General features: G+C 45.6%; 3 protein-coding genes across 7 annotated transcripts; all 3 read right to left on the bottom strand.

The window, feature by feature from the left end:
- Positions 1–39377: 39377 nt before the first annotated feature.
- Positions 39378–80299, bottom strand: LOC147108709 (YTH domain-containing family protein 1-like). Of its 3 annotated transcripts, XR_015080633.1 has the most exons (7): positions 79856–80299; positions 79601–79625; positions 78881–78960; positions 53258–54787; positions 46613–46652; positions 44423–44530; positions 39378–40374 (listed from the first exon to the last, which is right to left on the bottom strand). XR_015080633.1 is itself a non-coding variant. In XM_086005453.1 (6 exons), exons 1-6 carry the CDS (start codon positions 79880–79882, stop codon positions 40331–40333), a joined length of 1746 nt encoding a protein of 581 aa, XP_085861579.1. In that variant the 5' UTR covers positions 79883–80297; the 3' UTR covers positions 39378–40330. The 3 variants fall into 3 exon arrangements, 2 of the variants coding, with proteins under 2 accessions (XP_085861579.1, XP_085861580.1); XM_086005453.1 differs by lacking the exon at positions 44423–44530 and having other exon boundaries at positions 79856–80297; XM_086005454.1 differs by lacking the exons at positions 44423–44530; positions 46613–46652 and having other exon boundaries at positions 79856–80298.
- A 112608-nt stretch (positions 80300–192907) lies between these two features.
- LOC147108710 (sodium/potassium-transporting ATPase subunit beta-1-interacting protein 3-like) lies at positions 192908–486238 on the bottom strand. Of its 3 annotated transcripts, XM_086005456.1 has the most exons (7): positions 485702–486235; positions 359067–359204; positions 345491–345571; positions 267625–267822; positions 232095–232155; positions 199922–200006; positions 192908–197863 (listed from the first exon to the last, which is right to left on the bottom strand). In XM_086005456.1, the coding sequence occupies exons 1-7, from the start codon at positions 485753–485755 to the stop codon at positions 197854–197856; spliced, it is 627 nt and encodes a 208-aa protein (XP_085861582.1). In that variant the 5' UTR covers positions 485756–486235; the 3' UTR covers positions 192908–197853. The 3 variants fall into 3 exon arrangements, with proteins under 3 accessions (XP_085861582.1, XP_085861584.1, XP_085861583.1); XM_086005458.1 differs by lacking the exon at positions 199922–200006 and having other exon boundaries at positions 485702–486238; XM_086005457.1 differs by lacking the exon at positions 192908–197863 and having other exon boundaries at positions 199918–200006; positions 485702–486238.
- LOC147108711 (uncharacterized) lies at positions 250972–267618 on the bottom strand. The gene has a single exon (XM_086005455.1). The coding sequence runs from the start codon at positions 264847–264849 to the stop codon at positions 264118–264120; it is 732 nt and encodes a 243-aa protein (XP_085861581.1). The 5' UTR covers positions 264850–267618; the 3' UTR covers positions 250972–264117.
- Positions 486239–505908: the final 19670 nt, after the last annotated feature.

A 505908-nucleotide genomic window follows, 5' to 3' on the forward strand; every position in this document is an offset into this window, starting at 1 on the left:
GGCGGGTGGACTCCCTGCCGGAGGAGTTCAGGCCTTTCGCCTGGAGCACCATGCACCTCCTCTATTTGGGAGACTACCTTAGCCCTGCCGAGGACGCCTGGCCGGCAAACTGGCAAGAGCTGGAGGCCAAAGTCACCGCTCGCCTAGGACGCTGGACAGGACTGCTCCGAGTGTTGTCCTACAGGGGTCGAGCGCTGGTCATAAACCAGCTGGTGGCTGCCATGTTGTGGTACCGGTTGGTCACTTTGATCCCTCCCCCTGCGTTTGTCGCCAAGATACAGAAGAAGCTCATCGACTTTTTCTGGGACAAAAGGAAGCACTTGGTCTCTGCTGCGGTTCTGTGTCTCCCGCTTAGGGAGGGCGGTCAGGCGCTGGTGTGCCTTCGCACCCAGGCTGCGACTTTCCGTCTTCAGATGCTGCAGAGATACCTGTACGTAGAGAATCCTCCGAGATGGTGTGCGCTGGCGACGTTTTTATTCCGTCAGCTGCACGGCCTCAATTACGACACGCAGCTCCTGTTTGTGAAAGTGGGCTGCAGGCGTGCCGGCCTGCAGGAGCTGCCTGTCTTCTACCAGGAACTACTATGGGTTTGTAACTATGTCGCTTCCAGGCGGAGCTCTCCCCCGTCAGGAGCGGCGGCTCTCCTTCGGGAGCCGCTGCTCAGGAATCCGCACCTCCGTGAATGTGGGTTTGGGCGGCTGGCGGAGGGCGGGGCTGTGGCTGGCGGTGTGACCAGAGTCGGGGACCTGCTCGATGTCGGAGGAGCGGGCTGGATGGCGCCGGAGGAACTGGCGTGGCGCCTGTCCTGGGCCAACGTCCGGCTCGCGGCCGAAGCCATCGAGTCGGTGAAAGCGGCACTGGGCCCCGATTCCACTAGGTGTATCGAGGCGGCTCAAGCACGTGGGGCGATCCCGTCCGAGCTTACCCCTGTCTGGACGGAATTCCTTATTGGCGCCCGGCCCCGAAACTCCCCTCGGGAGCCGGCGCCTCACAACTTCAGCCGTCTCGAGGAAATACCCTCCGTGCCTTTTCATTCCGCGCGGAGGGGCTTCCTGTGCGGGCAGCTCCTGCACACTCTCCACTTTGCCATCTTCGTCTGCCGTCCAGACACGCCTTGGCGTGGCGTCTTGCCGACTGGCGGTGGCGGAGGTCCCCAATGGAGGGCTCTCTACGCAGGAGTCCTCCCTTGTTCCATCGGGGACTTGGCCTGGAGGGTGTTGCACGGAGCGGTCCCGTGCAATAAGGTTTTAAGTCGGTTCACGGACTCCCAGGCCGCCTGTGTTTTTTGCGGCCTGGAGGAGTCCGTGTTCCACGTTTATATGGAGTGTGAGAGGTTGCAGCCCCTCTTTCACTACTTGAAGGGGCTGCTCCTCGATTTTTTTTGTTGCACTTCAGTCCCACGCTCTTGATCTACGGTAACCCGGTGCGGAGGGGAGCGGATAGGCTGGAGGACCTCCTTGTGGGCCTGCTCCTGGGCCTGGCTAAAAGAGCAATCAATTGGTCCAGGCAGCGGGCGATCAAGGGGGTCGTCCAGCCGGATTGCCTGCCTCTCTTCCGCGGCCATGTTCGCGCCCGGGTGGCCCTGGAGATGGAGCACGCGGTGTCCACCGGTACGCTTGAGTATTTCTGCAACCGTTGGGCGCCGCGGGGACTGGAGTGCATCATCAATTTGGAACACCAAATTTTAATTTGATTTATTAAGGATTAGTTGAACTTTTGTTTATTTACAGTTGATTTGGTTCAAATTTTGGTTCAAATAAAAAGAGGAATGAGAGAGGGATCAAAGACCCTTCTCATTTCCTCAGAGAAAAGTTGGTAGTTTGAACATGCCGGAGTTTGCTGTTCCCAGACGGCCGTTGCCCAGGTAAGTGCTTTGCCGGCGAGTAGCGAAATGATGTAGGCTACTCGGGAACGGTCACTGGGAAATAATGAACCTTGCAGTTGGAAAGCCAGGGAACACTGGGTTAGAAAGCCTCGACATCCTCCTGGGTTACCATCGTAGCGCTCGGGTGCAGGTAATCGGGGTTCTTTCAGAGGGGGAGGCGAAACCGGAGGAGCGGGTAATGGTGCTGGAGTAGCTTGGGTCACCTGACTCCAGCTCTGATGGAAAGCAATGACGAGGGCCTCCAGCTGTTTCTGGCTTCGGGAGAATGACGTGGCGAGGCACCGCAGTTCGGCCAAGATCAGTTGTAACTGTTCAAAGACTTGTCGTGGCCATTGGTCCTTCTCTGCTGGGTCCATGTTTGGCTCAGTCTTGCTGTGAGGAATGGAACTTGGTGAACCCAACTGCAGGAAGGCAAACTGAGGCAGAGGTTAGGTTGCAAAAACAAAGATAGACTTTACTTGAAATAAACAAAATAACAACAGCACAGATACAGGCTAGCAGGCCGGCAAGCGGAATCACAAGGCAGTGAAACTCAAGACTGAGCAATGAACATAAACTAAGCACCACTTAAATAGTAGGCATATAACCATGCACAGGTGAGTACAATTAAGAATAAAGAAGGAAACAATTAAGAGTTCATGGTGCCCTCTGGTGGCAAGGCGAGGCAGAACCTGGGCCATTCCTGACACCCCACTATTCAAAAAAAGTGGTAGAGAGAAAACGGGGAATTACAGACCGGTAAGCCTGACATCGATAGTGGGAAAAATGCTAGAGTCCATTAAAAAGATGTAATAGCAGAGCACTTGGAAAACAGTGACAGGATCGGACAAAGTCAACATGGATTTACAAAGGGTAAATCGTGCTTGACTAATCTACTGGAATTTTTTGAGGATGTAACTGGTAAAATAGATAAGGGAGAACCAGTGGATGTGGTGTATTTGGACTTTCAGAAGGCTTTCGATAAGGTCCCACAAAAGAGATTAGCGTGTAAAGTTAAGGCACATGGGATTGGGGACAAGGTACTGACTTGGATAGAGAACTGGTTGGCAGACAGAAAGCAAAGAGTTGGAATAAACGGGTCGTTTTCCGAGTGGCAGGCAGTGACTAGTGGGGTAACGCAGGGATTGGTCCTTGGACCCCAGCTATTCACAATATATATTAATGATCTAGACAAGGGAAGTAGATGCAATATCTCCAAATTTGCAGACGACACAAAGCTGGGTGGGTGTGTGTGCTGTGTGAAAGGATTCGCAAATTTCATGTCTCCCCTAAAGATTTACTTCTGGCTTATTGGAGAAACCCTGGCTGGACTGAGTTAAAAATCCAGGGCTCCAGGGCCCAACAAGATGGCTACGGTCAACCTCATGGCCAAGGCCTGCAAAGTTCAGGTTTAGACTGACAAAGAAGGAATGTTCCAGAAATTAGAAGGCAGACAGGCCTTCTGCATTTATGTATGAGAAGCAAACAGTGGCATTCGGGCCTCTGATTAAAACCCATCAAGGCCGTTTGCACAGTCAATCAATGTGTAATAGCTGTGTTCAGGCCTTCGTTAGAGGACATCAACACTGTCTGCAAGCGATGAACGGGGCATTCAAACTGGAATGGCCCCATCACGAAACTAGTGGGACAAAGGGAAACACTTATGAGACATTCAAAAACCGATTAACCGGCCATCCAGGTCGATGGGCCCAGATCGGTTTCCTTTTTATCATCTTCAACACGTCCAGGTCAGACAAAGAAACAGCTGATCTGGTGAGTGATAAGGGCTCCCAGAAAGGGGTATAAGTAGTCCCTCGGGAAGCCATATCTCTCTCTCTCTCTCTCGCCTGGACTCCAGTGCCCTGCCTTGCCATCAAGAAGATCGACGACAAAGAGCCCGTCCAGGGAAGCAGGATACCGACAGTTACCTTTGAATCACTGGGGTATCTCTGCTCTGGGTGGTGAAAACCCTAAAGACATCGGCAGGCAACGGGGCACGGAGCAGGCGTTCTAACATCTGAGACTGGTGAGCATAAACTTTCTGGCCCATCGCAAGACAACCTAGATAGGTGTAAAAGGGTGGGAGTTAAGGGGATTGCTAAAATTGTCATTTTAGTCATTTTCCCTTGATGTGTCCGTTTCTCCTCCCCCGCTAAGTGTAATTGTGTTACATACATAGTGATTTTCTCTGTATAGTGTTTAATTTTCTCTAATTTTAATAAACATTGGTTTTCTTTGCACCAAACCACTGGTCTCGTTTTGTTTATATCGCTGCTCGTAATAAGTCCGGTGGTCAGAACCAGAGGGGAAGCGATTCGAAACGCACGGGGCTGGAGCAGCTCAGATACGACTGACTGGCCAGACACAAACCGCAAACCAAAACCCCCAACAGAAATGGCGACCGTGGCAAGGACATCGGTGACAGTATACGATATAACAGACAGTGGTGCGGAGGGAGAAACCACAATGGAAGAGAGGTTGTCCACTTATGTGTGTAGAAAGGTTAATATCGCCAAGAAATGGGTGGGCAGTATGTTAAAGGCCGAGTGTCCCATAGACGCCGCCGCCCAGTGGACGGCGAGTAAACAGCATAAGAGTGCAATTGAAAAGGCAGTCTGGTTAATATGTTATAAGAAACAAGTCCTAGTGCTGGACAGTGTTGTAGCAGCGCAGGCTGCCAAGCTCAAGAAATTGGCCCTAAAATTGCAGGATAAGGTTGCAGCGGAAGAGAAGGTGCTAGTGGCGCTTCAGGCTTTAAGCCAAGAAAGAGCGCAGACGGCCAAGGAACACCAGGCAAAGGTAGAGTGTCTGGAGGCCCGGGCCGTCGAGGTGCAACGGGAACATCAGGCAAGGGTAGAGCGCCTGGAGTACCAGACAGCTGAAAGTAAAGCCAGAGCTAGGCGCAAGATGGAGCACTTAGAATACCAGGTTAGAGAGGCGAGGGGCAGCGAGATAAGGCTGCAGGACATGATTTGCGACCTCACCCAAAAATTAAAAGAGCAGGAGGAGAAAGTAAGGAGGTAAAGGCAGCATATAAGCTAGCCTGCGACCGGGGGTTCAAGGAGGCAAATCACGGGCCCTGTAGGGAGGAGATAGAAAGCTTGGGCATGGCCTTGTCGAGGGCGAAGGGGATGATATGCCTCATCAGCCCGAAGGCGGGCCAGTCGGACTTTACCGGCAACCCAAACCGAACCGTCCCACAGGCAGCACCCAGGACAAAGTTGGCTAGGGAATCAGAGGTCCCACGGCCGCCACCCATAGCTCTGAGTTTTCAGGAGGTCTGGCAGCAAAGGGGGGTGGAGGATGAAGTGGTAGGGGAAGCACAGCAGGCCCCGCGAGATAGGCCGGGACCAGGACCGGTGTACCCACTCCGAGAACGGAGGTACGGGCCGCCCGTTGATGATGAGGATCCAGGGGCCATCCAAAATCAGTTTGTGGTGCCGCATGGCACCCAACAGCTCAGGGCCATGGTTAGCCACATCCCCAAACTCACCGAAAAGGGAGACCCCTCTCTGTACTTCAGGGAGATAGAACAGGCAGCGTGCGTCAATGACTGCGATGACACCGAGCAAGCTAAGATGCTGCTGTTTTCTCTGGGGAGTAATCTCCTCCAGACTCTATCTGATGAATGTAAAAAGGGGCAGAAGGATTATGAGAATTTGAGGAATGAGATATTGGAGGCCATGGGACTCAATGACGGTAGTCCGTTTGCCCGGGTGGAAAAAATGGTACAGCTCCCAGGGGAGTCCCCGCAGGCGTTCACAGACAGGCTGTGGCCAGTCTACCGGAGCGCATGCCCGGGAATGCCAGCGCGGGCATTACTGAACCAAGTTCAATTGACCCACTGGCTCCGTTGTCTAATGACAAACTGCCTGCCCCAAATCCGAGCCCAGGCTGCAGCCTGGTTTGACCCTAGTAGCCCCCAGGCCACCGAGGAAACGGTGATCCGCCAGCTCACTATAGCATTTAAAAATATGAGGGGTATCGAGACGCCCCAACCCAAGGGAAAAGTCCATGAGGTTAAACCTGGGAGCCAGAGTAACACCAGGAGGGGAACCATCCCTCCCAGACTAAGTTAAACTGTTACGGGTGCGGGAAGGACAGCCACTGGCGCAAGGATTGTAAGAATCCCTGGAAGGAGAATAAGGGAAAAAATTCATCAGCCCCAGCCCAAAAGGCAGAGCCAGGTATCCCTCCCGCTGCGATCGAGCCACTCTTGGAGTTGATACGATTTTTCTTCCTGACCAACTAGGGGAAAATAGCAGCCACCACCAGTGCTTTGACCCCGTCTGCCCCATCCCACTCCCAGCAATTACTAGAGCCAGCGCAGCCTGTCGACCTGTGTCGCCCAGAAAGACAAGCACAGGAAGGGACCTCCTGTAAAATGGAGGAATACCTGCGGTGCCAGGTTGCAGAGGCTAAGTTAGTTGAGCAGGCTTTAAGGGAGGAGAATGCTAGGTTAACAGCGAGGGCTGGCAGTTTAGAGGGTCAGCTAAGGGTTTTTAAAATGGTTCATGACCAGTGTAAGTTGTTTAAGCCGGAGGCAGGGAAACAGGCAGCTGGGATTCAACCCGAGATTAGAAATCCTCAGCCCGCAGCGGGTACGCGCATGCAGGCTGCACACGCAGGCGCAGTCGCGTGCGTCAAGGGAAAAGTTCCCCAGGACCTTGTCCAGACCACTCCCCCTCTCTTATGGGACTCTGAGGGGAAGGAGCCCGAATTCGATGGCCCCGAGCCCGAACCAGGTGTTGAGCCTGGAGGGGAAGACCTTCAGCCATCGGCAGCCGGTGGCGAGGGATTGCCCTTCCCCAGTTCAGGTTTGGGAAGGGAGGGACCCGAGGGAGAAGGCCCCCAGCCAGCGAGGACTGTGACCCGAGCCAAGGGTCCGCTCGCCAAGGTAGCCCCACCAGTAGCACTCCCCAGGAGGTCTCCTCGGCCACCCCAGCCCAGAAAAGTATGGTCACCGGCTCTTCAGTTAAAAAGGACGGTCTCCCGTGTCAGAGAGAAGCCGAGAGACAGAGGTCCCCAGCCAGCAGCGATAAGCTGCGAGGGACCAGGAGTAGAGATCAGTGCAGCCATGCCGCAGGGAGCAGCCTGTAGCAGCCCAAACAGGGATTAGGCTGGCCGCCCGGAGACGGGCGGCGGATGTATATAGTTTAGGTAGTATAATTTTAAATAATGTGTATAGAGGATTAAGTTAGGGTGTTTTTAATTTAATTCTATGCAAGAAACCGGATGTATATAAGTTTTAAGTATGGAACCGTTCCAGAGTGCTGTCTACGTGAGCCGAGGTCGCGGGACCCGATCACACTTCCCCCGAGCCAGGGAGCCTCCAGGGAACCTGGCTAGATGCTTTTTGTCTTTTTCAGAATTTTCAAAATGTACAGAGGAATAATCCTGCTCGCCCTGTTCGGGCTGAGCCTCACGAGAAGGGGCAATGTCGAGGCCCATCATATCTTCGGATGCTCGGGGAAGAGAGCGCCCCTTGCACACGATGGAAGTGGTCTACGGGAGGCGGATGAAATCACCTCGTATGTCCACGAGGGGGGCTGGCCGGGATGGCTGGGATCCAATTCAACCCAGTATTCTAGCGAGACCGGCTTCACGTATGGGGAGGCCTCCCTCCAGTGCCTGAGGATACGAATCGTCACCCCAAGGATTAGCGTCACCGTGGGCAAAAGAATATGTTTGACCTGTAAAGGGCACGTTCCCGTGGATAGGTGGTGGTGGCTCAGAAAGTTAAGCAAAGACATGGGAAACCCCAGGGTAGAGTGGGAAAGGTTAGGGAATGACATTCACAGGACCATTACAGGGACCCAGGGAGGGTTAAGTGTGTGCTGGGATAAATGGTGGGAACCGGATCAGTGGATTTACGTCTGTATGTGGGGATCAGAGAAAGTCTGCCCCACAGGCGTTTCCATCATTTTCCGCAGCCAGTGGCAAAATAACAGGAGGGGGATGGACTGGGAGTCCCGCCTGGACGCATGCGCGATCCCGTAATCCCCAATCTCGGTTAATGCCACTGAATTAGTGACCCACCCCCGACGGCCCCTGCCCACGACCCCGACATCACGGACAGTAACAGAGGGATGCCCCGCCACCACCAAGGGACCAGGGAACGGCCTGGTGCTAGTACCCACAGACCAGGTGCTGTACCAAGGGGTGCATTACGCGGTGGCCTCGGTGATTTTAAACCTCACTGAGGTACACTTACCCGCGTGGTGTCCCGCAGAAACTGCTGAATTGTATTAAGCCCTGTTAACAGACATGTTTCAGAAATTCCGTGAATTTGACTTTTTGGAGGTCAATAAGACCGCATTGTATACTCACCACGAGATTTGGGACGGGGTTGGGAGGCAAAGAAGGGGTGTTTTTAATGATGTTTTAACTGGTTTTAACACGGGGTCCTCGGTCATCAACAGTTTAGATGACATCGAGCTGCAGACCCAGATTAATGGTCTAAAAACGCAATTAAAGGGTATTTTAACTGATGAGAAAAAGGTGGTAGGTTCTGAGTTGCATGAAGACCAGGCCATGACTCTCCATTTGAAGGAGATCATCGCGGAGCTGGAAAAACATGCAAAGATGGTAAATGCTCTCATTGGGGAGGACAGAAACGCTTCTGACCAGGCTGCGCAAAACGAGGTGTGCGTGTTATATGGGGCATGGTTGCTGGGCGAGGGCCGCAGCAATCTGGAGGATTTAAAGCAAGGTTTAGTCCCCTCCTGGATCAGCAACAAACACCTCGCAGCCCTCCACCCTTTTGAGAACGCACTAAGCCCGTGTCAGCTTCTGAGGCCTACCCAGTCCCAGTGGACTGTGGGCGGTCCAACCACACCGTCATGGGGATAGTTGTAAGAATGCCGGTCATGGACGGGAAGGCCCGACCCGCACCGGTATACAGGGTGGAGAACATTGGAATCATTCAAGGGGGTGCACACATTCGTTTTGCAGCGGTCCCGCCCTATGTCATAAAGTGGGAGCATGCTATGACGGGTACTGACCTCTTGGGGTGCCGTAGCCAGGGAGCACACATCATCCTGTGTCCCCAGCACTTGAATGCCTATTCGAAACCACAATGTGGGTTCAGAGCTGCTGACGCGAAACCTATAAATTGTACCATGGAAGCCATGGCACAAGGCCATGTTCCCCCATAGGTAGCATATATATGAGGTGGGACATATTGCATCACCACAGGAGCGTCTCACTACCAGCACGGACAGCACAGCTGGTGCGCGGTGAGTGACAGCAGTTTCTGCTTCAAACCTGAGGCAGAAGTTCAAGTGGCACAGGTACGAATTGTCCCCTTTCCTGAACCATCCACTGTTCACCTCACTGTGGAGGAGAATTTTACCCACCTCCAGAAATATGTTACCCACTTCGGTTACCTGATTCCCCCTCTCCCAGAGCACCTTACCAAATTATTAAAAGCCGTTCTAATATCGCAAAAGCACTTCTACACTTTGGAACAGAAGACTGTACAGATAGGGACCGACATTTTAGATATTACGACCCCGCCCTGGTGGGACGTTTTTGAGAGTATAGAGGTCCCCTCCTGGATTCGGATGGCGTCCCACATCTTAGTAGTCTGTCAGCTAGGGATCGTCCTCTACCTGGTCTGTGTCCAGTGTAGGAGAAAGGGTCCCAGGGTAGAATTTAAAGTAAAAGGGTTGTGGAAGGACCAGTATGCCCGGGTGGAAGAAGAAACACCCGTGTGAGCTTTGTGTAATATCACTGCCGAATGATGGCAGATCAGTTTGTTATTTTAATAAAGCTCATTTTGCTTTTGCTCGTTATTTTTAATAAATATGTTTTTTTTGACCTGATGTTTATTTTTATTAAAGGTTGTATGTTGGAATGAAGTTCTATGATGTCCCAAGTAGTGCAGGGGTGTTGGACCCCCTCCGTGCTTGGATTATTGTAACAGATAGTAATTTGTTTCTATCGATAGATGCCTGTCGTGCACTGTAGTTTTCTCTAAGTAAGGGGAATGTATGTGTCGAGGGATCGTGGATAGATAAATATAGGGGAAGGTTGTTTGTGGAGGGTCAGAAATTTGCTCACCATGATTGAATACGTCAAGCAAGTTTCAGTATCCTAGGGGGGACTGAAAGGATTCGCAAATTTCATGTCTCCCCTGAAGATTTACTGCTGGCTTATTGGAGAAACCCTGGCTGGACTGAGTTTAAAATCCAGGGCTCCAAGGCCCAACAAGATGGCTACGGTCAACCTCATGGCCAAGGCCTGCAAAGTTCAGGTTTGGACTGACAAAGAAGGAATGTTCCAGAAATTAGAAGGCAGATAGGCCTTCTGCATTTATGTATGAGAAGCAAACAGTGGCATTCGGGCCTCTGATTAAAACCCATCAAGGCCGTTTGCACAGTCAATCAATGTGTAATAGCTGCATTCAGGCCTTCATTAGAGGACATCAGCACTGTTTGTAAATGATCAACGGGGCATTCAAGCTGGAATGGCCCCATCACGAAACCAGTTGGACAAAGGGAAACACTTAGGAGACGTTCAAAACCGATTAACCGGCCATCCAGGTCGATGGGCCCAGATCGTTTTCCTTTGTATCATCTTCAGCACGTCCAGGTCAGACAAAGAAACAGGCTGATCTGGCGAGTGATAAGGGCTCCCAGAAAGGGGTATAAGTAGTCCCTCGGGAAGCCATATCTCTCTCTCTCTCTCGCCTGGACTCCAGTGCCCTGCCTTACCATCAAGAAGATCGATGACAAAGAGCCCGTCCAGGGAAGCAGGATACCGACAGTTACCTTTGAATCACTGGGGTATCTCTGCTCTGGGCGGTGAAAACCCTAAAGACATCGGCAGGCAACGGGGCACGGAGCAGGCGTTCTAACATCCGAGACTGGTGAGCATAAACTTTCTGGCCCATCGCAAGACAACTTAGATAGGTGTAAAAGGGTGGGAGTTAAGGGGATTGCTAAAATTGTCATTTTAGTCATTTTCCCTTGATGTGTCTGTTTCTCCTCCCCCACTAAGTGTAATTGTGTTACATACATAGTGATTTTCTCTGTATAGTGTTTAATTTTCTCTAATTTTAATAAACATTGGTTTTCTTTGCACCGAACCACTGGTCTCGTTTGTCTATATTGCTACTCATAAATAAGTCCGGTGCTCAGAACTGAAAGGGGGAAGCGGTTCGAACCGCACGGGGCTGGGGCAGCTCAGACACGACTGACTGGCCAGACACAAACCCCAAACCAAAACCCCCTACAGAGAGGAGGATGCCGAGAAACTCCAGGATGATTTGGACAGGTTGGGTGATTGGGCAGAAACATGGCAGATGCAATATAACGTGGATAAATGTGAGGTTATCCACTTTGGTAGCAAAAACAGGAAGGCAGATTATTATCTGAATAGCAATAGATTGGGAGAAGGGGAAGTGCAACCAGACCTGGGTGTTCTTGTGCACCAGTCGCTGAAGGTAAGCATGCAGGTGCAGCAGGCGGTTAAGAAGGCAAATGGTATGTTGGCCTTCGTAGCGAGAGGGTTTGAGTACAGGAACAAAGATGTCTTGCTGCAGTTGTACAGGGCCTTGGTGAGACCACATCTTTAGTATTGTGTGCAGTTTTGGTCGCCTTATCTGAGGAAGGATGTTCTTGCCATGGAAGGAGTTCAGCGAAGATTCACCAGGCTGATACCTGGGATGGCAGGAATGACGTATGAGGAGAGATTGGATCGATTGGGCTTGTACTCACTGGAGTTTAGAAGAATGAGAGGGGATCTCATCGAAACTTATAAAATTCTAACAGGACTAGACAGACTAGATGCTGGAAGGATGTTCCCGATGGTCGGGCAGTCCAGAACCAGGGGTCACAGTCTAAGGATAAGGGGTAGGCCATTTAGGACTGAGATGAGGAGGAATTTCTTCACCCAGAGAGTGGTGAACCTGTGGAATTCTCTACCACAGAAGGCAGTAGAGGCCAATTCATTAAATATATTCAAGAAGGAGTTGGATATATTTCTCAAGGCTAAAGGGATCAAGGGATATGGGGAGAAAGCAGGGACCGGGTACTGAATTTGGATGATCAGCCATGATCGCATTGAATGGCGGAGCAGGCTTGACGGGCCGAATGGCCTACTCCTGCTCCTATCTTCTATGTTTCTATGGATCGGTGCTAGGACCCCAGCTATTCACAATATATATAAATGATCTAGGCAAGGGAACTAGATGTAATATCTCCAAGTTTGCAGACAACACAAAGCTGGGTGGGCGTCTGTGCTGTGAGGAGGATGCAGATAAACTCCAGTATGATTTGGACAGGTTGGGTGATTATACTGCATTTGCCATGCATCTGCCCAATGTGGAGAAATGCGAGGTTATCCACTTTGGTGGCAAAAACAGGAAGACAGATTATTATCTGAACGGCAATAGATTGGGAAAAGGGGAAGTGCAACGAGACCTGGGTGTCCTTGTGCACCAGTCGCTGAAGGGAAGCATGCAGGTGCAGCAGGTGGTTAAGAAGGCAAATGGTATGTTGGCCTTCATAGCGAGAGGATTCGAGTACAGGAGCAAGGATGTCTTGCTGCAGTTGTACAGGGCCTTGGTGAGACCACACCTTGAGTATTGTGTGCAGTTTTGGTCGCCTTATCTGAGGAAGGATGTTCTTGCCATGGAGAGAGTGCAGCGAAGATTCACCAGACTGATACCTGGGATGGCAGGAATGACATATGAGGAGAGATTGGGTCGATTAGGCTTATATTCGCTAGAGCTTAGAAGAATGAGAGGGGATCTCATTGAAACTTATAAAATTCTAACAGGACTAGACAGACTAGATGCTGGAAGGATGTTCCCGATGGCAGGGGAGTCCAGAACCAGGGGGGCACAGTCTAAGGATAAGGGGTAACCCATTTAGGACTGAGATGAGGAGGAATTTCTTCACCCAGAGAGTGGTGAACCTGTGGAATTCTCTACCACAACAGGCAGTTGCGGCCAATTCATTAAATATATTTAAGAAGAAGTTAGATATATTTCTTAAGGCTAAAGGGATCAAGGGATATGGGGAGAAAGCAGGGACAGGGTTTTGAATTTGGATGATCAGCCATGATCTCATTAAATGGCAGAACAGGCTCGAGGGGCTGAATGGCCTACTCCTGCTCCTATCTTCTATGTTTCTATGTTCCTATGATGGTTTACACTGATTTCAGTTTGTTTTACACCGGCCTTTACATTCAGGGAAATGCCGATTCACAGGAACTTTTGGCATAAATTGTCGTTGGCAAGATTGGTGTAGAAACCAGCCTAAATTTCACCGTAATCTTGTTGTGAGCCAGATCGAGGAAACTCCAGCCTATGCTGTGTTAATTAAAAGAAAACAAAGAATGGGCATTGCAACTGGACACCAACCTCCAGAACAAATGTTACCCACAGGCATCATGTTCAGTCTACACCATTCTGATTGTAAACATGAGTAGAAGCACCTAAATATCTGCCACTTAAATGCCAAATATATTCCTTTGAAATACAAGCCTTTAGAAATACATTCCATTTACCTGAACCAAGGATAAGTTGGTTTTGAAACTGGGGTCCCCTAGACCTAAGGGCCTGTGAGGGGATTCCAGGAGCTCCGTGAGGTCATCAGAATTCTATTCATCTGTCATCAGATTTTTGTATTTTATTTGTATTTCTTGCTGTAACTAGTATACTATTTCTGATGTATATTAAAAAATAAATTGCTGCAATAATAGCACTATTTTCCTCTGAGTAGCTGACAATGGCCCAAAAATTTGTGGCCGCCACAAAGATTGCCAAAAATGGTGGCGCTGGCAGGTCCGAAAAATTGGTGCTGGGGTCTAATTATCACAAGCCATGGAACACCGTCCTAGTGGCTTTGGTCCCGGCAGGAGGCTCCATTGTGGCATGGCACAAGTGTTGTTGGTGCTACAAAAGTCTCTCTGAAAGCGAGGCTGATTTTTCAGAAAGCATTGTGGGATTCTTAGAGGCAATGCCATGTGAAATTAAAAAAATAAAAATGATGTAAAAATATTCAGTTTTTAACCCTTACAGCTCAACTGCCTTCTGAAAAAAAATCAAAATAATTCCTAAATGGGACTCTTCAGCTCAAAGCTGAATTCGCTTCTCCACCTAAAAAAATGGGATAAGTTCTTCATCACTAACACAAATGGCTCAGCAAGCCAGGGAAGCGACACCCAGGGTCTTGCACGCAGCACTCCAGCTTTGTGCGGGGGTCAACACTGCAAGAGAGGTCCTCTACCCACAGAGGTTAGGACGCCCTCCAGAAAGAACAATGTGGGACCACATCACAGAGGCCTTCACTGCCAGCAGTGTCACCCCCACAACCTGGCTCCAGTGCCCAAAGAAGCTTCATGACCTCAGACCACTGGTCAAGGTCAGTGAATGCATCTTCAAAAGCAGTCTCCTACCAACTGTACCACTACTCAATGCACGTGTTTCTCTCTCGACAGATGCTGCCTGACCTGCTAAGTTTTTCTAGCATTTTCTGTCTTCTCAGAGGCCTTCCTTTACCATCTGAGGCCTTGCAAGTGTCCAGCAGCACTGCCTGCACACTTAAAATACTTTTAACATGTATCGCACCAAGCCACTACTTCAATAAAATAAATGCAAACTTACCTGAAAGATGTGCATGTCCCTTTAAGAGGTGCTGACAGCGTCTCAGTCAGTCTGCTGAATGCTGGATTTTCATGGAGAGCTTGGGACCCAGCGCTATGGCCGAAGTTCGCAGAGGTGACATTGTTGGCGTTGAATGCCAACTGATGTCACCCTCTTTTAATTTACATTTCCAGGGTCAGCACTGCTATCGGCAGCGCTAAGGCCCTTACCAAAATGGCGGCCGCTGCGTCCCACATCAGAGAAGGCTGCTGGAGTGGTGGTCACCATTTTTCGACCGGATCGTGGGGGTGACTCGTGGCGGTAAGTGGCCCAATTCTTTCAGAAGTTCAGACAGGGATCTTTAGGAGTATGTTAGTATTTGAGGGGAGACCCCCACCCTGTTGTGTATGTAATATGTATGTTACTTTAAACCTATGGCCAGGGCAGCACTACTTTGTAGGGCGTAGTGATACCATAGTACCACTCCTGGCCATAGGGGTATAAATAGTACTGTGGGTACTGATCTCCCCTCAGTTCCCGCCTGTTGGTATGAAGTAAAGACCGAAGTTGAACCTTCCAAGCTGTCTCCTCATTATTGTATTAAGTATAGTCACATACTTTACACACACCCCCACAGAAAAATTTGAAAAGCTCTGGTATAAAGCATGCTGAAGAATATGGGTACTATTTGTTACATGTAACTGTAATTGTTAATGGATTCACTTTCATCACATTATCCGATACTGAGATTTTGAAAATACCTGCTACAAATGGTTATTAAATCGTGCACTCCTGCAATAATTTTTTTGCCCAAATGTATCATTTTTTCAAAACTCATCAAGAATGTTTTTAACTCCCCAGATGTCTCAGCTGGTAGAGATAGCTGTGAACTGAGCCATGTATACCACCAAGGTTCAATTCTTGATCTGTGCCGAGTTAGTGGATCTCAGACAGGGCAGGAGTTGGAGCACTACAACTGGCCTCAGTGCCTGGGATAGGGAGGGGAAAAAATTCTATCACGTTCAAACTCCAAATTGCTATCCAATAATTCATACCGGAAATTGGGACATCGGATGAGGACAAGCCTCCATGGCTGAATATCCAACTAACATTAACTGTCTGGGCTCACCCTGAAGAATGCCCAGTTGGGTTGGGTGAGGTGCCAGTGGGTTGCCAGCATTGTGGATATTACTCAATTAAGAGTTAGTGCTTTTAGAAAAAGAGGTTGATTTTTCTTTTAAAATGGTTACATTATTACTTGTGTGGTGTTTGATCATCTGGCAGTGTCCTATTCACTCTCAAATCTAATAGATTTTTTTTGCAACAGGCACATAAATCAAAGCCTGTTCAGAGGAGATTCACTAAAACCATGGCATTTTGTGTAACAAGGATCGCAGTTGGGTTCCACATGTTTGATAAACTAAATACACTTTTTATATTTTAATATAAGCTAAGATTCATGAAGCACTAAAATCCTGTTTTATATATCTAGATAGTCACTGTTAAGGCTTACACAGGAATACTAGTCACTTGGGCAAAGGACATGAGGATGCTCAGAACCCTATGTAACTGGACCGCAGAAAGAAGTCAATATAGCCCAGAATTTGCTCAGAGATGCTCCTACTTTGCTGTTGTAACTTTGCCAGAAGTGCACGGTGTTATGTCCGTGTATCTTAATGTTGTGTCCTTCAATAATCAGACAACAGACTGCAGGGAACGATTCAACAGGTGTTTACTGAATGAGGGTTACTCTAGAACTAACTCTACAGATCACTACTCAGGTTTATATACAGGTGTGGTCACTGCCGGTACTACAGTATACAGGAGCTGTAAAAAGTAGTTCTCTCCCTTAAGGTATATATACACATTACATACATTACAATTCCTCCCCTTTTAGATTAACAGTACCATAATACTCATTTAACAATTAACATTTTTAATATACAATGTTATATGAAAATAGTCCATTCATATATTCAGTCTCTGGGGAGGCTTCCTGATTCTTTCTGGATAACGCCTTTCCCGAGTGTCTCGCTCTTGGTGCGGAGGTGATTCTAGCACCCTGTCGTCAGTTGATTCATCAGCTTCCAATGCTATTGTTTCTGAGGTAGATGCGACCTGTACGTTGGGTTCCTCACCAGGTACGTATGGCCGAGACATGGGGTTGACTCGTTCCTGTGACTCTAGGACCTGTTCAGCATGGCGTCTCACAATGTTCTCCCCAACATCCACTGTGTACATTAGTGGCCCCTGCCATGTGCATATCGTTCCTGGTTGCCATTTCTCTGTTCGGTAGTCGCGGGCCAAGACTGGTTGCCCTACATTAAAGCTCCTTGTCGGCTTCTCATTGATGTGCTGGAATTGCTTACTCTCAACATCTCTTCGTACATTTGGTCTGAGCAAATCCAGATGAGATCTCAACCTTCGGTTAAAGAACATCATGGCCGGGGCCTGGTTGGTGACTGCATGTGTCGCATTTCTGTAGGCTAACAGGAAATTGTCCACCTTATGCTGCAGTGGAATGTCGTCATCGCACATGGCCTTTACTGCTTTTTTAAAGGTTTGTACGAACCTCTCAGCCAATCCATTTGTGGCTGGATGATACAGGGCGGATGTGTAATGCCTTACCCCATTCCTTTTCATAAATCTTCGAAACTCTTCAGACACAAACTGTGGTCCGTTATCAGAGCAAATCTGCTCTGGCAAGCCGTTCCTGGCAAATATGGTCCGTAGGACTGCAGTAGTTTTCTCCGTGGTGGTGGAGGACATTTTGATCACCTCAGGCCATTTCGAGTGCGCATCCACGGCTATTAAGGACATTGAGTCCATGAATGGACCAGCAAAATCAATATGCACCCGTTGCCATGGAGATGAGGGCCACTCCCATGGGTGTAGAGGGGCATGTGGTGGTGCATTTTGGACCTTCTGGCATCCTGAGCAGCTCTTTGTCAGGTCCTCGATTTGCTGATCGATCCCCGGCCACCACACAAGCCCTAGCAAGGCTTTTCATTTTCACCCCTCCCAGATGACCTTCGTGAAGCTCATTGAGCACTCTCTCCCTTAGCTTGGGTGGAATTACCACTCGGGATCCACACATCAAGGTCCCCTGGCATACTGACAGCTGTTCTCGTCTGGATGAGAATGCTGGCAACAATGAGTCGCCATGTGCTGGCCATCCCTTCACTGTCAAATCATATACCCGAGACAGTGTCGGGTCATTTCGGGTCTCCTTCTCTATACCAGCGTTAGTTACTGGCAAGCATTCAATTATAGTCGAATGAAATATTTCGACAGGATCCACTGCTGGTGCTTCCTCCGCAGTAGGCAGTGGCAGGCGTGATAGCCCATCAGCGTTTCCATGCTGTTTCGTGTCCTTATACTCAATTTCATATTGGTGCGCCCCTAGAAAAAGGGACCATCTTTGTAGCCGCTGCGCAGTCATCACCGGAACGCCCTTCTTTGGATTAAAGATGAAGACAAGTGGTTGGTGGTCAGTTAGCAAGGTGAACTTCTGCCCGTGCAGATAGTGGTTGAACTTTTTCACTCCCCACACTAGGCTGAGGGCCTCCCTGTCAATCTGGGCGTAGTTACGCTCGGCTGAGGTTAGTGACCGAGACGCAATGGCTACTGGCCTCTCCGAGCCGTCCGGGAATTTGTGTGACAGCACCACTCCAATGCCATAGGGTGATGCATCACACGCCAACCAAACTGGTAGTGCTGGGTTGAAATGAGCCAACACCTCTTTTGATGTGATCAATGCTTTGCTCTTCTGGAAAGCTCGTTTACATTCGTCACTCCACTTCCATGGTACCCCCGTTTGCAGTAGGGTGTTCAGTGGGTGTAGTACGGTAGACAAATTCGGCAAGAACTTATGGTAGTAGTTCACCAGCCCGAGGAACGACCTCAGTTGTGACACATTTTCCGGTGCTGGAGCCTTGACTACTGCCTCAATCTTTTCAGGGGACTTATGTAACCCCTCTTTATCAATAACGTGGCCACAATACGAGATCTGCTTCTGGAAAAACTCGCATTTGTGGCGATTAGCTCGGAGCCCATGTTCCTTCAATCTAGTGAGCACCTGCTCCAGGTTGGCGAGGTGATCACTGTCATTTTCGCCCGTGACCAGGATGTCGTCCAAATAACACTGGGTCCCTGGAATCCCTTGCAGGACTTGTTCCATTGCCCTTTGCCAAATAGCCGGAGCTAATGCTACCCCAAACACCAGCCAGTTGTATTGGTAGAGACCTTTATGAGTGTTGATCATGAGGTACTGTTTCGAGGCTTCTTCTACCTCCATTTGCAGGTACGCCTGGGCCAGATCAATCTTAGTGAAGCGTTTCCCTCCAGATAGCGAGGCGAAAATATCTTCAATCCGCGGAAGCGGATATTGTACAGTGTGAAGGACTGGGTTCACTGTCACCTTAAAGTCCCCACGGATGCGAACCTTCTTTGGTTCCCCAAGTGTATTACTCAACGACCTCTTCATTACAGGAACAATGGGTGTAGCCCACTCGCTCCAGTCCACTTTGGTCAGTACTCCTGAACATTCCAAACCTTCCAGCTCTGCTTCAACGGCTGGGCGGATCGCATAAGGTACCGGTCTGGCCTTAAAAAACTTTGGGCTTGCATTTTCCTCTATTTGGATCATCACTGTTATGCCTTTTAGTGTTCCGAGTCCCTGCTGGAACACTTCTTCTGCGTCAGCTAGCATTTTTGACAGTTGTCCAGGTGTGACGTCGTCATCCTTTTTGGCATCTACAGTCAGTGCTTGTATGGAATGCCAATCTAGCTGTATCTTCCGGATCCATTCACGTCCTAGTAGTGGTGGTCCTCCATCTGGCAATACATATAGGTCCATTTTTGGTGTTTCCTTGCCGTTATATATAACATTCACCCTTATTTTTCCTTTGGGGTAGACTTTTTGCCCAGTGTACGTCTTCAAGACAATCTTTGTATCTCTCAAGGGTATATGTGAGAATAGCCGCTTGTAGTCCCTTCGGTTTATGACTGTTAGGGCTGATCCTGTGTCCAATTCCATTTTCACTTGGACTCCGTCTATCTTGAGCGTGACCCAGATAGTTTGGTGATCCTCCATTTTGATCACATTATGTAGTTTCAGACAACCCAGCTCCTTGCTTCCGGAGTCTGTATCACTCTTCTGTTCGTCTGAACTACTCCCCATCACCTTATGTACCTTCTTGTACTTCTCCTGTGGAGATTTCTTGCTGCTGGTTTTCTTTCCCGACCTGCAGACTCTTGCTATGTGTCATACTTTTCCACACTGTCTGCACACTTTGTCCTTGAACCAGCAATCATTATGGTCATGTGTTGTTCTGCCGCAGCGATAGCACTTCACTGTTCCGTATGACATTTCATTTGTGCCATATTCTTGCGGTCTCCGTTGTATCTCTGCAGCGCCTCGTGCTGCTGCTTCATGTGATACTGCAATGCTGAAAGCCTTGTCCAGCGTAAGATCCTTTTCTGATAGAAGCCGTTTCTGGGTTCCTTCACTTTGAAGCCCACACACGAACTTGTCCCTTAAAGTATCTGCTAGTCCCGTTCCAAAGTGGCAGTGTTTCGATAGCTTGTGCAGTTCCGTTAAATACTCAGCATTACTTTCATCTTTATGCTGTTTCTTTTTGTGAAACTTAAATCTTTCTGCTATCAGCAGCGGTGTGGGGTTTAAGTGGTCCTGTAGGATTGACACTATGTTTTCAAAATCCTTTTCTACTGGCTTCTCTGGGGTTACTAGGTTTCGTAGTAAGCCATACGTTTTTGCACCCATTGAATTCAACAATACCAGTGCTTTCTTGTCATCTGGCACTTCATTCGCCTTGCAGTATACTTCTATGCGTTCGACATATGTCGTCCAATCTTCAACTTCATTGTCGAACGCTGTGATACTGCCACTCTTCGGCATTTTTGGGTGTGGTTAGACTGGCTTAAAATGGCATCTCCCGCGCTTTCCTTTCTTCCCGGCTGCGGCTTAAAATGGCGTCTCCCGCGCTGCTGCCAACGCCGCTCTCGGCGGTCCTCGTGGCAAATGGCGACGCCCTGTGGGTTTCGCGCGCTGCTCCTGCACTGCTGCCAATGCCGCTCTCTGCGGTCCTCGTGGTAATGGCAGCTCCTCACATTTTCCTGCGTGCCTCTCTCCCCCGTTGACACTGCTCGGCCCTTGAACACCGGCTGCGCTCTGCTCTCTCTCGTCTCTCTCCCCCGTTGACGCCGCTCAGTCCTGAACACCAGCTGCGCCCTGTGCGCTCTGCCCTCTCTCTCTCCCCCGTCAACGCTGCTCGGCCTTTTTCTGTGCCGCTCGGTCAGGCTCTAGCCCGCGGTTGTCTGGGAAGGGTCTACGCAGTACCTGTTGCCAGCCCGTTTCGCTGGGCCACCGTGACTGGAAAGCCAAGCCTGGCTCTCGACAGCCTCCCCTGCGATGCTTAAATCTCCGCTGGATGACTGGGTGGTTGCCCATGGTCGACGTCCGTGCTTCTGGACTCGACCTTCTTCCACTGTTCTCCAGGAGCGAATCCCTGGGAGGTGATGCAAAGTTGCAGGTAGGTTCGAATCTGCCTCGTCGCCAATGTTATATCCGTGTATCTTAATGTTGTGTCCTTCAATAATCAGACAACAGACTGCAGGGAACGATTCAACAGGTGTTTACTGAATGAGGGTTACTCTAGAACTAACTGTACAGATCACTACTCAGGGTTTATATACAGGTGTGGTCACTGCCGGTACTACAGTATACAGGAGCTGTAAAAAGTAGTTCTCTCCCTTAAGGTATATATACATTACATACGGGAACCCATCTTTCCCGCAATTCCAATTTGAAGCTCTCCAATCTGGTTTCCACCTCTGCCACAGCAATAAAACAGCCCGAATCGAAGTCACAAATGACATCCAATGTGATTCCAAACATGATGCACTATCCCTCCTTGTGCTTCTCGACCTCTCTGCAGCCTTTGACACAGTTGACCGCATCATGCTCCTCCAATTCCTCTCTTCCATTGTCCAGCTCAGTGGGACTGGTCTCACTTGGTTGCACTCTTACCTATCCAATCATAGCCAGATCATCGCCAGCAATGGCTTCTCTTCCCGCCCCCCACACCAGGCCCTCTGGAATCCCTCAAGGTTCTGTCCTTGGCCTCCTCCTCATCTACATGCTGCCTCTTGGAAAAATCATTCATCAACATGCGGTCAAGGTATGCTGATAACACCCAGCTCTATCTCTCCACCAACTTTTGCAACCATTCCATTGCTTCTCTATTGTCAAACGGCTGTCCGACATCCAGCCTGGATGAGCTGAATTTTCCTCCATTTAAACATTGGGAAGACCGAAGCCATCATCTCGGGTCCCCTCCACAAACTCTGCACCCTTGCCACGGATTCCACCGCACTCCCCAGAGACCGTCACAGGTTGAACCATACTGTTCGCAACCTCGCTGTCCTATTTGACTTGGAGCGGAGATTCAGATCCCATATGCTCTGCAACACAAAGACTGCCTACTGCCATCCCTATAACATTGCCTGTCTCCGCCCCTGCCTCAGTATATCAGCTGCCAAAACCGTCATCCATGCATTTGTCATCTCCAAAAGCAACTATTACACCGCTCTCCTTACCCGTCCTCCACCCTCCATAATCTTCTGCTCAACCAAAACACTGCAGCCGCATCCGATCCCACACCAAGTCCCACTTACCCCTCACCCCTGTGCTTGATGTCCTACATTGGCTCCCAGTCCCCACAACACCTCAAATTAAAAAATTTTAATCCTCGGGTTTAAAACCCTTCACGGCCTTGCCCTTTCTTATCTCTGCAACCTTCTCCAGTTGTCCAAAGATGTGCGGGTTAGGTTGATTGGCTATGATAAAAATTGACCCTTAGTGCTAGGGGGATTAAATACGTGGGGTTACGGGGATAGGGTGGGGTATGTGTTGGTGTAGGGATTACGGGGATCGGGTGGGATATGTGTCGGTGCAGGCTCGATGGGCCGAAATGGCCTCTATCTGCACGGTGGGGTTTCTGTGAATTCTGTGAAAAGAACTCGGCGTTCCTCTAACTCTGGCCTCTTATGCGTTCCCCACTCACACATTCCCCCCAAGCGAAACACTGTAGCTGCTGGAAATCTGAAATAAAAAACAGAAAATGCTGGAAATGCTCAGCAGGTCAGGCAGCATCTGTGGAGAGAGAAACAGAGTTAACGTTTCAGGTTGATGACCTTTCATCAGAACTGGAAACAGTTACAGGTTTAACAATTTTTAAGCAAGTACAGAGGCAGGGAAAGGGCGGGGGGGGGGGGAAGGGAAAAACAAAAGGGAAGGTCTGTGATAGGATGGAAGGCAGAAGTGATTAAATGACAAAGGGGATGATGGTGCAAGGCAAAAGTGGGTGATAATGGGACAAGTAAGGAAACAAAAGATGGGTCTAGAGGAGCTGTAAATGGCAACAGCAGAACCATTAGCAGCACCTGCTGTGTGGAAAAATGTGGTCATGATCTGAAATTGTTGAAGTCAATGTTGAGTTCTAGAAGGTTGTAAATTGTCTAATCGAAAGGTCAGGTGCTGTTCCTCGAGCTTCCTTGGAACATTGTAGGAGGCCAAGGACAGAGAGGTCAGAGTCAGAGTGGGATGGAGAATTAAAATGGCAAGCGACTGGAAGCTCAGGGTCACGCTTGCGGACTGAACGGAGGTGTTCAGCAAAGTGATCACCCAATCTGCGTTTGGTTTTCCCAATGTAGAGGAGACCGCATCGTGAATAGTGAATACAGTATACTAAATTGAAAGAAATACAAGTAAATCGCTGTTTCACCTGGAAGGACTGTTTGGGCCCTGGACGGTGGGAAGGGAAGAAGTGAAAGGGCAGGTGTTGCATCTGCTGCGCTTGCACGGGAAGGTGCTGTAGGAAAGGGAGCAGGTGTTGGGGGTGACTGAAGAGAGGATCAGGATGTCGCGGAGGGAATGGTCCCTTCGGAATGCTGAAAGGAGAGGGGAGGGGAAGATGTCTTTGGTGGTGGCATCACGCTGGAGGTGGTGGAAATGGCGAGGATGATTCCTTGAATGTGGAGGCTGGTGGGGTGAAAGGTGAGGACAAGGGGAACTCTATCATGGTCCTGGGAAGGAGGAGAAGGGGTGTGGGCAGAAGTGTGGGAAATGGGACGGACACAGTCGAGGGCCCTATCCATCATGGTGGAGGAGAATCCTCGGTTGAGGAAAAATGAAGACATATCAAAAGCACTGGTATGGAAGGTGGCATTGTCAGAACAGATGCGACAGGAAGCAGGTTGGGAGGGAGTGTTATCATGGTAGCTGTGGGAGTCAGTGGGCTTATAGTAGAATATTGTTTGACAGCCTATCCCCAGAAATTGAGATAGAGAAGTCGGGGAAGGAAAGAGTCGGAGATGGACCATGTGAAAGCAAGGGAGGGATGGAAATTGGAAGCAAAGTTTTTGAAATTTTTCAGTTCGGGGGGTGAGCAGGAAGCGGCACCGATAGTCATCAATATACTGGAAAAAGAGGTGAGGGAAGGGACCCGAGTAGGACTGGAACAAAGAATGCTCCACGTATCCCACGAAAAGGCAGACATAGCTAGGACCCATACGTGTTCCATTAGCAACACCTTTTATTTGGAGGAAATGAGTGGAGTCAAAGGAGGCGTTGTTCAATGTAAGAACAAGTTCAGGCACACGGAGGAGGGTGGTGGTAGTTGGGGACTGGTTGGACCTCTGCTCAAGGAAGAAGCAGAGAGCCCGCAGGTCATCCTGGTGGAGGATGGAGATACAGTGGAACTGGACGTCCAGTGAAAAGGAGACAGAGACTGTTAGGGCTAGGAAACTGCAAACTGTTAAAGGGGTTGATGGAAGTGTCATGGATGTAGGTTGGAAGAGAAAGGTCAAGGGGAGAAAGAGAGAATTGGGATAGGTAGGAATATATCCGTAAGAGGCAGATGTGTTAATATCACAACTCATGTGACAACCACTCTTAGCCAGGTTTATGTTTTGGCATAAATATATGTCACACAATGGGAAATTTCAGATCTAGCACTTGTTCAATGTTGGTATCTCTATGTAAATACAAGATGTTAAATACTACATTCCATTTATGGTGGTGTGGAGGTAATTGAAGGACAAAGGGAGAAGTCAATGATGACATCAAGATGTCTGTCAGCCGTAGACCATTTATTCCCAAGCCTCCCCCTCTCCCATTGCCATAGCAATGGATTTTAGACGACTACTTGCATTAATGTAGTAGCATCTCAAAGCACTTCACATAACAATCACTACGCTCCAAAAGTGATGCATTATGTAGGTAAACTACTGAGAGAAATAGCTTCTTTACAGGGGGTATCCTGACAGTTTGATTAGCAAATTGCAGGTCAGCCTAATGAGCAGATTTAGACAGAAGCCAGAAATGTACTCTTCTTTTTGTACCTAGACTAAGTTGTCTTCTCTGGTTGTAGCTGCTCCCTGGTTTACAGACATTTCAAATGTTCTGACCCTGATGTTGTTTTAGACTTGGAGTATATGTATTGATCTTGCATTAGGTTCACTAATGTTCAGCATCTGTTACAAACCGTCAGTCACTTAAAATATCGCTGAAGAAAACAGAAATATTTATTTGATTCAAGTCCTTTTGCTCAGTTTTTGCAGAATGGAACAAACTGAAACAGGACTAATTTTATGCACCAAGTTTAATTCCAGCATAACATGCGGCCTGGCGACATTGATTGTAACCTGCTGTTTGATACATACCCCTTCACTTACTTAAAACAGCATTCCCAAATTTAACTACTTTCCACAGCAGACCATCCTTGTAGCTTCCCTCAGATTAAATTAGTATCAAATCATGGGCAGTCTTCAGCTATGGCCCTTTGCCCACTTGGAACTAGATTGATTCTGCCCAAACGTATTTTGCTTGTACTCATAACCAAGGGAGAATTTTACCCGTGAGTCTGGCCTGAGGTGAAAGGACAATGTGCTAACCTGCTGTAACTACCTTGAAAAGCAGTTGAATTTATTTTATAAATTGGCACCCAGCACTATCACAATCATCCAAATTCTGATAAACTCTACAACAGATTTCACTTCCAATGTTTAGTCAGGAGCAGTGTAACTATTGGACTTCCCCACCCTCACCTAAAAAAAAGTAATTTGGTCTTCATTTGACTGCCCTACGGTGGGATGATGCAGCTAGCTTTTGTTTTAGAGCAACAGCTACCTAAATGGGATCAATGTTGCACTAGAGGCTAGAGTACTTTAATAAAATATGTACCACATTTTAAGATTAGGGTGAGGGTTAAAGAGACCAGGAAACTACAGAGACTATCTAACACGGTCTTTGGAAACTCCTGGTAATAGAAATGGATCTCAGAACTGCATCATACTGCCATCTCAACAGGCCAGGCAGCATCCGTGGAGAGAGAAACAGAGTTAACGTTTCAGGTCGAAGACCCTTCGTCAGAACTGGAAAAAAGCAGGAAATGGAATAGATTTTAAAGCAAGCTCAGGGTTCTGACGAAGGGTCTTCGACCCGAAACGTTAACTCTGTTTCTCTCTCCACGGATGCTGCCTGGCCTGCTGAGTTTTTCCAGCGTTTTCTGTTGTTATTTTGGATTTCCAGCATCCGCAGTATTTTGCTATTGTCATACTGCCATCTAGTGGCTGTCTTGTGGATGAGCCAGTTCTTTTCACAAATACAATCCCATATCAGCTGGATATTGCCCACAAGTTTCATGCACATACCCTGTGGTCTCACTGATCTTGCAGGAGTTACAGTTTTGATCATTGTTACAGGTTGCAATTTTTTTCCAACACCATTTCCTCATACATGTGGCTTGCCAATAGTCTTCACACATGGACCGTGTCGCTTTCAGTCACTGATATAGCCCGGATCTAAATACGAATGTTGATCATGGTAAATTACTTACTAGAATTGACATAGGATTCCTACGATCAATTTGGGAGGTTTAAAAAAATCTAAGCACTTTGCGCGGCTACAACTATTTTCAATTACTGTAGATGATTTAAGAAGCAAAGATACAGACAACACAATCAGTACAAGTAGTCATTTACAAAATATAAAACGATGACGACTCTTTAAAAGAGTCTGTGGCTGTTTCTTCCAAACTGTTAAAATGAGTCTCCTGTTCGTGTGTGAGGCACCCAAACATAGTCAGGGGCCCTTAATCTATATGCTCTCCTTTGACATGTCTTCAGCAGCTAACTTTGATGGCTAACAAAATGCACACACTTGACAAGATACCTGATTACAGGTTGATGGGAGGCCATCACGATCTCAGGAAGTCACACAAAGGACTATCTTTTTGGGTAGCCAGTCTCAAGTTGCAAACATTCCCACCGGACATCAAATCTTAAACTTCCAGTAAAGAAATTGTTCGCTGCGACAGGATACAAAATTTCACACTGCTACAATGTGTTACCTTTCAAAAAGTTAACTCATTCTTTAATTGAAGTATTAGACTGCTTCAACTTTTGTGAGGTGCTATTGCCAGTTGATGCAGACAAGCAGCTGATGAAGGATGTTGATGGCAACATGATGATGGGCTGGATTTTCAAAGCCCCGAGGAGACATGTATGGAGGCGGGGCTGCTGGTAAAGTAGCAAAAAATGGGGGCGGTAGTTAACAGGAAGAAAAAAGGATTAGTGCCATTTTACCTTCACAGGTGAAGGCTTCCCGACCTCGGAGAACCCCGTCGGGTTGGAGGAGACGTGAAGGAGGTCTGCAGGGGTCGAAGGCACCTGGAAGTAAGATGTAGAGGTGAGTGATGGATGCAAGTGTGGAGTGGTAAGTATGTAAAGTGAGTGATAAGTGTTAAAAAATGTTCACTTACCTTGTTTTCTTCCTACAGCCTTCATCCACACTGGATCGGGAGACCCGACATCCTCCTTGGTCGATTTCATAGACTGACTGTTGGATCCTCCAAACCAACAGCGATCTGACATCGACAAAGTTGAAAGGTTTGATGAGTCCTGAACACAAAGGCTCACCAAACTACAGAGAATGTCAGTGTTTGACAGCTTCACAGAGTTGTCAAATGCTGACATTTCTTCTTTCAAGAAGCCTCGACAGATAGCTCCATCAGTGACTTCTTCCCTAATTGGCCTGCTGAACCCGCAGGGCGGGCTCAACAAGGTCAATCAGGGGAAAATCCCTCTGGTTGGTCAGACGATGATGGAGGCGGGACATTGACACAACAAGCAGCAGTCCTGCCCTCCAACTCGTCTTCATTGAGAAAATCCAGCCCAATGCTTTAATCTTGATAAATTGGTTCTTATTCCAAACTTTGCAGTTTCCTTGGATAGTGTGGAATCTATGGCAAATGTTAATTTTCAGCCAAAATGACCATCCCAGCAGTGCAGCAATAATTGTTGGAAACGTTATGGGGGTAAACATAACAGCCAATTTGCACACAGTGAATTCTGCCAGTGACTAGCCATCGTCATATTTTTGCCCATAACTGCAGTGAGAAGTTTTGGAGCTATATGGTATCTTGACAAACAACCGACTTGGTCAATTAATTTCCCACCAAATACAGTTAGTGCTGTCACTATTATAGCAATAAAGTCTTCAATCCTTTGTTCAATTGGTGTGCGAAAGTGTTGAAAATTCTGTCAGTGTGGCAACCAGCACTGTTTAGCACTACTCCCAGTCCCAAGGGTGGCAGAAACAATTCGATTTCATATTGGTCTGCTCCACCATTAACAAACAATGTTTATTTCATACAGGTAGTTACATATGGCAAATAAAATTAAAATTGAAATTGAATTGAAGTATTTCCAATTTTATATCGGAAAAGATAAATGCATCAAAAATTGGTTTGACTTCCTTGAAAACCCATACTATTGACTGGGGTCTAGAACTATAGTTGCTGAATTGTGCAGCTCTCACCCTCCAACAATTAAGTATTATAATTTTATTTTAAATATTAAGGCATTGTATAGTCTAAGCTGTTATACTTTGGTCTCCTTTTAAGTCCAATTTCAGGAGTCCTGATTCAGGCTTAAAGGACCAACATACAAAGGCCTTAAAAGGCCCGGTTTTCCAGTGCAAAATGGGTTAAGTATTTTGAATAAAATGAACTCCCCATGAACCCACCTTTCCCCTTAATGAACGCAAAGTACAATACAGTGTGTGTGTGTATATTTATTATTAAAGATTTGTGTCTTTAATTTTGTGCAGTTTGTGCATTTACACCAACAATGCCTGGTGCACTAACACTGATATAATTGATAGATCCTGCTCGGCTGATTTGGAATTCCTCATGGTAAGGTGCAGACCCTTCTACCTGCCTCGGGAATTCACGAATGTTATCATCACTGCGGTCTACATCCCACCACACGCTAATGCCAAACTAGCACTGAAGGACCTCTACAGGGCCATCAGCGAACAACAAACTGCGCACCCAGACGGAGCTTTTATCGTCGCGGGGGACTTCAATCACACAAACCTAAAAACTGTACTACCGAAATTCCACCAGAATGTCTCCTGCCCCACAAGAGGGGAGAACACACTGGATCAAGTCTACACGAGCATTGTAGACGCTTACAAGGCCATTCCCTGCCCCCACCTTGGGAAGTCTGACCACCTCTCCCTGTTTCTAGCCCCGGCATACAAACCGCTCATCAAAAGAGAGAGAACATCAATGAGAGCAGTGAAAGTATGGCCAGAGGGGGCAGTATCGGAGCTTCAGGATTGCTTCGAACGCACTGATTGGGGCATGTTTGCCCATAATGACATCGAGGAATACGCATCCACAGTGCTATTCTACAACAACAGCTGCGTCGAGGTCGTCACGACCCACAAAAATATCAGGTCATACCCCAACCAGAAACCCTGGATGAACGGAGAGGTCCGCTCACTGTTGAATGCACGCGACGCAGCATTTAAATCTGGCGACGCGGTAGCTTACAGTGCAGCTAGGACCAACCTAAAAAAGGGTATCAGGACTGCCAAAAGGAAACAGACACTGCGGATAGAGGATCACTTCCGCAACAACTCGGACCCCCGGCGCATGTGGCAAGGCATCCAGTCCATCACTGACTACAAGGGCAAAAACACCAGTCCCCCGGTCAGCGACGCCTCCCTTCCGGAGGAGCTTAACAACTTCTACGCTCGCTTCGACAGGGACAAGGAGCCGGCTACCAAAGCCTTGCCACCCCCGGAAGACCAGGTGCTCACTCTGTCGACCTCCGACGTAAGGGGCGCTTTACGCAGAGTGAACACACGAAAGGCTGCTGGACCGGATAGCATCCCTGGACGGGTACTCAAGGAATGTGCTGATCAGCTGGCTGATGTCTTCACCGCCATCTTCAATCTGTCATGGGCCCAGGCAGTAGTCCCTACATGCTTCAAGACCACCACCATCATTCCTGTGCCTAAACAAGCGGCTGTGACGTGTCTGAACGACTATCGACCTGTCGCACTCACACCCATCATAATGAAGTGTTTCGAGAGACTGGTCTTAGCCCACATCAAAGCCAGTGTTCCTGCCTCCCTTGACCAACACTAGTTTGCCTATCGTGCAAACAGATCAATGGAGGATGCAATCACAACTGCTCTACACTCAGCACTGAATCACCTAGATGGTAAGGAGACCTACATCAAAATGTTGTTTATAGACTACAGCTCAGCATTCAACACTATCGTCCCCAACAAGCTGGCCACCAAACTCCAAACTCTTGGCCTGAACACTTCCCTCTGCAACTGGACCCCAGTCTGTCGAATTAGGTAACCACACCTCTCCCCCCCCCCCCCCGACCCTGAACACAGGGGCCCCACAAGGATGTGTGCTGAGCCCCCTCCTCTACTCCCTCTTCACCCACGACTGTGTGTCTGTTAATGGTTCCAACACCATCATTAAGTTTGCAGATGACACCACGGTAGTAGGCCAGATCACCAACAACGATGAGTCAGCCTACAGGGAGGAGGTCCAGCATCTCGTGAAGTGGTGCGCCGACAACAACCTGGCCCTTAACACCAAGAAAACAAAGGAAATAATCGTGGACTTCAGGAAGTCCAAAGGCGGAAGTCACACCCCCATCCACATCAATGGGGCGGTGGTGGAAAGGGTGGCCAGCTTTAAGTTCCTCGGAGTCCACATCACGGAAGACCTCTCCTGGTCCCTCAACACCTCCTCTCTGGTGAAGAAGGCCCAGCAGCGCCTATATTTCTTGAGGAGGCTGAAGGGATGTAATCTGTCACCCCTGATCCTCTCTAACTTCTACCGCTGCACTATAGAGAGCATCCTGACAAGCTGTATCACGGTATGGTATGGCAGCTGTAGCTCCCATGACCGGAAAGCCCTGCAGCGGGTAGTCAAAACTACCCAACGCATTACCGGCACCCGGCTACCGACCATAGAGCATATATATCAGAAACGCTGCCTATGGAGGGCACTGTCCATCATCAAAGACCCTACCCACCCCAGCCACAGTCTGTTCGCCCTCCTACCATCTGGAAGACGCTACAGATGCATTCGCACCCGTACGACCAGATTTAGGAACAGCTTCTTTCCCAGGGCTGTCATCCTACTGAACTCCACAAATAAACACTAAAGCCTGCACATCTGCCAATGCACTTTATTATGGTCATATTTATGCTAATATACTGCAAGCCAAATGTATAAATGTTTAAGTGTCCTAATCCAAATTGTACTCTCGGGAGCCGCAAGCCTACATTTCGTTGTACTGCACTTGTGCACTAACAATGACAATAAAAGTTGATTTGATTTGATTTGATTTGCATGCACTCTGTTGCCGTCACTTACTTCCTGTGTCACAATTTTGTCACTTTTTGTAATCATGACTAAGTGTACCACCTCAGACTATTTTAAAATTAAATGCTAAAAGTTTGTATAGGTTTCTATAATTACCATTCTTACCCTTCTAGCATCCCACCACGAGGTTGTATTGCTGCTCTCCCAAAGTCTGTCTCATGTTCATTCATCTAGGTAATACTGCAGGCAAGTTTTAATTCTAGGATTTTAATTTCACATTCCCATACATTTTACTCCTTACTCCTGCTGCCACTACACCCATCTCCTGGGCCCAAAGCCTCCTGCCCCATTTCATCTCTTTTGCTAGGCTACTACCCCATATTCCACTTCATGCTTGTCCCAGGCCTGCAGCTTCCTACCCCTTTTCATCCTTGTCTAGTCACTGCATCTGACACTCGCTACCTATTTATCCCAGAGCTCATGCCTCCTGCCCCCACATCCTCATCTGTGCCAGGCAGCTGCTGCTTCCCAGCCCCACAGCAGATGCCTAATCCTTGTGGTTTTCTGTGGCATTTTATTTTTCTGAAACACTGAGCAGTATATATATATATCTGCCGTTATGTCTGCACGGAAGCAAAGCGATTATTACTTGAAAAACTTTGGGGATGATGGTGGGGTGAATAGGGATGGAGGAAGCTAAGTGATCAGTGGGCAATTAAGTGGGAATGGACATAGGTGGTGCGCTTGGGGGGCATGCGATGGTTATTGGTGGATTACAGGAAAAAGCAGGTGAGAGATGAACAGCAGCAGCAAAGAGAAGCAAGAAAGCAGGAGACACAGAAAGTGGGAGGAAAATTGCAAACAGTATGGGAATGAGGTGGGGGGGGGGGGGGGCAGTAGTAGATGCAGACTTCAGCAGCACCCCTCCCTGCCATGCCATACCACCCAAAAGGAAAGGAGGAAAAAAGTGTCAAGCAGAAGAGCAATAAAGGGAAAAAGGGGAAAAAAACTTGCATTTAAATGGCACCTTTCACACCTCAGGACTTCCCAAAGCGCTTTAGTCAATGAAGTATTTCTGAAGTGTAATCACTGTTGTAATGTCGGAAATGTGGCAGCCAATTGCACACAGCAAGGTCCCACAAACAGCAATGTGATAAATGACCAGATAATGTTTTTTTGTTATGTTGAGGGATAAATATTGGCCAGGACACCAGGGATAACTCCCCTGCTCTTCTTTGAAATAGTGCCATGGGATCTTTTACGTCCACCTGAAAGAGCAGACAGGGCCTTGGTTTAACGGCTCATCTGAAAGACAGCACCTCAGACAGTGCAGCACTCCCTCAGCACTGCACTTGAGTGTCAGCCTAGATTTTTGTGCTCAAGTCTCTGGAGTGAGACTTTAATCCACAACCTTAACTCAGAGGCAAGAGTGCTACCCACTGAGTCACAGCTGACACAGAACAGAAGCAAAACAGAGAAACAACAATGACAGGTAAGAGATCGTGTATCCAGTGACTTACTGTTCACAAGATATTATACACACACATTTTTATATATCTCAAACATACTGGTCGATCTCCCATGGCATTAGAGTCAAGACCAAATGCAGTTTTCAGGTGATGCAAAGTTAGACACTGGAGGAAATAATTGAACAATGGCACAAGCCCCATTTTAAAGTCATATATTCCATCCTTATTTTCATATATTTTAATTATATATTTCTATGTCCACATTTATAACGTATGTAAACTTGTAATGGTGTAGTTATACTCTCCCACCAGTAATGCTGCTGCAGTGTCTCCACTGGCAGGAGGGTGTAATTACAGCATGACAAGTTCATATACCAGTTGCATTCAAAATCTCAGGCCTTTGCCATAGTTAGTCCCCAGCACACTTGCATCTATGTTCCACTGATATACAATTAATTCTCCCAAACTGGTCAGGGATAGTAATATACATAACTAATGGATCCAATTTATTGTTTTTTTTTCCATAAATGAAGGTTACATTATTTGTTAATGACTTGTCAAAACTGCCTATTTAATAGTGCTTTTGGGGAGGCTGGTAATCAGCCCCCACCTATGGAATCCCCCCAAAAAACCATAACGTTATGAAAAACTGAAACTTACAAAGCTGGATTTATTTAAAAAAATCAAATTAGATGACTAATGTAAACCAACCCCTTTCACGGTTGAAACTCCAGATTAATCAGAAAAGTACTTCACGTATTTCATGGTATATAACAAGAACCTCTTTGTAGGCCACACTCCAATTTTCTCATTTCCCTGCCACTGCCTTCCATTCCCTCCGAGGCAGAACTAAATGCTGCAGCCAATGTTTGTTTTGGCATAAGATGATGGTCATGCTGTTCTCAAGCTGACCACGCTATCACACCATATTTGATTAACATCTGTTCCACAGTGACAAGAAATTAGAGAAAGCAGATATTTCTATTGGCGTGTAACTGTGACATATAGGGTTTCTTTTACCTTATTTTGCTTACTATTACCTTATTTTGCTTACTATTAAGTAGTTTAAACCTATAAATGTTGCATAATTGATCCACTTTTGCAATCTGCATTTTTAAATATCATCTCTAGGGGACAAAATATGGAAGGTAGTGAATTCCTGGGGAAGCCAGCAACAGAAATAGCTATTTCTGTAGGCCTACTTAAAAAACACCTTCCCTGACCCAGCAAACAGATAATTGTCTGCAAGTTAAAATAGCTGTATTGTAAATGTAGCAAGACAGCCAACCTCGACAGGAACCAGCTATAACACAAGAAAAAAAAAATTGGAGCAATTTCAGAAGGATGGGAAAACACATCAACTCCAACCAAGTATGACTAATAGCAAGAACAGCTCAAAAAAAATCCTCAAATTATTCATAATTGTGAAGACACAGAAATTGATGTTAAGCTGAATTCACTATTAAAATGGAAGGCAGAGGCGAGACCTTGGATGTGCCATTATGTGAAAGACAAAAAGCACCAATCTCATGATTGTGCTTATGTTATCAATGGTTCTGCAGAAGTGAAGGTGGTAAATCTTGATATCACATTCAATTTGTGGCAAGGAATCAATATTACTATTTTAAATTTTCAAATGGATTCTATAATGCTATCCCAGTGATAGATTACTTGCATGCTCCAGGGGTGGTGCTTCACCTGCATATCGCGATGATGTACACGTGTAGCCCATGATTAATTAAAATTAACGGACAAAAAATTCTGGCTGCATGCATGCATCCAATTTCCTCACATGCGCCATGGTCAGGTAAGGCTGTGTTGGGAATGCACATGCAGATTTATCCCTGTATTCCTTAATAAAAGTACTATTGCTACTTGACAGAATATAGTTTAATATAAAGACATAAAACTGTTGTTATCTCAATCACTCCTAAAAGTGTTAATTTCTTGCTGGTACAGAATATGGTTCTATAGGTTTCAGTTGTCCCCTGGTCTAAGTAGCCATTCTTCATGAGCCTTGATGGTGTTTGCCCCTGGGGATGGGGATGGAGGGCGCGCAGGGATTAATTGCAACCAAGCCACATCCCATCATTATCGTATACCCACACTTGCCAGCACTGATCTCTGGACAGTAATCAGTAGTGGGAATCTTGGTTAATTTTCCCCATCTTAACCCAGGGCTCTGAGGCCAGTTCTAATACTGCAACAGGCCATCGCATCAAGATACCTAATTCAGCAATGACCAGCGATCAGATGCAAGACTTTTCCCGGTCTGTATGGCTCAGCTACTCAATACACCCGGTAAATAATCAGAGAAAGCAACAAAATAATTTTTTTTTCTTCTCAAGTATCAATAGCTATTTTAAAAGTTTTGAACAGCACAGTATTTTGCAGACCTATCAATCTATGCTGGCAGGTTTAGTTGGTGTGCTCAAGGAGGATATCACTCAGCCACACTGATTTTCTTACTTCCTTTGCAGCATTTTTTTTTTTATAAAAGCCTTTATAGTATAAAGAATGCTGCTTACATGCAGGTAGGGAATAAGTGACATAAAATCTTCAAACAACAGCCAAGTCAATATTTTAGATTTATAGACATTAAAGTTTTTCTTGCAGTATGAGTGATTTTGGGTATACTTAAAATTGATATTATTGCATTGAGCAGTACATTACCACTATTACGATCCATGATTTAGGAAACCTACTGCAATTTCTCACCAAAAGTAGCAATTTCATTTAGACAGGTTGATTGATGAAAGGAGAACACCAGTACTTTAAAACATGATGAAAATGGAACTACAAAAAAGTAACTTCTGAATCTGCCACGATGAAGCCATTTCGTCCACAACCGCTAGAATTTTCAGCAGTTTTTCTTACATTGTGCCACAAATTCAAACGTTGAACTTCAGCTTGAAATAAAGGTACCATCATGATGTTGTTGTAGACACCTATGAAAGTTTAAAACCTATGCTAATTTGAGAAATTGGAAGTATAAGAAACATTGAAGGTATCTGCCACAAATAAAGAAAAACAATCAGAATAGACAACATTGTAAACAAACTTCATAAATTTGTATTTTAGGTTAAATCATTTTGGCAAAAGGGCAAGTTGAGTTTTTTCTCTATGTTGTACAGTTTATTTTTTTTTAAACTATTATAAATCTTGTACGTTTTGGGGTTTGCTTCAAACATGAGTTGGACAAGAAGTCTAAACTTTATTATAACTATAATTTATGGAATTCTGACATTTTGAATCAGAAATATCACTTCCATTTTACTCTATAATACCGATCACATTTCACACATACTCTTATATCTTCTAGGACTGGAGGATAACTTCCTGCACTAGGATGGAAAAACATGAAAAAATGGCAGGACTGGGTTTGCTGGCAAGACTAATTATTTTCATTTCTGTACCTATCTTTAGCACTGTTGCTGTAATACAATTATATTTAACTTCAGATTTCAGACCAGTTCAGTTCTGGTCAATATATTAGGTGGCATAAGAGACAGCCAAATACAATGGGGACAGATGTCTCTCAAAAATGATTCCTTTTACTAATTGAACAGAACTTGTGGAATTTATTCTGGGATGCTGATGTGCAAGCCTTCCCCCACCACTTCCCGCATGCTGTAACATGATTCAGCAAGGAAACAAAAGACCCAATATTTAGAAGAGGTGCTCTCGGGGGGGGGAATACACATCAGAAAATCACATTTGGATGGGAAAAAAGTGGTCTGGGAAACCACAATTTCCACATGCCAGCGCATGAGCACACATCAGGAAATCAGGGTGAGGCTCCGTGCTCACAACACATACGGACCACATTTCATATTATATCTCGGTAATGCAATAGGGCTTCATCACCCAATTCAAAGGTCTTAAAGGTTTGAACTGTACAGATTTAAGAATCAAGAGATGGATTTTGTCTGTAGCCTGCCAAATATGGCTACAATATTCCATCACTGGTCAGATAATAGGTTTTGCATACAATAAACTACTTGCTGTGACAAGTAGCATCAAACTTTGAGAATTCACTCTCCAACCATCTTTCATTACTCATTTTCCCTAAAGACCTTCACAGCAAAAGTGTATGGGTATCACATTCAAATTTCTCAGATTTTCTGGGACTTTCCCCCCACCACCTCAACAATAAAGGTCCCAGCATTTGTGCATCTAGTACTCGATTCTCTGTGCATCAGGCTGCAGGGAAAGAAGTTTCTGTAGGAGACATAATTGTTTCTCTAAGCAGCATATCACTATGTAAAGAGTATCAACCATAAAGATATTTTTAGTTGCAATCACAAACAAGGAAGTTTACCCATGGAATCAACCTTGGTGTATCCTGCGTAGATGTTACCAATAGTAATTCATTATGAGATGTTTTAGTCTACAAGAAGTCCCAAGTCTTAATATTTAAATAGGTTCATTTTATAAGACTGCTGGATCCCACAGATGATTTTTCTTAATATACTAACAGAGATTCAGTCACCACCTACTGTTGTACACATGTGCATATACTACATATTCTGGTAAAAAGTTGCCACGATGACTATAACCAGTGATTTCTTGTGAAATACAAATACAAAGTTCTTAATTTTTAATAAGCATCCATTTGGAAATTTAAAATGTGTACAGAAACATCTAAATGCTCTTAAATAATACATTTCTTCCTAATGTGAGGTACAAATTTTGTAATTTGTTTTGTATTTAACTTCATAATTTCACCAATGAAGATCATTGGCCTCTTGAGGTCACTAATATCTATTAAAGTATTGCTACTTCCATTGAGAAAATCAAGGCTTTATTCCCAGACCGAACCAACAATTGAACTTAGTTAATAACAGAAAATGCTGGAAACACTCAGCAGGCCAGTCAGCTCCACGGATGCTGCCTGGCCTGCTGAGTGCTTCCAGTGTTTTTTATTGTTATTCAGATTTCCAGCATCCGCAGTATTTTGCTATTGAATTGAACTTAGTTATCCACTATGAACATTTTCACCAGTTCGAGGGTAGGCAGTGAGACATGGGTAAACAGAAAACCTTGCTAGATGATTCATCCTACCCAGTGTGCCAGAAGCAGTACAAGAGAAAGTCTTCAAGTGTGTCCAAAGTACAGACCATGGAACATATTTAGCCCTCAAGCCCTGGTAATCTAGATCATGAAGCCCAGGCAACTCAATACCATTTGCACTTGTATTTCAAACTGGCTGACCTTTGTTAAAGTTTTGTGGGCCTGGAGGTCTGGAAAGGGCTGTTCTTTGTGTTGCACCCTCATTGGTGAATAAATCTAGGTCACCAAGTTCTGTTGGTATCCACAACTTGAGATAAACAAACAACAACTTGCATTTATATAGTGCTTTTAATGTAGTAAAACATCCCAAGGCGCTTCACAGGAGCATAATCAGACAAAAACTGGCAATGAGCCACAGGAGGCATTAGGACAGGTGACGAAAAGCTTGGTCAAAGAGGTAGGTTTTAAGGAGCGTCTTAGAGGAAGAGTGGGGCGGAGAGGTTTATGGAGGAAATTCCAGAGCTTAGGGCGAAGTGGGGGGTTGTACAAGAGGCCAGAATTGGAGGGACGCAGAGTTCTCGGAGGGTTGTAGGGCTGGAGGAGGTTACAGATAGGGAAAGGGGAGACTATTAAAGGATTTTAACACCAGGATGAGAATTTTAAAATCAAGTTGTTGGTGGACTGAGCCAATGTAGGTGAGCACCGAGGTGATGGGTGAACTGAATTTGGTGCAAGTTAGGATATGGACAGCAGAGTTTTGGATGAACATTAAGTTTATGGAGGGGGAAGATGGAAGGCTGACCAGAAGAGCATTGGAATAGTTTAATTTGGAGGCAACAAAGGTGGATGAGGTTTTCAGCAGCAGATAGGCTGAGTCAGGGGTAGAGACGGGTGATATTAGAGATATATACAAATTAATTGAAACATTCATTGAAACTCTACATGTGACCCGCAGGCTCCATAGTATGCACCTAAGAAACCCACTAAGAAAAACATTTTGGACACACTTGTCAAGTGGCAAACAGTTAACAGCATGGAAGCAGTAAAACAGAAAAATAGAAAATTACACAGTCAAAAAAATGGAGAAACCAAACTAAAGATTAAGCATCGCGATTACATTCCCCTTTTTCCTCCTTCCCTCCCCACCCCCAAAATATTTTGATATTACTCAAATCAACTTGATTAAACACATGCTGAAAATTAAAGTAACACAGAAGTCACCCACCACCTTTGTGTCTCTTCATAGGCACAGTACAATATCCAGTTTAATTTCAATTTTACCAGAGGGCTGCAGTAACTAAGGAATGATACATTAATAGGTTTATTGACAATTTTGAACTGAAGGATGAGAAAATGAACAGCAACTCAATGCAATGATCTTTTCTAAAGCATACACCCAGATCTACTCCTCAAGGTTGTTCCACTTGTAGGTTATCACTGAACATAGCAGTCTAATAATACTGTGCAGATATAATGCACCCACGGTACTCACTTTTTTCCAATTGCAGTGTTAGTTAAAACTATTCCAAAATTCAACTATTTCACACATTTGGCATTTCTTTTTTAAAAATGACAATTTACAAAACCTGAATTCAATGCAATTCATGCACTTTTGTCCACAGTACATTTTTAGCAATACAGTATTTCCATAGTCACATGAATGGAAAGAAAGCTGAACACAAATGAATAGAGGCATTAAGAACAGATCACTTGTGCTTGCTAAATAGATATTGTTTATTAAGGCTTGTATTCTCCTAGAGGAAAGAAAATCAACCCAATGATGTTCATTTACCTTACAGGCAATATTCCATAGACATAACTAAAATTGTCTAAATATAAGTCTAAATGATAGTTTATTTTTATTTATTTTTTTTAAATTGAGGTCCATTTTTGTAACTAGGTTCAGAAGAGTTAATTGTTTTCTTTCTAACGATAGTAAAGTTCCTCTACAATAAACACGTGCAAGTTTCTGTGAACTAAAGCAACAGGCATGAGCACCGTTTCATGCTTTATCCAGTCGGCAGCAATTTCAATGGTTCCCTCATTCCACAGACATACAGTACAGCAAAGTACAGCTTTCAGACAGAAAAACAATCAAAATATTTCATCCCAGAAGAATCAAGAGACGTTTGCATCAATTTATATTTTTTGAGACATCAACCATCGTTTCCACTATTTGCTCCTACATTAAAGCTCAGCTTTACAGAAGGAAAAAAAATGGCCTTGGGATTTTCATGAAAGAATGCAAATTAACAGCGACTTGAAAAGAACACCAGAAAGCTCAAAGTTAACACACATCACCAAAAACTAGTAACGTTGAAAGCATCACATCATCCAAACTACATAAGGCTGATGCAGTAATATTTCCTATAAAAGGAGCATGAAGGGCTCATCTTCACAGGATTGCTAAACAAATGCAGGCTAAAGCTTCAGTGTAACAGAAGTTACCAGTGACTGCTACAGCATTTAGGTGCAAAATTACAAACAAAATGCAGACCAGTCTGGGCAAAAAAAACAAAAAAAACAGAAAAGTACTAAAAACGTGATGTAGCTTAATTCCCCTGCACATAAAGATATCACTGGAGCAGAAAGCTTTGATTTTTTTCATTCTGACACTGGATCACAGCACCAGGTTTTCAGTTTTTTTTTTTTAAATTCATCAAGTCAAATGTTTTCTTATCATTTGTTTCGATTCAGGCGCTCCTGCAGAGAAAGAGAAAAGTTACTTTTTTGAAAAAGTTAAAAAAAACTATTTTCCATAAACATGTATTCTGTACTGTACAATGTACTAACCAATTCCACTGTAATTAGATTTTCAAACTACTTTAAATAATCTATCAATAACAAATTGTCCCTTTTGGTCAATGTCTTCCTCTTGCTTTATATTTGACAAATATTGACTTTGGTAGAAGTTTATACAGTTCAAAGTTAATCATTAACATGCACTAATTCACGGTATTGTGAAGGCTTCAGAAAACATAAGTTTTTTAAAAATAAGTACACAGATGCATTTCTTAATTTGCTTGTGTATTGTAGATGACTGGAGCGCTAGTTGGAAACAGGTAAGTTGCATTCACTGGAGAGATGGTGAACCAAGATCTCCAGACTCAAAAGACAATGACCATTTTCAGCTACCTCCATATTTTAGGTAATGATCCAAAGCCAGCAAAGCTTACCAAAGTGGTTCTCAGGATGCCAGTCCCATTAAGGAATTGTCAAGTTATCAAGTTCTTTTTTCTGCTCCGCATGCATAGTGGCACCCTCACACCACATCTCTCATCAGTTCTTCTCAACCAAGTCCAATTTATAACACTTGCAAATGACCATTTAATGGTTTATGTTTTTTTTTTTGAATACCAGACAGATTAGCCCTGAAATTGCGAGGTTCTCATGTCATCACAGTCCTCACAGCAGGCAAGCGTGGGTTATAATTTCAGGGATGTGCCACAGTCGCCACAGCATAATTTGTGTCAGTTAAGAGGGGGCCAAAATGAGGCTGAGCTGCTGACAAGTTTTAGCTTCTTTGGCGAGGAGGAGTTGTAAGAATCAGGTCCCACGGCGAAATTCATAATGTTTGGGACAGCTCCACTCCCAGTGTCATCTTGCCCATATAAATGAGCACCTCAGAAATGTACTGGCCTGGCCAGTAGGCTTTGTAAAGCTAGCTCGTCATTCACAAAGCTGACACAAAGGTTTTGGAAGAAGTGTTGATATTTATTTGCATTTAGTTCCTTCTATAAGTTTCTTCTGCTGTGGAAGATGTTATTTCTACATAAACATTATTTGGCAGACTTTTGTAACATAATAGAAAAGGAGCAACCCTTTAGGATTTGTTGCATCACCAAAAATCCCCCCCGGCAACCCCCCAATTGCACTTCTAGCCTAGTTCCCAGGTCCTGCTTTATAGGCACTGCGGGCCTATTGCAACCAGAGGGAGGGGCTAGCCCCGCCACTTCCACAAAGTCAGCCCTTTCCACAGCTGGGGCTGGTGCACCTACATCATAGGGAGTGCAATTCCAGAATTGCATATATTGCAATTTTGGGACTAGAAGGGTAAATTTATGAATGTGTGCTCCCACACAAAGTGGGAAATTAGAGCATTGATTTCACTGTCCTTTCCAGCTAAAGCAAAAGCTTCAAATTTGGAGCTCAATGTCACAGGGGGCTTTGCATTTTACTCCAAGGCAGGATCAATAGTTTTCTAAAAAGAACTCTTCCTGCCCCCACCCCAGACTCCTTTTCCTGAACTATCGCCCCAGGAGTATGAAAGATAGGTTGGGGTATTTTTATCATAGTGGAACCAAGTTGAAGACCCAATGTTAGCAACTGTTTTGTTAAGGGGAGGAATATAGCAGCATACACCAACGGGGTCCTTTTACTAAGTAAACATATTTAATTGATTACAGGTAGACTGGCAGATAGGTTTTTCAAAACAATAGTCTCTCATTACCTGTACTACCAACCATTACCTCTCGAGTTCTCCCACAAACTCTCAACTTGAATGACTTATGTGAAATGGAAGATTTTGCCATTAGAATATCTTCCCTTTGCAGAACAGGAAAAGAGTCTACGACACTGGAAATAAACAGGATACCAAGACGTGCAAAATGTGTTTTACAATGATTCTGGCCTTTGGCTTCTCAGAATTTTGGGGGATATTTCAGGATGTGGGGGGGGGGGGGGGGGGGGGAAAGAGAGGAAACAGGTAGTAGAAAATACAGCAGTTTTTCTGCCCAGAGAATAACAAAACTAGTTAAGAGCCAAGCTCTTCTGCTCTTTAAACAGTCATTGGAGCATGGTTTGGGGTGGTCCAATGATAAAGGCCAGAAGAGGCCACAGGGAATAGGTAAAGTGAAGCTACAGGTTATGGTGGAGAGTTAGAGGCAATTTGGGAAGGTAAAGTAAGATTCAGGCTGGGAACAGAATGGTAAAGGATCAAAAGCCACTGGAGGATGCCAGAATGGGACTGAAGCCCAGATGAAGTCGCACTGCTGCAACCCGTGATGCCAGTACAGTAAGCATGGCCCAAGGAGTGACTGTAGGCAGGAGGACAGTCACGAGCAGGTGTCACTGAGCACATTAAAATCGCTCCTATCCAGAAGTGAGGCCAGCAACATTAAAAATAAACTTGAAGGCCTGTGGACAAGGATCATTCTCAGTAGGCCTCAATGGCAGCTCTAGGCAGGGTAGCAAGGAACATAGGAACAGGAGTACACCATTCAGTCCCTCAAGCCTGTACCGCCATTCATTTAGATCATGGTTGATCTGTAACTCAACTCCATTGATCTGCCTTTGTTCAGAACTTTGAGGCCCTGGCTGACACATTCTGCCATAAATGTCTATAGAGAACAGTCTCACTGACAGAATTGAGTCACCATCATATACCTTACAGCTGTAATCTAGCTGTAATTAACAAAGTTGTATCCCTATTGATGCCTGCAACACCATGGCTCAATTGTTTGGAATTCCAATCCAGCTGTGTGCCAAGGTGCAGCTCAAATTCTATAATCCAAATTCCCGAACTCCTTATCTTTGGGAACTGGGTTAAATCACGCTTACTCTGAGCTGCACCTCAACTCCACTGATCTGCCGTTGTTCAGAACTTTTGGAGGCCCTGGCTGACACATTCTGCCATAAATGTCTTTAGAGAACAGTCTTATTGACAGAATTGAGTCACCATCACAAATACCTTACAGTTGCAATCTACTTTTTGTTTAACAAAATATGTATTCTATGCTGGGGTGAACAAATACTACTGCCAAACTGTCTTTTGGACAACCTATAGAATTAGCTCACTGTGGACAAATGCATTGGTTTTCAAACTGTGGCCCCTTACATCCTACAGAAGTCCAGAAGGTAATCAGAATGTTTTTATTTGTTGACGTACTAGTGTATATTATTTATATATGTTGCAATATACTAATGAACACATTTTCTGCAATGACACCAGTTTTCCTTTGGGTAGCTAACTCTGCCTAAGGGTTCCAGGAATTATGTTACAATAAGCAACAGTCCCATATTCTAAATCATCATTCCAAGTTATTGATGCTAGTTTCAAAAAAAGACTTGCATTTATATAGTGCCTTTCACGACCATCTTTTCCTCCCCTCCCCCCGCCATTTTAAAAGAAATACCAGCATTGAAGTTCAGACAATATAATGCAGCTCAGATGCTGCAGAAACCCATTTTGCTTTGGAGTAGTATTTTCTTTCTCTCTTCCTGAAGATTGGTATAGGGATCTCCTCTACCCCAGGCTACTATTCAATGTCAACAGTATTGACCTGAAAACCACATTTTCCCTTTCCCCACTAATGCAGCCAGTGATGAGTCAAAATATTACATATCTTTCCTCCAAAAGATGGAAGTGGCCTTTAAGTGGTTTACTGGCCCAGCTGTGCTAGTAGTGCATGTGACCTGCACTAGTCCTGAAACAGTCTGCCACCATCGACATCGGTTTCTCTTCTCTACCTTTCTAGGGAGTTGGCTGGTGTGAATGTGCAAAGTAATGTAATCCATCTAAACAAGCCTATTGTTAGTACTACCAACACATGCCTAATGTATATAGAATTACATTGTGCAATTTTGCTGTGAGGAAACCAGGAGTAGGCCGTCCAATTTTCCACAAGTGACCAGGGTAAAACTCAGGGAATAACTGCTTTCCCATTCTCCACCTTGGCACCTAGCTGGAATGGAAAACTATTGAATGACGATTCCTTTGTTGCTCTAGATTAAGTTTTCTATTGACGCTTACCCGAAGTCTTTGAAGCAAAACTCGAAGAGGATGAGGACTGATGCAGCGGTTCAGATGCAGCTCATTCTCCCTGATGCTTGGATAACTGTGCCTTCATAGGAACGGTGGCTGGAAGGGGAAGAGGAGTGGGATGACTTTGAGCACTTGCCAGCCAGAGGCAAGTCAGACACTGATGCTTCAGCCATCTTGGATTTTCTGATCTAATGCAATAATTTGAACCAAGGTTTCATGTTTTTACTTTCCTCTGAACCCTGGACAGAATTCACACAATGCACCATTGTGGTCAAGATGCAGGCAGTAATCATGATCACCATGACAGGAAAGGCCAGCACTTAGCAGTGAAACTAGAAACTAGGACCAAACCTCATGCCAAAAATCAAAAATGGACATGGTACTGTAGAACCTTTCACACTCATGAGGGCAGCATGATTATGCCCAATGCCAATAGGAGAAAGAACTGAGTAGCAATGGCATGGGGGCACTGTATAGGGCATGAAAAAAAGTGGGTCACAAAAGGGACAAGCATCCTAAAATCTCCCTCCATGTGAACACTGGCTTCGGATCATTGCCAAAGTTTGTGGAGGAAACAAATAGAAAATTAATCTTAATTTTATTTTTGTACTTATCAGTGGTTCTATACGCCTTTTTATTACAATCAATAGGTACCATAGCTAGAGCATAGGGTAAACCCAGAACTACTAACAATGTTGAGAACACTAAAAATGTCACACCAGTACAATTCTGAATGACTAACCATCAGACCACAGAGCAAATTCACAAGACTATGCTGTAAATAAGCTTTGAATGACAAAATTCACATTCAGCAATTCACAGGCAAATCAAGTTGGTGGTTTCTTCTAAAAATACAATTTTGCTGTATTTTTAGCATATAAATACATACATATATACACACGTGGTTCCACATTAAGTTATTTACTTTGTTGGTAATTGAATCTCCTTGTATTTAAATTTTATTAGGATTGAGAAGAAAGCGCATTGAGACAGAAAACTTATTGTAACTTAGTTTTATTTTAAGCTCCATGGATTAGGACAGAGTAGGGTTAAGAGAGAAGCCAGGAAATTGCAAAGAAAATTTTCATTCAGCGTGTTGACTGAAGCACAGCATGGTTAGACTACCATTCTTGCATGCAACTATTTCCCAACATGGTTATCAATCAAGTCACATGTTCAAAGGCCTCATGTGAATACTGGCCCTCAATTTTTATTTCCCAAGAGGGATCACAGTATTCTTGCCCTTCCCCAATGATTCATCTGAAATCAGGAACTTGCCATGTAGAAAATTCTAAGCAGAAACCTACATCCTACTATGCAATAGCAGAGGCTGGAGGCATATTGCATTGATGTATTGTATGGGAAGTTTTTAAAATCATCTGACATTATTATAGCACACAAAGCACATGAGAGTTTAGCAGCCATCCATTTTCTAAGACAAAGATAAAATATTAAAAACGGATACAAGAAAGTGAAAATTTGTGGCCAGATCAATGAACTGGAGGCACCACCAACTCTCAAAGATTTACTTTTAAAGTATAAACAATTTTCCTTCTTCACATTTTGTAATACTGGTTGAATGTGCAGGCTATCAAATTTTATAATTTCTTCCTTTGTATGCTAGCTTTATCGATTTATAGTTTATAATGATTATACTCCTTCTTGCATGCCAGTTCTTTTTCAGACTCTGGCTTCTGTGGCCTGAGCACTAGGCAGCCTCGAAGCCCATGGCTTCAGTCTGGTCATTGTTCTCGTGTGCATTTGTCAGCTTATTATTTGGTCTCTGTATCCAAGCACAGGTTGAGAATTGGCTCCAAATGGTCCCTAGGTATTTGTGGACCTTTTCCTTTGTTTATTCTCCTCTACCCCAGACCAGAAACTGCAATTGCATCTAAGTTTTAGTGGAATTGGAAACAAAGGAAAAAGCTGAGAACTATGTGGCGGTAGATAGAGGCTTAAAAGATTTTTTTAAAACAGCTAACAGCACCAACACCTTTACAGGTAGGGAAGATTAGCAAAGCCAAGATTAACAGACACAGTCAGAAGAATCTACAGTCTGGTCTGAGTGTGATCAGCTTTTTGTTTTCCATCTCTGGTTTACAAGTGCTGAATAAATGTTAACCAAAGGCACCCAGAATATCGTAAACTTTAAAAAAATAATTGTTTTACAATATTTACCTTGTAAATAATGAGAAGCCACTGGCAGAGTAACTTTGTCCTAGAAAGTTAAAACAAAAAGGCATGTCTATTTGATTTTGACATACTGTGTATGACAACAGTAACATGTTAACTCCCCCAACAGGATACCCCTTAATAAGAATTCAAAAATGACTCAACTATACTTTCACAAGAAACTCACTTCAACAATAGATTTCCTGTCTAAATGTCACAGTACTCAGAATTTTTTTTTTTTTTTTTAATTTAGTCAGCTGTATTTGTTGGTTCAGATTAGCAAAAAATAAACAGTAAAAAGGTATATTTAGAATCAACTGTACCACGGTCTGCCATTTTAGTCGAATACTATAAACTGGTGTCATCAAATTAGCTTGTTGTTGGTCTCAATTTCCTCTCCCCCCTCCAAATCTGCAACCCTACAGGAGATTTTTCTCCTTAAATCAGGATCGTCCGTATCACCGATATATTCAGAGACAATGTCCATGCCCTCAATTTGTTCGTCCAGCAGAAAGGGCTTCCTCCCCCAGATGACCCAGCTAGGACTTGCACATTTGCCAGCAAACAGGACAAACAAGTGGAACATCAGTTGAGAACCCAATGATCCAGAATGGCAATTACAAGGATTGCCAATCTCAATCTTAAATTATTTTAAATTGTTAAACAAGGGAACCTATTATAAATGTGGCCAAAAACACTTGTTAATTTTATTATTTATATATCATTGCTATTGGCCACCAGGACATTTCCATGTACTACTAGGAACTTAATCATTTTGGGACAAAGACATTCTGAACATAAAAATTTATTGGAGTGTCAATAAATGAGTCCAGAGATCTTTAAAACAAAACTTACAATTTAAAAATGAGCCCTTAAAATTTAGCAATTTATAAAAATGATGAAGACCAAATTTTATGTATAAATTTTGTATACTGCCAAACTTAAAACAAAGTTAAACTTTTGAAGTATAGAATTATATTAACATTTTAAAAATTACATCAAAAGGCTCTTGCCATCCACGACCTTATGCGATTGTATTGCTATCATAGCTTTGACGGAAAGTTGGCTCATGGCTGGCAACACTTTGCCCTTACTGAAGTCTCCCCACTTGGTTATACTTTCCACCACCTGCCCTACCCAAATAGTCATGGTGGTGGTGTGGTCTTCATCATCAAATCACACCTTGATCTCTCCCTTACTCCACTGGCACCTTTTCCTCCTTCAAGCATCTCATCTTGTTCCATCTCTTTTACCTCTCCTTTAAAATTCTTACTCTCTACCGCCCCCCTCAAGCCCCACACCGAGTTCCTCATTGACCTGTTCTCCCTCAGACTCTGCAATGAGCACCGACTCATCCTTAGTGATTTCAATCTCCTTTCAACTCACCTTGCCCTCCTATCGCCTTTTAACTTTGCTCTCCATACAAGCTCTCCTACCTATATTCATGGCACTCCCTCGATCTTGTCATCTCACAGGGCCTCTCTATTCGCATTGTCTCAATCATAGACAAGGCCAACTCCCATCACTTCTTTGTATCCCTCACCACCAACATCCCTGTAACCCAAATCTACTTCCTCTGCATCTACCTCATGAAAAAACTTCATCTTTGATGCTATTGTTCCCAACAGGATATCCCTTAATAAGAATTCAAAAATGACTCAACTATACTTGATCTCTCCTACCTTGTCATTCCCTCTGGTATGGCCCTCATCTTCACTCCTTCCAAGTCCAAGGGGTGCAGACCTAAGCATATCTGTCAATCTGGTGCACAACTAGTTTAGCCATCCCATTGCCAGATCTGGCTGGAGATTATCAAGCACGATCAAGCTTGCTGTCCTATGCCAAAACCACCTACTACTCCAGGATCATCTTGGAAAGCAAAGATAACACCAGTTTCTTTTCTCCACTAAACATTTACTAGGAGCTCATGGATTCCTTTGTCAGTAAGACTGTGACCACCCATTCAGCTGTTTCTCACCCTTCCCCACCAAGCCAAAGCTTCCTGCCCTAGCATCTTTCTCATGGCCTCTCAGAGCTCATCTTGTCAATGTGCCACACCTCCTGCTCTTTGGACCCCATTTCCACTAAACTGCTGCCTACACAATTTCCCTTCCTGGCTCCTATGCTAGCTTACATTATAAATAGTTCAGTCTTCAGGAACCGTCCCCCATCCCTTTCATCATCGCCCCATATCAAATAACCCACCCTCCATCCCACTGTCCTTGCAAACTACTGCCCCATTTCCAACCTCCCTTAACTCTCCAAAGATGTTGAACGTGTTGTCACCTCACGTACCCATCTTTCCCGAACTCCATGTTTAAATCTCTCCAATCAGATTTCCACCCCTTCCACAGCACTGAAATTGCCATGATCAAAGTCACAAATCACATCCTTAGTGACTGACAGTCGTACATTATTCCCCCTCGTCCTTCTTAACCACTCTGTAGCTTTTGACAGGGATGACCACATCGTCCTCCTCCAACACCTCTTCTCCATTGTCCAGCTCAGTGAGACTGCCCTCACTTGGTTCCACTCTTGCCCATCATTGTACAGCGTCTTCAGCAATGGCTTCTCTTCCCACCACCACACCGTTTCCACTGGAGTCCCCCAACTAGCTATCCTTGGCACCCACTTCTGCATCATCTACATGCTTCCCCTTGGCAACATCATCCAAAGACATGGCATTAGGTTCATACGTTGACGATACCCAGCTTTCCACACCACCTCCCTCAACTCCTCCATTACATCTGCGTTGCTAGACTAGTTATCCAACATCCAGACCCAGATGAGCCGCAATTTCCTCCAGTTAAACATTGGGAAGACCAAAGCCATCATCTTTGGCCCCCCGCCACAAACTCCTTGCACTCGCCACGGACTCTGGCAACTATCGCTGGTGAAGCAGACTGTTGACAACCTATTTGACCCCGAGATGAGTTTCCAACCCCCATATTCTCTCCACACAAAGACTTCTACATCCATAATATTGCCCGTCTCCTCCCAGCCTCAGCATGTTGGTTGCGGAAACCTTCATCTACACCTCCACCCTCCACAAACATCAGCTCCTCCAAAATTCCACAGTCGATATCCTATCCCGCATCATGACCCGCTCACTCATCACCCGTGCTTGCTGACCTATATTGGCTACCCGTCATATCTTTAAATTAAAAAGCTCTATTCTTTGTGTGCAAATCTCTTCGTGGCTTAGCTCCTTCCTATCTGTGTAACTATCTCCAGCCCTACAACCCTCCAAGAACTGAGTGTTCCACCAACTCAGGCCTTCTGTACATCCCCCACTTCCTTCACTCCATTATTGGTGGCCATGCCTTTTGTCTAGGCGAGAAAACTCTGGAATTCCCACCCTAAACCTCTCAGACTCCCTCTCCTCCTTTAAGAGCCATCATAAAACCCATCTCACTAACCAAGCTTTTAGTCACCCGTCCGAATATCTCCTTCTTTGACTCAGTCAATTTTTGTCTGATTATGCATTGATGAAGCACCTTGGAAGCTTTTTATTTTACAAGGTGCTATAAAAATGTAAACTGCTGCTGTAAATAAAACAAAATTTGACTGAGTCATAAATCAGTACAGAATAAAAATTTAAAGAGAATGAGGGAGTTTCATTTTTATTAATATTTACTAACAATAATGCAAGGTTCAACTTGTATTTGTCAAAACAAATTCCAATAAAATTGATTCAGTTATACATGGATTAATTTAATCAAAACAACCATATGAACCAAAAATTGAAAAAGGGCTTGAGAATTTGGATTCACCAAAGAGTTGACAGAATTTGCTCTGCACTGTTGCCTGCTGAACTAAAATGAATAGCTTATCCTAGTCAGGCCAGACTGCACCTTCAGATATATACAGAACCATCTACATTTGTGTCAGACTGTGTATATACTTTTAGCTAGCTGCACATTGTTCTTGCCTCTGTATTTTAGTAAAACTTCAAAAAGGACATTGTTATTTTCAATATGTAATGATCAACAACCTTTCACAAGTAATCAGACTAAGGTTTCTAAAAAAGAAACATAGCCACGACAGAAGCATTAACCTTCCTCATTGCTTCTGTGCTACTCTGCTGCAAGATGGGTGACTTAAGGCGTAAAGCGATTGTTTTGTTTAATGGGAGGCAAAACTATGTACAATTTGCTTAAATAAAAAAGGAACAAAAAAATTAATTAAAATTGATTTAAATACTGGTATATCAAAATACAACTATTACTGCTCATTAAAACAGATTCCCCAATTGGCCAAACATATGTTTGGATCACTGAAAACAAGAAGTTTTAAATGTGCTATGTTAAATTTAAAACTCTATATGCAGGCATAGCTTGGGCTATGCAAGCATGGGCCAAACAAGAAACAGCGTAACAGTGTCTGCACAAGAATCTGGACTCTTAAATTTAAATGCACTGTACGAGACACTGGGGTAGATTTTAGTCTTCACCACCTGCATGATAATCCAATGGGGCAGATCTGGATTGCACACCTTTTATGGAACCCACCTGAAATCAATGGAAGGAAAACAGGCAGTTTCTATAAAAGGTGGTCAAACCACCCCGCCAGATTACTGCCTAGGCTGTGAAGGCAAAAATCTACTCCATTGTTTCAAAACCACTTCCACAATACAAAACATGCATCTGACTGCAAGAACTTTAGTATTAAAACAGCCATGTTCTCACTCAAAAATTGAGACAAATATGCTAAATATTAAATTATGTAACATCGATTTTTTTTTTTTTTTTTTTTTTTAAAAACTTGAATAAACATCACCCACTGGATGTAAAAAAAAAAGTAAATCCTATTTAGCATTTTATATGCAAGAATCCCACCTTTTCAGGAATGGATAATAGTAGTTAGAGGTCCCATACAGAGCCAAGCAGACCTTCACTACAGAAGCAGACACCTTTTACTGGTAACAGGGAGTAAGATTGCTGCCAGAGTATGTCCACGAGCAATTGAATGCTTCACAGCTAAAAGAGTACTCCGACAAATGGACACTTAACGCAAGGACACTCGCAAATGCCCACTATCCACCTCCATGAACATAGGACCATAGGAAAACAAGTGGGCCATTCAGCCCCTTGAATCTGTACTGCCATGGTTGATCTGTATCTCAACTCCATTTACTCATCTTTGATCCATATCCCTCAATACCCTTACTGTACAAAAATCTACTGCCCTCTGTCGTGAAAATTTCAGTTAACTTAGCATCCATAGCTCTTTGGGGGAAAGAATTCCAGATTTCCTCTACCCTTTGCATGGAAAAATGCTTCCTCATTTCACTCCTGAATGGCCCAGCTCTAATTTTAAGATTATGGCCTCTTGTTTTGGATTCCCCACCAGAGGAAATAGTTTCTCTGTATCTATCCTACCAAACCCCTTTATCATTTTAAATGACTTGATTACATTACCTTGTACCTTCTAAACTTAAAGCCAATTGAACCTTTTAAGCCCCGGTATGATTTAGTGAAATATCAGTGTGTTGGGCACTATGGCTCCTTTAACTAATGATTTTTTTGAAACTGTGTAGGGGTGGGGCTTGGTCCAACAAAAAAAATCCTGTGGGACACAAAGGAGTGCATACAGTAACAGAACTTCCCCTGTAGTAGCATCCGGCTATCGTGATTACTGCACAATTAGGATTTTACATACATCACTTTGTGCACTCCTCTTAATGTCACATTTGACAACAGTTCATCTCTAATAAAGGGTAGAGGATTGCATTTTTGAGCATATTCTTGAAAAAAAAACTAAAAATCTGATCAGTAAATGAGCTGAAATCTGAAATAATTTGATTAAATGCATTTGCTCACATCTGCTTTCAGTTGTATAAAATCGCCTGTAGTTCATCTTATTGAAATGAATGAGAGCAAGAAACAGTTAAAAAGATGGTAGATTTTCTGGACTATATTACCCCTAAAATTTTATGATTGAATTTTTTCATGCATTCTCTAAGGATCCCAACAAGCAATCATAAGACGATTTCAGCAGAACTATTTGAACACATTAAGAGAGTTAATTTTACTTTCACTAAACTTTTGAAGCTGTTTCAAATAGCGTGCAATAAATTCCACACAAACTTCAATTAACATTAGTACATTATTCTTTGCACTGGATGCAGAAGTTATGGGAAGGATCCTGTGAAACAGGATATGCAAATTGCCACATTCAAATAGCTGTTTGGAATGCCAACTACTGTTTTGAATGGAATGGCAACTACTCAGTTGAAAGAATTAGCGCCGTATTGTCTACCTAGACATCAAAACAATTTAGCAACATATTTTTTCTGACCACGTTCCCTGGAATCCAATACACAAAAAATTAGAATGGGGAGGGTGGGGAACACTCATGTCAATTGCTGTAGGACACTCAAAGTTTCAAACTGCATCTTTAAAAGATCAAGCCAAATTTTTGTTTTGCAAAAATACTAAATAATGATGCTGTCCATGGTGTCTCAGTTATAATTACATTTCAGTCTCATTGAAAGCCATCTGTAAATAATTAAGTATTTTTCTTCTGCAGCTACAGTGATTGAATTTGTCAGTGAAATCTATGTAATAAAAATAAAAATTTTACAACAAAATGCCATCTAGTTGGCCGGTAACTGGATCATAAATGTATAAATGATCTAACAGGACTTACCTTACGTACAACTTCCTCTTCTTCCTGACGCTTTTCGTAATGTGAAAAGTCATCAAAAATTGAGGTGGTATGCTTGTAAGTAGCAATAATTTTGAGCACTTGCTTGGCTTTCTCTAAAGGAACCTCCTGTGTGTCTCGAGAGTTAGTGACTGGTTTATTATCATTGTTTTCCAAACGGATATGCCTCAGCTGGTTATTAGGCACATCCTTTACAAAGATCCACTTTACATCAAATTTGCCTTTCCACTTGTCCTGTGACCAAACCCCGGCACATGTACCATAGTCCACTGCCGATTTCATTTCCGCCACTCCACAAAAATGTCCACTGCCATTTACACTGAATAGTAAGTAAACAGGACCTTTGCCAGCCATTGAGCGATAAGCACTGTCCAAGCGTTTGTTGCCATGTTCAGTACTGCACCAAATGGAGTACTTGATTGAGCGATGGATATCATCCTCAGAGTAGCTCTTGATGATAAACACTCGGCCATTTTTAAGATTCCAGTCAAAGTCTTTTGGGTTGTAGCTGTAAGCAGCCTTCAATTTTTCAAGGACGGGATGAGTCTCATTGCTTGGTGGAGAGCTAACTGGTACATTACCCACCGAGTTATTTTCATTACCAGTTCCACTATTTTGACCAAATGCTGAACCTCTGTTGCGAGGGGCTATCCAACGGTTCTGTGGGGGTTGCTGAGGATTCTGATAAGGTTGCTGTGGAAGTTGCAACTGCTGAGCTGGAGGGGGCTGAGTCAACTGCTGCTGAGGAACTGCCTGAGTATTAGGGGCCTGATGGGGTGGAGGAGCTTTTGGTACAGGTCCTTTATTGTCCCATGTACCAATGTCCATATTGTGTTTTATAGGAGGTGGGGGCAATGTAGAACCTCCCACTGCTGCTCCAGTCTTTGGTTTTAGTTTTGGTTGAGGCTTGGCTGGTTTACTTGCAATGGCAGCCCATGATGTTGGCTTTGGAGCAGATACACCAGTTGTTGAGCCATTTCCAGGTGCTGTATTGGTCATACCCGGACTGCTTACCACAGACCCTACAGTCTTCACACCTGATGATGTCACAGCTCCACCAATCTTTAGTCCAACCATCCCCTGTTCAATGCTATTCATGCCTGGTGCCTTATTCAAGGTATCATTGGGAAACCCTGCCTGTCCATCTACTATTGTTCCGCCCAAAGAACTAGGTGGGTAACTATAGCTACTGCCATATGCCGAGCTCGGTGTTTGTTGTCCCTGAGATCCACCAGTTCCCCATGCAGAAAACCCTGGATTTTCAGGAAAAAAGTTGAATCTATGTTGGTTTAAATACGGGGTACTCCCTAGTCCCCCAGGCTGACCAAACACAGCATCATGCATGAAATGATGGTCTCCATTACTCAGCTGTCCATAGGTTGTTAAATATGGAATAGGAGGATCACCGCCAGTGGACCATGGTGCTGCTTCACTAAGAGAATAGGAAAATCCAATGGAAGGGGCATAATAGCTTGACAAATATGGATCAGTCATTGAAGGATAGCTGTTGCTCTGTTGATTTAAAAAGAAAGATAGATTAACAAAACATGATAGTTATTCTCATTTATGTATTCCTCCCTTCCTTTCCAACACAATTAGAAACTGCTTCAGAGGTTGATTAATTTTAAGAGGATTTGTCTTGTCAAGATTGTGATTGGTTGCAGTATAGTGATTCTATTAGAGTTCACAAAGGATTTTAAAAATTTACAATTTAAAGTACATTTAAAACTGAAGTCACTCCTGAATCTCTGCCAGACTCACCATTTTTGAATTGTGGAAACAGATTGCACTTAGTATTGAAGGTACACAAGACCAGCCAATATAAGGTGTGTTCAATTAGAAAATCAATAACTGCATTTCACAAGTTTCATCACAAAGAAACTATGGTAATAGATTTTTTTGTATAAAAATACACAGTATATCTGCTTTAAAATAATTTAATTTTGGGCAAGGAGGGAATTAATTTCAGAAATATTAATATTTTTGCTCGTCATATCCTAACATCAAAATCCTTAAATCTGAAAATTACTATAGAAAATTAACACAAGTGTTGTAAGAAGAGGGATATATATACATATTTATCCAAGACTGACATCAGTGTTAGTGATGGAGTAGGAGAAGGCAAGGCCATTCACCCACCGTTTCAAATGTAGGTACATGAAGCCCAGGGGCCACTATTGGAAGCAACATTCCAAACGAATAGCCCATTTAAAAAAAAATTCCATAACAACTTAAGCAAGCAGCTGGGCTGACATAGGAATGGCTGGAAACAATTCAGAATTGTGTGTTAATCTTACCACAATGATTTCTGTAGAGATTTTAGGTGGTCACAGAATGATTGAAATTTTCCCTGCAGAGGTGAATGTGTTAACATAGCCAAAACACAAGATAAGACGACATAATTCATTAGCTTTAAAAAAAATTAAGATACGCAAATATAAAATACACACACCTGGGAAATGTCAACACACACACACACTTTCTCTAGCACAGTAGACTAGATGATGGGAAGCGAGAAGCCTAGCTGATTTTCTACCACCCAACCAGGAGCATTAAAATTGGCCCCTGACAGAGATCAGCACAGACAAGGGGTCAAATCTGGGACCTTTCTGATCAGGATGGTTCAGCATCAGATAAAGCCATGTAATAAACTTTAATGTTAATTTCTAAATTTAGTTAGGTAAGGGTCCACTAAAGTACTCAAAGTTAACTCCCATTCATTTAGAACACTACCTCGAAATCCAGCTTTCTGCATACTCAAATTCAATTATCCACCTACAAACCTCAATTTTCTCTTACCAACAAAGTAAAATAGCAACATATTGTTAATTAGAGAATTTTAAACGTAACAAGCACATTAGAATCGGAGCAAAAAAGTTTAATAATTAACAGTTTAACTATTTTTCTTTCACAAGCAGGAGTGAAATTATTTAAATTATATACAGGATGGTGCAGGGGCAAAGCAACACCGTAATCTAGTTTCCACCACTGAAGTAATCACAAACTTCAACTATATTAATTTACAGAATAATGTTTATATGTTAAAAATATAAAAATCCACCTAATGTCTGACTACTAGGGGTTTTAAGAGAATTTGGATTCAGGTCATGTTCAGTTTACAAATTGGGCAAAATATTAAGTTCAAACACAATTATGATTTCACAAGGAATTGAAGAATTATCTGATCTAAACTATTCAAAAAGTATTGAAATACGCAGAGCGTCAGCGGGCATCGCGGCGCGGCAGCAGTACAAAAGGCTGCAAGAGACCAGGTAGGCCTCAGAGCGTCAGTGGGCGAAATCTCGGCGGGAATCACGGAGCGGCGGCAGTACAAAAGGCTCCAAGAGGCCAGGTAGTTTACCAATCTCCAATCTCAGATGGAAAGAAATAAAAAGTAATCGAAGTGTGACGTCACCAGATAAGTGATTGGTTGGTGAGTATTTCTCTCTTTATAAACTTTAACCCTGTGGTTTATAGTTTCTAATAAAGTCTGTTGTGTAGCAGGGACTGCTTATAAACCAGGGCCCATAAATATACTATTTAACAGTAGTGTAATTGGTGGGATTGATTTGATTTAATTTAATTGCAATTAATTAAAAGGTAAGTCATGGCAGGAGAGCCCGGCCCTGTTGTATGCTACTCCTGCGCTATGTGGGAACTCAGGGACACTTCCTGTGTCCCTGACAACTATGTGTGCAGGAAGTGTGTCCAGCTGCAGCTACTGGCAGACCGCATTGCGGCGCTGGAGCTGCGATTGGATTCATACTGGACCATTCGCGAGGCTGAGGAGGTCGTGAATAGCACGTTTGATCAGTTGGTCACATCGCAGGCAAAGGTTGGACAGGCAGAAAGGGAATGGGTGACCAACAGACAGAGTACTAGGCACAGGCAGGTAGTGCCGGGGTCCCCAGTGGACATCCCCCTCTCAAACAGATATACCACTTTGAGTACTGTTGGGGGGGGGATGGCTTACCAGAGGAAGGCAGCAGCAGCCAACTTCCTGGCACCAGGGGTGGCTCTGCTGCACAGGACGGGAGGAAAAAGAGGGGGAGAGCTATAGTAATAGGGGATTCTATTGTAAGGGGAATAGATAGGCGTTTCTGCAGCCGCAAACGAGACTCCAGGATGGTGTGTTGCCTGCCTGGTGCAAGAGTCATAGAGTTATACAGCACAGAAAGAGGCCCTTCGGCCCACCGTGTCTGCGCCATCCATCAAGCCCTGTCCAAACTAATCCCATTTTCCAGCATTTGGTCCATAGCCTTGTATGCAATGGCATTTCAAGTGCTCGTCCAAATGCTTCTTGAATGTTGTGAGGGTTCCTGCCTCTACCACCCTTTCAGGCAGTGAGTTCCAGACTCCAACCACCCTCTGGGTGAAAAAGTTCCTCCTCAAATCCCCTCTAAACCTCCTGCCCCTTACCTTGAATCTATGCCCCCTTGTTATTGACCCCCCTACTAAGGGGAAAAGTTCCTCTTTATCTACCCTATCTATGCTCCTCATCATTTTGTACACCTCAATCAGGTCCCCCCTCAGCCTTCTTTGATCCAAGGAAAACAACCCCAGCCTGTTTAGTCTTTCTTCATAGCTGAGGCGCTCCATCCCAGGTAACATCCTGGTGAATCTTCTCTGCACCCTCTCCAAAGCAATCACATCCTTCCTATAGTGAGGCACCCAGAACTGCACACAGTACTCCAGCTGTGGCCTTACCAGCGTTTTGTACGGCTCCATCATAACCTCCCTGCTCTTATATTCTATGCCTCGGCTAATGAAGGCAAGTATCCCGTATGCCTTTTTAACCACCTTATCTACCTGTTCCTATCTACCGGGTCAAGGATGTCTCAGAGAAGCTGCAGAACATCTTGGGAGGGTGAACAGCCAGTTGTCGTGGTACATATATAGGTACCAACGATATAGGTAAAAAGCGGGATGAGGTCCTAAAAGCAGAATATAGGGAGTTAGGAGGTAAATTAAAAAATAGGACCTCAAAAGGTAGTAATCTCAGGATTGCTACCAGTGCCACGTGCTAGTCAGAGTAGAAATAGAAGGATATTTCAGATGAATACGTGGTTAGAGGAATGGTGCAAGGGGAGGGATTCAAATTCCTGGGACATTGGAACTGGTTCTGGGGGAGGTGGGACCAGTTCAAACCAGACGGTTTGCACCTGGGCAGGGCCGGGACTGATGTCCTAGGGGGAGTGTTTGCTAGTGCTCTGGGGCAGGGTTTAAACTAAAATGGCAGGGGGTTGAGAACCTGAGCAAGGGGACAGAGGAAAGGGAAACAAGTATAAATGCAAAAGATAGGAAGGAGAAAAACAAAACTGGCTGTCAGAGAAATCAACGGTTTAAATCAAACATGGCCACAGTAAATAATAATTCTAATAGGCGTAAGAGCGTTAAAAAAAACAAGCCTGAAGGCTTTGTGTCTTAATGCGAGGAGCATTCGTAATAAGGTGGATGAATTAGCTGTGCAAATAGAGGTAAACGAATATGATTTGATTGGGATTACGGAAACATGGCTCCAGGGTGGCCAAGGCTGGGAACTCAACATCCAGGGGTATTCAATATTCAGGAAAGATAGGGAAAAACAAAAGGGAGGTGGGGTAGCATCGCTGGTTAAAGAAGAGATTAACACAATTGTAAGGGAGGATATTAGCTCTGATGATGTGGAATCTGTATGGGTAGAACTGAGAAATACCAAGGGGCAGAAAACGTTAGTGGGTGTGGTATATAGACCTCCAAACAGTAATGTGGAGATTGGGGATGGCATTAAAAGGGAAATTAGAGAAGCGTGCAATAAGGGCACAGCAGTCATCATGGGTGACTTTAATCTACATATAGATTGGGCTAACCAAATTAGTAACAATACTGTGGAGGAGGAATTCCTGGAGTGTTTAAGGGATGGTTTCCTGGACCAATATGTCGAGGAACCAACCAGAGATCAGGCCATCTTAGACTGGGTATTATGTAACGAGAAAGGATTAATTAACAATCTTGTTGTACGAAGCCCCTCGAGTCGGAGCGATCATAATATGATCGAATTCTTCATTAAGATGGAGAATGAAGTAGTTGACTCAGAGACTAGGGTCCTAAATTTAAATAAAGGAAACTATGATGGTCTGAGGCACGCGTTGGGTAGGATTGATTGGGGAATGTCACTCAAAGGGTTGACAGTGGTTAGGCAATGGCAAACATTCAAAGACCGCATGGATGAACTACAGAATTTGTTCATCCCAGTTTGGCATAAAAATAAAACAAAAAATGTGACTCAACCGTGGCTAACAAGGGAAATTAGGGATAGCATAAGATCCAAGGAGAGGACATATAAATTTGCCAGAAAAAGCAGTAAACCTGTGGATTGGGAGCAGTTTAGGATTCAACAAGGGGAAAATATAATATGAGAGTAAGCTTGCAGGGAACATAAAACTGACTAAAAGCTTTTATAGATATGTGAAGAGAAAAAGATTGGTGAAGTCAAACATAGGTCCCTTGCAGTCAGAATCAGGGGAATTTATAATGGGGAACAAAGAAATGGCAGACCAATTAAATACATATTTTGGTTCTGTCTTCACAAAGGAGGGCACAAATAACCTCCCAGAGATGTCGGGGAACATAGGGTCTGATGAAAGGGAGGAACTGAAAGAAATCAGTATTTGTAGGGAAATGGTGTTAGGGAAACTGATGGGATTGAAGGCCGATAAATCCCCAGGGCCTGATAATCTACATCCTAGGGTACTTAAGGAAGTGGCCCTAGAAATAGTTGATGCTTTGCTGATCATCTTCCAGCATTCGATGGAATCTGGAACAGTACCCATGGATTGGAGGGTAGCTAATGTTACCCCACTATTCAAAAAAGGTGGTAGAGAGAAAACAGGGAATTACAGACCGGTAAGCCTGACATCGGTAGTGGGGAAAATGCTAGAGTCCATTATAAAAGATGTAATAGCAGAGCACTTGGAAAACAGTGACAGGATCGGACAAAGTCAACATGGATTTACAAAAGGTAAATCGTGCTTGACTAATCTATTGGAATTTTTTGAGGATGTAACTGGTAAAATAGATAAGGGAGAACCAGTGGATGTGGTGTATTTAGACTTTCAGAAGGCTTTTGATAAGGTCCCGCATGAGAGATTAGCATGTAAAGTTAAGGCACATGAGATTGGGGGCAAAGTATTGACTTGGATAGAGAACTGGTTGGCAGACAGAAAGCAAAGAGTTGGAATAAACGGGTCTTTTTCCGAGTGGCAAGCAGTGACTAGTGGGGTACCGCAGGGATCGGTCCTTGGGCCCCAGCTATTCACAATATATATTAATGATCTAGACAAGGGAACTAGATGTAATATCTCCAAATTTGCAGACGACACAAAGCTCGGTGGGCGTGTGTGCTGTGAGGAGGATGCCGAGAAACTCCAGGATGATTTGGACAGGTTGGGTGATTGGGAAAAAGCATGGCAGATGCAATATAACGTGGACAAATGCGAGGTTATCCACTTTGGTGGCAAAAACAGGAAGGCAGATTATCTGAATGGCAATAGATTGGGAGAAGGGGAAGTGCAACGAGACCTGGGAGTCCTTGTGCACCAGTCGCTGAAGGTAAGCATGCAGGTGCAGCAGGCGGTTAAGAAGGCAAATGGCATGTTGGCCTTCGTAGCGAGAGGGTTTGAGTACAGGAACAAGGATGTCTTGCTGCAGTTGTACAGGGCCTTGGTGAGACCACATCCTGAGTATTGTGTGCAGTTTTGGTCGCCTTATCTGAGGAAGGATGTTCTTGCCATAGAAGGAGTTCAGCGAAGATTCACCAGGCTGATACCTGGGATGGCAGGAATGACGTATGAGGAGAGATTGGGTCGATTGGACTTGTACTCGCTGGAGTTTAGAAGAATGAATGAGAGGGGATCTTATTGAAACTCATAAAATTCTGACAGGACTGGACAGACTAGATGCAGGAAGGATGTTCCCGATGATCAGGGAGACCAGAACCAGGGGTCACAGTCTAAGGATAAGGGGTAGGCCATTTAGCACAGAAATGAGGAGGAATTTCTTCACCCAGAGAGTGATGAACCTGTGGAATTCTCTACCACAGAAGGCAGTAGAGGCCAATACATTAAATATATTCAAGAAGGAGTTGAATATATTTCTTAAGGCTAAAGGGATCAAGGGGTATGGGGAGAAAGCAGGGACAGGGTACTGAATTTGGAGGATCAGCCATGATCGCATTGAATGGCGGAGCAGGCTCGAGGGGCCGAATGGCCTACTCCTGCTCCTATCTTCTATGTTTCTATGTTAAAATGTGAAACTACAACTTCCCATTATTTAAAAAAAAAGTATTTTAGGCCAATAGAAATTAAAAGATTAAATTCCATACTATTCAACACTTTCAACTAAATCTTGAACAAGAATCAAACATAGGCCAAAGCTTCCACTGGTCTCAAGTCTGGGATCCAATATTTGCAATGTCCTTATTATATTGCAGGTGCTGTTTTGAAACCAGAATCTACTTTGGAGTGGTGTAAACAGGCAGCATGGGAACGGAAGCATAGTGGTTATGTTACTGGACTAGTAATCAGGAGGCCTGGAATAATGATCCGAGACATGAAATCCCATCACAATAACTGTGGAATTTAAATTCAGTGAATTAAAGAAATCTGGAATAAAAAGCTAGCATCAGTAATGGTGACCATGAAACTACTAATAACCCAACTGGTTCACGAACATCCTTTAGGGGAGGAAATCTGCCGTCCTTACCGGGTCTGGCCTATATGTGACTCCAGACCCACAGCAACATGGTTGACTTTTAACTGCCCTCTGAAATGGCCGAGCAAGCCACCCGGCATTGACCTAGGCACCGGACTCAGATACGGCAAAGGCACACCCAGCCCAGTCAATACTGCAAAGTCCTCCTCACTAACATCTGGGGAACAGTGCCAGAATTGGGAGAGCTGTCCCATAGACTAGTCAAGCAACAGCCTGACAGTCATACTCTCAGAATGATACCTTTCAGCCAATGTCCCACACACCTCCATCACCATCCCTGGGTATGTCCTGTCCCACCGGCAGAACAGACCCACCAGAGATGGCGACACAGTGGTATAGTTGGGAAGGATTGGCCCTGGGAGTCCTCAACATTGACTCCAGACACCATGAAGTCGCATGGCATCAAGTTAAAAATGGGCAAGTAAACCTCCTACTGATTACCACCTACCACCCTCTCTCAGATGATGAATCAGTACTCCTCCGTGTTGAACACAACTTGGAAGAAGCACTGAGGGTAGCAAGGGCACAAAATGTACTCTGGGTCGGGGACTTCAATGTCCATCACCAAGAGTGGCTAGGTAGCACCACTACTGACCGAGCTGGCAGAGTCCTGAAGGACATAACTGCCAGCCTGGGCCTGCGACAGGTGGTGAGAGAACCAACACAAGGGAAAAACCTACTTGACCTCGTCCTCACCAACCTACTTGTTGCAGATGCATCTGTCCATGACTGTATTGGTAGGAATTGTAGTGTATGTACCTTTAAGAGGAACTATGTTTTTGAAGCCCCTGTGTACTGTAGTACCAGTAGTGATCACTCGGGTATATAAGCCTGTATAGCGTCTTGTGTAGTTTAGTTCACCTCCAGACTTTGTTCAGTAAACACTTGTTAAATCAACTCCTGCATTCCATGTCTCCATTAACACACAGATCTAACAGGAATGATCACTGCACAGTCCTTGTGGAGACAAAGTCCCATCTTCACACTGAGGACAGCCTCCAGCGTGCTGTGTGGCACTACCAGCGTACTAAATGGGATAGATTCAGAACAGATCTAGCAGCTCAAAACTGGGCATCCATAAGACGCTGTGGGCCATCAGCAGCAGGATTGTATACCACCGCAATCTGTAACCTTGTGGCCTGGCATATCCCTCACTATACCATTACAATCAAGCCAAGGGATCAACCCTGGTTCCATGGGGAGTGTAGAAGAGCATACCAGGATTGCACCAGGCATAACTAAAAATGAGGCATCAACCCGGTGAAGCTGCAACGCGGGACTACATGCATGCTAAACTGCGGAAGCAGCATGCTATAAACAGAGCTAAGTGATCCCACAACCAACGGATCAGATCAAAGTTCTGCAGTCCTGCCGCATCAAATCATGAATGGTGGTGAACAATTAAACAGGGAAGGAGGCTCCATGAACATCCCCATCCTCAGTGATAGAGTCCAGCACTTGAGTGCAAAAGACAAGGCTGGAGCATTTGCAACCATCTTCAGCCAGAAGTGCCGAGTGGATGATCCTTCTCGGCCTTCTCCTGAGGTCCCCACCATAACAGAAGCCAGTCTTCAGCCAATACTATTCACTCCATGTGTCATCAAGAAATGGCTGAGCGCACAGGATACAGCAAAGGCAACAGCACTACCTCATTACAGCCTTGGTCCAAACATGGACAAAAGAGCTGAATTCTAGAGGTGAGAGTGACTGCCATTGACATCAAGGCAGCATTTGACAGAGTGTGGCATCAAGGAGCCCAAGTAAAATTACAGTCAATGGGAATCAGGGGAAAAACTCTCCACTGGCTGGAGTCATACCTAGCATAAAGGAAGATGCTTGTGGGTGTGATGCTTGTGGTTGCTGGAGGCCAATCATCTCAGCCCCAGGACATCTCTACAGAGGTTCCTCAGGACAGCGTCCTGGGCCCAACCATCTTCAGCTGCTTCATCAATGACCTTCCCTTCATCATAAGGTCAGAAGTGGAGATGTTAGCAAATGATTGCACAATGTTCCATTCCATTAGAAGCTCCTCAGATAATGAAGCAGTCCATGCCCACATGCAGCAAGACCTTGACAACATTCAGGCTTGGGCTGATAAGTAGCAAGTAACATTCACACCACACAAGTAGCAGGCAATGACCATCTCCAACAAGAGAGAGTCCAGCTACCTCCCCATGACAATCAAAGGCATTACTGGACCAGCCACATAAATACTGCAGAAACAAGAGCAAGTCAGAGGCTGGGTATTCTGCGGCAAGCGACTCACCTCCTGACTCCCCAAAGCCTTTCCATCATCTACAAGGCACAAGTCAGGAGTGTGATGGAATACTCTCCACTTGCCTGGATGAGTGCAGCTCCAACAACATGCAAGAAGTTCAACACAATCCAGGACAAAGCAGCCCGCTTGATTGGCACCCCATCCACCACCTTAAACATTCACTTCCTCCACCACCGGCGTACCGTGGCTGCAGTGTGTACCATCTACAAGATGCACTGCAGCAACTTGCCAAGGCTTCTTCGACAGTGTCTCCCAAACCCCCGACCTCTACCACCTAGGAGGACAAGGGCAGCAGGCGCATGAGAAAACCACCACCTGCAAGTTCCCCTCCAGGTCACACACCATCCTGACTTGGAAATATATCGCCACTGGTTCAAAATCCTGGAACTCCCTCCCCAACAGCATTGTGGGAGTAGCTTCACCTCAGAGACTGCAGTGGTTTACAGTGGCGGCTCACCACCACCTTCTCAAGGGCAATTAGGGATGGGCAATAAATGCTGGCCTTGCCAGCGACGCCCAGATCCCATGAATGAATAAAAAAAATATATATACAAGTTCCACAATGCTCGTTGGTCAAATGAAGTATACTCAAGAGCTCTGCTCACTGGCATCCAAATGCAGTTACATTTTTAGTACCAGTGAAGTGGCAACAATTCAGTTGCTACATTAAAATAGTTTAAAATTAAGTTAAAAGTTCTCAGGCAGTTCAATTTCTTCAAAGTTTCTTTTTCACAGGTTGTATCTATGCTCTGAAGTTGGTGCAAGACTATCTCCGGGATGGTTTCGTATGACTTGCTAGAATTCAGTGACCAACAGATTGCCAACTTCACTCCCCAGTTACACTGCAGTTTTTGCATTGATGTGATGCAAAAACCATATTGTGTCAATGCAAAATTTGCAGCATAACTGAGTGATCAGTCTGCATTGGCATGAAGTGTTCTGTCTAGACTGACACCAATGAAATCAGTATTTCTGCATTATGCATTGTGTTGATGGAGTACTTGGTTTAGGTGGTCTGAGGTAATACAATTGAATTCATCAACATTCTATTTTTGAACTAAATAAATGACCAGACAGGAAGTAATTGCCAGCAAATTATAGTTTAAATACTGATTTTCAACAACAGAAATGCTTTCAGACATTATGACATTTCATATTATTTTTTAGACAGGCACACATTATTTGGAAAAACAAGCAACAGAATTGTTTCTATTATAGAATCATAGAAATCACAACACAGGAGGGAAACCATTCGGCCCAATACGCCTGTGCTGGGGCTAGCACTTTAACTGAAGCTAGCTATTGTATTCTCATTTCCCAGCCCATCCCAGCATCTTTAAAAAAAAAAATTCAAAATAACTATCCAATTCCAACAACAACTTGTAATTAATTAGTGCCTTTAACATAGTAAAACGTCCCAAGGCGCTTCACAGGAGCGTTATCAAACAAAATTGAGCCACATAAGATATATGGGCAGATGACCAAAAGCTTGGTCAAAGAGGTAGATTTTAAGGAGCGTCTTAAAGGAGGAAAGAGAGGTAGAGCAGTGGAGAGGTTTAGGGAGGGAATTCCGAGCTTAGGGCCTTGGCAGCTGAAGGCACGGCCACCAATGGTGGAGCGATTAAAATCGGGGATGCGCAAGAGGCCAGCATTGTAGGAGCACAGATATCTTTGGAGAGTTGTAGGTTACAGAGATAGGGAGGGGTGAGGCCATGGAGCGATTTGAAAACAGGGAGGAAAATTTTAAAAATCAAGGCATTGCTTAACCGATGTAGGGTAGCGAACACAGGAGTGATGGGCGAACGGGACTTGGTGACATGGGCAGCAGAGTTGAATTCCCTTTAAAATGAAGTTACAGAGCTACTTGTGCCATGTCCCAATAATGCTGTGGGAAACTTTATTATAATGATTGTACCGAGTTTATGACCACTACTGATTCACCAATCAATGGAAACAATCCTTCATTATTTGTCCTCTCAAAACACCATGAATCTTGAAAACCTGCATGAGATCCCTCCTAACCTTCCCTGTTCCAGTGAAAAAAAGCCAACATTTTAAGTTTTCTTCATATCCTTTTAGCCAAATATCATTCTATATACAAATTTTAAATGCCACCCTAACTAAATAATTAGATTTTCTGCACAGAAGTATACACAAGTCTCCTTATGTACACTGAAGTTTAATCAGCTCTTCCACTTACATAATTGGGATGGGGTTTATTTAGGGTTTTTTTTTTTGGGGGGGGGGGGGGGAGGTAAACCCCCCACCCCCCAAGAAAAAGTACATAATCAGTGAAAGTTTCACAAGATTTTAATTAAAATAAATAGTGCTGTCTTAATCTCAATTAAAAAGCAAAACACCAGTCAAGATTTGCCATCTATACATCTGTGCAACTGCAAGCTGTAACAAACCAAGCCAGCATAACACCACTTCTGATAAACAGGAATGAATCAGTAGTGATTGATCTGTAGACTGGTTCAGGGCTTCCATTTCCAGAAAAAAACTCAAAATATTTTTCTAAATTTCCTCAGACAGACATGGAGAAAATACTAAGTACTCTTCCTCCCCAACCTCAAAAGATTTTTATTTTCCTTTAACATGCAGTATTTAATGGTGCCTTAACAGTGCTACACTGTGACAGTCCTAATATTAGCAACACGCTGCAAGCTAAATGATTCAGTGCCACTGCTCGGAGATGCCATGGCTCGCGTGTAAATGTGGTTTCCCCCGAACTCTTTAGGAGATAGCAACAGCAGACACTACTTTTCTAGCAGAGTACTCAGACCACCCTACAGGTCTGCAACACAGATTCCCAAATGCTGACCAGTACTGACCTTCTCCTGCCATCAAGCAATGTCCAACAAACAAAGATGAAGCTGTGAATAAATTATTTTCAAACAACTACACGCATGCAGTTGTTTATCTGTTGCTGTCAGCAATGTAGAATCTACCCCCCTCCAGTAAAACAGGATGAATTTAATTGCACGAGGAGCTAAAATACATTGCACTGTAGCAGAAAAGCAGCATTATTTAAGCTACTACAAAGAAACAAAGCATTTTCTACCAATGCAAAACTCTGACTAACATAAAAGCACTAACCTGGGTTTAATTAATTATCAGCTTCAGCACCTAAACAAGAATGTGGGGTTTGAATGTTTCAACGTATCCATACTAGTTGAAATATAAACTACATTGAATAACTTCTTTGCCAGTGTAATACTCTTAAGCATTTCAAACTGCAAAATTGCTACTGATGCTGTTTGCATTTTTCTTAATGGAAGGGAATGCACCAAAGTCTTTGTTCATATATATCATTTCAGGGCAAGCTATCTAGAATGTCTTATGGCATTGAGCTTGGCCACAAAATGCAATCGCAGCTACAAATGAAAGGGAATTAACTTGTCCAGTTGGGCAAGCCTCACTACTATACCACTCATCTGGTGCCCTGGCCAAGTGGGCAACCAGTTTTTCCAAACCCCATTTGTAACTATCAGAATTATAGAAGTGAACTAATATTACCAACAAGCTGTAGGATTTCTAAAGAAGGGTTACACCCAAAAATTTATCCCATCTCTTTCAGACGCTAATCTACATGTTGTGTACTTCTTAGATTTCTATTTTTATTCCAGATTACAGGCACATTAAGTTGTACACATACTACTTTCTTACTGGGACAGACAACAAAAAAGGAATGGGGGGGGTGGAAGAGGAGGAGAAAAATAAATTCAATACATTCACAAGTGTTAAATCAACTTAACCAGTCTACACCTATTCTAGGACTCCACCTCAGTGTTCTCAGTTAAGCATCGATAGCGCAAAGTTTCAAATTTCTATTTGGAGACTTTTACAGAATCTCGTAACAGCTGTCATAAACAGCACAATTGCCACTCAGTAAACATACAAGAGAAACTACTATGTAGTAATGCAATCAAGGCATCTAATAACCCAACATTAATCTCAAGATAGCTAGGTGTGTTTCTCAAATATCAATATCAATATTATGATATTCACTTTTTTTTTTAAATCAATGCACTTAGAATTAAGTTCTTCATAGTTAAACTCAAAGTAATGGTGACTGACAGACCTAATCCTTGTGCAGATGAAAAGATGATTAATAAAAATAGATTACAATTATTACACCAAATGCAGTACAACTTTGTTAATCACTGATTATTGTGGCATATTACAGTGGAATACTGGGTTGTTCACTACTTCGTACATGCAATGAATTCTGCTTCTCGTCACCAACTCTGAAATGTCACAGTTTTCTTGGATTACAATCAAGAAATCTGCTTTTGGGATGTTTTACTATGTTAAAGACGCTATACAAATGCAAGTTGTTGTTGTTTAAAGTACACCTCTGCTTCATAAATATGGAAGTGGAATTTTACTCCAGTGCAATTTATAAATCTACATTCTTCAGTAATTTCCAATTTATACTCATTATAAAACCATTATCCAGATACTGTTACTTTCTTGTTGCAGCAGTTAGCAACAATTGCTCTGCCTACTATCACTTAATGGTGCACAAACTGAAAAGTTACCAATGGGAAACAATTTTATTTTAACCAGGTTCTATAGAGAATTTAAATGATTTATTAAACTCAATGTAGTCACTCACTCCATAGCAATGCTATGAAGGTAGGATAAAAGATGTCTGGTAGAATGTTAAAAGGCTGTACTACAACTACAGGCTTTTAACACAGTCATATATCATGCAAATGAAACTAGAGCAGTTTATTAAAGTCAAAGATAGATACTACCATTAAATGTGCAGTTTGAACATAATAGACAACTAGCCCCTTCCCTTGCAAGTAGAACCATGCATGGCGATCCGTAGAGCATGCAACAAGATGAAAAATGCTAAACAAATTCTGTACTCAGTAGTTTGGTGTTACTATATTGCAAGGCAAGAAAGCGCAGCCTCATCAGAATATTCATAATATACATCAACTAACCTGTAAATTTTCTTGCAAAATGTGCCTTCCAACCTTGTGATTCAAAATCACAACCTATGTTGAGGGAGATTTCCTGCTGGAATGTATTTGCTCATGTCCTTCACACAGCATAGAACTGCAATACTACTCTCAAACTGCATCCAGTTAAGAACTCTTAGCAAAATAAATCTTTTACAAGTCACCATAGTTAGACTTTATAAACCCTCCCCACAACTCAATAATCAGCCACACCAGTCCAGATTAAGACTTCCAAACACACATACGAACAGCTACTTGGAACCCATAGATCTCGAGGCAATGGGCTGGAATTTACTTGATCCAACTTCAAGAAATTTACAACGGTTTCTATACTTAGCTTGCAGACGGCAACTTGGCTCAAAATTTCCCGAGAATCTCCTTAGCTTATGCCGGAAACAGCATAAATCAGGGCCCGAGGTAAGCACAGAACATATATTATTTTCCTCTTCTATCTCTCTTTACCATATTGATGTTATGAAAATTAAAGTTTTAAATCATCACTTATGCACATTAAGCACAGCACGTTTAAGAAAAGGCAATCGCGGAAGCTTTTCTCTTCTTAGTGAGACAGATTCTGATACCATTAAAGAAGCAGTCAAAGATTTGGAACATACACTGTAGGTCTCAGCAAGGAGAGAAAAAAAACCACGATAAAACACCAGGTGATTTTGGATCCTCCTGCACCTAAAATTTTGGGCGTAAATTTATGCCTGTTCAGAATATGTGAAAATGCAGGATACTCGAATACTTTGGTTTTTTGCATGAAGATGGGGCCATGTTAATGAGCTAAGTGGAATTTTGGCTGATGTAACTTGGGAGCAGCACAAATGATTAAGGAAATTCGCACGTAGTGAGGTTTTGGCTTAAAACTAGCACAGTTACACACAAATTTCCTTTGGAAAAACCCAGTACTACGCGACTGTTACACCATTGTTGAGCCAAAAATTATGAGGAAATTCCTGGCCAATGTTTGTGGGTTGCTAAGAAACAGAACATCCTGATACTGAGGTTGTCTATTCTGTCTCTCCACTTGGGTGAGGGACTCAATGATTTCAGATCTATATCTCATACCTGAAAATTTATCAGTGTACCAAATTTCTACCTCACAATGTAAATACTAGAATGGAAAATTACACACAGAAAATCAGGTCAGCAAATTTTTTTTTAATTTTTTTTTTTTATAAATATAAAGTTAAATGGAAACTTAGGGAGAATAGGCAGATACATGATCTGGGGTTCAGTTTATATCAATACATCACTCCTGGCTATGCCTCGTGGTTTAGGCAGCAATCTATTTATACCCCAAGATATATTACGACCTTATAACGTACTCTGCACCATGTGTTAAATCTGTATATTATAACATGTTAACCTAGTTTGCAATAGTAGTTATAGTTCTGTTCTTGCCAGCTTCCAATTAAAATGAAAGTAACCATTAAATCTTAAAGACAAGACCTAAAATCTATGGTAATTAGTAAATTGACAGTAAGAATGCACAAAGATTTCAGTGGAAGGTTCGATTGGCCAACACCATTATTTATCACATTTTACATTACAAGTTTTGCCTTTAGATATCAGGTTAAGCACTATGAGGACTATGTCATGCAGCAATGGCTTCACAGTGGGCACAGCTGCAAAATGCAAACTGCTTGCGTTAGTCACAGATATTTTAAGTTGCATCAATGGTGCGGTGACCAATTTCAGTGGTACACTTTCTTAAATTATCATGGCATGCGACATGGATACCAATTGAATGCTACTTTCATACCTCCCCCATTTGGGTAAAATGGATGACATGCTCATTAGAAATCCCAGATACAAATACTGAAGTTGTCCAGGCCACTGCAGTGTTGATATCTCTCAAACCAGCTAAAAGCCAACTGATCTGAGCAAACAATTCTACTAAAAATAATTAATTTTTTAAAAAGTGTTTTTAAAGTTTGGTTTGAGAGAGGAAAGGTTGACTATTTGAACTTGAGGGAGGGAGGGAGGAAGGAATTAATTCTTGGGACGTGGGTGTCTCTGCCATAGTCGGCATTTATTGCCCATCCCTTGCTCGAGAAGGTGGCGGTGAGCCGCCTTTTTGAACTGCTGCCATCCATGTAGTGATGGTGCTCACACAATACGGAAGTTCCAGGATTTTGTCCCAGTGACTATGAAGGACCAGCAATATATATCTAACTCATGATGGTATGTGACTTAGAGGGGAACTTGGAGGTGACGGTGTTCCCATACATCTGCTGCCTTGTCCTTCTAGGTGGCAGAGGTCGCAGATTATGAGTTGCTGCATGCATTCTGTACGTAGTACACACTGCAACCACGGTATGCCAGTGGTGGTGTGGGTGAATATTTAGACAAGTGGCTGAAATGCTGATCATGCTGGCTACTTTGTCCTACATAGAAACATAGAAGATAGGAGCAGGAGTAGGCCATTCGGCATTTTGAGCCTGCTCCGCCATTCAATGAGATCATGGCTGATCATTCAAATTCAGTACCCTGTCCCTGCCTTCTCCCCATATCCCTTGATCCCTTTAGCCTTAAGAAATATATCCAACTCTTTCTTGAATATATTTAATGAACTGGCCTCCACCGCCCTCTGTGGCAGAGAATTCCACAGGTTCACCACTCTCTGGGTGAAGAAATTCCTCTTCATTTCAGTCCTAAATGTCCTACCCCTTATCCTTAGACTATGACCCCTGGTTCTGGACTCCCCGACCATCGGGAACATCCTTCCAGCATCTAATCTGTCCAGGCCTGACCGAAACCTATGAAATTCTATGAGATCCCCTCTCAATCTTCTTAACTCCAGTGAGTATAAGCCCAATCGACACAATCTCTCCTCATACGTCATTCCTGCCATCCCAGGTATCAGCCTGGTGAATCTTCGCTGCACTCCTTCCATGGCAAGAACGTCCTTCCTCAGGTAAGGCGACCAAAACTGCACACAATACTCAAGGTGCGGTCTCACCAAGGCCCGGTACAACTGTAGCAAGACATCCTTGTTCCTGTACTCGAACCCTCTTGCTACGAAGGCCAACATACCATTTGCCTTCTTAACCGCCTGCTGCACCTGCATGCTTACCTTCAGCGACTGGTGCACAAGAACACCCAGGTCTCTTTGCACTTCCCCTTCTCCCAATCTATTGCCATTCAAATAATAATCTGCCTTCCTGTTTTTGCCACCAAAGCGGATAACCTCACATTTATCCACATTATAGTGCATTTGCCATGTTTCTGCCCAATCACCTAACCTGTCTAAATCGTACTGGAGTTTCATGACATCCTCCTCACAGCATACCCTCCCACCCAGCTTTGTGTCGTCTGCAAATCTGGAGATATTACATCCAATTCCCTCGTCCAGATCATTAATATATATTGTGAACAGCTGGGGTCCTAGGACCGATCCTTGTGGTACCCCACTAGTCACTGCCTGCCACTCGGAAAACGGCCCGTTTATTCCAACTCTTTGCTTTCTGTCCGCCAACCAGTTCTCTATCCAAGTCAATACCTTGCCCCCAATCCCATGTGCCTTAATTTTGCACGCTAATCTCTTATGCGGGACCTTATCGAAAGCCTTCTGAAAGTCCAAATATACCACATCCACTGGTTCTCCCTTATCTATTTTACCAGTTACATCCTCAAAAAAATTCCAGTAGATTAGTCAAGCATGATTTACCTTTTATAAATCCATGTTGACTTTGTCCGATCCTGTCACTGCTTTCCAAGTGCTCTGCTATTACATCTTTTATAATGGACTCTAGCATTTTCCCCACTACCGATGTCAGGCTTACCGGTCTATAATTCCCTGCTTTTTCTCTGCCACCTTTTTTGAATAGTGGGGTAACATTAGCTACCCTCCAATCCATGGGTACTGTTCCAGAGTCTATCAAGTTCTGGAAGATGACCAGCAATGCATCTACTATTTCTAGGCCACTTCCTTAAGTACCCTGGATGGTGTTGAGCATCTCAAGTGTGATTGTAGCTGCACCCATTAAGGCAAGTGGAGAGTATTCAATCACAATTCTGACTTGCACTGTGCAGGTGGTATAAAGGCTTTGGGGAGTCAGGTGAACCACTCATCACAGAATACCCATACTTTGATCTGCTCTAGTAGCCACAGCATTTGTGGCTGGTACAGCTGAGTTTCTGGTCAATGGTAACCCCCAGGATGTTGATGGTGATGCTAATGCCAATGCCATTGAATTCAAGAAGTGGTTAGGCTCTCTCTTGTTAGAGATAGTCATAGTCTGCCACTTGTGTGGCACAAATGCTACTTGCCACTTATCAGCCCAAGGCTGGATGTTGCCCAGGTCTTGCTGCATGCAGGGATGGACTGCTTCATTATCTGAGGAATTGCAAATGGAACTCAACACTGTACAACCATTAGCAAACATCCCCACTTCTGTCGTTAAGACAGAAGAGGTCATTGATAAAGTAGCTGAAGATAGTTAGGGTCAACAGGATCTTCAGCACTTACAAACATTAAACATCCAGTTTCTGGTTTATGATTACAATTCTTTTACAAACACATTTTGCTACAAATTTAATTTCTTGAATTAAATATTAATCCCATTGATAGACTGCATATGCCCAAAATGTGCAATTAAACTATTTTTGAAATATTTAATTTACTACTTCAAACAAACTTCAGAGTTCCACATATACCGGACACAAGGAGATTCCCTGAAAGAGATTTTCAGGTTTAATATATCAGTCCTCTCGACAAGCGATGATGGTCGAATAATATTCCAAGGCTGCTGCCACAATTTACAGCATAATTTTCCAAAGGCTACAACTCAATTATTCAAACTAATAAAAGGTGTTGACTTACCCCACTATTTTAGGAAAATGTTCTAAAAATGTTTATTACTGTAAAAAGTTTGTTTTGCTACCATCATGGGTTGAATTTTAGTAAATTTTTAAACACTATTCGTACCTCACAGTAAACAGGAAATAGACACTCAACAATCAAAATGTAATGGCCGTCTGTTCACTGTTCTATTAACAGAATTAGAATACTTGGCTGAAAAGGGAGATTCAGGCTCAGTATACATGATGCAATTCAGTTTTTTTAAATTAAAACATTTATATTAAAATGTGAATACTTAATAACCTATTTTAATTGTGACTAACTAGAACATCTTTTCAACAAGAAAGTATGATAGATTAACACTTTCCTATTTTGTGTCAGATTATTCTAATGTTGCTGACATAGTTGATCAGATTACTACAGTGATACAGAGAAAAACACCACTTCTGTAAAAGATTAAGTGAGGCAAGCTAAAGGAAATGCTCAGACACCACAATTTTTGGTGTCTTTTGAGTTGAGTCTTCACGGAATGAACATAAATCTCCTATATGTTGAAAGCTGTAAACTATGAACTAGCTTAAAATATTTACCAATTGTTTTCAACTTTGACTTTTTTTGGGTGCACTTTACGTTATACCAGACAATAGGATTTTCATTGATGTTACACCCCTTATTTAATTTTTTTTTTTTTTTTTTATAAATGGAGGGTGGCAGTATATTTTTCATTCCAAAACATGAGAAAAATGGAAGTTGTGGAAAGTTCTAATGATGCGCAGTCAGTGCAAATGGTAATAACGAGGTAGAATACACCTCCTATTTAGAGATCTAAGATTTTTCCTAGTTGCATAAAAGTAAACACAGGAATTAATGTTGCTTATTTCAAGTAGTTACCAGCAGCGTTCAAGCAAAGAAAGGAAATAGAATTACATAGAATGTACAGCACAGAAACAGGCCATTCGGCCCAACTCGTCCATGCTCCACATGAACCTCCTCCCACCCTTCTTCATTTAACCCCATCAGCATAACCTTTTATTCCTTCCTCCCTCATGTGTTTATCTAGCTTCCCCTGAAATGCATCTTTGCTATTCACCTCAACTACTCCATGTTCCACATTCTAAGCACTCTCTGGGTAAAGAAGTTTCTCCTGAATTGCCTATTGGATTTATTAGTGACTTTCTTACATTTATGCCCCTAGTTTTGGTCTCCTCCACAAGTAGAAACATTTTCTCTACGTCTACCCTGTCAAATCCTTTCATAATCTTAAAGGCCTAGATCAGGTCACCCTTCAGCCTTCTCTTTTCTAGAGTAAAGCACCCCAGCCTGTTCAATCTTTCCTGATAGGTATAACCTCTCAGTTCTGGTATCATCCTTGTAAATCTTTTTTGCACTTTCTCCAGTGTCTCTATATCCTTTTTATAATATGGAGACCAGAACTGTGCACAGTACTCCAACTGTGGTCTCACCAAGGTTCGATACAAGTTTAACACAACTTCTCTGCTTTTCAATTATATCTGTCTAGAAATGAACCCATGCTTGGTTTGCTTTTTTAATGGCCTTATTAACCTGCACCGGTACATGTAATGATTTGTGTATCTATACCCCTAGATCCCCTACCTCATTTAGACTCTCATTTCCCAAGGAGTATATGGCCTCTTTATTCTTCCTACCAAAATGCACCAGACAGAGACATTAAAGATGAAATCTTTTACTCGTTTGAGGGCTATGTTTAACAGTAAGATTTTCATTCAGAATTATTAAACTGTCCTAGAATAGTAAGTTTGTTATTTTGCTCTAATATTCAGCAGTTGAATGTTTAAAATTATTTATGCATGTACACTAAACAATCAAAAATGTATTTTGAATATTAAGGAAATTCAATGCTTGGTTAACTGCGTACAACTTTCAGTTAACTTGGGCAACATTTAGGATAAGTTAACATGAAAAACTTTTTTAAAAATTTAAGCCATGTATTGCATCCAATAATGGGAGTGACTTGAGCTAAGCAACAATAAGTACTTTAGACATCAAGTCAAACGGCACATTTATTAAATTCCTTTGAGTAGACTGAATTTAACTGCAACCTATTTCTTAAAACATTTCATTATAATTAAATACAAATTTGAACAATTTAATCCAAACACACTCATCAAATTAAAAATAGTACAAAAGAGGCTTACTGCAGACAGCAGCTCCCCCAATGGCACAGCAAATCATCAGTTGAGTCATATGAACCAGGAAGGTCCCCGTTTGATATTTAATCTATGTTGAGTTAGCTGATCATAGCCAATGTGGTGGCAGGTGCACTGTAATTGGTCTCAGTGTCCTGAGATAGGGAGGGGGAAAAAAATCAAAGAAGGCTCCCAATTTTGATCGCTATCAAATGACACCTGCTGGAAGTGCATGCGTGAGGATGCTGGACAAGGACAGAATTGAGGCAGGCTGCGATTCCCCTGGGGCCAAGTAGCCTGCCAAACGTCAAGGCTCAAACATGAATGCTGGCTACTTGGTGAAGTACTTGAGGAACTGTACCTTGGCAAGAGCAGGGAAGGGGCGAAAATAAAAGCAGAGAGTGAACTCAAGATCTTTTTGTGGACAGGTGTATTACAACTTATTGACGAGTCAGAAACAGGGTGGTTATTACTGAGATTTCTGATTAGGTGCCCTCTAAACAGTAACTGAAATTTAATAGTGGGTGAACTGACAGGCCATTTTCAGGTCGTCAATTGTGTGTACACCCAGTGATAGAAACAGCATACTCTTACACAGTAAGTCACTTCAGTAGACCTCAAGCTTCTATTGCAAGTACATCCAGTGCAGAGATCAACAATATTCAATTAGTCACAAAGAAAAATGATAAAACAGTATCAGATCGTTTTGCCCACTCATCTATTGTTAATAATAGCACAAATGCAAATGGCTGTATGTCATAATAAAGGGAAACCATGAGTTCATCATAGTAACAGGACATAACCACTTCGAATATTGGCTGGATTGCATACAAAAGGTCAGATTGTAACAGGAATTAATACCAGCTCTTCAGCCAATCATGATGAACTATTTCACCTGTTAGTGGTTCCACTTTCAAACATTAAATCTGCAATTTTTTTTTTAAACTTTGCAGAAAATGCCACATGAAAATGCTCTCAATATAGAATCTAGGAAATTGATCCCACAGAAGTTTGATCATCTTGCCCCACAAACACACAGCTTCTTTAAAAGGAGTGTGAAACTGCATATGGCAGCATGAAAAAAGATGGATATTCGTTACAAGACATGTAATTAGCTCCCAATTTGATCTGTCACATTGTATGCAGTTTTGGTCGCCTTATCTGAGGAAGAATGTTATTGCCATGGAGGGAGTGCAGCGAAGATTCACCAGACTGATACCTGGGATGGCAGGAATGACATATATGAGGAGAGATTGGATTGATTGGGCTTATACTCACTGGAGTTTAGAAGAATGAGAGGGGATCTCATTGAAACTTATAAAATTCTAACAGGACTGGACAGACTAGATGCAGGAAGGATGTTCTCGATGGCGGGGGAGTCGAGAACCAGGGGTCACAGTCTAAAGATAAGGGGTAAGGCATTTAGCTCCGAGATGAGGAGGAATTTCTTCACCCAGAGAGTGGTGAACCTGTGGAATTCTCTACCACAGAAGGCAGTTGAGGCCAATTCATTAAATATATTCAAGAAGGAGTTAGATATATTTCTTAAGGCTAAAGGGATATGGGGAGAAGGCAGGGACAGAGTACTGAGTTTGGATGATCAGCCATGATCTCATTGAATGGCGGAGTAGGCTCAAGGGGCCGAATGGCCTACTCCTATCTTCTATGTTTCTATCAATATTAATTAATAGTATTACTTTTCAATAATAAAGAAAAATTGAAGTGTGCAGTTTCTCAGAACTTTTGGTCTGGGAGATTGTTTTAATTGTTTTAAAAAAGGATCTACTGTATACCAAATAATAATTACCTGGTTTCAAATAACATCTGCCCTAATATCTCCTTATGTGGCTCAGTGTCAAATTTTGTTTGATAAGGCTCCTAGAAAGTGCCTTGGGACATTTTACAACGTTACAGACGCTATATAAATACAAGTTGTTGTTATGATTAATATTGTTAGAAATAGGAAACACAATTGGCACTGAATTTAAAGCATTTTTTGTAATGTGAAATTTTTGGCTAAATATGTAATCAATAAATGTAAAAAATTTACGTAACATTTATAATAGCACATCACTGTGGATCTGCTTATGTCCCAACAATACACATCTCCAAATAAGTAAGCTTTAAAAAGGTCTATCCTACTGAAGTCACTACTGTAAATATTATCGTTCCAGATCTGTAACAAGGCTCTATCTGTAGATAGAGGGAAATTGTTCCCATTGGCAGAGGGGTCGAGAACCGGAGGACACAGATTTATGGTGATTGGTAAAAGAACCAAAGGCGACGCAAGAAAAAACTTTTTGATGCAGCGAGTAGTTAAGATCTAGAATGCACTGCCTGAAAGGGTGGTGGAGGCAGATTCAATCACGGCTTTCAACTGTAACCATTCTATGATTCTAAGGCCCATAAAACATATGTAACAGCAATGTTTTGTTCCTTAGAGTGAATCAACACCTTTACAAAGTTCAATGTGTATAGATTATATAATTTGTTAAACTGCATCCACTTACCTCCCAAAGAATTAAAAAATTATATTTATGGCCTTCCCACTTATTATAGTTGGGCTTGGCAGATTATGCTGTGCCCATCAGAGATCTAAAGATAAAATAGCTATTGACTCACCTGGTTAGACTGGCTACTTAGGTATGGCTCAAAATCATTGTCATGCACTGTATCCTTTTGATGCAGCGAACCATTTTGCACTGCAAAATAAAACACCCTAGTAAACGTCTGTATAATATCCACAAATTTTCAAAAAATGCAATTATAAAAAAAACCTACAAATGTTGGAAATCTAAAGCAAAAAAACCCAGAAAACGCTACAAACATACAGATCAGTTGACATCTGTAAAAGAGAATAAGTTAACATTTCGGGTTACCAGCGTATTTCCAGCATTTTTTGTTTTCAAAAGTTGCATTGTGTTAAATTTCAACACGCTGAAGATGACTTTAGGTTAAATTATTGTTAAATAGGGGAAGAAAATAACTCGCATTTATACAAACGAGTGAAAATAAACTCGCCTCACACAATTGCTCTTCTGGACAAAAGGAGGCAACTGCAAAGCAGAAACATATGACGTCTCCTTATTACAAATCATCCTAAACCGAGAGGAGGCCGATCCCACGATCCGAGGGGAAACTTGGCCTTAACTCCCAACTTTAGCGAGCATTTCCGCCACATTTACTCCCAACGTTGCCGCGGCCCCTAGATCGCAAAGGGGGTGGAAGGAAAAGAGAAGCGGATCTCGCTTGACCGGCACTCAGGAGATAAAATAAAAGCCACTTATGGCAACTTTACGTTATTTTAAAACCGTCTGCAACAGCCCCGGGCCTCCCCCTTACCTTTATTCTCTTGTCCTTTCGCTCTCTGTTAAGGGCCACCAGGCGGACGCACCACAGCAGCAGCAGCAGCAAACGGGAAGCAAAAAAAAAAGAGAAAAAAGTGTTAATGCAGATTTGCCAAAAGGAACCACGGCCTCGGTCAATAGAAGAACAAACCCCTCGAGCCTCCCCCGGTGAAGCAGCCGGCGGAGGGGGTGAGAGAGGAGAGAGGCGGGGGAAACAACAAAGAATCGGCCGCTTGCCGGCCCTGCCTACCTGAGGGTCAACGCTTGTGGCAGACATACTTCATTAATCGCCACTTGCACCCGGTTCGGCTGCAGACTCGGTCTCTGAAGGGGGTTATCGGGGTGCTGGAGCTCGGGGCGGGCGAGTCGCTGAGAGGCCGCGGTTTCTCCCCCCTCGCAACTTGGCTGCTCGTCCGGATTTCTCAGACGTTTAACCCAATGGCGACCATACTCAGGATCCGATGACGTAGTCCGCATTCGGCGCAGTGACGCGGGCGGGGGGAGGAAGAGCAGCCCGCCACAACTGATGACGTATTGCACAGGCCAAGCCGGGCGACTAAATGGCGGCGAGCGTGGCTTCCACTCGCTGGGTCCTTCTCTCCCCCTCGCCCTGCAGGGAAGGATTTCGCTGGAGTTAGCGCTGCAAATCTCCCAGCTCTGTCACCGAGATTGCCGGATTGAGAATGGTCACAATTCTTATTTAATCGCACGGATTTCTGCTCTTTTAAGAGTGAGTTACATGGAAAATAACGCCCCATAACCCCCCCCCCCCAAGATATCTGCGCTGCTTTAATCTGCCCTTTTGAGTATCCCTGATTATAATCGATTAACCTTTGGCGGCCGTGCCTTCTGTTGCCTAGGCCCCAAGCTCTGGAATTCCCTGCCTAAACCTCTCCACCTCTGTTTCCTCCTTTAAGATGCTCCTTAAAACCTACCTCTTTGACCAAGCTTTTGGTCATCTTCTGTCTTAATATGTGGATCAGTGTCAATTTTTTTTGTCTTGCAACACTCCTGTGAAGCGCCTCGAGGTGTTTTACTACATTAAAGACACTATATAAATACAAGTTGTTGTTGTAAAGTTTTAAACTTTGAGATTGCACTAAGTTGCAGGACATGCTGTTTTATAAGGACAAGAAACATTATACCAAGTAATGCATATTGTATAATAGCAAAATACTACGGATGCTGGAAATCCGAAATAACAGCAGAAAACGCTGGAAAAACTCAGCAGGCCAGGCAGCATCCGTGCACAGAGAAACAGAGTTAACGTTTCAGGTCGAAGACCTTTTGTCAGAACTGGAAAAAAGCAGGAAATGGAATAGATTTTAAAGCAAGTTTAGGAGCTGGGAAAAGGGGGAGGGGATGAAAGAACAAAAGGGAATGTCCGTGATAGGATAGAAAGCAGGAGAGATTAAGAGACATTGAGAGACATTAATAAGAGATATTCAAGGCAAGAGGAGGTGGTAATGGGACAGGTTAAGGAATAAAGGATGGCTCTAGTTGAAGTGTGAATTGTGCTGGCAGAATGAAGGACAGCTGTCATGTGGGAGGGAAGAAAAAAAGGCCAAACAAAAAGTGTGGATAAAAAAATATATATATGTGATAGGGGCCGAGGTTATGATCTGAAATTGTTGAACTCTATGTTGAGTCCAGAGGGCTGTAGAGTGCCTAATCGAAAGATGAGGTGCTGTTCCTCGAGCTTACGCTGAGCTTCCGTGGAACAATGCAAGAGGCCGAGGTCGGTGAGGTCTGAGTGGGAATGGAGCGGTGAATTAAAGTGACAGGCCCCCGGGAGCTCGGGGTCCCCCTTACGGACTGAATGGAGGTGTTCCGCAAAGCGGTCACCCAATCTGCGTTTGGTCTCCCCAATGTAGAGGAGACCACATCGTGAGCAGCGAATACAGTATACTAAATTGCAAGACGTACAAGTAAATCACTGTTTCACCTGGAAGGGGTGTTTGGGGCCCTGGACAGTGGGAAGGGGGGAGGTATAAGGGCATCTGTTGCATCTCCTGCGCTTGCACGGGAAGATGCCGGGCGAAGGGGAAGGGGTGCTGAGGGTGGTAGAGGAGTGGACTAGGGTATCGCGGAGGGAGCGGTCCCTACGGAATGCTGAAAGGGAGGTGAGGGGAAGATGCGTTTCGTGGTTTGATCACGCTGGAGGTGGCGGAGGATGATCCGTTGAATGTGGAGGCTAGTGGGGTGAAAGGTGAGGACCAGCGGAACTCTATCGTTGTTCCGGGAGGGAAGGGCAGGGGTGAGGGCAGAAGTGCGGGAGATTGACACAGCCCTCGACTGTCCGTTCTACCACAGTAGAGGGGAATCCTCGGTTGAGGAAAAAGGAAGACATGTCGGAAGCACCGTTATGGAAGGTGGCATCGTCAGAGCAGATGCGGCGGAGACGGAGAAACTGGGAGAATGGAATAGAGTCCTTACAGGAGGCGGGGTGGGAGGAAGTGTGTAGTGTCCGTGTGTTGATAAAGACACTGAAGACAGGAGTTGGTTCATAGGTATTTACTAAGCAAAGTCTTGGGGGGGGGGGGGGTTCTAACGGATATACACAATACACAGGCTTATATAGCCCGAGTGGCAATCACCGGCACCACAGCACACCTGGGGCTCTTAAAGGCACATACACTACAATTCCTCTCCTTTTAGCTAACCAGTACATCATAAGTAATTATTAATTACATATTATATGCAAAATAATATACATTGCTGTAGTTAATTAACTATAAGTCAGTCTCTCAGGAGGCTTCCTGACTCGGTCCGGATAACGCCTCGGGGGTGTAGTAGTTTCTGGTGATGTAGTAGGTTCTTCTGGCAAGGCCGATTCGGCTTGAATGCCAGTGTCGGGTTCATCAGGTTCCAGTATCACTGGATCGGAGGTAGATATGGGTATCTCTACTTCATCGTTAGATGTATAGAGTTGTGGTGTAGGTTGTCCCTTTTCGGATGACTTTATGATTTGGTCAGCATGGCACCTTATTATGCTTTCTCCGATGTCCACGGTATACATCAGTGGTCCTAGTCGTGTGCAGATAGTTCCAGGCTGCCATTTCTCGGTACGCTAGTCCCGGGCCAAAACTTGTTGACCTATCTGGAAGGTTCTAGTTGGCCTTTCATTCATGCCTTGAAACTGCCGGTTCTCCACGTCCCTTCGGATGTTGGGCTTGACCAAATCCAGCCGGCATCTTAGGTTTCTATTGAAGAACATCATGGCGGGAGTTTGGTTGGTAACCATATGTGTTGCATTCCTGTATGCGAATAAGAAGTTATCCACCTTGTGCTGAAGCTTTATGGCCTTGAAGGTCTGGACAAACCTTTCAGCCAATCCATTGGCGGGATGGTATGGGGCGGACGTGTAGTGCTTAACCCCATTGTTTTTTAAGAACTTTCTGAATTCTTCGGACACAAATTGCGGTCCATTATCAGAACAGATCTGTTTCCGGCAGCCCATTCCTGGCAAATATGGTCCTTAATACTGTGATGGTTTTTTCCGTGGTGGTGGAAGACATCTTTATTACCTCCGGCCACTTGGAGTGTGCGTCAACCGCGATTAAGAACATTGAGTCCATAAATGGACCAGCAAAGTCGATGTGTACCCTTTGCCAGGGAGATGAGGGCCACTCCCATGGATGTAGAGGGGCTTGTGGTGGAGCGTTTTGGACCTTCTGGCATCCTAGGCAGCTCTTGGTCATTTCTTCTATGTCTCCATCGATACCTGGCCACCATACAAACGATCTGGCTAGGTTCTTCATTTTCACTCCACCCAGATGCTCCTCGTGAAGCTCCTTTAGCACTTTATCCTGGAGTTTGGGTGGAATCACCACTCTGGATCCACACATCAAGGTTCCTCGGCACACTGACAGCTGTTCTCTTCTTTGCGAGAATGCTGGCAACAGTGGTTCGCCATGTGCTGGCCATCCCTTCACTGTTAAATCGTAGAAAGTCGGGTCATTTCTTGTTTCCCTTTCAATGGCAGAATTTGTTACTGGTAGACATTCCACTATGGTAGAGTGGAACATCTCCATTGGGTCTACTGTAGGTGCCTCTTCTACCGTTGGCAACGGTAGGCGCGATAAACCGTCAGCATTCCCATGCTGTTTTGACCCTTTGTATTCTATGTTGTATTGGTGTGCCCCTAGAAAAAGGGACCACCTCTGTAGCCTTTGTACTGTCATAATGGGAACACCCTTTTTAGGGTTGAATATAGAGATGAGGGGTTGATGGTCAGTCAACAAGGTAAATTTCTGTCCGTGTAGGTAATGGTTGAATTTCTTTACTCCCCATACCAGGCGGAGTGCTTCCCTGTCGATTTGGGTATAGTTACGCTCAGCTGAGTTCAATGAGCGTGACGCAAAAGCTATTGGCCGTTCCGAGCCATCAGGGAATTTATGCGATAATACTGCTCCTATGCCGTAAGGGGATGCATCACATGCCAGTCTGATTGGCAGTGATGGGTTGTAATGAGCCAAAACTTCTTTGGATGTGATTAAGTCTTTGCATTTATGGAAGGCACTTTTGCAATCTTCGTTCCATTTCCAAATTACTCCTGTTTGTAGCAGTTCATTAAGAGGGTGTAGAAGAGTTGATAAGTTCGGTAAAAATTTATGATAGTAATTTATTAATCCCAGGAACGACCTTAATTGTGAAACATTTTCAGGTGCTGGGGCTTTTATGACCACCTCCATTTTTTCAGGTGACTTATGCAACCCTTCCTTATTTATTATGTGGCCACAATATGATATTTGATTTCGGAAAAATTCGCACTTGGGGCGATTTGCTCGTAGGCCCCGTTCTCTCAGCCTAGTGAGCACCTGCTCTAAATTGGCAAGGTGCTCGTTGTCGTTTTCTCCTGTTACAAGGATGTCGTCTAGGTAGCATTGAGTCCCCGGAATCCCTCGGAGGACTTGCTCCATAGCTCTCTGCCAGATAGCTGGAGCGGATGCTACTCCGAAAACCAGTCGATTGTACTGGTACAGACCTTTGTGTGTATTTATCGTGAGATTTTTTAGAGGCCTCTTCAACCTCCATCTGTAGATATGCCTGTGCCAAGTCAATTTTGGTGAAACGTTTCCCTCCGGATAGTGAGGCGAAAATATCTTCTATCCTCGGAAGAGGATACTGTACCGTGTGAAGGACCGGGTTTACAGTCACCTTGAAGTCTCCACAGATGCGAATTTTTCTCTGTTCTTCAGATTTATCATTCTTCAATGCTATCTTGATGACTGGGATGATGGGTGTTGCCCACTCGCTCCAATCTATTTTAGATAATACGCCTGCCTTTTCCAAATTCTCCAGCTCTGCCTCGACTGCTGGACGAATTGCGTATGGCACCGGTCTTGCCTTAAAAAACTTGGGAATTGCTGCATCTTCCACTTTTATTGAGGCGGTGATGCCTTTCAAGGTTCCTAGTTTCTCTTGAAATACTTCCTTGGCGTTGGCCAAGATGTCTTTTAATCGTTCAGGTATGACGTCATCATCATTTTTTTCCTTACTGGTCACCGTCAGTGCCTGAATGGAGTGCCAGTCTAAATGTATTTTTCTGATCCATTCACGTCCCAACAGCGGTGGACCACCATCTTGTAGAACGTATAAATACAACTTCTGTATTTCCTTGCCGTTGTATACAACAGGCACCCTTATTTTTCCTTTGGGGTATACTTTCTGCCCCGTATATGTTTTCAAGATAATGGATGTGTCTTTTAAAGGTATATGCGGAAATAGCCGCTCGTAATCCCGTCGATTTATGACGGTCAGAGCTGATCCTGTATCTAGCTCCATTTTAACTGGGGACCCTGCTATTGTGAGGGTAACCCAAATGGTCTGGTAATCTTCTTTGGCACTTACATTATGTAATTTGAGAGAGCTTAGTCTCTTGTTCCCGGAGTCGCTATCGCTTTTCTGGTCTTCGGAGCTACTGTCCGTTATCATTTGTACCTTTCTGTGCTTTTCCTTATTGATTCTTTTCCCGTTAGTGGATTTTTTGTTTTCAGATCGGCACACACGTGGAATGTGTCCCATCTTTCCGCATCACCTGCATGCTTTTTCCTTGAACCAGCAGTCCCTCTGGTCATGGGTGGATCTGCCGCAGCGATAACATCTCGAAACCCCGTGTCATTTCATGGGTGCCGAAGTCCTGTGGCCTTTGCTGTATCTCTGCAGCTCCTATTGCACTGAAAGCCTTGTCCAGTGTTAACTTTTTCTCAGAAGATACCTTTTTTTGTGTTTCTACACTTAGGGGATCGCAGATGAATTTGTCTCGCAGAGAATCTGCCAGTCCTGCCTCGAATTGGCAGTGTAGGGCATCAACAATCTCCTCAAAATTCTTGTCCATCGGTTCGGCTGGAGTGATTAAGTTTCGTAACAGCTTGTATGTCTTTGCACCCATTAGATCCAGAAGCACTGAAGCTTTTTTTTCATCTTCTATTCCATTTGCGGTGCAATATACCTCCACTCTTTCCACATATGTGGTCCAGTCCTCTATCTCGTTATCAAAAACATAAATATTGCCAGAATTAGGCATCTTAGAAAAGATATGGCGCTTCCCGCGCTTTTCTTTCTTTTCTGTAGAAAAGATATGGTGCTTTCCCGCCGCTGCTGCCGATGACAACGCTGTTTACTGCGGTTTCCGTTTGTTTTATTTTTTTTATTTACTGTTGGAGACTCGTTCCCACCGGAGTTTCTCTCCAGGTCTGAACGCTGACCTGCTTGCCGCGCCGGCCGTCTCCCGAGTGCTCCCTCCCAGTCCGTTATTGCTTGCCTCCGATTTTGCTGCCTGTCTCAGCTGTAGAGCCAGCCACTGGAGCCCCAGCCTGACGCCCAGGAAGGATTAGCGCAGTACCTGCCACCAGCTTGGCCAGCTGGTGAAACCACAGCTTCTCTCACTTCCTTGAGTCTTCAGGACGCCCGAGGAATCGATGTCCTTGAGGTGCTGCCGAATTGCAGGTAAGTCCGTTTCCACTTCGTCGCCACTGTAGTGTCCGTGTGTTGATAAAGACACTGAAGACAGGAGTTGGTTCATAGGTATTTACTAAGCAAAGTCTGGGGGGGGGTTCTAACGGATATACACAATACACAGGCTTATATAGCCCAAGTGGCAATCACCGGCACCACAGCACACCTGGGGCTCTTAAAGGCACATACACTACAAAGTGTAGTCCAGGTAGCTGTGGGCTTGTAGTGAATGATTGTCAATAACCTATCCCCAGAGATGGAGATGGAGAAGTCGAGGAAGGGAAGGGAAGAGTTGGAGATGTACCATGTGAAGGTGAGAGATGGGTGGAAATTGGAAGCAAAATGAATGAAATTTTCTAGTTCAGGGCGAGAGCAGGAGACGGCACTGATACAGTCATCAATGTACCGGAAAAAGAGGTGAGGGAGGGGACCCGAGTAGGACTGGAACAAAGAGTGTTCCACATATCCCACGAAAAGGCAGGCATAGCTAGGACCCATGCGGGTACCCATAGCAACACCTTTAATTTGGAGGAAATGAGTGGAGTCAAAGATGAAGTTGTTCAATGTGAGAACAAGTTCAGCCAGGCGGAGGAGGGTGGTGGTGGATGGGGACTGGTTGGGCCTCTGTTCAAGGAAGAAGCGGAGCGGCCTCAGGCCATCCTGGTGGGGGATGGAGGTGTAGAGGGATTGTATGTCCATCGTGAAAAGGAGGCGGTTGGGGCCGGGAAACTGGAAACTTAAAGTGGCGGAGGGCGTCAGAAGAGTAGCGGATGTAGGTGGGAAGAGACTGGACAAGGGGAGAAAAAATAGAGTCGAGATAGGAAGAGATAAGTTCCATGGGGCAAGAACAGGCTGAAACGATGGGTCTACCAGGGCAGTCCTGTTTGGCCCCGATCTCCCGGTGGCCTGTCACTTTAATTCGCCGCTCCATTCCCACTCAGACCTCACCGACCTCGGCCTCTTGCATTGTTCTACGGAAGCTCAGCGTAAGCTCGAGGAACAGCACCTCATCTTTCGATTAGGCACTCTACAGCCCTCTGGACTCAACATAGAGTTCAACAATTTCAGATAATAACCTCGGCTCCCTGTATATATAATATATTTTTTTTTATCCACACTTTTTATTTGGCCTTTCTTTCTTCCCTCCCACATGGCAGCTGTCCTTCATTCTGCCAGCGCAATTCACACTTCAACTAGAGCCAGCCTTTATTCTTTAACCTGTCCCATTACCACCTTCTCTTGCCTTGAATATCTCTCAATGTCTCTTAATCTCTCCTGCTTTCTATCCTATCACTGACCTTCCCTTTTGTTCTTTCATCCCCTCCCCCTTTTCCCAACCCCTAAACTTGCTTTAAAATCTATTCCATTTCCTGCTTTTTTCTGATTCTGACAAAAAGTCTTCGACCTGAAACGTTAACTCTTTCTCTCTCCACGGATGCTGCCTGGCCTGCTGAGTTTTTCCAGTGTTTTCTGTTGTTATAATGCATATTGTATCCTTGGTTATAGTTGTGCAAAACTTGGTCTGAGCCTCTAAGGCCGCAAGTTCTAATTGTGGTAATAGGCACATCTTGAGGCCAACTGGAGATTTATTATTGGACCAGAATTTGCGGGATGGCAGTGCCCGCAACACTTCTCCCGCCTTCCCCTCTCCCCTCAGAGTGCTTGGCCTCCTCATCCTCCTGGACCACCTGTTCCTCCACATCCTCCTGCTCAGTCTCTACCTCAGTGCCCTCGTGTGGACCTGTGGGAAGGAAGAATGAAAGGTTACAATGATGTAGCATATCCATTCCTCAGGTTACATAGTTACCTTTACATTCAATCTACAACATGAAAAAAGGCCATTCGACCCAAGTGGTCTATGCCAGTGTTTCCACACCATTCGAGCATACTCCCACTCTAATTTCCTCCCCACCACTTTGCGCCCACAAGTGGAAACACTCCACATCCTGTCTATCGAACCCCCACATAACTTTAAATAACTCTGTTGGGACTCTTCTTAGTCTCATCCTGGGGCGGTTTGCTGCCCAGGAGACAAAGCAAGAGGCTCTGAAACTCACCTGGAGGTGTGCGTAGGGCAACGACCTGAGCTTGGCCCACAGGCACTGCACCGTGATACCGCTGCAACTTCTGGCCTTCTCATGTTGAGTGAGGCCCTTGAAGTAGGGGCTTCCTCCTCCGATTCTTGCCCTCTCCTGGGTGTATTGCACCAATTTGCCCTACGGGAAGAACACAGAAAGAAAGTTAAGTGAGTTGGTATGCGAGAGGGGGCATATTGAAGTGACAGGGGACTTGGCCGGCATTGCAATGTTTTCTTCAGCAGAGAGATGAAGTTATAAGATCATCAGCAGCCCACTTTGTAAAAGCTTCTCCCACAACAGACTTTTAGGACTTCAAATTTTCTTTGGGTTCTGCCTCGAATAAAGAAATAGATCTCAGCCGGAAATCACCTAACCATCCCTCCTTTCCAAACACTCAATTAAAGGGACAACTTTCCAGCTCAAGCCTTTAAAAAAACTGTTACATAGACAGATAACTTTTGATTATTTTTCTCTATTACTTTTAATAAGATGCTGAGTTCTGAATTAAAGCCTGGAGAATGCTTATCTTGCCTGCCCTGGTCAGGTTGTGTACTTTTTCCGGCATTGGTCGCCTGAAAGTGGAAGTACGGATGTGGCGCTTAGGGCCCAGCTATCTCCATCCACGTCACCTGACTCACCTTGCAGGGAGCTCTCACCCTTGGTGTCCCCCAGTAGCGGGTCTCACCGAAGCTCCACCTCATCCAGGAGGGCTGCTGGTCGTTGTCTCCAAAGTTTGAGATGAGCCGAACTCTACAGAGGAATGAGCTGTTTTAATTTGACATTAAAATTGCTCGATTAGATCTTCCTCCACAACAAGGGTATGAGGGCAGAAGTTTGATTGCTGCAGCTTAAAGCCTGAAAATTGTCCATTGATTATTGTTAAGTAAAATAAAATGTGCTACTATATTTGACATTTTCTTCATGAAAAATATTTGTCAGACTTTGAAAGGGAGAGCGTTGTGTATCATTTTTGTTGTATGTGAGTATAATAATCCTACAGGGTTGGGCCGTGGGAAGGTGGAATTATGACTCCTCCACCTGGGTGTGGAGGAGGGGAAAGATGAGTATATAAGGCAAGATGCAGAAGTGGGATGGGAGGGAAGAGAGTGAGGGAAAAAAAGAGAAAAACATGGAGGGAAAAAAAGAAAAGGGATCTTGTTCTCAAACTTATACCATATATACAGTACTGTATTATTAAAGATGTGCTGTTCCACATACAATTGTGTCTGGAGTAAGGAAACAGGCATACAGTAAGTACATGGACAGCAGAGGAGAGCATGATAAGAAAAATACAAAGAGCTTAGGAAAGAAGTTAAAAAAAAAATTAGGAAGGCAAAGAGGAACTATGAAATTAAATTATCAAGGAACATAAAACAAAATAGTACAATATTTTACAGGCACATCAATAAAAAAAGGAAGGTCGGGAATAGGGCCACTAAGGGATGGACAGGATAATACCACAGGCAGTGATAAGAGAGATGACAGAAATATTAAATAATTACTTTGCTTCAGTATTTAGCAGGGAGCTAGAAAAGGTGGACATAGTGTCATAGATTTATACAGCACAGAAAGAGGCCCTTTGGCCATCGTGTCCGCGCCATCCATCAAGCCCTATCCTAATCCCATTTTCCAGCACTTGGTCCGTAGCCTTGTATGCTATGGCGTTTCAAGTGCTCATATAAATGCTTCTTGAATGTTGTGAGGGTTCCTGCCTCTACTACCCTTTCAGGCAGTGAGTTCCAGATTCCAACCACCCTCTGGGTGAAAAAGTTTTTCCTCGAATCCCCTTTAAACCTCCTGCCCCTTACCTTGAAACTATGCCCCCTGGTTATTGACCCCTCTACTAAGGGGAAAAGTTCCTTTCTATCTACCCTATCTATGCCCCTCATAATTTTGTACACCTCAATCAGGTCCCCCCTCAGCCTTCTCTGCTCTAAGGAAAACAATCCCAGCCTGTCCAGTCTCTCTTCATAGCTGAAGTGCTCCAGCCCAGGTAACATCCTGGTGAATCTCCTCTGCACCCTCTCCAATGCAATTACATCCTTCCTATAGTGTGGCAACCAGAACTGCACACAGTATTCCAGCTGTGGTCTAATTAGCGTTTTGTACAGCTCCATCATAACCTCCCTGCTCTTATATTCTATGCTTCGGCTAATGAAGGCAAGTATCCTATATGCCTTTTTAACAACCTTATCGACCTGTCCTGCTGCCTTCAGGGATCTATGTACATGCACACCAAGGTCCCTCTGATCCTCTGTCCTTCCTAGGATCCTACCATTCATTGTGTATTCCCTTGCCTTGTTAGTCCTCCCAAAATGCATCACCTCACACTTTTCAGGGTTAAATTCCATTTGCTACCGTTCTGCCCATCTGACCAACCCGTCTATATCGTCCTGTAGCCTGAGGCTTCCCTCCTCGCTATTTACCACTCCATCAATTTTCATGTCATCTGCGAACTTACTGATCATACCTCCTACATTCATATCTAAATCATTAATGTAAACTACAAACAGCAAAGGACCCAGCACCGATCCCTGTGGTACACCACTGGACACAGGCTTCCAGTCACAAAAACAACCTTCGACCATCACCCTCTGCCTCCTGCCACTAAGACAATTTTGAATCCAATGTGCCAAATTTCCCTGGATCCCATGGGCTCTTACCTTCTTGACCAGTTCTACCCATATGGCCTCATTAGAGGAACCTGCTAAGATATCATCCCTCCTTACAGCAGTAATTGACTCCTTGATTAATATTGCGACACCCCCTCCTCTTTTACACCCCCCTCTGTCTTGCCTGAAGATTCTATACCCCGGAATATTGAGCTGCCAGTCCTGCCCCTCCCTCAACCATGTCTCTGTGATAGCAACAATATCATACTCCCATGTGTTCATCAACACCTTCAATTCATCTGCCTTACTCGCAAGACTCTTTGCATTAAAATAAATGCCATCCAGCCTTGCCATACTCCCTTGTGCCATTACATATTTGCACTGCCTTCCAGGCTGACTTGTTTTTTCCTCTATATTTGGCTGTGCATCACCCCCTACTATAGCTCCACTCCATATCCCACCCCCCTGCCAAGTTAGTTTAACCCCCCCCCCCCCCCCCAACAGTACCAGCAAACCTCCCCGCAAGGATGTTGGTCCCGTTCCGGTTCAGGTGCAACCTGTCCGACTTGTACAGGTCCCACCTTCCCCAGAAGCAGACCCAGTGATCCAGGAAAATAAAGCCCTCCCTCTTGCACCAACTCTTTAGCCACGCATTCATCTGCTCTATCCTCCTTTTCCTATACTCACTAGCATGTGGCACTGGGAGTAATCCAGAGATTACAACCTTTGAGGCCCTGCTTTTTAATCTGCTACCTAGCTCCCTAAATTCTTGTTACAGGACCTCATCCCTCTTTCTACCTATGCTGTTGGTATCAATATGAACTACAACCTCTGACTGTTCACCCTCCCCCTTCAGAATGCCCTGCAGCCATTCAGTGACATCCTTGACCCTGACACCAGGGAGGCAACATACCATCCTGGAGTCACGTCTGCGGCCACAGAAACATCTATCTGTTCCCCTTACGATAGAATATGAAATTAAATTATCAAGGAACATAAAACAAAATAGTACAATATTTTACAGGCACATCAATAAAAAAAGGAAGGTCGGGAATAGGGCCACTAAGGGATGGACAGGATAATACCACAGGCAGTGATAAGAGAGATGACAGAAATATTAAATAATTACTTTGCTTCAGTATTTAGCAGGGAGCTAGAAAAGGTGGACATAGTGTCATAGATTTATACAGCACAGAAAGAGGCCCTTTGGCCATCGTGTCCGCGCCATCCATCAAGCCCTATCCTAATCCCATTTTCCAGCACTTGGTCCGTAGCCTTGTATGCTATGGCGTTTCAAGTGCTCATATAAATGCTTCTTGAATGTTGTGAGGGTTCCTGCCTCTACTACCCTTTCAGGCAGTGAGTTCCAGATTCCAACCACCCTCTGGGTGAAAAAGTTTTTCCTCGAATCCCCTTTAAACCTCCTGCCCCTTACCTTGAAACTATGCCCCCTGGTTATTGACCCCTCTACTAAGGGGAAAAGTTCCTTTCTATCTACCCTATCTATGCCCCTCATAATTTTGTACACCTCAATCAGGTCCCCCCTCAGCCTTCTCTGCTCTAAGGAAAACAATCCCAGCCTGTCCAGTCTCTCTTCATAGCTGAAGTGCTCCAGCCCAGGTAACATCCTGGTGAATCTCCTCTGCACCCTCTCCAATGCAATTACATCCTTCCTATAGTGTGGCAACCAGAACTGCACACAGTATTCCAGCTGTGGTCTAATTAGCGTTTTGTACAGCTCCATCATAACCTCCCTGCTCTTATATTCTATGCTTCGGCTAATGAAGGCAAGTATCCTATATGCCTTTTTAACAACCTTATCGACCTGTCCTGCTGCCTTCAGGGATCTATGTACATGCACACCAAGGTCCCTCTGATCCTCTGTCCTTCCTAGGATCCTACCATTCATTGTGTATTCCCTTGCCTTGTTAGTCCTCCCAAAATGCATCACCTCACACTTTTCAGGGTTAAATTCCATTTGCTACCGTTCTGCCCATCTGACCAACCCGTCTATATCGTCCTGTAGCCTGAGGCTTCCCTCCTCGCTATTTACCACTCCATCAATTTTCATGTCATCTGCGAACTTACTGATCATACCTCCTACATTCATATCTAAATCATTAATGTAAACTACAAACAGCAAAGGACCCAGCACCGATCCCTGTGGTACACCACTGGACACAGGCTTCCAGTCACAAAAACAACCTTCGACCATCACCCTCTGCCTCCTGCCACTAAGACAATTTTGAATCCAATGTGCCAAATTTCCCTGGATCCCATGGGCTCTTACCTTCTTGACCAGTTCTACCCATATGGCCTCATTAGAGGAACCTGCTAAGATATCATCCCTCCTTACAGCAGTAATTGACTCCTTGATTAATATTGCGACACCCCCTCCTCTTTTACACCCCCCTCTGTCTTGCCTGAAGATTCTATACCCCGGAATATTGAGCTGCCAGTCCTGCCCCTCCCTCAACCATGTCTCTGTGATAGCAACAATATCATACTCCCATGTGTTCATCAACACCTTCAATTCATCTGCCTTACTCGCAAGACTCTTTGCATTAAAATAAATGCCATCCAGCCTTGCCATACTCCCTTGTGCCATTACATATTTGCACTGCCTTCCAGGCTGACTTGTTTTTTCCTCTATATTTGGCTGTGCATCACCCCCTACTATAGCTCCACTCCATATCCCACCCCCCTGCCAAGTTAGTTTAACCCCCCCCCCCCCCCCAACAGTACCAGCAAACCTCCCCGCAAGGATGTTGGTCCCGTTCCGGTTCAGGTGCAACCTGTCCGACTTGTACAGGTCCCACCTTCCCCAGAAGCAGACCCAGTGATCCAGGAAAATAAAGCCCTCCCTCTTGCACCAACTCTTTAGCCACGCATTCATCTGCTCTATCCTCCTTTTCCTATACTCACTAGCATGTGGCACTGGGAGTAATCCAGAGATTACAACCTTTGAGGCCCTGCTTTTTAATCTGCTACCTAGCTCCCTAAATTCTTGTTACAGGACCTCATCCCTCTTTCTACCTATGCTGTTGGTATCAATATGAACTACAACCTCTGACTGTTCACCCTCCCCCTTCAGAATGCCCTGCAGCCATTCAGTGACATCCTTGACCCTGACACCAGGGAGGCAACATACCATCCTGGAGTCACGTCTGCGGCCACAGAAACATCTATCTGTTCCCCTTACGATAGAATCCCCTATCACTATTGCTCTCCCACTCTTTTTCCTCCCCTCCTGTGCAGCTGAGCCACTCGTAGTGCCACGAACTTGGCTCTTGCTGCATTCCCCTGAGAAACCATCTCCCCCAGCAGTATCCAAAACGGAAAATCTGTTGGAGAGGGAGATGGACCCAGGGAACTCCTGCACCACTTTCCTAGTTCTTTTACTTTGTCTGGCGGTCACCCATTCCCTGTCTGCCTGTGCACTCTTTACCTGCGGTGTGACCACCTTGTTAAACGTGCTATCCACGAACATCTCAGCTTCATGGATGCTCCACAGTGACTCCAGCCGCAGCTCCAGCTCTGAAACGTAGATTTCGAGTAGTTGCAGCTGGAGACACTTCCTGCACATGTGTTTGCCCTGGACACCGAAAGTGTCCTTGACTTCCCACATAGCACAGGAGGAGCACTCCATGCTGCCGAGCTGCCCTGCCATGTCCTACCCTTAACGTACTCCCTTTACTTCCTTTAAATTAAAGAATATTAAATACACTAGGGACCTTACTTCACTTTAAACACTACTTACTCTAAACTAGAGACCTTACTTTTACTTCAATGACTGGTCTGTAGAAATACTCACCAGGTCCTACTTGCCAATCAGCTCCTTCCCTGGGTGTGACGTCACTTTAGCAGTTTTGCAGCTGTTGTTGTTTGACTGCTCCCGCTCTCGGACTCTTTCCCAACTCGCAGCACTCCTCTGCAGTGCTCCTTTATGGCTGCTCCACCTTCTCTCAGGTCCCGCTGCCGCTCCCACACAGATCCACCTCCTCCGGTATCGGGCCTCCTCTGCCGCGCTCCTTTATGGCCGCTCCGCATTCTCTCAGGTCCCGTTGCCGCTCCCACACAGGTCCGTCTCCTCCGGTCATGGCATTGGATCATGTGATTAGCAATGAAATAATTGCATTTAAAATAAAAAGAGATATATTAAATAAATTAATCAAACTCAAAGAGGAAAAAAACCCTAGTCTGGATGGATTACATCCAAGCATTTTAAAAGAATCTAGGGAAGGGATAGCAGAGGCATTACTACACATATTTAATAATTCATTAGAAAAAGGTGTAGTGCCAGAGGACTAGTGGATAGCTAATATAATACCTAAATTTAAGAAGGGAGATCGAACATGTCCAGGGAACTATAGACCAGTTAGCTTAACATTGATGGTAGGAAAATTTATGGAATCCCTACTAAAGGAGAAAACAGAAGAACAGCTAGAAGCCAAAAATATAATAATGAGCAGTCAGCATGGATTTCAAAAAGGAACGTCTTGCTTGACCAACCTCATTGAATTTTTTGAAGAAGTAACAGAGAGAATAGACAAGGGTAATGTAGTAGATGCAATTTATCTAGACTTTCAAAAGGCCTTCGATAAGGTACCACATAATAGACTAAAGAATAAGGTCAGAGAATGCGGAGTCGGGACAAGTAGCAGAATGGATAGCTAGCTGGCTTCAAGACAGAAAGCAGAGAGTAGGGGTAAAGGGTAGCTATTCACAGTGGCAGAATGTGGGTAGTGGTGTTCCACAAGGATCAGTGCTGGGACCACTGTCGTTCATAATTTATATTAACGATTTAGACTTTGGAATCAAAAACACAATTTCTAAATTTACGGATGACACCAAATTGGGGGGGAATAGTTAATACTGAGGAGGACTGCAACAAATTACAGGAAGACATTAATAAATTGCAGAATGAGCATATAATTGGCAAATGAAATTGAACACAGATAAATGTGAGGTATTACATTTTGGTAGGAAGAATAGGGAGGTCACTTATTACTTGGAGGGTGCAAGTCTGGGTTGGGTAGAGGAGCAAAGGGATCTCGGAGTACAAATACACAAATCACTAAAAGTAGCAACACAGGTTAACAAGGCCATAAAAAAAGCAAACCAGGCACTAGCGTTTATTTTTAGAGGGATAGAATTGAAAAGTAGTGAAGTTATGCTAAACTTGCGACCACACTTGGAGTAGTGCATACAATTCTGGTCGCCAAATTATAAAAAGGATATAGAGGCACTGGAGAGGGTACAGAGAAGATTTACAAGGATGATACCAGAAATGTGAGGAAAGGATGAATGGGCTGGGTCGTTTTTCGCTTGAAAAGAGAGGCTGAAGGGTGACCTAATTCAGGTCTTTAAAATTATGAAAGGTTTTGATAGAGTAGATACAGAGAGAGTGTTTCAACTTGTGGGGAAGAGCATAACTAGAGGCCATCAATGTAAGATAGTCACCAAGAAATCAAATGGAAATTCAGAAGAAACTTCTTTACCCAGAATGTGGAACTTGCTACCACAGGGAGCAGTTGAGGCAAATAGTATAATAAAAGCAAAAAATGCTGGAAATACTCAGTAGGTCAGGCAGCATCTGTAGAGAGAGAAACAGAGTTAACGGGCTGGATTTTCCCTGCGGAGGCGGGATGGCGGCGGGAGAGCTGGATGACAACTACCGACCATAGAGCACATATACCAGAAACGCTGTTTACGGAGGTCACGGACCATCATCAAAGACCCTACCCACCCCAGCCACAGTCTGTTCGCCCTCCTGCCATCTGGGAGACGCTACAGATGCATTCGCACCCGTACGACCAGATTTAGGAGCAGCTTCTTTCCCAGGGCTGTCATCCTACTGAACTCCACAAATAAACTCTAAAGCCTGCACATCTGCCAATGCACTTTATTATGGTTATGTTTATGTTAATGTATTACAAGCCAAATGTATGTTGAATGTTTAAATGTCTTAATCTAAATGTACACTCTCGGGAGCCGCAAGCCTACATTTTGTTGTACTGCACTTGTGCACTAACAATGACAATAAAGTTGATTATTATTATTATTATTCGGTCCCACTCCCGTCTGCAGCCGCTCTCAAAAAGATTTTCCATAGATTGGCCTTGTTAAGCCCACCCTGCAGGGTTCCTGGCCAATTAACAGGAAGCGGGTCTGATTACATCATTTGCTGATGCGTCATCTGCCGGTTTCCTTAAAGAGACCATGACCACATTGATTTTGACAGTTGTGCTGTCAGTGTTCTGCAGCATTGAGGTGCTGCAAACATTGACAAAGGTGCACGGCTGCACCCAGGCTCACGCATGACTCCGTCCATATGCTTATGGAGGGAGTCACAGCACACAGGGAGATTCTCTTCCCTTCCCATTGGTGGAAGAGACCTCCCCAGGAGATCAACGCAGTCTGATTGCACATAGCACAGCAGGACACAAGCAGGGATGTCGTCAGGAGTGCCTAGCTGCTGTAGCGCCAACTTTTTCATGATCTCAGTAGATCACAAAATGTTACTGCCAAGCCATACTCAACCTCATCCTGCTGTGCCAGTCATCACTTCCCCATCACTCAGCCATCCATACCCTACTCCTGCACATCCTTACTCACACCAACTTACCATGCACCTCTATCCCTGTCTATTTACATTATCAGTTCCCCATCTCACTAGCCACCCCTCACACTCACCCTCATCCTACTGCAAGCACACCAACTAACAACAAACAAGGGTAGGCACTTGAGAGGTTTAGCCAATGTTCATGTGAAGTTTCTGATAATGTGTTGTCATACAGTGAAATCAATATTTTCAACACTGCCCCTTATTGGACTGATCTGTACGCACCTTGAGAAGTGTCTTACTGAGTTCCAGTGAACGTTGAGACATAACTTCCTCCACCCCCGCTAGAGTGATGAGTGTAAATGGAATGGCTTGGACATTAAAGGGATGTTTTACGGTGCTGGTGTGGGATGGTGTCAACCTGGCGCATCATGTGGTAACCAGGTTTACAGCATCAAGTGAAGTAAATCTGGCCATGGTGATGCCATCGCTGGTCTCCAGGGCAGCAATGTTGTCAGGGGCTGATGCCCTGTGTCCTGTGCAGCATCAGGTGATGCCGGAGAAGGTTGGTGATGTTGTTGGTGCTGCTGGTGTGCCTGGTGATGTTGGTTTTGGGGCTGATCGTGGAAGGATTCAGAGGACCAAGGTGTGATTTTTCCAAGGGCACTGATGTTTCTGCAATAGATGGCAGCTGCAGGTGAGATGACAGAAGCGATCTGTCAATGGGGGGAGAGGTTGTTCCAATGAGGTGGCACTGATTATACAGTTGGCTCTAAACACTTGCATGCTAAAGAAATCTCTATATGTCTTACAAATGTAGTAACCAACAGTTTCTGAGCTCTGAAACTGAACATCTGCAACATGGTATCCTTTATACCACTTCTGCAGCTGTCAGCTTATCAGATACATCAAAGCAGATTCAACTCACGACAGGGTGAGCTGGCGTGTTCCCCGAGCAGCAGGTAACACGTGGGGGAGCATGTAAAATTGCAAGGTAGCCTCAAAATACCATTAAATTGGCTGTTAACCAGCCATTTAATGATATAAATTGTCTCCCCCGCCGCTTGGTGTCGGGTCAGTTCTCTGCTGACAGACCCAACACCTGGGAGACTCGCATGGAGGCAGGTTGACAGCGGGTTTACTACCCACTGTCAATCTTTGCAATTTTGACAGAGGACCCACCTCCAAACCTGCCCTCTGAGCGCTGGCAAAATCCAGGCCAACATTTCAGGTCAATGACCCTTCCTTAGGTCATCGACCTGAAACGTTAACTGTTTCTTTCTCCACAGATGCTGCCTGATGTGCTGAGTGTTTCCAGCATTTTCTGTTTTTATTTCAGATTTCCAGCATCTGCAGTATTTTGCTTTGGCAAATAGTATAGATGCATTTAGGGGGAAGCTAGATAAGCATATGAGGGAGAAGGGAATAGAGGGTTATGCTGACAGAATTGATGAGGAAAGACGGGAGGAGGCTCGAGTGGAGCATAAACGCCAGCATAGACTTGTTGGGCTGAATGGCCTGTTTCTGTGCCGTATATCCTATGTAATCCTATGTATTCAGAAGTTGAAGACCCTGTAATCTGGTGTTGTACATGTGTCTTCACACAGATAACACAATGATGTGTTTTTCTATCATCATGTTCTTTGTTCACAAAGCAGAAAAAGGTTTGTCCCTTGAAATTGTCACATGCTTGGCATTATTTATTGACACAACATCTGGACAAGAATATGACAATATGGGAGAATGATTGGATCAGCAGTGGAATGCTGCGGTGTCTGAATGTTTCATGAATTAGTGAATGGAGACATATTTCATGAATTGCAGCTGAAAGTTGATGTTTTTTTTGAAGGGGTGGAAGTGTAATTGCAGATTAATATTTGAAAATCTGGCCATAGTTGGGACAATAGTGAGATGTGGTAAGTATGAGATAGCACTTGAATTTTAGGAAAGGACCAGATCTCAACTAAACTATGATAAAGTTTGCCTATAAGATAAGAACATGAGAAAATGATGAAGGAAAAATGACCTTTTGGCCCAACAACCTCATTCTTTTCACGAGTCACATACAATTTGGCTTATTGTGAACTCTACTTTTTATTAATCTTCTGAGGCAGGTGACTATAATGTTTTTTCATAGAGTATCCCCAATTCCCTAGCCTTCAAGTGTCTTCACTAGCCTTAATATTGAGGAAAATATTCAGTAACATGCCTGGGATAACAAACAGAATAGCACATTTGTTAATTATTTTTAAACTCCTTGAATTATTCCTATACCTCCATAGGTTGCCTTTCCAGTTCGCAATAAGTGATCGAGCATCATGTCAGAACTTGTTTGATGTTTAAACTATTGAGCAAATTCAAAGAATTTGCATTTATATAGCGCATTTCAGATCCTCAGGACATCCCAAAGCGTTTCACAACCAATAAAGTACTTTTGAAGTGTAGTCACAGTTGTAATGTAAGGAAATGCAGCTGCCAATTTGCAGTCAACAAGGTACCACAAACAGCAATGAGATAAATGACCAGATAAGATCTTTTTTAATGATGTTGATTGAGGGATAAATGTTGCCCAGGACACTGTGAGAACTCCCTTGCTCTTCTTCAAATAGTATCATGAGACCTTTTACATCCACCTGCCAGGGCAAATGGGGCCTCGGTCTAACATCTCATCCGAAAGGCAGTACCTCCAATAGTGCAGCACTCCCTCAGTACTGCAATGAAGTGTTCGTCAAGGTAATGTGCTTAATTAACTTGTGTGGGGGCTTGAATCTGCAACCTTCTGACTCAGGTGAGCGTGCTACCACTGAGACAAGACTGACACCTTAACCAAATTTAGGAAACAAACATTGAACAAGTGAATTTGTAACAACTATTATACTGTAGACATTTTAGTATCTAGTTCTTTGAAAGGAAAACCAATAAACCACTGTTAAATTGTTCTTTTATAGCTAACTTTTAAATATGCAGTTCTTGTATCATTTACGGAATATGGGACCTAGTTAGTCTACCTTGCTTTTCTGTTAAGACTTCAATCTGCTCGACTTAGCCCCACTAAAGGGATTCTCCTCTGTTCACTCCATTTTATACCCTTGGTGATTGCCAAGGTTTGTTAGGTATTCATAACAGCCTCATTCAAAAAAAAAACCTGTCTGTAATATCCATAATTAAACCAATCACCAGGCTGTATCTATTTAAAATGTGTTAATCTCCCACTCAAACCTTTTTTGGTAAACTTCACAACCTATGTAACAGTATAGGCTGGGACAGTGCAGAAGGTGCCTTTCTAAACTAGGTATTGTTCCTTAAAATAAAGGAGCAGCTACCAGACCAAAACAAGCAAGAACTGTTTCATTTTTGGTCACTATGATAAAAAAACATTTTCAAGAAGTTAAAGCTTTGTCGACATGCTGCCTGACCAACTGAATATTTCCAGCATTTTAAGCTGTCATTTCACATTTACAGCATCCGCTTGCAGAGGGAAGAGGAAGACACAGAAGAGGAAGACTCAGAAGAGGAGTAATCCAAAGTATTCCCACATCATTCTTTCTGGAGGGCTTCCTGGCCCCTGTGGGTAGAGGGCCACTCTTGCAGTGTTGACCCACTGCACAAAGTTGTAGTGCTGCGTGTGAGACTCTCAGTGACCCTTCCCTGGCTTGCTGAGCCATTTGTGTTAGTGCTGAGGTAGTTCTCCCATTTGTTGAGGTTAGGAAGGTAATTCTGATGTAACAGCTGAATATTTGGCCGCGATTTTCCCTACCTCAGTGGGTCTATGGTAAGCGGTGGTAGGTCGCGGCCCCGCTGCTGGCTCCATACCGGCCTCTGACATGACTTTCCCCTGATTGGGCTTGTTAAGCCCGCCCAGCGAGTTTCCCGGCCAATTGAAGGAAGCGGGTCTGATGTTGTCATTTGATAACGCATCATCAGCCGGTTTCCTCAAAGGGACCATGCACAAATTTACTTTGACAGTTCTGCTCTCAGCGTTCTACAGCATTGAGGTGCTGCAAACACTGACAAGCACTGCACAGAGGTGGACGGCTGCACCCAGGCTCTTCCATGACTTCCTCCATATGCTTATGGAGGGAGTTACAGCACGCAGGGAAGTTAATTCCCTTCCCATGGGAGGAAGCGTCCTCCTCAGGAGATCAATGCAGCCTGGTTGTACATTGCACAGGAGGGCACAAGCAGGGATGTCATCAGGAACACCACGAAATGTTACTGCAAAGCCACACTCAACCTCATCCTGCTGTCATTCATCACATTCCCATCACTGTGCCTTCCCTACCCTACTCCTGCACGTCCTTACTCACACCAACGTACTTTGCACCTCCACCCATCCCTCTCTATCTACATTATCACATCCCCATCTCACTAGCCACCCCTCACACTCACCCTCATCCTAGTCCGATCATACCAACTAACAACACACAAGTGTAGGCACTTGTGTGTTTTAGCCAATGTTCATGTGAAGTTTCTGTTAATGTGCTGTCAAACATTGAAATCTTTATTTTCAACACTTTGCATTCTTGGACAGATTTGTGTGCACCTTTGGAAGTGGTTAGTGAGGTGCAGTGAATGGTGAGACATAACGTTACCCCTAGCAGTGCTGATGAGTGTAAAAGGAATGGCTTGGGCATTGTAGGGATGCTTTATGTTGTTGGTGTGGGGTGGTGCCAAGCTGGCGCATTATGTGGCAGCCAGTCTATGCAGCGTCAAGTGAAGTAAATGTGGCCATGATGAGGCCATCCCTGGCGTCCAGGGCAGCAATGTGGTTGGGTGCTGATGCCCTCTGTTCTGTGCAGCATCAGGTGATTGCGGAGAATGTTGGTGTGGTTGTTGGTGCTGCTGGTGTTGGGGCTGATCGTGGTCAGATTCTGTGGACCAAGGTGAGAGAGTTTCAAGGGCACCCATACTGATGGAATGGATTGTAGGTAAAGTAGAGATGATAGAAGCGATCTGTCAATGGTGGAAGAGGTAATGAGGTCAGACTGGGTGGAGACTTGTGTAAAGACTTGTGGCATTCTGAATCTGCAGTGAAAATGCAGTTTAGAGAAGCTAGTGGTTAAGGGAACATTTCTCAATCAGCTGGGAGCTTTGGCTTGACATTTGAAACTGTCAACTGATCAGCTGATTCAATGGCCAATGACCTCCCACCTCAGCTTCACAGACGAGGTCTAGGCACAGCGGGAAACCAGTGGGCGAACTGTCAAGTTAAAAAAAGCTGGGTATAAAAGCATTGTTAAGTGGCTGTAAACAAGCCACTAATGATGTGAATTGGGTCCCCCGTTGCTGCCTGTCAGGTCTGCTCAGCGCTGGCAGACCCGACTTCGGGAAATGTAGGTGTGCGCGTTTTGACAGTGAGTTTCCAACCCATTGTCAATCATTTTATATTTCACAGCTGACCCGCCACTCATCACGTCCGCTGAGCGCCGACAAAATTACAGCCTTCACATTTGGTAATCTTTTAAATATTGAATATTTCTTAAAAGGCAGAAAGGGCTGAAAACTGTATTGATACACTGCATTTTATTTTGCATTGCTTCAATGTGTGTGGCCCATTTAAATCGCAGATCTCGGCATTGCCCACAATTCCTTGCGAGCTCCACAGTTTCGCTCACAGAGACTGTGGGAAGCTGCAACGCCGCATCTGGACAGAAACTTCGTCCCGGATTCCTCTAGCAACGCCACCAGGATGGCGTTGCATGGAAGGTGAGCGCTGCGCCACCTATCTCCGTGCCCCCCAGACCAATTTAACTCAATTAGCGTTGCGGCCATTTCCAGTGGCCGTTAACTGCAGTTGCCGGTGACACCGGCAACTTTGCTGGCGAACACGAATCTTTCCCCAAACGTCTTTGACCAAAATTATGGCCACCTCCCTTAAGTTTCCTTCCTATTGCTGCTTGTGTCTGACACATGCCTGAAGCTCGGGTTTTCAGGACTGAAGACAACTGAGAAAGTTTGGATCTCTTTCAGAATTAGAAATTTTTTATTCTATCATTCCTACTCCAAAAATGTGAACATTATGTTAGTGGATTAAATTGTATTGTTGACAGAATTCAAATTGCAATGATTGGAATTTCTTGAGTTGCAAGGCATGTGAAGATCTATATTTTTTCCTTCTGTATTGTTTGACTTACCAATTTAAAAAAAAACTTGATAGACTCATTTGTGAAAATCATAAGCAAATGTTTAGGGTTCACATTTGCTGAGTCACTAAACAGAAACTTATATGCTGCACTTTAGACTTCTCAGTGTCATGCATTCATAGAAGACAGGCCCTGCACCAATTTTTTGACAAGGGCCACAAACCCAAACAGTATTTGGCCTGAGAGCCACTCTCAAGAATGCTCTAACCTGGTGCACTGTGGACTGATGTGATGGGCATCTGTGTCTACAGTTTCCCATTGGTGAGTTTCTAATTTTAAAGGTGCCACCTTGTGGAATCGCTGAGTGAAGGAAAGGCATTTCCCCACAGGAAAGAGGGGGAAAGAAATACAGGATCAATAATTCCCTTAGAGCAACAATGGAACATCAATTATTTGCCATAATGGAAGAGACCCCCCAGGAGATAATGGAAATTAGCACCTAATTGAGATTCCACATAAACAAGAAACACACTGATCAACTCTTCAGGGCGAGTGGAGGAGTTTCTTATCCATGGCTCTCCTTAGATGTTTTTCTTTCCAAATGTTTTACTAAGTTTTCAATAGTTGACAAAAGATTTGTCTATGTTGGAAGTGGCGAGGAGCTGGAAGTGGGGGATGGAGAGACGGGCGCACTAGACGAAGCTGGTGACAGAATAGAGTTTCATCCCACTCATTTAGATTTCATGATTGACTGCAATGGCATATGATGTTCATAGAGATTCACTTTGTATCATCTTCACAAATGGATGTGTCTGCTACCTAAAAATAAGATGGCTAACTCATGCCTTTACTCGCCCACAGGACCATCGCGCGCCGCCGTCCTCACTGCCCAGGAGGAAGAGCCGGACGACTCCTCAGAGGAACCTGCAGCCTCTGAGGGAGCAGCGTCACCAGGACTCAGCGCACCCAGCACCAGAGCAGATACGCACACCTCGGCGGGACGTTCGCAACATAGAGTAGTGTTGTCATCTGGTGTATCACAGCTCATAAGTGAGCATCAGCAGATGGTGGAGACAGCGACAGCAGCAGAGAGTCCTCGCCAGAGGCCACAGGACTCTCCTAGCTCTGCTCAACTGCATGTGGACCCTGTGCCTCTGGGGCCACCCAGAACGAGAGCGGTACTGGAACTTCAGCAACAAGTGCAGGAGTCTCTGACAGGTTTTGCAGCCACGGTAACTGCGAGTGTGCAGAGAATGGAGGAGTCCATCTCAAACATGAGCACTGCCATGGTGGAGGCAATGGCGCATGAACTTGCTGCCGTGGAGAGGGTGGCAACCTCCTTCGAGGACATAAGACGCCAGACTCAACAGAGTATGGTGACTCTTCTCAATAGATGGTCTGCTATGGAGGATAGATGGGCATCTATTGAGGAGAGTCACCAGAGGTACATGGACGTCCCCGGTATGAAGATTGTCAGTACTGAGATGGGTCCTCATGGCCCCACTGATGTGCAGCCAGGTGCTCTCCAGCCACTTGCTAGCACTGAAGTGTGGGTGACCCATGAGAGGGATGTTGGTGGCAGACAACCAGGAAGTTTGGGCTCCTCTCCAAGTGTTTACACGACCATGCCACTGCGGAGTCCTCGGTCCGAGCCCCATAGTCCTCGCCCAGCTGCGATGGCCATTTCAGCCCCTGCACAGCCGCAGGAAGAGCAGACTGTTGCAGAGCCCCGCCCCCCCCAGGCCCCCAAACCCAGAGGACACCCACCAAAAGTGTCTAAGCAGGTGCAGCATCAAAGTGAGCAAGGTGCCTCTACATCTGCTGAAGCCATAGGGGAAGCACCACGTAGAAGCATGCATAAGAGGAAGATAAAGCCCAAATAGTCACAAGGGTAGTCACTTGGGTGTATTGTTCTGTTGTCTTTTGTTCTGTTTTATATTTGTCATTGTCATCCTTTTGTGAATGTATTAAAAAAAAAGTAATGGCAAACAGTTGAAGTTCTGGCCTATGTGTTCTGGGAAATGGAAGTTGCACATTGAGGGCTCAGGGCAACTTGTATTTGTAATGACGATGGTGGAAGTGATAGGAAAGCACCGCTTATTGGAGAGATGGTGTATGGCATTTTAGGAAGGTCATCTACACATTCATAGACATATGCTAGCCACCTGTGGTTGAAGAGTAAGCTTACACAAATCTGGCATGGATGAGTGCATCCCTTGTGTGACGGCCAGCAATGAGTTCCAGGGCTGCTGCATTGGTCACATCCGGACCCGCAAGGTGCGCCTCCTCCTCCTCTTCCGAGGATTCTCTGCGCTGAACCACTTGTTCCTCAGGGAGCGCTAAGCCACACTGATGTGCGATGTTGTGCAGGGCACAGCAGACGATGATCATTTTGGACACCATGACTGGTGCATACTGCAAGGCTCCACCAGATCTGTTGAGGCATTCGAATCGCATTTTGAGAAAACTGATGGTTTGCTCTATGATGCTCCTGGTGGAAATATGTCTCACATTGTACCGCTCCTCAGCCTCATTTGATGGCCTCCTCATCAGTGTCATGGGGATAGCCCTTGTTGCCAAGTAGCTATCCGAAAAGTTGGGTTGGCGATTGAAGAGCTGAGGCACAGTAGACTGCTGCAAGATGAAGGAGTCATGGCAACTGCCAGGGTATTTGACGCAAACATGCATGATGATGTTCCTGTGGTTACACACCAGCTGGATGTGAAGGGAGTGGAAACCGTTGCGGTTAACAAAAATAGCTGGGTTGTGATGGGGTGCCCTAATGGCCACATGTGTGCTGTCTACGACGCCCTTGCACCCTTGGGAAGACTGCCACATTTGCAAAGCCAACCGCACGCATGGTTACATTTGCTTCATCTGTGGAGAAGTGGATGTAATTGTGCGCCTTTGCAAAGAGGGCATTAGTGGCCTGCGTGATGCAGGTGTGTGCGGCCTACTGAGAGATGCCACTGATGTCTGCAGATGATCCCTGGAAGGAGCTCGAAGCAAAGTTTGAGTGCGGTGGTGACTTTGACAGCCACTGGTAAGGAGTGTGCACCCGCTCCTCTGGGCTCCAGGTGTTGATGCAGCATTGCGCAGATGTCAGCAACTACATCTCGCAGAAGTCTCAGCCTCCTTTGGCACTGCTGCTCACTCATGTTGAGGAATCTCATCCTCTACCTGTAAACCCGGTGTTGGGGGTTTCTCCTGCGGCGAGGTGCAGGCCTGCACTGACGCCCTCTGCCCTGTGCATCATCAGGTGGCTGAGGAGAAGGTTGGCGCGCCTGCTGTTGGTGCTGCTGCTGTGCCTGGTTGCGTTGCTGTCACAGCTGCTGTTCCTCCAGATCTGACGACCAGGATGAGAGGATATAAATGGTTCCCATACCGCTGGTATATATCTCAGTCAAGGAATGGTGGTTGTGTGCACTCAGACAAAGTGGCCAGAGGGTCTTCCAAGGAGGTCACACAGCAGATGGATTTCAGCCTTAACACTCACAAGACTAGTTAAGCTGCAAAATGTCTCCCAAACCTCAAACCACTAAGTTGTGGCATGTGAAAGAATGAGAGATTGCAGGACCGCTTTTAAGGTGCTCGAACAGCTGGTAACAATTCAGGTCCTCGCTCAGCCCGGCTCGATTCACCTGTCATGTTTTTATGAGGGTGGGCAGCATGTTGAAAAACATCCAAAATCAGATCAGCCCTTCAAAATAGGATTATCCAGGCAGTTAACGACCTGTTAACTGCCTAACAGACCTTGAAAAGGCCATCCGACAACTGAAGAACAACAAGGCCTCAGGAGCAGATGGAATCCCTGCCGAGACACTAAAGCATGGCGGAAAAGCACTACTGGCATGAATTCATGAACTAATTTCTCTTATCTGGAAGGAGGAGAGCATGTCAGGGGATCTCAGAGACGCCGTAATTGTGACCATCTTCAAGAAAGGTGACAAGTCCGATTGCGGTAATTACAGAGGAGTTTCCCTGCTGTCTGTCACAGGGAAAGTCATCGCAAGAATCCTCCTCAATTGCCTTCTCCCAGTGGCCGAAGAGCTCCTCCCAGAGTCACAATGTGGATTCCGCCCACTAAGGGGCACAATGGACATGATCTTCACCGCACGTCAATTGCAAGAGAAATGCAGAGAACAGCACCACATGGCCTTCTTTGATCTCACAAAGGCCTTCGACACTGTCAACCATGAGGGATTATGGAGTGTCCTCCTCAAATTTGGCTGCCCTCAAAGGTTTGTCACCATCCTCCGCCTGCTTCACGACGACATGCAAGCCATGATCCTGACCAACGGTTCCACCACAGACCCAATTCGAACTGGGGTCAAGCAAGGCTGTGTCATCGTACCAATGCTCTTCTCGATCTTCCTTGCTGCAATGCTCCATCTCACCCTCAGTAAGCTCCCCACTGGAGTGGAGCTAATTTACAGAACAAACAGGAAACTGTTCAACCTTCGTCGCCTCCAGTCCAGATCCAAGGTCGTCCCATCCTCTGTCATTGAATTACAATATGCAGACGACGCTTGCATCTGCGCTCACTCGGAGGTCGAACTCCAAATCACCGTCAACACCTTCACTGAAGCGTACGAGAGCATGGGCCTTACACTAAACATCTGTAAGACAAAGGTCCTCTACCAACCTGCCCCTGCCACACAGTACTGCCCCCGGATTATCAAAATCCACGACAAGGCCTTGGACAACGTGGACCACTTTCCATACCTCGGGAGCCTACTGTCAACAAGGGCAGACGTTGATGACGAAGTCCAACACCGCCTTCAGTGTGCCAGTGCAGCCTTCGGTCGCCTGAGGAAGAGAGTGTTTGAAGACCAGGACCTCAAACCCGGCACTAAGCTCATGGTCTACAGAGCAGCAGTGATACCCGCCCTGCTGTATGCCTCAGAGACATGGATCATGTACAGCAGGCACCTCAAAGCACTGGAGAGGTACCACCAATGCTGGCTCCGCAAGATCCTGCAAATCCAGTGGCAGGATAGGCGCACCAAAGTCAGTGTTCTCGCTCAGGCCAACATCCCCTGCATCGAAGCTTTGACCACACTCGATCAGCTCCGATGGACGGGTCACATCGTCCGCTTGCTCAATATGAGACTCCCAAAACAAGCGCTCTACTCGGAGCTCCGACACAGCAAGAGAGCCCCAGGTGGGCAGAGGAAACGCTTCAAGGATACCCTCAAAGCCTCCTTGAAAAAGTGTAACATCCCCACCGACACCTGGGAATCCCTGGCCCAAGACCGCACAAAGTGGAGGAGAAGCATCCGGGAAGGCGCCGAACACCTCGAGTCTCTTCGCCGGGAGCAAGCGGAAGCCAAGCGCAAGGAGCGCACGTCAACCCAAGCACCCCACCCACCCGCTCCTTCAACCACCGTCTGCCCCACCTCTGACAGAGACTGTAGGTCCTGCATTGGACTCATTAGTCACCTGCAAACTCATTTTTAATGTGGAAGCAAGTCATCCTTGGTTCCGAGGGACTGCCTAAGAAGAAGAACTGCCTTAACAGCCTCTCCCGCCATTTGGTGTTGTGTCAGTTCGGGAGCGGCTGATCCAACACTTCCCAAAGTCGTTTGGAGGCGGGATGGAGTCGGGTTCGCAGCCCGCCCCCAATTTCTACAATTTTCGCAACAGACCTAACATAAGAAAACTACTAGGCACTTGGTCTAAGCGTTAAACAAAGCTTTAATCAACTGTTTTACAGCATGGAGGTCTAGTTGTGTCCTTCACTAGTTCCTGTTAAGAATGTCCCGCGCAAGCTGGGCCCGTGCCCGAGTATTTATACTCTCCATGGACAGCGCCACCCGTAGGCCGCTCAGTATTATTTCATAAATCTTTCTTTCATGAATGACTGATTCATGTCAAGACCCGCCTCCAAACCCGCCCCCTCAGTGCTATTAAATTCACGGCCATCGTGTCTGCTTGCCTCCTGCAAAAATTCTTATGGATAAGCAAGAATGCAGACAACAGAAGTATTAATAACTAAGATTTTACTTATGTTGTGTCCGTGTATAATAAGACACAGACTGCAGGAGAACGGTACAACAGGTGTTTACTAAACGTGGCTCACACTGGAACTGATCTGTACAGATTACTACTCAGTGCTATATACAGGTGTGGTCACTGCCGGTACTGCAGTATACATGAGCTGTAAAAGATAGTTCCCCCTTAAAGGTATATACATTACAACTTAGGCTTAAAGAGTTAGGCTATTTAGTGTAGAGAATCAAATGCTTTGAGGGGCATTATTGAGGTTTGTAAAATGATCAAGAGATTGAATTCAGTCTGGCTGGATAGGATAATTGAGGGGAATAGGGATGATAAAGGCCATGCATATAAAATCTTTAGAATTTAGATGCCAAGAAGTATTTATTTTTACAGAGAGCCAATGGATTCTGGAACAGACTATCAAAACATGCATCCAGTATGGATTTGCCTCAGTCTTTAAAACAAAACTTTACATGTTTCTGAATGAAAAGGACATTTTCAGAAGATAAGTTGTTAGTTTGCAGGAATGGGGCTGCAAGACTTTTTAAAAATTTGTTTATGGGATGTGGGCATCCTAGTTGCCCTTGAGAAGGTGGTGGTGAGCCTAATTCTTGAACCGCTGCAGTCCGTGTGGTGAAGGTACTCCCACAGCGCTGTTAGGTAGGGAGTGCCAGGATTTTGACCCAGCGACGAAGGTTCAGCGATATACTTCTAAGTCAGGGTGGTGTGTGACTTGGAGGGGAACTTGGAGGTGGTGGTGTTCCCATGTGCCTGCTGCCCTTGTCCTTCTAGGTGGAAGAGGTCGCGGTTTTGGAAGGTGCTGCCGAAGAAGCCTTGGCGAGTTGCTGCAGTGCATCTTGTAGATGGTACACACTGCAGCCACGGTACGCCGGTGGTGGAGGGAGTGAATGTTTAAGGTGGTAGATGGGGTGCCAATCAAGCGGGCTGCTTTGTCCTGGATGGTGTCGAGCTTCTTGAGTGTTGTTGGAGCTGCACTCATCCAGGCAAGTGGAGAGTATTCCATCAAACTCCTTACTTGTGCCTTGTAGCTGGTAGAAAGTCTTTGGGGAGTCACTCGCCACAGAATACCTAGCCTCTGACCTGCTCTTGTTGCCACAATATTTATGTGGCTGGTCCAGTTAAGTTTCTGGTCAATGGTGAACCCCAGGTTGTTGATGGTGGGGGATTCGGCGAGGGTAATGCCATTGAATGTCAAGGGGCTACGGTTAGACTCTCACTTGTTGGAGATAGTCATTGCCTGGTACTTCTGTGGCGCGAATGTTACCTGCCACTGATCAGCCAGGTCTTGTTGCATGCAGGCGTGGACTGCTTCATTATCTGAGGAGTTGTGAATGGCACTGAACACTGTACAGTCATCAGCAAACATCCCCATTTCTGACCTTATGTTGGAGGGAAGGTCATTGATGAAGCAGCTGAAGATGGTGGGCCTAGGACACTGCCCTGAGGAACTCCTGCAGTGATGTCCTGGGGCTGTGATGATTGACCTTCAATCACCACAACCATCTTCCTTTATGCTAGGTATGACTCCAGCCAGTGGAGAGTTTTCCCCCCGATTCCCATTGACTTCAGTTTTACTAGGGCTCCTTCATGCCACACTCGGTCAAATGCTGCCTTGATATCAAGGGCAGTCACTCTCACCTCACCTATGGAATTCAGCTCCTTTGTCCATGTTTGGACCAAAGCTGTAATGAGGTCAGGAGCAGAGTGGTCTTGGTGGAACCCAAACTGAGCATCAGTGAGCAGGTTATTGGTGATTAAGTGCCACTTGATAGCACTGTCGACAACACCTTCCATCACTTTGCTGATGATTGAGAGCAGACTAATGGGGCGGTAATTGGCCAGATTGGATTTGTCCTGCTTTTTGTGGGCAGAACATACCTGGGCAGTTTTCCACATTGTCGGATAGATGCCAGTGTTGTAGCTATACTGGAACAGCTTGGCTAGAGGCTGCGGAATGTACTACCGGAGTTGGTAGTTGAAGCAGAGACTATGGCCAGAATATTCCGGGGGGTCAGCAGGCAGGATTGGTGGCAGGTCGGGTGGGAAATTTGATATTTTTGACAGCGGGCTGGAAACCTGCTGTCAAATCGCACACACTTGCCTTTCCCGATGTCGGGTCTACCAGCGCTGAGCAGACCCGACAGGCAGCGGAAGGGGAGCCAATTTAAATGCTTAGTGGCTTGTTTACAGCCACTTAACAATGGGTTTAAGATTACCTTTTGAAATTGACAACTCGCCCACAGGTTTCCCGCTGTTGCTAGACCATGTCTGTGAAGCTGAAGTGGGAGGTCAGTGGCCATTGAATCAGCTGTTGAGTTGACAGCTTCAAATGTAAAAGTAAAAGCTCCCACCTTACAGAGATATCTTCCTTCAGCCATAAGCTCTTCCTCACTGCATTCCCACAACAGATTCACCATGCTGCAAATCTTTAAACAAGTCTCCATCCAGTCTGACCTCATTACCTCTCTCACCATTGACAGATCGCTTCTATCATCTCTACTTCACCTGTCATCTATTCCATCAGCATGGGTGCCTCAAGGGTTATAATCTGTGGATTATTACCTGAGCCACATGCAAATTGGCGTAGAGATAAGCTGATTAGGGAAGTAAACACGTGGCTGAAGGAGTGGTGTGGGAAAGAGGGGTTCCATTTCATGAGGCACTGGCACCAGTATTGGGACAGGAGGGCTCAGGGGGAAATTGCAGTACAAATAGTAGTTCAAAACCAACAAAAGGGAAGAGATTAGAGTAGCAGTCAGAAATTTGCTTTTGGCACTGCAGGTAAGCGGAAAACTAAAAGATGTAAAGTGATTAAACCAGGAGAGAGTAATAAGAAACATGTGAGTAAAACATCACAGCTGAAGGACAGGCTCAGGTGTGTGGCCCAAGTAAGTGTTCTTTATACAACGCACGGAGTATAAGGAATAAATTGAATGAACTGCAGGCACGAATTCAAATTGCAGTGCATGACATGGTAGCCATTACTGAGGCATGGCTGCAAGACAGTCAGGACTGGGAATTAAATATACCAGGATATAAGGTCTACAGGACAGGCAGAAAAAATGGCAGAGGGGGAGGAGTAGCCTTAGTGATTAGGATGAAATCATTTCAATGATAAGAGAGGATATAAAGAGAGGTAAACAGCCAGTGGAGACCTTATGGATAGAATTAAGAAATAGGAAAGGATCTAAGACTGTAGTGGGAGTTGTGTGTAGGCCCCCCTGGTAGCAGCTCTGAAGTGCTAGATTGTATAAATGCAGAGATTAGACAAGCAAGTAGCAACGGCAGAGTGGTTTTAATGGGAGATTTTAACTTTCATATAGATTGGGAAAAGCAGACTAGCACCTGTCAGAAAGGTAGTAAATTTCTTGAGTGTGTCCGGGATAGTTTTCTACAACAATATGTCCTAGAGGCAACAAGGGGGCAAGCCATATTAGATTTAGTAATGAGTAATCAGCTAAATTTAGTTAACAGCCTAACTGTGCGTGAACATTTATCCAATAGCGATTATAACATGATCGATTTCAATGTTGCGTTTAAAAGGGAGAAACGTGAAACAGCTACTAAGATTCTAGACTTAGGTAAGGCCATCTTCAATGGGATGAGACAGACTGTCCACAGTAAACTCGGCAAATCTGTTAATGGGTAAAACGACAGAAGATCAGTGGGAGATGTTTAAAAAATAATTTAATGTGATACAGAACCAGTTTATACCCTTGAGGGGCAAGAGCTCCACTTGCCAAAAGAAATAGCCATGGACAACTAAAGAGGTCGGGGACAGCATTAAACTAAAGGAAAGGGCATACACAAATGCAAAAACTAGCACAGATCCTGGTGAATGGGAAACATACAAAGAACAGCAAAGGGTCACAAAACAGATAGTAAGAGCTACAAAAAGGGAGTATGAAAAGAAACTTGCAAGGGATATTAAAATCAATACAAATAATTTTTACAGTTACATTAGGAAAAAGAAGGTGGTCAGGAGCAATGTTGGCTCCATAAAAACTGAAAGTGCCGATAATGTCAATGACAATGGGGAAATGGCAGACGTGTTGAATAATTACTTTGCGTCATTATTTACATTAGAAGAAGAGCATAGCATGCCGGAAATCCCAAAGAAACTAATATTGAATCGGGGACAGGGACTCAAAAAAATTAACATAAGTAAAATAACAGTAATGAAGAAAATAACGGCACTAAAGAGTGACAAATCCCCAGGGCCAGATGGTTTCCATCCCAGGATTTTAAATGAAGTAGGTGAGCACATTGCAGATGCTCTAACTATAATCTTCCAAAGTTCTCTAGATTCAGGAACCGTTCCTTTAGATTGGAAAACTGCGCATGTCACTCCGCTTTTTAAGAATGGCAAGAGAGGGAAACCAGGGAATTATAGATCAGTTAGCCTAACATCTGTTGTCGGGAAATTGCTAGAGTCTATAATTAAGGATACGGTGACTGAACACCTCAAAAATTTTCAGTTGATCAGAGAGAGCCAGCATGGATTTGTGAAAGGTAGGTCATGCCTGACAAACCTATTGAATTTTTTGAAGAGGTGACTAAAATAGTGGACAGGGAATGTCTATGGATGTTATTCATATGGACTTCCAGAAGGCATTTGATAAAGTCCCACATACAGACTGTTATCTAAAGTAGAAGCCCATGGAATTGAAGGCAAATTATTGACCTGGTTAGGAAATTGGCTGAGCCAGGAGACAGGCTGTAGGAATAATGGGTAGGTACTCAAATTGGCAGGAGGTGACTATTGGCGACCCGCAGGGATCTGTGTTGGGGCCTCAACTATTCACAATAGTTATTACCAACTTAGGTGATGGCATAAAAAGCCATATATCCAAATTTGCCGATGACACAAAGATATGCGGCATTGTAGGCAGTGTAGATGAAAGCATAAAATTACAAAGGGATATTGATAGATTAAATGAATGGGCAAAACTCTGGCAAATGGATTTCAATGTAAGCAAATGTGAGGTCATCCACTTTGGACCTAAAAAGGATAGAACAGGGTACTTTCTAAATGCTGAAAAGCTAAAAATAGTGGATGTCCAACGAAACTTGGGGGTCCAGGTACATAGCTCATTAAAATGTCATGAACAGGTACAGAAAATAATCAAAAAGGCTAATGGAATTCTGGCCTTTATATCTAGAGGACTAGAATACAAGGGGGTAGAAGTTATGCTGCAGCTATACAAAACCCTGGTTAGACCACACCTGGAGTACTGTGAGCAGCTGTGGGCACCACACCTTAGGAAGGATATGTTGGCCCAGAACTTGGTGTCGGGGGCTTGCCGCGCGTGCAAGCCCCCAATGTGCACTTACCCGGCGCGCCGACATCTGAAACCTGGCCCGCAGTGGATTTCCTGTCAGTGGCCCGGTTCTGATGTCGGCGCGCTGTGCTAACCTGACCCAGCGGCGTAGTTAGTGCGATGTGCCGGCTGGGATCAGATGAGCACTGTTCAGCCAATCAGGGGAGGGGAAACTTCATTCATAAGTTTGAGAGTAAGAACTGTCAAACTCATGAGAAGTACTGCACCCCAAAACACTACTTAAACTTTAATAAAATTTTAAAAAACATCCCAATCATTAAATTAAGTATAAATAAGTTTAAAAAAATAATTTAAACAATAATTTTTTTTTTGAAAAAAATAAATTTTTAATTAAAAGGGTCTAGAACTAAACTTACCTTATTGTAGATTCTTTAAAATAATAAACCTATGGAAAAAAAAATTCTAAATTGCACTAAAACACCACTTACCTGTAAAAATAAATACTTACGTGTGCTTTTTACAAGCGTAAAGACCGGAGGCCTTTACACATGCGCAAATCCCCCAAAACAGAGGAAATCCAAGACGCACGCGCTGCCCCCTACAGCGCACGTGCTAGCCTCTTCACCTCTTGGGTTAGAGGAGAGGAAATGCCGGTTTTCAGCGCATGCGCTGTGCATGCTGAAAACCGGCATTTCCTCCGGCCAGACACGTGAGTACCCCTTCCGTACTCACGCGTTTGGGGAGGAATTACTGCCCCATTAGCCTTAGAGGGAGTGCAGCATAGGTTTACCAGAATGATACCCGGACTTCAAGAGTTAAATTACAAGGAAAGATTACACAAATTAGGGTTGTATTCCCTAGAAATTAGAAGGTTAAGGGATAATCTGATCAAAGTTTTCACGATATTAAGGGGAACAGATAGATTCGATAGAGCAAAACTATTTCCACTGGTTGGGGATTCTAGGACTAAGGGGCATAGTCTAAAAATTAGACGCAGACCTTTCAGGAGTGAAATTAGGAAAAACTTCTACACACAAAGGGTGGTAGAAGTTTGGAACTCTCTTCTGCAAATGGTAATTGATGCTAGATCAATTGTTAATTTTAAATCTGAGATTGATAGATTTTTGATAACCAAAGGCATTAGGGAATATTTTCTTCTTCTTCTTCTTCTTAGGCAATCCCTCAGAACCGAGGATGACTTGCTTCCACATTAAAAATGAGTTCGCAGGTGACTGATGAGTTCAATGCGGGACCTACAGTCTCTGTCACAGGTGGGGCAGACGCTGGTTGAAGGGGCGGGTGGGTGGGGTGCTTGGGTTGACTTGCGCTGCCTGCGCTTGGCTTCCGCTTGCTCTCGGCGAAGAGACTCGAGGTGTTCAGCGCCTTCCCAGATGCTTCTCCTCCACTTTGTGCGGTCTTGTGCCAGGGATTCCCAGGTGTCAGTGGGGATGTTACAGTTTTTCAAGGAGGCTTTGAGGGTGTCCTTGAAGCGTTTCCTCTGCCCACCTGGGGCTCTCTTGCCGTGCCGGAGCTCCGAGTAGAGCGCTTGTTTTGGGAGTCTCGTATCGGGCATGCGGACAATGTGACCCGTCCATCGGAGCTGATCAAGCGTGGTCAAAGTTTCGATGCTGGGGATGTTGGCCTGAGCAAGAACACTGACGTTGGTGCGCCTATCCTGCCAATGGATTTGCAGGATCTTGCGGAGGCAGTGTTGGTGGTACCTCTCCAGTGCTTTGAGGTGCCTGCTGTACCTCAGGGAATTAGGGACTATGGGCCAAAGATGGGTATATGGAGTTAGATCGCAGATCAGTCATGATCTCATTGAATGGCAGAACAGGCTTGAGGAGCTGAATGGCCTACTCCTGTTCCTATGCCCTTTGTACTCTCACACCTTGGTCCTCAGAATCCCTCCACGATCAGCCCCAATACCAGCAGCACCAGGCACACCAGCAGCACCAACAACAACATGAGGAGAGATTGGGTCGATTGGGCTTATACTTGCTGGAGTTTAGAAGAATGAGAGGGGATCTAATTGAAACATATAAAATACTAACAGGACTAGATAGACTGGATGCAGGAAGGATGTTCCCGATGGACGGGGAGTCCAGAACCAGGGGTCACAGTCTAAGGATAAGGGGTAAGCCATTTAGGACTGAGATGAGGAGGAATTTCTTCACCCAGAGAGTGGTGAACCCGTGGAATTCTCTACCACAGAAGGCAGTAGAGGCCAATTCATTAAATATATTCAAGAAGGAGTTAGATATATTTATTAAGGCTAAAGGGATCAAGAGATATGGCGAGAAGGCAGGGACAGGGTACTGAATTTGGATGATCAGCCATGATTGCATTGAATGGCGGAGCAGGCTCGAGGGGCCGAATGACCTACTCCTGCTCCTATCTTCTATGTTTCTATGTAACACCAACCTTCTCTGCAATCAACTGATGCTGCTCAGGACAGCGAGCATCAGCACGCAACCACATTGCTGCCCGGGTGGCCAGGGATGGCCTCACCATAGCCAGATTTACTTCACTTGACACAGTACACCCTGGCTGCCACATGATGCGCCAAGTTAGCACCACCCCACACCAGCACCATAAAGCATCCCTACAATGGCCAAGCCATTCCTTTCACACTCACCACCATTGCGGGGGGACGTTATGTCTCACCATTCGCTGCAACTCACTAAGCCACTTCCAAAGGTGCACTCAAATCTGTTCAAGAACACAAAGTGTTGAAAAAAGATTTCAATGTTTGACACCACAATAACAGAAACTTTACATGAACATTGCATAAAACACCCAAGTGCCTACCCTTGTGTGTTGTTAGTTGGTATGATTGAACTAGGATGAGGGTGAGTATGAGGGGTGGCTAGTGAGATGGGGAAGTGATAATGTAGATAGAGAGGGATGGACAGAGGTGTAAGTTGGTGTGAGTAAGGATGTGCAGGAGTAGGGTAGGGAAGGCAGAGTGATGGGGATGTGATGAGAGACACAGCAGGATGAGCTTGAGTGTGGCTTTGTGATTTACTGAGATCATTGAAATGTTTGCAGCACTGCTCCCAGGTCCTCCTGACCACACCCCTGCTTGTGTCCTCCTCTGCAATGTGCAACCAAGCTGTGTTGATCTCCTGGGGAGTTCTCTTCCGCCCATGGGAAGGGAAGAGGATCTCCCTGCGTGCTGTGACTCCCTCATGACTCCCTTCATATAGAGGAAGCCATGGGAGAGCCTGAATGCAGTCATTGTTTGCAGCACCTCAATGCTGTAGAACACTGACAACACAAATGGCAAAATAAATTTGGCCATGGTCCCTTTAAGGAAACCGGCTGATCATCAAATGACATCACCAGACCCGCCATCAGCGGGGTCTGGAGCCACCACCGACGTCGCCCGCCACGGACCCGCCGAGGTGAGCAAAATCATGACCTTTGTCACCATTTAAGCCAAAGCAAAATACTGCAGATGCTGGAAATCTGAAATAAAAACAGAAAATGCTGAAAACACTCCCAGCTCAGGCGGCATCTGTGAAGGGAGAAACAGAGTTGACATTTCAGGTCGATGACCCTTCATCAGAATTTGACATTTAAGAAAAGATTAGATAGATGGTTAAAAGAACAGTGAACAAAGGGATATAGGAACAGTGACTGCACGTGGGATGTGGACTATTGTTCATATGGAGAATAAACATCAGCACAGACTGGTTGGGCTGAAAAGACTGTTTATTTTTGTAATTTTGATGGATAATGAGTCATGGTTTCCTGGAGCTTTGCTTGGTTTCCTGGAGCTTTGCTTGGTTGCCTTGGGGTTGGAGGTGATTTCCCAGAGCTTATCCTAATTTATTTACATCTAAATATCTTGGCATCTCTCAGGAGATTGCATGATTAAGGAATGGATACATTTTATGTCTGTGGCTGCACCATGTCTGAATGGGGCAGGTATGATGTTCTGATGTTCTTTTTCTACTTTTTTATATGTTCATATTTGCTGTATGGATGGAGGGATGGCCTCATTTCTTATTAGCATTCCCTTGTTTTCTCCCACTGAGCAACAAGTGGTGAAGGAATATATTTGAATAGAATTCTAGCTATGGTAACACCTCACATGGAAGCCGATCGGTACATGAAGCAATAGGGGTCCCGAGGGCCATAGATGAAATCGAGGTGGGCTGCAATTGGAGTCCCATTGTATACAATATTAAAGCAATTACCACCACCAATGCCCACCCACCACCTTCTCCGACACAAATAAATATAGTCGCTACTTCAGAGGTGGGCAGTCTATCAAATGTGTTCTGGGGAGTCTGTGACAGTAATATAATAGGCAGTATGGGGTATATTTTCTGATTGGAGAAGTTTAGGGGCATATGCTTAACACAGTAGAACTATATTCTTCTGTCTGCTACTTTTAGACAGGTGTTGACCTGACTGCCTAAAATAGCACACAGAAGAATTTAATTTGAGCACAGTGAGCGTTTGCACCTGAACTTTGTAAATTGGAAAATATATACCAATAAAGTGAAATTTTTATATAAAATAGCACAATATAAAAAATTGTTGCATTGCACAGAACTGGTTATAAAGTTATACCTGAGAAAAGCATGCATATTGCAGTGTCCAATTTTCAACGTTCCACCATTGTGCTTTCAGCCACCTGGGCCCTAAGCTCTGGAATTCCCTCCCTAAACCTCTCCAGCTCTCTACCTCTCTCTCTTCCTTTAAGACACTTCTTAATATCTACCTCTTTGACCAAACTTTTGGTCACCTGTCCTGATATCTCCTTATGTGTCTTAGTGTCAAATTTTGTTTGATAACACTCCTGTGAGGCGTCCTGGGACATTTTACTATGTTAAAGGCGCTATATAAATGCAAGTTGTTGTTGTGTCTATTTTCCATTCCCCTTCTCCATGACAGCTTTACTGTACAGTAATTTTGAATTTGCAGACACAATGGGCTGGATTTTAACTCAGGTGCGGAATGGTGTTGTGTTATCCGAATTTCATGTTTCCCACACGAATCTAAATGGATGTGGGAGATTGATGCAATTTTAACTTAATTGGCCAATTGATTTCCAACGTGTGGGAAGCCTTTGCAAATGGGTTTTTCATGACTGAAAGTCCCCTCCGATGACGTCATAATTGCTGCTGCATTTAAGGTCTACAGCAAGCCTTGCTTCTTCTGCAGACTGCCAAGCTTCTTGACTGTGCAGTGTGAGGGAGCGGCAGCAAAAATGACAAGTGGGAGGGCCAGATCAGCTCCTCGCTTTGACGAGGCGGTACTGCAGGCATTAGTCGATGAGGTTAGGTGCTGTTCCCTTCATCAGGGAGGAAGAGGCCTCCCACTCAGACCAAGGCAGTGTGGATGCAGGTGGCTGAGGAGGTCAACTCCTTGGGAGTCACCCGCAGAACCTGGATACAGTGCAGGAAAAGATTTCATGACCTTCAGCGCACTGGAAAAGTGAGTATGAATTTCCCATCACCCTCAATCTGATCCCATTTGCCTTTCCTCACCAGCACTCAGCTTCAGCAATCTCTTCCTCCACATCCCACTTGACACTGACATCCATGCACCCTTACCCATTCCCTCTCTATGCTCACATTCACATAACTATTCCACCATGCAGCCCTCACACTCCCTATAAATCTGATGCTTTGAACACAACTGATAACACACAGGGAGGGCCCTTGGTCTTGCAACCTCACTCCATCTTTGTCTCCTTCTAAGTATCTATGCTATGCAATCTCTACACTCACTCCTTCATTCTCACTCAACCTCCACTTGTCTCCCTCATTGCAGGAAAAGAGAGCTTACAACAAAAGAGAGCTAGCCAGGACAGGAGGAGGGACAGCCTCAATAGCTCACCTGACCCCCTGGGAGGAGGCCATCTTGGAAGTTATGGGCATTGAGGATGATTTGTGCATGGGGGACGGACAGACGGGTGCAACACAGCAAGCTGGTGACAGAAAAGTTTCACATCTCTCTCTTTACATAGATACATAGAAGATAGGAGCAGGAGTAGGCCATTCGGCCCCTCGAGCCTGCTCCGCCATTCAACGAGATCATGGCTGATCATCCAAATTCAGTACCCTGTCCCTGCTTTCTCCCCATATCCCTTGATCCCTTTAGCCTTAAGAAATATATCCAACTCCTTCTTGAATATATATAATGAATTGGCCTCCACTACCTTCTGTGGTAGAGAATTCCACAGGTTCACCACTCTCTGGGTGATGAAATTCCTCCTCATCTCGGTCCTAAATGGCTTACCCCTTATCCTTAGACTGTGACCCCTGGTTCTGGACTCCCCGACCATCGGGAACATCCTTCCTGCATCTAGTCTGTCTAGTTCTGTTAGAATTTTCTAAGTTTCAATGAGATCCCCGCTCATTCTTCTAAACTCCAGCGAGTATAAGCCCAACCGACACAATCTCTCCTCATACGTCATTCCTGCCATCCCAGGTATCAGCCTGGTGAATCTTCGCTGCACTCCCTCCATGGCAAGAACATCCTTCCTCAGATAAGGCGACCAAAACTGCACACACTACTCAAAGTGTGGTCTCACCAAGGCCCTGTACAACTGCAGCAAGACATCCTTGATCCTGCACTCGAACCCTCTTGCTACGAAGGCCAACATACCATTTGCCTTCTTAACCGCCTGCTGCACCTGCATGCTTACCTTCAGCGACTGGTGCACAGGGACACCCAGGTCTCGTTGCACTTCCCCTTCTCCCAATCTATTGCCATTCAGATAATAATCTGCCTTCCTGTTTTTGACACCAAAGTGGATAACCTCGCATTTATCCACGTTATATTGCATCTGCCATGCTTCTGCCCAATCACCCAACCTGTCCAAATCATACTGGAGTTTCTCGGCATCCTCCTCACAGCACACACGCCCACCCAGCTTTGTGCCATCTGCAAACTTGGAGATATTACATCTAGTTCCCTCGTCAAGATCATTAATATATATTGTGAATAGCTGAGTCGCTGATAATGATTGTGAAGCTGTAACAGATGGACTTATGAGCATATGCAAAAAGCTATGTGCATGTAGCCTTTCCATCACATCTCTGGCTCTTTCCTTTACTCCCCCACGGGACCATTACAAGCATCCGTCCCCCCTAGCCAGGAAGAAGAGGCTGAGCAGCCAGACTCCTCAGAGGAAGCTGCAACCTCTGAGGGCGCAGCGTCACCAGAATTCAGTGCACCCAGCACCAGTGCAGACACTCACACCTCGGTGGGACTTTCAGGACATAGAGTAGTGTTGTCACCTGGTGTATCACAGCTTACAAGTGAGCATCAGCAGATTGTGGAGACAGGGACAGCAGTGGAGAGTCCTAGTCTGAAAGGATTCGCAAATTTCATGTCTCCCCCCCGCCCCCCCGAAGATTTACTTTTGGTTTATTAAAGAAACCCTGGTTGGACTGAGTTTTAAAATCCAGGGCTCAACAAGGTGGCTGCGGTCAGCCTCATGGCCAAAGCCTGTAAGTTTCAGTTTGGACTGACAAGCTTGTATTCTGATGACTGTGAGAAGGAACTTACCAGAAACTCGAGTGCGGACAGACCTTCTGCATTTATGCATGAGAAGCAAACCCAGTGGCATTCGGGCCTCTGATTAAAAATCATCAAGTTTGTTTGCACAAACAATCAAGAGCAGGCAAGGCCTATTCAATATGTAGTGGGACAAGCTTAGCTGCTTCCAGACCTCCGTTAGAGAACATCGACACTGTTTACAAACGATCAACGGGGCATTCAGACTGGAATGGCCCCATCACGAAACCAGTTGGACAAAGGGGAACACTGATGTGGCATTTAAAACCAATTAACCGGCCATCCAGGTCGATGGGCCCAGATCGGTACCTTTTGTATGAGTTTCAATACGTCCAGATTAGACAAAAGAAATGAGCTGATCTGGCAGGAGATAAGGGCTACTGGGAAGGGTATAACTAGTCCCTCGGGAAGCCATCTCTCTCTCTCTCTCTCTCTCCCCCGCCTCGCCTCCGGTGCCCTGCCGTATCATCAACCCAGCGAGAGGATCGTCGACGAAGAGCCCGTCCAGGGAAGTAGGATACCCGCAGTTACGTTTGAATTACTGGGGTATCTCTGCTTTGGGGCGGTGAAAACCTAAAACATCGGCAGGCAACAGGGCACGGAGCAGGCGTTTCAACATCCTAGACTGGTGAGCATCAATTTTCTGGCCCATTACAAGACAATCTAGATAGGTGCAAAAGGGTGGGAGTTAAGGGGAATTGCTAAAGTGTCATTTTAGTCACTTTCCCTCGATGTGTCCGTTTCTCCTCCCCCGTTAAGTGTAATTGTGTTGCATCCATAGTGATTTTTCTCTGTATAGTAATTGTTTTCTCTATTTTTAATAAACATTGGTTTTCTTTGCACCAAACCACTGGTCTCGTTTGTCTATATCGCTACTTGTAAATAAGTCCGGCAGTCAGAACCAAAGGGGAAGTGATTCGAACTGCACGGGGCTGGAGCAGCACAGACACGACTGACTGGCCAGACACAAACCCCAAACCAAAACCCCCTACAAGTCGGAGGGTGCAGGACTCTGCCAGCTCGGCTCAGCAGCATGTCGACCCTCTGCCTCTGGGTCCATTCATAAGATCAGAGGTGATGGAACTCCAGGCACAGATGCAGAAGTCTCTGGCAGGTTTTGTCTCTAGGGTTGCTGCAAGTGTGGAGCGAATGGAGGAGTCCATAGCGAACATGAGCAGAGCCTTTGTGGAGTCATTGGCGCATGAACGCATCACCACGGAAAGGATGGCTACCTCCGTGGTAAGGCTGGCTACCGTACTGGAGAGGATGGCTATGATAGAGGAGAGGAGGACTACGGCGATGGAGGAGCTTAGTCGCCAGGGTATGGAAAACATGGTCATTGTTCAGAATAGAATGACATCTCTTGAGGAGCGATGGGCATCTATTGAACAGAGAAACCAGACCTTCATGGAAGTCCTTCTGAGTAAGATTGCCATTACAGATACGTGTCCCCATGGCCCCCCTGATGTGCTGCAAGGTGCTCTCCAGCCACTTGCAGGCACTGCGGGGGACCTGACGCATGAGAGGGAGGTTGGTGGCATACCTCATGGAAGTGGGGGCTCCTCTGCAAGCGCTCACACTTCCATGCCACTGCAGAGCCCTCGGTCAGAGCCCCACCGGAGTCCACACCCAAGTGAGATAGACGTCCCAACCCCTGCACAGCCGCAGGAGCAGCAGACTGTTGACGAGCCCTCACAGGCTCGCCACCCCAGAGGACGCCCGCCAAAGGTGTCGAGACAGGAGCAGCAGGAAAGTGAGCAAGGGGCCTCCACATCTGCTGAAGCCACAGGGGAAGCGATAATTAGGAGCACGCGTAAGAGGAAGATAAAGCACAAGTCATCACAAGGGTAGTCAGTTGGGTGGAATTTTGTGTTTAGTGTAAAAATGCCATCATGTCATAATTGTACATAAAAATTCTGATGGCAAATGTTGCAGTTGTGGCGTCTGTCATTTCACTATTGGGACTTCCACATTGAGGCCTTAGGAATACTTGCAACTGTTAGTATGGTGGTCAGAGTGCTGGGAATCCTCTGGTTCTTGGCCATTGTCAATGCTCTGCTAAGAAGATGCGAGGCAAAAGTGTTTGATTGACTAGGCTAAGCAAATCTGGCCAGGATGAGTGCGTACCTTGCATCCCGGGCAGCAATGTTCTCGCGTAATGCTGCCACTGGTTGATGGGCCTCTGCAGGATGTTCGTTTTTGCCCTCCTCCTCCTCCTCCTCCTCGGAGGAGGAGGATATGGGAGGAGCCACTTGGTCCTCAGGAATCTGCAAGCCACGACGCTGTGCCATGTTGTGAAGTGCACAGCAAACCACGATGATTCTGGAGACCCTGGCTGCTGAGTACTGCAGGGCTCCACCTGATCTATCCAGGCATCTGAAGCGCATCTTCAGCAAACCGATGGTTTGCTCGATTATGGCTCTGGTGGACATGTGGCTGAAGTTGTAGCTCTCCTCAGCTTCGTTGGATGGTCACCTCAACGGCGTCATCAGCCACGTCCTCAGGGGATAGCCCTTGTCTCCATGTAGCCATCCATTAAGTTGGTCTGGCAGACTGAATAGCGGAGGCACACTAGACTGGCGGCAGTATGAAGGAGTCATGGCAACTGCCAGGATACATGGCACAAACATGCAAAATTTTCTTCCTGTGGTCACACACCAGCTGAACGTTAAGGGAGTGGAAGCCCTTGCAGTTGACAAAAGTACCTGGATTGCGATGGGGTGCCTTAAGGGCCACATGTGTGCAGTCCTCTGCACCCTTGGAAAGCCTGCCAGATGAGCTAATCCAACCGCTCGCGCCGTGACACTTGCTCGATCCTTGGTGAAATGGATGTGATTGTACGCGAGGGCAAAGAGGGCATCGGTTACCTGCGTGATGCAAGTGTATGCGGCCGCCTGAGAGATGCCACTGATTTCTGCTGCTGATCCCTGGAATGAGCCTGAGGCAAAAAAGTTGAGTGCGGCGGTGACTTTGACGGCCACTGGTAATGCTTGTCCACCTGGTCCTCTGAGCAGCAGGTCTTGCTGTAGCATTGCGCAGATGTCAGTCACTACTTCTCGCGAAAGTCGGAGCCGCCTTTGGCACTGCTGCTCAGACATGTTGAGATAGGTGACCCTGCATCTGTAAACCCTGTTTGGGGGGTATCTCCTGCGCCGACGGGCTTCCAGGTGCTGGCCCCTTCTGGCCTGTGCAGCCTCAGGTGGGTGAGCAGCAGCCTGGCGCTCCTGCTGCTGCTGCTGTTGCTGGTGCTGCTTTTGTTCCTTGTTCTGCTGGTGTCGCGGCTGGTGCTCGAGCTCCTCTAATGCCCAGATGGAAAGGAAATAAATGGCTCCCATGCTTCTGGTATATGCCTCCGTTGAGGAAGCGCTGAGTGAAGGTGGCGAGAGGGGTTTCCCAGGAGGTCACACTGGAGATGGGTGTGAGGCTCCAACCTTCCACAGGTGTGGTTAAGCCTTCTAAAAGTTGCCCCAGACCTGAGACCACTATGTCCTGCCACCTGCAAATGATGGCTGATCAAATCTCCTCTTTAATGGACAAAAGAGCTGAACTCAAGAGGTGAGGTGAGAGTGACTGCCCTTGACATCAAGGCAGCATTTGATCGAGTGTGGCATCAAAGAGCCCTAGCAAAACTGAAGCCAATGGGAATCAAGGGGAAAACTCTCCATTGGTTGGAATCATACCTAGCACAAAGGAAGTTGGCTGTGGTTGTTGGAGGTCATTCATCTCAATCACATGACATCACTGCAGGAGTTCCTCAGGGCAGTGTCCTAGGCCCAACCATCTTCAGCTGTTTCATCAAGGACCTTCCCTCCATCATAAGGTCAGAAGTGGGGATGTTCGCTGATGATTGCACACTGTTCAGCACCATTCGAGACTCGTCAGATACTGACGCAGTCCGTGTCCATATGCAGCAAGACCTGGACAACATTCAGACTTGGGCTGACAAGTGGCAAGTAACATTCGCACCACACAAGTGCCAGGCAATGACCATCTCCAACAAGCGAGACTCTAACCATCTCCCCTTGACATTCAATGGCATTACCATCGCTGAATCCCCCACTATCAACATCCTGGGGGTTACCATTGATCAGAAACTGAACTGGACCAGCCATATAAATACTGTGGCTACAAGAGCAGGCTAGAGGCTGGGAATTCTGCGGCGAGTGTCTCACCTCCTGACTCCCCAAAGCCTTTCCACCATCTACAAGGCACAAGTCAGGAGTGTGATGGAATACTCTCCACTTGCCTGGATGAGTGCAGCTCCAACAACACTCAAGAAGCTCGACACCATTCAGGATAAAGCAGCCCGCTTAATTGGCACTCCATCCACCACCTTCAACATTCACTCCCTCCACCACCAGCGCACTGTGGCTGCAGTGTGTACCATCTACAAGATGCACTGCAGCAACTCGCCAAAGCTCCTTCAACAGCACCTTCCAAACTCGCGACCTCTACCACTTAGAAGGACAAGGGCAGCAGACGCATGGGAACATCACCACCTGCAAGTTCCCCTCCAAGCCACACACCATCCTGACTTGGACCTGTATCGCCGTTCCTTCACTGTCGCTGGGCCAAAATCCTGGAACTCCCTTCCTAACAACATTGTGGGTGTACCTACACCATATGGACTGCAGCGGTTCAAGAAGGCGACTCACCACCATCTTCTCAAGGGCAATTAGGGATGGGCACTAAATGCAGGCCTAGCCAGCCAGCAACACCCACATCCCATCAATGAATAAAAAAAAATGAAAAAATGGTTGACCTGCAGTTGATAGTCAGCAATCCAATAGTGCTCCCGCCAGGTTTCACATTCGTGTTTCCCACCAGGCGTGTTTTACGTGGGAAAAGGGTTAAATTTGCAAGGGCCTTTTAAAATAGGATTATAGATAGGCCATTTAGTGGTTATTAAGGGCCTTAAAGACTAGTCCCACCTGTTGGATGCGGGACGGAGTCGGGAACATCAGACACGCCTGAGTTAAAATTGCTCGGAGTTGGGAACCAGGCGGGGGGGTCCCGCCCGCCAGTTTTTGCGATTTTAACCCCCCGCACGCCTCCAATCCCGCCTCCATGGCTCAATGAAAATCCTGCCTAATGTAGCTGTGCGCTCTGTGTTATTCAGCATATTATAATGTAATTTGATACAATGCTTATGTAGCTGATGCTTTTGACTAAACTATGCAAATGTAATGTTAGCTGGATTTTATTGCTCTGTTTATACAGGTAATTTAAAGTTTAGGGATAGTTTTATTTTTAGTTTCAAAATAGGCTGTTAAGCTATGTCAGCCTCATAGACTGAGCTTTCATGTTAAACTTTTTTAAAAAATGTGTTTAGCAATGCAGAAAGATGGGAGCTGGCATAATGGTGTGCCATGTTTGAACTACAGTATGCTACTCTGAAGAGTGCTAAAATGCTGGTAATTCCCTCAAGTGATGAGTTCCTGGCTTCAATCATGTTACTGTTGAGAGGCAGCTGGTAAAGGCAAGGTTGTTTCTCACAGGGAGAGAGTGAACTTGGCCTACGTCCCCAGCCACCTGTCTTGGCCAGAGAAGATGTATGTCACAGAAAAATTAGGAAACGAAAAAGCTAATAAAATAAAACAATTCAGCATAAAAGGAATGATATGCAGATGGTTGCTACATAATATGGCCACGCACTTTGATAAAGGCTGTTACACATCCAAATCTACCATTTCACCAATTAAAACCTCTTTAGTTATTTTGCTTCTATAAGTAGACGTGATTGAGGACTCTCGTGTATCAAGTGTCTGTGTGTGCTGTGAACTATTGTTTTATTTAACATGTATTTCTCTTTAGTAGGGTGTTTGTATTTTACTATCTACTTCTAAATAATAAATGAAAAATCCTTTTCATAAATATTTAAAAAAATAATGTAGTAGCACTGAAATGCAGCAACAGCTGTTAAATTTGTGAATGTACAACATTCTTTCAACATCTAGTTAAAGAAGCAAGTGTTATTTAACATAGCTGCCATATTGCATGTACCATTGTGGCAGTTCTTACAGATTCCATGTAATCTTTTACATCCTGCACCCTTTAGGTTGGTTTTAGACTTGGAAGTTATGTTTGCAGATGGGGCTTAGAGACCATCATTCGTTTTCACTTTCTCAGTTAGGGAAGAGTGCAAAACCCACTACTTTTATGGAATGCCGAATTTCCAGGAATTTCTGGAATCAACACAAGTCATTTATTCAGGCAGATTCCTGACCCATATTTGGCCTGGTGTTGGGATTTTGCCAGGGAGAGAGGATGTGAAAAATGTATGAAACATTAGCTGCAACAACAATATTTTACAGCCCTTGTACAATTACAATCAATTTAATGTGCCTTAAATTACTTATATAATTTAATATAATATATATTGGATGAAAAGTTATAATGTATTTTTAAAATTCCATCTGTCTCTTTAAATTGGCTCATTGCCTTTTACACCTGCCTTTCACAGACGGACATTGAAATATCAAAGGACCTGCTAAAGGCCACCCTTTGCAACCACAATGCATAATTTATGAGGCTTCTGCTCAAAAGAAGTGAGACTGAATAGCAGAGACATACAGCCTGACCAAAAACGTGCTCAGGGCAGGTTTTCAGCACGGACTGGGCAAAAGCACTCGCCATCCAATTTCATGTTCCCTGTTAAAACCTAATTCTATCAGCAGTAGCAATCCATATGTGAGTCAGAAAGTCCCCATCTATGACGTTTTACCCCAGGTTCTGTTTTTTGCAGCTGTCAATAATGTTTAAATTCCATAATGACCAGGTAGACTACCAGTCAGAGAAAGGAAAGCCTTTTTACAACAACAACATACATTTCTAGCACCTTTAATGTAGAAGAACATCCCAATGTGCTTTGCAGAGACGTAGTCAGACAAAAATGGATGCCGAGCCAAAGAAGGAGATATTAGGAGGGGTGACCAAAAGCCTGGTCATAGAGATGGGTTTTAAGGAGGGCTTAAAGGGGAAGAGGGAGGTGACGAGGTGGAGCGGCTTTGCGAGAGAATTCCAGAGCATGGGGCCTAGCCAGCTAAAGGTATGGCCGTCAATGGTGAGGCGGAGGGTGAAGGGGATGCAAAAGAGGCTCAGGTCAGAGGATCAGAGAGTTTTGGGTGGGTTGTAGGCAATGTTCCCTTTAAGCTGCGTGGCCACGCAATACTCCAGGGCTTCCAAGCAGCCGGTGAGCCGGCTTTTAAAATGAAAAAAAACCACACTGCATGGAATTTTGAATGGGCCGTGCAGCCCGTTTAAGGGGCCACGCCACCCCCCAAACAATGAGAGGGTACATTGTTTGTAGGGCTGAAGAAGTTTACAAATATACAGAATGGCAAAGCCATGAAGGGATTTAAACAGACAGATGGGAATTTTAAATTGAAGATATTGAGGGATTGGGTGCCAAGGTAGGTCAACAAGGGCAGTAGTGATGGGTGAGTTGGATTTGGTGCAGGATAGGCTTTGGATAGCAGAGTTTTGGATGAGTTGAAGTTTACAGAGCACGAAGGATGGAAGCCCAGCCAGAAGAGCATTGGACTAGTCAAGTATGTAGGTGAAAAATAAATGGATGACAGTTTCAACAGCAGATGAGCTGAGGCAGTGGCTGAAACAGGCAATGCTAATGAGGTGGAAGTTGGCGGCCTTTGTGATGAGAGAATATGGGGTTGAAAGCTCACCTCATCAAATAGGATGCCGAAATTACTAACAGTCTAATTCAAATTGAGACAGTGGCCAGGGAAGGGGATGGAATTGGTGGCAAGGTTATGGAACTTGTGGCGGAGGCCAAAGAAGATGGCTTTGGTCTTATCAATGTTTAACCTGAGGAAATTGCGGCTTATCCAATACTGAATATCAGACAAGCAGTCTAGAGGCAATGGAGGGGGCGAGAGTGGTGATGGAGACATTAGGGCCTAGAAATTGGGTTGGTAGCGCCGGCGCTGAGTGCCTAAAGAGACCTAGAATTGGGGCGAAGCCCTATGTTGGGGCAAGCACTATGAGGATAGCGCCAACTCAGATATTGACTATACATTTAGCGCCTGCGCTAAGTGTTTGCACGCGCCCGCGAGCGCAAGCAGCTGATGATGTCATTTCAGTGTGCAACGCCTTTTAGGAGCGCCTGAGCGCATATTGGGTGGCGCTCGGAGCCTTAGCGCCCAGCGCTATTAGTGACAGTTCAAGGGAGGGCTAACAGGCCCTTCTCCGAGTAGGGCGGCGCTATTTAAAGGGGACAGCTCTAGTGCAGAATCTTCTGCCACTTGGCCTGCTCATTGCGATCGCTGCTAGAGAGAGTTGGCGAGCTAATGTGGAACAGAGTTCTTGGAATTTAGCTTTACAGTACTTGGGATCTTCAACCCTGTCCGAAGCACTTGCACCACTACACCTAAAAGCCTTTTGACCAACTGGCATCGGAATGGGAGCTTGTTTGGAGGGCGACGGCCTCATCGCCCAGCACTGTGAAGGGGCAGAGAGACGGCGGGAGAGAGGGCCGGGATTGGCCAGAATGAGGAGGGGCAATGGAGGTCGCCCAATCCGACGGGGTGCTGCGAGGGTCTTTAGGCAGCAGGTGACAAGCCTTGACATGTCGGAGGAGCAGTGTTTGCGAAGGCTCCGAATCTGGAGGGACATTGTTACTGATCTGTGCCACCTGCTTGGTCAGCATCTGCAGCCACGTGAACGCTGCAGAACCTCTCTGTCCGTTATGGCTAAACTGACTGATGGCCTCCATTTTTATGGCAACGGATCCTTTCAGTCAGCCATTGGGGACAATGCGACTGTCGCTCAGGCTGCAGTCCACTGTTGCATCCGGCAAGTGACAGATACCCTTTATAGGCGAACGCGTCAATTCATTACCTTCCCTCGGACCCTGCACAAGCAGGCGGAGGAGGAGGAGTATGAGGAGGAGGAGGAGGAAGAGCAGGCGGAGGAGGAGGAAGATGGAAGGGCTGGTGAAAGTGAAAGGTCCATTCGTCAGAGGCTGCTCTGGACTCGTGTCGACACCCCTGTGGCGGAATGATGAGAGTCTTAACTCATGCGCAATTTGGATGTTTGAGGGCCTCTGAATGCCAGCATCATTGAAAGTAGTCACATGCACCATGCAACATTGAAACTTCTGTTTATTGACACAAAAGTCTTTCATTACAGCTAAACAACGTAATGTGAGCACAAACCATAACTTTCAAAATAACTGTTAACTGTTCGGCCAAGCCGCAAAACTCAACAAACCTCAGCAAATATAACAGCAGGTGAGGGTGTCCTTGAATTTGACAAACAAACATCTCAGCACCTCCCTCTACAACTGGCCCCTTCAGGGAGAACGACTTCTCTTCTGCGCCCGGCCCCTTCCCTCCCTGCTGCTCCTACGTAATTGGACCCCAGTGGCGGGCTCAAGGCTGGGGGACGCCTCCTGACTGTCTGGAAGCGCAGAAGCCCCTGAGGGACGGCCTGGCCGACGTCTGGGCTTGGAGGGTGTGGACGCAGGATGCTTGCTGTGACCATGGCTGGGAGCAGTGTGGCCTGCAGGTGGTGGCAGCTGCAATGCAGGCGTCCCAGCGCTGGCATGTGCAATGCTCTCCTGCCGAGAGAGGGCACCTGCACCATGTTCAGACGACACACTGGCTATCTGAGGGGAGCGGCTCAGCTCATCTGCCACAATCGCATGCTCCACTGATTCCTGGCCTTGTACGGGAGTGGAAGGGCCCGGGGTGATCCTATCTGATGCAGAGAGGGTGGCTGCAGTGAGAGATCGCGTTGCGTCAATCTGGCTGTGGAGGAGCCCAGCAAGTGACTGCGTGGCAACAGTGAGGACCTGTGTGCCAGGTGCCAGTGCTTCGGAGAAGGCCTGGACAGTTCTTCCCATGGCTTCGGACAAGGCAGGTGCCGACCGCTCCACTGCCTCGGACAAGCCCTGCACAGACCTTTCCAGGGATTGTCCGAAGCCCTGAACAGTCCTTTCCATTGCTGACTCAAAGCCGTGGACAGTCCTCTCCATTGTTGGGCCGAAGCCCTGGATAGTCCTGTCCATTGTGGTCCCGAAGCCCTGGATAGACCTGTCCATAGTTTCCCCGAACACCTGGAGAGTCCTCTCCATTGTTGCCCCAAAGCCCTGCAGAGTCCTCTCCATTGTTGCCCCGAAGTCCAACATACTCCTAGCCAATGAATCTATTGACTCAGGCATCTTCTCCACTGCAGCCATCAGCTCCGTGTGTCTGACCCGGGCCTGTTTGCTCATCTCAGCCAGGCGACGGACCTCATCTGCACTCTGTGCAGCAGTCATGACGACCTGCCTTGCCCTGCGGGGAGACGGTGGCCGAACTTGCCTTTCCCCCGTGCGCTGCTGCATGCCGCTTGGCCCGGCAACTGGTTCATCCTCAGAGCCACCCCCCCTCCCCTCCAGGGGACTACTATTCCCAGTCTGCAGATGTCTCAGCTCCCCGGATTCTGCAGCGGCTGGTCCGGATTCCTCCTGGTCCTCGCCTCCGGTGGCACTGGCACTGCCAGCTTCAGCGCGTTGAGCCCGAGTTGGTGCTGCTTCATCTGAAAGTGGGAGGTGGAAGAGTGGCTTTAGCAAAAGGACAGCTTTGCTGAAAGGCATGCCAGATTGCGGCAAGGCTCTGACATGGCTGCACACTGAGGATGCATGCTGGTGGGGGGACCAAGTGGAAGGCAACAGGTGAAAAAGCTGAGAGTCTTACCCTCGCTGTCGGTAATGGGGTCGGCAGATGCAGTGGTCACAGGACCAGACAGACGTCCTCCAAGTATCTGGTGCACTCTCTCCTCCAGATCTGTGAGAGTGACCACTTGTGCAGGTCCGCCACCGGTTCGACGCTGCTCCTTTCGAATCACCGCCAGCTTGGACTGCAGGGGAAAGAAGGGGAGGTTCTGTTACACGATGCCTTGAGACCTCATCGCATGCCCCCCATGGTGCAAGAGCCCTTACATCAGGCCTTGAGACCTCATCGCATGCCCCCCATGGTGCAAGAGCCCTTACATCAGGCCTTGAGACATCATCGCATGCCCCCCATGGTGCAAGAGCCCTTACATCAGGCCTTGAGACATCATCGCATGCCCCCCATGGTGCAAGAGCCCTTACATCAGGCCTTGAGACATCATCGCATGCCCCCCATGGTGCAAGAGCCCTTACATCAGGCCATGAGACCTCATCGCATGCCCCCCATGGTGCAAGAGCCCTTACATCAGGCCTTGAGACATCATCGCATGCCCCCCATGGTGCAAGAGCCCTTACATCAGGCCTTGAGACATCTGTCCATGTGTGTGCCCAGAAAGGGCCATGGGTGCATACTGACTGATGTAAGAAAAAGGAGACTTACCATCAAGTAACTTTAAAATAAGCTTTAAGTAACTTATAAACACACTATATACACAAGGGAGGTCTTTACCATGCCTCTGGTAGAAGCCTCTTACAATACTGAACAGACCAGTATTTATACCAGTCCAACAGGAAGTGACATATGACAGGAAGTGAGGTATGTACACAGTTCATAGTTCATAGTTCACAGGAAGTGATGACATAACTTCCCAGATGTTATCATTTTTATCTCATTCTTCCCTCCTGCAGGATTAGGAGGCTGTGGTCTACCTTTTGGTCCGCAGCCGCCGAACAAGGAAGAGTCGCACCCGTTTGGATTCCCGTCGTAGAGGGTCGCTGGTCCGCTTACATGCGGTTGGCCATTGGTCAGAGTCTGTGTGGCCTGGATTGCCCTGTGAAGGGTCGGGGAGATCATGGCTTCGAGTACGAGCCCCAATAGGTTCAAAGTCGGACTGCCTCTGTTCAGAGGGAGGTGCAGAGCTGGTCTGTGGCGGATCAGTACTTTCAGGCGCGGTACTGGGAGGGTCGCAACCTTGAGCACGGGGTTCTACCGGCACCAAGCTAGTTGGTGTCCGATCAGGATCCTGGAGAGGGGTACCCGATAGGTCCCAAGAGTTTACTGGTGAAATGCCATCACCCGATGTCCCACTAGGTCCTGGTGGGCAGGGAGCCAGATCCCGTAATGATACGGTAGATTCTCGGCCGTCGGAATATCGTATGTTTGCATAGGTGGGGTTGGCATCGGTTAGTTCAACCTCGTCTACAAGAGGGTCATTTTTAGACGTCCGAACGTATCTTCGGAGTAATACAGGTCCAGGAGTAGTTAGCCATGACGGGAGTGATGTCCCATGAGATGAGCGACGCTGGAATCCAAAGAACCGCTCATGAGGTGTAGTATTTGTGGCTGTAGAAAGCAGGGACCGTATAGAGTGCAATGCATCCGGAAGCACTGTTTCCCATTGCTGGTCTGGTAGGCCCCGAGATCTTAAAGCGAGACGTACGGAATTCCAGATGATACCGTTATACCTCTCTACCTGCCCATTTCCGATGGGATGGTATGGTGTTGTTTTGCTTGTAGCAATTCCCCGTTCTGAGAGGTAGTCCTTGAGTTCCCTTGACATAAAGGATGGACCCCGATCTGAGTGAATATAAGCCGGCATGCCACAGAGAGAAAATACCTGCTCAAGGCAGCAGATTACTGTGGACGCCAGCATATTGGAGCAGGGGAAGGCAAACAGAAAACGTGAATATTCGTCGATCATGGTGAGCAAATATGTGTTCCGAGTTGAAGAGGGCACTGGGCCCTTAAAATCGATGTTAAGTCGTTGCATCGGTTGGGTTGCATGTATGAGTATACCATCTGAGGGGCGGAAGAACTGAGGTTTTAATTCCGCACAAAGCCGGCATTCTGAGCATATTTTCTTTACATCTCCAGTGGAAAAAGGGAGATTCCATGATCGTACGAAATGTAGCATGCGCGTAACGCCAGGGTGACACAAACCATTGTGGACATCCATGAGAGTGGAGGATGACATAGTGGAGCAGAATGCCCGTGTGAGGGTGTCCGGGGCCACATTCTCCTTGCCAGGCCGATAGAGAATGGTATAACCAAAAGAGGCCAGTTCCATCCTCCAAAGTTGTATTTTATTATTCTTAATTTTGGTTCGTTTTCGATTATCGAGCATGAAGGCGACTGATCGTTGGTCCGTGATCAATGTAAAGTGCTGGCGAGCTAGAAAATGGTTCCACTTCCGTACTGCCTCTATGATGGCTGTGGCTTCCTTCTCAACCGGAGGATAATGTAGCTCGGCACCTTGTAAGGTCCTGAACATAAATGCTACAGGACGACCTTCCTGATTCAGAGTAGCCGAGATCGCCACCTCCGAGGCATCACATTCAACCACGAAAGGGAGATTCTCATCAATGGAGTGAAGAGCCGCTTTCTCCAACTGTTTTTTGAGAAGGTTAAAGGCTGCAACAGCCGCTGTTCCCAGTGGAAATGATCTAGCATGCAGCAAGGGTTGGATTTTGTCCGAAAAATGAGGAATCCATTTAGCGTAGTATGCAAACAGACCGAGAGCCCGACGTAAAGAAGCCGGATTCTTAGGTGACGGGAGCTCTTGGAGCGGGCGAAGTCTTTCTGGGTCTGGCTTAATGATACCATTGCCTACGCAGTAGCCAAGGATGTTGATGGTCGGTTGCGACTCAACAGATTTGGATTCATTCAGGGTCAAATTACGGCGATGGAGGGCATCCCGAAATTTTTGGAGGTTGGAGTCGTGTTCCTGCTGATCGTGACCTGCAATGGTAATGTTATCAAGATAGGGAAAAGTGTCCCTTAGGTTTTCCTGCTTAACCAGGCCATCCATTGCCCGTTGAAAGACAGCCACTCCATTAGTAACCCCAAATGGGAGGCGACGAAATTGGTACAGCCGTCCATTAGCCTCAAAGGCTGTGTACTGCTTATCTGAGACCTTCAAGGGTAACTGATGATAGGCACTTTTTAAATCGTAAGTTGAGAACACTTTGTATTCGGCCAGTTTATTAACCATATCATCAATGCGTGGCAATGGGTAGGCGTCCAAGTCGGTATATTGATTGATGGTTTGCGAATAATCGATGCATAGTCGCTGTTTGTGAGGTTTTAGAGGGTTCTTGACAATGACGACTTGAGCCCGCCAGGGCGACGAACATGGTTCAATGATATCCTCTGCTAGAAGTCGAGAGATTTCAGCCGCAATAAAAGATTGGTCTTCCTGATTAAAGCGCCGCGATTTCGTTATTATCGGTTGGCATTGAGGCGGAATACTGGCAAATAATGAGGGTTCATCAAGTGAAGCTGCTGATAATGCACAAAATGGTAATTTAGATGGTATATTAGAAATAGTAAGTCCGGGTTTGGATCCACCAAACTCAATGGTGAGTTTCTTATGCTGTTTTTGGAAGTCCAGCCCTAAGAGGAGATCACTACATAAGTCTTTGAGCACCAAAAGTCGGGTGGAGGGATACATACGACCATGAAGTGTCATATCAACAACACAAAAGCCGGAGATTCTGGTATTAAGTGATGACTGGGCCATCGCAATTGCCTGGTCCGATGGGAAGACATGTAGTTTCAATTTCGCAACAATCTGTTCCTTAATGAAACTATCAGTACTTCCTGAGTCAATTAAGGCATCTAAGGTATGCCCTTTAATTGAAATTTTTGTGGCTGCCTGAGACAGGTTCTGTGGGCAAGCAGCTGTAATTGGTGTCGTTGCACAGAGAGTGGCTAAAACTCTCGGTGTGCTTCTTCGGGAGAGAGCTCGAGAGGAAGCTTGATAGGTCCTAGCTGGAGCATCTTGATAGGCCCTAATTGGGGCAGTTCGGTAGGCCTTAGCTGGATTGGCCCTCGTAGAGGCCCTTGATAGGCAAACTTTAGCAAAGTGTCCTTTTTTCCCGCAATAACTGCAGATTGCATTGCGAGCAGGGCAGGTTTTCCTAGGGTGAAAAGCATCTCCACAAAAGAAGCATTCCTTCCTAGATTGCCAAGAGGCTGCTAAAGTGGGGTCGTCCTCCTCTTCTTCATCAGAATTATCAGAATTAGATTCCCCCATGATAGGGTTCACCTGAGACCGCTTGAATTGTCTGGTTGCAGCTACAGCAGCAGATCGAGATCTGGGCAGCTGATAGAGGTCTGCATTTCTCTTTGCCAAATCCAGTGAACAAGCTAGGTCAAAAGCTCTTTGTAGCTCAAGTGTTTTACTTTCTAGTAGACGCTGGCGTATAAATGGAGAGGCAATCCCGCAGATGAAAGCATCACGAATCATTTCTTGGCGGTACAGCTCAGCTGAGGCTGCCTGAAAGTTACAATCTACGCTGAGCCTGCGAAGTTCTTGCAGGAATTCGTCAATTGATTCCCCTGGCCCTTGTCGGGCTGTGGCCAGTAGATGTCTAGCATAGACCTCATTTGGGGTCTTCGCATACAGTTTCTTAAGTGCCCGAATCACCTCTTCGTAACTATCCCAGTCATCAACATATTCGAACACTTTTGGGGTCACATCATTGACAAGTATCTTCAATTTAGCAGGAGCATCCGCTTTACATTCATCCAGAAAATTCTCAAAAGTACGATACCAATGCTTCCATACCCTGCCAGCTGCTGGTGTATTCGGGTCCAAGTCCAGACGAATAGGTCTAAGGATTTTCTCCATGATGGGTGGTTCCCTGGATCCTTAACTTCCGAGTTTGTCTGAAGGTCTAGTATTTGTCAGTGTAAATACTAAGTTACTTAAATTGATGTAAGAAAAAGGAGACTTACCATCAAGTAACTTTAAAGTAAGCTTTAAGTAACTTATAAACACACTATATACACAAGAGAGGTCTTTACCATGCCTCTGGTAGAAGCCTCTTACAATACTGAACAGACCAGTATTTATACCAGTCCAACAGGAAGTGACATATGACAGGAAGTGAGGTATGTACACAGTTCATAGTTCATAGTTCACAGGAAGTGATGACATAACTTCCCGGATGTTATCATTTTTATCACACTGACAGATGGCCATTGGCGCATCATTGCAGCAGGGTGCCCGAAGTCAGCTGCAGATGGAGGGAAGCACAAGTTTGGTAAACCATCACTCACCCTAACGATCCGTGTGAGGTCGTTGAATTTCTTCCTGCACTGAACAGGGGTCCTGGTCGCCATGCTGCTGGAGTTCACCCTCACAGCAACCTCCCTCCAAGATCGTCGATAAGCCTTCTGATTCGGCCTCTTGCCATTATCCGGATACAGGACCTCTCGACGGTGTTCAACTGCAGCCACCAAGTGGTCCAGAGCCTCAGTGCTGAAGCGCTCTGCTCTCTGCCTAACCTTCTCCATGATGAACAAGTTTGTACCGCCAGACAAGGGCGAGCGCCGAATCTGAGGCCTACAGGGTGTTGGGTGTTGAAGCTCAGGCTGACTGACCCACCCCTTTAAGAGCCGGCCGGCGCCTGGAGGTCTCGTGCTTTCCCGTAATTGAGTTCACCTGCGCTGCGCCCGTCCGCGTCGAAATTGAGTAGCGCCTGACCTTTTGCGCCTTAAGAGCACCGTGCAATGGCTGATTTAGCGCCTCAATCCCCTTTGGGGATGATGCAACCCAATATCGCGCCAGGCGGCAATAAGTTTCGTCTGGCTATAAACTTTGCGCATCACCAGTTCTAATGCCTCAAGCAGGGCTATACCCAATTTCTAGGCCTAGGTGTTGTCAACATACCTGTGGAAGCTAACCCAATGTCTGCAGATGATGTTGCCAAAGGGTAGCATGTAAATGAGGAAAAGGAGGGGAGCAAAACTAGATCCTTGGGGGACTCCAGAGGTAAGAAGAGAAGTAATTGCTGGAGATTCTTTGAATAGGTAAGAGTGGAACCAGGCAAGGACAATTTCACTGAGCTGGACAGCACAGATGAGGTGTTGACGAAGGACGGTGTGTTTCACTGTATCAAAGGCTGCAAACAGATTGAGGAGGACAAGGAAGGAAAATGTAACCACGGTCATAGTGGGCAGCACGGTGGCATAGTGGTTAGCACTGTTGCCTCACAGCGCCAGGGACCCGGGTTCGAATCTGGCCTCGGGTGACTGTCTGTGTGGAGTTTGCACATTCTCCCCGTGTTTGCGTGGGTTTCCTCCGGGTGCTCCGGTTTCCTCCCACAGTCCAAAGATGTGCGGGTTAGGTTGATTGGCTATGACAAATTGACCCTTAGTGTTAGGGGGATTAAATACGTGGGGTTACAGGGATAGGGTGGGATATGTGTTGGTGTAGGGGTTATGGGGATCAGGTGGGATCTGTGTCGGTGCAGGCTCGATGGGCCGAAATGGCCTCTATCTGCACTGTGGGGTTTCTGTGATTTCTGTGATAGTCACAGAGAATGTTATTGTGATTTTGAGTGGGGCTATTTCAGTACTATGGCAGGGGCAGAAACCTGATTGAAGGGATTCAAATGGAGTTGTGGGAAAGATGGGCATGAATATGGGAAGTGCCATCACATTCAAGGACTTTGGAGAGTAATGGGAGGTTGGCGATAGTGCAAGGACAGAGGTTGTGGCTAGGTTATTTAAGGAGGGGGTGGTGTTCGCGGTTTTGAAAGGTAGGGAGACAGTATCTGTACAGAGGGAACCATTTACATAGCCAGCTAGCATGGAGGCCAGGGAGAGAAACTAGGTGGTCAGCAGTTTAGTGGGAATGGGTTAAGGGAGCAGGATGTGGGTCTCAGACAAGATGAGGATGGAGAGGGTAGAGAGGGCATGAAGGAATATAAAAGAGGAGTGAGGAAAAGATCATGGCTGGGGCAGGAGGGAGCCTGAGGGAAAGATTTGGCCTGATGGGCAAGCAGAAGGTAAAGCAATGGATGGTCTCAATCTTAATGACAAAAGTCCATGTGCTCCTTGTACTTGTTGGAATTGAGGGTGGAGGGGGCAGTAGAGAGCCCATTAAGGATGCAGTTGATAGTGGAGAAAAGAAGCCGGGGCTTATCTTTGTTCTTCAGGATGAACCGGGAGTAGTGGACGGTTTTGGCATAGGAGGGTGATGCCCTATGGCACTTGATGTGGTCCAGATCTGATGATGGATGGCTAAATCAGTTATGCGCCAGATACATTCAAGTCTGCGTCCCTTGCCTTGAGGGAGCAAAACTGGGGCCCATGCCAGGAGGAACAACTAGGATGGGAGAGAGTAAGGGTTTTTACTCGGGACAAGAGAATGAAAGGTGAAGGTGAAGGAATGGTTGAGCAGGTCAAAAGCTGCAGAAATATCATGGTGAATGGAGGACCAAAGGAAAGGCAGTTGGCAGCTTCCCTGTTAAGAGATCCACAAAGTAGCTGATTAAGATAGAATGCTGCTCAAGCAGACCAAAGTTAACTCCAGGGTACAGCAGAGAAGAAGAGAAAATTGTTGAAGTGCAACACCTTGTGGTCCCATCTACCTTTGACAAAGCTGGAGGCATTGCACCCACCCCATCATTCATGTTCTCCCTTGCACTCAGCATCCCGGAGACACCCATTCAAGAGGGTATGGGTAGTGCATAAGAGAAATTAACATGTGATACACAAAGAAGCCAGTGGGTGCAGATTTGGAAGTGGATCTTGATATAGTTGAGTAGAAGCATAAGCTACGTAAGCCCCTGGCTGCAGATCAAACGGATGATGATCTCAGGGGTCCTGTCACGAAGTGAAGCATGTTAACAGACACATAAGAAAGTTCTGCATAGTCTCTCGCAAGATTTGGAGCACATGACTGGTATAGTATTGGAGTCCACAGCCCTGCTGTGTGTCAGCATGCTAGATGGGTTCAACTCATTGCAGGGCAGCCTGGAGAAAGTAACAACTGCAGAAGCATTTGCAAACCTTCCCCCACTTCATGAAGAGGTCAATGTCAACCAGATTGCAAAGTATAGAGGGCAATGTCTTGGTTGATTCTCAGGCATTAACGATTTTCTGCCTCCACAAGCTCAGTTCTTCCAGTGTTCGCCGAGAATCAGAATCCTGTTCTCAGTACCAGTAGATAGCTGGTGTGTATGCCTCAGAGGTTGCTTCTTCTTACAGCAGCAGCACAGAGGAGCACTCCAACAGCTCCCTGTAGAAGCCTTTATCTTTGCAGGACTAGGCTGCCAAGGAAACCATAAGTCAGCCTATTCCGTGTCCATTCCTTGACTTGAGGGCACTGTGGGTAGGGCCAAACATGTCCCAACAGGCTCATAATGTTTTCCAGCAGCCATTTACATCTCAGACCTCGGGGCAGAGAAAAGTGTGTTAGAATAGGGCAGAAAAAAGCTTGTGTGGTCACAAAAGGTGTGCACAGTAACAGAACTTAATAATGTTTTTGTAAATAGAACATGCGAACATATGAAAATGAGAGACAGGTAAAGACCCACTTGTACACCTAGCCAGTCCCATATAGTTGTGATGCCTTAATCAACATGATACAGACACTCCCTGCCCACCTGAAGCCATGTAATCTCCTGGGAGAGGTGAAAAGCCAGATAAAAACCTAAGCCAATTAGGGAAAGAAGAGACCGGTGTCGGAAGCAGCAGGAGAGCGGCAGCACAGTGGGTATTTAAACTCACTTTCGCGGGCTTTTTTCCTCAGAGACCTGTGTCGGGAGCAGCAGGAGAGCGGCAGCACAGTGAGTATTTAAACTCAATTTCACGGGCTTTTTTCCTCAGAGACTGGTGTCGGGAGCAGCAGGAGAGCTGCAGCACAGTGAGTATTTAAACTCACTTTCGTGGGCTTTTTTCCTCAGAGACTTACCAATCTCGCAGACCGGCGATGGCGTTCCAGAGCCACGTCATGATTCAAAAAGTGACGCAGGCAAGAGGAAGCAGCTGATAGAAACATAGGAGCAGGAGTAGGCCATTCGGCCCCTCGAGCCTGCTCCGCCATTCAACGAGATCATGGCTGATCATCCAAACCCTAGCACCCGGTCCCTACACCGACAGCCATCCCACCCAAGCCCTACCCCCGTAACCCCACGTATTTAATCCCCCCTAACACTAAGGGTCAATTTTTTTATCATGGCCAATCAACCTAACCCGCACATCTTTGGACTGTGGGAGGAAACCGGAGCACCCGGAGGAAACCCACACAAACACGGGGAGAATGTGCAAACTCCACACAGACAGTCACCCGAGGCCGGATTTGAACCCGGGTCCCTGGCACTGTGAGGCAACAGTGCTAACCACTATGCCACCGTGCTGATTGGGTGAGTACTTATACTACTCTGTAGTTTGACAGTTAAGGTCAATAGTTTATAAAGTTTAGAAGGTCTTAATTTTTGTGGTTTATATTTTCTAAGGTCTCTGTTGTGTAGCGGGGAGTGCTAGTAAACAAGGGCCCTTGAGTATATCATTTAATTGTAGTGTAATTAGTGGTATTGATTTAATTTAAGTTAATTAAAGGATAAGTCATGGCAGCACAGCTCGGCCCCGTGGCATGCTCCTCCTGCGCTATGTGGGAAATCAGGGACACATCCTGTGTCCCTGACGACCATGTGAGCGGGAAGAGTATCCAGCTGCAGCTACTGGCAGACCGTATTGTGGCGCTGGAGCTGCGAATGGATACATACTGGAGCATTTACGATGCTGAGGATGTTGTGGATATCACGTTTAGTGAGTTGGTCATACCGCAGGTAAAGATTGCACAGGCAGGAAGGGAATGGGTGACCAACAGACAGAGTAGTAGGCGCAGGCATGTAGTGCAGGGGTCCCCTGTGGCCATCCCCCTCTCAAACAGAAATACCACTTTGGATACTGATGGGGGGGATGGCTTACCAGGGGAAGGCAGCAGCAGCCAACTTCCTAGCACCAGGGGCGGTTCTGCTGCACAGGACGGGAGGAAAAAGAGGGGTAAAGCTATAGTAATAGGGGACTCTATTATAAGGGGAAGAGATAGGTGTTTCTGCAGCCGCAAACGAGACTCCAGGATGGTGTGTTGCCTCCCTGGTGCAAGGGTCAAGGATGTCTCAGAGCGGCTGCAGAACATTTTGGAAGGGGAGGGTGAACAGCCAGTTGTCATGGTGCATATAGGTACCAACGATATAGGTAAAAAGAGGGATGAGGTCCTAAAAGCTGAATATAGGGAGTTAGGAGGTAAATTAAAAAATAGGACCTCAAAGGTAGTAATCTCAGGATTGCTACCAGTGCCACGTGCTAGTCAGAGTAGAAATAGAAGGATATTTCAGGTGAATACATGGCTAGAGGAATGGTGCAAGGGGGAGGGATTCAAATTCCTGGGACATTGGAACTGGTTCTGGGGGAGGTGGGACCAGTACAAAACGGATGGTTTGCACCTGGGCAGGACTGGGACTGATGTCCTAGGGGGAGTGTTTGCTAGTGCTGTGGGGGTGGGTTTAAACTAAAATGGCAGGGGGTTGGGAACCTGAGCGGGGAGACAGAGGAAAGGGAAACAAGGATAAAAGCAAAAGACAGGAAGGAGAAAAACAAAACTGGCAGACAGAGAAATCAAGGGTTTAAATCAAACATGGCCACAGTAAATAATAATTCTAAAAGATCTAAGAGCGTTAAAAAAACAAGCCTGAAGGCTTTGTGTCTTGATGCGAGGAGCATTCGTAATAGGGTGGATGAATTAGCTGCACAAATAGAGGTAAACGAATATGATATGATTGGGATTATGGAAACATGGCTCCAGGGTGGCCAAGGCTGGGAACTCAACATCCAGGGGTATTCAATATTCAGGAAGGATAGGCAAAAAGGAAAAGGAGGTGGGGTAGCATTGCTGGTTAAAGAGGGGATTAACACAATAGTAAGGAAGGATATTAGCTCTGGTGATGTGGAATCTGTATGGGTAGAACTGAGAATTACCAAGGGGCAGAAAACGTTAGTGGGAGTGGTATATAGACCTCCAAACAGTAATGCGGAGGTCGGGGATGGCATTAAAAGGGAAATTAGAGAAGCATGCAATAAGGGCACAGCAGTTATCATGGGTGACTTTAATCTACATATAGATTGGGCTAACCAAATTAGTAACAATACTGTGGAGGAGGAATTCCTGGAGTGTATACAGGATGGTTTCCTGGACCAATATGTCGAGGAACCAACTAGAGATCAGGCCATCTTAGCCTGGGTATAATGTAATGAGAAAGGATTAATTAGCAATCTTGTTGTGCGAGGCCCCTTGGGTCGGAGCAATCATAATATGATAGAATTCTTCATTAAGATGGAGAATGAAGTAGTTGACTCAGAGACTAGGGTCCTGAATTTAAATAAAGGAAACGACGATGGTATGAGGCGCGAGTTGGGTAGGATTGATTGGGGAATGTCACTCAAAGGGTTGACGGTGGATAGGCAATGGCAGACATTCAAAGACCGCATGGATGAACTACAGAATTTGTTCATCCCAGTTTGGCATAAAAATGAAACAAAAAAGGTGACTCAACCGTGGCTAACAAGGGAAATTAGGGATAGCATAAGATCCAAGGAGAGGACATATAAATTGGCCAGAAAAAGCAGTAAACCTGAGGATTGGGAGCAGTTTAGGATTCAACAAAGGAGGACAAAGGGATTTATTAAGGGGAAAATAGAGTATGAGAGTAAGCTTTCAGGGAACAGAAAAACTGATTGTAAAAGCTTCTATAGATATGTGAAGAGAAAATGATTGGTGAAGTCAAGCATAGGTCCCTTGCAGTCAGAATCAGGGGAATTTATACTGGGGAACAAAGAAATGGCTGAGCAATTAAATACATACTTTGGTTCTGTCTTCACAAAGGGGGACACAAATAACCTCCCAGAGATGTTGGGGAACATAGGGTCTAATGAGAGGGAGGAACTGAATGAAATCAGTATTTGTAGGGAAATGGTGTTATGGAAATTGATGGGGTTTGAATGCCAGGACAAATCCCCAGGGCCTGATAATCTGCATCCTAGGGTACTTAAGGAAGTGGCCCTAGAAATAGTAGATGCATTGCTGATCATCTTCCAACATTCAATGGAATCTGGAACAGTACCCATGGATTGGAGGGTAGCTAATGTAACCCCACTATTTAAAAAAGGTGGTAGAGAGAAAATGGGGAATTATAGACCGGTAAGCCTGACATCGGTAGTGGGGAAAATGCTAGAGTCCATTATAAAAGATGTAATAGCAGAGCACTTGGAAAACAGTGACAGGATCGGACAAAGTTAACATGGATTTACAAAAGGTAAATCATGCTTGACTAATCTTCTGGAATCTCTTGGTAGAATAGATAAGAGAGAACCATTGGATGTGGTGTATTTGGAGTTTTAGAAGGCTTTCGATAAGGTCCCGCATAAGAGATTAGCATGCAAAGTTAAAGCACATGGGATTGGGGGTAAGGTATTGACTTGAATAGAGAACTGGTTGGCAGACAGGAAGCAAAGAGTTGGAATAAACGGGTCTTTTTCCGAGTGGCAGGCCGTGACTAGTGGGATACCACAGGGATCGGTGCTAGGACCCCAGCTATTTACAATATATATTAATGATCTAGATGAGGGAACTAGATGTAATATCTCCAAGTTTGCAGACGACACAAAGCTGGGTGGGCGTGTATGCTGTGAGGAGGATGCCGAGAAACTCCAGTATGATTTGGACAGGTTGGGTGATTGGGCAGATGCATGGCAGATGCAGTATAATGTGGATAAATGCGAGATTATCCACTTTGGTGGCAAAAACAGGATGGCAGGTTATTATCTGAACGGCAATAGATTGGGAAAAGGGGAAGTGCAATGAGACCTGGGTGTCCTTGTGCACCAGTTGCTGAAGGTAAGCATGCAGGTGCAGCAGGCGGTTAAGAAGGCAAATGGTATGTTTCCCTTCATAGTGAGAGGATTCAAGTACAGCAGCAATGATGTCTTGCTGCAGTTGTACAGGGCCTTGGTGAGACCACACCTTGAGTATTGTGTGCAGTTTTGGTCACCTTATCTGAGGAAGGATGTTCTTGCCATGGAGGGAGTGCAGCGAAGATTCACCAGACTGATACCTGGGATGGCAGGAATGACGTATGAAGAGAGATTGGGTCGATTAGGCTTATATTCGCTAGAGTTTAGAAGAATGAGAGGGGATCTCATTGAAACTTATAATATTCTAACAGGACTAGACAGACTAGATGCAGGAATGATGTTCCCGATGGCAGGGGAGTCCAGAACCAGAGGTCACAGTCTAAGGATAAGGGGTAAGCCATTTAGGACTGAAATGAGGAGGAATTTCTTCACCCAGAGAGTGGTGAACCTGTGGAATTCTCTACCACAGAAGGCAGTTGAGGCCAATTCATTAAATATATTCAAGAAAGAGTTGGATATATTTCTTAAGGCTAAAGGGATCAAGGGATATGGGGAGAAAGCAGGGATAGGGTACTGAATTTGGATGATCAGCCATGATCTCATTAAATGGCAGAGCAGGCTCGAGGGGCCGAATGACCTACTCCTGCTCCTATCTTCTATGTTTCTATGTAAAATAGCTGGAAAATGCCTCTCCGTCCCCTTTCGGTGATTAAAGCTATCCAGGAGGTCACGTTAACCCTGATTTATATTGGAAGGTCCCTACCTCTTGTATGAGGTGACCTCTGCACCAGCCAGAAACAGGCTCAACTCTCTCTTGAATGAATACAACAAATCAACGTTCACTGTACGAGCTAACAACCTGTTCCACAGTTCCACTGATTAAAGAAGAACTGCCTAACATCCAACCTAGTTCGGCCCTTACATAACTTCTAAGTGTGAGCACTGGTCCTCCCTAGCCTATCCAGTTGATAAAAATAGTCCACATGAACAGAATCTATTTCTTTCATTATTTTATAAACCTTAATCAATCATAAGAACATAAGAAATAGGAGCAGCAGTAGGCCATTCGGCCCTTCGAGCCTGCTCCGCCATTCAATGAGATCATGGCTGATCTTCTGCCTCAACTCCATTCACCAGCTCTATCGCCATATCCCTTGATGCCCTTACTAGTCAGAAATCTATCGACTTCTGTTTTGAATGTACCCAATGACTGAGCCTCCACAGCCCTCTGGAGTAGAGAATTCTAAAGATTCACCACCCTCTGTGTGAAGAAATTACTTCTCAACTCAGTCCTGAATGGCCTACCCTTTATCCTGAGGCTGTGGCCATTGGTTCTAGACTCCCCAGCCAAGGGAAACATTCTCCTAGCAGCCACCCTATCAAGCCCTGTAATAATTTTGTATGCTTCAATGAGATCCCCTCTCATTCTTCTGAATTCAAGAGAATACAGGCCTAGTTTACTCAATCTCTTCTCATACGACAGTCCCGCCATCCCAGGAATCAATCTCATGAACCTTCATTGCACTCCCTCTATAGCAAGTATATCACCCCTGAGTCTACGCTTTTCTAAAGTATACAGTCCCAGCTCTTTGAGCCCATCTGGGTAACTAAGGTGTTTAAGACTGGAAATGAATCTTGTGGCCCTCCTCTGCAACCTTTCCAAAGCCTCAATATTCCCCACCATGTGAGGAGACCAAAACTGGACACAGTATTCTAACTGAGGCGTAAGCAAGGCCTTGTACAAGAAAAATATGGTATTCTTCGTTTTGCAGAGAATTACACTGTGAATACAACCTAGAACTCTGTTTGCTTTGACTATAAACTCATGGCATTGGCTATGAACCTTTAGAGAGTGATGCACTGTAACACCTAGATCTCTCTATTTCACCACTAGCTTCAATTCTGTTCCTTGTAAGGTGTATGTATATTTAGCATTATTAGCATTAACATTAGATGCCCACATGCATAACACTACACTTTTCTGAGTTATGCATCATTTACCAAACACGGGCCCATTCCCCCAACACATCAAGATCTGCTTGGAGTAGTCGAGCATCCGCTACAGTCCTAACACTTGCAAAATTACAGATCATTCCCCCAACACCTACATCTAGGTCATTAATGAAAATAGTAAATAGCAAAAAACCTAACCCCAATCCCTACGGGACACCACTGGTAACTGGTCTCCAAGTAGATCTAAATCCAATTAAAACAACTTTCTGTCTATGGGTATTCAGCCAATTTTCATAGAAACATAGAAGATAGGAGCAGGAGTAGGCCATTGGGCCCCTCTAGCCTGCTCCGCCATTCAATGCGATCATGGCTGATCATCCAAATTCAGTACCTTGTCCCTGCTTTCTCCCCATACCCCTTGATCCCTTTAGCCTTAAGAAATATATCCAACTCCTTCTTGAATATATTTATTGAATTGGCCTCTACTGCCTTCTGTGGTAGAGAATTCCACAGGTTCACCACTCTCTGGGTGAAGAAATTCCTCCTCATTTCTGTCCTAAATGGATTACCACTTATCCTTAGACTGTGACCCCTGGTTCTGGACTCCCCGACCATCGGGAACATCCTTCCTGCATCTAGTCTGTCCAGTCCTGTCAGAATTTTATACGTTTCAATGAGATCCTCTCTCATTCTTCTAAACTCCAGCAAGTATAAGCCTAATCGACCCAATCTCTCCTCATACATCATTCCTGCCATCCCAGGTATCAGCCTGGTGAATCTTCGCTGAACTCCTTCCATGGCAAGAACATCCTTCCTCAGATAAGGCGACCAAAACTGCACACAATACTCAAGATGTGGTCTCACCAAGGCCCTGTACAACTGCAGCAAGACATCCTTGTTCCTGTACTCAAACCCTCTCGCTACGAAGGCCAACATACCATTTGCCTTCTTAACCGCCTGCTGCACCTGCATGCTTACCTTCAGCGACTGGTGCACAAGGACACCCAGATCTCGTTGCACTTACCTTTCTCCCAATCTGCCTTCCTGTTTTTGCCACCAAAGTGGATAATCTCACATTTATCCACATTATATTGCATCTGCCATGCTTCTGCCCAATCACCCAACCTGTCCAAATCATCCTGAAGTTTCTCGGCATCCTCCTCACAGCACACACACCCACCCAGCTTTGTGTCGTCTGCAAACTTGGAGATATTACATCTAGTTCTCTCGTCTAGATCATTATTATATATTGTAAATAACTGGGGTCCAAGGACCCATCCCTGCGGTACCTCACTAGTCACTGCCTGCCACTCGGAAAAAGACCCGTTTATTCCAACTCTTTGCTTTCTGTCTGCCAACCAGTTCTCTATCCAAGTCAATACCTTGCCCCAATCCCATGTGCCTTAACTTTACACGCTAATCTCTTATACGGGACCTTATCGAAAGCCTTCTGAAAGTCCAAATACACCACATCCACTGGTTCTCCCTTATCTATTTTACCAGTTACATCCTCAAAAAATTCCAGTAGATTAGTCAAGCGCGATTTACCTTTTGTAAAGCCATGTTGACTTTGTCCAATCCTGTCACTGTTTTCCAAGTGCTCTGCTATTACATCTTTTATAATGGACTCTAGCATTTTCCCCACTACCGATGTCAGGCTTCCCCGTTTTTTCTCTACCACCTTTTTTGGATAGTGGGGTAACATTAGCTACCTTCCAATCCATGGGTACTGTTCCAGATTCCATCGAATGTTGGAAGATGATCAGCAATGCATCTACTATTTCTAGGGCCACTTCCTTAAGTACCCTAGGATGTAGATTATCAGGCCCTGGGGATTTACCGGCCTTCAATCCCGTCAATTTCCCGAACACCATTTCCCTACAAATACTGATTTCTTTCAGTTCCTCCCATTTTATCAGACCCTATGTTCCCCGACATCTCTGGGAGGTTATTTGTGTCCTCCTTTGTGAAGACGTAACCAAAATATGTATTTAATTGGTCTGCCATTTCTTTGTTCCCCAATATAAATTCCCCTGATTCTGACTGCAAGGGACCTACGCTTGACTTCACCAATCTTTTTCTCTTCACATATCTATAAAAGCTTTTACAGTCAGTTTTTATGTTCCCTGCAAGTTTACTCTCATATTCTATTTTCCCCTTCTTAATTAATCCCTTTGCCCTCCTTTGTTGAATCCTAAACTGCTCCCAATCCTCAGGTTTACTGTTTTTTCTGGCCAATTTATATGTCCTCTCCTTGGATCTTATGCTACCCCTAATTTCCCTTGTTAGCCACGGTTGAGTTACCTTTTTTGTTTTATTTTTATGCCAAACTGGGATGAACAAATTCTGTAGTTCATCCATGCGGTCTTTGAATGTTTGCCATTGCCTATCCACCATCAACCCTTTGAGTGACATTCCCCAATCAATCCTACCCAACTCGCGCCTCAGACCATCGTAGTTTCCTTTATTTAAATTCAGGACCCTAGTCTCTGAGTCAACTACTTCATTCTCCATCTTAATGAAGAATTCTATCATATTATGATCGCTCCGACCCAAGGGGCCTTGTACAACAAGATTGCTAATTAACCCTTTCTCATTACATAATACCCAGTCTAAGATACCCCGCCACAGCAGATTACCACTTATTCCACAAGATTATACCTTGTAGAAAAGCCCTTTGTGATGAACCTTATCAAAAGCTTTCCGAAAGTCAAGGTAGACAATGTTCACCAGGTTACCCTGATCCACTATCCTGGTGACTTCTTCAAAAAACTCAATCAAATTTGTAAGACATGGCTTTCTTTTCAGAAGCCGTGCTGGGTGTTCTCAAGTCATATAGGACATCTCTAATGATACCTTCAAGCATCTTACCTATTAGTGAAGTCAAGCTAATGGGCCTGTAGTTACCAGGTTCTGCCTTATCACCCTTTCAAAAAATTGAACTATGTTGGCATCCTTCCAGTTTAAATAGCTGCGGTAATCACTGGAATGTTTTATGCAAGGACTGCTTGGTGTTTGGTTCTTTTGTATAACAATGGGGAACCGGTAATGTGCTGAAATAACAACAGAAAATGCTGGAAAAACTCAGCAGGCCAGGCAACATCCGTGGAGAGAGAAATGGAGTCAATGTTTCAGGTCGAAACTCTTCATCAGGACTGAAAAAACACAGGAAATGAAACAGATTAAAAGGCCAGTTTGAGGGCTGGGAAATGGGGATGAAAGAACAAAAGAGAAGTGAAGAGACATGAAGAGGTATTCAAAATGAGACGAGATGGTGATAGGACTAGTAAAGAGACAAAAGACGGCTCTAGATGAGGTGTGAAATGCGCTGGCAGAATGAGAGACAGCTGCCATGCGGTAATGTGCTGATGTTGAGGGTCAGGATTAGGATGTGATGACTAGCAGTGAGAAGCAGGGATTTTACTTGGACATCAAAGAGGTTGATGAAAGGAAGCAGATCTTTGATGGGCTGAGGCTTCCAAATAATAGTACTCTAATCATCTGTGAACGTATGCCACTTCACTCGCTTCCTGCAGCATCAGCTATGTCATCTGCAGGCTCTCTGGGACACTTACCAGTTCACCAGTCCTTTTCTGATTACAAAGTTGTGAAACACACAACATGCTACCACAATTAGCAAGATGGTGATGGCTGCAGACTGCAAGGCACCTCTGGACCTACCCAAACACTGGAACCTTCCTTTGAGCATCCCAATATTTTGCTCACTTCTTAGCCTTTTCTTCATGTGTGCTTCATTGTTATTCTCTTCTGTAATACTGATGGTCCCACGAAGAGGCATCATGAGAGCAGTGAGTTTCCCTTGTTACTCAGCCAGCCTAGCCCTTTCCCCTGCAGTTGAACCAGAGCTGAGGCACTGGATTAACCAAGCATGAAAGCATCATGACAGCTCCTAGCATTTCATATATTCACAAGCAGGAAGCTGTGCCTGTCATCACAACTGAGCTTCACAATTAAGCAACAGAAGGCTTAGTGGTTCATATAAATATATATCACATTTGAGGCACGCAATACCACATGGGTGCAATCAACAGCCCACACAACTACTTGCAATAGAGCTCAGCATTCTGGTTACTTCATTGATCAGTTTATTCTATTATTTTTCCCAGATATTACACTTATTATTAAACCTTGCTACAAAATGATTTATGTGGTAAAGATTTTTGAACTTACTTTTACTTTAGACAATTTACATTATAAGGGACGTTATGTATCCCACAACACTATAGCGATGACTGTCATTATAAATGTTTTAATAGCAACAGGTAGAGACTTTTGTGGCATTGCTAGACTTTGGAAAGAACTGTACTACAGTAGATTTGTGAGTTGTAAATATTAACAAATCCATGGTGTCAGTCTCTATAAGTATGGCCTGTATAAATTACAAGATATATTTAAATTCTGATTAATGGCATTTGTTGGCATTAAATTTCAGCAGGGCTCCACTATGCTGGGAAACACAATTGCCGTTATTTATGTCAAAAAAAGAGCTCAGCGTGGGACATGCACAGTGACTAGTGGGAGTACATTAGCAGATGCTCCAGATCCACTCTCTGCTAACAGATGTGGATAGCAAATCCTCACTGCAGCATTCAATGGCATTCCACTGATACAGTCTCTGCCACAGTGTCAAAAACAATGGACTGGAGCAATGTCTTTGCTGTATTCCGACAATATAGCTGTTTGCAAAGCCAAAATCAAGCAGTACTATGGGGATTACTGTTATCTGTTAATTAATATAAACATAAACAGACTGGACACACTAACCATGCTAGGAAGTGGATATACTCCAGGGAACCCTTTCGATGATGTTGTCAGGCTGCAGACTGCATTGTTTCACTCAACAAACGGATGGTCTATATAGGGCTACTGAGGAGCCCTTAAAAGGTAATTTGTTTCTGATTTAACTCTTGAAATAAATATAGATAGGAAATGGCTGGTGTAGTGCCTAGCATTCACAGCACTTAGCTTTCTTGTTTCCTTCTCCTTCACAGATAAAATAATTGTCAGCCTGGATGCAGAAGCAGTTATGGCATTTGTCTGCCAATCTGTCTGCCATGGAATTGAGCTCCTTGGCTTTTTTTAAATTCGTTCATGGGATGTGGGCGTCGCTGGCAAGACCAGCATTTATTGCCCATCCCTAGTTGCCCTTGAGAATGTGGTGGTGAGCCGCCTTCTTGAACCGCTGCAGTCCGTGTGGTGAAGGTACTTAAGATTGCCAACCACTGTTTGAAGTGAAGTTTTACAAATCCTCAACCAGGCCACTAGATGGAGCTTCTTGCATTCGCTCACCTCTCCCAATGCATTTCCTAAACCCAATCATGGAATAGCATTGAAAGCAGCCGTGAAGGCGTCAGTGCGCCACTGTCTCCCACCCTCCAGGTTAATGCAGACAGAATGGAAATTCATGATTCCTGTGGGAAATATCAGTGGGAAATGGGAGTTGCGGAATAATCAATTGTTTGTGATTATTCACACTGCTGAAACCTGTTTTGTTACAAAAGAAACAAATAGTAGATCTTAACCTGTTGAGAATAAAGAACTTTCAATGATTGCTTTCTTAATTCCCTCTTATTATTACAGTTTTCCGCCTGAAATCCTGCCTTAAGCTGTCACCAGCATTTATTCTCCTGCATGGTTCTGAACTTACCCATTAGGCTATACTTCCAGTGACTTCTGTCAGCTTCCTCCCTAATGGCTGCTTATTCTATCTTTCTGAAAATCACCACCGAGGTCAGCTCAAGGTATCTGTGAATCCGGTTTCCATACCCTTTGTTGACAGGTGCCTTTTATAGCCATGTTGTAAATAATAACGGCAGCTCATTGATCTGCAGTAATTTATCAACTTGAGTAGGGCAATATTGGCAGCACGGTGGCATAGTGGTTAGCACTGTTGCCTCACAGCGTCAGGGACCCGGGTTCGAATCCGGCCTCGGGTGACTGTCTGTGTGGAGTTTGCACATTCTCCCCGTGTTTGCGTGGGTTTTCTCCGGGTGCTCCGGTTTCCTCCCACAGTCCAAAGATGTGCAGGTTAGGTTGATTGGCTATGATAAATTGACCCTTAGTGTTAGGGGGATTAAAATATGTGGGGTTACGGGGATAGGGTGGGATATGTGTTGGTGTAGGGGTTACGGGGATCAGGTGGGATATGTGTCAGTGCAGGCTCGATGGGCCGAAATGGCCTCTATCTGCACTGTGGGGTTTCTGTGATTCTGTGAATATTCTCTCTTCAATGAGAAAAATAATTTTTTCTGACCTAAGTGGAACTGCAGTTGTTGAAAGTTTCTTGTTAGCATTTTCTTACTTCTGGTACAGGAGTTAGAGTTAGTGAACCCTAAAGGACAGAGTCACATTCACATAAATGTATAGCACTTTTTATTTCTACGGGAAAAAATAGTTTGACCCACTGAATTCAAAAGTAAGTAAGACTGTTTGCTGTGATTGAAGTATTTCAGGACTAGAGGCAAATGTAATCACAATGGCCATGAAATTCTGCCGTGGGATACCATTGTACAATTGCTTTCGCATCCATCTGAAATTCTTCTCAAAGTTATTTTAGGGGAAGCATTAATCCAATAATTTCAACAAATTTAACACCTCAGCTAAAATAGCAGAGGGGAATTTCAGATGAACAAGAACTTGCATTTAATAGAGAAATAACCATTATTCTGCTCACTGATGCTCAGTTTGGGTTCTGCCAGGACCACTCAGCTCCAGACCTCATTGCAGCCTTTGTCCAAACATGGACAAAAGAGCTGAATTCTAGTGGTGAGTTGAGAGTGACTGCCCTTGACATCAAGGTAGCATTTGACCAAGTGTGGCATCAAGGAGCCCGAGTAAAATTAAAGTCAATGGGAATTGGGGGAAAACTCTCCACTGGCTGGAGTCATACCTAACACAAAGGAAGATGGTTGTGGTTGTTGGAGGCCAATCATTTCAGCCCCAGGACATCGCTGCAGGAGTTCCTCAGGGCAGTGTCCTAGACCCAACCATCTTCAGCTGCTTCATCAATAACTTACCCTCCATCGAAAGGTCAGCAGTGGGGATGATTGCACAGTGTTTAGTTCTATTTGCAACTCCTCAAATAATGAAGCAGTCCATATCCGCATGCAGCAAGACCTGGACAACATTTAGGCTTGGGCTGATAAGTAGCAGGTAACATTCACGCCACCCACGTACCAGGCAATGACCATCTTCAACAAGAGAGAGTCTAACGACTGCCCCTTGACATTCAATGGCATTGCCATCATCGAATCCCCCACCATCGATATCCTGGGGGAGTCACCATTGACCAGAAACCTAACTGGACCAGCCACATAAATACTGTGGTTAGAAGAGCAAGTCAGAGGCTAGGTATCCTGCAGTGAGTGACTCAACTCCTGACTCCCCAAAGCCTTTCCACCACCTACAAAACACAATTCAGGAGTGTGATGGAATACTCTCCACTTGCCTGGATGAGTGCAACTCCAACAACACTCAAGACACTCAACACCATCTAGGACAAAGCAGTTTGCTGGATTGGCACTGCATCCACCACCTTAAACATTCACTCCCTCCACCATCGACGTACCGGCGCAGTGTGTACCACCTACAAGATGCACTGCAATAACTCGCCAAGGCTTCTTCAACAGCACCTCCTAAACCCACAAACTCTACCACCTGGAAGGACAAGGGCAGCAGGCGCATGGGAACACCACCACCTCCAAGTTCCCCTCCAAGTCACACACCATCCTGACTTGGAAATATATCGCCATTCTTTCATCGTCGCTGGGTCAAAATCCTGGAACTCCCTACCTAACAACACTGTGGGAGTACCTTCACCACACGGACTGCAGCAGTTCAAGAATGCGGCTCACCACCACCTTCTCAAGGGCTATTAGGAATGGGTAATAAATGCTAGCCTTGCCAGCGATGCCCAGATCCCATGAATGAATTTTTTAAAAATCCCAAGGCACTTCACAGAAGATGAAAGGAATGCATGCCTACTCTTAATAGGAGAGTTGGAGAAATGGGTTATCAGAAGGTTCTGAAGGCACAGGGAGAAGTAGAGTGGTGGAATCATTTAAGGAGGAAATTCCAGGGGGTTGATTCTGCCACTAATGATTTACCAGAGGGAAGAAATGATGCACAGAGGACTGGAATCAGAGGATTAGATGGCATGGAAGAGGATGTACGGCTGGAGGAGGTTCCAGAACTGGAGTGGGTGAGGTCATGGAGGGATTTGTAGAGGAAAATTAGAATTTTAAATTTGATGTATTTGGGGAAAGGAACCAGTGCAGATCAGCGAGGAAGAAATGATGGATGAGTGTGACTCGGTGAACTGCCAGTACTCAGTAGGCAGGTCAGCAATCTGAGGGTCAGGAAATCCAGCAGCTCCTTCGTGTACCCAAGCTGGAAGTCATCACTTAAGCAGGTGGAAGCAATGCCAGGGTGGGAGGCACGACTGGATCGGCAGAAAATTATCAGTGCCACAGCTATCACGTTAGTCTTTCAGAGTGGCCTGCAGTGCTCCCTTTAAGCACCACTGGTTAGGTTGTTCATTGCTCAATTCCACTGGGTGGGGCGCATGGAATGTGCACACTGCCCATTGGAACCCAAAAATTGCACTGAGATCCTACAACTGGTGTGCGACCCAGATTTAAATATTTTAATCAATTTCCAGATGGTTTTCTCCAGGGAGGCCTGCTTGAAAATCTTCTTTCCATTTTATTCCCATCCTCTCCTGAAGGCGTTGACTCTTATATATCATTCTTATGTGAGTCTAGACAGCCAATGTCAGCAGGCTATTCTGTTATAATGATTTGGTTGTAAGGCATAACAGGTAAAACCAATCTTGTCTTCACTTGATGCTCACTCCTACACATTTTTAAGCTTGTGTTAGTAACTAGCAATCAGGTACATAAATCCTGGCTATTATTTCTTCTCCCAGAGGTGCTGAGACTATTTGTAGTGTTCCACCATCACTATGGCTGAGATTAGCTAACTGTGCACAGATGAGGATTTCCTGATCTGTATGGCTCTGTTAAGCACCGGTGGTGCACTTATCAAATAAGTAATTAGGGAGCCAGCCATTATCGTTATTTACACAATCCCCACCACTGATATTTCACAGCAGTGAAAGTTAAACAATGACCACATTGTGGGATCTTGTCAGATACAAAAAACCTTGCATTCATATAATACATTTTTACATCTCTCACAAAAATCTCAAACGGGGAGAAATTCGGCTGGTTGCGCCACCCATCAGCGCCTAAAGAGGCCGAGAAGTGGGGGGCTAAACAACTAGCGCCTGGGCGCAGCGCACCCTGCGCCTCTTCCCATATTGAGCGGACATTTCGCGCCGGCGCTAAATCTTAGCACCCGCTCACGGGCGCAGGCAGATCATGACGTCATTTCTGTTATTATGTTCATAAATAAATAGACGTTTTTATTATGAACACCTAGCTTGAGCTAGTCATTTATTCAGCCATGTGGACAAGTGTACAGGCATCCATCTTGACTACTGCCTTGTGGGTAGCCCACTATTAAACATACAGCTCCATCTAGTGTACCATTCTAGAATGACATGTTACTGATCATTACATCCCCCTACCTTAGAGGTTAAACAAAATCAATATCAATCAATATCAATCAATCATAACAACATAAACATCTTCACAACAGTCAACACATTTTCAAAGCTTTACTTTATGAACTCTAAGCTTTTCATTCTTTTATTATACTTTTCTTTGTCTTCAAAGATTAAGTCTATCAGGCTTTTTTACTTCACGTGTGGATCTTCTCAGCACAGGTAAGTCTGATGTGTTTTCATGAGAGCCTGTATGTGTGTTTGTGTTAGATTGTTCTGGTGGTGAGTCACAAGATTCAGTTGCGGCATTGTCATCGATTTGCTCTTGGATAGTTTAGAGTCATAGAGTCATTGAGTTATACAGCACAGAAAGAGGCCCTTCGGCCCATCGCGTCCGCGCCGGCCATCAAGCCCTGTCTAATCTAATCCCATTTTCCAGCATTTGGTCTGTAGCCTTGTATGCTATGGCATTTCAAGTGCTCATCCAAATGCTTCTTGAATGTTGTGAGGGTTCCTGCCTCTACCACCCTTTCAGGCAGTGAGTTCCAGATTCCAACCACCCTCTGGGTGAAAAAGTTTTTCCTCAAATCCCCTCTAAACCTCCTGCCCCTTACCTTGAATCTATGCCCCCTTGTTATTGACCCCTCTACTAAGGGGAAAAGTTCCTTTTTATCTACATTATCTATGCCCCTCTTAATTTTGTACACCTCAATCAGATCCCCCCTCAGCCTTCTCTGCTCCAAGGAAAACAACCCCAGCCTGTCCAGTCTTTCTTCATAGCTGAAGCGTTCCAGCCCAGGTAACTGTTTCTTGTGTTTTCAGGAGGGAACGGCGGTTCCTCCTGAGAATCTGTCCTTCCTCAGTTCTAACAGTGTAAGACCTTGGTCCTACTTCCTCAAGAACTGTAGCTTTCCTGTTCCATGCATCTGAATCCTCAATCCTAACAACATCATCCCTTGTCAATGGTTTCAGAGTTTTGGATGACTTGTCATAGTGTGATTTCTGTTTCAGCTTTAACAGTTGAAGTCTCTGTCTCAGTTCCTTACTCTGCTTTGCTTTTGCACAGCAGGGTAGCGTGGTGCGCAACTTGCGACCCATTAGGAGTTCAGCAGGTGAAAAACCACAGTCTAAAGGGGAGGCTCGGTAGCTCAGCAGGGCGAGATAAGGATCAGACTTGCTTTCTGTTGCTTTCTTCAGTAGCTGTTTGAGAACTTGAACACCTTTCTCTGCCTTACCATTCGACTGAGCATACAGAGGACTGGATGTGATGTGTTGAAAGTCATAATGTGCTGCAAACTGTTGCCACTCCTTACAGTTGAAGCACGGACCATTGTCGCTAACGGCAATCCTGGGAATTCCATGTCTGGCGAAGATGGATTTAACATGCATTATGACACTGCTTGCTGATGTGCTTGAGAGCAGCGTCATCTCAGGATAGTTAGAATAGTAGTCAATCACTATTAGATAGTCTTTACCATTCAAATGAAAGAGGTCCATACCAACCTTTTGCCATGGTGCTGTTGGTAAGTCAGCTACTATCATTGGTTCCTTTGCTTGTTTGTTTTGGTGTTTCTGACATGTCTCACATATGCCTATCATGTTCTCAATATCCTTATTTATGCCAGGCCAATAAACAGTGTCTCTTGCTCTCCTTTTGCATTTTTCAATTCCGAGGTGTCCCTCATGAATCCTTTTGAGCATGTCTTGACGTAAAGCCTGTGGAATGACTATTCTGTTCTGTTTTAGTAATAGTCCACTTGCAACACTTAACTCTGACCTGATGTGATAGTACTTTGAACAGGAACCTTTTGGCCAACCATGATGAATGTTCTCTATTACTGTTTGTAACACTGTATCTTTTACTGTTTCTTCTGCTATTTGCTTTGATTTTGTGTCTGACACGGGCAGCGCAGCAGTGACCATACTCACATGAACATCCACGTCTTCCTCAGTAGAGCTCACATGACTCATTGTGGGTGCTCGGGATAGTGCATCTGCTAACACTATGTGTTTGCCTGGTGTGTAGATCAGTTCAAAGTCATATCTTTGCAGCTTCATCATGAGTCGTTGAATCCTTGGAGACATCTCATTCAGATTTTTTTTTATGATGGCCACCAGTGGGCAGTGGTCTGTCTCAACTGTGAAGGTGGGAAGTCCATATATGTAGCCATGGAACTTTTCTAGTCCAACTACCAAGCCTAGACATTCCTTTTCAATCTGGGCGTATCGACACTCAGAATGAGTCATAGACCTGGAGGCATAGGCAACAGGCTTCCAATCTTCACCCTCTGCTTGTAGCAAGACCGCGCCTAGGCCATCTTTTGATGCATCTGTTGACACTTTGATTCTCTTTGTTGGGTCAAAGAAGGTGAGTACAGGTGTGGTTGTCAGCACTGTTTTGAGGTTCATCCACTCTTGTTCATGTCTTTCTGTCCATGCAAACTCATTTGTTTTATGTAGCAGGTCTCGCAGACAGGCTGTCTTGGCTGACAAGTTAGGAATTAACTTTCCAATGAAGTTTATCATCCCCATGATGCGTAGCACTCCTTTTTTTGTCAGTGGGTCGGGGCATGTTGAGTATGGCGTTTACTTTTTCCATATCTGGCTCTATTCCTTTACCAGATAGATTATCTCCTGGGAAAGTGACTTCCTGGACACCAAACTGACACTTGGCTTTGTTGAGCTTCAGTCCATTCCAGCGTATGCTCTGTAGCACTTTAGTCAGTCTCTCATTGAGCCAGTAATTCCGGTCCCAACGCGTGAGTACGGACGGGGTACTCACGTGTGGGCCCGTTGGAAGTGCCGGATTTCAGCATGCACAGCGCATGCGCGGGAAACCAGCATTTCCTGTCCTCTGAACCAAGGGGTTCAGAGGACGAACGCATGCACGCAGGAGTCTGCACGTGCGCGCTGAAATTCCTTTTTTTCCACAGGTTTGAGCGTGTGTAAGGGCTTCTCCTTTTTACGAATGTAAAAAGGAGACATAAAGACTTCATTCTTTAAGGTAAGTGGTCTATTACTTAAAATTATAACATTTTTTCCACAGCTTTATTGTTTTTAAGGACTTTACAGTAAGGTAAGTGTAGTTTTAGACCCGATTTTTAAAAGAATTATTTTTTTCAAAAATTTGATTAATTGTTTAAAATAGTTTTTTAAAGTTATTTATAGTTTATTTAATTATTGGGATGTTTTTAAAATTTTTATTTAAAGTTAAACTAGTCTTTTGGGCGCCCGTACTTTTCATGAGTTTGACAGTTCTTACTGTCAAACTCATGAATGAAGTTTCCCCTCCCCTGATTGGCTGCACAGTGCTCACCTGATCCCAGCCGGCATATCGCACTAACTACGCCGTTGGATCAGGCAAGCACATCGCGCCGACATCTGAACCGGGCCAGTGACAGGAATTCCAAGCAGGCCCAGGCTTCAGATGTCGGCACGCCGGGTGAGTGCACATCGGGGGCTTGCATGCGCGGCAAGCCCCCAAACCTAATTTCTGGGCCATTGTGTTCTTTCAGTGTGGAGCCCCAGATGATGATGTCATCAACATAGACCCGAACTCCTTCCAGACCTTCAATTATGTGTTCCATCACTCTATGAAAGATTTCAGATGCAGATATTATCCCGAAAGGCATTCTGAGGAAACAATACCTGCCAAATGGTGTGTTGAAGGTACAGTATTTGGTGCTCTCTTCATCCAGTTTTAGTTGCCAAAATCCTTGTGAGGCATCGAGCTTTGTGAAGTATCTGGCACCTGACATTTCACTGGTGATTTCTTCTCGCTTGGGAATCTGGTAGTGTTCATGTTTTACGTTTGCATTTAAGTCCTTTGGATCCATGCATACTCTTAGATCATTGTTCTTTTTCTTTACACGTACCATGGAGTTAACCCAGTCTCTTGGCTCTTCGACTTTCCTGATGACTCCTAGTGTGGTCATTCTGCCCAGTTCTTTCTTGAGCCAGTCACACAGGGGTGCTGGAACTCTCCGTGGAGCATGTACCACTGGCTGAGCATCCTCCTTTAGCAGGATCTTGTAAGCGAATGGTAGAACTCCAAATCCTTTGAACACATCCTGGAAGTTACTCACTACAGAATCCACCAAGTCATCTGGTCTGCTTATGGCACAGTTTATACGGTAGACTCTCTTGACCAGTTCTAAGTCCTCACAAGCTTTGTCACCTAGTAGTGAATCAAGTCCTTCAGCCACAACAGAAAACATAAGATGATGCACTTTGTCTTTGACTGTCACTTTGAGTGTGCATACACCTAAGCTATCTATTTTCTGTCCATTATAGTTCTTCAGTAGTACTGACTTTTTCTGTATTTTTGGCTTTTCTTTCATATTTTTAATGTCACTCATAATGATTAAGTTTGCTTTTGCCCCAGTGTCTAGTTTCAATGTAACTAATGCTCCATTTACCTGCAGTGGCATCATCCATTTGTCCTCTTTTACTGCATTAACTTTATGTTCAGCATTGTCCATTCCTGAGGGCTGCACATTTTCTGTATCCTTTTCGATATTGTCACATGACACCATTCCTACAAAAAATCAGTGTCCTCAATCACATTGACTTGTTGCCCTTTCTTTGTTTTTACTTTTGAAAAGCATTGTTTGGCAAAGTGATTCTTTCCATTACATTTTGTGCACATTTTACAAGCGCTGGGCATTGTCTTGACTGGTGCTGGTAACCACAGCATTTACAATTAAAAGTTCCATCCTCCGATTGCTTTGCATTTCTGTTCTGCCCACGTTTCTTCCCCTTGTAGGACACAGCATTGACAGCAGCACTATCACTTACTACAGTCGCTTTATTATTAATTTCACTGAAAGTCTTTGCGTGCTGTTGAGCTAGCTCACTGGCATGGCATATTTTCACAGCATCCTCCAATGTTAGTTCGGTTTCTCTCAACAAACGTTCCCTGACTTTTTTATCATGAATACCAAACACAATCTGGTCACGAATCATGGATGATTTCAGCTCAGAGAAATTACATGTCTGTGCTTTCAGTTTCAGATCGGTCACAAAGCTATCAAAAGTCTCATTTTGCTGCTGTGTCCGTGAACGGAACACGTACCTCTCATAGGTCTCGTTCTTTTTGGGAGAACAATGTGTATCAAACTTCTTTAGCACATCGACCATTTTTTCTCTGTCCTCCTCTTGATCAAATACAAATGTATTAAATACCTCTATCGCCTGTGGGCCTGCGACCGTGAGCAGTAACGCTATTTTCCTTGCATCTGGCATCGTACCGAACCCGATGGCGGCAATGTAGAGTTCGAATTGTTGTTTGAAAGTCCGCCAATTGCAGTCGACATTCCCCGTGTGTTTCAAACCCTCCGGTGGCTTCAAATTCTCCATGTCGTGTTTCACAATATTCAGCAGATATTACCAATCCTGGTACCATGTTATGTTCATAAATAAATAGACATTTTTATTATGAACAGCTAGCTTGAGCTAGTCATTTATTCAGCCATGTGGACTATTGTACAGGCATCCATCTTGACTACTGCCTTGTGGGTAGCCCACTACTAAATATACAGCTCCACCTAGTGTACCATTCTAGAATGACATGTTACTGATCATTACAATTTCAGTGTGCAACGCCTTTTGGGTGCTCCGGACCGGAAATTCAGTGGCGCCCCCCTCCGTTCCGCCTGGCGGTAATAAGGACAGCTTACCTGGAACGTTCCCCAGTCGCTGTCAAGCTAGGGGGGCGTTCTTTAAAGGGGACTGCTGTGGTATAAAAGCGGCAGCCATTTTTGGAGCACAACTTCTTCGAGAGTTACAGAGAGTTGCTGAGCTGCACACTGAGAGCCATTTCACCACAGAGCCAGCGCTGGCAGAAGAAATTCAGCCTTCTGACCATCACCTTGCTGTTGGTGAGCATTTCAAACGGGGAAAATTTCTGTGTGCACTTATTATGGGGGCTGCTTTGAAGGGGAACTTCCTGCTGCTGAATCATCTGGAAAGGGCACAGAGACGCAGGGAGAGAGGGGCAGGCATGGCCAGATGGAGGAGGGCCAACAGACATCGCCACACCAGACCTTACGCTGCCAGGGTTTTCCGACAGCAGTTTTCCTACATGAACATGTCGGAGGAGCAGTGTATCAGAAGGCTGTGCTTTAGAAAGGAGGTGGTGACTGAGCTGTGCCACCTGCTTCAGCCAGATCTGCAGCCTCAGATAAGGTGCAGGACATCTCTGTTGGTGGCTGTGAAGATGACTGTTGCCCTAAACTTCTACGCAAGCGGCTCCTTTCAGGCCGCAACTGGGGACATAGCCAACATCTCGCAGTTTGCGGTGCATTGCTGCATCCGTCAAGTGACTGATGCCCTGTTTAGAAGGAGACGGCAGTACATCTCCTTCCCAATGTCCCCGGACAAGCAACAGGGGTGTGCAGAGGGCTTCGCAGCAATAGCAGACTTCCCCATGGTGCTTGGTGCCATTGACTGAATGCACGTGGCTTTGCGGGCGCCTGTATTGAATCCGGAGGAGTTCCACAACCACAAGGGGTTCCATTCCTTGAATGTCCAGCTGGTCTGTGACCACCGACAGCTGATCCTCGCAGTGAATGCACAGTTCCCAGGCAGCAGCCACGATGCCTTCATCCTGCGCCAGACTTCTGTTGCAGACCTTTTCGAGGCCCCGGCTCACCCAGGAGGCTGGCTTCTTGGGGACAAGGGCTATCCTCTGTGCCCGTGGCTGATGACCCCGCTCCGTTCGCCCAGCACCCCTGCTGAAGAACGCTACAATGCGAGCCAACAGGCAATGAGGAACATTGTGGAGCACACAATCGGCATGCTGAAGCAGCGGTTCCGCTGTCTGGACCATTCCAGAGGAGCTCTGCAGTACTCGCCTGAGCGAGTCTCCCACTTCGTGGTTGTAAGTTGCATGCTGCATAACCTCGCTATCCTACGAACCCAGCCAATGCCACCAGACATTGAAGCACCAGTAGAGGAGGAGGACCAAGATGGGAGGGAGGCACAAACTGGAAGGGCCGTCCGTCAGAGGCTGATCAGAAGTCGCTTCTAGGCCCCTCTCACGGAATGCTTGCTGCAATTCCAAGAACAGGAATGGAACCGTTCTGATACCCCAAAGCCTGTGAAGGGCAAAATGCATGTAAATAGCAGACATGGCCATTGTAAATAAAGAAAGTTGTTTATTGTACAAAATGTGCTTCCTTCCAACAAGACAAAGCAATGGCAACAGAAAGCAAAACTAACACACTGACACATAAGTGTATCGCACACCTGGGAGACTGTCCAGAACATAACTAACATTCAGACCAGCATCCTCGGCCTTGATGTCTAAAAATAAGACGTTTCAGCAGCACCTTCTACTCTTTCCCCCTTGATGGTTGTAGTGTATGTACCTTAAAGACAGAACTACTTTTACAGCTCCTGTATACTGTAGTACCGGCAGTGACCACACCTGTATATAAGCTTTGCGCATGCCTCTGTACCCCCAGTCTTGAGACTACCCTCCTCCAGTAAATACCTGTTTATTGTTAAGTTACAGCATCCGTGTGGTTATTGAAAAACATCATACTCTCAGAATCACGGGTCTAACAGTGGCGACGAGTGTCGATTCGAATCTACCTGCAACTCTGCATTTCCCTTCGAGGATTCGCTCCGGGAGGGCGGTGTAAGAAAGTCGAGGCCAGGAACACGGGCGTCGACCACGAGCAACCGCCCAGTCGTCCGGCAGAGAGTGAACATCGCAGGGGAGGCTGTGGAGAGCCGGGCTTGGTTCCCCAGCCATGACGATCAGCAAGAGACTGACGACAGGCACAGCACAGACCCTTCCCGGACAGCGGCGGCTGGAGCTGACCGACGGCGGAGAGAAAGCCGAGCAGCATCGATGGGGTAAGACAGAGGGTGAAGCGCACAGGGCGCAGCCAGGGGTTGAAAACCGAGCGGCGTCGAGAAAAAAAAACCACAAAAAAAACGGAGAGAGAGAGGGTAAAGCAACAGCCGGGTTCAGGACCGAGCGGCGGAAACGGAAAAAAAAAAAGAACGTGCAGAGCACAGCCAGGGCTCAAGGGCTGAACAGTGTCTGCGGGGAGAAGAAGGGAGAGCACGGGAGACGCCATTTTTAGAAGCCGCAGCGGAGAAGAAGGGCGAGCGCGGGAAGGAAGGAAAGCGCGGGAGACGCCATTTTGTGCCAGCGGAGAAGAAGTGGAAGCACGGGAGATGCCATTTTTGACAGTTAAATCACACCCAGGGATGCCGAAGAGTGGCAGTATCTCTACGTTCGACAATGAAGTCGAAGATTGGGCGACATATGTGGAACATATTGAGGTGTACTGCAGGGCGAATGAAGTGCCAGATGCTAGGAAAGCACTGGTTTTGTTAAATTCCATGGGTGCAAAAACTTATGGGTTACTGCGAAATCTAATAACCCCAGAGAAGCCGGTGAACAAGAATTTCGAAAGCATAATAGAAATCCTACAGGACCACTTAAACCCCACACTGCTGCTGATAGCAGAATGATTTAAGTTCCATAAAAGGAACCAACACAAAGACGAAAGCAATGCTGAGTACCTAACGGAACTGCGCAAGCTATCGAAACACTGCCAGTTTGGAGCGGGACTAGCAGATACGTTAAGGGACAAGTTTGTGTGTGGGCTACAAAGTGAAGGAACCCAGAAATGGCTTCTATCAAAAAAGGATCTTACGCTGGACAAGGCTTTCAGTATGGCAGTATCACACGAAGCAGCCGCAAGGGGTGCTGCAGAGATACAACGGAGACCGCAAGAATATGGCACCAATGAAATGTCCTATGGAACAGGGAAGTGCTATCGCTGCGGCAGAATAACACATGACCAGAACGATTGTTGGTTCAAGGACCAAGTGTGCAGACAGTGTGGAAAAGCAGGACACATAGCAAGAGTCTGCAGGTCTGGGAAGAAAACCAACAGTAAGAAATCTCCACAGGAGAAGAACAAAAAGGTACACCAGGTGATGGACAGTAGTTCAGACGAACAGAAAAGTGACACAGACTCCGGAAGCAAGGAACTGGGTTGTCTGAAACTACATAAGGTAACCAAAATGGAGGATCACCAGACTATCTGGGTTACACTCAAGATAGACGGAGTCCAAGTGAAAATGGAATTGGACACAGGATCAGCCCTAACAGTCATAAACCAAAGGGACTACAAGCGGCTATTTTCACATATACTCTTGAAAGCTACAGAGATTGTCTTGAAGACGTACACGGGGCAAAAAGTCTACCCCAAAGGAAAAATAAGGGTGAAAGTGATATATAAAGGCCAGGAAATACCTAAAATGGATATATATGTATTGCCAGATGAAGGACCACCACTGCTAGGACGTGAATGGATCCGGAAGATACAATTAGATTGGCATTCCATACAGGCACTGAAGTTGAGGCCAAAAAGGATGACGACGTCACACCTGGACGACTGTCAAAAATGCTAACTGATGCAAAAGAAGTGTTCCAGGAGGGACTCGGAACACTAAAAGGCATAATAGCAATGATTAAAATAGAGGAAAATGCAAGCCCAAAGTTTCTTAAGGCCAGACCAGTGCCTTATGCGATCAGACCAGCTGTCGAAGCAGAGCTGGAAGGGTTGGAACGTTCAGGAGCACTGTCCAAAGTGGACTGGAGCGAGTGGGCTACACCCATCGTTCCTGTAATGAAGAGGTCGTTGAGTAATATGCCTGGGGAACCAAAGAAGGTCCGCATCTGTGGGGATTTTAAGGTGACAGTGAACCCAGTCCTTCACACGGTACAATATCCGCTTCCACGAATTGAGGATATTTTCGCCTCGCTATCTGGAGGTAAACGCTTCACCAAAATTGATCTAGCCCAGGCGTACTTGCAAATGGAGGTAGAAGAAGCTTCGAAACAATAACTTACGATTAACACTCATAAAGGTCTCTATCAATACAACCGGCTGGTGTTCGGGGTAGCATCGGCTCCGGCTATCTGGCAAAGGGCAATGGATCAAGTCCTGCAAGGGGTTCCAGGTACCCAATGTTATTTGGACGACATCCTGGTCACGGGCGAAAATGACAGTGATCACCTCGCCAACTTGGAGAAGATGCTCACCAGATTAAAGGAGTATGGGCTACAAGCTAATCGCCACAAGTGCGAGTTTTTCCAGAAACAGATCTCGTATTGTGGCTACGTCATCAATGAAGAGGGGTTACATAAGTCCCCTGAAACGATTGAGGCAGTAGTCAAGGCTCCAGCACCGGAAAATGTGTCACAACTGAGGTCGTTCCTCGGGCTGGTAAACTACTACCACAAGTTCCTACCAAATTTGTCCACGGTATTACACCCACTGAACACCCTGCTGCAAACAGGGGAACCATGGAAGTGGAATGACAAACGTAGACGAGCTTTCCAGAAGTGTAAAGAATTGATCACATCAAAAGAGGTGTTGGCCCATTTCAACCCAGCACTACCAATTCGTTTGGCATGTGATGCATCACCCTATGGTATTGGAGCGGTGCTGTCGCACAAATTCCCAGACGGGTTGGAGAGGCCAGCAGCCTTTGCGTCTCGGTCACTAACCTCAGCCGAGCGCAACTACGCCCAGATTGACAGGGAGGCCCTCAGCCTAGTATGGGGAGTAAAAAAATTCAACCACTATCTACATGGGCAGAAGTTCACCTTGCTGACTGACCACCAACCACTTGTCTCCATCTTTAATCCTAAGAAGGGCGTTCCAGTGATGACTGCACAACGGTTACAAAGATGGTCCCTGTTTCTAGGGGCGAATCAATATGAAATAGAATATAAAGGCACGAATCAGCATGGAAATGCTGATGGGCTATCGTGCCTGCCACTGCCTACTGTGGAGGAAGCACCAGCAGTGGACCCTATCGAGATATTTTATTCGTCAATAATTGAACGATTGCCAGTAACGAACGTGGATATAGAGAAGGAGACCCGCAATGATCCAACACTGTCTCGGGTATATGATTTGACGGTGAGGGGGTGGCCAACACATGGCGACTCACTGTTGCCAGCATTCTCATCCAGAAGAGAACAGCTGTCAGTATGCCAGGGGACAGTGATGTGTGGATCCAGAGTGGTGATTCCACCCAAGTTAAGGGAGAGAGTGCTAAATGAGCTACATGAAGGTCATCTGGGGGGAGTGAAAATGAAAAGCCTTGCTAGGGCTTATGTGTGGTGGCTGGGAATCGATCAACAAATCGAAGACCTAACCAAGAGCTGCTCAGGATGCCAGAAGGTCCAAAATGCACCACCACATGCCCCTCTACACCCATGGGAGTGGCCCTCCTCTTCATGGCAACGGGTGCATATTGACTTCGCTGGTCCATTCATGGACTCAATGTTCTTAATAGCAGTGGATGCTCATTCGAAGTGGCCTGAGGTGATAAAAATGTCCACAATCACTACAGAGAAAACGATTGCAGTCCTACGGACCATATTTGCCAGAAACGGCTTGCCAGAGCAGATTTGCTCTGATAATGGACCACAGTTTGTGTCCGAAGAGTTTCGAAAATTTATGAGAAGGAATGGGGTAAGGCATTACACATCCGTCCCGTATCATCCAGCCACAAATGGATTGGCTGAGAGGTTCGTACAAACCTTTAAGAAGGCGATAAAGGCCATGTGCGACGATGAAATTCCACTACAGCATAAGGTGGACAATTTCTTATTAGCCTACCGAAGCGCGACACATGCAGTTACCAACCAGACCCCGGCCATGATGTTCTTTAACCGAAGGTTGAGATCTCGTCTGGACTTGCTCAGACCAAATGTGCGAAGAAATGTTGAGGACAAATAATTCCAGCACATCAATGAGAAGCCGACAAGGAGCTTCAATGTAGGACAACCAGTCTTGGCCCATGACTACCGAACAGAGAAATGGCAACCCGGAACGATATGCACAAAGCAGGGGCCATTAATGTACATAGTAGATGTCGGGGAGAACATTGTGAGATGCCACGTCGATCAGATCTTAGCGTCACAGGAATGAGTCAACCCCATGTCTCGAGTACCTGGGGATGAACCCAACATACCGGTAGCATCTACCTCAGAACCAGTAGCAGTGGAAACCGATGAACTACCCGATGAAAAGGGGCCAGAATCGCCTCTGCACCAAGAACAAGAACCTCAGGAAAGGCGCTATCCCGAAAGGGTCAGGAAGCCGCCCCAAAGACTGAATCTATAAATGGACTATTGTTGTTTAATGTACATGTTAAAGTGTTAATTGTTATTTGAATATTAGGGGTACTACTAATCTAAAAGGGGAGGAATTGTAGTATATGTACCTTTAAGACAGAACTACTTTTACAGCTCCTGTATACTGTAGTACCGGCAGTGACCACACCTGTATATAAGCCTTGCGCATGCCTCTGTACCCCCAGTCTTGAGACTACCCTCCTCCAGTAAATACCTGTTTATTGTTAAGTTACAGCATCCGTGTGGTTATTGAAAAACATCATACTCTCAGAATCACGGATCTAACAATGGTGATCTGCTTCTCTTGCGAGATTGGCCCCTTCCCTCCCTGCAGCTCCTCCATAATGGGACCCCAGTGGCTGGAGCAAGGCTGGGGGAGGCCTGCTGACTGTCCGAAAGCACAGATGCCCCTGAGGGACGGCCTGGACGACCTCTGGGCCTGGAGGGCCCGGCTGCTTACTGCTCCAATTGTGCATGGGTGGAAGCAGTCTGTCCTGCAGGTGGTGGCAGCTGCAGTGGAGACGTGCCAGCGGTGGCATCAGGAATGCTGTCATCCTGAGAGCGGACAGCAGCTCCCTGGTCGGCCGACACACTGGCACTCTGACGGGGCAGCACCGCAGCATGCGCAGCAATCGGATGGTCCACAGATTGCTGACCTGCTGTGGTGCTGCAAGGGCCCCGGGTAATCCTGCCTGATCCAGTGAGGGTGGCAGCAGTCAGTGGTCGTGTGGCCTCAATCTGCGTCTGCATGAGACCAGCGAGTGACTGCGTGGCAGCACTCAGCAGTTGCGTGGCAGGTGCCAGTGCTTCGGTGAAGCCCTGGACAGTCCTTTCCAGTGCTGTCCCGAAGCCCTGGACAGTCCTTTCCAGTGCTGTCCCGAAGCCCTGAACAGTCCTTTCCAGTGCTGTCCCGAAGCCCTGAACAGTCCTTCCCAGTGCTGCGCCGAAGCCCTGGACAGTCCTTTCCAGTGCTGTCCCGAAGCCCTGGACAGTCCTTTCCAGTGCTGTCCCGAAGCCCTGGACAGTCCTTTCCAGTGCTGTCCCGAAGCCCTGGACAGTCCTTTCCAGTGCTGTCCTGAAGCCCTGCGCACTCCTTGCCTGTGCTGCGCCGAAGTCTTGGAGACTCCTTGCCAGTGTCTCGATGGATTCAGGCATCCTTGCCACTGCAGCCATGAGCTCAGTGTGCCTCAGCCCAGCCTGGGCGCTCATTTCTGTGAGGGCACGCACCTCTTCTGCACTCTGTGCAGCAGCACTCGCGGCCTGACTTGCCCTCCGGGGAGACGGCCCCCGAGCTTCCCTACCCCCCTTGCGTTGCTGCAGCCCGCTGGTTCCTGGAGTTGGTTCCTCCTCAGAGCATTCCCCCCCGCTCCCTTCCAGGGAAGTAGTCTCCCCAGTCTGCAGATGGGCTGGCTCGCCTGAGGGTGGTAGGGATGGTCTGGATTCCTCCTACTCGTTGCCTCCAGAGTCAGTGGCAGTGGCAGCTTGAGGGCCCGGCTCCCGAGCTGGTGATGCAGCATTGAAAGAAGGGAGGTTGAAGAGTGGCTTTAGCAAAAGGACAGGGTGGCAGCAAGGGATGCATGAGTGCTGCAATGCACTGACTTGGGTCCAAAGTGAAAAAGCATGCTGGTGGGGGGAACAAGTGGAAGGAGAGAGTTCAAAAAGGTGATGACCTTACCATCGCTGTGCACAATGGGGTCGGCAGCTCCAGAGGTGACAGGACCACTCATCCGGCTTCCAACAATCTGGTGGACTCGCTCCTCGAGGTCTGTGCGGGTCTGCAGGTGAGGCCGGCCTCCTCCGGTACGAAGCTGCTCCCTACGGTTCCTGGCCAGCTTGGCCTGCAGGAGAAAGGATGGGAAGTGATGAAACATGCTGCCCTGAGCTGACATTACATGCCCCCCATGGTAGAATAGCCCTTACATTATGCACTGAGCTGAATGTGCGTGTGTGTTTCCAGAAAGGGCCATGGGTGCTGGCTGGCAGATGGCCATTGGGGCTTCGCGCACCCTCTGGCCATAAAGTCAGGTGCAGATGGAGGGATGAAGATGATTGTGAAAAAGGCACTCACCCTAACGACCCGAGTGAGGTCGTTGAACTTCTTCCTGCATTGCACAGGAGTCCTGGGCACCATGCTGCTGGAGGTGACTCTTTGGGAAACATCCCTCCAAGCTCTGCGGTATTTGCTCTGATGCGGCCTCCTGCCATTCTCGGGGTACAGCACAGCTCGCCGGCGCTCCACTGCGCCAACCAGAGCATGCAATGCCCCATCGCTAAAGCACTCCGCTCTCTGCCTGACCCTCCCCATGTCTTGGAAGTTTTGAATGCCACAGGTAGGTCACCGTTGATTTTGAGGCCTACAAGGCGCAGAGTGTGGCTGCTGATGTTAATTGACCCGCCCCTTTAAGAGCTGGCCGGCGCCAGCGTGTCTCGGGGAAATCGATTATTAACAGCACCTGCACTGCGCCCGGCCGCCGAGAAATTGAGTTGCGCCGCCGGGTTAGCACCTTAAGAGTACCGTGCAGTGCCTGATTTAGCGCCGCAATCAACTTCAGGGGCGCTGCAACCCAATATCGCTCGAGGTGGCGATAAATTGCGCCTGGCGCTAAACTTTGCGTACCACCAATACTAGCGCCCCAAACGGGGCGATACCGAATTTCTCCCCCAAAGTGTTTTACACATGATGAATTATTTAGACTTGAAGTGACTGTTATATCGGCAAATGCAACAGATATCCTGTATATCACAAGAGCCCACACACAGCAATGAACTGAAAATCCAGTTAATCTGTTTTGATGGTGTTGGCTGAGGAATTTTGGCCATGGGAACTCTCTGCTCTTTAAATAGTGGAACAAGTTTTGAGCAATCACTTGAGTGGTTTTCATCATTAAATAATAATGCTTATTATAAAAGGAAATCTGGGATAAAAATGGTGCAGCAACATTCAAAAAGGACACAGTGAAAAATTCAAAGGCATCTTTATGTTTATAAGGCATGGCCAAAGGTCTGATATTAGGTTGGACAACAGCCTCACGTACCTTGGAGCTACAGCTGGGAGGCAGCAGAAATATGTATACAAAAGCACCACCTAGCTTGGAGACCCAAAACTGGAGGACTCAATTAGAGGTAAGCAAAATGAATAGGTAAGTCTCATTGTGACAGAAAATGTGACTGATGGGCATGATGGAAAGTGTTACAGATAGTAACTAACATAGTATCTGTTATATATTATAGATGAATGGTTAGATAATATTGTAACAAAATGGCAAATCCTTTTTTAGAAACATAAAGGGGCTGAAATTCCTCACGATTTTCAGCAGTAACAGCATTGCTAGTCTGTTATAGCACCGAAAAGATCGAGGAAATTTGCATTTCAGTGCATTACACCACTACCTTGCAGGCATTGTGTTCTGAAGGTGACTGCCAGAGTCCTGGCATGTGCTACAAGAGCTTCAGCCTCTGCCATTCCACTGGATTTGCAACCTCAAAGCTGTTGGAAGGTTAGTCTAAATTCAGCTATCAGATGTGTGCTGGCTCTGAGATATGGCACTGGCCACAGTCTGGAAGCCGCGATCAATGTTCTCCAATCAGTCCCCAAGTGCCTCCAGAGTTGCAGCTTGTGCTTCCATGGAGGTGGAGGCCCTAACTGGTCCCTGGCTGCCTCTCATCTGGCGCTCTGTTGCAGATGTCAGTGCAGATGCCATTTTCTGCATTGTTGCCTCCAAGAAAAACAAACCTTCCGAGGTGTTTCGGCAAAGGAGAGATGTAAACTCGACAGTCACACCTGCCTATTGCCACATATCCTAGGACACTGGCCTCAGAACCTGCATGTAGGTGCGATGTTCCCTTCATGAACAAGATCTTGAAAAGTTTGCCAGGGTCGATACATTCTGCTGAATGGGAATTGGATTTCATCTGGTGCTGCCTGATTAATCTGACTTTCCATACTGCCTCCTGCACCTCTTCCAGCAGCATTTATAATCATTTAAAGTGGGATTCCCATTGGTAAGTCCATTTTGCAGCTTTCAGATAGTTGTTCCCTAATCCTCTTTCAGTAAAAGCCTTTCCATGAGTAATGCAAAATGAAAGTGAAGGCTTCCTGAATAAAACAGTGCAAGAATTTTGTTGATAGCTGCAGGCAATCCCAGGAAATTGCCAAAAGCCTAGAAAAGCAATTGAACCCTCAGACAGTTTTGCTTTTGAAGCATCAAATGGAAAAAGCTTGATACGGAGCAGGAGTGCTCTTCCCAAAGCACAGCACTCCCAAGGGTTGCTGCCGGCCTGCGATTGGCCCCCCTCCCATTGTCTACCTCTCCCTCCCATTACCTGGGACTTGGCTAAGGGTCGCTGCCAGTGAGGCAAGTGGCCCAAAACTCATCCTCTGGAAGTGGAGCTGCCTAAGGAGGTGTGACAGGTGCCAGCAGGTTGCCCAAGTTATTGAAATAAGGCCTGGGACCCAATTTTATGTGAGCCTCGCACCTCATATGCCCGAAAACGGGCCATTTCTAATTTTTACCCCAACATCTTTAGGCCTTTAACTGTGTGGAGATTAAAGTGAAGATACTCTGCATTCATATAAATGTACTTGGTCGACTGTTTTAATTATCTAAAATAAATGGGTTAATCTCTGCTAAAATAGCAGACCAAAGAATTTCTTATTAATGTAGTGTTTGTTTGCTAATCATCGCAGAACATAATTTCAAGCCTTTAGTTTCATTTGTAGCAGAAGTTAAACTATTGTTTTAAAAGTAGAGAAAACTGTTTCAAATAAAGCATTTTTAATTCTCAGGTTTGTTTTGCGGATATGGTTTTTGTTTTTTATTAGGATAAAAGAATATGTTGAAATAAAAATGCTAATTTTTCATGATTGGAATGGTACAGTGGGTTAGACCTTTTACCTCTGGGACCTGGATTCAAATCCAACCCAGACTGACAGGATGGAAGTTCCCTTTAATAACAGAAAATGCTGGAAACACTCAGCAGGCCAGGCAGCATCCGTGGAGAGAGAAACCGAGTTAACGTTTCAGATCTGAGACCCTTCGTCAGAACTGGAAAAAGTTAGAGATGTAAGCAGGAGACAAACGGAAATCCCATCGGAGAGAAGAGCAGAACTTCTTCAAGGTGGATTTCCTAGAAGAGAAGTGGCAGTGATAACTTTGTCTGCTAGCTGTAATGGTCCTAGGTGAAATGAGTTGGGGGAGTCTGAATCCAGTTCTCAGTAGGCACAGGCCTACAGCTTAAAATTCCCTAATTGACAGATTTACTCAGAAAAGCCACATGATGGCTGATGTGAGGAATTATAAAATGTCACATTTTTGCAGCAGAAGACATACTTCTGAAGTTAGAACTGAGGGACATTGTTGGAGTAGCGTGTAGGAATCTCTATGCATCCAACTGCACAACGAGTGTTTGATACTGGTACCATTTCCTCGAGTTATTTCCCAGCATTACCTTCCTCACATTGACGATCACAAGATTCTGCAAAAAAAAAAATCACTCAAGAATGGTAATTTTTCTTTGCCAAGTTGAGTGTTCATCATCCTGTTTTGTTGATAGCTGTGATGGCCAACTTCAATAAAAATGATTACTTTTACCTTGGGATATTTTGTTCATTCACCTTATCTATTATGACTGAAAACCCCTTGCTTTTCCCCACAATATCTAGGCTGCTCATTAACTCCAAAATGTTGTGTTTAAACTTTTTGCTATCATGTATTTTTTAAATACTCCCTGGTCTTACTTTTAGATGGCATGCTAAATGGTAGCAAAGCACATTAGTGTACCAATACTCTGGCGCAGGGCAAGGTATCAAACTGCAGCCCGAGGGCCACATGCATCTTCCTGATCCCTGGTTTTTCAATCCTCAAAACCTAGATAACTCAGTCCAATTTACCCTTATTTCTTATTTCTGGTTGTCCAGTTTGAATGTTGTGGGCCTGAGGTTTAGAAAATGCTGTTTTAGCATTGTTACTTCATTGGTAGACAAATGTTAAATCAGGACACCGAGATCAGTTAGTGTCAGCAACTTCAGATGCATGCAAAGTTGGATTTAAATTTTATTAGGGTAATTTTTAAAAATTCATTACCGCTATATGAGTGTCATTGGCAAGGCCAACATTTATTGCTCATACCTAGTTGCCCTTGAGAAGATAGTGGTGGGCCTTCTTCTTGAATCACTGCAGTCTATGTGGTGTAGGTACTCCCATAATGCTGTAAGGTAGGGACTTCCAGGATTTTGAACCAGTGATAATGAAGAACCGGCAATATACGTCCAAGTTGAGTTTGGAGGGAAACTTGGAGGTAATGCCATTCCCATGCATTTGCTGCCCTTTGCATCTAGCTGGTGGAGGTCGCAGGTTTGGGAGGTGCTGCCAAAGAAACCTTAGCAACTTGCTGCAGTGCATCCTATAGATAGTACACATTGCAGCCATGGTGCGTCAGTGGTGGAGGAAGTGGATGTTTAAGCTGATGGATGGGATGTCGATCAAATGGACTGCTTTGCCCTGGACGGTGTTGAGCTTCTTGAGTGTTGTTGCAGCAGCATCCAGGTTGGCCAGGTTGGATTTGTCCATTCTTTTTGTGGACAGGAAATACCTGGGCAATTTTTCACATCGTCGAGTAAATGCCAGTGTTGCAGCTGTACTGGAACAGCTTAGCTAGGGGTGAAGCTAGTTCTGGAGCACAAGTCTTCAGCCCTATAGATGGGATATTGTCAGGGCCTATTGCCTTTGCTGTGTCCAGTGCACTCAGACATTTCTTGATATCTCATAGAGTGAATCGAATAGGCTGAAGACTGACACCTGTGATGGTGGGGACCTCCAGAAGGAGGCCAAGAAGGATCATCCACTCAGCACTTCAGGCTGGAGATGGTTGCAAACGCTTCAACCTTGACTTTTGCATTCATGTGATGGACTCCACCCTCAGTGAGGCTGGGGATGTTCATGGAGCCTACTTCTTTCGTCAGTTGCTTAATTGTTCATCACCATTCGCAATTGGATATGCCAAGGCTGCAGAGCTTTCAGCTGACTTGTTGGTTGTGGGATCACTTAGTTCTCTCTATTGGATGCTGCTTCTTCTGTTTAGCATGCATGTAGTCCTCTTTTGTAGTTTCACCAGGTTGACACCTCATTTTCAAGTATGTCTGGTATTGCTTCTGACATGCTCTTCTACACTCCTCATTGAACCAGAATTGGTCATCTGGCTAGTAGCTGATGGAGGAGTGAGGGCTATGCCGGGCAATAAGGTTACAGATTGTGGTGAAATACAATTCTGCTGCCACTGATGGGCTACAATGCTTCATGGATGCCTGGTTTTGAGCTCTTAAGTCTCTTCTTGATCTATCCCACTTAGCATGGTGGTAGTGCCACACAACACGTTGGAGGGTGTCCTCAATATGAAGACGACACTTCATCTTCACAAGCACTGTGCGGTGGTTATTCCTATCAATACCGTCATGGACAGATGCAACTGTGACAGGTAGGTTGGTAAAGACGAGGTCATAGAGTCATAGGGCTGGATTTTGATACTGGAGGCGTGTAGGAGGCGGGACTACAACTTTCGGGGTTGTAGTCCCACCTCCATCGAGTTGTGGCCAACCCACGCGATTTTCACTTGATTGACCTTGTTGAGCCCGCCCAGCGGGCTCAGCAGGCCAATTAAGGGCCACCCGGCAACAGGTGATTTCACAGATTGACATTTCATCTGTCAAGAGCTTTTGACAGATGAAATATCAGCATTTGACAGCTCTTTAAAGCTGTCAAACACTGACAATCTGTACACTAAGTTAATTCCTTCCTCTCAGGCTGATTTAGAGATCTCTCCAGAACAGAAAGCTGAATGCTGCAACTTTTGACAGCTCGTGGCCATTCTGCTTTCTGTGCTGGTGAGATGAGGGACTCCCGAGACCTGAAGGAAGGAAGGCTGTAAAGGTAAGTCAAGGTAATTAAACTTCTTTAAACACTTTACACACACCAAACACACCTACCTCTGCACTCATGCACACATCACTCACCTGAACACCGGACATCTCGAACCCTCCAAGCCCTTCAGCCCAACGGTCCGCCTCGCTAACTTGGCGTGGTTTGGAGCCGTCAGGAATCCCACACTTCAGGAATAAAAATAGGGATTAGGCTAAAAATTGCCTGTTAACTACCTGTTAACAGGCAGTTAATTGGCACAAATCCCCTTCCCACCTCGGGGCGGTGGCTCCCAGCACAGTTCGGTTATCCGCCTCCTTTGAAACTGGCATGGAGGCGTGTTGGGGGCGGTATGGGTTCGTGCCCCCCGATTTCACGATTTTAACCCCCCACACACCTCCAATCCCGCCTCCACGGCCCAAAGAAAATCCTGCTCATAGAGTTATACAGCACAGAAAGAGGCCCTTCGGCCCATCGTGTCCGCGCCGGCCATCAAGCCCTGTCTATTCTAATCCCATTTTCCAGCACTTGGTCCATAGCCTTGTATGCTTTGGCGTTTCAAGTGCTCATCTAAATACTTCTTGAATGTTGTGAGGGTTCCTGCCCCTACCACCCTTTCAGGCAGTGAGTTCCAGATTCCAACCACTCTCTGGGTGGAAAAGGTTTTCCTCAAATCCCCTCTAAACCTCCTGCCCCTTACCTTGAAACTATGCACCCTGGTATTGACCCCTCTACTAAGGGGAAAAGTTCCTTTCTATCTACCCTATCTATGCCCCTCATAATTTTGTACACCTCAATCAGTTCCCCCTCAGCATTCTCTGCTCTAAGGAAAACAACCCCAGCCTGTCCAGTCTCTCTTAATAGCTGAAGCGCTCCAGCCCAGGTAACATCCTGGTGAATCTCCTCTACACCCTCTCCAATGCAATCACATCCTTCCTATAGTGTGGTGACCAGAACTGCACACAGTTATCCAGCTGTGGCCTAACTAGCATTTTGTACAGCTCCATCATAACCTCCCTGCTCTTATATTCTATGCCTCAGCTAATGAAGGCAAGTATCCCATATGCCTTTTTAACCACCTTATTTACCTGTCCTGCTGCCTTCAGGGATCTATGTACATGCACACCAAGGTCCATCTGATCCTCTGTCTTTCCTAGGGTCCTACCATTCATTGTGTATTCCCTTGCCTTGTTAGATCTCCCAAAATGCATCACCTCACACCTTTTAGAGTTAAATTCCATTTGCCACTGTTCTGCCCATCTAACTAACCCGTCTATATTGTCCTGTAGCCTGAGGCTTCCCTCCTCGCTATTTACCACTCCACCAATTTTCACGTCATCTGCGAACTTACTGATCATACCTCCTACATTCATATCTAAATCATTAATGTACACTACAAACAGCAAAGGACCCAGCACCGATCCCTACGGTACACCACTGGACACAGGCTTCCAGTCACAAAAACAACCTTCGACCATCACCCTCTGCCTCCTGCCACTAAGCCAATTTTGGATCCAATGTGCCAAATTGCCCTGGATCCCATGGGCTCTTACCTTCTTGACCAGTCTCCCATGTGGGACTTTGTCAAAAGCCTTACTGAAGTCCATGTAGACTACATCAACTGCACTACCCTCATCCACACACCTAGTCACCCCCTCGAAAAATTCAATCAAATTGGTTAAACATGATATTCATCCCTGACAAAGCCATGCTGACTATCCTTGATTAATCCTTGCCTCTCCAAGTGGAGACTAATTCTATCCCTCAGAATTTTTTCCAATAATTTCCCTACCACTGATGTTAGGCTCACTGGCCTGTAATTCCCTGATTTATCCCTACTACCCTTCTTGAATAATGGTACTACGTTAGCTGTTCTCCAGTCCTCTGGCACCTCCCCTGTGGCCAGAGAGGTTCTGAAAATTTGTGTCAGAGCCCCTGCAATCTCTTCCCTTGCCTCACACAGCAGCCTGGGATACATCTCGTCAGGGCCTGGGGATTTATCCACTTTTAAGCCCGCTAAAACCGTTAGTACCTCCTCCCTCTCAATACTAATTTGTTCAAGTATATCACAATCCCCCTACCTGAGTTCTATGCCTACATCGTCCTTCTTCATATTGAACACAGATGCAAAATATTCATTTAAAACCTCACCTACATCTTCCGGCTCTACACACAGATTGCCACTTTGGTCCCTAATGGGCCCTACTCTTTCCCTGGTTATCCTCTTGCCCTTAATATATTTATAAAACACCTTGGGATTTTCCTTTATTTTGCCCGCCAGTGCTTTTTCATGCCCCCTCTTCGCTCTCCTAATTTATTTTTAAGTACCCCCCTGCACTTTCTATACTCCTCTAGGGCTTCCACTGTTTTTAGTCCTTTGTATCTGCCAAAAGCCTCCCTTTTTTTCCTAATCCATTCTTGTATATCCCTTGACATCCAGGGTTCCCTGGGCTTGTTAGTCCCACCCTTGACCTTTACGGGAACATGTTGGCATTGTACTCTCTCTATTTCCTTTCTGAAAGACTCCCACTGCTCTGATGTGGATTTTCCTACAAGTAGCTGATCCCAGTCCACTTTGGCCAGATCCTGCCTTATCAGATGGGTCAAGTACGTTATTCCCTCATGTTGGTTCTCTCACCACCTGCCACAAGCTCAGTCTGGCAGCCATGTCCTTCAGGACTCAGCCAGCTCGGTCAGTGGTGGTACTACTGAGCCACTCTTGGTGTTGGACATTGAAATCCCCCACTCAGAGTATATTCTGTGCCCTTGCTATACTCAGTGCTTCCTCCAAGTGGTGTTCAACATGGAGGAGTACTGATTCATCAACTGAAGGAGGGCGGTAGGTGATACTCAGCAGGAGGTTTCCTTGCCCATATTTGACCTGCAGCCATGAGACTTCACAGGGTCCAGAGTCAATGTTGAGGACCCCCAGGGCCACTCCCTCCCGACAGTACATCATTTGGCCCCCACCTAAGGTGTTTCTGTCCTGCCAGTGGGACAGGACATACCTAGGAATGCTGATGGAGGAGTCTGGGATATTGGCTGATAGGTATGAGTCTGTGAGTATGACTATGCCAGGCTATTGCTTAACTAGACTGCGCGACATCTCTCCTAACTTTGGCACCAGTCCCCAGATGTTAGTGAGAAGGACTTTCAATGGTTGATTGGGATGGGTGTGCCTTTGCCATGTCCTAATTCGATGTCTAGGTCACAACCGAGTAGTCCACCTGGTTTTATGCTTATTATTCTTTGTAGCAGTTTGATACAACTGAGCGGCTTGCTAGACCACTTCAGTGGACAGTTAAGAGTCGACCGTGTTGGTATGGGACTGGAGTTACATATAGGCCAGACCTTAGGTTTCCTTCCCTAAAGGACATTAGTGAACGAGTTGGGTAATTATGACAATCCGACAGCTTCATGATCACTTTTACTGATACCAGCTCTTTGTTACAGATTTGTTTATCTATTTTTTTTTAATGGATATCAAATTTTTAAACTGTCTTGCTGGGATTTGAAATTACGCTCTCTGGATTACTAGTCCAGTAACAGTCCAATGCACATTGGGAGTTCGAGCATGTACTCACCATTATTTTCATAAAGTTCCCCATACACACTCCCAAGTGGTAAGGTTCTATGCCTGGAGCATGATTTTATAGAATTATCCTTTATTCATGGCTCTTGAGGCTCCATGGTATATGCCTATGGTGCCCTTGAAGATAAAATATTTGGTCGTCTCTGGTATAGAGCACCAGAACATGGCTTCACAAACTACAGTTAATTGGAATCAGTGCTAACTGTATTCTAACTCTAAATCACGACAAAAAGCAGCAGTATTGTTATATCCCAGTGTGTGAATGTTGCTCTGCTTCATGGATGTCTCAGATAGTTGTTATATCCATTTGTGAACATCTTCACAATACCATTTCCAACTGGTATTAACGTTCCCTCACAGAACTATTTCCTCAGTAGAACAACCAAAATGATATTAATGTATATAAGTACTAAATGAAAGAGATCCATCATAATCATAATAGAATGCACCTGTTATTGTAAGTTTCATTGGAGTTATTGATACATTAACTGAATTAAAAGGAAGTATGAGATTCCATTACATGTAATATAATTGGAATGAACCAAAAACATGACTATAATCAAAATGACTTGCAACAGGACATACTGTTACATTACATAGGATTACATAGGATATACGGCACAGAAACAGGCCATTCGGCCCAACCAGTCCATGCCGGTATTTATGCTCCACTTGAGCCTCCTCCCATCTTTCCTCATCTAAATCTATCAGCATAACCCTCTATTCCCTTCTCCCGCATATGTTTGTCCAGCCTCCCCTTAAACGCATCTGTGCTATTCGCTTCAACCACTCCCTGTGGTAGCGAGTTCCACATTCTCACCACTCTTTGGGTAAAGAAGTTTCTTCTGAATTCCCTATTGGATTTCTTGGTGACTATCTTATATTGATGGCCTCCAGTTATGCTCTTCCCCACAAGTGGAAACATTCTCTCTGTATCCACTCTATTAAAACCTTTCATAATTTTATAGATTTCTATTAGGTCACCCCTCAGCCTTCTTTTTTCAAAAGAAAAGAGATCCAGCCTATTCATCCTTTCCTGATATGTATACCCTTGCATTTATGGTATCACCCTTGTAAATCTTCTCTGCACCCTCTCTAGTGTAAAAGTAACTCAAATTTCAACATTAAAGTTCAATATTTGTGTATTCTTGAAGTCATATATTGAAACATTCTGGTCTCCCTGAATTACGAATGAACATACGAACAATGACGGATGGTTAAAGACCCTCTGGTCCATCCAGCCATTCCCACATAATTGTTGTTAAGTCCGTGAATGATTGAGACACGGACTAGCAGGAGAGAAACAAACAGAACTTTACTGGTGAAAGGCATAAACGAATCTAACAAAACAGAGGCTCTCTAGCGCCTTTTATACAGGGGTGGTCACTGCCGGTATTGCAGTCTGAGACCAGTTATTCTCTTAAAGGTACATACACAACAATTCCTCCCCTTTTAGATAAACAGTACATAACATTCATTTAACACTAATGATAACGAATTACAATCACAATTACTGTTGCTAGATACATTGGTTAAGTTTAAGTAATTATAAGTTCAGTCTTTGAGGAGGCTTCCTGATTCTGTTTGGATAACGCCTCTTTGGAGTATCAGGTTCTTCTGGCAATGTTGAGTCGAAATCAATGTCGTTGTTTGGTTCATCTGCTTCCAATATTACCGGTTCTGCGGTAGCTGCAATTGGAACGTCGATTTCATTACCAGGTGTATCAGATCGTGGTGTGGAGTTGACGTTTTCCAGTGACTCTAGAATCTGGTCAGCATGGCATCTTACAATGCTCTCCCCAACGTCCATGGTATACATGAGAGGTCCTTGTCGTGTACAGATCGTTCCTGGCTGCCATTTCTCAGTGCGGTAGTCCCGGGCCAAAACTGGTTGACCTTTCTTAAAACTCCTGGTCGGCCTTTCATTCATATTCTGAAACTGCCTGTTCTCCACATCTCTTCGGACGTTTGGCTTAACCAAATCCAAGCGGCATCGTAGTCTTCGATTGAAGAACATCATGGCTGGAGTTTGGTTGGTAACCGCATGTGTCGCATTCCGGTAGGCAAACAAGAAGTTGTCCACCTTGTGTTGTAGGGGTATATCTTCATTACACATTGCCTTGATAGCCTTCTTGAGTGTTTGGACAAACCTCTCGGCCAATCCATTAGTGGCTGGATGATATGGGGCAGATGTGTAATGCTTAACACCATTGTTCTTTAAGAACCTCCGGAACTCTTCAGACACAAACTGTGGTCCATTGTCAGAGCAAATCTATTCAGGCAGCCCATTCCTGGCGAATATGGTTCGTAAAACTGCGATAGTTTTTTCCGTGGTGGTTGAGGACATTTTTATTACCTCTGGCCACTTTGAATGTGCATCCACCGCAATTAAAAACATCGAGTCCATGAAGGGACCAGCAAAATCAATGTGCACCCTTTCCCATGGGGATGAGGGCCACTCCCATGGATGCAGAGGAGCTTGTGGTGGGGCGTTTTGGACCTTCTGGCATCCTGCACAGCTCTTGGTCATCTCTTCGATTTCTCTATCGATTCCCGGCCACCACACAAACGCTCTGGCTAAGCTCTTCATTTTTACCCCACCCAGATGACCCTCATGAAGCTCATTGAGCACTCTATCCGTCAACTTAGGTGGAATTACTACTCTGGATCCACACATCAAGGTTCCTCTGCACACTGACAGCTGTTCTCTTCTTGACGAAAATGCTGGCAGCAGTGGTTCGCCATGTGCTGGCCATCCCTTCACCGTTAAATCATAGACCCATGATAGTGTTGGGTCATTCCGTGTTTCCTTTTCTATGTTTGCATTCGTCACAGAGAGACATTCGACTATGGTCGAGTGGAATAACTCCATTGGATCCACTGCAAGGTCTTCTTCTTCCACCGTCGGCAACGGTAGACGTGACAATCCATCAGCATTTCCATGCTGTTTAGTTCCCCTGTACTCAATGTCATATTGGTGTGCCCCTAGGAAAAGGGACCACCTCTGCAGCCGTTGTGCTGTCATTATCCGTACGCCCTTCTGAGGGTTGAAAATGGAGACAAGAGGTTGATGATCGGTTAGTAGAGTAAATTTTTGACCGTGCAGATAGTGATTGAACTTCTTCACCCCCCACACTAGGCTGAGGGCCTCTCTGTCAATCTGGGCATAGTTACGCTCGGCAGAAGTTAACGAGCGTGACGCAAAAGCTATCGGCCTCTCCAAACCATTAAGGAATTTATGTGACAGTACCGCCCCAATGCCGTAGGGAGACGCATCACACGCCAGCCTGATTGGCAGTGCTGGGTTGTAGTGAGCCAATACTTCCTTCGAAGTGATTAAGTCCTTACTCTTCTGAAAAGCACGTTTACAATCATCGCTCCATTTCCATGCTACCCCCGTTCGTAGCAGGGCGTTCAGTGGATGCAGAATTGTCGACAAATTCGGCAAAAACTTATGATAGTAATTCACCAACCCGAGGAGTGACCTCAGTTGCGACACATTTTCAGGCGCTGGGGCCTTAACAACCGCTTCAATTTTGTCAGGGGACTTATGTAACCCCTCTTCATCAATCACGTGGCCACAATACGATATCTGTTTCTTTAAAAATTCGCACTTGGGGCGGTTGGCTCGCAGCCCATGTTCCCGTAGTCTAGTGAGCACCTGTTCTAGGTTGTTAAGGTGTTCACTGTCATCTTCACCTGTTACAAGGATGTCGTCCAAGTAACACTGAGTCCCCGGAATCCCTTGCAGGACTTGTTCCATCGCTCTTTGCCATGTCGCCGGAGCCGATGCTACTCCGAATACCAATCGATGATATTGATAAAGACCTTTGTGAGTGTTTATCGTGAGATACTTCCTAGAGGACTCTTCAACCTCCATCTGCAAATATGCTTGTGCTAGGTCAATTTTTGTAAAACGCTTCCCTCCAGACAGTGAGGCGAAGATGTCTTCTATCCTTGGAAGAGGATATTGTACTGTGTGAAGGACAGGGTTCACCGTCACCTTGAAATCCCCACAGATGCGAATCTTCCTTGGCTCTCCGGACTTATTGCTTAACGTTTTTTTCATGACAGGAACGATGGGTGTCGCCCACTCGCTCCAGTCGACCTTAGACAACACGCCCGCCTTCTCCAGATTCTCCAGCTCTGCCTCGGCGGCTGGACGAATTGCATATGGTACCGGTCTCGCTTTGAAAAACTTGGGAACTGCATTCTCTTCTATTTTTAACGAGGCGGTTACGCCTTTAAGCGTGCCCAGTTCTTGTTGAAATACCTCTTTGGCGTTAGCTAAGATTGTTGACAATCGTCCAGGAGTGATGTCTTCATCTTTTTTACCATCCACCGTCATTGCATGAATGGAATGCCAATCTAAGTTTATCTTCCTGATCCATTCCCGTCCCAATAACGGTGGTCCACCATTTGGCAGTATGTAGAGATACAATTTCCGTATTTTCTTGCCATTGTATTCGACAGGCATCCTTATTTTTCCTCTGGGGTATACTTTTTGCCCCGTATACATCGTCAAGATGATGGATGTCTCTCTCAAGGGTATGTGTGAAAATAGCCGCTCATAGTCTCGTCGATTCATGACAGTTAGCGCTGATCCTGTATCCAATTCCATTTTAACTTGGGACCCTGCTATCGTGAGGGTGACCCAAATGGTTCGGTGATCCTCTTTTGCGATTACATTGTGAAGTTTGAGACAGCTTAATCTCCTGTTCTCGGATTCACTATCGCTCATCTGGTCTTCGGAACTACTGTCCGTCATCTTTTGTACTTTCTTGTACGGTTCCTTAGTAGCCTTTTTGTTGTCGCTGGTCTTCTTCCCAGACCTACAAACTCGTGCAATGTGTCCAATCTTCCCGCATTGTCTGCATATTTTGTCTTTGGACCAGCAGTCCTTCTGGTCATGGTTAGTTCTGCCGCAGCGATAACATTTTGCAAATCCTCGTGTCATTTCGTGGGTGCTGTATTCCTGTGGTTTTTGTTGAATTTCTGCAGCTCCCCTGGCTGCTGCTTCATACGATACTGCCACGCTGAAAGCCTTATCTAGCGTCAGCTCTTTTTCTGCGAGTAACTTCTTCTGTGTTCCTTCACTCAAGGGTCCACAGACAAATTTGTCCCGTAGGGTATCTGCCAGTCCTGCTCCGAACTGGCAGTGCTTTGATAGCTTGCATAGTTCCGTAAGATACTCAGCATTGCTCTCATCTTTGTGCTGAGTTCTCCTGTGGAATTTAAATCTTTCTGCTATCAACAGCGGTGCAGGGTTTAAGTGCTCCTGTAGAACAGCAACAATTTCGTTAAAACTCTTCGCCTTCGGTTTGGCTGGAGTAATCAGATCCCACAATAGGCCGTACGTTCTAGCGCCCATTAAGTTTAACAATACCGATGCCTTTTTCCCCTCCGCTATATCGTTTGCCTCGAAGTATACCTCTACTCTTTCCACATACGTGGTCCAGTCCTCTAATGTATTATCAAAAGCAGTGATACAGCCAGTCTTTGGCATCTTGAAAATCTAAGATGGCGTCTCCCGCGCTTTTCCTTCGTCCCCGATGGATCAAAAGGGCACCTCCCGCGTTTTTCCTTCTTCCCCGCTGTTGTTAGCGCTGCTTTCCACGGTTTCTTGCGCGTTAAATATTAATTCGTTTTCTTTTATTATCTTCCCGTCGTGGAGCGGACCCTCTGGAACACTTCCCTCCCTCTTCTGAGGTCCGAACGCTGTCCAGCTTCGAAACACCGGCCGCGCCCTGTATGCTCCACCCTCTCTCTCTCTCCTTGCTTCCCGACTCGCTGCCCGGCCCCGTTGCAGCCCAGGAAGGATCAGAGCACTACCTGCCACCAGCCCGATTAGCTGGGAAACCACGGACCGAGGAACCCAGCCTGGCTCTGGAAGTCGCTCCTGCAAAGCCTTGAACCCGATGATTGACGGTCGACGCCCGTTCCTCGAGTTTCAATGGACTCTATTTTTTTTTTCTTCCGACCTTCAACGTCGTCGGAGCTGCTGCTGAGTTGCAGGTAAGTTCTTTCTACCTCGTCGCCAGTGTTAAGTCCGTGAATGATTGAGACACGGACTAGCAGGAGAGAAACAAACAGAACTTTACTGGTGAAAGGCATAAACGAATCTAACAAAACAGAGGCTCTCTAGCGCCTTTTATACAGGGGTGGTCACTGCCGGTATTGCAGTCTGAGACCAGTTATTCTCTTAAAGGTACATACACAACAATTGTGATACCTTGTGTATCATAATATATACACACTCCACCCCACCTGAAACCGTGATCTCCTGGGAGAGGCGAAAATTGATGTGGAACAGAGTTACAAACTCACTGTCACCTCCTACACCACTCAAAATCAGATGCAGACTCCTACTTATAGAAATATATTTATTTCTGGATGGCCAGGGATCAGCTCCCTCCTCTCTCCACTGCACCATCCTCTAATTAACAACAAGATAAATGCTGTTATCTATCTATATTAATATACGCTCTAGCCACTCACCCACCACATGTTATCATGAATACATGAGAGAGAAGGGAATAGAGGGATATGGGGGCAGGGTGGAAAGAGGTAACTATCGTGGGAGGACACTCGTGTGAAGTATAAATGTCGGCATAGACCAGTTGGTTCGAATGGCGTATTTCTCCCTTGTAGATTCTTTGTAATTCTATGGCTATCTGTAAAGAGACATCTTCCAGGTGAAACTAAATCAAACTGAGTGAATTCTAATATTCACAAATTAAGCTAAAATGGAACAATAACTTGGTGTTATTCCAACCAAGTACAGCATTACAGATTCCTTGAGAAGCAAAGTTGACAATTGGTAACAATTTTCAGCAACAAAAATATGATCATATTAGAACTGAATTTATGTGGACTTGAATGTTTCTTTGTATTATGCGATTTCTCAATAAAACGGTAAAGCACCTACCTTATAGGGTCTTCTTCATTCTTTGAATAATATGCACCCTCAACACACAGCAGGAGCAGATCCTACCTTTTTTGGTTCAGGGAAGCCATGTGCTAAGCACTCACATAAAAAGGTTGTCATGAAACTGTGGATAGGAGCAGTTATAGATCCACCAACAACATAATGCTCAGGATATAGCTAGGATACTCACCTTTGTAGTAAGGTGACTAGCTGTAACCATGCTGAATAAACATTGACCCAATTTGACTAGTTTGCTGCTGTGAGATTTCTTCTAATGGTTAAAATTATTTTTAAAATATTTTAATTTTAATACCTAAAAGGCATAGTAGCTTCCAGTGGAGTTGGTTGTATATGTGTTCTTCCCAAATGAGTCTTCATTTTCAGGAGCCTTGCCTTGTTATAAATGTGCTGCCAACTTGCTCTGTGTGCATCATACCAGTGCAGATAAATGTGGAATGGATTATATCAGTGACAAATTCTGGGATGGAGCTTCACTATGAAAAGAATGCCATATGGATGTTCTTGGCAATATCAAAATATCAAATTGCACTGGTTGAGAAATCTGGATAGTGGAAGTTCCTGTCTGCAAAAAATGTAGATGCAATGAATAATGCAAATTTACAGATAAAATATAAACATTTCAGCCTGCCACAGTTCAGCATTTCAAAAGCATATAAAAAGTCAGTAATTTTATGCTGGATTTTCCTGACCAGGAGCCAGAAATTTATAAGCACCTGCCAACCTGCAAACTTCCTTCAGCAAACAGCAATGAACCTTTAACTGACCTCAGAATCTCCTATTTATAGCTATTAGACCTTGTGTTTTAAATGAACAGGCGGGGTTAGATACAGCTGCATCTTAGCAGCAGGATAATACTTTATGCATATTGTAATGCTCTTGTTATTATAAAATGGTTATCCAATTTACCATGAGCAAAGTCATGGGAGATCCACTAGTAGGAATTTAAAAAGCTGTCAGACAGAAAATATAGAATACGAAAAGTAAATACAAATACAGTATGTGAAAAATTATCAACACAAGCCCCAGCAGGTAGGTGCAGATTGTTTAGATGGACAACTGATTTCACTTTTAAGAACTCTGAAACTTTTGTCTAAAATTAATACAAGTGATGGATGTTTTTTTCTCTGCTTTGTTCCTTTTCTTGTTCTGTTTTTCTGCTCCAATACTTTGCATAGCCAAAACATACCAATCTGCTGAAAGGTATTGAGAGAGGAAAAGTGATTTGTTGTAGTGCAGCATCCTGCAGCAATGTGTGCAAATTCCATAGTTAACGTGCATAGCCCATTTTGCTGCATGAGCATTGAGATTTTGCAGATAAAGTCCCAGAGGCAATAAAAATGCTGGTTTTCAATCATATCTCAATGACATTAAATCACTTGTTGCAACGAATCATTTGTCCTAACATGACTCAGGTGAATTTTACCTTTGATTGGCACAAAAGTTGATCCCCACCAGCACCGGATCATTGACAAATACTCGTGAGTCCACAGCAAAGAATAGCATTGGTAATGCCTCAACATGATCCGTGGTGTTGGTCACCATCAATGGTTCCTTGGCACGAACCAGTGCTGATGGCACTGACTGGCACTGATCATCACTGGTGACTGCTGAGCAATACCCAGCTGGAAACACCCTGATATATCCAGTTTGGCAATATCCAATTCAGAGTGGTCATCTTCCTTTTGCTTTTTCCATTTCTCAGATTTGTCTTGAATAACACAGGACAAATGGTTTTGCTGATATTAATGGATGCATTTTGTGAACCTGAGGTAAAAATTACAGGTAGTAGTGTCATGATTTGGAGACTAGCATTTTGGGACCAAAATTTGGGATTCTGTCTCCATCAGCATCAGTGTGGTGCAGCAGGATGCCCAAATGCTCATAGACTAGGCCTAGACCCCAACCCAAACCATGGGGATTGGGTCCTTAACTTAATTGGGATGACAGTTTGCAACTGAAAAGGCACATCAGAGGAGTCTGTCCTGATCAACCAATGGAAATCATAGAAGTCCACAGTCACTCCATTGGCGGACTCAATCACCATTCCCATGCCATTCCTAAGGGAGCCAAAAGGATTTTTTCTAAAGGTTGTGGGAGCTTGCTGTGTGCAAATTGGGTGCTGTGTTTCCTACATAACAACAGTGACTGGACTTCAAGAAGTATTTCATTGGCTGTAAAGTGCTTTGGGACGTCCTGAGACCATGAAAGGCGCTATAGAAATGCAAGTCTTTCTTTGTAATCAACCCCAGAGGAATCGATTACCTTTATCTTAGAAACTTTTGGGGCCTTTCCTTTAACCTTAACAGAACTCACGCCAGTCCTCAGCTGGTGAGACTTCTGTTGGGCCTTACAAGAGTGTAATGGATGGACTTTCCGAGGTAGCCCAGGAACTCCTCCATACATGGCCCCTTGATGTGGGAGAGGGTGGGCGGAAACTCAACCCACCTCATGGACCAGAATTTTGAAAGCTTCTTGTATGGGAGAATAGGTCAACAGATCCAGGGTCTAGCCATAAATTCCAGCTCCCGGGGGTTCAGCGACTCAACATTCCAGAAGCCAATGCCTGCTTCCCAATCGTGCCGCTCGTGAAGGTGACATTGTATAAGTTCTTAACGTTGTTAATCACACATGTAGACTTGAGCTATTTGATAGACTGGCTATTCAAAGCTGATAGCTATCAAAGAAATTACTCTTAAAGTAATCTCACCAATTTATAGCCTCAGACTCTGGTCACTGCTATAGTTAATACTTAGCCTCCATTACCGTTGACTTACTGTGATACACTGAATTGTCTGTGTAACCTTTGCTACTTGTTTTGTTAAGCAGATCTGTCCATTAATGATTTGCTACTCAACTACTAGGAAATTTTGATTGCATTTATGCATATCTATTAAGCATTCTTGTACCCAACTTTAAGTTGTGATTTGTAAGCAATATGTTTAGTGTATGACTTGTGGTCTGGCTTCTTCCTTGATGATTTGGCAAGAAATAATTAATCCACTCACTCAGCAGCTTGAGGGTAATAACCTAATCGAGGGTTAGTAAATTAAATTAATTTTGATCCGAACTGGTTAGTGTAAAACAGTTTGGCAAGTGGAGTCAGGCATCATTCACCCCTAGACCCATGTTGAGAGATAAAACGGCTCCTTTATGAGGAGTTAAAGGAAGGTTTTAAGGGTTCATCTGGCCCCTCGGCATATATTTATCAGGATACTGAAACCCAGCTTTGTTACAAGATCTACCTTCTCTCTGCCTTTCCTGAGCCCAGGAATTCCAGGTACAAATAGACTGTGCAAAGTGCAGTAGCTCAAAGAATTACAGAAACTGGTGTCCACTTACTTTTCAAACAGTGGAGGCACTTAGCTTGTATTGATCCAGGCTGTATATTGCATGGCACAATGCTGAGCTCCTATAAAAAGAACAACAGCCCATTCTCTGGATACAGCCACAGCCCAGCTGTGGATACACACTCTCTGCTGAGTGTCAAATTGCAAACTGGTGCCTCTGCCCCTCTTGTTTATACTGCGCATGTTTGTTTCTTTCTTGCTTGTTATGGATGTCTTTCTGATTTTTGGACAGCATTTGGTTGGTTGATTATGATGATACATAACCTGGGAAGACCATTGCTGAAAACCAGTAAACCAGTTAGGAGTTTCAACTTTATTTTTCTTTGCTTTATTTGTATGCAAGCCCAATTCTAGAGATTTGTTGGCTGGTGCCAGCCAATTACTGAGATATAAATCTGAAAGAGAAGAAAACAAGGGCTCGATGGTTTTGAAACAGAAATACATTTAGAAATTGTGAAAGACTGAAAGCCCATTTTATATTGTGTGAGATCGGCACTAGTGCTGCCAAATTCCTACAGCACAGGTCTTACGCAGTCAAATGTAAAAATGCCGGAAGACACTGGGAATGGTAGCCCAGGAGACCGGATAAAAACAGAGTTGGCATTTGGCTAGCAGTTTGCTACAGAAGCCCTGTGTTCTAGGAACCCAGCAGCACTAGCACCAGCTCACCACCACATCTCAAGGGCAACTAGGGATGGGCAATAAATGCTGGCCTTGCCAGCGATGCCCACATTCCATGAACGAATAAAAAAAAAAGCACATATACAGTACTATCTAATTTAACCTCCTTGTGGAGAGACTGATGACTGCCATTCAGCAGCGAGAGGTGAGCTGCGAGACCGACTTCCCCAGAAACAGTCAAACTAATATTTACTCTGATGGTGTGGTTAAATTAAGATGGTGAAATCTAGAATGAAAACACTATAGTACAAAACGTTTGTTCCAAATTACCACCCGCTGTGTTTCTAACCCCATAAAAAAATTCTGTAAAAATGAATCTGTGTTTACTACTTTGAAAATAAAAATGAAACCTTTGAATATAAAACAACTTCAAAGTTTAATATGTGAAGAAAATTACAAATGCTGTACAATGGCAAGTACACATTAAAAAGTTGTGAATATTCACAAAACAGAAATCTTACACAGTTCATTACATTTTTCATGGGGGTGAAGATGAATTGTAAAATTCTTGGGAAGATCTCTGCACCCCTCCCCCCCCCCCGTGCCCCCACCCCACATATTCACATCTAGCAATCTATTTATTCACAACCTATAGTTTTTATTAAAAGTTTTGTTTCTAGAGATTTTTGTATTTATTACTCAACACATTAAAACATTAAAAAGAAATAGGAACAGATGAAGACTGCCAATTAACAGTGGCATATGGTAATGAATAAACAGCATGCTGTGAGCTACAATGCTGCAATATACGTTTCATACAAACTCAGTATTGTGTATTATACATTATATTACATGATGCAATCATGAGTCAATTGCAACACAAAGATCACATGATATGATTGTATCTTCTCTGATATATGCCCACAATTGTGTGACAGGATTATTACCCAATCAAAATAATGCTTTTCCCAGTCATGATACTAAGCCATTATAACATGACTGTGCAATGTTAATTACAGAATGACATCACATGATTATCAGGTAAATTTAATGTCCGGCAATTGGACAAGTAGTTCTTTCTAATATTTTTGAGAAGATTCTTGAATCCAGAATATAGTAGCTGCTATTTTCTTTTTAATTAACTTGTCTATTTCTTTTTAAAATTGCAGTACTCCATAAGTAGACTTTTTCTGTGTAGAGATAGAGTTAACATTGTTCCCTTTACAATCAGTGTCCCTGATGCCATCTGTTTTAAAGCTGTTTACATTTTTGCAGCAGAGATCAATATCAGTTATGAGTTTGATCCATGTGCTCCTGCCACTGACCTCTCCTCTTTCCACGTGCCAATCATGGAGCCAATACTCAAGGTGAAGACCAGAAGTTAGTGACATGAATACACAACAATGCTTCTCATCATTTCAAAACTGAAAAAAAATTCAGACTGCTTGAAGGACACAAATTTTCAAAAGACTATTCTGCCCCTTTAATTTAGACTTTTTTTGTTCCAATGGCCTGATGTACAGTAATGTATTAGCCTAGGAATTACTACAGGCAATATTAGCAAACATTTACCTTGTTCACATGACATTCCTCTGTCCGCTATTTAAACAGAACATTAGCCCTTAAAGTGCTTAACACCTGCGGTAAACAAGTGGACAGAAATATCTCATAAGAGCATTTGAAGCATTTGTCCACTAATATCTTCAACCGTCATTTCTAGTCTTATGTTTAATTGGAAGAATTGTGATGTATATTGATGTAATGAAACTTGCTTATTATCACACAATGTTACACCATTGTCTACACATTGCTAAGAACCAAGCTATTTCCTATTCAGTTCTATGCAATTTCTCCTGCTCTGTGTCTTAATTGACCTGTTTAATGTAGTTAAAATACACAGTTAAACTGAATGTAATGTAAACCTTTTCACACTTAGGTATGAATTATCTGAATGAATATTTGTCATCATCTTTTCTCTTATTCACACGACTAGTCTTATCTGTCTCAGCTATTTTGTTTTTCCATTGCTTTTATACTGAAGAAGGTCTAAATAGTGTGATAAATTATTCCTAACTTACTTGGGAGCTATACAGAAACAGCAACCCATCTTTGCACTTCCATTTATATCTGACATATACATGTAAAATACTGTTTGCATGGTCCTGACCATTGACTTAATCCTTGGACAACTTTACACTACTGACAATAATTTTTCTGTAAATGGGGTCTCTTTTGTGTAGAAGTCCAAGAAATACCTGGCGATGGAAGTTCAGATCAAAGTGAGACTTGGTGATCGAATACCTGAGCTAGGCAGGTATTCCAGGGCACTGTTGATGATTGGCAAGCCAGCGTGACTCACTAATGGAGTCAGGAGGGGTAGATCTGTTACTTTGGGCAGAGGTTCTTCCTGCTCAGCTTAAGACATAAAGGACCCCAAAGTGTACCAGCTAATCTTAAACTCTCTAAACTTTGGTAATATGTCCCTATAGGGAGAGATTGTATTCCATATCAGGCAAACAAACACAATTCTGATGCCCCTTCCAACCCAACTCACTTAATTTCCTAACTATACATGGCACTACTTCGAAGAAGAGTAGGGGAGTTATCCCCGGTGTCCTGGCCAATAGTTATCCCTCAACCAACATAACAAAAACACATTATCTGGTCATTATCACATAGCTGTTTGTGGGACCTTGCTGTGCACAAATTGGCTGCCACATTTCCTACATTACAACAGTGACTCCATTTCAAAAGTACTTCATTGGCTGTAAAGCGCTTTGAAACGTCCGGTGGTTGTGAAAGGCGCTATATAAATGCAAGTCTTTCTTTTTTATACATTAGTCTGTTCTCACATCCTTTGATCTTAACTTTCTTTTCATTTATGTCTCAATCATAGTTCATTAATTTTTTGAAAAACCATCATATTATTAAAATGTCTGTCAATATTAAGGAATTTTAGTGTAAAGATTGCAATGAACTAGAATTGTGAGTAAAGTCATCTACAAATTAGACTTCATGACCTTCGTTAAATGTGCTTTAATGAAACTTTTATCTTTTCTTACTGTCACTCTAAGCGGTTCAATTGTTTTTTGATATTTATTCAAGGTCTGTACTGCATGTTACTACAGCCGACTGATTAGGAATTGCTGTTATTTATGCTTCAGGTATTTTGATCTGTCCTTGATGGCACATTTTGCAGACATATAGTTGATGACACTGTTATTGACCTGCCTCTATTAATAACCCGAGCAGTAATGATTTTCTGTTGGGCAGCCATTTGCTAGTGTCATAGCAACTGACAAGTATGGACAGTATGTGTGGAGCAGGCAATCTATGCAAAGTTTTTATTCAAGCACAAAAGGCTGGATTGTGAAGCCTCCAATGTAAATACGTTTCTTGTACAGAAGAGGGCAGTGTTCTCCAAAAAGTAGCTTAAATGTAAAAGGTTGGATTCGAACTTTGCTTGTACCTTAAAATCTGCGCCTCCACCACCCCCACCCCCCCAAAACAATTTTTTTTTTACTGAGAAGTTGCAAAACAAATGATAGCAATACTGCATACACTATGCCTTGACAGCATCTTTTGTCATAGTACAGACATCACTGGACAGTAGAGAATTGGCTGCGATTTTATCAATAAAACCTTCTTCATGTAAACAAAATGCTCAGGGCAGGTATGCACTGCCAGTTAGCACTATAACTAAACACACTGCTAGAAACTGATGCATAGTGTTGGTAAACTGGCACATCCACATCACAAAACACTAAGAAAGATGACCCAATAGCTTCAAAACAAGAAACTGAGAGAAGAGATGGATCTGTGATGCTCTGCCGAAAATGTACAACTTAGCACAATGTTCCTGTTGTCTATGTGGCCTCCCTACATTTATCAATGACAATCGAAATTTGATGATATCCCAAACACAGAATATTAATTTTTTGAGCCTTGTAGTGTATCATCCTTGAAAAGTGTATATATTCAGTACATTACTGGTTGTAATTCACAAAACTGGACATGAAGTACCTCGGCAGCAGCCTCGGCACAAGTTGAATTAAGTTTTCCCTTCAGTAGAGTAAATTAAAACTTGTAATGTACTGGGATGATGTGAAATTCTTTGTATTGCGTTTTTAAAACTGTGTTGCCTCTTTCATTATTCATACAACATTTCACATCTTTATCAGTGTTTTAAAAAAAACATAAGCAAACTGCTCCTACTAGCAATGGTATGGAATTGTTTGAGTCACTTCCAGGATGGGGGTCGCAGAATCAAGAGTTATGCATTAACCGCTGGCAAGTATATGTTTTTTTTATAATTACTTCACACAGTTATCCAGTTACTGCAGAATGGGAAAAGCGCTAACATCCATTTAGAAAAAAAAAAATCAGCTGCCTATCCTAATCCTATTTGTGCTGGTGAAAATTCTTTTTACATATATCAACACCTCCTTGCCATCTGCTCTAGAGCTGTCTTTAAGATACAGACTTCATCTGGTCTTAATAACCATATGAAAATTCATATGGTGCAGTTTCTGCATGTCATGACAAGCAATGTGTGACTAAAGGTACAGTGGATCTGAGCTCAATCAACCATTTTATTCAATGTCTTCCAATGATCAGTCAAAAAAAACCTTTTAAGAGAATGCAAGCAAAGGTCTGAAAAGAAAGGTTACCATATGAAACAACACATGCAAGTCAGCACAGGTGACAGGAAATGAGGAGTTTGTAGTATCACAGATTAAAATACTTCACGAAAAGAGATAGTGAACAGTGGGCCAATTATGATACAAACAATAAAAGTTCATTGACATTTGGAAAACCGTTGCATCCTTTGAACAAATGTTCTGTCAAAATAGAGATACAATACTTTGCTTGGCAGCATGGCACATTGATTGAGTTGAAAGCTGTACTATTTCCCTGCCCCCAGAATACTAACAGCTCCTCTGGTGAGAAACCATTTAGCAGATAAAAAGTCATAGCATCATGCATCTGAACCCAAAGTCTACGTTCTGCATTTTCAGAGTATGAATTGGCATGACTAAAATGAGCATCTTTCTTTTCTGTACATCTGTGACTGTGCAAACCAATTCTACGTAATGCTCCAGAGTCACTGCTATAATGTCCATATCTCTCCCCTCAGATGAGTAACTCTTCTTTCTACCTGCATGAATACGAGGGGAATTATGGCAATCCAAAAAGAAAATGCAGTTATGTTAGAAACGACTGTAAATTGATGCAGTATTCAAAAAGTTAATTGTTTCGGAATGTGATGATTGGAACCGGATGAGTTGGTATTTTGTTATTTCGCTCTCTTGTTGCGATGATCCTCTTCAGCTGAAGAGGTGGTTGTGGATAAGTCTTTTCACTTACGTAGACCTGTGGGGAAAATAAGAGACCAGTCTATAAATATTTTGGACTATATTTTAAAGCCTTTCCTATTTCACTTAAAACAACCTGTTTCCTCAACAGCTCAGTGAATTTAGCCAGTAATTAGGTGAGCCATACCAGGCAAGTCCGAGGATTGATTCCTGATCTGGTAGAGGGCATTAAAATCGAAATTGGTGATCCTGGTTTAGGGAGGGGAACATTTTCCTTGCTCTGGATCACTATCTAATGACCTGTATTGTAAGTGGGTGGGTGTCAAGTGAAGGCTGGATCAGGCTTGGCCTTGATGCCCCCAAACAAAAAAATAGACTGCCAACACTCACTGTCAAGGCTAACATGAATAATGGCCAGGGGTGAGGTACTGAAGGACGACTTGTGCAAGCGGAACCATACTCCCAGTCAGTAGTCAAAAGCTTCAGTGGAGGAAAGGGGACAAAAATGAGCAAAAATACAAAACCTGTTAGTGGCAGAAAGTTTAATTAGAAATTTCTCCAAATGCAAACAATAAAATAGAACTTAAAACAAACGTGAAAAAAATGTAAATATAAAACAAAATCATTTGTTTTCTCAGAGGACAGACTCACCATTATGCAGCCTTCCTCGGGCTACAGTAATGAGGGTCACAGGCTATTCCACTTCTGTAATCATCTAATAGAAAGCTTTCCCTTTTCCCTAAGATAAAACTTCTTACAGTGAACTATTCCATTCGGTGGTCCAGCTAATAACTAATAAAACCCATTGTCCAGTGGATGACTAGTGCTGGCAATCATGAGGGACGAGCAAGCAGGAGTAAAAGACAGCCCAGGAACTCAGACCTAGGATTAGCTCTTTGGAAGGCTGATGTTTTAATAGTTATTCTACTAAGTTACCATAATCAAAACAATATTTTACTTCTCATGTGGCAGGTTTCTTTCCTACCCCTGGATTCCCAGGCTGAAAAGGTCCTGCACAATGGAGTTCGCAGGACATCTCCCACTATTAATGATTTCGTTTTCAATACAACGCAATGCTAAATGTTGAATATGGCTGTTTCTTTCAGCCTAACTAGTAATCATCATATCAGTACTGAACCTCACAACAGAAGAACCCAGACAGGACCGAGATGGATGAAAAATAGCCTCAAAATAACCTGCAGAGTGTGTATCCCGCAAACACTTTGGAACACAGGAAAGCACAGGATTAGAAAAGACTCTGCAGTCCACCCGGTTGATCCTGAATTGTAAACCTAAAAGTTACTCTTATAATACACAAATTAATCCAGCACTATGAAACTCCACTTAAATTCAGGATTGGAAGGGTAGATACAAACCCAGTTCTGTGTTCAGTAATGTTTTTTTCTTAGGAAATCCTGGAAATAATTGGTCCTTCTCATTTAGTGTACATTGGTCCTCACATTCATTAAACTTCAGAGTGAGTATTTTGATCAGTATCTTCGATTCCTCCTTAATGAAGTATCTGAGCCTTGACCCCATGTATTGCCCATTACAAAGATTTCCAGCATGAAGTACATCAGGAACGACAGGCCACAAAATAATTCCACTCCATGTCATAGCAGTGTTAGGGCAGTCAACTAAAGTTATGTAATCTATCTGATTAAGAACGCTTAATGAAGGGTATCCTTTAACACTGAAACATTTGCTGTTTTAATTTAATACTTTGTTGATTATCACCTTTAAGTTAAGTGTAGAGTTTTAAACAGGATTTAACTGTTACATGGGGAGCGGGGTGGGGGGGGGGTAATTTTACAAACCCATGATGCCAGGGGAGCCTCATTCGCTGGCACAGCAAATCGGAAATTCGGGCATGCCCAACTATCCAACTTGCGCCACAAGCCAGTGAGGCACCCTGCTGGTAGTGGGGGCTTGTAAGATGATCCCCGCTGAATTCTGTAAAGCCTCAGTCTTGTGTCCAATCAGTAGCGGTGCCCCCTACAAACGTGTCATGGCTTTATTCAGACAAGATTGCTAAAATGGAAAATAGACAGGTTAAAGGTATTGCGTGTTGCTCGTACAAAAAAAGCCATTATGGTGACATGAGGTAATTACTTACAGATAAATTGGCTTTAATAGTACATGAGAGGGTTTCTGAGGCACATGGTAGACGGAGAATGAATCAAATCCACCTATAAAATCAACTGAAATCACAACATAATCGTAAATAAATAAGATGTATGAAGAACACCTTTCCATGGTTAAAACAAAGCAACCAAACAACAATTTTAAATAAAAATATAACAAACTGATCAAGATAAAGTTAAAATGGAAGCAAAAAAAATAGTTGGGATACAAGAGCATGTAGATAAAATCACACTTTCAACAATAAATTTGAGGAAGTATTGCTTCAAGTAGAAAGCAGCAGAATGGAAAGGTTCCTGCTCCACTAATTCTAATGCAACATCATTTGAAACTTGCGGTACATCATTGTTGCAATTTCAAATAGGCAACTAAATGCTGTCAACAATATGAAGAGTTGAAGAAGCCTCACATGATATGGGGTTTGACTAGAAATACCCCGCTTCCCTCTACTTGACTGAGACTGCCATTTAAAAAATTAAATACAACCTTTACCAGAGGCTCCATACAGTATTAGACATTGCCAAGGGCTGTGTTTGAATCCCAGGCTTGACATTTATTCTAACTTAATTCCCTGTAATGGCAGATTCCAGGTGTGTGAGAGCTGAATCGACACCTGAAGCTCAGCCTAGGTTATTCTCTTACTTGTCATGACTTCCAGCCGCAAGGAGTTACAGCTCATTAACTCATGAATCTTAAGTCAAGTGTACTTTTCATTTGTTGTTTAGAAGTTAATCATGATTCAAAACTGTTTAATATATCTTCAGGAGTGCAACCAGACCTAATGCAATTGGAAAAGGGAAGATAGAGGGCAGCCTTCATTTCTTTTCCTTCCTATTTACAATTTAAGATTGTCCCCTATAGAAGTAGCAGTTAGCAGATCTGTGCCCATAGAGCCCTTATAGAGATAAAAAGGAACACTCTGATACTGTCCAGGTGCATATCAGTTTAGTTTAAGAAAGCATTTCAAAAAGGGTTTTGTACATTAGTGTTCAAAGTGTAGAGTGATACAAGAACTAAGAGGTTATGCCTATCAGGAAATATTGAACAGGCTGAGGCTCTTTTCTCTAGAAAAGGGAAGACTGAGGGGGTGACCTGTAGAGGTTTTCAAGATTATGAAAAGGTTTGATAGGTGTAGACGTAAAGAAGATGTTTCCACTTGCGGGCGAGACCAGCAGTAGGGGCCATAAATATACGATAGTCACTAATAAATCCAATAGGCAATTCAGGAGAAACTTCTTTACCCAGAGAGTGGTTAGAATGTGGAACTCATTACCACAGAGAGTAGTTGAGGTGAATAGCATAGACGCATTCAAGAGGAAGCTCGATAAGCACATGAGGGAGAAAGGAATAGAAGGATATGTTGATGGGGTGAGAGGAAGAGGAGTGGGAGGAGGCTCGTGTGGAGCATAACACCAGCATGTTGGGCCGAATGGCCTGTTTCTGTGCTGTAAATACTTTGTAATACTTTATAACATGATGTTCTATACCAGACACAGCCCAAAGCACATTTGCAGTAAAGCTCTGCATGAAAATAAATACATTTTCTCAAAGTTGAACCAATATAAAGTATTATCCGATTTTATTATTATACATGTTGTAACAGAAATACCATTTTAACACTCTACAAGACAGTTATATAAACTATTGACATTTACCTACTGCTACTTCCGTTTATTTTATAAGTTCCAATTAAAAAGACATTTCTTTCTCATTATATAAAAGTAGAGAAAAAAGTGTCATCAGTTTTCCATGAAGGATTTTGAGTAAAGGGGAGAAGTCAAGACACCGACAGTTCTGGGTCAAGCTAATAAACCTCAATGTTAGGTTTAGTGGAGAAGGCAAATTAGCTATAATGCAATTAGAGGAGCATGGAGGAGACATGTTGGTCAGTGAACCCGAGATATTTCTGCTAATTGAAACTGGCCTTAATAAAGTTCATAACAAGCTGAAATGTCACATGCCGCAAAGAAGAAAAAATAATTAGAATGTGATTAAGTGAGAATGAAACTGAAGTAACTGTCAATGCACCACATAACCTATTATCATTGATTATTTTAACAGGATCTGTACATCATTCCTTATTTATCTGGCCACACTAACATCAATCACTCCCACTCCTCATAATGGTGTTACAGTGGTTAGCATAGAATATAGTAAAGGGATAAAAATAGCACTTTAATCAGAACAGATAAACTTTATGCTGGTTGTCTGCGGCGACTGTGCTTGCTTGCATTGATACAAAGACATACACATGTATACAAACACACGGACAGATTCATACCTCACAAGCACGCATTTGTGTGAGCACGTATGCACGTGAACACACAGGTGCACATTAAAAAAAAATTAGGTTATGGGATGTGGGCATTGCTGGCAAGGCCAGCATTTATTGCCCATCCCTAATTGCCCTCGAGAAGGTGGTGGTGAGCCGCCTTCTTGAACCGCTGCAGTCCATGTGATGAAGGTACTCCCACAGTGCTGTTAGGTAAGGAGTTCCAGGATTTTGACCCAGCGACGATGAAGGATCAGCGATATACTTCTAAGTCAGGATGGTGTGTGACTTGGAGGGGAACTTGGAGGTGGTGGTGTTCCCATGTGCCTGCTGCCCTTGTCCTTCCGGGTGGTAGAGATCGCGGGTTTGGGAGGTGCTGTCGAAGAAGCCTTGGCAAGTTCCTGCAATGCATCTTGTAGATGGTACACACTGCAGCCACGGTACGCCGGTGGTGGATGAAGTGAATGTTTAAGGTGGTAGATGGGGCGCCAATCAAGTGGGCTGCTTTGTCCTGGATGGTGTCGAGCTTCTTGAGTGTTGTTGGAGCTGCACTCATCCAGGCAAGTGGAGAGTATTCCATCACACTCCTTACATGTGCCTTGTAGATGGTGGAAAGGCTTTGGGGAGTCAGGAGGTGAGACACTCGCCACAGAATACCCAGACTCTGACATGCTCTTGTTGCTACAGTATTTATGTGGCTAGTCCAGTTAAGTTTCTGGTCAATGGTGACCCCCAGGATGTTGATGGTGGGGGATTCAGCGATGGTAATGTTGTTGAATGTCATGGGGCAGTGGATAGACTCTCTCTTATTGGAGATAGTCATTGCCTGGCACGTGTGTGGCGCGAATGTTACCTGCCACTTATCAGCCCAGCCTGAACGTCGTCCAGGTCTTGTTGCATACGGACATAGACTGCTTCATTATCTGAGGAGTTGTGAATGGCACTGAACACTGTGCAGTCGAACATCCCCATGTCTGACCTTATGTTGGAGGGAAGGACATTGATGAAGCAGCTGGAGATGGTTGGGCCAACATAAACACAGACACGCGGATCCACCTACGCAGATATCTTTGCATACACACACTTACAGATGTATGCACACACAACTACTGAAATTGTATTGCATTATTAGAAAAGAAACCTCTTGTGTCAGGACACTACTATAGTTTAAGATTCATGAGGTATCTTGTACAACATTTTTTATATCGGGGACTAAAACTATGGTGCATCATTGGGTTTCTCTCTCAATACCTTTAATGGGGGAAAATAAATTAAAATAATTTGACAGTAGCCATAGAAAATATTTCCCAAATTATTTTTGGGTCAATTTTAATGGAATCGAACAGATAAGAATAAAAACCCAACAACCAGCACCTCCTCTGACTATGCACCTAAGCTGCAGGTGCCAGCCAGAGACTAGTAGGTATAGCATACATTTTACAAGTTGCAGGACCTCGGTTATATTGCCCGGTTGCATATCACACTCTAGCTGCCAAGAGAGAATTCTACTCATGGGTAGAGTCCTGCTCCTAGACTGTACATCTTCAATGCTTTAAGAGAGTAAACAGGAGTGCACACTCTCAAACTTGAAAAGAACCTCCATGACACACTGAGTGCTTTTTAAACCTATTTTGGCATTGCAGTGGAGTTATTCTCTACCTGGTGTCAAACCCAAGCCATGTAGGATGGCCTCTTCATTATTCCCTTCCACAGTCATATTGGAACCTAACTCCAGAAATCACTGCTCATCAACCTGAAAGTGGCAATATCACTTGAACCTGAAACGCTAGACTATGAACTATAACACAGGCATTGAAACAGTCAGAGGTCGTGGTTCACATTGGGACCAATGACATGGGTAGGAAGAGGGATGAGGTCCTGCAGCAAGAATTTAGGGAGCTAGGTAGCAGATTAAAGAGCAGGACCTCAAAGGTTGTAATCTCTGGATTACTCCCGGTGCCACGTGCTAGTGAGTATAGGAATAGGAGGATAGAGCATATGAATGCGTGGCTAAAGAGTTGGTGCAGGAGGGAGGGCTTTAGTTTCCTGGATCACTGGGCCTGCTTCTGGGGAAGGTGGGACTTGTACAAGTCGGACGGGTTGCACCTGAACCAGAGTGGGACAAATATCCTTGTGGGGAGGTTTGCTAGCACTGTTCGGGGGGGTTTAAACTAAAATGGCAGGGGGCTGGGAACCTGAGCAGGGAGACAGAGGAAAGGGAAACAGGGATAAATGCAAAAGATAGGAAGGAGAAAAACAAAAGTGGCAGTCAGAGAAATCAACGGTTTAAATCAAACGTGGCCACAGTAAATAATAATTCTAATAGGTCTAAGAGCGTTAAAAAAACAAGCCTGAAGGCTTTGTGTCTTAATGCAAGGAGCATTGTAATAAGGTGGACGAATTGGCTGCGCAAATAGAGGTAAACAAATATGATTTGTTTGGGATTACAGAAACGTGGCTCAAGGATGGCGAAGACTGGGAACTCAACATCCAGGGGTATTCGATATTCAGGAAAGATAGGCAAAAAGGAAAGGGAGGAGGGGTAGCATTACTGGTTAAAGAAGGGATTAATACAATTGTAATGAAGGATATTAGCTCTGATGATGTGGAATCTGTATGGGTAGAATTGAGAAATACTAAGGGGAAAAAAACATTAGTGGGTGTGGTATATAGACCTCCAAACAGTAAGGCGGAGGTTGGGGATGGCATTAAAAGGGAAATTAAAGAAGCGTGCAATAAGGGCACCATGGGTGACTTTAATCTACATATAGATTGGGCCAACCAAATTAGTAACAATACTGTGGAGGAGGAATTCCTGGAATGTTTACGGGATGGTTTCCAGGACCAATATGTCGAGGAACCAACCAGAGATCAGGCCATCTTAGACTGGGTATTATGTAACGAGAAAGGATTAATTAGCAATCTTGTTTTACGAGGCCCCTTGGGTCGGAGCGATCATAATATGATCGAATTCTTCATTAAGATGGAGAATGAAGTAGTTGACTCAGAGACTCGGGTCCTCAATTTAAATAAAGGAAACTACGATGGTCTGAGGAGCAAGTTGGGTAGGATTGATTGGGGAATGGCACTCAAAGGGTTGACGGTGGATAGGCAATGGCAAACATTCAAAGACCGAATGGATGAGCTACAGAATTTGTTCATCCCAGTTTGGCATAAAAATAAAACAAAAAAGGTGGCTCAACCGTGGCTAACAAGGGAAATTAGGGATAGCATAAGATCCAAGGAGAGGACATATAAATTGGCCAGAAAAAGCAATAATCCTGAGGATTGGGAGCAGTTTAGGATTCAACAAAGGAGGACAAAGGGATTAATTAAGAAAGGGAAAATAGAATATGAGAGTAAACTTGCAGGGAACATAAAAACTGACTGTAAAAGCTTTTATAGATACGTGAAGAGAAAAAGATTGATGAAGTCAAGCGTAGGTCCCTTGCAGTCAGAATCAGGGGAATTTATAATGGGAAATAGAGAACTGGCAGACCAACTAAATTCATACTTTGGTTCTGTCTTCACAAAGGAGGACACAAATAACCTCCCAGAGATGCCGGGGAACATAGGGTCAGATGAAAGGGTGGAACTGAAAGAAATCAGTATCTGTAGGGAAATGGTGTTAGGAAAATTGATGGGACTGAAGGCCGATAAATCCCCAGGGCCTGATAACCTACATCCCAGGGTACTTAAGGAAGTGGCCCTAGAAATAGTAGATGCATTGCTGGTCATCTTCCAGAACTCAATAGACTCTGGAACAGTACCCATGGATTGGAGGGTAGCTAATGTTACCCCACTATTCAAAAAAGGTGGTAGAGAAAAAGCGGGGAATTATAGACCGGCAAGCCTGACATCGGTAGTGGGGAAAATGCTAGAGTCTATTATAAAAGATGTAATAGCAGAGCACTTGGAAAGTAGTGACAGGATCGGACAAAGTCAACATGGAGTTACAAAAGATAAATCATGCTTGACTAATCTACTGAAATTTTTTGAGGATGTAACTGGTAAAATAGATAAGGGAGAACCAGTGGATGTGGTGTATTTGGACTTTCAGAAGGCTTTCGATAAGGTCCCACATAAGAGATTAGCGTGCAAAATTAAGGCACATGGGATTGGGGGCAAGGTATTGACTTGGATAGAGAACTGGTTGGCAGACAGAAAGCAAAGAGTTGGAATAAACGGGTCGTTTTCTGAGTGGCAGGCAGTGACTAGTGGGGTACCGCAAGGATCGGTCCTAGGACCCCAGCTGTTCACAATATATATTAGTGATCTGGACGAGGGAATTGGATGTAATATCTCCAAATTTGCAGACGACACAAAGCTGGGTGGGAGGGTAAGCTGTGAGGAGGATGTCGTGAAACTCCGGTACGATTTGGATAGGTTGGGTGATTGGGCAGAAACATGGCAAATGCACTATAATGTGAATAAATGTGAGGTTATCCACTTTGGTGGCAAAAACAGGAAGGCAGATTATTATTTGAATGGCAATAGATTGGGAGAAGAGGAAGTGCAAAGAGACCTGGGTGTTCTTGTGCACCAGTCGCTGAAGGTAAGCGTGCAGGTGCAGCAGGCGGTTAAGAAGGCAAATGGTATGTTGGCCTTCGTAGCAAGAGGGTTCGAGTACAGGAACAAGGATGTCTTGCTACAGTTGTACAGGGCCTTGGTGAGACCACACCTTGAGTATTGTGTGCAGTTTTGGTTGCCTTACCTGAGGAAGGACGTTCTTGCCATGGAGGGAGTGCAGCGAAGATTCACCAGGCTGATACCTGGGATGGCAGGAATGACGTATGAGGAGAGATTGTGTCGATTGGGCTTATACTCACTGGAGTTTAGAAGATTGAGAGGGGATCTCATCGAAACCTATAAAATTCTGTCAGGCCTGGACAGACTAGATGCAGGAAGGATGTTCCTGATGGCCGGGGAGTCCAGAACCAGGGGTCATAGTCTAAGGATAAGGGGTAAGCCATTTAGGACTGAAATGAGGAGGAATTTCTTCACCCAGAGAGTGGTGAACCTGTGGAATTCTCTGCCACAGAGGGCGGCGGAGGCCAGTTCATTAAATATATTCAAGAAAGAGTTGGATATATTTCTTAAGGCTAAAGGGATCAAGGGATATGGGGAGAAGGCAGGGACAGGGTACTGAATTTGGATGATCAGCTATGATCTCATTGAATGGCAGAGCAGGCTCGAAGGGCCGAATGGCCTACTCCTGCTCCTATCTTCTATGTTTCTATGTTTCTATGAGATACGAGCGTACTTAATCACCCTTCTGAAGTTCCTTTCTCCAATATTTTAGCAGGGGCATTACAATTTAAAATAATTGGATTAAACGGGATGCAGGAACAGAGAGATCCCGGGGTTCACATACACAAATCTTTTAACGTGGCAGGACGAGTCGATGAGGCTTTTAAAAAAGCATACCAGATTCTGGGCTTTATAAATAGAGGCACAGTGTGGAATTTTAACCCCAAAAAACAGGCGGGTTAGGTGGGAGGTTAAAATGGTAGAAATCTGATTCCAGACCCCAACCCACCTACTTCTGGTTTTAACTGAGGTGGGACGGGGGAGGGTGGGCAGCCAACCCGCTTTCAGGAGGTGGGTTGGCACTTTAAATATTATAATGAGGCTGCGTGCCTCATTTTGAATCTCCATTTTAGATTTATCTCTTGACGGTCGGGTCTCCCAGGCTTGGGGAGCTCGGCAGCTAAAGGAAAGCAAGGACTACTGGATCCAGGAGGCAAGTGCCTTTCCACCTTCCTGCAGCATCCCTGCCTCGCCCACCCGCCGAACCTTCCGATCTCCCCCACGAGGCCTGCGACCCTCACCCCTCAAGAGGCCTCCGATCTCCGATCCCCCCTCCAGCCTTCTGATCTTCAGCTCCCGACCCATTTCCGGCCTCCGTTCCCCGGCCCCCCAATCCCCCCTTCGGCCCACCGTTCCCCCCTCCGGCCCACCGATCCCGGCCTTCCGAACCTCCCTCCGATCCCTCCCTCCTCTCTGCTCCCCTGCTACAGCCTACCCGCCCGATAACCAGTCAGCTTCTCACTTTGGCTGGCTGAGGGGGGAAAAATGTTAATCAGGCCCTGCCGTTAAATTCAGCAGGGCCTAATGGAAACCCATTCTCCCAGGCTTCCCGACCGTAATCCAGCCCCCCAAACGCACCCCCCACCCCACCCTACCTACCTCCCAGTTAAAATTCTGCCCATAGAGTATAAAAGCAATACAAATGCTATAAAGGCAAGATCAACACAGGTTCTGTAAAGTCCGCGCCTCAATAATACACGGACTTCGGGAGAACAGTTTAACAGGTACTTTACTGAACAAGAGGCAGCTTGAAACTGAAACTACAGAAGCCTGCTAGGGCCTTTTATACAGGGGTGGTCACTGCCGGTACTGCAGTCTAAGACCAGTTATTCCCTTAAAGGTACATACACAACAATTCCTCCCCTTTTAGATAAACAGTACATAACATTCATTTAACAACTAAATAATAACTAATTACAATTACAATTTTCTCAGTAATATATACATCAACTGAAATAGTCATTTATAAGTTCAGTCTTTGAGGAGGCTTCCTGATCCGGACTGGATAGCGCCTTTCTCGAGTATCCTGTTCTGGCGGTGGAGTCAATTCTGTCTCATTGTCATTGGTTGATTCGTCAGCTTCCAATACCCCTGCTTCTGAGGTAGATGCAATCTGTACTTCGGGCTCATTACCAGGTGCACATGCTTGTGGTACAGGTTTGGCTTCTTCCTGTGACTCTAGAATCTGGTCAGCATGGCGTCTCACGATGCTCTCTCCAACGTCCACTGTGTACATTAGTGGTCCCTGCTGTGTGCATATCGTGCCTGGCTGCCATTTTTCTGTTCGGTAGTCGCGGGCCAAGACTGGTTGCCCTATCTTGAAGCTCCTGGTTGGCTTCTCATTTATGTGCTGGAACTGCTTATCCTCAACATCTCGTCTTATGTTTGGTTTGAGCAAATCCAAGCGTCATCTTAGTCTCCGGTTGAAAAACAGTACGGCTGGAGTTTGGTTGGTTACTGCATGTGTCGCATTCCGGTAAGCAAACAGGAAGTTATCCACCTTGTGTTGCAATGGTATGTCATCATTATACATTGCCTTTATGGCCTTTTTAAAGGTCTGAACAAACCTCTCAGCCAATCCATTTGTGGCTGGATGATATGGGGCAGATGTGTAATGTTTCACCCCATTATTCTTCAGGAACCTCCGGAAATCCTCAGACACAAACTGTGGGCCATTGTCGGAACAGATCTGTTCTGGCAACCCATTCCTGACGAAGATGGTCCTTAGGACTGCAACAGTTTTCTCCATGGTGGTGGAGGACATTTTAATGACCTCTGGCCATTTCGAATGGGCGTCCACAGCGATTAGAAACATTGAGTCCATAAATGGACCAGCGAAATCAATGTGTACCCGTTGCCATGGAGATGAGGGCCACTCCCATGGATGTAGCGGGGCCTGTGGTGGAGCGTTTTGGACCTTCTGGCATCCTGTGCATCTCTTGGTCATATCCTCGATTTCTTTATCGATTCCCGGCCACCACACAAACGCCCTGGCTAGGCTCTTCATTTTTACCCCTCCCAGATGACCCTCGTGAAGCTCATTGAGTACTCTATCTCTCAGCTTGGGTGGAATTACCACTCGGGATCCACACATCAAGGTCCCCTGGCACACTGACAGCTGTTCCCTCCTTGGCGAGAATGCTGGCAACAGTGAGTCACCATATGCTGGCCATCCCTTCACTGTCAAATCATAGACCCGAGAGAGTGTCGGGTCATTTCGGGTTTCCTTCTCAATACTTGCGTTTGTAACAGGCAAACATTCGACTATGGTCGCATGGAATATCTCCACAGGGTCCACTGCAGGTGCTTCTTCCGCCGTAGGCAACGGTAGGCGCGACAGCCCATCAGCGTTTCCATGTTGTTTCGTACCTTTGTACTGTCGTACTGATGTGCCCCTAGAAAAAGTGACCAGCTTTGCAGCCGTTGCGCCGTCATCACCAGAACGCCCTTCTTTGGGTTAAAAATTGAGACCAGGGGTTGATGATCAGTCAGTAGGGTGAATTTCTGCCCGTGCAGATAGTGATTGAACTTCTTCACCCCCCACACCAGGCTGAGGGCCTCCCTGTCAATCTGGGCGTAGTTACGCTCGGCTGAGGTTAGCGAGCGCGATGCAAAGGCTATTGGCCTCTCTGAACCATCACGGAATTTGTGTGACAGCACCGCTCCAATGCCGTAAGGTGACGCATCACATGCCAACCGAATCGGTAGTGTTGGGTTGTAGTGGGCCAATACTTCTTTTGAAGTGATTTGGCATTTACATTCCTGAAAGGCACGCTTACACTCATCACTCCATTTCCATGTTACACCAGTTTGAAGGAGGGCGTTCAGTGGGTGCAGAATTGTAGATAAATTCGGCAAGAACTTATGGTAGTAGTTCACCAACCCGAGGAGCGACCTCAGTTGCGACACATTTTCTGGTGCTGGAGCCTTGACTACAGCCTCAATCTTGTCCGTCGACTTATGCAACCCTTCCTCATCAATCATGTGGCCACAATACGAGGTTTGTCTCCTGAAGAACTCGCATTTGGGACGGTTGGCTCGTAGCCCATATTCCTGCAATCTCGTGAGCACCTGTTCCAGGTTGGCAAGGTGTTCATTGTCATTTTCGCCCATAACCAGGATGTCGTCCAAATAACACTGGGTCCCTGGGATCCCTTGCAGGACTTGTTCCATTGCCCTCTGCCACATAGCCGGGGCCGATGCTACCCCAAATACCAGTCGATTGTACTGGTAAAGGCCTTTGTGAGTGTTTATCGTGAGGTATTTCCTAGATGCTTCTTTCACCTCCATTTGTAGATATGCTTGAGCCAGGTCAATCTTTGTAAAACGTTTCCCTCCAGATAGTGAGGCGAAAATATCTTCTATCCGCGGAAGCGGATACTGTACTGTGTGCAGGACTGGGTTCACAGTCACCTTGAAGTCCCCACAGATGCGAACCTTCCTTGGCTCCCCAGGCGTGCTGCTCAATGCTTTCTTCATTACAGGAACGATGGGTGTGGCCCACTCGCTCCAGTCCACCTTAGACAGCACCCCCGAACGCTCCAGACTCTCCAGTTCAGCTTCCACAGCTGGGCGTATTGCGTATGGCACTGGTCTGGCCTTGAAAAATTTTGGGGTTGCGTTATCCTCAATCTTTATGGTTGCCTTTACTCCTTTTAGAGTCCCAAGTCCTTGTTGGAACACCTCTTCTGCGTCAGATAGAATTTGTGACAGACGTCCAGGTGCGACGTCATCATCTTTTTTGTCAGTCACAGTTAGTGCCAGAATGGAATGCCAATCCAATTGTAGTCTTCGGATCCATTCACATCCCAATAATGGTGGTCCTCCATCTCGTAGTATATACATGTATAGTTTCTGTGTTTCCTTGCCGTTATATTCAACTGGCACCCTTATTTTTCCTCTGGGGTAGACCTTTTGCCCTGTGTATGTCTTCAATACAATGGACGTGTCCTTTAAGGGTATGTGTGAGAATAGCCGCTCATAGTCTCATCAATTCATGACAGTTAGGGCTGATCCTGTGTCCAATTCCATCTTCACTGGGGCCCCTGCTATCATGAGGGTGACCCAAATGGTTCAGTGATCTTCTTTTGCGATCACGTTGTGTAACTTTAAACAACTTAGTCGCCTGCTCCCGGAGTCCTTATCACTCTCCTGATCTTCTGAACTACTATCTGTCAGTTTCTTTACTTTCCTGTACTGTTCCTTAGTAGTTCTTGTCGTGTTGGTCTTCTTTCCCGACCTGCAGACTCTTGCTATATGTCCCATCTTCCCGCATTGCCTGCATATTTTGTCTTTAAACCAGCAGTCCTTCTGCTCATGGGTTGTTCTGCCGCAGCGATAGCACTTTTCGGCTCCATACGCCATTTCGTTAGCGCTGTATTCTTGTGGTTTCTGTTGTATTTCCGCAGCTCCCCGTGCTGCTGCTTCGTAGGATACTGCCACGCTGAAAGCCTGTTCTAGCGTCAGGTCCTTTTTTGAAAGTAGTTGTTTCTGGGTTCCTTCACTCTGGAGCCCGCAGACAAACTTATCCCGTAAGGTGTCTGCCAGTCCTGCTCCGAACTGGCAGTGCTTCGATAACTTGCGTAGTTCTGTAAGATAGTCAGCATTGCTCTCATCTTTGTGCTGGTTTCTTTTATGGAACTTGAATCTTTCTGCTATCAGCAGTGGTGTAGGGCTTAGGTGTTCCTGTAAGATATGAACAATCTCCTCAAAACTTTTCTCCATTGGTTTAGCTGGGGTAATTAAATTCCGCAATAGGCCGTACGTATTCGCACCCATCAGATTTAATAATACCGATGCCCTCTTTCCATCGGCCACCTCATTTGCCTTGCAGTACACTTCGATTCTTTCTACATATGTGGTCCAGTCTTCTACCTCGTTGTCGAAAGCAGTGATACTGCCACTTTTCGGCATCTTGGGCGATTTAAAATGGCGCCTCCCGCGCTTTTGCTTCTTCCCCAATGGAATAAAATGGCGCCTCCCGCGCTTTTGCTTCTTCCCCAACGGGATAAAATGGCGCCTCCCGCGCTTTTGCTTCTTCCCCTTACTGCCATGCTGCTCCTAGCATTCTACGGGGTAATGGCGGTGACCCGCAGCTTCGGCGCATCTCGCTTTCCTTCCCCCCCCGTTTAGTTTCTCTCCGCTGTCCTGTTCTCGAGCACCGACCGCACCCTGTGCGCTCCACCCTCGCTCTCTTGTTTTCTTTTCCCGGCGACGCTGCGCTGCCCGATTTGTAGAGCCGCTCGATCGAGCTTGAGCCCGCCGCAGTCCAGAAGGGTCAGCGCGCTACCTGCTACCAGCACGATTCGCTGGAACCACAGTCTCTCCCGCAATTCTCCAAACACCGATGGATTCTTTGGGCGGTTGCCCTCGGTCGACGCCCATTGCTCAGACTATGACCTTCCAGGACCTTCCTTTCAGGCGAGATCCCCGTGAGATGATGCCACACTGCAGGTGAGTTCGAACTTACTCGTCGCCACTGTAAAGTCCACGCCTCAATAATACACGGACTTCGGGAGAACAGTTTAACAGGTACTTTACTGAACAAGAGGCAGCTTGAAACTGAAACTACAGAAGCCTGCTGGGGCCTTTTATACAGGGGTGGTTACTGCCGGTACTGCAGTCTAAGACCAGTTATTCCCTTAAAGGTACATACACAACAGGTTCTTAGTATAACAGTAAGAATGGTTGGATAAACCCACCCTATCCTACCTCTCGGTTGTTACTGTTCCCAGTGTCTAGGCCAAGACCAGAGTGCACTGAAAGCATTGGTTGTCTGTGGCCATTTCATCGCTGTGCACAAGATGGCTGTCGTATTTGCTTACATGCAGTTACTGCATTTCAGAGTAATTTATTCGATGTGAAGTGCTTTTGGATATTTCTGAGACATGGTAAGGTGCTATAAAAATACAAGTCTGTCTTTCAACAGCAGCACAATATAGAAATCCTATGCCAACATTAATTTATATTTAATTGGACAGCTTGGTGCAGTGAGTTGTATAATGTCCTATCATTCTCATACCCAGATTCAAATCCAACCCAAAACAATTGGGTGAAAGTCTACTCTTCATGACAGATCTAACTGTCTCAAATGAAATGAGCTGGGCAATCTTGAGGCACTTCCTAGTGGGCATAAGTGCACAATACTCAGAGGTGGGATTGCTTACCTTAGCTCAGTTAGTAGTATTCTTGCCTCCGAGTCTCTGAGTTAGAAGGTTGTGGGTTCAAGCTCTGCTATGGACTTGAGCACATAATCTAGGCTGACACTTCAGTGCAGTACTGAGGGTGTACTGTATTGTCAAAATACCATCTTTTGGAGGGATGGTAACCTGATTTGGTGGGCAGTAATGATCCCATGACACTCTTTGAGGACAAGTAGGGAGTTCTCCCAGTGTCCTAGCCAACATTCATTCATCAACTATCATCAAAAGCAGGCTATTTGTTGTTGGTAGGTGCAAATCATGTTTGATCACATAACACCTGCACTACAAAAGTAGTAGTTGCAAAATACTTTAGGTCATCCTAAAAATATGATAAGGTGCTATATAAATGCAATTTCTTTCACTTAACTGGCTATAATTTGGAACAAGCCAGCAATATTACTCAGTGATAGAAATATCACACAGGCAAAGTATGGGGTGTTTTGCTGGGGTACAGTAAACTTTATTCTGCATCTAACCCATACTATACAACACTTGGAAGTGTTTATGCTGACACTAGGTGGAATAATTGAAAAAATATTCTATTCCATAGCTTGGACATCCCTCATCTTGATGAGCGCAAAAATGATTTATTTGTCAGGGATACAACTGCAGTAAAATGCCCTTAGAGACTACATGATAACACAGTGCACTCAAATAGTTCAGCCCTGAGTGATATAAATAAATGATTTGAGAGCTGCATAGCCTATAACAAGCCAAGGTCAAAAGATGCTATCTAAGGATGAAAGAAAATAAGATAAATTGGTAATTTTAATGAAAGGAGATAAGGAGAAGTAGTAAAATGTAACAGAGACAATGGTGCTACAAATTTACTTTTTACATTGACTCCAGTTTTCTTTGTGCTAGAAACTATTTTTTTGAAGGGGGATAGTAATCTGTACAAGCAGATGTGATATAATGCATAGGTTTAATAAGGTGATACTATTCTGAGTTTTGTATGAAAATGGTTAATGATACTCACAACTGGGATCAAGAAATCACAACCAAGAGTGAGGGGAAAACCATCCAAAATGATTTTCAATTCAGAAAGTACACCATTTACTTCAGGGCAATAAAATGCATTGTGGCACAGTGAGAGAAGCATTTACATAGAATTACTTAGAATGTACAGCACAGAAACAGCCATACAGCCCAACTGGTCCATGCCGGTGTTTATGCTCCACACGAGCCTCCTCCCACCCATTTCATCTCACCCTATCAACATAGCCTTCTATTCCTTTCTCCCTCATGTGTTTATCTAGCTTCCCCTTGAATGCATCTATGCTGTTCACCTCAACCAATCCTTGTGGTAGCGGGTTCCACATTCTAACCACTCTCTGGGTAAAGAACTTTCTCCTGAAGTCCCTATTGGATTTATTAGTGACTATCTTATATTTATGGTCCTAGTTTTGGTCTCCCCCACAAGTGGAATGTCTACCCTGTCGAACCCCTTCATAATTTAAAAAACAGGTCATCCCTCTTCCTTCTCTTTTATAGAGAAAAGAGCCCCAGCTCGTTCAATCTTTCCTAATAGTTATAATCTTTCAGTTCTGGTATCATCCTTGTAAATCTTTTTTGCACCTTCTCCAGGGACTCTATGGGTTGGAAATTGTGGTCAGAAGCTTCCCGCGGGCAAATGCCTCTGAACCGCAAGTAAACTCCGCCCGTACCCGATGCCTCCGGACCTTCAAATACTCGCGCTCTTGGGCCTGCAGACGTACACCTGCATAAAGGTCCACATATCCCAGGGCGCATGCAGTTCACATGGGCCAGCCCAACCAATCACAAAGGGGGGATTCCCATTATGCTTATGGGGATTCCATTTACGTACGGAATCCCCGTAAGCATAATAGAAATCCCCTAAAAAACACACATTCACAGCACTTAAAATAAAAATAAATCATCACACGGTCAAAATTAATTCAAATACAATTTAATTAAACATTTAAAACATAAATTTAATTTTTTGAAAAATAAATGTAAACATTTCTCAAGGGACCAAAAATAACCTAAACTAATTTTAAAGGTTTTTGTATGGTTAAATCATTTAAAAAATCTTATTTTAATATTTATTTAAACCCTTACGCTGGTAAAAAAGAAAGGCCTTACCAGCCGTAAGGGTTTGGTGGGTCAGCCCACCCCTGTGCCAGCGAATGTCCATTTCCTGCGAATGGGTACGATCGGTCAAGCTGAAACTTGACAGATCGCAAGTTCCGGGTTTCCATGCATAAAATCCGGGCCTATATCCTTTTTATAACAGAGACTAGAACTGTGCACAATACTCGAAGTGTGGTCTAACCAAGGTTCTATAGAAGTTTAACATAACTTCTTTGCTTTTCAATTTTATCTCACTGCAATGAGATATATTTAAATACCATGTTTGTGCAGAAATACATTTTGACGTACAGAGGTAACTTTTCCAAGTATGCACCAGTAGTGGCAAGAAACCTGGCCCACCACCAGCGCAAATTGGGAAATCACAGGCAACGCACCACGATTTTGCAATATGTGCTGGTGCCAGGCCAGGCTGCTCACCGCTGACGTGTATTCGAAAAATTTAGGCTGCACGGCATACCAGAAATTTATTGTAAAATAAATATAATATTGGCATGAAATGAACTGTTAGAGACTTAAATAAACTCTAAATTACGTTGTTTTCCTTGTCATTCCCATCCTCAAACTCTATTGTGCTTAAATGTTTAAATTCAGAATTAGATAAAGATGCTTTCGGTATAAAATATTTTGGCACCTCCGCTGTTTGAGTTACAACCAGCATTCTGTGGGTTGAATTCCCAGGCTGCTGTCAACTCAACTCGCTAAGCCCCTTGGCTAACTGATCTTCTCCAACCCTAAACCAGGCCGTTAAGCTCAGTGTCACATGCTAGGTTTAGCTTTCAGCCTCGATGCTTAAATTATTAATTTTAAATGGATTAGCTCCTCTGCTAAAATAGCAGGAAGAGAAATTTCAGAGGGACCAGATTAAACACTCATATCCCACAGTATAATTTAAGGGCCAAGTTTTTGATTTTTTCTAACAAATTTCTTTAAACAACCTTAGAAATTAAACATACTATTGAAGAAATGCAAGAATACCTATAAGACATTAAATATAGTTCATTTTGAACAACAATATCCTGTCTATGTTCACGCTCTCCAACCTATCCAGAAGGATAGAATTAATGGCTGATTAAATGAGTAACAGATGAAAACACATCCCAATCCTATTTGACATTTTGCATACACAACAACAATGATTGTACTTCAGATGTAATTCAATGTATGCAAAACGCTTTGGGATGTTCTGAGAGCTGTGATAAGGTGCAAGATAAATGCATGTTCATTTGAACATTGATTGCCTTGTACAGTTCAAAGCTTGGTACCTCAAAGTTATAGAATTCATCCCGAGTATTTTTGGTACCAAGAGAAAATCTATCTCTGGATTGCTTTTGTTATTTAAAAAAAAAATCATCATAATCAAAATAATAAAAATTTCTAACAGAAATGGAACACATACTTGGTGCACGGTGACTGAATAGTTACCAGGACACCAGTAACATGAAGTCCTTTCCTTCATTCAGTGATTACACTTACGCCGTCCCCGCGAATCCTGAACAGCCGCCTATATCGGGCAAATGACGGTAACCATTTGCAATTACCACAGGCATCAATTACAAAGGCACCACTTAAACCGTGTTAAGCACGCTGACTATTTCGGGCAGTTCAAGCAGCCATTCACACAATCTCTGTTAAGGAATTAACACATTACAAACTTTTCAGCTCCTCATCATTGAGAGGACCCCCAACGCTTTCTTCAGAACCCCGAACCTGGCACTTGCTTCAGGACCACAAACCCGACCCTGACTCTTTCTTCAGGACCCCAAACCCGACCCTGGATTCACTTAAATGGTTTATTTTGAATCTAAGATTACATCCTTTTTTTTCCAGATTATGCTACTCGAGTCAAGAGCTGTTTTCTATCTACCCTATCAATTTTTACGGGCTTTCTTGGTTACAGCATCCACTGTGTACAATGGGAACATCATGGACTGTATAAGACAGAACTTACATTTATATAGCACCTTTCACATCCTCAGGACATTCACAGCCAATGAATTACTTTCTGAACCATAGAACCACAAGGATTACAGTACAGAAGCAGGCCATTCGGCCTATCGTGTTTATGCCTGGTTTCTATAGCAATCCAAAACTAATTCCACTATGCTGCACCTCATAGCTCTGCATCTTTCTCTGTTTCAAGTGGTTATCTATTCTTCCATGAAAAGACACAATCACTCTGCTTCAACTATTTTCTGTGGGAAAGCATTCAATGCTCCAACAACTCATGGTGGCGAAAAAAAATTCTGCTCACGTCTCTCCTCACTCTCTCTGACAACTTTGCATTTGGAAACAACAAATTATGACGTTTAAAAATCCTTTGAACATCCAAATGGCTATTAGAATCATAGAGTATATCTGTTATTTTTGTAAGCAAAAGCGGCCACCAATTAGCACATGGCAAGATTCCACAATAGCAATTAGAGGAATGGCCAGTTAATCTGTTTTAGGTGGTGTTGGTTGATGGATGAACCTTGGCCAGGAGACCAGTGAGCACTACTGGTTCTTTTTTCAAAAAAGTGATATGGGACCTTTTATGTCCACCTAAACAAGTAGGCAGGACCTCAGTTTAACATTTCATCATGAAGCCAGCACCATCAGCAATACAAGAATTCCCCTGTACTGCAAAGAAGTGTCAGGCTCGATTATATACGCAAGTCTTGGGCCTAGAAATTGGATAGTGTGGCACCCGTCATATTGGTTAAGGTTCCTCCGTAGGCATCCAGGGCATGCGCCTGAGATACTGTGGTCCTGCCGCCAGCTTCATCAGGCACATGCAGTGTGCACTGCACCGGAATCACACCTTGAACCAGGCGTAAATTTCTAGACCGAGGAGTGGGGCTTGATCTCATAACCGTCTGATTCAGAGGTAAGTGTGTTGCTGCTGAGTCAGGCTGACACGTCACCGTATTTTATTAAATACACAACCAGAGAAATTAATGCTGACATTACCAGCAGGCGAATGCTTAGCAAGTTCAAATGACATTCCTCCATTCGTATTTTAACAGAAGTATTAACCAATGGGAGTGAAATTGGGTCCCTTTGCACCTCCAGTTAGCTCCCCCGGGGGTGCTAACGGGGCGCAAATGGCTTTGCGACCGGGCACGGTGCTGACATTGACTCCCGCCATATTCGGCTGGAGTTTTGCGGTGGCGCTACGGTATTGCGCCCCGATCTCCTTCGCCCAGAGATCATGACGTCATCACCGTGCGCATCACCCCGGACCTGAAATTGACTTCTGCCCCCTGCAGCAGCGCTGGTCAAAAACACTGACAGCTGCAGGAGGCGTGCATCGGGCGGCCGGCCGCTTCGGGGGCGATGATTAAAGGCGAGGTGGCCAAGGTAAGTGGAAAAAAAAATTTACCTTTCCTGTTCTAGTTTATTTCGCGGGTTCCTGCCCACGATCGATCAGCCCAGCACTCTGCTTGAGTGCCAGGCTGATCGCGGCTGCCTTGGTGGTCCAGTTAGGTATTTTTTAAATTGTAGAGCCTGCAGCGATGACCCTTCCCTTTAAAGGAGGGAAGGAGCCTTTGAACGCGGCAGCGCTGCTGAAGTCTCCGCCCCACTCTCCGATGTTAGCGCCCTAAGAAGGAACTGGAGCGCTTGAGTTAATGCTCCACTTCCCTCTTGGGGCACTAAAACTTAATTTCGCGGTCGCTGGCACTAATTAGCGCCGGGCGCTAAAGTTAGCACCCAGGCGATGCTAGTGCCCCAAAATGGGTGATAGCAAATTTTTCCACAATGTATTTTAAATTAATTAGCAATAACTTGCATTTATATATTGCCTTTAATGTAAAAAAAGACAAGGCTCTTCACAGAGGCGTAATCAAATATAAACATACGCTAAGCCACTGAAGGAGCTATTAGGAGCATGAGGATCAATGAGGTGGGTTTTAAGGAGGGTCTTAAAGGAAGAGAGGGAGGTGGCGAGGCAGAGAAGTTTAGGGAGGGAATTCCAGAGCCTGGGGCCCAGACAGCTGAAGCTACAGCCACAAATGGTGGGGCAAAGGGGGAGGAATTTGCACAAAAAGCAGAGGAACGGAGAGTTTGATGGAGGGGTTGTAGAGCTGAAGAAGGTTGCAGGATTAGGGAGGAGGCAAGGCCTTGAAGGGGTTTCAACACAAGGATGAAAAATTTAAATTGGAGGCATTGAGGGACTGAGAGCAAATGTAGGTCAGGAAGGACAATGGTGATTGGTGAGCCGGAATTAATGCAGGATAAGATACAGGCAGCAGAGTTTTGGATGTGAACTTTACAGAGGGTGGAGAATGGGAGGCTGGCTGGGAGAGCACTGTATTATTTGCGTCTAGAGTGACAAAGACATGGATGAAGGTTTCAGCATCAGATTAATTAACGTCTCTGTTAAAGGAGCGGACCAACAAAGCCATTAAGTGTTTTTCTGCTAACACGTGCAACAGTAATTTCGAAGCAACTGTAATTTAATTCCCCCTTTACTAGTCTAAAGAGTATATTTTGACTATCTTAGGTTGCTATTCTATCTCAGAAGGTTTACACATTGGTGACAAATGCAGTGAGCTACAACATGGTAAAAAAAAATGCTATAACAATTTAGAAAAAAAACCTTCCAATGAATTTAAATGCACATAAGATCAGTTTCTTCATGGGAATGTATATCTTTTCTTTATGAAGCCTTCATTGAAGATAATTATCAAGACTGCCAATCACATAAAAATTTAATATATTCCGCATGAAGAATGCCACGGGAAATGTCACCTTCAGAATTAATCCATAGCTGGGACCTGTATATGAGTTATTATAATACAATACAGTAATATGTATCACATATGTATCACAGTGTTGCTAGGAGCAGTGAAGTTAGTAACATGGCACTTAAGGCTGAGACTTTCCACTGTTTGTTGGTGGTAGTGCATTCACAAACACTTCACTGCAGCTATAGCGTGTGTCCTCAAATGCCCTATGTTCAGTACTTTGATATCATCCTTTAAGCACGTGTAAATGCCCTTTGAAGAGACCACTTTTTTCTTTCCAAACTATCGACTAATTCAAAGATGAGTCATGCCCAATGACAAAGCTGCAAGGGATGCATTAAAACTTCAGCGAACACAAATGTAGAATGGCCCGAAAAGGTCAAGGTAAGTAGTCTTAATTAACTTTTCTAAGATTCCTTGGCCAAGAAATTCGGCTCTGCAGCACCCAGTTTTTCGATGCCGTGGGTGCCATTTTGTGCCCAAAATGGCGTTTGCGCCGCATGTGCATACTTCTGGTGTGGGCTGCGCCAGATGCCATTTTGGTGAGGTCACTAGCGTGGGCGCTGGGAGCGTGTGCTGGAACTATGCAGAGTACACAGATCGTGACATCACCCAGCGCTGCAATTTTTGACCTCAATGCTGCAGCCAACGCCCTCTCTTAAACACACACAGCTGAACATGCATTCAGCAGCAGGAAGGACCCCCCACCAGTGTTATTTAAAGGCATCATCACCTGCTTTCAGGTTAGTTGCTGATTGATTTCTACTGGCTCTTGGTAAGTTTGTAGAAGTGTTTCTTGGTTTGGTGTCTTGTATGAAGTTGTTGAAGTCTCCAGGGAGTGGTGTGGCAGATTACTTCAAGGCTTCTGCTCAGGCCAGTTGCTCCCAGACATGGGCGCTGTAGTTTGTATCCTACTTGGCCTGCAGCATGATAGGGAGAATGAGCAGAGGCGACACAGAGGAGGACAAGCTGCTTGAAGAGGGCGGAGGAGGAGAAGGCCACCCAGCAGGAGGCCACATCCACCCAGGGTCTTCAGGGATCACTTCTCCTACCTCAACCTCAGCGAGGAACAGTGCATGCAAAGTCTGCGCTTCACTAAGGAGGCGCTCACTGAAATCTGCCACCTGTTGCAGGCAGTCCTGCAGCCTCAGAGCATGGCGAGCATTGCCAGTGGCTGTGAGGGTGAGCGTGGCCATGAATTTCTGTGCGCTGGACTCCTTCCAGGCTGGAGCAGGCGACATTTGCAATGTCTCACAGTTTGTTGTTCACCGTTGTATAAAGGAGGTGAGTGAGGCTCTGTATGCATAGAGAGGTGAATGCATTTCATGCTTTCCAGAGAGAAGCAGGTGGAGTGAGCACGAGGCTTTGCCAGGAGAGCAGGTTTCCCTATGGTACAGACTGCCATTGGCTGTACACACATTGCTCGGAACTCGGAAACAAACCACCACCAGAAGGGATTCCACTCCCTCAATGTCCAGCTGATGAGCGACCATACTCAGCGCATCATGCAAGTCAATGGTCCGTAGCCTGGCAGCAGCCATGATGCCTTCATTCTGCAGCAGTCCGCTGTACCATCTTTTCTAACACCACGACAAACCAGAGGGTGGCTACTGGGCGATAAGGGCTCTCCGCTGACGACTTGGCTCATGACTCCGGTACGCAACCCAACCACACATGGACAGCATGCATACAATGAAAGCCATGGTATCACAAAAAATTTGATTGAGCAGACCATTGGGGTCCTTAAACAACGCTTCCGCTGCCTGGACAGCTCTGGAGGAGCCCTGCAGTACTCACCAGAGAACGTCTCAAGATTCATCGTGGTCTGCTGCATGCTGCACAACCTCGCCATCATGAGGGCCGGGTATACCACAAAGCCAGGTATACCACAAAGAGCTGAGGAGGAAGAGGAGGAAGAGGAGGAGGAGGAAGAGGAAGAGGAGGAGGAGGAGGAGAAGGCCCCATTCTGGCCGGGCTGCCCGTGATCAACTGATCCAACTGCGGTACCAGTGAACACAACCCCAATTCCCCATTCACCCACAGTTCCACACCTTACCTGCCCTCTGTTACTGACCATCACAGCATCCTCTTGGCCAAAATGCTACAATAAAAGCAATCAAAAAACAAACATTCCAAACCAAATTTATAAATCAATCCATCCAATATTAGATAGCAAGGTCAACTAATCACCCTTGTGCTTTCCCTTGGTACCTGTCTTCCATGTGCCTTTGCCGGTCCTAGTGCTCCTATGCAGTGCTACCCCAGTGGTTGCAGCATGGCTGGTGGAAGGCTGCTCTCTTTCAGTGGGGGAGACTGCAGATGGCCTTACAGGAAGACCTCGAGCAGCTCTGGGCCTAGAAGGCCCGGCTTCAGACTGCACCATCTTGGCATGGGCGGCAGCAGTCTGGGCTGGCTGGCTGACAGGCAACAGCAAGGGCACTGGCGGAGTGGCAGTGGTGGGAGGACGAATGCTGTCATCCTGAGAGAGGACAGCAGGTTTGTGCTCCACAGAGCCACTGCCACTTCCCCAGGGCAGCGCCTCAGCAATCCTAGTAATCTGTTGGAGGATAGATTGCATCATGGTTGGGTCCACAAGTGTGCTAAGGGAGTTGCCGATCTATTCCATGCTGGAAAGGATGGGCTCCAAGCTCTGTGCAAGATTGGTGCCAGACTCCTCCGTGCTCCTCAACATTGCACTCAGGCTTTCTGGCAGGCCTGCCAATGCATCAAGCATTTCATTGTGCATGCCCATCAGCATTCTTCTGTAGGTCGCCCCATCGAAGTCCTCATCTGAGTCCTGTACAGTAGAACCTGTGTGCGACCTCACCCTCCGGGGAGCTGGCACCTGCGTTACCCTTTTCCCCTGCCCTGGTGCAGGCCACTCATGCCCGGTGTCTCACCACATGCAGATCCCGCGTCTAATCTATCCCCTAAAGTACGCAGAGTGTCAGTATCTGAGCTGGTGGCTGCGAGTGTGAAATCGAGTGATGGTGCGTCTTCTGCATCACTTCCTCCTTCCTCTAGCACTTCCTGCTCTCAGAGCTAGGAACATAGGAACAGGAGTAGGCCATTGAGCCCCTCGAGCCTGATCCACCATTCAATGAGATCATGGCTGATCTGCACTCTAACTCCATATACCTGCCTTTGGCCCATATCCCTTAATACCTTTAACAAAACCTATCAATCTCCGATTTAAAAATTAACAATTGATCTAGCATCAATTGCCATTTGCGGAAGAGTGTTCCAAACTTCTACCACCCTTTGTGTGTAGAAGTGTTTCCTAATTTCACTCCTGAAAGGTCTGGCTCTAATTTTTAGACCCTAGCCCTAGACTCCCCAACCAGCGGAAAAAGTTTCTCTCTATCTACCCTATCTGTTCCCCTTAATATCTTGAAAACTTAGATCAGATCACCCCTTAACCTTCTAATTTCTAGGGAATACAACCATAATTTGTGTAGTACAAAAGCAAAATACTGCGGATGCTGGAAATCTGAAATAAAAACAGAAAATACTGGAAATACTCAGCCGGTCAGGCAGCAACTGTGGAGAGAGAAACAGAGTTAACGTTTCAGGTCGATGACCCTTCGTCAGAACTGCCGCCTATCTTTGTGTTGGAACCAGCTTACACCATGTGCAGCTTTTAAATCCGAAGGGATTGTGGGATGAGGGGGAAGTGGGACGTGAGAAGGAGGATTAGGTATGAGGATATCGTCATCTTGTATTGCTTCAGCCCCGCAGCTGGTCATGGGCTGAGTAATGGCCATTCCAATTATCTCCAGCACCATCTCCTCCACGGGGGTTAGGTCATGCAGGTGCACTTGTCCCCCACCAATTAGATCCTGCTGCATCCGGTTGTGAGCCACCTTGTCCTGCAAGAGAAAGGGAAGTGTGTCAGTGAGTGTGGTGTAATGTGTTTGGTGATGTGTCTGTCATGGTTGAACAGTAGCAGTGTGTGCAAGCTGTGAGATGTGGGTATGAGGCTTGAAGCAGTGCTAAGTGTGTGAGGGTGAGGTGAAGCTATGAATGTGAGGTATGTGTCCTGATTGATAGAGATTGTTGGTATGTGAGTGATGGGGGTGTGGCGCATTGAGCAGTGTGTGAGGCTAGTGGTGCAGATGGTGGGATATGGCATTTGAAGATGAATTCACCGACCGTGACCACTCGTGTAAGGTCATTAAACTTCTTCCTGCACTGCATCCAGGTCCTTGGGGCCACACTGTTTACATTGACAGTGACGACTATCTGTTCTGATTCCCTTCTCAGCGTGTGTCTGGAGGGCCTCCTGTCCCCCTGTGGATAGAGGATACTTCTCCTCCTGTCCTCCTCCTGCACCAGGGCCTTGAGTGCTGCATCAGAAAATCTGGGAGCCCTCTCTCTATGTTGTGCCATTTTCACTTTTCCTGTAGGTCACACACTCCTTTACAACAACTTCCAGTACCTGCTGCAGCCAGAATGCACCTCCCCTTTAAGAGGGGCAGGCTGGCTTTAAGACATGCAGGCTAGCTTTAATTGGTGCTAGCCTCGCATGAACTTAGACCCCCTGCTGAGGCGTGCAGCCACTCAACAATTATTATTATAAATAATATTCGTCTATCTATGTGAAGATGAAGTTTGCGTGCTGCCTGCATCGGAAGGAACGGGCGTGGGATAGTCGTGCACAGTGATACCCGCGCCTGTTTTCAGGCCTTATCCAATTTCTAGGCCCTTGATCCTTGTAGGCTAGGAGAGCAGGAGCGCAGCCCCAGGCTCCAGAAGGAATCTGTGGGCTTCCCATACCTCTGCTTTTCCTCTTCCTTCCCCCACCGGCATATATTTCTGGCTCACACCCCAATTCCTGCTCCTGCCACCCGGCCCTGGCATCATTCCCACTGGTTTCGAGCAGGAGACAGATTAGAAAAATTTAAATGCGGCCCAACAGTTAAAATTGGCTGGGTTCACTTTCTTCATGACTTCTGGGTGCAACCCCCCCCACCTCCACACCCACCCCCAATGTACCAATCCTGGGAGTTAAAATCGACCTCCAAGTCTTTCAGACATAACTGTTTTGTCAGCAGATCATGTAAATGAAATTAATACTGTAGTTTGAGAAAACATTTTAAAAATAGAAATTTTACATGTTATGTTGAAAGGGCTTATTGAAGTCAGACTAAGTGAGTAATGTGAAACCATCCCGGTTGTATATTTGTGCAGGTGCTGAATAGCACAGACAACAATATTCTACTGGGTCACTCCAGATACGGCTTTAGTGTATCAGTTTTAAAAGTTCTCAATATTGTACCAAGCTTGCCAATTAAAAATGAGACAGAATTCAAATTTTGGTGGATTTGCTGAATAATGCTGAAGGGAAAATGTACTTGGATCCATCAAAGTGGCTTCTCTGACATGTTTTACATCTGTAATATCAGCCTTTGTATCATCAACATAAATGGAAACTTCAAAATTTACCACATACTTAATCATTATTACAGGGAATGCTATGTTTGTAATTATAAGCACATTTTTAAAATGAATAAAACAAACATGATTAACAAAATTAGGCTAAAGTAGAAATAATCTGGGTCAGTGGCCATATCAGCTGCTGCCAGCATTAACAATTGATGTCCTGCCACTGTAAATTATTTAAAATGGTACATCAGACATGAGTGAAAGAATGAAATATGCATCCTGGGCATTGAAATATTGAACAATTACAGCTGAGATACATGCTAAAAAACAAAGTCATCTGGGACTAAACTGGGTGTGACCGTTATAAAATCAACACATACATAAAATAAAGATATACCAAAAAATCCACATTGACAGAGTCATTAAAAAAATAATGTTCCTTAACATGAGATTCTTATCTTCTTTCATTCGATATGATAAATTTATGCAATTTAAGTCTGATGTACTTGTTCTTAAACATTAAATTTTTGCCGTTCGACGAAAAAGTACACTGAGAGGAGGCAGGGAATATAGCACAGAATTCCTTGGCATAAAGTGCAATTTCTTTAGTTGTAAAGTGTAGTATTAGGAGGTTTTATCATTACAGAATACAGGAGATAAATCACTCGGGATACTGTAGACATGATCTGATAATTCAACCTACATTTAAAATGTTCGATAAAAGAATTTCTGTCACAGGAACTATATTTATATGAAGACACAGTGACAGTTCCTGTGGAAATAAGCATCGTGCTGATGTGATTCAGGGCCTCAGGCTTATGAAGTACACACTATACATCTCTTGAGAAGGTTATAAATTCTACAATTTACTTAATTGTGATATAATCTGTCAAATCTGTCTTTTTCCCTGTTCATTAATCCTTTCACCTGAGCTGTATTAATCTGCAACCCTCTCCTCACATGGGAGAGGGGAGGCTACAGGGGAACAAAAGGCAAAGGAAGGGGGTGGGGGGAATAGGTAATGCAAAGAGGGGAAGGGAGGTGGGGAGAGAAAGAGGGGAGGGGAAAGTTGAGGGGAAGACGGGGGAAGAGGAGAGGGCAAGATGGTAGGAGAGGAGGCGAAGAAGAGGGGAGAGGAAAAAGGGAGAGGAAAAAGGAAGAGAAAAGATGAGGTTCTTTCTTAATCTGTCCTCCAAACAAGACTGTATCTGACCCAAGAATATATTTATGGGCCTAAAATTGGATGACACCATACCTGTTTTTCAGGTGCTAAATGGGAGGCTATGCCTCCAATATGGCGGGCAAGAAGTATGTGCTCATTATGAGCTGGACGTGCGCACCCGCCATATTGGTGTAGGCAAAAAAAAGGTGTCCAGACAGGGCCCAAGCCTGAAACTGCCATTATGCACTTTGCATATTCAAATTAGTGGCTTAACAACTGCTTGAGGCCCGCTCTGCAATATTGGGCTGCCCGGAACTCAGCCATGTTTACATGCAGCCGTTAAAGGGGTCGCTGCAGGCCTCAGCGAACAAGGTAAGAGTTTAAAATATACTTACCTGAATGTGGAGCCGAGAAGGAGTAGCCGGCTTCCTCTACCCTCCCTCCCAGTCACCATTACCCTCCTTCCTGATTAACCATCCTTCCCAGCGGTTCCTTTAAGAACTTAACCGAGAGCTATTGCTGGCGACGCAGCATCATGATTTGAGTCCACTTCTCTGGAGAGTTGCCTGGGGATGGCCAATTATGTGTCTGCATGATGATCATGAGGCCTAAGGACCAATATTAACTGTGCGTCGCACCTATCCATTCAGGCGCATGGATCGTTCCCTGCAACCCCTGTGTGCCTGTTTTTGGGTGAGCACGAATTTCTAGGCCCTGGTTCCTCTGTCTCTCTTTCCAGAGACCACAAGCTTAGTTATCTCCCTTTAGCTAGAATACAGATTGACATTTAAGAGCCTTATTAAAATGCCTTTCTCTGGAAATAGCCTCACTTCTTGATCACAGAAGTAGTTAATAACCAAAGAAATTATTCAAATATAAATCGAATGAATACTGAGTTCAATGCTCGAATTGTCAGCAGCAGGAATTATAGTTTTTTTTCCACAAAGCCAGGAATATTTGGATCTCCAATTTCATAGAGTTTTCATCCCTCTTCCAATCACATAGTTAAGTCACAGTCTCCACTGTTCTTCCCAGCTGAAGAGACTTGTTCCTCACCTAATGCAGTTTAACTAGAAAGTAGCCCTCCCACTTGTGGAAAGTTCTGTATCACTCCTATTAGGCAGCTGTTTCACCCCCCTGTCTTCAGAGGAGATATAGAATACTTCTCTCTATAGGATTAATGTGGGGAATCAGAGAAGAGGCAACATTTTACTTAATTTACAAATGGTGTTGGTGGTGGAGATGCAGAATCAACTTATCCCCACAGCAACCCCAACAGAGTTTTTAGGATGACTGAAGCCAATATGGTCCAATCAATTTGTTGTAGGTACAAGCTGAATTATTTTGAAAATAAAATCGCGTAACATTGTTCCTCATTTTTCCAATACAATAATAATACAAGTTCCATTCTGTATTCATGTATAAATTCAACTGTTCTCATGCTGAATAAACAGCACACAGTAAGGCATGAACTGCACATTCAGGAAATGTGGCATTTAACTGGACCTTAGATCAACTCTTGAAAAGGAAAAATATTGAAAGATATGGTAAAAATAAAGCAGGGAATTGGAATTAGAGTAAATTGTTCAGCTATGGAGTTGGCACTGGTAGAGGTTCAATGGGCCAAATGGACTCCTTCTCCACTGACATTTCAATAGTTTTATGATAAAAACCAAGGTCAGTAATAAAACTGGAGAATTTAATCAGAATCATCAGGTCTGATGAACTGCATTAGAAAGTAATTTAAAGAGATAAGGATTGAAGTACTGAGCCTGAGGATTGAATTATTTTGCAAGGCATTGGGTGCAAGGGAATGTTATTCCCAAAAATTAAGATAAGCAATATTGGTGCAATAAATACCAAAAAGAATTATAAGTTTGAAGATCTGTCACTAAATATGGACAAGACAATCTTGAGGATAAGAACTAAAAATATGCTGCCTAATAAATAATTATAATACATATTAAAGAATGACAAAGCTATTAATGCAGTAACTTTATCTCAGGGCTCGATTCAAGCTCTTAAATTGCCTGAGCTCTATTAATTGAATTATTAATCACTATCAATTAATTACTCTACATATTTTGTGATATGTAAAAATATATAAAAGTCTATCGTGCAGCCATCGTATTTCAAAGCATCAAAAGTATAGTAAGGAAAGGCCAGTCATTTTCTGCTACGTTTTTGGCATCAACAACTTGGCCTCTCGCCAAAACCAGGAACCAGAAATTGGAAGGCAGCTGCCAATCTACAGAAACTTCTCTCCGCCACTAACTGACCTCAGAATGTGCCTATTTAGGCTTTACACTAAAATTTATTTGATTAAAAGATGATGCTAAGAAACAGTCTTCTGCCCTTCAGACACCCGTGAGATGATTTTCAAGTGACACCTATTCTAACTTTGCACCAATACCTGGGGGTAAATGTTCATTTTTTAACGCAGGATGGAAAAGGGCTGGTAGCAGATTGGCTGCCCATTTTACACGCCGCCCGGTTTTTATTTCCATTGAAGTCGAGAGAAACAGGCTGACTGAAAAAGGTAAGTGGCATATTATTTGAAAAATACTGAAATAAGAGGTTTTTTCTACATTTAGGTTACGTGAACATATTCAAGAATAAGTGTATTTTTCAAACTGTATGTAATAATCATGAGGCATACCGTTTTCCAATCTTTTCTTTTAAAACTATTTTAAACCAGACTAAAGTAGCTCAATTTATTTAAAAACCTATCAAGCATGGGCTAATTTGCAATCACTTTTCAGTAAATTGCATCAGGCAGAACTTAGCCACCAGTGGAGTGCCGATATACCGCCCCAATTTCCTGCTGGTTACCCATTTTTCAGGTGAGAAACGGGTGGCCGTGAGTTGAAAATGCCTCCTGTGTGTTAGAAAACCACTCATATTAACAGCGAAGGCCCATTTTGGCAGAAGGAGGTGCATATGTGATCCACGTTCCATTGTTGAAAAAACAATGCAAAAATATATTAGGCGAAATGCAGCAGGCTGCGTGGCCACTCTTCAAATGGTCTTATACACTTATCCTCTTCTCAGGAGGATGCCCATTTAAAAGACAAGCTTTTGGGTTGGAAAGTCCCACTTAAGATGAATTTATCAAAGTTTCATGTTAAATGTAAGGTTATAAATAGGGATGCTGGTTTAATTTAAGAGGTTTACTGCTGATTGCAATTGGTTGAATGGATTAGAACCTCCCCACCACCATGGAAAAGTCTGAAATCAGTGTTTATTTCAACAGCAACTTTAATTTAGCAAAACATCCCAAGCTGTTCACAGTTCGGGGTCAGACCTTGGCAGGAGAGGAATTAGGGAGGTGACCAAAGGCACAGCTGAAGAGGTAGATTATAAGGAGGCTCTTGAAGGTGGGAGGGTGGAACAAGGTGGAAGGGTTTGAGTGGAGAGTTCCAGAGTGTGGGGGCAAGGTGGCTGAACCAAAAATATGGAAAAAAGCTGAAAACACTCAGCTCCATATTCCTGCATTGTGAGCTTTTATCTCAGCCCCATATTTGCTTGATACCTAAAATCTGCCTGTTAAATTTGTGATAGCCCTGCTTTCCTAAATAAAACGTTATTCAACAGCAATGTGGAGGCAGTGTTCAATATCTCTGTCAAACAACAACAACAACTTGTATTTATATAGCACCTTTAACGTAGTAAAATGTCCTAAGTCGCTGCACAGGAGTATTTTAAGACAAAAAATTTGACACCGAGCCACAGAAGGATAAATTAGGGCAGGTGACCAAAAGCTTGGTCAAAGAGGTAGGTTTTAAGGAGCGTCTTAAAGGAGGAAAGAGAGGTAGTGAGGCGGACAGGTTTAGGCAAGGAATTCCAGAGCTTAGGGCCTAGGCAACAGAAGGCACGGCCACCAAAGGTTGAGTGATTATAATCAGGGATGCTCAAGAGGGCAGAATTAGAGGAGCGCATATATCTCGGGGGGTTGTGGGGCTGAAGGAGATTGCAGAGATAAGAAGGGGCAAGGCCATGGAGGGATTTGAAAACAAGGATGAGAATTTTGAAATCGAGGCGTTGCTTAACCGGGAGCCAATGTAGGTCAGCGAGCACAGGGGTGATGGGCGAACGGGACATGGTACGAGTTAGGAATTAGCAACAACACTGAAACGGACTGATGTGGGATAAAGCAACAATGCTACATTACATCGTTGCATCCAATGTTTCTCGGATGATACACCTTTCCAAATAAAAGTACAACAAAAGGTACTGCTCAAACAAGGATTTAGTACAAATTACTAAAGTAAGCAATGAAAATCATGAAAGCACCAGAAACCTTTCTCACGAACAATCTCTCTTCCACTTGATTCAGAATCAACAGTTTCATTTTTTAATGCTAGCCAAACTTTAAACTTAACCTGGCTTTGCTGAGTTGAGTTGATCAGGAAGAGCGTCGTGTCCCTCCATTTCTTTCCTTACATTCTACTGTACATTTTATACACACAAAAGAAATCAGGGATGTATTTGTTGCAGCTGCTATAGCTCCGTGACTGCAGGCTCTTCTCCTTTAACGCCAGAAGTCAACCGAGCTGAAACCTATAATTCACGTGGGTTTGAAAGAGGAAAGCCCAGTTCACTTTCTCACTGAAAGCTGCTACAGCTGGCCCACTTCACACATAACCTGTCTCACTCTAATTAAGCAGTTAACAGTTTCACACACCACTACTTACAGCTGTCTTCTTCCTCTGTAAAGACACTGATAACATAACAGGCGTAGACAAATCCAACGAGCTGCAAAGGAAAGAAGAAAAGCTTAAAAATAATAGCAGCTCTTTTTAACCTTATACATTTACACTCAAATCTGTATCTCTCCAATCTTAATATCAGATTAGTACAATAGAATATCCTCCACTAAAATGTTCTCCTCAGCAACTATGTTATTGTAAATGATATGTTAGAGTGCTTCAGAAGGTTCTATTATTGCTGTGAAGCTATAAGTAATGCGGTTTATAGAAATTCTCACAGTACATCAGCGTGTTAGGGAGTTACTAGGTGTAGATCTAATTGTGCTTTCAGTAACCTGAATGCAGATTTTAGTAACTCTAATGTACTCATTAAAACCAAGAATTCATAGCATAATAATTCACTATATGTTTCTACATTTATCCATGTAGTCTTTTGGATTGTTTCTAATCTTGCTCAAGCTTTTAATATATTAGACTTTACCGACCAGGACACATTTTTAGCAAAATACTGTTACAACTGGCAGGCTCATGGATAGTCTGGGGTCTGCATGGCAGATGGAATGTTTAGCTGCTAACCTGGCCTGTGCCTTTAAGGGCACTGCTCAAATGCTCGGTGTGGTGAAGTGGTCCGAATAGGAAAATCTGGGTAATTATAGCTGTTTGTAAGTCCCTAAGGTCAATCAGAGGGCAATTGCAACTGCTTATAAATTTCTGGCTACAGGACAAAAGAGTTTTTAAAAAAAAGACTGTTTTGCATCTGTAACAACATGTGATACTTTGATACTTTGACGTGATGTCTAAGATGTGACAGACACATGTTAGATACAAGACTTTTTATGTATATAATAGATGGTTGTGGCGTACCGACCACAGAAAGGACACAATCCGCTTTTCGGTCCGTAGACTATAAATCAGGCGTCATGCCTTTAAGAAGGATCACACCTTTAAGAAACTCGATCTGCAACATAGTTAAGCCTAGAGCGGGGGAGGAGCAGTCGAAGCTGTGGACTGATTAAAGGCAGTCATGCTTGGTGTAGGCTCTGACGCCATTTTGTGTTCAACATGCGGGCCTAGAAATTCGGTAGGCTTAGCGCCGCTTTTGAGGCGCTAGAGGGCCTAGCGCCGGAGTTATGGCCAGTTTGGAAATTGAGTGGGTCCCTAAATCGGCGTTAGGCCGTTAGCGCTGCGCCAGCACCGATGACGTCATCGGTGTGCGCAGCGTCCCGGTTGCCATGGTAACCCGCCCGAACTCCGAAATTGACTTGCGGCCGCCTCGCCCGTGGCAGCCGCAAGCAACGTTCTGGCAGAGGTGCCTTACTGGATTTGCGCCGGCGCATTAAAGGCCCCGCGGCGGCCGGCCGCTTTCCCGCCGGCCGCCTGGCCGCAGCTCCCTCCCCGGACTTCTCCCCCCCCCCCCCCCCCGGGACAGATGCAAGCCCAGCACTTGTCCGAGGTGCCGGGCTCATTTTTACAATGATTTTCGCGGGCCGCGGCCGGGTGCAGGCAGCTCCTCCTTAAGGGAAGGAGGAGGCCTGCACTTCCCGAACCTGCCGCACCGCAGCGGGCGCCGCAGCGCCGGAATAGCGCCGCAATTCAGCGCGTAGCGCCAGTTTTCAGGCGCAAACAGCTTTCAGCAGCGCCGGCAGCCGTTTGGGCGCAGAACTAGTGAACTTTTGGCCCGCCCAGCGCGACTTAGCTCCGGCACTAACTTCCGGCGCTAAAGCCGTCGCTGCGCCAAAACCCAATTTCTAGGCCGCAGTCTCAAGAATTAAACCTTTTCTGTTGAACCTCTCCGAGTTCAGTATTTTTTGCTAGGAGTACATAGACTCCTACATTGGTGACCCCGACGCTCAGGACGACTCCTAAGCGTAACCATGGCTGACACAAACGCAGTTTCTGTGAAGCTGCTGGAGTTCTGGGAGAACCTAGCCACCGCCTGGTTCCTTCAAGCCGAATCGCAATTCCGACTCCGCGGCATCACCACCGACGCAACGATGTACGACTACCTCCTCGCCTCCCTGGGCAGCTCCACAATCGCGAAAGCCTGGACAACACTACAAAACCCTTCGGAGGAAGGCAAGTACGCACATCTCAAGGCCGCGCTCCTTAAAAAATTCACAGCCTCCCAATTTTTGCGCAACTGCCACCTCCTCGACCTCCTGGGCCTCGGTGACTCCACGCCGTCAGACTTGCTCTCACACATGCTTGTTCTGACCGACGAGAAACCGCCCGGCTCCCTCTTCCACCACGCCGGATCGGTACCCCATACCGCACATTCAAGACTTCCCGGCTAGACTGGCCGGCCGCTCAGTCTTCTCCAAAGTCGACCTGGTGCGCGGTTACCATCAGGTGCCAGTCCACCCCACGGACGTTCCCAAGATGGCCATAATCACCCCTTTTGGGCTATTCGAGTTCCTCCGAATGCCCTTCGGCCTCAAAAACGCGGCCCAGGCCTTCCAGCGGCTCATGGACTCGGTCCTCCGGGACCTGAAGTTCCTCTTGTCTACCTGGATGACATCCTGGTAGCTAGTTCCTCCAAGCAGGAACACATCGAGCACCTCCGCACCCTGTTCCAGCAGCTCAGTGAGCACGGGCTCATCATCAGCCCAGCCAAGTGCCAATTCGGCCTCAGCAGGATCGAATTCCTCAGCTACCACACCACGCAGGACGGAGCCATTCCCCAGCCCGCCAAGGTGCAAGCCGTCCAGCAGTTCCCCCGGCCTACCACCATCAAAGGCCTCCAGGAGTTCTTGGGGATGATCAACTTTTACAACCGCTTCATTCCCGGAGCGGCCTCCCTCATGCGGCCCCTATACGAAGCCCTCCGGGGTAAGAAAGACAGAATGGCGATCGAGTGGTCGGCGGACATGTTGACCGCTTTCGACTCGACCAAAAAGGCGCTCGCCGACGCCACCATGCTCGCTCACCCACAGCCCAACGCCAGGGTGGCCCTCACCACGGACGCCTCCGACCACGCGGTCGGCGCCGTGTACGAACAGTGGGTCGACGGGGCCTGGCAACCGCTGGCCTTTTTCAGCCGCCAACTGCGCCCCCCGGAGGCCAAATACAGCGCCTTTGACCGCGAGCTCCTCGCACTGTACCTGGCAGTCCGCCATTTTAGATTTCTTCTGGAGGGCCGCCCCTTTACCGCGTTTGTCGACCACAAACCCCTGACATTCGCGATGGCGAAATCTGCGGACCCGTGGTCAGCCAGGCAACAACGCCAGCTCGCCGCGGTGTCCGAATTCACCACGGACATCCGGCACGTCTCCGGTCGAGACAACGTGGTGGCCGACTGCCTATCCTGCCCCGCCGTCCATGGCGCCCACCTGGCAGTGGACTATGCTCAACTGGCAGCGGAGCAACGCACCGACCCCGATCTGCTCTCCGCGCCCACAACCCTCCCAGGGTTGCGACTGACCGACGTCGCCTGCGGCCCGTCCGCCGTCACAGTCAAATGCGACACCTCCTTGGCGCAACCCCGCCCCGTAGTCCCTGCGTCCTGGCGAAAACGGGTGTTCGACATCGTCCACGGCCTCTCACACCCCGGCACCCGCGCGTCCATTAGACTGGTGGCCAACCGATTTGTCTGGCGCGGCCTGCGCAAAGATGTGCGCATCTGGTCCAGATCCTGCATAGCTTGCCAGCGTGCCAAAATCCACCAGCACGTCAAAGCCCCACTCGAGGAGTTCACCGTGCCAGAAAGAAGGTTTGACCACGTCCACATCGACCACGTCGGCCCCCTGCCGCCATCACAAGGTCACACGCACCTGCTGACAATCGTGGACCGTACCACCCGCTGGCCCGAGGCCATTCCACTGACGTCCACTACCACCGCCGACATCGCGAGGGCGTTCATCGGTACCTGGGTCGCTCGGTTTGGCGTCCCCTCCGACATGACGTCGGATAGAGGCCCGCAGTTCACCTCTGATCTGTGGGCCGCCATCGCCCGAAACCTCGGGGTGGCCGTTCACCGCACCACGGCTTACCACCCCCAAGCCAACGGACTGTGTGAGCGATTCCACAGGTCCATGAAGGCGTCCCTCCGCGCCAGCCTCGAGGACGAGGCTTGGATCGACCGCCTCCCGTGGGTGCTACTTGGCCTACGCTCCGCGGTCAAGGAAGGTCTGCAAGCCTCGGCGGCGGAACTCGTGTACGGCCAGCCGCTGCACGTACCCGGAGAGTTCCTGCCCACCGCCACGACCCCCTGGTCGGCTGACCAGCAACGCCACGCTTTCGCCAACCGAGCACAACAGTTCGCTCCGGTACCCACCGGCCGGCACGGCGAACCAGCAACCCACGTACCACCTAGCCTGCACATGGCCAAATTTGTTTTCGTGCGCCATGACGCCCACCAAGGACCTCTACGGCCCCCATACGATGGACCCTACAAGGTACTCCAGACGGGGAACAAGTTCTTCCTCCTCGAAGTGGGCGGCAGAACTGACAAGGTGTCGGTCGACCGGCTCAAGCTGGCGCACCTAGAGCCTGACGAACCCGTTCAAGTGGGCCAACCCCCACCGCGGGGCAGACCGCCTAAGAGCCCGACGCGTCCGACCGCCCCGCTCCCGACAGCAACAGCCAAGAGCCGTTCCGGCCGTGCCATCAAGCCGCCACGCCGGTTTGTACACTCCCTACTAGCGGATTCTGGGGGGGAGCTGTGTAGCGTACCGACCACAGAAAGGACACAATCCGCTTTTCGGTCCGTAGACTATAAATCAGGCGTCATGCCTTTAAGAAGGATCACACCTTTAAGAAACTCGATCTGCAACATCGTTAAGCCCAGAGCGGGGGAGGAGCAGTCGAAGCTGTGGACTGATTAAAGGCAGTCATGCTTGGTGTAGGCTCTGACGCCATTTTGTGTTCAACATGCAGTCTCAAGAATTAAACCTTTTCTGTTGCACCTCTCCGAGTTCAGTATTTTTTGCTAGGAGTACGTAGACTCCTACATGGTAATACATTCTGGTATAGCCATTCTTATGGTTAGCAACTTTTTAATCTATCCTGACCTGCCAAACATAAAAGCAGTCTACTAATATATTTTGCAGTAAGTGCCAAGAAAGGTTATTAACATTTGGCACTTATACACTTTAAGCATATTTAGAAATATTTTTGTGTTCATTTATGAATAAATACTCAAAATTGATTGTCATTGGCTGTACCTCTGCCGAACTGGTTGGTGATAATGGAAGCCTACTCCATCTTGATAAAGAAATACATTCCTGTTTTAGGCTAGTCAATGTTCAGAAACTACAACTCATGTACAATGCCTGCATCCTTACCCAAAGACCTGCACCTTCATCACCCCAATCCTTGCCAAGCTCCACTGATTCCCCATGTCCCAGAGAACTGACTTTAAGATCTTAATTTTTGCCTTCAAATCCTTTCATGGACTCACTCCACCCTACCTCAGTGATCTTCTCCAGTTGTAAATTCATGCACATATCTTCTGCTTCTCCTCCACCAGTCTATTCCGGCACCCCACCATCAATGTCCACTCCTTCAGCTACTATGCCCTGCCCTCTGGAACTCCCTCCTTCAACACCTCCACCTTGTCACCTCTTTCCCTCCTTTCAAAAGCCTTATAAAAACCCATCTCTTTGACTATGCTTCCACCTCACACCCCTCCTTCCCTTCTGTTTGGTGTCCAATGTTTTTTGTCCACTACCCTGTAAAATACTCTTGAGACATTTCTCCATCTGTGAGGAACTCTACAGAAATATAAGCTGTTGATTTCCTGAGAAGCTGCTAAAGAATTACTATTAATCTATAAGGATTTGTCATTGCCGACCTATAAACTTTTACCTTTTGAATCGTTAACATCATTTGTACAAACAATAAGCAGTTTAATTCAATGGTGACTACATTAGATGGAATTTCTTCAAATTCTCTATAAATTACCCAAGATGTATGAAGATTAGCAATATCATCTGAGGAAATGTATTTGGTGCTACTAGAGCTCTCCCCATAATTTTTTATAATGTGGACACTTTAAACATGATGATAAGGTCCTAATTGGTAAAACCACATCACAGTCAGGATTTCATAACCACCCAGATGATTTGGAATAATGCCTAGCTCTTGTCAAAATGGCTTTTTATACTGGTTTGCTTTTAATTCAGATTCTGGGAGTTTGGCATCCATAAGCCAGCTTCTGGCACCTATGCTGTTAAATCAAAATTCTGTAGGTCAAGAGCTCACAGACTCTGAATGAGAGGAAAACCAATATCAAAGCAGTGAAAGATATAAGCTCTGATTCTACGAATGTGTACTACCAGTGGAGACCCTCACCCACGTGTATTGGGGAATCGCAGGTGCATTGTTCAAGATTGTCCATTAATCAGTTTTCATATCGAGAAAGTTGCAGGCAGCAATTTCCTGATGTGCATAGCCAGCATGAAAGACTCACCATCGATAGTGCGCATTCACACAATTGTTCCTTTAATATTAATTCCTTGTCGCCGTGCCCTCTGTGACTATTGGAACTTAAGTAGCAAATAAAGCTACCTAGTAATGGCTCGTTCCATTATTAGTTATGTTAAGAGCTATCTATATAGTTTTGCAACATGCATGGAACTGAAAAGAACTGATACGTTTTTAAAAGCTCAAAGGCACCATTGAAAGCATGAGCTTGTTATGCAGCTGATTGCACCAAGCTGTCTAGTCACAGCTGGATCAGTACAATGCATCCTTCCCTATCTCATCTCTGGTCAATTTGCATTTTATCAGCATGGATTGTGCTTCCACAAAGTCAGAATAAAGAATGTGGTGACAGATGAGCTATAATTGCACATTTCCAATGCTGTCAGGAAAAAATATATCATGGCACTGAAACAATGATATAATTTGATTTTCCAAAGAAATTATAGACCAGTCACATGAATCTCCTCTGCAATGTTCTGCTTATTAATGCTTACTGTGATTACTCCCAAGTCCCCTTTTGCATTTTGATAGCTAACTACAGATTTGTATTCTATGTACTTCTATCTCATCCCAGATCTTCAAATACGATAAAACTTGCTGAACAGATTATTTTTCCCGAACATATCAAATTAATTATAAAAGGCTAACTGAACCATGAATGCATACCAATTTCATGCTAAAATATACATAGAAAGATTTGGCATATATGGAATTAATGCCATATGGCAATGATTCAGAACCTGGCACAGTGGCACAAATGTCACTTAGGCTGGTGCTAATGTACTTTTGGACCTAGAGCTAGAGTAAACTGATGGGGGTTGCATTGATAGAGGGATAATAATGTTTGCACTTTGCAAGGGGCAAGGTTCTCACACTGCCCTCCAAAACGTAGAGACAAGCCACAACATTTTTCTTTATCATACTAGATAGGAGCAGACTAAGAAAGACTACGAAAAATTCAAAAATGGATTTAGAATGCATGTACGTAAACGCACAAAATGTGGTGAATAAGGTTGGTGAGCTACAAACACAATTAGCCATGTGGGAATATGATGTTGTGGCAATAACGGAAACGTTGCTTAAAAATGGTGAGGACTGGGTACTTAATATTCAAGGGTACAAGGTGTTCAGAAAAGATAGGGAAGGAAAAAAGGGAGGTGGGGTGGCAGTGCTGATTAAGGAAGACATTGTAGTGTTGGAAAGGGAGGATGTTCTTGAGGGGACAAGGACAGAATACATTTGGTTAGAGTTGAAGAGCAAAAAGGGTATGATCATGCTATTGGGGGTATTCTAAAGGCCTCCAAATAGTGAGAGGGTGGTAGAGGAGCAAATCTGCAGGGAAATCACAGAGATGTGCAAGAGCTATAGAGTGGTGATATTTGGGGGACTTTAATTACCCAAATATCGATTGGGATAATGCTAGGGTAAAGGGAAAGGAGGGGGAGGAATTTCTGAAATGTGTTCAGGAGAATTTCCTTGACCAGTATGTTCTTTCCAACTAGGAAGGAGGCATTGCTGGATCTGGTGCTGGGAAATGAGGTAGGCCAGGTCGACCAAGTGACTGTGGGAGAACACTTGGGTACGAGTGATCGTCGTATCATAAGATTTAGATTAGCAATGGAGAGGAGCAAGGAACAATCTAGAGTGGATAGTATTCGACTAAAAACAAGGGCATATAAGGTAGCCAAATCTAGTGGGAGGATAGAGGATTGGGAAAACTTTAAAAGACAGCAAAAAATAACAAAAAGATTAATTAAGAAAGGGAAGATAGATTATGAAAGTAAATTAGCAAAAAATATAAAAACAGATAGTAAGAGTTTTTATAGTTATATAAAAAGAAAAAGGGTGGCTAAAGTAAATGTTGGTCGCTTAGAGGATGAGACCGGGAAATTAATGGTGGGAAATATGGAGATGGCAAAAACACTGAATGAATATTTTATATCAGTCTTTACAGTAGAAGACACTAAGAATATCCCAACACTGGACAAACAGGGGGCTAAAGGGGGGGAGGAGCTAAACACGATCAAAATCACTAAGGAAGTGGTACTCGGTAAAATAACGGGACTCAAGGCGGATAAATCACCTGGACCTGATGGCTTACATCCTAGGGTCTTGAGGGAAGTGGCGGTAGGGATTGTGGATGCATTGGTAATAAATTTCCAAAATTCCCTGGACTCGGCAAAGGTCCCGGCAGACTGGAAAACTGCTAATGTAACACCCTTATTTAAAAAGGGCAGTAGACAGAAGGCTGGAAACTATAGACCGGTTAGCCTAACATCTGTGGTAGGTAAAATTTTGGAGTCCATTATTAAGGAGACAGTAACAGGACATTTGGATAATCATAATTTAATAGGACAAAGTCAGCATGGTTTTATGAAGGGGAAGTCATGTTTGACAAATTTGCTGGAGTTCTTTGAGGAAGTAACATATAGGGTGGATAAAGGTGAACCAGTGGACGTAGTGTATTTAGACTTCCAAAAGGCATTTGACAAGGTGCCACACAAAAGATTATTGCTTAAGATAAAAAATCACGGGATTGGGGGTAATATTCTGGCATGGATAGAGGATTGGCTATCTAACAGAAGGCAGAGAGTTGGGATAAATGGTTCATTCTCAGACTGGCAATCAGTAACTAGTGGTGTTCCGCAGGGGTCAGTGCTGGGTCCCCAACTCTTTACAATCTATATTAACGATTTGGAGGAGGGGACTGAGTGTAACATATCAAAGTTTGCAGATGATACTAAGATGGGAGGGAAAGTAGTGTGTGAGGAGGACATAAAAAACCTGCAAGGGGACATAGACAGGCTAAGTAAGTGGGCAGAGATTTGGCAGATGGAATACAATACTGGAGAGTGTGAGGTTATGCACTTTGGCAGGAAAAATGGTAGAGCAAGTTATTATCTTAATGGCATGAAACTGGAAAGTACTGAAGTACAAAGGGATCTGGGGGTCCTGGTGCACGAAACTCAAAAGGTTAGTATGCAGGTGCAGCAAGTGATTAAGAAGGCCAATGGAATGTTGGCTTTCATTGCTAGGGGGATAGAATATAAAAATAGGGAGGTATTGCTTCAGTTGTACAAGGTATTGGTGAGACCGCACCTGGAATACTGCGTACAGTTTTGGTGTTCATATTTAAGAAAGGACATACTTGCTCTCGAGTCAGTACAAAGAAGGTTCACTCGGTTAATCCCGGGAATGAGGGGATGGACATATGAGGAGAGGTTGAGTAGATTGGGACTCTACTCATTGGAGTTCAGAAGAATGAGAGGCGATCTTATTGAAACATATAAGATTGTGAAGGGGTTGGATCGGGTGGATGCGGGGAAGATGTTCCCGATGATGGGTGAAACTAGAACTAGGGGGCATAGTCTTAGAATAAGGGGCTGCTCTTTCAAAACTGAGATGAGGAGGAACTACTTCACTCAGAGGGTGGTAGGTCCATGGAATATGCTGCCCCAAAAAGCTGTAGAAGCTGCATCATTACATAAATTTAAAACAGAAATAGACAGTTTCCTAGAAGTAAAGGGAATTAAGGGTTACGGGGAGCGGGCAGGAATTTGGACATGAGTCTAGGTTCGGAATGGTCATGGCCCTGTGGGTAGCGGAGCGGGCCCAGGGGCCGTGTAGCCTGATCCTGCTCCTATTTCGTGTGTCTAATTGTGTTAGATTCAGGAGATGGTTCTGTGATAGTGGATTGGCGGTTAGGATCAGATCAGCCATGATCTTATTGAATGGCGGAGCAGTCTCGAGGGGCCGATTGGCCTACTCCTGCTCCTATTTCTTATGTTCTTATGTTCTTATGTTCTAAACTGGAATAGGGCTAACTTCGATGGGATGCGAAATGATCTAGCCAGAGTAAAATGGAAACAAAAACTGACAGGAAAAACTGTAATGGAACAATGGGAGATCTTTAAGGAGGAGATGTTCCAAGTACAGGCTAGGTACATTCCAACAAGAGGGAAGGGTAAGGGAACCAAAGCAAGGGCTCCTTGGATGACGAGGGAGATAGAGAAGATGATGAAACAAAAAAAGAGGGTGTATGATGAATGTCAGGTGAATTCTTCAAGGGAGAACCAGACCAAATACAATAAGTTGAGAGGGGAAGTGAAGATGAAATTAAGATTGGCAAAGAAAGAATATGATAGTAGAATGGCGGTTAACATAAAAGGGGACCCAAAAATCTTCTACCGGCATGTAAACAGTAAGCGGGTAGTAAGAGGCGGGTTGGGGCCTATTGGAGACTAAGAAGGTGATATATGCTTAAAGGCGCAGGGCAAGGCTAGAATACTGAATGAGCACTTTGTATCATTGTTTACTAAGGAGGTGGATGATGACAAAATATCAGTAGAAGTGAAAAAGGTAGAAGCAATGAAAGAGGTGAAAATTGATAGGCAGGATATACTAGAAAGGCTGGGTAGGCTTAGAGTGGACAAGTCGCCTGGACCAGATGGCTTGCATCCCAGGTTGCTAAGGGAATTGGGGGAGGAGATAGCGGAAGGGCTTGCCATAATTTTCCAATCTTCCCTAGATGTGGGATTGGAAAGTGGCAAATGTGACACCATTGTTCAAGAAAGGGTGTAAGGACAATCCTAGTAACTACAGGCCGGTCAGTTTAACATCAATGGTGGGTAAAGTTTTAGAAACAATAATCAAGAAAAAAATTAATGGGCACTTGGAGAGGTTTAAGCTAATTAAGGAGAGCCAACACGGATTTGTAAAAGGCAGATCGTGTTTGACTAATCTAATTAAATTTTTTGAAGTAGTAACAGGGGGAATTGATGAAGGGAATGCAATGTCTACATGGATTTTCGGAAGGCATTTGATAAAGTACCACATAGAAGGCTGGTTAACAAAATTGAGGCTCATGGAATAGGTGGGTCAGTGGCAGCTTGGATAAGGAATTGGCTGAAGGACAGAAAACAGCAAGTTGTGGTAAATGGCTGTTTTTCAGACCGGAGGATGATAGACAGTGGTGTTCCCCAAGGGTCAGTGCTGGGGCCACTGCATTTTTTGATATATATAAATGACCTGGATATTTGAATACAAAGTATAATTTCTAAGTTTGCCGATGACACCAAACTTGGGGGTGTGGCAAACAGTGATGATGATATCAATCGACTGCAACAGGACATAGAAGGGCTAGCAGAATGGGCAGACAAGTGGCAGATGGAATTTAATACAGAGAAGTGTGAGGTGATGCATTTTGGCAGAAGGAACAGGGAGAGGCAATATACACTTCAAATTCAAATTCAAATCGCTTTATTGGCATGATAAGGTACATCTTATGTTGCCAAAGCATCATAATACATTTATGGTTGAACACATAAACGCAGTTCTATTCATACAGTGTATAAACAGGTATATCCCTGAGTGTATAAATATACAATCGCATTATTTATATATACTCTTTTCTTAGTTTACTGGTTGTCCCTCTGTTCATGGCAAGCTGTAACATAGTGTGCCGCCAGTGTTACACAGCTTCTCTCCTCCCCCAGTAGGTATGGGAGTTTTTGGTTGTCATTCAGATTTCTGAATTCAGGGCATATTTGTGAGAATTTTTGGTAGAAATTCTCCCTGATGCCCTGATATTTTCCATAGGCTGTGAGGAAGTGCATCTCTGTCTCCACTACTCCCTGACTGCAGTGAGAGCTTATCCTGTCTTCTCTTGGCAGCCTGGTCTGCCTGTGTCTGCCTTTTTCGATCGCTAGGCTATGTTCGCTAAGTCTGTACCTTGTCAAGGTTCTCCTCAGTTTGTTATCCTTTACCATGGTCAGGTAATCAGCTATGTTGTATTGTCTGTTTAGGGCCAAGTAGCAATTGAGTTTGCTTTGGGTTTTTGTTGTTTCTGCCCAATATGTCAGATATTTTTCCTTTTGCTTAGCGACGACTGTGTTGGGTCGAATTCTTTGTGTTACCCTGTCACTGTCCTGGGGCTGGTTATTGTTAGTATCGTTAGTAGTTACTTCACTGAGTCCCAGGACTAGTTGACTGAGGGTATTCTTCTTTATGGTCAGCTCTTGGCATTTCAGGGCGCCGTAGTGATAGCATTGGGGGTTGCTCATTTGTAGGTGATTCCAAAATTTGGTGGCTCTTTTTTGGATAGTGATTATTAATGGATATTGGCCTAGTTTCGCCCTGCATGCATTGTTTACTGTTTTCCTTTGAGTCCGGAGGATACTTTTACAGAACACTTAATGGCACAGTTTTAAAGAGTGTGCAGGGACAGAGGGACCTGGGAGTTAATGTGCATAGGTCCCTGAAGGTGGCAGGACATATTGAGAGAGTGGTTAGCAAAGCATATGGGATCTTGTGCTTCATAAATAGAGGTATTAAGTACAAAAGTAGAGAAGTAGTGAACCTTTATAAAGCGCTGGTTAGGTCACAACTGGAGTATTGTGTCCAGTTCTGGTCACCACACTTTAGGAAGGATGTGAAGGCCCTTGAGAGGGTGCAGAGGAGATTTACCAGAATGGTTCAGGGGATGGGGGATCTTAGCTACAAGGACAGGTTGGAGAAGCTGGATTTGTTTTCATTAGAGCAAAGGAGGTTGTAGGGTGATTTGATAGAGGTGTACAAGATTATGACGGGTGTGGATAGGCTAGAAAGGGAAAGGCTGTTCCCACTAGTTGATGGTTCAAGGACCAGGAGACACATATTTAAGGTTTTGGGCAAGAGATACAGGGGGGACATGAGGGAAAACTTTTTTACGCAGCGAGTGGTGAGGACCTGGAACTCGCTGCCGACGGAAGTGGTGGAAGCGGAAACACTTAGGCCTAGAAATTCAGTATAGCCACGTTTGGGGCGCTACAGCCGGGCGGCCGCTAAAGTTTGCGCCCGGCGCAACTTCGCGCCACCTTCGCCGATATTCAGTGGCATCGCCCCAAGAGGTTGCTGCTGCGCTAAAACAGGCGATGCACGACTATCATTAGGCGCTAAGCCGGCGGCCCGGGGCGAAACCCCCGAGGGCGGGCGCAGCGCAGGTGCGGCGAGTTGCTGATTGACGGCAGACACTCTGGCGCCGGTGAGCTCTTAAAGGGGGAGGGTGGATTTGTTTTTTTGAAAGGCCGAGACTGGTGTATTTGTGTTTTTTGAAAGGCCGAGACTGCTCGATTTGTGTTTTTGTGGGGGGCTTCTCTCCATTAGTTTGTTATGTGGGAAGGGCACAGAGGTATCAAAGTAATAAATGTTCTTAAATCGCACTGTCCATGCTTTCTTTTGGAAGTCCTGGTTGCCCTGCTCGGCTGAGGGCTTGTGGAGCGGCTACATTCATCTTGTGCCATTGGCACAAGCCATTCCCTGAGAGGGGGCCTAGAACCGACGTTCAATAAGCCGCCGACGGGCGGCCCTTGCACTTTCTGCCTCCCTCCTGTGCTGGTCCTCCTCCTCCTCCTCCTCCTCTGGTGGTCCTCCAATGTCTGGTGGCAGTGGCTGAGTCCTGCGGATAGCCAGGTTGTGCAGCATGCAGCACACGACCACGAAATGGGAGACTCGCTCAGGCGAGTACTGTAGGGCTCCTCCGGAACGATCCAGACAGCGGAACCGTTGCTTCAGGACGCCGATTGTTTGCTCAATGAGGTTCCTGGTTGCTTGATGGCTGTCATTGTATCCCTCTTCAGCAGGGGTGCTGGGCGCACGGAGCGGGGTCATCAGCCAGGTGCACAAAGGATAGCCTTTGTCCCCGAGAAGCCATCCTTGTGGGTGAGGCTGGGCCTGGAACATGTCTGCCACAGAAGTCTGGCGCAGGATGAAGGCATCGTGGCTGCTGCCTGGAAAGCGGGCTGTGGTCACACACCAACTGCACGTTGAGCGAATGGTAGCCCTTCCGGTTGCGGTAATCCTCGGCATGCTCTAGAGGTACCCGCAAAGCCACATGCGTGCAGTCAATGGCGCCCTGCACCATGGGGAAGCCCGCTAATGCTGCAAAGCCCATTGCACGCTGTTGCTGCTTGACAAGGGCCATGGAGAAGGAGATGAACTGACGTCTCCTTCTGAAAAGGGCATTGGTCACCTGGCGGATGCAGCAATGTACGGCAAACTGGGAGATGTTGGAAATGTCCCCAGCAGCGGATTGGAAGGAGCCGGTGGCATAGAAGTTGAGAGACACCGTCACCTTCACTGCCACCGACAGAGACGTCCTGCTCCTCAGCTGTGGCTGCAGATCTCCGCGAAGCAGGTGGCAGATCTCAGTGACCACCGCCCTTCGGAATCGCAGCCTCCGAACACACTGCTCGTCAGACATGTTCAGATATGAGAACTGCTGGCGGTATACCCTGGGTGGGTAAGGCCTCCTTAGCCGACGCCTGTTGCCCCTTCTCCCTCTGGCCATGACTGCCACTCTCTCACGGGGTCTCTGAGCCCTTTGAATGCAATGGAGAAGGCCAACGTTTGCACCCATTGCAGCCCCCATTATATGTTTCCAATCAATGCTATGGCTCTGAAGTTAAAGACAAGTGCAAAGCTTTGGCTTGAAGCCACAAGTACCTGTGCGAGTGTTGAGCCAAACCAGAAAGCTCTCTACCTTTGTCTTTCTGCAAAGATCCGTCTCTCACAAAGAAGGAGTGTTGCAAAATGGCTGCCATTTCTACTGCAGGAGGAGTGCCCTTTAATTAGCGCCCCCCGCGCCCCGCAGCGACTGGGAACCGTTCCCCTCTACCAGTCGCTGGGGCGCCAGGCGCGCAATAGGCCGGCGCCACTGAATTTCCGGTTTGGGGCGCACAAAGGGCGTTGCACGATGAAATGACGTCAGGATCTGCGTGCGCAGCTGAGCGCGCGCAAAGGCTTTGCGCCGCTGCTAAATCTTTACTGAAGTTGGGGAGAGGCGCAGATCGTGCAGCGCCCGGCCGCTAGCCGCCTAGCGCCCCACATCTCCTCCTCCTAAGGCGTTAGCGGCTGGCGCAAACAACTGAATTTCTAGGCCTCAATGTTTTCAAGGAGAGACTGGATAGGCACTTGAGGGAAATAAACTTGCAGGGCTACAAGGATAGAGCGGGGGAATGGGACTGACTGGATTGCTCTACAGAGAGCCGGCACGGACTCGAAGGGCCAAATGGCCTCCTTCTGTGCCGTTATGACTCTATGGGGGTGATTTTGCCAATGGGGAGCTTTTGGAGGCGGGACTCCCACTTGTCGGGTTTCAGTTCCCGCCTCCATCAACTTCTGGCCAACCCACACTATTTTCCCTTGATTGACCTTGTTAAGCCTGCCCAGCGGGCTTAGCAGGCCAATTAAGGGAAAGCCGGTTGCAGAGAACGTCAGCGTATGAATTCAAGACCTCATCAAACTTCTTTCTTTTGCAGAAATGACATGGTTGTTACATTGGAGAATGCAACGGCCATCTGTCATCTCTACCGCGCAGATGCGAGGCTCTCCGCATTCCCAACTATTGCAGCCTACAGGAAGAAACAAAGGTAAGTACACTTTTTCTAACACTTTGCACTTACCTCAGATACTCATCGCTCCACACTTGCACACATCACTCACCTCCACAATGCACTTTTCGACCCCTCCGACCCCCACAGACCCACTACTTTCGGAGCCTTCGGGAAGCCTGCACTTGTGAGGGCAAAAAGGGGATAATCCTATTTTCTGCCTGTTAACTACCTGTTAACAGGCAGTTAATAGGCTTTAATCACTTCCTGCCTCCAAGGAGACGGGCCCTGGTGCGGAACGGATACCCGCCTCCTGACAAGATAGCATGGAGGCGGGTTGGGGGCAGGTTGGGCACCCGCCCCCAAATTCTGCCATTTTCCCGGCAGTCTCGCTACCATACCTGCCTCCCCAGGGCTGGCAAAATCGCCCCCTATGACTATGACATCAAATAATATGAAGTTGGCATAGTGGCACGGTGGCATAGTGGTTAGCACTGTTGCCTCACAGCACCAGGGACCCGGGTTCAAATCCAGCCTCGGGTGACTGTCTGTGTGGAGTTTGCACATTCTCCCCGTTTGCGTGGGTTTCCTCCGGGTGCTCCGGTTTCCTCCCACAGTCCAAAGATGTGCGGGTTAGGTTGATTGGCTATGATAAATTGACCCTTAGTGTTAGGGGGATTAAATACGTGGGGTTACGGGGCTCGGGTGGGATATGTGTTGGAGTAGGGGTTACGGGGATCGGGTGGGATATGTGTCGGTGCAGGCTCGATGGGCCGAAATGGCCTCTATCTGCATTGTGGGGTTTAAAAAAAAGAATAGCACAGCATTGTGGAGCCCCAGTAATCTGTGTCATGGATTGATAGGTTGTATATTTTCACCAGTGGTCCTCAACGTACAAGGTCACTGAACTTAGGCATGCCACCGTGCTGAGGCTATGATTCGAGACTGTGCACCTGCCCACATCCAAGGAGGAAAAGAAAATTCAAAGTGACCCAACACCCATGCCACACTTGAGCATCCCACTTTCAGAGTGACATTAACATGAGGCCTGACACTTGGAGTGTCCTCTAGACCACTGATGGTGTGTAGCACAGTTGTAAAGGGGGACAGAACTTGCTTTAGTACCTCCTCCAATAAAAAACCTGATGCAACACAAGTGGGGAGGGTGGGGAGGAGGCTAAATGTGTTTACAGGTGTGCATGAAAAAAACATGTGTGTCATGAAATGCAGTGCAGGAATATTTTGGTTAGCATACAAACTGAGGGACCAAAATTCCTTGAGCCCTGCTCCACCACTGGAAGTGCTGTGGGCAAGACTTCTGGCTGCCAATGTGGTTTAATTTTAATTGTGTCCCAAATTCTGGGGATGGGGTGATTTGTTTAAAAGGGATGAATACCCATGCCATTTATGGCAGTTCCAGGTATCTTCCCCATGGGAGCCAAGAGAGTCAGAGTGCTTCTATGCAGCTCTATTGGCCAAGAAGTATATTATTTTATAAAAAATGCTGGTAATTTCTCCATATAATATTTTCTTAATGACAATTGATCACAGCAAGATTAATTGCTGCGAGCAAACCTGCAATCGACCCATGTCTCTATCTTACTGATTCAGTACACCTGCAGGTATACTTCACTGTAGCCACAGTAAAGGTGAAACTGGATGGAGTTCTGGTGAATGATGTCATCCTGCCAGTCCTGCCTCTTTGAGTGAGATCATGACAGAAGAGGGCCTAGCCTCCACATAGCACCTTTTGAACAATGTTGCCAAGACTAAAATCACAGAAATGGTCCTGCATCTACCCTACTACACTGAATAACTTACCATCACCCCACTGTGCTGTACCAAATTGCCGCTTTGCTTTTAGTTTTTAATTAAAAAAAACCCACAATTCATAAAAATATGCAGGTGACCCTTAAGTGCCAATTATTTTTCAAATTAAATGGGTCTTCCCTTAACCCGGATTTCCCTTCATGGACCAGGAAGCAATTTTGCCCAAGGACGCCTATGATGGAACTACTGTTACTTTTAGGGAGATTCATTTAACCATTTTCAAGGAACAACATTTCTGTCTTGCAAGCAATCTTTTTTTTACAATTTATATTGGCCTAGAAATTGGGTATAGCCCCGCCAGCTCGTTTGTGCCGTAAATTTTGCGCCCGCTGCGGAGCCAGTTGTGCCCGCCCCATATTCACTTTCAGCGCCCCAAAGCGGAACTGGGCGCTGTTCCAGGGTTTGGCCGCCCCGCTTGGGGCGCTGAAAGTGAATTTCAGCGCTGCCGGTCCCGCTGCGCCACCCGATGCGGTGCGGCAGGTTGCTGTACTGCAGGCCTCCCCCTTCTCTTAAGGGGGAGGTGCCTGCAACGGCCGGAGCCCCGATTGCAAGTGCCGGCAAAAGAGCCCGGCACAATGGAGAAGTGCCGGGCTCCACGGAAACCAGCCGACAATGCCGCGGGGGGGGGAGGGGTGGAGGAGGCCGGGGAAGGAGGTGCGGGCAGGCGGCCGCCGAAAAAGCGGCCGCCCCGCACCTCCACCTTAACTTGCGCCGCTAAGGCTGCAGTAAGGACCCGGTCTCCCGATGTTGTTAGCGCCCGCCACGGAAGAGGCGGATCGGCGTGGTTTCGGGCGGTACTGGGGCACTGCGCACACCGATGACGTCATCGGTGCCGGCGCAGCGCTACCGGCTAACGCCGATGTTAGGGCCCACCTAATTTCGGGCGCGACGCAACTTCCGGCGCAACCCACTCTTTCGCCCCTAATTGGGCGCAAACGCAACTGAATTTCTAGGCCATTATATTTGTGTCACCATTGCTTAGTTAATAGCACTTCACCTCTGAGTCAGAACGTGTGGTTTCAAGCTCCACTCCAGGACTTGAGCACACAAACTAGACTCATGCCCCGAGGAAGCAATGCAAGAGTGCTGCACCTTTGGATGAGATTTTAAACTAAAGTCCTGTCTGCCAGTTCAGGTGGACATAAAAGATCCTATGGCACTATTAGAAGAGCAGGGAGCTCGCCTCATCTTGGCCAGCATTCCTCTCCCTCAACCAACATCACCAAAATTCAGCAGGCAACAATGATTTTGGAGACAACAACAGAAAACGCTGGAAAAACACAGCAGGCCAGGGCAGCATCCATGGAAGAGGGAAACGGAGTTAATGTTTCAGGTCGAAGACCCTTCGTCAGAACTGGGAAAAAAAGCAGGAAAAAGGGATAGATTTTAAAGCAAGTGGGGGCTGGGGAAAGGGGGAGGGGATGAAAGAACAAAAGGGAAGGTCAGAGACTGGATAGAAAGCAGGAGAGATTAAGAGACATTGCGAGACATTGAGAGATATTCAAGGAATAAAGGATGGCTCTAGATGAAGTGTGAATGGCTCTGGCAGAATGAAGGACAGCTGCCATGTGGGATGGAAGAAAAAAACCCAGACAAAAGTGTGGATTAAAAAAAAAGGGAAAATATATATATATATGTGTGATAGGGGCTGAGGTTATGATCTGAAATAGTTGAACTCTATGTTGAGTCCAGAGGGCTGTAGAGTGCCTAATCGAAAGATGAGCTGCTGTTCCTCGAGCTTACGCTGAGCTTCCATGGAACAATGCAAGAGGCCGAGGACGGTGAGGTCTGAGTGGGAATGGGGCAGTGAATTAAAGTGACAGGCCACCGGGAGCTCGGGGTCCCCCTTACGGACTGAACGGAGGTGTTCCGCAAAGCGGTCTCACAATCTGCGTTTGGTCTCCCCAATGTAGAGGAGACCACATCGTGAGCAGCGAATACAGTATACTAAATTGCAGGAAGTACAAGGAAATCGCTGTTTCACCTGGAAGGGGTGTTTGGGGCCCTGGACAGTGATTTTGGAGACCCTTGTAGGGCTGTACTGCAAGGCACCTCTAACCTGTCAAAGGATCTGAGCGTTGCTTCTGGATGCCAGTGCTATACTCTATAATGATCCTACTGGCTTAATAAGCTTCAATGTATCTGAACTCTGCTTCTGTCCATGGCTGCTGCAGAAATGTCATTAGTCAGAAAGGAAAAGGGTAGCCTTGGTCGCTAAGCAGCCATCCTTCTAGTCTACCTTTGCCTTCAAATAAGCCCGGCACAAATGACTGCCTTAAAATGGAAGTATTGTGACTGTTGCCTAGGTAGTCGGCACTGACCTACATAATATGGTGTTGGCGGTCATTGTTGCAATAGAAGCCTTTTCATAGCATTGTGCCTAAGGAAAACAGGAATTTCCCAGCTGCTTTGCACTGTATTTGAATTTGAAATGAAGGCATGTTGTGTGCAAGAAAATGCAATGCCAGCAGGCAATTAGGCAAGGAAATTAGCACAATGTGCAATGAGGACAGGTACTTTCCCTGCCACAAATTTACAGGCTATGGTGTCTGCTGCTTTTCATATGACTCCCGAGTGACCAGGATGAGAGAGAGGCTTTGGGAACTACACAGTGAAAGAATTGCATCTACATGAAAACCTTTCCAAAAAGACAAGAAGTCCTTTTTGGGAATTGACTACATTAATGATAGCTTTAAGGCAAATGCTGTGCAGTTGTAAAAAGGGATAATGGATCTTGTACAGCTAAAAATGAAAAATCAATGCATGGAAGTTACAAATGAATTCTGAGCGCTGAAGTTATTCTTATCTTGTTAACCTACCCTAAAGAATAAGTTGATAAAACATAATTTTCTCATGCTAACTCTATAATCTGCCTTTTTAATTTTCTAGTTTAATATAAAATTATACACAAAGTCACTGAGTGCATCATACAACAACCAGATACCAGTATTGACTATGCTATCTCTCCATCAGTTAAATGTTCCTGGTTCTGTCTAAACAATTTGGTCAAACAAGTGCACTAAAGAGTTGTAAGTCAGCACATACAATTTATTCATAGAAGGTAATTAAATAATTACACAGGGTCTGTATACCACAGAGGGCTGTGGATACTCAGTTGATAAGTATATTCAAGACGGAGATCGATAGATTTTTGGACACTAAGGAAATCAAGCGATGTGGGGATAGGGCAGGAAAGTGGAGTTGAGGTAGCAGTTCAGCCATGATTGTATTGAATGGCAGAGCAGGCTCAAGGGGCCATATGGTCTACTCCTGCTCCTATTTCTTATGTTTTATGTTCAAAGGCCAATCTATCATCCTGTCTTCTGGAATTCTCTTTCAAAACTGCTTTATCTTGTCAAAAGTTAAAAAGTTGTAAAGGACTTTTGAAGCAGCTATGATGAAGTGTACATTCACTCCTGGTATTTTAGGACACTTGGACCCTGAGGAGTGGATGGTGGCAACCAGCTAGGCTCCCAATAAGTCAACACTGGTAGTCCTGATTAAATAAACAAGCAAGGGGGTTATAAAACCCAATATGTGAGATCAGGGGCAGACCTGTAGAGGGGTCTGTGAAAAGTGTATGTTTGTCTTTCTGAGCCTAGCAATAAAAGTGTGCAGGAGTGCTGAACTGCCTTTAGTTGACTAGTTTGAACTGATGTTGAGAACACCAAGGGGTGATACAAGTGCTGATGATCCTGACACAAGGGGCACTTGATCACACAGTTCTGCAAAAAGCAGAGTGGAAGAGTTGAGTATAACTTGGAATATTAAGACTTTAATCAAATTTTTAAAAACTTGCAAATGTTATCACATCTGTTAATAGCTTAAATCTCTGAATTCAAATAGTAAAGTAACAATATATAGTACAACAATAACATACATGCAAAGTTAGGTGGCTAGGATGTGAAGAAGGTGATCAGAGAAAGGTGACAACAACCATGGGTGGCAACTTGCCAAGGGTATCCCCAGAGGGGCAGCTAAGCATCCTAGAGAAAGGTAATGCTGTAGCAGTCAGCCTACTAAAAGGAAGTGGTCATATGTTCAGACAACTAGCCGAATGCTGGTTGTCAGTGATTTTAAAAAGGCCAACTTCACTTTGTTAAGCTGTACTACAATCTTGAACACTGAATAATGTCTGTAGGCAAAAACCCAACTAAGGCTGAGATGCCATGATACTTATTTTAATTCTCGATGCTTATCCTTGTGGTTTGGTATCAGTTGTGTTTTCATAGATGATGTTAAAGTAGTGTTAGTTAATACATCACTGTTTCCAACTTCATCCTTGATGATTGGCAAGTAAGGGTATTGCATTCAGCGTTGTACTTTGTTCTAGTTGCAATTGGTTTGGGCTTGTGTTAATACAATTTGGACTAAATTAGATAAGACAGTTCAAAGGTGAGCTAGTTTGACATCTTACAAACCTTAGACATGACTAGTAAATCTCTAACCCAATTCTCTAGTGTGACAGTGTAGGGAATAGTTTCATCTGATATCATTTGATTAATAGTCCTTACATGTTCTTCAGATTTACTATTAATTCAACCGTACAAGATATTGGTTGATGTGATGAGTGTTATATAAATTTTGCACTTGCATTTCAATTTTAATCATCGACGGAAAATTCCATCGAATGCACAATAGGTAAACACCCTGCATGGTTGGCTTGTGATCCAAGACCAAGGCAACAGTCTTGCCAACACGACAGTTCTCAAAGTGATTTCTCACACATCAATCAAGCATGGGGTAACGCCAAAGCAGAGCCAAAGGAGTGGCTTCTTTAACTCGGCAATATCTCCGTAGAGTCCCACCTGGAAAATGGTGACATTGCTGAGAGGGCCTCATTCAATCTATGGTTTGTGCTGAAATTGCTGAACTAAATCAAGCCAGTGATAGAGGAACTACAACTGGCCTCCTTGTCCTAGGCTGGGAGGAGGTGGGTGGGTGGGATATAAGCCAGTGGAATAGCCTCCACAGTTAAATAGCCTCCCAGTGTTCCCTGTCTAGGCGCATTCATGAAGAGTGGCCCCTTGGGCAAAGTGCTGAAGGGCTGCTGGCAATATTGGAACTGTACTTTGGCAGGAGTCAGTGGCTCCTGCAGAGATGAATGAAAAAGCAGAAAAACCTGGGGGGAAACACTTCAGTCTGATGTTAGTCACTATAAATCAGATCAGACAAAGTTAAAGAGCCTTCTCTGGTTACACTGTCAAAATATTTCCACTCTTGCAATAATATAACTGAGCTTAACCCAACTGCTGGCTAGGCTTTTCCTCTGGATTTCACTATAATGTATTGTTAGCAAGTTAGCAGTCTTTAGACATTATTTATAATTCAAACAGCTATTAATTATAATCCATTCTCTGTAATACCTAAACTACTCAGCTTACAGTCCAACACCTGGCAGTAGCTGCTTTCAGTTACTAAGAACACAATTCCACAGGAGGAAAACTGCACTCTTATGTGTAGGTCAGAGTGCTTACAAAACTATCATCCTATATATATGTCTCCCCCTTTGTCCATGGGTTGGACCGATGCCTGGTTGGATCGATGCAGCATGCATGAAGTGCACTGTGCCTGTCCAGGCTTCCACGCTTGATTCTGGTGGGATAGGTCATTTGTATGGCCCAGTCACACCCTTAGTGCAGGCCTGCCCACTGGCAAGGCCTTGCACTGGAAAAATGGGCCAGAAACATGGGATGTAGAGGCATGCAGCTGCAAGGTTGCCTCCAGGCCCAAAGATCTGTTTGGAAGGGGCAAAATAAGGGAGGGCTTACCTTGCATTGCTGCATCTCCCCTTTGGATGTTCTGACCTGAGTGGGTTCCCAGATGTAAGGCTTAACATCAGCTTCTTCGTGCACCTAATGGCAAATTCAGCTACTAATCTGAGAAATGATTTGGGGCAGATTTTCATATTATTGTCTTATATCCTATGGGGGAGAAATTCAGTTGGTTAGCGCCTCCCGTTAGCACCAGGACGAGGATAAACCAGCGCTGCACGCCAATTCCAGTTGCCCCTTAGCGTCACTGTTAACAGTTAGCACCTTGGGCTTTAGCGCCAGGCAGATCGTGACGTCAGTGAGCATCCCATGCTCACTGAGCACCCGATCTGCCAAAGAGATTATCGCCCCCCTGCCTTAGCGCCTCGCCCCGACACGACAGGAAGAGGAGGCATGAAGCAGGCAGATGGCGGTTACAAAGGTGATATTTAAAGGGAGGAGTCGCAGCTGTCAGGTTAGTGCTGTTTCACTGCTTCCTTGTCAGTTTGCGATTGTGCAAGAGTTTAATTCAGTCATTTAAAGGTTCTTTAGTATCAGGAGTGTTGTGGCTACTAAAAATTTATTCTATCAAAATTTCAAAAGTGCTACACATCGTTACATTGATGGGGGCTGTACTGGCAGTCAACCTCGCCCTCCAGGAACTACTGCAGAGGGAGCAGAGGCAGTGAGAAAGATTGCAAGATGTAGCTAGAGGGAGGAGGGCCATCAGGGCTCTCAACAGGAGGTCTTATGCTCCGAGGGTATTCCAAGAGCACTTCTCCTACCTCCAATTAAGCGAGGAGCAGTGCATTAGAAGGCTCCGCTTCTGCAAGGATGTGGTCACCAAACTCTGCAAACTCCGGCAACCAGACCTCGAGCCTCAGATCAGGTCAACCACGGCTCTCTCAGTGGCAGTCAAGGTCACTGTCGCCCTCAATTTCTTCGCCAGCAGTTCCTTCCAGTCTGCAACAGGAGGTATAGCGAACATCTCACAGTTCGCCATCCATCGCTGCATCCGGGAGATCACAGTTCTCTACAGTAGGAGAAGGGACTGCATTTCCTTCCCCATCACCAGAGAGAAGCAGAAAGAACGTGCATGTGGCTTTGCCAGGATAGCGGGCTTCCCCACGGTGCAGGGCGCCATTGACTGCACCCACGTGGCTTTGCGAGTACCGCATAACAATCCTGAGATCTTCCGTAACCACAAAGGCTACCACTCACTTAATGTGCAGTTGGTGTGCGACCACAGACAGCTCGGGAGGAGCCCTCCAGTACTCGGCTGAGCGGGCGTCCCAATTCGTCGTGGTCTGCTGCAAGTTCCACAATTTGGCCATCATAAGGGCCCAGCCCTTGCCACCAGATCCTGCTGGACCACCTCAGGAGGAGGAAGAGGGAGGAGGAGGAGGACGAGGAAGATGAGGAGGAGGAGGAGGAACAGGAGCGAGGGGAGGAGGCAGCTATTCAATTGGCCTTCTTGAAGGGCGGTCAGTGACCGCCTCATCAGACTGCAGTTCCAATAAATTAAACCCCAGATCCCCGTTGCTCACCACATCCCCATCATTCCATCCCTGTCGTAGGCCATATCACAGCGCAAAGCTGAAATGACAAACACCACAAAATCATCCAAAGCCAATTAATAAATTCAACAATAATCAGTGAACACGTATTTACAACAACAATATTAGCTATTCACCCTTGTGCAATCCCTTAGTGCCCCTCATTACATTGCCTTTGCCTACTCTAATGCTCCAACAAAGTGTTGGCCCAGTGGCTGCATCACGGCTGGTGGAAGGCTGCTGAGTCTCCGTGCGGGAGTCTTCAGATGGCCTTGCAGGACGCCCTCGACCTGCTTTGGGCCTGGAAGGCCCGGCTGCAGACTGCACCACCCCAGCATGGGCAGCAGAAGTCTGGGCTGGCTGGATGACAGGCAGCAACAAGGGCAATGGCGAAGTGGCAGTGGTGGGAGCAGAAATGCTGTCATCCTGAGAGAGGGCAGCAGCTTCCCAGGGGCGGCACCTCAGCATCACTACTAATCTGCTGGAGCACAGATTGCTGGCCTGCTGCGACACCGTGAAAGCTCCGGTGGACGGTCGTCGACCCGGCCACGATGGCAGCAGTCAGAGCTTGCATGGCATCAAGCTGAGACTGCATGAGAGCAGTCTGAGGATCGATGGCACAAAGCATAGACTGCATAACAACACTAAGACATTACGTGGCTTCTACAATGGAAGCTGTGACATCGCCCATCACATGTGGCATGAGGTCTGGGTTGCCACGGTCTCTCTGGGAGTCCACCATCCTTTGCAAACTGCAAATGATGGGCTCCAAGGTGTGCGCAGAGCTCTGAGCAATTTTGAAGGCGGACTCCTCCACGCTCCTTACCATTGCCGAGAGGCACCCTTGCCATTGCACCTATCAGCTCCGTGTGCATGCCCATCATCCTTCTTCTAAAGGCCTCCCCACTGAGGTCCTCATCCGAGTCTTGTGCAGCAGAACTCACGCGAACTCACCCTCCGGGGAGCTAGCCCCCGAGCTACCCTATCCCCCAGCCTTGCTGCAGCCCGCTCGTCCCCGGTGCATCACCCTGTGCAGATCCCGCTACTATACTAGCCTCTAAAGAACGCGTAGTGCCAGTATCTGAGCTGGTGCCTGTGGGTGAGACATGCAGTTCTTTGTCCTTCTCTTTTTCCACCTCGTTCTCTATGGTACCCTCAGGGACAGGCTGCTCAGGTGCTTGCTCATTATCTGAAAGCATAAAGGCACAAGAGTCGGGTTAAGGTGAGGGCAGGGGGGCAGGAAGGGCGAAAGGCATGCATACAGCATGATTAGCTGGAAAGTGGGAAAGGCTTGTGGTGTGAGGAGGATGTGGGATGTGAGGAGAAGGAGTAGGGACGAACATGCCGTTGTTGTCCCCAAGGGGGTCAACGTTGCCGGTGGCCACGGTGCCCACCGCCTGGCGCCCAGTGATTTGCAGCACTCTTTCCTCCAGCTCAGAAAGTGATTGGGTGTCAGGTTGTCCCCCGCCTGTGCGCTCCTGCTCCCTCCTGTTGTGAGCCACCTTGACCTGCAAGAGAAAGGAAAGTGTAAGTGAGTGTGGAGCAATATGTTTGAAAGATGTGCCTGCCATAGTTGAATAGCTGTCACTGTATGCAAGGTGTGAGTGTTGGTAGGTGGAGATTGTTGGTGGGTGAGTGCTGGGGGTGTGGTGCTTTGGGCAGTGTGTGCAGACTGAGGTTCAGATGGTGATATGTAGCATTTGTTGAAGCATTGACTCACCCTGACCACGTGAGTGAGGTCGTTAAATTTCTACCTGCACTGTGTGTGGGTCCTGGGGACTACAGTGCTGCCCGAGACCTGCTGGGCTACCTCCCTCCATATGGCGTGAAGACTTGGGGTGAGGACCTCCTGCCACTTGCTGGGTACAGCACCACCCTCCATCTCTCCACAGCGAAGACCAACATCTCCAATGCTTGGTTGCAGAATCTGCGAGCTCTCTCCCTGGGGCGTGCATCTGCCATAATAACATCTCCTTCAGTGGTCCGATTCCTTCTCCTTGGCCTTCTGCTGCTTGCTGAGACAGCTGCAGAACCAGCAATGCTGAGAATGAGGTTCTGCAGCATGATTGAATCTCCCCTTTAAAAGCTGGAAAGAGCCTGTGGCAATGATGACTTGCGATTAGACTGCACCTGAAATTGCTTAGCGCCTAGAGTCTAACGCCACTGTGCTCGGTCACTAGCGCTTGATTTAGTGCTCCCATCCTTTCTTTGAGCAATGACACTGAATTTAGAATGCAACGAGATTCATTAGCGCCTGGCGCTAAATCTCAAACGTTTCCAAAATTAGCGCCCTCTCCTGGGCTATAATGAATTACTCCCTCTCTATATCCAGGTGCTATAACAAGAAAATCTGCCTTTTATGCCAATTATTTGAAGCTGACATTTAAACTCCTGGACATAAAAGTCCCTGGTGAGATACAATTTGGGACACTTAAAACACGGAGGAGCAGAGGGATTAATGGGTCCATGTACAGAAATCACTAACAACTAGTGGACAAAAAATAATTTAAAAAGCGAATGGAATGTTAGCCTTTGTCCCAAGGGGGCTGGAATGCAAATGGGTGGAAGTTTTGCTACAGTTGTATAGAGTTCTGCTTAGACCGCATCTGGAGTTCTACGTTCAGTTCTTGGCACCACACTTCAGAAAGGAGATTTTGGCCTCGGAAGGGGTGCAACGCAGATTCACCAGAATGATACCGGGGCTGAGAGGGTTAAATTATAAGGACATGTTGCATAGGCTAGGCTTTTATTCCCTTGAGTATAGAAGATTAAGAGGTGATCTAATTGAGGTGTTTAAGATGATTAAAGGATATGATTGCGTAGATAGAGAGAAACAATTTCCTTGGGTTAAAGAGCCCAGAACAAGAGGGCATAACCTTAAATTTAGGCCGTTCAGGTGCGATGTCAGGAAGCACTTCTTCACACAAAAGGTAGTGAAAATCTGAAACTCTCCCCCGCAGGTCAAGGCTAGGCCAATTGAAAATGTCAAAACTGGGATTGATAGTTTTTTGCTCTGTAAGGGTATTAAGGGATATGAAACCAAGGTGGATAAATGGAGTTAAAATACAATCAGCTATGATCTATTTGAATGATGGAACAGAAATGAGAAGCTGAATGACCTACTCCTGTTTTATGTTCCATTTTGTTATGGTCCAGTGTCAAACTTTAAAAAATATTATTAGATCGTGTCAGAAGACCAGGCTTTTGGTCTGAGATACTGCTCCTTGAGAATGGCTTGAATATAGTCCGACATCATGTCAAAGAATTATAATTAAAAGAGGACCAGGCACACCAAAAAAACAGTTGGCATAGATCTGTGGCTGCTGAAGAAAAAGAGCTACACATGAATCAGTTGAAAGTGTTTGCCCAAAACAGAGATCAATGGCATAAAATAGGAGAAGACCTATACTCCACAAGGTGTAATAAGTTTGAATGAATGATGTTAATAAAAATTAATCCATAATATTAAAATCCCATACATTAACATAAAAACAAATATTCAGAGACAGCTTTTTAATTAAGTTAAAGGAGCCACATGCTTTTAAAGTTAAAGGTGAATGATATGTATCCTTATTCCTGGACATCTTCCTGGTTGTAAAGAGTGCTATATAAATGCAAGTTGTTTTAAATCCTATAAATAGTATTGTAAAAAAATAAAATTTACTGAAGCAGCTGGTTCTGCCTTGCACCACCCGGACTCTGGGTCACGCTCTGTGATAGACATGGCAGTGAGCCAATTGCACCAGTCATCATACCATGTTGGCTGGAAGTGGGCTCAGACTTCTGCTGGGTTCGAAGGTACAGCTGCTTTCTGGCCACATATTAAATGGTGGTCCTTTATTCTAGTACTTTTTTTGTATAATTTCCACTGAAAGAATCACTGTGTTAGTTATTCTACAACTATTGGTTCAGTGAAGACATACAGCTACTTTAAAAATGAATAATAATCTCAGCTTTCAAATACCTATCACTTGACTCATAATGCAAATCAGCTATGTGGGATTCTATCGGTACCAGTTAATACCAGGCAGCACTAAGTAACAGATTTGCCTTTTATTGCAAACTCATGTCCCAGTTGTATCCGTAGATATGGAGAGGGCTAAATTGAGCCATATAGCGCACGTTTTTTTTTAGGTGCTACGTGGCCAACTAAGACTTGAAAATGGGGTCTGAGATGCGCCCGCACACTTCCAACAGGAAGTGCGCTGGACGCCATCTTGGTAAAGGGGTTTGCATATGCATGCCTAATAACCGCTGACAGCATGCAAAGCAGCAAGATGTTGACCTGAATCAGTGTGCAACGCTGATTTGAAGCCACCTCTGCCTTTTTGCAACTCCACACTCCAGCCAACGCCCTGTCTTAACCTCACACAGCTGAACAAGGCGTTAAAAGGAATGAAGGACTCCCCACCAGCGCTATTTAAAAGGATCATGAATTACTTACAGGTTATTTGCTGGATTATTTCTTCTGGCTGCTGGTGCAATTGTACATGTTTTTGGAGGTTTCCTGTACTTGGCTAAAGTGTAATCGCATTACAGGGAGAGGTCTGGCTGGTCTTACATTGCTTTTTTGTGATATAAAATATTGTGCTGAAAGAAGTTGCTTCCAGACATGGGTGGCCTGGTAGGCAATGTTCCCTTTAATTTTTGGGGGGTTTCCGGCCCATTCAAACTACCGCGCATAAGCGTTTTTTCCCATTTAAAAGCCAGTGAGCCGGCCACGCAGGAGCTCCAGAGCGCTGTGCAGCTTAAAGGGAACATTGCTGGTAGGGCGTCCTCTAGGAATTGAACATGACTGAGCGAATGAAGAGAGGCCACACAGAACAGGTAGGAGGAGGAAGGCAAGAAGGGCACTCAGCAGGAGGCTATATCCGCTGAGGGTCTTTAGGGAGCAATTCTCTTACCTCAGCTTCAGCAAGGACCAATGCTCGAGATGTCTTCGGTTCACAAAATAGGTCGTGAGTGAAATATGTCAACTGATGCCACCACTACAGCCTCAAAGTAGGGCAAGGACAGCATTGCTTGTGGCCATCAAGGTGACTGTGGCTCTTAATTTTTATGCGTCTCACTCCTTTCAGGCTGCTGCTGGAGATATAAGCAACATCTCACAGTTTGCAATGCACTGCTTTATAAGGGAAGTCACTGAGGCTCTATACAATGAGCACCACATTCATCTCATTCCCTCTTTCTAGAGATAAGCAGGCGGAGTGAGCACAAGGTTTTGCATGGATTGCAGGTATCCCAATGGTGCAGGGTGCGATTGAGTGCACGCACATTGCCTTGCGTGCTCCTCATTTAAACTTGGCCATATTCACCAACAGCAAGGGATTACACTCCTTCAATGTGCAGCTGGTGTGCGACCACAGGCAGTGCATCATGCAGGTGAATGCCCGTTATCCTGGCAGCAGTCACGATTCTTTCATTCTGCGGCAGTCCACTTTGCCACCTGTATTTGAACCACCATGCCAAGTCAAAAGCTGGCTACTGGGTGACAAGTGTTATCCCCTCATGTGATAGCTCATAACTCCGGTCAGGAACCCAATGAGAGCCATGCTGCCACTAGCAACATTATAGAGCACACCATCGCCATCCTCAGCAACGCTTCCGCTGTCTGGACCGCTGAGCAGGTACAGGAAACTTTGTGCTATCCGGCACCCACGAGACCGAGCTGCTGCCGTTGCCTCAAAACTGCCGTACTCTCCAGAGTTAATGTTGAGAGATACGGAGATTCTTATCTCCATATTTGACAACAAACACTGTTGCTTAGCAACAGCTTCTAAACACTCGGATGTGGCCCTAAAGCTCTGTAGCTGAAGCTGTTGCTATAGCTACAGACCTTGCACAGCTTGACTGTTCAAAGCAAAACAAACAAACAAAAAGAATAAAAAACGGCTGCTGATTTTTGCCGGTGGCTCCAGATTGCCGGATAGCTCACCTCCGGATAGCACAAAGTTTCCTGTATCAAGATTTATTATGCTGCACAACCTGGCAATTATGACGCAACAGCCCTTACCACCATCTATCAGGTGAGAAGCTGAGGAGCAGGAGCACGAGGAAGCGGAGGAGGAGGACAAAGTGCAAGAGGAAGTGGCGGATGACGACAGGAGGCTACAACATAGACAGCCCCTTTCTGCCCGGGCTCTACATGATAAGATTATTCATGAACGATACCAGTAACCTTAACCACTTCTTACCTTTCCTCTATCACTGAACATCACATTGTCCCCTTTCTGACAACACAAAAATAAAAATCAGCAAATGTATTCATTAAATAATGCATACAAAATGAAACTAATCACCCTTGTGCATTCCCTTAGTGCCTGCCTTCCACGGGCCTTTACTTTTTCTAGTGCTCCTACAAGGTGCTTCCCCAGTGGCTGCAGCATGGGAGGTGGAAGGCTGCCAACCTTCAATTGAAGAGATTGTAGATGGTTTTGGAGGACGATCTCGACCAGTTCTGGGCCCGGCTTTGGACTGCACCATCTTGGCCTGGGCTGTAGCAGTCTGGGCTGACGGAGTGGCAGGGGTGGAAGCAGAAATGCTGTCATCCTGAGAGAGGACAGCAAGTTCTTGCTCCATGGAGCCACTGCCACTCTCCCAGAGCGGCACCTCAGTAATCCTGGTGATCTGTTGGAGAACAGATTGACAGACTGCTGTGATGCCCTGGGAGCTCCTTTGATTAGTGGTATCCAAAGCCATGCAGGCAGCAGTCGGAGCTTGATAGGCAGCAGTCTGAGCTTCATAGGCAGCAGTCTGAGCTTCATAGGCAGCAGTCTGAGATTCCAATGCAGTAGTCAGACCTTTGGTGGAAGCTGTTTGTGCTGCAATGGAAGCTGTGACATCGGCCATCAGACATTGCATCATGGTGGGTTCCACAGGTGTGCTGATGGAGGTGACCATCCGTTCCATGTTGGAAAGGATGGGCTCCAAGCTCTGTGTAAAGCCCTGTGCCAAGTTGGTGCTGGACTCCTCCATGCTCCTTAACATTGTGCGCAGGTTTTCTGGCAGGGTTTCCAGCGCACCAAGCATTTATTGTGTATGCCCATCAGCCTTCTTCTGGGCCATCAAAGTCCTCAACCTACTCCTCTGCAGCAGAACTAGTGTGAGCCAACACCCTCCGGTGAACTGGCACCTGTGCTATCCTTTCCCACCCAGGCACCTGCGCACTTGTGCCCGGTGTCTCACCACCTGCAAACCCCTCCTCTATCGTAGCCTGTAAAATACGCGCAGTGTCAGTCTCTGAGCTGGTGGCTGCGAGTGTAAAGTGGAATGATGGTATTTCTTCATCTTCCCTGTTTTCTTCCTCTTCCTCCTCTGACTGGAAGGGTTCCAGTTCTTGGGTATCTGAAATGAAAAAGGGACAAGGGCTGGATTGTGGTGAAGGGAGAGGAGAAAGTAAGAAGTGTTTGCTTACACCACCTGCAGCTTCTGAGTCAGAAGAGATTGTGGGATGAGGGAGAAATGGGAAGAAAGAAGGAGGATTAGATAGGCAGAGAGCCTTATTGTTGCTCCCTCCAGCACCACCAGTGTCCATGGCCTCAGCGATGCCCCTTCCCATGATAGCCAGCACTGTCTCCTCCATGGGGGTTAACACATGCAGGTGCACTTGTCCTCCTCCAGTTGTTTCCTGCTGCTTCCTGTTATGCTTCACCTTCTCCTGCAAGAAAGAGGGAAATTGGTCAGTGAGTGTCCTGCGATATGTTTGGATGATGTGGCTGTCAGGGTTAAATAGCTGCCAGTGTGTGCGAGTTGTGAGTTGTGGGTGTGATGCTTGCAACAGTGCTAAGTGTGTGAAGGTGAGGTAAACCATATGAATTAAAGGATTAAGTACTAATTGATAGCAATTATTGTTAGATGGGTGATGGGGGTGTAGTGAATTGAGCAGTGGATGAGGCTAGTGGTGCAGTTCGTAAGATATACCATTTGAAGATTGAACTCACTCACCTTGACAACTCGTGTCAGAACATTAAACCTCTTCCTGCACTGTATCCATGTTCTTGGAACTATACTCCTAGCATTAACCTCTGCCGTTACTTCTTCCCACTACCTCCTGAGCATATGTCTCAGGGGCCTCCTACCCCCCTGCGGATACAGGATGTCTCTCCTACTCTCCACATCTTGCACCAAGACCTCCAGTGCATTATCAGAAAACCTTGCATGTTTAGCCAAACATCAGATGAGAGGCACCCACTGCATTGTCATACACCTACACCCAGCCACCTAAAGTCAAGGAAGAGCTTCATGAACAGTGTTGTTCCATTACAATCAACCTCATCTGAAGCCCGCATCGCCTTGTGGAAAGACCGGTCTTGAACAACCCCCAGCGATGGAAATTTTACCTGATGAAAGCCTTCCCCCAGGAGCTAATTGCAACTGGGCAATCTGGAAGTGCCTTAACAGACTTAGGACCGGTGTAGGTTGCTCAAAGGTGTCACTAAGCAAATGGGGATATTCAACCAGCCCGACAACTTGTGAATGTGGAACTGAGGCATAGACTATGCAACATCTCCTGCAATGCCCATTGTTAGAGGAACCCTGCACTGTTGCAGATCTTGCCGAATCCAACAACAAGGCGCAAAAATGTGTCCAGTTCTGGCTGGGCTATGTATAGACTGTCCATGGACACGATAAGAAGAAGCACAGATTCAGTTCACAAAGGACATGCACCACTTTTTGCAGTGGCAATGCACCTCCCTTTAAGAGGTGCAGGCTGCCTTAAGTAGTGCTAGCCAAGTTGATGCGTGCAGCCAATGTACAGTATGGGTAGTGCTGACTGCATGTAGCGATCATGTAAAACAGCAGACGGCATGAATTTAACGTGCTGCCTGCAACATAATGAACAGGCGCGGGTTAATCGTGTACCGCGATCCCCACGCCCGTTTTTGGGGGTTATCCAATTTAACCTCCAGAGTGTTTTAATCAAAGTTGATAAAGTACATTAAGATTTCAATTAAAGTAGGTACTGTATCATGCTAATTCTAGTCTCTTGTTCCTAATGGGATTCATCTCTTATTGTCACAAACTAGAACATTAGGTATTGGGCCTACTCTGTACCCAAATTGGTCCACCCAATACTTTCTGACTGGCTGTGCTGTTGACATTGAAGGTTCTCACTAATTGTGAGTGAGCAAGTGCCTCACTAAACATCCAAAAACTGTTTCAATGGTGTAGCTTTGTGATTTCCCAGAGTGCCTGGGAAATGTGCAGGCAACTCCAAAAAATGGTTGCGATGGAAGACCCTTCTGGCCTTTACATTTTTCTTCCTTAAAGTTGTGCTGTTGGGTTTGAGAGAAAATTGTGTTTTTGAATTTCTGGGCTCTTTCTTTGTGTGCTGTTTAGTTCACTGGTTTAATGCATTTTTTTTTAATTGTCGCTTTAGGTTTGTGTGTGTTTTCACATAACACTTTAGGGAGCTTAAAATTCCTTTTAAACATCCTAATCTGTACTATAGGCATTCCTCTGGAACTTCATCTTTCCCTAGGGAAATGTGCCAGGTAGTCAGCGAATACAGGATTCTGATGACTTCAGTTTGAAAACCTATGGTTTAGAACCACTTCATTTTTATAGTATTTCTCATGAAGAGTGGGGAAACTGAACCATTAGCAAATGTTACTGTTCTTTTTTTCTAAAACAAGTGTTTTGTTAAAATTTTAACCAATGTTCTCCTGTTAAATCGAAATACTTCAAAGGTAAGCTGAGATGGTAATATAAACTGACATACCTGGCAATTAAATGTGCACAGTTCAAATCGTCAGAGGATGGCATTAAGTGAATAGAAAATAATCTATTTCTGCTCATCTCATTAATACAAGCACTTGCCCAGTAAGCAGACAGTTATGATTACATATCGCTCTAATAAACAATCTGCTCAATCAGAGAGAACACACTAAAATGGATGTAAGAAATCATGACCATTGTTATAAAGGTTTTATGAATTAGAAATATCATTACTAATAAAAATGTAATTAAATAGATCCACTAATATGACTTAGATAGATGCACACTATACATTATTTTCTCTGCACCTCGTATGACTCTGCATAGACATGGACAACTTGCAATGTGAACAGAATTCTTAATATTTATCTGCGATTTGATAATACGATAGCAAAATACTGCAGATGCTGGAAATCCGAAATAACAACAGAAAATGCTGGAAAAACTCAGCAGGCCAGGCAACATCCGTGGAGAGAAAATAGAGTCAACGTTTCGGGTGAAAACCCTTTGTCAAGACTAAAGCCGTCTAGAGCCGTCTTTTGTCTCCACTAGTCCTATCACCATCTCGTCTCTTAATGTCTCTTCTTCTCTTTTGTTCTCTCCCAGCCTGGCTTCTTAATCTATTTCATTTCCTGTGCTTCTTTAGTCTTGACAAAGGGTTTTCACCCGAAACGTTGACTCTATTTTCTCTCCACAGATGTTGCCTGGCCTGCTGAGTTTTTCCAGCATTTTCTGTTGTTATTTGTGATTTGATAATGTTTTGTCTGCCTGGAAAAACACCCTTTCAGAGATTTTATGATGTTACTTAGCAGCAAAATGCAATATGTGAATATCTGACCGTATTACAGTCATCAAGTTTCATACTTACTGCCAACAGTATTTGAGAGGAGCTGTGAATAACCTCGATATATTGGTAATCAATAATACAGCCCATGACAGAGATATAGGAATGGCCATCCAAACTTTTCACATAGGTGGTTGGCATCTCTCTTCTAACACAGCCTGGACCATGTTCACTCCACCAGGAATGGTGCACAGAAATATTAAATGTCAGTAGATCACTCTCCTACACAAAAGCAAGCATATATTTGGATATTAAACAAATTACAACGGTTGGATTATAATATACATTATGAACAGAACTATCAGGTTATGATCAGTACAAAATATATTGACAATGATTTCTACCCTTACTCAACATAATCCCCCTATATCAGGACAGCAGCGATACCCCATTTACTTCCTTGCAGCTTCCAATTCCCTAACTACATATTAAATGACTACTCCACAAGGTGAGACAAACCTGGTGAAAAAGTTGTGACTCCAACATGTATTAATCAGTAGATTATCAGCCTCTGCCCAGATTAAAACCCACAAGTGTGAAGCAAGCACAATATCTTTTACCAACCAATTATTGTAGCATTGTGTTTCAAATGTTCCTTTTTTTCTCTTAATAATTGCGATTTATTTTCTAATTTCACAAAAATTCTTGTTCCGTTGCACCTACATCATACGTCCGTATAGTATTTAATTCAGAGAATATCAAATGCCTGTAAAATGTAATCCTTGAACCAGAAAATATCTAACAGGATTAATAACCCATACACAAACTACGTCTAACTGCGTGACACTTCAGCATGTTAATCAGCTGATAATTTTATTAATATTCATTCAGAGGACTTCAAAGCCATTTCAAGACCATTTGTTCACTGAGTTTGAACATGTTCCATGTTCCTGTAATTAGCTGCAGTGACCATATAGATCAATAAAGACTTTCAATGCTTATTATGCAAATTTTTAGTTTTACATAATAAACTTAACAAAAAAAGTGTGAAAATGAATGGTGGTAACTGGTACATTCCTGCAACAACAAACCACACAGGGGAACAGGACAGATCTTTCAATCAAAAGCTGGTATCATTAATTGTGTTATTGCTGTCAGCTGTGTTGCATAAACCTCCTAGGGCATTTTGGAACAAGCACACTCATTGCCTTAGTAATGAGATTGCAGTCAGTTCATGCTGAGCAAATAACTCCTTTTCTACATTTACCAGAAGGATTCGCTTATTGAGTATTCAGAGTGAAACATTAATAAGAATTTTCAGTTACATGCTTTTAATTGTAATTCAATATTGTCTGAAATGTAAAGTGCTTTATACTATTATTATTTTTAACTTGCTGTAATTTGGAAGAATGTTGAAATAACAAATTCAATGTAACAGTGTTATATGGGCTGTAAATACAGTAAAATATGTATTCTGGCCAAAAGAAGTGTCCACATAGTGGTAAATTATTCAGTTAACAAGAATGGATATATTAGTGTGACTAAAATATGATTTAAGGTTTCTATTTATATTAGTTTAGCAGAAAAATATTTATTTAAATGGAGCTGATAGTATTAAGTAAAAAGGGTTAATGCAAAGTCTTTTATTGTTTTCCTAATTTTATCACTCCTCTCCTGAACGGTTGCCTCTGTTTTTGGGCTGTAAAATACCTACAGGTGGTGGTCACAGTCCAGTATGTTACCCAAGTGGCCAGTATTCATGTATGACTCTCGACAGCGAGTGCCAGCAGGCTATCCGACTGCAGAGTATCTCACGGCAGATCCTTTCATCATCCACAAAAATTGCAGTTCCAGAGGTCGCTGTATTGCAATCATGAATGGAGGCTGTGGTTAATTTCCTAACACAGGACCAGTGGGGCCAATTTCCGAACACAGGACCACTTGGGCCAATTGTGGTGGCCCATTTCAGATCATCTACTACAGCACAACCCTGGGATCAAACCTGGAACCATCCTAGTCATTATGTCGCTGAGAAATATGCCAGTAATTTCCATGCGAGGTCTTCCGATCGTCTTCCATAGTCTGCCACCTCGGGAAATGGGGCCGGGTCTTGCTGAAATAATAACGGCATGTTAACAACGCATGCCATTATTGAAGTGCAAATTGGCCAGCAGTTTCAGGGGATTAAGAGATATGCCATGAGTGTGAATCTCCAGAACTTGCTGGTCAATTTACTCTTCTCCGCCATTTGCTTTGCACGAACGGAATCTCGCCCTTAGCCTCCCCGTTATTTTTAAGATCTTGCTGGATTTTCACGTTAATTGCCCATTAAATTCACCACAGAAAGTTAAGTCTGGTAATTAACAGCGTAAGTACCTTTTTTAACGATGTGATAATTGTTAATGCAATGCCAATCAACCTCTCTGGCTTGGAATGGGAACAATTTAATGTGTTCAATCTCAGTCCTGCATGTAGTCAATTGTTGTTCGAGATTTTAAAAATGTCAAATATTTTTTTCTTACTTTTCCTTTCTGCCTCTTTATTCTCTGATTCTTAATCCAATCTTTCTTTCCCTCTCTATTTCTCTTTCTGTTGGTTAAGGAGATGCACTGTTGGTCCCACCATTCACAAAGGTCCCAATACCCCATTGCCCATGTCGTTATCAGCCCGCACTTACAGCAAAGCTGAAGGATGCAGAACAATAGCAAGGCTCCCTGTCAGTAATACAAACTCATAAAATTACCTTCTATATTATTTTAGTATTTTAGTTAAGTATGATAATATCATGCATTTGCACATTTCTGCAGAATAGGCAATCAGTGCATAGTCTGACAACTTCTTAATAAGCTTGATTGTATTGATTAAGTATAGGAAATTTTGTATACAGCATGCTCTATTGTGAAACTTAGTCTTGTGTTCTTTTGCTACATGGATAGATTAGAGCCGAGATTAATCTTTCCAATTCAGTATTGTCACTTTATTTGCCCTGCTGCGATTTCTATATGGTGTTCCACATCCACATTTAAATTCATCATCTATGATTCAAACAATCAACTCTTTCAGTATCAGTTAGCCACAAGTCAAACAAGAGATTCCTCCTCAGATTACAAACTAGCGGGAGATTTTGAGGCCTCTCAGTCGGCGGTATAGTGATGTTCCCTGCCATCGCTATGGCCACTGCATCTTCCCCGGGCCTACCACTGGATCCCCCTCCTGAGTCAGGCGGTAGGCCATTTTAATATGCAAATATGCCATTATAGGATACTGGTTTCAGATCCATGGTAGCCATAGTTATATGTGGGTTTATAGACTGCTTGTCCGACATCCAGTACTGGATGAACAGAAATTTCCTCCAACTAAATATTGGGGAGACCGAAGCCATTGTCTTCGGTCCCCACCACAAACTCCGTTCCCTTGCCACCGCCTCCATCCCTCTCCCTGGCAGCTGTCTGAGGCTGAACCAAACTGTTCGCAACCTCGGTGTCGTATTTGACCCCGAGATGAGCTTCCAACCACATATCCGCGCCATCACTAAGACCACCTATTTCCACCTCCGAAACATCGCCCGATTCCACCCATGCCTCAGCATATCTGCTGCTGAAACCCTCATCCATGCCTTTGTTACCTCTAGACTTGACTACTCCAATGCACTCCAGGCCAACTTCCCTAGTTCTACCCTCTGTAAACTTGAGGTCATCCAAAACTCGGCTGCCGTGTCCTAACTCGCACCACGTCCCGCTCACCCATCTCCCCTGTGCTCGCTGACCTACACAGGCTCCTGGATAAGCAATGCCTCGATTTTAAAATTTCCAAAATTATTTTCAAATCCCTCTATGGCCTCGCCCCTCTCTAGCTCTGTAATCTCCTCCAGGCCTACAACCCCCCCGAGGTCTCTGCCTCTTGATCATCCCCAATTTTAATCATGCCACCATTGGTGGCCATGCCTACAGATGCCAAGGCCCTAAGCTCTGGAATTCCCTCCCTAAACCACTCCGCCTCTCTACCTCTCTTTCCTCCTTTAAGATGCTCCTTAAAACCTACTCTTTGACCAGTCATCTACCCTAATATCTCCTTTTGTGGCTTGGGACGCTTTACTACGTTAGAGGCGCTATATAAATGCAAGTTGTTGTTGTTGAAGTTCTGACTCAGAAGTAAAACCCCTTTCATAAAGTAAGAGAACTGAGGATGTTCCCCAAGCCACTTGCCATTCACTGGAAGGCAAAAGGCATAAAAGCTTTATATACATTAAATGGGATGCTTAAATTTCCTCCCAATTCAAGAGCTCCTGTAAGTAACACTGGACCTGAACCACTTCACAAAGGATCCGACACATATCTCAATACCATAAGATAAACCTCTTCCATTTACAGTTATGTAACTTAGAAGTGGAGCATTTACAGGACTAAGACTTGGGGAGATACCTATTCTAATCAGGATCCAAACTATCAACTGGAAGAGACTGATTTTTGCTAGGCCCCAAAACTGTTCTAACTTTCAGCAACAAGACTGCATCGTGTCCAAGAGTTCAACAGAATGAGGCTCTGAAAGTGAATAGCTGCTCGGAAAACCATGGGCCGTAATTTTAACTCCAGGCCAGATTGGGATGGGTGGGCATTGGCGTGAGTTAGAAACTCACCCGCTGCTCCAGATATGAGGGAAATGGTGGAAAATTGCATGGCCCAGAGGCTCCCCACTGAGACCTGTTAATTGGCAGGATCGGTTGCCAAGGCTGTCCTGCAGAAATTTGTGATCGGGAAGAGGGAGGGGAGGCGGTGGGGGAATGAGTCTGCAGCAGGGGACGCCTAAGCTTTCCTTGTGGTGCCCAGCGGAGCACTAGTGATAAAAGTAAGTTATTTCACTTTTTACTTACTTAAGGGCCTCTTCCAGCCTGACCCACTTCCTCGCTAGGGTAGCCTGGCAGGAAATTCACTGTAGTTTCCCACTCAGGCTGCTGAGTTAAAATTGCAGGTAAGTCCCGATGACATCATCAGGACTCAACATGCATATGTAAAACTGAACCCCCACCCCCCAACCTTTGGGCAGGTGTCCTTACCGTCTGCTCAGTTGAGCAGGTTAGAATCCAAACTGGTCAGCGACTTCAGGGCAGGTAAGTAACCGTGGTGATTTTAACTGTCCACCTGCCTGGTTTCTGCTGAACCAGGGTTGGGTTAAAATGATTCCCATGGTGCTTTCTGTTGTACAAAAGCTTCAAATTGAAGTAAAAGACTGGTGATTAGATTAGGTTGGGATCTCATGCAAAAACTCAATTGGTATTTAATATGAAACAAAAGCAAATTTGTCATCTGCGGTGCAGCTGCAATCCTTCTCCGTGTATGTGCTTCCTTCCTTAAATGATTATTATGTTGCTTCTGAATCTCCCTTCACGCCATTTATTTTAATAAACCTGTTGAATCTGTTGGTGTAATAAACATCTTGGGCAGACCTAGACATTTTTTGACGGATTAATGGATTGAGAGAAACAGAAAAAAAGACTAGATAGACAGACATGGTCAAAGTACATTAAGAAATGAATAACAATGAGGAAAGGAACAGAAATAATAATGTAAACTATCAAAAAGGTTTGAATTAATAATAGAGAATACAGCATCAATAAATGGAAATAATAAAGAAAGGCATGAAATATAAAAGGAAGAAAAGGGGGAATTATAGGGGAGATAAAAGCAAATGCAAAACTGGAATGGATCAGAAGAAATAAACCAAGAAACAGAATAGGATAGAAAATTTGACAGAAAACAAAGAAAATGAAAATAAATAGTGAAGAACATAGGTGCAGAATCGATAAAGAAAAGAGTGAGGAAGCAAGAAAACATGGCAAATATTAGTAAAAGTATCACAATGATAGAAAGATAGGGCAAAACTTCCAATCTGCAAAGTTCATGTACAAATGTTTAATGCTATCACATTGCTGTGTACACTAGCAATAACCCATTTAAAAACAGTTTATCACCAGAGTAACAACAACATACAAAGGAGCATGTTAAATACTCTAGTAAAAAAATAAGTTAAAATAAATCTCCAGGGAAAAATTACAAGAATATAATCCAGCCTCAGGGATTTACATATAATGAAATGTGAGACTGGATAGTTACATACTTGTTATTTTTACAATATATGCACATTGAAGGTCTGAAACTTCCATATGTCCCAAAAAAATAAGATGCTGTGCATAACTTCCTAGCCATTTATTAATTAAAATATTATAGGATTTCTTTGGATCAGAAACCAGTGAGTGACAGCAGAACAATAGAATACATTAGGCATATTTGTAATCACTATCTCAAATTTATTTTTTTCAAAAGAACCACCACCTACCAATGGATCATATAATATCAGGTGAAGAGAGATCTCTTCAGTTAAGTGTGAGACATTTAGATTTCCTCCTGTGCTATAGAATTGCAAGAAAAACTAATGATTTGTAAAGATCCCACCTATATTATCCAAAGAGAGGGCACAACATCAGAAACCATGAAGCAAATATCAGTGAAATGCATTAGCAACAGGATCTAGCCAAGAAGAAGTCTATTAATCAAACTTTACATTTAGGCAGATGGAAATGACAGAAGCAAGAAAATTATTTGATGATAAATAATTCCTGTTAATGTCAATTTAGAGGAACTGGACATTGTGTAGGGGATTGTTTTCGCACGACTTTATTAGTTCATTTTGGTAAAGGGATTAAAGCACAGTAGACAATGGCCCAGAACTTGCGGTTGTAATGACGGCAAAACTGTCAGCACTCGCCGTCATTATTGTGTAAAACTGACAGCAACTCCTGGCATCCGCACATGCGCAGTTAAACGCGGAAATCTAGACGTTGCTGTCAGTGATACCCTGCTCCTCCACAGGGCACGCTGTTGCAGTCTTCACAGATGGAACCAATTAGAAATCACTGATTTGACGTGAACTTCAACTTTTACACACTATACTCGCTATAAAATTCCTTGAAAAGGTTAAGCCTTGTTGAATGAGTTTTTCAACAGTGTACTAAGTCATAATTACTGCTGAACAACCTCTCTGGCCCTGAAAAACTAGTTTTATATGTGTGGCGTATCATTCCTTCCATTCCATGATAAAAATTCCATAGATTTTTAAAATAATAAAAAATATTTTTTATTTTATTTTTTTAGAAGTTTGTTTATGATATTTCATCTTCTACTTTAATCCCATGTGTATGTCCCAATCTTTATTTTGCTTTCTGTAAAATGATTAAAAAGTGAATGATAAACCTACTTTTTACTTCCTGGTATGCGGTCTGTGAGAATTCTTCAATGTGATTGGCTGCTCAGCCTGCTTGATGACATCACTGTTGCTGGATGCCACAGATCCCCTATAGATGGCGCCAGATGGAATGTCACATCGGAAAAGGGGAAATTGACGTCACAGAGCCCGCTAAAACTTTGTGGGCAGCTTTCTTCGAAGTCAGCAGCGAGCACCGTCACTTCGCTGCTGACTGCAAAATCCAAGCCATTATAATGCAGTAAAGTAGTGATGATGATGATGTTGATAAATTAGGACTAAAATAAACTGTTCTCAAATGTGCATTGTGTTTACAACACACAAGGAAAAAGCACTAGTCAAAATGAATGTCTTTTTGTGAGGGGGGCAGAAGAGGATATTTTGTGTTGCACATAAGACTGTTGCTAGGCAACAACACAGGTACTTTCTCAGCATCCTACACCATGTCTGATTGGATAAAGCCGTCCATCCAACTTACAAAGAAGTTTAACCGCCTCTGTTGTTTTACTGTTTCCATAAACTTAAAAGTAGCTTTTCAAATACTGTACACTCTCTACCAGTTTATACAAATACTTTTTTATGTGGTGTATAAATTTTTGGAAAATTAAGTCACTCCTCTCTTGTGAGCATAACCTTATAACTCACTTATGAATTGTTCACTCATGAATTATTATATCAGGCTCACTCATGGGAATTATAAATAGTATTTTCATGACTGCTTGTGGAGCATGCTCTGTTTAGCTTTATATGTGATCTAAGACTTCTTGTTATGTAGACAACCAATGCAGTAGTTAGTGATATGGCTTCATTAATACTGGTTCATGGGATATACACTGTAGAGTTCATTACTTGTAATGCGCAAAGTGATAAGACAAAATGGATTTTAATTAAACTAACTAGTGAGAGGTAATTTTTAACGGTGATTACTGTGAAACCTTGTTTATCAGCAATTCCAAATTCTAAAAGTTTTGTCATGGGCAATTTTTGCTTATATTGGATTTGTGTTTCCCACAACAAGATATAACCATGTAAAAATATTACAGCTTTTCTGAAAACAAAATCCAATCAATATATTTTGTAAAAATCTGTTATGAATATTATTTCATGACAGTCAGTTGTAAAATCATGTGTCCTTGAATTATTAACAAAAATCATTTGGACTGAGCAGCTGGCAAGAAATATGATGAATAATTAGGTATAAGAGGGCATCTGTCAGTGTCTTAGGATAATCACTGAACAGATGGACGATTTTGATATCTTAGCGACTTCATATGGAGTGAGAACAGCAAAGAGAAAATATGTGTGTTACAATCTGCATCTGTACTTTGAAGAAATTTGCCATGACTCTTGAGTTCTGCTTTGAACTGATTCTCTCCTCAAATATTTTGCTACTGCATCAGATCTATCTAATTGATATCATTCCATGAACCCAAGTACATTTTTCTAGCTTATGTCTACACTCATACATGAAAATGATTCTACTTAAATTACGTCAATAATGATACCGTAAAACCTGGTGGTTGCATTACTATATAGAGCTATATAAGCCTGAAAATTATGGTTGCCTATATTAGTAGGTGACCCCTTAATGTGTCCGGATGAAATTCCTATTTAAACCATTTAAAACAAATGCAAGTTAAAATAACAGACAAAAAAATTTAAATGAACGCGTTACATGTTCGCCCACTAATATCTCACAATAATTTCTGGATCATTGTTCAGGTACTGGATTGATGGCGTGTTATAGGAATTATATTTGTTGTGGTTTAAAATGTCAATTTAATGCATACATTTAAATTTCTATGTTTTAAATGTATGAATAGAGATAGACATTAACCTTTACTGTGCCACAAATACAAGATAGACATTAACCTTTACTGTGCCACAAATACAAGATAGACATTAACCCCGCCTGTGCCACAAATACAAGATAGACATTAACCCCGCCTGTGCCACAAATACAAGATAGACATTAACCTTTACTGTGCCACAAATACAAGATAGACATTAACCTTTACTGTGCCACAAATACAAGATAGACATTAACCCCGCCTGTGCCACAAATACAAGATAGACATTAACCCCGCCTGTGCCACAAATACAAGATAGACATTAACCCCGCCTGTGCCACAAATACAAGATAGACATTAACCCCGCCTGTGCCACAAATACAAGATAGACATTAACCCCGCCTGTGCCACAAATACAAGATAGACATTAACCCTGCCTGTGCCACAAATACAAGATAGACATTAACCCCGCCTGTGCCACAAATACAAGATAGACATTAACCCCGCCTGTGCCACAAATACAAGATAGACATTAACCCCGCCTGTGCCACAAATACAAGATAGACATTAACCTTTACTGTGCCACAAATACAAGATAGACATTAACCCCGCCTGTGCCACAAATACAAGATAGACATTAACCCTGCCTGTGCCACAAATACAAGATAGACATTAACCGTGCCTGTGCCACAAATACAAGATAGACATTAACCCTGCCTGTGCCACAAATACAAGATAGACATTAACCCTGCCTGTGCCACAAATACAAGATAGACATTAACCCTGCCTGTGCCACAAATACAAGATAGATATTAACCGTGCCTGTGCCACAAATACAAGATAGACATTAACCCTGCCTGTGCCACAAATACAAGATAGACATTAACCCCGCCTGTGCCACAAATACAAGATAGACATTAACCCCGCCTGTGCCACAAATACAAGATAGACATTAACCCTGCCTGTGCCACAAATACAAGATAGACATTAACCCCGCCTGTGCCACAAATACAAGATAGACATTAACCCTGCCTGTGCCACAAATACAAGATAGACATTAACCCCGCCTGTGCCACAAATACAAGATAGACATTAACCCCGCCTGTGCCACAAATACAAGATAGACATTAACCCCGCCTGTGCCACAAATACAAGATAGACATTAACCTTTACTGTGCCACAAATACAAGATAGACATTAACCTTTACTGTGCCACAAATACAAGAAAGACATTAACCCCGCCTGTGCCACAAATACAAGATAGACATTAACCCTGCCTGTGCCACAAATACAAGATAGACATTAACCCTGCCTGTGCCACAAATACAAGATAGACATTAACCTTTACTGTGCCACAAATACAAGATAGACATTAACCTTGACTGTGCCACAAATACAAGATAGACATTAACCTTTACTGTGCCACAAATACAAGATAGACATTAACCCTGCCTGTGCCACAAATACAAGATAGACATTAACCTTTACTGTGCCACAAATACAAGATAGACATTAACCCTGCCTGTGCCACAAATACAAGATAGACATTAACCCCGCCTGTGCCACAAATACAAGATAGACATTAACCCTGCCTGTGCCACAAATACAAGATAGACATTAACCCCGCCTGTGCCACAAATACAAGATAGACATTAACCCCGCCTGTGCCACAAATACAAGATAGACATTAACCCCGCCTGTGCCACAAATACAAGATAGACATTAACCCCGCCTGTGCCACAAATACAAGATAGACATTAACCCCGCCTGTGCCACAAATACAAGATAGACATTAACCTTTACTGTGCCACAAATACAAGATAGACATTAACCCTGCCTGTGCCACAAATACAAGATAGACATTAACCCCGCCTGTGCCACAAATACAAGATAGACATTAACCCTGCCTGTGCCACAAATACAAGATAGACATTAACCCTGCCTGTGCCACAAATACAAGATAGACATTAACCCTGCCTGTGCCACAAATACAAGATAGACATTAACCTTGACTGTGCCACAAATACAAGATAGACATTAACCCTGCCTGTGCCACAAATACAAGATAGACATTAACCCTGCCTGTGCCACAAATACAAGATAGACATTAACCCTGCCTGTGCCACAAATACAAGATAGACATTAACCCCGCCTGTGCCACAAATACAAGATAGACATTAACCCCGCCTGTGCCACAAATACAAGATAGACATTAACCCTGCCTGTGCCACAAATACAAGATAGACATTAACCCCGCCTGTGCCACAAATACAAGATAGACATTAACCCTGCCTGTGCCACAAATACAAGATAGACATTAACCCCGCCTGTGCCACAAATACAAGATAGACATTAACCCCGCCTGTGCCACAAATACAAGATAGACATTAACCCCGCCTGTGCCACAAATACAAGATAGACATTAACCCTGCCTGTGCCACAGGAATTAGACATTAATCCTTGTTGTGTTGCAAATGAGATAAACATTAGCCTTTACTTTGTTATAAATATATGAATATAAACAAACATTATCCCTTCTATGATAAAATGTATGAATAGAAATGAGCATTAACCCTTACATACAAGTTAACTTTCTAAGCATAATCAGTTTCCATGGGGCTGCCAACAAGTTTACCTATCTGCAAGCATGCATGACAATCTCACTCTTTAAGTTTCAGGGTAGAATTGAATCAGATGCCAGATATATACAGCAGTACTGTTGCTTAAAAAGCAAGTGCAGAGCTTATATTGGATTTGTGTTTCTACAGCAAGTTATAACCATGTAAAAATATTATAGCTTTTCTCAAAATAGATTTTGACAGCCAGTGAAATTTCTACTGGTAGAAAAGACTAACTGAGTCAATTGTTTTCCAACATTGGAAACTGAGCAGCAGTCCAACAAAACCCCAGCACCCTGCAATACGCAAGACCGAAGCAGTGCAAGACTTCCTCCTTGCCAGATGTTTAACTGACAGCAGACCAGCTGCTGTTAAATTATGGTGCCTGTGTCACAATGTCAAAACCGGTTTACACATGTGCAGTATAACTGATATTTACCTACACAATAATTCAAAGGATTTGAAGTGTTTTGGGACATCCTGAGGATGCGATAAGGTACTTTTATACATGCAAGTTCTTTCTTGCTGTGAAAAGAATCACATTTATGGAAATTATTCCAACATCCAGAATGACTGGTGGAAGGCAGGTAAAGAACAATGTAGGTAAGAAATGTGAAAGGATTTTTTCTTAGAATACAAAGGTTAAAATAGATCATGTTTGTTGTGTATGTACCTTTAAGGGAATAACTGGTCTTAGACTGCAGTACCGGCAGTGACCACCCCTGTATAAAAGGCCCTAGCAGGCTTCTGTAGTTTCAGTTTCAAGCTGCCTCTTGTTTAGTAAAGTACCTGTTAAACTGTTCTCCCGAAGTCCGTGTATTATTGAGGCGCGGACTTACAATGTTAAATTAAATAGAAAAAAATTAAATTAAAAAAGAGAAAAGAAGAGTTTGCTAGCAAAGGTGGATGTGTTTAATGTTACAGTTTTACTTAACCTTGAGCTACTTAACAGAATCTTATCATTACTATAATAATGCTTCTCCTGACATTTTCTTACTGAGTTTAGAGTTTGTTTCAGCCTGGCACTTTGTAAGCTAAAAACAAAATGATTGGCCAGGGACATCATCATTCCCCTGAATCCACCAGCAGCTTCGGGTTAAACCATGTTAAATTTGATCAAATTAATTTAAACTAATTGGTAGGGTATATAGGTAGATCAACTGGAAAATGTAACAAGAATCACTTAGTTGTTCAAACATAAACAAAAGATTCAGAATGGTTCATCTTTGCAAAGAAGAAACCGCCTTGGGATTATCCATTACATAGTTTTAATGATCTGTAGATGTCCTCAAAATGTTTCACAAATACAAAAGGGCCATACAAACCTATAAATAGTTCTCCAATACATGTCAGTTTGGTTCAGTTGGTAGCATTCCACCTTTGAATCAGAAGGTTCTGAGTTCAAGGATCACACTAGTACCTGAGCACATAATCTAGGCTGACACTCCAATGGACTGCACTGTCAGAGGTGCCGTCCTTCAGATGGGATGTAACACTCAGGCCCCATCTGCTTGTTCTGCTGATTTTGATGGATGTATTAGATCCCATGGTACTATTCGAAGAAGAACTGGGAACCCTGACCAATATTCCTTACTCAATCAAAAACAGATTACCTGGTCATTCATCTCTTTGCTGGGTATGGGACCTTGCTGTGCATAAATTAGCTGCCAAGGTTACTCACATTATAACAGTAATTGCATAATTTAATTCATTGTACATGAAGCACCCTGGGATGTTTGACAAATGCGATAAGGTACTATATAAATACAAGTTCTTTCTTTAAATGTTTAATTATCTGGCTACTTTAGTGTCCAGTATAGTACAATGAAGTTTGCCTTTTCCAAACAGCACAATCCTGATCCTTTTTAAAACCATCAGTTAAAAGGGATAATGCTTTCTGTGCAGTACCCATTTTTCAGCCTCTAATCTCAGCACAATCACATTTCCACCTCACAGATTGAGCACAACTGTAAACGCAATACTCAAAAAATCTATCTACCACACCAGTGAGGCAACTAGCACCTGTTCAATGTCAACACGTGGTGTTGGTACAGGTATGATATTTGAATTACTCAGGGATTCCTAACATATTAACATTTGTGACTATTTGAACAGGTGCATCGCTACACCCGCTGACATAAAGATAGGCATCTTCCTAAACGCTGTAAACATCTCAATGTAGGCAGGGGTGACATTGTCACTATATCTTGTTCCAGTGATAAGTAATAGTCTGGCCTTCATATCAGTATATAGGTTTAGTTACATTTCAGACAAGCTGAGGCACTGACTCTTTCAGCGATAGCCCTGATTATCTCACACTTATCTCTAGTTCCTGCCATTACTAGATCCTGTAGAGCTGTATAAAGTGCCAAGCAAAAGACAGGTGCTCCACCACTGATGAGTTACCCTTGAGCCAGCTATTGTCTCTTATGGTGTATCCTTTATAGAGTTATGTTAATAAATTATACAGAGGCTGCAAGTTGTAGAGGTTGGACCTTTGCTTCATGCTTTTCTGCATTTACTGTAAAATCTATTCTCTCTGGGTATGTATTGAAGCAAAACATAATGGCCCAGAAATTCAGGTCGAGGGCTTCCCGCGGGTGCAAGCCCCCGACCTGCACTTACCTAGCGCGCCGGCCGTTGAGCTGTGGGCCCCTGTGGAATTGCGATCTTGGGCCTCCGACAACTGCCGGCGCGCAGTGCTCGCGTATCCCAGGGGCGCAGTTAGTTCGATGCGTCCCCTGGGATCACGTGGGCCATGGAGTGCCAATGGTAGCAGGGACTGCTTCATTCCTAAGTTTGACAGGAAGACGTCAAACCTATAAATACTATAAGCCCCAAAACATCACTAAATCTTCAAATAAAAAATTTTTTAAATCACATTTTTAAAATAAACTATAAATTACATGAAATAACTATTTTAAACAATAATTTAAATTTTTGAAAAATGTTTTATTTTCTAATGGGGCTAAAAATAAACTTACCTTTCTTTAAAGTATTTAAAAATAATAAACCTGTGGAAAAAATATTTTTATTTTAATTAATTCACGACTTAGCTTGTAAAAAGCAGGCCTTGTGACTGCTTTTTACATGTCTAACTTCTGGAGACTTACCTTCCCGGGAAAACCTGCAAAAAAAACGTAAGTTCGATGCGCACGCGCTGCCTCTCTGGCACACGTGTTCCACCTCTTAACCCCTTCTTTCAGGGGAACGGAAGTGCTGGTTTCCCGCGCATGAGTAGTGCATGCAGGAAACCGGCACTTCCATTGGGCTTACGGGTGAGTACCCCATGCGTACTCACCCATGGAGACCCGAATTTCTGGGCCATTGGCTCGGAACTTGCGGTCCTGATGACAGCGAACTGGCAGCGTTCGCCGTCATTTTGCCTATGAAACTGACCGCAACTTCAGGATTTAGCGCATGCGCAGCCTAACGGGGAATTCCTGAAATTGCGGTCTGTCATTCACTGCTCCTCCACAGACTGCGATGTGGACCCCCCAGAGCCGGCAATCAGTGAAATCACTGATCTGACGAAAACATCTTTTCCGAACAAATGTTGCTGTTAGAAACCCCATAAAAATTAGACCCATTCAACTGAAGTGTTTTTAACAGCGATCTGAGTAATAACGTTAAAAATTATTAGATTTTAAAATTAATTTCAATTTTTTTAATGAAAGTTTGTTCATGATATTTCAGCTTCTACTTTAACCCAATGTGTATCTGTAAATTTTTTTAAAAGAGATTGGCCTAGAAATTCAGTTGGGCGCGCCAGCCGTTAGCGCCTTAGGAGGAGTAGATCTCGAGCGCTAGGCGCTTAGCGCCCGGGCGCAGCGCGATCTGCGCCTCGCCCCAACTTCAGTACACATTTAGCGCCGGCGCAAAGTCTTAGCGCGCGCCCTGCTGCGTGCGCAGATCATGACGTCATTTACTAGTGCAACGCCCTTTGTGCGCCCCGAACCGGAACTTCACTCGCGCCGGCCCATTGTGCGCCGGGCGGCCCTAACGACTGTGAAGTGGAACGGTACACGGCCGTGGGGAGCGCTAATTAAAGGGCACTTACCCTGCACTATAAAGGCCAGCCATTTTGCAGCATTCACTCTTTTGCAACGGTTTTTTGGAGAGAGACCAAGGAGGAGAGCTTACTGGTTTGGACCAACACTAGGACAGGTATTTTTGGCTCAGGCCAGAGCTTAGCAATTATCTTTGCCTTCATTGAGAGCTCAGTGTTTGCCAGCATATAATGGGGGCTGCATTGGGTGCCAATGCTGACTTTCAGCCTTATGCCAGAAGGGCTTACAGATGCCGTGAGAGAGTGGCAGCCCTGGCTAGACGCAGAGGGGGCAACAGGCGTCGCCAACTGAGGCCTTACCCACCCAGGGTATACCGCCAGCAGTCCTCCTATCTGACCATGTCTGCCGCGATGTGTGTTAGGAGGCTGTGATTCAGAAGGGAGGTGGTTGCAGACATCTGCCAGCTGCTTCACAGAGATCTGCAGCCACAGCTGATGCGCAGGACGTCTCTGTCGGTGGCAGTGAAGGTGACGGTGGCTCTCAACTTCTATGCCACCGGCTCCTTCCAATCCGCTGCTGGGGACATCGCTAACATCTCCCAGTTCACCGTGCATTGCTGCATCCGCTAGGTGACCGAAGCCCTTTTCAGAAGGAGACATCAATTCATCTCCTTCCCCATGACCCTGGACAAGCAGCAGCAGCATGCAGTGGGATTTGCAAGAATAGCGGGCTTCCCCATGGTGCAGGGCGCCATTGACTGCACGCATGTGGTTTTGCGGGCACCTCTGGAGCATGCCGAGGATTACCGCAACCGGAAGGGCTACCATTCCCTCAACGTACAGCTGGTGTGTGACCACAGGCAGCGCATCCTAGCTGTCAATGCCCGCTTTCCAGGCAGCAGCCACGATGTCTTTATCCTGCGACAGACAACTGTGGCTGACATGTTCCAGGCACAGCCTCACCCAAGAGGATGGCTTATCGGAGACAAAGGCTATCCTTTGTGTACCTGGCTCATGACCCCGCTCCGCGCGCCCACGACCCCTGCTGAAGAGGTGTGATGAAATATTCCATTCATCACTGCCTGTGACTGTGGTAGGTTTCAGTGTCATTTCCCTTCCCCCAGTCCTCATTGTATTGTTTATTGGAATGTGCTGGAATGTGCTGTGTGTGTAGGGCTCCGCCCATACCTGGCCCCTTTTGTAAGCTAGCTCAGTCTGGCCTCAGTCTCCAGAAGGAAGATACCTCTCTCTCTTACGTGTTACTTTCTAAGTTAATAAAAGCCTTGTTTTGTTTCGCTAACATCGAGTCTCGGAATTATTGAGGCACATCAATTTTATTAACTTATTTTTCAACACTATGGATCAACTCCTGAAACCCGAATGTTTGGATTTGGATCAACATGCTCCGGACGCATCAGCACGCTTCGGACACTGGTTTCAGTGTATGGAATTCTTCCTGGACAATTCCGCAGCCGTCAAAGACGCTACGGACGCTGCGAGGATGAGACTCGGAATTCTGCGGAATTGGGTAAGCCACCGGGTTTACCCCCTCATCCAAGACGCCGATACGTACTTGGCCGCCTGCGACATCTTAAAGGCGCATTACCAGCAGCCTACGAATGAGGTGTATGCTAGGCATCTGCTCGCTACTCGCGCACAGCAACCTGGGGAATCGGTGGAGGAGTTCCTAAGCACCCTGAAAATGCTTGGCAAAGACTGCAAGTGCTGAGATGTAAAAGCCGCAGTGTACACTGACGAGCTTGTTCGCGATGCCTTTATCACAGGCCTCAGCTCCACTTACATCCGGCAAAGACTGCTGGAAAAAACGGGGTTGGACCTGAAACAGGCTGCGGACACCGCGCGATCCCTGGATGTGGCCCAGAGAAACTCGGACGCCTACTCTTCAGCCCGCGCCGTCCACGCCGCCACGTGTGCACCGAGGGCGCCGCCATCTTGGAAGGCATCTTCCCCGCCCGGCAGCCCGACACCGGCGGGGCCCCGCTCTCCCCCCAGAAGCCCTACGACAGCCGCGACGCGTCAGGGACCCAACTGCTACTTCTGCGGGCAGCCAAAACACACCAGAAACCTGTGCCCAGCGAAAGGCACCACCTGCTTTAAGTGCGGTAAGAAGGGGCACTTCGGGAAGGTGTGCAGAGGGAACCCCACCGGAAAACCAACCGCCGGAAAACCCGCCACCGCCGCGTGTGCGCCGTGGGAGCGGCCATCTTGGACGCCATCTTGCCCGACCTCTTGGGGTCCGCCATCTTATGAGCAGACAGCGTGGACGCCATCTTGTATCAATCAGGGCCCTACAGTGGCATCGGTCACAGTGGACCAGACCAGGCCGCACCCGCTATCCAAATCAATGGTGGACATCGAGGTAAACGGGTGCCGGGTTAAATGTTTAATTGACAGTGGAAGCACGGAGAGTTTTATCCACCCTGAACTGGCACAGCAACTCTCCCTAAAGGTGGTCCCTGCTCAGGGTACCATCTCTATGGCAGATAAAACCCAGACATCGACCATTCTGGGTTACTGCACGGTACAATTGGGCGTTAACGGAACTGTATACGATAATTTTAAAGTATTAATCATGAAGAACCTATGTGCGAGCGTGATCTTGGGCCTGGATTTCCAGTGCAACCACCAAAGCATCACGCTCAAGTACGGTGGGTCCCAGCCGCCCCTCACAGTGTGCGGTCTGGCTACCCTGAAGGTAAAGCCGCCTTCGCTATTCGCGAACCTTACCCCTAACTGCCGGCCAATAGCGACCAAAAGCAGGAGGTACAGCTGGGAGGACAGGCGGTTTATCGCGACCGAGGTAGACAGGCTCCTGAAAGAGCGCATTATTGAACGCAGCAACAGCCCGTGGCGCGCCCAAGTGGTAGTGGTAAGGGGTAGCGAGAAGAAACGGATGGTGATCGACTATAGTCAAACGATCAACAGGTACACCCAACTAGACGCCTACCCGCTACCCTGCATATCAGAAATGGTGAACCAAATCGCCCAATACCAGGTGTTCTCCACCATCGACCTCAAGTCAGCGTACCACCAGCTCCCTATCAGACCAGAGGACCGCCCGTACACCGCCTTCGAGGCGAACGGACGCCTCTACCAATTCCTCAGAGTCCCCTTTGGGGTGACGAATGGGGTCTCGGTTTTTCAGAGGGAGATGGACCGCATGGTCGATGACCACCACTTGCAGGCAACCTTCCCCTACCTTGACAACGTCACCATCTGCGGCCACAATCAGCAGGATCACGACTCGAACCTCGAGAGGTTCCTGGAAACCGCACAAAAACTCAACCTCACCTACAACGAGGACAAGTGCGTTTTCAACACCACGCGCCTCTGCATACTAGGCAGCGTGGTGGAGAATGGGGAAATCGGACCAGACCCCGACCGATTGCGCCCCCTACGGGAGCTGCCCCTGCCCAACACTCCCAAAGCCCTGAAAAGGTGCCTGGGGTTATTTTCTTATTATTCCCAATGGGTCTCCAACTACTCCGACAAAGCCCGCCCCCTCTTGAAAGCATCCTCTTTTCCGCTCTCTGCTGAGGCCCACGCCGCCTTCAAAAGCATTAAGCAGGATATTGAGCGGGCCACGCTACAGGCAGTGGACGAGAACACTCCATTTCAAGTGGAAAGTGATGCGTCTGACTTCGCCTTGGCGGCCACCCTCAACCAGGCGGGGCGGCCCGTAGCTTTCTTCTCGAGGACCCTCCAAGGGCCCGAGATCAGACACTCCTCCGTGGAAAAGGAGGCCCAAGCCATCGTGGAGGCAGTGCGCCACTGGCGCCACTACCTAGCCGGCAAACGCTTCACCCTACTTACCGACCAGCGGTCGGTAGCGTTTATGTTCAATAATAAACAGAGGGGGAAGATTAAAAATGATAAGATTCTTAGGTGGCGGATCGAGCTCTCCACCTTCGAGTACGACATCATTTACCGGCCAGGGGCCCTTAACGAATCCCCTGACGCCGTCTCACGAGGGATGTGTGCCAGCGCCACTGGGGATCGGCTACAGACCCTCCACAACGACCTCTGCCACCCAGGGGTCACGCGGCTGTTCCACTTCATAAAGTCCCGTAACTTACCCTACTCGATTGAGGAAGTTCGGTCTCTGACCAGGAACTGCCGCACTTGCGCTGAGTGCAAGCCTCGGTTCTACCGCCCAGATAGAGCCCACTTAATCAAAGCTACACGGCCCTTTGAGCGGCTCAGCTTAGATTTCAAGGGCCCCCTCCCGTCCGTCGACCGCAATGTTTACTTCCTGAACATTGTGGACGAATACTCCCGGTTCCCATTCGCCTTCCCCTGCCCAGACATGACCAGCGCCACGGTCATTAAATGCCTCAACAGCCTGTTCTGCCTGTTCGGTATGCCGAGCTACATCCATACGGATAGGGGGGCGTCCTTCATGAGTGAAGAGCTACGCCAGTACATGCTGTCCAAGGGGATCGCCACGAGCCGTACCACCAGCTACAACCCCCGGGGTAACGGCCAAGTGGAGCGAGAGAACGGGACAGTATGGAAAGCAGTCACTCTAGCTCTAAGGACCAAGGGCCTCCCTATCTCCCGCTGGCAGGAAGTCCTCTCGGATGTGCTCCATTCGATACGGTCGCTATTGTGTACGGCCACTAAGGCCACGCCTCATGAACGAATGTTTGTCTTTCCCCGGAAATCCACCTCAGGCGTATCCATGCCGTCATGGCTCTCCACCCCAGGTCCGGTACTCGTGCGAAGGCATGTGAGGGGCCACAAGACGGACCCTCTCGTGGAGCCAGTACACCTACTCCACGCCAACCCCCAATACGCATATGTCCGGCACGCCGACGGAAGGGAGGACACCGTGTCCATAAAAGACGTCGCCCCAGCCGGCATCGACAACAACCACGGCAATAGCAGCAACAACGATCACAGCAACTCTTACCCACCCACTACTCTTTCATCACCCCCGGAAGAACATCGACCAACGGCACCCCCACCAACTACCCCTTCAACAACCCTGGCAGCACCCCCGGCAGAGACCCAGGAGACTACCGGGGACACCCAGCCGACACCCGCGGCACCACAACAGCCACGTCGGTCGCAGAGGACTATCAAACCCCCGAACAGACTAAATCTATAGAAGGGGTGAATGTGATGAAATATTCCATTCATCACTGCCTGTGACTGTGGTCGGTTTCAGTGTCATTTCCCTTCCCCCAGTCCTCATTGTATTGTTTATTGGAATGTGCTGGAATGTGCTGTGTGTGTAGGGCTCCGCCCATACCTGGCCCCTTTTGTAAGCTAGCTCAGTCTGGCCTCAGTCTCCAGAAGGAAGATACCTCTCTCTCTTACGTGTTACTTTCTAAGTTAATAAAAGCCTTGTTTTGTTTCGCTAACATCGAGTCTCGGAATTATTGAGGCACATCAAGAGGCATACAACGAGAGCCATCAAGCGACTAGGAACATCATAGAACAAACAATCGGCATCCTCAAGCAACGGTTCCGCTGTCTCGATCGCTCTGGGGGAGCCCTCCAGTATTCGCAGGAGCGAGTCTCCCAATTCGTCGTCGTTTGCTGCATGCTGCACAACCTGGCTATCCGCAGGACTCAGGCACTGCCACCTCACGTTGGACCACCACCTCAGGAGGAGGAGCAGGAGGAGCATGAGGAGGAGGAGGACGAGGAGTACCAGCCCAGGAGGGAGGCACAAGGTCCAAGGGCCGCCCGTCGGCGGCTTATTGAACGTCACTTCTAGGCCCCCTGTCAGGGAATGGCTTGTGCCAATGAAAGAACATTATTGCAGCCGCTCCGCAAGCCCTCTGCCGGTTAAGGCAACAAACACTTCAAAGATCAAACATGGACAATGTTAATAAATAAAATGCTTTATTGTACAAACTCAGGGCCCTTCCCACATGAAAACCAAAAACAGACGAAACCCCCAAAAAACACTCAAACACATTACTCGCTCCCACAACCTGGAGAGGATTAACAAAACAGTGCAACTAAAATGGCCGTCATCCTCGGCCTTCGTAAAAAACAAACATCACATCCTCGGCCTTCAAAAAACAAACATCCAATTCTCGGCCTCAAAAAACGAACATCCAATTCTCGGCCTCAAAAAACAAACACAACTGGCCACACATTCGACTTTTTGGCCCGCTAGGGCGATGCCTTGGCCATCTTTGTGTGGCCCCTGCCCGCCCTGCTGCTCCTCCTCAAAGTAAGGCCATTGGCTGCTGCAAGGCTGGGGGCAGGCTCCAGAGGGGCACATGTCGTGACGGCAGATGCCCTTGGGGGTCGGCCTAGTCGAGGTCTGGCCGTCGAGCAGGCGGCTGTTGAATGCTGCAGCTGTGGCTGGCCAGCATCAGTCGCTGCAGCAGCTCCTGGCAGCTCCACTGGGGGAGTGGCAGTGGCGGCTGGAGGAATGGGGGCAAGCTGGCGGATGGCAGGCGCTCGCTGGTCGCCTGAGACACTGGCACTCGCCCGGGCCAGCACTGCAGCATGCGCACCAATCTGCCGAGGGACAGACCGCTGTGCTGCTGCAGCGCACCGGGTGCCCTGGCGATGCCTGGCTGACACAGCGAGTGTGGCAGCAGTGAGTGCCCGTGTTGACCTGTTCAGTGACCTCATCAGAGCACCCAGTGACTGCACGGCACCACTGATCAGCTGCCCACTCGCTGCCTGAGCTGCCCCGAATGCCGCCCGACTCACTGCCTGCTCTGCCCTGAATTCCGCCAAACTGATGGCCTGTGAGGCCCCGACGTCGGTGACACTCCGAGAGAGGGACTCGATGGCCTCAGGCAACCGTGCCACTACCCCCATGAGCTCCGTGTGCCGGCGCTCTGAGTCCGCGGACAAGTCCTCGAGGCATTCCATCTCCTCGGCGAAGACCATCTCTGGACTGGAGGCCGGACTCTCCCTCTGGGGAGAAGGCCGCCGAGCTGGCCGACCCTTCCTGCGTTGCTGGACGCCGCTGGGCCCAGCAATTGGACTCCCCTCCGACCCTTCCCCCCTCTGGGGAGAAGGCCGCTGAGCTTCCACCCCCCTCCCGCATTTCTGCAGGCCGCAGGTCCCATGAGCTCCCCTCCCCTCCGACACTTCCGCCACGCTCCCCTCCAGGGAAGACGTGTCCCCTACATTCGCATGGGTTGCCGCGGATGAGGGTTCCCCTGATGGGCCGACTTCCTCTTGCTCCTCCTCCTCCTCCTCTTCTGAGGGGCTGTCACTGGCAAGTTCAGGGACCTCCTCCTCACCATCTGAAAGCAGGAAGGCACAAGAGTAGCTTTAGAGTGAGGAGAGGGCGTCAGCGAGGGATGCATGAGTGGTGGCATTCAACGCATTGGTCGGACAGTGGCAAAGGATGTAGATTGGGTTCGCAAGTGGGACGAGAGAGGTCCAAATGTTGGTGTCCTTACCATTGGTGCCCAGAACAGGGTCGGCATCTCCACATACAACGGGGCCAATCACCCGACCACCCATGATGCGCTCCACGCGATGTTGCAGCTCGGTGAGCGGCTGGATCTGGGGTCGGCCTCCCCCGGTCGCAGTCCGGCTCTTCCTATTATTGGCCAGCTTGGCCTGCAAGAGAAAGGACGGCCTCTAAGTACAGTGTGTAGCCCTGATCTTGTGCGCACTGCCTCCCATGGTGGAATAACCTGGCCAGTGTGTCGCCCTGATCTTGTGTGCACTGCCTCCCATGGTGGAATAGCTTGGCCAGTGTGTCGCCCTGATCTTGTGTGCACTGCCTCCCATGGTGGAATAGCTTGGCCAGTGTGTCGCCCTGATCTTGTGTGCACTGCCTCCCATGGTGGAATAGCTTGGCCAGTGTGTTAAGTGCAGAATGTGCAATTGATGTTCATGCCTGTCCCATTGCTGCTGGATGAGGGCTGGCCATTAGGGCTTTCAGGTCCCTTTGCCCATAATGTGAGGTGCACATGCAAGGATGAGGAGGACACTGGAAAGGGTACTCACCCTGACAATCCGAGTGAGGTCATTAAACTTTTTGCGGCATTGGACACCGGTCCTGGGGACCTCGCTGTTGGCTGACACCTTGCTGGCGACATGCCTCCAGGCTCTCCGGTAGACGCGGACCGGCGCCTTCCTGCCATTGTCCGGGTACAAAAGATGGCGCCTCTTCTCCACACCACCAACCAGCACACTCAGATCACGCTCTGAGAAGCGCTGCGCTCGTTCACGGGCCTTCTGCATGGCTTCAGGCGCTATTTGGGTCCAGCAGCAGTGTTCAGGCCTAGCTGGAGGGCTCCACTATCCAGGGCGTGGCAGCAGACCAAGTCGACCCGTCCCCCTTAAGAGCTGGCCGGCGCCAGGGTGTCTGCTGTCAACCACGAGATGGCCGCACCTGCGCTGCGCCCGGCCTCGGCGCTCTCGCTCAGCACCTGCGGCTTAGCGCCTAAAGAGAGGCGTCCAGCACCAGTTTTAGCGCTCGAGCAATCTCTTAGGGCGAAGCTAATGAATATCGGAGAAGTGGCCTCGATTTGGCGGCGGGCGCAAACTTTCGCGACCGCCCGACTCTACCGCCCCAAAAGTGGCTACAATGAATTTCTAGGCCATTGATTATTAGTGCTTTCTATTTCCTGGTTCCCTGTCTGTGAGAAATCTGCATTGTGATTGGCTGCTTAGACAGCTTGTTGACGTCACAGCAGCTCGCACTATAGGATTCCCACTACACTATGTTGATTTCAACTGTAAGTTGGAAAAGTCGAACTTCTCGCCACAACGAGATCTTTGTACGAACCTTACTTCGGGGCTACGGCGAATGCCTTTGCTTCGCCGCTGACCACAACTTACCGGCCAATGTTGATTACCTACTTAATAACTAGAAAAGTTAGAATACTTTTGAAAGAAACAGTAATATTGCACATTACAAACTACACTTGAGCACTTTTTCTCAGTCAGAGCAGGAGTGGCAATAGCAAGAATGAAAGACTTGTATTTATATAGTGCCTTATAAGAAACATTCAAAGCTCTTCACATACAATTATTTTGAAGCACAATAACTGTTATATAGGAAATGCAACAATCGCCTTATGCAAGATCACACAAGCACCAATGAAAGTAATAATGAGTTAATCTGTTTTGCAGATTCCTGGGAACATTCTTTTGCTAAGAAATGGCACCTAGGACAGGAAATTTAAAAATGGGAGGTAAAATCTGCTAACCACAGACAATGTGCCCTCTTCCTTGCTATGAGGGCTGATATCACATGTTGGTATCTATAGTATGTATTGGAAGATCGAAAGTAACCTCATGGATTTTGAAAGGACCACTATCAAAGCAGGAACAGACATCAATTTTAATATTTTCTAAAATAAACAATAGACTGCAGGATGCCAGCAAACTGTGTGGCAGTTCTCTTAAAATTCAGATATTTTCAACCTGCTATGACCTTTCTAGTAACTGTAATTTATCAAAGAACCTATTACTATTCCCAACACACTTCATAAGAACCTGCAGTGCATGGTTTACCTGGAAGCCGAATACCAATGAGGAGAATACAGACATCATATTACATGGGCCAGTGAATTTCCATGGGAATCACCTTGGCCGCGATTTCGCAGGCCGAAGCAGGTTCAGGGTGGCAGAGGTTGTTGTCAGGATATGGTCCTGCTGCCTAGTGAAGCCAGCCCAAAAAAAGGATTTTACGTTAATGGGCCTTGGTAAACCCGCCTGTCGCGTTCCCCGACCTTATTGGAAAATGCGGGTCAGGTGACGTCAGCACTGTCGCTTCTCTTGCCGGTTTATTTAAAGGGCCCATGGCCCCAATTCATTCCACTTCCTGAATTTGAAATGACCATTGCTGAGATAGCTTGTTCAACTCCAGAAATTAGCTCACAAAGGCAGAGTGCTGCACCTCGATTCAGTGATGACTCCCTCCATGTTCTGGTGGAGGGAGTCAGGGCACGCAGGGAGGTTCTCTTCCCTGCCAGTGGTCAGAAGAGACCTCCGCAGGAGACCAAGGCAGCCTGGCTGCAAATAGCTGAGGAGGGCACAAGCAGGGATGTCGTAAGGAGGACCAGGCTGCAGTGGCGCAATTGTTTCAATGATCTCAGTAGATCACAAAGCGTTACTGCAAAGCCACACTCAACCTCATCCTGCTGTGCCACTCATCACATCCCCATCACTCTGCCTTCCCTACCCTACTCCTGCACATCCCAGAGGCTCAGGTAGGCCCCAGTGCGGCATCGGCAGCGGGTGGAGGCGGAGCTGAGCGGCAGATCGACTACAAGAGGCCCCAGAGGCTCAGGTAGGCCCCAGTGTGGCATCGGCAGCGGGTGGAGGCGGAGCTGAGCGGCAGAGCGACTACAAGAGGCCCCAGAGGCTCAGGGAGGCCCCAGTGCGGCATCGGCAGCGGGTGGAGGCAGAGCAGCGCGGCAGAGCGACTACAAGAGGCCCCAGAGGCTCAGGTAGGCCCCAGTGCGGCATCGGCAGCGGGTGGAGACAGAGCAGCGCGGCAGAGCGACTACAAGAGGCCCCAGAGGCTCAGGGAGGCCCCAGTGCGGCATCGGCAGCGGGTGGAGGCAGAGCAGCGCGGCAGAGCGACTACAAGAGGCCCCAGAGGCTCAGGTAGGCCTCGCCAGTCTCCAATCTCAGGGAAGGAGAGAGGTAAAAAGTATTCAAGTATGACGTCACCACAAAGCGGGTAAGTGATTGGTTGGTAAGTATTTCTCCCTTTTTAAGCTTAAATTTCCTTGGTTTATAGTTTCTAAGGTGTGATATTCACCATCTAGAATCGAGGCAGAGGGTATTTAAGAATAATATTAATAAATTTAATTAATTACATAGAATGGGAGATCAGGCGATGTGTTGCTGCTGCAATATGTGGGAGTTGGTGGACACCATTGATGCTCACGGTGATCACATTTGCAGTAAGTGTTGGCTGCTCGAGGAATTCCGGCTCCGTGTTGAAGAGCTGGAGTCCGAGCTTCAAACACTGAGACACATCAGGGAGGGGGAGAGTTACCTGGACTCTGTGTTTCAGGAGGTAGTCACACCAATTAGATTAATGAATTCAGATGTAGTCCGTGGCCAAGGTCAGGATGGTGTGACTAGAAGTGAGGCAGGTACGGGGATCCAGGAGGTAGTGTTGGAGGAGCCGCAGCCCTTGCACTTGTCCAACAGGTTCGAGGCTCTTACTCCCTGTGAGGATGGGAACAGGGACTGCGGGGAGGGTGAGCAACCTGGCCACAGCACCGTGGAGCGGGGGGCCATTCAAGTGGGGGGAGTTAAAAGAAATGTTGTAGTGGTAGGGGATAGTATCGTTAGGGGGATAGATAGAGTTCTCTGCAGCCGAGAGTGAGAGTCCCGAAGGCTGTGTTGCCTGCCCGGTGCCAGGGTTCACAGAAATCACACAGAAACCCCACAGTGCAGATAGAGGCCATTTTGGCCCATCGAGCCTGCACCGACACATATCCCACCTGATCCCCGTAACCCCTACACCAACACATATCCCACCCTATCCCCACGTATTTAATCCCCCTAACACTAAGGGTCAATTTATCATAGCCAATCATCCTAACCTGCACATCTTTGGACTGTGGGAGGAAACCGGAGCACCCGGAGGAAACCCACGCAAACACGGGGAGAATGTGCAAACTCCACACAGACAGTTAAGGACATCTCCTCTGGACTAGAGAGAAACTTGGAGTGGGAGGGGGAGGATCCAGTTGTCGTGGTCCATGTTGGTACCAACGACATAGATAGGACAAGGAAGGAGGTTCTGCTGAGGGAGTTTGAGCAGCTAGGGGCCAAATTAAAAAGCAGAACCACAAGGGTAATAATCTCTGGATTATTACCTGAGCCACGAGCGAATTTGGCTAGGACAAATAAAATTAGAGATTTAAATGCGTGGCTCAAAGACTGGTGTGGGAGAAATGGGTTTTGCTTCCTGGGACACTGGCACCAGTACTGGGGCAGGAGGGAGCTGTTCCGTTGGGACGGGCTTCACTTGGCCAGTGCTGGGACTAGAGTCCTGGCGGATCATATAACTAGGGCTGTAGAGAGGGCTTTAAACTAACTAGTGGGGGGGAGGTTCCTAGAGAGCAAATAATACAAATGACAACAGAGAAGGTCATAGACTTAGGTAGCAGTGGGGAAATTAAAAACCAGAGCATGTCAGGAAGCGGCAGAAGGTATGGAGTAAAAGGTAAAGTAATAAAAAGGGCAAAAGCAGGAACTAAGTGTCACAAAACATCTTTGAAAGTTCTCTATCTGAATGCACGTAGCATTCGTAACAAAATAGATGAGTTAATGGCACAAATAACTACATATGGGTATGATCTTGTGGCCATTACAAAAACATGGCTGCAGGGTGACAATGCCTGGGAATTAAACATACCAGGTTATTTAACGATCAGGAAGGACAGGCAGGAAGGAAGGGGAGGTGGGGTGGCTATGTTAACAAAGGAAGGAATCACTGTAATACAGAGAAATTATATTGGGTCAAAAGATCAGGACAATGAAACAGTTTGGGTGGAGGTAAGGAATAATAAGGGGAAAAAACACTAGTGGGCGTAGTCTATAGGCCTCCGAACTGTGGCAACTCTGTTGGACGGAGTATCAATCAGGAAATAGTTGAGGCTTGTAATAAGGGAACATCTATAATTATGGGGGATTTTAACTGTCATATTAATTGGACAAATCAAATTGGGCAGGGCTGCCTTGAGGATGAGTTCATTGAGTGTATTAGGGATGGGTTTCTTGAGCAGTATGTAACTGAACCGACCAGGGGGCAGGCAACCTTAGATCTGGTCCTGTGTAACGAGACAGGATTAATTAAAAATGTCCTAGTAAAGGATCCCCTTGGAATGAGTGACCATAACATGGTTGAATTCCATATTCAATTAGAGGGTGAGAAGGTTGGATCTCAAACAAGCGTGCTAAGCTTGAATAAAGGAGACTATGAAGGTATGAGAGCGGAATTGAGTAGAGTGGACTGGGAAAATAGATTAAAGGGTAAGACGATACATGATCAGTGGTGTACATTTAAGGAGTTATTTTACAACTTCCAAAAAGTATATATTCCACTGAGAAGAAAAGGGTGTAAAAGAAAAGACAGCCATCCGTGGCTAAGTAAAGAAATTAAGGATAGTATTCGACTAAAAACAAGGGCATATAAGGTAGCCAAATCTAGTGGGAGGATAGAGGATTGGGAAAACTTTAAAAGACAGCAAAAAATAACAAAAAGATTGATTAAGAAAGGGAAGATAGATTATGAAAGTAAATTAGCAAAAAATATAAAAACAGATAGTAAGAGTTTTTATAGTTATATAAAAAGAAAAAGGGTGGCTAAAGTAAATGTTGGTCCCTTAGAGGATGAGACCGGGAAATTAATGGTGGGAAATATGGAGATGGCAAAAACACTGAATGAATATTTTACATCAGTCTTTACAGTAGAAGACACTAAGAATATCCCAACACTGGACAAACAGGGGGCTAAAGGGGGGGAGGAGCTAAACACGATCAAAATCACTAAGGAAGTAGTACTCGGTAAAATAATGGGACTCAAGGCAGATAAATCACCTGGACCTGATGGCTTACATCCTAGGGTCTTGAGGGAAGTGGCGGTAGGGATTGTGGATGCATTGGTAATAATTTTCCAAAACTTCCTGGACTCGGCAATGGTCCCGGCAGACTGGAAAATTGCTAATGTAACACCCTTATTTAAAAAGGGCAGTAGACAGAAGGCTGGAAACTATAGACCGGTTAGCCTAACATCTGTGGTAGGTAAAATTTTGGAGTCCATTATTAAGGAGACAGTAACAGGACATTTGGATAATCATAATTTAATAGGACAAAGTCAGCATGGTTTTATGAAGGGGAAGTCATGTTTGACAAATTTGCTGGAGTTCTTTGAGGAAGTAACATATAGGGTGGATAAAGGGAAACCAGTGGACGTAGTGTATTTAGACTTCCAAAAGGCATTTGACAAGGTGCCACACAAAAGATTATTGCTTAAGATAAAAAATCACAGGATTGGGGGTAATATTCTGGCATGGATAGAGGATTGGCTATCTAACAGAAGGCAGAGAGTTGGGATAAATGGTTCATTCTCAGACTGGCAATCAGTAACTAGTGGTGTTCCGCAGGGGTCAGTGCTGGGTCCCCAACTCTTTACAATCTATATTAACGATTTGGAGGAGGGGACCGAGTGTAACATATCAAAGTTTGCAGATGATACTAAGATGGGGGGGAAAGTAGTGAGTGAGGAGGACATAAAAAACCTTCAAGGGGACATAGACAGGCTAAGTAAGTGGGCAGAGATTTGGCAGATGGAATACAATACTGGAAAGTGTAAGGTTATGCACTTTGGCAGGAAAAATCGTAGAGCAAGTTATTATCTTAATGGCAAGAAACTGGAAAGTACTGAAGTACAAAGGGATCTGGGGGTCCTGGTGCACGAAACTCAAAAGGTTAGTATGCAGGTGCAGCAAGTGATTAAGAAGGCCAATGGAATGTTGGCTTTCATTGCTAGGGGGATAGAATATAAAAATAGGGAGGTATTGCTTCAGTTGTACAAGGTATTGGTGAGACCACACCTGGAATACTGCGTACAGTTTTGGTGTCCATACTTAAGAAAGGACATACTTGCTCTTGAGTCAGTACAAAGAAGGTTCACTCGGTTAATCCCGGGGATGAGGGGATGGACATATGAGGAGAGGTTGAGTAGATTGGGACTCTACTCATTGGAGTTCAGAAGAATGAGAGGCGATCTTATTGAAACATATAAGATTGTGAAGGGGTTGGATCGGGTGGATGCAGGGAAGATGTTCCCGATGATGGGTGAAACTAGAACTAGGGGGCATAGTCTTAGAATAAGGGGCTGCTCTTTCAAAACTGAGATGAGGAGGAACTACTTCACTCAGAGGGTGGTAGGTCCATGGAATATGCTGCCCCAAAAACTGTAGAAGCTACATCATTACATAAATTTAAAACAGAAATAGACAGTTTCCAAGGAGTAAAGGGAATTAAGGGTTACGGGGAGCGGGCAGGAATTTGGACATGAGTCTAGGTTTGGATCAGTCATGGCCCTGTGGTTAGCGGAGCAGGCCCAGGGGCCGTGTAGCCTGATCCTGCTCCTATTTTGTGTGTCTAATTCTGTTAGATGCAGGAGATGGTTCTGTGATAGTGGATTGGCAGTTAGGATCAGATCAGCCATGATCTTATTGAATGGCGGAGCAGGCTCGAGGGGCCGATTGGCCTACTCCTGCTCCTATTTCTTATGTTCTTATGTTCTTATCCTTACTCACACCAACTTACCTTGCACCTGCACCCATCCCTCTCTATCTATATTATCACATCCCCATCTCACTAGTCACCCCTCACACTCACCCTCATCCTAGTCCAATCATTCCAACTAACGACACACAAGGGTAGGCACTTGGGTGTTTTATGCAATGCTCATGTAAAGTTTCTGTTAATGTGTTGTCAAACATTGAAACCTTCATTTTCAACACTGCGTTCTTGGACAGATTTGTGTGCACATTTGGAAGTGGCTTAGTGAGTTGCAGTGAATGGTGAGACATAACTGTAACACTTGCAATGGTGATGAGTGTGAAAGGAATGGCTTGGGCATTGTAGGGATGCTTTATGGTGTTTGTGTGGGGTGATGCCAACCTGGCACATCATGTGGCAGTCAGGGTGTGCAGCGTCAAGTGAAGTAAATGTGGCCATGGTGAGGTCATCTCTGGCCTCCCGGGCAACAATGTGGTCGGGTGCTGATGCCCTCTGTCCTGTGCAGCAACAGTTGATTGCGGAGAAGTTTAGTGTTGTTGTTGGTGCTGCTGGTGTACCTGGTGCTGCTGGTGTTGGGGCTGATCGTAGTGGGATTCTGAGGACCAAGGTGAGAGAGTATAAAGGGCATCCATGTTGATGGAATAGATGGCAGGTGAAGTAGAGATGACAGAAGCATTCTGTCAATGGTCAGAGAGTTCTTCCAATGAGGTGAGAGTGGTTGATGGGTGGAAAGTGGAAAGCTTGCAGAATGTGTGCTGGAAATGGAGTGAGAAAAATGTTTCTGCCTGAGGAAAGTGAATATCAGTCAGGTGGGAGCTTTTATTGTACGTTTGAAGCTGTCAAGTAATCAGCTGGAGCAATGGCCACTGAACTCACACCTCAGCTTGACAGCCATGGTCTGCACACAGCGGGGATCCCCTGGTCATGAAGTTAAAGACAAAAGGTAAGTGAAAAAAGGCTGTTAAGCTTCTGGCAACTAGATGCTAATCATCTTAATCAGGTCCCCCGCCGCTGCCGGTCGGGTCTGCTCAGTGTTGACAGATCCGACATTGGGAAAGGCGCGTGGCGGCAGGTTCACAGCAGGGTCCGGCCCACTGTGAAATAAACCCACTTTCCCACCCGACCGGCTACTGATCCCACCCGCTAACCCCCCACCGGAAAATTCCAGCCATTTTCTTTAGACTGTTGGTTGCTTAGGCTTTGAGAGATGGAAACACATTCATTAAATACATGTATTTGTTAAACTAGAAAACCCCAAAATGTAGCCTACCTTTGATGGCTGTTTAGATACAAATAGCACAAGAGGATGGAAAATGTTTAAGTTCATGAATCTTGTAATAACTGTTTCCCCTCAACAATCTTCATATGTTAAAGGAGCACAATTCTTTCACTTTGGCCTAACTAAGGATTTTCAAATTACATGCATCACCAAAATACTTACACTTTCCATTTTGCATTGGTTGCATCCATTTCCCAACATTTTCAATATTCATAATTTTTTTTAAAATTACGGGTTCTGTGGTACTGCACAAAATCCTCCTCACAATGGCAGACCTAAGATTGGCAACTCAACAGAATGAAGGTTGAATCTGTGTCCCAACACACAATGGCACTTGGTATGTTGGTCTTCCCAATGTGCTGCCCTAAAATGGTATTACTCTTAATTAAAACATATAGGTACTTTGACGTTTAGGAGCAGCATTCTATTGTGTGTGTGGTATGAGTGAGTGTGCATGTCCGTAACAACCCAACAATAATTTATAAGCCTCTTTCGCATTAGTATTTGCTATTTTTAAATTTAGATGTGGTGGCAACAATGGGGAGGTTGCATTTGTTGCCGAGAGAAGGTGATGGGCTTTCTGCTTGGACCACTTTGGTAATTCAGAAGGCATTAAGTGGATTATTTTGGCCAAAGGGTGAAAACAGGCACTAAATGGGCGCAGTGCTAATAAGACTAGCCTGTTTGAATGTCCAGATTTAGCACACAATTTTGGTCCTAATTGCTGATTAACATAATTTGAACTTCCCTGGGGACGCTAACCAGAAACCTATAGGCTTAGCACTCAAGTGCTGATTAGACGCAATTTTCATGGAGAAGTATATGTGGGCTCCTCGCACCCACTTCCACTGAAGGTGTGGAGTGCTCTAGCTGGCACACAGCAGCATGTTGTAGGATGGCTCAGGGACCGAGGGAGAAGGCGCACAGGTTCTCGGATGCAGCACTGGAGGTCCTGGTGGAGGAGGTCTAGAGGAGGAGTGATGTCCTGTGCCGGGGGGGGAGGGGGGGTGGGGAAGGACGCCACCTTGCCTTCCTGTCCCTCTCTCCTGCAGCAGTTGGTGCTGCTCTACCTGGCCTCACGTCCTCCTCCCATTCCTTGTCCAGACCAAGCAAGACCGCTAGCAAGATGCTCATAACCAAGCACTTCCTTTCTCCTGGTGACTCCTATAAGGTGGCCAGTAAGGTGGAGTAGCACAGCACTTACTCTTTTTAGGTGAAGTCCTCAGAGAATTTCCAGAATAAATGTTGCTTGAGTATTAGTGAAGTCTTAACAAAGAGTTCCAGAAAGTTTCCCGACGTGTTTCAGAGGTCCCCTTCACGGTTCCAAAGGCAATGACCATGAAATGGTGAGTATCCCTTTAATTGGGGAGTATCCCTTTAAGTAACACTTGAAATCGACATCAACGCCATGTTTACTCCCAAACAGCTGATCGCTAGTTTAAGCGCTAGCCCCCAAAATGCCATGCAGCCTCGTTAATGAGCACTAGCAGTGGCATTTTAAGTGGCAATCATCTGTTTAACAAGGCTCCGGGCGGCCGTTCCTAATACTGGCTTCAACTCCTTTACCAAAATGGCGTCTTGCATTAAACGCGGGCTAAACTGGCGTTTCAGCTTAAGACCTCATCTTGGCCATCTCTTTAGCGCCTAAAGTATTCGCAAAAATCACTCCCTAAAAGACAATTGTCTACTAGAATCATGTGTAGGCCAGGGCAGGCCAGGTGTGGGTGACAGATTTCCTTCCCTGAAGGACATTAGTCATCAGTTGGGTTTTTTATGACAAAAAAATAACTTGTTATGGTGGGATTTGAACTTATCTCGAAGTTACTAGACAGCAGCAGAGCCACACATTATCATAACCAGGATGTAGCAACTATTCTTAAGTAACTACCATCACCAAATTTGGTCTGCAGTACCAGGCAGTAATGGTGACTCAACGCAAACTAAAGAAAATGTCTATTCTACCAGTGTTCTAATTTGAAGCTTCAGTTTTGGCAGAGTGGTACTATATCATAAGAACAAGATAGGAACAGGAGTAGGCCATTCAGCCCCTTGAGCCCGTTTCACCATTCAATTAGATCATGGCTGATCTGTATCTTAACTCCATCTGCCCGCCTAATCCTTAATACCCTTCCTTGCCTAACAAAAATCTATCAAACTCAGTTTTTATATTTTCAATTGACCTAGCCTCAACAGCTTTTTGGGGGAAGAGAGTTCCAGATGCCCACTACCCTTTGTGTGAAAAAGTGCTTTCTGGCATCGCCCCTGAATGACCTAGCTCTAATTTTAAGGTTATGTCCCTTGTTCTGGAATCTTCCCACCATAGGAAATAGTTTTTCTCTATCTACCCTATCAACTCCTTTAATCACCTGAAATACCTCAATTTGATCACCCCTTAATCTTCGATACTCAAGGGAATACAAGCTTAGTCTATGCAACCTCTCTTCATAATTTAATCCCTTTAGCCCCAGTATCATAGAAACATAGAAGATAGGAGCAGGAGTAGACCATTCAACCCCTCGAGCCTGTTCCACCATTTAATGAGATCATGGCTGATCATCCAAATTCAGTACCCGGTCCCTGCTTTCTCCCCATACCCCTTGATCCCTTTAGCCTTAAGAAATATATCCAACTCCTTCTTGAATATATTTAATGAATTGGCCTCAACTGCCTTCTGTGGTAGAGAATTCCACAGGTTCACCACTCTCTGGGTGAAGAAATTCCTCCTCATCTCGGTCCTAAATGGCTTACCCCTTATCCTTAGATCAGTCTGGTGAATCTTCACTGCACTCCCTCCATGGCAAGAACATCCTTCCTCAGACAAGGCGACCAAAACTGCACACACTACTCAAGGTGTGGTCTCACCAAGGCCCTGTACAACTGCAGCAAGACATCCTTGCTCGAATCCTCTCGCTATGAAGGCCAACATACCATTTGCCTTCTTAATCGCCTGCTACACCTGCATGCTTACCTTCAGTGACTGGTGCACAAGGACACCCAGGTCTCGTTGCACTTCCCCTTTTCCCAATCTATTGCCGTTCAGATAATAATCTGCCTTCCTGTTTTTGCCACCAAAGTGGATAACTTCGCATTTATCCACATTATACTGCATCTGCCATGCATCTGCCCAATTACCCAACCTGTCCAAATCATACTGGAGTTTCTCTGCATCCTCCTCACAGCACACACGCCCACCCAGCTTTGTGTCATCTGCAAACTTGGAGATATTACATCTAGTTCCCTTGTCTAAATCATTAATATATATTGTGAATAACTGGAGTCCTAGCACCGATCCCTGCGGTACCCCACTAGTCACTGCCTGCCACTCGGAAAAAGACCCGTTTATTCCAACTCTTTGCTTCCTGTCTGCCAACCAGTTTTCTATCCAAGTCAGTACCTTACCCCCAATCCCATGTGCTTTAACTTTGCACGCTAATCTCTTATGCGGGACCTTATCGAAAGCCTTCTGAAAGTCCAAATACACCACATCCACTGGCTCTCCCTTATTTATTCTACCAGTTACATCCTCAAAAAATTCCAGTAGATTAGTCAAGCATGATTTACCTTTTGTAAATCTACGTTGACTTTGTCCTATCCTGTTACTGTTTTCCAAGTGCTCTTTTATAATGGACTCCAGCATTTTCCCCACTACCGATGTCAGGCTTACTGGTCTATAATTCCCTGTTTTCTCTCTACCGCCTTTTTTAAATAAGTGGGGTTATATTAGCTACCCTCCAATCCATGGGAACTGTTCCAGAGTCTATAGAATTTTGGTGAATCTATGCTGCACCCACTCCAAGACCAATAAATACCAGTCACCTATACTTGCTCTATCCATTTATCCATTTACATTCCCATTCAAGGCCATTCTCCATCCGATGTTGGGCAGAAGCAGAATTGGTGAATTCAGTGGTAGTTCACACAAAAATGGGTCTCTGCTGCCTCTGGAGCAAAGTACAATAATACTTTCAGATTTAACATAAGAATTAGGAGCAGGATTAGGCCATATGGTCCCTCGAGCCTACTCCGTGCACCAATAGCTTTCTTAGTGCAACGGGAGAATGGTGCGTGCAGCAACAACTGTAGTTCTATAACATAACAGCATTTCACAGCAACATCAGGAAAAATGGAATGCAACCCTAATTTAAAACAAAAATCACAAAATGAAATCACAAATTGTGTTTATTCATTATTATAAACAGAACAGAATCCTGTAGTAATGGCCTTGAAATTTTTGACAATTGTGAGTTATAGGCCCCGATATTTACGGGGTGGCGGGGACAGAGCAGGGGGTGGAGAAATTTAGTGGTCGGGAAACCTGGAAGTGCCAGCTTCCCTCAGGTCCTGCCGAAGTTAATGGCAGGACCTGATTACCATCTTTGGAATCTGTTTCCCGGCCGCAGCCAGGTTGAGAGGCTGACAGAAAATGCAAAAATAATGCTGAGGAATTCTGTATAAAACAAATTGTTGGCATTCTACTAAAATGGTGTAGTGGTAATATGCAGATAATTATTTTTATAGTTATAGAGAAGATCGCAGAGGTGCCGTGGAGAAGATCGCGGTGGGGTTGGGGAGAAGATCGACAGGGGGGCGCCATAGGGAAGATCGCAGGTTGGGGAGGACATGGGGGTTGGGGGATGCCGGGGAGGAGATCATGGGCCATGGAGGACATTGGGAGGGCATCGGGTCACGGGGAGCAGGCGGTGGGGGGAGAGCTAGTCTGATCGCTGCGGAGGTTAACAAGATAGCTTGGGGGTTGGGGAGAAGGACTCCTTCTCCTCCTGGCCCACCAGCAGTGCTGGAAAGGCACTTACCTGTTCCATCCAGCAGTCCTTGCCTCCCTTCAGCTGCCAGGTTTCCCGAGTCCCGGGAAACCTGGCCAGTCAGTGCTAAAGCTGCAAAGGAGATAAAATCATAGGCACACAGGCTCATGAAAATATTTAAATGAGAGACCCACCTCCTGAGAGCAGGCTTGTTGCCCCCCCCGCACCGCACCATCGTCCTGACTCTGTTAAAACCGGAAGTGGGATGGTTCGAGGTGGGTTGGGATCAGGTTTTTCTATTTTTAAAATTTTAACTTCCCAGCCCACCCAAACCCACCCATTTTTTGGGTTTAAAATTACCCCATTGAATCAGCCACAAAGAACTAAAAGCTTATGAAAATTAGGTCAAGTTTCTGCATCTTAATGAAACCTATTGTATTTCACACTAATTCAAATGTTAAAGTAAGTAACACTCAATTTGAAATCACTAATGAACAGATGCAATGATTTTGGCATTAGCCAGGGTTCCCAAAACACCCTGCTGCAGCAACATGAGGGGCCGCTTTATTCATAAATGTGCCTGGGAAATCTGTCGAAACATAACATTTTAATTTGTGATTTGAAATAACAAGCCAGCCAAAAAATTATATTTCAGGGGCTTGAGTTTTAAAACTGGACATGGAAATATTCTGATGTTTCACATGCGTTAGTCATTTATTTGAAGTCACAGCCTGTAAGTATGTAAGTATGTAGTTCTAAGTCTGTGTATCTAACATTGCTTATTTAATTAGTGTACTATGCCAGATGGAGCTTCAACAAAAACGTAGCAACATTTATTACGGTTTAGTACTCATACAACCATTGAATTTTAAATGCTTACTCTTATGAACTGTCTGCTGCTATTGGATGGCACAGCAGAGCGAGCACCAGGTCATAATTAACACTCGTTGAATCCTTTCCTGCCAAGAGCCTTCCAAGGGGGTTCCAATTATATTTTCCAGCTAATTCACAGGAGATATTCTAAGCCACAGAAAAAAAAGATAATTCCTGTCTTCTGTACAAAAGGCCCAACTAGACTTGTGCTAGGTTCACAGGTTGAGGAGAGCTAAAAGGCAATGAGTGCCATCATTGTGAGAATTGTAATTCACTCTTTTGGAATAATAGATATGGTTGAAGACAGCTGTGGTCTCCATATTATAAAAAGGATATAGAAGCACTGGAGAGGTGCAAAAATGATTCACAAGGATGATACCAGAACTGAGAGGATATACTTAGCAAAAAGTCTGAACAGGCTGGGGCTCTTTTCTCTTGAAAAGAGAAGGCTGAGGGGTGACCTGATAGAGGTCTTTATGATAATGAAAGGGTTTGATAGGGTAGATGTAGAAAATGTTGCCACTTGTGGGGGAGTCCAAAACTAGAGGTCTAAATATAAGATAGTCACTAATAAATGCAATAGGGAATTCAGGAGAAATTTCTCTACCCAAAGAGTGGTTAGAATGTGCAACGTGCTACCACAAGGAGTAGTTGAGGCAAATAGCATAGATGCATTTAAGGGAAACTAAATAAGCACATGAGGGAGAAAGGAACAACAACAACAACAACTTGTATTTTATATAGCGGCTTTAATGTAGTAAAACATCCCAAGGCGCTGCACAGAAATATTAAAAGACAAAAAATTTGACACCAAGCCACATAAGGAGAAATTAGGGCAGATGACCAAATGCTTGGTCAAAGAGGTAGGATTTAAGGAGTGTCTCAAAGGAGGAAAGAGAGGTAGCGAGGTGGAGAGGTTTAGGCAGGGAATTCCAGAGCTTAGGGCCTCGGCAGCTTAAGACACGGCCACCAATAGTTGAGCGATTATAATCAGGGATGCTCAAGAGGGCAGAATTAGAGGAGTGCAGATATCTCGGGGGGTTGTGCGGCTGAAGGAGATTACAGAGATAAGGAGGGGCGAGGACATGGAGGGATTTGAAAACAAGGATGAGAATTTTGAAATCGAGGCATTGATTAACCGGGAGCCAATGTAGGTCAGCGAGCACAGGGGTGATGGATGAACGAGACTTGGTGCGAGTTAGTACATGGGCAGCCGAGTTTTGGATGACCTCAAGTTTATATAGGGTAGAATATGGGAGGCCAGCCAGGAGTGCGTTGGAATAGTCAAGACTAGAGGTAACAAAAGGCATGGATGAAGGTTTCAGCAGCGAATGAGCTGAGGCAAGGGCGGAGACGGGCGATGTTACGGAGGTGGAAGTAGGCGGTCTTAGTTATGCTGCGGATATGTGGTCGGAAGCTCATTTCAGGGTCAAATATGACACCAAGTTTGCGAACAGTGTGGTTCAGCCTCAGACAGATGTTAGGGAGAGGGATGGAGTCAGTGGCTAGGGAACGGAGTTTGTGGCGGGGACCGAAAACAATAGCTTCGGTCTTCCCAATATTTAATTGGAGAAAATTTCTGCTCATCCAGAACTGTATGTCGGACAAGCAGTCTGACAATTTAGAGACCGTGGAGGGGTCGAGAGAAGAGGTAGTGAGGTAGAGCTGGGTAGAATAGAAGGATATGCTGATAGGGTTAGATGAAAAGTGCTGGGAGAAGGCTTGTGTAGCGCATAAAAGCCAGCATAGTTGGACCGAATGCCTGTTTCTGTGCTGTAGACTCGATGTAACTAGAGGTCACTGACACTTTTTTATTCCTGGACAGGGGGAGTGGAAGAGAATCTGATTAAAAATAAAACTGATTGCATTTATCCTGAACTATCCTGATAGCAAGTCACTGCAGCCTAGCTAACAAACAGCAACAGAGCAATCAGTGAAGGCTCACCACCACCTTCTCAAGGGCAATTAGGGATGGGTAATAAATGCTGGCCTTGCCAGCGATGCCCACGTCCCATGAACAAATAAAAAATAACGGGGGGACAATTCGTTTGCGTCCATTTTGAGTCGCTTAATTTATCGCCGGGTGAACAATAGCGCCGGCGATCGCTAACTTCAGTTTTAGCGCCCCAATTCCTCCTTACAACAGTAACCCCGAATATCGGGGCGGTGCGTTCTGCAGCGCTACGCACTGGGTCACATAGCGTTGTCGCATGGAAGGGTTCTTCCCCTTAGTAATGGGGAGGGCCCAAGCCCACAACTCTGTGGGGTCCTACCTGGACCACCAGGGAGCGGGGTGCTGTGCCAGCAGCCCGGCACACAAGAGGAGTGCTGGGCTGCCAGATCGCGGCACGGACCTCGCGTTCAAAGATGCAATGGGCCGCGACAAGTAAGTCGGCCGATTTTTTTTCCCCGCCCACCACCTCCCCTTTAGTTAGCGCCCCGGGAACCTCCCGCCGGCTCTGTTCCCGCCCCCTGAATCGGTCACTGTCATCGCCCGGCGCATATTCAGGGGACGTGGGCTGATTTTACAGGCGGGGCGTCATTGCCTGCGTAGCAGAGCGGGGCGCTACTGGTCACCGCCGGTGCTAAACTCCCGGTGAATGTAGCGGGAGTCATTAGCGGCGCTGCGCCCGGGCGAAAAGTCTTTTGTGCCCCATTAGCACCCCCCGGGGCGCTAACGAGAACCGCAAATGCACTGAATTTCTAGCCCGTTCATGTCCTCAGCCATTTTGGTATCATTCTATTGCTACTATCTTGACAGCAGGGTTTGTTAAATGTTACCCATTATTTAAGGACGTGTCAAGGTCAAATATGGCATGGAATGAGAAAATAAAAATGAAGGGAAAAAGTTCATTTGGCCCATCAAGCCTGCTCCTCTATAAACAATGTACTGTCTACCCTATCATGGACTCTACCGCAACTATTTCATCTCTACTATTCAGCATCGGCCAACCAAATCCCATCGCAGTCCGAACCCCTGGTTGCAGCAGCTCAGCAACCATTACTTTTGGCATTTGTGGGCTAATTGTTTATCTTGCTTATATCCACCAACACAATGGCAGTGAAATAATTTATTTCAATAAATACCACTTGGTAAAAGCTCAGCAGAAATTTATTTAAAAAATGGAGTGGGGGAAATTCCTTGATTTGTTAATTTTGTTGAAAAAGATGGTTGAGTGTAAGACGATTCCCTGTTTAATACTCATGCTGACATTTTCCTGCAATTTAGGAATGGAAGAGTTTCACACTCAGGTTTCATTTGAGTAGATTCTAAAGGGCCTATACCAATTAATGAGGCCCAAACACAGCTTTTGGCACTGAAACAATTGCTGGAATGTTTAGTCTTGTTTCCAGCTGCTGGACTGTTACTTTTTCCATGAATGGTGAAGACAGTAAGTGGCAGTTTTGAAAAGTACAAGTTGAGGTTGCAGTGTCTAGTTAGCAACTACACGTTGCGATAATCTGGATGCCTTTAAATTCTGATTAGAAAATAACACGAGCAATGTCAGAAATCAAGGCAGTAAAATACGTTCATCAAATGGGTTTCTTAAGAAAAGTTAATTTGGTCCATCAAGCAATTTGAAAGAATTTTACAGATAATGCATGATCTTAAATTGTTAGGGGGAAAAATTCAGTATCGCCCCGTTTGGGGCGCCATTACCGGCCGTGCGCAAAGTTTAGCGCTTGGTGCTAATTATCGCCTCCGACAGCAAACTTGGCTTTTATCGCTCCTGGAGGTGATTGGAGCGCTAAATCAGGCACTTCACACCTGTCTTAAGGCGCAAAGGCCGAGGAGCGATTCACTACCTCAGAGCGCTGGCGAAGCATGGAAGGGCAAATCAAAATAAACCTGCAAAGTGCTGCTCAGTACTCAAAACTCCTTCACACAGCGTTGAATCTCTCCAGAAGTCTCTCTCTCTCTCTCTCTCTCAGAATGTGTGGTGCAAAAATGTCATCGACAAAAAAAAGGCAGGAGCGATCGCCTTTAAATAGCGCTCCCCTAGTCCCTTTCTGACTGCAAAACGCTCCCTTCAACCTGTCATTGCTAGCGGCAGGCGGTAAGGCAGGGGGCGCCACTCAATATCCGGTCCAGGGCGCTAACGGGGCGTCGCGCACTCGACTGACGTCACAATCTGCCGGAGCAGGAGATTGTGGCGGTAGTGTTTAGCGCCGCCGCAAAATGTCTAGTTAATTTCGCGAGCGGCACAAACATCGCCGCACCCGGGCGCTAGTTGCTTTGTGCCCCATTAGCGCCCTCTTAAGGCGCTAACAGGAGGCGCAACCAACTGAATTTTTCACCCTTAATATTTTATGATTTCAATTACAGATTATGATTCTTTAAATAAAGATATTAGTGGCAGTGACTGATTCCTCTTTCAGTGATCTCCTCCTCAAGACTCACAAGCCTCCATTATCACCAGGTTTTTGGCTTTTATTTTCTCATGTGCACTAATAAAACCGCAACAGGACCTTATGGTTTGGTGCATAAAAGCACTGTCTGGTGCAGGCTAAGCCATACAGACCAAGAGGTTGCAAGTTTGGTTGCTGGTCTGTGCTGAGTAAGTTGATCTCAGTTTGGGGGTGCTATAATAAACTTCAGCTAGGGAAGAGGATGAAATCAGCCAGGACTGATCTGGATTTAGGAATCGAGGGAAATTTACTGATGGCACTAAATTGGAGGAGTATGGCAAATTGTCACAATTGTGAAAGACTGCAGGAGGACAAAAATAGGCTAGCAGAATGGGTAGATAGGTTGCAGCAGATGCAGCTCAATGTATAAAAATGTATAAAAGTATTGCATTTTGTAATTAAGATCACGGAAAGGAAATACACCTTAAATGGTAAGGTTTTAAATGGAGCAGAGGAACCTCGGTATTCAGATAGGCAGGTCATTAAAGGTGACAGCGCAAGAGAGATATAGACAGGTTGACTGAGTTGACAAGAACATGGCAAATGGAATGCAATGTGGGGAAGTGTGAAGTTATTCACTTTGGTAGGAAAAACAAAAAAGCAGAATATTTTTTGAATGGTGAGAGACTGGGAAATGTTTGCACTCAGAGGGACCTATATGTCCTTGTACATGAATCACAGAAAGTTAACATGCAGGTACATCAAGCAATTAGGAAAGCAAATGGTATGTTAGCTTCTGTTACAAAAGGATTAGAGTACAAGCGTAAAGAAGTCTTACTACAATTATACAGGGCATTGGTGAGGCCACACCTGGAGTACTGTGTACAGTTCTGGTCTCCTTACCTAAGGAAAGATATACTTGACTTAGAGGGAGTGTAGCAAAGGTTCACTAGACAGGTTCCTGGGATGAGGGGATTGCCCTATGAGGAGAGATTGAGTAGACTAGACATATATTCCTTTAGAGTTTAGAAGAATGAAAGGTGATCTCATTGAAACATATAGGGGGCGATTTTGCCAGCCCTGGGGAGCGGGTATGGAGGCGGGACTGCCGGGAAAATGGCAGAATCTGGGAACGGATACCCATCCCGCCCCCAACCCGCCTCCGTGCCATCTTCCCAGGAGGCGGCTACCCAACCCACGCCAAGTCCCGTCTCCTCGAGGTGGGAAGGGGATTAGTGCCAATTAACTGCCTGTTAACAGGTAGTTAACAGACAGTTTTTGGGCTCATCCCTATTTTGCGACCTAAAGCGTGGGCTTCCCGACGGCTCCGAACCTCGCCAGGGTCAGCAAGGCGAGCCGTGGGTCTGCGGGGGTCAGAGGGGCCAAAAAGTGCGCTGTGCAGGTGAGTGATGAGTGCAAGTGTGGAGAGGTAAGTGTGTGAGGTGAGTGTAAAGTGTTTTAATAAGATTACTTACCTTTGCTTCTTCCTCCAGGCTTCATCCCTTTAGGCTGCGGAGCTGCCTCATCTCACCGGCAGAGAAAGCAGAATGGCCGCTGCATTCTTAAATGTAGCAGCCTTCCGCTTCCTGCTCAGGAATGCTTTCTATGTGAGTCTTCAGTAAAGGACCCAACTTGGAAGACAGATTGTCAGTGATTGACAGCTTCACAGAGCTGTCAAACGATGACAATTCATCTGTCAAAAAATCTTGACAGATGAAACGTCAAACACTGACATTCTCTGTCACCGGCTTTCCCTTAATTGGCCAGCTAAGCCCGCTGGGCGGGCTTAACAAGTTCAATCAAGGGAAAATAGCGTGGGTTGGCCGGACATCAATGGAGGCGGGACTAAAACCCGACAAGCAGCAGTCCCGCCTCCATCACGTCCCCATTGGCAAAATCACCCCCTTAAAATTAAGGGGCTTGACAGGGTTAATGCTGGGAAAATGTCTTCCCTGGCTGGGGAATCTAGAACACAGGATTTGGGACATTTAGGACTGAGATGAGGAGAAACTTCTTCACTCAAAGTGTTGTGAATCTTTGGAATTCTCTACCCCAGAGAGCTGTGGATGCTCAGTCGTTGAGTATATTCAAGACAGAGATCGATAGATTTTTGGGAACGAAGGGAATTAACGGATATGGGGATAGTGCGGGAAGGTGGAGTTGAGGTAGAAGATCAGCTATGATCTTGATGAATGGCGGAGCAGACTCGAAGGGCCAAATAGCCGACTCCTGCTCCTATTTCTTATGTTCTTATGTTCATACCACAGCAAGAGTTTATCATCTCGATTTTTATGCTTTTACACAAAATATATCTCTGTATCCACCTTATTTATGGTCTTCCTTCATAATTCTGAACACTTAAATCATATGTGCCCTTAACCTTATTTTGTCTACTGGGAACTGGTTTATCTTTCTTCATAGCTCTTCATCTGTCATCTCTTTAGCCCTTCTCTGAATCTTCGCACTGCCTTTATGTCTTTTGTATTTACCACAACGACAAATGTTACTCCATTTCGATTTGCATCTGTAAAGTCTCAATATCATTTCAATGAACCTATATCCTATGAATTTATTTCTACAACCCAATATTTAATTTGCCCTTGTGAATGCTTGCCATGCCAATCACTCTAGTGACACATTCAGTATCTGGTCATCTGTTGCAACCACGTCTTTATTCATGATGCACCTAATTTAATGATATACCCTTAATTCTGGAATCATATTTGCTATTTTTAGACCAATAAGCATTATTTTACATTTCTCAATATTAAACACCATCTGCCATAGGGGGAATTAATCTCTTTGAATTAAGTCCATTTCCTCCAAACATCCTGCTTTTCCACACTACTTCTTATCATCTACAAATGCAGATATTGTACTCTCAAAATCTTCACCAAGATCATTTATAAAATACTACAAGATCCCTGGAGTACCCCATTGGTCACAGGGGTCAAATTAGAAACACTATTGTTGATCACTATCCTATAAGGTGAGTTTCAACAGAAGTCTTAATAGAGGCGAGGCAAGTGGAGAAATGAGTTTAGAGACAGAAGCTGACCCCATGTCTATGGATAATGTCACAATGGGGCAGGAAGTGCGGATCTGAGGATGGATCTGAGGCGGATTTCAGAGATAATGGTGCAATGATGGGAAGATATGCCATAGGTAGAGATGCTTTGGCTATGATCAGATAGGTTAGACTGGAACCAAGTAAGAGTAGTCCCATCTGGCTGGACAACAGAAGAATGGAGGAGTGGCGGTGGATCGATGGTGTGGTCGACTGTGTTAAAGGCTCCGGAGAGGTTGAGGGAGACAAGGAGGGATAATGCACTCTGGTCACAGTCACAGAGAATGTTGTGCATGATTTAGTTTGGGCCATTTGAGTGCTGCGGAAGGAGCAGAAACCTGAATCCCTTACAGGAATTCAAACATGAGGTTGCAGGAGAGATGGGCGCAGATCTGGGAGGCAACAACACATTAAAGGACTTTGGAGAGGAAAGCGAGGTTGGAGATGGAAAGGTAGTTGGCAAAGACAGAGGAGTGGAGGATGGTTTTTGGAGCAGAGCACAGGCCAGTGGCAAAAGGTGGGGGCAGTACCTGAGAAGAGGGAATCATTTACAATATTAGCTAGTATGGGGGCCAGGAGTCCAGAGTTTAGTAGAAATGGGATCGAGGGAACAGGAGGTAGCCCCTGTGGACAAGATGAGTTTTGAAAAGGGCATGGCGGGGGTCCGGCGGGGGGGGGGGGAGTCGGGTGTTATGGGAAAGAAATTAGAGAGAGGCGGGAGTCAAGGCTATGGTGGAAGAGAGACTGGGTAAGTTTGGTTTGATGGGAAGATAGAAGCATCAGAGGCAGCTGAACAGATTACCTTTATCTTGGTGACAAAAAAATCAATGAGGTCCCTGCATTTTCTTTTAGAAGTGAGGGTGTAGGGACTATGTTAAACCTATGGTAAAATATATTTAACCCCTGTTAAAATAAATTCAGCTTGTTAAAACCACTTTAAAATAATAAATCCAATTAAACTACATTTAAACCATGTTAAGCCCATGTTAAGATATATTTAACTCATATTAAAACATATTTGGCCTGCTAAACGCAAGTTAAACTATATTCAATCCATATAATAGCAAAATACTGCGGATGCTGGAAATCTGAAATAACAACAGACAATGCTGGAAATACTCAGCAGGCCAGGCAGCATCCGTGGATGAAGGGTCCCAGACCTGAAACGTTAACCCTGTTTCTCTCTCCACGGATGCTGCCTGACCTGCTGAGTATTTCCAGCACTGTCTATATTCAATCCATGCTGAACCCATGTTAAAATATATTCAAAATATGTGATAATATAGTCAAACACTTGTTAAATTTATGTTAAAATAAACAGGCTATCACCTCCATTAAATAAGCGAATTTAGAAATGTTTTTATGCAGCGGGTGGTGAGGACCTGGAATTCGCTGCCGACGGAAGTGGTGGAAACGGAGACATTCAATGTTTTCACGGGGAGACTGGATAGGCACTTGAGGGAAATAAACTTGCTGGGCTATGGGGATAGAGCGAGGGGATGGGACTGACTGGATTGCTCTACAGAGAGCCGGCATGGACTCGATGGGCCGAATGGCCTCCTTCTGTGCCGTATGACTCTATGTCATATGAAAGCATTAAGAGTTGATCCACTAATGTCAGCAACAATAATTTCTAAACTATGGGGTATCTAGTTTGTTATTAACTGCTTGTCCACAGGACTTGCCTTCAGTAAAATTACACAGGACTTTTGACGTTAGGTAAGTTTGGTTTGGTGGGAAGATAAAGTCCTATGTAATTTTTTTCATCACGAGGCTCTGTCAAGTCTCAGTATAAATATTACAGCATTTCCTGTATCAGCTACTAACACAAATTCTAATATTACATCTGGCTTAATCACTCGACACCGAAACATGAACTGAACATCTGTTACCAACACCCAAGTACCAAGAAACAAAGATTTAAAATAATAGACCAAACACTGAGAAAGGCATTGCTAGGTTTTTGCATATTACTTGTTAATCTCTCATTACATTAGTCATGGACAACACATAAAAAGATGGTGCCCTTCTCCTGTAACTGTCTCTGTACTTTCTAATTTTTTTTGTCTCCTTCTCTGCCATTCTGTTATGATTGGCACTCTTTTTATCTTCCTTTTCCTTTCTGTATGTCTTCCACTGCGCATCCCTCTCATAGGCATTCCCTCACTCTCTATTGTCTAGAAATTGCTATTGATGTTAGCAGATAAATACTTATGTGTTCCTATGACATTCCTTTGTCTGCAATTTTAGAAGAGGCAATAATCCATTTCAAATAATATGGCTCTCGCTCACATTAAATTAGGCAGGGAATGTCATATAAACACTTTATGCATTTGTCTGCTAATGTTGCCAACAGTAATTTGTAGGCTTCTCTCTTTCTTATTGAATGTCTGTCACTCTTTCCTCTCACCTCTCTTGTAAACCTGGAGCCTGGCTCAGTGCTTCAACCCTCTGTTAGGAAAGAAATAATGAAATTACATTTATATAGCACTCTATCACATCCTCAAGATGCCCAAAAGCATTTTATATACAAATAATTACATTTTGCAGTTATGAAGACAAACACAACAGACAATTTGGGGTCAATCTGGACTTGTGGGCAACCAACCAGTGGAGTACGCTGGCCAGCCGCCCATTCCGGCGGCAAAGAGGCCCAGCGATTTTGAGGCTCTGGCCTCATTTAAATTTGGCAGGCGAGCTGCGAGGCGCCAACCAAGCATCCCGATGCAGCTCACCGGATTGAGGCCTCGAGGTAGGTCCAGGGCGGCCTGGGTGGAGCGGGGGGGGGGTTGTGGGGGGGTCATGATCGCAGAAGGTGGGTGAGTTTTGAGGGCCCCAGAGGAGCACTCCTGGTCCGCCTGAGCCCAGGACAATAATTTGATGGGCCTCTTCGGTTCCATCACCCGTGGAACTGATTGAAGCCTGCACTCCACAGGCCTCGGGCCTCATCAGCATAAACACAGCGAGCACTCCTGCTCTTTCTGGTTCCACATGAAAGTTTAAAAGAATAAACTTATCTTTTAGTTGGCGGCCTCCAGAGGTCCTTTAAGGACCGTTGGTTAGGCAGCAGCAAGAACAGGAAAACCTGAGCAGAACATGCCCGGCACTGACCAATTTCTAAGAGGGGTCCTTAAACAGACGTTAGGCCTCTCAATAGCAAATGCAAGGAGCTTATGCCTCTTTAAGATGCTTACCAAGGGCGCTTGAATATCACCTGAGCCAAAATGGCATTATACATATTTCAGGTGCCTTTGGGGTGTGGGACTTAGCCCCAGAAAATTGGAACTTGGTGCCCGTTTCGCATCCGAAAGGTGGCCGCAACAAGTTCCCTATGGGTTCAATTCCTGCTCCAGGATATGAGTACATAATCTAGGCTCACACTTCAGTACAGTACTGAGCGAGTGCTGTTCTCATGGAGATGCTCTCTTTTGGATGAGATAAGAACATAAGAACATAAGAAATAGGAGCAGGAGTAGGCCAATCGGCCCCTCGAGCCTGCTCCGCCATTCAATAAGATCATGGCGGATAAAGGGGAACCAGTGGACTTAGACTTCCAAAAGGCATTTGACAAGGTGCCACACAGAAGATTATTGCTTAAGATAAAAAATCACGGGATTGGGGGTAATATTCTGGCATGGATAGAGGATTGGCTATCTAACAGAAGGCAGAGAGTTGGGATAAATGGTTCATTCTCAGACTGGCAATCAGTAACTAGTGGTGTTCCGCAGGGGTCAGTGCTGGGTCCCCAACTCTTTACAATCTATATTAACGATTTGGAGGAGGGGACCGAGTGTAACATATCAAAGTTTGCAGATGATACTAAGATGGGAGGGAAAGTAGTGAGTGAGGAGGACATAAAAAACCTGCAAGGGGACATAGACAGGCTAAGTAAGTGGGCAGAGATTTGGCAGATGGAATACAATACTGGAAAGTGTGAGGTTATGCACTTTGGCAGGAAAAATCGTAGAGCAAGTTATTATCTTAATGGCAAGAAACTGGAAAGTACTGAAGTACAAAGGGATCTGGGGGTCCTGGTGCACGAAACTCAAAAGGTTAGTATGCAGGTGCAGCAAGTGATTAAGAAGGCCAATGGAGTGTTGGCTTTCATTGCTAGGGGGATAGAATATAAAAATAGGGAGGTATTGCTTCAGTTGTACAAGGTATTGGTGAGACCGCACCTGGAATACTGCGTACAGTTTTGGTGTCCATACTTAAGAAAGGACATACTTGCTCTCGAGTCAATGCAAAGAAGGTTCACTCGGTTAATCCCGGGGATGAGGGGATGGACATATGAGGAGAGGTTGAGTAGATTGGGACTCTACTCATTGGAGTTCAGAAGAATGAGAGGCGATCTTATTGAAACATATAAGATTGTGAAGGGGTTGGATCGGGTGGATGCGGGGAGGATGTTCCCGATGATGGGTGAAACTAGAACTAGGGGGCATAGTCTTAGAATAAGGGGCTGCTCTTTCAAAACTGAGATGAGGAGGAACTACTTCACTCAGAGGGTGGTAGGTCCATGGAATATGCTGCCCCAAAAAGCTGTAGAAGTTACATCATTACATAAATTTAAAACAGAAATAGACAGTTTCCTAGAAGTAAAGGGAATTAAGGGTTATGGGGAGCGGGCAGGAATTTGGACATGAGTCTAGGTTCGGATCGGTCATGGCCCTGTGGGTAGCGGAGCGGGCCCAGGGGCCGTGTAGCCTGATCCTGTTCCTATTCGTGTGTCTAATTCTGTTAGATTCAGGAGATGGTTCTGTGATAGTGGATTGGCGGTTAGGATCAGATCAGCCATGATCTTATTGAATGGCGAAGCAGGCTCGAGGGGCCGATTGGCCTACTCCTGCTCCTATTTCTTATGTTCTTATGTTCTTATGGCTGATCTGATCCTAACCGCCAATCCACTATCACAGAACCATCTCCTGAATCTAACAGAATTAGACACACGAAATAGGAGCAGGAGCAGGCTACCCACAGGGCCATGACCGATCCGAACCTAGACTCATGTCCAAATTCCTGCCCGCTCCCCATAACCCTTAATTCCCTTTACTTCTAGGAAACTGTCTATTTCTGTTTTAAATTTATGTAATGATGTAGCTTCTACAGCTTTTTGGGGCAGCATATTCCATGGGCCTACCACCCTCTTGAGTGAAGTAGTTCCTCCTCATCTCAGTTTTGAAAGAGCAGCCCCTTATTCTAAGACTATGCCCCCTAGTTCTAGTTTCGCCCATCATCGGGAACATCCTCCCCGCGTCCACCCGATCCAACCCCTTCACAATCTTATATGTTTCAATAAGATCGCCTCTCATTCTTCTGAACTCCAATGAGTAGAGTCCCAATCTACTCAACCTCTCCTCATATGTCCATCCCCTCATCCCCGGGATTAACCGAGTGAACCTTCTTTGTACTGACTCGAGAGCAAGTATGTCCTTTCTTAAGTATGGACACCAAAACTGTACGCAGTATTCCAGGTGCGGTCTCACCGCACCTGGAATGTTAAAAGAAACCCCCATTTGCCCGTTTAGGTGGATGCAAAAGATCCCCTGGCACTCATTAAAGAAAAGCATGGAAGATCCCCGGTGTCCGAGCCATCATTTTGCTGTGACTGCACTTCACATGTAATTTATTGGATATAAGGTGCTTTGGGACATCTTGGGGACATGATAAGCGGTTATAGAAATGCAAGCTTCTCTTCTAAAAATAAATGGCTATCCTTTCATAATATAGAGATCAACTGAGGTAAAGTTACTGCCTAGTGCAGGCAAAGTATTGTACAGAAAAGAGAAAGAATTTGCATCTCCTGCAGTAAGTTGCCACCATGGTTGTGGGTGCTGACGTGTGTGATTCCAGTGTTTATGTTGCTGAGTGCACTATATTCTGTTACACCTAATTAAGGAACAAGACCAGCTCCGTGAAGTTGTTCATGACTTATGTTGTCTTGTGGGCTGAACAATGAAGTCTATGATACAAAGAATGCATTGTGAATGGCTCAGGAATGTGGGAATAATGGAAATTTTTAGAGGAAACTGTGAATTCTAATATCGCTCTGCAAATCAGTCAGCTGGTTAACCATTGAAGTGCCAGCCAAATACAGAGAACAACCAATCATCATTGCAAATCGATTATTGAAATTTCAAAAGACTTTAATCAAATATGGTTAAACAATAATTTTAAATTATGTTTATAGCAAACAGTGAAATAAAATGAAGCAAATTTCCATTTTATATTTTAACTGCCAGCATCAGTATCACACTCAGAGTTTCTCTGTAAAGACATGCCAAAGTAAAATTGTTATTCTCAGAATAAAATGGTAATGATTCAGGAATAAAAATGGCCCTGAAGCTTAGAAATTACTGTTGGTGATATTAGAAGACAATGCAACATTTTTTGTCTGCTATTTTAGCAGAAGCATTGACCAACTTAAGATAAAACTGGTTAATGCCTACATGAAAATAGCAGACAAAGGAAATCCTTTTTCCACTAACATCAGTGATAATAACTTCTTCGCTCAAATGTTTAACATGGATAGACATTATGGGGGAAAAATTGGGTTGATTCCCTAGCGCCCGGGCGCAGCGTCGCTAATGCCTCCCGCAAAATTCAGCGGGAGGTTAGCGGCGGCGGTAGCTGGTAGCGCCCCGCCAGCGATGACATCAACGCCGTGTGCAGCGCCCCACCAAATTTAGCAGGAGGCACTCCGGCCACGACCTTGAGTTGCACCCCGACCTATCACTGGATGCGATGTCCAACAGGGTCAGGGGGTGTTTTTGCAGCCGCGGCAGAGCTACTTAAAGGGCAGGCATCGGGCGGTCTTTTGTTTTTGGCCGATTGCCAGCACCTGCCCTCTTTCACTTTTTTTCTTGGGGTGCCGGCTGCGATCGCGCAGCCCAGCACTCCTCTTGAATGCCGGGCTCTTTTCCCGGCCCCGCTTCCTGGCACTCCAGCAGGGCACACACCGCGCGCAGCGCTAGGCCCCTCCCCTTTAATCAGGGGAGGGAGGCCTGTAATACCACGGCGCTACGTGCCGATATGCGTGGCGCTATTGCACTTAGTGCCGTGAAATTCACTGGTAGTGCCCCAAGAAGGAGGGGGAGCGCTTCCAGTAGCACCCCATCTCCTGATTGTGGCGCTTTTACAGAATTTATGGCGCGGGGCGCTAACTTTTCGTGGCGCTTAAATTAGTGACATTAGCACCCCAAAGGGGGCGCCACTGAATTTCTCCCCCCATATGTTGTACAAGTAAGTATTAAGTTCTTTTTCTACATTTTGCATTGCTAATTACTGAAGCATCACCAGTAGTTCTGCATAAACTCGATCCGCTTATATTCACACTACCCAGGACTTTCCAAATACTTTGTAGGAAAAAGAGTCCTTTTTAATTGATTTTCCACATTTGCTGTAAATGGTAACTAGGTGGTCGCATTACCATATGAAGGATGATCCTGACCACAAGTTTTAAAACTCTACAGGAACTAATCTTCACCCTTTCCAAAACCCAAGCTTTGCCCTGACTGCTCAGATATAAATAAATTAATAAAAAAAAGATGGTTGTAGAAACATTTCAGGCAGATGAGTAGAGAATAATGGTAAACTTTAAAAATTCAAATGTATTTCCAAAACTATTGTTATAGCAGATTAATTGATGCCCTGCCAATATGCACAAAGGATTGTTTGTGTCTGCATGTTTAGTTCAGGTGGATTTTGTTAGCTTGGTTGCTTTACCCAGGAAAGATAATAACTAAATGGGCTATAATATAAATAGTATACTAATAAAAGATTTTCCCAAAGGAAATGTGGATTTGGCTGACTAAGCAATTCATTAAAGAAGGCTCTAATCAGATCATAATAAAATGTCTTCTGATGAGTGACTATAACCCACAGTAAATTATAAATACAGATGGGAAAAGATGATGTACAATTCTGCTCCCAATGTGCACACTTTGTAATCAGACCAGAGAGGATGGCAAAATACACTAAGAAACAATTACAACCAAAATTATTTGACAAAGTAAATATATGGAATAGGGCTTCTATATATTTAATAATATGGAAAAACCAGATAGCAAAACATATTGAAGTAGAAAGTTGTCAGCACCTGGTTTCGGGTTAGAAGGCAAAACATGTGTGAAAATGGCGCCTCAGGCCTCGTCTGAATAATTGGGGTGAGATACTGGCGCCTGTTGTGCCGCCCCCCGCAATCCCTGTTGTCACTCAAACCCCCCTCCCAGCTCACCCATTTGAATTAGATGAATTTTGGGCCTTGCTGGGAGGGGGGTTTGAGTGACAATGGGGATTGCGGGGGGCGGCGGCTGATGAGTGCTGTGGAGTGGGAGGAACCACGTCTGCTACTCCTGGCTCCACAGAAACAATATTTTTCCTTATCGTACCTGTTGGTGGAATAGACAAGCCCTAACTTTTCGTGGCGAGTTTAGTCTGTATCTACGACGTCAGTACAGGAACTTCACGCCACTCAATACATTTGAATGGGGAGCCAGAAGGCGAGATGCTGTTTTTGCGTAGTTTACAGAGGGGCAGCACATCTTAGACACCATATTTTCCGTATTTTCATGTTTAACTGCGCAAGTGTGCTTGCCAGAAGTTGCTGTCTGATTTGTGCAAAAATAACAGTGAGCGCGGTTAGTCTCACTGCTATTTTCACAGCGGAATCCGGCCTAATGTACCTTTACCTGGTTATAGATGTGAAAAGATGCACAACGTGAAATAACCTATAGACATTCTCCTGCAAGCGATCCTAAAAATACAAATAGAGATCTTTCAATAATCACATTAAAATTATAATGGAGTAAGCAATTCGATTTTTTTTTAAATTCAAACTTGTTTTCAGAATTTCTGAGTGCTAATACATGTGATAGTGAGGAAAACATGCTTCTCAGTAAGAATGCAGTACAACTTCTACTCATACTCTCTCCATGACTAAAGTATAAATGACAAGGGCTGAATATGTAGCCCTTGGAAACAAGCTATTTGAATGACAGTTAAGTGTCAATACAGGTCCCCTCAGATGTCAAATGCTCAAATTCACCACATCTGAACTCTGTCAGCTCAATAGATGGTGATTCTGTCTCATTTGATTTTTTGGGGGAAACAAAACTCTTTTTTCTGCCAACTGAGAATGTCAGAAGGTCCTGGCATTGAAAAGGCAGCAAAACAGTTAACTGTTTCATTGAATACTTAAAATGAACAAAACTGTTTTGTCCATGAAGAACAACAGGGCAGTGTCCTTTAATTTTGTCTATCTTTAGCAGATTATTTTGTGTTATACATTGAATGAATACAAATGGAACTATTTGCTCTATTTCTGCAGTTAATAGACAATATTTGATTCAAGGTCTCTTTGCTTGATTTTTTTGAATTGATTAATGAAAGCTACAATCTCTTCTGACAATAAGGGACTTTGTCACATGCTGTTCTGCTTTGAAGAAATATGTTATGATTAAAAATCACCGACTCCCAGTGAAGACAAATCTATCCTTTAGCTACACACAGTACTTCCACAAAGTCCCACTATGAAGTCCATGAGTTGTAAGAATTATAATCAAGGCATATGCCTGTAATTCACAATAACAAATCATTTCCCAGCAAAATAGCCAAGATAATTGCACAAAGAGACTCCAATTAAATTAGAAATAAAATCAGCAAATGCTTTAAATACATAGGGGGTCAATGAGCAACTGCAAAACAAAAAGACTGCTTAACATTTTGATTGGAAACTCTTTGTCAGAACTGGAAACTGGAAGGTAAGCAAAGCTCCAAAATAAAACAAAGGGGAGGGAGGTAGAAAACAGGTTGCAGTCAAGCATCAAGAATGCTTACTCCTGTCACCAAGAGGCAGTTACTGGGCTCGATTTTGCCAGGCCTGAGGAGGCGGGATTGGAGGCGTGTGAGGTGTTAAAATCGCAAAAACTGGCGGGCGGGCCCGATCCCGCCTCCATCCCGCCTCCGAGCAATTTTCCCACATGCGAGTTTTCTGACCCCGTCTCCATCCCACCTCTTAAGGCCCTTAACAACCAGTTAAGTGTCTCTATAATCCCATTTTGAGAGGCCTTTCTGATTTTAACAGTTTTCCCACGTGCTGCACGCCTCCTCTGAAACACGCCAGTGAAACCTGGCAGCAGCACAAGTGGATTGCTTACTAACAGCTGCAGCTCCACCATTATAAAGTAGTTTTCACCAATCATCATTTGCAGGTGGCAGAACTTTGTTGTCTCAGGTCTGGGGGAACTTTTAACAGGCCTACTCATTGTTGTGGAAGTTTGGAGCCTGACACCCATCTCCAGCGTGACCTCCTGGGAAACCCCTCTCCCCACCTTGAATGAGCGCTTCCTCAACTGAGGTATATACCAGAAGAATGGAAATCATTTATTTCCTTTCCACCTGGACATCAGATTCAGACGAAGACCAGCCACGGCAGCAGCAGAACCCTGAACAACAGCAGCACCAACTGCAGGAGCTCCAAGCTGCTGCTCACCCACCTGAAGCTGCACAGGTCAGAAGGCGCCAGCGCATGGAAGCCCGTCGGCGCAGGAGCTACCCCCCAAACAGGGTCTACAGACAGAGGATCAGCTACCTCAACATGTCTGAGCAGCAGTGCCAAAGGAGGCTCAGACTTTCGCGAGAGGTAGTGGGTGACATCTGCGCAATGCTGCAGCAAGACCTGGAGCCCAGAGGAGCAGGTGGACACCCCTTATCAGTGGTTGTCAAAGTCACTACCGCACTCAACTTTTTTGCTTCAGGCTCATTCCAGGAATCAGCAGCAGACATCAGCAGCATCTCCCAGGCAGCCGCACACACTTGCATCACGCAGGTAACCGATGCCCTCTTTGCCATCGCGCACAATCACATCCATTTCTCCAAGAATCAAGCCAGTGTAACTGCGCGTTCGGTTGGGTTTGACAATCTGGCAGGCTTTCCAAGGGTGCAGGGCATCGTTGACTGCACACATGTGGCCCTTAAGGCACCCCATCACAATCCAGGTATTTTTGTCAACCGCAAGGGCTTCCACTCCCTCAACGTACAGCTGGTGTGTGACCACAAGAAGGACATTTTGCATGTTTGTGCCAAGTACCCTGGCAGTTGCCATGACTCCTTCATACTGCGCCAGTCTAATGTGCCTCCGCTATTCAGTCTGCCAGACCAACGTAACAGGTGGCTACTTAGAGACAAGGGCTATCCCCTGAGGACATGGCTAATGACGCCGTTGAGGAGCCCATCCAACGAAGCTGAGGAGCGCTACAACTCCAGCCACATTTCCACCAGATCCATAATTGAGCAAACCATCGGCTTGCTGAAGATGCGCTTCAGATGCCTGGATAGATCAGGTGGAGCCCTGCAGTACTCAGCAGCCAGGGTCTCCAGAATCGTTGTGGTTTGCTGTGCACTTCACAACATGGTGCAGCATCATGGTTTGCAGATGCCTGAGGAACAAGTGGCTCATCACATAGCCTCCTCAGATGAGGAGGAGGAGGAGGAGAGTGAAAATGACCAGCTTGCAGATGCGCATCAACCAGCGCCAGCAGCATGCAAGTACTTTGCTGGCCGGGATGCAAGGCACGCACTCATCTTGGCCAGATTTGCTTAGCCTAGCCAATCAAGCACTTTTGCCTCGCAGCTTCTTACCAGAGCATCGACAATGGTCAAGAACCTGTGGTTCCTACCACTCTGACCACCATACTGACAACTGCAAGTCATCCTAAGCCCTCAATGTGGAAGCCCCATTAGCGATATGACACACGCCACAACTGCAACAGTTGACATCAGAATTTTTAATGACAATAACCAACTGATGGCTATTCAACATTAAACATAACATTTCACCCAAGTAACTGTCCTTGTGACTACTTGTGCATTATCTTCCTTTTACGCGTGCTCCTACGTGGTGCTTCCCCTGTGGCTTCAGCAGCTGTGGAGGCCCCTTGCTCACTTTCTTGCTGCTCCTGTCTCGACACCTTTGGCGGGCATCCTTTGGGGTTGCGAACCTGTGAGGGCTCGGCAACAGTCTGCTGCTCCTGCGGCTGTGCAGGGGTTGAGACGCCGATCTCAGTTGGGTGGGGACTCTGGTGGGGCTCTGACTGAGGGCTCTGCAGTGGCATGGTCGTGTGAGTGCTTGGAGAGGAGCCCCCACTTCCTTGTTGTATGCCACCAACTTTCCTCTCATGGGTCAGCTCCACTTCAGAGCTAGCAAGTGGCTTGATAGCACCTTGCTGCAATTCAGGGGGGCCATGAGGACCCATTTCTGTACTGGAAGTCTGACTCCCGAAGACTTGCCTGAAGGCCTGGTTTGTTTGCTCAAGAGCTGACCATCGCTCCTCAAGAGATGTCAGTCTATTCTGAACAAATACCATGTTTTCCATACCCTGGCGACTAAGCTCCTCCATGGACGTAGCCATCCTCTCCTCTACAGTAGCCATCCTCTCCTCTACGGTAGCCAGCCTTACCATGTAGGTAGCCATCCTTTCCACGGAGGTTGCCATCCTTTCCGTGGTGATGCGTTCATGCGCCGACGCCTCCACAAAGGCTCTGCTCATGTTAGCGATGGACTCCTCCATTCGCTCCACACTCGCAGCGACCCTGGAGACAAAACCTGCCAGAGACTCCTGCACCTGTTCCTGGAGTTCCAGCACCACTCTTCTTCTGGATGGATCCAGAGGCAGAGGGTTGACATGCAGCTGAGCTGAGCTGGCAGAGTCCTGCGCCCTCCGACTAGGACTCTCCACTGCTGTCCCTGTCTCCACCATCTGTTGATGCTCACTTGTGAGCTGTGATACACCAGGTGACAACACTGCACTATCTCGCGAAGGTACCACTGAGGTGTGAGTGTCTGCGCTGGTGCTGGGTGCGCTGAATTCTGCAGTCACTGCGCCCTCAGAGGTTGCAGCTTCCACTGAGGAGTCTGGAGGCTCAGGCTGTTCCTCCTGGATAGTGGGGACGGGGGCTTTCGATGGTCCTGTGGGGGAGTAAAGGAAAGAGTCAGAGAAGTGAGGCTAAGGTTACATGCACATTGAATATTGCAGATGATCAAAAGTCAATCTGTTAGAGCATCAGAATCATTATCAGTGACTCATGCAATGTCAATGAGAGAGATGATAAACTATTCTGTCACCAGCTTGCTCTGATGCACCCGTCTGTCCATCCCCCACTTGCGCATCCTCCTCCACTCCCACAATCTCCAGGGCCGCCTCCTCCCAGGGGGTGAGCTGGGCTACTGAGGATGGCCCTCCTCCTGTGCTCGCTCTTTCCCTCTTATTGTGAGCTCTCTTTTCCTGCAATGAGGGAGACAAGTGGAGTTTGAGTGAGAATGATGGAGTGAGTGTAGAGAATCCATATCATTGATGGTTAGAAGGAGACAAAGATGGAGTGAGGTGGCAAGACCAAGGGCCCTCCCTGTGTGTTGTAAGTTGTTTTCATAGCATCACAGCGATAGGGAGTGTGAGGGCTGCATCGTCGAATAGTTAGGTGAATGTGACCACAGAGAGAGAGGGAATGGGTAAGGGTGCAGGGATGTCAGTGTCAAGTGGGATCTGGAGGAAGAGGTTGTCAAAGCTGAGTGCTGGTGAGGAGAGGCAATGGGGATCAGATTGAGGGTGATGGGAAAGTCATACTCACTTTTCCAGTGCACAGAAGGTCATGAAACCTCTTCCTGCACTGCAGCCAGGTTCTGCGACACATAGACAAAGAGTTGACCTCCTGGGCCACTTGCATCCACACAGCTTTCGTCTGCTGGGGAGGCTTCTTCCTTCCTGAGGAAGGGAAGAGTACCTCCTTATTTCCACTTGCTCCCGCCACCAGAGCTTGCAGGGCGGCGTCATCGAACCTTGGTGCAGACTTTGGCCTACTGCTGGACATATTGGCTGGAGGAATCTATCAGAGCAAAGGGCATAAGGTTTGCAGTCTGCAGAAGAAGCAAGGCTGCTTGCAGGCCTTAAATCCAGCAGCACTGATGACGTCATCGGAGGCGACTTTCAGGATGGAAAGACTAAGTGGGTCAGGGGTTCCCACACGCTGGAAATCAATTGCCCAATTAGGGGAAAATCGCATAGGAGGACACAAATAACCTCCCAGAGATGTCGGGGAACATAGGGGAAAAATTCAGTTGGTAGCGCCACCCGTTAGCGCCTTAAGAGGGCGCTAAGTGGGGCGCAAACCAACTAGCGCCCAGGCGCGGCGATACCTGCGCCTCTCGCGAAATTGACCGGACATTTTGCGGCGGCGCTAAACAATACCGCCACGATCTCCTGCGCCGGCAGATCGTGACGTCAGTCGAGTGCGTAACGCCCCGTTAGCGCCCCGGACTGGAAATTGAGTGGTGCTCCCTGCCTTACCGCCTGCCACTAGCAACGACAGGTTGAGGGGAGCGTTCTGCTGTCAGAAAGGGACTAGGGGAGCGCTGTTTAAAGGTGACCACTTCCTGCCTTTTTTTGTCGGTGACATTTTTGCACCACGCATTCTGAGAGAGAGAGAGAGACCTCTGGAGAGATTCAACACTGTGTGAAGGAGTTTTGGGTACCGAGCAGCACTTTGCAGGTTGGTTTTGATTTGCCCTTCCTTGTATCGATTTAGAAGAGACTATGGGGTCTGCACTCTGAGCTCTTCCCCTGGTTCTCTCCATTGTTCTTTCCAGCAGATTTGATGTACAGGTCTCTCCAGGCTGAGATTCAAGGCTGCAATGAGTAGGATGTGGATGGAGAGCAAGATCAACCCTCCCCTTTAAGATAAAAACAGAAAATGCAGGAGAAACTCAGCAGGTCAAGCAGCATCTGTGAAGAGAGAAACAGATTTAACGTTTCAGGTCGATGACCATTCGTCAGAACTCCCCTTTAAGAATTGGACGGTGCCACTATGTCTGTGTTCCATTGCTGACTGAAATCACATGAGCTTCGCCAGCGCTGTGAGGTAGCGCCTCGCTCCTCGGTCTTAGCGCCTTAAGAGAGGTGTGCAGCGCCTGATTTAGTGCTCCAATCACCTCCAGGGGCGATAAAAGCCAAGTTTGCCGTCAGAGGCGATAATTAGCGCCAGGTGCTAAACTGTGCACACTGCCAATAATAGCGCCCCAAATGGGGCGATACCGAATTTTTCCCCCATAGGGTCTAATGAGAGGGAGGAACTGAATGAAATCAGTATTTGTAGGAAATGGTGTTAGGGAAATTGACGGGATTGAAGGCCGATAAATCCCCAGGGCCTGATAATCTACATCCTAGGTGTAGTGTATGTAGCCTGTACTACCTTAAGAGGATACCTTAAGGTGATGGACTACTTTTTGATGGCTCCTGTACATTGTAGTACCGCTGGTGACCACACCGGTATATAAACCCTGCGGAGCAAAGTGTATCTCAGTTCAGCCCTGACCCTCAATCACGAAAGACCTGTTTACTTACTTCTGTAGTCTGTGTCCTGTTATTCAGTATAACTGCATTTGAAAACGCAGACTCAACAGTGGCAACGAGTCTGATCTTACCTAGCGGCAGTTTTGCATCAAAGGAAGCTTCGTCCTCAGAAACGGGCGTCGAAAAAGGGCATCCGCCCTCAACATCCTGCTGAGCACTGCATCGCACGGGAGGCCATCGGGAACCCGGGTTGGTTTTCTGGCCACGAAGTCAAACATCAGTGAGCATCCCTTCTACGACAGCGGCGGGTAAGCCCGATCGAGCGGCACGGGGGGGAAGTCGGCCGAGTTGTCAGTGGGAGAAAGGGAGGGAAAACGATGAAAAGGGCGGAGAACACGACCGCAGCCAGTGTCAGGGGCCGGACTGCAATCGGGGCAGAGACGCGCAGCAGCCAGAAAAGCGTTTATGGCCACAAGGACCGCGGGAGCGGCGGGGAACAAGAGCAGCAGCGCAGGGGAAAATAAAGGACCGCTGGGAGGCGTGGACGGCAACAGCGCGGGAATCGCCATTTTGAGTCGGCGGGGGAAGAAGACAAGCGCGGGAAAAGCCGGCAAGCGCGGGAAAAGCCGCCATCTTAAATAAATAAAAATAACAATATCCGAAGGGAAAGGAGAAACTCAGCAAGGATGCCAAAAACGGGTAACATCACTGCTTTTGATAACGATGTGGAAGATTGGGCCACTTATGTGGAACGCATCAAAGTTTACTGTACAACGAATGAGGTACTGGATGATAAGAAAGCACTAACCCTATTAAACTCGATGGGTGCGAAGACGTACGGGTCATTAAGGAACCTTGTAACCCCAGACAAACCGGTAGGGAAGAGTTTCGCGGATATTGTTACTATCCTGCAAGAGCATTTCAACCCCACGCCGCTGCTGATAGCGGAACAATTTAAATTCTACAAAAGAATTCAACGTAAAGAAGAAAGCAACGCTGAATTCCTAACAGAACTGCGCAAGTTATCAAAGTACTGCCAGTTCGGAACAGGACTAGCAGACGCACTGAGAGATAAGTTTGTGCGTGGGCTCCTAAGGGAAGGAACCCAGAAGCGACTGCTAGAGGAAAAGGACCTTACGCTGGACAAAGCTTTCAGCATTGCAGCATCCCACGAGGCAGCAGCACGGGGCGCTGCAGAGATACAGCAAAGGCCATTGGAATTCAGCACCAATGAAATGGCATTGGGCGCAGTAAAGTGCTATCGTTGCGGAAGGACAACGCATGACCAGAACCAGTACTGGTTCAAAGACAAAGAATGCAGGCAATGTGGCAAACTTGGTCACATAGCGAGAGTATGCCGGTCAGGAAAGAAGACCAATCAGCAAAAAGTCACCGCAGGAGAAGTACAAAAAAGTACACAAGGTGACAGAGAACAGTTCGGATGAACAGAAGACGGATTCAGACTCCAGCAGTAAGGAACTGGGTTGTCTGAAAATACATAATGTGGGTAACACAGCAGACCACCAAACTATCTGGGTCATGCTTCGGATAGCAGGGGTCCAAGTGAAGATGGAATTGGACACTGGATCGGCATTAACGGTCATGAATAAGCAAGATTACAAAAGGTTATTCTCGCACATTCCCCTGAGGGATACGGAGATTGTATTGAAAACATACACGGGGCAAATAGTATACCCCAAAGGAAAGATAAAAGTAAATGTGGTCTACAATGGTAAAAAAAGTCAGAAAATGGACTTGTATGTGTTACCTGATGGAGGTCCGCCACTACTGGGACGGGAATGGATCCGGAGAATAAATGTGGACTGGCATTCCATACAAGCACTAACTGTAGATGCCCGTAAGGAGGATGACGTCAAACCTAAACGACTGTCCAAAATCTTAGACGATGCTAAGGAGGTGTTCCAACAGGGACTTGGAACACTGAAAGGAATTACGGCAACCATCAAGGTTGAAGAACATGCAAACCCAAAATTTTTCAAAGCCAGACCGGTGCCTTATGCGATACGACCTGCTGTGGAAGCAGAGCTGGAAGGGCTAGAACGTTCAGGGGTACTGTCCAAGGTGGACTGGAGCGAATGGGCTACACCCATTGTTCCTGTCATGAAGCGTTCGTTGAGCAACAAGCCGGGGGAACCTGGGAAGGTTCGCATCTGTGGCGATTTCAAGATCACTGTTAATCCGGTTCTTCACACGGTGCAATATCCGCTTCCACGGATGGAAGATATCTTCGCTTCGCTGTCTGGCGGGAAACACTTCACCAAGATAGACCTGGCGCAGGCGTACCTACAGATGGAAGTTGATGAAGCGTCACGTCAGTATCTCACGATCAACACACATAAGGGCTTATATCGGTATAATAGACTGGTTTTTGGAGTGGCATCGGCTCCAGCGATTTGGCAAAGGGCCATGGAGCAGGTATTGCAGGGAATCCCGGGCACACAATGCTACCTGGATGACATCCTGATTACAGGAGATAACGATAAGGATCACCTCGCGAATTTGGAGCAGGTGCTCATCAGATTGAAAGAATATGGGCTCAGAGTTAATCGCCAGAAATGCGAGTTCTTTCAAAAGCGAATCTCGTACTGTGGCCACGTCATTGACCAGGAGGGGCTCCATAAGTCACCTGACAAGATCGAAGCTGTTGTCAAAGCTCCTGCACCGGAAAATGTATCCCAGTTGAGGTCGTTCCTCGGGTTGGTTAACTATTACCACAAGTTTCTTCCAAATTTATCCACGGTGTTACACCCGCTAAACACTCTTTTGCAAATGGGAATACCATGGAAGTGGAGCGATGATTGTAAGCGGGCTTTTCAAAAGAGCAAGGCACTGATCACCTCTAAGGAAGTGTTGGCTCACTTTAACCCAACGCTGCCTATTCGCTTAGCTTGTGATGCTTCTCCATATGGTAATGGGGCAGTGCTCTCATATAAGTTTCCAGATGGCTCGGAAAGGCCAGTCGCTTTCGCATCCAGATCATTGACCTCCGCTGAGTGCAACTATGCTCAGATAGATAGGGAGGCTCTCAGCCTCGTGTGGGGAGTTAAGAAATTTAACCATTACCTGCAAGGCCAAAAGTTTACGCTGCTGACAGATCACCAGCCGTTGGTTTCCATTTTCAACCCTAAGAAGGGTGTTCCGGTAATGATGGCGCAGAGGCTTCAGAGATGGTCCCTTTTCCTAGGGGCACATCAATATGATATTGAATTCAAAGGTACAAAGCAACATGGTAATGCTGATGGGCTGTCGCGCCTGCCACTACCTACAGCGGAAGAGGCACCGGCAGTTGACCCTGTCGAGATATTTCACTCGACCATCATCGAATGCTTACCAGTCACCAATGCGGGTATTGAGAGAGAGACCCGAAATGACCCGACACTGTCTCGGGTCTACGACTTGACAGTGAAGGGATGGCCAGCACATGGCGAACAACTGTTACCAGCATTCTCAGCCAGACGAGAACAGCTGTCCGTATGTCAAGGAACATTGATGTATGGAACAAGGGTGATTATTCCTCCTAAATTAAGGGAGAGAGTTCTGAAAGAATTGCACGAAGGTCATCTGGGGGGAGTCAAGACGAAAAGCCTTGCTAGGGCTTATGTGTGGTGGCCAGGTATCGACAAACAAATAGAGGATCTGACTAAAAGCTGCTCAGGGTGCCAAAAAGTTCAAAATGCACCCCCAATTGCACCGCTGCATCCGTGGGAATGGCCTTCAGCCCCATGGCAACGTGTGCATATCGACTTTGCAGGTCCATTCATGGATTCCATGTTTTTGATAGCAGTAGACGCACATTCTAAATGGCCAGAAGTGATTAAGATGTCGACCACTACCTCTGAGAAGACGATCGCAGTTCTAAGAACCATATTTGCAAGGGATGGGTTGCCGGAGCAAATATGTTCAGACAACGGACCACAGTTCATGTCAGAAGAATTCCAGAAATTCATGAAAAAGAATGGGGTGAAACACTATACATCGGCCCCATATCATCCAGCTACAAATGGGTTGGCCGAGAGATTTGTACAAATGTTCAAAAAGGCGATAAAGGCCATGAGTGAAGATCATATTCCACTACAACACAAGGTGGACAATTTCCTAATGGCGTATCGAAACGCCACGCATGCAGTGACAAATCAAAGCCCTGCCATAATGTTCTATAACAGAAGGTTGCAGTCCCGGTTGGATTTGTTAAAACCCAATGTGCGACGGGAAGTCGAAAACAAGCAATTCCAGCATGTAAATAAAAAGGCCACTCGTAGTTTTGAAATAGGACAACCAGTGTTGGCCAGGGACTATAGGGATGATAAATGGTAACCTGGAACAATTTGTGCACGACAAGGACCCTTGATGTACACGGTAGACGTTGGAGGAACGTAATAAGACGTCATGCTGACCAACTTGTGGAATCGAGAACAAGGGTCGACCCCATGTCTACGGCAGAGACACCAGTTGAAGAACTTATTGAGCCTGTAGCATCTACCTCAGACTCGAACGTATTGGATGATGTTAAATCCATAGGAGATCAAGTGGATGAGTCACCCCAGCAACGAGAACCAGAGACCCCTGAAAGGCGTTATCCGGGCCAGATCAGGAGGCCTCCTCAGAGACTGAATCTTTGAACAGTTCTTGTGTGTAAATTGTATATATGTTATCCATGTAATGTTTTAATTTGGGGCGTACACTGTTAAGCTAAAAGGGGAGGAATTGTAGTGTATGTAACCTGTACTACCTTAAGAGGATACCTTAAGGTGATGGACTACTTTTTGATGGCTCCTGTACATTGTAGTACCGGTGGTGACCACACCGGTATATAAACCCTGCGGAGCAAAGCGTATCTCAGTTCAGCCCTGACCCTCAATCACTAAAGACCTGTTTACTTACTTCTGTAGTCTGTGTCCTGTTATTCAGTATAACTGCATTTGAAAACACAGACTCAACACTAGGGTACTTAAGGAAGTGGCCGTAGAAATAGTAGATGCATTGCTGGTCATCTTCCAGCATTCGATGGAATCTGGAACAGTACCCATTGATTGGAGGGTAGCTAATGTTACCCCACTAGTCAAAAAAGGTGGTAGAGAGAAAACGGGGAATTATAGACTGGAAAGCCTGACATCGGTAGTGGGGAAAATGCTAGAGTCCATTATAAAAGATGTAATAGCAGAGCACTTGGAAAACAGTGACAGGGTCGGACTAAGTCAACATGGATTTACAAAAGGTAAATCGTGCTTGACTAATCTACTGGAATTTTTTGAGGATGTAACTGGTAGAATAGATAAGGGAGTACCAGTGGATGTGGTGTATTTGGACTTTCAGAAGGCTTTTGATAAGGTCCCGCATAAGAGATTAGCATGTAAAGTTAAAGCACATGGGATTGGGGGCAAGGTACTGACTTGGATAGAGAACTGGTTGGCAGACAGAAAGCAAAGAGTTGGAATAAACGGGTCTTTTTCCGAGTGGCGGGCAGTGACTAGTGGGGTACCGCAGGGATCGGTGCTGGGACCCCAGCTATTCACAATATATATTAATGATCTAGACGAGGGAACTAGATGTAATATCTCCAAGTTTGCAGACGACACAAAGCTGGGTGGGCGTGTGTGCTGTGAGGAGGATGCCGAGAAACTCCAGTATGATTTGGACAGGTTGGGTGATTGGGCAGATGCAGTATAATGTGGATAAATGCGAGGTTATCCACTTTGGTGGCAAAAACAGGAAGGCAGATTATTATCTGAATGGCAATAGATTGGGAGAAGGGGAAGTGCAACGAGACCTGGTTGTCCTTGTGCACCAGTCGCTGAAGGTAAGCATGCAGGTGCAGCAGGCGGTTAGGAAGGCAAATGGTATGTTGGTCTTCGTAGCGAGAGGATTCGAGTACAGGAGCAAGGATGTCTTGCTGCAGTTGTACAGGGCCTTGGTGAGACCACACCTTGAATATTGTGTGCAGTTTTGGTCGCCTTATCTGACGAAGGATGTTCTTGCCATGGAGGGAGTGCAGCAAAGATTCACCAGACTGATACCTGGGATGGCAGGAATGACGTATGAGGAGAGATTGGGTCGATTGGGCTTATACTCGCTGGCGTTTAGAAGAATGCGAGGGGATCTCATTGAAACTTATAAAATTCTAACAGGATTAGACAGACTAGATGCAGGAAGGATGTTCCCGATGGCGGGGGAGTCCAGAACCAGGGGTCACAGTCTAAAGATAAGGGGTAAGCCATTTAGGACAGAGAGTGGTGAACCTGTGGAATTCTCTACCACAGAAGGCAGTTGAGGCCAATTCATTAAATATATTCAAGAAGGAGTTAGATATATTTCTTAAGGCTAAAGGGATCAAGGGATATGGGGGGAAAGCAGGGACAGGGTACTGAATTTTGGATGATCAGCCATGATCTCACTAAATGGCGGAGCAGGCTCGAGGGGCTGAATGGCCTACTCCTGCTCCTATCTTCTATGTTTCTTGTGGTGTATGTAACCTGTTCCACCTTAAGAGAACTTAAGCCTGTTCCACCTTAAGAGATGTACTACTTTCTCTGGCTGCTGTATACGTAATACCGGTGGTGACCACCGGTATATAAGTACTGTGTAGTGATATTGTATTTAGTATAGTCCTGACCTCCAACTAGTAAAGACCTGTTGAACTTTATTCTTGTAGTCTGTGTCAGTAATTAATCTTAATACAACTGGAACACACAGGCTTAACAGTGGCGACGAGTCCGATTCTTACCCTGCGGCAGTTTATATCCACGGCGGCTTCGTCCACAGAACGGGCGCCGAAGAGAGGCATCCACCCTCATCACCCTGCTGGAAGACACATCGCGCGGCAGGCATCGAGAACCCGGAGTGCAGAAGACATCCTGAACTCGAAGCCTCCATCAGCGGCAGTCAGCTATCTTCTTTCTACCTCGGTAGTGGGTAAGCCGGTCAGCGACGCGAGCAGAAAGTCGGCCGTGTTGGCTGTACAGACAGGGGGAGGAAGACGGAGGAATAAGGGCGGTGAGATCGATCGCGACCAGAGATAAGGGCCGGGCCGCATTCGGGCCGAAAGGCGCAGCGCGGGGACATCGATCGCGGCTGGTGATAAGGGCTGGGCCGCTTTCGGGCCAAAAAGGCGCAGCGTCTGGGGCGACTGAAGGCGCGAGAGCCGCGGTGAAGGCGAACGCAGCCGGTGCTAATAACCGGGCTGCAAGAAGGGCTGCGAGGCGTGACATCGGGGGAGCGCGAATGCCCGAGGGAGCCGCGGTGAAGCGGAGACAGCGTCGGGGGAGTTACTAACCGCTGGGAAAGGGGAGCAGCAGCGGCACGCCAAACACCATTGCAGCCAGTGGGTGAAGACCGCCAAGCACGGGAAAACCGCCATTTTGTAGGCGGAGGACAAAGACAAGAGCGGGAAGCCGCCATCTTGGGATAAAATAAATTGCAACGATGCCCAAACATGGGAACATTGATACCTTTGATGGCGACATCGAAGATTGGGCCATGTATGTAGAACGCAAACAAAATTATTGTAAAGCAAATAAAATCCCAGATGCAGAGAAAGCACTTACTTTATTGAACTTAATGGGTGCGAAGACATACGGGCAATTGAAACACCTTTTATCACCAGATGAACCGGCGGATAAGACGTTCGAGGAGATTGTTACTGTCCTGAAAAATCATCTAAACCCCACGCCGCTGATGCTAGCGGAACGATTTAAATTTTACAGCAGAAGGCAGCTGAAGGATGAAAGCAATGCTGAATATTTAATGGAATTGCGTAAGCTGGCAAAGTACTGTCAGTTTGGAACGGGACTGACAGACGCGCTAAGGGATAGATTTGTGTGTGGATTATTAAAAGAAGATACACAAAAGCGACTGCTCGAGGAGAATGAGCTGACACTTGAGAAAGCGGTCACTATGGCAGCAGCGCACGAGGCCGCAGCGAGAGGCACGGCAGTAATGCAGCTCCAGTCACCGGAACTCAGTACAAATAAATTGGGTTTGAGTACTGTAAAATGTTATCGTTGTGGAAAGACAACACACGATCAGAACCAGTGTTGGTTTAAAAACCAAGAATGCAGAACGTGTGGCAGGCTTGGCCACATAGCTAAAGTATGCCGGTCAGGAAAGAAGACCAGCAACAAAAAGTCACCGCAAGGAAAATACATAAAGGTGCACAAGGTGACAAAGACCAGTTCGAACGAACAGAAGTCAGATTCAGACGCTAGCAGTAATGAACTGGGTAGCTTAAGAGTACACAACGTTGGTAAGGATGCAGATCTCCAGACAATTTGGGTCACTCTTCAGATAGCAGGAGTCCAAGTAATGATGGAATTGGACACTGGATCGGCATTGACGGTCATGAATAAGAAAGATTACAAAAGGTTATTCCAACATATTCCCCTACGGGATACGGAGATTATATTGAAAACATACACGGGGCAAAGAGTGTACCCCATCGGAAAGATAGAGGTAAAAGTGGTCCACAAAGGCAAAGAAAGCCAAGTAATGGACTTATATGTGCTACCTGAAGGAGGTCCACCACTACTGGGACGGGAGTGGATTAGGAAAATGAATATGGACTGGCACTCCTTAAAAGCACTAACGGTAGATTCCGGGGAAACAGATGTCAAACCTAAACGATTGTCCAAAATATTGGATGATGCTAAAGAGGTGTTCCAGCAAGGATTGGGAACACTGAAAGGAATTACGGCAAACATCAAGATTGATGAACATGCACAACCAAAATTTTTCAAAACCAGACCGGTACCCTATGCAATACGACCTACTGTAGAAGCGGAACTGGAAGCACTAGAACGTTCAGGTGTACTGTCTAAGGTAGATTGGAGTGAGTGGGCTACGCCCATTGTTCCCGTTATGAAACATCCTTCGAGCAACAAGCCAGGAGAACCAGGGAAGGTTCGCATCTGTGGAGATTTCAAGATCACCGTTAATCCGGTGCTTCACACGATGCAGTATCCGCTTCCGCAGATTGAGGATATTTTTGCTTCGTTGTCTGGCGGGAAACACTTCACCAAGATAGACCTGGCGCAGGCGTACTTGCAGATGGAGGTTGAAGAAGAGTCACGCCAGTGCCTCACGATCAACACGCATAGAGGTTTGTACCGGTATAATAGGCTGGTTTTTGGAGTGGCATCGGCTCCGGCAATTTGGCAGAGGGCCATGGAGCAGGTATTACAGGGAATTCCAGGCACACAATGTTACCTGGACGATATTCTGATTACAGGTGATGGTGATGAAGAACACCTCGCAAACTTGGAACTGGTGCTCAACAGACTGAAAGAGTATGGACTTAGAGTTAATCGGCAGAAATGTGAGTTCTTTCAGAAGCGGATCTCGTACTGTGGTCATGTCATTGACCGGGAGGGGCTTCATAAGTCTCCTGACAAGATAGAGGCAGTTGTAAAGGCTCCCGCTCCGGATAATGTCTCTCAGTTGAGGTCGTTTCTGGGATTGATTAACTATTACCATAAGTTTCTACCGAATCTATCCACGGTACTGCACCCGCTGAACGCTCTTTTACAGAAGGGGGTACCATGGGAATGGAGCGAAAACTGTAAGAAGGCATTTCGCAAAAGCAAAGAATTGATCACCTCAGAGGAAGTATTGGCTCACTTCAACCCGACACTGCCTATTCAGTTGGCTTGTGATGCTTCTCCATATGGTATTGGGGCAGTACTTTCACACAAGTTGCCAAATGGCACGGAAAGGCCAGTCGCGTTTGCATCCAGATCATTGACCTCCGCTGAGCGCAACTATGCGCAGATCGATAGGGAGGCTCTCAGCCTTGTATGGGGAGTGAAGAAGTTTAACCATTACCTGCAGGGCCAAAAATTCACACTTCTGACAGACCATCAGCCGTTGGTATCCATTTTTAACCCTAAGAAGGATGTTTCGGTGATGACAGCACAGTGACTCCAGAGATGGTCCCTTTTCCTAGGGGCACATCAATATCAAATAGAATTCAAAGGTACAAAGCAGCATGGCAATGCTGATGGGCTGTCGCGCCTGCCACTACCTGAAGCAGAAGAGACGACGAAAGTTGACCCTGTTGAGTTATTTCATTCGACCATCATCGAATGTTTACCAGTCACCAATGCAAGTATTGAAAGAGAAACCAGGAACGACCCGACACTGTCCCGAGTTTACGAGGTGACAGTGAAGGGATGGCCAACACATGGTGATCCTCTGTTACCGGCATTCTCGGCAAGGCGAGACCAGCTGTCCGTCTGCCATGGTACTTTGATGTACGGGACAAGAGTGATTATTCCTCCCAAGTTAAGGGAAAGAGTTCTAAAGGAACTGCATGAAGGTCATCTGGGGGGAGTTAAGATGAAAAGTCTTGCTAGGGCTTATGTATGGTGGCCGGGCATTGACCAACAGATAGAGGAGTTGACGAAAAGCTGCGCTGGGTGCCAAAAAGTGCAAAATGCACCTCCGATCGCACCGCTACACCCATGGGAATGGCCTTCAGCCCCATGGCAACGTGTACATATTGACTTTGCTGGTCCATTCATGGACTCCATGTTCCTAATTGCGGTGGACGCACATTCCAAATGGCCAGAAGTGATCAAGATGAATACCACTACTTCAGAAAAGACAATTGCGGTGTTAAGAACAATATTCGCAAGGAACGGATTGCCAGAACAGATATGTTCGGACAACGGACCACAGTTTGTGTCGGAAGAATTCCAAAAATTCTTAAAGAAGAATGGGGTGAAACATTATACCTCTGCCCCATATCATCCGGCGACAAACGGGTTGGCCGAGAGATTTGTCCAAACATTCAAAAAGGCAATAAAGGCCATGAACGATGATCAGATTCCATTACAACACAAGGTGGACAATTTCCTAATGGCATATCGAAACGCCGCTCATGTAGTGACTAACCAAAGTCCTGCCATGATGTTTTATAACAGGAGGTTGCGGTCCAGGTTGGACTTGTTAAAACCAAATGTGCGGAGGGAAGTGGAAAACAAACAGTTCCGGCATATTAATAACAAGTCCACTCGAAGTTTTGACGTAGGACAACCAGTGTTGGCAAGGGGCTATGGAAACGAAAAATGGCAGTCCGGAACAATTCAGGCCAGACAAGGACCTCTGATGTACACAGTAGATATTGGTAACAATGTGATAAGGCGTCATGCGGATCAACTGGTAGAATCAAGAGCAAGGGTCGAACCCATGGTTGCGACAGAGACAACTGTGGAAGACGTTAATGAACCTGAAGCATCTACCTCGGCAGGGACTGTACCTGATGATGACGTCCAATACATAGGAAACCAACAAGAAGAGTCACCTCAGCAACAAGAATCAGAGACCACTGAAAGGCGTTATCCAAACCGAATCAGAAGGCCTCCTGAGAGACTGAACCTTTGAACTGTTGATACCTGAAGTTATATATGTATATATGTTATGATGTTATGTTAAATGGGGATATGACTGTTAAGCTAAAAAGGGAGGATTGTGGTGTATGTAACCTGTTCCACCTTAAGAGAACTTAAGCCTGTTCCACCTTAAGAGATGTACTACTTTCTCTGGCTGCTGTATACGTAATACCGGTGGTGACCACCGGTATATAAGTACTGTGTAGTGATATTGTATTTAGTATAGTCCTGACCTCCAACTAGTAAAGACCTGTTGAACTTTATTCTTGTAGTCTGTGTCAGTAATTAATCTTAATACAACTGGAACACACAGACTTAACAGTTCTATGTTTCTATATTTTTCCCACATCAAATTGGAGTCGGGTGGCTAACACAAAAAGCGGCTGACACGCCCCCAGCCCGCACCAATGGCAAAATCGAGCCCAATGAGTTTAATGGCCATAAACGGGCTTTTTTAAAGGTTAGCAAAGCGGTAAGCACTGGTGGATGATACACAAAGGTCATCTCAGCATAGGTGCCAACTGTCAGCCCCAAAATGACCTGCAATTCTGTTCTGTGTATGTACATGCCTGAACTTGTGCACGTGAATGATATGTGTACCACGCGGCCTTGCTCTTCCTGTTCCAGAACGCCCTGCACATTTCTGTGCATGCGTACACTCGAGCTGGTGTGCACCTGCAATCAAATGGATCTTCCCTTGGCTCAGCTGGTAAGGTGCCAAAAGTGGTCATAAGGCAGATTTTTAACAAGTTCTCAGTTTTAAAATAATTCCAAGTGAATTACTGGGGAGCCTATTAAAAATGTTGTAGGGAAATGTACAACAGGTCTGCATACACAGCAATGACAATATAGAACTGATTCTGTTCCATAAGTTATAGTTATAGATGAACAAATAGCATTTTCACAATTGCTTGTATGAACACTGACGTAAGAAAACTACTAGGCACTTGGTCTGAATATTAAACAAGGCTTTAATCAACTGTTTTTCAACATGGAGTTCTAGTTGTGTCCTTCACTAGTTCCTGTTAAAGAATGTCCTGAACAAGCTGGGCCCATGCCCGAGTATATATACTCTCCCTGGACAGTGCCACCAGCAGGCCGCCCAGTATTATTTCATAAGTCATTTCCACATGAATGACAAGATTCATGTCACACACATTTAAAAAATTAGAAAATCTTTTCAAGAACAACAACTTGCATTTATATAGCGCCTTTAACATAGTAAAACATCGCAAGGTGCTTCACAGGAGCGTTATCAAACAAAATTTGATACCGAGCCACATAAGGAGATATTAGAGCAGATGAGGTCAGAGGTAGGTTTTAAGGAGCATCTTAAAGGAGGAGAGAGAAGTAGAGAAGCGAAGAGGTTTAGGGAGGGAATTCCAGAGCTTAGGGCCTCGGCAGCTGAAGGCACGACTGCCAATGGTGGACCGATTAAAATCGGGGAGGTGCAAGAGAGGCAGAATTGGAGGAGCGTAGATATCTTGGAGGTTTTTTGGGCTGGAGGAGGTTACAGAGATAGGGAGGGACAAGGGCATGGAGGGATTTGAAAACAAGGATGAGAATTTTAAAATCGAGGCGTTGCTTAACCGGGAGCCAATGTAGGTCAGTGAGCACAGGGGTGATGGGGGCAATGTTCCCTCTAAGCTCCCTCTAAGCTGCGTGCCACACAGTAATCTGCATGGTACCGCGCAGGCCACTCACAAGCTTGTCCATTTGAAACACCACGCATGCGTAGAAATTGAAATAAACAGGCCGCGCACAACAAAGACAATTTAGAGGGAACATTGGTGATGGGTGAATAGGATTCGGTGCGAGTTAGGACACGGACAGCAGGGTTTTGGATGAGCTTAAGTTTATGGAGGCTGGAAGATGGGAGACCAGCCAGGAGTGCGTTGGAATAGTCAAGTGTAGAAGTAACAAAGGCCCGGGTGAGGTACTTCTTTCCTTTTTCAAGCGTAACTTGATCTCCATTTTATGAAATAAGCAGATCTGTTGGGATACTTAGGGGACACTTGGATTTAACAATCATATGTGCGAACCATCCCCATTTGTCATGGCCAGTCAGTGTTTTAGGGGTAGTGCCCAAGCATTCACATAAGACAAAAATCAGCACCAGTCTCGGCTTTCCTCCTGATGCATTTATGTTTACACCTTGCAGTGCCTTAAATTCCACCCTTTTCACTGTTATACAGTACATAAGCAATTCAAAAACAAATGAAGTCATTTTTCAGTTGATTGGTAGACAGGGCACAATTTAGTCTTGCGCACCATACATAATAATAATAATGGCAACTCTTTCCTCTCATGGATTATGTGTCCAAACTGCAATTCATCAGCAACAACTTGGCTTATAAATTCTCAGATGACAAAAATGCAACTGTTCACCTTTCAGCACTGAGTACTATTATCTGATAATATTATTGATATGGAAACAAAACACAGCTATTGTAAAGGAATCATACTTTTACAAAGTTGGATATGTCAAATACACTGGCCTACACTGGTTACCAGACGGAGCTGAGCTTCTGACCTCATATCCTCTTCATAACAAAGACTGCCTACTTTCACCTCCATAACATAGCCCTGCCTCACCCCATCTGTTGCTGAAACCCTCCAGACTTGACTATTCCAATACTCTCCTGGCTGGTCTCTCCCATCCTCCATCCTCTCCGCCAAAATGCTGCAGCCTGTATTCTATGCTGTGCCAAGTCCTGCTCACCTATCACCCCTGTGCTCGCTGACCTACACTGGCTAACAGACCTCCAACACCTCAAATGTAAAAGTCTCATCCATGTGTTTAAGTTCATTTTTGTGGTTGTAATTTCCATATAAATCTATGTAATGTCAGGTCCATCAGCAAGTAGTTCTTATAATGCCAACATGGATCAATATAGTTTTCAATCAGTTGTTAAATAGGGAGGATTCAGTAATATTAATAGTCCATCCTGGCTGCATAGTACTTCACACTAGATGTGCTCCTTGCAGCATTGCTCCCTGTACAACAGTTTCTAACAACTCACAGTTGTAGGATTCATCTAAAGACAACCTGATGATCTTACCAGCAGGTACACAACTGTAGTACACACAGAATTTAGGACCTCATAAGTATTGATGAGTTACAGGGCTCTTTCAGTCATGGGAAAGGCCAACATAACTCATTCATGACAGATGCTTTGTAGAACTGCCAGTACTTACCATCCCCAATAAGATTTCTCTGTTGCTTTAACATCAACTGGGTCATTTCTCTGGGTTTGATTTTTTCAGTCCCTTTGGATTCAGAAATCTAACATTTGCCAAAATAAACCTATAATATGCTACATTTACTACAATGCTATAATCTAAGAATCTATCATCCTATGTATCTGCCCCACAGACTGATGCAGAAAGATGAATTAAGGGTGATATACTAATTTAGAGACCAAAATAGCATTCAAAAATGGACTTAATAACCACTGCATGCTAATTCTCAGCAAAATGGGTCTATAAATATCACATTTGTGTTGGACACTTGAGCAACATTCTTCTGGAGTAATTTTCGATAAGAAATTAATTTGAACTATCTGTCTACATCATCGAGTGTACCCCACATACACACAACTTGGCAGTGGTTTCTTTTTCATGTAATTAATTGCCTTATTTTAATTCCCACAAGTGTTAGCTAGTAATTTAGCAAGGGGACTCTACTGCCGTGTGAAACCTTTTGTAGCACAGGATTACCACAGGATGGCACTGACAGTTTCTGGTAATAGGAATTTAATATCTTTATAGTTGTGTATTGTATTACTCTGGTTAACAAATAAATAACTTTGGCTTCACGCTTTTATCAACAAAATATGAGAAAGTTCGCTCCCAATTATCTAAAATGAGCACTTTTTACTGTTCTTAGTTGAAAGTCTTGGAATGGTAATTTTATGAATTTGTGCTCCCAGCATGGAGCATGACCCATTGAGAGTAGATATCAAGTATTCAGCTATGCCCTCCCCATGATTTTCTATCCTAATGGCCAGAAAATTGTGGGGAGCGACACCTGATTTTCTGATATGTGTTCTCAGTGGCCATAGTTGCATGCCACAAGCACAATTTCATAAAATTACCTCTTTGGTGTTAATCTGTACCCACAAGATAAGGTTTAGGTGCCTGATGATTCTTCTATTGCACAAGTGCATTTTAACACCGATTTAGAATGATAGCGTACACCAACCTACCTATAATAGCATTTAGTATCAAACTGTAGTCATGTTGGAAAGGGAACAGAAAAGCAGGGCAGGCTGATGGCAGAGCACATTAATGTATCAGTGCGCTGGCAGAAAGTAGTATAATACAGAGCTTCCCTGCAGGACAAAGGGGTATTCAACTGAGGTCAAATTCATTCATCCCTTAACAGATGAATATAGAGCAGAAGATACCCCCTCCACCCTCTCGTGTCAGCTTGTGACTGCACTTCAAAAGTAATCCATTGGTTAAGACATTCTGTAGACATAATCAAATGCAAGTTGTTTCTTTCTCTAGGTCAAGTAATGATGAATTACACAGGACAACATAAATGGAGGAGGACAAAGAAAAAAACAACAATAATACGATTTTTTCCCCTTAAATTTTTTAAACAAATTTTGTCCTTAGCAAGGTGACATACTGTACTGGGAAATGGAACACTTCATTCTAGATATCATGCAGGTATCAAGTACTCCCAGGCCAAATATGGTGAGTACTACTACAGAGTGTGTTCTGCCTCAACAATGTGCCTCAGAACAGCTCTATAGCTACATTTGTTCCACGTCGATGGCTTCTTTGTGAGAGATTCCAATCAATGCCAAATTCGGGACAATTTTGTACTGTAGCCTCAAGCCTGATGCCCAACCTTCATTTTAGGACCAGAACAATAAGCAGACAGAGGAGGCTTTCATCACCTGTTTCTGGATTAGATTTGAAATCAGATTTCAGAGCTGAAAGAACAGAATCTAATCCACTACAAGCTGCCCCCCAGTAATCTATCAATATAAAAATTCTGGGGGCACCAATCACTCTTCAGTTATCACACTTCGAAGTGTCAAAAGTATTTTAAAAAAAGAATGACAAAGCCTGCTGAATTTTCTGACATGAAGGTAGAAATTTACAAGCAACTCCTAATCTACAAACTCTCCTCACCACGCAGCAATTAAACTTGGATTGAGCTCAGGCTATACTTACTTTTCTTTCACGGGTATTTATTAGACTAACATTTATTTTTCCATTATACTGAAACACCAATATAACTTGACTTTTTAATTGCTTTATAATTTTGGTCCTTTCTTGTATTCATCAAGAAAGGTCAAAGATAAAGAGCACTAGGGAAAAAAACAGGTTATTCGCTTAAGGCACCCAAGTGTCAGCATCAATAATCATCAGATCAGGTATAGGACAGCTTGAAGTAGGGCAAACCTCCCTCTACTCTATTCCCACAATGCATTTTAAAGATAAATTTACCAATCCTGTGCTCGCTGTATTAAAAGGGTCGGCAGAACAGAGAATCAGCACCATAGTGAGTCCAACCAGCAGCCTCTTCAAGCAACAGCTCCCCACTGGGAGGGTAGGATCAGCGAATGTACATTTTAATCCAAACTTCTAACAGCAGCCTTTCTGCACCAGTACATTTCAAATTCCCAGAACAGCCATGCTGATGGTTCTCCAAGTGAGTGAAATTATCTGAAATTCAAGCTGTGGGTCCAACTCCACCAGGAACTGGTTTGAGATTGCCCAAGCTCAGTCTGGGGAGGATTCAAACCCAACCCCAAAGGTGCAAGCTAACCCACTGCATTACTCATTGCTTCCCCAATATATCTTGCATTTGGAGTTTACCTTTTGCCACTGACTAGACAACATGATCAGTTCATTTTATGACACAAAGTGCTTAAAAGATGTTAATGGATAGGTACAATCTTCAAATGACACTGGTCTATATATAGTTAATCAACCTACCTTTGAAAGGCCTCCTACTTCCAAATAGAAGCAGATGATGAATACATTCCAGGTGACCCACAGGGCTGTCCAGACAGCATACTAGAAAAATAAAAGCACAAAGTTTGAGTTTACGTTCACACACAAATTCATGAATGAACATCACTAAGCTGACGGCTCAGCTGCAGTTACAGGTGTGAAAAAGAATGTTTATTCAGCTGCACTCAGGTGCTCAACTATCCTACACTATCTGAAAGATATCATGATAATTGCAATGCTGGAACTGCAATATTAAATTGGATTAAAGTCAATACTGATAATGCTCTGCTAGAACAACAATATTACTGAAAATTCAATTCAAAAGACTGTAAAACTATTATGGAAAACATTACTTTCAATCATTATTAGAGCAATGTCTGCATTTTTATACTTTCATCAATCAAAACTGATTGAACCAGCCAGAAATAGATTTTAATTCCAAATACTCATAATATCATCCAATGATTTACAACTATGCTGCTATTCTAGTTTCAAGATGACAGATGCAGCACTAATTACTATAAATGTTGTTGTGTTCTCTTTCTGTTCCACAGTTTGTGTACTTTGTTTACACTGTTTCATTGTGTCAAAAAGCCTGCACAAATCTCTTTTCATGCAGTGAAACAAATTCTGTAGAAGTTACAGTCAGTGTTGTTCTGGTCCTCTGTGGCAATTTTGACACAAGACTACAGGTTAAAATAGAGGAATTTGGTTTGAGCAGTCATACTGACACAAAAAACAATTATAATTGCTACCCATATGTCTGCAATATACTCTATTGTTGAGTCTGGAATAGATGGTACAGAGTACAGTACTGCACTCTTAAAACAAAAATCTCAAAAATAGCAATATTATAGCTGGTGCTAAAGTATCATGTTGATCTTAAGGATTGCATGAAATGGATTCATGGTTTTCAATCTCAGCAAAGTCTGTAAAAAAAAAACAAGAAAATCAATGCAAATTTTTGCAGAAACAGTTGGTGCTGAATGTTAAACAAATCAAATTGAAATACTATAATAAAATGACAACTCTGGTTTGTGTGGATTGTGGTAGTAACTAGGTTAACTTGCATTTATATAGTGTCTTTCACATTCTCAGGACAGCCCAATGTTTCACAACAAATGAATTACTTTTGAAATGTAGTCACTGCTATTTGTTTAGGCAAACCTGGAGGCAATAGATGTATAGCAAGATCCCACAAAAACAATGCAATAGATGACTAGTTAATCCACTTTGATGGTTTTGATTCAGGAATACTGTTGAATATTATTGGGAAAACTCCCTTCTCCTCTTCAAAAAAGTGCCATGGGGTATTTTACATCCAGAGCCAGATTAAGAATTCTAGGCACCAAGAACATTTAGGGCCCCTCCGCACAACCCTACCCCAATCCACGAAAACACAAATATGTCGTAAAATGCATGAAGAAATGTGTCTGTAGAATACTTACACACTGCATTAAAAATAAAGCAAATCATATCACAATGTACTAGGTTGAAATTAAACTGATCCAGAGCTTGTATGCTGTTTTCCTGCATTATGGTGAGTTTTACCAGGGGCCCCAATTTTGACTGAGGCCTCTGGGCACGAGAGCCGTAGACCTGGGCGTTAATCCGCCCCGGGCCATTTTCTATCTGCTTTGCTTACTTCCATTTGTACCTCCCCATTGCTTCAGTTCTGATTTGCTGCTATTTAACTTTGACCCGATCAGTGAAATGTACTGGGAAAAGTGTGCTAGGAAAAGTGTAATGGGGAACATGTGGTTGAAAAATGTTAGCGAAATTAAGTGTGACACTTATAGGAAGAGTTTAATATATTAGATATGTTTATTTTCCTTGAAATTCTGTTGTTTTTCTATAATTATAAAATGCTTGTATCGTCTTTTATGATTCCAAATTTTAATTATGACAATATTATTTGTATAATCTGTGATTTGATATGCATAATGTTAGTAAAAGGATTTCATAGAATCATACAGCACAGAAGGAGGCCATTCAGCCCTGTGTGCCTGTGCCTACTCTTTGAAAGAGCTATCCGATTACTCTCACTCCCCTGCTCTTTCCCCGTAGCCCTGCAATTTTATTCCTTTTTAAGTATATATCCAATTCCCTTTTGAAAGTCACTATTGAATCTCCTTCCGCCATCCTTTCAGGCAATGCATTCCAGATCATAACAAAATATCTCCTCCTCTCCCCCCACCCCCCACCCCTTCCCACACCCTGGCTTTTTCGGCAATTATCTTAAATCTGTGTCTTCTGGTTATTGACCCTCCTGCCAATGGCAACAGTTTCTCCCTCTCTATTCTATCAAAAGCCCTCATAATTTTGAGAACCTCTATTAACTGTCCCCTTAACCTTTTCTGCTCTAAGGAGAACAATCCCAACTTCTCCAATCTTTCCACATAACTGAAGTCCCTCATCTCTGGTACCATTCTGGTAAATCTCCTAATTTAATTTGATTTAATTGGGAGACATACTTCCTGCACTATGCTAAAGTTAATTAATCAAAATACATTAGCCTGCATCAATAGACATTTAATATAATTTTTGTTTTTACACTCCAAACACATACATGGGATAATTCAGTGGCTTATTTTTCTAACTTAGAAGATGCATTAATCCATTCTATATAAACTAATATGTATACCAATAGAAATGCCTTACAGTATTATGATTCTTTTCATAACTTATTTTCACTGTGCATTAACCTTAAATATAATACACCCAATAAACTTCAATTACCTTCAGTTGAAGTCTGATAGATAATTATGTGTATGGCCAAGCAAGCCAACTCTTTTGAGCAGTTTGTTTCTTCGCACTTGGGTAATAAACTCACTTCTTCATTAGCAAAGCAATCAAACTGAGCATACAATTTGCTTCCAACATAACTTTAATGTAGCTGTTAAATCAGTCTTTAATAACAATATTCAACAGGGCTAATAATTAATGATTCAACAAGGAACTGAGAATAAAAAGTTATTGGATAATATCAAAAAAAGTTCAGACTTATAGCAAAGTTTATTGAAATCCTATATTTTAAGACAATAAAATGATTTGTTCTGTATATTTACCAAGGTAATCAACCTGTGTACAGTTCTATGGGTAACAATCTTATTTCAACTTTATTTTCCTCAGTACTATATATACTGTTTACTATGATCATATGAATACCACAATATTTTCTCAACCGTGTTTTCAAAATTAACAATTTCCAACTCAGTTTAGTGTTTGTTTGGCTCAGCCTGAGTCAGAATATTGTGGGTTCAAGACCCACTATGGAGCCGAGCATACAATCTAGGCTGACACTGCGTTGTGGAAGGTGCCATCTTTCAGATTCAATGTCCAACCAAGCTGGCTCAGGTGGATGAAAAAATTCCCATGGCACTATATAAATGTGAGCAGAGGGTTTCTCTTACTGCACTGACCAACATTTCTCCCTCAATGAACACCACCCAAAAAAAAGATTAAAATGGCCATTTAACTCATTTACAGATTGTGGGATCTTGCTGTACACAATTTGCTGACAGAACAGTAACTGCCCTTCAATGTCATTGGTTGTAAAGTGGTTTCAAATGTCATGAGGATGTGATAAGCACAGTAATTTAGAAAATTACACCATAGGTGCTACTTAAATGAGAATTCTTTCTTTACAGAATGTTAGGCCTAAATTTTAGCCAACAGGCACGTTCCATGCTGTGGGAATTGGGGTGGGGAGGGGCGTGGTTTTGAGGTCAGGAAACACAGCAGAATTCCTTTAAAAAAAAATTCTGCCGGATTCCCGCCCATAGGCAGCCCGAGTGACAGGCCTGTTGGGCAGGGAAGCCTACAGCACAAAGCCACAGCCAAGGAGAGCAGGTAGGTCTAGTGGGTGGGGGAGGATGTGGGAGAGATCGTAAATGGGGGTCCCGATCACATGGGAGTGTTCCCAAATGTGGGGGGGAGGGCGCTGATGTTGGTCGGGGAAGGGGGCGGTGTCCGATGGTGGTCGGGGAGGGGGGAGGATGCCGATGGTGGTCGGGGAGGGGGGGTTGTCCGATTGTGGTCGGGGGAGGGGGGGGGGGTTGTCCGATGGTGATCGGGGGAGGGGGGGTTGTCCGATGGTGGTCGGGGGAGGGGGAGTGTCCGATGGTGATCGGGGGGAGGGGATGTTGTCCGATTGTGGTCGGGGGAGGGGGGGGTTGTCCGATGGTGATCGGGGGAGGGAGGGTTTTCCGATGGTGGTCGGGGGAGGGGGGGGTGTCCGATGGTGGTTGGGGGAGGTGGGGTCCGATGGTGGTCAGGGAAGGGGGGTGTCCGATGGTGGTCGGGGGGAGCAGTTGGTGGTGGGGGAGAGCAGACAGATCATCGGGAGGGATTTACTGGGTAGCTTGTTGGGCCTGGTGGAAACATTCCTGCTCCTCCTGGCCCACAAGCAGTGCTGTAAAGGCACTTCTCTCATGGATTCAGCCTTTCTCGCCTCCTTCCACCTGCCGGATTTCTCAAGGCCTGGGAAATCCAACCGCCATGAGTTAAAAATAGAGTGACAGTTAAAATGAAGGCACGCAGCCTCATTTAAATGCCCAACCCTCCTCCTGCGAACAGATTGATCACCCACCCCTCGTCCGGCGTCTGTTAAAACTGAATGTGGGCAGGTTGGGTTCCTGTTTCAGATCTTTTGAATTTTAACCTCTGACCTGACCCAACCCGCCTCTTTTTGGAAGTTAAAATTCAGTCTTTATTATTCACAAGTGTCTTGTGTCGATTTTATGTGATATGACAGAAATTTATCACTCGGTTTGTCTTTTCTCATTTTTGTAACTTGCTGTTCATTCTAGTGAAACGGCATACACTGGGACTCATGCACAGTGCTGTTGATTTAAGTGCATGTACATGAAGAGAGATCAAACCAAAGTAGACGTATATGCCTATTTTCATCTTGAAGCCACATTTGTTATCTTGTTTGCCATGAAACCAGTAGTTTATGAAGATCTTTAGCATTTGCATTTGATATTTTCATTAGTTCGAAATGTTTTTATACCTAGATGACAACATAGGGGACGATAGCAGCAATCAATTAATTCAGTTTATTTGAGGCCTACTGAAAGGCACCTAGGCTAGTTCAGTTTGAGGTTCAAACTCAACAACATGTTCAAATTGCAATAACTCCCTCCCTACCTCTACAAACATGAATATTTTGAGTGAGATTCAGGGTTAAGATTCTGAAAATGAAGAGATTAAGCTAAATCTGAAAAAAATATATAATCCGTTTGTGAAAGGAACCATTCAAGATATACACTGGCATTACTTGCAATAAATCTCTCCAAGGCAGGAAAATGTCAGAAACACTCAGTACAGTACATTGTCTCATACAGCACACTCATCCTCATTGAGAATCATCCTCAGCTGTGGTGCCTGATGCCAAAATAAGCATTACAATCAGAACTGTACTCCACTAAAAAAGTTACTGCCATTCCCGTATCATTCTCTGCGTCCAGATACACTGCCATCTATCTAAGCTGAACCATCTCTTCCTGTTGCCGTCAGGATAATTTCCTTCATACTAGTTTGGTTTGTGGAAATATCTAAATTAGTGTAATGGTCAATCATCTACTGTAATCCTAGATATGAAAACTCAGACTATTTTATCCTTTTTCATTGCTAAAAGTCTGCATACTTTCTAACTGATCAAAAACTGTGGAGATTCAACATATAATGGTCCAGAACTTCGGGTCTCCACGGGTGAGTACGCACGAGGTACTCACCCGTAAGCCCAATGGAAGTCCCGGTTTCCTGCATGCACTGCGCATGCATGGGAAACCGGCACTTCCGTTCCCCTGAACGAAGGGGTTCAGTGTTCAAACACGTGCGCAGGAACTTACGTTTTTTTTACAGGTTTTCCCGGGAGGGTATGTCTCCAGAAGTTACACATATAAAAAGCAGTCGCAAGGCCTGCTTTTTACAAGGTAAATGGAGAATTAATTAAAATTAAAACATTTTTTCCACAGGTTTATTATTTTTAAATACTTTAAAGAAAGGGAAGTTTATTTTTAGCCCCGTTAGAAAATAAAATTATTTTTTTCAAAAATTTAAATTATTGTTTAAAATATTTCATGTAATTTATAGTTTATTTAAAAAATGTGATTTAAAAAAAAAATTATTTGAAGATTTAGTGATGTTTTGGGGCCCGTAGTATTTATAACTTTTGACAGCCCTTCCTGTCAAACTTATGAATGAAGCATTCCCTGCTACTGTTGGCTCTCCATGGCCCACGTGATCCCAGGGGACGCATCGAACTAACTGCGCCCCGGGATACGCAAGCACTGCACGCCAGCAGTTGGAGCAGGCCCAGGTTCGGAATTCCACGCGGGCCCACAGCTCAAAGACCGGCGCGTAAGGTAAGTGCTTACACCCGCGGGAAGCCCCCAACCCGAATTTCTGGGCCAATGTAATAGAAAGAAAGAACTTCCATTTATATAGCGCCTTTCATGTCCTTGGCATGTCCCAAAGCACCTCACTGAAATACAGCACCTCCGACAGTGCAGCACTCCCTCAGTACTGCACTAAAATGCCATCTTAGATTATGCCCGCAAGTCTCAGGAGTAGGACTTAAACCCACAACCTCCTGACTCAGAAGCAAGAGACAAGACTGACACCATAATAGTAAATAATTATCCATTAAGTTGCAGGAGGCATAGTTGTTATTAATGAGAAAATATACGAAGTCGTACTATAAGGGACTGTTCTCTCCGCGACACCCTGGTCCACTTCTCAATTATCCAACACACACTCCCCTTCCCACGGCACCTTCCCGTGCAAGCGCAGGAGAGGCAGCACCTACCCTTTTGCCTCCTCCCTTCCCACCGTCCAGGGACCCAAACACTCCTTCCAGGTGAAACAATGATTTACTTGTACTTCTTGCAATTTAGTATACTGTATTCGCTGCTCACGATGCGATCTCCTTTACATTGGGGAGACCAAACACAGATTGGGTGACCGCTTTACGGAACACCTCCATTCAGTCCACAAGCGTGACCCCGAGCTTCCAGTTACCTGTCATTTTAATTCTCTGCCCCACTTCCACTCCGTCCTCGGCCTCCTACACTGTTCCAATGAAGCCCAACGCAAGCTCGAGGAACAGCACCTCAACTCTCGATGAGGCACTTTACAGCACTGAGTTCAACAATTTCAGAAATTTAACCACTGCCCCATTTTTTCAGACAGCAGCTGTTGCTGAGGATTCTGCTAGTCCCATTCACACCTCCTCTAGACTCATCTTTTATTTCTTTACTTGTCCTATTACCATTCCCTTTTGCCTTGCACCTTCATCCCTTTTTCATTTAATCTCTTCTGCCTTCCACCCTATCACAGACCTTCCCTTTTGTTCTTTCCTCCCTCGCCTCTTTCCCTGCCTCTATACTTGTTTAAAACCTGTTACATCTTCAACCTTTTGCAGTTCTGATGAAAAGTAATTGACCTGAAATGTTAACTCTGTTTCTCTCTCCGCAGATGCTGCCTGACCTGCTGAGTATTTCCAGCATTTTCTGTTTTTATTTCAGATTTCCAGCACCCGCAGTATTTTGCTTTTGTATTATCTTTAACAATGTTACTTTGTCTAAAAACATCTGTCTACAAAGACAATCAGAGGTGATCGTGAACCATACATCTGGAGTCGGGTAACAGCATTCTGACATAAGACTATAATTTCTCCCAATTTCCTCGTCTGCTTTCCTCGCTTGAAGGTGCTGACTCTTGAATACATAGGTGGCAACAGCTTTTTCAACCACCGAGCCATTCTTCATAAGTGAGCCTAGACAGTGAGTGTCAGCAGGTCCTCACAACCAAGTCTGATCCTATCCTCACCCGATAGCACACTTTCCAGCAAGAGTCACTGGAAAAGCAATTAGGAGCAGAAACTAGTGTCAACTGCTGTGTTTGCCTATATTACAACGGTGACACTTCAAAAGTATTTAACTGGCTATTGTCTTCCTATTGCTTTCTTCACCGTCCCAAAGGAAAGTCCCGAGAAAATCACAAGTAGACATAAATCTCTGTCTCTCTTATTTCTTATAAAATTTATGAAGGCCACTACTTCTGCAGTTCAAACTCTTTCACCTGCCTTTGAGACCCCTTGTTATTTCCTCTTCCTTGCTGCACTACGTTCCCACTAGGGACGTACCCTGAAGCCTAACTCACATAAGAACATAAGAACATAAGAAATAGGAGCAGGAGTAGGCCAATCGGCCCCTCGAGCCTGCTCCGCCATTCAATAAGATCATGGCTGATCTGATCCTAACCGCCAATCTACTATCACAGAACCATCTCCTGAATCTAACAGAATTAGACACATGAAATAGGAGCAGGATCAGGCTACACGGCCCCTGGGCCCGCTCCGCTACCCACAGGGCCATGACCGATCCGAACCTAGACTCATGTCCAAATTCCTGCTCGCTCCCCGTAACCCTTAATTCCCTTTACTTCTAGGAAACTGTCTATTTCTGTTTTAAATTTATGTAATGATGTAGCTTCTACAGCTTTTTGGGGCAGCATATTCCATGGACCTACCACCCTCTGAGCAAAGTAGTTCCTCCTCATCTCAGTTTTGAAAGAGCAGCCCCTTATTCTAAGACTATGCCCCCTAGTTCTAGTTTCACCCATCATCGGGAACATACTCCCCGCATCCACCCGATCCAACCCCTTCACAATCTTATATGTTTCAATAAGATCGCCTCTCATTCTTCTGAACTCCAATGAGTAGAGTCCCAATCTACTCAACCTCTCCTCATATGTCCATCCCCTCATCTCCGGGATTATCTTTGGATGTAGAGGTAGAAACTGGTAATTCTATTTATTTAGAATAAATTTCAGAACAAAGCACTTTCCCCTTCTCTGTGGAGCAACATCACAAGACAAAACAACAGGGGAAAAAAGTGCACTCGACTGAATTAAGCTGGAAGAGTATAGGGTTTGAGCGGCCATGATTTCTTGATATGCTCCCATTGGGTGAAGCAGTGTACTAGGAGTGTGCATTCATAATCACATCAGGTTTTAGGAGTGTTCAGCTTTGGGAATTTCACTTTAACTTGGATATACGAACCTTGGATGATAATTCATCAGGATTATATTTGGGATGAAAGGAATTGGCTAAAATGAGTAACTAGGTGAACTAGGACTATATTTCCTAGAGCTGAGGTTAAGCGGTGGTCTGATTGCAGTGTTTAAAATAATGAAGGGAACTGACCGAGTAGATAGGGAATTACTTCCATCTATTTGGGGAATCCAGAACAAGGGGACACAGAATTAGAACTAAGCCAGTTAAAAGTGAATTTACACTGCCTGTAAGGGTGGTGGAAGCAGGTTAAATGGTAACTTTCAAAAGGGAATTGGATAAATACCTGAAGAGGAGAAAGTTGCAGGGCTATAGGGAAAGAGCAGGGCAGTACGACTAATTGGATAGCTTTTTCAAACGAGTCGGCACATGCATGATGGGCCGAATAGCCTCCTTCTGGGCTGTAATATTCTATGATCTTATGATATGATTCTATGAATGCAGAAAAGGTTTCTTCAAATAAAGGGTTGTAAAAATATGGGATGCACAGTTTATGTGAGAAAAGGGGAGAAATTGGGTGGAGCCGCAAACGGGGTGCCAAGCTCGCCTGGGCGCCGGATTTAGCGCAGCGTTTGGAGCAGCAGCGACCGCCGGAAATTCAGCTTGAGCGCCCCAAGAGGGACACGGGGCGAGGCTCGAGGCGCTCCGCGTCCCTCTTAGGGCGCTGAAACTGAATATCGCAGCGCAACGTGCCGCAGCACCACACGCCGCGGCACGGCGCGCTGCGGTACTGCAGGCCTTCCTCCCATTCTTAAGGGGGAGGGGCCTGCACCAGCGCAATCGGAGATCGCGAGTGCCGGCAAAAGAGCCCGGCACCGAGGAGAAGTGCCGAGCTCTCGGAAAACAGCCGGCAATGCCGCGGGGGGCGATCAGGAGGCCGGGAACGGAGGTGCTGGCAGGCGGCCGCCGGAAAAAAGGGCCACCCCGCACCTCCACCTTAATTTGCGCCACTGCCGCCACAGGAAAGCCCCGTGAACCGGGCGCCATTTGCGAACGGCGCTACAGAGGCGGTCGCTGCCAAATATCGAGATCGGGGCGGTAGCGGGGCGCTGCGCACACCAATGATGTCATCGGAGGCAGCGCAGCGCAACAGGTTAACACCGCCATTAGCACCCCAGCTAAATATCGCGGGAGGCGCGGCCAGTGGCGCTAAAGCCACTGAGTGCCCTCTTTAGGCGCTAACTGGTGGCGCAGCCCACCGAATTTCTAGGCCAAGAAGTTCACTACAACAGGGATTCCTTTAGTGCTCCTCTGTCACTTGCTTTATGAGCAAGAACCTCCAGCCCTTTCTCACTGTCCATGCAACAGGTAAATGGTCCAGAAAATCCCTGGCCTGCTTAAACCGTTTAACTGTTGCTCTGCACAATCATTATTTCTGATGCACCATTAGCCTGTCCATTAGGAGATTGCAGCTAAAAACAGCAGAACTAGGATTAAGAGACAGATGGGAATTCTCTCAAAAAGCCTTAGTAACTCACAGTTAAACCCTGAATAGTACACCAACTGCAATCTGTAGCCTTTCTCATTTCAGGCTTAGCAACGTCCTGCAATAGGGTCCTGGGCCCTAGCACCTTGGTTTCTTAATAATAGAACAACGTTGGTAGTTTTATTTTCCGGATATTTCTCTTGTTCCTCTGTTTTATTAAAGTATAAGAATAAGAAAATTAGATGTGGTCCTCCATCTTTTTTCCATTATATTTGCTGGTCATTCCTTCACTTTGATTATGGGTAGTCTGGGGTCTGCAGCATGGTTGTGCTGTGTAGCTGCTAAAATAGAAACATAGAAGATAGGAGCAGAAGTAGGCCATTCGGCCCCTCGAGCCTGCTCCGTCATTCGATGAGATCATGGCTGATCATCCAAACTCAGTACCCTGTCCCTGCCTTCTCCCCATATCCCTTGACCCCTTTAGCCTTAAGAAATATATCTAACTCCTCCTTGAATATATTTAATGAATTGGCCTCAACTGCCTTCTGTGGTAGAGAATTCCACAGGCTCACCACTCTCTGGGTTCTGGACTCCCCCGCCATCAGGAACATCCTTCCTGCATCTAGTCTGTCTAGTCCTGTTAGAATTTTATAAGTTTCAATGAGATCCCCTCTCATTCTTCTAAACTCCAGCGAGTATAAGCCCAATCGACCCAATCTCTCCTCATACGTCATTCCTGCCATCCCATGTATCAGTCTGGTGAATCTTTGCTGCACTCCCTCCACGGCAAGAACATCCTTCCTCAGATATGGTGACCAAAACTGCACACAATACTCAAGGTGTGGTCTCACCAAGGCCCTGTACAACTGCAGCAAGACATCCTTGTTCCTGTACTCGAACCCTCTCGCTACAAAGGCCGACATACCATTTGCCTTCTTAACCGCCTGCTGCACCTGCATGCTTACCTTCAGCTGGAGGGAAAGAGGGGAGGGAGAGAAGGAGAGAGTGGAGTGGAGTGGGAGGGGGAGAGGGGAGGGAGAGAGGGAAAGAGGGGAGGGGAGGGAGAGAGGGGAGGGAAGGGAGAGAGGGTGAGTGGAGTGGAGTGGGAGGGGGAGAGGGGAGGGAGAGAGGGAGGGAGTGGAGGGGTGGGGAAGAGGGGAGGGGGAGAGAGTGGAGTGGAGTGGGAGAGGGGAGAGAGGGAGGGAGAGAGGGAGGGAGTGGAGGGGGAGAGGGGAGGGGAGGGAGGGAGAGAGTGGAGTGGAGAGGGGAGGGGAGGGAGAGAGGGAGAGTGGAGTGGGAGGGGAGAGGGGAGGGGAGGGGGAGAGGGGAGGGAGAGAGGGGAGGGGAGGGGAGGGAGAGAGGGAAAGAGTGGAGTGGAGTAGGAGAGGGAAGGGGGAGAGGGGAGGGGAGGAGGAAAGGGGAGGTGAGGGGGAGGGGCAGGGGATGGGGAGAGTGGAATGGAGTGGGAGGGGGGAGGGAGAGAGTGGAGAGGGGAGGGGAGAGGGCAGAGGAGGGAGAGAGGGGAAGGGAGGGAGAGAGGGAGAGAGTGGAGTGGAGTGGGAGAGGGGAGGGGGAGAGGGGAGGGAGAGAGGGGAGGGGAGGGGGAGAGGGGAGGGGACGGGATGGGGAGAGTGGAATGGAGTGGGAGAGGGGAGGGGGAGAGGGAGAGGGGAGGAGGAGAGGGGGAGAAGGTGCGGGGAAGGGAAGGGCGAAAATGAGGGGGATGGGTAGGGGAAGAAGAGGTGGAAGGGGAGGTGGAAGGGGTAGGGAGGTTTTGTTGGTTCATGAAATGTGGCAGCACTGGAGGTGGAAGTTTGTGTGTAGCATGCAATGTGATAGAAGAGGGAATCCTTGGAGTATAAAAGTAGTATGAGGTGGGTGTTTGGACATTCTAATATTACAGAGAAGCTTTTGTTGTTGGGAAGCACTGAGAACAAGGGTTTTGGGGCCTGAGAGCATTGGGGAGGGGGAAGGGGGTGTCGGGTATGGAAGTAGTGGGAAATGTAATTGTGGCTGAGTAGTGGGTGGGCATTCATGGGATTTTAGAGTACTAGGGGGAAGCTCATGCTGTCTGGGACTGATGCCTCAAGGGAGGGAATGATGGGAGGGAGATGTTGTGTTGAGAGTACTGGGAGTCATGTTTTGGGGGTCTCATAGCAATAGGAGAGAGGCTGTGGGGTAAGGAAGTGGTGGGGGGGGGTTCTGCAATCTTTGAAAAATGGGAGAGTAACACTGGAAGTGGCATTCTGGATGATTGGATGGTGGTCCTGGGGTCTGGGATTACATCAAGGGAGTGTCGCAAGTGGGAATAGCCAAGCTGGGTTGGGAATACTAGAAGCAGAGCTTCGGTCGTTGCAGCACTAGGAATGGCATTTTGGGAATCTGGCAATAACAGGAGAGAGGGTCATAAAAGTGCTGTTGGGCTGGTCTTGCAGACTGGGAGCATTGCAAAGACGGTGTCAGGGTCTGTAAGTTTTGGGAAGTGGGATCTGTGGGTCTGGGAATGCTGTAAGGAGTTGTGTGGCACCATTGGCAGCTGGGTTAGCTGGTGCTTTTTTTCTTATTCATTCACGGGATTTGGGCGTTACTGACAAGGCCGGCGTTTATTGCCCATCCCTAGTTGCCCTGGTTTGATACAACTGAGTGGCTGGCTAGGCCATTGCAGAGGACAGTTAAGAGTTAACCACTGTTATGGAGGCAAGGGGTGCAAAAGAATGGAAGCTTGTCCAGTGAGGGCACACATCAGGAATGCGAATGGGCACAACACAAAATTTCCAACCAATAACATGGTTGGAAAATCATGTGACCTACATATCCAAATTTTCAGTCTGTGTTTCTGGAAGCAAGGCAGCCTGCTGGGGTGGAAATGTGGAAAATGATTCCTCTGCTGTAAGAATTCCAAATTAAGGCAGTGAATGAGAAATGATTTAATATACTGGAACACTGCACTAGGATCAAGCATGTTATTATCCAGTACGAGCTGTTTACTTATATAACAATGGCTGGTTAGAGTTAACATGATAGTGAAAAATTGAAAAGTTATTACTCACCACCACAATGTACCGAGGTCTGTACTGAATTGTACCAAAAAGGCCAAGTATAACAACAATGATGTGCAAGAAATTTGCTAGGATGGGGGCCCACTGATATCCCAGGAAATCAAAGATCTGTCTCTCCAAAGCAGCAAGCTTAAAAGGAAAAGAGAGAAAAAAACACCCGAGTCAAACCATCATCAACCACTGTTTATAGAAAGATCAGAAAGAACCTGTATTCATATTATGCTGTATCGCATCTCTCAAAAGCATCCAAATGTGCTTTGCACACAACAAATTACTGTGCAGTGCAGTGACTGTTGTCATGCACTGTACTGTCGAGAGACAATTTTAAGAGTCTGAACTCTGGGTAGGAAAGTCTGAACTCTGGGTGGGAAGCCTCGCCTACTGCGATTTTACATAATTTTACATCCATTTGTCAAATTAGCTTTTTGATGTTCGATGGCACAGACCGTTTGCAACCACATTTATTCCACATTAAACAATTCCAGAGTTATAGTATCGCTTTTGTGTCACTCTGAAGTAGAAACTATAGAAGTGCACCCTTTGTATTGCCATTTTTAACCACAACACAGGTAAGACCAATAAAAACCTGCTGTGCTCTGAATATTATACTGTATTCACTGCTCACGATGCGGTCTCCTCTACATTGGGGAGACCGAACGCAGATTGGATGACCGCTTTGCGGAACACCTCCGTTCAGTCCGTAAGGGTGACCCCGAGCTTCCAGTCGCCTGTCACTTTAATTCTCCGCTCCATTCTCACTCTGACCTCACCATCCTCGGCCTCTTACACTGTTCCAATGAAGCTCAACGTAAGCTCGAGGAACAGCACCTCATCTTTCATTTAGGCACTTTACAGCCTTCTGGACTCAACATCGAGTTCAACAATTTCAGACCATAACGTCTGCCCCTACCTTCTTTTTCCATTTTTTTCTCTCTCTCACATGGCAGCTGTCTTTCATTCTGCCATTGCCATTTACACTTCATCTAGAGCCATCTTTTATTTCTTAACTTGTCCCATTACCATCTCCTTTGGCCTTGCACCATCATCCCTTTTGTCTCTTAATCTCTCCTGCCTTCCATCCTATCACAGATCTTCCCTTTTGTTCTTTCCTCCCCTCCCCCCTTTCCCTGCCCCACACTTGCTTATAAACCTGTTCCATCTCCAGCTTTTTCCAGTTCTGACGAAGGGTCATCGACCTGAAACATTAACTCTGTTTCTCTCTCCACAGATGCTGCCTGACCCGCTGAGTATTTCCAGCATTTTCTGTTTTTATTTCTGCTCTGATCTCTGTTTGACAATTGCAGCCATTTTCAAAAAGTCAAACAAATCAGAATCCTTTGCATCGTGACACAGGAGGGTCCGTTCACCATTGGCAATATTTTTACAAGGGAATGTAGAAATGCAAGCAAAAATAAAACATCTCACTCTCTGTAGATATGATTCGATGAGTCCACGCTTCTGGTGAGAGGCCTCACCCGCTGGAAACTCATTGAAAATTCAGGTGTGCACAGCCCATAATTTTCTGACCATGTGGGCAGCGTGCGCTAGAATTTCTGATATGCACTTCCAGTCGACAAGGTTCTCACCTTACGAGTGTAGAATTGAAAATTACCCAATTTGTATTCTCTCAAGACGCACTAGTCTCGAAAACCACTCCATCGGCTCCCCTACTGTGGGATTAGTTCATTTGTATGTCCACGGATATGTTCATTTGAACAGTAGGAGAATGTTGGTGCTTGATACTTAGTTTAAATCAGTGCAATAGACACAGCTTGTGCCTAAGTTTCCACCCTGAGTCTCCGCATGTGACTAAATGCTTCAGTACTTCGAGAATGTTTTTTAATAATGATCTCTTTTTGCTTTCAATCAATTTTAACAGTTGGGCTCTGTATTAAACTGACACTAATGTAATACATCGCTTAAACACATTTATAGCATCTATCTGTAACACCATACAAAACTTCTTTTATGTTTACTGATGCACTGTAGTTCACTTGATTGCTGAACATTTTACAAGCATATAAAATCCATTGTATGAAATCGCACATCAAAATTTACAGCCATATCCGCATCACATGACACTGACGACTGGGTTACTTTTAGTATCCAAACAACCCACTGTGGACTTGCCGTTGGTGATGCCGGTAAATAAGAACACAGAGCCTCTGGAGAACTCTAACAATGCCAATCAAGAAACTCATACAAATGCAAGTCGCAGAACTAGATCCGCCAGGCCAAAGAAAGTAATGAACAACAGTGGGCTTGCCACAGCATGATGTCTTATATAAGCTGATATAAACGTCATAAAGGGGGCGATTTTGCCAGCTCTGGGGAGGCGGGTATGGAGGCGGGACTGCCGGGAAAATGGTAGAATTTGGGGGCAGGTGCCCAACCCGTCTCCATGCCATCTTCCCAGGAGGCGGGTAGTCGTCCCGCGCCGGGTGCCATCTCCTTGGAGGTGGGAAGGGATTAAAGCCAATTAACTGCCTGTTAACAGATAGTTACAAGGCCGAAAATAGGCTTATCACCATTTTGCCCTCACAAGTGCGGGCTTCCCGAAGGCTCCAAAACCTGCCAGCTCAGCGAGGCGAATAGGGGGTCTGTGGGGGACAGGGTGGGGGGGGTGCAAAAGTGTGGTGTGAAGGTAAGTGATGGGTGCAAGAGTGTAGAGGTAAGTGCAAAGTGTTATTAAAAGTGTACTTACCTTTGTTTCTTCCTGCAGGCTTCAGTCGATGTGTATGCGGAGAGCCTCAGACCTCCGCATTGGAGATGACAGATGGCCGTTGCATTCTCAGATGCAACGACCATCTCATTTCTGTTAAAGAAAGAAACTACAGAGAATGTCACTGTTTGACAGCTTCACAGAGCTGTCAAACGATGACAATTCATCTGTCAAAAAATTTTGACAGATGAAACGTCATATGTTGATGTTCTCTGCAATCGGCTTTCCTTTAATTGGCCTGCTAAGCCCGCTGGGCGAACTTAACAAGGTCAATCAAGGGAAAATAGCGTGGGTTGGCCAGAAGTTGTTGGAGGCGGGACTGAAACCCGACAAGTGGGAGACCCGCCTCCAAAAGCTTCCCACTGGCAAAATCACCCCCAATGACTTCGGTGTGAGATTAATCACAGTAGAGTTCAAACCTGCTACCAGCAAATCATCTGTTTGAGATCCTGGTTCCTTACAGGAGTTTAAATACACTAGAAGGCTAATTCACCGAATTGCACTCCCAGTGGAGAGCCATGCTTGAAGGAAGTATGAATCAGAGGTAGGGCTACCTCACTGCCACACCAAATCACCGTCCCCTACTCCCTTCAATGAGAAATTGGTGAATTTGAACCTAGAAATTACTATTGGTGATATTACCAACTGAAAAGATTATATAATATTCCTTTGCCCACTATTTTAGTGAAGCTGTTAACCCATTTAAAATAAGCAGGTTAATCCCTGCATTAAAACAACAGACAAAGGAACGTCACAGTGCTAATACCACCAACAGTCATTTCTAGGCTTAGAAGCACTTATCTAATTAAAACTGTATTATGTGGATATTTTTAAACAGTGTGAAAAATAAACATTGAATGTATTTTGCCATATTGTAATTTTAAGTAACAACTACACCTTGATGTACTGAGGACATGATGGAATTTAGTCATGAGGAATGTTCTGTCAACATACCTTAGCACTGACTACGGCACCTGCTAATGCTAGTGCTTCTAGTTATCTACATGCCAACGGCAGGTGCAAGTGCCTATTGGGCACGTCCCAGAGAAGTGGAAAAAGTGGTGATAGCATCACTGGTCAGCAGTACTTTTTTAAATTTGTTTTATAAAACAGCTGTCCCATCAGCCCACTTGATAAGGGGGCTGAAAAGAATAGTTGTGCCGGCAGTTTTCAGGGAATCCAGGCCTGGGCCCCAGTTGCAGCACCAAGTAGAACTATACATTTGCCACCTTCAACTTCATGAGAGCAGATGGAGGTTCTGCCCCAACTAGGCCCCAATGGAAGCCTGCTTCCTGGGCTGGAACCCAACTTATCCATTTCCCACCTAATATCTAGGAGATTGCACTGCACTCCCAGCTGGCTTACCCAGGAGCACACTGCTGGCCATGCAGAATTCAGATGTTTAAAAGATTATTAAGAAATAAAGTTATTGAAAATGAACAAAAGTAGTTTAAAATACTGTGCATTGTAGTATTCTGGTGAACACACAATAGATGCTTCTCCGTGAAAAGCCATCCAATAGTCTAATCCTAAGACTACTGTTGGCAATAAAAGTGGATGCAGGGTTAACATTCATCTGCGAGTTCCCTGTCTGCCATTTTAACACAGGTAGGTTAGAACCTAACAGATAGGGGCCCGATACTTATGTGGAGAGAGTGGGGAGTGGTAGCAGGCTGGAAACCTGGAAATGCAGATAACATGTAGGTTCTGCTGAACTTAACGGCAGGACCTCATTTGATTTGATTTTCTCCGTTTCCTGGTCAGCACCCGGCCAGATTGAGAGGGACGGCCTGCGATGGATGGCCGCAGCCGGGAGTAGAGAGGGAAGGAGGGAGGGATCGTGGGCCGGGGGGGCGGGATCGTGGGCTGGAGGGAGTAGAGAGGGAAGGAAGGGAGGGATCGTGGGCCGGGGGGGAGGGATCGTGGGCCGGGGGGGCGGGATCATGGGCCGGGAGGAGGGATCGTGGGCCGGGGGGGGCGGGATCGTGGGCTGGAGGGAGTAGCGAGGGAAGGAGGGAGGGATCGTGGGCCGGGGGGGAAGGATCGTGGGCCGGGGGAGGGATCGTGGGCCGGGGGGGAGGGATCGTGGGCCGGGGGGAGTAGAGAGGGAAGGAGGGAGGGATCGTGGGCTGGGGGGAAAGGATCATGAGCTGGGGGGGAGATCATAGTTCAGGGGTTGAAGTGATCGCAGGGGGCTGTGGGGGGAGGAAGAGAAGCAGGTTAGGCTGGGGGGCTGGGATGACACACTCCTGCTCCTCCTGGCCCACGAGCAGCGCTGGAAAGGCACTTTCCTGCTGGATCTGGCCTTTCTCACCTCTGTTCAGCTGCAGGGTTTCCCAAACCCGGCCCGCAGCCATTACATCTAAATGGCTGCTTGTGATGAAATATATGCCTTCATCAGCCCATGTATTTTACCTGTGTGTTTTACCTGCTTGTATTGTGTGAACCGCCCCCTTTTGTTCCTATTGTGTGTATTGGCTACGCCCCTGTCTTTTGCCATATAAAGGTCTCAAGAGCTGTATGAGTCATTCCTACCAGACGCCCGATGTGGGAAGACCTGTAATGCTGCAATGTTCTTAGTGATTAAAAGCCTTAGTTGAATCCTTTAAACTCCTTGTCTTTGAGTTATTGAAGGCACATCACTGCTAAAATCTGATGCATGCAGCGGGTTGCCTGCTCCCCAACCCGCCTCTTTTAAAATCAGAAGTGGGCGAGTTCGAGTCGGGTTAGGGTCGGGTTTCAGGTTTTTGAAATTTGCACATCTGACTCTCTCCCACCCATCGTGGGGGGTTAAAATTCCCCCCAGGTATTTCAAACAAACATGTTACGTGTTTGTTTGCCAAAATCGGCAACTGTAATTCCTTGTGTTTCTCACACCAAGGAGGAAAAAGTTGTAATTGGTGCTGTTCACAGGCAAATGCTTAACGAGCTCGTACCAAATTCCTGTGCCTTAATACCTGTATTAAAATAGTGCAGAGAGGAATTTGATACAAGCAGACTAAGTTTTCGTATGGGAACCACACCAATCGTAATCACTACCCTACAGTGCATTAAAATTGTTGATTACACGAAAGAAAAGAAGGGATGCTTTGTATAATTCTGTCCCTCTGAGGACTACAGAAAACATCTGGGAAACTTAATCAAGTAGAGAAACTTTCATGTTAAGGGAGACATTCACAGGTTAATGAGGGAGATCAATGACATCTGGATTTCTCTACTTAATCCTTCTGAAGTGACATCTGGGCAGAAAACAAAAAAATCTGTACATGCAAAGTTCACCAAGCAGTGCAAACCACCAATTTGAAGTAACACATCAGTTGCTTACACCAGTTTTACACCAATGTCTGCACCAATGAGCAGGCCCAGGAAACGAGTGTGTATTTATTTCCCTCTAGGGGCCACCGGCCGGCGCAACATTTTTTTTAAAGGTGCAAGAGTGGCTTAAGTCATTTCGAAGGAATTCTAGGCCCCTGTGTTATATAGTGACAAAATGATCAAAATGATGAGTAATCTGTTAGTCCTGCCCCCTGCATATTTAGCAGCCGGGGAAAGGACTTTCCTCAGTTTGACCGCCCATTTACTCCTCAGGGTAAATTATGAAGGTAAATGGGGCGAGAAGGGCTTCTGCCAAATGCCCACACCTAAAAGTGGCCTCAAACATTTTCTTCCACTTGCCCACCCCACCACATGTAAATGACAGCAAAACTGTGGTGCTTGGTCTGACCTCCTATGTAGCTCAGTCACCATCTCTGGGTCTGCCTCCTGGGAGGGATGCCTGTATCAAACAAGCATTCAAAGTCTTTTGGCAGCAAGAGCTAGGCAGTAAGTAAGATAAAGGCTTCCTGAATGTTTAACATGTGCTAGTCTTCTGCTGTTTCCTGCGCCTCCCCATAACTATTATTTGAAGCAGGGCTTTTTGTTTCCACAACTTCTCCATTTTAAGTTGTTGACCCACCCTCTTAAGCAGCTGCAGTGGGTAAAATACTGTAGTTGCACAGGATATCCCTCCCACACGGTGGGAAACTCCCAAAATAAGGTCCACATAGGGCCGAGAGCCTGTATTGAATACCTAACTAATGCCCGCCCAGAAAAATTTGACAAGATCACAGGGGGAGGGGAGGGGGGTGACTCGGCAGCTAGAGGTCCTGCCCTTCCCACCTCTGGTGTAAAATAAGGAAAATCCATACCTAGAAGATTAATTTACCCTTGTTATTTTTTTTATTATGATGTTCTCTAAGAGTTAAATGTATTCTAGTAATAATACAATATCTGTCATTCAATGGCAAGACATTTACATCTTTTAGATTTCAACTGTGTATAATTTTACACTTCAAACACATGTGGTCACTGAAAAAATTACTGTGGTTGTGTACAAACCATTTGATCCTGTATTAATTCATAGCAAAATTATAGCTCTGGGCACTCCTGGCACTATATGACAATGTAAAGTCTGAATTTTCATTCTGTTCTGATTTGTTGGTGAGATGCACAAAATGCACAATGGAGTGTATTTACCATCAGTGAATAAAAATTAACACGTGTGACAGTAAGGACTGGATTACTAAAGGGAAAGGTTGTTTTAGGGCTAAGTACTTACAATGTTAAGTGCTTAATCCTCGATGCAATTAAAATTTTTAGAATTAATTCCCAGAAAGAAAGGTCACCTTTAGAGCCACAAATGTGTCCATTAAAAAAGCTAAAAGCCAGTGAGAGGAAGAGCAGGCATTGATCAGGTAATTCAAAGGCAAAGAGGCAGGATAGCAATGGGAGTGAGTGGCTGGTGGGAAGGGGAGGGGATAGTGGGAAGGTAAAAGGGCGATTAGTACTTCTTTCTCCGCCACACCATGCCAAAGAAGAGAAAGGGAAAGGGCAAAGCAGAAGAGCACAGTGAGAAGCAAAGAGAACAGTTAGGGGAGAGAAGATAGATAGAGAGAGAGACAGACAGACAGAAGAAGAAAGACAGAGGGAAACATCAACATGAGGACAATAGACAGGTAAAGGGTGGTAGAAGCTTGGAACTCTCTTCCGCAAACGGCAGTTGATGCTAGGTCAATTGTTCACTTTAAAGCTGAGATTGATACATTGTTAACCAAAGGTATTAAGGGATATGGGGCAAAGGTAAGTATATAGAGTTAGGTCACAGATCAGCCATGATCTCAATGAATGCCGGAACAGGCTTGAGGGGCTGAATGGCCTACTCCTGTTCCTATGTTCCTATAAGCTGCACTAACGTGCTGTGTCTGTAAAATTCAGGCCAGAATTCCAAAGTTTCGCACTGAATGGTGGTAGAGTTTCCCCCCGCAATTCTCAGTGACTTCAATTTTACTAGGGCTCCTTGATGCCACACTCGGTCAAATGCTGCCTTGATGTCAAGGGCAGTCACTCTCACCTCACCTCTGGAATTCAGCTCTTTTGTCCATGTTTGGACCAAGGCTGTAATGAGATCTGGAGCAGAGTGATGCTGGCGGAACCCAAACTGAGTATCGGTGAGCAGGTGAGTAAGCGCGCTTGATAGCACTGTTGACGACCCTTTCCATCACTTTGCTGATGATTGAGAGTAGACTGATGAGGCAGTAATTGGCCAGGTTAGATTTGCTTTTTGTGGACAAGACGTATCTGGACAATTTTCCAATTTGTAGATGCCAGTGTTGTAGCTGTACTGGAACAGCTTGGCTAGGGGCACGTTTAGTTCTGGAGCACAAGTCTTCAGCACTACAGCCGGGATGTTTGCCGGGGCCCATAGCCAGTGCTCTCAGCCATTTCTTGATATCATGTAGAGTGAATTGAATTGGCTGAAGACTGGCACCTGTGATGGTGAGGACCTGAGGAGGAGGCACTCGGCACTTCTGGCTGAAGATGAAGTGTGGGACATAGCCAGGGTTTGGCAGCAGCCATTTAGTGACAACGCTGGTTGGGCCTGGAGGCCATGTGTTAATGCGCCCCTGCTAATCAGACATGCAATTCGCCACATCTGGATTCCCAGTTCCCCACATGCGGCTCGTGGCTAACGTATTGAACAAAACTGGCCTAGTGGCATGACAGGGAATTGTGACAAGTGCGCACATTTTCACAATGGAATTCTCATAGGAAATGTTTGCATAGCAGTTGTCAATGAATTATATGTCTCACATAATAATGTTGCTGTATTATAGATATACTGGGGAATTATACCATGTAATAAGCAATGTGTTAGGCTGCTGCTGAAGTGGAATCCTGTCCCTCTTACATGTACCTGGGATTTGAGCTCATGTCGCTTTCCTAAAGGAAGAGACTTCATCAAGTAGCAGACTACAACTCACAGAATGCAATTAAGGCTACATCCTTCAAGAGCCTTCAACCACCACCACATTTTGGAAGAATTACATAACACGCTGGTATTTTATTTATGAATGGCAGCAAGACTGGCCTTTCACAATATACTGGCACTGTTTGCAAAGCCAACTCCCATCCCACGTTCCCCCACCACACTCTGTTTAGTGATGAAAAAAGAGTTACAGCACTAAACCCCGGCAAGCCATTATTAGAACCTGTGAATATATTAAAAATACAACAAAATAAAGCATGAACATTGGAATTCTTAAGAGGTAACTTTAACAGAAAATCAATATAACTAGCTACAAAGGCTTGTAACGTGTAACAAATAATAATTGAGCAAACAAATCATAGATTATAAAAACTGACCTGCTGCTCCTAACAGCTTCTGTCCCGGCCTCAACCCCAATCCCAAGAATACCTCCACTCCTGGATTTGGCTCAAAGAATGCCTTCACTTATGGCCTCCTCTCCAGGAATATGCCCACCAACTAGGACCTTTGACTTTGGCATTCCCAGTTTCCGTATACAAGGAAACCAAATACATTCCTTCCTTGCTTCAATTTGGCCTTGTATTCTTTGTCCCATTGCTCCACTCCCTGGTCCCTGTTACATTCCCTGACAGACTGCTTAGCAGCAATACAAAGGCTTTATTCCTCACCCACCTGCTCCACTCCGCAGCCCATGTCCCAAAGCACCCATGAGCAACGCTATAGGAGATCTACCAGTAATATAAAAAGTTTGTGTCTTTTGAAATGTGTTTATTTCCTATTATAAAAATATAGGGCTGGATTTTCCCAGCAGAGGCAGGTTTGCAACAGGAGAGGCAGTTGGCGGGTTCCGGTCCCGCTCCAGCCGCACTGCGCAAACAATTTTCCGTTGATTGGGCTTGTTAAGCCCGCCGTGCACCTTACCCGACCTAATCACAAGGTACGGGTCTGCTGAGCTCCTCTGATGACGCGTTTGCAGCCGGTGTATTTAAGGGGGCCATGTCCCCATTTGCTCTCACTTCAGTTTTGATGGTCCTGAGTGCTGGTGCTTTGAATTATGACTGCAGAGACCAAAGGCTGCTCCACACTTCAACGATGACTCCCTCCATATTCTTGTGGAGGGAGTAAGAGGACGCAGGGAGGTTCTATTCCCTGGGGATGGAAGAAGGAAACCTCCTCAGCAGATGAAGGCAGCCTGGCTGCAAATAGCTGAGGAGGTGAATGCAAGGTGTGCGGTTACTCACACCTGGGTCCAATGTAGGAAGAGGTTCAATGATCTCCTGCGTTCAGGAAAAGTGAGTATAAAAGCACACTTACCTTCATTCTGCTGTGTCACTCATCACATCCCCAACACTCTCATTGCCAACCCTACTCCTGCACATCCTAACTCACCCCAATATCCCTTGCACCATCACCCGTCCCTCTCTCCCTATGTACAGAATCATATCCCCATCTTACTATGCACCCCTCACAATCGCACTCAATGTTATGCAATGACAACAACTAACAACTGAAAAGGAGGAAACTTGGTATTGGCACCTCACTCCATCATAGTCTCCCTCTAAACATCTATCCTATTCATTCTTTACACATTCCATCACTCTCACTAAAACTGCACTTCTTTCCCTCATTGCAGGAAAAGAGAGTCCACAATAAGAGGGAGAGGGAGAGAAAAGGAGGAGCACCACCATCATTGGCTTAGCTCACCCACGCTGAGGAGGCAGCTCTCGACATTGCAGGAGCAGTTGACCAGCTTGAAATGGGGGACGGAGAGAGGGGTTCAGTAGAACAACCTGGTAACAGAATAATTTTCCATCCACCTTATTTGGCATTCATGAGTGACTCATATGGGATCTGATGTCAATAGAAATTGAATGCTCATCATGTGCACAATGGGATCTGTCTCCAATCTACATATCACATGTCTAACTCATGTCTTTACTCTCTCACAGGACCATCAAGAGCTCCGCTCCCTACTGTCCAGGAGGAAGAGCAGGAGGACTCCTCAGAGGATGCTCCTGCCTCTGAAGGAGCAGCGTCAGCAGAAATGAGCGCACCCAGCACCAGCGCAGTGACGCACACCTCGGTGGGTACTATGCAAGATAGAGTAGTGTTGTCACCTGGTGTATCACAGCTCACAAGTGAGTAAGAGCAGATGGTGGAGACAGGGACAGCAGTGTAGAGTCCTCGTCAGAGGCCACAGGAGTCTCCTAGCTCTGCTCAGCTGCATGTAGACGCTGAGCCTCGGGGGCCATCCAGAAAGAGAGCGGTCCTGGAGCTTCAGGAACAAGTGCAGGAGTCTCTGACTGGGTTTGCAACCACGGTGACTGTGAGTGTGCAGAGAATGGAGGAGTCCATCTCAAATATGGCGCACGCACTGGCAAATGTAGGTACCGCCATGGAAAGGATGGCAACCTCCATGGAGGACATAAATCGTCAGACTCAGGAGAATATGGTAACACTTCCAAATAGATGGTCAGCTATGGAAGATAGATAGGCATCTATCGAGGAGAGAAACCAGAGGTTCATGGATGACCTTGTTATGAGGAATGTCAGTACAGACATGGGTCCTCATGGTCCCACTGATGTGCAGCAAGGTGCTCTCCAGCTACTTGCTAGCAAAGAAGTGTGGGTGGCCCATGAGAGGGATGATGGCAGGAGGGGACATGGAAGTGGGGGCTCCTCTCCAAGCACTCAAACTGCCATCCCCTTGCCAACACCTCGGTCAGAGCCCCAGATGCCTCCCCGAACAGTGATGGCCAAGTCTGCCCCTGCACAGCCGCAGGAGGAGCAGACTTTGGCAGGGCCCTCACAGGCTCTAAAACCCAGAGGACGACCACCAAAGGCGACTAAGCAGGCACAGCAGGGAAGTGAGGAGGCTGCCTCTACATCTGCAGAAGCCGCAGGGGTAGCACCACGTAGAAGCACGTGTAAAAGAAAGCTCCCACAAAGCCATAAGGGTAGTCACTTGGGTGTTTTGCTATAAATCAATGTTAAGTTTCTGTTCTTTTATTTTGTTGTAGTAATCTTACATAGAAACATAGAAGATAGGAGCAGGCGTAGGCCATTCGGCCCTTCGAGCCTGCTCCGCCATTCAATGAGATCATGGCTGATCATCCAAATTCAGTACCCTGTCCCTGCCTTCTCCCCATATCCCTTGATCCCTTTAGCCTCAAGAAATATATCCAACTCTTTCTTGAATATATTTAATGAACTGGCCTCCACCAACCTCTGTGGCAGAGAATTCCACAGGTTCACCACTCTCTGGGTGAAGAAATTCCTCCTCATTTCAGTCCTAAATGGCTTACTCCTTATCCTTAGACTATGACCCCTGGTTCTGGACTCCCCGGCCATCAGAAACATCCTTTCTGCATCTAGTCTGTCCAGACCTGACAGAATTTTATAGGTTTCGATGAGATTCCCTCTCAATCTTCTAAACTCCAGTGAGTATAAGCCCAATCGACACAATCTCTCCTCGTACGTCATTCCTGCCATCCCAGGTATCAGCCTGGTGAATCTTCGCTGCACTCCCTCCATGGCAAGAACGTCCTTCCTCAGGTAAGGTGACCAAAACTGCACACAATACTCAAGGTGCGGTCTCACCAAGGCCCTGTACAACTGCAGCAAGACATCCTTGTTCTTGTACCCGAACCCTCTCGCTACGAAGGCCAACATACCATTTGCCTTCTTAACCGCCTGCTGCACCTGCATGCTTCCCTTCAGCGACTGGTGCACAATAACACCCAGGTCTCTTTGCACTTCCCCTTCTCCCAATCTATTGCCATTCAAATAATAATCTGCCTTCCTGTTTTTGCCACCAAAGTGGGTAACCTCACATTTATCCACATTATAGTGCATTTGCCATGTTTCTGCCCAATCACCCAACCTGTCCAAATCGTACTGGAGTTTCACGACATCCTCCTCACCCTCCCACCCAGCTTTGTGTCGTCTGCAAATTTGGAGATATTACATCCAATTCCCTCATCCAGATCATTAATATATATTGTGAACAGCTGGGGTCCTAGGACCGATCCTTGCGGTACCCCACTAGTCACTGCCTGCCACTCGGAAAACGACCCGTTTATTCCAACTCTTTGCTTTCTGTCCGCCAACCAGTTCTCTATCCAAGTCAATACCTTGCCCCCAATGTTTGAATTTGAAGTGGCATAGTGAGGGGTGAGGGTGCCTTTTAAGATCAGCAATGGTGGTGACAGTGTAAGGAATGCACAGATTATTGTAGAGATGCTCTATGGTGTTGAAGTGTGGTCATGGCAACCTTCATGTGCATGTGGCAGCCACATGTCTGTGCTGCATAAATGTAGGTGAATCTGGCATTGATTAGGCCATCCCTGGCATCACGGGCAGCAATGTGCTCACGTGCTGGTTGCAATGTGTCAGCTGCATCCTCCAGGTATTCCTCATCTGGAACCTCATTCTGCTCGTCCTCCTCCTCCTCCTCCTCTGAAGAGGCTGTGTGCTCTGCACCTTGTTCCTCATGCAGCGCTAATCCTCGCTGCAGTGCGATGTGCAGGGCATAGCAGACAACGATGATTCTCGAGACCCTGGCTGGTGCGTACTGTAGAGCCACATCTGTCCAGGCATCTGAAGCGCATTTTGAGCAACCCTATTGTTTGCTCTATGAGGCTTCTGGTGGAAATGTGGCTTTGATTGTAGCACGCCTCAGACTCGTTTGATGGCCTCCTCAATGGTGTCATTCTACACATCTTCAGGGGATAGCCCTTGTCTCCAAGGAGCCATCCGGAAAGTTGGGTTGGTGGATTGAACAGCTGAGGGGCAGTGGACTAGCGCTGGATGTAAGGGAACTTGGCGCACACATGCATGATGCTCTTCCTATGGTTGCACACCAACTGCACGTTAAGGGAGGGGAAGCCCTTGCGGTTGACAAATACCACTGAGTGCTGATGGGGTGCCCTGATGGCGACATGCGTGCAGTTGATGACGCCCTGCACCCGTGGGAAGCCAGCCAGATTGACAAAGCCTAGCACCCGCTTGGTAACACTATCAGTGGAAAAGTGGATGTAATTGGTGGACTTGGCAAAGAGGGCATCGGTGACCTGCGTGATACATCTGTGGGCGGCCGACTGGGAGATGCCACTAATATCTGTTGCTGATCCCTGGAAGGAGCCTGACGCAAAGAGGTTGAGGGCAGTGGTGACTTTGACAGCCACTGGCAAGGAGTATCCACCCGCTCCTCTGGGCTGAAGGTCCTGATCGAGCATTGTGCAAATGTCTGTGACTACCTCTCGCGAAAGTCTCAGCTTCCTTTGGCACTGCTGCTCATTCATGTTGAGGAAGCTCATCCTCTGCCTGTAAACCCTGTGTTGGGGGTCTCTCCTGTGGCGCGGTGCAGTCCTGCACTGATGCACTCTGCCCTGTGCAGCATTAGGTGGTTGAGGAGAAGGTTGGCGCTCTTGTTGTTGGTGCTGCTGGTGTGCCTGGTTCTGCTGCTGCTGCTGTTGCGGGTGATCAACTTCTGATTCTGAGGACTAGGGTGAGAGAGTATAAATGGTTTGCATTCTGCTTTTATATATGGCAGTTGAGGATGAGATGTTTTAAGCAGTCAATGGGGAGAGAGGTCATTCCAAGGAGGTGACAGTGCATATAAAGTTTACAACACCCACTTACAGCCTCAATACAGATCAAATGTGTCTTCCAAATCCTGAAATCAGCAACCTCTGACATTTGAAAGTGAACAGATGTGAGAGTTTGCTTTTATACTGCAGTTGCAGCTGTGAACTATTCAGCTCCTTGGAACTCCCGACATACTTACCTGACGTGATCTCCGAACGACGTGAAACCCATTGAAAATGTGGGAAAATAAAAAAAGGCTGGCAAAATAGCAATTAACAAGCACTTAACAAGCAGTTAAGTATCTTAAATCCCTCACCCACCGCTTGTGTCAGGTCTGTTCTGAAATCGCAGACCCAACACTTTAGAAACTCACATGGAGGCAGGTTCACGGCGGGTTCACAACCCGCCGTCAATCATGGCGACTTTAACAGCTGACCCGCCTCCAAACCTGCCCTCTGAGCACCGGCAAAATCGTAGCCATAGTACTTAGAGGTAAAAAAAATATATACTAGGCAGAACTACAGAGTTTCCGTTAGGGTTCAGCAACTGTCAAAGTTTGGGAACAACTATTTATGCACTTTCAGCTACTTCCTATGCCATTATAACAATCATACAAGACTCATAGATGTAGCTTTGTTCTTAGGGTGTTTTTACACTGCAAGCTCAGTATGAGTGCAAAAGGATTTCAGCTTTGTACCAACACTAAACTTGCAGAGTATACTCAGAGCCACATCCTGACCTGAGGCTCCTTGGAGGGCTAGTTTCATGTTGCTTGGGTTTGATACCACATGGCATGTAAATCCAGTGCGGTGTGAAACCTGGCTTCCAAAGTCTCAGGGGTCATTTGGACCCGCCTAGACACTCTGTAAACCTACCCACACTTTGTAAACCTACCTGACCTTAATGTTTAACAAGCAGAGATTCTCCCTTTCTAGCTCTTCGCATTTCTAACTTGGGAGAGAGCTCTGCCCATGTGTATCCAAGCATGCACAGAGCTCTCTCCTAAACAGGACTTGCAGCTCTAGCCAAGCAGTAAACACATTCTCCCTGGCTGGAAGCTAAACTGCAGCTATTGGTTTCAGACTAGTTGTTGAATTGAGAATGCAAAATAAAAAGGGACCACCCCCCTCCCAACTAATAAATAGCTGACATTACAAATTCCTACAGCTCTAAAAGATAAGCTCTAAGCTGAAGGCATCTTAAGCCTTTAATTTACTAAAATACTGTACAATGAAACATGTGACCAATATGTTTGGAAGTTTAATAGCTCCCACAGTCAATTAAGCTGCTCTTTCATTATCTTATTTAGTGAACTGAAGGTAAAACTAATGTGTTGCAGCCAGACAGATCATTCGATAACCTACACAGAGATTGTAGGTAACATTAATCATGAACCAGCCTGAACACCATGAGGAAATTATCCTGCAACATGCAAATATTTCATATATCAATCTTTCAGATTAATGTTGCTTCAGATAATTAAATTTTAGCTGTGGTCTGTTCATTTTCCCCACACTTCAATTCAGTTACCCACAGAGATTTATATTAAACACTTAAAATTAATGTTACTCTAATTGTCCTGAACAATTAAGTTTTGACCAAGGACAGGTAAATTTCTTTTGCTGAGCAAGTGCTGCATTTTGCTACAGTTATCATTCGACATATGACGATGCCTATCATCTGTGCCCATTATGTGCCAATTAACAGTTGGCACACAATGGGCACAGGTGACGGGACAGAGTTGTAAGTGGATATATATTAAAGTCATAAAGTCAAATCTATAATAATTTCACATAATAAAACTAGAGAAAAGTTATATTTCTCTGTGGAATTTTGACATTTGATGGCTATTGTAAGTGCGAAATTCTGCTAAAAAGTTTAGATGTGTGAACATGGAACTCCTTTTGAATCTTAAGAAGTAATTCCTCGGCTGCATTATTCATTTTTCTTTCCTTTCAGTTGTGTTAATACTAGCAGATCCTGTCACTGCTCACGGATAATCAGGGGTCTGGAGCATGATTCTGAAGTTTAGCTGCTAATAGGCCACTGGTCAGATACTTCCTTTGAGGAAGCTGTCTTAATAGGTACATCCTGAGATCAAATGGAGGCTAAATACGGTTCCTGTTCCATGTTTCTCTAGATTCAAGCTGCTGTGCTCCTCTCCCAGGCTATCTCAAGGACAGAAAAAATAGAAAATGGATTTCTTGTTTAGTTGTAATTTGTTGGTGCTTAGTGTAAAGAGTGAAATGAGTGAGAGAGAGAGTCAGATAGAGAAAGAGAGAGAGAAAGCATTTAGTCCATCTGGGTTGCCATGTAATTTTTTTTCTGTTAAGGCTTATATTGAAGTGATATCATTCAGTACTTTTTTTTAAAACCTATATTCGCCTTTTTGCCTTGAAGCTCAACACAATCTAGACAAAGCAGTTCACTTGATCAGCGCCCCAGTCACCGCAATGTGGCTGCTGTTACGTCCGTGTATACAGGTAGACTATCCTTTATCCGAAAACCTCGGGACCAGCCGTGTTTCGGTTTTCAGAAAATTTCGGATTTCGGAAGGTATTTTATAAGACTGGGAAATTTGTCAGGGGTGGGGGTCGGCGGGGGGTCGGGGGTGGGGGTCGGCGGGGGTCGGGGTCGGCGGGGGGTCGTCGGTGGGTCGGGTGGGGGTCGGCGGGGGTGGGGGTCGGCGGGGGGTCGGGGGTGGGGGTCGGCGGGGGTCGGGGTCGTGCGCACGACTTACGCTGAACGAAAACACTTTCGGTTTTCAGAGGATTTCGGTTTTCGGAAGTGCAGATAAAGGATACACTATCCCTTATCCGAAAGGGGGGGGGGTCGGGGGGGGAGAAAAGAATATCGGACAGGCCGCTGCAGCTATCGGACAGGCCGCTGCATTGTTGGGTTCACTCTCCCGGTATACCTCCTTCACACTGCCCGGCTCGGCCTGCAATCTCCTACCCAGGAGGGAACTCAGTGACCCTCTGCCCTGCTCAGCGTAAGTCGTGCGCCACTCTGGTCATGTCGTGTGCACGACTTACGCTGAACGAAAAAACCTTCGGTTTTTAGAGGGTTTCGGTTTTCGGAAGTTCGGATAAAGGGTAGTCTACCTGTAATAAGAAACGGACTGCGGAGAACGGTACAACAGGTGTTTACTCAACGTGGTTCAAACTGCAACTGATCTGTACAGATCACTACTCAGCGTTATAGACAGGTGTGGTCACTGCCGGTACTACAGTATACATGAGCTGTACAGCACCGCTCCAATGCCGTAGGGTGACGCATCACATGCCAACCGAATTGGTAATGCTGGGTTGTAATGGGCCAATACCTCTTTCGATGTGATTAGTGTTTTGCTCTTCTGGAAAGCTCGTCTACATTCGTCACTCCACTTCCATGGCACCCCAGTTTGCAGTAAGGTGTTCAGTGGGTGTAGTATTGTAGACAAATTTGGCAAGAACTTATGGTAGTAGTTTACCAGCCTGAGGAACGACCTCAGTTGTGACACATTTTCCGGTGCTGGAGCCTTGACTACTGCCTCAATCTTCTCTGGGGACTTATGTAACCCCTCTTTATCGATAACGTGGCCACAATACGAGATCTGTTTTCTAAAAAACTCGCATTTGGGGCGGTTAGCTCGGAGCCCATATTCCTGCAATCTAGTGAGCACCTGCTCCAGGTTGGCAAGGTGATCACTGTCATTTTCGCCCGTGACCAGGATGTCGTCCAAATAACACTGGGTCCCTGGGATCCCTTGCAGGACTTGCTCCATTGCCCTCTGCCAAATAGCCAGAGCTGATGCTACCCCGAATACCAGCCGGTTGTATTGGTAGAGACCTTTATGGGTGTTGATTGTGAGGTATTTCTTTGATGCTTCTTCTACCTCCATTCGCAGATACGCCTGGGCCAGATCAATCTTAGTGAAGCTTTTCCCTCCAGATAGCGAGGCAAAAATATCTTCAATCCGCAGAAGTGGATATTGTACGGTGTGAAGGACCGGGTTCACTGTTACCTTAAAGTCCCCACAGATGCGAACCTTCCTTGGTTCCCCAGGCATGCTGCTCAACGACTTTTTCATCACAGGGACGATGGGTATAGCCCACTCGCTCCAGTCTACCTTGGACAGTACACCTGAACGTTGCAGACTCTCCAGCTCTGCTTCGACGGCTGGGCGGATCGCATAAGGTACCGGTCTGGCCTTAAAAAATTTTGGGCTTGCGGTTTCTTCAATTTTAATCGTCGCTGTCATGCCTTTTAGTGTTTCGAGTCCTTGCTGGAACACTTCTTTCGCGTCAGTTAGGATCTTTGACAGTCGCCCAGGTGTGACGTCGTCATCCTTTTTGTCAGCCACAGTCAGTGCCTGTATGGAATGCCAATCCAGTTGTATTTTCCGGATCCATTCACGTCCCAGTAATGGTGGTCCTCCATCTTGCAATACATACAGGTCTAGTTTTGGTGTTTCCTTACCGTTGTATATAACGGTCACCCTTATTTTTCCTTTGGGGTAGACTTTTTGCCCCGTGTACGTCTTCAAAATAATTTTTGTGTCTCTCAAGGGTATGTGTGAGAATAGCCGCTCGTAGTCCTGTCGGTTTATGACTGTTAGGGCTGATCCTATGTCCAATTCCATCTTTACCTGGGCTCCTGCTATCTTGTGAGTGACCCAAATGGTTCGGTGATCCTCCGTTGTGATCACATTATGTAGTTTCAGACAACTCAGTTCCCTGCTTTCGGAGTCGTTATCACTCTTTTGTTCGTCTGAACTATTCTCTGTTATCTTATGTACCTTCTTGTACTTCCCTTTGGTCGGTTTCTTATTGCTGGTTTTCTTTCCCGACCTGCAGACTCGTGCTATGTGTCCTACTTTTCCACACTGTCTGCACACTTTGTCTTTGAACCAGCAATCATTCTGGTCGTGTGTTGTTCTGCCGCAGCGATAGCACTTCTCTGTTCCATATGACGTTTCGTTTGTGCCATATTCTTGCGGTCTCTGTTGTATCTCTGCAGCGCCCCATGCTGCTGCTTCATATGATACCGCAATGCTGAAAGCCTTTTCCAGCGTAAGGTCCTTTTCAGATAAAAGCCGTTTCTGGGTTCCTTCACTTTGAAGCCCACACACAAACTTGTCCCTTAAGGTATCTGCCAGTCCTGCTCCAAACTGGCAGTGTTTCGATAGTTTGCGCAGTTCTGTTAAATAATCAGCATTGCTTTCATCCTTATGCTGGTTCCGTTTGTGAAACTTGAATCTTTCTGCTATCAGCAGCGGTGTGGGGTTTAAATGTTCCTTTAGTATCGTTACTATGTCTTCAAAACTCTTTTCCATTGGCTTCGTTGGGGTTACTAGATTTCGTAATAAACCATACGTCTTTGCACCCATTAAATTTAACAATGCCGACGCTTTCTTGTCATCTAACACCTCATTTGCCTTGCAGTACACCTCTATTCGTTCAACATATGTAGTCCAATCTTCGACTTCATTGTCAAATGCGGTGATACTGCCACTCTTCGGCATTTTGGGTGTGGTTTAAAATGGCATCTCCCAATGGCTTAAAATGGCATCTCCCGCGCTTTCCTTCCTCCCCCGCTGCTGCCGACGCCGCTCCCAGTGGTCCTCGTGGCAATGGCGGCACCTCGCGGGTTTCTGCGCGTCTCTCTCTCCCTCTCTCCGACGCTGCTCGGCCCCTGAACACCGGCTGCGCCCTGTGCGCTCTGCCCTCTCTCTCTCTCCCCGTCTATGCTGCTCGGCCCTTTGCTGTGCCGCTTGGTTGGCTCTAGCCCGCCGCCGTCCGGGAAGGGTCTGCGCACTACCTGTTGCCAGCCCGTTTCGCTGGACCACCTCGACTGGAAAGCCAAGCCTGGCTCTCGACAGCCTCCCCCGCAATTCTCGAGTCTCTGCTGGATGACTGGGCGGTTGCCCGTGGTCGACGCCCGAGTCTCTGGCCTTGACCTCCAATCCACTGATCTCCAGGAACGAATCCCCGGGAGGTGAGCAGAGTTGCAGGTAGGTTCGAACCTGCCTCATCGCCAATGTTACGTCCGTGTATAATAAGAAATGGACTGCGGAGAACGGTACAACAGGTGTTTACTCAACGTGGTTCAAACCGCAACTGATCTGTACAGATCACTACTCAGCGTTATATACAGGTGTGGTTACTGCCGGTACTACAGTATGCATGAGCTGTACAAAGTAGTTCCCCCCTTAAAGGTACAGACATTACAGCTGCAGTACGTATTAATTATAGGATGCAATACAATAATTCACCAAGCTCACTTCGACAGCACGTCCCAACCTTGCAAGCTCTACCATCAAGAAGAACAAGAGCAGCAATATCATGAGAATACTATTACCTCCAAGTTCCCCTCAAAGTCACACACCATCCTGACTTGGTCAACATCCTGGAATTCCGTACTTAACACCATCGTTGGAGCACCATTAGCACAGGGACTAAAGCGGTTCAAGAAGAAGGCCCACCACACCTTCTCAAGGCAACTAGGGATGGGCAATTGCATCTTGAATGTATACAGCAAATCAGCATTCACTGCACAAGCCGGCAACCTACCTACTATTCTCTGCAACAACAAAAAACTGCCCAATGTGGCCGATGGAGTATAATGTGAGGTTATTCATTTTGGTGGGAAGAATAAAAAAACAGAATATTATTTAAATGGTGAGAAATTATTAAATGTTGGTGTTCAGAGAGATTTAGGTGTCCTCATACAGGAAACACGGAAAGTTAGCATGCAGGTACAGCAAGTAATTAGGAAGGCAAATGGCATGTTGGCATTTATTGCAAGGGGGTTGGAGTACAAGAGTAAGGAAGTCTTACTACAATTGTACAGGACTTTAGTGAGGCCACACCTGGAGTACTGTGCACAGTTCTGGTCTCCTTATCTGAGAAAGAACAGACATGCCTTAAGAGTCGGTGCAACGAAGGTTCACTAGATTGATCCCTGGAATGAGCGGTATGTCCTATGAGGAGAGATTGAGTAGATTGGGCCTATACTCTCTGGAGTTTCGAAGAATGAGAGGTGATCTCATTGAAACAAATAAGATTCTGAGGGGGATTGACAGGGTAGATGCTGAGAGGTTGTTTCCCCTGGCTGAGAGTCTAGATCTAGGGGGCATAGTCTCAGGATAAGGGGTCGTCCATTTAAGACTGAGATGAGGAGGAATTTCTTCAGTCAGAGGGTTGTGAATCTTTGGAATTCTCTACCCCAAAGGGCTGTGGATGCTGAGTTGTTGAGTATATTCAAGGCTGAGATAGATAGATTTTTGAACTCATGGGGAATCAAGGGATATGGGGGTTAGGCAGGAAAGTGGAGTTGAGGTCGAAGATCAGCCATGATCTTATTGAATGGCGGAGCAGGCTTGAAGGGCCGTATGGCCTACTCCTGCTCCTAATTCTTATGTTCTTAACATCCAACCTAGTTCTATCCTATGTAACTTGTAAGCGTTACCCCTGGTCCTCCCTAAGATATTGTTTCAAAATCTTAATCATTACATCATCGGACCCTGATCTGCATCTTTAAAGAGGGACTCCATTGGCTTCAGGCGGGTGCCCTTGCCATTTGCCAAGAAGAGAAGGTTAAAATTGAAGACGGTAGGATCGGTACAAGATGTCACATAGCCGATTTTAAATGCCCACCCACTTGATTTCTGCTGGGCAGGTACATTTAAAATCATCCTCATGTTTCAATGGCCCACAAAGAATTTAGCTACTCTCCGCAGCAGATGCGACTTTCTCAGAGGATGCCCCCATTGGGCATAACTTGATGTTCATCTTATCCCATCCTAGAACTTATGCAAGAGTTCCTCAGAGAAATTAACTTGGCCCATTTGTTTTTCCATTTTCCACAACAGCTTGGTAAATGCCATTAAAAGAGATGCTTGTTTTGCTAATAGTAATATCTTCAGGCAGATACAGACAGAATATCCCATAGGATAGTGGGTAGGCAAATGTATGTGTGATTTTTCAATGTTAAGACCAAATCATTATCATAAACTCTGTTGAGAAAGATTGACTGTGCTTTGGACCAGTTTCCACCTTCCCTCCCCTCCCCCACACATACATATACTAAGCTTTAAACTAGTATCAGTGATGTCTAGAAAAGCTGGTAGAAGAGTTGGAAAATTAGCCCTAGTAGTCATCAGAAAATCTACATCTACAATTAGGTAGGCAGCAAGTATCAATGCTTAGCTCACTGACTGGATGCCAAATGAAAAACTATTCAAACATCTCACCAATCTAGTCTTTTGGTCATTTTGTAGAACAATCACAATTTGCTCATCTCTTTAATTTTGCACACCAGGTCATGTGTGTGGTAGTAATACCATCAGCAAGTGGCACACTTACAATTATAGTTAGTACAATATCAACTTGTATTTATATAGCTCCTTTAATGTAGTTAAACGTCCCAAGGCACTTCACAGGAGTATTAAAAGACAAAAAAATTTGACGCCAAGCCACATAAGGGAAATTATGGCAGCTGAGCAAAAGCTTGGTCAAAGAGGTAGTGACATGAATCAACTGAGTGGCCTGCGGGTGGCGCTGTCCAGGGAGAGTATAAATACTCAGGCACGGGCCCAGCTTGCGCAGGACATTCTTAACAGGAACTAGTGAAGGACACAACTACACCTCCATGTTGTAAAACAGTTCATTAAAGCTTTGTTTAATGCTTAGACCAAGTGCCTAGTAGTTTTCTTACATCAGGTAGGTTTTAAAGAGTGTCTTAAAGGAGGAAAGAGTGGTAACGTGGTGGAGATGTTTAGGCCGGGAATTCCAGAGCTTAGGGCTGAGGCAACAGAAGGCACGGCCACCAATAGTTGAGCGATTATAATCAGAGATGCTCAAGAGGGCAGAATTAGAGGAGCGCAGATATCTTGGGAGGTTGTGGGGCTGAAGGAGATTACAGAGATAGGGAGGGGCGAGGCCATGGAGGGATTTGAAAACAAGGATGAGAATTTTGAAATCGAGGCGTTGCTTAACCGGGAGCCAATGTAGGTCAGCGAACACAGAGTTGATGGGTGAATGGGACTTGGTGCGAGTCAGGACATGGGCAGCCGAGTTTTGGATGATCTCAAGTTTGCGTAGGGTAGAATGTGGGAGGCCAGCCAGGAGTGCATTGGAATAGTCAAGTCTAGAGGGACCAAAGGCATGGATGAGGATTTCAGTAGCAGATGAGCTGATGCAAGGGCGGAGACGGGCGATGTTACGGAGGTGGAAATAGGCGCTCTTAGTTATGCTGCGGATATGTGGTAGGAAGCTCATTTCAGGGTCAAATATGACACCAAGGTTGCGAACAGTGTGGTTCAGCCTCAGACAGATGTTAGGGAGAGGGATGGAGTCAGTGGCTAGGGAACGGAGTTTGTGGCGGGGACCGAAAACAATGGCATCGGTCTTCCCAATATTTAATTGGAGAAAATTTCTGCTCATCCAGAACTGGATGTCGGATAAGCGGTCTGACAATTTAGAGACCGTGGAGGGGTTGAGAGAAGTGGTAGTGAGGTAAAGCTGGGTGTCGTCCGCGTACATGTGGAAACTGACACTGTGTTTTCGGATGATGTCGCCAAGGGGCAACATGTAGATGAGAATTAGGAGGGGGCCAAGGATAGATCCTTGGGGGACACCAGAGGTAATGATGCGGAAGCAGGAAGAGAAGCCATTGCAGGTGATTCTCTCATTATGATTAGATAGATAAGAATGGAACCAGGTGAGTGCAGTCCCACCCAGCTGGACGATGGTGGAGAGGCGTTGGAGAAGGATGGAGTGGTCAATCGTGTCAAAGGCTACAGACAAGTCAAGAAGGACGAGAAGGGATAGCTTACCTTTGTCACAGTCACAAAGGATGTCATAGTAACAGTTCTTATTGAGATGCTATCATGGTGTGATGAATTCTTTAACAAACTGTCACATTATAATATTGAATTTTCAATAGAATTCACCGTGACAATGCTACAAAACGCATTACTCAAATAGCAAAGTAGCCATTTAAAATGATTTTACATAATCTGAATTCACTGAAATACAAACATTTTCTTTCAGCAAAACACCTTGCAAATAGGTTTAGTATTAATAAATAACATGAAATAAAGCTACAGAAAGCTGATAACACTATCACTGAAAAGAATGCCAGTCTCAATTTCTACTTCTGTGTCTAGTTGGAAGGGCTATTATACAACCAATTTCTTTAATAGAAATATTATGGTAATTACTTCAAACCAGAAGATAAAATTGTGGCTTCAGTTGCAATAAATTGTTTCCATTTTTGGTGACAAGCTCAACACATGATTTTGACTAATAACGTCAACCATAATACATTGTTAAATCCTAAGTTATTGCTTCTTTCCATCGTTCCTGTCAAAAAAACATATTGTTGTGACCTTCACACTAACAGCAGGAATACAAGCAATTCCTCGCTTTTCATATTGTCACTGAATACTACTTTAAAAATGTTTGTCATAAATATGTCAACACAATGCAAGGTACAACATATATTTACTAAACATATGTATTTCATGACAATCAATATTGGTGGTGAATTAATGCAAACCATTAATGATCTGCAATTTTACATAGCTAAACACGTAAACAAAAGGCAAAGTTTTATATAACTTTTCCCTTGGTAGGTCTACTTGATCCATGGACTGTACCTCAAGGAGAAACTAGACAAGCAACTTTCTGCTAGATCTGTGCCACTGCTGTCGTATTACCAGCTGAGAGAGAGAAAGGGAGACAGAGAAGCCTCTGGTAAGTCACCAGCTGATCAATTCAACATTATTTCTCAGTAAGCTTCACATAACAACATCACAACTCTTAATCCTAAGGCATGAACACATCATAAAACAAGCAAAACAACAGGTTCTGGCATTACTGACAACCAATACCAATATAACATAAAGCAAAAATGGAATAATGCTGTCCTGTGAAGTTTGGACACTACTTCATTTAATTATGAAAAGTAACTTGTTGAATGGAGTGATTCACTGAATATTTTTTGATGATGTAACTATGGTTTGATGGATGCACAAATACTGTTTTATAACAAAAATTAAAAATTCTTAAATATTTTACACTGCAATACAACGTGTTAAATGTAATTATTTTATGCATTCATTTGTTTATATTAATTCTTTTCTGAATTGTTGTCAACTACCTCAAAGTTACTTATCCTCTTATGCAGCAACTGCCTCCGTGTTTCATGTTTTCATTGTATTACCTTAAAAATTCTGTAATTCCCTTTACCAGCTGTAAAGTAACATTTTGACATGGTCTCTCCTCTAATAAAATAGAATGTGCTCATTATGGAAGATTTTGCTGTCTTCCTCCTTTTTGTGACAGCTGCTGTATAAAAAAAAACCCTGACTATTTTCACTCAGGAAAGTCAAGAATTAATATTCGTGAGATGTGCCAGGCATGAAAGGTTTCTCAGTAATGGATGATCGTGTCACTCTCCCCCAACCCAACACCTGACATTCCAATGTAGTTCTATATAATGACTCCTCTGAACTATGTTTTAACAATCTACACATGGTTCAACCTGGTAATCCCCCTTTACCATGGTACAGGCCCAGGTTTACAATCCTATAAATAAACTAAATTGTATCAGTTCTAATAATGATGACTCCAACCTGCTGAATATCCATTGGAGTTCACCACGGTTATAGCTTGTGATACATTTCACAGCTACTCTATTACATTCAGCTTGGCACAGTGGTAGCACTCTTGCCTCCGAGTGAAGGGGTTGTGGCTCCATTTCAGGGACTTAAGCACATAATCTAGGTTGACACTTCAGTGCAGTATGTAATGAGTATTGAAATCGTTGTATTTCAGGAGACACATAATCAGGTAGACATACAAAGTCCCATAGCACTACTCGAAGAAGAGCGGGCATGGGGGTGGGGGGGCGTTCTCCTGATATTTTGGCTAACATTTATTCCTCCATCAACATCTCCAAAAGCAGATTAACTGGGGGGGGTTTTCTCACTGCTGTTTGTGGGACCTTGCTGTGTGCATATTGGCTGCCATATTTTCTTACAAAACAACAGTGACTACAGTTCCAAAGCTAATTATTGGCTATAAATAGCTTTGGGCTGTCTTGAGGGTGTGAAAGGTGGTATATAAATGCAAGTTCTTCCATTCTCGCAGCAACAGAGTCCCAGTCAAATGTGTGTGTACTGTATTAAAATACCAGAACGTTGTTCAAGTCAAATCAGATCCCTCTGACTCCAAAGCTATGTCAGTTCATAACCCACCATCAGAAAGGGCAGTAGCTGTGCCAGTATGATTACAGAATGAGTACATAAGCAAAACTCTTTCAGAACTAAAGGTGATTCAATCAGATATTTTGTTAAACAAAAAAAATGGCTCAACTCTCCCAGATTCATTTTGGGTACAATTGTTATTGTTGACATCCAGATCTGAGGGGAAGAAAAGTGGAAAGTGGAAGGGCTCTTCCAGCTGAGCCTCTGTGCAGCTCATCTACAATCTTGGGTGGTCTGGTTCTTATTGGCCCAGTAATTCGGGTCCCAACGCGTGAGTAAGCACCGTGTACTCACGCGTGGGACCAATGGAATTGCCGGTTTTTTGCATGCACAGCGCATGCGCGGGAAACCAGCATTTCCAATCCTCTGAACCAAGGGGTTCAGAGGTCGAACGCGTGTGCGCAGGAGTCTGCGCGTGCCCGCTGAAATTCCTTTTTTTTTTACAGGGTTGCCCGTGCGATAAGGCCTCCAGTTTTTACGCGAGAAAAAAGCAGACGTAAGTACTTAGTTTTAAAAGGTAAGTGGTCTATCAATTAAAGTTAGAATTTTTTTTCCACAGGTTTATTATTTTTAAAGACTTTACAGTAAGGTAAGTGTATTTTTAGACCCAATTTGTTAAAAAATTATTTTTTTCAAAAATTTGAATAATTGTTTAAATTAGTTTTTTACAGTTATTAATAGTTCATTTAATTAGTGGGATTTTTAAAAACTTTTATTTGAAGCTTAAATACTGTTTTGGGCACCCGGAGTTTTCATGAGTTTGACAGTTCTTACTATCAAACTCATGAATGAACTTTTGCAACCTCCGATTGGTTGCCCAGTGCTCACGTGATCCCAGCCGGCTCATCGAACTAACTACGCCGCTGGATCACGCAAGCACAGCGCGCCGGGAGCTGAACTGGGCCACTAACAGGAAATCCACGCAGGGCCAGGCTTCAACTGTCGGCACGCTATGTAAGTGTAGGTCGGGGGCTTGCACCCGCGGGAAGCCCCCGACACGAATTTCTGGGCCAATATGTATTGGAGATTACTTTAATAAAACACAGGTTCAAGTAACTTTGTCACTTCACGTCTTCTATCATTTTGTTTTTTTGTTGACACAGCCACACTAGCAGTCACTCATAAGGAAGAGTTTGTGGAGGTTATCAGTCTATCAACATAAAGTTTAGAGCTCGCTAAATTAGACACTAGCATGAACATTTAGTTGGAATCATCAGCTTTAGTGTACCTTCAGTTTGATGCTGGAGCCTTGTGTGATCATAGGGAAGAGAAATAAATACTGGTGATTGCATATCTTAGAAATAGTGATTTTTAGACACTTCCACATATGGCTAACCTTGATGTTAAGGTTCCCAAATAGACAGGCTCTGAGCATCTGGTACAGATTAACTAGTTCATAAATTCTAGAAAGCAACCCCTGTTATGAGAAAAGCTTGCCTACACTATTATAGATTAATTTTATTGCACTATATTATGCTACAATAAATTTTAAAAACACATAACTCAATTCCTTTAAGAATAGCTTGTGTATTAATACTGCTCCATAAATCTCCAGAATTTTAAAAGACTATGGGGGTGATTTTCCCAGCCCCGAGGAGGCGGGACAGTTGGCAAAATGGCAAAAACTGAGGGCGGGTTCGGGACCCGCCTCCAACCCGCCTCCGTGCAATTTTGCCGGAGGCGAGTTTGATGGGTGCGATTCGGTCCCACCTCCATCAGTCGGGAGAGGTAGTTAAGACCCTTAAATAGTAGTTAAGGGCCTCTATAATCCTATTTTGACAGGCCTTTTGTTATTTTGCCACATTTTGTGCGTGTTGCACGACCCTCCTAAACCACGCCAGCTAATCCTGGCAGGTTGACAAGTGGGTGGCCTCCTCACAGCTGCAGCCCCACATTAAAACTGAGCTTTCATCAGGGATTAGTTGCAGGTGGCAGAACTTTTGTTCCAAAGGTCTTTCAGCACTTTTAGCAGGCCTACCAAAGTCGGAGGTGCTGCAGCTTCTATCTCTCTACTGTGGGACCTCCTTGGAAGACCCTCTCCCCGCTTGGACTGAGCACTTCCTCAATGGAGGTATCTGCCAGCAGCATGGGAACCATTTATTTCCTTTCACCATGGACCTCAGATTCTGATGAGGAGCAGCCACGGCAGCAGCAGAACCAGGCAGCTCAGCAGCAACAGCAGTAGGAGCTCAACCTACTGCTCACCCACCTGATGCTGCACAGGGCAGAAGGTGCCAGCGCATGGAATCACACCGTGCAAGGAATGCACTCATCCTGGCCAGATTTGCATAGGTTGCCCATTTTGGCACATGTGCTTGGCTCCTTCTTAACACATGATAGACAATGGACATGACTCTCTGGCCTCCTTTCACTCTGACCACCAACCTGACCACGCAAGTGTCATGGAGCTCGCAATGTGGAGCTGCCTAAGCTGAAATAACAGATCACAGCGCCAGGGACCCGGGTTCGAATCCGGCCTCGGGTGACTGTGCAAACTCCACACAGACATTCTCCCCGTGTTTGCGTGGGTTTTCTCCAGGTGCTCCGGTTTCCTCCCACAGTCCAAAGATGTGCGGGTTAGGTTGATTGGCCATGCTAAATTGACCCTTAGTGTTAGGGGGATTAAATAAGTGGGGTTACGGGGATCAGGTGGGATATGTGTCGGTGCAGGCTCGATGGGCCGAAATGGCCTCTATCTGCACTGTGGGGTTTCTGTGATTCTGTGATCACGCCAACAGTTTGCCATCACCTAATTTTAATACATTCCCACAGGGATGGCATTTCATCAATAAACAGAAAGAATCACCTAATCTGCACACAGATCTGGAGGTTATATCCCTGGCCAGCTGGACCCACACAGCCTTGGTTTCTTTGGGAGGCCACTTCCTCCCAGATGAGGGGAAGAGCACCTCCCTGCTAGCTGTCACCCCCTCAACCAGCATACCCAGCGCCTCATCCGAGAACCTCAGGGAGGCCCTTGCCTTGGAGCTGGCCATTCTTCTCTGGGATGCAAGTTTGGAGGTGGTGCAGCATCGACCAAAAACCAGTGGAATGAGCCAAGGCAGCAAGCAGCCCTTAAATGAAGCTGGATAAGTGACGTCAGCAGAGGAGAGTTTCAGTCCCAAAAGACTAATTGGCCCAGGGGAACCCACACCTCTGAAATCAACTGGCCAATTATGGGAAAATCGCAAATTTTTCCCACCTCTCGGTGGAGGCGGGTTTGGAATCCACCCAAACCAAAACCCGCCTCCAACCCGCTTCCATTGGGAAAATTGCGCCCTAGTTCTCCAAAAATTGAGTTATTTTGCATGGAAAGCCCAGATAATGTTAATTAGTGTTGCTGAGAAATTTGCCGCACCCAAAACAGTGATAGGCAACCATGATGGAGGGATTCTAAGTCTTCACAGACAGTCAGAAAACTGAGAGGCCTCATGAGGAGATGCCCTGCAGCAGTGGCTTGTATGGAGTACCACAGTAACAACAGCAATTCTGTGCCATCACATCATATCTTACAACCTGTCATTATTTTATTGGGAGAAAAGAAAGTGTTAGTTATCCAAAAGGCAGAGAAACAAACATAAATAACTACTTCTTGCTCTAACATAGCACTGTTAACATAATAAAGCATCTCAAGTGGCTTCAGATACTCATAATACCAAGCAATGATGGAAGAAGATTTAGAGATGGTGATGAATGCAGGACTAAAGAGTAAACTATAAGGTGGCTTTTGAAGGAAGGGAGAGTGGTAACAAGGTAGAGGGGTTCAGGATAGTGTTCCAGAGTGTGAAGTCAAGCTGGCTGAAATGTTTTGCTGAAAGTGAGGAAGGGAGGGGGGCGGGAATGAGAGGGATATGCAAAAGAAGACAGAGTTGGGAAAGAAGGTGGCATATGCTGGAACATAAGGCTGAACGAGGGGGCTGTGGCGACACGCCACCACTGGACATAATCCGCTCACGGCGGCACAGACAGTCTAAGCAGAAGCCCCCAGCCGGGGGCCCTTTCCTCCAGCAACTTGTTTCCCGCAGGGACAGGCTGCCGGGAGCACTTCCTGTCTGGGAAGTATTTAAGTGGATGTGCGGGCTTTTCTAGTTCCTGTTTACCATGTGGTCAGAATAAAGCAGTTGTGTTTTCAATAGTTCTGTCTCGACTCCCACGTTTGCCGCGGTATCTCAACACTGGTGACCCCGACACTCAGGACGAATCCTAAGCTTGCATGGCGGATACAAACGTAGTCACGGTTAAATTACCTGACTTTTGGGAGAACCTCGCCAAAGCCTGGTTCGTTCAAGCTGAGTCCAGATTCCGGCTGAAAGGCATTACAGTCGACGCCACGAAGTACGACTACCTCGTCGCCTCGCTCACCTACGCTACAGTCCCCAAGGTTTGGGCAGCGCTGCAGAATCCACCAACGGAGGGCAAGTACGAGCATCTGAAGGCTGCGCTACTTAAAAAATTTCAAACGTCCTCTTACCAGCGCCACTGCCAACTCCTGGACCTCCCCGGCCTTGGTGACGCTTCACCATCAGACCTGCTTTCCCACATGCTGTCCCTCTCCGACGACAAAAATCCCGGCGCCCTTTTTCGCACGCTTTTCATTCGGCAGCTCCCCGCCAGCATCCGCCCGCTCCTTGTGGAGTCTGACTCCACGGACCTGAATGAGATAGCCGAAAAGGCCGACCGGCTGCTCTCTGCACAGGCCGCTCGCGACGTCGCGCCCGACCTCACGGCAACGACCACGCGGTCTTCCCGGGCCGCTAGGCCCGACCGCCCTACCACTCCGGGTCACTGCTACTACCACACCCGTTTTGGCGCTAGGGCTCAACGCTGCACGCCACCGTGTTCCTTCAAACCCCCCCCCCGCACCGGCCCCCGCGATGGCCGCGGGGCAGAAGGAGCCCCTACTGTACGTCACTGACGACAGAACCAACCGCCGATTTCTGTGCGACACAGGGGCCCAGCACAGCATCACCCCCGCCTCCGCCCTCGAGATCCAACGCGGCACACGGGATATCACACTGGCTGCAGCCAACGGCTCTGAAATCCGCACATATGGCACCCGCATGGTCACGCTCGACCTCGCGGGCCGCCGCTACCGCTGGGAGTTCCTGACAGCCAAGGTCCTCTGCCCACTCATTGGCGCCGACTTCCTACGCGCCCACGGCCTCCTTGTCGACATTCCGAGGCACCGCCTCGTCGACATCAACACTATGGCCCCCATCCCCGGCGCCTTTACCCCGGCCCGTTCGGCCGGCCCGACAACCTACTGCCTCGCCAGAGCCACGGGCGACTACTCGGCAGTCCTAGCTGAGTTTCCCGCCCTCACTAACCCGACCTTTTCGGCCAAAGCCGCCAAGCACGGTGTGGAACACTATATCCCCACCACCGGCCCCCCAGTTTCTGCCCACGCCCGCAGACTCAACCCGGCCAAGCTGGAAATCGCGCGGGCTGAGTTTACCAACATGGAACAACTCGGCATCATCTGCCGCTCCAGCAGCCCTTGGGCCTCGCCCCTCCACATCGCCCCCAAGCCCGGCGGAGGCTGGCGCCCTTGCGGGGACTACCGCCACCTCAACGACGCCACCACCCCCGATCGGTACCCGGTGCCACACATCCAGGACTTCTCGGCCCGACTGGCCGGACGAACCGTCTTTTCCAAAGTCGACCTGGTGCGCGGTTACCACCAAGTCCCCGTACACCCCGCGGACACCCCCAAAACGGCCGTCATCACCCCATTCGGCCTGTTCGAGTTCCTGAGGATGCCCTTCGGCCTCAAGAATGCAGCACAGGCTTTCCAGCGCCTTATGGACTCAGTCCTCCGGGACCTGAACTTCCTATTCGTCTATCTAGACGACATTCTCGTGGCCAGCTCCTCCAAACAGGAACACCTCGAACACCTTCGCATCCTGTTCGGGCGCCTAGCCCAACACGGGCTCATCCTCAGCCCGGCGAAGTGCCAATTCGGCCTAACCGAGATCGATTTTCTCGGTCACCACACCACCCCTGCTGGGGCCGTCCCCCTGCCCAACAAGGTGCAGGCCGTCCAGCAATTCCCCCGCCCCACAACCATCAAGGGCCTCCAGGAGTTCCTCGGGATGGTGAACTTCTACAACAGGTTCATCCCCAGAGCCGCAGCCCTTATGAAGCCCCTATACGACTCCCTCCGAGGAAAATCCGGCAAGAGGGACGTAGCCTGGACCACTGACACGGCAGCCGCCTTCGACGCCACCAAAAACGCGCTCGCCGACGCCACTCTGCTCGCGCACCCGAGGGCCGATGCCCGGGTCACGCTCACCACCGACGCCTCCGACCACGCGGTCGGGGCCGTGTTCGAGCAGTGGGTCAATGGCGCGTGGCAGCCACTTGCCTTCTACAGCCGCCAACTGCGCCCCCCGGAGGTCAAATACTCCACTTTCGACCGCGAGCTTCTCGCACTCCACCTGTCGGTCCGCCATTTCAGGTTCCTCCTAGAAAGCCGCCCCTTCACCGCGTATGTGGACCACAAGCCACTCACATACGCGATGGCCAAGCACACCGAACCCTGGTCCGCTAGGCAGCAACGCCAGCTCGCGGCCGTCTCCGAGTTTACTACGGACATTCAGCACGTCTCCGGTAGAGACAACGTGGTCGCCGACTGCCTTTCCCGTCCCGCCATCTGTGCGAATCACCTCGCGGTCGACTACGCACAACTAGCAGCGGCCCAGCTCACGGACCCAGACCTCCTCTCGGCGGCTACCAGCCTGCCAGGGCTACGCCTAGCCAAGGTCGCGCACGGGCCCGAAGCCACGGCAGTCACGTGCGACGTCTCACTCGGCCAACCCAGGCTGGTCGTCCCTGTGACCTGGCGCCGCCGCGTCTTCGACGCGCTCCACGGGCTCTCTCACCCAGGTTCCCGCGCATCCTTCAAACTCCTCTCCAAGCGCTTCGTCTGGCGCGGCCTTAGCAGAGATGTTCGGACTTGGGCCACCTCCTGCCTCGCCTGCCAACGGGCTAAGGTACAGCTGCACACCAAAGCACCCCTGGGAGACTTCGAGGTACCCAGCCGCCGCTTCGACCACGTACACGTCGACATCGTCGGTCCCCTGCCGCCATCGCAAGGCCAAACTTATCTCCTCACGATGGTCGACCGCTACACACGCTGGCCTGAGGCAGTGCCGCTGACCTCCACCACCACAGCCGACATCGCCAGGGCGTTCGTTAACACCTGGGTTGCGAGGTTCGGCGTACCGGCCGACATAACCTCCGACAGAGGCGCCCAGTTCACCTCCGAACTCTGGACGGCCACAGCACGCAACCTCGGGGTGACGCTCCACCGCACCACGGCGTACCACCCGCAGGCCAACGGACTTTGTGAACGCTTCCACAGGTCACTCAAGGCCTCACTCCACGCCGGCCTGCAGGACAGTACCTGGACTGACCGCCTACCGTGGGTGCTACTCGGCCTACGCACCGCGGTCAAGGAAGACCTCCAGTCCTCGGCAGCGGAGTTAGTTTACGGACAACCGCTGCGCGTCCCAGGCAAATTCCTTCCGGAGCCTACCAAGTCTTGGTCGGCCGAACAGCAGCGGCTCGATTCTTTCTCTTCCGCTCAGCAGTTCGCCCCACTTCCGGTCAACCGACACGGCGAACTCGCACCTCACGTCCCGCCAAATTTACAGCAGGCGCGCTTCGTCTTCGTGTGACACGACGCGCACCGCGGGCCCCTGCGACCCCCGTACGACGGTCCGTACGAGGTACTACAAACCGGGGACAAGGTATTCAAGCTGCGACTCGGCGACAGGGTCGAGACAGTCTCCATCGACCGGCTCAAACCAGCACACACAGAACCAGGGGAACAGGTCCCCGTGGCCCAGCCTCCAGCCAGAGGCCGTCCCCCCGGCAAGCCAGCACAGCCGGCGGCGAACCGCCCGACCCAACCAACCAGACCGGCGACCACTCAGAGCCGCTGCGGCAGAACCATTAGACCACCGTCACGACTCGTCCACTCCTCCTAAGCGGATTCTGGGGGGAGCTCTGTGGCGACACGCCACCACTGGACATAATCCGCTCACGGCGGCACAGACAGTCTAAGCAGAAGCCCCCAGCCGGGGGCCCTTTCCTCCAGCAACTTGTTTCCCGCAGGGACAGGCTGCCGGGAGCACTTCCTGTCTGGGAAGTATTTAAGTGGATGTGCGGGCTTTTCTAGTTCCTGTTTACCATGTGGTCAGAATAAAGCAGTTGTGTTTTCAATAGCTCTGTCTCGACTCCCACGTTTGCCGCGGTATCTCAACAGGGCAGAGGTAAAGAGGGGCTAAGTTCTAAGATATTGTTTATGGGTCCCTGGAAAGATGCCGTACCGCTGAAGTTGATAGCAGTGCTAACCTTCATTGTCCCTGGCAGTACTGCATGACTATCTGCAGGTCTTCATAGACCACATGGTATACTTCAGTCACAACCTCCCCAGTGAGCCTGAAACCCATCATGTAGCACTCCTCCACTGAGTAGCTGACTCTGTTGCAATAGGCCTACTGCCTGGTATAACATCTGCTCAGAGTCATGTTCCTCCTCTGCCTTCTGCACACTCCAGTGTCACCCTCCCCTCCTCTCTGCTTGCTGCACTAGAATATACCTGTCAGTCAGTGGTTGTTACACCCATGCTGTTTGATAAAAGACTTCTCCACATTTGCCTATGAAGAAACATTGACTATACTTAAAAAAGTAACTCATTGGCCATGAAGCGCTTTGGAACATTCTGAAGACGTGAAAGGTGCTATATAAATGCAAGTTCTTTCTTTCTGTACAATTGACTTCTGCCATTGCTATGGTGATGCTCTGATTTCCTTTCCTTCATTAAACTGATTAAGGCGGAGTAAAATATTTACTTTGTGATGTGACTTTACAGCTGGGGAATGCTTCACGAGTACATCGTAATGACCTTAACAAGCAAACAACTGCCATTTATTTTTTGTTAATGTTTGTTAAACTATTTATTTTCTTTCCTTACTATTTAAGTGTTGAAATGCTGTGGTCAGCACTAAAAGGAAAAGTATTCTATTCACGCTTTCTACCAATGTCCCGTATAGGTTTTAGTTAAAATTAACAAATGGGGAATAGTCTAGCCCATTCTTTCAAAAGACATTTCAAGAATAGTCATGTCCGATACGAGACTCCCAAAACTTGGAGGTCGAACTCCAAACCATCGTCAATGCCTTCACCGAAGCATACGAGAGCATGGGCCTTACACTAAACATCTGTAAGACAAACCAACCAGCCCCCGTCACACAGTACTGCCCCCCGATTATCAAAATCCACGACAAAGGCCTTGGACAATGTGGACCACTTTCCATATCTTGGGAGCCTACTGTCAACAAGGGCAGACGTCGATGACGAAGTCCAACATCGCCTTCAGTGTGCCAGTGCAGCCTTCGGTCGCCTGAGGAAGAGAGTGTTTGAAGACCAGGACCTCAAACCCGGCACTAAGCTCATGGTCTACAGAGCAGCAGTGATACCCGCCCTGCTGTATGCCTCAGAGGCATGGACCATGTACCGCAGGCACATCAAAGCACTGGAGAGGTACCACCAATGCTGCCTCCGCAAGATCCTGCAAATTCATTGGCAGGATAGGCGCACCAACGTCAGTGTTCTTGCTCAGTCCAACATCCCCAGCATCGAAGCTTTGACCACGCTCGATCAGCTCCGATGGACGGGTCACATTGTCCGCATGCCCGATACAAGACTCCCAAAACAAGCGCTCTACTTGGAGCTCCGGCACGGCAAGAGAGCCCCAGGTGGGCTGAGGAAACACTTCAAGGACACCCTCAAAGCCTCCTTGAAAAAATGTAACATCCCCACCGACACCTGGGAATCCCTGGCCCAAGACCGCACAAATTGGAGGAGAAGCATCCGGGAAGGCGCCAAACACCTTGAGTCTCTTCGCCGGGAGCAAGCGGAAGCCAAGCGCAGGCAGCGCAAGGAGCACACGTCAACCCAAGCACCCCACCCACCCGCCCCTTCAACCACCGTCTGCCCCACCTGTGACAGAGACTGTGGGCTCGATTTTCCAAGCCCCGAGAAGGCGGGTTTGGAGGCGGGAGTGGCGGGAAAATTGCAGGATCGGGGGGAGGAACCCATCCTGCCCCCAACCTACCTCCGTACCAATGTCCCAGGAGGCGGGTACCCGACCTGTGCTGGGAGCCGCCTCCCCGAGATGGGAAGGGGATTAGTGCCAATTAACTGCCTGTTAACAGGTAGTTAACAGGCAGTTTTTTGCCTAATCCCTATTTTTAGCCCTGACGTGTGGGCTGTCCGACGGCTCCAAACCACACCAAGTTAGCGAGGCGGACCGTCGGTCTGCAGGGGTTGGAGGGGTCGAGATGTCCGTTGTGCAGGTGAGTGATGGGTGCATGTGTGCAGAGGTAAGTGTGTGAGTTAAGTGTAAAGTGTTTTAATAAGTTTTACTTACCTTTACTTTCTCCTGCAGGCTTCCTTCCTTCAGTTCTCGGGAGTCCCTCAGCTCATCGGCACAGAAAGCAGAATGGCCGCTGAACTGTCAAAAGCTGCAGCCTCTGCTTTCTGGTCTGGAGAGCTCTCTAACTGAGTCTGAGTAGAAGGACTCAAGTTAGGAGACAGATTGTCAGTGTTTGACAACTTCACAGAGCTGTCAAACGCTGATTTGTCATCTGTCAAAAGCTCTTGACAGATGAAATGTCAATCGCTGATGTCACCAGTAACCAGATGTCCCTTAATTGGCCTGCTGAGCCCGCTGGGCGGGCTTAACAAGGTCAATCAAGGGAAAATAGCGCGGTTTGGCCACAAGTTGATGGAGGCGGGACTACAACCCAAAAAGTGGGAGTCCCACCTCCAAAAGCTCCCCATTGACAAAATCGAGCCCTGTAGGTCCCACATTGGACTCATCAGTCATCTTCGGTTCCGAGGGACTGCCTAAGAAGGAGAAGAACAAGCAAACAACTGCCATTTATTTTTTGTTAATGTTTGTTAAACTATTTATTTTCTTTCTTTACTATTTAAGTGTAGACATGCTGTGGTCAGCACTAAAAGGAAAAGTATTCTATTCACGCTTTCTACCAATGTCCCGTCTAGGTTTTGGTTAAAATTAACAAATGGGGAATAGTCTAGTCCATTCTTTCTAAAGACATTTCAAGAATTAATGTAATGAAAACAATAAAACATCCATGCATCAAAGATATATAACTATCATGAATACAGAGAACATCCCAAATTCTTTAGCAACCACAATAACCTAACTAGAATAATTGTTTAAGCAACAAAGCAAGACTTTCTAATGAAGGGTTAAGTGGAGGCTGGATGTTTATCAAATATGAGACAGATCAAACACCAGTATACATGCAAATCACAATGGAATAATTCTGACGATATTAGAGCCAGATTGATGGACCTCCTGGCAGTGCTTTAGCTTGGTGATAGCTCAAACACACTATTCACAGAGCATTTGAAGTAGACACTGAACTCTATTCCCCATGCAGATGGTTTAAAACATCCTTTACCCTGATGCAAAGACATCAGTTAGTTCCATTGCTGCACCTGTTATCCAGACTCCAGAAACTGAGCATCCATCTGTTGACTCCTTCCTTAACTGAAAGTATTGTGATAGACATTCACTAGGGTTGCAATCTGCTACTAATGTGAAATCACTGAGAAATGCTCTTGGATTAGCACAAAGATTGGCTGTGCATGCTAATAAATTTGAAGTAAAATTAGGCACTTTGGGGGAGAAATTGGGTGAGTAGCGCCACCTGTTAGCGCCTAAAGAGGCAGTCAGTGGCTGTAGCGCCACTGGCTGCGTCTCCCGCGATATTCAGTAGGGGCGCTAATGGTGGCGTTAGGCTTTTGCGCTGCGCCGCCACCGATGACGTCATCGGTGTGCGCAGCGCCCCATTCGTGCCCCATTCGCAATATTTGGTAGCGAACGCTGCAGTTGCGCCGCTCGCTACCCGCGCCTGGTTCACGGGGCCTTACTGTGCCGGCAGCGGCGCAAGTTAAGGTGGAGGTGCGGGGCGGCCGCTTTTTCGGTGGCCGCCTGCCAGCACCTCCGTCCCCGGCCTCCTAACGCCCCCCCCACCCCGCGGCATTGCCGGCTGTTTCCCGAGAGCCCGGCACTTCTCCTTAGTGCCGGGCTCATTTGCCGGCACTCGCGATCGGGGATCGCGCTGTTGCAGGCACTGCCCCCTTAACAGTGGGAGGAAGGCCTGCAGTACCGCAGCGTGCCGTGCCGCAGCGTGTGGCGCTGCGGCACGTTGCACTGCGATAATCAGTTTCAGCGCCCTAAGAGGGACGCGGAGCGCCTCGAGCCTCGCCCCGTGTCCCTCGAGCGGCACTGAAACTGAATTTCTGGCGATCGGAATTACTCCGATCGCTGCGCTAAATCCTGCGCTCAGGCGACTTTTGCGTCACTTTGGCGCCCCAACCCAATTTCTAGGCCATAGTTTCTTGCAAATACTTCAGTCATTGCTAAGTTCAAAGATCTCTAAAATCTAAAGATCCACTGAATGCATCTATCTCTATTATATATTAAATTCACCAATTGGGCATAGGTTTCATCAAATGCTTTCATGTGAAGTTTTCTCCTATGGGAAAACGTGTTATAGCACCTGTAGTACCTGTTGTATCTGTAGATGGCGGTGTGATGGAATTTTTCAATGTTAAGCGTGTCACATCTTCACTCAGCCTGGTGTCCCATACAGAAGGTGTGACTGTACTGGTATTTGTTTTACCTTTAATGAGAATTTATGTCTATCTCTTTCGATCATATATATCTTTATAGTAAATAAAGTTGTCCCTTCTCCTCTCAAAATGTGTGCTTTTAACATCTTTAAAAAGATTGTTGCATGTCTTCATTCATGTATATAAATATAAATAAATACGCTTCCCAGCCCAGATATAAATAAATAAATCTACTGCCCTGACCCTAATATCTATCTAAATAATGGATTTTCTTAATCATTTAAATCATTCAGTTATAGTGGGCTTCGGGTTATTCAGCTCCCTTCCCATGTGCTCTTCTTTCTGTTGTGAGTTGAGGCATCCCAGCCTGCAGGTGTGTGCAAGTGGGACCAACTGGGAGTGGCAGGGGTCCAGGTGATAGCAGTGGTCTGGCACCCTGAATAAAGGGTAAGGAAAAAAATGGACTGCCCTCCTTACACAGGAGACAGTGGTGGGCACTATAGAGTTTTGGTGGAGGGCATATAGACAATCTTGCCTCCCAAATAGTGGCTAGCTGCTGAATTTTCCAGCTGCATGGACGGACATACATTGTAGATGTGCCCATATTGGCGCAGGCACTCACTGGACCCATATACATTAAGTGCCCTCCTGCAAACTCCAGTGGGATCATGACTGGACGACACTGGCAGCTGTGATCCTGGCGTAACTGCTGGGATCACAACTTACAGATCTTCAGAGCCTTGAAGAAACCGGTGGCCTTAATATACACTAAAGGAAACTTTGAACAGCAGAAACATTTAAATATGCATCCCTTAAAGATATGCTTCATACCCATAGGGCTGTGGTCAGTTTTCAAATAAGAGATAACCCACTAATTAAGGGTTGGTCACTATCTTGGTTGCTGTATGGGAAATCCGATTGTGGTAAAAGGCACGAAAGGTCTAACATTTAGGTTCCATTACCTCATGGAAGTACATTACTTAATTACTGTAAGATTTTTTAAATTATTGTATACTAGCAGATCTCCTATGGTATTGCTTACAGTGAGTCGGAAGTTTTATGAGGGGTTTATCTCAAGTACTTTTTCCACAGATACTAACTTATCAGCATTGGGAATGGCCCTGAGATCTCAGGACACTGGGAAGAGGAGCTGGTATTGTGTAGTGTTTGGATGATATCTCAGGGATAATATTTTGAGGGAGGTCCTAGAAAACTGGGGCAAGTCTTGGGATCACTGGAAGAAAGGTCTTGGGAGGATGGGGTGGGGGGGAACGTTTCGGGCCTCAGAGAATTAGGGCAGCTCTGGGATCACTGAATACAGGGAATGTGGTCTAGTGATTTGTGGGCACTGAGAGGGGATTCCAAGATCTAGAAGGTGGAGGTGGAGGGATGTTTTGGGGTCCAGCAGGACTGGGGAATGAGCTTTAGAGCATTTTGAGGGGGGCCAGAGTTTGTCAGTATTGAAAGTTGCGAGGATTCGCGGTGTTTAAGGGGAGCAGAGTTTAGCAGTCTTATGGGCCAGGGGTGCTCAGAATAATGGGACTAAGCTGCCCATTGCCCCTTTCAAACCATGACCCCAACTCCCATCAAATTCCCATCCATCAGACTCTTCTCTGACCCAACTACAGCCATTTTTGTGCCCTTAGTTAACCCTCTCCCACCATCACTTTCCACAACACCAACAGATTCCTGTTTTCCCTACCATAAAGCATTTAAGTGCAAATTTTCTGCTTCTGCAGGTGCTCAATTTCCCACTTATGCCATCCTAATATTATGCAGCAGTACTGCAGAAACAGAAAATTTGTCTTTTGGTGTACTATTAGTGAGTTTGCCGACTTATACAGTAATAAACATAAATTTGTATAAATAAACAAAAATGATCTCAGTAAAGCATTTAAAAGGTCAATGTTTAGGCTGCTTCCAGGTTCTTTAAAAAAAAATATACCCATAAAAGAAAGATTTTTTTAACGGAATATACAAACAAAATAAAGAGCCAAGCGAACCAAAAAGAAATCTATTCTCAACAAACAATCTCTTCCTTTTCTAATCAGCAACAAAAAAGCCAGGATCACAGATGTTGCTGATGTTGCTGATCACAGATACTGCTGATCACAGGTGACGAAGGGTCATCGACCTGAAACGTTAACTCTCTTTCTCTCTCTACAGATGCTGCCTGACCTGCTGAGTATTTCCAGCATTTTCTGTTTTTATTTTTGATCACAGGTGTTGTCTGTCAGAGCAGTTGTTAATAAAAGTCATCACTTGTCTAAAATAAACCTTTGAGAACTCACTCTCCAGTTTCTTTCAAAATCTTTTGCAAAAAGTAAAGAAAGGCTCAAATCCTTACGAGATAAAGGGACACACCCTTTTATCCGTCAACCCATGCTGATGTACAGATTGTATGCTGGGGAATGCTCCAAACTGCACCTGCTCATAATGCGCAGATTTGATTGAAAGCTCTCTCCAATGTTGAGTGGTTCATCAGCAAATTGTGATGGGGACATGCTGATGTAGAATTTTCCCATTTGTAAATGTTGGCATGCTCCTATGGGGTTTTCCATTATAACTGTTTACATAGGCTGCCTCAGTGTTAAATGCTGACATAATCCAAATGAAAACACAGGAAGCAAGGTTTATGGATAAGGTCAGTATGTCATATGCAAGATTTTTTAATAATATATAGATATGGATTTGTGTAATATTCTGGCAAGGTTTGAAATTCACAGTAAATAGTCTAACCAGTTATAGAGTCAGAGGAGGCGATTTTCTCAGCCCCAAGGAGGCGGGTATGGAGGTGGGACTGCTGGGAAAATGGCAGAATTTGGGAGCGGGTGGTAAACCCACCCCCAACCCGCCTCCATGCCATCTTCCCAGGAGGCGGGTTGCCGTCCCGCGCCGGGTCCCATCTCCTTGGAGGCGGGAAGAGATTAAAGCCTATTAATTGCCTGTTAACAGGTAGTTAACAGGCAGAAAATAGGATTATCTATTTTTTGCCCTCACAAGTGCAGGCTTCCCGACGGCTCCAAAACCCGCCAGCTCAGCTCAGCAAGTACTGGTTCTGCGGGGGTCGAGGGGGGGTGGAAAAGTGTGGTGTGAAGGTGAGTGATGGGTGCAAGAGTGTAGAGGTTGAGTATCTGAGGTAAGTCCTAAGTATTTTTAAAAGTGTACTTGACATAAGAAAACTACTAGGCACTTGGTCTAAGCGTTAAACAAAGCTTTAATTAACTGTTTTACAACATGGAGGTCTAGTTGTGTCCTTCACTAGTTCCTGTTAAGAATGTCCTGCGCAAGCTGGGCCCGTGCCCGAGTATTTATACTCTCCCTGGACAACGCCACCCGCAGGCTGCTCAGTTGATTCATGTCAATACTTACCTTTGTTTCTTCCTGCAGGCTTCAGTCGGGTTCTATACGGAGAGTCTCACACCTCCGTGTTGCAGATGAGAGATGTCCGTTGCATTCTCATATGCAACAAACATTTCAATTCTGTAAAAGAAAGAAGGTTGATGAGGTCTTGTATGCAAGACCTCATCAAACTGCAGAGATTGTCACTGTTTGACAGCTTCACAGAGCTGTCAAACAATGACAATTCATCTGTCAAAATTTTTTGACAGATGACACATCATACGTTGACGTGCTCTGCAACCAGCTTTCCCTTAATTGGCCTGCTAAGCCCACTGGGCAGGCTTAACAAGGTCAATCAAGGGAAAATAGCGTGGGTTGGCCACAACTCGATGGAGGCGGGACTGAAACCCGACAAGCAGCAGTCCCGCCTCCAACGAGCCTCCATTCACAAAATCACCCCCTATAGAGTCATAGGGGGGCGATTTTCTCAGCCCCGAGGAGGCGTGTTTGGAGGTGGGAAAGGTGGGAAAATCGCAAAAAAATGAGTGCGGGTTCGGAACCCGCCTCCACACAATTTTGCCGGAGCCGATTTTGCAGGGTGGGAAACGGTCCCACCTCCAGCAGGCCAGAGAGGTTGTTAAGACCCTTAAATAGTAGTTAAGGGCCTCTATAATCCTATTTTGACAGGCCTTCATTATTTTTCAGCATGTTCCACGACCCTCCTAAACCACGCCAGCTAATCCTGGTGGGTTGACAAGTGGGTGGCCTCCTCACAGCTGCAGCTCCACCATTAAAATGGAGCTTTCATCAGGGAGCAGTTGCAGGTGGCAGAACTTTTGTTCCATAAGTCTTTCAGCACTTTTAGCAGGCCTTCTGAAGTCGGAGGTGCTGCAGCTTATATCTATCAACTGTGGGACCTCCTTGGAAGACACTCTGCCCGCTTGGAATGAGCGCTTCCCCAACGGAGGCATCTGCAAGCAGCATGGGAACCATTCATTTCCTTTCACCATGGACCTCAGATTTGGATGAGGAGCATCCATGGCAGCAGCAGAACCAGGCAGCTCAGCAGCAACAGCAGCAGGAGTCCCAACCTCCTGCTCAGCCACCTGATGTTGCACAGGGCAGAAGGCGCCAGCGCATCGAGGCACCTTGCCACAGGAGATACTCCCAACAGAGGGTTTACAGACAGAGGATGAGCTACCTCAACATGAATGAGCAGCAGTGCCAAAGGAGGCTGAGACTTTCGCGAGAGGTTGTCCGAGAGATCTGTGGGCAGCTGCAGCAAGACCTGGTGCCCAGAGGAACAGGTGGACACCCCTTACCAGTGGCTTTCAAAGTCACCACCACACTCAACTTCTTTGCCTCAGGCTCCTTCCAGGGATCATCAGCAGACATCAGCGGCATCTCCCAGTCGGCCGCCCACAGTTGCATCACGCAGGTTAATGATGCCCTTTTCGCAAAGGCACACAAATACATCCAATTCTCAAGGGATCAAGCAAGTATAACCACCCGTTCAGTTGGCTTTGCAAATATGGCAGGCTTGCGAATGGTGCAGGGCGTCATAGACTGCACACATGTGGCCCTTAGGGCACCCCATCACAACCCAGCTATCGTTATCAACCAAAAGGGCTTCCACTCCCTCAACGTACAGCTGGTGTGTAACCACAAGAAGGAGTTTTTGCATGTTTGCGCCAAGTTCTGTGGAAGTTGCCATGACTCTTTCATCCTGCGGAACTCTAGTGTTCCTCCACTTTTCAATGCGCCAAACCAACTTAATGGATGGCTCCTTGGTGACAAAGGCTATCCCCTGAAGAAGTGGCTAATGACGCCGATCAGGAGGCCAGCTAACGATGCTGAAGAGCAAAACAACGCCAGCCACACTTCGACCAGGTCCATCATGGTGCGCTTCCAATGCCTTGAACAATCAGGTGGAGCCCTGCAGTATACACCATACAGGGTCTCCAGAATGGTCGTGGTCTGCTGTGCACTGCACAACATGGCACAGCGTCGTGGCTTGCAGCTTCCTGATGAGCAAGTGGCTCAGTTCCAAGCCTCCTCAGATGAGGAGGAGGATGAGGAGGAGGAGGATGAGGAGGAGGAGGATGAGGAGGAGGAGGAGCAGGAGGAGGACCGAGCGCCGGTCTATTAACCAGCTGCAGCGGCAGCATGCGAGCACATGGCTGCCCGTGATGCAAGGGATGCACTTATCCTGGCCAGATTTGCATAGGTTGCCCATGTTGGCACATGTCCTTGGCTCCATCTTAAGACATGATAGACAATTGACACGACTCTCTGGCCCCCTTTCACTCTGGTCACCAACCTGACAACGCAAGTGTCGCGGAACCTGCAATGTGGAGCTGCCTAAGGTCAAAGAACAGATGCCATCACGCCAACATTTTGCCATCAAATCATTTTGATGCTTTCCAACAGGTATGGCATTTCATCAATGCACATAAACATTCACCCAATCTGCACACAGCTCTGGAGGCTATATCCCTTGCCAGCTGGACCCACACAGCCTTGGTTTCTTTGGGAGGCCTCTTCCTCCCAGATGAGTGGATGAGCACCTCCCTGCTAGCTGTCACCCCCTCAACCAACATTTGCAGCACTTCACCCAAGAACCTCGGGCAGGCCCTTGCCTTGGAATTGGACATAGTGGTTTCTCAAAATATGTTGCAGGTGGTGCAGCATGGACAGAAATCGAGTGGAAGGATCCAAGGCAGCAAGCAGCCCTTAAATGAGGCTGGAAAAGTGATTTCAGCAGAGGCGAGTTTCAGTCCCAAAACTCTAATTAACCAAGGGCAATCCACACCTCTGAAATCAACCGGCCAATTAGGGGAAAATCGCAATTTTTTTGAACCTATCAGTGGAGGCGGGTTTGGAACCCACCCAAACCGAAACCCGCCTCCAACACGCCTCCAGTGGGAAAATCGCCCCCTTAAGAGTCATAATGGCACAGAAGGAGCCCATTCGGCCCATCGAGTCCGTGCCGGCTCTCTGTAGATCAATCCAGTCAGTCCCATCTGTAGTGTCCGGGTATCAATAATACTCGGACTGCAGGAGAACAATAAAACAGGTATTTACTGAACAGAGGGGAACTCAAGACTGAAATACAGAAGCCTGCTATGGCTTTATATACAGGGGTGGTCACTGCCGGTACTGCAGTATAGAATCAGTTCTTCTCTTAAAGGTACATACACAACAATTCCTCCCCTTTTAGATAAACAGTACATAACATTCATTTAACAACTAAATAATAACTAATTACAATTACAATTTTCTCTGTACTATATACATCAACTGAAATAATCATTTATAAGTTCAGTCTTTGAGGAGGCTTCCTGATCCTGACTGGATCGCGCCTTTCTCGAGTATCCTGTTCTTGCGGCGGAGTTGATTCTGGCTCATTGTCATTGGTTGGTTCATCAGCTTCCAATGCCACTGCTTCTGAGGTAGACGCAATCTGTACTTCGGGTTGATTACCAGGTGCACCTGCTCGTGGTATGGGTTTGGCTTGTTCCTGTGACTCTAGAATCTGGTCAGCATGGCGTCTCACGATGCTCTCTCCAACGTCCACTGTGTACATTAGTGGTCCCTGCTGTGTGCATATCGTTCCTGGCTGCCATTTTTCTGTTCGGTAGTCGCGGGCCAAGACTGGTTGCCCTATCTTGAAGCTCCTGGTTGGCTTCTCATTTATGTGCTGGAATTGCTTATCCTCAACATCTCGTCTTATGTTTGGTTTGAGCAAATCCAGGCGACATCTTAGCCTTCGGTTGAAGAACATTATGGTTGGAGCTTGGTTGGTGACTGCATGTGTTGCATTCCGGTAAGCGAACAAGAAATTATCCACCTTGTGTTGTAGTGGTATGTCGTCATTATGCATGCCTTTATTGCCTTTTTAAAGGTCTGAACAAACCTCTCAGCCAATCCATTTGTGGCTGGATGATATGGGGCAGATGTGTAATGCTTCACCCCATTATTCCTCAGAAACCTCCGGAAATCCTCTGACACAAACTGTGGCCCATTTTCGGAGCAAATCTGTTCTGGCAAGCCATTCCTGGCGAAGATGGTCCGTAGGACTGCAATAGTTTTCTCTGTGGTGGTGGAGGACATTTTGATGACCTCTGGCCATTTCGAATGGGCGTCCAGAGCGATTAGGAACATTGAGTCCATAAATAGACCAGCAAAATCAATGTGTACCCGTTGCCATGGAGATGAGGGCCACTCCCATGGATGTAGCAGGGCCTGTGGTGGAGCATTTTGGACCTTCTGGCATCCTGTGCATCTCTTGGTCATATCCTCGATTTCTTTATCGATTCCCGGCCACCACACAAACGCCCTGGCTAGGCTCTTCATTTTTACCCCTCCCAGATGACCCTCATGAAGCTCATTGAGCACTCTATCTCTCAACTTGGGTGGAATTACCACTCGGGATCCACACATCAAGGTCCCCCGGCACGCTGACAGCTGTTCTCTCCTTGGCGAGAATGCTGGCCATCCCTTCACCGTCAAATCATCGACCCGAGAGAGTGTCGGGTCATTTCGGGTTTCCTTCTCTATACTTGAGTTTGTAACAGGTAGACATTCGACTATGGTCGCATGGAATATCTCAACAGGGTCCACTGCAGGTGCTTCCTCTACCGTAGGCAATGGTAGGCGCGACAGCCCATCAGCGTTTCCATGCTGTTTCGTACCCTTGTACTCTATGTCGTACTGATGTGCCCCTAGAAAAAGTGACCATCTTTGCAGCCGTTGCGCCATCATCACCGGAACGCCCTTCTTTGGGTTAAAAATGGAGACCAGGGGCTGATGATCAGTCAGTAGGGTGAATTTCTGCCCGTGCAGATAGTGATTGAACTTCTTCACCCCCACACCAGGCTGAGGGCCTCCCTGTCAATCTGGGCGTAGTTACGCTCGGCTGAGGTTAACGAGCGCGACGCAAAGGCTATTGGCCTCTCTGAACCGTCAAGGAATTTGTGTGACAGCACCGCTCCGATGCCATAGGGAGACGCATCACATGCTAACCGAATCGGTAGTGTTGGATTGTAGTGGGCCAATACTTCTTTTGAAGTGATTAGGCATTTACATTTCTGAAAGGCATGCTTACACTCATCACTCCATTTCCATGTTACTCCAGTTTGCAGCAGGGTGTTCAGTGGGTGCAGAATTGTAGATAAATTTGGCAAGAACTCATGGTAGTAGTTCACCAACCCGAGGAACGACCTCAGTTGCGACACATTTTCCGGTGCTGGAGCTTTGACTACAGCCTCAGTCTTGTCCGGCGACTTATGCAACCCTTCCTCATCAATCATGTGGCCACAATACGAGATTTGTCTCCTGAAGAACTCACATTTGGGGCGATTGGCTCGTAGCCCATATTCCTGTAATCTCGTGAGAACCTGCTCCAGGTTGGCAAGGTGTTCACTGTCATTTTCGCCCGTAACCAGGATGTCGTCCAAATAACACTGGGTCCCCGGGATCCCTTGCAAGACTTGTTGCATCGCCCTCTGCCAAATAGCCGGGGCTGATGCTACCCCAAATACCAGTTGATTGTACTGGTAAAGGCCTTTGTGAGTGTTTATCGTGAGGTATTTCCCAGATGCTTCTTCCACCTCCATTTGTAGATACGTTTGGGCCAGATCAATCTTTATAAAGCATTTCCCTCCAGATAGTGAGGCGAAAATATCTTCTATCCGTGGACTGGGTTCACAGTTACCTTGATGTCCCCACAGATGCGAACCTTCTTCGGTTCCCCAGGCTTGCTGCTCAATGATTTCTTCATTACAGGAACGATGGGTGTGGCCCACTCGCTGCAGTCCACCTTGGACAGCACACCCGAATGCTCCAGACTCTCCAGCTCTGCTTCAACGGCTGGGCGGATCGCGTAAGGTACCGGTCTGGCCTTAAAAAATTTTGGGTTTGCGTTATCTTCGATTTTTATCGTTGCCGTTACTCCTTTTAGAGTCCCAAGTCCTTGTTGGAACACCTCTTTCACATCAGTTAGAATCTTTGACAGTCGTCCAGGTGTGACGTCATCATCCTTTTTATCAGTCACAGTTAGCGCCTGAATGGAATGCCAATCCAATTGTATTTTTCGGATCCATTCACGTCCCAATAATGGTGGTCCTCCATTTGGTAGTATATATAGATAGAGTTTCTGTGTTTCCTTGCCGTTGTATTCAACTGGCACCCTTATTTTTCCTCTGGGGTAGACTTTTTGCCCCGTGAATGTCTTCAATACAATGGACGTGTCCTTCAAGGGTATGTGTGGGAATAGCCGCTCATAGTCTCATCGATTCATGACAGTTAGGGCTGATCCTGTGTCCAATTCCATCTTTACTGGGGACCCTGCTATCATGAGTGTGACCCAAATGGTTCGGTGATCCTCCTTTGCGATCACGTTGTGTAACTTTAGACAACTTAGTCTCCTGCTCCCGGAGTCCTTATCACTCTCCTGATCTTCCGAACTACTGTCTGTCAATTTCTTTACTTTCTTATACTTTTCCTTAGTAGTTCTTGTAGTGTTGGTTTTCTTTCCCGACCTGCAGACTCTTGCTATGTGTCCCATTTTCCCACATTGCCTGCATACTTTGTCCTTAAACCAGCAGTCCTTCTGATCATGGGTTGTTCTGCTGCAGCGATAGCACTTTTCTGCTCCATACGCCATTTCATTAGCGCTGTATTCTTGTGGTTTCTGTTGTATTTCCGCAGCTCCCCGTGCTGCTGCTTCGTTGGACACTGCCACGCTGAAAGCCTGTTCTAGCGTCAGGTCCTTTTCCGAAAGTAGTCGTTTCTGGGTTCCTTCACTCTGGAGCCCGCAGACAAACTTATCCCGTAAGGTGTCTGCCAGTCCTGCTCCGAACTGGCAGTGCTTCGATAACTTGCGTAGTTCCGTAAGATAGTCAGCATTGCTCTCATCTTTGTGCTGGTTTCTTTTATGGAACTTGAATCTTTCTGCTATCAGCAGCGGTGTAGGGTTTAGGTGTTCCTGTAAGGTATTAACAATCTCTTCAAAACTTTTCTCCATTGGTTTAGCTGGGGTAATTAAATTCCGCAATAGGCCGTACGTTCTCGCGCCCATCAAATTTAATAATACCGACGCCTTCTTTCCATCGGCCACCTCATTTGCCTCGCAGTACACTTCAATTCTTTCCACATCCGTGGTCCAGTCTTCTACCTCGTTGTCGAAAGCAGTGATACTGCCACTCTTCGGCATCTTGGGTGATTTAAAATGGCGCCTCCCGCACTTTTTCTTCTTCCCCAATGGAATAAAATGGCACCTCCCGCGCTTTTCCTTCTTCCCCAATGGAATAAAATGGCGCCTCCCGCGCTTTTCCTTCTTCCCCTTGCTGCCACGCTGCTCCTAGCGTTCTACAGGGTAGTGGCGGCGACCCGCGGCTTCGGCGCGTATCACTTTTCCTTCCCCTCGTTCTATCCTCTTCACGCTGCCCAGTTCTTGAGCACCGACTGTGCCCTGTGCGCTCCACCCTCTCTCTCTCTCTTCCTCCCGACGACGCTGCACGGCCCCTTTGCAGAGCCGCTCGATCGAGCCCGAGCCCGCCGCAGTCCGGAAGGGTCAGCGCACTACCTGCTACCAGCACGACTTGCTGGAACACCTCGACTGGGGAGCCAGGCCCAGCTCTCCACAGCCTCCCCTGCAACTCTCCGATGGATCTCTGGGCGGTTGCCCGCGGTCGACGCCCGCCGTTCTGACTTCGACCTCCAAGAAGCTTCTCTTCAGGGAACAGATCCCCGTGAGGTGATGCAGTACTGCAGGTGAGTTCGAACCTGCCCGTCGCCAGTGTAGTGTCCGGGTATCAATAATACTCGGACTGCAGAAGAACAATAAAACAGGCATTTACTGAACAGAGGGGAACTCAAGACTGAAATACAGAAGCCTGCTATGGCTTTATATACAGGGGTGGTCACTGCCGGTACTGCAGTATAGAATCAGTTCTTCTCTTAAAGGTACATACACAACACCATCCCCTCGCTCTATCCCCGTAGCTCTGCAAGTTTATTTCCCCCAAGTGCCTATCCAGTCTCCCCTTGAAAACATTGAGTGTCTCCGCTTCCACCACTTCCGTCGGCAGCGAATTCCAGGTCCTCACCACTCGCTGCGTAAAAAACCTTTTCCTCACATCCCCCCTAAAACTCTTGCCCAAAACCTTAAATCTGTGTCCCCTAGTCCTTGTACCATCAACTAGTGGGAACAGCCTTTCCCCGTCTAGCCTATTCAAACCCGTCATAATCTTGTACACCTCTATCAAATCACCCCTCAACCTGCTTTGTTTTAATGAAAACAAATCCAGTTTCTCCAACCTGTCCTTGTAGCTAAGTTCTCCCATCCCCGGAACCATTCTGGTAAATCTCCTCTGCATCCTCTCAAGGGCCTTCACATCCTTCCGAAAGTGTGGTGACCAGAACTGGACACAATACTCCAGTTGTGGCCTAACCAGCGCTTTATAAAGGTTCAGCATAACTTCTCTACTTTTGTACTCAATACCTCTATTTATGAAACCTAAGATCACCAAGAGTTACCAATTGAAAAGGATATGGCACCTATCCCCAATTAATCTCTATATAATATGGTTCAGTTGTCTCAGTAAATCATCAACACAAAGAGAAAGCTCTTATTAGCTAAGTTGAAATCATAACATAATATATAACAGTGGTTTTGGCGAGGTTTGATCCTATGATCTGTTTAGACAGCAGCGACTTTACATCACAGAGCTGCGCTTCCATTACAAATGCAAATCAGTAAGACATGAAAAAATAATGGTGCACGTTTATATGTAAAAAGTTAAATCACATAATAAGAGGAACAATACAATGTCAAGAAGTGTAATCTGCCTTTTATTTAATTCTTCTGAAAGACCTGGACAACTGACTTGTGAAAGAAAAGGCAGATTATGCTGCCATTCTTCTGTTATGTCAAAACAAGTACAAATATGGGCCAAATATCAAACCATGCCAAAATAAAAACCCTTTCCCTTAATGAAAGCCAACTTACGAGACTTCAGCAATGATTAATCAAAAATATATAAAAATTAAAAGATTCAAGCCTTCATGCTTAGATTATAATATTATCCCATCTACACTGATGAATAAGTAATGTCTCTTTCTTAAAACACTTGTCTTTTGAAACCTAAAAAAACTGAATACTGAGTGGACAAACAAAAGGAAATTTGGGCACCAGAAACTTGTCAGAACTGGCCACTATTTCTCCAGAATACAGCAACAAGCTCATTAGGGAAAATAAAACAATTTACAGCACAAGTGTGGGGAAAGAATCAATGAGATAACAAGAAGTGCATGTCAGTATGACGAAGCTCTGGGACTTAACTCCCTGGTGTGCATCACCTGTCACCATGGAAACTATTAATGAACAATTGCTTGCAGTGAGATGGAGCTTTATCCTCTGAATGAAAAAAAAGACCAGATAACCCACAGGTAACTGCGAATCACGCTGGAAACCATCAAATTCCTAGGTATCTTCCAGTTATCCTTGATTAATGTCACATTTAAGTACTTCATCCCAGTTTTTCAACATTCTATTTAATTTAAAAGTTGTGCAGTCCTAACTCTATGTAATGTAGTAAGGTACACACTTTATTACTGTCCTAAATAACTGAGCCCCTATTCAAAGAAGTCACAATCATTTATTGCAGAGTAACCTACTAAACTAACTAGTGGGGGGGAGGTTCCTAGAGAGCAAATAATAAAAATGACAACAGAGAAGGTCATAGACTTAGGTAGCAGTGGGGAAATTAAAAACCAGAGCGTGTCAGGAAGGGGCAGAAGGTATGGAGTAAAAGGTAAAGTAATAAAAAGGGCAAAAGCAGGAACTAAGTGTCACAAAACATCTTTGAAAGTTCTCTATCTGAATGCACGTAGCATTCGTAACAAAATAGATGAGTTAATGGCACAAATAACTACATATGGGTATGATCTTGTGGCCATTACAGAAACATGGCTGCAGGGTGACAATGCCTGGGAATTAAACATACCAGGTTATTTAACGATCAGGAAGGACAGGCACGAAGGAAGGGGAGGTGGGGTGGCTATGTTAAGAAAGGAAGGAATCACTGTAATACAGAGAAATGATATTGTGTCAAAAGATCAGGATAATGAAACAGTTTGGGTGGAGGTAAGGAATAATAAGGGGGAAAAAAACACTAGTGGGCGTACTCTATAGGCCTCCGAACAGTGGCAACTCTGTTGGACGGAGTATCAATCAGGAAATAGTTGAGGCTTGTAATAAGGGAACATCTATAATTATGGGGGATTTTAACTATCATATTAATTGGACAAATCAAATTGGGCAGGGCTGCCTTGAGGATGAGTTCATTGAGTGTATTAGGGATGGGTTTCTTGAGCAGTATGTAACTGAACTGACCAGGGGGCAAGCAACCTTAGATCTGGTCCTGTGTAACGAGAAAGGATTAATTTTAAATGTCCTAGTAAAGGATCCCCTTGGAATGAGTGACCATAACATGGTTGAATTCCATATTCAATTAGAGGGTGGGAAGGTTGGATCTCAAACAAGCATGCTAAGCTTGAATAAAGGAGACTATGAATGTATGAGAGCGGAATTGAGTAGAGTGGATTGGGAAAATAGATTAAAGGGTAAGACGATACATGATCAGTGGTGTACATTTAAGGAGTTATTTTACAACTTCCAAAAAATATATATTCCACTGAGAAGAAAAGGGTGTAAAAGAAAAGACAGCCATCCGTGGCTAAGTAAAGAAATTAAGGATAGTATTCGACTAAAAACAAGGGCATATAAGGTAGCCAAATCTAGTGGGAGGATAGAGGATTGGGAAAACTTTAAAAGACAGCAAAAAATAACAAAAAGATTGATTAAGAAAGGGAAGATAGATTATGAAAGTAAATTAGCAAAAAATATAAAAACAGATAGTAAGAGTTTTTATAGTTATATAAAAAGAAAAAGGGTGGCTAAAGTAAATGTTGGTCCCTTAGAGGATGAGACCGGGAAATTAATGGTGGGAAATATGGAGATGGCAAAAACACTGAATGAATATTTTATATCAGTCTTTACAGTAGAAGACACTAAGAATATCCCAACACTGGACAAACAGGGGGCTAAAGGGGGGGAGGAGCTAAACACGATCAAAATCACTAAGGAAGTGGTACTCGGCAAAATAATGGGACTCAAGGCGGATAAATCACCTGGACCTGATGGCTTACATCCTAGGGTCTTGAGGGAAGTGGCGGTAGGGATTGTGGATGCATTGGTAATAATTTTCCAAAACTCCCTGGACTCGGCAAAGGTCCCGGCAGACTGGAAAACTGCTAATGTAACACCCTTATTTAAAAAGGGCAGTAGACAGAAGGCTGGAAACTATAGACCGGTTAGCCTAACATCTGTGGTAGGTAAAATTTTGGAGTCCATTATTAAGGAGACAGTAACAGGACATTTGGATAATCATAATTTAATAGGACAAAGTCAGCATGGTTTTATGAAGGGGAAGTCATGTTTGACAAATTTGCTGGAGTTCTTTGAGGAAGTAACATATAGGGTGGATAAAAGGGAACCAGTGGACATCGTGTATTTAGACTTCCAAAAGGCATTTGACAAGGTGCCACACAAAAGATTATTGCTTAAGATAAAAAATCACGGGATTGGGGGTAATATTCTGGCATGGATAGAGGATTGGCTATCTAACAGAAGGCAGAGAGTTGGGATAAATGGTTCATTCTCAGAATGGCAATCAGTAACTAGTGGTGTTCCGCAGGGGTCAGTGCTGGGTCCCCAACTCTTTACAATCTATATTAACGATTTGAGGAGGGGACCGAGTGTAACATATCAAAGTTTGCAGATGATACTAAGATGGGAGGGAAAGTAGTGAGTGAGGAGGACATAAAAAACCTGCAAGGGGACATAGACAGGCTAAGTAAGTGGGCAGAGATTTGGCAGATGGAATACAATACTGGAAAGTGTGAGGTTATGCACTTTGGCAGGAAAAATCGTAGAGCAAGTTATTATCTTAATGGCAAGAAACTGGAAAGTACTGAAGTACAAAGGGATCTGGGGGTCCTGGTGCACGAAACTCAAAAGGTTAGTATGCAGGTGCAGCAAGTGATTAAGAAGGCCAATGGAATATTGGCTTTCATTGCTAGGGGGATAGAATATAAAAATAGGGAGGTATTGCTTCAGTTGTACAAGGTATTGGTGAGACCGCACCTGGAATACTGCGTACAGTTTTGGTGTCCATGCTTAAGAAAGGACATACTTGCTCTCGAGTCAGTACAAAGAAGGTTCACTCGGTTAATCCCGGGGATGAGGGGATGGACATATGAGGAGAGGTTGAGTAGATTGGGACTCTACTCATTGGAGTTCAGAAGAATGAGAGGCGATCTTATTGAAACATATAAGATTGTGAAGGGGTTGGATCGGGTGGATGCGGGGAGGATGTTCCCGATGATGGGTGAAACTAGAACTAGGGGGCATAGTCTTAGAATAAGGGGCTGCTCTTTCAAAACTGAGATGAGGAGGAACTACTTCACTCAGAGGGTGGTAGGTCCATGGAATATGCTGCCCCAAAAAGCTGTAGAAGCTACATCATTACATAAATTTAAAACAGAAATAGACAGTTTTCTAGAAGTAAAGGGAATTAAGGGTTACGGGGAGCAGGCAGGAATTTGGACATGAGTCTAGGTTCGGATCGGTCATGGCCCTGTGGGTAGCGGAGCGGGCCCAGGGGCCGTGTAGCCTGATCCTGCTCCTATTTCGTGTGTCTAATTCTGTTAGATTCAGGAGATGGTTCTGTGATAGTGGATTGGCGGTTAGGATCAGATCAGCCATGATCTTATTGATTGGCGGAGCAGGCTCAAGGGGCCGATTGGCCTACTCCTGCTCCTAGTTCTTATGTTCTTATGTTCTTATGTAAAATGCAGCTCCTGACACACACCTAAATTTATTTACCTGTCATAAGCGAATGCAAAGAATGCCCCACAGCTATTGGAGTCCTTTAAATATAGCTGTTTGAAAACTGTCAAAAAAATTGTTTAATGTATATTTGTTCTATACTACATACTATACTGTGGGCTTAAGAAATCAGTAAATATGAAAATACTACCTTGCTCAAATTAATATGTACAGTATATGAGAGGCTTTCAACATGTCCTATTTGCTATAATTAAACAGAATACTTTTCACATATTTTAACTTCTAACAGTTATAAAATCACTTTCCAAAATAACACACTGGGTAGGGTTTCCGCTTTGGGTGCATTAGGCAATCCGGGCGCAAATTGCACTAGTTTTCTGAATTACATTTTTTGCTCAAGTTTCCACACAAATTCATTTGCATATCGCTGAACGTCAAATCTTCCACGAACCAGCGCAATCAGGCAGGTTCATGAACGTTGTGGCGTACCGATCACAGAAAGGACACAATCCGCTTTCCGGTCCGTAGACTATAAATCAGGCGTCATGCCTTTAAGAAGGATCACACCTTTAAGAAACTCGATCTGCAACATAGTTAAGCCCAGAGCGGGGGAGGAGCAGTCGAAGCTGTGCACTGATGAAAGGCAGTCGTACTTTGTGTAGTCTCTGACTCCATTTTGTGTTCAGCATGCAGCCTCAACAATTAAACCTTTTCTGTTGAACCTCTCTGAGTTCAGTATTTTTTGCTAGGAGTACGTAGACTCCTACAACGTAATTGTTTATTTTTCTTCTTGCATTAAAAAATATTCCTTGATATATTTAAGAGTGGTAACCTGGTTCAGTTTTATTAATCCAGCTGAAAATAGGTTTATCACAAAAAAATAAGCATTTTAATAAGTGTCGTTTCCTCCACCTGTGAATAACCCGATTTTAAAGAACAGAGAATGACTTTAAAAAAACAAACAGAAGCATTTACTAGTTTCATTGGTGCACAGCAGTCAGTTCCTTAGTAAATTAAATATTTTTTAAATATTTAAACGCTTTAAAAAGGATCTTACTAATGTCCTTGCGCCTAAAAAAAAAGCTTAATTTTAAAAGCCTCCTTGAAGGCCCGCAAACGGGCGCCATTGGCGGAAAGGCCCCATTGTGATTAATTCAATCTGGGGGCGGGGCCAGTTTTGTGGGCGGGGCCCGCTTCCAGCGCAATGTTTTTTTAAACCAACGCAAAAGCTCGCGGAAACTCGATTTGCGCTGGACATAGCTTGCGCTTGAAATTCTGTGATCTTTTGCACTGGTTTGGCCAAATTTGGGTGAATTGCAAAACCAATGCAATGTGTTGGAAACGCTACCCTATTATATTTTATTACCAGATCAATTACTCTCTACCTAGAAACAATGCAATATCTGAACTGTTGCAAAGAGTTTTTATCGCAAGTTAAACGTTTTTGGCTCAGTTAGGAGTCTACACATTAAAATGATAGCTCATTAATTGCATACATATCTGACGGTCCCTCACATTTTCTTTAAATATCCAGTGGAACTTGCACCAAATGCATGAGGTTGTTAAAACTCACAGGTTGCTTGGAATAAAAAATCACAATTTAAATAAATGCTAATAAGATCAAGAACACACTAGTCATTTCATATTATGGAATGCAAGTAAACTGTAAAATACGGCTAAATAAGACAGATCATCTCTTGCAATGGGTTAATAACCATACTATCTTAAGTAAGAAAATATTTAAACAGTGGTGAAAAACTATGAGCTAAGAAACAGGCACCTACAGGGAATTACCAAAATGTGGCTATAAATCAGAAAATACTAAACACAAGTAATGTAGACCGGAATTTTGCCGGCGCTCAGAGGGCGGGTTTGGAAGCGGGTCCACTGTCAACCCACCTCCACGTGAGGCTCCCAGGTGTCGAGTCTGTCAACGGAGAACTGACCCGACACCAAGCAGCGGGGAAAACAATTGAGTTAATTAAATGGCTTAAGAGACAATTTAATACTATTTTGAGACTTCCTTCCCATTTTACATTCTCTCCCACGGGTTACCCACTGCTTGGGGAACACGCCAGCTCACCCTAGTGTGAGTTGAGTCTGCTCTGATGTTTCTGATAAGCTGACAGTTGCAGAAGTGGTGTAAAGGATGCCATGTTGCAGATGGTCAGTTTCAGAGCACAGAAACTGTTGGTTACTGCATTTGTAAGACATATAGAGATTTCTTTAGCTTGCAAGTGTTTAGAGCCAACTGTATGTCCAGTGCCACCTCATTGGAATAACCTCTCTCACCATTGACAGATCACTTCTGTCATCTCACCTGCAGCTGCCATCTATTTCAGCAACATCGGTGCCCTTGGAAAAATCATACCTTGGTCCTCTGAATCCTTCCACAATCAGCCCCAAAACCAACATCACCAGGCACACCAACAACATCACCAACAACATCACTCCCGCCTTCCATCCTATCACAGACCTTCCCTTTTGATCTTTCACCCCCTCCCCCTTTCCCAGCCTCTTCACTTGCTTAAAAATCTGTTCAATTTCCTGCTTTTTCCCAGTTCTGACGAAAGGTCATCGACCTGAAATGTTAACTCTGTTTCTCTCTTCACAGATGCTGCCTGACCTGCTGAGTTTCTCCAGCATTTTCTGTTTTTATTTCAGATTTCCAGCATCTGCTGTATTTTCTTTTTGTAACATCACCAACCTTCTCCGCCATCACCTGATGCTGCACAGGACACGGGGCATCAGCCCCTGACAACATTGCAGCCCGGGAGGCCAGTGATGGCATCACCATGGCCTTTTTACTTCACTTGACGCTGTTAACCCTGGCTGCCACATGATGCGCCAGGTTGACACCATCCCATGCCAGCACCATGAAGAATCCCTTTAATGTCCAAGCCATTCCATGCACACTCATCGCTATAGTGGCGGGGGGGGGGGGGCGGAGTTATGTCTGAACATTCACTGGAACTCATTAAGACACTTCTCAAAGTGCGCTCAGATCTGCCCAATAAGAGGTAGTGTTGGTAAAATAGATTTCACTGTATGACAACACATTACCAGAAACCTCACATGTACATTGGCTAAACCTCTCAAGTGCCTACCCTTGTGTGTTGTTAGTTGGTATGCTTGCAGTAGGATGAGGGTGAGTGTGAGGGGTGGCTAGTGAGATGGGGAAGTGACAAAGTAGATAGAGAGGGTTGGGTGGAGTTGCAAGGTAAGTTGGTGTGAGTAAGGATGTGCAGGAGTAGGGTATGGAAGGCAGAGTGATGGGGATGTGTTGAGTGGCACAGCAGGGTGAGTTTGAGTGTGGAATAACAACAGAAAATGTTGGAAATACTCAGCAGGCCAGGCAGCATCCGTGGAGAGAGAAACAGAGTTAACGTTTCAGATCTGGGACATAGAAACATAGAAGATAGGAGCAGGAGTTGGCCATTCGGCCCCTCGAGCCTGCTCCGCCATTCAATGAGATCATGGCTGATCATCCAAATTCAGTACCCTGTCCCTGCCTTCTCTCCATATCCCTTGATCCCTTTAGCCTTAAGAAATATATCTTCATCAGAACTCATGAAGATATATTACTTGAGGCTAAAGGGATCAAGGGATATGGAGAGAAGGCAGGGACAGGGTACTGAATTTGGATGATCAGCCGTGATCTCATCAGAACTGGTATTTTTGCTATTGTATTAGAGTTTGAGTGTGGCTTTGCAGTAATGTTTCGTGATCCACTGAGACCATTGAAAGGTTGGCACCACTGCAGCCAGGGACCCCCGACGACATCCCTGCTTCTGCCCTCCTGTGCAATGTGCAACCAGGCTGCGTTGGTGTCCTGGGGAGGTTTCCTCCGCCCTTAGAAGGGAAGAGAACCTCCCTGCGTGCTGTGACTCCCTCCATAAGCATATGGAGGGAGTCATTGGAGAGCCTGGGTGCAAACGTCCACCTTTGTGCACTGCTTGTCAGTGTTTGCAGCACCTCAATGCTGTCAAACACTGACAGAACAACTGTAAAACTCAATTTGGCCATGGACCCTTTAAAGAAAACAGCTGATGACGCGTCGTCAAATGATGTCATCAGACCCGCTTCCTGTTAATTGGCCGGGAAGCCCGTAGGGCGGGCTTAACAAGGCCAATCAAGGGAAAATCCCTTTGACAGAGCGGCTGCAGCCAGGATCGTGATTGGAACCTGGAAACCAGCTCTCCCGCCACCATCCCGACACCGATGATAAAATCAAGTCAAGTATACCTTTTTGAACTCGGTCTCAAATCAAATCAATTCAAGATGGAATGGATTCCGGAGGGTGTCCTACTCACTTGCTCAGAAGAGCAGGTTAAAATGATAGCCTGTGGGATTAGAGCAGGACGTCAGCAGTTGAAGCCCCCGGGGTGATTTTACCTGCCCCACTGTCCCAGTTTCTGCCAGGTGGGCAGGGTTAAAATTGCCCCCATACAATAAGTCAACATCTGTGTTAATTTAGCTGATTTCAGCCAGGGTGGTTGCTGGAGTCCTGCAGCTGGACTTAGCGCCCAAACATAGCGTTCCTTCTCCTGATTGTTAGCCAGTGACTCCTGCTGAAAAGTGTGCACAGGTGGACCTCGGCTGAAGACAGGATCAAGCTCAGTTGCAATGTCTATCGGTGAATACCTTGCCAACACTCACAGTCTATGGTTACCTATGAAGAATAGCCACTTGGTCAAGATGCTGGATGAGTAGTTGGCAAGTGTAATCTATCGTGAAAAATTGGAGGGCAAAAAGGTAGCAAAACTATATGTTAATAAAACATATACAGACACACAAAAAGTATATATTATAATATCTTTTAAAATGTTCATCTGTGGTAAGTGTTGAATTCATAGTCAGTTCACTCCAGATGTATCTTATTACAGTATATATGTGCACAGCAGCTTTCAGCAGAGATGCATGGCAATGTGTAAATTTAAACTGTAAACTGAATTGAGTGCAAAATAGGCACTAATTCAATTGTTACAAAATCAATATATACAGCGTCCAGCTGTGACTTTTATTGAATCAGGACCCTGGGTGTCAGCAATCCAGCTGGAGAGTACGTTTCAGGCCTAATATATTAAGCCACAAATAAAGTTCGGCAATATCATATTAGCATCCTTTCATTGTCTATTCTAAGCAGACAAAAGATATTAACTTGATTGATAGCAACACTGATAGACTGAAAAGTTGTTTATGACATTAGATTCCAACCAGGAATCGCCTCAGCATCAATCAGCTACTGTGTGCAGCAACTGAAGAAAATGTCACAAGATTTTAATAGATGTAATGAATCTATTAAAAATCCACTTATAAACATAAAGTACAGTATATGATATTAAGAACAGTTTAGAAAATCCATGATGCTGTTCGTCACTGGTGGCAGAGCTTTCAGCTATCTAGGGCCTACCTTCTGGAACTTCCGCCCTAAACCTCTTTGCCTTGTTACTTCCCTACCCGCCTTCAAAAGCTTCCTCAAAATCTCTCTTATCAACTGTGCATTTGATCCAATCTCCTAATTCTCAGTCCATTCTCGCATATGTGTCTGTCAGATATTTCGAACAGCACCAGACAGATGCAAGTGGTTGTTGCTGTACAAAAATCAGTAATAACTAGAGAAACCAAAAAAAGCAATTACTGATTCAAATGTTAACTATTCACTTCCTGCGCCACAGTCTGGCATTACACTTGGCATAGGATAATTACCTGCCAATTTCTTACATCTAAATTTCTTGGAGTTTATTGGCTGCGAGTCAGATTTATTAATTGTGAGTCAATCATGTACAAATCAGTTGGCTTTCTGTCACTATGGCGGGCATTGGTTGAAGGGGTGGCAAAGGAGCAGATGATCCATCATCCTGAGAGAGAGCGACATACTCTACTTCGGTTGCGCCAGCTCTACTCCCATTGGGCTGTGGCTCATCACTACCACAAATCTATTGGAGAGCAGACTGTAGGAGATCTGTGAAGCGATTGAAGCCCTTATCAGTGCATTCACCATGCCTTTCGAAGGCAGTGGAAGTGGTGGAGCCCAGAGCCTGAATGGCACCAATTTGAGCATCGACGAAAGCTGCAAGAGATAGCGATATTGCTGTACGGAGGGCCCAGCTGCAGTGTCCAAGAAGGCGACCACATGCTCCATGGTAGACTGCAGAGTGTTGAAATGGCTCAAGTCTTATGTTGACGACACCAGGCAGGCTGCTCAAATACCCCACCCACCGTTTGCCCCAAAACCGCCCAAAGTCAAATATTTCCTGTTATGAACTGCTCAGACAGACAACATCTGTGAGAGGCAACACCAGTGAAATACTACAGCTGTATTCATAATCTCTTTGCTGGCAGCTAGAAAAGAAAGCAAAGATTGTATATCGAGAATGGATTGCTATTTATTGGTGTTGAAAATTCTTTTAAAAAAAACTTCCTCTTCTGAACCACTGGTGATGGTTAATATAAGGTTATTTTATATAAAAACTTGGAAACAGTGTAACCAATGAACTTTTGAGCGTTTTATGAAGTCATTTTTGTTTATTTATAAAAAATTTATGTTTATTGAAGACTGTATAAGTTGGCAAACTCACTAATAGTGCACTAAAGGCTAAATGCTCTGCTTCTGCACTCCTGGAGCAAGCCGGTGTCGCATAGAGGAATTCTGTAGCCTAATTCTATGATTTTTCATCCATTATTTCTAAGCATTCTCCTTGGGCCTCTTCCAAAACATCTAGACCCTGCTCCCTCCAAAACTGAACATCTCAGCAACCCCCAATACTGACAGACTCTGCCCCCAAATCTCAAAAATCCTTTCCCCAGACTTCCACCCCCTTCTCCCACTCACAGATCCTGGGATCTCCGCTCTGTGTTAAAAACCTCTAGACCACATTTCCAGTGCTTCCTGACCTGAGAACTGCCCCCATGCTCCCAAGGTCAGGAACCTCCCTCCCAAATGCTCTCAGACCCCAGGACACCTCTACCAGCGATCTTACCTCAGTGTTCCCAGAATCTCCCTCTCCAGTGTTCCTTTAGTATGGGGCAGGCTTTATGGGCCAACTGGCCTTCCCTTGTCCATCATTTGTGTATGATCCAAAAGACAGCACTCCAGGGATGGAGGTATGGTGCTAAACTGGCAACTCAGAGGCCGTGAGTTCAAATCCCACCAAGTTGTGAAACTGAATTCAATAAATCTGGTAATTTGTGAGCTAGCATCATGGAAAAATGAAAATGAAAACCACTGGATTGTTGTTAAAAACCCAACTGGTTCACTAAAGTTTGTCAGAGAAGGGTAACCTACCACTTCCTACCCAGTCTCGCTTACACTATTTGCCTGACTCTAAATGGCCTACACAGGAGATTTCTCTTTTTGCGGAGCGTCATGAACCTTTGAAACAAGTTTCTAACTTGTTCAGTGAGTGCAGACTCTCTGCAAGCATTCAATTAGGGAGCTGGACAACTTCCTATCTGTGTCTGATATCACAGCATACAAAAGATAAGTGAGATGTTAGGTGGCGTGCCTAATGGTCACTGTGGCTTCTAGACCCTTCATTAGGTTAAAGATCTCGATCACGCAGGGCAACTAGGGATGGGCAATAAATGTGCATCACCCACATCCCAAAAACAAATAATATAAAAAGAATGATGAGAAGCTTTGATGCCAAGCTTGGGCACTGTAACCAGAGTCAGTCAGGCTCGGAGCATTGTGAATGGTCACCTATTCAAGGCATTGGTTATTGGAGCGTCAAAGTGGAAAAATGTTACCTGATGCAACCAAAAGCAGCTTCAGCAAGAACTGTAACGTCACCATTGAAAGTAAGGGACGGAAATAATATCTTTCATTATTCTGTGAATGACTGAGAAAAGAGAAGGTTTTAAGAGGGCAGAGGGAAGAATAAACAAATAAATAATGTCCTTGCATCTCCATAAAATATTCCAAATCCACTGTGAGAGGCACAGCAAATAATAAGTTTTGGGGAGAAAAAACAAACAAATTACTTTGATTTTATCAGAGTTTTATGAAGTGGTACCTAAATCATATTACAATAATATGTGAGGCCTGTATCTTTTTTACCTGCATCCTACAGGTGATATACTGCTTCAGTAAATTTGCAGTATTAAAGTGATGGGAGAACCACTGTGATGTTTAGGTTTGCAGCAGGACTACAGTATCAGAAACGCCACTCCAAGTATCAAGCTACCCACGAGCAATGGCATAATATAGAACGGTATAAAAGTTCCACTGGGGCAAGCCGGATGGACCATAGTGGTCCTGTATATTTCTTTGTTCCTATATTAAGAAATATAGTGCAAAATTAGTGTTAATTAAAACCTCAAAATATTAATTGTTTTCATTACAATAGTTACAATTTAGAGTAACATTTTTGTAATAGCCTTTTTAACTTTTTTGATTAAAGTAATTCACAAAATCCATGCCTAATACTAATCCATAACTTTACAGCCTGAGTTACACCTTCAGTGGCACTGAACTGTCCTGCCCATAGCCAACGTGAAATATTTTAGTTTCCTCTAAATTCTCCTAATCACTTGGTCGGCAAAAACTGAGTTCCTATTAAAATCATACAGTACTGAACTCTAATGTCCTTCAGACTATTTTGCATTTAATACGAGGATGTAATTTCCTGTCTGCTCGCTCCCCACAATACCAGAATGGTAATTTTCACATAAACAGGGGGAGTTTAATGAAATAAGTAATTATACTCCACAGGCGTTATAGGAGGTTGCACACGCCTGTTGGTTAATTCTCATTCAATTTCAGTAAAGTGTCAGTGCAGGTCTCTAATAATAGATAGACTTTCATTAAAAAGGTAAAATATTTTGCTGCCTACTCCCACTCGCTTTCCTTTGTTATTGGAAAAATTAACATTCACTGAGCCTTACCTCTTTTAGCATTTTTCTTTACCCCATGGAACTCCTATGAAAACTCCAACAATATGTGCTACGATTTATTCCATGAATTCCGATTTTAGATGAGATACTGAGAACCTTGAAATCTCGAATGATTTTAGATGCTGTGAATGGGAATTCCTCAGATAACTAAAGGAGTTTACAATACACCCTGAGTCCTTCTTACAATAAAAAAATCTATGATTATTGGAATATTTAGAATCATTTATATATGAACAAATAAAAAGAAGGTAGTTAATCTGCCAAAGTTGCTAGACTTTAATGCTCCTGACATACTAAGCTGCATGCTTGCCCCAAGCTTCAACGCCTAATTGTATTTAAAATTGAATGCTGTTGTGTTTCTTAAATTTATATTTGCTTTATAAGTGAGCTGGAAATTGATCAGCTTCTGTTGAAGATCTTATCACAAACACAAACACAGTGAGGATTCAGGGGAAACCAAAGTGCTTCCACAATTGATGCCAATGAGGTCATAAACAGGATTTATATTTGTATTGGACATGCTGGACATTTTACTTAGACTACAGAAGGGCAAATACAAGCACTACCATTTTGTTGAATGTCTAAAGTAGAATATTTTGGCTGAGGTGCCCACTTCCAGGGAGGAAAAGCAATACTCAACGCCATCCAGTAACGCAGTCAAACTGTGTGTGAATGCTGTGCTGCTATATTAGGCTTGAGTCAGCCTTGAGAGTGGTCCTATTCAATAAGTATTATTTTAATGCATCACTGGGTTACTTTATGGAATATATAGTACTACAATATTTAGACATAAACAGCTTGCCTATTTGATACTTCAAGTATCTGACTAGATTGGTACCAGCATTGCACTGACTGCAGCATTTTACATACAAAGTAATCAAGTCCAGCTACAGGCACCAAGACTTAGGCCGCAATTTCACCTACCAAGGCGAGCTCAGTGCGGCCGAGTTAGGTGCCGGACGGCGACCCCGCTCCGGGTTCCATCCCACTGTGTGAGAAGAATTTTCCGTTGATTGGGCTTGCGAAGTTCCCAGCCAATTAAAAGGAAGTGGGTCTGATGACGTCATTTGATGACGCATCATCAGCCGGTTTCCTGAAAGGGGCCATGTCCAAATTTATTTTGAAGTTGTGCTGTCAGTGTTCAACAGCATTGAGGTGCTGCAAACACTGACAAGCACTGTAGAGGTGCACAGCTGCACCCAGGCTCTCCCATGACTCCCGCCATATGCTTATGGAGGGAGTCACAGCATGCACGGAGATTCTCTTCCCTTCTAATGGGTGGAAGAGACCTCCCCTGGAGACCAACGCAGTCTAGTTGTACATTGCAGAGGAGGACACAAGCAGGGATGTCATCAGGAGGACCAGGCTGCAGTGGCGCAAACCTTTCAATTATCTCAGTAGATCACGAAACGTTGCTGCCAAGCCACACTCAACCTCATCCTACTGTGCCACTCATCACATCCACATCATTCTGACTTCCCTACCTGACTCCTGCACATCTTTACTCACACCAACTTACCTTGTACTTCCACCCATCCCTCTCTACCTACATTATCACTTCCCCATCTCACTAGCCACCCCTCACACTCACCCTCATCCTACTACAATCATACCAACTAAGAACACACAAGGCAAGGCACTTGGGTGGTTTAGCCGATGTTCATGTGAAGTTTCTGATAATGTGGTGTCAAACATTGAAATCTTTATTTTCAACACTTTGCGTTCTTGGACAGATTTGTGTGCACCTTTGGAAGTGGCTTAGTGTGTTGCAGTGAATGGTGAGACATAATGGTACCCCCCGCAATAGTGATAAGTGTGAAAGGAATGGTTTGAGCATTGTAGTGATGTGCTCAGGTGCTGATGCTCTGTGTCTTGTGCAGCATCCGATGATTGCGGAGAAGGTTGGTGTTGTTGGTGGTGCTGCTGGTATGCCTGGTGATGTTGGTGTTGAGGCTGATCATGGTGGGATTCTGAGGACCAAGGTGAGATTTTTTCAAGGGTACTGATGCTGCTGGGCTGCTGGAATAGATGGCAGCTGAAGCTGAGATGACAGAAGTGATGTGTCAATGGTGAGAGAGATTGCTCCAAGGAGATGACAGTGGATAGAGAGTTTACTCCAAACACTTCCAAACTGCATACAGCTCAAAAGTGTCTTCCAAATCCTGAAGGCTCAAGCTTCTGACATTGGGAAGTGAACAGCTGTGAAATGGTAGGTTTTATACCACTTTTGCAGCTGTCACCTATTCACAGCAATGGTGAGACATAGAGAACCTGACCTACTTACCTGGCAGGATAGCCACTCTCCGGGAACCTCGTTAAAAACCTGGTAAAATGGTAAGTACATGGGAAAATGTACAATTTAACAAGCTTTTAAGTATCTAAATTGGCTGGCCTGCCGCTTGGTGTCGGGTCTGTTCAGAGATGAAAGACTTGACACTTGGGAAACTGACAAGGAGGCAGGTTTTGTTGTATCCGTGTGTTAATGGAGACACGGAATGCAGGAGTTGGTTTAACAGGTGTTTACTGAACGAAGTCTGGAGGTGAACTAAAAGATACAAGACGCTATACAGGCTTATATACCCGAGTGGTCACTACCGGTATTACAGTACACAGGGGCTCTTAAAGGTACATACACTACAATTCCTCCCCTTTTAGATAATTAGTACATAACATTTTAAGTAATCATTAATTAACATGTTTACAAGAACAATAATCTACACATTTGCTGCAGTTAATCAATTATAAGTCAGTCTCTCTGGAGGCTTCCTGACTCGGTCCGGATAACGCCTCGGTGGTGTAGTAGTTTTCGGTGGTGTAGTAGGTTCTTTTGGCAAGGTCGATTCGGCTTGAATGCCAGTGTCGGGTTCATCTGGTTCCAGTATCACCGGATCGGAGGTAGATACTATGGGTATCTCTGCTTCATCATTAGGCGTATAGAGTTGTGGTGTAGGTTGTCCCTTTTCGGATGACTCTATGATCTGGTCAGCATGGCGCCTTATTATGCTTTCTCCAATGTCCATGGTATACATCAGCGGTCCTAGTCGTGTGCAAATAGTTCCAGGCTGCCATTTCTCGGTACGGTAGTCCCGGGCCAAAACTTGTTGACCTATCTGGAAGGTTCTAGTTGGCCTTTCATTCATGCCTTGAAATTGCCGGTTCTCTACGTCCCTTCTGATGTTTGGCTTGATCAAATCCAGCCGGCATCTTAGTCTTCTATTGAAAAACATCATGGCGGGAGTTTGGTTTGTAACCACATGTGTTGCATTCCTGTACGCAAACAAGAAGTTATCTACCTTTTTTGTAGATTTATGTCTTCATTACCCGTGGCCTTTATGGCCTTCTTGAAGGTCTGGACAAACCTTTCAGCTAATCCATTGGTGGCGTGATGGTATGGGGCGGACGTGTAGTGCTTAACCCCATTGTTTTTTAAGAACTTCCTGAATTCTTCGGACACAAATTGCGGTCCATTATCAGAACAGATCTGTTCAGGCAGCCCATTCCTGGCAAATATGGTCCTTAATACTGTGATGGTTTTTTCCGTGGTGGTGGAGGACATCTTTATTACCTCCGGCCACTTGGAGTGTGCATCCACCGCGATTAAGAACATTGAGTCCATAAATGGACCAGCAAAGTCAATATGTACCCTTTGCCATGGAGATGAGGGCCACTCCCATGGATGTAGAGGGGCTTGTGGTGGGGCGTTTTGGACCTTCTGGCATCCTGGACAGCCCTTGGTCATTTCTTCGATGTCTCCATCGATACCTGGCCACCACACAAACGCTCTGGCTAGGTTCTTCATTTTCACTCCACCCAGATGCCCCTCGTGAAGCTCCTTTAGCACTTTATCCTGGAGTTTGGGTGGAATCACCACTCTGGATCCACACATCAAGGTTCCTCGGCACACTGACAGCTGTTCTCTTCTTTGCGAGAATGCTGGCAACAGTGGTTCGCCATGTGCTGGCCATCCCTTCACCGTTAAATCATAGACTCGTGAGAGAGTCGGGTCATTTCTCGTTTCCTTTTCAATGGTAGAATTTGTTACTGGTAGACATTCCACTATGGTTGAGTGGAACATCTCCACTGGGTCCACTGTAGGTGCCTCTTCTACCGTTGGCAACAGTAGGCGCGATAAACCGTCAGCATTCCCATGCTGTTTTGATCCTTTGTATTCTATGTCATATTGGTGTGCCCCTAGGAAAAGGGACCACCTCTGTAGCCTTTGCACTGTCATAATGGGAACGCCCTTTTTAGGGTTGAATATGGAGACGAGGGGTTGATGGTCAGTCAACAAGGTAAATTTTTGTCCGTGTAGGTAATGGTTGAATTTCTTCACTCCCCACACCAGGCTGAGTGCTTCCCTGTCGATCTGGGCATAGTTACGCTCAGCTGAGTTCAATGAGCGTGACGCAAAAGCTATCGGCCGCTCTGAGCCATCAGGGAATCTATGCGATAATACCGCTCCTACGCCGTAAGGGGATGCATCGCACGCCAGTCTGATTGGCAGTGATGGGTTGTAATGAGCCAACACTTCCTTGGACGTGATCAAGCCTTTGCATTTATGGAAGGCACGTTTACAGTCTTCGCTCCATTTCCAAATTACTCCCGTTTGTAGCAGTGCGTTAATAGGGTGCAGAACAGTTGACAAGTTCGGTAAAAATTTATGATAGTAATTTATCAATCCCAGGAACGACCTTAATTGTGAGACATTTTCAGGTGCTGGGGCTTTTATGACCGCTTCAATTTTTTCAGGTGACTTATGCAACCCTTCTTCGTTAATTATATGGCCACAATATGATATTTGTTTCTGGAAAAATTCGCACTTGGGACGATTTGCTCGTAGGCCCCGTTCTCTGAGCCTAGTGAGCACCTGCTCCAAATTGGCACGGTGCTCGTTGTCGTTTTCTCCTGTTACAAGGATGTCGTCTAGGTAGCACTGAGTCCCCGGAATCCCTTGCAGGACTTGCTCCATAGCTCTTTGCCAGATAGCTGGAGCTGATGCTACTCCGAAAACCCGTCGATTGTACTGGTACAGGCCTTTGGGTGTGTTTATCGTGAGATACTTTTTAGAGGCCTCCTCAACCTCCATCTGTAGATATGCCTGTGCCAAGTCAATTTTGGTGAAACATTTCCCTCCGGATAGTGAGGCGAAAATATCTTCTATCCTCGGAAGAGGATACTGTACCGTGTGAAGGACCGGGTTTACAGTCACCTTGAAGTCCCCACAGATGCGAATTTTTCTCTGTTCTTCAGATTTATCATTATTCAACGTTTTCTTCATGACCGGGACGATGGGTGTTGCCCACTCGCTCCAATCTACCTTGGATAACACACCTGCCTTTTCCAAATTCACCAGCTCTGCCTCGACTGCTGGACGAATTGCGTATGGCACCGGCCTTGCCTTAAAAAACTTGGGAATTGCCGCATCTTCCACTTTTATTGAGGCGGTGACGCCTTTCAAGGTTCCTAGTTCCTGTTGAAACACTTCTTTGGCGTTGGCCAAGATGTCTTTTAATCGTTCAGGTATGACATCATCATCATTTTTTTTCTTACTGGTCACCGTCAGTGCCTGAATAGAGTGCCAGTCTAAACGTATCTTCCTGATCCATTCACGTCCCAACAGCGGTGGACCACCATCTTGCAGAACGTATAAATACAACTTCTGTATTTCCTTGCCGTTGTATACAACAGGCACCCTTATTTTCCCTCTGGGGTATACTTTCTGCCCTGTATATGTCTTCAAGATAATGGATGTGTCTTTCAAAGGTATATGCGGAAATAGACGCTCGTAATCCCGTCGACTTATGACGGTCAGAGCTGATCCTGTATCTAGCTCCATTTTAACTGGGGACCCCACTATCATGAGGGTAACCCAAATGGTCTGGTAGTCTTCTTTGGCAATTACATTATGTAATTTGAGACAGCTTAGTCTCTTGTTTCCGGAGTCGCTATCGCTCTTCTGGTCTTCGGAGCTACTGTCCGTCATTATTTGTACCTTTCTGTACTTTTCCTTATTGATTTTTTTTCTGTCAGTGGATTTTTTGTTTCCAGATCGGCATACACGTGCAATGTGTCCCATCTTTCCGCATTGCCTGCATGCTTTGTCCTTGAACCAGCAGTCCCTCTGGTCATGGGTGGATCTGCCGCAGCGATAACATCTCTTGAAACCCCGTGTCATTTCATGGGTGCCGAAGTCCTGTGGCTTTTGCTGTATCTCTGCAGCTCCTCTTGCTGCTGCTTCGTATGATACAGCCACACTGAAAGCCTTGTCCAGTGTCAAATCTTTCTCAGAAAGTAGCCTTTTCTGTGTTCCTTCACTTAGGAGACCGCAGACGAATTTGTCTCGTAGAGAATCTGCCAGTCCTGCCCCGAATTGGCAGGGCTTTGACAGCTTTCTTAATTCAGTGAGGTAATCAGCGTTACTTTCATTCTTGTGCTGATTCCTCCTGAAGAATTTGAATCATTCCGCTATCAGCAGCAGTGTTGGGTTTAAGTGCTCCTGTAGGGTATCAACAATCTCCTTAAAATTCTTGTCCATTGGTTTGGCTGGAGTGATTAAGTTTCGTAACAGCCCGTATGTCCTTGCGCCCATCAGATTTAGAAGTACCGATGCCTTTTTATCATCCTCTACTTCATTCGCTGTGCAATATACCTCCACTCTTTCCACATATGTGGTCCAATCCTCTATATTACTATCGAAAGCAGTAATATTGCCAGTCTTAGGCATCCTGAAAATCAAAAATGGCCGAGAAAAAATGGCGCCTCCCGCGCTTTCCCGCCGCTGCCGCTGCTGACAACGCTGTTCTCCGCGGTTTTTATTTACACAGATATTTTTAATAGTTGGAGACTCGTTCCCACCGGACTCTCTGGGACTTTTCCCTCCCTCTGCTTGGTCCGAACGCCGACCTGCTTTGCAGCACCGGCCGTCTCCCGAGTGCTCCACCCTCCGTCTCTGTTTGCCTCCGCCTTCCGACTCGCTGCTCGGCCCCGCTGCAGAGCCACCCGATCGAGCCCCAGCCCGCCGCTCAGGAAGGATTAGTGCAGTACCTGCCACCAGCCCGGCTAGCTGGTGAAACCACAGTTTTTTTTTTTTTTTTTCTTCGACCTTTGTCTGAGGAATTGATCTCCTTGAGGTGCTGCCGAATTGCAGGTAAGTCCGTTTCCAATTCGTCGCCACTGTTGTATCCGTGTGTTAATGGAGACACGGAATGCAGGAGTTGGTTTAACAGGTGTTTACTGAACAAAGTCTGGAGGTGAACTAAAAGATACAAGACGCTATACAGGCTTATATACCCGAGTGGTCACTACCGGTATTACAGTACACAGGGGCTCTTAAAGGTACATACACTACAGGTTTACAGCGGGATACCGACCCGTTGTCAATCTTTGTTACTTTGACAGCGGACCTGCCTCCAAACCCACACTCTGAGCGCTGGCAAAATTCCGGCCTTAGGCTTCACACAGCTCCTTGGAGAGGGTCTGCATTAAAATAGATCATTTCAATATCTCAGCTTATTTAGATAATAATAGAAAGAACTAGTATTTATATCATGTTCTCATGATGTCTCAAAACACCTAACAGCTAATTCATTATTTTTGAAGTGTTATGTAGGAAAACATGGCAGCTAATTTTCACACAGCAAGGCGGACTGAGGCGGGCGATATTACGGAGGTGAAAGTAGGTGGTCTTAGTGATGATGGAGAGGATATGGGATTGGAGGAAATTTCTGGACATCCAATACTGGATGTCAAATAAACAGTCTGACAACACACAGGTGGTGGAAGGGTCAAGAGAAGCGGTGGTGAGGTAGAGCTGTGTGCTATCAGTGTACATGTGGAACCTGACTTGTGCTTTCAGATGATGTCGCCGAGGGGCAGCATGTAGATGAGAAATAGGAGCGGGCCAAGAAAAAATGCTTGGGGGAATCCAGAGGTAACATTGCGGGAGCGGGAAGAGAAGCGAGATTCTCTGGCTACGACTGGATAGATATGAATGGAACCAGATGGAGGGTAGTCCTACCCAGCTGGACGACGGAAGAGAGGTGTTAGAGGGGATGGTGTGAATAACCGTGTCAAAGGCTGCAGACTGTTCGAGAAGAATGAGGAGGGATAGGTTACCATGGTCACAGTCACATATAGGGTTGCAAAGAGGTGGAAAGTTTCCGGTAAATTTCCAGTAAATTTCCGGAAATTTTCCACGGGAAGTTTAGCTTGGGAATTTTGGGAATTTTGCCCAAAAAAGCACATGCTAGCATAATATTGTTTTTTTTGTATTTCTTTCTTTTTTTTCCCACAGGTCCTCTCTTAAAATTACTAACAGAGATGGAATCTTAATTATTAAGGAATTTCTTAATCAATATATGTTTATCTTCTTACTTGGCTTGTTTTAATAATTACAAGTTTTGTGTGTGACTGTGAACAAATGTGTCCTGATTGGTTGGATGAGTGGATGAGCGATTAGCTTCCTCTATTTGTAATATTTGCATATCGAATTGTGATTGGCCTGCAGGCATCTGTAAGACTGCTATAGTTTTTTTAAGATCCAGGTTAGGGGTCCTGAGGGAAGTCATTTTGTTTTCTGCTGATGTTGTGATGATGCAGTAAGTAAATCAGACTTTATACCAAATGAACCAGTTACTTGTTGAACTCTGTTGTCCTTCAATTTAAAATATACAAAATAATACACTATTGGTGATGTAGCGTCGTGTGTGTACAGGTCATGCTTCCATCACATGGAGCATCAGCAAAAATGTACTCACCCTGTTACAATCGTGCTGATCGACCGCAGTTCGACACAGAGATGAATGCCCTTTATTTCTCTGCATAGAACAATGCCACGTTTACCGTCGGATGTGTGGAAGCATTTTACCCCAGGCATTAAAGATGGAAAGACTGTGTACATGTGCAAACACTGTGGAAAGCCATATGTAAAGAATGCCACAAAGATGCAGCAGCATTTATCCAAATGCAACAACTTCACTCAAAGCTCACAGTAGTCAGCCCAGAGTTCCTCTGCTTCCATTCAAGAAGATGATGGTTCTCATTCAGCATCAGGCTCCTTATCATCAGCAACTCCTGGCCCACTTGGAAGGTTCTTTGATACAATGGATAACCATAGCCAGAAGAATGCAGATGAGTGCCTTGCTCGAGCTGTATATGCAACAGGCTCACCCCTCATGCTCACAGCCAATGTGTACTGGAAGAGATTTTTCAATGTTATTCGCCCTGCATACTGTCCTCCCACCAGACATGCTTTATCTACTTATTTGCTGGAGGCTGAGTATAACAGAGTCCAAGGAAAGCTCAAAGAAACGACAGCGATGGCAGACTGTGTTGCAGTTATCTCAGATGGGTGGTCAAATGTACGAGGGGAGGGCATCATAAACTACATCGTCTCCACTCCTCTCCCAGTGTTCTTCAAGAGCACAGACACGAAGGACAACAGACACACAGGCACATACATTGCTGATGAGCTGAAAGCGGTCATCAACGATCTTGGATCACAAAAGGTCTTTGCAGTAGTTACTGACAATGCTGCGAATATGAAGGCTGCTTGGGCTCAAGTGGAGGAGGCCTACCCTCATATTACGTCTATTGGGTGCGCAGCTCATGGGCTTAACCTGCTCCTCAAGGACATCATGGGTTTGAGAACCATGGAAGCACTGTACAAGAGAGCCAAGCAAGTTGTTAAGTATGTCAGGGGAAAACAGGTAGTTGCAGCAACCTACAACTCCAAGCAAATGACAAAGAACAAGAACACCACACTGAAGCTGCCCAACAACACTAGATGGGGTGGTGTTGTCATAATGTACAACAGCCTTCTGGAGGGTAAGGAGTCGCTGCAAGAAATGGCAATATCCCAGCCTGGGGATATGGAAACCACCATCAAGAAAATACTGCTGGATGATGTGTTTTGGGAGAGAGTGGATAGCAGCCTTAAACTACTCTCACCAGTAGTATCTGCAATTGCTCAGATTGACGGAGATGACGCTGTCTTGTCAGATGTTCTCAGGCTTTTTACTGATTTAAAAGAACAAATCAGCATTGCCCTACCCACATCCCTGCTGCTCAAAGCAGAGGAGAAGGCAATTGTTCAATTCATACAGACGCGTCAAGAATTTTGTGTCAAGCCGATTCATGCTGCAGCATACATGCTGGACCCAAAGCATCTTGGGAGACCAATACTTTCTGGAAAGGTGCGCAACAGGCTGACTAACAAGAGAATGGAGAAACTGGTGGCTATCTGGGTGAACCTACAACTTATTGAGCCAGATACAGAAGTGTCCACCACACAGCTAGACACTGACACAGAGGAGGAAATGGACACGTCAGAGCCAGAGTCAGAGAATCAGGAGGAGCAATGAGGAGTAGAAGACTCAGAAGACTCATGAGTAGAAGACTCAAAGGGACAAAATAAGGACAAATTACAGGCTAAATAAGCTGACGCTCTTTTTATTTTATTTTAGATGGGTCTTTTTTGTGGGGGTTCAATAAAGTTCAAAATTATAACCTAAATAAAGTTGTGAAAGCCTGTTTTTATTTGTATGGAACAGTATGTCTATTTTGACGACAAAGATAATATAAGGGTCAGAGACAAAAATCATCAGTGTGCAAAAAAACTCAAAATTCCCATAAATTCCCAAAATTCCCATAAATTCCTGAAAATTCCCATGGAAAGTTTCCTCTTTTAAAAATTCCCAGAATTTTGCAACCCTAGTCACATAGGATGTCATTTGTGACTGTGATAAGAGCCGCTTCAGTGATGTGTTTTGGGCAGAAACCTGATTGGAGAGGTTCAAACATGGAGTTGCGGGAAAGGTGGGCATGGATTTGGGAGATGACATCATGTTCAAGGACTTTGGAGATGAAAGGGAGGTTGGAGACGCGGTAGTAGTTTGCAAAGGCAGAGGGGTCAAGAGTGGGTTTTTTGAGGAGGGGCGTGATACATAGAAACATAGAAGATAGGAGCAGGAGTAGGCCATTCGGCCCCTCGAGCCTGCTCCGCCATTCAATGAGATCACGGCTGATCATCCAAACTCAGTACCCTGTCCCTGCCTTCTCCCCATATCCCTTCAATGTATCCTGGTGGAGTTGGATTTAGCTCAATCCCACTATTTGCATCCCATCTTAAAATAGGAACAATTTACTATGCCAAGCATGCAGGTGGTTAAATTGGGCTGCTTAATGTCTGTTTTTCAGACTCTACGCAACTCCTAAGCCCCCATAATGGCAGACAAAACGTGCACAGTTCTGACTGGAAGTGCACTGCCCGCCATATTGGGTAACGACAAACAAGAGGCCTCCTTTACCCATGTCTAAAGCAGAAATTAGCAACTTGCATCTGCAAATAAGGGGCCAAATATCTGCTTCAGGTCCCTGCTGCAACTTCGGCTGGCCTTGAGGCAGCCAGTGCCAGCTATCTCAGGGAAAACCAACTCTAAGCATCACCTAAAAAAAAGTACTTATCACTATCGGCGCCATTCCTGGTCCTTGGATCACCGCCTCCAGGTCCCCTGATCTCCCTCCATCCACCCCCCTCCCCACCTCAGCTTCAACCTCCAGGCCCCCCGATCTCGCTCCCTACCACCCCACCTTCACCCCCTACTCCGACCTCCCAGTCCTCCGATCTCCCTCCCTCCTCCTCCCACCCCAGCTCCGACTCCAGGCCCCCCGATCATCTTCCCCTCCCCCCACCCCGACTCCGAACTCCCAGTCCTCCGATCTCCCTCCCTCCTCCTCCCACCCCGGCTCCGACCTCCCGGTCACCCGATCTCCCTCCCTCCTCCTCCCATCCCAGCTCCGACCTCCCAGTCCTTCGATCTCCCTCCCTCCTCCTCCCAGTCCTCCGATCTCCCTCCCTCTTCCTCCCACCCCGGACTCTGACCTCAGATGATGGCAGATTTGAAAGGGAGTGGATCAGTAGCAGAGGAAAGGGAACCATGTACAATATCAGCTAATATGGGCACTAGGCAAGAAAGTTGGGTGGTCAGCAGTTTAATAGGAAGAGGGTCGCGAGAGCAAGAGGTGGGTCTCATAGACAAGATTCAGGAGCGAAATCAGAAAATACTTTTTCATACAAAAAAATAGTGAACATCTGCAACTTTGTCCCCCAAAAGGCTGTAGCTGCTAGGTCATTTGAATCTTTCAAGACTGTGATCAATAGATTTTTGTTAGGTAAGAGTATCAAGGGAAATGGATCAGCCATGATCTAATAGAATGGCGGAACAGGCTCAAGGGGCTGAATGATTTACTCCTCTTCCTATGTTCCTAGGTTTACCAAGTGCACAGGGGGCACATCCTCTAAACATTTAATTTTCTAATTGTGTGAGAGAGAGAGAGATCTGTGCATGCATCTATCCAGGCAAGTTGAGGTCAGTAGCTGCAGTTTGGGTTCAAGCAGGCAGAACTGAATTTACTTGGCTACTTCCTTCCCATCTCTCTCTCTCGCTCTCTGGCCGGAATTTTCCTTACCGAGTCGGGTCGGGTGCATGGGGGCCGCGTGGCAAGTCGGTATCGCGTTGTATTGATGAGCCCGCTCCTCAGAGTGACTTTCAGTTAACGGCCCCTATTAAGGCAGACATGCGTGTTTCCCGGCCCTAGTAAATGGTGCAGGTCTGATGACATCATCGATGACTCATTTCTAGCGGGGCTATTTAAAGCAGCCTTGGCCACATCGCATTTGAAGGTTCATCTAGGAGTGTGGAGGGAGTATATTGCAGGATCCTGTTATTGCTGAGACTTGTAAACATGACTTCCCAAAGACAAAGGGCTGACCCCCGTTTTCCGATTACTCCCTACATATTCTTGAAGAGGGAGTCAGAGCACGCAGGGAGGTCCTCTTCCCTGCGGATGGGCGGAAGTGACCTCCCCAGGGGACAAAAAGAGCCTGGCTTCAAATAGCTGAGGAGGTGAACAGCAGGAATGTGGTGAGGCGGACCAGAGTGCAGTGCCGGAAGTGCTTCAATGATCTGATGAGATCAGGAAAGGTGAGTGCAAAGCCACACTCGCCATCATCCTGCTGTGCCTGTCACCACATCCCCATCACTCTGCCTTCCCAAGCCAACTCCTGCACATCATTCCTCACACCAACATAGCCCGCATGTCCACCCATCCCTCTCTCTCTATCTACATACTCAAATCCCCTCTGACTCACCACCCCGCACACTGACCCTCATCCTAATGCAATCATACCCACTAACACCACAGAAGGAGACTATTTGGCATTGTCACCCCACTCCCTCATAGTCACCCTCTATAGATGTAACCCACACAATCTTTAAACTCATGCCATCACTCTCACTAAAACTTCTCTTTTTCCCTCCTTGCAGGAGAAGAGAGCCCACAACAACAGGGAGAGGGAGAAAACCGGAGGTGGCCCTCCATCCCATCCTTCAGCACTTTAACTCCAGCAGAGGAGGTGGCCCTGGAGGTCTCAAGAGCTGCAGAGCTGCTGGCAGTGGAAGATGGAGAGAGGGGTCTTCTCAGCAACCTGGTAACAGAATTACATCTCCCATAAGCCACATGGATTACAGCAGTCACTCATAAGGTGAATGATGTCAGCAGACAGTGAATGTTCATCATGTGCATAATGGTATTGTTACCAATTCTTAATATAACATTTCTAAATCACCTCTTTACTCTCCCACACGTCCATCAAGAGCACCCCACCCACCCCCCCCACTGTCCAACCAGAGGAGGAAGACGACTCCTCAGAGGAGCCTCCAGCCTCTGAGGGTGCACCGTCACCAGACCCAAGCGCACCCAGCAACAGCTCAGATATGCACACCTCGGTGGATCCAACGCGAGATAGAGTAGTATTGTCACCTGGTGTCTCACAGGTCACAAGTGAGCAAGAGCAGATGATGGAGTCAGGAACAGCAGTGGAGACTCCTTGCCGGAGGGCGCATGACACTCCCATCTCTGCTCAGCTGCATGCAGACACTGAGCCTCGGGGGCCATCGAGAAAGAGGGCGTTCCTGGAGGGGCAGCAAGAAATGCAGGAGGCTCTGGCAGGTTTTACCGCCCCGATGTCTGCAGATGTGCAGAGAATGGAGGAGTCCATCTCCAACATGAGCACCACCAAGTCGCAGGCGATGGCGACGATGTGCTGTTCCATGGAAAGGATGGCCACCTGCATGGAGCAGCAAATGCACCAGTCACATGAGCACATGCTAGCTATGGAGGACAGATGGCAGAGGCTCATAGACTTCCTCTCTAGGAGGGATCTAAACATAGACTCGGGTCCAAATGGCCCCATTGCTGTGGAGCAAGGTGCTCTCCAGCTCCTTGCTAGCAGGGAAGTGCGGGTGGCCCACGAGAGGGATGATGGTGAGAGGGAACATGGAATTGGGGGCTCCTGTCAAAGCACTTACACTTCTCCCCTGTTGCCCCCACCCCACCCTAGTCAGAGCCCCAGATGCCTCCTCGGATCGCGATGGCTGAGTCTGCCCCTGCACAGTCGCAGGAGGAGCAGCAATTGGTGGGGCCATCAGAGGCTCCAAAACCCAGAGGAGGTCCGCCAAAAGTGTCTACGCAGCTGCAGCAGGGAAGTGAGCAGCCTGCCTCTACCTCTGTTGAAGCCACAGAGGTTGCACCTCGTAGAACCACGCAGAAAAGAAAAATGACACAGAAGTAGATGCACAAGGGAAAGCACATGGGTGTTTAAAAAAGTGTTATAGTTAAGGTTCCGTTACTGTTATGACACATGTAAAAGTATTTATTTTCACCACTTTCCAGTCATGCCCATTATTATCTGCTACTTTGGAAGTGGCTTAGTGAGTTGGAGTGAATGGTGAGACATAACATTACCTACAGCAATGGGGGTCAGTGTGAAAGGAATGGCTTGGTCATTGTAGGGATGCTTTATGGTGTTGTTGAGGTTGGGGGGGGCGGTGGTGGGGGGAACTTGGCAGCGCATGTGACAGCCATATGGGTGCAATGCAGGAAGTTAAGTGAATCTGGCCATGATGAGGCCATCCCTGGCCTCCCGGGCAGCAATGTGCTCTGGTGCTGCTGGTATGTGGACCTCAGATCTCAGGCAAGTGGACCTCCTGCTCCTCCTCCTCACCTTCCAGCTGATGCTCCTCCTCCTCCTCTGGAGAGGCTGTGCACTCTGCGCCTTGCTCCTCATGCAGCTCTAATCCTCGTTGCTGCGCTATGTTGTGCAGCGCGCAAACAATGACGATTCTGGAGACCCTGGCTGGCGCGTACTGAAGGCCCCTTCCAGATCTGTTAAGGCATCTGAAACGCATCTTCAGCATGCCTACTGTTTGCTCTATGACACATCTGGTGGATATGTGGCTTTCATTATAGCGCTCCTCAGCCTCATTACTTGGCCTCCTCAAGGATGTCGTGAGCAACGTCTTCAGTGGATAGCCCTTGTCTTCAAGCAGTTAGCCGGTAATTGTGTTTGGTGGTGCAAAGAGCGGAGGGAGGGTGGACTGGCGCAGGACGAAAGAATCATGACAACTGCCAGGGAATTTGGCGCACACATATATGATCTTCCTATGGTTGCAGACGAGTTGCACATCGAGGGAGTGGAAGCCCTTGCGGTTCACAAAAACTCCTGGGTGATGTGGGGGTGCTCTGATGGCCACATGTGTGCAGCTGATGACGCCCTGCACCCATGGGAAGCCAGCTAGAGCGGCAAAGCCGAGCGCATACTCAGTAACACTGGCATCATCAGTGGCAAAGTTCAAATAATTGGCTGACTTGTCAAATATGGCATTGGTGTCCTGTGTGATGCATCTGTGGGCAGCTGACTGCGAGATGCCGCAAATATCTTCTGCAGATCCCTGGAAGGAACCTGAGGCAAAGAAGTTGAGGGCGCTGTTGACTTTGACAGCCACTGGTAAAGCGTGTCCAACAGGTCCTCTGGGCTGCAGGTCTTGGTCCAGCAAACTACAAATGTCTGCGACGACCTGATGCAATAGCCTGAGCCTCCTTTGGCACTGCTGCTCAGTAATTGTTGAGGAAGCTCATCCTCTGCCTGTATACCCTTTGTTGGGGGTATCCCCTCCGGCGTGGTGTAGCCCTGTGCTGGTGCCCTCTGTCCTGTGGAGCATCGGGTCATTGAAGAGAAGGTTGGTAGTATTGTTGTTGGTGCTGCTGGTGTGCCTGGTGCTGCTGGTGTTGGGGCTCATCTTGGTCTGATTCTGAGGACCAAGGTGAGATAGAATAAACGCCACCCATGCTAATGTAATAGATGGCAGGTCAAGTAGCGATCAGAGGAGTAATCTGTCAATGTTGTGATAGTTACTAGCAATGTGGTGAGAGTGGCTTCCGAGGTTGCAGAAAAGACTTGGAAACTGAACACCTAAATCTGTGCTCAAAATGGAGTCAGCAAGAGCCTTTCCCATAGGCAAGCAAGCAGGTATCATGTGGGAGTATTTATTGTGCTTTACATGCTCTGCATCAATGACCTCGATCAATGGCCACTGAGTTCTGCCTCAGGTTGACAGAGGTGGTTCCCAAGCTGCGTGATTCCTGTGGTCATCCAGTGAAATTCAAAAGGTCCAGTTAAAATCCCTTTTAAGGGTCTCACTACAAGGATTTAATGAGACTGAGTAGGTCGCCCGCCTCTGTCGTTTGGGTCTGTGGCGGGCTGGCAAACGCGCCCGAGTTAAAGGCACGAGGAGGTGGAATGACGGCAAATATTACTGCCGACCCGCCTCCGAACCCGCACGCATGGCACCGGAAAAATTCCAGTCTCTCTCTCTCTCTTCTAGGAAAGCACAGCCCCAGTACTGTAGTGTATGTACCTTTAAGGGGAGAACTACTTTTTACAGCTCCTGTATACTGTAGTACCGGCAGTGACCACACCTGTATATAAACCCTGAGTAGGGATCTGTACAGTTAGTTTTAGAGTAACCCTCATCCAGTAAACACCTGTTGATTGTTCCCTGCAGTCTCTTGTTTAGCTATTGAAGGACACACAACATCAAAATACACGGATCTAACATTGGCGACGAGCAGATTCGAACTTACCTGCAACTCTGCATCAGCCCCCAGGGATTCGCTCCTGGAGAACAGTGAAAGAAGAAGGCCGAGTCCAGAAGTACGGGCGTCGACCATCCAGCGGAGACTTGAGCATCGCAGAGGAGGCTGTTGAGAGCTGGGCTTGGTTCTCCTGTCACGGTAGTCCAGCGAAACGGGCTGGCAACAGGTACGGCGCAGACCCTTCCCGGACAGCGGCAGCTAGAGCCGACCGACGGCACAGAAAAAGGCCAAGCAGCGTCGACGGGATAAGAGAGAGGGTAGAGCGCACAGGGTGCAGCCGGTGTTCAAGACCGAGCGGCGTCGACGGGAGAAGAGAGAGAGGGTAAAGCGCACAGGGCGCAGCCGGTGTTCAGGACTGAGCGGCGTCAACGAGAGAGGCGCGCAGGAAAATGCGCAGAGCGCAGCCGGTGTTCAGGACCGAGCGGCGTCAACGAGAGAGGCACGCAGGAAAACGCGCAGAGCGCAGCCGGTGTTCAAGAGCCGAGCAGCGTCCGCGGAGAAGAAGGGAGAGCGTAGGAAGAAAGGAAAGCGCGGGAGACGCCATTTGAGCCGCAGCGGAGAAGAAGGGAGAGCGCGGGAGACGCCATTTTGAGCTGCAGCGGAGAAGAAGGGAGAGCGTGGGAGACGCCATTTTGAGCAAGTCTAACCACACCCAGGGATGCAGAAGAGTGGCAGTGTCACAGCGTTCGACAATGAAGTTGAAGATTGGGCGACATATGTCAAACGCATAGAAGTGTACTGCAAGGCGAATGAAGTGCCAGATGACAGGAAAGCGCTAGTATTGTTGAATTCCATGGGTGCAAAAACGTATGGCTCACTGCGAAACCTAGTAACCCCAGAGAAGCCAGCGGAAAAGGATTTTGAAAACATAGTGTCAATCCTATAGGACCACTTAAACCCCACACCGCTGCTGATAGCAGAAAGATTTAAGTTTCACAAAAGGAACCAGCATAAAGATGAAAGTAATGCTGAGTATTTAACGGAACTGCGCAAGCTATCGAAACACTGCCAGTTTGGAACGGGACTAGCAGATACTTTAAGGGACAAGTTTGTGTGTGGGCTTCAAAGTGAAGGAACCCAGAAACGGCTTCTATCAGAAAAGGATCTTACACTGGACAAGGCTTTCAGCATGGCAGTATCACACGAAGCAGCTGCACGGGGCGCTGCAGAGATAAAACGGAGACCGCAAGAATATGGCACAAATGAAATGTCATACGGAACAGTGAAGTGCTATCGCTGCGGCAGAACACACGACCATAATGATTGCTGGTTCAAGGACAAAGTGTGCAGACAGTGTGGAAAAGTAGGACATATAGCAAGAGTCTGCAGGTCGGGAAAGAAAACCAGCAGCAAGAAATCTCCACAGGAGAAGTACAAGAAGGTACATAAGGTGACGGAGAGTAGTTCAGACAAACAGAAAAGTGATACAGACTCCAGAAGCAAGGAGCTGGGTTGTCTGAAACTACATAACGTGATCAAAATGGAGGATCACCAAACTATCTGGGTCACACTCAAGATAGCCGGAGTCCAAGTGAAAATGGAATTGGACACAGGATCAGCCCTAACAGTCATAAACCGAAGGGACTACAAACGGCTATTCTCACATATACCCTTGAGAGAAACAGAGATTGTCTTGAAGACGTACACGGGGCAAAAAGTCTACCCCAAAGGAAAAATAAGGGGGAACGTTATATATAACGGCAAGGAAACACCAAAAATGGACCTATATGTATTGCCAGATGGAGGACCACCACTACTAGGACGTGAATGGATCCGGAAGATACAGCTAGATTGCCATTCCATACAAGCACTGACTGTAGATGCCAAAAAGGATGACGACGTCACACCTGGACGACTGTCAAAAATGCTAACCGACGCACAAGAAGTGTTCCAGGAGCGACTCGGAACACTAAAAGGCATAACAGCGACGATCAAAATAGAGGAAAATGCAAGCCCAAAGTTTTTTAAGGCCAGATCGGTGCCTTATGCGATCCGCCCAGCCGTCGAAGCAGAGGTGGAAGGTTTGGAACGTTCAGGAGTACTGTCCAAAGTGGACTGGAGCAAGTGGGCTACACCCATAAGAACAGAAGAAATAGGAGCAGGAGTAGGCCAATCGGCCCCTCGAGCCTGCTCCACCATTCAATAAGATCATGGCTGATCTGATCCTAACCTCAAATCTTCTATCACTCTGCATCCACCCGAACCCATGTGATCTCCCGGGAGAGGCGAAAAACCAGATAAAAGACCCAATGGCCAATTTGGGAGAAAAAAAATCTGGGAAATTCCTCTCCGACCCATCTAGGCGATCGAAATTCTTCCAGGAGATCACACTGTCCCTATATTTTCTACAGTACTTACCTTCTGTAAAGGCGATCTCCACCCCAGCCAGGAACAGGAATAAAACCATCTCCTGAAATCTAACACAGAATTAGAACACAGTAGGAGCAGAACCAGGCTACAAGGCCCCTGGGCCCACTCCACTACCCACAGGGCCATGACCATTCCGAACCTAGACTCATGTCCAATTTCCTGCCCGCTCCCTGTAACCCTTAATTCCCTTTACTTCTAGGAAACTATCTATTTCTGTTTTAAATTTATTTAATGATGTAGCTTCCACAGCTTTCTGGGGCAGCAAATTCCACAAACCTACCACCCTCTGAGTGAAGAAGTTTCTCCTCATCTCAGTTTTGAAAGAGCAGCCCCTTATTTTAAGATTATGCCCCCTAGTTCTAGTTTCACCCTTCATTGGGAACATCCTCACCGCATCCACCCGATCAAGCCCCTTCACAATCTTATATGTTTCAATAAGATCGGCTCTCATTCTTCTGAACTCCAATGAGTAGAGTCCCAATCTACTCAACCTCTCCTCATATGACCACCCCCTCATCCCCGGGATTAACCGAGTGAACCTTCTTTGTACTGACTCGAGAGCAAGTATGTCTTTTCTTAAGTATGGACACCAAAACTGTATGCAGTATTCCAGGTGCGGTCTCACCAATACCTTGTACAACTGCAGCAATACCTCCCTGTTTTTATATTCCATCCCCCTAGCAATAAAAGCCAACATTCCATTGGCCTTCTTGATCACTTGCTGCACCTGCATACTAACTTTTTGAGTTTCGTGCACCAGGACCCCCAGATCCCTTTGTACTACAGTACTTTCCAGTTTCTTGCCATTAAGATAATAACTTGCTCTATGATTTTTCCTGCCAAAGTGCATAACCTCACACTTTCCAGTATTGTATTCCATCTGCCAAATCTCTGCCCACTTACTTAGCCTGTCTCTGTCCCTTTGCAGGTTTTTTATGTCCTCCTCACTCACTACTTTCCGTCCCATCTTTGTATCATCTGCAAACTTTGATATGTTACACTCGGTCCCCTCCTCCAAATCGTTAATATAGATTGTAAAGTGTTGGGGACCCAGCACTGACCCCTGCGGAACACCACTAGTTACTGTTTGCCAATCTGAGAAAGAACCATTTATCCCAACTCTCTGCTTTCTGTTAGAGAGCAAATCCTCCACCCACTCCAGAATATTACCCCCAATCCCGTGATTTTTTATCTTGAGCAATAATCTTTTGTGTGGCACCTTGTCAAATGCCTTTTGGAAGTCTAAATACACTGGCCTAGAAATTCGGTATGGCCCCGCCAGGTCTTTTGCGCCCGAAATTTTGCGCCCGCCAGGATTCCCGTAGCGCCCGCCTAAAATTCAGTTGCGACGGGCCAAGACGGCGGTGGGCGCTATTGCAGGGTTTGGCCGCCTCGCTAGGGGCGATGAATGTCACTTTCAGGCGTCCAGCTCCCGCTGCGGCACCCGATGCGGTGCGGCAGGCTGGGGTACTGCAGGCCTCCTCCTTCTCTTAAGGAGGAGCTGCCTGCAGCCGTCAGATCACCGGTGGATTCCCCCGGCAAATGAGCCCAGCACCACGGAGAAGTGCCGGGCTCGCGGGACTCAGACATCAATGCCGCCGGGGGGTGGTGCAGGAGTCCGGGGAGGGAGGTGCGGGCAGGCGGCCGCCGGGAAAGCGGCCGGCCGCCGCTCCACCTTTATGCGCCGGCCTTTCGGAGCTGCAAGACCCCGTTTCACAAACGCTGTTTGCGGCTGCCACGGGCGAGGCGGCCGCAACTGAATTTGGCCATCGGGCCGGAATAGCATTGCAACCGGGGCGCTGCGCACACCGATGACGTCATCGGTGCCGGCGCGGCGCTACCGGCTAACGCCGATGTTAGGGTCCATCTGAATTTCGGGCGATAAAAAACTTCAGGCGCAAACCACTTTATAGCCAATAAGTGGGCGCAAACGCGACTGAATTTCTAGGCCACTATGTCCACTGGTTCCCCTTTATCCACCCTGTATGTTACTTCCTCAAAAAACTCAAGCAAATTTGTCAAACATGACTTCCCCTTCATGAAACCATGCTGAGTTTGTCCTATTAAGTTATGTTTATCCAAATGTCCCGTTACTGTCTCCTTAATAATGGACTCTAACATTTTACCAACCACAGATGTTAGGCTAACAGGTCTATAGTTTCCAGCCTTCTGCCTACTACCCTTTTTAAATAAGGGTGTTACATTAGCAGTTATCCAATCTGCTGGGATCTTTGCTGAGTCCAGGGAGTTTTGGAAAATTATTACCAATGCATCCACAATCCCTACCGCCACTTCCCTCAAGACCCTAGGATGCAAGCCATCAGTCCAGGGGATTTATCCACCTTGAGTCCCATTATTTTACCAAGTACCACTTCCTTAGTGATTTTAATCGTATTTAGTTCCTCCCCCCCTAGAGCCCCCTGTTTGTCCAGTGTTGGGATATTCTTAGTGTCCTCTACTGTAAAGACTGATACAAAATATTTGTTCAGTGTTTTTGCCATCTCCATGTTTCCCACCATTAATTTCCCGGTCTCATCCTCTAAGGGACCAACATTTACTTTAGCCACCCTTTTTCTTTTGATATAACTATAGAAACTTTTGCTGTCTGTTTTTATATTTTTTTCTAATTTACTTTCATAATCTATCTTCCCTTTCTTAATCAATCTTTTAGTTATTTTTTGCTGTCTTTTAAAGACTTCCCAATCTTCCATCCTCCCACTAGATTTGGCTACCTTATATGCCCTTGTTTTTAGTCGGATACTATCCTTAATTACTTTACTTAGCCACGGATGGCTATCTTTTCTTTTACACCCTTTTTTCCTCAGTGGAATATATTTTTTTTGGAAGTTGTAAAATAACTCCTTAAATGTACACCACTGATCATGTACCGTCTTACCCTTTAATCTATTTTCCCAGTCCACTCTAATCAATTCTGCTCTCATACCTTCATAGTCTCCTTTATTCAAGCTCAGCATGCTTGTTTGAGATCCAACCTTCTCACCCTCTAATTGAATATGGAATTCAGCCATGTTATGGTCACTCATTCCAAGGGGACCCTTTACTAGGACATTTTTAATTAATCCTGTCTCATTACACAGGACCAAATCTAAGGTTGCTTGCCCCCAGGTCGGTTCAGTTACATACTGCTCAAGAAACCCATCCCTAATACACTCAATGAACTCATCCTCAAGGCTACTCTGCCCAATTTGATTTGTCCAGTTAATATGATAATTAAAATCCCCCATAATTATAGCTGTTCCCTTATTACAAGCCTCAACTATTTCCTGATTAATACTCCGTCCAACAGAGTTGCAACTGTTCAGAGGCCTATAGACTACACCCACTAGTGTTTTTTTCCCCTTATTATTCCTTATCTCCACCCAAACTGTTTCACTATCTTGCTCCTTTGACCCAATATCATTTCTCTGTATTACAGTGATTCCTTCCTTTATTAACATAGCCACCCCACCTCCTCTCCCTTCCTGCCTGTCCTTCCTGATTGTTAAATAACCAGGTATGTTTAATTCCCAGTCATGGTCACCCTGCAGCCATGTTTCTGTAATGGCCACAAGATCATACCCATATGTCGTTATTTGTGCCGTTAACTCGTTCATTTTGTTACGAATGCTACGTGCATTCAGATAAAGAACTTTCAAATATGTTTTGTAACACTTAGTTCCTGTTTTTTCCCTTTTTAGTACTTTACTTTTTACTCCATACCTTCTGTCCCTTCCTGACACGTTCTGTTTTTTAATTCCCCCACTGCTACCTAAGCCTATGACCTTCTCTGTTGTCATTTCTATTATTTGCTCTCTAGAAACCTCCCCCCCACTAATTAGTTTAAAGCCCTCTCTACAGCCCTAGTTATATGATTCGCCAGGACTCTAGTCCCAGCACTGGCCAAGTGGAGTCCGTCCCAACGGAACAGCTCCCTCCTGTCCCAGTACTGGTGCCAGTGTCCCAAGAAGCAAAACCCATTTCTCCCACACCAGTCTTTGAGCCACACATTTAACTCTTTAATTTTATTTATCCTAGCCAAATTCGCTCGTGGCTCAGGTAATAACCCAGAGATTATTACCCTTGAGGTTCTGTTTTTTAATTTGACCCCTAGCTGCTCATACTCCTTTAACAGAACCGTCTTCCTTGTCCTATCTACGTCGTTTGTACCAACATGGACCACGACAACTGGATCCTCCCCCTCCCACTCCAAGTTTCTTTCCAGCCCAGAAGAGATGTCCTTAACCCTGGCACCGGGCAGGCAACACAGCCTTCGGGACTCCTGCTCTTGACTGCAGAGAACCCTATCTATCTCCCTAATGATACTATCCCCTACCACTACAACATTTCTTTTTACTCCCTCCACTTGAATGGCCCCCTGTACCACGGTGCTGTGGCCAGGTTGCTCATCCTCCCTGCAGTCCCTGCTCCCGCCCTCACAGGGAGTAAGAACCTCGATCCTGCTGGACAAGAGCAAGGGCTGCGTCTCCTTCAACACTACATCCTGGATCCCTGTACCTTCCTCACTCGTAGTCACACCGTCCTGTCCCTGACCACGGACTACATCTGCAGTAATTAACTTCATAGGTGTGACCATCTCCTGAGAGTCCAGGAACTTCTCCCCCTCCCTGATGTGTCGCGGTGTCTGAAGCTCGGTCTCAAGCTCCATAACATGGAACTTGAGTTCCTCTAGCAGCAAACACTTGTCGCAGATGTAATCACCGTGAGCCTCAATGGGGACCACCGGCTCCCACATCTCGCAACAGTAACACATCACCTGCTCCATTCTATATAATTAATTAAATTTCTTATTATTAGTTATGAAGACCCTGCCCGGATATAGATGATAATATCACACCACTATTCAATAGGACTTACCAACTTAAAGGTATAAAAGAGAAGAGAAGGAAGAAAACCAACCAACCAGCTGATCACCAACCTCCTCCTTGAATACTGTCTGTGGGGCCTGTTTGGTTGACTCGTCTCGCTGCTCCGCCTCCGCAGTGCTGTCTAAGCCTGGGAGTGGGGGGAAAACAGAGCAAAAAACACACCCTCACCTCCCACTTGCCCGAGCCCCGCCCCTTTTATACCCGGATTCTACTTCCGGTTTAAACTGCCCAATAGTTTAATATACCCTTAAAAAATTTAACTTACTTCAAATAATTGACTTTTTAACACACTAAAATTCACAAAATACACTTAAATGATTTTTCTCCCACTTACCAAAACTCCAGCAGCACTCAATGCACAAACCATCATTCCTGTAATGAAGAGGTCGTTGAGTAATGCGCCTGGGGAACCAAAGAAGGGCGTTCCGGTGATGACTGCGCAACGGCTACAAAGATGGTCCCTTTTTCTAGGGGCGAACCAATATGAAATCGAGTATAAGGGCACGAAACAGCATGGAAACGCTGATGGGCTATCACACCTGCCACTGCCTACTGCGGAGGAAGAACCAGCAGTGGACCCTGTCGAAATATTTTATTCGACTATTATTGAACGCTTGCCAGTAACTAACACGGATATAGAGAAGGAGACCCGAAATGACCCGACACTGTCTCAGGTATATGACTTGAGGGTGAAGGGATGGCCAACACATGGCGACTCACTGTTGCCAGCATTCTCATCCAGAAGAGAACAGCTGTCAGTATGCCAGGGGACCTTGATGTGTGGATCCCGAGTGGTAATTCCACCCAAGTTAAGGGAGAGAGTGCTCAATGAGCTTCACAAAGGCCATCTGGGAGGGGTGAAAATGAAAAGCCTTGCTAGGGCTTATGTGTGGTGGCCAGGGATCGATCAGCAAATCGAGGACCTGACAAAGAGCTGCTCAGGATGCCAGAAGGTCCAAAATGCACCACCACATGCCCCTCTACACCCATGGGAGTGGCCCTCCTCTCCATGGCAACGGGTGCATATTAATTTTGCTGGTCCATTCATGGACTCAATGTTTTTAATAGCCGTGGATGCGCACTCGAAATGGCCTGAGGTGATCAAAATGTCCTCCACCACCACGGAGAAAACCTACGGACCATATTTGCCAGGAACGGCTTGCCAGAGCAGATTTGCTCTGATAACGGACCACAGTTTGTGTCCGAAGAATTTCGGAAATTTATGAAAAGGAATGGGGTAAGGCATTACTCATCCACCCTGTATCATCCAGCCACAAATGGATTGGCTGAGAGGTTTGTACAAACCTTTAAAAAAGCAGTAATGGGCCATGTGCGATGACGACATTCCACTGCAGCATAAGATGGACAATTTCCTGTTAGCCTACAGAAATGCGACACATGCAGTCACCAACCAGACCCCGGCCATGATGTTCTTTAACCGAAGGTTGAGATCTCGTCTGGATTTGCTCAGACCAAATGTACAAAGAGATGTTGAGAATAAGCAATTCCAGCACATCAATGAGAAGCCGACAAGGAGCTTCAATGTAGGGCAACCAGTCTTGGCCCGCGACTACCGAACAGAGAAATGGCAACCAGGAACGATATGCACACGGCAGGGGCCACTAATGTACACAGTGGATGTTGGGGAGAACATTGTGAGACGCCATGTCGACCAGATCCTAGAGTCACAGGAACGAGTCAACCCCATGTCTCGCGTACCTGGTGATGAACCCGACATACAGGTAGCATCTACCCCAGAAACAGTAGCATCGGAAGCTGATGAACCAACCGACGACAGGGGGCCAGAATCGCCTCCGCACCAAGAGCAAGACACTCAGGAAAGGCGCTATCCAGAAAGGATCAGGAAGCCGCCCCAAAGACTGAATTTATAAATGGACTATTTTCAGTTAATGTTGCATGTTAAAAGTGTTAATTGTTAAATGAATGTTATGGTACTGTTAATCTAAAAGGGGAGGAATTGTACTGTATGTACCTTTAAGGGGAGAACTACTTTTTACAGCTCCTGTATACTGTAGTACCGGCAGTGACCACATATCTATATAAACCCTGAGTAGGGATCTGTACAGTTAGTGTTAGAGTAACCCTCATCCAGTAAACACCTGTTGATTGTTCCCTGCAGTCTCGTCTAGTTATTGAAGGACACACAACATCAAAATACACGGATCTAACAAGTACCATGTCCTCATTTGCTGAAACCTTTTTCCCAAAATGGAGACTTCAAACTTTCCTTGGTGTGAGATAACCTTTTACAGTTCTTGCTTTCAAAAGGGTAGCTTACAGTAAGAAAGCACTAAGTTTAGGTGACCCACTAGGGAGACATTTGTGCTTTCCCATAACATCCTGCTCTACCAGCTGAAGAAAGATACATAGCAGCAAGTAACATAATGGAAATAAACAGGTACGTGAATGGAAAAGATGGATACACATGGAAGTACTAGAGGGTCATTGCAACTTTTTTACATCCCTTACGGTCATTTAATTTTACCAAGCAATGAGTTTTCTTTAAAAAAAGATTCCAGATCATCTTGACGCATAGAGAGATGCTGTATTGTTGAGTCAGTCAGATATGAGAAATGGTCCATAATATTAAATTAAACTTAAGTTCAAACCAATTATATATATTAAATCACCATACTTAAATCAAAATACTAATAATACAAAATTATATCATAATAGTATAAAAAAAAATTGTATTAGTTCATGGGATGTGGGCGTCGTTGGCAAGGCCAGCATTTATTGCCCATGCCTAATTGCCCTTGACAAGGTGGTGGTGAGCCGCCTTCTTGAACCACTGCAGTCCATGTGGTGAAGGTACCCCCGCAGTGCTGTTAGGAAGGGAGTTCCAGGATTTTGACCTAGTGGCGATGAAGGATCAGCGATATACTTCCAAGTCAGGATGGTGTGTGACTTGGAGGGGTACTTGGAGGTGGTGGTGTTCCCATGCGCCTGCTGCCCTTGTCCTTCTAGATGATAGAGGTCGGGGGTTTGGGAGGTGCTGCCGAAGAAGCCTTGGCGAGTTGCTGCAGTGCATCTTGTAGATGGTACATACTGCAGCCATGGTGCGCCGGTGGTGGAGGGGCCGAACATTTAAGGTGGTGGATGGGGAGCCAATCAAGCAGGCTGCTTTGTCTTGGATGGTGTTGAGCTTCTCGAGTGTTGTTGGAGCTACACTCATCCAGGCAAATGGAGAGTATTCCATCACACTCCTGACTTGTGCCTTGTAGATGGCGGAAAGGCTTTGGGGAGTCAGGAGGTGAGACACTCACCACAGAATAGCCAGCCTCTGACCTGCTCTTGTTGCCACAGTATTTATGTGGCTGGTCCAGTTAAGTTTCTGGTCAGTGGTGACCCCCAGAATATTGAAGTTGGGGGATTCGGTGATGGTAATGCTGTTGAATATTATGGGGCGGTGGTTAGATGCTCGCTTGTTGGAGATAGTCATTGCCTGGCACTTGTGTGGCGTGATTGTTACCTGCCACTTTTCAACCCAAGCCTTAATGTTGTCCAGGTCTTGCTGCATGCGGGCATGGACTGCTTCATTATCTGAGGAGTTGCGAATAGTACTGAACACTGTACAGTCATCAGCGAACATCCCCACTTCTGACCTTATGATGGAGGGAAGGTCATTGATGGTTGGGCCTAGGACACTGCACTGAGGAACTCCTGCAGCGATGTCCTGGGTGTTATGTTCATAAATAAATAGACATTTTCATTATGAACAGCTAGCTTGAGCTAGTCATTTATTCAGCCATGTGGACTAGTGTACAGGCATCCATCTTGACTACCGCCTTGTGGGTAGCCCCCTACTAAACATACAGCTCCACCTAGTGTACCATTCTAGAATGACATGTTGCTGATCATTACATCCCCCTTCCTTAGAGGTTAAACAAAATCAATATCAATCAATATCAATCAATCATAACGACATAAACATCTTCACAACAGTCAACACATTTTCAAAGCTTTACTTTATGAACTCTAAGCTTTTCATTCTTTTACCATAGTTTTCTTTGTGCTCAAAGATTAAGTCTATCAGGCTTTTTTACTTCACGTGTGGATCTTCTCAGCACAGGTAAGTCTGATGTGTTTTCATGAGAGCCTGTATGTGTGTTTGTGTTAGATTGTTCTGGTGGTGAGTGACAAGATTCAGTTGCGGCATTGTTATCGATTTGCTCTTGGATAGTTTCTTGTGTTTTCAGGAGGGAATGGCGGTTCCTCCTGAGAATCTGTCCTTCCTCAGTTCTAACAGTGTATGACCTTGGTCCTACTTCCTCAAGAACTGTAGCTTTCCTGTTCCATGCATCTGGATCCTCAATCCTGACAACATCATCCCTTGTCAATGGTTTCAGAGTTTTGGATGACTTGTCATAGTGTGATTTCTGTTTCAGCTTTAACAGTTGAAGTCTCTGTCTCAGTTCCTTACTCTGCTTTTCTTTTGCACAGCAGGGCAGCGTGGTGCGCAACTTGCGACCCATTAGGAGTTCAGCAGGTGAAGAACCATAATCTAAAGGGGAGGCTCGGTAGCTCAGCAGGGCGAGATAAGGATCAGACTTGCTTTCTGTTGCTTTCTTCAGTAGCTGTTTGAGAACTTGAACACCTTTCTCTGCCTTACCATTCGACTGAGCATACAGAGGACTGGATGTGATGTGTTGAAAGTCATAATGTGCTGCAAACTGTTGCCACTCCTTACAGTTGAAGCACGGACCATTGTCGCTATCGGCAATCCTGGGAATTCCATGTCTGGCGAAGATGGATTTAACATGCATTATGACACTGCTTGCTGATGTGCTTGAGAGCAGCGCCATCTCAGGATAGTTAGAATAGTAGTCAATCACTATTAGATAGCCTTTACCATTCAAATGAAAGAAGTCCATACCAACCTTTTGCCATGGTGCTGTTGGTAAGTCAGCTACTATCATTGGTTCCTTTGCTTGTTTGTTTTGATGTTTCTGACATGTCTCACATATGCCTATCATGTTCTCAATGTCCTTATTTATGCCAGGCCAATAAACAGTGTCTCTTGCTTTCCTTTTGTATTTTTCAATTCCGAGGTGTCCCTCATGAATCCTTTCAAGCATGTCTCGACGTAGAGCCTGTGGAATGGCTATTCTGTTCTGTTTTAGTAATAGTCCACTTGCGACACTCAACTCTGACCTGATGTGATAGTACTTTGGACAGGAACCTTTTGGCCAACCATGATGAATGTTCTCTATTACTGTTTGTAACACTGTGGCCTAGAAATTCAGTATAGCCACTTTTGGGGCGGTAAAGTCGGGCGGGCGCTAAAGTTTGCGCCCGCCGGAAAGTGGAGGCCACTTCGCTGATATTCAGTAGCTTTGGCCAAGGAGTTTGCTCGAGCGCTAAAACTGGCGTTGCACCCCTATCTTTAGGCGCTAAGCCGGCGGTGCAGACTGATACCGCCGAGGCCGGACGCAGCGCAGGTGCGGTCATGTTTTGATTGACAGCAGACACCCTGGCGCCGGCCAGCTCTTAAAGGGGGAAGGGTCGACTTGGTCTGCTGCCACGCCCTGGATACTGCAGCCCTCCAGCTAGGCCTAAACACTGCTGCTGGAGAGAAATAGCGCCAGCAAGGATGCAGAGGGCCCGTGAGCGAGCGCAGCGCTTCTCTGCCCATGATTTGAAGGTGCTGGTTAGGGCTTTGGAGAAGAGAAGAGATATCTTGTTCCCGGACAGTGGCAAGAAGGCTCCCAAGAGGCTGTACAGGAGAGCCTGGAGGGAAATCGGCCAGAGGGTCACAGCCAACAGCGATGTCCCCAGGACTGGTGACCAATGCCGGAAAAAGTTTAACGACCTCACTCAGTTGGTCAGGGTGAGTACCCTTTCCAGTGTCCTCCTCATCCTTGCATGTGCACCTCACATTATGGGCAAAGGGACCTCAAAGGCCTAATGGCCAGCCCTCCTCCAGCAGCTATGGCACTGGCATGAACATCAATAGCACTTTCTGCACTTTACACACTGGCCAAGCTATTCGACCATGGAAGGCAGTGCACACAACAACAGGGCACCACACTGGCCAAACTATTCGACCATGGGAGGAAGTGCACACAACAACAGGGCACCACACTGTACATAGAAGCCGTCCTTTCTCTTGCAGGCCAAGCTGGCCGAGAATCTGAAGAGCCGGACTGTCACCGGGGGAGGCTGTGCCCAGTTCCAGGAGCTCAGTGACCTGGAGGAGCGCGTGGGTCGACTCATGGGTGTCCGGGTGATTGGCCCCGTTGCAATTGGAGATGCCGACCCTGTGCTGGGCCCCAATGGTAAGGACATGACCGTTTGGACCTCTCTCGTTCCCCTTGTGCTTCAGATCTACATCCTTTGCCACTGTCCGACCAATGCGCATAATGCCACCACTCATGCCTCCCTCGCTGACGCCCTGTCCTCACTCTAAAGCTACTCTTGTGCCTTCCTGCTTTCAGCTGGTGAGGAGGAGGTCCCTGAAGCTGCGAGTGTCAGTCCCTCGGAAGAGGAGGACGACGAGGAGCAAGAGGAAGGCGGCACATCGGGGGAACCCTCATCCGCGCCAGGGGATGGCAATGGAGGGGACACGTCTTGCCTGGAGGAGAGCCAGGGGGAAGTGTTGCAGGGGAGTGTAGCTCCTGTGCCCAGTGGCATCCTGCCACGCGGGAAGGGTCGGACAGCTCGGCGGCCTTCTCCCCAGAGGGGGGAAGTGTTGCAGGGGAGTGCAGTTGCTGGGCCCAGTGGCGTCCAGCCATGCGGGAAGGGTCGGGCAGCTCGGCGGCCTTCTCCCCAGAGGGAGAGTCCGGCCTCCAGTCCGGAGACGGTCCTCGCCCAGGAGGTGCGCCTCCTTGATCAAATGTCCGCGGACTCGGATCGTCGCCACACCGAGTTCATGGGGGTTGTGGCACGGTTGCCTGAGGCCATTGAGTCCCTGGCTCATAGTGTGGCCGATTTCGGGGCCTCACAGGCCAGGGGTTTCGAACAACTCGCGGCAGCACAGGCCAGGGGTCTTGAACAATTCGGGGCATCACAGGACGCGAGTCGGGCAGAATTCAGGGCATCACAGGACGCGAGTCGGTCCGAATTCAGGGCAGCACAGGCAGCGAGTGGAGAGTTGACAAGTGGTGCCGTGCAGTCACTGGCTGGTCTGATGCGGGCACAGACCAGGGCAGTACGGGCACTCACTGCTGCCACACTCGCTGTGTCACGCACGCATCGCCAGGGCACTCGCCGCGCTGCTGCAGCACAGCGGTCTGGCCTTCACCAGATTGCTGCGCTTGCTGCAGTGCCAGCCCGGCCGACTGCCAGTGTCTCTGGCGACCAGCGAGCGCCTGGCATCAGCCAGCTTGCCCCCATTGCTGCAGCCGCCACTGCCACTCCCCCAGCAAAGCTGCGACGAGCTGCTGGAGAGACTGATGCTGCCCAGCCACAGCTGCAGCAGTCAGCAGCCGGCCCCTCCAGGGCCGGAGCTCGTCTAGGCCGACCCCCAAGGGCATCTGCCGTCACGCATTGTGCCCCTCAGGAGCCTTCCCCCAGCCTTGCAACACCCACAGGGCCCAGGTTGAGGCGGAGCAGCAGGTCGGCCAGGGGCCGGAAAAGCCTGGACAAGGACTCGCCCTCTCGGCACACAAAGTAGAGTGTGTTGCCAAATGTTTTTTTATATGGGGGTGTTTGTGTTCTGTATGGGGGGGGTTTATTTTGGTAAGGCCGAAGATGAAGGCAAATGTTTTTTTATATGGGGGTGTTTGTGTTCTGTATGGGGGGATTTGTCTTGGTAAGGCCGAGGATGAAGGCCATTTGGATGGACAAGTTTTGTTATTCCTCCCCAGGTTGTGGGAGTGAGATATGTTTTTGACTGTTTTTTGGGGGTCTTGTCTGTTTTTGGGTTTCATGTGGGAAGGGCCCTGAGTTTGTTCAATAAAGCTTTTTATTTATTCAGCTTGTCCATGTGTGATGTTTCAAGTGGTTGTTGCATTAACCGGCTGAGGGCTTGCGGAGCGGCTGCATTCATGTGCCTTCATTGCCACAAGCCATTCCCTGACAGGGGGCCTAGAAGTGTCGTTCAATAAGCCGCCGACGGATCGCCCTTGGACCTTGTGGCTCCCTCCTGGGCTGGTACTCCTCCTCCTCCTCCTCCTCCTCCTCATGGTCCTCCTGCTCGTCTTCCTGAGGTGGTGGTCCAACGTGAGGTGGCAGTGCCTGAGTCCTGCGGATAGCCAGGTTGTGCAGCATGCAGCAAACGACGACGAACTGGGAGACTCTATCCGGCGAATACTGTAGAGATCCGCCGGAACGATCCAGGCAGCGGAACCGTTGCTTGAGGACGCCAATCGTTTGCTCTATGATGTTCCTTGTGGCTTGATGGCATTCGTTGTATGCCTCCTCAGCAGGGGTCCAGGGCGCGCGGAGCGGGGTCATGAGCCATGTACACAAAGGATAGCCTTTGTCCCCGATAAGCCATCCTCTTGGGGGAGGCTGTGCCTGGAACATGTCAGCCACAGTAGTCTGGCGCAGGATAAATGCATCGTGGCTGCTGCCTGGAAAGCGGGCATTGACAGCTAGGATGCGCTGCCTGTGGTCACACACCAGCTGTACATTGAGGGAATGGTAGCCCTTCCGGTTGCGGTAATCCTCGGCATTGTCGATAGGTGCCCGCATAGCCACATGCGTGCAGTCAATGGCGCCCTGCACCATGGGGAAGTCGGCGATCCTCGCAAATCCGACTGCACGCTGCTCCTGCCTCTCTAGGGTCATGGGGAAGGAGATGAATTGGTGTCTCCTTGCGAAAAGGGCATCGGTGACCTGCCGGATGCAGCGATGCACGGCGAACTGGGAGATGTTCGCTATGTCCCCAGCAGCGGCTTGGAAGGAGCCGCTTGCATAAAAGTTCAGAGCCACCGTGACCTTCACTTCCACCGACAGAGACGTCCTGCACATCAGCTGTGGACGCAGATCTCTGTGAAGCAGCTGGCAGATCTCTGCAACCACCTCCCTTCTGAAGCGCAGCCTCTTAACACAATGCGCGGCAGTCATGGTGAGATAGGACACCTGCTGGCGGTATTCCCTGAGTGGGTAAGGCCTACGTTGCCGACGCCTGATGGCCCCTCTGCGTCTAGGCATGGCTGCCCCTCTCACACAGCGTCTGCGAGCCCTTCACACATAATGCTGGAACTGAGGGTTGGAACCCCATGCAGCCCCCATAATATACTTGCAAACAGTGAAATCACAATGAGTCAAATTTCCAAGCTCTGGCCAGAAGCCAAAAATACCTCTCCTATGTTGGCCCAAATCAGTAAGGTCTCTTCCTTGGTCTCTGTCCAGAAATCCGTAGCACTAAAGTCATTGCAGCAAAATGGCTGGCCTTTATAGTTCAGTCTAAGTGCCCTTTAATTAGCGCTCCCTGAGGCCCGCAGGGCCTCTGCTGCGTTCCACTTCACAGTTCTTAACAGCGCCACGCCCACATTGGGCGGGCGCCACTGAAGTTCCGGTTTGGGGCGCACAAACGGCGTTGCACGACGAAATGACGTCATAAGCTGCGCGCGCAGCTGAGCACGCGCAAACACTTTGCGCCGGCGCTAAATGTCAACTGAAGTTGGGCGTAGGCGCAGATCAGTCTGCGCCCGGGTGCTAAGTGCCTAGCGCTCGAGATCTACTCCTCTTATGGCGCTAACGGCTGGCGAACGCAACTGAATTTCTAGGCCTGTATCTTTTACTGTTTCTTCTGCTATTTGCTTTGATTTTGTGTCTGACACGGGCAGCGCAGCAGTGACCATACTCACATGGACATCCACGTCTTCCTCAGTGGAGCTCACATGACTCATTGTGAGTGCTCGGGATAGTGCATCTGCTAACACTATGTGTTTGCCTGGTGTGTAGATCAGTTCAAAGTCATATCTTTGCAGCTTCATCATGAGTCGTTGAATCCTTGGAGACATCTCATTCAGATTTTTTTTTATGATGGCAACCAGTGGGCAGTGGTCTGTCTCAACTGTGAAGGTGGGAAGTCCATATATGTAGCCATGGAACTTTTCTAGTCCAACTACCAAGCCTAGACATTCCTTTTCAATCTGGGCGTAGCGATACTCAGAATCAGTCATAGACCTGGAGGCATAGGCAACAGGCTTCCAATCTTCACCCTCTGCTTGTAGCAAGACCGCGCCTAGGCCATCTTTTGATGCATCCGTTGACACTTTGATTCTCTTTGTTGGGTCAAAGAAGGTGAGTACAGGTGTGGTTGTCAGCACTGTTTTGAGGTTCATCCACTCTTGTTCATGTCTTTCTGTCCATGCGAACTCACTTGTTTTATGTAGCAGGTCTCGCAGACAGGCTGTCTTGGCTGACAAGTTAGGAATGAACTTTCCAATGAAGTTGATCATCCCCATGATGCATAGCACTCCTTTTTTGTCAGTGGGTCGGGGCATTTTGAGTATGGCGTTTACTTTTTCCATATCTGGCTCTATTCCTTTACCAGATAGATTATCTCCTAGGAAAGTGACTTCCTGGACGCCAAACTGACACTTGGCTTTGTTGGACTTCAGTCCATTCCGGCGTATGCTCTGTAGCACTTTAGTCAGTCTCTCATTGTGTTCTTTCAGTGTGGAGCCCCAGATGATGATGTCATCAACATAGACCCGAACTCCTTCCAGACCTTCAATTATGTGTTCCATCGCTCTATGAAAGATTTCAGATGCAGATATTATCCCGAAAGGCATTCTGAGGAAACAATACCTGCCAAATGGTGTGTTGAAGGTACAGTATTTGGTGCTCTCTTCATCCAGTTTTAGTTGCCAAAATCCTTGAGGCATCGAGCTTTGTGAAGTGTCTGGCACCTGACATTTCACTAGTGATTTCTTCTCGCTTGGGAATCTGGTAGCGTTCATGTTTTATGTTTGCATTTAAGTCCTTTGGATCCATGCATACTCTTAGATCATTGTTCTTTTTCTTTACACGTACCATGGAGTTAACCCAGTCTGTTGGCTCTTCAACTTTCCTGATGACTCCTAGTGTGGTCATTCTGTCCAGTTCTTTCTTGAGCCGGTCACGCAGGGGTGCTGGAACTCTCCGTGGAGCATGTACCACTGGCTGAGCATCCTCCTTTAGCTGGATCTTGTAAGTGAATGGTAGAACTCCAAATCCTTTGAACACATCCTGGAAATTACTCACTACAGAATCCACTGAGTCATCTGGTCTGCTTATGGCACAGTTTATACGGTAGACTCTCTTGACCAGTTCTAAGTCCTCACAAGCTTTGTCACCTAATAGTGAATCAAGTCCTTCAGCCACAACAGAAAATATGAGATGATGCACTTTGTCTTTGACTGTCACTTTAAGTCTGCATGCACCTAAGCTATCTATTTTCTGTCCATTATAGTTCTTCAGTAGTACTGACTTTTTCTGTATTTTGGGCTTTCTTTCATATTTTTAATGTCACTCATACTGATTAAGTTTGCTTTTGCCCCAGTTTCAATGTAACTAATGCTCCATTTACCTGCAGTGGCATCATCCATTTGTCCTCTTTTACTGCATTAACTTTATGTTCAGCATTGTCCATTCCTGAGGGCTGCACATTTTCTGTATCCTTTTCGATATTGTCACATGACACCATTCCTACAAAAAATGCCTCACTTAAATCAGTGTCCTCAATCACATTGACTTGTTGCCCTTTCTTTGTTTTTACTTTTGAAAAGCATTGTTTGGCAAAGTGATTCTTTCCATTACATTTTGTGCACATTTTTCCAAACGCTGGGCATTGTCTTGACTGGTGCTGGTAACCAGAGCGGTTACAATTAAAAATTCCATCCTCCGATTGCTTTGCATTTCTGTTCTGCCCACGTTTCTTCCCCTCGTAGGACACAGCACCGACAGCAGCACAGTCATTCATTACAGTCGCATTATTATTAATTTCACTGAAAGTCTTTGCGTGCTGTTGAGCTAGCTCACTGGCATGGCATATTTTCACAGCATCCTACAAGGTTAGTTCGGTTTCTCTCAACAAACGTTCCCTGACTTTTTTATCATGAATACCAAACACAATCTGGTCACGAATCATGGATGATTTCAGTTCAGAGAAATTACATGTCTGTGCTTTCAGTTTCAGATCAGTCACAAAGCTATCAAAAGTCTCATTTTGCTGTTGCGTCCGTGAACGGAACACGTACCTCTCATAGGTCTCGTTCTTTTTTGGAGAACAACGTGTATCAAACTTCTTTAGCACATTGTCCATTTTTTCTCTGTCCTCCTCTTGATCAAATACAAACATATTAAATACCTCTATCGCCTGCAGGCCTGCAACCGTGAGCAGTAACGCTATTTTCCTTGCGTCTGGCATCGTACCGAACCTGATGGCAGCAATGTAGAGTTCGAATTGTTGTTTGAAAGTCCGCCAATTGCAGTTGACATTCCCCGTGAGTTTCAAACCCTCCGGTGGCTTCAAATTCTCCATGTCGCGTTTCACAATATTCAGCAGATATTACCAATCCTGGTATCATGTTATGTTCATAAATAAATAGACGTTTTCATTATGAACAGTTAGCTTGAGCTAGTCATTTATTCAGCCATGTGGACTAGTGTACAGGCATCCATCTTGACTACCGCCTTGTGGGTAGCCCCCTACTTAACATACAGCTCCACCTAGTGTACCATTCTAGAATGACATGTTACTGATCATTACACTGGGGCTGTGATGATTGACCTACAACCACCACAACCATCTTCCTTTGTGCTAGGTATGACTCCAGCCAGTGGAGAGTTTTCCCCCCGATTCCCATTGACTTCAGTTTTACTGGGGCTCCTTGATGCCAGGCTCAGTCAAATGCTGCCTTTATGTCAAGGGCAGTCACTCTCACCTTACTTCTGGAATTCAGCTCTTTTGTCCATGTTTGGACCAAGGCTGTAATGAGGTCTGGAGCCGAGTGGTCCTGGCAGAACCCAAACTGAGCATCAGTGAGCAGGTTAATGGTGAGTAAGTGCTACTTGATAGCACTGCCGATGACACCTTCCATCACTTTGCTAATAATTGAGAGTAGACTGCTGGGGCAGTAATTGGCCAGATTGGATTTGTCCTGCTTTTTGTGGACAGGACATACCTTCGCAGTTTTCCACATTATCGGCTAGATGCCAATGTTATAGCTGTACTGGAACAGCTTGGTTAGAGGCGCAGCTAGTTCTGGAGCACATCTCTTCAGCACGACAGCTGAGATGTTGTCGGGGCCCACAGCCGTTGCTGTATCCAGTTCGCTCAGCCATTTCTTGATATCACGTGGAGTGAATCGAATTGGCTGAAGACTGGCTTCTGTGGTGGTGGGGACCTCAGGAGGAGGCCGATATGGATCATCTACTCAGCACTTCTGGCTGAAGGTGGTTGCAAATGCTTCAGCTTGTCTTTTGCACTCACGTGCTGGGCTACACCATCATTGAGGATGGGGATATTCATGGAGCCTCCTCCTCCCGTTAGTTGTTTAATGGTCCACCACCGTTCACGACTGAATGTGGCAGGACTGCAGAGCTTTGATCTGACCTGTTGAGTGTGGGATCACTTAGCTCTGTCTATAGCATGCTGCTTCCACTTTTTAGTATGCATTATGTCCTGTGTTGCCGCTTCCCCAGGTTGGCACCGCATTTTAGATATGCCTGGTGCTGCTCCTGGCATGCTCTTCTACATTCCTTATTGAACCAGGGTTGATCCCCTGGCTTGATGGTAATGGTAGAGTGAGGGATATGCCGGGCCATGAGGTTACAGATTGTGGTGGAATAAAATTCTGCTGCTGCTGATGGCTCACAGTGCCTCATGGATGACCAGTTTTGAGCTGCTAGATCTGTTCTGAATCTATCCCATTTAGCACGGTGTTAGTGCCACACAACACAATGGAGGGTGTCCTCAGTGTGAAAATGGGACTGCTACCAATGCTGTCATGGGCAGATGCATCTGCGACAGGTAGATTGGTGAGGACGAGGTCAAGTAGGTTTTTCCCTCATGTTGGTTCTCTCACCACCTGTTGCAGGCCCAGACTGGCAGCTATGTCCTTCAGGGCTCGGCCAGCTCGGTCAGTAATGGTGCTACCGAGCCACTCTTGGTGATGGACATTGAAGTCCCCCACCCAGAGTACATTCTGTGCCCTTGCTACTCTCAGTACTTCTTCCAAGTGGTGTTCAACATGGAGGAGTACTGATTCATCAGCTGAGGGAGGGCGGTAGGTGGTAATCAGCAGGAGGTTTCCTTGCCCATGCTTGACCTGAAGGCATGAGACTTCATGGAGTCCGGAATCAATGTTGAGGACTCCCAGGGCCACTCCTTCCTGACTGTATACCACTGTGCTGCAACCCTTGGTAGGTCTGTCCTGCCGATGGGACAGGGCATACCCAGGGATGGTGATGGGGGAGTTTGGGACATTGGCTGAAAGGTATGATTCTGAGAGTATTACTGTGTCAGGCTGTTGCTTGACTAGTCTGTGGGACAGCTCTCCCAATTTTGGCACAAGTCCCCAGATGTTGGTGAGGAGGACTTTGCAGGGTCGACTGGGCTGGGTGTGCCATTGTCGTGTCCGTAGCCAGTGCCGAGTGGTCCATCCGGTTTTATTCTTATTGTTTGTCGTAGCGGTTTTTTATAAATGAGTGGCTTGCTAGGCCATTTCAGAGGGCAGTTAACATTCAACCACATTGCTGTGGTCTGGAGTCACATATAGGTAAGGATGGCAGATTTCCTTCACTAAAAGCCATTAGTGAACCAGATGGGTGTTTACGACAATCCAATTACTGATACTAGCTTTTTATTCCAAATTTATTTAATAAACTGAATTTAAATTCCCCACCTGCCGTGGTGGGATTTGAACACATGTCTCGGGAATCATTAGTCCAGACCTCTGGATTACTAGTCCAGTAACATAACCACTATGTTACCATTCCCGTCTGGATTAAATTATTAGAAATGATTTACAACTTGACAATATCCCTATCCAAACAAAGCATTTTAAAATGTTGGACTAAGAGAAGATCTTAGTGTGAAAACCGATCAATAAAACCCTGGAACATATTGAAAGCCAACTTGACATTTTCAAACAGTCGCAACACTGTTTTATTCTTTCAGACATGTTTCTCTAGCACATTCCAAGATATATACTATGAACTATAAAAAGCTTTTCATTTATTCCGGTTGTATAAACTCAATGGCTGGAATTTCCTCCCATTCAGTCAGTAGGAAAACCTCTTTTTATAACATTAATGTATTATTTTTCCAAAAATTCACTGATATTATACAGACCTAGTTGCAATTACAGACCTGTTTAATCCCAAATCTATCTAACAAAATTCTAACAATTTAAAAAATACAAGAAGGCACAATTAAAAAGGCACTAAGGATAAATTACTTTGTGCGAGTGAAAGCTTCACACATTTGTATCAAATTACTTTGCTCACTATTTTAACTAGCGTGTTTATTTTAAACTAGGTTAACGCTCCATTAAAATAGCAGATAAAGGAATGTCTTAAAACTCAGTAAGAGTATATATTAATATTCACTCAATGTAATTTCAAGGCCACTGTGTGTAATTTGTTGGAACAGTTGACGGGGTAGCTGACCTTGCTTATTTAAATATACATTATAATTAACATTCATTCATAGACTGTTCTTGTGTTGTTTATCAGTACTGAAAGGAACACAGAAGATCGCGTCACATTCTGTGCTAAACTGAATAGACTAACTTTCACTGGTCGTTAATCATGGTCTCTGCGTAAATTGAAATTATCTTGAATGAGGAAGAGCGTAAATGATTTCATGGTAATTTCCCAGGTTACTCCTTTTTTGCAGATTCCCAGGGCATTTTTTTTTATTGCTAATGGATTCTTTCTCAGTTCAATAGCCAAGGTACAAAACAGTTTCTCAGTTAGTTTTGATGGGCAATTATTACACAAATATTGCAGTCTCACATTTGTTTTGCAAGTTTAAAAATGTTCAACAGTTCGCACAGTATATCATAATGCTATGATGAGCTGTTGAAAATAACTGTGGGGAAAAGGACTAGGATTGTCTCCTATATAGTTTATTTTTTGCTTATTAAAAGTGAACATTTTTTCATCGAATAAATGTCATTTGGAGTAAGACAGTATGAATAAAGTCTCCAGTAGCCTGTCATTAAATGCTTGCAAAGCATAATATGCAAGACATTAATCCAGAAACCATTATAAAATTGAAGTACTCAAGGTATGAAAAATTATCATTTTATATCAATTATGCATTTTATAAAGGGTTACTCTAACATCCCTTTGTTTTATTGTGACCAGTTTGGCTGATTTTTGTTTAATGGTTCAGTGCTGATGAAATCATCAGAATTACTAGTTCAGACAGGTTACAGGGCAAAAAGTGTAAAAGAACTGAATTACCACATACTGTTCACATTGATGTAGTGTTAGGCTAATGGTTGTTCAGGCTAGAAATTACTATTGGCAATGTTAACGAATGCTTAAAACGTTTGTATGACATTCCTCTGTCCGCAATTTTAATGGAGGCGTTAATCCATTTATTTAAAATAGGCCTCATCTGTGCAAGTCTTAATTCAGATTCCCAGTTGGTCTCAATAAGCCAATACCCTTGATGATGTCATTAGCATTCACAGCTCAAACAAGCGTACTCAAAAACTAGTGGAAATTGACTCAATAAAACAAAAGCCTAAAATTTGCGCTGTGTAATAATAGAATGTGAATGCTTGACATGTTCATAGAAGGCAAAGGAATTGCATATAAATGTGTCAAGTATTCACATGTTACTATTGCACCCTGTCATACAGTGAATCCCACTGTCCTATAACACTGTCATTGCCAACCTTCATTATCTCCCCAACCCAAAATGCATCAAATTCAAAATCCTTACCTTCATCTACAAGTCCATCCATGGCTTCACCCCACGCTACCTTTATAACTTCCTCGAGCCCTAGATTTGTGCACGTATCCTCCAATCTGGCCTCCTTAATATCCAACCCAACTCCTCTCCATCTCCAGTCCCAGAGCCTTCAGCCACCTTGGCCCTATAATTTGGAACGTTGTCCGAAAATCACTCCACCTTGCTACTACTTTCGCCTTCTTGTAAAGCATCTTTAAAGCCTACCTCTGATCATGCCTTTGGTCAGCTCCACTAAACATTCTTTCATCGGCTGCTTGGTGTCCATTTTTCACCTCTCTGAACCACTATGGGTTATTTTAATATGTTTACGGCGATATAAAAAGTTATATACAACATAATAATTCCTTGCAACTATTAAGCCTCAATTTTAACTCGGAGGAGGCTGGGCGAGGGGTGGAGGAATCAAGTGGGCAGGTTCCAAGGCAGGGCCACGTCATCCTGACCTCGACATCGGATAAATCATCCTGACCTCGACATCAGATAAATCATCCTGACCTCGACATCGGACAAATCGTCCTGACCTCGACATCGTACAAATCGTCCTGACCTCGACATCGGATAAATCGTCCTGACCTCGACATCGTACAAATCGTCCTGACCTCGACATCGGACAAATCGTCCTGACCTCAACGTCGGATAAATCGTCCTGACCTCGACATCGGACAAATCGTCCTGACCTCGACATCGGATAAATCGTCCTGACCTCGACATCGTACAAATCGTCCTGACCTCGACATCGGATAAATCGTCCTGACCTCGACATCGGATAAATCGTCCTGACCTCGACATCGGATAAATCGTCCTGACCTCGACATCAGATAAATCGTCCTGACCTCGACATCAGATAAATCGTCCTGACCTCGACATCGGATAAATCATCCTGACCTCGACATTGGATAAATCGTCCTGACCTCGACATCGGATAAATCGTCCTGACCTCGACATTGGATAAATCATCCTGACCTCGACATCGGACAAATCGTCTGGACCTCGACATCGGATAAATCGTCCTGCCCGCGACATCGGATAAATCGTCCTGACCTCGACATCGGATAAATCGTCCTGCCCGCGACATCGGATAAATCGTCCTGACCTCGACATCGGATAAATCGTCCTGACCTCGACATCGGACAAATCGTCCTGACCTCGACATCGGACAAATCGTCCTGACCTCGACATCGGACAAATCGTCCTGACCTCGACAACGGACAAATCGTCCTGACCTCGACATCGGACAAATCGTCCTGACCTCGACATCGGACAAATCGTCCTGATCTCGACATCGGATAAATCGTCCTGACCTCGACATCGGACAAATCGTCCTGACCTCGACATCAGATAAATCGTCCTGACCTCGACATCGGATAAATCGTCCTGACCTCGACATCAGATAAATCGTCCTGACCTCGACATCGGACAAATCGTCCTGACCTCGACATCGGATAAATCATCCTGACCTTGACATCGGACAAATCGTCCTGACCTCGACATCGGATAAATCGTCCTGACCTCAACATCGGACAAATCGTCCTGACCTCAACATCGGACAAATCGTCCTGACCTCGACATCGGATAAATCGTCCTGACCTCGACATCAGATAAATCGTCCTGACCTCGACATCGGATAAATCGTCCTGACCTCGACATTGGATAAATCGTCCTGCCCGCGACATCGGATAAATCGTCCTGACCTCGACATCGGATAAATCGGCATGACCTCGACATCGGATAAATCGGCATGACCTCGACGTCGGATAAATCGTCCTGACCTCGACATCGTACAAATCGTCCTGACCTCGACATCGGATAAATCGTCCTGACCTCGACATCGGACAAACTGTCCTGACCTCGACATCGGACAAATCGTCCTGACCTCGACATCAGATAAATCGTCCTGACCTCGACATCGGACAAATCGTCCTGACCTCGACATCGGTCAAATCGTCCTGACCTCGACATCGGATAAATCATCCTGACCTCGACATCGGTCAAATCGTCCTGACCTCAACATCGGACAAATCGTCCTGACCTCGACATCGGTCAAATCGTCCTGACCTTGACATCGGATAAATCGTCCTGACCTCGACATCGGATAAAACGTCCTGACCTCGACATCGGACAAATCGTCCTGACCTCGACATCGGATAAATCATCCTGACCTTGACATCGGATAAATCGTCCTGACCTCGACATCGAATAAATCGTCCTGACCTCGACATCGGATAAATCGTCCTGACCTCGACATCGGACAAATCATCCTGACCTCGACATCGGATAAATCGTCCTGACCTCGACATCGGATAAATTGTCCTGACCTCGACATCGGATAAATCGTCCTGACCTCGACATCGGACAAATCGTCCTGACCTCGACATCGTACAAATCATCCTGACCTCGACATCGGATAAATCATCCTGACCTCGACATCGGATAAATCGTCCTGACCTCGACATCGGATAAATCATCCTGACCTCGACATCGAATAAATCGTCCTGACCTCGACATCGGATAAATCATCCTGACCTCGACATCGGACAAATCATCCTGACCTCGACATCGGACAAATCGTCCTGACCTCGACATCGGATAAATCGTCCTGACCTCGACATCGGACAAATCGTCCTGACCTCGACATCGTACAAATCATCCTGACCTCGACATCGGATAAATCGTCCTGACCTCGACATCGGATAAATCGTCCTGACCTCGACATCGGATAAATCGTCCTGACCTCGACATCGAATAAATCGTCCTGACCTCGACATCGTACAAATCGTCCTGACCTCGACATCGGATAAATCGTCCTGACCTCGACATCGGATAAATCGTCCTGACCTCGACATCGGATAAATCGTCCTGACCTCGACATCAGATAAATCGTCCTGACCTCGACATCGAATAAATCGTCCTGATCTCGACATCGAATAAATCGTCCTGACCTCGACATCGGATAAATTGTCCTGACCTCGACATCGGATAAATCGTCCTGACCTCGACATCGGACAAATCGTCCTGACCTCGACATCGTACAAATCATCCTGACCTCGACATCGGATAAATCGTCCTGACCTCGACATCGGATAAATCATCCTGACCTCGACATCGAATAAATCATCCTGACCTCGACATCGGATAAATCATCCTGACCTCGACATCGGACAAATCATCCTGACCTCGACATCGGACAAATCGTCCTGACCTCGACATCGGATAAATCGTCCTGACCTCGACATCGGACAAATCGTCCTGACCTCGACATCGTACAAATCATCCTGACCTCGACATCGGATAAATCGTCCTGACCTCGACATCGGATAAATCGTCCTGACCTCGACATCGGATAAATCGTCCTGACCTCGACATCAGATAAATCGTCCTGACCTCGACATCGGACAAATCGTCCTGACCTCGACATCGGATAAATCGTCCTGACCTTGACATCGGACAAATCGTCCTGACCTCGACATCGGATAAATCGTCCTGACCTCAACATCGGACAAATCGTCCTGACCTCAACATCGGACAAATCGTCCTGACCTCGACATCGGATAAATCGTCCTGACCTCGACATCAGATAAATCGTCCTGACCTCGACATCGGATAAATCGTCCTGACCTCGACATTGGATAAATCGTCCTGCCCGCGACATCGGATAAATCGTCCTGACCTCGACATCGGATAAATCGGCATGACCTCGACGTCGGATAAATCGTCCTGACCTCGACATCGTACAAATCGTCCTGACCTCGACATCGGATAAATCGTCCTGACCTCGACATCGAATAAATCGTCCTGACCTCGACATCGTACAAATCGTCCTGACCTCGACATCGGATAAATCGTCCTGACCTCGACATCGGATAAATCGTCCTGACCTCGACATCGGATAAATCGTCCTGACCTCGACATCAGATAAATCGTCCTGACCTCGACATCGAATAAATCGTCCTGACCTCGACATCGAATAAATCGTCCTGACCTCGACATCGAATAAATTGTCCTGACCTCGACATCGGATAAATCGTCCTGACCTCGACATCGGACAAATCGTCCTGACCTCGACATCGGATAAATCGTCCTGACCTCGACATCGGATAAATCGTCCTGACCTCGACATCGGATAAATCGTCCTGACCTCGACATCGGAGAAATCGTCCTGACCTCGACATCGGACAAATCGTCCTGACCTCGACATCGGACAAATCGTCCTGACCTCGACATCGGACAAATCGTCCTGACCTCGACATCGTACAAATCGTCCTGACCTCGACATCGGACAAATCGTCCTGACCTCGACATCGTATAAATTGTCCTGACCTCGACATTGGATAAATCGTCCTGACCTCGACATCGGATAAATCATCATGACCTCGACGTCGGATAAATCGTCCTGACTTCGACATCGGATAAATCGTCCTGACCTCGACGTCGGATAAATCGTCCTGACCTCGACGTCGGATAAATCGTCCTGACCTCGACATCGGATAAATCGTCCTGACCTCGACATCGGATAAATCGTCCTGACCTCGACATCAGACAAATCGTCCTGACCTCGACATCGGATAAATCGTCCTGACCTCGACATCGGATAAATCGTCCTGACCTCGACATCGAATAAATCGTCCTGACCTCGACATCGGATAAATCGTCCTGACCTCGACATCGGATAAATCGTCCTGACCTCGACATCGGATAAATCGTCCTGACCTCGACATCGAATAAATCGTCCTGACCTCGACATCGGATAAATCGTCCTGACCTCGACATCGGATAAATCGTCCTGACCTCGACATCGAATAAATCATCCTGACCTCGACATCGGATAAATCGTCCTGACCTCGACATCGGACAAATCGTCCTGACCTCGACATCGGATAAATCGTCCTGACCTCGACATCGGATAAATCGTCCTGACCTCGACATCGGATAAATCGTCCTGACCTCGACATCGGACAAATCGTCCTGATCTCGACATTGGACAAATTGTCCTGACCTCGCCATCGGATAAATCGTCCTGACCTCGACATCGGATAAATCTTCCTGACTTCGACATCGGACAAATCGTCCTGACCTCGACATCGGACAAATCGTCCTGACTTCGACATCGAATAAATCGTCCTGACCTCGATATCGGATAAATCTTCCTGACCTCGACATCGGACAAATCGTCCTGACCTCGACATCGGATAAATCTTCCTGACCTCGACATCGGACAAATCGTCCTGACCTCGACATCGGATAAATTGTCCTGACCTCGACATCGGATAAATCTTCCTGACCTCGACATCGGACAAATCGTCCTGACCTTGACATCGGATAAATCTTCCTGACCTCGACATCGGACAAATCGTCCTGACCTCGACATCGGACAAATCGTCCTGACCTCGACATCGGATAAATCGTCCTGATCTCGACATCGGATAAATCTTCCTGACCTCGACATCGGATAAATCGTCCTGACTTCGACATCGGATAAATCGTCCTGATCTCGACATCGGATAAATCATCCTGACCTCGACATCGGATAAATCGTCCTGACCTCGACATCGAATAAATCGTCCTGACCTCGACATCGGATAAATCGTCCTGACCTCGACATCGGATAAATCTTCCTGACCTCGACATAGGATAAATCGTCCTGACCTCGACATCGGATAAATCGTCCTGACCTCGACATCGTACAAATCGTCCTGACCTCGACATCGTACAAATCGTCCTGACCTCAACGTCGGATAAATCGTCCTGACCTCAACGTCGGATAAATCGTCCTGACCTCAACGTCGGATAAATCGTCCTGACCTCAACGTCGGATAAATCGTCCTGACCTCGACATCGGACAAATCGTCCTGACCTCGACATCGGATAAATCGTCCTGACCTCGACATCGGATAAATCGTCCTGACCTCGACATCGGATAAATCGTCCTGACCTCAACGTCGGATAAATCTTCTTGACCTCGACATCGGACAAATCGTCCTGACCTCGACAGCGTGAAACCTGGAAGATTTTAACTCCCAAACCTTATCTTCATACCGCTGCTCATTACTCAACCAAAACCAGTGGGGAGCAGCAGCTGGCCGGTGGGCTGGAAATCAATGTCGGATGGCAAGAGGCCTGCTCCTGCTGGCCCCACAAGTAAAAACAGATAAGAGACTTACCTCTTTGGGCTTTTTTATCCCCGGCTCCTCTTTCCGCTCGGTTGACCTGGTGGTAAAGCCACAACCGCTTTCTCGCTCAGGCCCACAGTTAAAATAATAGCTGGGCCTCAATCTGCACATTTAGAAAAGGATCCCATTGGTTTCTGGTGAGTGTCCTTCCAGCCTGCTCAGAAGAACAGGTTAAAATCGAAGGCTGCAGGAATAGAGCGGAATGTCGGTGGTGAATCCAGCGGATGATTTTAACTACCTGCCTGCCTGGTTTCTGCCGGGCGGACAGGGTAAAAATTGTCCCTTTCGTTTTCTAAAAAGGGACCCAATGATGTGGTTTTCTGATACAGTGTTATTTTCATAATCCTATTGATATACCTATCAATTCGTCCAATAAAAGGCGACGAGTTAGGAACGTAACTAAAGGTTTTTATTGACTAAATAACAGAGCCCACCCTCGTGGGTGATCGGGTCCAACAAGGAGGAATACCAGCCAGTCGACTACCTTTATACCTGGGCAGGTAGGTGGAGCCATGGGCGGAGTCGGAGGTGGTCAGCCCAGGTATAACAGTGCGACAAGAGGCGACCTCGTATCGTGATACAACGGTGATAACAATACAACAGTGATAACTATAGTGTAACGATAAAGTGGTTTACCACACCTATTTGCCCAATAAAATAAAATATTGGTAGAGCTGCTTTTAACCTTCGTTGGTGGTGGGAAATGGGCAGTAGCGGATGAGCCGCCCGTTACGCACCCCACCCAATTTGCCTTTCCCATTGAAGTCAATGGAAAGGAAAATTGAGTGGGATGTATAACAGGTGGCCAACCCACTACTGGACGCAGGGATAGGGCGGGAAAGTAGAGGTGAGGTAGAAGATCAGCCATGATCTTTTTAAATAGCGGACCAGGCTCAAGGGGTGCTATGGCCTATTCCTGCTCCTATTTCTTATGTTCTTATACTGCCTATTTACTGCTACCATCGAAAGTTATAATCAGCCCTGGTCTTGTCATTCTTAGATCCTTAAGTTGTTTGAATGAATGCACCGTACATTCAGCCCTCAGTAATACTAAGAAGGAGACATCACACCCCTGAACAAGAAGAAATTGTACACTTCAGGTTACTTGTTTCCTCTTCAGCAATTCTGCAGGGAATCATATCTCTGGAGTTTATCAAGCAGGCTGAAATAGCGGGAGGTAAGAAAACATCTCTATACTATTCAGTTACTATTATCTTCAGGCCCTGCCACAAACTCCGTTCCCTAGCCACCGACTCCATCCCTCTCCCTAGCATCTGTCTGAGACTGAACCAGACCGTTCGCAATCTTGGCATCATATTTGACCCTGAAATGAGCTTCCGACCACATATCCGTGGCATAACTGAGACTACCTATTTCCACCTCCATAACATTGCCCGTCTCCACCCCTGCCTCAGCTCATCTGCTGTTGAAACCCTCATCCATGCCTTCAGACTTGACTATTCCAACTCCTGGCCGACCTCCCACATTCTACCCTACATAAACTTGAGGTCATCCAAAATTCAGCTGCCCGAGTCCTAACATCCATCACCCCTGTACTCACTGACCTACATTGGCTCCCAGTTAAGCAAAGCCTTGATTTCAAAATTCTCATCCTTGTTTTCCAATCCCTCCATGGCCTCAACCCCCCCTATCTCTGTAAACTCCTTCAGCCCCACAACCTCCCGAGATATCTGCGCTCCTCAAATTCTGCCCTCTTGAGTATCCCTGATTATAATCGCTCAACCATCAGTGGCCGTGCCTTCAGCTGCCTGGGCCCTAAGCTCTGGAACTCCCTCCCTAAACCTCTCCACCTCGCTACCTCTCTTTCCTCTTTTAAGACGCTCCTTAAAATCTACCTCTTTGACCAAGCTTTTGGTCATCTGCCTTAATTTTTTATGTGGTTCGGTGTCAATGTTTTGTCTTAAAACACTCCTGTGAAGCGCCTTGGGACGTTTTACTACGTTAAAGGCGCTATGTAAATACAAGTTCTTGTTATATATCAGAAAGAAGCCTTTTTTTATTCATTCATTCATGGGATGTGGGCGTCACTGCCAAAGCCTTGGCAAGTTGCTGCAGTGCATCTTGTAGATGGTACACACTGCAGCCATGGTGCGCCGGTGGTGGAGGGAGTGAATGTTTAAGGTGGTGGATGGGGTGCCAATCAAGCAGACTGCTTTGTCCTGGATGGTGTCTGTTATGTCCGTGTATCTTAATGTTGTGTCCTTCAATAATCAGACAACAAACTGCAGGGAACGATTCAACAGGTGTTTACTGAATGAGGGTTACTCTAGAACTAACTCTACAGATCACTACTCAGGGTTTATATACAGGTGTGGTCACTGCCGGTACTACAGTATACAGGAGCTGTAAAAAGTAGTTCTCTCCCTTAAGGTATATATACATTACATACATTACAATTCCTCCCCTTTTAGATTAACAGTACCATAATACTCATTTAACAATTAACATTTTTAATACACAATGTTATATGAAAATAGTCCATTCATATATTCAGTCTCTGGGGAGGCTTCCTGATTCTTTCTGGATAATGCCTTTCCCGAGTGTCTCGCTCTTGGTGCGGAGGCGATTCTAGCACCCTGTCGTCAGTTGATTCATCAGCTTCCAATGCTATTGTTTCTTAGGTAGATGCGACCTGTACGTTGGGTTCCTCACCAGGTACGTATGGCCAAGACATGGGGTTGACTCGTTCCTGTGACTCTAGGATCTGGTCAGCATGGCATCTCACAATGTTCTCCCCAACATCCACTGTGTACATTAATGGCCCCTGTCGTGTGCATATCGTTCCTGGTTACCATTTCTCTGTTCGGTAGTCGCGGGCCAAGACTGGTTGCCCTACATTGAAGCTCCTTGTCGGCTTCTCATTGATGTGCTGGAATTGCTTACTCTCAACATCTCTTCGTACATTTGGTTTGAGCAAATCCAGACGAGATCTCAACCTTCGGTTAAAGAACATCATGGCCGGGGCCTGGTTGGCGACTGCATGTGTCGCATTTCTGTAGGCTAACAGGAAATTGTCCACCTTATGCTGCAGTGGAATGTCGTCATCGCACATGGCCTTTACTGCTTTTTTAAAGGTTTGTACGAACCTCTCAGCCAATCCATTTGTGGCTGGATGATACGGGGTGGATGTGTAATGCCTTACCCCATTCCTTTTCGTAAATCTTCGAAACTCTTCGGACACATACTGTGGTCCGTTATCAGAGCAAATCTGCTCTGGCAAGCCGTTCCTGGCAAAAATGGTCCGTAGGACTGCAATAGTTTTCTCCGTGGTAGTGGAGGACATTTTGATCACCACAGGCCATTTCGAGTGCGCATCCACGGCTATTAAAAACATTGAGTCCATGAATGGACCAGCAAAATCAATATGCACCCATTGCCATAGAGATGAGGGCCACTCCCATGGGTGTAGAGGGGCATGTGGTGGTGCATTTTGGACCTTCTGGCATCCTGAGCAGCTCTTTGTCAGGTCCTCGATTTGCTGATCGATCCCCGGCCACCACACATAAGCCCTAGCAAGGCTTTTCATTTTCACCCCTCCCAGATGACCTTCGTGAAGCTCATTGAGCACTCTCTCCCTTAACTTGGGTGGAATTACCACTCGGGATCCACACATCAAGGTCCCCTGGCATACTGACAGCTGTTCTCTTCTGGATGAGAATGCTGGCAACAGTGAGTCGCCGTGTGCTGGCCATCCCTTCACCGTCAAATCATATACCCGAGACAGTGTCGGGTCATTTCGGGTCTCCTTCTCTATACCAGCGTTAGTTACTGGCAAGCATTCAATTATAGTCGAATGAAATATTTCGACAGGATCCACTGCTGGTGCTTCCTCCACAGTAGGCAGTGGCAGGCGTAATAGCCCATCAGCATTTCCATGCTGTTTTGTGCCCTTATACTCGATTTCATATTGGTTCGCCCCTATAAAAAGGGACCATCTTTGTAGCCATTGCGCAGTCATCACCAGAACGCCCTTCTTTGGATTAAAGATGGAGACCAGTGGTTGGTGGTCAGTCAGCAAGGTGAACTTCTGCCCGTGCAGATAGTGATTGAACTTTTTCACTCCCCACACTAGGCTGAGGGCCTCCCTGTCAATCTGGGCGTAGTTACGCTCGGCTGAGGTTAGTGACCGAGACGCAAAGGCTACTGGCCTCTCCGAGCTGCCCGGGAATTTGTGCGACAGCACCGCTCCAATGCCATAGGGTGATGCATCACACGCCAACCGAATTGGTAGTGCTGGGTTGAAATGAGCCAACACCTCTTTTGATGTGATCAATGCTTTGCTCTTCTGGAAAGCTCGTTTACATTCGTCACTCCACTTCCATGGTACCCCCGTTTGCAGTAGGGTGTTCAGTGGGTGTAGTACGGTAGACAAATTCGGCAAGAACTTATGGTAGTAGTTCACCAGCCCGAGGAACGACCTCAGTTGTGACACATTTTCCGGTGCTGGAGCCTTGACTACTGCCTCAATCTTTTCAGGGGACTTATATAACCCCTCTTTATCAATAACGTGGCCACAATACGAGATCTGCTTCTGGAAAAACTCGCATTTGTGGCGATTAGCTCAGAGCCCATATTCCTTCAATCTAGTGAGCACCTGCTCCAGGTTGGTGAGGTGATCACTGTCATTTTCACCCATGACCAGGATGTCGTCCAAATAACACTGGGTCCCTGGAATCCCTTGCAGGACTTGTTCCATTGCCCTTTGCCAAATAGCCGGAGCTGATGCTACCCCGAACACCAGCCGGTTGTATTGGTAGAGACCTTTATGAGTATTGATCGTGAGGTACTGTTTCGAGGCTTCTTCTACCTCCATTTGCAGGTACGCCTGGGCCAGATCAATCTTAGTGAAGCGTTTCCCTCCAGATAGCGAGGCGAAAATATCTTCAATGCGCGGAAGTGGATATTGTACAGTGTGAAGGACTGGGTTCACGGTCACCTTAAAGTCCCCACAGATGCGAACCTTCCTTGGTTCCCCAGGCGTATTACTCAACGACCTCTTCATTACAGGAACGATGGGTGTAGCCCACTCGCTCCAGTCCACTTTGGACAGTACTCCTGAACGTTCCAAACCTTCCAGCTCTGCTTCGACGGCTGGGCGGATTGCATAAGGTACCGGTCTGGCCTTAAAAAACTTTGGGCTTGCATTTTCCTCTATTTTGATCGTCGCTGTTATGCCTTTTAGTGTTCCGAGTCCCTGCTGGAACACTTCTTGTGCGTCAGTTAGCATTTTTGACAGTTGTCCAGGTGTGACGTCATCATCCTTTTTGGCATCTACAGTCAGTGCTTGTATGGAATGCCAATCTAGCTGTATCTTCCGGATCCATTCACGTCCTAGTAGTGGTGGTCCTCCATCTGGCAATACATATAGGTCCATTTTTGGTGTTTCCTTGCCGTTATATATAACGTTCACCCTTATTTTTCCTTTGGGGTAGACTTTTTGCCCCGTGTACGTCTTCAAGACAATCTTTGTATCCCTCAAGGGTATATGTGAGAATAGCCGCTTGTAGTCCCTTCGGTTTATGACTGTTAGGGCTGATCCTGTGTCCGATTCCATTTTCACTTGGACTCCTGCTATCTTGAGCGTGACCCAGATAGTTTGGTGATCCTCCGTTTTGATCACATTATGTAGTTTCAGACAACCCAGCTCCTTGCTTCCGGAGTCTGTATCACTCTTCTGTTCGTCTGAACTACTCTCCGTCACCTTATGTACCTTCTTGTACTTCTCCTGTGGAGATTTCTTGCTGCTGGTTTTCTTTCCCGACCTGCAGACTCTTGCTATGTGTCCTACTTTTCCACACTGTCTGCACACTTTGTCCTTGAACCAGCAATCATTATGGTCGTGTGTTGTTCTGCCGCAGCGATAGCACTTCACTGTTCCATATGACATTTCATTTGTGCCATATTCTTGCGGTCTCCGTTGTATCTCTGCAGCGCCCCGTGCTGCTGCTTTGTGTGATACTGCAATGCTGAAAGCCTTGTCCAGCTAAAATCCTTTTCTGATAGAAGCCGTTTCTGGGTTCCTTCACTTTGAAGCCCACACACAAACTTGTCCCTTAAAGTATCTGCTAGTCCCGTTCCAAACTGGCAGTGTTTCGATAGCTTGCGCAGTTCCGTTAAATACTCAGCATTACTTTCATCTTTATGCTGGTTCCTTTTGTGAAACTTAAATCTTTCTGCTATCAGCAGCGGTGTGGGGTTTAAGTGGTCCTCTAGGATTGACACTATGTTTTCAAAATCCTTTTCTACTGGCTTCTCTGGGGTTACTAGGTTTCGTAGTAAGCCATACGTTTTTGCACCCATTGAATTCAACAATACCAGCGCTTTCTTGTCATCTGGCACTTCATTCGCCTTGCAGTATACTTCTATGCATTCGACCTATGTCGTCCAATCTTCGACTTCATTGTCGAACGCTGTGATACTGCCATTCTTCGGCATTTTTGGGTGTGGTTAGACTGGCTTAAAATGGCGTCTCCCGCGCTTTCCTTTCTTCCCCGCTGCGGCTTAAAATGGCGTCTCCCGCGCTGCTGCCAACGCCGCTCTCAGCGGTCCTCGTGGCAAATGGCGACGTCCTATGGGTTTCGCGCGCTGCTGCCAACGCTGCTCTCTGCGGTCCTCGTGGCAATGGCAGCACCTCGCGTTTTCTTGCACGCCTCTCTCCCCCGTTGACGCTGCTCGGCCCTTGAACACCGGCTGCACTCTGCTCTCTCTCGACTCTCTCCCCCGTTGACGCCGCTCGGTCCTGAACACTGGCTGCGCCCTTTTTTTCACTCTGCCCTCTCTCTCTCCCCCGTCGACGCTGCTTGGCCTTTTTCTGTGCCGCTCGGTCGGGCTCTAGCCCGCCGCTGTCCAGGAAGGGTCTGCGCAGTACCTGTTGCCAGCCCATTTCGCTGGACCACCATGACTGGAAAGCCAAGCCTGGCTCTCGACAGCCTCCCCTGCGATGCTCAAATCTCCGCTGGATGACTGGGCGGTTGCCCGTGGTCGACGCCCGTGCTTCTGGACTCGACCTTCTTCCACTGATCTTCAGGAACGAATCCCCGGGAGGTGATGCAGAGTTGCAGGTAGGTTCGAACCTGCCTCGTCGCCAATGTTATGTCCGTGTATCTTAATGTTGTGTCCTTCAATAATCAGACAACAGACTGCAGGGAACGATTCAACAGGTGTTTACTGAATGAGGGTTACTCTAGAACTAACTGTACAGATCACTACTCAGGGTTTATATACAGGTGTGGTCACTGCCGGTACTACAGTATACAGGAGCTGTAAAAAGTAGTTCTCTCCCTTAAGGTATATATACATTACATACATTACAGTGTCAAGCTTCTTGAGTGTTGTTGGAGCTGCACTCATTCAGGTAAGTGGAGAGTATTCCATCACATTCCTTACTTGTGCCATGTAGGTGGTGGAAAGGCTTTGGAGAGTCAGGAGGTAAGTCACTCACCATAGAATATCCAGCCTCTCTCCTGCTCTTGTTGCCACAGTATTTATGTGGCTGGCCCAATTAAGTTTCTAGTCAATGATGACCCCCAGGATGTTGATGGTGGAGGATTCAACGATGGTAATGCTATTGAATGTCAAGGGGAGGTGGTTAGACTCTCTCTCTTGTTGGAGATGGTCATTGCCTGGCACTTGTGTGGTGTAAATGTTACTTGCCACTTATCAGCCCGAGCCTGGATGTTATCCAGGTCTTGCTGCATGCGGGCTTGGACAGCTTCATTATGAGGAATTGCGAATGGAACTGAACACTGCGCAATCATCAGCGAACATTCACAATTCGGACCTTATGATGGAAGGATGGTCATTGATGAAGCAGGTGAAGGTGGTTGGGCCTTGGACACTGCCCTCAGGAACTCCTGCAGTGATGTCTTGGTGCTGAGATAATTGGCCTCCAACAACCACAAACACCTTCCTTTGTGTTAGGTATGACACCAGCCAGTGGAGAGTTTTCCCCCAATCCCCACTGACTTCCATTATACTAGGGCACATTGGTGCCACACTCAGTCAAATGCTGCCAAGGCAGTCACTCTCATCTCACCTCTGGAATTCAGCTCTTTTGTCCATGTTTGGACCAAGGCTGTAATTAGGTCTGGAGCCGAGTCCTGGAGGAATCCAAACTGGGCATCAGTGAGCAGGTTATTGATGAGTAAGTCTCGCTTGATAGCACTATCGCTGATGCCTTCCATCACTTTGCTGACGATTGAGAGTAGACTGATGGCCGGATTGGATTTGTCCTGCTTTTTATGGACTCAACATACCCGGGCAATTTTCGGGTAGATTGTCGAGTAGATGCCAGTGTAGTAGCTGTGCTGGAAGAGCTTAGCTGGAGGTGCAGCTAGTTTGGGAGCAATTTGAACAATCTAATCTCAGATCAAGTTGCTTTTATTGCCTGAACAAGATAGTGAAGAGCAACCAACATGTTTAAAGCATTTCTTGAAAAGTTTCACCTCAATGGTGCATTTAAAGTGAAGGAAGGAAGTTGATGCAGGAACACTACCAGTGTATGTGCCTCCCCCTTCATTAGATCTATATTAAGTATAAACAAAATGGATATGTACAACAGTGACTACACATTCATAAGTACTTCATTGGCTTGTGAAGCGCTTTGGGACATCCCGAGGTCATGAAAGGTGCAGTATGAATGCAAGTTCTTTCTTTGTTTCTTTAAATTGATTTTCCCGTATTGTGCAAATAAGAGCATTGTGAAAGCATTGCTCTGACAGTTACAGGGATCATTTACAGGATGTGCACTGGTGTTTATTCAGTGGTGTTGCTAAAACAAATGCACCCATTGTTCTGTTTAATTAGTATAAAGCTACAGCCTGCACTTATATATTGCACCACTGAGAGAAAGGAATCATTATTGGTCTGTTCTCAGTGGACTCACAACAGAATACACAGTAAGCTGCTTAATCATAACCCACATGATTTCAACCCACAACAATCAAGATCTTATTCCAAAAGCGTCATAATCCTAATAACATTTAGGCTTTTAAAACAGATCATCATTTATGAAAAGATTAGTAAAAGTATAACAAAAGTACAATATACACTGATAAAATACTTGTCAGTACAAGTCTTCAGTGTATATTTACATGCAGCAGATAGTGACATATTTATTGAAGCAATGTATTTTTATTTCATCAACAGTCATATAATTTACGTTGTTTGATTTATTAGTGAGATTTTACTGTGCCTGTATGACAGGCGTAAGGTTTTTGATGGCGATGTTTGTTGACATACGCATTCACTGTGCCACATCACAGTGTCTTACAGTACTCACTGGTATACTTTTGTCACTTTTATCAATGAGCTTCACAGCCACTTCAAATGGACTTGTGTGAACTGCAAACTGCACACTGGAGATTAATCAACTTTCAAATTATATCGAAGAACTCTCTTTGGTCATGGGCACAACCATGGGGGATGTGCCACCCCCCAAATTATTTTGGCATAAGGTATGTTCCCCTTTCCTTCTGACTTCAAATCCCAGAGATGCCCCTTTTGTTCCCCTGATTATTTATATGTGGTTGCACGCCTGTCAATGCCAGACTACTTAATTCCCAGGATAGCAATCAAATGTTTATTCTCTGTAAATGGTTCCAAAAGTGTGCGACCAGTCAGTGAGGACTTTCTTTTTTATTGGGATACAGGAAAATGCCTATTTTAATCTCTGTAATTAATAGCTTGATAATGAAATCGCAGTAACAAATGGTTTTGCAACATACAACAGCCAATTTTAACTCCCACCCCTGGCAGAAATCAGGTAATAATGGATTTTAAATCATAGCAGAGCACTTTCTGCTTTGCTTCCTGTCCACCAGCATATGCCATTTTAACAGTTTACTGATCAGAGCATCTGTTGGGGGGGGATGTGGGGGGCGGCGTGGGGGAGGGAGAACAGGAGTGCTTCTCCAAGGTCCACAAGAATAATGTGAACTGCTGTCGCCTCAGGCTCCCACAACCGCCCACCCCCAAACACCGTGATCCCCAACCACGCCCCCTCCCCCCACCCTCCAATATACCTTTTTCCTGATCGGGTTGGTCTCTGGGGCACCTAATATTGTGTTTGCCTGGAGCCGGTGGGCTGCATGCCCTGAACGGATGTGCATGTTTGTTAATGAAGCCCAGCCCTCAAGATAGACTGGGACACCCACGTGAGGCACTGGGTAGCTGGCCCGCCAGCTCCACCATAGCTGGCCCGATAGTTAACATCCAAATTGCAATTTCTGATCATGCAATTTTATTAGCAGGTCATTAACAATGAGGGGAAAATGGTATTCTTCAACAACCTATCCAGCATGGTAATAATGAACCAATGAATTCAAAGGTAATCCTGGTGGATTTCTTTTTTGTCCAGTTACTTTTCCCCCTTCTTCTCTTCTCAGATGCCCCACGTTACACATCACATCACTATTGATGAGAGCAGACTGCCAGTTCCCAGAGCTCTGACAATTAACTTTTCAGCAAATGTTAAGAGGTTCACAAGTCCTAGAATAATGGAGAGCGGAATGTTCAAATTTGGGGATTTTTATTCTTTTTTTACTCTAGATTTTTTGGGGGGTTCAGCATCTCACACCATTCCTGTAGGCGAGCCTTTGCTCCCTATGTTTCAAAAAGTAGTTTTGCTTGCCCAGATATCTAGGTAAATTAGTAGCACATCCAGGGATCAAGCGGAGAGCTCTCTTAATTTTATTTTCACTTATTGGTCCCATCACATGCCCTCATGTGCTACCAGGAATGAGAGACTTCAGCTACATTGAGAGACTAAAGATGCTGGGATTGCTCTCATAAGAACATAAGAACATAAGAAATAGGAGCAGGAGTAGGCCAATCGGCCCCTCGAGCCTGCTCTGCCATTCAATAAGATCATGGCTGATCTGATCCTAACCGCCAATCCACTATCACAGAACCATCTCCTGAATCTAGCAGAATTAGACACACGAAATAGGAGCAGGATCAGGCTACACGGCCCCTGGGCCCGCTCCGCTACCCACAGGGCCATGACCGATCCGAACCTAGACTCATGTCCAAATTCCTGCCCGCTCCCCGTAACCTTTAATTCCCTTTACTTCTAGGAAACTGTCTATTTCTGTTTTAAATTTATGTAATGATGTAGCTTCTACAGCTTTTTGGGGCAGCATATTCCATGGACCTACCACCCTCTGAGTGAAGTAGTTCCTCCTCATCTCAGTTTTGAAAGAGCAGCCCCTTATTCTAAGACTATGCCCCCTAGTTCTAGTTTCACCCATCATCGGGAACATCCTCCCCGCATCCACCCGATCCAACCCCTTCACAATCTTATATGTTTCAATAAGATCGCCTCTCATTCTTCTGAACTCCAATGAGTAGAGTCCCAATCTACTCAACCTCTCCTCATATGTCCATCCCCTCATCCCCGGGATTAACCGAGTGAACCTTCGAACAGAGGTTAAGGGAGATTGAATAGAGGTGTTCAAAATTATATGTGGTTTTGATAGAGTAAATAAGGAGAAATTGTTTCCACTGGTGGGTGGGCCGGTAACCAGGGGACACAAATTTAAGATAATTGGCAAAAAAAAGAGGGGAAGATGAGGAGAATTTTTTTTATGCAGTGAGTTGTTATGATCTGACATGCACTGCCTGAAAGGGCGGTGGAAGCAGATGCAATAGTAACTTTCAAAAGGGAATGGGATATATACTTGAAAAGGAAAAAATTGCAGGACTATGGGGAAAGAGCAGGGTAGTGGAACTAATTGGATGGCCCTTTCAAAGAGTCGGCACAGGCAGAATGGGCCAAATGGCCTCCTTCTGTGCTGTAAGATTCTTTTTTTGACTTCAGAATAACACTGTATTAGACTCTAATTTAGGCTTCAACTACCAAACAAGTTTATTAAACAGCAAAGGAATAGCTAAGCAGTAGCAATGACACAACTTAGTTAAGTTTAATCCTCACTGTAAATGATACCTCCTCAAGTAAGTAGAAACAACACATAGTCACAACTGCTGTGCTAAACTAAGTATTTTTACATGACAGTCTTTTCCTTTTCTCACCATCCATAGAAACTACCTGGCCCATCAGTTGTCAAAGACTTCCAACAGACTGCTCATTTTGAACCAATGAGGCTAAGAAATGCTTTCCACTAAATGATCAGGACCAAATTTAAATAACTGTCTGTCAAATTCAAAAAAGATGTCAATAAAACACATATTTAAACAAATCCCTCAAGACAATTGTACAGTAGTTGGATTGAATGGCTTGACCCCACTTAATAGGAAACAATATGTCTGAGACAAAATGATTAAAATCGGTAACATTACTATAAAAAATGAGGATGTGGTTTTCTGTGAGTGAAACTAGTTTTTAACCCCTTATGTACCATGCTAAAATTAATGAAGCAAATACAGTGCTAAATCTTAAACAATAACACTTCATTTTGTCATAAAAATTTCAAACACATTAACTGTTCATGTGGATCTACTCATAACTTCAGGGCCAAAATGTTTTGGGGATATACTTTCCAACATTTATTTAAATGTGGCAGCCAAAGCCCTCTGAAGGGTGTACATTTTACATAAAGTAAGTGTTGGAGTAATTATAACAGTACCTAGTAAAATCATGTATTTAACAATGTGAACAACTAAATATTTATTTACAGTTATAGACCATAAATAAGTATTTATACCATATATTTGTACTTAGAATAAAATGATTCTCATTTCAACACAGAATGTAGCATTTATTCAACATGTGAGGATGACCTGCAGAATACATTCATGAGTTACTGAATGCCCCTCATGTGTGAACACTATTATTAAAACATGTATCCTTCAGATATCTGATATTTAGAGTCCTGATTGATGAGTAGTTTTTACCTCCATTCATTTCTCAGTGCTACGCATCTAATACATTTGGATTTTTCCAATGACAAAACTGAATAAAGATATTTTTTAATCTATGTGGAAAAAAATCTTTAATTTGTAATTTAGTCTTTAATGTGCTGTAATTCAACAACAAAAATGCTTCTTAGTGCTCAATAAGGTGAGAGTGGTCACTGCTGGGAATCAAAATAATTTCCACTTTTTGAAACTAGCAGTGGCGTCGAGCACTTCCAGGTTATGTACAGCACCACCAGGTGTAAAGCTCCCTCTGGACTGCCCAAATAATAACCTTAAACCCAACCTTCAACAATATCACAGTGCATTAGTGTGACATTTCCATGTTCTACAATAACCATCTTTATGACCTCTCCAAGTGAGATTGCAAATTCAGTGCAGAATTATGAGTAAATGTAAGCTATTTAGTACACAAGGAAAAGTGACTCTAATTAGGTCTCTTGTTGCTTTTATTGAGACATGCTCTTATGACTTCCATATCTGTATCTCTGGACCATCATCAACACAGCACAGCACAGCATCAGTTGAAAAAGAGTGCAATTTTCAGAGTACAACATTCAGCTGCCTTTCTGCTCTTGAGCTTACTGTAACTAAATCTGAGTATATTTACTTTAGTTTCTTCTGAGATTTCTGGCATTACTTCCTCGTGATCAGTTTTATTCTGAGCTATTTGAATTTCCGTGAACTAATCCATTTAATGACATTCTCACCTCAAATCACTGGCTAGTTTTGAATTGATGAAGTTGGCCTGAAATGCCCAAGTAGATTGTTTGAAATGCGATGGGGGCAGGAACCTTCAATTTGCACGGTGTAAGGGACAACAGTTTGATATAAACGTCAATACACCTCCATCGCTGAAGTGCTTCTTGGGTGGCTGGGGGAGGCAAAATACAAGACTGAACTTTTCCGGGTTTTCTACTTCCCTTGCGACAGGGATTAAACATGTGCTATAATTCCCAATATGCGTTATAACTTGGAGCGGATGCAAGTTATCTCACACTACCCTAAATGACAAATGTATCATTTTGACACGCAGTAGGAAGGAGCTATCGCCTTAATCTGTAATAAGGATATCGCCTTGAAAGTGTCATGTGCAGAACTCACTGTCATGTGAATTGGGGGAAATGCACAAATCTGAAATACCATAGTGTAGTAAAAACAAGTCGGATATCGCCCTGCCAACGGGCTTTCTCGCTGAAAAGGATCCTTGCGTCACCCTTTTTGCTGGAACAAAAGAGACCAACACCAGCAGGAGCTCGGCTGTACCGCCAACAGTGAAAAGAATTCTCCAGGACTAACCCAGGACAGACACAAGACAACACAAACCACAAATTACTGGAGCACAATAACCCGTTGCTTCAATGGTTACTTAGACTACTGCACTGTATATATATAATAATAATAGAGAGGAGAGGGATCTAAATGTTGCAAAGGCTTTGAAAACACAATGCTTCCCACTGATATTCACACTTTCTGGGAGGATGAATGGACGTTTTTGTTGTTTTCTATCCAGCTTTTGCACGCTATCATGAGTTACAGCAGTTTTATCATGTTTCTAAAAGAAAATTAATTAGGTGCACTGACCCTACAATCGATTGTCCCTAAGTTCCTCATAAATAATCAGAGGAAATATTAAACAGTCCACCGACTAACAAATCTCCTCGCGGACACAATGCCCCACATTCATGCAAATGTATTTTCAGTGATTTTACACTCACCAGCTGAAGGATACACAGGAAGATTAGAGTACACCGCCCGGTACAACAGCCCATCCTCAAATAATTGGGCGATTTGGAGAGAGGAATCGAGACAACGAATAAAACCTCTTGTCGCTGATAAACTAAGCAGTCATCGAGGCTCGTCCAGCACCATAACCAAAATCGGGGAGATAAGTACAACGTGAGCAGCTTTAAGTGCTGGATTGATTGTAAGGTGCTTTCTCTGGCAGGAGGCTGTCTGAGCCGCTGATCACAGTGCAGGGAGCGCTGCTGGCCGCCTGGCAGAAAGTTCAGTTCAGTGAATGTTGCCGGGCTGACAGGGAGAGAAGGAGGGAGGGTCACTAACGGACGGATGTTGTACACTTAAAGACAACAACCCATTTTGAAAGGAGGAGATCGCCTGCAGCCAGGCATCCCCGTCGCTATCGATGGCTTTAACGAGGATTTTTTTTTCAACACCCTGCACATTTTGATTTTTCCCAAAACACCAACATTCTTCCAAACTTACGTTATCTAATTTCAAAGAAAATTCTTTCTCAGTTAGTTAACCCCCCCCCCCCCCCCCCCGGCACCTGTCATTAATCTCTAAACAGCCCGATAAGTATTCTGCTAGCGGTTAAATTGGATCCACCAAATCTAAATGTCAAGGTAAATGGGAATGGAATTCTGACATTGCCATTTCCAGAGGCTTCCCATTTATATTCAGAAAACTTGTCGTGATATTTCATAAGTGTTTGACCTAATTCCTTATCCAATGCACTCTGCTGAAAAGCTTGGCCTTGATCGTGTATGCAGAATAGGATTTTGACTAAATCGTTTCAGAATTTCATGTGTAGGAACGGGAAAATAGTTCAATTAGTAAGTGCAACATAAAGTAGCGGGTCACTTCAAAGTAACATTTGCCAAAGTTCAGCAGACAAATATAGATTCTGCATCACCATTGCCTTCCTGCTCCAGATGTGAAAGGATTTTTTCTACACTTCTTTACACCCTCGAAATATGTAAATGAAGGGTTTACAAAGTTCCAGTGTTCTGGATAATTTCGTATTATTCCTGATGACAATGGTTACCACAGCAACCGCAGCCGGGGAGGGTAAATGCATTTAAACGCAAAGTTATTTTGCTCGGCTATCCGACCTGAAAATTGAACACTTTTGCTGCATTGCTTCTCCAAACTTGAAGATATTTCGATTGAATTTCAATGTGTTTCTGAGATTCTCCTCTGATTATCTTTACAAAAATGTTTTAATAAGAATAAGACGATAGGGTTTTTAAATATACCCACGAGGCCCCCTGGTGGCAATCATTACCCAATGGTCCTATATAAAATGTAAAAGTTCCAGCCCAGAAAAACCTCTAGTTTGCTAACAACTATCTGCAGACTTATACAGTGTAACCTGCAGGCCTAAGCAGAAGGACTGGAGGGTAAGTGTTTCTAAGTTTATTTAGGGCCAATATATGTCAGCCCTAAAATAAGAAAAACACCTCTTCCCTTGTGACTCAAGCCTGTTATTTTGGAGAATAAATAGAAGCGTCCCAAAAATCTACAGGGAGGCGCATCTTGGCATAAGTGCTAAGATTCACCTGCCCCACATCTCTGCCACTGACGCCATCATAGATCACGGGGTCAAGGGGAGTTCCCTTAATTATCATGCCAATTGCGAGTTCCCTCACCAGTCGAGGTGCATTTGGGTTGCTCGCCATTGGCATGGGACTGGAAGGTCCGGGAGAGGAAAGCTGGGCCGAAAAGCAGAAGTACTCCCCTTGCCCCGCCCCCAGAAGGGAGCCTATTAAAAAAAATACATTATGCTCAAATCTTTGGGTGTCCAGGCTTCACTCCTGGCTGTGAATGAGTCAATCCTAAATGTACATTTGTGCCACATGCGTGCAATCAAGTTCATCAAGAACCCTGGGAAATCCTGCAACTCTGTAGAACTTGGTAGCATATGCCTCTGACTAGTGTCAAGCTTGATAAAGTGGACATTAGTGGCTTGCCTTCTGTTCAAAAGCTTTTCTGAGCTTTGTAGATTGGCATTGTTACATTGTTATAGTATCACATCGTTAAATGGAACTACTTTGGTATGGAACTACTTTGGTATGGTGTAGTTATATCGCTATGTGGCACACTGTGCGTGCACAGTGCAGCGTCGGACATCTTGTATCATTCCGCACCATGCGGCAGCACTGTAACAAAGCAAGAAATACAGCTAAGTAAAAGCACTAACTAAAATGAATTAAAAGTGTAATATATATAGTATAAGAACACAAGGAGACACAACATGGTGGCAGCGGTATAAGTGAGTACAAAATTGTGCTATACGAACTACGAATAAGACGAAAAGTGATTTTATGAGCTGATTGTGAGTGCCGATGTCTGCGCTAATTGAAAGTACGGGAATCGTACGGGAAACTAAAATGACGGCTGCCGCTGCACTGACTGTGCAAATGCAACCCCTCATGAACTGGGAAGCCGACGACATAGTAGAAGCATTCCGCAAGTTCAAACAGAAATGTGAGCTTACATTCAAAAGCTTCCTGAAGGGTACTACGAACAAGGAAAAGGTTAGTTACATTCTGTTGTGGACAGGAGAAAAAGGTCTAGATTTGTATAATAGCTGGAGTTTGACTGAAGAGGAAAAGGAAAACCCTGCGACAATTTTTGACAAATTCAGCAACCATCTAGAGCCTAAATCCAATCACCGTATACACAGATACAAATTCCAGAGTCTAAGACAGGAACCCAGTGAAACAGCTGACAATTTCCTGACAAGGCTGAGAAATGAAGCCAGCAAGTGTAAATTTAAGGAAATGGAGGAAAGGCTTGTGGACCAGCTAATATGGGGGTCAGCGCATGTAGAGGTACAAAAAGCCCTGATAGGAGAAGAAAAGCTCGGAATAACAGAGGCTATAGATACTGCGAGAGCTCATGAAGCCATGAAGCAGCAAATGAAAACGCTGATTTCTCAAACGGCTGACATGCGGACAGCTTCTGAGACGGACAACAGAGTGGATGCAGTGAGAGAAAAGTACAACATACAAAGACATGCACATGACAACGGGGGAAACGTGCAGAAATTGTGGAAGACCACACGATTACACAGACAAGAGGAAATGTCCAGCATATGGAACAAGCTGCAATGCATGTGGCAAACTAAACCACTGGGAAAAGAGGTGTAGAACGAAGAAAGAAGGAACATACATCAAAAACAAAGGCGGACAGCAGAACCAGAGAAAGAAACACAATATCCATGCCCTGGATGAGCAGGATGATGATGATGATCACGACAATGCACTAAACATCGAAACCATAAAGATTCAGCTTCACGAGATGTCCAGAGCGGAAAATACTCCGAGGAGAGAATTGCACACCATCATCCAAATAAAAAAAAGGTCAAAGGTCGGCCCACAACCATCAACTTAAAGTTGAAGCTGGACACAGGGGCTCAGAGCAACATTCTCCCATTGAGACTGTACCAGCAGATCTTTCCCGAAAACCTGAGAGAAGATGGCTACCCAAAAAATGGTTGTTTAAAGGCAAGTAATGTCACGCTGACAGCATACGGGGGGAGTGAGATTAAACAACACGGAATAACCTTTATCAAAGGGACACATAAAAGAAAGAACATCAACTGCATGTTCTATGTCACCGACACTGAGGGGCCAGCGATCCTGGGATTAAACAGCTGCGAGAAGTTGAGATTGATCTCAGTGCATCACGAGCTGACGGAAACGCCACTGAAGATAGACAGCAACACCCCACTGGAGAACCGCCCACAAATCAAGAGTAAAAAAGACTTGATAGACATGTATCCGGAATGTTTCGATGATACAGTGGGATGTTTCGGAGATTTCCAATACCACATCACCATCGATCCAGAGGTAAAGCCCGTTATCCATGCTCCACGAAAAGTACCCATCGAGCTGAAGACAAAGCTTGAAAGAGAGCTAAAGGAGATGGAAGAAAAGGGAGTGATTGTAAAGGTCACTGAACCCACAGACTGGGTAAACTCAATTGTGGTACGAGAAAAGCCAAACGGGCGTCTCAGAATATGTTTGGACCCCAAAGATCTAAACCAGGCAATAAAGAGGGACCACTATCCCACCCCAACGCTAGAGGAGATTACGCCATCACTGGCAGGAGCCAAGGTTTTCTCAAAACTAGATGCCAGAAATGGATATTAGAACATGAAGTTGGATGAGGAATCAACAACACTGACAACATTCAACACACCATTTGGGCGTTACAAAATCCTGCGGCTATCATTCGGGCTAAAGGTCAGTCAAGATATCTTTCAACAGAAAGTAGACGTTTCTACCAGAGGACTAGGGGCAGCTCTGGTGCAGGAAGGAAAGCCGATAGCTTTCGCATCAAAGGCCTTGACGTCAGCCGAGATGAGATACGCCAACATAAAAAGAGAACTATTAGCAGTAGTGTACGGATGCGAGAAATTCCATACATACCTATATGGCAGGCGATTTACAATAGAGAGTGATCATCGTCCACTAGAACAGATCTATAAGAAGAATCTGTGCAAAGCGCCTGCAAGACTGCAACGACTACTTCTAAGGATCCAAAGCTATGACTTCATGCTTAAATATAAGCCAGGAAAGGAAATGGTGCTAGCAGATGCGTTGTCTCGATTGTCACCATATGAGAAACACGAGGTGGAGGGCCTAACAGTAAAAATCCACCACCTAGTGAATGTTACCCCTACAAAGCTCAGTCAAATCAGAGATGAGACTAGCAAAGATGAAGAGTTGCAACTACTCACACAACAAGTAATACAGGGGTGGCCGGAGAGAATCCAGCAGGTACAGGCGACAATTCGTCAATACTGGACGATTAAAGACGATATTGCAGTAGAAGACGGTATTCTCCTTGCTGGATCGAGGATCATCATGCCAAAAACGATGCAGACACAACTTCTCCATCTCATACATGAAGGCCACATGGTAATGGAGAAATGCAAGCTGAGAGCCAGATCAGCTGTATACTGGATAGGCATGTACAAAAATATCGAACAGATGGTCTCTGCATGTGGTATATGCCAGAAATACAGAAATGCACAACAGAAAGAGGAGATGATACCTCGTGAAATACCGTCAAGACCATGGCACACTGTTGGGGCAGATCTCTTCATGTGCAATCAAGAATGGTATCTCATAGTGGCAGATTACTATTCCAAGTTTCCTTTTGTGAGAAGGATGAAAGACTTGAGAGCCACAACTACCACCAGGATTGCAAAGAGCTTGTTTGCTGAACAAGGAATCCCGGAAAAGGTAATCTGTGACAATGGAACCCAGTTCACATCGAGTGAATTCAGAGCTCGGGCAGAAAAGTATGGGTTCAAAATAGTAACCTCATCCCCACATTTCCCAAGGGGACACGGGTTCATCGAAAGACAGATCCAGACTGTCAAGAGAACTCTCATCAAAAGTAGTGAGATGGGGGAAGACCAAGACCTTGCCCTCCTATCACTCAGATCAACACCACTGAAAGCAGGCATGAAATCACCTACGGAATTGCTGAACGGGAGGAAGTTTAAGACTACACTACCAGCAAAAATACATCTTCCCTAGGACCAGGAGGACTTCAGACAAAAGCTGGCAGAAGCACAAATCGTAGGAAGCAAACATTACGATAAACATGCAAAGACGCTACCAGAATTGCTGAATGGACAATCAGTGCATGTGCAAGACCCGGTGTTGAAAACCTGGAATCCAGCCAAGGTCATTGGAAAAGCTGATACTCCAAGATCCTACTTCGTAGAGACTGAACCTGGTAACCAATACAGACGGAACAGACTCCACATCAGACCTTCACCTGAACTGGATAAGCAGCAGACAACATCAGCAACATTGAGAACACCAGCTACCACAAGCAGTACAACACCAGAAACAAGCGCTACAAATCAAACCACGAGCATGCACACTCCAACTCCAAAGGCGACAGCAACAACAACAACGAGAGCGGAACACACCAAAACACCGCAGAGAGGAATGGTCACCACCAAATCCACAAGATGGAGGGACAACATCCAACCACCTGAGCGATATCGTGAATTTAAAAAAAACTCACGATTCTTTGTAGTTGATAATAGTTTAGATATAATATTTGTTCATTTAAATTGTTAAATTTCATGTTTTCGTTTTTTGAGAAAGAGGGATGTTACATTGTTATAGTATCACATCGTTAAATGGAACTACTTTGGTATGGAACTACTTTGGTATGGTGTAGTTATATCGCTATGTGGCACACTGTGCACGAGCAGTGCACAGTGCAGCGTCGGACATCTTGTATCACTCCGCACCATGCGGCAGCACTGTAACAAAGCAAGAAATACAGCTAAGTAAAAGCACTAACTAAAATGAACTAAAAGTGTCTGTAATAATATATATATATATAGTATATAAGAACACAAGGAGACACAACAGGCATGCATGCTAATTTGGGAGAATAATTGGAGGGATGTTTGCAGGCTTATCTATTTCACTGCTATAGCAAATAAAGCTAAAATGCTGCATAGATATCATTTTAAATCAATGACTTCCTGTGTATGGTACAACGGCCTCCTATCCTGGTGCAGTTACCAGGTGAAATGATGTATGAATATGCTCGGGTTTATTCCTCCATTATTTTTTTCACAAGAAATCATCAACTTCACAAAACTATTCTTGGACTCCCTTTTTTGTGTATACTTATTGCTATGTGCCAGTCTTATTTTGGAATATTTTTCCTACCTGAAAAGTAAAATTAAAATCTTCCATAAAAAAATGATGAAACTATGGGACTGTGCATCCATGTTAAGATATGACTATTCACTGATCAAAATGGCCTATGCAACATTTATACACAATGGTGACATCAGAACCAGTGCAGAGGGTGGAGTCCGAAGAATTACAGAAAAGTATTTAGGATAAATATTTAGGATAAATATCTGGTGGTTATTGTTGTTAGTTTAAAGTATTTAGTTTATTGGTTAGTGCTTTTTTTTAAGTGGTTTTAGGGCTAGAACTTTGTTATAGCCAAGAAATGGGCAGTGTTTAACTAAAAATGGTTAAGTAGCACCAGTTGAAAATCATCTAGGCTGCACATAAAATTTGTCCTCACTCCTCATTAAAATGATTGTAGTCATGATTCTTGATGAAAAACCCAAGCTTAATGGCATTACATAGAAACATAGAAAATAGGAGCAGGAGTAGGCCATTTGGCCCCTCGAGCCTGCTCCGCCATTTAATGAGATCATGGCTGATCATCCAAATTCAGTACCCTGTCCCTGCTTTCTCCCCATATCCCTTGATTCCTTTAACCTTAAGAAATATATCTAACTCCTTCTTGAATATATTTAATGAATTGGCCTCAACTGCTGTTTGTGGTAGAGAATTCCACAGGTTCACCACTCTCTGGGTGAAGAAATTCCTCCTCATCTCGGTCCTAAAAGGCTTACCCCTTATCTTTAGACTGTGACCCCTGGTTCTGGACTCCCCCGCCTTTGGGAACATCCTTCCTGCATCTAGTCTGTCTAGTCCTGTAAGAATTGTATAAGTTTCAATGAGATCCCCTCTCATTCCTCTAAACTCAGGCGAATATAAGCCCAATTGACCCAATCTCTCCTCATATGTCATTCCTGCCATCCCAGGTATCAGTCTGGTGAATCTTCGCTGCACTCCCTCCATGGCAAGAACATCCTTCCTCAGATAAGGCGACCAAAACTGCACACAATACTCAAGGTGTGGTCTCACCAAGGCCCTGTACAACTGCAGCAAGACATCCTTGCTCCTGTACTCGAATCCTCTCGCTATGAAGGCCAACATGCCATTTGCCTTCTTAACCACCTGCTGCACCTGCATGCTTACCTTCAGCGACTGGTGCACAAGGACACCCAGGTCTCGTTGCACTTCCCCTTCTCCCAATCTATTGCTGTTCAGATAATAATCTGCCTTCCTGTTTTTGCCACCAAAGTGGATAACCTCGCATTTATCCACATTATACTGCATCTGCCATGCATCTGCCCAATCACCCAACCTGTCCAAATCATGCTAGAGTTTCTCGGCATCCTCCTCACAGCACACACGCCCACCCAGCTTTGTGTCATCTGCAAACTTAGAGATATTACATCTAGTTCCCTCGTCTAGATCATTAATATATATTGTGAATAGCTGGGGTCCTAGCACCGATCCCTGCAGTACCCCACTAGTCACTGCCTGCCACTCGGAAAAAGAGCGGTTTATTCCAACTCTTTGCTTCCTGTCTGCCAACCAGTTCTCTACCCAAGTCAGTACCTTACCCCCAATCCCACGTGCTTTAAATTTATACACTAATCTCTTATGTGGGACCTTATCGAAAACCTTCTGAAAGTCCAAATACACCACATCCACTGGTTCTCCCTTATCTATTCTACCAGTTACATCCTCAAAAAATTAGAGTAGATTAGTCAAGCACAAGTTACCTTTTGTAAATCCATGTTGACTTTGTTTACACTGAAAAGTTGCTCCAATATCAAGGGCAGTCTAAATGCAAGTAATGATTGCCACAGGCTTTTTTCACTACTTAAAGCGGAGGTTCATTGATGCTGCAGCACCTCATTCTCAGCATTGTTGGGTGTGCAGCTGCCTCAGCAAGCAGCGGGAGAAGGACAAGGAGAAGGAGCACTTATTTATAAATCCTGATGCAGATTGCCACCCAGACAGCCCAGAGATTTTCCACTGAAACTTTGGAGGTATTGGTTTTAGCGGTGGAGAGAAGGCGGGCGGGCCTCTATCTGCCAACTGGCAGGAGGCCCGTGCCACAAGTCTGTCAGCAAAACTGATGTCAGTGGGAATCAAGGGGAAAACTCTCCATTGGTTGGAATCATACCTAGCACAAAGGAAGTTGGCTGTGGTTGTTGGAGGTCATTCATCTCAATCACATGACATCACTGCAGGAGTTCCTCAGGGCAGTGTCCTAGGCCCAACCATCTTCAGCTGTTTCATCAATGATCTTCCCTGCATCATAAGGTCAGAAGTGGGGATGTTTGCTGATGATTGCACACTGTTCAGCACCATTCGAGACTCGTCAGATACTGACGCAGTCCGTGTCCATATGCAGCAAGACCTGGACAACATTCAGACTTGGGCTGACAAGTGGCAAGTAACATTTGCACCACACAAGTGCCAGGCAATGACCATCTCCAACAAGCGAGATTCTAACCATCTCCCCTTGACATTCAATGGCATTACCATCGCTGAATCCCCCACTATCAACATCCTGGGGGTTACCATTGATCAGAAACTGAACTGGACCAGCCATATAAATACTGTGGCTACAAGAGCAGGCCAGAGGCTGGGAATTCTGCGGCGAGTGTCTCACCTCCTGACTCCCCAAAGCCTTTCCACCATCTACAAGGCACAAGTCAGGAGTGTGATGGAATACTCTACACTTGCCTGGCTGAGTGCAGCTCCAACAACACTCAAGAAGCTCGACACCATTCAGGATAAAGCAGCCCACTTGATTGGCACTCCATCCACCACCTTCAACATTCACTCCCTCCACCACCGGCGCACTGTGGCTGCAGTGTGTACCATCTACAAGATGCACTGCAGCAACTCGCCAAAGCTCCTTCAACAGCACCTTCCAAGCCCGCGACCTCTACCACTTAGAAGGACAAGGGCAGCAGACGCATGGGAACATCACCACCTACAAGTTCCCCTCCAAGCCACACACCATCCTGACTTGGACCTGTATCGCCGTTCCTTCACTGTCGCTGGGCCAAAATCCTGGAACTCCCTTCCTAACAGCATTGTGGGTGTACCTACACCATATGGACTGCAGCGGTTCAAGAAGGCAGCTCACCACCATCTTCTCAAGGGCAATTAGGGATGGGCACTAAATGCAGGCCTAGCCAGCGACGCCCACATCCCATCAATGAATTTTTTTAAAAGACTATGTGGAGGGAGCTGGTACACCACATCACAGGCAGCACTATGGTCCCCAGGACACCCACACAGTGCAGGAAGAAGTTTAACAAGCTCACACGGGTGGTCAGGGTGAATGAAGGCTTCAACAAATGCTACATACCACCATCTGTACCACAAGCTTCACACAATGCTCAATGCACCACATGCCCAGCACTCACCCACCAACAATCTCTACCTAGCAACACTCACACCCACATATCACACCTTGCACACAATGACAGCTATTCAACTATGGCAGGCACAAGGGTCATTAGTTATTAGAATTCAAGTGATATGTGTGATATGTTTATAGATAAATGTATTAATTGTGTTTGGAATATTTTGTGGTCTCTCTCATTTCACCTTTGCACCCCGGAGGATGCTGTGATATGGCGTGAGAGAAGGATTGCATGATGGGGATGTGGTGAGCTGTGGGGATCTGGGGTTTCATTCATGTGAATCGGAGTCTGATGAGGTGGTCACGGACATCCCGTCCAGAAGGCCGATTGTCTCGCTGCCTCCGCCCTCCCTCCTGATCCTCCTCGTCCTCCTCCTCCTTATTCTCTTCTGCCTCCTCAGCCTCCTGAGGTAATCCCGCAATCCCGCAGCCCCCATGACTGTGAGGAAGTGTTGTGAGCAGAAGCCTTTAACAAATAATGAGTGACTTCTGCACTTGAATCAACACTCCCTGTCACCAAAAAAACTTGAAATAACTGAAGAGAGCTGTTTCAGTTGCAGGAAGTAGCAAACGCCACTGAAACAGCAGAAACATGTTAGGTGCAACTGATTGGAGATGGTGCCTTTAAATATCGCTGCTGCAGTCTGCTTCCTGCTGGTAGATGACATCTCTCCCTGTCGTTGTTCTGCGCTGCCATTAAGGTAAGTGGCTAAATCCAATCTTGGAGATCGGACATCCTGTGATCATTACACACACACTGACATCACGATCTCTGTCACTTAAATCTCCCTGGCGCTAGTGGTACCGGCAGCATTACCGGCAGCTGGGAAATGGCCCGCGCCGATGGATCCGCCACCAGCTGGCGGAAGAGCACCGGCCGCTGTCTTTGCGCCATTTTATGGCGGTAGCGGCCGGCACTAATGCTTCCAATTTCTCCCCCTTGGTGTTTTAGTGTTAGCTAAACAGTAAAATAGCCTTAAAGCTAAACAAACAATTTTAAATAACTGGTAGCTAACATGGCAGGCCAGCTGGGGCCCATCGTGTGCACCTGGTTTCTGCCTCTTCCACTCCCCCTGGTAAAGCACTCCATGTTCCAACACCCTCTGCATGAAGACATTTCTCCCAACCTCTCTGCTCACTCTCTTAGTGACAATTTTAATTGAACAAGATAGCAATCCTCCAAACAAAATTGACACTAAATACTCTCTGGCGCTGAAATTAAACCTGGTATACTAGCTAATATGTTCCTCTGAAAAATTCCTATCTCTGTTGATTTATTGAAGGTGTTAACCTGTCTAAAATAAATGCATTAATGTCTCCACTAAAATGGAGGGAAGAGCAATTTCAAACATGCCAACATTCTTACACTAATTTATCACTCTTTATTTTCAGGATCTGTGTCTTCTTTTGAATAATATTTTGGAATCATTAAAATGTTTTCTGTTCATTACATGCAGTAAAAATTGCACTAATAACCTCAGTGTCATCAATCCTTACCCCTTGCACACAAAGCACTTTCATTAACAAACATGAAACATTTACACATATTTTTGACTTATAAGGAAATAAGTTATTGACCAGTAAAAAAAATGTAATCAATGACACATTAAGAACGTGTGCATTCTGTGATTTAACCACTGTATGGGTCATTAATAGCTTCTTATACACTTAAACTGAAATGGTAGTCAGCCCATTAGAAAAATGGTTTTCACTGTTGTTCACCAATGGACATCAACAGCCAATAGCACTCAGTGAGTGACAGAAATAGATAATACAACAGAGAATATAGTCTGAAGAGAGTCACAGACTACATCCTGCAGCAAATTGATGCATATATTTGCTGAGGTACTTCAGCATAGCACAGCAGCTTGTATGAAGCAAGCCCACCACACTGTGAAAATGGGAACTCACTCATTTTAGAACATCTTCATTGATTGTTGAAGAGTTGCAACATGCAAACTGCATTTTTATTCCATCTCCGCCTCCCTCTCCCTTTAGATCATGCTCACCACTGTTTTTTTATAAATAAATTTAAGTTCAAAATAAATATTGACCACCACTTTCAGCTATAAAATCATCTGTTGACTGCAGTTGATCAGAGTTGAATAGTGTGGGTGGATTAATATCCTGCATTGTTGATGATTGTCTTTGGGAATTGTTATAAATTTCATAGAGCATTGCCTTCCTGGAAGTATTTTCCTGTGTTTGGTTGCCTCCCTCAAGAAATCAAGAAGGATCCATGATAAGATGAGTTGCGTGGATTTGATGATCCATATGATTTTTTTTTGCTCTATACTTCTTTTCTTAAGCTGAAATATTAGACTCAGGTTATAGAAGTGGCAGTAGAAATTGGTCCTTGTTGCACCCGTTTTCCATGTGGAAAACGGAAGCAAAAAGGACCAAATTTGGAAGCAATGTTAGGTGCCCAAAATGCGCCTGCATTACAGGCGCCACCATATTGGTAAAGGCAACTTTGCAGGTGTCCCGGGTGGTCGCCAAAAACAGGTTTAAGCCTCTTATGTAAATGTTAGGCCTCGTGTCTGTTTTAGGCCCCCTTGCAGGAATTAGTTTGGATTGAGTGAAGCTGCTGGACCTTTTTCCCTCAGAATTCTTCTGTGACCTAAGCAGTGACTCCACCATTCACACAATCGGCCTCCCCCCATTGCCACTCCAACCCCCATCTTGGGACTTACCTTTGGGCCACTGCTGGTGAGGCAAGCGGGCCAATATTGATCTTAGTAAAATTCACAAGCTGCCTGTAGTGGCGCAACAGGCACCGGCAGCTCAAGCAAAAAAATGTTAATGAGGCCCGAGGACCAATTTCGAACCAACCCCAGGCCTTCCAGTTGGAGTATCCTCTTCTGGTTATGGACCCGAAAATGGCCATCACCAATTTCCATCCTGCGATTTTTAGTGCAGAACTAAGCCCTCAGTCAACATTTTGTAAAGGCTATTACAGCTTTAGTTTTATTGCTTATCGCAATATCGTGCAGCCCAGAGGTCAACCCAGCCGGCATGAAGGTAGGTCCGTGGGGGCTTGTTCCTCATGGCTCCACAACATAATTTTCAGGCCTCTTCCTCTTGCCCACCAGGTTTTACTGAGCAGAGCGCTCGTAGCGCAGAATCCACCCAGTAGGCCACCAAAATTGCATTGAGGTCTTATGTATTTCATAGGACACCAATTTGCATAGATTCATGAGCTACCACCTGATTCAGGCAGGCGCCTCGCTCGGCCATGAAACCTCCAGAGGCAACATAGCAGTGGGCGGGAAGCGAGGAGGAATGGGTCAGTAAGTCCACCACTATGACTTTAACTCTGCTATCGCTCCCTTTCTGCCGGGCGGCGGGAGTTAATATCATCCCTCATGAGCGATCACTAGTTTATAAAATAATTCTGAACATGGACAGTATCATGTTTTTATGCTACTGCAGCTGCTACAAATGCAGCTTAACATTGATATTAAAAACATAAAATAGGGTCTCTTTTGCCTGGGACTCAGCATTTCCTTTCACTTCTGCAGTAACACCATTGTAAATAATTCTTATGAAAAATCTTATTTTTGTTTTGCTGAATATTTAAGATTTATGGGTGACGTTATTTTTGCAGTTTGCTGTTATCGACAATAACTTCCTAGACTTCACTAAGCTGCTTAGGAAAACTGTTGCTTTTTAAGTCGAACAATTAACTTCCCAATGAGTGGAACCTCTTTTCCAACCCTGTACACTTAAAAAATTATTAAAACTACATTTGCAGAAAGATAAAACTAAACATTCAAGTGGAAGTTAAGAATTGTATTTGTTAAGATGTATTTCCATAGGAAGGATCTAAGGGACTGATAGCTGTCATCATGCTCTCCCATCCATTATGGCCATGCAAACTGCAAAATGAAGTAGAGCTGCAATTTGTTTGTTTAACTGTGCACACAAATACAAACTGTAACAATTTTAAAACTTTTTAAAAATACTTTTTGACCTTCCTGTTACTTAATTAAGTTGCAGAACACATGGCATGATACCCAGCTGAAGAGCCTCATCTTTGCTCTCTAGATGAATGCCAGGTAGATTCTGCTCATGCTGTCAGTGCAGACGGTGAAGGACACTTTAATTTACAAGTGAAGCAACAGAACAGCGGTTTTATTGGCTACTTAAGAATTTTGGCTATTTAACTTGGCAGCTGTTATTAATTGCACATCCAACATGTTCAGTACACATACAGAAAGGAATTCACCCAACATGCAGACGACTCTACAAGATATTAACAATGCAATAGGGTAAACTTGGATTTATGAACTAGTCCCTACAATAACCTTGAATCTCAGTTAGCAAGAGCATTAATAAATAGTTCTTTGTTGTGCAGTTTTGAAGTATTATAACATTAAATATTCATTAAAATGTTGCTATAGTATTCTACCAGCAGATCTCCTATGGCCTATCTCACAGGATGTCTGGGTTCTGGAGCACAGTTATAATATTTAGCTGCTAACCTTGCCCGTCCCTTTAAGACCATTGCTCAGGTACTTCCTGTGGGGAAGTGATCTAACTAGGCGCATCCTGAGGTTAATTAGAGACCAATTTTATATTAATAACAGCAGTGACGACTTCAGAAGTACTTCATTGGTTGTGAAGCACTTTGGGACATCCTGTAGATGTAATGGCCTGGATTTTGAGGTAAGAATAATGGTGAGGCTATCAGTGCTCACCGTTATTAAGGAGTAAATCAGACAGCAGCTTCTGGCATCCACACATGCACAGTTAAATGCAGAAATCAGGAAGTTGCTGTCTGAGATGCCCTGCTCTTCCAGAAGCTTCGTTACACTGGTACCTCACCGAGAAACTCGGTATTCAAATAGATGAAAGGTGTGAAATTGCAGTACTTACCCAATAGAGACCCACTAAACATGCCAGGGAAAGTTAGGACTTATCCATTCAATTGTAAGTGCATTTTTAGTGGTGTGGTAAGTCTTAGTTACTGTCAAACAACCTCTCTGGCACTGGAAATTTACTTTTACAAATGTGGAGTCTCATTTCTTCAGATTTTAATTATTGTTGGAGATTTTAAACAATTAACAAGTTTAAATATTTTTTTCTTTCTGTCTCTCATCTCTCTCTCTCTCTCTCTCTCTCTCTCTCTTAATCTCATCTTTCATTCCCTCTCTTTATTTCACTTTCCGTACCTGATTTGGCCTTGAATTCAATATTCTAACTTGCAGTTCCTGGCTTTGACGCTGCATGTCTCAGTAAGGATTCTTCAATCTGATAGGTTGAAGAGACACACCTTTGCTAGCCCTGTTCACACATGTCCCAGATCCCCTGTAGGGGGCACTGCGCTGCTTTGACTCTCTAATTACCACAAGTTGCAGTGCAAAAGGGGCAAGTGTAATGAACGGCGAGCTGCTGACCATAAAATCCAGGCCAATAATGCTATATACGTGCATGTTCTTTCTTTCTTTAATTAATCTCCCTATTAGATCTTTCTCTAGCTTGGCAACTGATTGATGCCTCTAACTGAGGAGAAATAAGGCTATTGGCAGCTCAGTATAACCAGCAGGAGATGATACTTTTTTTTTAAAGATTGCTTTGTTGTGATAGTTTGTGCTTGATACAAAATGAACCTGAAGAGTAATGGATGAGCTCGGTCTACACACATTGGCCCAGAAATTCGGGTCAGGGGCTTCCCGCGGGTGCAAGCCCCTGACCTGCACTTATCTACCACGCCGGCCGTTGAGCTGTGGGCCTGCGTGGGATCCCGATCCTGGGCCTCCTCGAACTGCTGGTGCGCAGTGCTTGCGTATCCCAGGGGCGCAGTTAGTTCGATGCATCCCCTGGGATCACGTGGGCCATGGAGAGCCAATGGTAGCAGGGATTGCTTCATTCATAAGTTTGACAGGAAGGCCTGTCAAACCTATAAATACTATAAGCCCCAAAACATCACTAAATCTTCAAATAATTTTTTTTTTAAATCACATTTTTAAAATAACTATAAATTGCATGAAATAACTATTTTAAACAATAATTTAAATTTTTGAAAAAATTAATTACATTTTCTAACGGGGCTAAAAATAAACTTACCTTTCTTTAAAGTATTTAAAAATAATAAACCTGTGGAAAAAATGTTTTAATTTTAACTAATTCACCACTTACCTTGTAAGTAGCAGGCCTTACGCCTGCTTTTTAAAAGTGTAACTCCTGGAGACTTACCCTCCCGGAAAAACCTGGAAAAAAAAGTAAGTTCGATGCGCACGCGCTGCCTCTCCTGCACACGCATTCCACCTCTCAACCCCTTCTTTCAGGGGAACGGAAGTGCCGGTTTCCAGCGCATGGGCAGTGCATGCACGAAACCAGCACTTCCATTGGGCTTACGGGTGAGTACCCCATGCGTACTCACCTGTGGAGACCCGAATTTCTGGGCCAAATTATTTTGGATTTGGAGTTGGAGACTCATTCCCATTTTAAAGTCATACATGCTATCCTTAATACTTTGTTTTATACAATATTATTTATAGTTAAATAGCAAAGTTTAGAGAAATTGGGAAGCAAAGAAGCAGAGCTGGTTTCTCTGCAGTACAGGCCTGGGAGCTGGGAGACAAGACTGAGGTGCTACAGCGCTACCACTGGTGAGCAGGTGTAATTACAGCACAACGTGTGAGGGCCCCCAACAATTCAATTCAATTCAATTCAAATCGTTTTATTGGCATGACAAGTTACATCTTATGTTGCCAAAGCATCGGAAAACAGCTTAACAGCATCAGTGAGTATATTTGTAACAGACACTGCAACTGTGCTCACCACCTGTATGTCTGTGGTCTGTTACTGGTGCTGTATGCTGCTCGTGGCAGTCTGCAGAGCAGAGAACCCTTTGCACAACATTGCCTAACTGCATCACACAAGTGACTTATGCATCTGTTTGTGCTACTGAAATATCTTCCATTTCATCATTGGTCTTGTGAGATCTGAATTCACAAAGCAATTGAGTAGGGACCTTGGCCATGCTATGCCTACGCTCCACAGCAACTAGCCCGTCTTCAGCCAAAACCGTTGCCCTTTCCACATCCTTGATAAATGACTCATCCTGGGTTTTTTCTTCTCAATCATTAAAACTCTCCAGAGTGTGTGTGGTGCATACTTGAAGTGGTGATGACGTTGAGTGCTGTGGTGACACTCCTGCTCCACATTTACAGAAAAAGAATCAGAGACAGAAAGGTAAAGACGACAGGGGTAGGGAAGGATATGAGAGTCATAAAGAGAGAGAAAAGACGTTTGCAAAAGAGTTCAAAAGGAACAGTAAGGTATTTCACAAATATATCAGTAAAAAGAGAATTGTTAAAAGTTAGGTCCCCTGAGAGGAAATCATTGTCAATTTGTAGAGGATGATCAAAAAATGGCAGAGGTATTTAATAAGTACTTTGCACCATTCTTTACTAAAGAGGAGAGGTGAATCCTGAAGTGGTTGAGATGAGCAATATTCTGATGGATAAAAGGAGTATTTTAGATAAATTAGTTAAGCTAAGGGAAGGCAAAGCACCAGGACCTGATAGGATACATCCTATGATCCTGAAGGAGTTGAGGGAGGAAATTGCAGAGGCCCTAGAGATTACACTTCATTGAGTGTGGATATGTGCCAGAAGACTGGAATGTGACCAATGTAGTATACATTTTTAAAAAGGGAGACAGAGCTAATCCAGGCCAATTAATTTAACATCTGTGGTAAGAAGAATGTTAGTGTCTTTCATTAGAGATGAAATTACCCGCTATCTAGATAAAGAGAAATAGTTCAAAACAACCAGCGCAGATTTCAAAAGGGACGATCATGTTTGACAAAGCTTATAGAATTCTTTGAGGAGGTAACAGACATGGTAGATGGGTGAAAATGTAGTGGATATTGTGTACATGAACTTTAGGAAAACCTCTTGACAAGGTACCATGTGGGAGATTACTAGAGAAGATTAAAGGCAATCAAATTAGGAGTAAAAATTGGTTAGAAGGGAGAAAGAAAGAGTAGGAGTTAAGGGCAGTATGATCTGGATATAGGCCTAGAGGGAGTGATTTCAAAATTTGCAGATGATGCCAAAATAAGGTGTATAGCTAATTCTTTGGAAGACCAAAGGAAGCTGCAAAGGAAGAAGGATGGGGCAATGAACTAAAAAGTGACAGCTAGAATTCAATGCCAGTAAGTGTAAGGCGATACATTTTGGTAAAGGGGAAAAAAAGCAATAATTTACTCTGAATGGAAGTAGACTTAGTGCTGTGGAAGAGCAGAGTGATTTGGGGGTACAGGTTCATTGGATATTAAAGGCAGCACCTCAGATTGATAAAGCCGTAAAAAAGCGAATCGAATTCTAGGTTTTATTTCAAGATTTATAAAATATAAAAGCCGAGAGATAACAATAAGACTATAAAAAACCTCAATAAGACCTCAGTTAAAGCACTGTTCACAGTACTGGGCTCCATACAATAGCAAAGATATTGAGGCTTTAGAGAAGGTACAACACATTCATTGGGATGCTGCCTGGTATGAGGAAATACAAATACAAAGACTTGAAAAATTGTGGGTCGCGGGTCGCAAACACGATGTGTTGATCAACCCGCTCCTCAGTGCAAATTTAACATCATGGCCCCAGTTAAGCCAGGCATGCACGTTTCCCGGCCCTATTAAAGGGTGCGGGTCTGATGACATCATCTATGACTCATTTCCAGCACCCATATTTAAAGCAGCCTTGCACATAAGTCATTTGAAGGTTTGGAAAGAAGTGTGTAAGCATCATTGTAAAGGTTGGATTTATTTTGCGAACATAAAAGCATGAATCCCCAAAGGCTGAGGGCTGCACCACGGTTTACAGATGCCTCACTGCTTATACTGGTGGGGGCAATATGAGCATGCAGGGAGGTCCTCTGCTCAGCAGATGGGTGCAAGAGACCTCCCCGAGAGACAAAAAGGGCCTGGCTCGAAATAGCAGAGGAGGTCATCAGCAGGGAGGTTGTGTGGAGGACCTGGATCCAGTGCAGGAAGAGATTCAATGATCTGATGAGGTCAGGAAAGATGAGTGCCAAGCCAGCCTCACCTTCATCCTGCTGTGCCTGTCACCACATTCCCTTCAGTGCCTTCCCAAGCCTACTCCTGCACTTCATTACTCACACCAACATACCTTCCAGGCCCACCCACCTCTCTCTCTCGATGGACATACTCACATCCCAATCTGACTAACCACCTCTGACACTCACCCTCATCCTAAAGCAATCATACCCACTAACACCACAGAAGGAGGCCATTTGGAATTGTCACCCCACTCACTCATTGTCACCCTCTACAGATGTAACCCATACATTCCTTACACTCATTCCATCACTCTCACTCAAACTTCTCTTTTCTCCCTCCTTGCAGGAGAAATGGGGGCTCCTCTGAAAGCACTCTCACTTCTACCCCGTTGCCTCCCCCTCAGTCAGAGCCCCATATGCTTCCTCGGACCCCGATGGCCAAGTCTGCCCCTTCACAGTCGCAGGAGGAGGAGTCTCTGGTGGGGCCCTCACAGGCTCCAAAACCCAGAGGACGTCCACCAAAAGTGTCTAAGCAGTTACAGCAAGGATGTGAGGAGCCTGCCTCTACCTCTGCCGAAGCCACAGGGGTTGCACCTCGCAGAAGCACTCGATAATGAAAAATGAGACAATCCTAGATGCACAAGGGTATGCACATGGATGTATAAAGCAATGTTATTGTTGTGACACATATAAATATCTTTATTTTCACTAGTTTCCAATCTTGTCCATTTTTGCCTGCTACCTTGCAAGTGGCTTTGTGACTTGGAGTGAATGGTGAGACATTATGTGACCGCAAGCAATGGGGCTTTGGGTGAAAGGAATGGGTTGGTCATTGTAGGGATTCTTTATGGTATTGGTGGGGGGGGGGGAGGGGGGTGAACTTAGCACAGCATGTGGCAGCCATATGGGTGGATTAGATCAAATTAAGTAAATCATGTTATGATGAGGCCATCCCTGGCCTCCCGGGTAGCAATGTGCACCACTGCTGGTGCCATCTCCACATCAGGTTCCTGCTTCTCCTCTTCCTCGTCTTCCTGCTCCTCCTCCTCCTCCTCTGAAG

Source organism: Somniosus microcephalus, chromosome 13 (assembly GCF_052327205.1).
Source record: "Somniosus microcephalus isolate GS21.2 chromosome 13, FLI_Smic_1.0, whole genome shotgun sequence".
NCBI classification, from domain to species: Eukaryota; Metazoa; Chordata; class Chondrichthyes; order Squaliformes; family Somniosidae; genus Somniosus; species Somniosus microcephalus.

Coding starts and splice junctions, on each gene's coding strand:
- LOC147108709 (XM_086005453.1), bottom strand. CDS start 79,882: ATGTCTGCCACAAGCGTTGACCCTCAG. Junction 79,626..79,855: donor CCACAAGCGTTGACCCTCAG/GTAGGCAGGGCC, acceptor GGCCCTTAACAG/AGAGCGAAAGGACAAGAGAA. Junction 54,788..78,880: donor TAAGTAGCCAGTCTAACCAG/GTGAGTCAATAG, acceptor TTAAATCAACAG/AGCAACAGCTATCCTTCAAT.
- LOC147108710 (XM_086005456.1), bottom strand. CDS start 485,755: ATGGGCTGTTGTACCGGGCGGTGTACTCTAATCTTCCTGTGTATCCTT. Junction 359,205..485,701: donor TCCTGTGTATCCTTCAGCTG/GTGAGTGTAAAA, acceptor TTTCCTTTTAAG/CTTGCTGCTTTGGAGAGACA. Junction 232,156..267,624: donor CCTCTCAAATACTGTTGGCA/GTAAGTATGAAA, acceptor TTTCCTTTGCAG/CTCGTTGGATTTGTCTACGC.
- LOC147108711 (XM_086005455.1), bottom strand. CDS start 264,849: ATGGTTTACCTCACCTTCACACACTTAGCACTGTTGCAAGCATCACAC.